This window comes from Chiloscyllium plagiosum, unplaced genomic scaffold (assembly GCF_037043375.1).
Source record: "Chiloscyllium plagiosum isolate Xiang-an unplaced genomic scaffold, Cpla_swu_hap1 HiC_scaffold_18, whole genome shotgun sequence".
Taxonomy (NCBI): Eukaryota; Metazoa; Chordata; class Chondrichthyes; order Orectolobiformes; family Hemiscylliidae; genus Chiloscyllium; species Chiloscyllium plagiosum.
In genome coordinates, this window is record NW_028270156.1 from 76,765,337 (window position 1) to 77,342,052 (window position 576,716).

General features: G+C 43.2%; 1 protein-coding gene across 1 annotated transcript; it reads left to right on the plus strand.

Moving 5' to 3' along the window:
* Positions 1 to 50,435: 50,435 nt before the first annotated feature.
* On the plus strand, positions 50,436 to 365,139 carry LOC122558125 (mucin-6-like). The gene is made up of 26 exons (XM_087996204.1): positions 50,436 to 50,574; positions 107,629 to 107,679; positions 110,184 to 110,424; positions 113,605 to 113,731; positions 124,767 to 124,857; positions 133,675 to 133,784; positions 134,143 to 134,350; positions 139,267 to 139,389; positions 157,096 to 157,216; positions 168,153 to 168,291; positions 178,683 to 178,787; positions 183,237 to 183,309; positions 186,632 to 186,769; positions 204,577 to 204,741; positions 207,154 to 207,234; positions 272,995 to 273,430; positions 282,573 to 282,625; positions 282,888 to 282,997; positions 289,373 to 289,524; positions 299,750 to 299,891; positions 299,989 to 300,099; positions 317,980 to 318,165; positions 320,093 to 320,332; positions 355,161 to 355,317; positions 364,192 to 364,332; positions 365,075 to 365,139. Exons 1-26 carry the CDS (start codon positions 50,436 to 50,438, stop codon positions 365,137 to 365,139), a joined length of 3,705 nt encoding a protein of 1,234 aa, XP_087852330.1.
* The last annotated feature ends 211,577 nt before the right edge of the window (positions 365,140 to 576,716 follow it).

Below are 576,716 nucleotides of genomic sequence, written 5' to 3' on the forward strand. Positions count from 1 at the left end.
ACGTATCCAGCACTCACAGCAAGTGTTCCCTCAACAACCTCTACATTTCTATTGTGCATTTCCCTGAGAACATTATTTTTCCAAATAATCATAAATCCTGACTCTCAGAATCCTCTCCAATAACTTGCCCATTACTGACCTAAGGCTGACTGGTCTGTAGTACCCAGAGTTATCTCTATTCCCTTTCTTGAACAAAGGAATAACATTTGAAACCCGCCAATCATCTGGGTACTACTCCAGTAGAGAGTGATGGTGCAAAGATCATCCTCAAAGGTGCAGCAATCTCTTCCCTCGCTTCCCGTAGTAACCTTGGGGATATCCTGTCTGGTCCAGAGGACTTATCTATCCTCCTCATGTCTTCAAAAATTCCAGTACATCCTCCTTCTTAACATTAGCCTATCAGCCTGTTTGAGCATATCAGCCTGTTCATGCTGTCCTCACAAACGGCAAGGTCCCTCTCAGTAGTGAATACTGAAGTAATGTATTCATTAAGGACCTCCCCAATGTCCTGTGACTCCAGGCACATGTTCCCTCCACTATCCCTGATCCACCCGCCCCTCACACTGGCCATCCCCTTGTTCCTCACGTAAGTGTAGAACATCTTGGGGTTTCCCTTAATCCTACCTGCCAAGGCTTTTTCATACCCCCTTATAGCTCTCCTAACTCCATTCTTCAGTTCCTTCCTGGCTACCTTGTAACTGTGTAGAGCCCTGTCTGATCTTTGCTTCCTCGACGTTAAGTAAGCTTCCTTCTTCCTCTTGACTAGATGTTCCACATCCCTTGTCATCCAAAGTTCCTTCACCGTACCATCCCTTCCTTGCCTCAGTGGGACAAACCAATCCAGCACTCGCAGCAAATGCTTCCTAAACAACCTCCACATTTCTGTTGTGCATTTCCCTGACAAAATCTCTTCCCAGTTTATGTTCCACACTTTCTGCCTAGTAACATTGTAATTCCCCCTCCCCCAATTAAATACTTTCCCATACCGTCTGCTCCTTTAAGGTTTGGACATGGCAACATGGCGGCGATTCTGTAGAGCTGCTGTGGACAGCTCTGCCTAACAGCCAAGGCATACCGGCATTTTTTGCCATCCCTGGCCAACTTATGTGGTGGAAATATTAGTTTAAAACCTTACAGAACACGTATTTGTTAATATTTGGGAGTGGGAAGGATGCCAAAGGGAAAAGGAGCCAGCAAACAGCAGCAGGGAGGACACTCCCCTGCAGCACCTACCACACCAGAGTCTGCAGCAGCAGCAGCCTCTCCTGAACCCCCTGGGGACCTGACAGACTCACAGGAATTGGCTGCGGTGATGGAGAGACTTACCTTGAAAGGTAGGGGTGTGATTGAGGACATCCGTGGGGAGATTCGTGCCCAGGTCCAACCTATCACATCCATGCTGCAGAAGCATGGGCAGGAGATCCAGGGCCTCGGGGAGAGGCTGGAGGAGGTGGAGGGTCGAACTAAGGCCTCGGAAGCTGCGATGGAGTCCTCATCCAGTCAGATCCAGGTGCTGGAGTGAGAGGTACAGGCCTTGTGAGACCATATCGACGACCTCGAAAATAGAGGTTGGACGATGAATCTCCGAATGGTCGGGCTCCCTGAAGGTGAGGAAGGTGAGCAGCCGGTCAGCTTCTTTGAAAACTGGCTGCTGAAGTTTCTGGGCCTTCACATGGAGTCCAGTAGGTTGCAGATTGAAAGGGCGTATCGGGTTACAGTGCACAGGTCAGGCCTAGTGCAGCGCCCCCAACCAGTCCTAGTACACTTCCACTCATATAAGGACAAGCAAAAAGTCATAGAAGCTTCCAGATCCCTGGGGAAAGATCCACAGGCACTGCTGTACAAGCGGTCAAAAATCATGTTTTTCCAGGATTTCTCTGCAGCTGTAATTCGAAAGAGGAAGTCCTTCGATGAAGTTAAAAAAAGGCTGAGGAACCTGGGCATCCAGTACTCCATGAGATACCCCGCAATGCTCCATTTCAGCCACGAGGACTCAGTTTATACATTTGACTCAGCGGATAAAGCCAAAAATTTTGTAGACACTTTAAAATAGCTGGATTGGCCTGAAGAATACGGTTAATGTTTGTTCTCTTTTCTATCTTTCCCCATGTTTTCCCTTCCTTTTTTAAATTCCTTTCTTTCTCCCTAATAATTTCCTTTTTGGAAAGGAGGGAAAAGACCTTGGAATAAGTTGTTCCTTTTTTTTAGTAACTGGACTTTCTGATGGGAAATTGTTATCTCTGCCCCTTTTTTTGTGTTTGTTCTGTTTCTCTTTTAGTCATAAGTAGGGGTGACATGAAGCCAGGGATCGGTGGAGAGCTCATCCTGACTTTGTCTTTTTTTCTGTTGATTTAAGGATCATCTCCTTGTTTTTTGTTTGGCCTAAGGCTGGGGCACAGTCCAGGTTTGAGGAGCTGTGAAGGAGGCGATGGGTAGGATGAGTGTCCTCTATGGGCAGGGGGAAGAGTCTTCCATTCAAGGTTTTATAGTTGGTTTTCTTTGTAGTCTTTTGGTAGTAATAGTTGCTTATAGTTATGATAGAGTAGTTTTTGTACATATACTTCTTCGACTCTATTTACTTATGCTTGGCGCTTTGTAAGCAGGGTTCTCCCTCCGAGGGGTTCAAGGATCTCTGAAAAGGGATATGGCTAAGTGTCTTATTAAATGGTTCACCTGGAACATTAAGGGAAGTCATTCAGCTGTTAAAAGGAAAAAAGTCCTTTCTAGCCTTAAGAGGGAAAGGGTCAATATCGCTTTGTTGCAGGAAACCCATCTTGATGATGGGGAACACCTGAAATTACAACAGGGGGGTTATGACCGGGTATTCTTTTCATCCTTTACTACTAAAAGTAGGGGAGTGGTGGTACTCATCCAGAAAAATCTTCCGTTCACATTAGAGCAGGTGAAAGATGAGCAGGGACGGTTTGTCATACTTAAAGCCCTGATACATGGGGAGGAATATGGCATTTTAAATGTCCACTGTCCTCCGGAGCATCCCCTCAAAGTTTTGATTAGTGCTTTCTCTAAGTTGAGTGCTTTTGGAACACGGCACATTATTATAGGGGGTGGGGGGTATTTTAATTTTCTTTTGGATCCGACAGTGGACAGGTTGCCTTGTGGGCCCCCAACTATTTCTTCGCAGGCCAAGAGATGGTTGACTAATGTGAGGACTTGGGGCTGGTGGATATTTGGAGATGTCTTCACCCTACCAGCAGGGACTTCATCTTTTTTTCAAACCCACATAAATGTCACACGAGGATTGGCTCCCTTTTGAATTTGATTATGCGTTGTAAAATTGGGAATATAGCTACCTCTGATCACGCAGCAGTATATTTGGAGGTTAAGGCCAAGAGTGAAGGGCTAGGTTTGCGGCACTGGCATTTGGACCCTTTTCTCCTTAAGGATTCCAAATTTGTGGAATACATTTTGAAGGAGTTTCAGGAATTCTTGACTATCAACTCAGGCACAGCTATTGTCCGTCCATGCTATGGGAGACTGCTAAGGCCTTTGCTAGGGGATTAGCTATTTCCTATTCAACTAGCCAGAAACGACAGAAGGAGCAACAACAGTGTCTACTTGAGATGCGGTTGAAAGCCGCGGAGGCGGCACATTTTGTGCGGTTTTTGGTGACTAAGCTACAGTGGATCATGGCCCTTCGGGCAGCCTTGAATTCAATACTGACACAAATCGCAAAGGAAGAACTTGCTTTTGCTAGACAAAGGCTGTTCGAATATGGGGATAGGCCAGGGAAGTATTTAGCGTACCTGACTAGGAAACAGCGTGCTCTCCAATCCATTACTGCAATCAGAAACAGCGCCAGGGTCCTTACACACAATGCAAGAAAGATTAATGAGGCTTTTCGGAGCTTTTACTCTGAATTGTATCGGTCTGAAGGTTGCGAGGACAGGACAGCTAACTTGGACCTCCCAGGGGTAACCTTGGAACAGGCCTCGCTCCTTAATGCCCCCTTGACAGTTCAGGAAATACAGGAGGCAGCTAGGCAACGTCAGAGTGGGAAAGCGCCTGGCCCTGATGGTCTTCCGGGTGAGGTTTATAAGGAGTTTATAGGGATTCTGTCTGGGCCAATGTTGGAGATGTACAATCACTCCTATATGCATGAATGCCTACCACCATCTTTGAGAAAAGCTAATATTTCCTTAATTCTTAAGCAGGGGAAGGTACCTGAGGATTGTGCCTCATACAGGCCCATCTCTCTATTAAATTCAGATTTCAAGATTCTGTCCAAGATCCTGGCGCTGAAATTGGAAAGGGTGTTGCCCCATATTATTAAAAAGGACCAGACAGGCTTTATAAGGGGCCGTAGGTCCTCTAATATTAGAAGGTTGCTGAATATGGTCCAAGTTTGTCAGCAACGATCGATTCAGGGGTTGGTGATTTCCTTAGATGCAGAGAAAGAATTTGACCGGGTGGAATGGCTTATGTCTGAGAACAGTTTGGGTTGGGTGGGGTCTTTGCTAGGTGGGTGGAGGTTTTATATCGCCACCCTCTGGCTGCGGTCATCACCAACTGGTTGAAGTCTGGGAATTTTACGATTGGTAGGGGTATTCGGCAAGTTGTTGTTTATGTTGGTGATAGAGCCGTTGGCAGAGGCCATTTGTCAGAATGTCCACATAACCGCTCCGGTTGTGAGATCAAGGGCACACAAGATTACACTGTACGCGGATGGCGTCCTTCTGTTTTTATTGAACCCGATGACCTCCGTACCCCATTGCTATGATGTATCAGTTCATTTGGGGTTATTTCAGGATATAAGACTAACTTTGCAAAATCGGAGGCTATGCCTTTGGAGAACCTTAAGGATATGCCACAAGTTGAAGGTGGCCCTAAGTTCCCTTTTAAGTGGTCACGGCCAGGGTTCCGATACCGAGGCATTTTTATCACTCCCAAGTTTGATCTGTTATTTCAGACTAACTTTGCTCACTTGCTTGACAATATTAAGCGAGACCTTCAGCGATGGGAGGCTCTTCCAGTTTCATGGCTGGGCCGAATATCTCTCATTAAATGAATGTTCTTCCTCGTTTGATTTATCCCATGCGTATGCTCCCTATAATGTTTCCCAGGTCAACGCTGTGGAAGCTTATGGGATGGTTTGTGTCCTTTGCCTGGCATCGTGGGGGGCCCCTCATCAAACTTACTAAATTGCAGTTGCCTCATGGAGGGGGAGAAGTTGATTTCCCAGACATCAGGAGGTATCAACTGAGTTCCCTGCTGTCCTTTGTCTGTGATTGGGTAGGAAATGATCCAAACTCAATATGGCTGGATATTGAGGCCTCCTAGCCAAAGTGCCCTCTTATTAACCTGTTGTTCATGGAAAAGATGAGGACAGTTATGGACCACTGCCGGAACCCCATTGTCATTAGTACAGTCAAGGCATGGAGAGCGATGCATCAGAGTATGGGTTGTTTATCCAAGACTTCACCACTTACACCTATAGTTGGCATGCCAGGGTTCCAACCAGGGATGATGGATTCAGGGTTCAAACTATGGGCAGCGAGGAGAGTTTCTATTTTGGGAGACTTGTTTGAGGGGGAGGTTATGATGTCTTTTGAGCAACTGGGGCGCAAATATGGGTTGCCCAGCAGAGATGTTTTCCGTTTTTTCAGGTTAGGGATTTCATCCAGAAGAAGACTACACTTCTCACTAAGCCCTAGAAGCCCGGTACTGAGAGGCTGTTGCTACGTTCCACAAGCACCCTTTCGGTGAGTGCCCTCTATCGCCTGCTGGGTGGCAGGGCCTGGCAGGATATTAACCGGTTATGTGAGGTATGGGAGCAAGAGCTCTTCTGAAACATGGGAGAACATATGTGAGAATACTCGAAAGATCTCAATCTGTAACAGGACGTGAGATACACAGTTAAATGTTCTGCACAGGGTTCGTCTGGCACCAAACCGTCTGGCGACGTTTAAAAAAGGGGCATCTTCAGTGTGCCCCAAATGTAAAATAAGTGTAGGTACTCTTACCCATTGCTTCTGGACATGCCACAAGCTCCGTGTTTATTGAAGCGCTGTGGCGGGAGAGATAGGAAGGGTATTGTGAACTGAAGTCAAAGTAGACCCGATTTCCCTCCTCTTAGGTCTACCGAATTTTCCATCTTTAGACTGGCATGGGAAGAAACTATTTAATATTCTTGCATACTGTGCATGGAAGAATACTCTGATGAACTGGGTGTCTGACTTGCTGGGATGGCAGACATTAATTCTGGAGCACATTCCCATGGAACTTTTTATAAACATGGTGCACCACACAACAGACCATCTTTATAAGACCTGGCAGCCCTACTTGAGTTATTTGGCTATAGATTTGTCAGTTATCTTAACTAGGGCATTTGTTTAACCAGGATGGTTAGATTTGTCAAGGCCTAGACCCTGGAGGGGGTCTCCTGAGTTAATACGGGGTATATATACAATGCTCCTGTTCCTTTGTTTGGGAGCTTTGCACCGAGTATAGCTGTTCTGTATTTTGGTTTGGTTTTTGTTTTGCTTTTCTTTCTTTTTTTTGGTGTTGCTTTGCACAGTGTTAGGGTTTGTTTTGTATTATAGGGTAACTTAGTAGTTAGTAGACAGTAGTTGTATTGTAATGTGTGATTTTTTTTCTTTTTATTATACTGATATTTGTTATTGATTGTATTTTTCAATAATTTTATATGTTTGTAAAGTTAAAAAAGTTTGCTAATAAATATATTTACAAAAAAAATGTTCTTTAAGGTTTGATCAAAATGAATGCAAGAAAACACGTATGCATTGATATAAAGCAAATTTGTTAGCTAAATCAAATAACTGCAGGTGCTGAAGATCTGAAACAAAAACAGAAATGCTGGAGGAACTCAGCAATTCTGGCAGCATCTGTGGAGAGAAAGCAGAGTTAACATTTTGAATCCAGTGATTTTTCATCAGAACTGTTCTGATGTATCCATTATCTTAAACTACTTTAGATATATTCAACAAGTGACTCTTACTGCTTTCTGCTGTAAGGGACTCCTAGATGACGGCTGGCATTCAGAACATTATCTCAGTTTCCATGGCACCAGTTTACAAAGCCCAGTCAATGGTGAAGGTGCCCTGGAGCTGAGAAAAGTCCCCAGTATTAATTCTATTCTGAATCTGATATTCCATGCTGTATTGCAATCTCTGAGTGTTTTTCCCAAGCATTTCTTTGTATAAAAACAGCCAAGATCATTGAACAGTGGTGCCTCGGAATCCGACTTTAATTCATTCCAGGAGGCTGTTCCGATTCGAAAAGTTCGGATTCCGAAACTATTTTCCCCATAAGAAATAATGGAAAGTGAATTAATCCGTTTCTGGACCCAAAAACAAACATTTTCAAGACACTTTTAACTGCAAATACACATGGTTATGGTAAAATAAGATGAGTAAATGACCTAAATATCAAGTACTAATAAAAACAAAAAGTAAATGTACTAACATGAAAATAACTTCATTTACATTAGTGAGGAGTGCTCATGGTGCATGTGGAAGCTGGAGAGGAGGAAGGAGGGAGAGGGTTTACTACTTGGAAGGTGAGTCACCTTCCATAATAACATCAGGTAACTGTGCTACTGCTGTTTGCTGTCTTTGTCTCTTCATTCTCGTAACACTAAGGCCACTTGTAGAGGGCTGGGGCTCACTGGACTAGCTTTCTTTAAAGAACCACCTTTCCAAATTTATCTGGTGTTGGCGACTTTTCTGAATTTTTCTGAAGTGGTCAATCACATTGTCATTGAACATGTTTATGCTCCTGTTGACCACTGCCGTGTTAGGATGCCACTTTTCAATAATGGCCTGTGTTTTCTTCAACTCAATTGTCGTTGTCACGGACTTCCTTTTACTCTTATTTGTTTCACTGTGCTTCTTGGGTGCCATGGTGAATGCAGAAAGGGGGATAATTAAAAAAAGCAGCACAAATCAAGGTGAAAACACGAGGTAAACTAGTGATGGACACACGACTACTTCCCGGGACGAACTGAACAAGCAATCTGTGACCTGAATGGTACGTGGTGTTCGGATTCTGAAAATGTGTTCGGATTTTAGGGCAAATTTTTCTCAAAATAATTGTTCGGATTCCAATTTGTTCGAACAATAGGGCATTCGGATTCCAGGATCAACACTGTACTTACCTTCCAGCTAAATCAGACTATTTTTACAGTCAGCCTGTTTTTCACATATCTTCCTTTGATTGTTTGTTACCATGTCCAGTTAACCCATAACAATGAACCCTTAACAAGCTAATTTGGAAATATACTTTTGAAGCCTAATATACAGATGGTAAACAGTTTAATGGGAACAGCATCTAGAGAGCATTAGCTGATCTTCTGGCTGAGTTGAGAACATTGAGGAGCTGAGGGTGATTAGTCAGAAGCCAAGGGTAGGAGCAGGATGAACTGTGAGGGAGGTTTGTCTGAGGGAGCAAGATCAATACAGTAGAGGTTAGGAAGCTGTGGTGTGAAACAGATGAAGAGAAGATCTCAATCCTAGTGACATAAAAGAGTTGAGGGTGGAGTGGGATTTCAAAACATAGTGGATAATGGGAAAAAAAATAACCTGGATTATCCAGAGAAGCAGAAGGCTCTGGTTGAGGAAAGGGACAGGCAGTTTGAGGAAGTCAGGAGGCTGCAAAATGACATGGGCAGGCTAGGAGAGTGGGCAAAAAAATGGCAGGTGGAATGTAATTTGGGAAAGTGTGAGGAAATTCTGAGTGATTCCCAGTAATGTAAGGTCTGCGTATGTATAGAATGAGGCTTACATTGTATCTCATGCCTGATAACCTTATTTCTAGATTAGCTGAGTTTGGGGATGGATTAGGTTCAGAGACAATCCTCATGTTTTTATGTTTCACATTGGTGATTTGAGGTCCTTTGCCTGAACTGACAACATCATATCATCCAACTTTTATTGGTAAACTGGACACATGTATTTAGAGGATACAAGAAAGAAGGGCTTGCATTTTTATAGCTCCTTTCATTACACAGAACATCGGCATGTACTTTTGTGACAATTAGAGCTTTTGTAATGTAGTCTGTGTTCTACAGAAGGAAAGGTCAGTCTTCATATTGAGTGTCTGGGTGTCTGGTATTGAAAACAGATAATCTCAAACTGGAAATCTGAATAATGGAGTACAGCAGGCAAAGCAACAGGCCTTGGACCTGGCTGCAGTCAGACATGAATACATGAGAGATGTCATCAGTAATTGGCCAATTTCCAGTTTGCTATATTACTTAAAAGCAGCTTGTCACTAAATCCACATGACACCATTCAGATGGCCACATAGCACAAAGTGAGAAAAGATCCCGTTCTTCACAGTAATCCTCGCCAAAAACACAACCAACACAACCATCATTCTGACAACTCTCCTCGTGATGCAGACACATTACATCTGTGCGTGCATTATAAAAGGAATGATTGAAGTGTTCTCCGTGTCAAATGTTTCTGCTTAACCGTGATTGTAAATCTGCTTCAGTGCCCGTTAGTGCAGTGATCTGTAATCACACTGGCTTGGTTTAGGGAGAACATTGTGTATTTTCCATGTAATTAAGGCAGGGGCAAGCGTGTCCAGTTGCTGTGAAATTTGCTTTGAACATTCTGAGACTGGGTGTGAACAGGAACTTTCTCATGCTCACTGGAATAATGAAATCAAACAACATTGGCATCATATTGTTGAAGCATAGCTGCAGGCTACTTTACAATAACGAGAACTGCAGAAAGCGACTGAACGTTGGTAAGAACACGTCAATGAACAGATATAAATGAATGCATACGTTAGTGATGTCTCTGGCTAACTTTCATGTCCACTTGGCAGCCAGTCAAGCTGAAGTACTGAGGGAGAGGGACTCAGCTCCTCCCTGTACAAGTGACTACAGTTACACACATTCTTGGAAAATAACTATACCTATCCCCTGTATACTCATCTCCCAGCTAATTGCACAAATCAGGAGTGATGGGCAATTTTGAATGGAAGTAAGCTATTTTGCTGCGATCTGTTCCCAAAACTATATACTCCCTTGTCCATCAAAAGTCTACCTAAGTCAGTCTTAATTAAATTCAATGACCCAGTCTCATTTCATTGGAACACAAGAATTTTCAGGAACAGATAAAGACAATAGGCCACATAAGTTTGTATTTGATAGATCAGTTCCAATCATCCACTTCACCATACCCTTCTATCCACGCTCTTTCTTTAGAATCATATTTAATTTTTCTTAATTCATCTCCACTCTGCTTCCCTGGTAAGGTCAACCAGGGGTTCTATTTAAACTATAAAAGCCATGAATGCCTCAGATACTCCTGATATTCTTCATCTTTAACTTCTATCCTGAGAGTTTAAACTATCAACATGGCAAACAATTTCCCTGCACCAACTTTAACAGTTGTCTACATAATCTTCAAGCTTCACTCGGCTGTTTCCTGTTTCAACCAGTTAACATTTAAATGATACAATATTCCTGAATAGGTGGACACAAAGTTTGACACCATCAACTTATATGGCAACAAATATAGAAAATTAACGATTAAATTTTAGATGGAAACTATCTGGAAAGGAGAATTATCATCCTCTAAATCATTTGTGATAAGCTAATATCACACACTCACTGGTTGTGAAAATGTCTGATTAACTTTTTTTATGGTAGCAATGTAATAGTTTATGGAACCATATCTCAGTTATGAGAGGGTGATTAACTGACTAAGCATTAGGTAACTTTTTTGTACAAAAACTTAAAATATTATAATTTTGAACAACCTGTGGTCTATTTTACAAACATTTCTTTAATTCTTAATATGAAAGGTCACATTAACCAAGAGTGAATGAGTTGCTGTCACACAACTGACATACAGATGGGGGGAGTCAGATGTTCTAAGATACATATCCAGGTTTCTGCTGGAAATGGTCATAACCTGGCACTTGAGTGGCACAAATATTACTTACAGCTTGTCAGCCCAAGTCTGGATATTGTCCTGATCTTGTATTTGAACATGGACTGTTTCAGTGTCTGAGGAGTTGTGAATGATATTGACTGTGTGCAATCATCGGTGAACATCTCCACTTCTGACATTATGATGAATTTATGGGAGTTTATTGATGAAGCAGCCGAATATGGTTGAGTCAAGGACACTATCCTCAGGAACTCCTGCAGAGATGTCCTGAAGCTGGGATGATTGGCTTCCAACAACTACGACCATCTTCCTATGTGTCAGAAATAACTCCAATGAGCAGAGTTTTCCCCTCTTATAACCATTGATTCCAGTTTTGCTAAGGCTCCTTGATGACAAACTCAGTAGAATGCAGCCTTGATGTCAAGGACTGTTACTCTGACCTCACCACTGGAGTTCACCTCTTTTGTCCATGTTGCAATGAGGTCAGGAGCTGAGTGGCCCTGGCAGAACCTAATCTGGGCATCATTGAGCAGGTTATTGCTGAGCAGGTTCTGCTTGATAGCCCTGTAAATGACACCTTCTATCACTTTAATGGTGATCAAGAGTACACTGATAGGGAGTAATTGGCTGAGTTGGATTTGTCCTGCTTTTTGTGTAAGGCAATTTTCAACATTATTGGATAGACACTAATATTGTAGCTGTACTATAACAGCTTGGTTAGGGGAGTGATTAGTGTTGGGAGTTTCACTACTTTATTTTTGTTTGATTATCCTTTTTGGTTTGGAGCTGGGAACCATGAGCTGAGAGCTGAAAGTGACCTTTGTATTGTGAGCAGCAGCTTGTTTGAGTACAAAGAAACTTTTATTTGCAAATGAGGCCAGGCCTGGAAGTTAATTGTAGATTGATTCTTATTCAAAGAATGCCCTTTGACATGTCAGTTCTAGAAAGGTGTTATGCTTAAACACATGAGAGATGTTGAATGTATTTTATGAGCAAAGCATGTTTAATACAGAATCAATAACTTTTTGGGAGAAAAGAATAGTGTACACAAACCAAAAAAAAAGAATTTCTTGGCAAGGTCAACATTTATTATCCTGACAGGAGAGCAAATTGTCCTAAAGTGGTGAGTCATCTTCCTGAGTCATGTGGTGAGGGTACTGCCAAGATGTTGTCCACCAGAGTCTCCCAAGATTTTGATCTAAGGAAGGTGAAGCAATAATAACAACGATTAGAATTGTAAGTGACTTGGAGAGAACATTGGAGGTGCTGGTGGTCCCACATGTCTGGCACTTGTTTTTCTAAGAGCAAGAGGTCAGGAATGTGGAAGATGCTATCAAAGAAACTTTGGCAATGGAATTTAATAAGCATCCCAACAAGTCTCAACCCACCACCATTCTCCCCTATCGGATTAGACCTGCTCAGCACTGAATAGCTTTCCTGTTAATTAAACTTACTTCCTCCAAATCAAAGGTATTGTCAAGGGTGTCCGCACAGACTTGAGTTACAAATACCTCTATGAATGTATGGCAACAATTCTTGTTCTAGTTCTATTCAGGTGGTCTGCCTGACCTCATTTTTACTGACACATTAATAACTGGAACAGAGACGTTTTCTGCTGTCAGCCTGTGCTTGAACATCACAACTTCCAAGCCACCTTCCTGACTTGGAAATATATTGCCATTCCTTCAATGTTTCTGGGTCAAAATCCTGGAATTTATTCCCTAACAACATTGTGGGTGTCTCTTTGTCTCATGGACTGCAATGGTTCAAGAAGGCAGCTCACCGTTACTTTCTCAAGGGCAATTAGAGACACCTACATCCCATGAAAGAGTTTAATAAGTGAATTGCCTTTGCTTCAATTCATCTATCACTTGCTTGCCTTTCCTTCCTTGACTTCTCAGTGTCTATTTCTGGGGATAGACTGACACCAAAAATCCATTATATATCCACAAGCTCCCACAGCTCCCTTGACAACACTTCCTCACCCCTCCTTCCATGTTCCCAATTTCTATGTCTTTATTTAAGTGGGTCCAATGTTTGCCAGGTCAATGACAGGGGCTATTCTTGCTGGATCAAAAAGAAGATTTATCAGAAACATTGATGTGGAAAGTAAGAACACAAATTTCATCATGTTGCCTATTTGCTACTTCTGCTCTCACCCCTTCCCCTTGCACCCACCTCTGTAGGGATCCCCTTGACCTTACCATCCATCCATAGCATTCAATCTGTTATCATCCCCTATTTACACTATTTCTAGCATGATACCACAACCAAATGTTTCTCACCCTCCTCCCCAGGATGCTGATCCCTTTAATCAGGGATATTCTGGTCTTCTCAACTACCTTCACACTCCCCGACTTTCCTATTACACCTTTCCATGCAAACACAGCCTGTCCTTTCACCTTTTCTCTCATTCCAGGGCATGGATTTTAGTCATTTCTAAATAGTATTTAAACAGATGTTAATGGAACTGAACATCATGTAACTATCAGAATGCACCTTACCTTTGTCCAGGGGTAGGGAACCTGTGGCCTCCTAGGCCATTGAGTGTGGCCTTTTGAATGAATCCAAATTTTGCAGAACAAATCTTTTATTTTTTATTAATATGGTTTTTATCGTCCTTTATTATTTTGTTTTAATCTTAAAATGAATGTATTTTAAATTGGTAAGTCATAAGGGCTATTTCGACACCTGCTATACTCACAACAAAGTCATTAAAAGGTTAGTTAACTTTAGAATTAACATTTTTTTTCATTTATTTTTAGTTAGTACATAGTAGTTAGATTTTTACAAAATAATGTGAATTTTGATGACTATATAATTGAAGTTTCTTGGATGCAGCCTTAATAGATTACAACTAACATAATGCAGCCTTCCAACATGAAAAGGTTCCCCACCTCTGCCTTTGTCCTTATGAAGGACTGAAACTCATTAATGAGGGAGATGATGATGATTATTGAGGCTAGTCAACCACAATCACCTTCCTTTGTGCAAGGAATGGTTTCGACCAGCAGAGAGTTCTCATCCCCATTCCCATTGAGTCCCATTGACTGCCACAACCAGTTGCACACGGACTGGAAGTCAAGGGCTGTCACTCTCACCTCACTTCTTTTGTCCATTTTTGAACCAAGGGTGTAATGGGGTCAGCAGCCTTGTGATGCTGGTAAAGGCCAAACCGAGAATTCGCGAGCAGGCTAATGGTCGAAAGAAAATGAAGAATTGTGGATGCTGGAACTCAGAAACTAAAACAGAAATTGTTGGGAAATATCAACAGGTCAAGCAGCATCTGTGGACAGAAATCAAAGTTAACTTTTCGGGTCCAGTGACCCTTTTTTGGACTGATGGTAGCTAGGAAAATGTTGGGCGGTACAGTGGCACAGTGGTTAGCACTGCTGCCTCACAGCGCCAGAGACCCGGGTTCAATTCCCACCTCAGGCGACTGACTGTGTGGAGTTTGCACGTTTTCCCCGTGTCTGCGTGGGTTTCTTCCGGTTTCCTCCCACAGTCCAAAGATGTGCAGGTCAGGTGAATTGGCCGTGCTAAATTGCCCGTAATGTTAGGTTAAGGGGTAAACGTAGGGGAATGGGTCTGGGTGGGTTACGCTTCGGCGGGTCGGTGTGGACTTGTTGGGCCGAAGGGCCTGTTTCCACACTGTAATGTAATCTAATCTAATAATCTAATTATATATATGCTGAAGATGGAATGGGGAAATGGTGAAGGAGTAAATGATAAGTGAGGATGGAGCGCAGAGAGAAAGAGAAAAAAGAACAAAGGAATGGGTAAAGGTAACCTCCTGGAATCAGTAGCTGCTGGTTGGGACTATTAATAGCTGACAATGGGTTGTTTGTGTTAGCAGTCCATGTTATGAAATGGCCTGATGTGTGGGGTTTGGTCTAATGACATGGGAGGAGGTGCTAGCACCTTAAAATTATGGAACTTGATATTGAGTCTAGAAGACTGCAAGGTTCCCAGGCAGAAAATGAGCAGCTGTTCTTCCAGCTTGTGCTCAGCTTCACTAGATCAATGCAGGAAATCTGAGACAGAGATGTTAGCCAGAGAATACGGTGGTAGGTTGAAGAGGCAAGTAATTAGAAGCTCAGGTTCTGTTCTGCTAGACAGAACATAGGTGAAGTAGTCAGACAGTCTACACTTTGTCTCCCCACTGTAGAAGAGGCCACGATATGAGCAGTGAATACAGTAGACTAGATTGAGTGAAGTGCAGGTAAAGTGTTGCTTCACCTGGAAGATGCACCTTTTTTAAAATTCATTTGAGGGGCATTGGTGTCACTGGCTGGCCAGCATTGATAGCCCACCCCTATTTGCCCTTCAGAAGGGAGTGGTGAGCTGCCTCCTTGAATCGCTACAGTCCACTTGCTGTGTGTTGACCCACAATGTTGGTAGGGAGGGAATTCCATGATTTTGACCCAAAGATTGTGAAGGAACGGCAGTATATTTCTAAGTCAGGGGTGTGAGTGGCTTGGAGGGGAACTTGCAGGTGGTGGTGTTCCCAAGTACCTGCTGCCCTTGTCCTTCTAGGTGGAAGTGGATGTGGGTTTGGAAGGTGCTGTCTAAGGATCTTTGGTGAATTTCTGAAGTGCATCTTGTAGATAGTACACACTGCTGCTGCTGATGGGATTGAATGTTTGTAGATGTGGCACCAATAAAGTTGGTTGCTTCATCCTGGATGGTGTCAAGCTTCTTAAGTGTTGTTGGAGCTGCCCCCATTCAGACAAGTGAAGGGTATTCCATCACACTCCTGACTTGTTCCTTGTAGATGATGGACAGACTTTGGGGTGTCAGGAGGTGAGTTGGTCGCCGCAGTATCCCTTGTCTCTGACCTGTTCTTGTAGCCACTGTTTTTATGTGGCAAGTCCAGTTAAGTGTCTGGTCAATGGTAGCCCCAAGGATGTTGACAGTGGGGGATTCAGTGATGGTAGTGCCGTTGAGTGTGAAGGGGCGGTGGTTATAGTGTCTCTTATTGGTGATGGTCATTGCGTGGCGCAAATGTTACTTGCCACTTGTCGGAGACAGTGAGGACTGCGGATGCTGGAGATCAGAGTCGAGAGTGTGGTGCTGGAAAAGCACAACAGGTTAGGCAGCATCCGAGGAGCAGGAGAATCAATGTTTCAGGCAAAAGCCCTTCATCAGGAATGAGGCTTGTGAGCTGATGAACTGAGAGATTTATGCCTTAAATGTTGATTCTCCTGCTCCTTGGATGCTGCCTGACTTGCTGTGCTTTTCCAGCACCACACACTCAAGTCTTGTCACTTGTCGGCCCAAGCCTGGATACTGTTCAGATCTTGTTGCGTTTGAGCACGGACTGCTTTAGTATTTGAGGAGTTGTGAATGGTGCTGAACACTGTGCAATTATCAGCGAACGTCCCCACTTCTGACCTTATGACAGAGAAAAAGTCATTGCTGAAGCAGCTGAAGATCGTTGGAGTCTTGCAGAGATGTCCTGGAGCTGAGATGACTGACTCTCCACAACCACAACCATCTTCCTTTGTGCCAGGTATGACTCTGACTGGGGCCTTGGATACTGAGGTGGGATTCATCCCACTGGAGGTGGCAGAAATGGCAATTAATGCTCCTCTGGATGTGGATGCTGGTGGGATGATAGATGGGGACAAAGGGGATGCTGTCGCTGTTTTGAGAGGGAAGAGAAGGGGGTGAGGGCCAGAAGTGCGGGAGATGGGTTAGACCCAACTGAGGGACCTGTGAACCACGGGGACGAAGGTGGACATTTCTGAGTTGCCCTTGTTGAAGCTGGCATCATCAGAACAGATTAGATTACTTACAGTGTGGAAACATGCCCTTCGGCCCAACAAGTCCACACCGACCCACCGAAGCGCAACCCACCCAGACCCATTCCCCTACATTTACCCCTTCACTTAACACTACGGGCAATTTAGCATGGCCAATTCACCTAACCTGCACATGTTTGGACTGTGGGAGGAAACCGGAGCACCCGGAGGAAACCCACGCAGACACGGGGAGAATGTGCAAACTCCACACAGAGAGTCACCTGAGGCAGGAATTGAACCCGGGTCTCTGGTGCTGTGAGGCAGCAGTGCTAACCACTGTGCCACCGTGCCGCCGACAGATGGACGGTTCTTGGTGTAGATGGGGGTGTCTGTTAGCTGTATCAACAAATCCTTGCAGCACATTTCTAAGCAACTGGGACACACTGATGCTGATGGGTATTTGACCCAATTTGATGTATCCTGCTTTTTTTAGGAACAAAACCTACATTGGCAGTTTATCACCTTGTTGCAAAGATGCCAATGTTATACCTGTTCTTGATGAATGGCAGTCCTGGAATATAATCCTGAAGTGTTACAGCTGGGATTGTTGTTGAGAAGCACAGTTCCAGGTGTGCTTAGCAATCATTTGATTTTATGTGATAGCAAGATATGAACACATTATTAACAAGCAAGACAAAGATTATTTGGGGAAATTGAAATCAACTAAACCAAAACAGCTTATATTACATCAAAATGAATCATTAAGATTATAAAGCTGTGAGTAAGTAGAACTTTATAAACACTAGAAGATTTCCTTTATAATTAGTAAAGTACCAAGAACAAAATAACTGGTGTTTGTTTATAACGTAAATAAAAACAGATCATTTTATTTATTAATGACTGTCACTTAACAAATCGACATCCATCAGCCAAGTGTAATAAACAGTTTGGATAGAATTATGTGCTTCCTATCTTGACATAATCATGCAACTTCTGTCACTGACTGTATGCTATCATCTTCCAACATCAGGTTCCAAGCGATCGATTGGGATAGGGGAGTCCCTAGTCGAAGGTGGAGACAGACGTTTCTGTGGCCAGCGGTGAAAAATCAGAACAGTGTGTTGCCTTCCTCGTGCCAGGAGCGAGGATGTCTCAGAGAGGGTGCAGAATGTTCTCATAGGGGAGAGGGAATAGCATGAAGTCATTGTACACATTGGAACCAAAGACATAGGAAGGGAAAAGGATGAGATTCTCAAGGGAGAATATAGAAAGTAAGGCAGGATTTAAAAAGGAGGTCCTTGAGGGAAGTAATACGTGGACTACTCCCGGTGCTATGAGCTAGTGAGGGTAGCAATAGGAGGATAGAGCAGATGAATGCATGGCTGAGGAGCTGGTGTATGGGAGAAGGATTCACATTTTTAGATTTTTGAAATCTCTTCTGTGGTAGAAGTGACCTGCACAAGAAGGACAGATTGCACCTGAATTGGAAAGGAACACTAATATACTGGCAGGGAGGTTTGCTAGAGCAGCTCAAGAGGATTTAAACTAGTAAGGTGGAGGGGTGCGACCCAGGGAGATAGTGAGGAAATAGATCAATCTGAGACTGGTACAGTTGAGAACAGAAACGAGTCAAACAGTCAGGGCAGGCAGACTCAAAGCAGAGATCAAGTTGGACTGATAAATTAAACTGCATTTATCTCAATGCAAGAGGCCAAAAAGGGAAGACAGATGAATTCAGGGCATAGTTAGAAATGAGGGACTGGGATATCATAGCATTTACAGAAATGTGAATCAGAGATGGACAGGACTGGCAGCTTAATGTTCCAGGATACAAATGCTACAGGAAGGATAAAAAGGGAGGCAAGAGAGGAGAGGGAGTGGCATTTTCGTTAAGAGATAGCATTATAGCTGTACTGAGGGAGGATATTCCTAGAAATACATCCAGGGAAGTTATTTGGGTGGAACTGAGAAATAAGAAAGAGATGATCACCTTATTGGGATTGTATTATGGACCCCCTAATAGTCAGCCGGAAATTGAGAAACAAACTTGCAAGGAGATTTTGGTTATCTGTAAGAATAATAGGATGGTTATGGTAGGGGATTTGAACTTTCCAAACATAGACTAGGACTATCTTGGTGTTAAGGGTTTAGATGGAGAGGAATTTGTTAATTGTGTTCAAGTAAGTTTTTAGATTCAGTATGTGGATGTACCTACTAGAGAAGGTGCAAAACTTGACCTACTCTTGGGAAATAAGGCAGGGCAGTGACTGAGGTGTCAGTGGGGGAGCACTTTGGGGCCAGTGACCATAATTCTATTAATTTTAAAATAACAATGGAAAAGGATACACCAGATCTAAAAGTTGAAGTTCTAAATTGGAGAAAGGCCAATTTTGACGATATTAGGCAAGAACTTTCAAAAGCTGATTGGAGGCAAATGTTTGCAGTTAAAGGGATGGATGGAAAATGAGAAGCCTTCAAAAGGAGATAACAAGAATCCAGAGAAGGTATATTCCTGTCAGGGTGAAAGGAAAGGCTGGTAGGTATTGGGAATGCTGGATGACTAAAGAAATTGAGGGTTTGGTTAAGAAAAAGAAGGAAGCATATGTCAGGTATAGACAGGATAGATCGAGTGAATCCTTAGAAGAGTATAAAGGCAGGAGGAGTATACTTAAGAGGGAAATCAGGAGGGCAAAAAGGGGACATGAGATAGTTTTGGCAAATGGAGTTAAGGAGAATCCAAAGAGTTTTTACAAATACTTTAAGGACAAAAGGGTAACTAGGGCCCTGCAAAGATCAGCAAGGCTGCCTTTGTGTGGAGCTACAGGAGATGGTAAGATACTAAGCAAGTATTTTGCATCAGTGTTTACTGTGGAAAAGGACAAGGAAGATATAGAATGTAGGGAAATAGATGGTGACATCTTGAAAAATGTCCATATTATGCAGGAGAAAGTGCTGGATGTCTTGAAATGCATAAAGGTGGATAAATCCCCAGGACCTGATCAGGTATACTCTAGAGCTTTGTGGGAAGCTTGGGAAGAGATTGCTGGGCCTCTTGCTGAGATATTTGTATCATCGAAGGTCACGGGTGAGGTGCTGGAAGACTGGTGGTTGGCTAATGTGGTGCCACTGTTTAAGAAAGATGATTAGGATAATCCAGGGAACTATGGACCAATGAGCCTGACGTCAGTGCTGGGCACGTTGTTGGAGGGAATCCTGACATTTGGAAAGGCAAGGACTGATTAGGGCTAATCAACATGGCTTTGTGCATGGGAAATCATGTCTCACAACTTGATTGCGTTTTTTGAAGAAGTAACAAAGGGGATTGGTGAGGTTAGATTGGTGGCGTGATCTATATGGACTTCAACAAGGTTCCCCATGGGAGATTGGTCAACAAGTTTAGATCTCATGGAATACAGGGAAAACTATTTGGATACAGAACTGGCTCAAACATAGAAGACAGAGGGTGGTGGTGGAGGGTTGTTTTTCAGACTGGAGGCCTGTGACAAGTGGAGTGCCACAAGGACCGGTGCTAGGTCCACTACTTTTCATCATTTATATAAATGGTTTGGATGTGAGCATAGCAAAATGAAACTTACAGCACAGGAACAGACCCTTCAGCCCTCCAAGCTTGCACCAATCCACATCCTCTATCTAAACCTGTTGCCTATTTTCTAAGGATCTGTATCCCTTTGCTCCCTGCCCATCATGTATCTGTCTAGATACATCTTAAATGCGCTGTTGTTCCCACCACAACCACCTCTTCTGACAAAGCGTTTCAGGCCTCCATCACCCTCTGTGTAAAGAACCTCCCACGCATATCTCCCCTAAACCTTTCCCCTCTCATTTTGAACTCATGACCCCTAGTAATTGTGACCCCAATCTGGGAAAAAGCTTCTCTTCATTGATAGCATCCTTCTTACCAGTCAACATCCTGGTAAACCTCCTCTGCACCCTCTCCAAAGCATCCACATCCTTTTGGTAATGTGGTGACCAAAACTATACACAGTATTCCAAACCCAGCTGAACCAAAGTCCTATACAACTGTAACATGATCTGCCAACTCTTTTACTCAATACTCCGTCCAATGAAGGAAAGCATGCCGTATGCCTTCTTGACCACCTTATCAACCTGCATTGCCACCTTCAGGGTACAACGAACCTGAACACCAAGCTCTCTCTGTATGTCAATAGGAGGTACAGTTAGTAAATTTGTAGATGACACCAAAATTGGAGGTGTAGTGGACAGTGAAGAGGGTTACCTCAGATTACAACAGGATCTTGATCAGATGGGCCAATGGGCTGAGGAGTAGCAGATGTAGTTTAATTTGGATAAATGCAAGATGCTGCATTTTGGGAAAGCAAATCTTAGCAGGACGTCTACACTTAATGGTAAGGTCTGAGGGAATGTTGCTGAACAAAGAGACCTTGGAGTGCAGGTTCATAGCTCCTTGAAAGTAGAGTTGCAGGTGTGTGTGTGTGTGTGTGTGTGTGCTATTTGGAGACTCATCCCCCAGAAGGTGGCAGCAGTAGCAGCAGCAGTTTTGTGTTCAGTCTGGCTGCCCCAGAAAGGAGGCCTGGGTGGGTGGGGGGCAGTGTTAGATGGGATTGGGATGGGGGGGCAGTGTTGGATGGGGTTGGGGGTGGTGTTGGACAGGGTAGGGGGAAAGGGGGCGGTGTTGGATGGGTTTGGGGGTGGGCGGAGGGGTGGTTTTGGGGGTTGGGTGGGGGGGAAGTGTTGGGGGTGGGGGCAGTGTTGGGGGTGGGAGGGTGTTGGGGGAAGGCAGGAGGGCGGGGTGGGGGGGCGGCGGTGTGTTCCCTGCACAAACACCATGCTGACTGTCCCTCATTCGGCCACGCTTTTCCAAATGCACATAAATCCTTTCCCTAAGAATTTTCTCCAATAGTTTCCCAATTACCGATGTGAGGCTCACCTGTCTATAATTTCCTGGGTTATTCCTATTTCCCTTCTCGAAAAGAGGAACAACATTAGCTACTCACCAGTCCTCTGGGACCTCTCCAATGGCTAACGAGGATACAAAGCTCTTGGTCAAGGCACCAGCCTGCCTGTGTCAATAACCTGGGGTAGATACCATCGGGCCCTGGGGATTTATCCACTTAAATGCTCTTCAAGAGATCCAACACATCTTAAAATGTCCTAGCATCTTAACATGCTCCACACAAATCTCACTATCCTCCATATCCTTCTCCTGGGTGAATACCGATGCAAAGTGCTCATTTAGGATCTTGCCCACATCCTCTGCCTCCAAGCACAAGTTCCCTCCTTTACCCTTGAGTGGTCCTACCTTCTCCCTAGCTATCCCCTTGCACCCATTCTGCTGCATCCTCATTTTTTTTTATCTTTCTCTGTCTCTGCTGAGTAGATCAGTTCTGTTTAATTCCAAGTCCAGCCCATGTTTAAGCCAATTGCGCTGTTAGAAGAAAATTAAGATGCTGTTTTAAAAAATGTAAATGTATCAATTCTTAATTAAAGGATAACTATTCATTTATTTTAAATCCAACTTATAAAATCATGAGTCATCCATTACAGCTACTTGATTGTCAACACATGGTCTCAATTATTTATGACTAAAAACTTTAATCATTCTTAGCTTTTCAAAAGCTGCACTATTAATTGAAAACACAATCCCATCACACAGCTGACCTCGCAAACCCTTCTGCCTTCCAACTGCATTGCTCCTAAACTACCCCCAAGTTGTGCTACCAAAAGGTCAAAGGAAATAAAGTTGCTGGCTGCATAACTGGGGTCATGATCAGGACTGCATAGACTGGAGTCCCTCCAAGTTTCAGTGTGAACTGAAACAGTCTAGTGTATTTTCAGTGTCATGATTTTTAAATTCCAATTCCAATTTTATGGGCAACACGGTGGCTCAGTGGTTAGCACTGCTGCCTCACAGCGCCAGGGACCTGTGTTCAATTACAGCCTCGGGTGATTGTCTGTGTGGAGTTTGCACATTCTCCCTGTGTCTATGTGGGTTTACTCCAGATACTCTAGTTTCCTCCCACAATCCCAAGATGAGCAGGTTAGGTGAATTGGCCATGCTAAGTTGCCCATAGTGTCCAGTGATGTGTAGGTTAGGGAAAATATGGAGTAATATCGTAGGTGAATGGGTCGGGGTGGGTTATTCTTCGGAGGGTCGGGGTGGACTTATTGGGCCAAGTGGCCTGTTTCCACGCTGTACGGATTCTATGAAAAGTTAAACTTTTTTCTCCTGCAATCTACAGATTCATTTCATAACATTCACGTGGCAAAATGCATGATTTAATCTTCAACTGAACTGGCAAAAAATAAAGACGGTATTTCTGTTCCTTTGTGTCTGCAATGTTTACAACTATGTTTTGCAGGTGCTGTCATTTCACGTCATTTTCCCTGATGAAGGCAGTGATGCCTCAGCTTTCCAGAAACAGAATTATTACGGTAAAACACCTTGCTGCTCCCTCTTACTCTCTGCTCACATCTCCACCACCCGCTACCACAGTCCTCGATATGTACCCACTCACCAGTTTGTAACCTTCACTACACACACTCTCATGCACATGCGCGCACACACGCATGCACACATCACATACACACATACATTTACACACACACACATACCACATACGTTCATACACATACATACACACACCACATGCACCCACATTCACACACACATGCACACATTTGCGCCCACACAGACTACATACACACAATTACACACACACAGACACACATGGATACAGACTCATACACGCTCACACACATACATTCACAAACATGCATACGCATACACATACACGCACACATTCATACAGACACACACATATGCACACTCACACACACACATCATATCTTACAATCAATTCTTAACTGTAGGAAAATAGCAGGTACATTCTTCAGTTGCCCAAACCACAGGTGATAAACTAATTTCCCTGGCTGAAGGAGACACAGTTCCTGAGCACAACTCATGTGCACCTTGGATGGAAAGGTTTTCTTCATCATAGGCAAGGAAGAGTTCTCACTGTGGCAAGTGCCAACACTGAATGAGATATTGTGCATATTTTCCACCTTTAAACTGTTTGTCATTTCGGATTTTTACTTCAACAAATAAAGTGCCCGGGAGGCAGCCACTTTTCTGTGTTTTTATTTCACAGGGAACAGAGTTAGGCCAAACAGGTCTGCAATGGAACTGTTTTAAAGAAAGCCAAAAACAGTCTACCTCACACAAAATGTTATCGGAAGTCAGCTGTGGAAAGCAGAAAACAAACAAAAGACGATCCAAAGATTAACCGGCAGTCTAAAAGGGCAAAGCAGCAACTTTTGCAACTGCAATATGTTGTTCATGAGACACCACTGTAAGTGGCATTATTCAGACCGTAGGTTTTTATCTGTTTGAGGATGTTCTTCAATGATGTCAGAGTCTTCGGTGCTTGTATTAAACAAGATTAACATTTTTGGCTCCGAATTCTCAAGTACCAAACTCAACTCCAGGAGCACATGATGTCTGGTTTCTCCAAATTCATTGAGGTACAAAAAAGTGGCTGCTGCTAAGGAATCCAAGATTGCATTTGCTTTACAAGGTAATGGTTCTGCAAGGATTAATGTTGGAAACTACTCAGGGTTTCCCTGACCTAATTATCATTTTTGGATGGACAAAGAGGAGTGTAGCTTAAGATTCTGGTGGGGTCAAACAAGTCATCTCTGGTTTCTGATGGTCTTAGCAATTAAGTCCAATCAGTCAATGCAATTTGCATCTCCTTCTATTATGCAATAAACTATATCTCATAAGGCAAGTGCTTCAACTTGTTAGGACTCACCAGTGGTCCTTTACTCTATCATTGTTCAGTAAGCATTACATGAGCAGTTGGGAGAGAACGCATCTGGAGTGAGGCACTGCCCAAGTGAACGTGTCTCTCTGGGCATTTGGAGCCATGTGGAATTCAGTGCTAGAAGCTTAGGAGGGCACTGGTACAAACAGAGCAAGGTTTCTGACACCACAAATGGCCTGAACGTACATGAGGGGAGCAAGAAAAAAGCAAGAACAGTAGTGATGGGAGATTGATTAGTTAGGGGAACAGAGATGCATTTCTGCTGACACAGACTTGACTCCAGGATGGTGTGTTACTATCCTGGTGCCAGGGTCAGGAATGTCACTAAGTGGCTACAGAAGAACCTGAAGGGGTTCGGTGATAAGACAGTGGCTATGGTACGTATCAATTCCAAAGATGTTGATTAGATTAGATTCCGTACAGTATGGAAACAGGCTCTTCGGCCCAACAAGTCCACACCGACCCTCCGAAGAGTAACTCACCCAGATCCATTCCCCATATTTACCCCTGACGAGTGCACCTGATGCCATGGGCAATTTAGCATGGTCAATTCGCCTGACCTGCATATCTTTGGATTGTGGGAGGAAACCCATGCAGACAGGGGGAGAATGTGCAAACTCCACAAAGATAGTCACTCGAGGCGGGAATCGAACCCGGGTCCCTGGCACTGTGAGGCAGCAGCACTAACCACTGAGCCATTGTGCCCACATGTTGGTTGAATAAGTGATGAGATCTTGCACCAGGAGTTCAGGGAGATAGGCAGTAGATTAAAAAGCAGTGCCTCAAAGGCTGTCATCTCAGGATTATCCCCGGTGCCATGTGCTAGTGAGGGTAGAAATAGGAGACTACAGCATATGAATGAATCGATCAAGAGTTGGTGTGGGAGGAAGGGTTTTAGATTCCTGGATCACTGAGACTGCTTCACAGGAGGTGGGGCCTGTACAGTCAGGATGGTGTGTTCCTGAAGCAGAATGGGACTAACATCCTTGTGGGAGCGTATACTAGTGTTGTGGGGAAGGGTGCAGCAGGGGCAAGGGACAGAATGTGTTAGTTCATTAAAGATACAGTATAACTTAGAAAAGGAACTAAGGCAGAGTGAGTTCAGCCATGTTGTGTCTCAATGGAGCCAGGTGAAGCTGGATGGTCTCTACTTTAATGCCAGGAATATTAGCTTTAAGACAGATTAGTAGATCGACATTTGGAAATATGATGTTGCTGGCATCACACAGATGTAGTAGAGGGAGGGACAAGACTGACAATTTAATATTCCCAGGTATAGGATCTTCAGGCAGGACGGGGAGGGTGCAAAGAAGGGAAGTGGTGTTGCATTATTAGTTAGGGAGTCAGTTACTGTAAGAAGGAGGGATGATATCTTGGGAGGGCCATCAAATAAGGCTTTGTGGATAGAATATAGGAATACAAAGGGGTCAGTAACACTGTTAGTTGTGTATTATAGGCCTCCAAAGAGTCAATGGGAAATTGAGGAGCAGATATGTAGTCAATTCTCTTTTGTGTGTAAAAATAACAATGGGGAAACAGAAGCAAGGAAATCTTCTGCTGATTATCATGTACTATCCTCGCTCCGCATGATGAATTGGTACTCCTCCATGTCAAAAAAAATCACTTAGGATGGCAAGGACACAAACCACAATCTGGTTGGGGGTGGTTTCAATGTCAACCTCCAAGAGTGGTGGCACGGTGGCTCAGTGGTTAGCATTGCTGCCTTATAACACCAGAGATCCGGGTTCAATCCCAACCTCAGTGTAGAGTTTGCATGTTCTCCCCTCGTCTGTGTGAGTTTTTTTGGGGTGCTACAGTTTCCTCCTATAACTTCCACAATGTAGGAATTCTATGATTCTGTAAGTGGCCTTGACCGATACTGATCGAGCTAGTTGAGCTCTAATGGACATAGTTGGTAGATTGGGTATTTAGCAGGTGGTGAGGAATATAACAAGTGGGAGCAACAGTCGCAGATGCATCTGTCCATGACAGTATCGGTGAGAGTGGCCACTGCACAGTCCTTGTGGAGACAAAGTCCCACCTTCACATTGAGAAGAAACTCCAATGTGTTGTGTGGCACTATCACTATGCTAAATCAACAGCAGCAGAATTGCATTCCAGCACAATCTAAGACCTCGTGGCCTGGCATATATCCCACTCAATTATTAGCATCAAGCCAGGGGATCAACCCTAGTTCAACAGAGAGTGCAGAAGGCCATGTCAGGAAAGCATCAAACATACTTGAAAATGAGGTATGAACCTGCTGAAGCTACCGAAACAGGACTACTTGCACGCCAAACAACATAAGCAGCAAGTAATAGACGAGCTAAGCGATCACGCAACCAATGGGTCAGCTCTAAGCTCTGCAGTCTCGCTACATCCAGTTGTGGATGGTGGTGGATGATTAAACAACTTACTGGAGAAGGAGGCTCCACAAATATCCCCCTCTTCAATGATGGAAGAGCCCAAGACATCACTGCAAAAGGTAAGGCTTAAGCTTTTGCAGCAAACTCCAGCCAGAAGTGCCAAGTGGATATTCCATCTCGGCCTCCTCCAGTGGTCCCCAGCATTGCAGATACCAGTCTTCAGCCAATTTGATTCACTCCATGTGATATCAAGAAACACTTGGAAACAGTGGATACTGCAAAAGCTATGAGCCCTGACAACATTCTGAAGATTTGTGCCCCAGAATGTGCCATTCCTCTAGCCAAGCTGTTCCAGTACAACACTGGCATCTACTTGACAATGTGGAAAATTGCCCAGCTATGTCCTGTATATAAAAAGCAGGACAAATCCAACCTGGCCAATTACTCCCCATTAGTCTAGTCTCGACCATCAGTAAAATGATGGAAGGTGTCATTAACAGTGCTAACTATCAGCACCTGCTCAGCAATAATCTGCTCAGTGATGCCCTGTTTGGGTTCCACTAGGACCACTCAGCTCCTGACCTCATTACAGCCTTGGTTTAACATGGACAAAAGAGCTGAGTTTCAGAGGTGAAGTGAGAGGGACAGCCCTTTCCACTAAGGCTGCCTTCTACCGAGCACGGCATCAAGGAGCCCTTGCAAAACTGAATCAATGGGTATCAGGAAGAAAACTCTTCGGTGCTTGGCATCATACCTGACACGTAGGAAGGTAATTGTGGTTGTTGGAGGTCTGTCATCTTAGCTGCATGACATCTCCGCTGCAGTTCCTCAGGGTAGTGTCCAAGACCCAACCATTTTCAGCTGCTTCATCAAAAACCTTCCCTCCATCATGAGGTCAGAGGTGAATTGATTTTCCAATGATTGCACTATGTTCAGCACCATTTGCGACTCTTCAGATACTCCATGTTCAAATGTAACAAGATCTGACAATATCTAGGTTTGGGCTGACAAGTGGCAAGTAACATTCGTGCCACACAAATGCCAAGCTATGACCAATAAGAGACAATCTAACCACTACCCCTTGACATTCAATGGTATTACCATCATTGAACCCCCCCCAACCTTAACATCCTGGGGGTTATCATTGACCAGAAACTCAACTGGGCTCACCACATAAACACAGTGGCTATAACAGCAGGTCAGAGGCTAAGAATACTGCAGCGAGTAACTCACCTCCTGACTCCCCAAAGTCTGTCCACCATCTACAAGGCACAAGTCAGGAATATGATGGAATAATCCCTACTTGTCTGGATGAGTACAACTCCAACAATACTCAAGAAGCTTGGCACCATTCCAGCCCGCATTACATCCACACACATCCACTTGCTCCACAACTAACGTTTAGTAGCATCAGTATGTATTATCTACAAGAAGCACTGCAAACTTTCACCAGAAATCCTCAGATAGCCCCTTCCAAACCCACGATTACTTCTATCTGAAAGACAAGAGCAGCAGATATATGGGAAGACCACCACCACCACCTTGAAGTTCCCCTCTCAGCCACTCACTATCCTGACTTGGAAATATATCGTCCTTCCTTCATTATCGCTGGGTTAAAATCCGAGAATTCCCTCCCTAATGGCACTGTGGATCAACTCACAGCAGGTGTGTCCAATCAGGAATATTACCAAACTTTGCCATTCCAGCAATAATCATTCTGAGAAATATCCTAAGTTACATTGGAATAGGTTGTACCACCACCAACTTCCTAAAGACAACTAGGGACAGACAATAAATGCTGGCCAGCCAGTGATGCCCATATCCCACAAATGAATGAGAAAAAGGTGATTTTATTTTAACTAGCCCAATATTAATTGGGGTAACTGCAGTTTGAAGGGTTTAGAGGGGCCAGATTTCTCAAAATGCAGTGAGGAGAGTTTCTTATGTCAATGTGTAGGTGGTCCAATAAGTGCAGTGCTGGACTGAGTTCTGGAGATGTTTAAGGCAACACTGGCAGTGACCACAACACCTTACATTTTCAGTTTGTTCTGGAAAAGGAGAAAGATGGTCTGCAAAAAGCATCTGAATTAGATAAGGCAGATATTATTTTAAAAAGACACTGTTTGTGCAAAATAGACTGGGAAAAGCTACTTGAAGATCAACAGCAGAATAGTGGAAGGGATTGAAAACGTAGGAGCAAATCACCCAGAGAACCCTGGATGTGCAGGAATATTCAGGACTGGACAAAAAAGAAAAGAGAGACATAAAACAAGTAAAAAGGGAGAAAAATAATAGGGGCCTTAGAGGAGTATGGAAAGTGCAGGGGGAGATCAAGGAAGTGATTAGGAGAGCAAAAAGGGCATAGATATGACAGTAGTGGGCAAGAGTAGGCAAAATGCCAAGATATTCTTTAAGTATATTAAAGGAAAGAGCATAAGCAGGGAAACAGCAAGGCACATTAGGAAGCATGGGGGAAATCTGAGTGTGGATCCTTTATTGTTTGTGATATATATAATGATGGAAATGAGAAAGTGGGGGAAATGTTAAGTACATTTGCAGATGACACAAAGATTGAGTGGGTGGTTGACAGTGAGGAGGGAGGTGTTAGGTTACAGGAGGATATAAACAGATTGGTCAGATGGACAGATCAGTGACAGTTATGATTTAACTTGATAAGTGTGAGGTGGAATGTCTAATATTTCCTCATTCCATCTTTCAATCTGCTGAATAAATGGAAGAAGGAAAGAGATGAGAAGTACTCAATCAATGGCAGGACAGTAGGAGGCTCAGAGGAACAGAAAAATCTTTGGATGTTTGTCTACAGATCTCTGAAGGCGGCAGGATAAGGTAATAAGGTAGTTAAAGTAGGCATACAAGACACTGCCTGGGACAGTAGCTGAGGCTGGAACCTCACAACCTTTAAAAAGCCCCTGGATCAGCACTTGAAAGGTCATAATATTCAAGGCTATTGGCCTAATGTGGGAAAGTGGGGTTAGTGTAGGTGGTAGTGTGTCTTGATAGGGCAGGCTTAATGGACCAAAGGGCTTCTTCTGTCCTGTATGATTCCTTGATTCAATGACCTGAGTTGTAGAATTGATAACATTTACTGGAACCACTGTTTAACTAATTTTATAAACATTATTGTACTGATTGCAAAAAAAATCAGGTAGGTAAACATTCCTGATTGGGACTGTTAATCTGATCCAGATAGGGAGCACTGGCTGACAGATATAAACATGAGTGTCAGAGGTTCTGTTCACTCTGAGAGCTGGCTCTGAGGGAGCTGGAGCAGTGTGAATTACTAAGTACGTGTAAATAATGGATGACTTGGTGACGGGATACTGGCTCCTGTGGATTATTTCAGTTACCTTTATCAAATCTTATCTCTAGCCATCAGCAAGTCCTACCTGTCAAACTTTGGTAATTCATGTTGTAAATTTAGTTCACGATTAGCTGTAGAAAATATTTTATGTCAATCGCCCATTGGTCAATTGTTGTAACTTAAAATTTGCAGTGTCGTGAGATACCTATCTCAATATAACTTAAGATGTTTCTTAAAATGATTCTTGCTGGAATGGCGAAGTTTGGTAAGATGTTTGATTGGGCACATCTCAATGAGAATATAAATAAAAATGCCTGTGAATGTGGACATGCCTTTAGTTTGACAATGTACAGCAGTGTGACTGACAGAATGAGCGATGTCATGTTCAGAGACAAAACTGTCAAGGTGACCTGATTTCCACAGCCGTAATTAATTATGCAATTGTTTGGCACTGACCCCATATGTGCAATAGCTATGTCATGTGCAGATTCATTGGATAAGGCAATAAGCTTGGACTACGTTTCTTACAACAGAGCAGTTTTAAACTTACTTAAGGGCTTGTACTTCAGCTGGCTTAATTGCTTTGACTCTGGTTTAATAAGATATGGGGGAAATAATTAAATCACATTACAAATTCAGTTGGTATTTTTGTTGCCCAGCTCAATTTGCAATTTAAGTATGCAAGGTGGCCTTTGTCCTACCTAACTGACTCAGCAAATGTTTCTCGAGCCAGTTACAACTTTCTGTGCTGCCCTTGCTGGTATTCATTCCAATGCAGGCAAGTTTTGCTCTGGATTGAGACACTAATAGTTGTAATGAAAACAGAAAGTGTTGCAGAAATTCAGCAAGTTTAGCATTGCCTGTGCAAAGAAAGACTCCATTAATGATTCCAGTCCTTATCCAAAATTGAAGGGGGCTGGAAAATGAATAGTTTATATGCTGTTGACAAAGAGGATGGAGTATCAAATGGCACAGATGATGAGAGTTCCCAGTCAAAAGACAAATGATAATGGTAAAAAGCTAATGGTAGGAAAGGAGAGTTCTAGATGCTATACAGATGTTAGTTATACATGTAAATAATTAAAAATATCTCAGCTATTCTGAGATCAAATCCAGGACAGAAGTGTTCTGCAAAGTGGTCATCCAGTCTGTGTTTAGTCTCCCCTGTGTAGGGGAGGCCGCACTGTGAACAGTGAATACAGTCAAAAGTCACATGACACCAAGTTATAACACAACAGATTTATTTGAAATCACAAGCTTTTGGACTGTTGCACCTTTGTTAGGTAACTTCCACTTTCAAATAAACTTTTTGGACTATAACCTGTGTTGTGTGACTTCGCGCTGAAACTGTGTTGCTGGAAAAGCGCAGCAGGTCAGGCAGCATCCAAGGAGCAAGAGAATCGACGTTTCAGGCATGAGCCCTTCTTCAGGCTTGTGTGACTTCTGACTTTGAGGAGAAAGTGAGGTCTGCAGATGCTGGAGATCAGAGCTGGAAATGTGTTGCTGGAAAAGCGCAGCAGGTCAGGCAGCATCCAGGGAACAGGAGAATCGACGTTTCGGGCATAAGCCCTTCTTCAGGAAGGGCTTATGACTTTGTCCACCTCGGTCTAACACCAGTTCCTTCACATCATGGCTTTCAGTGAATACAGTAGTCTAACTGAAGGAATAACCAGTAAATCATTGCTTCAAAATTCTTCTATTTGAGTCATGATTTGGAGATGCCAGTATTGGACTGGGGTGTACAAAGGATCTTATACTTCACAACCTCCTGATAAAGGAGCAGCGCTCCAAAAGCTAGTGCTTCCAAATAAAACTATTGGACTATAACCTGGTGTTGTGTGATTTTTAACTTCTTTTTGAGCAAGTTTGTGATTTCAAAATTTGAGTTTTGATACAGTTTACAGATTAACCTTGTACCCATCAATCCACTTGGAAAGTTCATAGATCATAGATTATAGACAATGGAATTTTCCAGGACCAAAGGAGGCCATTTGGCTCACCATGTCTGTACAAGTTCCTGAAAGAGTTACCAAGCAAGTCTTATTCTCTAACCATACCCCATAGTGCTCTAAATTAATCCCTTTCAAACATATATCTATCTCTCTTTTGAAACTTCCTGTACCATCCTCCCTGGCAGTACAGTCCAAATACAAGCAACTCTCTGAGTAAAGAAATTTATGATCATTTCAGTTCTTACTCTCTTCCTGACAAACTTGAAATTGTGACCCCTAGTTACTAGATTAGATTAGGTTAGATTACCTAGATTACTTACAGTATGGAAACAGGCCCTTCGGCCCAACAAGTCCACACCGATCCTCCGAAGAGTAACCCCCCAAGACCCATTTCCCTCTGACTAATGCACCTAACACTATGGTCAATTTAGCGTTGCCAATTCACCTGACCTGCACATCTCTGGATGGTAGGAGGAAGCCGGAGCGCCCGGAGGAACCCCCCCCCAGACACGGGGAGAATGTTAAATCCCAACTAGTCGAAACAAAATATCCTTCTTTGCGCTGTCAAAATTGTTCATAATTTTGAACACTACAATAAGGTCACCTCTTAATCTTATCTGCTCCAGGGAAAATAGACCCAATCTTTCTAATCTTTCCTTCTGTCTAAAATCCCCCCTTCCTGGAATCATTCTAGTTAATCTTCTTTGTACTCTCTACAGTGCTTTAACATCATTTCTTAAATCAGGTGCCCAGATTCGAACATGATACTCCAAACGTGGTCTGATCAATAATTTGTAGAGGTGTAGCATCACTTCATTGCTTTTATACTCAATGCCTCTACTTATAGACCCATGGATCCTATAAACCTTCTTAAGAACTGTTTCAACTTACTTAACTCTCCTCTCAAAGTTGTACCATTGTGCCTGTATTGTCTGTCAATGTTTCCTCTACCAAAATGGATACTTCACATTTCTCTACATTGAATTTCATCTGCCAGGTGTCTGCCCATTTGACCAACTTGTCAATGTCACTCTGAAGTTGCTCTGCAACATCCTGACAATTCACTATTCTCCCTAGTTTAGTATCGTGTACAAATTCAGAGATTTGGCCCTCAACACTCATCTCCAAATCGTTAATATAAATCTGAAAAAGCAAGGGTCCCAAAATACATTCCTGGGCAACACCACTTTCACCTCATCTCTAATATGAAAAATGCACAGGATTAGTCCAAGAATTCCAATGGATGGTACATGTGATGCTGGATTATCTAGAAAAGTACAGACCTGTCAGCTTGATATCAAAGAGGGAAAACTGATGGAAGCCATAAAATGAAAAAAGATAAATATACACTTACAGAAAAATAAATCAACATAGGGCAGGTCAAGTGCAGGTCATGTCTGACAAATTCAGTTGAGTTATTTGATGAGATGGCACAGGCAGTGGATAAAGATAATGCTGTGGATGGTGGATATTTGAACTTTCAGAAAACGTTTGAAGTTTCCCACATTGGAAGAGTAATTCAGATATTTTTGAACTTGTTCAGAGATGTTAACTCAGACTTCTGGACTTGAACTCAGGTCTTCCTGGCTCAGAGGTAAGGACATTTGAGAAGGTTGAAACTAATGTGGCAGGGAGTTTGGAACCAAAACAGGAGGTCAGCGAGTGAAATGACTGAGGCACAGTTGGAGATGAAGGCCAGTAAGGCTAAGAGGAGGAAGAGACAGGGAGAGATAATTGAATGCAATGATTATGACAGTTAAGGTAGATGAACCTAGAGCTTGGAATATTATATATAAATAAAATTTGGTAGATATTACAGAGACTTGGTTGAGAAAGTGACAAGAGGAATATAAAAGAGGTGGAGGAGTTGCATGATTAGTTAGGCATAATGTCTCAGCTGTGTTGAGGGACGACAAATTGGATGACTCATCCAGCAAGGCATTATGGGTAGAACACAGGAATAGGAAGAGTGCAGTCACTTTGATGGGATTATATTGCAGGCATCTTAACAGCCAACAGGAGACAGAGGTACAAATATAGGAAAATATAAGAACAACAGGGTTGTTGTTATGGGTAATTTTAACTTCCCTTTTTTTTGACTGCGACTTGCTTAGTCTCATGCTGCTTGGATGAGAGATAAGATATACATGCATTTGGAAAGACAGGGTTTGATTAGGAGTAGTCAGCATGACTTTGTTTGTGGGAGATCATGCCTCACAAATTTGTTCTTTGATGAAGTGAGCAGGAAGGTTGACGAGGGCAGGACAGTAAATATTGTCTATATGGATTTCAGTAAGACCTTTGGATAAGGTTCCACATGATAAGCTGCTCTGGAAGGTGAGATCATATGGAACCCATGAGGAGCTGGCAAATTGGATACACAATTGATGTTAAGGAGCAGAGGGTAATAGTGGAAGGATTCTTGACGGACTGGAGGCCTGTGACTAGTGAAGTGCCGCTGGAGTATGTGCTCAGCCCATTGTTGTTTGTTACCCATATCAATAATTTGGATGAGGATATACAAGGCATGATTAGTAAGTTTGTAGATGACACTAAAATAGGAGGTATTTTGGACAATGAGGAAAGTTATCAGAAATTGCAACAGGACCTTGGTCAGCTGGGGAAGTGGGCTGACAATGGCAAATGGAGTTTAATATAGATTAGATTACATTATTACATTACATTACATTACAGTGTGGAAACAGGCCCTTCGGCCCAACACGTCCACACTGACCCGCCGAAGCGCAACCCACCTGTACCCCTACATTTACCCCTTACCTAACACTACGGGCAATTTAGCATGGCCAGTTCGCCTAATCTGCACATCTTTGGACTATGGGAGGAAACCGGAGCACCCGGAGGAAACCCACGCAGACATGGGGAGAACGTGCAAACTCTACACAGTCAGAGGCGGGAAGTGTGAGGTATTGTATTTTGGAATGTTAATTCAAGGTAGGAGTTTCATGGTGAATGGTAGGGCCTTAAAGTGTGTAGCGGAACAGAGGGACCTTGGAGTTCAAGTGCACTGTTCTCTGAAAGTGGAGTCACATGTAAACAGGACAGTGAAGAAGTATTTTGGTACACTGGCCTTCATCAGTCACAGCATTGAGTATAGAATTTGGGAACTTATGTTGCAGTTATACAGGATGAGGCTGCGCTTGGAGTATTTGTTCAGTTTTGGTTACCTTGCTATCGGAAGGATGTTAGTAAACTGGAAAGAGTGCAGAAGAAACTTACAAGGGCGTTGCCAGGACTCAAAGATCTGAGTTATAGGGAGAAGTTAGACAAGCTAGGAGTTGTTTCTTTAGAGCTTAGGAGACTGAGGGGGGATCTCATAGAAGAGTATAAGATCATGAGAGGCATGGATAGAATGAATGTACTCAGTCTTTTTCCCAGGGTTGGGGAATCAAGGATGAGAGGGCATCAGTTTAAGGTTAGAGGGGAAAGAATAAAAAGGAACCTGAGGGGCAACTATTTTACCCAGAGGGTGGTACGCATAAAGAATGAGCTGCCAGTGGAAGTGGTTGAGGCTGGTACGTTAACAACATTTAAAAGGCATTTGAACAAATATATGGATAGGAGAGATTTAGAAGGATATGGACCAAGTGCAGGGAAATGGGGTTGGCATTGATGGACATTTTGATTGGCATGGACCTGTTTGGGCCAAAGGGCCTGCCTCTGTGCTGTAGGACTCTACACTGACCCTCCAAACAGCATCTTACCCAGGCCCACACCGCATCCCTGTAACCCTGCCTTTCCCATGACCGATCCATCTAACCTGCACATCTTTGGTCTGTGGGAGGAAACTGGAGCACTCGGAGGAAACTCACACAGACTTGAGGACAATGTGCAAACTCCACACAAACAGTTGCCCGAGGCTGGAATCAAATCCAAGTCCTTTGCGCTGTGAGGCAGCAGTGCTAACCATTAAGTCAACACACTGTCCTAATCCTCAGGAAAGGATTTACTCACATTTGGAAAAACATGGACTTATTAGTGACAGGCAGCATGACTTTGTGCAGGGAAGTTTGCGTCTCACAAACTTGATTGTGTTTTTTTTGAGGAAGTAACAAAGATGAGTGATGAGGGCAGGGAGGTAGTTGTTGTCTATTAAGGTATTTTTCTGACTGAGATCTGTGTCCAGTGGTACTCTGCAGGGATCATTGCTCAGACTACTGTTATTTGTCGTATATAGAAATGATTTGGAGGAGAATGCAGTTGGTTCTGATTAATAAGCTTGTGGATGACACAAAAGATTGGAGAGCTGCTGATAGTGAGCAGGATTGCCAGAGGATACAGCAGGATATAGATAGGCCAGAGTCATGAGTGGAGAAATGGTAGATAGAATTTAATACAGACAAATGTGAGGTTATGCACTTTGGAAGAGCTAATGCAGTTGTAAGGTTACAGTAAATGACAGATCCCTCAGTAGTATCAACATACAGAGGGATTGAGGCAAACGGATCCACAGTTCCATGGAAGTGGCAATGCAAATAGATAAGATAGTAGTGAAGGCGTATGGCAGGTGTACCTTCATCAGTCAGGGTTTAAAGAATAAAAATCGGCAAGTCATAATGCAGCTATATTGAACTTTGGTACGGCCATGTTTGAAATATTGTGTACAGTTCCAGTCACCACTTGGAGAAATTTGGTTTGTTTTCACTTGATCATCAAAGGATGAGGGGTTACTTGATAGAAGTTTACAAAATGATGAAAGACATGGATAGAATGGATAGCCAGAGTCTTTTTCCCAGGGTAGAAATGTCAATTACTAAGGGATATAGGGTTAAGATAAGTGAGGGAAAGTTGAAAGTGGATGCGAGAGGCAGGTTTTCTACACAGAGGGTAATAAGTGCCTGGAATGTACCGCCAAAGAAGTATTTGGAAGTAGATACAATAACAATGTTTAAGAGGCATCTTAACAGGGATATCAATGGATAAGGGAAAGAGGGATATGGATTGTGCAGAGGCGAAAGGTTTAGTTTAGAAAGATGTCATTATTGGTGCAGTCTTGGTGGGTCGAAAAGCCTGTTCCTGTTTTTTGTTCTTTATTTGTTTGACTAAATTTTGAGTAAAGCACTTCATCAGGTAATAGTTGTGAATTTTCATCGGGGGATTAACATTTTAAATGGCATCCACTACTGTGCAGAATAATAGTTGTTAACTTTTTTCAGATATAATTACGGAATTTTCACAGTCTTTATTCATGTGAAGAGCTTTATACATGTAATTTTAAAGAACTTACAACATAGTTTTAGGATACATAACAAAAATGTTTATCCCCCAAATTAATCTCCGTTTCTACTTCCTCCAACCATATTAATATACCGTTATGTTCCTTCTTCCCTTGTGTATTGTTTATATCACCCTTAAAGACACCTACTCACTTTAACATATCCCCTGTGGAATCATGTTCTTACCACTCTCAGGGTAAAAATGTTTCTCCAGGAGTCCGGATTGGATTTATTATTGATTAGTTAATATTTGTGTCCCAAAATTTTTAACATTTTTAGATTTCCCCAAAAGTGAAAATGTCCTCACTTACATCTATCCTGTCAAATCCACTCAGAATTTACAGGAAGAGTCAGCAGTTTAATTGTTAGCAGTTAACAAAGATAAACATATAGAGAAATTTACAGAGTGTTTCCTCACTTTGTTCAAGTAAAATTCTAACCTTTTATTTTCATGTATTGTGATATATTTCATGTTATTGCATGAGAGACAAATGTACACAAACAAATAGAGTGGCACATACACTGGCATCCACCAGAAATGATAAAACATTAACTGCACTGTTTGTAGAGATTGTTTAGAAAGGCAATCTAAACAACATTGACTGGGTTTATAGGTTTCCCCGGCTCGAATGAATGCTGAAAACTCCATGCCTTATTCATCCCTTCATTCCAAAAAAAGGTCAGTGAGTTAAATTCACTTTGCATTCCCAGTTATGATGTGCACACTCTGTTTCATAGAAATTATTTATGACATCAGTGGAAGCAAATCATTTTTAAAAAGATTCAAACACCGTTATTAACTGGAAAAGATTATACCCTACTAGGTCATAGATTCATTTGCCAGGCTGGTGTGGTTTTCTGCAGATGTTTCGTCACCTCGCTAAGGTGACATCGTCAGTGTGTCTTCGATAAAGTGTTGGTGGTCTATCTGCCTGGTATTTATGTGTCTCTGCTGTTTGTTACTTCTGGTTCTGTATCTGAGTGGTTTGGTTCTGGGTCCAGTTCAATGTGTTTACCGGCACTCTCTCATTTCCAACCACACAGACAACAAAGAACATGAATTCAACTGGGACAATGTAACCATCATAGCACAGGCAAAACAGAGATATGCGAGAGAACTCCTGGAAGCCTGGCACTACAACTAGAACTCTATCCATAAATAGATTGAATTGGACCCCATATACAAATCACTCAGATACAAAACCGGAAGTACCAAAGAAACAGACACATAAATATCAGGTGGAATAGACCACCAACACTTTATCAAAGATGCACTGACGACAAAACATCTGCAGAAAACCACACCAGCTCAGCGAACAAATGTACAACCTCATCCACGCCCAAGCTACAAATCTTTTCAAAAACTCTAATGTTTTTACTGTATAAGGGTTAAATAAATGAAGTATTATTAACTTCATTTAATAAACACATACTTTCAAACTGGAAATTTCAACATTCTCTCCTTATTCTACTTCTATTTTTACCCACGAGTTTTTCTATGCCCTACAGCATTTTGAGGGTTTGTTCATTGTTTCAGGGTGACAAGAGTTCTCCATTGCAGTTGGGGTTTATCTCCCCTGCATCAGGACATCACTGTCAGGATAAAAATCAATCTTCGGCGATCAGTTTAAATGCTGCATCACAGATGGTGTGGTCTTCTCTGTCCTTGCTCCTGTTGCCTAGTTGTCATTGCCATCTTCCGCTGTGGCAGCATGTTTTCCCTGCACTTGTTTTCAGGTTGTAGCTGGCTGGGGCCAGATGAGCTCTTCTCCCTCCGTTTCCTGATTGGTTCCTTGTTTCTCTAGAGAAGGTCTCATGAGGACAGTCGTCTCAAACTATCAGTTAAAACCTTGCCTTATACGAGTGATTGTGAGCCACACAAGGCATCCCTCCTTTCTAATGCTCTCACTTCATGTGGTAGGTCTCTGAAAAGTTGCTCAGAAAGCTAAGTTCCATTACCCTAAATGGTTCCTGCTGCAACAGCCTTCTCTCTATTAGAGAGTCATGCTGACCCTCTTTTAACTCTCTCTGCTGCCCTTACTCACCCACTAATATTTACATTCATCCACTCAGCTCATGCACAGAACATAAAAGGGTTAAAGTCATACAGGGAAGAGGCCCTGCAGCCCAACCCATCCATTCTGACCAGGTTACCTAAACTGAGTTTGGTCCATTTACCTGTGTTTGCCTCATATTCCTCTTTCCTATCCATGTACCTGTCCAAATGTCTTTTAAATATTGCAACTGTACTCACCCCTACCACTTCCTCTGGCAGCTTGTTTCATATACTCACGTCCATCTGTGTGAAAAAGTTATCCTCACACCCCTTGTCAATCTTTCTCCCTTCACCTTAAATCCATGCCCTATAGTTTTGGACTCTTCTCCCTTGGGAAAAGACCTTCGCTATTTACCTTTATCTATTCCCCCCATGATTCTATAAACCTCTGTAAGGTCACCCCTCATCCTCCTATGCACAAGGAAAAAGTCTCAGCCTATCCAGTTTCTTCTTATAACTCAAAACCTGCAGTCTTGTTCACATCCTTGAAAATAATTTTTGCACCCTTTCCAGTTTAATAACATCCTTCTTACTGCAGGGCAACTAGAATTGTAGAGAAAATGAGGTCTGCAGATGCTGGAGATCAGAGATGGAAATGTGTTGCTGGAGAAGCGCAGCAGGTCAGGCAGCATCTAGGGAACAGGAGAATCGACGTTTCGGGCATTAGGAAGAAGGGCTAATGCCCGAAACGTCGATTCTCCTGTTCCCTAGATGCTGCCTGACCTGCTGCGCTTCTCCAGCAACACATTTCCAACTAGAATTGTACACAATACAGGTTGTTCTTCTATAACGTCCATTTCGTTAATGCAAATTCATTATAACACAATCGACAAATTGGGCACACTGTTTCTTTTAAAGCATGTATTTGTTATAATGCGACTCCAGCCCCATTAGTTTGAATGGTACTGCTATTACTCAATATTCTTAAAGCACAGGGTTGCATGAGAACGAAACTACCATGTTATGTCAGAACCGACTGTACTCCAAATGTGGCCTTACCAATGCTTTGTACAACAACAACATGATGTCCAACTCCTTTGCTCTAAGCTCTGACCAATGAAGGCAAGCATGCCAAATGCTTTCTTTACCATCCTATCGACTGTGATGCCACTTTTAAGGACCAAAATACCTGAACCCCTAGGTCTCTTTGTTCAAGAACATTCTCCAGGACTCTGTCATTAACTGTATAAATCCTGCCCTGATTTGTCTCACCAAAATGCACCACCTCACATTTATTTAACTTAAACTCCATCTGCCACTTCTCGGCCCATTGGCTTGGTTATCAGGATTCTATTGTACTCTTGGATAAAGTTCTTTAATTTAATTAATTCCTTCTAATTTAAATTGACTGCATAAAATATGGATTAAAGTAATTCACACAGTCAGGTACTGACCAATTAAACTGAAAAATGGAAGGACTCTGACTTTCAAGGCTGTTCGATCCCTTGGCCTGGCCTACTGGCATCACAATATTTGTTCTCCAATCTAATGTCATTTCACTGTATTTAACAGATAGGTGGGAAGGACGTGCATTTGATCCCACATACTTTTTCCTGTCAACAACTCTTCCCACTTAGGACGCAGCTATTTCCTCTCAGATCTGTAAAGTCAACTTATTAAAATGTAGCTTCTTAATTGGTGATCTTTTGTTTCCTAACCTAAATGTCAGAACATAATAGTCAATATTACCTGATTTTCAATTTACTGATTTATTTAATTTAACTGGGTGAATTTCCTTGAGGTTTTTACTGTGCCAAGTTACTTTGATGAAAATCCCAATTTTCATTTAAATGAGATTTCATTCCACTTCTCAAGTTACTACAAGGGATTGGGAGAAGCACCAAGGAAATTTCCTCCTTTGGATTTGTAATACTGGACCCATAACAATCAGATTATTTTACATTGTTCAGGCATCTCTACCTGAACAACATTGTCTGTAGCTAATAAATCCAAGATCTAACCAGAGCTAGGTGTGGTTCTTTCATTAATGCAGGAGTCAAAATCCTGGAACTTCCTACTGAACTGCCCTTTGAGAGTATTTTCAGCATATAGATTGTAATGGTTCAAGGAAGAAGCCCACCAGCACTTTCTCAAGACAGTTATGCATTATCACGCAATGCTGCCTTTCCCAGTAATACCTACATCTCAAAGCATATTTTTAAGAAGTAAACAGGGGGAAATGAAGTTTTTATGTTAAATGCTGTTAATCTTAATAAAGAATATGCGCCAAACAGGATATAGTTATCTGCTAATTCAATCTCTAGTTTCAGAGGGTGTGCCTACGTTTTTGTCTTATATATAACATTTCAAACTAGTATTGCAAGTAGTGATTGATCAGCGGCCAGAGCAGCTTGAATAGTGAGTCCATATGTGGTCCCGAAGACACTCACAATGTTTGAATTACTGAACATATTCATCTTCTCCAGTTTACTGAATCATCCTGGTAAGTTCCATAAGACATTAATTGCATTGCTCTGTTGTGATTTAGTTCACCTCTACTACACGGTGACATCTCTTGGTATTGTACCTGCTTTTGACCTATTAGCACATTTCATTCCAGTCTCTCATTCACATCTTCACCATTCTTACTGTTTTTCACGAACTTCTTTCATTTTGAGTTTCCTTCTATCAATTCTCTTGAACTTAACATTAACTAATAATTCTTATCTTTTCAATTTTTTAACCACATTCTCTTTTATATATTCTATAATGTATTTATGTTAATTTAGAAATTTTGCATCATTTTAATACTCCTTCTACTTTTTCATATAGCCCTTGCTTTATAAATAATTGTTTATGATATGTTATTTAATGCTTGCGTTCACTAGTTTGAAAAAACCATTCAAAATAGGATTTTTATCAACAACATAAATTTTTGCTACTTTTATCAATCTTCTCTCTCACCAATGATCTCTAAATATTTGTGATGTTGCTTTGGGCTGAGTTCATTGATTTTGTATTTTAATTGTTGAGTGGATTCATAAGGAGTATATAAAATTCAGCAACTTGGCAACAGTCCTGCAGTATGTAAAATGAAATGTTAATTTCTCCATATGCTGTTGTGGCTGAGTGACTACTAGAATCTATTTTGAAAATTTGTTTTAGAACAGATTTTTACACAGCTGTTTAATTTTATAAATCATTTTAATAAGTACTATGAATTGTTTACAAATGTGCGGGTAATAATGAACACATAAACTTGTAAAACTCAAATCTGCAAGGTTCTGGATATTTCAGTGAAATTCTCAGACCAGAGAAAGAGTGAATTTTCCTTTTCCTTGATGAAATAGTTTATTATTGCTGAAAATATCTCATTTCTGAGGTAGAGTATTTTAAGGACATCCATCTTTATCATACTGACCCTGATACATTTGCACCCAGAATCCTTGCTTCCAGAAGAATATTGTAAAGATTACAATAGTTTTACTGGGCCAGATTTTAACTTACTCAAAAAGTAATTCACATACAGTATTAAATTGGACCCATGCTGCTAAGAGTTGTCATTTGTTCAGTTTTGTGGTGAGTAATTGTTTCACCAAACTCCATACAACTTTTCTTAAAGAGTCAATTACAGCATAAAAAGTTGGGTTTATAAAATAAATGTTCTGTGCCACATATTGGAGGATGTCTTATTAACAACCTTATGAAAGAAAGGAAAGACATGATAACTTTTTGGTAGAAGTACTTCTCCAATTTCTATATTTACAAAAGCAAAAAATACAGCTGTAGACATCCACTTGTAAAATTAATTTCAAAATTTCTCCATCCAGAAGTTTGCCAATTCTCTTTGGGTGCATAGTGAAGGTGCTGTCTGCATTCCACGATGTACATATTCACTCAGTAATGTTAAACTTTCAGATCGTTAATCTGGTGTCATTTTACCATGGAAATACTCTATCAAATTGTATACTGCATAAAAGTAATAATCCCAGATTTATTCAGCAATTCAGAACCTTACATCCAAAGGAGATGATAGTATCATTATAATGAATTATTAATATGATCAGTTTGAGGGTTTTGAAGATGGAGCTTGAGGGTGGGACTAACTGGGTAGCTCATTCAGGAGCCTGTACAGACATAATAGGTCAAATGGCTACCTTCTGTACTGTAAAATTCTGTGATTCTATTATGCTACGATTAAAAAGAGTCCAAAACAGATTTGGGAAGGACAAATCCTATTTGACTATTGAGATCACTAACATGGTGGACAGGGAAATCTCTTTACATGTCCTCTTTATGGGCTTCTGAATGGTATCCGGTAAGTTTCTAGAGAAGAAATAATCAACAAAAATGAAAGCACAATGTAATTGGAGCTAACTTTTGTACTTGGCTCCATAACTGATTGGAAGGCAAAAGGCAGAGATGTTTCAAGAAAGACCTGGATTGGTTGTTGGCTGAAGAAGTGATTGCATCATGTAAAAGGGGAAATTAATTCAGAGTGAACAGTAATCTTTGTTGAAGCTATTACTTACATTATTTGTTCCTTAGCTGTGTGACTGATGGAGGAGTCACAGAACTGTAAATTATATGCAATGAATAGGTAGGTTACTTATTGTAACTAGCAACTGGTGACATATATTATGTTTATATGTATAGCATATCCATTGATACGCACCACAATGCACAATATTTGAACGTATTCTTCTCAATCTTGCCACGACTCTTGGATCATGTGAGATGTAACATCACTTCTTTCAGTGACTTTTCACTTAATAACTTTTAAAATGATCCCATAATATGTCCCTTTTTTTCACAAAGATAAAATCCATATTCCCTTCACCAGAAAACATGTATACAGTGTGCAACGAGGTTGTGGTTCGGATTGAATAAGATGAAATGTGGTTTACAATTGAACAAAAGTAAAACACAGAGGAGATCTACTGATTCAACAACATCTGGTAATTGATTTGCAGCATCCACAGTTCTTTGTTGTTTTTTTCTGTCTGGTAATTATAGAACTCTGTCCAGAACTGTGAACATTTTCTGGTTCATTCACAATTCAGCAAGTTTGTTAACTTGTTTCTCATTGGTACACATGGCAGACATGGATTTGACATTCAACTTTGTCCCTGATCTTGTCCAAAGTGCAACAAGAAAGTCAAAAGTCAGTAACGTTGTTTAACTCAAGTGGATTTCTGTTCTACCTGAAAATTGCACCATCTAGTGTACTGATCTCATACAATCTGGGCTGATCACAACTTCTAACAACCTCTGCAAGATGCCAAATGTTTGATGAATGATTGAAACTGCTAAAAGAATGATCGTGAACTCTGAACTTCTACCCACATTTGAATCACAGCTCTGGTCCTGCTTGTCGGTCTTGTGAACTTTCACCTAGTCTGGAATTATTTGGTAAGAAGTATATCTTTTAGTGTCCAAAACACACACAAAAAAAGAATATCACTGGGCATCATAGAATAACTGCTTCCCAAACACCATCTCTGCAGGCAATAGTACACTAATTACAATAGTACACCATGTCTCATATCTTGTTCAGTCTGCTGATACTTTAAAATTAATGAATTGGTGGCACATTGTTTTTACCAATGCTGTTAGATTTCAGATAATGTGGTGGCAATCTCACATGGCAATCTTTCCACTTGGCACCAACATCTTAAAAACAATCCATTGTAAGAAATACTTTTATTCTGGCACACTAAATAAACTTGAAAAGATCACTCTTTGTTTCCACAACGACCAGACGATATATTTTGTGTATCTACCTGACGATTGGAAATTTTGTGAAATACTCCATTTCAAGAAGAAAATTATTACCTCTAACATGAAATAAGTTGGTGCCAATCTTTACCCATGGATGTGAAGATTTCATGGGGAATCAGAGGTTCTTTCTATTGATTGGGTCAATAATCCCTTGTACGTTTGGAGTACCAGGTTCATAAGATTGATCTGCAAGACACCTTCAATCTTAATGTCCACAGTATGGCTGGAGAAATCCTGCAAGACATCATCTCTTTCTTTAGGTTGGCCAGTCACCTCAGGGCGTTCTGATGTGGCCATTTTGCTGCACAGTTTATATTAAACATAACAATTGTACCATAGAACCTTTAACAAAAGCTTTTGTAACTGCAAAGGAATATTTGTAAGCGGTTGTACCAATTTTTTCTTGTTGTTGGAGAATTCCTTTCCAAGAGGCAGATGTGGAATCTGATGCTGCTGATGACCAGGGCTCAGTTCTCACACTTAATATTGAAATAGTTAACCTGGGCCCTTGACAAACCTTTTGACATGAAGGTCACTGCCTTCTCTTCCCACACATTGCATATGCCGAATACTTTCAAGGGCATATCAACACCTACTCCTGGTAGGACTGTATGTTATCCCTGGTTTGATCGTTCTGATTCACATCACTTCTAATGATTCAATCATTTGCTGTGGTCTTCCTGCTACAAACAGGACGCACATTTTTATCGCCATGTTCCCAATAGGTCTGTTTACTCAGTGAAATTAGATAGTTAAGCAACCAAAATATTCTACAGCTGCTGGCACTGTTATGTGTCCTCCTCATTCCTCCGTTATCTCTTGGTCTGGGCATATTCCTGTGGCAAATAAATTCTTGTGTCCGACATTGACCTGGCTCTTCTTACTATTAGACATGAGGCCATTATAACAAGCAGTTGGTATTAGAGAATGCAAGTCAATGAAAATGAAGGACAGCATAATGGCTCAGTGGTTAGCACTGCTACCTCACAGCACCAGGAACTGAGGTTCGATTCCATCCTCAGGTAAGTGTGTGGAGCTTGCATATTCTCCCCATGTCTGCATTGGTTTTTGTTGGATGTTCAGGTTTCTTCTCACAGTCTAAAGGTGTGCAGGTGAAGTGGATAAGCCATGTTAAATTGGTGGGGGGTGGGGGGCAATGGCCGAGTGATGTTATTAATTAAGCTCCATCTGCCATTCCTCTGCCCATTGACCCATCTGATCAAGATCCTGTTGTACTCTGAAGTAACCTTCATCACAGTCCAATTATGGTATCACCTGCAAACTTACCTCCTATGTTCACATCCAAATAATTTACACAAATGACAAAAAGCAGTTGACCCAGCACCAATCCTTGTGACATACCACTGGTCACAGGCCTCTAGGTCTGAAAAGCAACTCTCCACCACCACCTTCTACCTTCGAGCCAACTCTGTTTCCAAATGGCTAGTTCCCTTGTATTCCATGTGATCCAATCCTACCATGAGGAACTGTTGAATGCCATATTGAAGTCCATATCCACCGCTCAGACATCATCAATCCACTTTGTTACTCAACTTCATGAGAAATGATTTCCCACATACAAAGCCATGTTGACTATCCCTAATCAGTCCTTGCCTTTCCAAATACATGTAAATCCTGTCCCTCAGGATTCTCTCCAACAACATGTCCACCACCGATGTCAGGCTTACCAGTCTATAATTCCTTGGTTTTTCTTACCACCTTTCTTAAATAGTGGCACCACATTAGCCAACCTCCTGTCTTCCAGCCACTCACCTTCTCATATATTTTAGATTGTCTACAGTGTGGAAACATACCTTTTGGTCCAACAAGTCCACACCAACCCTCTGAAGGGTAACCCACCCAGTCTCATTTCCCTACATTTACCCCTGACAAATGCACCTAACTCTATGGGGCTATTTAGCATGGCCAATTCACCTGGCCTGCACGTCTTTTGGAATGTGGGAGGAAACCGGAGCACCCGGAGAAAATCCCCACAGACACAGAGAGAATGTGCAAGCTCCACACAGACAGTCGCCTGAGGTGGGAATCGAAACCAGGTCCCTGGTGTTCCAAGGTAGCAGTGCTAACCACTGAGTCATTGTGCTGCCTGTGACTATCGATGATAAATATATAACAGGAAAGGACCCAGCAATCACACCCCTAGCTTCCTACAAAGTTCTAGGGTACACCTGATCAGTCCTGGGGATTTATCCAATTTTATGCATTTTAAGACATCCAGCACGTCCTCTTCTGTAACATGGACATTTTTCAAGATGTCACTATCTCTTTCCACATGCTCTATATCTTTCATGTCCTTTTCCCAGTAAACAATGATGCAAAATATTTGGTTAGTATCTTCCCCATCTCTTGCTGTTCCACATATAAGCTGTCTTGCTGATCTTTGAAGGCTCTATTTTCTCTTTTGTCCTTATTGTATTTATAAAGTCCCCTTGGATTCTCCTTAACCCTATTTACCAAAGCTATCTCATATCCCCTTTTGCCTTCCTGATTTCCCTCTTAAGCATTGTCCTACTGCCGTTATACTCTTCTAAGGATTCATGAGATCTCTGCTATCTATATTTGGCACATGCTTCTTTCTTCTTCTTGACCAAAATCGCAATTTCACTAGACATCCAGCATTCCCTTCATCTTAACAGGATCATACTGTCTCTGGACTCTCGTTATCTCATTTTTGAAGGCTTCCCATTTTCCAGTCATCCCTTTACTTGCGAACATCCACTCCAATCAACTTTTGAAAGTTCTTGCCTAATACTGTCAAAATTGGCCTTCCTCCAATTGACAACTTTAACTTTTAGATCCGGTCTATCCTTTACCATCACTATTTTAAAACTGATAGAATTATGGTCGCTGGCCCTGAAGTGCTGCCCACTGACACCTCAGTCACTTGCCCTGACTTATTTCCTAAGAGAAGGTCAAACTTTGCACATTCACAAACTAAATCAGAATTTTTTTTGTGAACACTGAATAAATTCCTCTCCATCTAAACCCTTAACACTATGGCAGTCCCAGTCTATATTTGGAAAGTTAAAATCCATAAATATAACCAACCAATTATTCTTACAGATAACTGAGATCTCTTTACAAATTTGTTTCTGAATTTCCTGCCAACTATTAGGTGGTCTATAGTACAGTCCCAATAATGTGATCATCACTTTCTTATTTCTCAGTTCCACCCAAATAACTCCCCTGAATGCACTCCCAGGAATATCCTCCCTAAGTGCAGCTGTAAAGTTATCCCTTATCAAAAATGCCAATCCCCCTCCTCTCTTGCTCGCCCTTTCTATGCTTCTATAGCATTTGTATCCTGGAACATTAAGCTGCCAATCCTGTCCATCCCTGAGCCATTTCTCTACAACTGCTATGATATCCCTGTCCCATGTTCCTATTGATGTACTGAGTTTATCTGTCTTCCTTGTTCGGCCTCTTGCATTGAAATAAATACAGTATCAAAAGTGTGGTGCTGGAAAAGCACAGCAGGTTAGACAGCATCCAAGCAGCAGGAGAATCGACTTAGAAGCAGAGGAGGAGAACTTCTTCAAGGCAGGCATCCGAGGATGCTGCCTGACCTGCTGTGCTTTTCCAGCACCACACTCTTGACTTTGAAATAAATACAGTTTAATTTATCAGTCTTACCTCGTTCTCTGCTTTGTTCCTGCCTTCCCTGACTGTTTGACTTGCTCCTTTTCCCAACTGTATCAGTCTCAGACTGATCTCTTTCCTCACTGTCTCCCTGGTCCCTCTTCCCTTTGAGAATATTCTGCTCTCTCTGTAAGCTATCCTTGATCCTGATTCCAGGGAGTCAACATGATATTTTGATTTCTTGCTGTTGGCCGTAGAAACGTATGCCTGTCCCTCTAGCTAGAGCATCCTCTATCACAGTCAATCTATTCATTACATTAGAGTCAGTCTTGGTACTGGAAACTTGGCTGTTTGTACTAAATTCCTTTGGAGTCCACCACCCCCTACATTTTCCAAAACAGCACACTTGTTTGTTTTGGGGATAGCCACATGAGACTTTTGCACTACCTGTGTCCCTTTCCTACCTTTCCTGGAGGTGACCCATCTACTTGACTGCATCTGCAGTTTTTTCCCCTTCCTATAACTGCAATCCATCACACCCCTGAGCCCCTGGAACTTCCTTGTTGCCTCTAACTGCCACTCCAACCGACCCATGCAATCTGATAGGATCCGCAACCAAATATACTTACTGCAGACATCATCATCAGTAACATAGTAAGTCTCCCTAATCTCCAACAGCCAACAGGAAGAGTGCATCACTCTACTCATCTTTGTGCCTTAACAACATAGAGACCCAGGAAATAGCACAGTTTTTCTGCTCTAAAAAACACTTATCCAGGCTAACTTCGTACCTTTGTTTTATGTTTTTAAAATTTAATCAAGAGACTGAGGTCAATAAAACATATAATCAAAAAAACCCCAGTCTACTCACTATTGTAGATTTACAAAGAGAAAGAATAGCAAGGTTGCACTTAAAATCTATGCATTTATCTGCTCTTAGCTGTGAGCTCTCTCACACAAATTCCTCCAAGTTCAGCCGTGAATTTCGCTGTTTGTTAATTTTCCTTAGATACACACCGATATTTTAACTCAAACAGTAAAGGCAGAAGCTGTGCAGATTCACTGCTGTGTTAGACAGCAGTGTAGGTTTCTTTCTCATTTCATTCCCAGTTACCTTGACTATACATCTTCACACTCTGCTTCCTCTAAAGACTCTCCCAGTTCCTCCATCTCCGTCGCTTTTGCTCTGATGGTGCCAACTTCACCAACGCGGCTTCTGAAATGTCAGTCTTCTTCCTGAACCGAGGATTCCCCAACACCATAGTTGACAGGCCCTCAGCTGGGTCCGACCCATCTCCTGCTCCAGCCATCAACCCCTTTCTTCCCTCCCACAACAGTAATAAGGTTCACCTTACCTTCACTTACCATCCCGAAGGAAGAGCGAATGATTCTAAGTCTCAGTTTTGTCCCCTGTCCTTCTTGGAACTTAACACAAGAAGAAAACAGTGAGGAGGATAAAATCTGGGTGAGTTCACCGATTCATGAAAAGAAAAGCAGAATCATGACCTAATTGCAGATCTTGGAGGCACTTCAATAAAAAGAAGAAAGTAAAGGATATCATTGCTTCACCAGAACAGTTAGCAAGCTATTAACACTGATTACAAGTGACCTACACAGAGGGAAATGCTTTGAGCTAAAGGTGTTTACACCAAAACAACCAGGCCGTTTCAGGAATACCTTGTATTAAATAGGAAGAAGCAAGGTTGCACTAAAATTTTCATGTATACCATGCTACGCAGGCCCTTTCTATTTGAAGAATTAGCAGCCAACGTTGGCACCATAGGACTGTATGACATAAATACAGAGAGCTGGAACTCTTACAGAGATTTCCATTATTTGGTTCAAGCCCTTGAAAGTGGAGTTGCAGGTAAATAGGATAGTGAAGAAGGCACTTGGTATGCTTTCCTTTATTGGTCAGAGTATTGAGTACAGGAGTTGAGAGGTCATGTAGCGGCTGTACAGGACATTGGTTAGGCCACTGTTGGAATATTGCGTGCAATTCTGGTCTCCTTCCTATCGGAAAGATGTTGTGAAACTTGAAAGGGTTCAGTAAAGATTTACAAGGATGTTGCCAGGGTTGGAGGATTTGAGCTATAGGGAGAGGCTGAACAGGCTGAGACTGTTTTCCCTGGAGCGTCGGAGGCTGAGGGGTGACCTTATAGAGGTTTACAAAATTATGAGGGGCATGGATAGGATAAATAGGCAAAGTCTTTTCCCTGGGGTTGGGGAGTCCAGAACTAGAGGGCATTGGTTTAAGGTGAGAGGAGAAATATATAAAAGATATAGAGATATAAAAGGGGCAACCTTTTCACACAGAGGGTGGTACGTGTATGGAATGAGCTGCCAGAGGATGTGGTGGAGGCTGGTACAATTGCAACATTTAAGAGGCATTTGATTAAATTAGATTCCCTACAGTGTGGAAACAGGCCCTTTTGCCCAACCAGTCCACACAGACCCTCCAAAGAGCAACCCACCCAGACCCATCTCCCCTCTGAATGATGCATCTAACATTATGGGCATTTTAGCATGGCCAATTCACCTCCGCAGCACATCCTTGGACTAAGTTAAAAATCACACAACACCAGGTTATAACCTGGTATTGTGTGATTTTTAACTTTGTACACCCCAGTCCAACACTGGCATCTCCATATCATCTTTGGACCGTGGGAGGAAACCGGAGCACCCAGAGAAAACCCATGCAGACAGGGGGAGAATGTGCAAACTCCACACAGACAGTCACCTGGAATTGAACCTGGGACTCTAGTGCTGTGAGGCAGCAATACTAACCACTGAGGCATTTGGATGGGTATATGAATAGGAAGGGTTTGGAGGAATATGGGCCGGGTGCTGGCAGGTGGGACTGGATTGGGTTGGCATATCTGGTCAGCATGGACGAGTTGGACCGAAGGGTCTGTTTCCATGCTGTACATCTCTATGACTCTATGACTCTCAAAGTCGAGTAAGATTGAAAGGAACAAATAGGCACTTGGAAAGCAAGTAAAATCTCTATCAAATTGAAAATCAAGGATGAAATTCAAGGAAAATGTTGCAAGGCTAGGTCAATGCCTTATGCAATTCGACCAAAGATTGAGGCAGAATTAGAGAGGCTGGTCAGGAGAGGAGTCCTTGAGCCTGTTAAAATCTGAGTAGGCCATGCCTATTGAACTAGTGATGAAGAAAGATGGATTGGTACACATCTGCAGTGATCTTGGGGGTCACAATTGGTACAGTACTTTGTGCCTTTAGTTGATTACATATAGACTAGACTAGCTGAAGGTCAGTTTTTGAGTAAAATTGAACTTAGTTAAGCCTATCTCCAGATGAATGTAGATCCCGAGTCATGACTGTAACACATAAAAGGCTATTCAAATGCAAAAGATTTCCATCTAGACTCACATCTGCACCTTTGTATTCAAACGTGCCTGTGATCAGATTTGGTCAGTTGAAAGGAGTCTAGTGTTTCATAGACAATATTTTATTCATGGGAAGAATTGCAAGAGAGCATCTCCACAATTTAGACTTGAAGATTATAGTCTAAGAGTGAGGAGAGTCAAATGTGAATTGTTTTAAATCTTTCATTGAAAATTTAGGCAATATTATTGATGCTAATTAAAAGCCATAATTGAGGCACCAGCACTGAAAAATGTAAACTGAAAAATGTGTTGCTGGAAAAGCGCAGCAGGTCAGGCAGCATCTAAGGAGCAGGAGAATCGACGTTTCGGCCATAAGTGAAGAGCTTATGCCTGAAAAGTCGATTATCCTGCTCCTTAGATGCTGCCTGACCTGCTGCGCTTTTCCAGCAACACATTTTTCAGCTCTGATCTCCAGCATCTGCAGTCCTCACTTTCTCCACTGAAAAATGTAAACCAACTATGATCATTTTGGCCTTGCTAAATTGCAATGACAGGCATTCCCAAATTTTGCAGCCATTCTCAAGCTGTTACATAATTTATTATGCCACAAGAATTGGAAATGAGAAGATTGATGGGAAAAAGCCTTTATTAAAGTCAGAAGTCTTGACTCATTTTCACCATTGTAACTACCATGTGATGCATCAGTAGGAGCAGTCATTCCTCACATATTATCCAAAGGTGAAGAGGAGACATGAGCTTTGGCATCATGATCATTAAGAGTCGAGAGTGTGGTGCTGGAAAAGCACAGCAGGTCAGGCAGCATCCGAGGAGCAGGAGAATCGACGTTTCAGGCATAAGCCCTTCATCAGGAAGCCCTTCTCCTGCTCTTTGGATGCTGCTTGACCTGATGTGCTTTTCCAGCATTACACTCTCTACTCTGATCTGCAGTCCTCACTTTCTCCATCATGATCATTAAGTAAAGCATAAATAATCTATGCACAGATAAAGAAAGAATCTCTAGCCATTACTTTTGGCAATAGCTGATTCCACCAATACCTGTGTGGCCAGGAATTTAACTGAGGCCACAGACTATTGATCACAACATTTGGGCCTCATGCAGGATACTTTCTCTAGCAGTGAAGTGTGTGCAGAGCTGGGTATTGTTACTGTAGGCTCACAATGATACAGTCAGTTCTGATTAAAAAAAGCGATAGTCCCAGTCTCGTACAATCTCACATTATAAGAAAATCATGCAATAGTGGCTCAGTGGTTAGCACTGCTGCCTTGCAGCGCCAGGGATCCGGGTTCGATTCCAGTCTCGGGCAACTGTCTGTGTGGAATTTGCACATTCTCCCTGGTTCTGCATGGGTTTCCTCCCACAGTCCAAAGATGTGCAGGTTAGGTGAATTGGCCACGCTAAATTGCCCATAGTGATAGGTGCATTAGTAGGGAGTAGGTGAATGGGTCTAGGTGGGTTACTCTTCGGAAGGTCGGTGTGGACTTGTTGGGCCGAAGGGCCTGTTTCTGCACTGTAGAGAATCTAATCTAATCAATAGTGCGTCATTTTAAACTATTGGGGCCAAATTCGCACTAAAGCCAATACAGTTAAGGAAAATTTGCATTCTGCAAATAATGTTCTAAATTCTTCAATTGCATTAAAGCCAATTTGCATTGAAGAAACGTGCTATAGCAGAACCAACTGTCCAATCCAACTTACATGGGATGCCAATGGGCTATCTCGAACAAAGAACAAAGAAAACTACAGCACAGAAACAGGCCCTTCGGCCCTCCAAGCCTTCACCAATTCAGGTCCTCTATCTAAACCTGTTGCCTATTTTCCAAGGATCTGTATCCCTCTGCTCCCTGACTATTCATGTATCTGTCTAGATACATCTTAAATAATGCTATCATGCCCACCTCTACCACCTACACTGGCAATGCATTCCAGGTACCCACCACCCATTGCGTAAAGAACTTTCCATGCATATCTCTCTAAAACGTTTCCCCTCTCACCTTGAATCCGTGCCCCCTAGTAATTCAGTCCCCCACTCTGGGGAAAAATGCTTCTTGCTATCCATCCTGTCTGCTTCTGTCATGATTTTGTAAACCTCAATCAGGTCCCCCTCGACCTCCGTCTTTCTAATGAAAATAATCCTAATCTACTCAACATCTTTTCATAGCTAGCACCCTCCATACTAGGCAACATCCTGGTGAACCTACTCTGCACCCTCTCCAAAGCATCCATATCCTTTTGGTAATGTGGCAACCAGAAATATACACAGTGTTCCAAATGTGGCCAAACCAAAGCCCTTTACAACTATAACTCAACCTACCAATTCTTATACTCAATGCCCCAACTGATGAAGGAAAGTATACCATATGCTGTCTTGACCACTCTATCAACCTGCTTGGCCATATCAGGGTACAATGGACCTGAACATCCAGATCTCTCTGTACATCAATTTTCCCCAGGGCTTTTCCATTTACCATATAGTTCACTCTTGAGTTGGATGTTTCAAAATGCATCACCTCACATTTGCTCAGATTGAACTCCACCTGCCATTTCTCCACCCAACTCTCCAATCTATCTATATTCTGCTGCATTCTCTGACAGTCCCCCTCACTATGTGCTAGTCCACCAATCTTCATATCATCTGCAAACATGACAATCAAACCACCTATACCTTCTTCCAGATCATTTTTGTATATCACAAACAACAGTGGTCCCAGCATGGATCCCTGTGGAACACCACTGGTCACACTTCTCTATTTTGAGAAACTCCCTTCCACTACTACTCTGTCTTCTGCTGCCCAGCCATTCACTATCCATCTACCTAGTACACCCTGGACCCCATGCGACTTCACTTTCACCATAGCCTACCATGGGGAACCTTATCAAACGTCCAAGTATATGACATTTACAGTCATTCCCTCAACAATCAACTTTTTCACTTCCTCAAAGAATTCTGTTAAGTTGGTAAGACATGACCTTCCCTGACAAAACCATGTTGCCTATCACTAATAAGCTTGTTTTCTTCCAAATATAAATAGATTTTATCCTTCAGTATCTTCTCCAGCAGCTTCCCTACCACTGACATCAGGCTCATCAGTCTATAATTACCTGGATTATCCTTGCTACTCTTTTAAGCAAGGGGACAACATTAGCAGTTCTCCAGTCCTCTGGGATCTCACCTGTGTTCAAGGATGCTGCAAAGATATCTGAAAAGGCCCCAGCTATTTCCTGTCTCACTTCTCTCTAATCTTGAATAGATCCCATGCGGACCTGGGGACTTGTCAACCTTAATGCCTTGTAGAATACCTAACACACCTGCTGCCGCCATGACCTAGAGTAATCAAACATCTGTCTCTAACCTCAACATCCCTCTCCTCAATGAATACCAATGCAAAGTACTCGTTAAGAATCTCACCCATTTTCTCTACCTCCTTACATAACTTCTCATCTTTGTCCTTGAATGGGCCAACCTTTTCTCTGATTACTCTCGTACTTTATATATGAATAAAAGGCTTTGGCATTTTCCTTAACCCTGTTTGCTAAAGAAATTTCTTGACCCTTTTTAGCCCTCTTAATCCCTCATTTCAGATTGGTCCTACTTTCCCAATATTCTTCCAAAGCTTCGTCTGTTTTCAATCGCCTAGATCTTATGTATTCTTCCTTTTTTCTCTTAACTAGTCTCACAATTTCACCTATCATCCATGGTTCCCTAATCTTGCCATTGCTATCCTTCACTTTCATAGGGACATGCCTGTCCTGCACTCTAATCAACCTCTCTTTAAAAGTGTCCCACCTTTCAAATGTGGATTTACCCTCAAACAGTTGTTCTCAATCCACATCCAGTTCCTGCCAAATTTTGCTATAGTTTGCCTTCCCCCAATTGGAACTCTTCCTTTAGGACCACTCTCAGCTTTGTCCAAGTATATTTTAAAACTTACAGAATTGTAATCACTACTCCCAAAAGAATCCCCTACTGAAACTTCAACCACCTGACCAGGCTCATTCTCCAACATCAGGTCCAGTACGACTCCTTCACGAGTTGGATGATTTACATACTGCTCTATAAAACCCTCCTGGATGCTCCTTCTACATTCTGCTCCATCTAAACCACTAAGCGAGTCCCAGTCAATGTTGGGAAAATTAAAATCTCCCATCACTACCACCCTACTGCTCCTATATCTTTTCATAATTTGTTTACATATTTGTACCTCTATCTCACACTTGCTGTTGGGAGGCCTGTAGTACAGCCCCAGCATTGTTCCCGCACCCTTCCTATTTCTGAGCTCTGCCCATATTGCCTCACTGCTCGAGTCTTCCATAGTGCCCTCTTACATTTCCTTCACCAAATGAGTCACTACAAACAGTTCTTGTGGAGACATTTTCTACTTCAAACAGTCAGGAGAACTCTGCTAATGGCAAGACAAGTTACAAAGTAGATTATCTGTTATTATCAAAAGTGGTGGACATGGTATGTCGTGGATAGATCACAGGAACAACTACAGAACTGAAGCTGGAGCTATCTGTACAAGCAGGATGTTCCCTGTAAGGAGTGAGAGCCAACTGAGGATATGTGCATTAAATTAACTGTACAAAAGTCACTGTGGCAATGTCTGAATGAAGGGATAGCCAGAGGCATGAGTTTGCAGCCTACCTCCATGAGTGCCATTACTCCCATGAGAATGACCAGAAAGACCATGGCAAAGAATCCTGACTGACTACTACACCAGAATGTTTGAAGGGTGAAGGTTGTTCATAGTGGTTGACACAAATACTAAATGACCTGAATTTACTATCATGAAGATGACATTGGAAGATTGGTGGTGATTTTTGCCAGGTTTGATTATTAGGAGCAACCTGTTAAAGATAATGGTCCAACAGCTTATATTATAAGAGTTTATGAATTCTTGAAAGAAGAATGGAATTCAACATATCCAACCACAGATGGTTTGGAAGAAAGGCGTGTTCAGGTGCTAAGACATTCTTTAAAGATAACTGGAGAACACTTTCCAAAAGATTGACTTAATCTTTGTTAACATTTGTGAGTATGTCGGACTGTCCCTTTAAGCGTCTGATCATTGTAACTTTGCTTCCTGCAGATTGATAACCTCCTTGATAAAGCTCTTGCTGTTTAATGCTTCAGCTTCGCAGTCCTTCTAGGAACATAACATTTCCAGATCAATTTGACCTCAGAAGAATGGTTGTCACTCTTTTGCAGACTTATAAACTCAATTATGGCAAATATCTTTGGTTTGTGCAATAACATTAGCAATTTGATTCACATTGCTCATACAGAACATTTGTTCAACTGGCAATTGAAAGTGGTTCTTATTGAGATCTTCTTCATGTCTCACTATCTTGTCAACATTGGGGTATCTTCATGGAGATTCAGGTGTGTGTTGGCAGTTTTCATGGTGCTTTGCCTGTTTTCCCTCTGCATTTGGCTAATCATCATTTTTTGATGTATGCTCCAAGCTTGTCCTTCTGCATTGCACACAAACTACACACTTTGCTCAAGTGCTGATATGTAAACTGCATTGGCAAGGTCACATTTACAAGGCTTTTTAAACTTCTGGGCCTTGGCATCACATGTCACTATTGGCATGAAGGCACACATGGCTTCAAATGTCCTTTGATAGTTAAATAATGTATTAATGCTACTGTTTTTCTGAAAGAAATAAGGTAGGAAATAGGAGCAAGAGATGGCCTTTCAGCCCTTCAAACCTATTTTACTGTTTAACCAAATCCTGACTGATCATCTACATCAACACCATTTTTGCACACTGTCCCATATCTTTTGAAGCATTTACTACTTAGAATTATCTTGACCATACTCAATGACTGTGCTTCCACAACCCTCTGGAGTAGAGAATTCCAAAGATTCACTACGATTTAAATAAAGAAGTCCATCCTCACCTTAGTCTGAAAGGGCCCACCCAATATTCTGAGATTGTGACTCTCAGACCCAGACACAACAACTAGGGGAACTGCCTTCCCTGCATCTACCGTATGATGCCCTGTAAGAATTTCTAAAGTTCAAACAAGGCTACCTCGCATTTTTCTCAACTTTAGCTCCAGTTACATCAATCAGACCTCTTAGGTAAATCCTACAATTGCAGGAACCAGTCTTGCGAACTTTGGCAAGAACACCTTTCCTTGGGTAAGGAGTCCAAAGTAATGCATTATACTCCAGACAAGATCTCAACAAGTCTCTATATTATTGTAGCAAGACATTTTATTCCTTTGCAATGAATTCCAACATAGACAATGTCCAGATTTGGACTGACAAGTGACAAGTAACATTCACGCCAAATGAATGCCAGGCAATGAACAACATGAGGCAATATAACCATTGCCTCTTGATAGCCAATGGCATTACCATAACTAAATTTCCCAGTATCAACATCCTCGGGGTTGTCATTGACTAGTAACTCAACTGGACTTGCCATATAAATGTCCTAGTGGTATTCTCGCTTGGCTGTTAATCCAGAGACCCAGGTAATATTCTGGGAACCCACATTCAAATCCCACCATGACAGATGGTATAATATGAACTCAGTAAAATTTGGAAGTAAAAGTCTACTGATAACTGTGAATCCACTGTCAATTGTTGGGAAAACCCATCTGGTTCACCAATGTCCTTTAGGGAAGGAAATCTACCATCCTTACCTGGTCTGGCCTACATGTGACTCCAGACCCTCAGCAATGTGGTTGACTCTTAAGTGCCCGCTGGGTAATTAGGGGATGGGCAATAAATGCTGGCTTGGCCAGTGACACCCTCATCCCATGAATGAATAAAACAAATAAAGAAATAATGGCTACAAGAGCAGGTCAGCAGCTGGGATTACTGTGGTGAATAACACAACTCCTGACCCTCCAAAGCTTGTTCACCATCTACAGGGCATAAGTCAGGAGTGCAATGGAAAACTTTACATTTGCCTGAATGAGTGCAGCTCCAATAACACTCAAGAACATTAATACTATCCAAGACAAAGCAACCCACTTGACTGGCACCGCATCCACCAATACAGTACAAGATGCACTGTAGAAATTCACCAAAAATCCTTATACATCAGCTCCCAAACTCACAATCACTTCCATTTAGAAGGACAAAGACAAAAGATACATGGGAACACCAGCATTTGGAAGTTCCCCTCCATGTCACTGACCATCCTGACTTAGAAATGTGTCACTGTTTCTTCATTGTTGTTCGGTCAACATCCTGGAATTCCTTCCCTAAGGGCATTGTGGGTGTACCTACAGCACATGGTCTGCAGCAGTTTACAAACGCAGCTCATCATCATCTTCTCAAGAGTAATTCGGGACGAGAAATAAATGCTGCCCAGCCCAGCAATGACCATGTCTCATCAGTGAGTTGAAAAAAAGTCCTTTTCTTCATGAGCCAGTGGTAAATTCAGCTGTTTTGCTTGCTGATGAGAAGGGTATCAATACAGAATGTTATTCATAGAGTCATAGAGATGTACAGCATGGGAACAGACCCTACGGTCCAACCCGTCCATGCCGACCAGATATCTCAACCCAATCTAGTCCCACCTGCCAGCACCCAGCCCATATCCCTCCAAACCCTTCCTATTCATATACCCATCTAAATGCCTCTTAAATGTTGCAATTGTATCAGCCTCCACCACTTCCTCTGGCAGCTCATTCCATACACATACCACCCTCTGCGTGAAAAAGTTGCCCCGTAGGTCTCTTTTATATCTTTCCCTGCTCACCCTAAACCTATGCCCTCTAGCTCAGGACTCCCTGACCCCAGGGAAAAGACTTTGCCTATTTACCCTATCCATGCCCCTCATAATTTTGTAAACCTCTATAAGGTCACCCCTCAGCCTTCGATGCTCCAGAGAAAATGGCCCCAGCCTGCTCAGCCTCTCCCTATAGCTCAAATCCTCCGACCCTGGCAATATCCTTGTAAATCTTTTCTGAACCCTTTCAAGTTTCACAACATCTTTCCGATAGGAAGGAGATCAGAATTTCATGCAATATTCCAACAGTGGCTTAACCAATGTACTGTACAGCCGCAACATGACCTCCCAACTCCCGTACTCAATACTCTGACCAATAAAGAAAAGCATACCAAACGCCTTCTTCACTATCCTATCTACCTGCGACTCCACTTTCAAGGAGCTATGAACCAGCACTCCAAATTTAAATGGGGAGAGGCTATAGAATGCTGTGCTACAGAGGGGTCTGCATGGCCTCATACATTAAACATAAACAGGAGCAGCAAGTAATTAGGAATACAAATGGATAGTACACCTTTGTTGCAATTACTAGGGAATTTTTGTTTCAGCTTTTAAGTGCATTAATGAAAGCCTATTTGCAGTACTACATACAATTTGTGTCCTTGTTTCAGAAGGAGTTTACTGGAGGTAGTTCTGAGTAGGTTCTTGAGATTAATTCGGTGATGAAGTGATTTCCTTCAAGGAAAGTTTGAACATTTTTGGCATATATTCATCATCATTAAGAAGAATAAGAGAGATTAATGAGGGAGTTTGACTGCGGATGCTGAGTGCATGTTTTCCCCTTGCAGAAGTCTAGAGCTCGAGGCCAGAGTTATAAAATATTTAAGGTGGAGAATGAGGAGAAACTTTTTGAGGCTCATTAATCTTTGCAATTCCCTACTCCAAAGAGCAGTGCAGGCTGAGTGAATGAACATATTCACAGCTGAGTTACACAGATTGTTGATCTATTTTTAAGGCTTGGGTGGGGGTTGGGGACAGATAAATGATTCTGAGGCAACAATCAGATCAACCATGAACCGATTGCATGGAGGAGACTGTTCGATGGGCCAAATGGTATATACCTGCTCCAATTTCTTATGTTCTTATATTAAATTAGGATGAAACAATCGTGTTGCTTAGAAAGAGAGGTGGCTCAGGTAAGATGGGAATCTCCACAAGAATTTGGACTGGGGAAGGGGAATGATTGTTGCTTAGGGGAAGGATGTTGGAAACCTGTTTAGGCTTAAGATACAGCAACACTTTTTAAAGTGAGGGTATTTCACTCATATAAATGTTTTACTTTAGTTGCAGGTGAAGGAGAACCTCATTACCATAATAACCTCTATGGAGATGATAACATCATAGAACAAGGTAAGTGCAGCGTCTGTGTATCTGCCCTCTCTCGGAGTTGCTGTCCAGAGGTAAATGCCATTAACCTTGCCATGTTTTGGATGGCACTGTTTAGCCATTCTTGTTGAGTTTAAATTGGAGCTCATGGATTTGTTTCCTTCTTCCTAAAAATGATGACTTGTACTGAATGCTGTCCAGTAATATTTCAGACACTTTATGGAAATCTAGACAGTGCTGGTCAACTGGCTGTTTAAGAATTAAACTTTATCCCGCCTAGCAGAGGGGCACAGAGCATTAAATGAGCAAAATAATTCAGAGTGACCAATAGTAAGGCTAGTAGTGATAGTGAGGAGATGGAGCTGAGAACAAACTGGTGATGAAAGCAGTGTGAGTGGGAGGGGGAGAGAAAGTGGTAAAAGCAGAGTGAGAGTGAACTGGAATAAAGAGCGGGGAAGTTGTGAGTGGGGGACTGAATGTATGTGGGTGAGGAATTGGAATGGGGTGTATGTGGAGGAGGGAATTGGTGTAGGGTGTGTGTGTGTGTATATTTGGGGTGCGGGACAGAGGGTGTGAACATGGGAGAGGTTTGAGTGGGGGGAGGGGATTTGGGGGGGGGAGGAAGTGGGTGTACGTGGGACGAGCTGGGGTGGGGAGGGTGTATGTGGGGGGAGGGGGTGTATGTGTAGTTGTTAGGGAGTGGGTGAATGGAGAGCTGGTGTAGTTGTTAGGGTTGGGGTGGAGGGGGAAATGGGGAGGGGGTGTAATTTTTGGGGAGTGCAAGAGGATTGGAAGTAGAGGGGTGTGAATGAGGAGGGGGTGTAGTTAGGGTGTGGGGGAATGGGGAGGAGTTGTGTTGTTGGGGATGGGGGTGTGAATGGGAAGGGGTGTAGCTGTTCAGGATAGGAGGGAGGGGTGAATAGGGAGAGGGTGTAATTGTTGGGGAGTGCAGGAGTGGGGTTAATGGGAGGGGTGGAATGAGGAGAGAGTGTAGCTGTTGGAGACGGGTGAATACAGAGACAGTGTAGTTGTTGGGGACAGAGGAGGTGGTGAAGGGGCAGGGGGTGTAATTGTTGGGATGGGGGAGGGTGGGATGGGGAGGGGGTGTCGTAGTTGGGGAAGATGGAATGGGGAGTGGGTGTAGCTATTGGGGCCAGGGGGAGGGTGGAATGGTGGGGGGGGTGTCTTTGTTGGGCACGGGGGGAGGGTGAAATGGAGTGGGGTGATGTTGTTGGGGACAGTGGGGAGGGTGGGGAGTGTGGAGATGATACTATCATTAGGGATGGGGCAGGGTGGAATGGGGAGGGGTGTAGTTGTTGGGGATGGGGAGGATGAAATAGGGAGGGGTGTAGTTGTTGTGGATGGGGAGAATGCAATGGAGAGGGGGTGTAGTTGTTGGGGACAGGGGTGGGTGGAGTGGGGAGGTGCTGTAGTTGTTGGGGACGGGGGGAAAGGGGTTGTAGTTGTTGGGGATGGTGAGGATGGAATGGGGGGGGGGGTGTAGTTGTTGGGGCCAGTGTGGACGGTGGAAAGGGGAGGGGGTGTATTTGTTGGAGATGGAGTAGGGTGGAATTGAGAGGGGGTATAATTGTTGGGGACAGGGGAGGGTGGAATTGGGAGGGAGGTATAATTGTTGGGGACAGGGGAGGGTGGAATGGGAGGGGGTATAATTGTTGGGGACAGGGGAGGGTGGAATGGGGAGGGGATGTAGTTGTTGGGGATTGGGGTGGTTGGAATAGGGAGGGGGTATAGTTGTTGGGATGGGGGCAGGATGGAATGCAGAGGGAGTGTCATTGTTGAGGGTAGTGGTGAGAGTGGGATGGGGAGGAGGTGAAGCTGTTGGGATTTGGTGATGATGGAATGTGGAGGGGGTGTAATTGTTTGGATGGAGAGGGTGGAATGGTGAGGGGATGTTGCTGTTGGGGCCAGGGGGAGGGTGGAATGGTGGGGGGGGTGTCTTTGTTGGGCACGGGGGGAGGGTGAAATGGAGTGGGGTGATGTTGTTGGGGACAGTGGGGAGGGTGGGGAGTGTGGAGATGATACTATCATTAGGGATGGGGCAGGGTGGAATGGGGAGGGGTGTAGTTGTTGGGGATGGGGAGGATGAAATAGGGAGGGGTGTAGTTGTTGTGGATGGGGAGAATGCAATGGAGAGGGGGTGTAGTTGTTGGGGACAGGGGTAGGTGGAGTGGGGAGGTGCTGTAGTTGTTGGGGACGGGGGGAAAGGGGTTGTAGTTGTTGGGGATGGTGAGGATGGAAGGGGGGGGGGGGGGAGGGTGTAGTTGTTGGGGCCAGTGTGGACGGTGGAAAGGGGAGAGGGTGTATTTGTTGGAGATGGAGTAGGGTGGAATTGAGAGGGGGTATAATTGTTGGGGACAGGGGAGGGTGGAATTGGGAGGGAGGTATAATTGTTGGGGACAGGGGAGGGTGGAATGGGGAGGGGGTATAATTGTTGGGGACAGGGGAGGGTGGAATGGGGAGGGGATGTAGTTGTTGGGGATTGGGGTGGTTGGAATAGGGAGGGGGTATAGTTGTTGGGATGGGGGCAGGATGGAATGCAGAGGGAGTGTCATTGTTGAGGGTAGTGGTGAGAGTGGGATGGGGAGGAGGTGAAGCTGTTGGGATTTGGTGATGATGGAATGTGGAGGGGGTGTAATTGTTTGGATGGAGAGGGTGGAATGGTGAGGGGATGTTGCTGTTGGGGCCAGGGGGAAGGTGGAATGGGGAGGGAGTATCCTTGTTGGGGATAGGGGAGGGTGGAATGGGGAGGGGTTGTAGTTGCTGTGGCCAGGGAGAGTGGGGGGTGGGGGGGGGCAGGGTAGAAACAGGAGGGGATTTAGTTATTGGGGATGGGGTGTGTTGTAGTTGTTGGGAATGAGGAGTGTGTATTGGGGAGGTGGTATAGTTTTTGGGGCTGGGGGGTTGGTGGAATGGGGAGGGGTGTAGCTGTTTGAGATGTGGAAGGTGGAATGAATGGCGAGGGGGTGTAGTTGTTGGGTTTGGGGGATGGGTGGAATGGGCAGAGGATGTTGTTGGGGATGGGGCAGGTGGAATGGGATTGGGGTGCAATTGTTGGGTATGGGAGAGGTGGAATGGGGAGGGGGTGTAGTTGTTGGGGACAGGGTGAAGAGATTGTAGTTGTTGATGAGGAGGGTCGAATGGGGAGGGGGTGAAGTTGTTTGGGATTGTGAGGGTGGAATGGGGAGAGGGTGTAGTTGTTTGGGACGGGGAGGGTGGAATGGGGAGAGGATGTTGCTGTTGGTGCCTGGGGGAAGGTGGAATAGGGAGGGGTTGTAGTTTTTGGGGATGGGGGGGGTGGAATGGGGAGGGGGTGTAGTTGTTGGGAATGAGGGAGAGTGGAATGGGGAGAGGGTGTACTTGATGAGGATTGTGGAGGGTGGAATGGGGAGTGGGTTTAGTTGTGGGGGGGGTGGCGTGAGGGATTGTAGTTGTTGGGGATGGGGAGGGTGGAATGGGGAGGGGTGTCGTTGTTGGGGTTAGGGGATGGTGAAATGGAGGTGTCATTGTTGGGGACAGGGGATGGTGTATTAGGGAGGGGATGTCGTTGTTGGGGACAGTGTGGAGGGTGGAATGTGGAGGGGCTGGAATTGTTGGGGTTTGAGGATGGTGGAATGGGGAGGGGGTTATAGTTGTTGGGGATGGGGGAGGGTAGGATGGGGAGGGGGTATAGTTGTTGGGGACAGGCGAGGGTGGAATGGGGAGTGGCTGTATTTGTTGGGGATGGGGGAAGGTGGAATGGGAGGGGGGTATAGTTGTTGGTGATGGGGAGGGTTGCAGTTGTTGGGGATGGGGAGGGTGGAATGGGTAAGGGGTTGTAGTTGCTGTGGCCGGGGGGGTGGGGCGGGTGTAGTTGTTGGGAATGGGGGAGCTTTGGAATGTGGAAGCAGTGTCCTTGTTGGCGATAGGGGAGGGTGGAATGGGGAGGGGGTTGTAGTTGCTGTGGCCGGGGGAGAGGGGGGGTGCAGGGTAGAAACAGGAGGGGGTGTAGCTGTTGGGGATGGGGTGTGTTGTAGTTGTTGGGAATGAGAAGTGTGTATTGGGGAGGTGGTATAATTGTTGGGGCTAGGGGGGGTAGTGGAATGGGGAGGGGTGTAAGTTGTTTGAGATGAGGAAGGTGGAATGAATGGCGAGGGGGTGTAGTTGTTGGGTTTGGGGGGAGGTTGGAATGGGCAGAGGATGTTGTTGGGGATGGGGGAGGGTGGAATGGGGATGGGGTGCAATTGTTGGGGACAGGAGAGGTGGAATGGGGAGGGTGTGTAGTTGTTGGGTTTGGGGGGAGGGTGGAATGGGCAGAGGATGTTGTTGGGGATAGGGGAGGGTGGAATGGGGATGGGGTGCAATTGTTGGGAATGGGAGAGGTGGAATGGGGAGGGGGTGTAGTTGTTGGGGACAGGGGGGAGAGATTGTAGTTGTTGATGAGGAGGATCGAATAGGGAGGAGGTGAAGTTGTTTCGGATTGTGAGGGTGGAATGGGGAGAGTACGTTGCTGTTGGGGCCTGGGGGAAGGTGGAATGGGGAGGGGTTGTAATTATTGGGGATGTGGAGGGTGGAATGGGAAGGGGTGTCGTGTTTGGATTTTGGGAGGGTGGAATGGGGAACGGGTGTATTTGTAGGGAATGAGGGAGGGTGGAATGGGAGGGGGTGTAGTTGTTGGGAATGAGGGAGGGTGGAATGGTGTACTTGAGGGGGATTGTGGAGGGTGAAAAGGGGAGCGGGTTTAGTTGTGGGGGATGGGGTAAGGGATTGTAGTTGTTGGGGATGGGGAGGGTGGAATGGGGAGGGGTGTAATTGTTGGGATGGGGAGGGTGTAATGGGGAGGGGGTTGTAATTGTTGGGGAATGGAGAGGTTTTAATGGGGAGGGGGTGAGGGTGTTGGGAATGAGGAGAGTGGACTGGGGTGGGGGTGTAGTTGTTGGGTTTGGGGGATGTTGGAATGGGCAGGGAGTATCGTTGGGGATGGGGGAGGCTGGAATGGGGATGGGGTGCAATTGTTGAAGATGGGAGAGGTGGAATGGGGAGGGGGTGTCCTTTTTGGGGATGGGGAGCGTGAAATGGGGACGGGGTGTAGTTGTTGGGGATGGGGAGGGTGGAATAGGGAGGAGTGTAGTTGTTGGGATGGGGAGGGTGTAATGGGGAGGGGGTTGTAATTGTTGGGTTTGGGGGGAGGGTGAATGGGCAGGAAGTGTCATTGGGGATGGGGGAGGGCGGAATGGGGATGGGGTGATGTTGTTGGGGATGGGGATGGATGGAAGGGGGAGGGGTACAGTTGTTGGGGATGAGTGAGATTTGAATTGGGAGGAGGTGTAGTTGTTGGGAATGGGGGAGGGTGTAATGGGGAGGGGTGTAGTTGTTGGGTTTGGGGAAGGGTGGAATGGACAGGGGTTGTCATTTTTGGGGATGGGGGAGTGTGGAATGAGGAGGGGTTGCAGTTGAAGGGGATGGAAAAGGGTGGAATGGGGAGGGGGTGTAGTTTTTGGGAATGAGGGAGTGGTGGAATGGGAAGGGAGCCTCCTTTTTGGGGAATATGAGGGTGGAATGGGGAGGGGATGTAGTTGTTGGGGATGGGGAGGGGTGTAGTTGTTGGGGATGGGGAGGGTGGAATAGGGAGGGGGTGTTGTTGTTGGGATGGGGAGGGTGGAATGGGGAGATGGTGTCGTTGTTGGGTATAGGGGAGGGTGGAATGGGCAGGGGACGTGGTTGTTGGTGATGGGGGAGGGTGGAATGGGAAGGGGATGCAGTTGATGGGGAGGGTGGAATGGGGAGGCAGTGTCCATTTTGGGGATGTGGTGGGACGAATGGGGAGAGGTGTAGTTGTTGGGGATGGGGAGGGTGGGATGGGGAGGGGGTGTATTTGTTCGGGATGTGGGAGGGTGGAATGAGGAGGGTATGTCCTTTTTGGGGATGGGTGGGTGCAATGAGGAGGGGATGTAGTTGTTAGGGATGGGGGAGGTTGGAATAGGTAGGGGGTGTAGTTCTTGGGATGGGGTGGGTGGAATGGGGAGATGGTGTAGTTGTTGGGGATAGGGGACGGTGGAATGGGTAGGGGACGTAGCTGTTGGTGATGGGGAAGGGTGGAATGGGGTGGGGGTTTAGATGTTGGGATGGGGAGGCAGTGTAGTTTTTGGGATGGGGAGGGTGGAATGGGGATGGGGTGTAGTTGTTGGGTTTGGGGGAGGGTGGAATGGGCAGAGGGTGTCTTTGGGGATGGGGAGGGTGGAATGGGGATGGGGTGCAATTGTTGGGGACGGGAGAGGTGGAATGGGGAGGGGGTGTCCTTTTTGGGGAAGGGGAGGGTGGAATGCGGAGGGGTGTAGTTGTTGGGATGGGGTGGGTGTAATGGGAAGGGGGGTGTAATTGTTGGGGAAGGGTGAAGTTTGAATGAGGAGGGGGTGATGTCGTGGATGGGGAGAGTGGAATGAGGCGGGGGGGTGTAGATGTTGGGATGGGGAGGCGGTGTAGTTGTTGGGATGGGGAGGGTGGAATGGGGAGGGCGTGTAATTGTTTGGGAAGGGTGAGGTTTGAATGGGGAGGGGGTGAAGTTGTTGGGAATGGGGAGGGGGTGCAGATGTTGGGATGGGAGGGTGTAATGGGGAGGGGTGTAATTGTTTGGGAAGGGTGAGGTTTGAATGGGGAGCTGGTGTAGTTGTTGGGGATGGGGGAAGGGTGGAATTGGCAGGGGACTTGGTTGTTGGTCATGGGGGAGGGTATAATGGGGAGAGGATGTAGTTGATGGGGAGGGTGGAATGGGAGCAGGTGTCCATTTTGGGGGTGTGGTAGGTGGAATGGGGAGAGGGTGTAGTTGATGGGGAGGGGGAAGGTGGAATGGGCAGGGAACATGGTTGTTGGTGATGGGGGAGTGTATAATGGGGAGGGGATATAGTTGACGGGGAGGGTGGAATGGGGAGGGAATGTCCGTTTTGGGGATGTGGTAGGTGGAATGGGGAGAGGATGTAGTTGTTGGGGAGGGGAAGGGTGGAATGGGGAGGGAGTGTCCGATTTGGGGATGTGGTGGGTGGAATGGGGATGGGGTGTAGTTGTTGGGATGGGGTTGGTGGAATGAGGAGATGGTGTAGTCGTTTGGTATGGGGGAGGGTGGAATGGGCAGGGGATGTAGTTGTTGCTGTTGGGAGAGGGTGGAATGGGGAGAAGATGTAGTTGTCGATGGGGAGGGTGGAATAGGGAGGGGGTGTAGTTGTTGGGATGGGGAGGGTGGAATGGGGAGGGGGTGTAGTTGTTGGGATGGGAGGGTGGAATAGGGAGGGGGTGTAGTTGTTGTGATGGGGAGGGTGGAATGGGGAGGGGGTGTAGTTGTTGGGATGGGGAGGGTGGAATGGGGAGTTGGGATGGGAGGGTGGAATAGGGAGGGGGTGTAGTTGTTGTGATGGGGAGGGTGGAATGGGGAGGGGGTGTAGTTGTTGGAGGTGGGGGAAGGTGGATTGGGGAGGGGGTGTATTTGTTCGGGATGTGGGAGGGTGCAATGAGGAGGGTATGTCATTTTTGGGGATGGGTGGGTGCAATGAGGAGGGGGTGTAGTTGTTAGGGATAGGGGAGGTTGGAATAGGTAGCGGGTGTAGTTCTTGGGATGGTGTGGGTGGAATGGGGAGGTGATGTAGTTGTTGGGGATAGGGGAGGGTGGAATGGGTAGGGGACATAGCTGTTGGTGATGGGGAAGGGTGGAATGGGGTGGGGGTGTAGTTGTTGGGATGGGGAGGCAGTGTAGTTTTTGGGATGGGGAGGGTGGAATGGGGATGGGGTGTAGTTGTTGGGTTGGGGGGAGGGTGGAATGGGCAGAGGGTGTCGTTGGGGATGGGGAGGGTGGAATGGGGATGGGGTGCAATTGTTGGGGACGGGAGAGGTGGAATGGGGAGGTGTTGTCCTTTTTGGGGGTGGGGAGGGAGTGTAGTGACTGTGAATGGGGAGTGTGGAATGTGGAGGGGTGTAGTTGTTGGGATGGGGTGGGGGTAATGGGGAGGGGGGGTGTAATTGTTGGGGAAGGGTGAGGTTTGAATGGGGAGGGGGTGAAGTTGTTGGGTTTGGGGGGAGGGTGGAATGGACAGGGAGAGTCATTGGGGATGGGGGAGGGTGGAATGGGGGGATGGTGTAGTTGTTGGGGATGGGGGGAGGTTGGAATAGGGAGGGTGTGTTGTTGGGATGGGGAGGGTGGAATGGGGAGATGGTGTAGTTGTTGGGGATGGGGAGGGTGGAATGGGGAGGGAGTGTAGTTGTTGGGGATGGCGAGGGTGGAATGGGGAGGGGATGCAGTTGATGGGGAGGGGGTGTAGTTGTTGGGGATGGGGAAGGTCGACTGGAAAGGGGTGTAGTTGTTGGGGATGGGGAAAGTGGAATGGGAGGGGTGCAGTTGTTATGGATGGGGGAGGTTGGAATAGGAGGGGTTGTTGTTGGGAAGGGGAGGGTGGAATGGGGAGATGGTGTAGTTGTTGGGGATGGGGGAGGGTGGAATGGGCAGGGGACTTGCTTGTTGGTCATGGGGGAGGGTATAATGGGGAGGGGATGTTGTTGATGGGGAGGGTGGAATGGGGAGTAGGTGTCCATTTTGGGGGTGTGGTAGATGGAATGGGGAGAGGGTGTAGTTGATGGGGAGAGGGAAGGTGGAATGGGCAGGGGACATGGTTGTTGGTGATGGGGGAGTGTATAATGGGGAGGGGAGTGTCCGATTTGGGGATGTGGTGGGTGGAATGGGGATGGGGTGTAGTTGTTCGGGATATGGGAGGTTAGAATAGGGAGTGGGTGTAGTTGTTGGGATGGGGTGGGTGGAATTAGGAGATGGTGTAGTCGTTTGGTATTGGGGAGGGTGGAATGGGCCGGGGATGTAGTTGTTGCTGTTGGGAGAGGGTGGAATGGGGAGAAGATGTAGTTGTTGTGGATGGGGAGGGTGGAATAGGGAGGGGGTGTAGTTGTTGGGATGGGGAGGGTGGAATGGGGAGGGGGTGTAGTTGTTGGAGGTGGGGGAGGGTGGATTGGGGAGGGGGTTTAGTTGTTGGAGATGGGGAGGGTGGATTGGGGAGGGGGCATAGTTGTTGGGGATGAGGAGGGTGGATTGGGGAGGGGGTGTAGTTGTTGGGGATGGATGAGGGTGGATTAGGGAGGGGATGTAGTTGTTGGGGGTGGGGTTGGGTGGATTGGGGAGGGGGTGTAGTTATTGGGGATGGGGGAGGGTGGTTTGGGGAGGGGGTGAAGTTGTTGGGGATGGGGGAAGGTGGATTGGGGAGGGGCTGTAGTTGTTGGGGATGGGGGAGGGTAGATTGGGGAGGGGCTGTAGTTGTTGGGGATGGGGGAAGGTGGATTGGGGAGGGGGTGTAGTTGTTGGGGATGGGGGAGGGTGGATTGGGGAGGGGCTGTAGTTGTTGGGGATGGATGAGGGCGGATTGGGGAGGGGGTGTATTTGTTGGGGATGGATGAGGGTGGATTGTGGAGGGGGTCTAGCTGTTGTGGATGGGTAGGGTAGATTGGGGAGGGGGTGTAGTTGTTGGGGATGGGAGGGTGATTTGGGAAAGGGATGTAGTTGTTGGGGGTGGGGGAGGGTGGATTGGGGAGGGGGAGTAGTTGTTGATAATGGGGGAGGGTGGATTGTGGAGGGGATGTAGTTGTTGGGGGTGGGGGAGGCTGGATTGGGGAGTGGGTGTAGTTGTTGAGGATGGGGGAAGGTGGTTTGGGGAGGGGGTGTAGTTGTTGGGGATGGGGGAGGGTGGATTGGGGAGGGGCTGTAGTTGTTGGGGATGGATGAGGGTGGATTGGGGAGGGGGTGTCGTTGTTGGGGATGGATGAGGGTGGATTGGGGAGGTGTGTAGTTGGTGGGGATGGGGGAGGGTGGATTGGGGAGGGGGTGTATTTGTTGGAGATGGATGAGGGTGGTTTGTGGAGGGGGTCTATTTGTTGGGGATGGGTAGGGTGGATTGGGGAGGGGGTGTAGTTGTTGGGGATGGGAGGGTGAATTGGGGAGGGGGTGTAGTTGTTGGGAGTGGGGGAGGGTGGATTGGGGAGGGGGTGTAGTTGTTGATGATATGGGAGGGTGGATTGGGGAGGGGATGTAGTTGTTGGGGTTGGGGGAGGGTGGAGTGGGGAGGAGATGTAGTTGTTAGGGATGGGGGAGGGTGGATTGGGAAGGGGGTGTAGTTGTTGGGAATGGGGGAGGATGGATTGGGGAGGGGGTGTTGCTGTTGAGGATTGGGGAGGGTGGATTGGGGATGGGGTGCAATTGTTGGGGACGGGAGAGGTGGAATGGGGAGGGGGTGTCCTTTTCGGGGGTGGGGAGGGAGTGTAGTGACTGTGGATGGGGAGTGTGGAATGTGGAGGGGTGTAGTTGTTGGGATGGGGTGGGTGTAATGGGGAGGGGGGTGTAATTGTTGGGGAAGGGTGAGGTTTGAATGGGGAGGGGTGAAGTTGTTGGGAATGGGGAGGGGGTGCAGTTGTTGGGATGGGAGGGTGTAATGGGGAGGGGTGTAATTGTTTGGGAAGGGTGAGGTTTGAATGGGGATGGGGTGAAGTTGTTGGGTTTGGGGGGAGGGTGGAATGGACAGGGAGAGTGATTGGGGATGGGGGAGGGTGGAATGGGGAGGGGGTGTTGTTGGGATGGGGAGGGTGGAATGGGGAGATTGTGTAGTTGTTGGGGATGGGGAGAGTGGAATGGGGAGGGAGTGCAGTTGTTGGGGATGGGGGGAGGTTGGAATCGGGAGGGGGTGTTGTTGGGATGGGGAGGGTGGAATGGGGAGATTGTGTAGTTGTTGGGGATGGGGAGAGTGGAATGGGGAGGGAGTGCAGTTGTTGGGGATGGCGAGGGTGGAATGGGGAGGGGATGCAGTTGATGGGGAGGGGGTGTAGTTGTTGGGGATGGGGAAGGCCGACTGGAAAGGGGTGTAGTTGTTGGGGATGGGGAGAGTGGAATGGGTGGGGTGCAGTTGTTATGGATGGGGGAGGTTGGAATAGGAGGGGTTGTTGTTGGGATGGGGAGGGTGGAATGGGGAGCTGGTGTAGTTGTTGGGGATGGGGGAGGGTGGAATTGGCAGGGGACTTGGTTGTTGGTCATGGGGGAGGGTATAATGGGGAGAGGATGTAGTTGATGGGGAGGGTGGAATGGGAGCAGGTGTCCATTTTGGGGGTGTGGTAGGTGGAATGGGGAGAGGGTGTAGTTGATGGGGAGGGGGAAGGTGGAATGGGCAGGGGACATGGTTGTTGGTGATGGGGGAGTGTATAATGGGGAGGGGATATAGTTGACGGGGAGGGTGGAATGGGGAGGGAATGTCCGTTTTGGGGATGTGGTAGGTGGAATGGGGAGAGGATGTAGTTGTTGGGGAGGGGAAGGGTGGAATGGGGAGGGAGTGTCCTATTTGGGGATGTGGTGGGTGGAATGGGGATGGGGTGTAGTTGTTCGGGATATGGGAGGTTAGAATAGAGAGTGGGTGTAGTTGTTGGGATGGGGTGGGTGGAATTAGGAGATGGTGCAGTCGTTTGGTATGGGGGAGGGTGGAATGGGCAGGGGATGTAGTTGTTGCTGTTGGGAGAGGGTGGAATGGGGAGAAGATGTAGTTGTTGTGGATGGGGAGGGTGGAATAGGGAGGGGGTGTAGTTGTTGGAGGTGGGGGACAGTGGATTGGGGAGGGGGTTTAGTTGTTGGGGATGGGGAGGGTGGATTGGGGAGGGGGCATAGTTGTTGGGGATGAGGAGGGTGGATTGGGGAGGGGGTGTAGTTGTTGGGGATGGATGAGGGTGGATTGGGGAGGGGATGTAATTGTTGGGGGTGGGGGTGGGTGGATTGGGGAGGGGGTGTAGTTGTTGGGGATGGGGGCGGGTGGATTGGGGAGGGGGTGAAGCTATTGGGGATGGGGGAAGGTGGATTGGGGAGGGGCTGTAGTTGTTGGGGATGGATGAGGGTGGATTGGGGAGGGGGTGTAGTTGTTGAGGATGGGGAGGGTGGATTGGGGAGGGGATGTAGTTGTTGGGGATGGGGAGGGTGGATTGGGGAGGGGGTGTAGTTGTTGGGGATGGGGAGGGTGGATTGGGGAGCGGGGTGGGTTGTTGTGGATGGGGAAGGGTGGATTGGGGAGGGGTGTAGTTGTTGAGGATGGGGGAGGGTGGATTGGGGAGAGTGTGTCGCTGTTGCGGATGGCGGAGGGTGAATTGGGGAGGGGGTGTAGCTGTTTGGGATGGCGGAGGGTGGATTGGGGAGGGGGTGTAGTTGTTGGGGATGGGTGGATTGGGGAGGGGGTGTAGTGGTTGGGGGTGGGGGAGGGTGGATTGGGGAGGGGGTGTAGTTGTTGGGGGTGCGGGAGGGTGGATTGGGGAGGGGGTGTAGTTGTTGGGGGTGCGGGAGGGTGGATTGGGGAGGGGTGTAGTTGTTAGGGATGGGGGAGGGTGAATTGGGTGTAGTTGTTGAGGATGGGGGAGGGTCGATTGGGGAGGGGGTGTAGTTGTTGGGGATGGGGAGGGTGGATTGGGGAGGGGGTGTATTTGTTGGGGATTGATGAGGGTGGATTGGGGAGGGGGTGTAGTTGTTGAGGATGGGGAGGATGGATTGGGGAGGGGATGTAGTTGTTGGGGATGGGGAGGGTGGATTGGGGAGGGGGTGTAGTTGTTGGGGATGGGGAGGGTGGATTGGGGAGCGGGGTGGGTTGTTGTGGATGGGGAAGGGTGGATTGGGGAGGGGTGTAGTTGTTGAGGATGGGGGAGGGTGGATTGGGGAGAGTGTGTCGCTGTTGCGGATGGCGGAGGGTGAATTGGGGAGGGGGTGTAGCTGTTTGGGATGGCGGAGGGTGGATTGGGGAGGGGGTGTAGTTGTTGGGGATGGGTGGATTGGGGAGGGGGTGTAGTGGTTGGGGGTGGGGGAGGGTGTATTGGGGAGGGGGTGTAGTTGTTGGGGGTGGGGGAGGGTGGATTGGGGAGGGGGTGTAGTTGTTGGGGGTGCGGGAGGGTGGATTGGGGAGGGGTGTAGTTGTTAGGGATGGGGGAGGGTGAATTGGGTGTAGTTGTTGAGGATGGGGGAGGGTCGATTGGGGAGGGGGTGTAGTTGTTGGGGATGGGGAGGGTGGATTGGGGAGGGGGTGTAGTTGTTGGGGGTGGGGGAGGGTGGATTGGGGAGGGGGTGTAGCTGTTGGTGATGGGGGAGGGTGGATTGCGGAGGTGTGTAGTTGTTGGGGATGGGGGAGGGTGGATTGGAGAGGGGCTGTAGTTGTTGGGGATGGATGAGGGTGGATTGGGGAGGGGGTGTAGTGGTTGGGGCTGGGGGAGGGTGGATTGGGGAGGGGGTGTAGTTGTTGGGGGTGCAGGAGGGTGGATTGGGGAGGGGTGTAGTTGTTGACAATGGGGAGGGTGAATTGGGTGTAGTTGTTGGGGATGGGGGAGGGTCGATTGGGGAGGTGTGTAGTTGTTGGGGATGGGGGAGGGTGGATTGGGGAGGGGCTGTAGTTGTTGGGGATGGATGAGGGTGGATTGGGGAGGGGGTGTAGTTGTTGGGGATGGCTGAGGGTGGATTGGGGAGGTGTGTAGTTGTTGGGGATGGGGGAGGGTGGATTGGGGAGGGGCTGTAGTTGTTGGGGATGGATGAGGGTGGATTGGGGAGGGGGTGTAGTTGTTGGGGATGGATGAGGGTGGATTGGGGAGGTGTGTAGTTGTTGGGGATGGGGGAGGGTGGAGTGGGGAGGAGATGTAGTTGTTCGGGATGGGGGAGGGTGGATTGGGAAGGGGGTGTAGTTGTTGGGAATGGGGGAGGGTGGATTGGGGATGGGGTGTTGCTTTTGAGGATGGGGAGGGTGGATTGGGGAGGGGATGTAGTTGTTGGGGATGGGGGAGGGTGGAGTGGGGAGGAGATGTATTTGTTAGGGATGGGGGAGGGTGGATTGGGAAGGGGGTGTAGTTGTTGGGAATGGGGGCGGGTGGATTGGGGAGGGGGTGAAGCTATTGGGGATGGGGGAAGGTGGATTGGAGAGGGGCTGTAGTTGTTGGGGATGGATGAGGGTGGATTGGGGAGGGGGTGTAGTTGTTGGGGATGGATGAGGGTGGATTGGGGAGGGGTGTAGTTGTTGGGGATGGGGGAGGGTGGATTGGGGAGGGGGTGTATTTGTTGGGGATGGATGATGGTGGATTGTGGAGGGGGTCTAGCTGTTGTGGATGGGTAGGGTGGATTGGGGAGGGGGTGTAGTTGTTGGGGATGGGAGGGTGATTTGGGAAAGGGATGTAGTTGTTGGGGGTGGGGGAGGGTGGATTGGGGAGGGGGTGTCGTTGTTGATGATGGGGGAGGGTGGATTGGGGAGGGGATGTAGTTGTTGGGGGTGGGGGAGGCTGGATTGGGGAGTGGGTGTAGTTGTTGAGGATGGGGGAAGGTGGTTTGGGGAGGGGGTGTAGTTGTTGGGGATGGGGGAGGGTGGATTGGGGAGGGGCTGTAGTTGTTGGGGATGGATGAGGGTGGATTGGGGAGGGGGTGTCGTTGTTGGGGATGGATGAGGGTGGATTGGGGAGGTGTGTAGTTGGTGGGGATGGGGGAGGGTGGATTGGGGAGGGGGTGTATTTGTTGGAGATGGATGAGGGTGGTTTGTGGAGGGGGTCTATTTGTTGGGGATGGGTAGGGTGGATTGGGGAGGGGGTGTAGTTGTTGCGGATGGGAGGGTGAATTGGGGAGGGGGTGTAGTTGTTGGGGGTGGGGGAGGGTGGATTGGGGAGGGGGTGTAGTTGTTGATGATATGGGAGGGTGGATTGGGGAGGGGATGTAGTTGTTGGGGGTGGGGGAGGGTGGAGTGGGGAGGAGATGTAGTTGTTAGGGATGGGGGAGGGTGGATTGGGAAGGGGGTGTAGTTGTTGGGAATGGGGGAGGGTGGATTGGGGAGGGGGTGTTGCTGTTGAGGATGGGGAGGGTGGATTGGGGAGGGGGTGTAGTTGTTGGGGATGGGGAGGGTGGATTGGGGAGCGGGGTGGGTTGTTGTGGATGGGGAAGGGTGGATTGGGGAGGGGTGTAGTTGTTGAGGATGGGGGAGGGTGGATTGGGGAGGGTGTGTCGCTGTTGCGGATGGCGGAGGGTGAATTGGGGAGGGGGTGTAGCTGTTGGGGATGGCGGAGGGTGGATTGGCGAGGGGGTGTAGTTGTTGGGGATGGGTGGATTGGGGAGGGGGTGTAGTGGTTGGGGGTGGGGGAGGGTGGATTGGGGAGGGGGTGTAGTTGTTGATGATATGGGAGGGTGGATTGGGGAGGGGATGTAGTTGTTGGGGATGGGGGAGGGTGGATTGGGAAGGGGGTGTAGTTGTTGGGAATGGGGGAGGGTGGATTGGGGTGGGGGTGTTGCTGTTGAGGATGGGGAGGGTGGATTGGGGAGGGGGTGTATTTGTTGGGGATTGATGAGGGTGGATTGGGGAGGGGGTGTAGTTGTTGAGGATGGGGAGGGTGGATTGGGGAGGGGATGTAGTTGTTGGGGATGGGGAGGATGGATTGGGGAGGGGGTGTAGTTGTTGCGGATGGGAGGGTGAATTGGGGAGGGGGTGTAGTTGTTGGGGGTGGGGGAGGGTGGATTGGGGAGGGGGTGTAGTTGTTGATGATATGGGAGGGTGGATTGGGGAGGGGATGTAGTTGTTGGGGTTGGGGGAGGGTGGAGTGGGGAGGAGATGTAGTTGTTAGGGATGGGGGAGGGTGGATTGGGAAGGGGGTGTAGTTGTTGGGAATGGGGGAGGGTGGATTGGGGAGGGGGTGTTGCTGTTGAGGATGGGGAGGGTGGATTGGGGAGGGGGTGTATTTGTTGGGGATTGATGAGGGTGGATTGGGGAGGGGGTGTAGTTGTTGAGGATGGGGAGGGTGGATTGGGGAGGGGATGTAGTTGTTGGGGATGGGGAGGGTGGATTGGGGAGGGGGTGTAGTTGTTGGGGATGGGGAGGGTGGATTGGGGAGCGGGGTGGGTTGTTGTGGATGGGGAAGGGTGGATTGGGGAGGGGTGTAGTTGTTGAGGATGGGGGAGGGTGGATTGGGGAGAGTGTGTCGCTGTTGCGGATGGCGGAGGGTGAATTGGGGAGGGGGTGTAGCTGTTTGGGATGGCGGAGGGTGGATTGGGGAGGGGGTGTAGTTGTTGGGGATGGGTGGATTGGGGAGGGGGTGTAGTGGTTGGGGGTGGGGGAGGGTGGAATGGGGAGGGGGTGTAGTTGTTGGGGGTGGGGGAGGGTGGATTGGGGAGGGGGTGTAGTTGTTGATGATATGGGAGGGTGGATTGGGGAGGGGTGTAGTTGTTAGGGATGGGGGAGGGTGAATTGGGTGTAGTTGTTGAGGATGGGGAGGGTCGATTGGGGAGGGGTGTAGTTGTTGGGGATGGGGAGGGTGGATTGGGGAGGGGGTGTAGTTGTTGGGGGTGGGGGAGGGTGGATTGGGGAGGGGGTGTAGCTGTTGGGGATGGGGGAGGGTGGATTGCGGAGGTGTGTAGTTGTTGGGGATGGGGGAGGGTGGATTGGGGAGGGGCTGTAGTTGTTGGGGATGGATGAGGGTGGATTGGGGAGGGGGTGTAGTGGTTGGGGCTGGGGGAGGGTGGATTGGGGAGGGGGTGTAGTTGTTGGGGGTGCAGGAGGGTGGATTGGGGAGGGGTGTAGTTGTTGACAATGGGGAGGGTGAATTGGGTGTAGTTGTTGAGGATGGGGGAGGGTCGATTGGGGAGGTGTGTAGTTGTTGGGGATGGGGGAGGGTGGATTGGGGAGGGGCTGTAGTTGTTGGGGATGGATGAGGGTGGATTGGGGAGGGGGTGTAGTTGTTGGGGATGGCTGAGGGTGGATTGGGGAGGTGTGTAGTTGTTGGGGATGGGGGAGGGTGGATTGGGGAGGGGCTGTAGTTGTTGGGGATGGATGAGGGTGGATTGGGGAGGGGGTGTAGTTGTTGGGGATGGATGAGGTTGGATTGGGGAGGTGTGTAGTTGTTGGGGATGGGGGAGGGTGGATTGGGGAGGGGATGTAGTTGTTGGGGGTGGGGGAGGGTGGAGTGGGGAGGAGATGTAGTTGTTAGGGATGGGGGAGGGTGGATTGGGAAGGGGGTGTAGTTGTTGGGAATGGGGGAGGGTGGATTGGGGATGGGGTGTTGCTTTTGAGGATGGGGAGGGTGGATTGGGGAGGGGATGTAGTTGTTGGGGATGGGGGAGGGTGGAGTGGGGAGGAGATGTAGTTGTTAGGGATGGGGGAGGGTGGATTGGGAAGGGGGTGTAGTTGTTGGGAATGGGGGCGGGTGGATTGGGGAGGGGGTGAAGCTATTGGGGATGGGGGAAGGTGGATTGGGGAGGGGCTGTAGTTGTTGGGGATGGATGAGGGTGGATTGGGGAGGGGGTGTAGTTGTTGGGGATGGATGAGGGTGGATTGGGGAGGGGTGTAGTTGTTGGGGATGGGGGAGGGTGGATTGGGGAGGGGGTGTATTTGTTGGGGATGGATGATGGTGGATTGTGGAGGGGGTCTAGCTGTTGTGGATGGGTAGGGTGTATTGGGGAGGGGGTGTAGTTGTTGGGGATGGGAGGGTGATTTGGGAAAGGGATGTAGTTGTTGGGGGTGGGGGAGGGTGGATTGGGGAGGGGGTGTCGTTGTTGATGATGGGGGAGGGTGGATTGGGGAGGGGATGTAGTTGTTGGGGGTGGGGGAGGCTGGATTGGGGAGTGGGTGTAGTTGTTGAGGATGGGGGAAGGTGGTTTGGGGAGGGGGTGTAGTTGTTGGGGATGGGGGAGGGTGGATTGGGGAGGGGCTGTAGTTGTTGGGGATGGATGAGGGTGGATTGGGGAGGGGGTGTCGTTGTTGGGGATGGATGAGGGTGGATTGGGGAGGTGTGTAGTTGGTGGGGATGGGGGAGGGTTGATTGGGGAGGGGGTGTATTTGTTGGAGATGGATGAGGGTGGTTTGTGGAGGGGGTCTATTTGTTGGGGATGGGTAGGGTGGATTGGGGAGGGGGTGTAGTTGTTGCGGATGGGAGGGTGAATTGGGGAGGGGGTTTAGTTGTTGGGGGTGGGGGAGGGTGGATTGGGGAGGGGGTGTAGTTGTTGATGATATGGGAGGGTGGATTGGGGAGGAGATGTAGTTGTTGGGGGTGGGGGAGGGTGGAGTGGGGAGGAGATGTAGTTGTTAGGGATGGGGGAGGGTGGATTGGGAAGGGGGTGTAGTTGTTGGGAATGGGGGAGGGTGGATTGGGGAGGGGGTGTTGCTGTTGAGGATGGGGAGGGTGGATTGGGGAGGGGGTGTAGTTGTTGAGGATTGGGAGGGTGGATTGGGGAGGGGATGTAGTTGTTGGGGATGGGGAGGGTGGATTGGGGAGGGGGTGTAGTTGTTGGGGATGGGGAGGGTGGATTGGGGAGCGGGGTGGGTTGTTGTGGATGGGGAAGGGTGGATTGGGGAGGGGTGTAGTTGTTGAGGATGGGGGAGGGTGGATTGGGGAGGGTGTGTCGTTGTTGCGGATGGGAGGGTGAATTGGGGAGGGGGTGTAGTTGTTGGGGGTGGGGGAGGGTGGATTGGGGAGGGGGTGTAGTTGTTGATGATATGGGAGGGTGGATTGGGGAGGGGATGTAGTTGTTGGGGTTGGGGGAGGGTGGAGTGGGGAGGAGATGTAGTTGTTAGGGATGGGGGAGGGTGGATTGGGAAGGGGGTGTAGTTGTTGGGAATGGGGGAGGGTGGATTGGGGAGGGGGTGTTGCTGTTGAGGATGGGGAGGGTGGATTGGGGAGGGGGTGTATTTGTTGGGGATTGATGAGGGTGGATTGGGGAGGGGGTGTAGTTGTTGAGGATGGGGAGGGTGGATTGGGGAGCGGGGTGGGTTGTTGTGGATGGGGAAGGGTGGATTGGGGAGGGGTGTAGTTGTTGAGGATGGGGGAGGGTGGATTGGGGAGAGTGTGTCGCTGTTGCGGATGGCGGAAGGTGAATTGGGGAGGGGGTGTAGCTGTTTGGGATGGCGGAGGGTGGATTGGGGAGGGGGTGTAGTTGTTGGGGATGGGGAGGGTGGATTGGGGAGCGGGGTGGGTTGTTGTGGATGGGGAAGGGTGGATTGGGGAGGGGTGTAGTTGTTGAGGATGGGGGAGGGTGGATTGGGGAGAGTGTGTCGCTGTTGCGGATGGCGGAAGGTGAATTGGGGAGGGGGTGTAGCTGTTTGGGATGGCGGAGGGTGGATTGGGGAGGGGGTGTAGTTGTTGGGGATGGGTGGATTGGGGAGGGGGTGTAGTGGTTGGGGGTGGGGGAGGGTTGATTGGGGAGGGGGTGTAGTTGTTGGGGGTGCGGGAGGGTGGATTGGGGAGGGGTGTAGTTGTTAGGGATGGGGGAGGGTGAATTGGGTGTAGTTGTTGAGGATGGGGGAGGGTCGATTGGGGAGGGGGTGTAGTTGTTGGGGATGGGGAGGGTGGATTGGGGTGGGGGTGTAGTTGTTGGGGGTGGGGGAGGTTGGATTGGGGAGGGGGTGTAGCTGTTGGGGATGGGGGAGGGTGGATTGCGGAGGTGTGTAGTTGTTGGGGATGGGGGAGGGTGGATTGGGGAGGGGCTGTAGTTGTTGGGGATGGATGAGGGTGGATTGGGGAGGGGGTGTAGTGGTTGGGGCTGGGGGAGGGTGGATTGGGGAGGGGGTGTAGTTGTTGGGGGTGCAGGAGGGTGGATTGGGGAGGGGTGTAGTTGTTGACAATGGGGAGGGTGAATTGGGTGTAGTTGTTGAGGATGGGGGAGGGTCGATTGGGGAGGTGTGTAGTTGTTGGGGATGGGGGAGGGTGGATTGGGGAAGGGCTGTAGTTGGGGATGGATGAGGGTGGATTGGGGAGGGGGTGTAGTTGTTGGGGATGGCTGAGGGTGGATTGGGGACGTGTGTAGTTGTTGGGGATGGGGGAGGGTGGATTGGGGAGGGGCTGTAGTTGTTGGGGATGGATGAGGGTGGATTGGGGAGGGGATGTAGTTTTTGGGGATGGATGAGGGTGGATTGGGGAGGTGTGTAGTTGTTGGGGATGGGGGAGGGTGGATTGGGGAGGGGATGTAGTTGTTGGGGGTGGGGGAGGGTGGAGTGGGGAGGAGATGTAGTTGTTAGGGATGGGGGAGGGTGGATTGGGAAGGGGGTGTAGTTGTTGGGAATGGGGGAGGGTGGATTGGGGATGGGGTGTTGCTTTTGAGGATGGGGAGGGTGGATTGGGGAGGGGATGTAGTTGTTGGGGATGGGGAGGGTGGATTGGGGAGGGGGTTTAGTTGATGGGGATGGGGAGGTTGGATTGGGGAGCGGGTGTAGTTGTTGAGGATGGGGGAGGGTGGATTGGGGAGGGGGTGTCGCTGTTGGGGATGGCGGAGGGTGGATTGGGGAGGGCGTGTAGCTGTTGTGGATGGGGGAGGGTGGATTGGGGAGGGGGTGTAGTGGTTGGGGCTGGGGGAGGGTGGATTGGGGAGGGGATGTAGTTGTTGGGGGTTCGGGAGGGTGGATTGGGGAGGGGTGTAGTTGTTGGGGATGGGGAGGGTGGATTGGGGAGGAGGTGTAGTTGTTGGGGGTGGGGGAGAGTGGATTGGGAGGGGGTGTAGTTGTTGGGACTGGGGAGGTTGGATTGTGGAGGGGGTGTAGTTTTTGGGGGTGGGGGGTGGGTGGATTGGGGAGGGGGTGTAGTTGTTGGGGATGGGGAAGGTGGATTGCGGAGGGGGTGTAGATGTTGGGGGTGGTGGAGGGTGGATTGTGGAGGGGCTGTAGTTGTTGCGGTTGAGGTAGGGGGGATTGGGAGGAGCTGTAGTTGTTGAGGTTGGGGGAGGGTGGATTGGGGAGGAGGTGTAGTTGTTGGGGATGTGGAGGGTGGATTGGGCATAGTTGTTGAGGATTGGGAGGGTGGATTGGGGAGGGGGTGTAGTTGTTGGGGATGGGGAGGGTGGATTGGGGAGGGGGTGTAGTTGTTGGCGATGGGGAAGGGTGGACTGGGGAGGGGGTGTAGTTGTTGGGGGTGGGGTAGGGTGGATTGGGGAGGGGGGAAATGTTGGGGCTGCGATAGGGTGGATTGGGGAGGGGGTGTAGTTGTTTGGGCTGGGGGAGGGTTGATTGGGAAGGGGGTATAGTTGTTGGGGCTGGGGGAGGGTGGATTGGGGAGGGGATGTAGTTGTTGCGGGTGGGGGAGGGTGAATTGGGGAGGGTGTGTAGTTTTTGGGGATGGGGAGGCTGGATTGGGGAGGCAGTGTAGATGTTCGGGATGGGGAGGGTGGGTTAGGGAGGGGGTGTATATGTTGGGGTTTGATGAGGGTGGTTTGGGGAGGGGGTGTAGTTGTTGAGGATGGGGAGGGTGGATTGGGGAGGGGATGTAGTTGTTGGGGATGGGGAGGGTGGATTGGGGAGCGGGGTGGGTTGTTGTGGATGGGGAAGGGTGGATTGGGGAGGGGTGTAGTTGTTGAGGATGGGGGAGGGTGGATTGGGGAGGGTGTGTCGCTGTTGCACATGGCGGAGGGTGAATTGGGGAGGGGGTGTAATTGTTGGGGGTGGGGGAGGGTGAATTGGGGAGGGGGTGTAGTTGTTGGGGATGGGGAAGGTGGATTGGGGAGGAGGTGTAGTTGTTGGGGATGGGGAGGGTGGAATGGGGAGGGGGTTTAATTGTTGAGCATGGATGATATGGATTGGGGGGGGGGTGTAGTTGCTGGGGGTGGGGGAGGGTGGATTGGAGAGGGGGTATAGTTGTTGGGAATGGGGAAGGTGGATTGGGGAGGGGGTGTTGTTGTTGGGGATCGGGGAGAGTGGATTGGGGAGGAGCTGTAGTTGTTGGGGATGGGGGAAGGTGGATTGGGGAGGGGGTGTAGTTGGGGATGGGGGAGGTTGGATTGGGGAGTGGGTGTATTTGTTGGGGATGGGTGAGGGTCGATTGTGGAGGGGGTTTAGTTGTTGGGGATGGGTAGGGTGGATTGGGGAGGGGGTGTAGTTGTTGGGGATGGGAGGGTGAATTGGGGAGGGTGTGTAGTTGTTGGGGGTGGGGGAGGGTGGATTGGGGAAGGGGTGTAGTTGTTGGGGATGGGGGGGGTGGATTGGGGAGGGGGTGTAGTTGTTGGGGATGGATGAGGGTGGATTGGGGAGGGGGTGTAGTTGTTGGCAATGGGTAGGGTGGATTGTGGGTGGGGGGGTAGTTGTTGGAGATGGGGAGGGTGGATTGGGAGTGGGTGTAGTTGTTGGGGATGGGGGAGGGTGGATTGGGGAGGGGATGTAGTTGTTGGGGATGGGGAAGGGTGGATTGGGGAGGGGGTGTAGTTGTTGGGGCTGGGGGTGGGTGGATTGGGGAGTGGATGTAATTGTTGGGGGTGGGGGAGGGTGGATTGTGGAGGCGGTGTAGTTGTTCGGGATGGGGGAGGGTGGATTGGGGAGGGGATGTAGTTGTTGCGGGTGGGGGAGGGTGAATTGGGGAGAGTGTGTAGTTTTTGGGGATGGGGAGGCTGGATTGGGGAGGGGGTGTATTTGTTGGGGATTGATGAGGGTGGATTGGGGAGGGGGTGTAGTTGTTTGGGGTGGGGGAGGTTGGATTGGGGAGGGGTTGTAGTTGTTGGGGATGGGGGAGGGTGGATTGGGGAGGGTGTGTCGCTGTTGCACATGGCGGAGGGTGAATTGGTTGTAGTTGTTGAGGATGGGGGAGGGTCGATTGGGGAGGGGGTGTAGTTGTTGGGGATGGGGAGGGTGGATTGGGGAGGGGGTGTATTTGTTGGGGATTGATGAGGGTGGATTGGGGAGGGGGTGTAGTTGTTGAGGATGGGGAGGATGGATTGGGGAGGGGATGTAGTTGTTGGGGATGGGGAGGGTGGATTGGGGAGGGGGTGTAGTTGTTGGGGATGGGGAGGGTGGATTGGGGAGCGGGGTGGGTTGTTGTGGATGGGGAAGGGTGGATTGGGGAGGGGTGTAGTTGTTGAGGATGGGGGAGGGTGGATTGGGGAGAGTGTGTCGCTGTTGCGGATGGCGGAGGGTGAATTGGGGAGGGGGTGTAGCTGTTTGGGATGGCGGAGGGTGGATTGGGGAGGGGGTGTAGTTGTTGGGGATGGGTGGATTGGGGAGGGGGTGTAGTGGTTGGGGGTGGGGGAGGGTGTATTGGGGAGGGGGTGTAGTTGTTGGGGGTGGGGGAGGGTGGATTGGGGAGGGGGTGTAGTTGTTGGGGGTGCGGGAGGGTGGATTGGGGAGGGGTGTAGTTGTTAGGGATGGGGGAGGGTGAATTGGGTGTAGTTGTTGAGGATGGGGGAGGGTCGATTGGGGAGGGGGTGTAGTTGTTGGGGATGGGGAGGGTGGATTGGGGAGGGGGTGTAGTTGTTGGGGGTGGGGGAGGGTGGATTGGGGAGGGGGTGTAGCTGTTGGTGATGGGGGAGGGTGGATTGCGGAGGTGTGTAGTTGTTGGGGATGGGGGAGGGTGGATTGGAGAGGGGCTGTAGTTGTTGGGGATGGATGAGGGTGGATTGGGGAGGGGGTGTAGTGGTTGGGGCTGGGGGAGGGTGGATTGGGGAGGGGGTGTAGTTGTTGGGGGTGCAGGAGGGTGGATTGGGGAGGGGTGTAGTTGTTGACAATGGGGAGGGTGAATTGGGTGTAGTTGTTGGGGATGGGGGAGGGTCGATTGGGGAGGTGTGTAGTTGTTGGGGATGGGGGAGGGTGGATTGGGGAGGGGCTGTAGTTGTTGGGGATGGATGAGGGTGGATTGGGGAGGGGGTGTAGTTGTTGGGGATGGCTGAGGGTGGATTGGGGAGGTGTGTAGTTGTTGGGGATGGGGGAGGGTGGATTGGGGAGGGGCTGTAGTTGTTGGGGATGGATGAGGGTGGATTGGGGAGGGGGTGTAGTTGTTGGGGATGGATGAGGGTGGATTGGGGAGGTGTGTAGTTGTTGGGGATGGGGGAGGGTGGAGTGGGGAGGAGATGTAGTTGTTCGGGATGGGGGAGGGTGGATTGGGAAGGGGGTGTAGTTGTTGGGAATGGGGGAGGGTGGATTGGGGATGGGGTGTTGCTTTTGAGGATGGGGAGGGTGGATTGGGGAGGGGATGTAGTTGTTGGGGATGGGGGAGGGTGGAGTGGGGAGGAGATGTATTTGTTAGGGATGGGGGAGGGTGGATTGGGAAGGGGGTGTAGTTGTTGGGAATGGGGGCGGGTGGATTGGGGAGGGGGTGAAGCTATTGGGGATGGGGGAAGGTGGATTGGAGAGGGGCTGTAGTTGTTGGGGATGGATGAGGGTGGATTGGGGAGGGGGTGTAGTTGTTGGGGATGGATGAGGGTGGATTGGGGAGGGGTGTAGTTGTTGGGGATGGGGGAGGGTGGATTGGGGAGGGGGTGTATTTGTTGGGGATGGATGATGGTGGATTGTGGAGGGGGTCTAGCTGTTGTGGATGGGTAGGGTGGATTGGGGAGGGGGTGTAGTTGTTGGGGATGGGAGGGTGATTTGGGAAAGGGATGTAGTTGTTGGGGGTGGGGGAGGGTGGATTGGGGAGGGGGTGTCGTTGTTGATGATGGGGGAGGGTGGATTGGGGAGGGGATGTAGTTGTTGGGGGTGGGGGAGGCTGGATTGGGGAGTGGGTGTAGTTGTTGAGGATGGGGGAAGGTGGTTTGGGGAGGGGGTGTAGTTGTTGGGGATGGGGGAGGGTGGATTGGGGAGGGGCTGTAGTTGTTGGGGATGGATGAGGGTGGATTGGGGAGGGGGTGTCGTTGTTGGGGATGGATGAGGGTGGATTGGGGAGGTGTGTAGTTGGTGGGGATGGGGGAGGGTGGATTGGGGAGGGGGTGTATTTGTTGGAGATGGATGAGGGTGGTTTGTGGAGGGGGTCTATTTGTTGGGGATGGGTAGGGTGGATTGGGGAGGGGGTGTAGTTGTTGCGGATGGGAGGGTGAATTGGGGAGGGGGTGTAGTTGTTGGGGGTGGGGGAGGGTGGATTGGGGAGGGGGTGTAGTTGTTGATGATATGGGAGGGTGGATTGGGGAGGGGATGTAGTTGTTGGGGGTGGGGGAGGGTGGAGTGGGGAGGAGATGTAGTTGTTAGGGATGGGGGAGGGTGGATTGGGAAGGGGGTGTAGTTGTTGGGAATGGGGGAGGGTGGATTGGGGAGGGGGTGTTGCTGTTGAGGATGGGGAGGGTGGATTGGGGAGGGGGTGTAGTTGTTGGGGATGGGGAGGGTGGATTGGGGAGCGGGGTGGGTTGTTGTGGATGGGGAAGGGTGGATTGGGGAGGGGTGTAGTTGTTGAGGATGGGGGAGGGTGGATTGGGGAGGGTGTGTCGCTGTTGCGGATGGCGGAGGGTGAATTGGGGAGGGGGTGTAGCTGTTGGGGATGGCGGAGGGTGGATTGGCGAGGGGGTGTAGTTGTTGGGGATGGGTGGATTGGGGAGGGGGTGTAGTGGTTGGGGGTGGGGGAGGGTGGATTGGGGAGGGGGTGTAGTTGTTGATGATATGGGAGGGTGGATTGGGGAGGGGATGTAGTTGTTGGGGATGGGGGAGGGTGGATTGGGAAGGGGGTGTAGTTGTTGGGAATGGGGGAGGGTGGATTGGGGTGGGGGTGTTGCTGTTGAGGATGGGGAGGGTGGATTGGGGAGGGGGTGTATTTGTTGGGGATTGATGAGGGTGGATTGGGGAGGGGGTGTAGTTGTTGAGGATGGGGAGGGTGGATTGGGGAGGGGATGTAGTTGTTGGGGATGGGGAGGATGGATTGGGGAGGGGGTGTAGTTGTTGCGGATGGGAGGGTGAATTGGGGAGGGGGTGTAGTTGTTGGGGGTGGGGGAGGGTGGATTGGGGAGGGGGTGTAGTTGTTGATGATATGGGAGGGTGGATTGGGGAGGGGATGTAGTTGTTGGGGTTGGGGGAGGGTGGAGTGGGGAGGAGATGTAGTTGTTAGGGATGGGGGAGGGTGGATTGGGAAGGGGGTGTAGTTGTTGGGAATGGGGGAGGGTGGATTGGGGAGGGGGTGTTGCTGTTGAGGATGGGGAGGGTGGATTGGGGAGGGGGTGTATTTGTTGGGGATTGATGAGGGTGGATTGGGGAGGGGGTGTAGTTGTTGAGGATGGGGAGGGTGGATTGGGGAGGGGATGTAGTTGTTGGGGATGGGGAGGGTGGATTGGGGAGGGGGTGTAGTTGTTGGGGATGGGGAGGGTGGATTGGGGAGCGGGGTGGGTTGTTGTGGATGGGGAAGGGTGGATTGGGGAGGGGTGTAGTTGTTGAGGATGGGGGAGGGTGGATTGGGGAGAGTGTGTCGCTGTTGCGGATGGCGGAGGGTGAATTGGGGAGGGGGTGTAGCTGTTTGGGATGGCGGAGGGTGGATTGGGGAGGGGGTGTAGTTGTTGGGGATGGGTGGATTGGGGAGGGGGTGTAGTGGTTGGGGGTGGGGGAGGGTGGAATGGGGAGGGGGTGTAGTTGTTGGGGGTGGGGGAGGGTGGATTGGGGAGGGGGTGTAGTTGTTGATGATATGGGAGGGTGGATTGGGGAGGGGTGTAGTTGTTAGGGATGGGGGAGGGTGAATTGGGTGTAGTTGTTGAGGATGGGGAGGGTCGATTGGGGAGGGGTGTAGTTGTTGGGGATGGGGAGGGTGGATTGGGGAGGGGGTGTAGTTGTTGGGGGTGGGGGAGGGTGGATTGGGGAGGGGGTGTAGCTGTTGGGGATGGGGGAGGGTGGATTGCGGAGGTGTGTAGTTGTTGGGGATGGGGGAGGGTGGATTGGGGAGGGGCTGTAGTTGTTGGGGATGGATGAGGGTGGATTGGGGAGGGGGTGTAGTGGTTGGGGCTGGGGGAGGGTGGATTGGGGAGGGGGTGTAGTTGTTGGGGGTGCAGGAGGGTGGATTGGGGAGGGGTGTAGTTGTTGACAATGGGGAGGGTGAATTGGGTGTAGTTGTTGAGGATGGGGGAGGGTCGATTGGGGAGGTGTGTAGTTGTTGGGGATGGGGGAGGGTGGATTGGGGAGGGGCTGTAGTTGTTGGGGATGGATGAGGGTGGATTGGGGAGGGGGTGTAGTTGTTGGGGATGGCTGAGGGTGGATTGGGGAGGTGTGTAGTTGTTGGGGATGGGGGAGGGTGGATTGGGGAGGGGCTGTAGTTGTTGGGGATGGATGAGGGTGGATTGGGGAGGGGGTGTAGTTGTTGGGGATGGATGAGGTTGGATTGGGGAGGTGTGTAGTTGTTGGGGATGGGGGAGGGTGGATTGGGGAGGGGATGTAGTTGTTGGGGGTGGGGGAGGGTGGAGTGGGGAGGAGATGTAGTTGTTAGGGATGGGGGAGGGTGGATTGGGAAGGGGGTGTAGTTGTTGGGAATGGGGGAGGGTGGATTGGGGATGGGGTGTTGCTTTTGAGGATGGGGAGGGTGGATTGGGGAGGGGATGTAGTTGTTGGGGATGGGGGAGGGTGGAGTGGGGAGGAGATGTAGTTGTTAGGGATGGGGGAGGGTGGATTGGGAAGGGGGTGTAGTTGTTGGGAATGGGGGCGGGTGGATTGGGGAGGGGGTGAAGCTATTGGGGATGGGGGAAGGTGGATTGGGGAGGGGCTGTAGTTGTTGGGGATGGATGAGGGTGGATTGGGGAGGGGGTGTAGTTGTTGGGGATGGATGAGGGTGGATTGGGGAGGGGTGTAGTTGTTGGGGATGGGGGAGGGTGGATTGGGGAGGGGGTGTATTTGTTGGGGATGGATGATGGTGGATTGTGGAGGGGGTCTAGCTGTTGTGGATGGGTAGGGTGTATTGGGGAGGGGGTGTAGTTGTTGGGGATGGGAGGGTGATTTGGGAAAGGGATGTAGTTGTTGGGGGTGGGGGAGGGTGGATTGGGGAGGGGGTGTCGTTGTTGATGATGGGGGAGGGTGGATTGGGGAGGGGATGTAGTTGTTGGGGGTGGGGGAGGCTGGATTGGGGAGTGGGTGTAGTTGTTGAGGATGGGGGAAGGTGGTTTGGGGAGGGGGTGTAGTTGTTGGGGATGGGGGAGGGTGGATTGGGGAGGGGCTGTAGTTGTTGGGGATGGATGAGGGTGGATTGGGGAGGGGGTGTCGTTGTTGGGGATGGATGAGGGTGGATTGGGGAGGTGTGTAGTTGGTGGGGATGGGGGAGGGTTGATTGGGGAGGGGGTGTATTTGTTGGAGATGGATGAGGGTGGTTTGTGGAGGGGGTCTATTTGTTGGGGATGGGTAGGGTGGATTGGGGAGGGGGTGTAGTTGTTGCGGATGGGAGGGTGAATTGGGGAGGGGGTTTAGTTGTTGGGGGTGGGGGAGGGTGGATTGGGGAGGGGGTGTAGTTGTTGATGATATGGGAGGGTGGATTGGGGAGGAGATGTAGTTGTTGGGGGTGGGGGAGGGTGGAGTGGGGAGGAGATGTAGTTGTTAGGGATGGGGGAGGGTGGATTGGGAAGGGGGTGTAGTTGTTGGGAATGGGGGAGGGTGGATTGGGGAGGGGGTGTTGCTGTTGAGGATGGGGAGGGTGGATTGGGGAGGGGGTGTAGTTGTTGAGGATTGGGAGGGTGGATTGGGGAGGGGATGTAGTTGTTGGGGATGGGGAGGGTGGATTGGGGAGGGGGTGTAGTTGTTGGGGATGGGGAGGGTGGATTGGGGAGCGGGGTGGGTTGTTGTGGATGGGGAAGGGTGGATTGGGGAGGGGTGTAGTTGTTGAGGATGGGGGAGGGTGGATTGGGGAGGGTGTGTCGTTGTTGCGGATGGGAGGGTGAATTGGGGAGGGGGTGTAGTTGTTGGGGGTGGGGGAGGGTGGATTGGGGAGGGGGTGTAGTTGTTGATGATATGGGAGGGTGGATTGGGGAGGGGATGTAGTTGTTGGGGTTGGGGGAGGGTGGAGTGGGGAGGAGATGTAGTTGTTAGGGATGGGGGAGGGTGGATTGGGAAGGGGGTGTAGTTGTTGGGAATGGGGGAGGGTGGATTGGGGAGGGGGTGTTGCTGTTGAGGATGGGGAGGGTGGATTGGGGAGGGGGTGTATTTGTTGGGGATTGATGAGGGTGGATTGGGGAGGGGGTGTAGTTGTTGAGGATGGGGAGGGTGGATTGGGGAGCGGGGTGGGTTGTTGTGGATGGGGAAGGGTGGATTGGGGAGGGGTGTAGTTGTTGAGGATGGGGGAGGGTGGATTGGGGAGAGTGTGTCGCTGTTGCGGATGGCGGAAGGTGAATTGGGGAGGGGGTGTAGCTGTTTGGGATGGCGGAGGGTGGATTGGGGAGGGGGTGTAGTTGTTGGGGATGGGGAGGGTGGATTGGGGAGCGGGGTGGGTTGTTGTGGATGGGGAAGGGTGGATTGGGGAGGGGTGTAGTTGTTGAGGATGGGGGAGGGTGGATTGGGGAGAGTGTGTCGCTGTTGCGGATGGCGGAAGGTGAATTGGGGAGGGGGTGTAGCTGTTTGGGATGGCGGAGGGTGGATTGGGGAGGGGGTGTAGTTGTTGGGGATGGGTGGATTGGGGAGGGGGTGTAGTGGTTGGGGGTGGGGGAGGGTTGATTGGGGAGGGGGTGTAGTTGTTGGGGGTGCGGGAGGGTGGATTGGGGAGGGGTGTAGTTGTTAGGGATGGGGGAGGGTGAATTGGGTGTAGTTGTTGAGGATGGGGGAGGGTCGATTGGGGAGGGGGTGTAGTTGTTGGGGATGGGGAGGGTGGATTGGGGTGGGGGTGTAGTTGTTGGGGGTGGGGGAGGTTGGATTGGGGAGGGGGTGTAGCTGTTGGGGATGGGGGAGGGTGGATTGCGGAGGTGTGTAGTTGTTGGGGATGGGGGAGGGTGGATTGGGGAGGGGCTGTAGTTGTTGGGGATGGATGAGGGTGGATTGGGGAGGGGGTGTAGTGGTTGGGGCTGGGGGAGGGTGGATTGGGGAGGGGGTGTAGTTGTTGGGGGTGCAGGAGGGTGGATTGGGGAGGGGTGTAGTTGTTGACAATGGGGAGGGTGAATTGGGTGTAGTTGTTGAGGATGGGGGAGGGTCGATTGGGGAGGTGTGTAGTTGTTGGGGATGGGGGAGGGTGGATTGGGGAAGGGCTGTAGTTGGGGATGGATGAGGGTGGATTGGGGAGGGGGTGTAGTTGTTGGGGATGGCTGAGGGTGGATTGGGGACGTGTGTAGTTGTTGGGGATGGGGGAGGGTGGATTGGGGAGGGGCTGTAGTTGTTGGGGATGGATGAGGGTGGATTGGGGAGGGGATGTAGTTTTTGGGGATGGATGAGGGTGGATTGGGGAGGTGTGTAGTTGTTGGGGATGGGGAAGGGTGGATTGGGGAGGGGATGTAGTTGTTGGGGGTGGGGGAGGGTGGAGTGGGGAGGAGATGTAGTTGTTAGGGATGGGGGAGGGTGGATTGGGAAGGGGGTGTAGTTGTTGGGAATGGGGGAGGGTGGATTGGGGATGGGGTGTTGCTTTTGAGGATGGGGAGGGTGGATTGGGGAGGGGATGTAGTTGTTGGGGATGGGGAGGGTGGATTGGGGAGGGGGTTTAGTTGATGGGGATGGGGAGGTTGGATTGGGGAGCGGGTGTAGTTGTTGAGGATGGGGGAGGGTGGATTGGGGAGGGGGTGTCGCTGTTGGGGATGGCGGAGGGTGGATTGGGGAGGGCGTGTAGCTGTTGTGGATGGGGGAGGGTGGATTGGGGAGGGGGTGTAGTGGTTGGGGCTGGGGGAGGGTGGATTGGGGAGGGGATGTAGTTGTTGGGGGTTCGGGAGGGTGGATTGGGGAGGGGTGTAGTTGTTGGGGATGGGGAGGGTGGATTGGGGAGGAGGTGTAGTTGTTGGGGGTGGGGGAGAGTGGATTGGGAGGGGGTGTAGTTGTTGGGACTGGGGAGGTTGGATTGTGGAGGGGGTGTAGTTTTTGGGGGTGGGGGGTGGGTGGATTGGGGAGGGGGTGTAGTTGTTGGGGATGGGGAAGGTGGATTGCGGAGGGGGTGTAGATGTTGGGGGTGGTGGAGGGTGGATTGTGGAGGGGCTGTAGTTGTTGCGGTTGAGGTAGGGGGGATTGGGAGGAGCTGTAGTTGTTGAGGTTGGGGGAGGGTGGATTGGGGAGGAGGTGTAGTTGTTGGGGATGTGGAGGGTGGATTGGGCATAGTTGTTGAGGATTGGGAGGGTGGATTGGGGAGGGGGTGTAGTTGTTGGGGATGGGGAGGGTGGATTGGGGAGGGGGTGTAGTTGTTGGCGATGGGGAAGGGTGGACTGGGGAGGGGGTGTAGTTGTTGGGGGTGGGGTAGGGTGGATTGGGGAGGGGGGAAATGTTGGGGCTGCGATAGGGTGGATTGGGGAGGGGGTGTAGTTGTTTGGGCTGGGGGAGGGTTGATTGGGAAGGGGGTATAGTTGTTGGGGCTGGGGGAGGGTGGATTGGGGAGGGGATGTAGTTGTTGCGGGTGGGGGAGGGTGAATTGGGGAGGGTGTGTAGTTTTTGGGGATGGGGAGGCTGGATTGGGGAGGCAGTGTAGATGTTCGGGATGGGGAGGGTGGGTTAGGGAGGGGGTGTATATGTTGGGGTTTGATGAGGGTGGTTTGGGGAGGGGGTGTAGTTGTTGAGGATGGGGAGGGTGGATTGGGGAGGGGATGTAGTTGTTGGGGATGGGGAGGGTGGATTGGGGAGCGGGGTGGGTTGTTGTGGATGGGGAAGGGTGGATTGGGGAGGGGTGTAGTTGTTGAGGATGGGGGAGGGTGGATTGGGGAGGGTGTGTCGCTGTTGCACATGGCGGAGGGTGAATTGGGGAGGGGGTGTAATTGTTGGGGGTGGGGGAGGGTGAATTGGGGAGGGGGTGTAGTTGTTGGGGATGGGGAAGGTGGATTGGGGAGGAGGTGTAGTTGTTGGGGATGGGGAGGGTGGAATGGGGAGGGGGTTTAATTGTTGAGCATGGATGATATGGATTGGGGGGGGGGTGTAGTTGCTGGGGGTGGGGGAGGGTGGATTGGAGAGGGGGTATAGTTGTTGGGAATGGGGAAGGTGGATTGGGGAGGGGGTGTTGTTGTTGGGGATCGGGGAGAGTGGATTGGGGAGGAGCTGTAGTTGTTGGGGATGGGGGAAGGTGGATTGGGGAGGGGGTGTAGTTGGGGATGGGGGAGGTTGGATTGGGGAGTGGGTGTATTTGTTGGGGATGGGTGAGGGTCGATTGTGGAGGGGGTTTAGTTGTTGGGGATGGGTAGGGTGGATTGGGGAGGGGGTGTAGTTGTTGGGGATGGGAGGGTGAATTGGGGAGGGTGTGTAGTTGTTGGGGGTGGGGGAGGGTGGATTGGGGAAGGGGTGTAGTTGTTGGGGATGGGGGGGGTGGATTGGGGAGGGGGTGTAGTTGTTGGGGATGGATGAGGGTGGATTGGGGAGGGGGTGTAGTTGTTGGCAATGGGTAGGGTGGATTGTGGGTGGGGGGGTAGTTGTTGGAGATGGGGAGGGTGGATTGGGAGTGGGTGTAGTTGTTGGGGATGGGGGAGGGTGGATTGGGGAGGGGATGTAGTTGTTGGGGATGGGGAAGGGTGGATTGGGGAGGGGGTGTAGTTGTTGGGGCTGGGGGTGGGTGGATTGGGGAGTGGATGTAATTGTTGGGGGTGGGGGAGGGTGGATTGTGGAGGCGGTGTAGTTGTTCGGGATGGGGGAGGGTGGATTGGGGAGGGGATGTAGTTGTTGCGGGTGGGGGAGGGTGAATTGGGGAGAGTGTGTAGTTTTTGGGGATGGGGAGGCTGGATTGGGGAGGGGGTGTATTTGTTGGGGATTGATGAGGGTGGATTGGGGAGGGGGTGTAGTTGTTTGGGGTGGGGGAGGTTGGATTGGGGAGGGGTTGTAGTTGTTGGGGATGGGGGAGGGTGGATTGGGGAGGGTGTGTCGCTGTTGCACATGGCGGAGGGTGAATTGGGGAGGGGGTGTAAGTGTTGGGGGTGGGGGACGGTGAATTGGGGAGGGGGTGTAGTTGTTGGGGATGGGGAAGGTGGATTGGGGAGGAGGTGTAGTTGTTGGGGATGGGGAGGGTGGAATGGGGAGGGGGTTTAATTGCTGAGCATGGATGATATGGATTGGGGGGGGTGTAGTTGCTGGGGGTGGGGGAGGGTGGATTGGAGAGGGGGTATAGTTGTTGGGAATGGGGAAGGTGGATTGGGGAGGGGGTGTTGTTGTTGGGGATCGGGGAGAGTGGATTGGGGAGGAGCTGTAGTTGTTGGGGATGGGGGAGGGGGTGTAGTTGGGGATGGGGGAGGTTGGATTGGGGAGTGGGTGTATTTGTTGGGGATGGGTGAGGGTCGATTGTGGAGGGGGTTTAGTTGTTGGGGATGGGTAGGGTGGATTGGGGAGGGGGTGTAGTTGTTGGGGATGGGAGGGTGAATTGGGGAGGGTGTGTAGTTGTTGGGGGTGGGGGAGGGTGGATTGGGGAAGGGGTGTAGTTGTTGGGGATGGGGGGGTGGATTGGGGAGGGGGTGTAGTTGTTGGGGATGGATGAGGGTGGATTGGGGAGGGGGTGTAGTTGTTGGCAATGGGTAGGGTGGATTGTGGGTGGGGGGGTAGTTGTTGGAGATGGGGAGGGTGGATTGGGAGTGGGTGTAGTTGTTGGGGATGGGGGAGGGTGGATTGGGGAGGGGATGTAGTTGTTGGGGATGGGGAAGGGTGGATTGGGGAGGGGGTGTAGTTGTTGGGGCTGGGGGTGGGTGGATTGGGGAGTGGATGTAATTGTTGGGGGTGGGGGAGGGTGGATTGTGGAGGCGGTGTAGTTGTTCGGGATGGGGGAGGGTGGATTGGGGAGGGGATGTAGTTGTTGCGGGTGGGGGAGGGTGAATTGGGGAGAGTGTGTAGTTTTTGGGGATGGGGAGGCTGGATTGGGGAGGGGGTGTATTTGTTGGGGATTGATGAGGGTGGATTGGGGAGGGGGTGTAGTTGTTTGGGGTGGGGGAGGTTGGATTGGGGAGGGGTTGTAGTTGTTGGGGATGGGGGAGGGTGGATTGGGGAGGGTGTGTCGCTGTTGCACATGGCGGAGGGTGAATTGGGGAGGGGGTGTAAGTGTTGGGGGTGGGGGACGGTGAATTGGGGAGGGGGTGTAGTTGTTGGGGATGGGGAAGGTGGATTGGGGAGGAGGTGTAGTTGTTGGGGATGGGGAGGGTGGAATGGGGAGGGGGTTTAATTGCTGAGCATGGATGATATGGATTGGGGGGGGGTGTAGTTGCTGGGGGTGGGGGAGGGTGGATTGGAGAGGGGGTATAGTTGTTGGGAATGGGGAAGGTGGATTGGGGAGGGGGTGTTGTTGTTGGGGATCGGGGAGAGTGGATTGGGGAGGAGCTGTAGTTGTTGGGGATGGGGGAAGGTGGATTGGGGAGGGGGTGTAGTTGGGGATGGGGGAGGTTGGATTGGGGAGTGGGTGTATTTGTTGGGGATGGGTGAGGGTCGATTGTGGAGGGGGTTTAGTTGTTGGGGATGGGTAGGGTGGATTGGGGAGGGGGTGTAGTTGTTGGGGATGGGAGGGTGAATTGGGGAGGGTGTGTAGTTGTTGGGGGTGGGGGAGGGTGGATTGGGGAAGGGGTGTAGTTGTTGGGGATGGGGGGGGTGGATTGGGGAGGGGGTGTAGTTGTTGGGGATGGATGAGGGTGGATTGGGGAGGGGGTGTAGTTGTTGGGGGTGGGAGAGGGTGAATTGGGGAGGGGGGTGTATTTGTTGTGGTTGGGGGAGGGTGAATTGGGGAGGGGGGTGTATTTGTTGAGGACGGGGAGGGTGGATTGGGGAGCGGGTGTATTTGTTGGGGTTGGGGGAGGGTGGATTGGGGAGGGGGGTGTATTTGTTGAGGACGGGGAGGGTGGATTGGGGAGCGGGTGTAGTTGTTGGGGATGGGGGAGGTTGGATTGGGGAGGGGGGTGTATTTGTTGGGGACGGTTGTTTTGACGGTTTTACTAAACCTTTTCCTTGCGCTCGAGAGCGCTCGGGCCGGCTACCGCTGCTGCGATTGGTTGAGCCTTAGCCTGGTCGATGCTCTGATTGGCTGAGCCTTAGCCTGGTCGATGCTCTGATTGGCTGAGCCGTAGCCTGGTCGCTGTCGTGCAGTGGGTTCGCGCTTTATAATGGCATTGTTTTGAAACGGTTTCTTCTGTTCAGCGTGAGAACTGATGGTTTCACTTTATTGTTAGTTTGGCACTATCGGGTATAAGTATTTGGTTGGCCAGGCTTGGTTCATTTTCAATTGTTCATGATGGAGTTGAAGCTTCTTCTTACGATTTTAACTTTCCAGCATGTCCTCGATTTACATGTTATCCTGGGAATGTGCCCCTCTTCGTGGAGGTATATATCCCAATCCTGGAGCGGGGCGGGGAATATGCCACTTATCACCGCATCCAGAATGTTATCAGGTCTTGGCAGACTACTTAGGTTCAGATCCTGTAGCTGCTAGTAATTCATGATCAGATGAAGTGGGTGCCCGTTGATAGTTATGCTTCTTTTTGAGGGCAGTCGGGTTGAGAAGGTGATGCATGACGTTTATGTTTGAAGATGATGTGAGTTGGTTTGGTTTTACTGTGGTAGTCAGGATCTCTCCAATGTTTTGGTTTGTTGGGGCTGACGGTCATTCGGCACATCTTTTGCTTCTACGCATACTGGCTTGACTCATACAGCACGGAAACAGACCCCTCAGCCCAACTCGTCCAGCGCTGACCAAGTTTCCCTGACTAAACTAGTCCCACTTGCCTGCATTTGGTCCATATCCCTTTCAGCTCTTTTTTAAATCCATGTGCCTGTCCAAAAGTCTTTTAAATATTGTAATTGTACCTGCATTTACTACTTTCTTTGGCAGTTCATTCTGCATGAAAACGTTGCCACTTAGCTACCTTTTAAATCTTTTTCCTCTCCTTAAAAATATGCCCTCTCGATTTAAATTCTCCCATTCTTTGCTGTTCATCTTATCTATCCCCTCATGATTTTATAAACCTCTGAGGTCACCCCTCAACCTCTTATACTCCCGTGGAAAAAGGTTCCAGCCTATCCTATAACTCAAACCCTCCAGTCCTGGCAACCCTGATAAATATTTTCTGAACCTTCTCCAATTTAGCAATACCCTTCCTATAGCAGGTTGACTAGAACTGCACAGTACTCTAAAACCACAGTACTCACCATCATCTTGGACAACCTCAACATGATGTTCCAACTCTTATACTTGGTCTGAGCAAGGAAGGCAAATATGCTAAATACCTTCTCAATTGTCCTGTCTCCCTGTCATGCAATTTTCAAAGGACAGTGTACCTATTAGATGGTCTTGTGGTTCACTGATAGTATCCTGACCTCTTCACCAGAAAGTCGAGGTTTAAGTCCTGCCTGAGGTGGTAGTGTGTTAGACACATTCAAAACAGGTTAATTAAAACAATTTACAATTTTTTGTTGTGTTCATTTTTGACTGCCTATTTCTTGGTCTTTGGTTTCTCCCCACCCTAAATTTTAATAGACCAATGATATGTTGCAGTTTCTTCATTCTGATATTATCTATACATTCTTGGCAAGAACTAGTACAGTTTGCTTGATCAAAAATACTTTATAGGATAGTGTTATCAGTGGATCACCCAAAGTTTGTAAATGTCCCTATTCCTCATGTCCCATTGATAAGGCAGATTGTTGCCTGACTTTCATAATTTACTTGCATATACAGTTATTTCTAATTTGCAAAACTGCAATTTTTGTCATTCAGTTGTTATAATTGGGGAGGCCTCTGGGGAGGCCTTTCAGCTAATTTGCATGAAACAAATTTAAGATTAAATATATTTAAATCTGCTAGCTTTAAATAGCAGCCTTCAGCCAACTGGATTCACTACACAGATCATAGAATCCTTACAGTGTGGAAGCAGGCCATTTGGCCCATCAAGATCACATTGACTCTCCAAAGAGCATCCCACCCAGACCCAACCGCCTACTTTGTCCCTGTAACCCTGTATTTACCATGGCTAATCCACCTAGTCTGCACATCTTTGGACTATATATCAAAAAATATCTGAAGACACCTGGTACAGCAAGGGCTATCGTCCTGAACCATATTTTGGTAATAGAACTAAAGACTTGTGCTCCAGAATTAGCTACACCCATAGTTGAGGTTTTCCAGTACAATAACAACACTGACATCAACCAGGCAATGTGGAAAATTGCGTAGAATGTCATTTACACAGAAAGCTGAAAAAATACAATCCAAACAATTACTGCCCCATCAGTTTACTCTCCAACAGCAAAATGATAGGAGAAGTAAAAACAGTGCTATTAAGCAGCACTTATTTAGCAATAACATGTTCACTGATGCTCAGTTGAGCTTCTGCCTGGGCCACTCAACTCCTGACCTCCTTCCAGCCTTGGTCCAAACAATACAATTCGAGAAGTGAAGTGAGAGTGACTTGGACTTGGATTCTGGGTAATCCAAGATGGAGGACGGGAAAAATTTCTGGCTGTAAGAGTTGCCCTTTTTTTTGAGGTATTTTAGGTGTTGGAGGTGATTTCCTCGAATTCCAAGAGCAGCAATTAATGTTTTATATGCTGTTGCATTGTTTTGGAACTTTGGAAAAAAAAAGTTGAAATAACAGCAGGTTTAAAAGGGAGAAGAGCAGAGAGAGAGAGAGAATGAATGAACCTGCACAGTTACCGCCTTTGCTGTTTGAATTCGTCTATCGCTGGACATCGGAGTGCATCTGGGCAAATTAACAAACAGTGAAATTCACAACTAATCTTGGAGGAACTGTTGGGCGAAGTTCGCAGCACAGAATCAGATAAGTTAATTGTTGTTTTAAGTCTGTCCAAGAGAAAGGCTGCAGTAGTGAGTATAGTGGATTCTTTTTTGATTATATGTTTTTGGAGAGAAGTCTCTTGATTAAACTTAAAATATAAGCCATAGCTATTAATTTAACCTGGGGCAGTGTTTGTAGAGGAATAAGATGGTGTTATTTTCTGGGTCGGTAGATTGTGAAGGAGCAAAAATGTCCTTTGCAGTAATATGTACCTCTTGTCAGATGTGGGAGTTTAAAGAGAATTTAAGGGTTACTGCGGATTATATCTGCCATAAATGCTGTTGGATGCGAATCTTATCAGATCGAGTGGATCGGTTGGAGAGACAGATAGAAGCGATGAGGAATTTGCAACAGCAACAGTATGTGATGGATGGCAGTTATAGAAAAGGGGAAAAATCTCAGATACACATAGATGGGTTAACTCCAGGAAGGGTGGGAGAGGTCGGCACCTAGGGCAGGAGTCTTTTGTGGATATACCCATTTCAAACAGGTATGCTACTTTGGAAAATACAGGGGGTGATGGATTCTCAGGGGAACGTTGCACGAACAGCCAAGTTTCTGGTATTGAGACTGGCTCTAATGCAATGAGGGGTATGTCAGCTTCCAAGAGATCAATTGTGTTAGGGGATTCTGTAGTCCAAGGTACAGACAAACGTTTCTGTGGCCAGCAGAGAAAAAGCAGAATGGTTTGTTGTTTCCCTGGTGCCAGGATCAATGATGTCTCCGAGAGGGTGCAGAATGTTCTCACGGGGGAGAGGGGCTAGCAAGAGGTCATTGTCCACATTGGAACCAATGACATAGGAAGGGAAACGGTTGAGATTCTGAAGGGAGATTACAGAGAGTTAGGCAGAAATTTAAAAAGGAGGTCCTCAAGGGTAGTAATATCTGGATTACTCCCAGTGCTACAAGCTAGTGAGGGCAGGAATAGGAGGATAGAGCAGATGAATGCATGGCTGAGAAGCTGGTGTATGGGAGAAGGATTCACATTTTTGGATCATTGGAATCTCTTTTGGGGTAGAAGTGACCTGTACAAGAAGGATGGATTGCACCTAAATTGGAAGGGGACTAATATACTGGCAGGGAGGTTTGCTAGAACTGCTTGGGAAGATTTAAACTAGTACAGTAGGGAGTGGGACGCAGGGAGATAGTGAGGAAAGAGATCGATCTGAAACGGGTACAGCTGAGAACAGAAGTGAGTCAAACAGTCAGGGCAGGCAGGGACAAGGTAGGACTAATAAATTAAACTGCATTTATTTCAATGCAAGGGGTCTAACAGGGAAGGCAGGTGAACTCAGGGCATGGTTAAGAACATGGGACTGGGATATCATAGCAATTACAGAAACATGGCTCAGGGATGGACAGGACTGGCAGCTTAATGTTCCAGGATACAAGTGCTACATGAAGGATAGAAAGGGAGGCAAGCGAGGAGGGGGAGTGGCATTTTTGATAAGGGATAGCATTACAGCTGTGCTGAGGGAAGATATTCCTGGAAATACATCCAGGGAGGTTATTTGGGTGGAACTGAGAAATAAGAAAGGGATGATCACCTAATTGGGATTGTATTATAGACCCCCGCAATAGTCAGAGGGAAATTGAGAAACAAACTTGTAAGGAGATCTCAGCTATCTGTAAGAATAATAGGGTAGTTATGGTAGGGGATTTTAACTTTCCAAACATAGACTGGGACTGCCGTAGTGTTAAAGGTTTAGATGGAGAGGAATTTCGTAAGTGTGTACAAGACAATTTTCTGATTCAGTATGTGGATGTACCTACTAGAGAAGGTGCAAAACTAGACCTACTCTTGGGAAATAAGGCAGGGCAGGTGACTGAGGTATCAGTGGGGGAGCACTTTGGGGCCAGCGACCATAATTCTATTTGTTTTAAAATAGTGATGGAAAAGGATAGACCATATCTAAAAGTTGAAGTTCTAAATTGGAGAAAGGAGAAAGTGAGGACTGCAGATGCTGGAGATCAGAGCTGAAAATGTGTTGCTGGAAAAGCACAGCAGGTCAGGCAGCATCCAAGGAACAGAAGAATCGACGTTTCGGGCATAAGCCCTTCTTCAGGAATCCTGAAGAAGGGCTTATGCCCGAAACGTCGATTCTCCTGTTCCTTGGATGCTGCCTGACCTGCTGCGCTTTTCCAGCAACACATTTTCAGCTCTAAATAGGAGAAAGGCCAATTTTGACGGTATTAGGCAAGAACTTTCGAAAGCTGATTGGAGGCAGATGTTCGCAGGTAAAGGGACGGCTGGAAAATGGGAAGCCTTCAGAAATGAGATAACAAGAATCCAGAGAAAGTATATTCCTGTTAGGGTGAAAGGGAAGGCTGGTAGGTATAGGGAATGCTGGATGACTAAAGAAATTGAGGGTTTGGTTAAGAAAAAGAAGGAAGCATATGTCAGATATAAACAAGATAGATCAAGTGAATCCTTAGAAGAGAATAAAGTAAGAGTATACTTAAGAGGGAAATGAGCCGGGCAAAAAGGGGACATGACATAGTTTTGGCAAATAGAATTAAGGAGAATCAAAGGGGATTTTACAAATACATTAAGACCAAAAGGGTAACTAGGGAGAGAATAGGGCCCCTCAAAGATCAGCAAGGTGGCCTTTGTGTGGAGCCGCAGGAGATGGGGGAGATACTAAACGAGTATTTTGCATTAGTATTTACTGTGGAGAACATGGAAAATATAGAATGTAGGGAAATATATGGTGACATCTTGAAAAATGTCCATATTATAGAGGAGGAAGTGCTGGACGTCTTGAAATGCATAAATCCCCAGGACCTGATGAAGTGTACCCTAGAACTCTGTGAGAAGCTAGGGAAATGATTGCTGGGCCCCTTGCTGAGATATTTGTATCATCGATAGTTACAGGTGCGGTGCTGGAAGTCTGAGGATTGTCTAACGTGGTGCCACTATTTAACAAAGGTGGGAAGGACATGAAAGAGAATTATTGACCAGTGAGCCAGACGTCGGTAGTGGGCAAGTTTTGGAGGAAATCCTGAGGGACAGGATGTACATGTACTTGGAAAGGCAAGGACTGATTAGGGATAGTCAACATGGTTTTGTGTGTGGGAAATCATGTCTCTCACATTTGATTGAGTTTTTTGAGGAAGTAACAAAGAGGATTGATGAGAGCAGAGTGGTGGACGTGATCAATATGGTTGACAAGGTTCCCCATGGGAGACTGGTTAGCAGGGTTAGATCTCACAGAATACAGGGATAACTAGCCATTTGGATACAGAACTGGCTCAAAGGTAGAAGGCAGAGGGTGGTGGTGGAGGGTTGTTTTTCAGACTGGAGGCCTGTGACCAGTGGAGTGCCATAGGATCAGTGCTGGCTCCACTACTTGTTATTTATATAAATGATTTGGATGTGAGCATAAGAGGTATAGTTAGTAAGTTTGCAGATGACACCAAAATTGGAGGTGTAGTGGACAGCAATGAAGGTTACCTCACATTACAACGGGATCTTGACCAGATGGGCCAATGGGCTGAGAAGTGGCAGATGGAGTTTAATTTAGATAAATGTGAGGTGCTGCATTTTGGGAAAGCAAATCTTAGTAGGACTTATACACTTAATGGTAAGGTCCTAGGGAGTGTTGCTGAAGAAAGAGATCTTGGAGTGCAGGTTCATAGCTCCTTGAAAGTACAGTCGCAGGTAGATAGGATAATGAAGAAGGCGTTTGGTATGCTTTCCTTTATTGGTCAGAGTACTGAGTACAGGAGTTGGGATGTCATGTTGCGGCTATACAGGACATTGGTTATGCAATTCTGGTCTCCTTCCTATCAGAAGGATGTTGTGAAACTTGAAAGGGTTCAGAAAAGATTTGCAGGGAGTTTGCCAGAGTTGGAGGATTTGAGCTATAGGGAGAGGTTGAAATGGCTAGGGCTATTTTCCATGGAGCAGAGGCTGAGGGGTGACCTTATAGACATTTATAAAATCATGAGGCGCATGGATAGAATAAATAGTCAAAATCTCTGCCCTGGGGTGGGGGAGTCCAGAACTGGAGGGCATAGGTTTAGTGTGAGAAGGGCAAGATATAAAAGAGACCTAAGGGGCAACGTTTTCACGCAAAGGGTGGTGCGTGTATGGAATGAGCTGCCAGAGGAAGTGGTGGAGGCTGGTACAATTGCAACATTTAAAAGGCATCTGGATGGGAAAATGAATAGGAAGGGTTTGGAGAGATGTGGGCTGGGTGCTGGCAGGTGGGACTAGATTTGGGTTGGGACATCTTTATGACTAAGTGCCAGGCAATAACCATCTCCAACAAGAGTGAATCCCACTTTGACCTTGTCATGTCTTGGCATTTCCATTACTAAAGCTTCCATCAATATCCTAGGGATTACCACTGTCAATAAACTGAATAAGACTCTCCATATAAATACAGTGGCTGCAAGAGCTGATCAGAGGCTGGGAATTCTGCATTGACTAACTCATCTCCTGACCACTCAAAGCCTGTTCACCATCGACAGGGCCCCAGTCAAGAATGTGATAAAATATTCTACATTTAGCAGTTGGGAGGACAGACATACTAACATTTCTGAAGCAGCTGATAGTATCAAGGTCATGATCATTAAAATCAGCTCTGCTGGATTTGCCAGAGTTCTGACTGCCAAAACAAATCTTCATGCAGCTCAAGGGGTAAATGTAGGGGAATGGGTCTGGGTGGGTTGCGCTTCGGCGGGTCGGTGTGGACTTGGGCCGACGGGCCTGTTTCCACACTGTAAGTAGGTAATCTAAGCATTGGTTAATGACCTGTAACATGGATTCAATGGCAATCATGTCAAATCAAGGGATTTGAACAAGAGAAGGAGAAAGGAACTCAGGACTGGTATTGCAAAACTTCCTAGGCGGACAATCATACTCATCAGTAAGTGATTGGCAATGATGACATGATTGCCATTGAATCCATGTTACAGGTCATTAACCAATGCTTAGATTACCTACTTACAGTGTGGAAACAGGCCCGTCGGCCCAAGTCCACACCGACCCGCCGAAGCGCAACCCACCCAGACCCATTCCCCTACATTTACCCCTTCACCTAACACTACGGGCAATTTAGCATGGCTAATTCACCTAACCTGCACATTTTTGGACTGTGGGAGGAAACCGGAGCACCTGGAGGAAACCCACGCAGGCACAGGGAGAATGTGCAAACTCCACACAGTCAGTCGTCTGAAGTGGGAATTGAACCTGGGTCTCTGGCGCTGTGAGGCAGCAGTGCTAACCACTGTGCCACGGTGCCGCCCACTACTGCTCTTGATTACTACTCCAGCAACAGTACCATTATGCCAGTGCCAACCATCGGAAGAACATGTCGAGTCAGTTGTGGAAGATTCCATACCGAGCATAATTGATGTTATCAAATTTGTGTATGTTTTACTGACCAGGACAAACAGGAAATAGTCTGAGGACACTTACACCTATTCTTTCATCTATTTTATCTTCAATTGTTGGTTAGTCATGTTTCATCATCATATATTTTGAATCTGGGGTCACACATGCTTTGGTATTGTTATGACATGGAGGTAAATAGCTGAGCCAAATCACCTCTTCTACCTCTGTTTTCACAATGCAATAAAATTAAAATTGAAGACCCCCAATAGTCACTCCAATGGTTCCTAACTAGACTTTGAAATAACCAATCCCAGACTTTGCGAATAATTAATTTACAGACCAGTTTTGCAGCTTTAACAAGAGTTAACTATTTATGAAATACACATTAACTTTAGCAGAGAGAAAATTAAACAACATGGCAATCTAATGAATGTCTGTACTTTAAATCAGAAACATTTGTTTTTAGCTCCATTCCCACAAGAGACAGACATACGAACACAGTTAAGGGATAAATAAGAGGAAATAACAAAACTGGCCAGATTACTTAAATGGTTTTCACAATGTATTGTTTCACAGGCATATACGTGCATTCCTTGTTTGCTTTTCTGGAACTGCCAATGAGGATCACTTTCAAAGTTCACCCAGACAAAAAGCAGCATACTTCTAACTCGGTTTTCTACTATCTGCAAAAAGTGGTATACTGGTTTCGGTAGGGAGCTTTCAACTCTTCATGCTGTCTTGACAGCAGCCAACTTCATCTTCTCCGAAAATATAATTCAACAAAAAACAACTTCTGTTCTGGTTCCATCCTGATAGAATAACTGTCCTTTCCCAAGGCTTTAAATGCAGTTCAGCATTGATCATCTGTTTGAGCACAGGGACCTTTCCAGACTTGCTGAAACCAACTCCCAGGAACTGACCTTGCTAATAGCCAACTTCTGCTATCTTCCTGGAATTGCTGTTTCTGCTGAATCCTTTTAATCAAGAATCAGTTTTTATTTAACCTGGCCTCACAAACAAACAAAAAGCTTCTCTGCCTTGTTCTTTTCCTTTCACCACTAGCTGTTTCAAAGTCCACAAATCATTTTCAGCTAACAATTCCCAGTTCACAACTCCAAACCAAAATTGATCAAAGAATTAAAAATCATTAGTGAGGATTTTAACATTTTTTAAAAATAGCCCATTTTAGCTAGGCTGCAGCTATTTTTGCCTGGATAGATTTTATTTACATTGCCTGCCGCACCTGTAAACTTAACGCCCATAATACAGCACAAGCTGCATTTCAGTAAAATTGGCTTACCTGACCAAGTTGAAACTAATGCTATTTTTACTTCAGAGACAATGCTGGAAATACTTAACAGATTGGGTAGCAATTAGAGGTGAAACAACATTTCTGGTGATGATCTTTCGTGAGAGGATAGCCTAGCTGCTTTCTTAATTCATAAGAAATAACATTTCACTCAACATGTTGAAATATTTCTTCTCCAAAACCTCCTGTCCAAAGGCTGCTTTAAATCTAATACCAGAAAATAGGCAAGGTTTCCTAATTTGTTACAATTCTGGACAGGATATGTTAATCTGTTAAATTTCTGGGTGAGGATGGATGCACTGGCACCCTTCTTTTATTCACTCATCCCCTTTGTTGGTTGCAATTAGATTGATTTATAAAGGAGCCTTTCTCTTTTGAAACCTTTCTTCCTAGGCCCAAATGAACTTCGGTTTTAAAAGGAACCAGTTTAACCAAGCTTTCTTGAATTAATCAAGAGAGTAAGTTTATTCATTACTATAGGAGAAAGTGAGGACTGCAGATGTTGGAGATCAGAGCTGAAAATGTGTTGCTGGAAAAGCGCAGCAGGTCAGGCAGCATCCATTGGATGCTGCCTGACCTGCTGCGCATTTCCAGCAACACATTTTCAGCTATTAATTACTATACACAAGAAATACCCATGAACAACCATTCACATAGCTTAGAAATAAGGTGAGACCAAAAAGATAAAAGTTTTAAAAAGATGTATGAAATCCGTCTGTAATTTTTTTATAAAAAGCAGACAATTGAACTTTGTAGCTGTTGCAGAGGAGGCTACTGGTAGCGTTTGTAAGGTTCACAATATTTTGTTTTGCAGATTGGTTCTGATTCTGCTGTTCTGATGCCTTTTTAAGCGTAATTGAATTCCAGTATTCAGAATGACAGAGAGAATCCTTTATTCTGGATTAGTGGTGCTGGAAGAGCACAGCAGTTCAGGCAGCATCCAAGGAGCTTCGAAATCGACGTTTCGGGCATACATAGGCTCATACATATTTGAGCATTCAGTCCTACAAGTTCCCATCAGAGGAGTTGAAACTTTTTAAAACTACTATCCTTGTGTATTCCTAGGTAAAACAATCTGTGCAAGAGGTGGCTTTCTGCTAAGAGGGAGGAGATTGTCAGCTCTCTTTATCATCTATTTGTGCTAAGTCTCCTTATTTTAAGTTTTCCTGGTAATGTACATGTGGACCATACTGTTGGCATAACACAGGAATTGCCAGATAGTCAGCTGAATTTAAATCCACTGTTTTTCTGTAGAAATTCTTCTTAAAACAACACATTTTGAATCAGAACTGAAAGCATAACTATAAATTATATAACAGATTGTAAGTTTCTGTGCAGCACTTTGCCTTGAAAGCTCTCTTTATCATTTTGTAATGATTTATTGCAGATTTCTTCTGTCAGTTACTGTTCTGAGGACAGTCCTTTCAACTATTATCTACTTGATGGCTCAATGACCTCTTCAGCAGTACAGATTGTTTTTCAACAATGTAGAAACTCAAATTAGAGTAGGAAGTGCTGAGGCAGCATCTTTGAGCTGCATTTAATTGTCAAAAAAAATGGATTGTGTTCAGATCAGAGGTTAAAATTGAAAATATCTGAAATGGTTGTGCAAAATACTTCGAACTAGACACTCAATTTGGGCTTTGGAGATGGTAAAAATTGAACAATGTTTGTCATGGTTTGGCAGTATTAAGTGTAGATAAGCATTAAGGGATATGTGGAGAAAGCAAGAGTCTAGAATTGAGATAGACGATCAGCCATGATCATATTGATTGGCAAAGTAGGCTTGAGGGGCTGAATGGAGAAAGTGAGGACTGCAGATGCTGGAGATCAGAGCTGAAAATGTGTTGCTGGAAAAGCGCAGCAGGTCAGGCAGCATCCAGGGAACAGGAGAATCGACGTTTCGGGCATAAGCCCTTCTGAAGGGGCTGAATGGCCTACTTGTACTAATTTCTATATTTCTATTAATAATTATGCTGATCATTTTAATAGTGCATTCTAAGTTTAAGAATAAGTTGGACTCGAAGAAGTTTTCTACAAGGAACATTAGAAAATGGCAGCTAATAAAACAGTTTGAGGAGAAATTGGATGAATATTTTTTTAAAAAGAGGAATAAGCAATGTATACATAATTCCACCTGAAGAAGACAAATACCAACAATTTTTCACTTACCAAATGGATGCAGTTTATTACATTTCTGTTATATTTCTTGAAATCGCAAATTGAAGCTGTAAATACTTCATTTTTAAATTTTTGTTTTATAGGTGACAAAATCACGATGTCAACTTTTGTTCAAGAGCAGCGTCTTTATTATTGTAAGTATATCTGGATACTCTAAAAGATTTTCTGAAAGATAAAGTGAACTGTTGGCTGGGATTCAAATGGGGTTGCTATCAAATGCTCCTGTTATGTAGCATACTGTTTGGCTTCTGGTGGTTCAATCACTTCTTCTGAAACCACTGAACTCCCACTGGTGACCCCTTTAATTACCATTCAATTCATAGAATCCCTACAGTGTGGAAACTATTTGGCCCAACAAGTCTACACTGACTTTCGGAAGTGCATTTCATCCAGACTCACCCTCCTATCCTATCCCTGTAACTCTGCATTTCTCATGGCTAATCCACCTATAACCTACACATCCTTGGATATGATGGGCATTTTAGCATGGCCAATCCACAGCTCTTTCACACTGAGCTTGGTTTTACTAAGCTTCACTTAGCTAGCACTGCTCCAAGGTTCTGTATCTCAAGTCTCCTGAGCTATACTTAGCATGCCCTGCTCATGGGATTCCTTTTGTGCCAACTAGTAGATGCACCAAAAGACACCTAGAACTTCAGTGAACCCCAGTTCTCAGATCTTACAACAGTACTTTAGCTGTTTGCTCCTGTCTCTGTCTCTCTTTCCCTGTCTCTCTCTCTCTCTCTCTGTCTCTCTGTCTCTCTGTCTCTCTCTCTCTCTCTGTCTCTCTCTCTCTTCTCTCTCTCTCTGTCTGTCTGTCTGTCTATCTGGCACGCTCTCTCTCTCTCTCTCTCTCTCTCCTCTGTTCCTCGCGCTCTCTTCCTTTCTCTTTCCCCCCCCTTTCTCTCTTCCCCCCCCTTTCTCTCTTCCCCCCCTTTCTCTCTTCCCCCCCTTTCTCTCTTCCCCCCCTTTCTCTCTTCCCCCCCTTTCTCTCTTCCCCCCCTTTCTCTCCCCCCCCCCCTTTTCTCTCTTCCCCCTTCTCTCTTTCTCTCTCTCTTTCTCTCTTTCTCCCTCTCTGTCTCTTCCCCACTTTTCTCTCCCTTTCTTTCTCTCTCCCTCTCTCCCCCCCTTCTCCCTCCCCTCTCTTTCCCCCTTTCTCTCTCTCTCTCTCTCTTCCCTCATTCTCCCTCTCTCTTTCCTTCTTCCTCTCCCTCTCTCTGACCCCCCAGTCTCTCTCTGTCATTCCCAGTCTCTCTCTTTCCTTCTCTTTACCCATTTCTCTCTCTTTCCCCCTCTCTTTCCCTCTCTCTCCCTCTCTCTGACCTCCCTTTCTCTCTTTCCCTCCCCTTTCACTTTTCCCCTCCCCTTTCTCTCTCTCTCCCCCCTCCCCCCACACCACCACTTCTCTCTCTTCCTCCCTCCCTCCTTCTCTTTCCCTGTCTCTCCCTTTCCCCGAGTTCATGAACTAGAGGGCATAGGTTTAGGATGAGAGGGGAAAGATATAAAAGAGACCTACAGGGCAACTTTTTCACGCAGAGGGTGGTACGTGTATGGAATGAGCTGCCAGAGGATGTGGTGGAGGCTGGTACAATTGCAACATTTAAGAGGCATTTGGATGTGTATATGAATAGGAAGGGTTTGGAGGGATATGGGCCGGCTGCTGGCAGATGGGACTAGATTGAGTTGGGATATCTGGTCGGCATGGACAGGTTGGACTGAAGGGTCTGTTTCCATGCTGTACATCTGTATGACTCTCTCTCTCACTTTCACTCTCTTTCTCTGTGTGTCTCTCTCTCTCTCTCTCTTTCCCACTTTCTCTCTCTTTTCCCCTTTCTCTCTCTCTCTCTCTCTCTCTCTCTCTCCCCCCTCCCCCCTCTGTCTCTCTTCCTCTCTTTCCCTGTCTCTCTCTTTCCCTGTCTCTCTCTTTCCCTGTCTCTCTCTTTCCCTCTCTCTCTCTTTTCCTCTCTCTCTTTCCCCTCTCTCTTTCCTCCCTCTCTCCCTGTCTCTCCCTTTCCCTGTCTCTCCATTCCCCCGCTTCTCTCTCTCTTTTTCTCTCTCTCTTACTCTTTCTGACTCCCTCTCTTTCCCTCTCTCTCTTTCCCTGTCTCTTCCTTTCCAAGCCCCTCTCTCTCTTTTTCCCTCTCTGTCTCTCTCTCTCTCTTTCCCTGTCTCTCCCTTTCTCTCTGTCTCTCTTTCTCCCTCTCTTCCCCTCCTCTCTCTCTTTCCCCCTCTCTCTCCCTCTCTCTCCTTTTCACTCTTTCTCTCTCTCTCTCTTTCCCTTTCTGTCTCTCCCCAACCCGCTCTCTGTCTGTCTCTCTGTCTGTCTCTCTCTCTGTCTCTCTCTCTGTCTCTCTCTCTGTCTCTCTCTCTGTTTCTCTCTCTCTCTCTCTCTCTCTCTCTCTCTCTCTCTCTCTCTTCCTCTCTTCTCTAACAACATATAGAGTGAAAGTTAGACATTAGAGACAGGAATAACCAATTGCATTTCAGAAGACTTCCACAATCCTTAACCTTCTGGAGCTGTGGGGTGACATTTGGAGGTGGAAATATTATCAATGAAATTATTACAAAATTGTCTTTTAAGAAGTGAAAACATTTTAAAACTTTGATAAGTAACCATTTTGAAAATGTTTCTTCACAGCTCCCACAAAAGCTACGTGCACCACTTGGGGTTCTGAACATTTCAAAACTTTTGACAATTTTATTTTTGATTTTGCATCAACCTGCAACTACATCTTTGTCAGTGACTGTTCTGGAAACTTAGGAGGCTTCAACATTCAGATTCGCAGAGGAAAACATGGAAATATTAAAAGAATCTATATGAATATCTGGGGTACTTCAATCATAATTGAGAATGCAAATACAATAGTGAATGACAATGGGTATGTTTGAAGACTTTTTCATTGAAGGAAATTACAACTGTATCTAATGATTCTTAAATCTACATTCTATATGAAACTGAAATGTTTAATCACTTGTGTTAATCTATCGAATTATAGTTTTTATATATCTGACTCAGTATTGTTGGATTGATCTCCTGTGCAACTCTTTAATTGCAAAAAACAATTCCTATCTGTGACACAAAACTGCTGATACTGAAATCCAAAGTAGACAAACAGGAATTTTTCCCCCTTCTGTCATCCGGACAGCTCTCCACTGCTACTCCTCCATTCCCTGCTCCACTGCTCTAAACCCACCCCCAAACACAATAAAGATAGGGTCCCCCTTCTCCTCACTTTGCACCCCACCAGCCTCTGCATCCAACATATCATCCTCAAACACTTCTGCTGTTAATGAAGGTGTAGGTGTATACTGTAACCTCTTAAGGACTGACCAAAAGCACAGAGAGTGCTGTACAAGGTAAAAATGTAACACTTTGTTGAAACAAATAGCTGGGGTTGCATGCTTTGAAATAAAAACAAATGCAAATTCGGCCAATCAGTTTAAATTATGCCCCAGATACTAAAATCCAATCGCATTCGAACTTAGTGTTTTGATGACATTAAACCAGTGAAATGATCTGATGTTTTGGGGTATAAAACCAGACATTTTGAACAGTTAGAGGGAGGACTGCCAAGAAAACCAACAAGTATAGACTGCTAGTCAAATAGTTCTTTGAGAGGTACCCGTCCATAAGAAAAGGTGTGCAGCAGAAGACCGAAGAAGAGATGACCCAGGAAAATCTCCAGAGAAAAATTGACAAAGCGAAGTGGTTTTGAAACATGATTTTTTTTTGTAAGTCTTAATCAGGTTTTTTAAGGAAACCAGTATTGTAGAGTGGGAGATAATAGATAAAGAAAGGAGTTTAAGAGAAAGAAGTTGTAAATAGAGGTTTTAATATTCTCAGTTGGACTTAAGTAAAAATGAACAATTTTATTCTTTAAAATACTAAAATCTGGAATAGTTCTTTGCCTCTCAATTTAACAGATTACAGCATGAAATGAGCTTCTGTATGTTGGGTTTAAATTAGCAGAGGGTTTTACCCGTGACATAACGCCGGCAATTAGACTCTACCACCCAGAATATCTTCACCTTTCCACCCGTCTTTGCCTTCGCAACAACTGTTCCCTTCACCAATCCTTGGTTCGCTTCACACTCCCCACCAACCCCTCCAACCACCCCTTTGTAGCCTTCCCCTGTAACAGAAAAATTTGCATCACCTGCACATATATCATCTCCCTCACCTCCTTCCAGGGGACCAAACATTCCTTTCATGTGCGACAGAGGTTCACCTTCACCTTGTCCAACCTAGTTTACTGTATCTATCCGATGCTCCCAATGTGGTCTTCTCTGCATCGGTGAGATCAAACGTAGACTAGATGACCGTTTTGCTGAGTATCTTCGCCTGGCCCAAAAGGGCCAGCTTGACCTCCCAGTCACCACCATTTCAATTTCCCCCACTTCCCTCTCCCCCTCCAACTTGTCTGTCCTCAGCCTCCTCCATTGCCGCATTGAATCGGACCACAAATTGGAGGAAGAACACATTATCTTCCGCCTAGGCAGCGTACAGCCTGAAGGACGTAGCATTGAGTTCTCGAATTTCAAATAACCTTCCCACACTGTCCCCAACTCCTTTCCAGCTCCGCCTCCTCCCTCCCATTCCACCTACCGATCCTTCACTCCGGCTACGAACGGATTCATCCCTCCCATCGACAGACCAGGTCATACCCACTATCTGTGTCCACCTATCACTACTTCACCATTTTGCTACACTTCCCATCCTGTTCTGTCCCTCACTCTTTATCTGTGCACCCCCTACCCTCACATCTAATCCTGAAGAATAGTTAATACCCAAAATGATGACTTCTGTACCTCCCGATGCTGCCTGGCTTGCTGTATTCTTCCATCCTTCTGTTTGTCTACCTCCTAGCTGTTCGTGATTGAGTCATCATGTATGCTGTTTTATACAAATATGTCAGTTAATGTACTGTTTAAATCCCAGTTGTAACTTGACCTTTTTGATAACAGTGGTGTCTTGAGGTACAGATGCACTGTCTCTGTTATGGAGTTGATTGGCGTTATAAATTTTATGACAGCCATATTTAGAATCTCAAAAATGTTCTAGTTTAGCTTAATACTGTGTTAATCTAGTTTATGTTCTTACCTTGTTTTCATAACGTTTCTGTCTTTTTAAAGTTTTTGGCCTACTTTTCACTTCCTATACTTTTTAAAATCCCATTGTCTGCTTGACTTAGCACATGTATTTGGCTATGCATGCAGCATATGTACACAAGTGGCTGCATGTAATATGAAAATTCAGACTCTTGAAACCCCACTTAGAATTAATGGTAATGGCTTGCAGTTGATAGGATTTTATGATGGCAATCAAAATCTGGTTGAATGGGTGTCACTCTTTAAAGCTCTTCTAGAAGCTGCAAGACTCTCCTTTTGACAACATTTCCCTTTGATCTCTTCCTTTCTCAGTAATATGCAGTTTCAGTTTGTATTTGTCTGCTTGATGCAGCTAAGGATGGAATTAAGCACCAACAGAATTGTTCCTATACTTTGTGTTCATTGTCTTCATATCTCATCATATTTTCAGTGGTATTAACTTATGGTTCAAATCAGTAGGTGAAAAATAAGATATGAATAAGTGCTCATAATCAACCCAATGAAATTTTATCGCAAACTGTTAACATTATAAAATATATTTTGTAAATATTTCCCGAGGATTGTGGAATTCAAAAATAGAAGGCATAGGTTTAAGGAGAGGGGGACTGATTTGAAAGAGACCTAAGGGGAACTTTTTCATGCAGGGGAGGGTGTGTGAATGGAATGAGCTGCCAGAGGAAGTGGTGGAGGACTGGTACAATTACAACATTTAAAAGGCATCTGGATAGATATAGAAACAGGAAAGGTTTAGACGATATGGACCAAATGCTGCTAAATGGGACCAGATTATGTGAGATATCTGGTTGGCAAGGACGAGTTGGACTGAAGGGCCTGTTTCCATACTGTATAGCTGTATAATACTGTATAATCACTTAAGAAGTGGCTTGTATTTTCTTTAAAGTGCTCTTTAAATCTTGTTTAATTAATGCACAATTTGTTTTGTCTGACAGATTTGTTCAGCTACCGTACAATTTAAATGGAGTACAGATCAAGTCATTTGGAGGCAGCACAAGACTGGTTGCTAAACAGAAGGGTTTTGATCTTGTTGTTGTGTGGAATTTCATAGACTATCTAATGGTATGTTTCTTTTTAGCTCAATTATTCAAGCAAGAATGTATATTTGAAAATACATATGCTTCCTGTACAGACAGAATATTGTCATTTCATTTAGTTGTTTGATTTTTAAAGTTACTGCTGTGTAATATTAATAGATCAGGTTGATTCAAATTAATAGATTAATAATTGTCACAAAAGTCTACATTTAAAAATTAAATTAAAACTGCTTGGAATTTTTGAATAATTGTGATTCAGCTGACCATTACACCTCTTCAACTGTCCATTTACATTGAAGTCAATGTGTTGTTGGCAGCTGAATCTACATTACCTGTTGTATATTAGCTTGTAGAAGCCAAAAATAATTTGCAGCTTGTGGATTCTTTCTGATATTATATGCACATGCTTGTGTGAGAGCTGTTTTCCTCACTATATTCGGCGTATCTTTTCTCGTGGATGCACGGTGTTTTCCTTGAACAATTGGCATATTGCCATGGGTTCTGTGGGCATTGTGCAACTCCACTCTGGTTCCATATGCCTCCTAAAATGTATCCTCTTTCTCTTCTCCTCTTGTTCAGTCCTTTGCTGTAAACCCATTGTCAAAGTTATTCAAGACCCTAATTAAACAGGCTGCTTTGACCTGGATGGTATCAAATTTCTTGAGTGTGGGAAGAATATTTAAATAACGGTGTAATGACATTTCTTATCAACTATGCTGATGGTGGAGAATTCATTGGTGATATACTATTTAATGTTAATTTTTTTCTCTTCTTGGAGATTATTGATGCATAGCAGTCTTATGGCGTGTATGTCACAGAGGAACCTCGATTATTTGAAGGACACGGGTGGGAAATATTTTGATTGGTTCATCAAATGCTGACTAACATAGTTTAGCCAAGCATTGGGACCCTGCGATCTTGCCGGATAATCCGATATTCGGATAATCGAATGCCGAATATTCAAGATTCCCCTGTAAATGCTAGTTATCAGACCAAACCTGAAAGTTGTTTCTGTACATGGCATAAACTATTTTAATATCTGCGGACTCATGAATGTAATGAACCATCACATTTTTACCTTATGATGGATTGAAAGTCATTGAAACAATTAAAGATAATTGCGCTGAAAACAGTAGCTTAAAGTCATACAGTGAAGTTCTGGGACCGAGAGGCTTGACTTCCTGCAGCCACAGTCCATCTTCTTTCATGCTAGTCATGACTCTAGCTTGGGGAGTATCAGTTTTGCTAGGGTTTGTTGATTCCACACCAAGTCAGGGGCTGGTTTAGTATCAAAACAATTATATGTTGTCATCTGACCTCTGGGGTTCAGCTGCTTTGGCCATATTTGTCCAAGGTTTTGTGTCTCTGGTGGACTCCGAAGTGAGTACTTGCAGGTTGGTTACTGTTGAGTAAGTGCTGCTTGATTGCAGTATCAGTGATGCTTTCCAGCACTGTATTGATTGAGACTAGACTAATGGGAAGGTAATTGGCCAGGTTCTGGATCAGTGGTGCTGGAAGAGCACAGCAATTCAGGCAGCATCCGAAAAGCTTCGAAATCGACGTTTCGGGCAAAAGCCCTTCATCAGGAATAAAGGCAGAGAGCCTGAAGCGTGGAGAGATAAGCTAGAGGAGGGTGGGGGTGGAGATAGAGTAGCATAGGTACAATAGGTCAGTGGGGGAGGAGATGAAGGTGATAGGCCAGGGAGGAGAGGGTGGAGTGGATAGGTGGAAAAGGAGCTGGGCAGGTCGGACAAGTCCGGACAAGTCAAGGGGATCGTGTTGCTGGAGGTTAGAAACTAGGATGAGGTGGGGGAAGGGGAAATGAGGAAGCTGTTGAAATCCACATTGATGCCCTGGGGTTGAAGTGTTCCGAGGCGGAAGATGAGGCGTTCTTCTTCCATGCGTCTGGTGGTGAGGGAGCGGCGGTGGAGGAGGCCCAGGACATTCTATGTCCTCGGCAGAGTGGGAGGGGGAGTTGAAATGTTGAGCCACGGGGCGGTTTGGTTGATTGGTGCGGGTGAGCAATTCATCAACTTCACCAACACATTCCACCCTGACCTTAAATTTACCTGGACCATCTCTGACACCTCCCTCCCCTTCCTGGACCTCTCCATCTCCATCAGTGACGACCGACTTGTCACTGACATTTTCTACAAACCCACCGACTCCCACAGCTACCTGGATTACACCTCTTCCCACCCTACCTCTTGCAAAAATGCCATCCCGTATTCCCAATTCCTCCGCCTCCGCCGTATCTGCTCTCAGGAGGAGCAGTTCCACCATAGAACACACCAGATGGCCTCCTTCTTTAGAGACCGCAATTTCCCTTCCCACGTGGTTAAAGATGCCCTCCAACGCATCTCGTCCACATCCCGCACCTCCGCCCTCAGACCCAACCCCTCCAACCGCAACAAGGACAGAACGCCCCTGGTGCTCACCTTTCACCCTACCAACCTTCGCATAAACCAAATCATCCGCCGACATTTCCGCCACCTCCAAACAGACCCCACCACCAGGGATATATTTCCCTCCCCACCCCTCTCCGCCTTCCGCAAAGACCGTTCCCTCCGTGACTACCTGGTCAAGTCCACGCCCCCCTACGACTCACCCTCCCATCCTGGCACTTTCCCCTGCCACCGCAGGAACTGTAAAACCTGTGCCCACACCTCCTCCCTCACCTCCATCAAAGGCCCTAAAGGAGCCTTCCACATCCATCAAAGTTTTACCTGCACATCCACTCATATCATTTATTGTATCCGTTGCTCCCGATGCGGTCTCCTCTACATTGGGGAGACTGGGCGCCTCCTAGCAGAGCGCTTTAGGGAACATCTCCGAGACACCCGCACCAATCAACCAAACCGCCCCGTGGCTCAACATTTCAACTCCCTCTCTCACTCTGCCGAGGATATGGAGGTGCTGGGCCTCCCCCACCGCCGCTCCCTCACCACCAGACGCATGGAAGAAGAATGCCTCATCTTCCGCCTCGGAACACTTCAACTCCAGGGCATCAATGTGGATTTCAACAGCTTCCTCATTTCCCCTTCCCCCACCTCATCCTAGTTTCTAACCTCCAGCAACACGATCCCCTTGACTTGTCCGGACTTGTCCGACCTGCCCAGCTCCTTTTCCACCTATCCACTCCACCCTCTCCTCCCTGACCTATCACCTTCATCTCCTCCCCCACTGACCTATTGTACTCTATGCTACTCTATCCCCACCCCCACCCTCCTCTAGCTTATCTCTCCATGCTTCAGGCTCTCTGCCTTTATTCCTGATGAAGGGCTTTTGCCCGAAACGTTGATTTCGAAGCTTTTCGGATGCTGCCTGAATTGCTGTGCTCTTCCAGCACCACTGATCCAGAATCTGGTTTCCAGCATCTGCAGTCATTGTTTTTACCTAATTGGCCAGGTTGGCCAATTATTTTGGGTGAACACGATAATTTTGCACTGTATTGGATAGGTACTAGTCTTGCAGTTGTATTAAAAAGAAAACTTGGTTAGGGTTACAGGTAGTCTGGAGCACATATCATCAGTACTGTTGCTGGGACAAGAGATTGTTACATTGAAAATGCTGTAATTAATCTGATGTGAAGCTTTAGCTCCAAATGCAACGGCTGCCACATTTCAGTAAACAACTCATTTGTGACACAAACATTATTCTCTATGGAGGCTGAGAGGCACAGAATGCTCCCTGAAAGATTCTGGGCCAATGTTCCTGTAAGAACCATTCCCTTCATCCTGTTCTCTTTCAAGCATCTTGTCCTCCTTTATAATAAGAAAAATGCAGAAAATACTCAGAAGGTCTAGTAACATCTGTAGAGCGAGAAGCTGAGTTCACTTTTCAGGTCGATTGCATTTTTCAGGCTTGTCCTTCTCTGTGTTACCTATGTTTATTCTCCCTGTCATGCTGCAGGCTAAAGGGGATAGACGGCACAGTGCTCATGATTGGGAACAAGTCATTCCTTCAAGTAAGAACCAAGGTCTTCACCATCTGCTGTACCACTCACTTCAACTTTTATGTTTCAATCCCCAAACATAGCTCAGCAACAGCTAGTAGAAATAAATCAGCAACTGACTGAAAGTGAAAGTGGTTATTACGGACAAAAGGGAGCAGTGAAATTAATTTTTTAAATGGTCCTCTTCTGCCTGTAACAGATGGGATTTTCATTTTCTTTCTAACTTCTATTGCCTTTTGACAAAAGCAGTGTGGATTTTCCCAGACTCTGAAGTGCAATTCAAAAATGACTCAAAACAAATTCTTTAGGGTGAAAACAACATTGTATTTAATAATATCGTCAAAACCTAGGGTGATGGTTATCAAAACACAAACTGTCACGCACAGGTATACAAAAAAAGAAAAAAAGTGAAAAGTTACAATTGCACATTACTTAACAATCAATGGTATTCGCATTAATTTGTACCAGTTGTACAATCCAGTAAGTCCGTGTCAATTAAATTCTTGCTCTTAGCTTACCTGGCAAAATTCCTTTTTGTAAGAGCTTGGATATAATTGAAGGCAATGCAGTGTATTTCCTCAAGACCGGGAAGTAGTTAGTTTTTCAGGTGAAACGTGATTGTTCCCAGAAATCAGGATCAAGATATTGAGGTTAGAATAAAGCTTTTAGTTTGGTCTGGAAATACCTTGCTGTTTTATGTCCTTAAAGTAAAAGCAGTCTGAGGAAAGAGCTGAAGTGTTGTCTGATTATTTTTCTGTTATATTGTATACATATTATTTCAAAGCCTGCAATTTCAATCATGTGATTAGGGCTCTCTGAGGAGCCAACTCAGCTAACCGAGTGGTTTTGATGTCTCTTGTCAAAAACCAATGCGTTGCGGGAGATAAGCCATGGGACAATCTCAGGTATTGTATGGTTTGGAGAATTCGGTGTTGGACTTGTGTGTACAAAGTTAAAAATCACACAACGCCAGGTTATAGTCCAGCAGGTTTATTTGGAAGCACTAGCTTTCGGAGCACTGCTCCTTCATCAGGTAGTTGTGGAGTATAAGATCGTAAGACATAGAACTTATAGCAAAAGTTTAGTGTGATGCAACTGAAATGATATATTGAAAAAGACATGGATTGTTTAAGTCTCTCATCTTTTAGAATGACCATATTGGTTTCAGTTTTTTTCATATGAGAGCTTTTGCAGAGTCTCACTTAAGTTTGTAGCTGAACTCTGAATATAGCAGAACTAAGTGACATTACCTAAAGATTTCTTGAAATTGCAGTCATATTATATGATGAAATTGATAGTGATTTAACTATTATAAAACCATTATCAATCATATTAGTGAAAATGTATAAAGAGAAAAACTTTATTGAAAGAAAGTATTTTAAAGAAAGAGAGAATTGCAACAGTTTTATACCTCAAACATTAACTCCAAATTGGTCTGCCCATGATCCAAATACCAAAACAACATTTGGTATGTAGAATGCCAAGTCATTGAATACATTACACAGGGGTGGATCTCTGGTCACTCACTCCGTTGATATCTTTCCTTCTGTAGCCTTCAATAGTTGACTGTTGATGGCTTTACTGCAGCAGCAAATTTGGGAAGGGCTGATCCTTTAAGCCAAATTTCAAGTTCCATTCTAGCCTCCCATTAATCGGTTTCCAAAAGATAAGGTCTGAGCAAAGCAGGAATCTTAACTTTCACAGAAATGGCAAAATCTGCATGTTTCACAAAATTAAGGTTGTTGACATATTCTTGATGGTGTCTCTTAAATGTTTTCTGACCATCACTTAAACTACAATCTATTGACCACCTCATGTGAGGCAACTTAACACACTGGTATTTGGTCCAAGGGTATTCTGAGTCAATACAGTAAGGAAAATTCTTCTTTTAAACTGAGAAGGAACAATTTGGATGCAAACGTAGAGTCAAAACCCAAGGCCCAATATGTTGGTGGAAAACACTATCATCAATCAAAATAAATAATTTTGACTCAGTGAAAGCACAATCACTGTTGGGTTCAGGTCAAAGTTAACAAATAATTTGATTCAGATACAGTTCAAGATGAAAAGCAGAACAGGAATTAAATACAAAAGATAAATTGCAAAAGTTAGTGTTGTCTGGAAGATGCATTGTCTGTGGTCTATTTGTGTGTATTTGCTTAGAATGTCTCCATAATACAAAAGTGTTACATTTCAAGAAGTTGATGAGTTAGCTTTTGTTTGTTGGATGTTTCTGGGACGCATTCTGTGGTTGCTCGCAGCTCTCTTGAGACTAGCAAATGTCCATTCAAAAGAATAAAATTAAATGAAAATCTCTTTTTGTAAAAAGATTTGATCACTCTTCCTGAGCCTTGAAGGTGACATTCCTCCCACATCGAGGGAGAAATGTATTTTTTTTTAGCACATTCAGAAAATAAAAATAGTAATAGAAAGCAGAAATCATGTGCACTGCTTCGCCTGAGGCCCACTGAAGATGTTACCTAATAGGGTGATGAGACGTCTGGAAATGAACCTCCCAGCTCAGCGAGCAAACCTACATCCATAATAATATACAGTCAGGGTGTAGCACTCTTTATTGTCAAATACAACTAGCACTTGCAACATCATTTTTCCATTTTTTGTATCCTATATATTCTAAGGGTTACACAAAGGAGAAGGTGTCAGCCAATGGTAGTAATTTAATTTCAAATAAAAAGCTGCATAGCTACCTCCACCATAGAAATGTCAGAAATCACATGACACCAGGTTAGTCCAGCAGGCTTATTTGAAATCACAAGCTTTCAGAGTGTAGCCCCTTCATCAGGTGAAGTCAGAGCGAAGCACACAGCATATAGAATTTATGGTGAGAGAGATCAAGGGCAGAGGGATCAAAAGATCATACAAATGGAGTGAGTGGAGTGTCGAATAATAGGTCTCTGCAGGTGACCAAGGGTGTTATATGGTGTGAATAAAGTGTCAATAGCTGAATAACATCCGAAGAGATGACCTAGAATCCAATGAAAGTAGGCAGAGAGATAATTATAAAAATTAAAAATAAGGTGGTGCTGAAAGAACTGCGGATGCTGGAAATCAGGAGCAGGGACAGGGGTCGCTGCGGTAGAGGAAGACGCACGACTGGTGGGTCTCATATTAGTGGTTTCGGAAGCTGTTGGAGAGAACTATTAGGGATAGGATTTGCGCAGATTTGGAAAAGCATTGCCTAATTGGGGACAGCATGCCTTTGTGCTGTGGAGGTCTAACTTCATAGACTTTTTCGAGGAGGTGAGAGTATAGCAGTGTATATTGGCTAAATGGATTTTAGTAAGGTTTTTGAAAAGGTCCCTCACGATATCTTCATCCAGAAGATTAAGATGCATGGGATCCATGGTGGCTTGACCTCAATTATTCAGAATTAGCTTGCCCACAGTAGACAGATATAGTGGTGGGAGGGTGTTTTTCTGGCTGGTGGTCCATTGTTAAAGATCTAGTGATGTTCCACAGGGATCCATACTGGGAACTCTGCTGTTTGTGACGTATATAAATGATTTGGATGAAAATATACATGGGTGGGTTAGTCATGTTGAACCCCTTGCCCTGGAAAAGACCTTATCTATTTATCCATGCCCCTCATGACTTTATAAACCTCTATAAGGTCACTCTTCAGTTCCAGGGAAAACAGCACCAGCCTATTCAACCTCACCCTATAGCTCAAATCCTCCAACTCTGGCAACATCCTTGTAAATCTTTTCTGAACCCTTTCAAGTTTCACAACACCCTTCTGATAGGAAGGAAACCAGAATTGCATGCAATATTCCAAAAGTGGCCTAACCAATATCCTGTACAGCCACAACATGCCCCCCCCCCCCCGACTCCTATACTCAAAACTCTGACCAATAAAGGAAAGTATGCGAAACACCTTCTTCACTATCCTATCTACCTGCGAATCTTGTATCGAGGAACTATGACCCTGCACTCTAAGGTCTCTTTATTCAGCAGCATCCCCAGGACCTTATCATTAAGTGTATATGTCCTGCTCTGATTTGCTTTTCCAAAATGCAGCACCTCGAATTTATGTAAATTAAACTCCATCTGCCTCTCTTCAGCCCATTGGCCCATCTGATCATTGTATTCTGAGGTTACCTTCTTTGCTGTCCACTATACCTCCAATTTTGGTGTCTGCAAACTTACTAACTATATCTCTTACATTCGCATCCAAATAATTTATATAAATTATAAAAATTGGTGGACCCAGCACCGATCTATGTGGCACTTCACTGGTCACAGGCCTCTAGTCTGAAAAACAGCCCTTCACCATTCCCTCTGTCTTCTGCCTTCGAGCCAGTTCTATATTTTAGAAAATAATATAGAATGGATGAGAAGTAGCATGTGGAAAGGAGGTTGATGTATGAGAATACGGTCACCTTAATGGTTTCCAGCCTGCTCATAATGGCCAGTGCAGTCTTATCTAGGGGTTAGAATGAGCAGATAGCCTCTTCCCTTCCAAGTAGCTCTTGCTTCCTCATTTTGTGCAGACTGTTCTCTGGGAACGCACAGAGAAGTGTGTTGCTTTTGTTGTGTAATCTGTTTGGGTGTTCTGGCAGTCATGGTGAAATAGCTAAATGAAAGCCACGAGAAGTGGAGAAAGGCTTATGCCCGAAACGTCGATTCTTCTGCTCCTTGGATGCTGCCTGACCTGCTGCGCTTTTCCAGCAACACAGTTTTCAGCTCTGATCTCCAGCATCTGCAGTCCTCACTTTCTCCTTGCAATCAGACTTTGTTAGTGTAAAGTAAAGCATAAACGAAGTTCACTTTGTGCTGATTGATCAAAATTGTTGGTAGGTGAAAGATAGGACTAGCAGCGCAGTTGATGCGTTATGATACTTGAAAATACATTTGCTGACCAAAACCACTTATGTGAGATTATTGCACTTCTGTAACTCCAGGTCCTTGGGATTTTATGCTTGATATTGACCTTCATGTTTTTCCTACTTCTCATGTATCTGGATTACTTCCTGCCTCCCTATTTCTGCAATATATCCATCCCATTTTCAACCTCCTTTGCCATGTCTAGTGAATGTCTGAAAATCTTGGTTCCTACTGTCTCTCTCAGCCAACCATTCTTCACTTTTCTTCAGGTCTGATTCTCTTGCAAAATGATTTGAGTACCTGCTGCACCTCCACATTAAGCAATACAGGAAATACAATTTTGGACTCCCTTCTGATACATGTAGTCAGTACGTTTTTCAGTGAGTGCTGGTTGCATGCAGAAATTGTGCACTGTGATCTTTGCCCACTTTCAGGGATAGTCAGCTTAAGCTGTTGTGAATTTGCTGCAGTCACAGGCAACTTTCAATCCTTGGATAATCTTTCACCAGGTTTAACTTGCTAAACTTATCTGAGCAGCTCTAGTTGCTTATATAATACAAAATCCCTTTACATTAGTGTGACAGAATGGCATTGAAATGAAAGCACTGCAGCCCCTCTATAATTTAAGATTGTACCATGGATGATTATTAGTTTCTGTTATCTTCACAGTCTGATCACATATCTTGCATGCAACCCACGTGACTCATTTCATTGATTCAGCATCTGGAATGAGGATAGAAACCAGTCTAGAAAAGTTTTTTGGCTAAAAGGAAAATAGAAGCCTTTAAAGTTTGTGAGAAGATTCGTAGCTCGGGTGCTCGTTGTTGTGGTTCTGTTCGCCGAGCTGGGAATTTGTGTTGGAGACGTTTCGTCCCCTGTCTAGGTGACATCCTCAGTGCTTGGGAGCCTCCTGTGAAGCGCTTCAGTGATGTTTCCTCCGGCATTTATAATGGTTTAAATCTGCCGCTTCCGGTTGTCAGTTCCAGCTGTCCGCTGCAGTGGCCGGTATATTGGGTTCAGGTGTTTGTTGATTGAATCAGTGGATGAGTGCCATGCCTCTAGGAATTCCCCGGCTGTTCTCTGTTTGGCTTGTCCTACAATAGTAGTGTTGTCCCAGTCGAACTCATGTTGCTTGTCATCTGTGTGTGTGGCTACTAAGGATAGCTGGTCGTGTCATTTCGTGGCTAGTTGGTGTTCATGGATACGGATCGTTTGCTGTCTTCCTGTTTGTCCAAAGGACTAGCCACGTTACCATACATCAAGAACATTTCTGAACTGACAGCCAGACTACTACGACCACTAGGACTCATAACAGCACACAAACCAACAGCCATTCTCAGACAACAACTCACCAGGACAAAGGACCCAATACCCAGCATGAGCAAAACCAACATAGTATACAAAATCCCATGCAAGGACTGCACAAAACACTACATAGGACAAACAGGCAGACAGCTAACGATCCGTATCCATGAACACCAACTAGCCATGAAACGACACGACCAGCTATCCTTAGTCGCCACACACGCAGATGACAAGCAACATGAGTTTGACTGGGACAATACTACTATTATAGGACAAGCCAAACAGAGAACAGCCAGGGAATTCCTAGAGGCATGGCACTCATCCACTGATTCTATCAACAAACACATCGACCTGGATCAAATATACCGGCCACTGCAGCGGACAGCTGGAACTGACAACCGGAAGCGGCAGATTCAAACCACTATAAATGCCGGAGGAAACATCACAGAAGCGCTTCACAGGAGGCTCCCAAGCACTGAGGATGTCACCTAGACAGGGGATGAAACGTCTGCAACACAAATTCCCAGCTCGGCGAACAGAACCACGACAAGAAGCCTTTAAATCATGTAATTGAATGGGACAGCAAAATTTGTCAAAAGCTGACTGGAAAAAAGGAAATTATTCTAAGAGGCAGTGAAAGAGTAGGATGGCAATTGCCAATCAGAAAATTCAAACAGCAGAGGGGATTTGCATCTTGTAAAACAGTAAGATAGTGGATCATGCACTATTAAATTAATTTTAAGAAGTTTTATAGCTTAATAAAGATATTTTTTCTTCATCAAGGTAAATGAGATATCACTAAGGAGTAGAACACACTTTTGTGTTTGCAATTTTCCATGTTTTCAAAAACATGTAGGCTAAAGTCCAATCTCCTGCACGACAAAATTCCCAAACTTAGTATGTGCTATTTATTTAACATGTATTTTAAAGTATTGACTGATATTTTTGGTTGAAGGTTGAACTTGGAGATGAATATAGGAACAAAACATGTGGCCTTTGTGGGGATTTCAATGGGCATCCTCAGCTAAATGAGTTTAAGCAAGGAGGTAAGTTTTTAATTTAGTATGTTACTTGTTTTGAAATAACATTATATTTTAATTTGCTTAAAGGAAAGAGGTATATAGTATAGTATATAGTATTAAAACATTTGATCTGTTTTTACATTACTTGAGCATCTCTTCTATTTAATTGTTTACATTCCATATAGAGTCATAGAGATGTACAGCATGGAAGCAGACCTTTGGTCCAACTTGTCCATGCTGACCAGATATCCTAACTTAATCTAGTCCTATTTGCCAGTTCTTGGCCCAAATTCCCCTAAACCCTTCCTATTCAGTTACCCATCAGATGCCTTTTAAATGTTGTAATTGTACCAACCTCCACCATTTCCTCTGGCAGCTCATTCCATACATGCACCACTCTATGCGTGAAAAAGTTGCTCCTTAGGTGCCTTTTACATCTTTCCCCTCTCACCCTAAACCTCTGCCCTCTAATTCTAGACTCCCCCGCCCAAGGGAAAAGATCTTGTCTATTTATCCTATCCATGCCCCTCATCATTTTATAAACCTCTATAAATTGGCCCATATCCCTCAAGACCCTTCCTATTCATATACCCATCCAGGTGCCTTTTGAAGGTTGCAGTTGTACTGGCCTCCAACACTTCCTCTGGCAGCTCATTCCATACACGCACCACCCTCTGCATCAAAAGCTGCCTCTTAGGTCCCTTTTAAATCTTTCCCCTCTCATCTTAAACATATGCTGTCTAGTTTTGGACTCCCCTACCCTGTCTATGCAACTATTTATGCCCTCATGATTTTATTCTCTCTCTCTCTCTCTCTCTCTCTCTCTCTGTGAGAGAGCAGCTTATAGTATTCTAAGATTATGGTGACTTTACCTTTCATTGTTTGCTCTGACATTATTTATTAAACCTGACTCATTATACATGATGAGATCCAAAATAGCTTGATCCCTATTTGGGTCCACAACTGTAAACCATCCCAAGTTCTTCCTTCTCACTACATCTACCTGATGTTTCCAATCTACGTGAAGACTAAACTCAGTTCTGATTAATGTATTGCCTTTGTTACATAGAGAATTTTCTAATTATTGTATGCACAAGTAAAACAAATCTGTAACAATTTAATTTATTAATGCTTAATGAAGATTCACATTAATTGGATAATTAAGGCAGATTGAGAAAAAAGTTACAAAGTAATGCGAGATCCAGAAATAGTTATGGAATATGAGGGCAGGGATTGTTACGAAGTCAGAGTGAATGCTCACTTTAAGATAGAAAGTGCTTTCTTAATTTTAAAGTAAATTTAAAGTATAGCCACAGCTGCCAGAACAAAATATGACATTTCCAGGAATGATCACAGTTTCCCCAATATATGGTTATGTGCTCATCTCAGGAACTATTCTTATTCATATAAGATGTGATAGAAACTTTTAAAATCATTAGGAGATCCAGGCAAGGTAGATACAAAGAAAATGCTCCCATTGCTAGATGGGAAGAGGACACTAATTTATAGGAATTAGGTTAAAAATCACACAACACCAGGTTACAGTCCAACAGGTTTAATTGGAAGCACACTAGCTTTCGGAGTGACGGTCCTTCATCAGGTGATTGTGGAGGGCTCGATCGTAACACAGAATTTATAGCAAAAATTCGGAGCGTCGCTCCGAAAGCTAGTGTGCTTCCAATTAAACCTGTTGGACTATAACCTGGTGTTGTGTGATTTTTAACTTTGTACACCCCAGTCCAACACCGGCATCTCCAAATTATAGGAATTATGTTATGACAGTAGTTATAAGAGATGTTCATCTCTTTTTGGGAGTATAAACTAAAATAGAAGCTGGGGGATTACATAATTGAAATACCAGGACAGTTTTGCAGCTTGAAAACTAAGTGCTGCATATATTTTGATCTGTGCAATAGAATGTTGCTTATTGATGCAGGAAAACTTGGGATTGAGTGGCACTGAGAGTCTTTTGAGTTAAGGCCTGATAATAGCCGTCTAACTGAGCTGCAAAATGTTAAAGCTGAGGGCAGCAAAGAGAGGTAATAATCAGACTCTGCAAACAGAAATCATCCATCCCTTTCTGTTCTAGTTGCGTGAGGAGATGGAAGAACAACTATTAAAAAAATTCAAAAGCAAGAAAAACTTATATGCACCTGAACAATTATCAAATCATTGAATAACTATTGCCATCCAGACAATATCATGGCATCATTGCCAAAATCAAAAGAGTCCTGACAAATAACTTGAGAAAAAAACTCATCAGCAAAGTGAAGAAAGGTGTCATCAACAGTGTTATCAAGTAGCATCTGCTCAGCAATAACCACCTCAGTGGTGCTCAGTTTGGGATCTGTCAGGGCCACTCAGCTACTGACCTTATTAGAGCCTTGGTTCAAACATGGACAAAGGAGCTTAATTTCAGACTTGTTTGAGATAATGATAGAAGAGGAGACTCCTGCACTACCTGCCTCCCTCCACTACCTTTCCTGGAGTTAAGCCTTCTCCCTGACTGTATTTGTGGCTTTTCTCTCTTCCTATAACTGCAATTCATCAAACCTCTGAGCTCCTGTAAATTCCTCATTGCCTCTAACTGCTGCTGCAAGTGATCCATGCAATATGATAGGATTTGTAACCAAACACACTTCCTGCAGACATAATCATCAATAACATGGAAAATCTCCCTAATCTCCCACATCTAACAGGAAGATCACATCACTCTCCTAAAGGCCATCTTTACTCCTTCATAACCTGCACACCCAGAAAATAGCCAGGCCTTATAGTTCTAAAAACACTGCTCCAGGCTAACTGAATACTTGTGATTTATATTTTTAAAATTTAATCAAGAGACAGATTTTGATAAAACGCATCATTAAGAAAGAACCCACTCTATTTACTATTATACATTTACAGCAAGTTTACACTTAAAAACTATGCACTTATCTGCTCTTAGCTGTGACTTCTCCCACACAAGTTCCTCAAAGGTCAGTTGTGAATTTTGCTGTTCGTTAATTTTTCCTAGATGCACTTTGATGTCCAGAGATATTTGAACTCAGACAGTAAAGGCAGTAGTTGTGCAGATTTACTGATGTGTCAGACAGCAGTGTTACTTTCTTTCTCTGACCATGTGTATTCACTGCGTTTGTCAGTCTTCCTCTTTTTTTTAAAAGTGCCATTGTTTTGATCTTTTTTCCCCAAAGTTGCAAAACAATGCAACAGCATGTAAAACAGAATTGGTGCTCCTGCAATTTGAGAAAATCACTTTGAACGTCTAAAATAGCTCAAAAAAAGGAGCAGCTGTTCCAGCCACAATTTTGGATTACCCAGAATCCTTTTGTAGGGGTTCAGCAAACATTTACAAGGATGTTGCCGAGTTTGAGCTGTAGGGAGATGCTGAATAGCCTGGGACTATTTTATCTGGAGCGTCGCAAGTTGAGGGGTAACCTTATAGAGGCTTATATAAATATGAGCGGTACGGGTAGAATGAATTGCCAAAGTTTTTTTCCCCAGTCCAAAACTAGAGGGCGTAGATTTAAGGTGAGAGGGGAAAGATTTAAAAGGGAACTAAGGAGCATCTCTTTCAGGCAGAGGATGGTGCATGGAATGAGCTGCCAGAAGTAGTGATGGAGGCTGGTACAATTACAGCACATAAAAGGCATTTGGAAGGGTATATGAATAGGAATGGTTTAGAATGCTTTAGGCCAGATCCCGGCAAATGGGACTGGATTAATTTAAGAAATCTGCTTGGCATGGGTGAGTTGGACAGAAGGGTCTCCTTTTGGGCTGCACAACTCTATGACTCTCTATGTTCCTTACTTTTTGTCATTGTGAAATTCAAGCTGATTCTTCCTTAAGAGCAAGGACATTGCAACTGCTGTAATGATAAACTGTTATTTGTGTATAAACTGTATGGCACATGGCATTCTTGCCTTTCAATTCCTAAGTTTAATTTAAAAAAAATTTTTTTTCTTCCTTTTAATTAATTATCTCAGAAAAAATAGCCCAGTTTAGGGCAGCATTGTGGCGTGATGGTTAGTGATGCTTCCTCACAGCGCCAGGGACCTGGGTTCGATTCCAGCCTCTGGTGACTGTCTACATGGAGTTTGTACATTCTCCCCATGTCTGCTTGAGTTTCCTACCGATGTTCCAGTTTCCTCCCACAATCTAAAGATATGTAGCTTAGGTGAACTCGCCATGTTAGATTGCCCAACGGACAGAGATATGCAGGCTAGGTAGATTGGCTTTGGAAAATGGGGAATGATAGGGTAGAGGGATGGTCTGGTTGGGATGCTCTTCAGAGGCTTGGTGTGGACTTGATGAACTGAATGGCCTGCTTCCACACTGTAGGAATTCTATGATTCTAAATGGGTAAAGTCCAAGAGTTTTGAGTCATTTTTACAGCACAGAACGATGTCCTTCGTCCCATTGTGTTGGTCATCATACATCCATTTTCCAACATTTGGCCCGTAACATTGTGTGCTATGACATTTCATCTGCTCATCAAAATGTCTTGAATGTTCCTGCCTCTACCGCCCTGTCAGGCAGTGAGTTCCAAATATGCATAAAACTGTGGGTGAAAATATTTTTCCTCTCATCCCCCTTTTAACTTCCTGCCTCTTACCTTAGAACTCTGCCTCTTCATATTGAATGCTTGATTTAGTATCTCGTGTGTCTAAGTACAGTGAAAAGCTTTGTTTATGAGCGGTACAGGCAGATCATAGTAAGCAAGAACATACAGATCATAGGGTGAAAAACACCTTAGACAGAAGCATACAGAGTACATCGCACGGGGCATGCGCTAGGCAAGATCAACATTATTTGAAGTTAGAGATGCATTCATCGGTCAAATGATTGCTAGGAAGAAGCTGTTCCTGAACCTGCTAGTGCGTATGTTCAAGCTGCTGTATCTTCTGCCTGATGAAAGAGGTTCTAGGAGAGCGTTACTGGGGTGTGGTGGTCTTTGATGATGTTGACAGCCTTTCCGAGGCCACGAGCTGTTTAAATGCAGTTTGTGGACGAAAAGTTGGTTTCCTTGATAATCGGGGCTATGTACATTATCCTCTGTAGTTTCTTACGGGCGGCACGATGGCACAGTGGTTAGCATTGCTGCCTCACAGCGCCGGAGACCCGGGTTCAATTCCTGCCTCAGGCAACTGTTTGTGTGGAGTTTGCAAATTCTCCCCGTGTCTGCGTGGGTTTCCTCCCACAATCCAAAAATGTGCAGGTTAGGTGAATTGGCCATTCCAAAATACACCATAGTGTTAGGTGAAGGGTTATTGTTAGGGAATGGGTCTGGGTGGGTTGCGCTTCGGTGGGTTGGTGTGGATTTGTTGGGCTGAAGGGCCTGTTTCCACACTGTAAGTAATCTAATCTAAACAGTAATCTAATATTACAGTCCTGGGCGTAGCAGCTGCCATTATGCACCTGGATATTATGCTTTCTGTGGTGCATTTTTAAAACGTTGGTGAGAGTATTTATGGGCATGCCAAATTTCCTGAGTAGCTTGAGGAAGAAGAGGCGTTGTTGTGCTGTTTTGACCATCGCATCTATGTGGGAAGTCCAGGACAGGTTGTCGGTGATCATCACTCCTAGGAACTTGACGCTCTCTACCCTCTCAACTTCTGCTCAGTTAATGTAGATGGGGATGTGTTCTCCTCCTTTCTTTCTGAAGTCAATAATCAGTTCTTTAGTTTTGCCAGTGTTGAGAGAGAAGTTGTTCACATTGCATCATGTCACCAAGCCCTCTTTCTCCTTTCTGTATTCTGCTTCATCATTGTTAGATATCCATCCTATTACGGTGGTGTCATTAGCAAAATAAAGGGCAATATTTCTTCCTATGTATTTTGCATATGTCCCTGCAGATCTGTACAGCTGTCTGTACTCATCGAATCTGATGGTGGAAAGTGAGGCATTATGGCTTTATCTGAATTCTCTGTTTTCCAAAGCAGTTTTGTTGCTTGGTTTTCAAACCATTTTTCACCAGGATATTAGAATCTTTATGGATGGTCACTGGTGGTATCATTTTGTGAGATTGCCTCAAAGGATGTTTTACTTGATAAATAGATGGTGACATCTTGAAAAATCTCCATATTACAGAGAAGGAAGTGCTGGATGTCCTGAAATGCATAAAAGTGGATAAATCCCCAGAACTCTAGAACTCTGCGGGAAGCTAGGGAAGCGATTGCTGGGTCCCTTGCTGAGACATTTGTATCATCGATGGTTACAAGTGAGGTGCCGGAATACTGGAGGTTGGCTAACATGGTGCCACTGTTTAAGAAAGGTGGTAAGGACAAGCCAGAGAGCTATAGATGGTGAGCCTGACATCGGTCGTGGGCAAGTTGTTGGATGGAATCTGAGGGACAGTATTTGCATGTATTTGAAAAGGCAAGGACTAATTAGGCTCAATTAGCATGGCTTTGTGCGTGGGAAATCATGTCTCACAAACTTGATTTCATTTTTTGAAGAAGTAACAAAAAGGATTGATGAGGGCAGAGCAGAGGACATGATCTGTATGAACTTCACTAAGGCGTTCAACAGGGTTCCTCATGAGATACTGGTTAGCAAGGTTAGATCTCATGGAATGCAAGGAGAACTAGCCATTTGGATACAGAACTGGCTCAAAGCTGGAATACAGAGGATGGTGGTGGAGGGTTGCTTTTCAGACTGGTGACCTGTGACCAGCAGTGTGCAACAAGGATTGGTCCTGGGTCTGAGAAAGTGAATAAGGTGTGAGCAGGTAGGGAAAGAGTTAAGTTTTGGGTTGTGTGACAAAAGCTCAGCTAGCATGACTTTAACCAGATAAGAACTTGCAGTAAACAATGAGGTACTAGAGGCAAGAGTAGTGGGTTAACGAGGTGAAAAACATCCATTATGTAATGCCAGTTAACAAGGTTAAGAACATCCATTATCTCGTGCCTGATGGCTTAATCTTTACTTGCTAATTGTAATGGTCGCCCAATCAATATAGATGTTACCTCATTTGGATGCTGCTCCCTGTACATAACTATGTAATTCCTTAAGAATCTGCTGTTCGAGAGAAGACCGAGAATTCATGTTTCTGTGCACATGGGCGATTGTTCTCTCTCCCTCCACGGCTGGAATAAAGATGAAGGAGGTTAAGCCATACTCTGTCTGAGTATTTGCTTCGACTGATACATGGATAGGGGAATGGAACGACCAGTCCACTACTTTTCGTCATTGATATAAAAGATTTGGATGTGAACGTAGAAGGTATAGTTAGTAAGTTTGCAGATGGCACCAAAATTAGAGATGTAGCAAATCAGAGCCGGACTTATTAACCTTAATGATAAGGTCCTGGGGAGTGTTGCTGAACAGAGACTTTGGATAGCAGGTTCATAGTTCCTTGAAAGTAGAGTTGCAGCTAGATAGGATAGTGAAGAAGGCATTTGGTATGCTTTCCTTTATTGGTCAGACTATTGAGAATAGGAATTGGGATGTCATGTGCTGTACAGGACATTGGTTAGGCCACTTTTGGAATATTGTGTGCAATTCTGGTCTCCTTCCTATCGGAAGGATGTTGTGAAACTTGTAAGGGTTTGAATAAGGTTTACAAGGATGTTGCCTGGTTTGGAGGATTTGAGCTATAGTCTGGGGCTGTTTTCCCTGGAGCATCAGAGGCTAAGGGGTGACCTTGTAGAAGTTTGTAAAATTGAGGGGTATGGATAGGATAAATAACGAAGTTCTTTTCCCAGGGGTTGGAGAATCTAGAACTAGAGGACATAGGTTTAAGGTGAGAGGGCAAAGATATAAAAGGGACCTAAGGAGCAACATTTTTGTGCAGAGCATGTGCATGTATGGAATGAGCTGCCAGAGGAAGTGGTGGAGGCTGGTACAGTTGCAACATTTAAAAGGCATTTGGATGGGTATATGAATAGGAAGAATTTAGAGGGATATGGGCCAGGTGCTGGCAGGTGGGACTAGATTGGATTGGGATATCTGGTTGGCATGGACAGGTTGGACCAAAGGGTCCCTTTCCATGCTGTACATCTCTATGACTCTATGACAGCATTTAAAAGGCATCTGGATGGGTATATGAATAGGAAGGGTTTATAGGGGTATGGGCCAAAAACTGGCAAATGGGATTAGATTAGGTTAGGATATCTGGTCGGCATGTTCGAGTTGGACCGAACGGTCTGTTTCCATGCTGTACGTCTCTATGATTCTATTCATGTCATGTCTGGCAATATAAGACACTGTGCCTGGATATTGTAGAATGAAGAATTCAACAAATGTTTATTATAACTAGTTATTATGGAGAAGCATTATATTGCTTGAGCACATATATGTCTGGGCTAATATTAAGCGATGAGTTTAGCACAGAGGAGCAAACTTCCTGTTGAGTCCCATGCTTCATGTGATCTGAGGTAAGGTAGAGTATGAAATCTTTATACTTTCAGGTCACATATAGTGATTGATGATATCATGAGCATGCCTCCTAAAGGCATAATGACTGCGAGGCATAATATGCTAATTTTGTCTGCATTTTTAATTTCAGTATGAAGTGGCCAGGCATGGGTGGCAGATAGCTGTACTTTGTGCAGAGACCTCACATATGTTCACGCTAGCCTTCCTGTTTTATCAGTTGAAACAAGAAGCCTAGCTAAGGAGACTTGAAGATTCAGAATGGGACTATAAAATATTTTGTTGATTAACTATGTCCTGTGGATTAGTATGTCATTTTTAACAATATGCAATAATTTTAATAACAGAAGTACTTCAAATGTAGTTCAAGTCACAAATAAGAAGTATTATTTACAGAAATAATACCAAACCATTAGTTATTAGCATCATATATTTTTACACATAACATGAATTATCTTTGTTTAGACAAGGTATTGTCACCTCAGAAGTTTGCCAATCAATATCAAGTAGATGATCCATCAGAAACGTGTCATCCTTTGGACGTGACAAATTTGGAAGAAAGTTATGTTGATTATGTAAGTATATTTGTTCAGAATTGGCACACAGATTGGCGTTTCACAGAAGCATCTCTCTTGAATACGAAATGAATAGAATCTTTGTGAAACAAGGTCTGCAGTCTCCATTTTTAAAATATCAGTTTCACCTCAGAAGAAGCACGAGGAATCCCAGTTTGGTGGAGATCTGATTTTGAAAGACTTTTCTCCACTTTTTATCCACCCTATGCTGGGTAAAGTTGATTCCTTGATACAGGATATGTGAAATATTCATTTTAGTGAATATTTTCTTAAGTCATTTTTTTTTCTAATTTCCTTCTTGTTCAGAAATGGTTTTTATGTTATGTTTTTACTGAGAAACTTGTTGATTCTGTTCTAGGTCTCTGATTGCTCTTGTATGTTGAATAAAGTGGCACCTCTCTGTAAATTGCCGAAGAAAATTTATGTTTCAGAATGTCAACGTGATTTGTACAAGTGCACTGCCAAAGGTGATACACAGTGCAGCTGTCAGACTTTATCTGAATATTCCCGACAATGTTCGAGGTTATTGCAGCCAGTCACGAACTGGAGAAATATCTCTTTCTGCCGTAAGTAGCATTATCTACCTTACTGCCTGAACTTTCTGATAATATATTTATAATATATTATATCACTTGTCTTAATTCCAGGATTTTTGTTGGATTGTGCATGTAAGAACTTGCTGTTACATATGCATTCATCATTAGTTATGTTCAATTTGTATTCCAGCTTGCACCACCCCATTCATTCTTTACTACTGTATTTGTTGACTGGCACTTGCCGTGTTTAGTGCTCGCCCCGTGGTCTCCTCTACATTGTGGAGATGAAAGCAGACTAGGTAACTGCTTTGTAGAATATTCTGTCCACAAAAATGAACCTGAGCTTCCAGTTGCCTGCCACTTCAACGAACCAGCATGTTCCTATGCCAGCATTTCTCTTCTGGGCTTGTTGCAGCACTCCAACAAGGCTCAGTGCAAGCTGGAAGAACAGCATCTCATTTTCCACTTGAGGATTCTACAACCTTCAAGACTGAATATTGAGCTCAATAATTTTAGGGTGTGAACACATCTTTTTTTAACCGTTATCTACTCTCACACACCACGGTATTCATAATATCTCATTTTCATTAAGGAATGGTCCCTATTATTGACTTTTCCTTCACCCGACTTCAGTGTTTTCCTTCCCTTTTATCTGCTGTTTTGTCTCTCTGGGCTCCATGTATTTCTTCTCCTTCTCACACCCTGCCCATTCCTTGCCTTCACCATATACACTACATTTTCCCAGTGAACTTCAGTTCTGAAGAAGTGCCACTGGACCTGAAACATTAATTCTGTTTTCTCACCTCAGATGCTGCGAGACTTACCAAGTTTTTCCAGCAATTTCTGTTTGTGTTTCAGATTTCTTGCATCCTCAGTTCTTGTTTATTTTTTGTTTTTTTTAATTCTCATTTCTATTTTCCTTTTCCTCTCTCCATTTCTCTTGTATTTCTCCTGTAACCAAATTCTTTAAAGTTTCATAAACTAAACCCTTTGGTAGAGGTAACTTGTTCCCTGAATTGCCTTGAACTTATTGACTTGCATGTATACTGTACCTTTCTTAAGCTCAAAACATCTTACCGTTAACGGCACAGAGGCCCACAGTCAGCTGCACTCGAACAAAATATTTGTTTAAATCACTGTTCCTGGAAGACACTGTGACTTTTTTTTTAAAGCAAACTTTTGCAGAGGTAACCAGCACCCAATTGAATCTATTTTGAAATCCACATACTCCAAAAATTATATTAACAAATATAATTTATATGCTTTTCATCAAAGAGAGCCTATACTTGTCAAGAACGTAGAACAGTACAGACCGTTCGGCCCTTGATCTTGTGCCAATCTTTATCCTACTCTAAGATCAAACTAACCCACATACCCTTCATTTTACTATCATCCATATACCTATCCAAGTGTCGCTTAAATGTTCTTAATGTACCTGACTCTACTATCACTGCTGACAGCGCATTCCAAACACCCACCACTCTCTATAAAGAGTGTGTTGCCGGAAAAGTACAGCAGGTCAGGCAGCGTCCAAGGAGCAGGGAAGTTCTGCTCCTTGGATGCTGCCTGACCTGCTGTGCTTTTCCAGCAACACCCTGTCAACTCTGATCTCCAGCATCTGCAGACCTCACTGTTTCCTACTCTCTATTAAGAACCTATCTCTGACATCGCCTCTAAACCTTCCTCCACTTATCTTAAAAGCAGCATAACCAAGTGGCTTTTAAACTCAATTCCCCCTGCTAATGAAAGCCAACACATCATCCACCTTCTTAACAACGCTGTCAACTTGGGTGGAAACATTGAGGGATCTATGGACATGGATTCCAAGATCCTGCTGTTCCTCCACACTGCCAAGAAGCCTGCCTTTAATCCTGTAATCTGCATTCAAATTCAACCTTCCAAAATGATTCCCTCCCACCCTGGGAAAAGGTCTCTGGCTCTCCACTCTAGTTAAACCTTTCATCATCTTCTGCACTTCTATCAAGTCACCTCTCATCCTTCTTCATTCCAATGAGAAAAACCCCAGCTCCCTCAACCTTTTTTCATAAGACTTGGCATCCACTCCAGGCAGTATCCTGGTAAATCTCCTCTGCACCCTCTCTAAAGCCTCCACATCCTTCTTATAATGAGGCGACCAGGACTGAACACAGCATTCCAGTGGTGTAGAGGTGCCAGTATTGGACTGGGTGGACAAAGTTAAAGATCACACAACACCAGGTAATAGTCTACATGGCTTGTTTGGAAGTACAGGCTTTTGGAACACTGCTGCTTTGTCAGGTAGCTATCTGACAAAGGAGCAGTCCTCTGAAAACTTATACATCCAAATAAATCATTTGGACTTTAACCTGGTGTTGTGTGATTTTTAACTCTAACAATATTCTAAGTGTGGTCTAACTAGGGCTTTATAGAGCTGCAGCATAACCAAGTGGCTTTTAAACTCAATTCCCCTGCTAATGAAAGCCAACACACCATCCACCTTCTTAACAATGCTGTCAACTTGGGTGGAAACATTGAGGGATCTATGGACATGGACTCCAAGATCCTGCTGTTCCTCCACACTGCCAAGAAGCCTGCCTTTAATCCTGTAATCTGCATTCAAATTCAACCTTCCAAAATGATTCACTTCACATCTTTCCAGGTTGAACTCCATCTGCCACTTCTCAGCCCAGCTCTGCATTCTGTCAATATCCCGTTGTAACCTACAACAGTCCTCCACACTATCCGCAACTCCATCAAACTCTGTGTCATCCACAAGCTTACTAATCCACCCTTCCACTTCCTCATTCAAGTCACAAAATCACAAAAGTATAAAAATCACAAAGAGCAGAGGTCCCAGGACAGACCCCTGGCCTCCAAACTCCAGGCTGAATACTCTCCATCAACTATCACCCACTGTCTTCTATGAGCAAGCTAATTCTGTATCCAGACAGCCAAATTTCCCTGTATCTCATGCCGCCTTACTTTCTAAATAAGCCTACCATGGGGAACCTTATCAAACACCTTTGTAAAATCCATGAATGCCACATCCACTGTTGTACCTTCATCAATGTGTCTTGCACATCCTTAAAGAATTCAATAAGACTTGTAAGGCATGACCTGCTCCTCACAAAGCCATGCTGACCACCTCTAATCAAGCTCTGCTTTTCCAAGTAATCGTAAATCTTGTCCCTCAGAATCCTTTCCAATAATTTGCCCACACCGATGTAAGACTGACTGGTCTGTGATACCTAGGGTTACCCCTATTTCCTTTCTTGTACTTCTTGCCAATTAAGAGAACTGCTTATTATATGTTGCTAATGTGTGGAGCAACTTGATCTAGTTCTATAGGTAATTCTTGTGGCAGTGTGACTGCTGAGCATCTCAATAATGCCCTCACATTGGGCTGGTAGAGGGAAACATTCTGTTTTTATACTATGATATAACTTGTGTTATGTGGTTGCATATTTAGGTGATGCTGCATTTTTAGCTGTTGAACTGACTTGTAATCTTATCTATGTGCTGTCAAGCTCTGCCCTGACAGTCTAAACAGTTTGCTGTCCATTTCTAACATCTAAATTTGACATTCCTTTTCACTTGCACTAATGCTACAATATTAGGAGAAAGGAATCTGAGCTACCCTGAATACATAAAGCATTTGGAAGCTTTCAACAAAGTGTTAGAAGCCTTGCTGATTTTTCATTATTTTCATTTTTATTCTTTTATTGATTTGGCTTGGAGTTGAGAGCTGGGAATTGTTGTCTGAAAATGCCTTTGAACTTTGGGAAACAGCTTGTAGTAAAAAGAAAAGAACAGACCGAACAAACTTTTGTTTGTTTATGAGGCTGTACTTGAAGGTTAATTGCTACACTGATTCTTGATTGTAAGGGTTTCAACAGACACAGCGACCCTGGGAAGAGCATTGTGTTTAAGCAGAGAACAGAAGTTGGTTATTAATAAGGTCAGTACCTGGGAATTAGTTCTAGAAAGTCTGAGAGAGACTCTACATTCAAGCAGGTGGCAGTTGTTGAATGTTATTTGAGGCCTAGGCGAAGATTGTCAGTCTATCAGGGACAGGCCAGAATTGAAGTTGATTTTTCGTACTGTTTTCTCTTGGGTGAAGGATTTTGGTTGCGTCTGACATGACATGAAGATTTTACCAGCTCCCTCACTAAAGTTTGGAAGCTCAGCGAGTAGGAAGCTGAGTTAGAGGTACTACTACCTGTATCTGTGTGATCTGTAATGGTGACCCTGATCTTGGTTCCAGGAAAGCAACCAAGGAGTCCACATATATGCTTGTGAATCAATGCATTGTGAAAGTCATATAGATAATCTGACCAGTTTGTTATTTTCTTTTATTTATCCCTTAACAGTTTTTATATGTCTGTCTTCTGTGTGAATGAGGCTGAAAACAAATGTTTTGAGTTTAAAGCATTGACATTAATTAAATTACCTTTAATTTTTCCTTTTGTATATTTAATAAATTGTTACGTCTTCTGTTTAAGATTTAAAAAGTGTCTGGAATGAATTAAACTTTGGGATTAGTGATTCAAAAGGCTAGTTTGGAACCACTGGGGTAACTATTGGGATCGTCGATGGTTTTAATTCTATGGTGTTAGGAATAGAGGTAGAAAGGCTGATTTGGTTCAGTTGTCTTTCCCCTTGTCGCAACACCATGGATGTTTATATGTGAGTGCACCTGGGAAGTCAGTGTAGGTGGGAGACTATTGTGAAATTAATCGTAGAATTCGTCTAGAGGGAGAATAGGGAATTAGCATACCAGTGTGGGATGAAGACATGTGATGTAGGTAGTGAGAGTAATGAAGATATAGCTGGAAAAGAATCTGTCAGAAGTTGGGGAGACTGACGTGATTAGAGGTAGCTTTATCAGTGATTGAAGTTGCTGAGTTAATGAAAAATGTAAATGGATTGCATTTAGCAATTGATAACTGAATCCTGTTTTCTTTCAGCACCAATACCATGTCCAGGAAACCAGGTATATCAGGAATGTGGTTCTCCATGCTTATCTACTTGTTCAAATCCACAGACCACCTGTGATAGCTATGGCACATATGGTTGCTTCTGCCCAGAAGGTAAATATACTGAAACTGAAAACAGTTTAAATTCTGGAATATATTGTCATGTATGTTTGCATCATTGTCAAAAATCACACAGCACCAGGATATAGTCCCCAACAGGTTTATTTGGAAGCACTACTTTTCGAAGCACTGCTCCTTCATCAGGTAGTTGTGGAGCAGGACCATAAGACACAGAATTTATAGCGAAAGATTACAGTCTCGTACAACTGAAATAATATATTGAACAAACCTAAATTGCTGTTAAATCTTGCATCTTTTAGAATGGGTTGCAAGTTTCGGTTCTTTAATTAGTAAATCTCAGAACTTCTTTTAAGTTATATTCTCAAGATAACTGGAGGTTTTATGAAAAAAAGTGACATCTAAGCTTAGGCAATGCATTAAAGGTGTGAGGTCAGAGACTATGTGTATTCCAATCCCGAGTCAGACTGGTTCTATTTCCAAAGTGGAATTTACAAAACATTACATGGATTGACTGTCTGCAGTGACTGCCTGCAAATTGTTTGTTTTTTGAGCAAAATAGACTGTATCTGCAAATATAATTTTGCAAATACAAATTCATCCCGTAGACATATGTGTGTGCGTGTGCATGAGAGGGACAGAGAGGGAGAGAGTGTGTGCATGTGTGTGTGAGTGTGACTGCATGTGAGACTGTGTTTGTGTGTGTGCAAGCTTGGTAAAGTGCACATGTGAGTGTGATGGAGTATGAGGCTATGAGAGGGATGTGTGCTTGTGTGTGTGTATGAGAGAGCGAATTTTGAGAAGATGTGTAGGTCGTTTGCACGCTGAACTGGGAAGTTCATTTTCTGATGTTTCGTTAGTATACCAGGTAACATCATCAGTGAGCCTCTGGTGAAGTACTGGTGTCATTGACCCTCTTTCTATTTTTGTTTAGGTTTCCTTGGGTTGGTGATGTCGTTTCCTGTAGTGATGTTATTTCCTGTTCTTTTTCTCAGAGGGTAATAAATGGCGTCCCAATGTCTTTTGTGGGTAGTTGATGTTCATGTATCCTGGTGCTAGTTTTCTGCCTGTTTGTCCAATGTGGTGTTTGTCACAGTTCTTGCAAGGTATTTTGTAAATGACGTTTAGGGTGTAGGTTTGCTCGCTGAGCTGTAGGTTTGATATCCAGACGTTTCATCATCTTGCTAGGTAACATCATCAGTGGCGACCTCCAAGTGAAGCGAAGCTGTTGTCTCCTGCTTTCTATTTATATCTTTCTCCTGGATGGGGTTCCTGGGGTTTGTGGTGATGTCATTTCCTGTTCGCCACTGATGATGTTACCTAGCCAGGTAATGAAACGTCTGGATATCAAACCTACAGCTCAGCGAGCAAACCTACACCCTAAACCTCAACCTGAGCTACAAACCTTCACAAACCTTGCGAAAACCTATGGGCGCAACATGCTACAACTGGCCCGAAGATGGGAAAGGAATGCCATCCGAGAGAGTTCCACCCGCGAACAACTATACTTCCTGCATGAATGTTTAAGAAAACAGGTACTGCCAAAATGTCTCCAATATAAACCGCCGATAAAACACCTCAAGCCAGAAATTTAACAGAACAAAACGGCCGCAGAATGCTCCGAGAACTAATCAATGACGCCCACCACAGACTCCGAAAATACAACCGGGAAATTGCGCGCCAAAAACCATTATTCAAAACAAGCAACAAATCAAGAATGGACAGATGCGGTAGAACGAGCCATAAACACCAAACAACGACAAACACAGAGAAAGAAAAATTGGGACCTGAAGAAAAAACTTGACAAACTCACAAAAAAAAGACAAAACTGATAATACAGGGGCATGGATAAAGAACTTATCAGACCGGACCCTATCAGACACAGAAGAAGTGGTACTAGTCAAAGGATTAAATTTCAATTACCGAGAAGCTGACAAGAAGGATTTCCTAGCGGCATTAGAAACCACATTGAAGGACAACAATCTCACGGAAGAAACACAACAAACGATCAGACAGACAGTTGCACCTACTCTGAGCTGAAAGAGGGAAGGAAACAAACTGAACACACAAGAAAAGAAAGCTCTAGAAAATCTCAAAAAAGACAAAAACATCGTTATATTACCTGCAGACAAAGGTCGGCTCACAGTCATCCTGAACAGAAGGGACTACATCAAGAAAGCCAATGCACTACTCGCAGACACCAACACCTACCAACAGGGGCGCTAGACCCAACTCCACAACTCAGAAACAAAATTACATATCTCCTAAGAAAATTACACAATGCCGGACAATTAAACAAGACGGAATTCCAGAAAATGAAACCCGACGGGACCAACACCCCACGATTCTACGGACTACCAAAAATCCATAAACCAGGATCCCCCCTCAGACCTATAGTCTCACTACCCGGAACACCAACTTACAGACTGGCCAAAGAACTACAAGCAAGACTGAAATACCTAGTAGAAGAGTCACAGCACTCCATCTACTCCACCCAGGAATTCCTAAAAGTCATCAAAAACACCAAAATAGAGGAAGACGAAGCAATGATCTCATTCGACGTAACAGCACTGTTCACCTCCATCAACATCGACTTGGCAAAGTAAAGGCTTACCACACTTTTAGAAGAGACCATCACACACACACCAACCACCATCAATCACATTACCAACGAAAACATCATGAAGCTAGTGGACCTGTGCCTCACCACCCACTTCACTTTCAACAACATAGTCTACAAACAAACCAACGGCATACCCATGGGATGTCCGCTATCAGGATTCATGGCAGAAGTGGTAATGCAAAGGCGAGAACAAACAGCCCTACCAATCATCAAACCAAAAATCTGGGTTCGCTACGTAGATGACACCTTTGTCATCACAAAAGTAAACAAGATAGTAGAGACATTTAACATCATCAACAACACCCTCACAGGCATAAAGTTCACCAAGGAGGAAGAAACCGACAACAAATTCACATTTCTGGATGTCACAGTGGAAAGAACGGACAAGGGAGAATTACAAACCTGCGTATACAGAAAACCGACAAACACTGACCAAATACTCAACTACACCAGCAACCATCCCAACACTCACAAACGAAGCTGTATCAGAACACTATTCCAACAAGCCACCACACCCTGCAGCACAGACGAACTTTGAAAAACAGAGGAGAACCACCTATACGACGTATTCAAGAAGAACGGATACTCAAAAAACACAGTACGCAGATTCCTCGAGAACAAACCACGACAAGCAGACAAAACACAGCCAGAAATCCGAACTACCTTACCATATATCAAAGAAGTTTCAGAAATGACAGCCAGACTACTGAGACCCCTCAGAATCCTAGTAGCACACAAACCCACCAACACTCTCAAACAAAAACTAACAAACTTAAAAGACCCAGTACAACCCATGGACAAAACCAATGTCATCTATAAAATTCCATGCAAGGACTGCCACAAACACTACGTAGGACAAACAGGAAGAAAGTTAGCCACCAGGATACATGAACACCAGCTAGCCACAAAACGACACGACCCCCTCTCCCTCATAGCCGTACACACGGATGAAAAAAACCACCATTTCGACTGGGACAACACATCTATCCTGGGACAGACTAAGCAAAGACATGCCAGAGAATTCCTAGAGGTCTGGCACTCCAACCACAACGCCATAAACAAGCACATAGATCTAGAAGCCATCTATCAACCCTCAGAAAACGAACAGGAAATGACATCACCACTAACCTCAGGAACCCCATCCAGGAGAAAGATATAAATAGAAAGCAGGAGACAACAGCTTCACTTCACTTGGAGGTCGCCACTGATGATGTTACCTAGCTAGGTAATGAAACGTCTGTATATCAAACCTACAGCTCAGCGAGCAAACCTACACCCTAAACCTCAACCTGAGCTACAAACCTGGTGTAAATTACATTAGTTTTGCTTCATGTCACAGTAGAGCGAACAGCTGGTTGGGAACTTCAAACTAGCTTCTCCAGGGAAAGGACACAAATGGACCAAATACTGAACAACAGAAGCAATCATCCCAACACCCACAAACGAAGCTGCATTAGAACATTATTTCAACAAGCCACCACACACTGCAGCACAGAGGAACTACGAAGAGCAGAGGAAAATCACTTATACAGCATATTCAAAAAGAACGGGTACCCAATGAACACTGTCCATCAGTTTTTCAGCAACAAACCCAAACAAACTGACAAAATGTGTCCAGAAACCCTAGTCACTCTCCCCTACATCATAGAAATCTTGGAAAATGACTGCCTGACTACTCAGACCCTTTGGCATCATGGTAGCCCACAAATCCACCAACACACTAAAACAGCAGCTAATGAACTTGAAAGTCCCCATACAGACAACAAGCAAAATTAGCCATTTACAAAATACCAAAATACAAGATACATGAATGTCAACTAGCCATAAAAGGGCATGACTCACTCTCATTAGTATCCTTACCTACAGATGAAGAAGGATACCACTTCCATTGGGATAACACATCCATGCTAGGGCAAGCCAAACAGAGACATGCATGAGAATTCCGAGAAGCATGGCATTCCAACCAAAACTCTATCAACAAATACATAGTCCTGGACCCCATTTACCACCCTCTGAGAAAAAGAACAGGAAATGATAACACCATTGGAAATGACATCACTAATCCAAGGAAACCTGAACACATAAATAGAAAGCGGGTCATGAACACCAGTGCTTCACTGGAGGCTCACTGATGATGTTACCTAGTACGAAGTGTCTGAAAATGAACTTTCCAGCTCAGCGAGCACACTTGCATGCAGAGAGCGTGTGTATGAGGGTCTGCGTGAGTGTATGTGTGCTTGTGTGTGTATGTGAGAATCTGTATAGTGTAGTGGGGTCACCTGTAGTGTAACATGAACCCAAGGTCCTGGTTGAGGCCGTCCTCATGGGTACCAAACTTGGCTATCAGCCTCTGCTTGGCCACTTTGCGTTGTTCCCTATCCCGAAGTCCGCTTTGTAGGATGGTCATCTGGAGATCCGAGGCCGAATGTCCTTGACCGCTGAAGTATTCCTCGACTGAGAGGGAGCACCCTAGTCTGGTGATTGTTGCGCGGTGTCCATTCATCCATTGTCATGGCGTCTGCTTGGTCTCGCCAAAGTCCCATGCCTCAGAGCATCCTGGTCTGCAGTGTATGAGGTAGACAGTGTTGGCCGAGTCACATGGGTACCTGCCATGTAAGTGGTGAGTGGTGTCCCCACATAGTAATAATAGTATCTGTGTCGCCAGTCTGACATGTCCTACAGTGGTTGCCGTAACAGGCTTGTATGATGTTGTAGTTGATGTTGTCTGAAGGCTGGCCAATTTGCTGTGAACAATGGTCGGTTTAAGGTTTGGTGGTTGCTTAAAGGTGAGAAGAAGAGGGGTAGGGAAGGTCTTGGCGAGATGCTCATCCTCATTGATAATGTATTGCAGGCTGCAAAGGACATGGCATAGTTTTTCCATTCCTAGGAAGTACTGGACGACAAAGGGTACCCTATCAGTTGCATCCTGTGTCTGTCTCCTGAGGAGGTCATTACGGTTTCTCGCTGTGGCATGTTGAAACTGGCAATCATTGGGTTGAGCTTCATACCCTGTTCTTATGAAGACATCCTTGAGCACCTTAAGGTCTCTGTCATTTTCCTCTTCGATCTGAACAGATCCTGTGTATGTGTAGGGTTTGTCCGTAGGGGATGGCTGTTTTAATATGTTTAGGGTGGAATCTGGAGAAGTGTGACATAGTAAAATTATCCATGGGTTTGTGGTAGAGTGAGGTACTGAAATGCCCATCCCTGATGCAGATATTTGTGTCCAAGAATGAGGCAGATACTAAAGAGTTGCCCATGCTAAGTCTGATGGTGGGATGAAACTCGTTGATATCACTGTGTAGTTGTTTCAGTGACTCCTTGCCATCAGTCAAGAGGAAGAAAATATCTGATGTATAGTGTTGGTTGGAAGCCCTGTGCAGCAAAGAAGTCTTGTTCAAACTTGTGCATGAAAATGTTGGCATATTGCGGTGCAAATTTGGTCCCTATCGCTGTTCCGCATGTCTGGATGAAGAACTGGTTGTCAAAGGTAAAAATGCTGTGGTTATTGCAGTGATGCCATCATTGAGGAATATGCTGGTATTGATTGCTGGGATGTCCGTTATGATGAGGAATGTTCCCTGTTTGACTAGTCAATGCGTGCTGAGTTTCTGTAAGAAATCTGTAGTGTCACGACAGAAGGGTTTCAAGAGGCCTTCGACATAGCCAGAGAGGTTCAGAGGGCCACATTACCTGATACAATGGGACGTCTAGGTGTGTTGGCTTGTGTATCTTCGGATGAAGGAGCAGCACTCCGAAAGCTAGTGCTTCCAATTAAACTTGTTGGACTATAATCTGGTGTTATGCGATTTTTAACTTTGACCACCCCAGTCCAACACTGGCTCCTCGACATTACGTCATTGTGAAAAGTGTAACTGGCCTATAGTCAAAAATATAGTCTTTTTTCAATACTATATTGTTAAAATCTCCATTCTGATTAGCATGTACTCAATACATTCTTTAGACACTATCTTATCATTGGTTCAATGACATTATGTTGTGCATCAGGTGAATTTTTTAGGTGAATTCTAATGTCTAGCATTGATAAATGGTCCTACAGAAGTACTAGTTGTTGAGACATCTCATAAGTGAAGTAACCATATCATCTTAAGTTGAGGCACTTGGCAAATTTTAGATGTTTTTAATCAACTTGTGTTATGACTTCTCTGGAGGCGGTGGGATTTGAAACCAGGCCTTCTAGCTCAGAGATAGGGACATTACTACTGTACCACAAGAGTTCTGCCTTTTCAAGTTTTAAATTAACCTGGTGCTTCAACAGAACTGTCTAAAATGGTTACAGTTAATTCAGAACTTGAACATTTCTGCAAAGGGACAGCTTGCCAAAGCTTAGCACCTCTGATTCATCAGGATAATTGCAAGAACGCCAAATTGTGAATGATTGTATGTTTTGAGAAACTGGTTCTGATTGGTGTGCAAGGGTTGAAAAGTGTAGTGCTGGAAAAGCGCAGCAGTCCAGGCAGCATCTGAGGAGCAGGAGAATCGACGTTTCGGGCATAAGCCCTTCTTCAGGATTCATTCCTGTAGGAACTGTTCCAGAGTCTTGAAAGATGACCACCAATGCATCCATTATTTCTAGGACCACTTCCATAACTACTCTGGGATGTAAACTAATAAATTATGGGATTTAACGGCCTTCAATCCAATCAATATCTGCAACGCACTTTCTCTGTTCTAATATAGATTTGCTTGAGACCCTCTCTGTCCCTAAAATGTGTGCTCCCCATCGTTTCTGGTCCATTATTCATATCCTCTCTGTGTAGACAGAGTGAGGTCTTCTGTCAGCCATTTCTTTGGTGAATTTATAACAGGCAACCATCTTTTTCTCTTTACATATCGATACAAACCTTTACAGTCAGTTCTTATGATACCCACAGGCTTGCTCTCATACTCTATTTTCCCCTTCTCAATCAATCCCTTATTCCTTCTTTGCTGATTTCTGAACTTTTCCAAACCCTCAGGTCTATTTGTATGCCTCTTCTATTGCAATTAATACAATCTCTAAGTTCCCTTGTAAGTCCTGGTTTGGCAACTGTTCTCTTTGTACTCTTGTGCCAGACAGGAATAAACAATTTTTTAGTTCACCCACTTGACTTCTGAATGTTTACCATTGCCTATCCCCTGTCATTCCTTTCAATAACATTTCCCAATCCATCGTAGCAAACGCATGCCTCATACCATTGTAGTTTCTCTTATTAAGATTCAGGGACCGTAGTATTAGAAACAATTGCCTCACTCTCCATCATATTATGGTATTTCATCCCTAGAGTTCTCTCACAACTACATTAGCAACTTTTCCTTCCGCATTGCATATCATCTCATCTCATCTCATCTAAGACGTCCTGTTCTGTAGTTGGTTCCTCAACCAACTGGGATGTAGAATTAAGAAATTACAAGGGGCAAAAATTATTAGTGGATATTAGTGGATATTGCTCCTCAATATTGTGCTTATGTCCTCTTTAACCAGTAGTACACTCTACCACCTTTCCGTTTATGTCTGTCCTTCTTAAAAACTGACTATTCCTCGGTTTTCGATTTGCATCCTTGGTCACTTTGCAGCCACGTCTCCATAATCCAAGACATGGAAGAGCTGGTGTTGGACTGAGGTGGACAAAGCTAAAAATTGCCCAACACCAGGTTATCTGCAGGCAGTCAATCCATGTAATATTTTATAAATTCCTACTTTGGAAATAGAACTTATCTGACTTAAGATTGGGATACACACAGACTCTAACCTCACACCTTTAATGCACTGTCTGAGCTATCAATTTATTTAGAAAACTTTAAGTTATCTCGAGAACGTGACTGGAAAGAAGTTTTGGATTACATATTAATGAACTGAAACCTGCAACCCATTCTAAAAGATGAAAGACTTAACAGCAGTCTAGGTTTGTTCAATATATCACTTCAGTTGCACGAGACTAATCTTTTGCTATAAATTCTGTGTCTTATGATCCTGTTTCACAGCTACCTGATGAAGGAGCAGCGAAAGCTAGTGCTTCCAAATAAACCTGTTGGACTATAAGCTGGTGTTGTGTTATTTTTAACTATGTCCATAATCCAACTGTATCATTCAACTTTACATCTATTTGTATGATTAATTTAAATACTGCATGCATTTGGGCACAAAATGTTAAGGCCTATCTTTTTAACATTCCTTGTTCCATAGCAAAAATTGGACACAACAATATTGTATTCAACACATTGCCAAATGGTTCTTGCAGCACTTAACTTTATTGGACAAAATCAGAAGTCACATGACACCAGATTATAGTCCAGCAGGTTTATTTGAAATCACCAGCTTTTGGAGCAGGTGCAGTCCGGAGCAGAGCTCCGAAAGCTGGTGAATTCAAATAATCCTGTTGGACTATAATCTAGTGTGATGTGACTTCTAACTTTGCCCACCCCAGTCCAACACCGGCATTTTCATGTCATAATTTTATTGGGTATTTTAGAATACTGTTAAAAAAGGGAAACTTGTTGCCAACGTCTTTCATCTTGCAATTATCAGGACAAACACAAAGATGCCCAATGTTGCACTTATTGCTTGTTGAGTCAACTGATTGGTCAGTTGGAGAAAACAATCAGGAACAAATGACTCCTCACATTCCCTGCCAATCAGAAAGGCACAAGACTTGAAATGCATTATTTTACTTGCAGAGAACTAGTCCTTGTGTATGAATCTATTTCACTTACAGCATAAGACTAGCAGCATAGTGGTATTGTCTCCTGACTGCACCTGCTCCAAAAGCTGGTGATTTCAAATAAACCTGTTGGACCATAACCTGGTGTCGTGCGGCTTCTGACTTTGTCCAATAAAGTTAAATGCTTCAAGAACTATTTGGCAATGTGTTGAATACAATATTGTTGTGTACAATTTTTGCTATTGTTGATGTTGCACAGATACAGGTTAGTCCATGGGCAATGCATTGTAGACTTGTCTGTACAATTTGTTTCAGTACTATAATATCTATTTGCTAGTTTCTGGATCGGTTATTGTAACTTATCTTTGGTTATAGATTTGAAGTTTAAAACCATAAAATTGAGATGTCAAAGTTGCCAGAGTGCATAATCAGACTTGTTTCAATAATATAAAACAAACGACAAGGGATGCTTGAGATCTGAAACAAGCCAGAAATTGCTGGAGAAACTCAGCAGGCCTGGCAGAATCTGTGGGGAGAAAGCAGAGTTAATGTTTTGAGTTCAGTGAGTCTTCATCAGAACTGATTGTAGTTAGGAAATTGTGCTGAATATGAGATTGCAAGGCGAGCGGGGAGGAATGTGGGGGAGAAGAGATGAACAGATGGCTAGAGACAGAGCCTAGAGAGAGAGAGAGAGAGAGAGATACAAAAGCGGTAGGCAGGCGAGGAGATTCTTGACAGTGCACCAGGATAGAAGAGAAGCTGAATAAGTACATGTTATGATAGGGTCGAGAATGCAGTGCTAGAAAAGGACAGCAGGTTAGGCAGCATACGAGGAGCAGGAAAATCGACATTTCGGGCATAAGCCCTTTATCACGAATGAGGCTTGTGGGTCAGGGGTCTGAGAGATAACTGGGACGGTGGGGAGAAGGGATGGGGATGGTTCAGGGGGAAGGTAGCTGGAAATGTGATAGATGAAGGTAGGGGGTGAGGGGATAATAGGGTGGAGAGGATAGGTAGAGAGGAAGACAGACAGGTTAAGAAGGCGGTGCAGAGTTGGAGACTTGGGACTGGGATAAGATGGGAGAAGGAGAAATGAAGAAACTGGTGAAATCCACGTTGATCCAGTGTGACGAGGCATTCTTCCTCCAGGCTTCAGGTGGTTAGGATTTGGCAATGGAGGAGGCCCAGGACCTGCATGTCCTTGTTGGTAGTGTCCTGGGCCACCTCCATCACCTCCCATAAGTACATACAGGTCCTGGGCCTCCTCCATCACCAAACCCTAACCGCCCAACACCTGGAAGAAGAACGCTTAATCTTCTGCCTTGCAACTCTGCAACCATATGGAATAAATGTGGATTTCACCAGTTTCCTCATTTCCATTCCTCCCACCTTATGCCAGTTCCAAGCCTCCAACTTGGCATCACCTTCTTGACCTGTCCATCTTCCTTCCCACCTATCCTCTCCACCCTCCTCTCCGATCTATCACCTTCCTCCCCACACCCCCCTCCCCCACCTTCATCTACATATCACATTCCCAGCTACCTTGCCCCCAGCCACACCATGTCCCATTTATCTCTCAGCTTCCCCGTCCCACCAGCCTCATTACTGCTCCTCGGATGCTGCCTGATCTGCTGCGCTTTTTTAGTACAACATTGTGACTCTGATCTCCAGCATCTGCAGTCCTCACTTTCTCCATGTTATGACAGGGTCAGAGTGTGGGAGTCGGTAAAAAACATGGTAGGACAGAATCGGGCTCTAAAGTTATTGGATATGATGTTGAATCCTCGAGGCTGCAGGGCTCACAAGCAGAAAATGAGATGTTGTTCTTCAAGCTTGTACTGAAGCTCCCTGGAGCACTATGGTAGGCCTGTCAACCATGATAGCAGGGAATCCTTGGTTGAGATAATCAAGTTCAATAAATTTAGAGCCTGATTCCATACTTTTTTGGTTTTTACTCACTCCCATACCCTGGGCCTGTCATAAATTGCTTTCAGCGCAGCTTACCCATCCTCTCCTCTTTGCTCTTATTATCACTTAATTAACTACTCTTCTACTCTTCTATCAGTAATCTTCTCGTCTGCTTAGCCCTTTCATGTCGCTCTCTCTCTCTCTCTCTCTGTGAGCTGTCTTCACCTATCCATTCATGTCTCCATCCACTCCCAAACCTTGTCTTCACCTTTTCCTAAGTGCTAGCAGTTCTGATGAAGAGTCAACTGACTCGAAACATTAACTCTGCTTTCTCCCCACAGATGTAACCAGACTTACTGAGATTCACCAGCAGTTTCTGTATATGTTTCAATAAGTGGTTTTTCCTCCTTGTTTTCACCTGGTTAAATCTTATTTCTTTAAAACTAACAAGTTTCACCGTTAGGAGTTCCATTATGCCTTGACTAAGTGTACTTTCTCAGTATGAAAATCTGGCCACTGCGGATGTAACTAAACTAGTTGAAACTTTATTGCTGGAACAGCACAGCAGGTCAGGCAGCATCCAGGGAACAGGAGATTCGACGTTTCGGGCACAGGCCCTTCCTCAGGAATGAGCAGAGAGTGTTCAGCAGGAGAAGATAAAAGGTAGGGAGGAGGGACACCTTTCCTACGCCCCTCCTCCAAGTCCCTCCTCCCTACCTTTTATCTTCTCCTGCTGAACACTCTCTGCTCATTCCTGAGGAAGGGCCTGTGCCCGAAACGTCGAATCTCCTGTTCCCTGGATGCTGCCTGACCTGCTGTGCTGTTCCAGCAATAAAGTTTCAACTTTGATCTCCAGCATCTGCAGACCTCACTTTCTCCATGTAACTAAACTAGACTCAAATCTGTCCTCACCAAAGTCTATACATAGACAAAATAGAAGACAATGTGCAGCCACTACCTGAGTGGATTTTCTTATTGTAAGCTGGGGGGATGTCAATGACAACTAGAATTTACTAATTTTGCATAGACACAGATTTCAATTGGAACCAGTTTCATCAAAATGAATCTTAATCTGCTGCTTGGACCTTTGCAGAAAATTCTCAGCTCTGTGAGACGTTATGGGGTGGTATTCTGGATAATAATTTTGATCATAAAAGGTAATTGTAGCAAGGTCAGCCAGCTGGACTTCATAGAATAAGAGTTCCTTGATTTGGGGCTGTTAATCTGAGCCCTGGCTGACAGATAAGAACAAGAATGTCAGATATGCCACTCTGCTAGCTGACTCGAAATGACATGAAGGTGCTGGTGTTGAAAAGGGTGGACAAGGTCAAACGTCACATGACACCAGGTTATCGTCCAACAGGTTTATTTGAAATCACAAGCTTTTGCAGTGCTGCTACTTCGTCAGGTGAAGTCAGCACTCTGAAAGCTTGTGATTTCAAATAAACCTGTGAGACCATAACTTTGGTGTTGTGTGACTTCTAACTCGGAATGAGGCAGTACTAAAGTGAAGGACTGTTCCTGTGTAAATAAATGTGACTTGGTGACAGATACCAACTTCTGTGGAGTTATTTCAGTTACATTACTTAACTAGTAATACAAAAATTTGGACTAATCAGCAATTAAAATATAGTGACAATCCAACTGTGGCACTTTAGGAGTTTGAATTCTTTATAAAATCTGGAAGCATAATGCTGATCTCACTAAAATGAACAGACTGTCATTAAAAGCCCATTGGTGCCTTTTAAGATAGGAAACTAATCATCTTTATCCAGTTGCTGAACTAATATATTTAACTTTAACTACCCTTTGATGTGGCCTAGCAAGTGCTCAGAAGTATCAAGCCATTACATAAAGTCAAGGAGAAGTCCATCAACGTATTTTCAATGAATGTCAGCCTTGCCAACAATGCTTGTATCCCAAAGTGAATTTTGAAAATTTAAAGTCTTTCCAACAGAATAAATGAACAGATTACTAAATAGAGCAATTCAGTCATTCTCTAGTATTAACTTGTGTTTTGGGTAAGCCAGTTATCAAAATTCATGGTAATAAAAATAAAAGTGGAAACTTGAAACTCTTAAGGCTTTTTCAGTCTCAGGTGATGCCAGGAAACAGTGTCTGTTGAGGATACTGGGTTGCCACCTGGTCCCTGGCCTCTTAATGAAAGATGCCATACATGTCTACTTGTAGTGTATCAGTTTTGCTTTTTAAAGATGTAAAGGATAGAGGCCAGATTACGTATGAACCTTCCTTAATAATTCACTAATCCAAGGAAAGACCTTAAGCTTCGGTACTTGGGAGCCAGGGCACTTTGGTCACCCTCACTTTATCTTCCAATGGGTGTAACCTGGTCTTGTCGACTCTGTAGGCCAAGTAGATTATTTTGGGGTGCCTAGAAAACATATTTTTTCCCTCCTAATGTGTATGCCCCCTTGCAGAAATGTCTAAGGATTATGTCTGGGTTCTCTCCGTGCTCTATATTGGTCTTCCCTGTTATTAGCACGTCGTTTAGATAAATGGTGACTTGTGCATAGACCTTGTAAAGTGTTCTCCATCGTCCACTGAAAAATGGCACAAGCTGATGAACTCCAAATGGCAGTCTTGTATATTGGTACGTTGCCTTAATTGGAGGATATGTCTGGGAATCCTCATCTAACTGCAATTGTAGGTATGCATGGCTCATGTCCAGCTTTGTGAAGGACTCCCCCCACCGTAGCTCTGCTTATGTCTTCTATACATAGGATTGGTATTTAGGCAGCTTCAAGAAGCAGGTTACCATTGGTTTAAAATCCCACAAAGGCAAACTGACCTGTCAGGATTCACAATCGGTACAATCAGTGCTGCCCATTTCGCACACTATACTGGTTTGATGATCCCTTTGCTTTCCAGCCTCCTGCTTTCTGCCTCTACTTTAACCAGTAAGACAAATGGCACTGTGTGGGCTTTGAAGAATCATGCAAAGTGGCCTTGGCTCCTTTGATAGTCCCTAGAGCTTCTTGAAAAGCTTCTAGGTTTTCAATTAGGACTTCACTCAGGCAGCCATTTTCTGATTGAAAAAGGTTGAGCCAATCTAGGTGAATCTTTCTTAACCAATTTTGGCTCCATCAGGTTTGGTCCTGAGCCTTTTACTACAGTCAGTGGTAACTGAACCTGCTGCTTCTTGTGTGAGACCTGAACTGAAGTTGGCTCCTTAATCTGTAGAGGTTCCTCGGATCAGGTTCACAGACTAGCCAAGGTCTTATGTCCACTTTAGGTTTGGAGTCCAGGGAGAATTTTGTTAAAGACTGATTCTACAATCACTGAAACGGCTGCGCCAGTATCAACCTCTATTAGAACTGGGTGACTATTTAACCAGATGTTTATTTTGGTAGGTTCTGATTTAGATATTGCTAAGTAATTTAACTGTGCCAAACCTGACGTAGGTGGGCTTTCCTGGGTATGTCCTTTCTTGAATCGTGGCCTATGGGGTCTCTTACTCAATTCAGGCCTAGTGGGACCCTTTTGCTGTGTCAAGTCTGCATACAGGCAGCAGCTACAAATGTTTACTGGACTGGATCCTAAAGAAAATTTAATCGTTTGGCTGAAGTTTGGCTTTGTCTTGGTGTTTTGGTGTGGTTAGAATCCCTCTGTTTAGCATAAGTCCGAAGTGAGACTATGCAATTACCTTTACTCAAGTGGCATTCCCCAAGCTCAGTCTGTCTGGTGAGGATAAAGTGAGGGCTACAGATGCTGGAGATCAGAGCTGAAAATGTGTTGCTGGAAAAGCGCAGCAGGTCAGGCAGCATCCAAGGAACAGGAGAATCGACGTTTCGGGCAAGAAGGGCTTATGCCCGAAACGTCGATTCTCCTGTTCCTTGGATGCTGCATGACCTGCTGCGCTTTTCCAGCAACACATTTTCAGGTCTGGTGAGGATGTCCACTTTCATTGGTCTGCAGCTCATAAGTTCCACTTGCTGTATTTTCTAATGTCAAAATCAGTTGTAGTGCCAGGTTGAAGTTCATTTGGGCTTTAGCTAATAGGTGCTTTTGCATTGGTATGTCATTAACTCCATGTACTTAATGGTGTCTCAGTATCTCATTAAGGGTTAAATCAAAGTCACATGCTTCTTCCAGTCATCTTAACTTTGTCAAAAATCCCAGCTTGGATTCCCCTAGTTCTCGAACTGACAAGTAAAACCAAAAGCATCTCAGAATTAGAGGAGGCTTGGGGTCGTAACATTCCTTAACTAAGCCTGTCAGCTCTTGAAAGTTTTAGCATCTGATGCCTCAGGGAAAGTTAGACTCCTAATGGCTGGAGTGGCATGGTGGTTCAGTGGTTAGCACCAGGGACCAGGGTTCGATTCCCACCTCAGGCGACTGTACAAGTTTCACAGACATTCTCCTCTGCATAGGTTTCCTCTGGGTGCTCCGATTTCCTCCCACAATCCAAAGATGTGCAGGTTAGGTGAATTGGCCATGCTAAATTGCACATAGTGTTCAGGGATGTGTAGGCTAGATGTATTAGTCAGGGGCAAATGTAGAGCAGTAGGGGAATGGGTCTAGGTGGGTTACTCTTCGGAAGGTCAGTGTGGACTTGGGCCAAAAGGCCTTTTACCATACTGTAGGGATTCTACATCTATAACTTAAAAAGCTGCAGGTCAACAAACTGTCAGGAGAATTACCTGTTGCTTTTCATCTGCCCAAATGTCAATTGCCTGGAAACAATAATGCATTCTTTCCACATCCTGGCCCAGTCTTCGATGGAAGGATCACACGAGTTAAGCTTCCCAAATAATGACATGATGCCAGAAATTCTTGTTCCAATTCAAAGACACTGTTACGAGCAAATTTATTCAAGAGAATTTCTTTTCTCATCACCACTGAAATAACTCCACAGAGGCTGGTATCCCATCTATCTTTATTTTCCTATCTTTTAAATCTGTAAGGCTCCGTCTTGCTGTGAAGGTAGGAAAGCCCAATTTGTTCCAGCTTCTCCCGATGACACAGTTGTGAGAGGTTGCGATCAACATTGAAGTTTCTTTGTGCATCGTGTCTGATGCTTGAATCTGAACCAACATGAAGCTTGATCAGTGTCTGAAATTGGATATGGCATTATTTAACGTGTGCTCTGATCAGAACACTGTTTAGCTGTGACTTGTTATTGCCAGACTGTTTCTTGCTTTATTGAACATTCTATAATTAGAAATATTGAATGCTGAATCTACTAAATCTCAAGTTAGTTTCAACTTCATCCATGTGTAACTTAGAGATACAAGAAAGTACAGGCTGAAAAAAACTGGTGTCTAACTGGACAGTTCCCAACACATACACTTTAAATTCCCATTATTTTAAATAGTGGTATGCTATACAACATGAATTGCCTTAGGAAAATACTGAATATAGGGATAGAAAGATGAATCATTATGGACTTGCTATTTAGCTATTTTTTGTTTTCAGGTCTAAGTCATTTTTAATTCATTTAGATATCAAATTAAAAGTACATGAAAGGCCAAGTGCAAATAAAAATCATCTTGCCCCTAAGCAATCCTGGCTGAGGAGCTGTGTAATGAATTAGCTTTAGCTAAACCACTGTAGTTCAGCTTGCCGACTGTGTTAATATGGCGAAAATGCCCAGGTGCCTTCCAAAAAAGTGACACATCCAATCTGATCAATTACTACCCCATCCTGAAAATTGCTAAATTAATAGATGAAGTCATAGAGATCTACAGCACAAGAAAAAGGCCCTTTAGCCCATTGCATCCATGCCTGTCAAAAACAACCACCTAACCATTCTAGTCCCTTTTCCAGCACTTTGCCCATAGCTTTGTATGCTTTGCTACCCCAAGTGCACATCTAAATACTTCTTCAATGGTATGAGGGTTGCTGCCTCAACCAGCCTTATAGGCAGTGAGTGCCAGATTCTCACCACCCTTTGGGTATGAAAGTTTTCCTCAGGTTTCCTCTAAGCCTTCTGGTCCTTACCTTAATTTTATTCCCCCAGTCATTGATCCCTCCATCAAAATTATTCTTCCTGCCTACCCTATCTCTGCCCCTCTTAATTCTGTACATCTCAGTCATGTCCCCCTCAGTCTCCTCTGCTCTAAGGAAAACAGTCGCAGTCTGTCCAATCTCTCTTCATAAATGAAACACTCCAGCTAAGTTAACATCTCAGCAAATCCCTTCTGCATTCTTTCCAGTGCTATCAGTGCACCTCCCTGCACTTAAACTCTATGCCTTGACTAATAAAGGCATGTCTACCATATACCTCTTATCAATCATCAACAGTATGTTCAGAAATGGAAGGTGATGTGAGATATGATGACAGCTGATAATGAAGTGGACTGCTTACTGTTGAACTTGAAGCTGTTCCATCTGTGTCTTGACAAGTTCTCCATCATACTTCTGACATATGTCTTATAGGTGGTGAAAAGAATGGAGTCAATCACAGTAGAATCTCCAGCTTCTAACCTTGTAGACTTGCAATTTGTAAAGTTGCTGCGGTTCAATTTCTGGTCAATGACAACCTACAAGATAAGGTTCTATCTAAATGCAAATTTGTTCTTTTCATAGGAACTGTTCTTGATGACATTGCTACTAAGGACACATGCATTCCTTTGAGTCGCTGTCCTTGTGTTCTAAATGGTCAAGTCTATGCTCCTGGCGGTTCAGTGAATTCACCTTGCAAATCTTGGTAAAACTAACTTATTTATATAGCTGTCACGCCTTCTCTTGTGATGAATGTTAGTGATATATTATTATTTCTCAAAAATTTGAGTTCTAAAGTGGACATCCATGTATAGCTTTAAATTTGATTTTGTTGCATGTGTTACGAAGGGGTCACATAATTTTAGTTTAATTTTTCGACTCTTATCAGTTGTTCTGGAAAATCTGCAAAGTTGTTTGCATGCAACTACATGTGGTTTAGAAAAGACCCTTGGAGTGAATGCTTTAGAAAACAAAGAGTAGATAATTGGGATGAAGCGCTTATGCCTGAGACGTTGATTCTCTTCCTCCTTGGATGCTGCTTGACCTGCTGTGCTTTTCCAGCGTCACACTGTTTGATAGTAGATAATTGGGGGAAAGAAAATTGAGACCTGTTACATAACAACACAGACAGAGAGAAGGAGACATAGAAAAGACAGAGCCATTCAGTATGTCATAAAGTATATGGATTTCTGTCAAGGAGAGTAGGTGTATGGTAGCAAAGCTGCTGTTAGTTTAGCAGTCTCCAAAGTAGTTGTGGTTGAAATGAAATCCTGATTAGCTTAGAATTTTGTAAGATGCAAGCTCCAGAAACGGAGGGCATTGAGATGTGTGAAAAGAAAATCTTAAGTGACTTGAATCCATGAGTTTAAAGAACATATGATGGGAAGTAAGTTAGCTGTTTTAACAGTTCCTTCTAGGATCTCGCAAAAAAAAAATTAACTGAAGAAGATAGCAATGATTAAATGCAGAAATTTGCTGGAAAAAAAACAACTGCCGAATGAATATTCAAGTAAAAAACAGCTGATTCTTTGGAAATGTTTGACTATCTGTAATGTTATTGAGAATATAATGGATCAAATCTTTATTTCTGATTTGTATCTTAGGGCATGTTAAACTAATTCTGGTAAAGTATAGTGTAAAGTTCTTTCCTCTTTCTTTCTTTGTAAATAAATATTGAAGTTCTTTTGTTAAAATACATTGGCAGCTTCTTGTGAACATGTTCAGTGAATGACCATCAGGGAAACAACTGCAAAAATAAAACATAAGGTTAATCAAATCACATTTCAGTCTAGAACAGAGAATGGAAGAAATCTAAGAGATTTTAAAAAGATATAAGAGCACAAATGTGACATGGGTGTCCAATCATTTCATGTAGTGTTTAGTTCACTTAAATGTATAGTTTGAAGCTACAGTGCATTGAATGATCTTTCAAGCTTTACTATCTGATTCAGAGTTTTTAGGGAACTATGCTTCAATGATAGGTGATGTGGAGTTATGGGAAGCCTATGTTATGGGGTCTCAGATGTCTCAGTTTCTCGACATGTACAATTTTCTGTTCTTTCACTGTTATTGTTTTGGGCATTTGGAACCCAACTAGCAAACCAACCTATGGTACTCATCTCCTTATCATCTGTCATAAGCTGCTGAGTCATCATCATCTGCAGCTAAAGCTTGTCAAATAATCTAAGTGCATAATAGAGCTTCTGACAAAACCTTGCCAGGATTTGGAGGATAGACGTGGAATTATGCACAAAGTGCTAACAATGCAGCAATATACATGACTTAACCTTCCTTATGGACCTGCTCATGTGATATATGATTTTGCCAGAGAAGATACTTTCAGGTAAATCTGCCTCAGGTCAGTGGGATGCATTTAGGAAGGCAGTATGGAGAGTACAGGGTCACTATATTCCAATTAAAAAAAGGGTAGGATCATTAAAACCTCTGTACCCTAGATATCAAGGAATATACTGCATTGGATTTAAGAGAAAAGGGGAGGTTAATGGCATATACTGAACACTTAAAACAACAGAAGCTCGAGAGGAATATAAATTGTGCAAGAGGCATCTTAAAATAGACATTAAGAAACTTAAAAGGGGATATGAAAGGATACTGACAGGTAAAATAAAGGAAAATCCTAATTTTATTTACAGGTACCTTAAGGGCAAAAGGATAATGAGATAAAGAATAGGCCCATTAAAGGCCACAGTGCATGCAACCAGAGGATGAAGGTAGAATTCTAAATGAATATTTTGGGTGGGTGTTCACAAGTGACCCTGATGATTTGGGTATAGAAATCAGGAAGAAGGACTGTAATATACTGAAAAAAGTTAGCATTGGACAGAGGAGGTGTCTGGCAGATTTAAAAGTAGATAAATCTCAGGGATGAGTGAAATGATTACTAAGTTGTTGGGTGAGGCGAGGAAGGAAACAGAAGGGGCACGTGCAAAGATTTTCAATTCCTCTCTGACCATAGCAGAGGCTGCAGGACTGGAGGACAGCCAATGTGATACCATTATTCAAGAAGGGAGTAAGGGTTAGACTAGGAAACTACATGTCAATGGTGATGGTGGGGAAATTATTGGAAGCAAGTCTGAGGGAGAGACAGGAATTAATCAAGAACAGTCAGCACAATTTTGTTAAGGTGAAGCGATATCTGACAAACTTGATTGAATTTTTCAAAGAGGTGCCCAGGTCTGTACATGAGGGCAGTGCTTTTGATGTCATTCACTTTGACTTCAGCAAGACTTATGATAAGGTCCTGCTTGGTACACCGAGAGCAAAAATAAGAGCCCATGGGATCAAAGGAAATTTGGCAAATGAGCCCATAATTGGTGGAAGGAAGCAGAGGATGATTGCTGAGGAGTTTTGTTTTGACTTGTACTCTACGTCTATGTACAGTGGGGTCCCACAGGAGTGTATTGTGGTGTATATGCATGATATAGAGTTGAATGTGTAGGTAAATCAGTAAGTTTGCGGACGATATAAAGACTGATGGGGTGGTAAATAGTGAGCAGGATAGCCTTACATTACAACAGGATGTAGATAGGCTGGTCAGATGGTTTGAATGATTGTGAAAAGAAATCAATCTGGATAAATTTGAGGTGATGCACATGTGCAAGACAAATGAGGCAAAGAATGCTCGATGAATGATAGGACTTTTGGAAAGCACCGATTGGAGGGACCTTGGTGTGTATGTCCACCCCCTGTTCTGTTAATGTATCCTGCCAGATGGATAAGTGGTTATTAATTGAGGCAAGGAGACTGAGTGTAGGGAGGTTATGCTTGGACTGTATAAGGCATTAGTTAGACCACAATTAGAGTTTTAAATGCAGTTCTGCATTTAAAGTCATGCATTTCAGCAGATATTAACATATTATTAACAAGAGGTCAAACAGGAATTACAGGAATGAGGACTGAGAACTTTGTATGCAATTCTGGAATACAAAGTCATGGATTTCATAAAGTATTAACATATTTGTCTGCAGCCCTCTTAAAGACCATAAGACACAGGAGCAGAAATTAAGCCATTCAGCCCATTGAATCTGCTCCGCTATTCAATCATGGCTGATAAGTTTCTCAACTCCATTCTCCTCTTTTCTGTCTGTAAACCTTGATCCCCTTGATACTCAAGGACCTATCTATCTCATTCTTAAATATACTCAGTGACTTCGTCTCCACAGCCTTCTGTGGCAGTGTATTCCATAGAGTCATCACTCTCTGGCTGAAGAAGTTTCTCCTTCTCTCCGTTCTAAAAGGTCTTCCCTTTACTTTAAGGCTGTGCCCGCGGGTCTCTCCTACCAATTGAAACACATTCCCAACATCCATTCTGTCCAGGCCATCCTGTATTCTGTAAGTTTCAAGATGAGAGAGAGAGAGAGAAGAGCGAGAAGTGATGATGATGCAAATTTGTGTATGTGTTCTGTTTCACAACTTTCCTGTTCAGAGTAAAAGATACATTTTGAGCTGTTCAAAGTTCAAATTCATGGAAAGTGGAATTCTCAAACTAAAGGAAACAAAATATGGAATCATGATACAAGCACCATAGCAATACACAGTCCTTCAATCAAGCTAATGATATTTATATTTGTCAATTGATATCTGGACATTAGCTGTTTCTTTTGATGTAGATAATTTAGAGGACAGAGGACTCCTGGTGACCTGTGTTTTAGAAAAATCTTCCATTTTAGAAATCTTGTTTACATGTGCCTGTTCCGTATAAGTCATCTAATTGTGATTCATTATGTTGAATCTTTGACTCGGAGGTTATAGCTTCTGGACCCTGTCCCCATAGCACATTTCTCGTGTTAATATGATATCTTGACAGATTCAGAAGAAACTTACTCAGATATTGAGCAAGTCCACATAGCTGTTCTGTTCCTGCTATGCCAGTTGGTGACAGCATCTGTAAACTGCCTTTAAATTTGACTGGATAATTTCTGTAGCAATGCGTCCCATAACAGGTACATCTTGCCTGCAAAGTTTTAGCTTCTCACTGTTGAACAAAATTGACATGCAGTTTACCAATGAAATTAAGTTTCTAGATTTTTCCTATGATTGTGAATTGTCTCATCAGCACCTTTTCACTACCTCCTGTTGTATAAGTGGCTTCAATGGTATTTATGTCTTTAATCCCTCCACAAATTCATATAGCTTGAATTGAAAGACTTGAGGTGCTATGTTGATTCCAAATGGCATCTGGTTCTGACAGTATTGATTTAAAGTGTATGGAATGTGGTTAGGTATGATGGTCGTACATTGAAATTCACTTTTTAAAACCATTCATTGATGTTGAGAATTGTGAATTCTTGAGCATGTTAAATTAATACTTCGTATCTGTCTTTACCAAGGAAGACGTTGCTGCCCAAGTTATGGTGAAAGAGCGATTAGTTTGACATTTTACAGATTTAAAAGTGATGAGCAGAAGTTTTTGGACGAATTGACCGAATTGAGTAGTCTCCAGAACAGGCTGTAATGTGGAAGCAAACTTACCATAATTTTCCGATCTTCCTTAGATACAGAATGGTATTATAGGCCTGGAGATTTGCAAATGTTATACACTTGTTCAAGGGCAGTGTAAAAGATAAAATAGTTCAAAGTTTGTGCGAAGATTTGTAGCTCGGGTGCTCGTTGCTGTGGTTCTGTTCGCCGAGCTGGAAGTTTTTGTTGCAAACGTTTCGTCCCCTGGCTAGGCGACATCATCAGTGCTTGGGAGCCTCCTGCGAAGCGCTTCTTTGATGTTTCCTCTGGTGTTTATAGTGGTCTGTCCCTGCCGCTTCCGGTTGTCAGTTTCAGCTGTCCGCTGTAGTGGTTGGTATATTGGGTCCAGGTCGATGTGTTTGTTGATGGAGTTTGTGGATGAATGCCATGCCTCTAGGAATTCCCTGGCTGTTCTCTGTCTAGCTTGCCCTATGATAGTAGTGTTGTCCCAGTCGAATTCATGTTGCTTGTTGTCTGTGTGTGTGGCTACTAAGGATAACTGGTCGTGTCGTTTCGTGGCTAGTTGATGTTCATGTATGCGGATTGTTAGCTGTCTTCCTGTTTGTCCTATATAGTGTTTAGTGCAGTCCTTGCATGGGATTTTGTACACTACATTCGTCTTGCTCATGTTGGGTATCGGGTCCTTCGTTCTGGTGAGTTGTTGTCTGAGCGTGGCTGTTGGTTTGTGTGCCGTTATGAGTCCTAGGGGTCGCAGTAGTCTGGCTGTCAGTTCCGAGATGCTCCTGATGTATGGTAGTGTGGCTAGTCCTTTTGGTTGTGGTATGTCCTCGTTCCGTGGTCTTTCTCTTAGGCATCTGTTGATGAAGTTGCGCGGGTATCCGTTTTTGGCGAATACCTTGTATAGGTGTTCCTCTTCTTCTTTTTGCAGTTCTAGTGTACTGCAGTGTGTTGTGGCCCTTTTGAATAGTGTCCTGATGCAGCTTCGTTTGTGTGTGTTGGGGTGGTTACTTTCATAGTTTAGGACTTGGTCTGTGTGTGTGGCTTTCCTGTATACCCTTGTGGTGAATTCTCCGTTTGGAGTTCTCTGTACCATCACGTCTAGGAATGGGAGTTGGCTATCCTTTTCTTCTTCTCTCATGAATCGGATTCCTGTGAGTGTGGCGTTGATGATCCGGTCTGTTTTTTCTATTTCCGTGTTTTTAATGATTACGAACGTGTCATCGACATATCTGACCCAGAGTTTGGGTTGAATTTGTGGTAGGACTGTTTGTTCTAACCTTTGCATAACTGCCTCTGCTATGAGTCCCGAGATTGGTGATCCCATGGGTGTTCCGTTGATTTGTCATCAACGCCACACTCACAGGAATCCTGAATAGGCTGAATGGCCTAATTCTGTCCAGTATCTTATGGTCTTATGATATGGTCTAAATGTGACCCCAGGCCCATAGCAATGTGGTTGACCGTTAACTTCCCTCTGGGAAATCAGGGGACTGAATACTGACCTAGTCAGCAACACCAACACCAGTGGCCATAAATGGATTTAAAAAAAAGGCAAGTTGGTGCAATCATTTTGATAGGAAGAAAGCAGAGAGGTTACATAAAATAAAGAGGAAACACAGATTTGTACTTGAATTTTCAAACTGTATTTGATAAGATAAAGTTAAAAATCATACAACACCAGGTTATAGTCCAACAGGTTTAATTGGAAGCACTAGCTTTCGGAGCTCTGCTCCTTTATCAGGTGGTTGTGGAGTATATGATTGTAAGACACAGAATTTATAGCAAAAGTTTACAGTGTGATGTAACTGAAATTATACATTGAAAAATTCCTTGATTGTTTGTTAAGTCTCTCAGCTTTTGGAATGACCATGTTAGTTTCTCTTCTTTCATATGTAAATCGCAAAACCTTTTTTTAAAAGTTACATTCTTAGCAGGACTTATACACTGAATGGAGTGCTGCCGAACAAAGAGACCTTGGAGTGCAGGTTCATAGCTCCTTGAAAGTAGAGTCACAGATAAATAGGATAGTGAAGAAGGCATCTGGTATGCTTTCCTTTATTGGTCAGAGTATTGAGTACAGAAGTTACGAGGTCATGTTGCAGCTGACAGGACATTGCTTAGGCCATTTTTGGAATATTGCGTGCAATTCTGGTCTGGCTGCTATCAGAAGGATGTTGTAAAACTTGAAAGGGTTCAGAAAAGATTTACAAGGATGTTGCCAGGATTGGATGATTTGAGCTATAGGGAGAGGTTGAATAGGCTGGGGCTGTTTTCCCTGGAGCATTGCAGGCTGAGGGGTGACCTTACAGAGGTTTATAAAGTCATGAGGGGCATGGATAAACAGTCTTTTTCCTGGGATGGTGGAGTCCAGAACTAGAGGGCAGGAGGAGCAAGGTATAAAAGAGACCTAAGGTATAAAAGAGACCTGCAACTTTTTCATGCAGAGGGTGGTGTGTGTATGGAATGAGCTGCCAGAGGAAGTGTTGGAGGCTAGTCCAATTGCAACACTTAAAAGGCATCTGGATGGGTATATGAATAGGAAGGGTTTGGAGGGATATGGGCCAGGTGCTGGCAGGTGGGACTAGTTTGGGTTGGAATATCTGGTCGGCATGGACTAGTTGGACCGAAGGGTCTGTGTCCATGCTGTACATCTCTATGACTCTAGTATATTCAAGGCAGAGATTAATAGATTTTTGAACACTGAGGAATTGAAGAGATGTAGGTATAGGATAGTATGGGGAGCTGGGGTTGAGGTAAACTTTATGGGGCAAGTTGATGGTGTACTGGTAATGTCACTTGACTAGTAAACTAGAACTCAGGCTAATGTTTTGGTTTGAATCCCAATCTAGCAGATGGTGACATTTTAATTCAATAAAAAGGAGGCTAGAAGTTGTTTAGAGAAAGGCTTGACTGCTGGTCAGCTTTAACTTAAATCATACAAATCAATAAGATGTCTAAACAAGCTATATTAATTAAACAGAAAAGCCAGTGGTTGTGACCCTACTATTAACTTTGCTAACATAACATCTGACCTTTAATGTCTTATTGCAACTCTAAGGCTAAAAAACTAGCCTAGTGTGAAATAACTGGACAATACCTGGTATCCCATCACCAAGTCACCCTTTATGTACATGTGCACGGTACATGGGCTCTGAACAGCTAGCTCAAAGTCAGCCCCTAGACTGAGGAGCCCTTCTGAATCTCCTGTTTATATTCGTCAGCCAAGACTCTGTTGTCCAAGGTTAACAACTCCAATCAAAGATTTCATAGTAAATGCGATCCACCCAGCCATGGTTCCAATCACTACATAATGGCAATCATGTAACTAACTATAATCAATTGTTCTAAAAACTTGTCTGGTCCACTAATTTCTTTTCAAGAAGGATGTTTTACCCTTTCCTGGTATGAACTACATGTCACTCCAGACCCACAGCATCTTAACTGTCTTCTGAGCAAGTAGAGAATGGCATAAGTGTTGACATACCCATTGCCCACATCCCATGAACGAATAATAATAAAGATCATCCGTGACCTTGCTGATTGGCAGAGTAGGCTTAATAGGCCAAATGTTATTAACTGTTGTTTCTTCAGTTGTTGTGTTATCTTTTAGTTGTGCATTTCAGTGTGCAATTATAACAGGTTCTTACACCTCATTGGGGTATTGGGAATACATTGTCCTTAAAAGAAACATGGGGGAAGTGATGGCCCAGTGGTATTATTGCTGAACTGTTAATCCAGAGACCCAGGGGAGTGGGGATTGAGTTCAAATCCTGCCGTGGCAGATATAGTGGAATTTGAATTCAACAAAAATCTGGAATTAAGAATCTAATGATGACCATTAATCCATTGTCAATTGTTTGGAAGAATCCATCTGGTTCACCAATGTCCTTCAGGGAAGGAAACTGCTATACTTACCTGGTCTGCCTACATGTGACTCCAGACCCACAGCAATGTGGTTGACTCTTAACTGTCCTCTGGGCAATTACGGATGGCAACAAATCCTAGCCTAGCCAGTGACACTCTCCTCCCATGAATGAATTAAAAAAGAGTGAAGGGAAATGGAAAGATTTGGACAGTCTCTGCATTGAAGAGGGTTTACCATGTGACTTCGTAGAACTTAAAAAGTTTGTTGCGAATCACCTACTGTTTACAAAAAAATCAAGGTGACTTAGATGAAAGAATGCGAGCAAAGCCTTTAGGAGAGAGAAGGAATTTTGTTAGTATTCTATAAGGATGTTTTTCTCCTGTGCTGTAGTTTGCCTAGCAGCAGCATTTGGACTGCAGTTGCTGTGTTTTCCAGCATCCCTGTGGGATGTTAGTAGAAGAAAGACCTCTAGGCTGAAAAGGCCAGACTCTGATACTGGTCAAAAGTAGCAGGGAACCTTAAATCAGAACCATTGGAAAGACCTTTTTCCGTTGAAATATTGTACAAACCTAATAAAATCAAGTATCAGGATTGCTAATTGTCATCTAAGCTTATGTCTGATTTGAAGATCTCATCAACTATATGGCTGTCAACCTCCAAGAAGTTGGATTCTGAGAAGTCGCCTCATTTTTATCTTTTAAGCTTAGGCTCTTGGCCCATTACCCCAGATCAGTTCTCAAGAATTGTCTTGTCTGATATGTATATGTATGTTTGCGATTAAGGGCAATATAGTTTAATTGCGCATGGTAGCATAATTGTTTCCACTAATTACAGGAACAAGTTAGCTTGAAATAAACAAGTTATTTTTGCATAATTACTGAAACCTGGTGAACATTTCTTTTATTCTGGATAGTAATAGATAAGAGAAACAAACTGATCATTTTGGTTATTGAATAAAACATTTACAATTTTGGTGCAACTCATGGAGTGGTGGAGCTCGATTAACAGTGCATTATTTCTATTAGAATTATAACAGGAGATTAGAGGTTGGTGCTATTTTGGCAAAGTTAATTGTAGTGTCATGGCCACCAGCTGTGTCAACAGCATGGTCAGCTTTTGTTTAAACAATTTAAAGGCTACTTTGTTGCAAGATATTGCTGAAGATTCCTTAGGAATTGAGAGATAAAGTTATTAAGAAAAAAAATACCAAAATTAAAACTAATAAAGTAAAAGAATACTTATCAGAAGAAAGTCCCAATAAAATATCAATGGTATACCATTGTAGCCTGTTTGCTTGAGTTCCTTCTTGTTGAAATTAAGAAGTTAATCCTTGAAGTTAGAGCCAACAATTGAGATGGGTTCTATTGCTGAATTATTAATGTTTCCTTGTAAAGGTAGTTTTAGTACAAAGTTAAAAATCACACAACACCACGATGTTGTCCAACAGGTTTATTTGGAAGCACTAGCTTTTGGAGTGCTGCTCCTTCATCAGATGGTTTTAGTAATTAGAAAATGCTTGGAGAGGGAGAAGGCTTCGGTTTCCTCGCTAGTTCTGTGGTTTCTGCAGTTGCAAGCTTTTTCAGCAGATCTGTGCTCCATTTCTGAAGCAAAGTCTTTGATTTTGCTAATGATGTAATGTTTTTCTTCTCTACAGTTGTAAACTCCACAATATAAATAAGCTATCACTATCATCGAGGAGACCTCAGACATCTGCTATCTGACACATACTAGTTTAAAATTATTTTTCTGATGGAATTGACTGACTAATGATTAAACAATTTCACACAAAAACCAAACACATATGTCACTAGTTTGTAATCCATACTCTTAAAAAATGTACATATATATAGCCATACACCTTTTATCATCACACATGTATCATCTAGCAGTCATTATTTCATATGTTGTATCTACATAAAATCAAGGTGGCCTTCTCTGTGAAAATATACAATATTACAGTTACATGGTCATGACAGTAGAAGGGCACTACTTAACCAACAACTTTTGGTAATTAAAATTCAAGAAGCAACTCTGCCTTGTTATAAGTTGCTAGTAATAGAGACTTGAGTAAAGAATGTTGTTCACACAATTATTCACTCAGAAAAGTCAGCTTATAAAAGTTTGTGAAATTATGTTCTCCATGTAGTAGACTGGGGGTATGTGTTGATTTCCCTTAGTAGTCATTTCTCCAGTAGAAATGCAGATGTGAATCTTAAGGGTCAGTCTAAACTGTTAATGATTCTCAACTATGAGCCAGAATGGATTATTGAGCATTCTCTCTAACAATATAATTCTTGTGAATTTTATGAAATAAATTTGACTATTATTTATGCAGCAAATGCGTTATGGGCAAATGGGACTGCACGAATCTGCCATGTCCAGGCCGATGTTCTATTGAAGGGGGCTCATTTGTCACCACGTTTGATTCAAGACGGTATAGATTCCATGGAGTCTGCACCTACCTGCTTATCAAAGTAAGATTTTGCTATTCTGAACAGGAACTTCAAATCAGTGGAAATTCAAATAAGATACTGGAACTGACAGCAAATAAGTTAATATTTGTAGAGTGAAAAGCTGTGCTATTTGTGTTTGCAATCCTTATTTCTCAATTAGTGTAATCATATGGAGGCTTGAACTATATATGCTATGGTGAGAAATATGGCAGAATTGCATAAACAGTGAGCAATTCACTGCATTTTTAACTAAGTTCTGGATATTGAGGTGAGATTCCCATTAGGGAATAATGAAATGTCTATTAAGGGGATTATGTCTTATTAAAAACTGTATTAATTGCATTTGTTGCCTCAAGTTTTTAAAAGTCGTTTGTAGGACTTGGGTGTCACTGACTGGCCAGCATTTATTGCCCATCCCTGGTGGCTCATGGGAAGGTGATGGTGAGCTGCTGCTTTAAAATGCTGCAGTCCACCTGCTGTGATTTGACCCACAATGGCATTAGGGAGGGAATTCCAGGATTTTGACTCAGCGACAGTGAAGGTAGGGTGATATATTTACAAATCAGGATTGTGAGTGGTTTGGACGAGAACTTGAAGGTGGAGGTGTTCCCATGTATCTGTTGCCCTTGTCCTTCTAGTTGGAAGTGGTCATGGTGGTCATTCGAAGATGCTGTCTGAGGGTCTTTGATGAATTTCTACGGTGCATCTTGTAGGTAATACACACTGATGCTACTGAGTGTCGGTGGTGGAGGGAATGGATGCTTGTGGATGCAGTGATAATGTACAGATTCCTATCCTAACACCTGGCACAAATAAACTAGACACTGAGAATTCTTGATTTGTACGTCAGAGCTTGTCCTTGGTGACTTCAGCTACGAAGAGCCTGCATGTTCCTCATTACACAACTGCATCTCAGGATGCAGTCCCTAAAAACTTTCAGTACTGCTGTATTGATGTGTTCTTTTCACAGACCTTAGACAGGCTTATTCTCTTGGTGGTAAAAACAATAACTGCAGATGCTGGAAACCAGATTCTGGATCAGTGGTGCTGGAAGAGCACAGCAATTCAGGCAGCATCCAACGAGCAGCAAAATCGACGTTTCGGGCAAAAGCCCTTCATCAGGAATAAAGACAGAGAGCCTGAAGCATGGAGAGATAAGCTGGGGGAGGGTGGGGGTGGGGAGAGAGTAGCATAGAGTACAATGGGTGAGTGGGGGAGGTGATGAAGGTGATAGATCAGGGAGGAGAGGGTGGAGTGGATAGGTGGAAAAGGAGCTAGGCAGGTCGGACAAGTCCGGACAAGTCAAGGGGACAGTGCTGAGCTGGAAGTTTGAAACTAGGATGAGGTGGGGGAAGGGGAAATAAGGAAGCTGTTGAAGTCCACATTGATATTGTCTTGCTTATCAGTAGGGGTCTGCCCAGAGAGAGCGAGACATCTTGCTGTATAGTACACCAAGATGATAATCTAACACCTATAACATGTGCCGGCTGCCGATACATCAAACATACCTCATCTTTGTTCAACTGAATGGTCACAAGGTGAGCACTGGCACTCGTCCTCAGTCCAGTCTGGGAGAAGTTTAGTACTGCATTCAGTCAGATATTCTTACTATTGTTAGTGAGGTACATAGTCTAGGAGTTTGACTATGGGCAGTTGTCTGCTTAGCTGGTCAGGAGATATTTCTGACTACAGTCCAGGAAGTGGGCAACAGTCAATTCTTTAGGTTCATCACGAGTAGTTAGTGCAGTCATGAATAATTAGTGAGGGACCTACAAAGACAGTGGTCAGGGGTGTGATCATTCATGTCTAGGGGTTGCTAGTTGAGGTTTGTCAGAGATCTGGAGTGAATGTAGTCCTTGGAGTTCTTGCATTGATCATTAAGGAGGGTTAATGGGGGAGTATAAGAACAATGGGGACTCATTGTCAAAAGAGTGTTGGATAATCAAGACTGAGGGTGAGTGCAGCAGAGATACATGTTGAGGTTGAGACAAAGGAGGTGATCATAGAATCATAGAATCCCTACAGTGTGGAAACAGGCCATTAAGGCCCAATAAATCCACATTGACCCTCCGAAGAATATCCCACCCCAATCCATCCTCCTACCCTATTACTCGACATTTCCCCTGACTAATGTACCTAACCTACACATCCCTGAACACTATGGGCAATTTAGCTTGGCCAACTCACCTAACCTGCACATCTTTTGGACTATGGGAGGAAATCAGAGCATCCGGAGGAAACTCATAAAGACATGGAGAGAATGTGCAAACTCCACACAAACTGTCACCTGAGGCTGGAATCGAACCTGAGTCCCTGCTGCTGTGAGGCAGCAGTGCTAACCACAGTGCCACCGGATAATCAAGGTGTAAAGGGGGTGTGCAGATAGCATCAGAGGATATGGTACGTTGTCGGGGGGCCGAGGGAGCTTATTGGCATGGACCAAGAAAATAGCCTCCGCAAGAGAAGAATGGAGGAGTAGAGTGGACATCATTAAATTGCAGTGTAGGGGCTAAGGGTCAAGGAGGATAGTGGGAGGCAAGGTTTAATGTGGTGGGTTTGCACAAAGATTTAGGTAGAAATTGGCTGGCAGGATAAGACAAGGTAGAAGAGGAGACAGTGGTTTAGTGGTAGTTTCATTTAGATAAATGTCAGGTGATGCATTTTGGTAAGACAAACCAGGGCAGGATTTAAACAGTTAATGATCGGGCCTTGGTGATGCTGCCTGACAGGCTGTGCTTTTCAAGCACTATACTTTTCAACTCTGACTCGCTTGCATCTGCAGTCCTCACTTTCTCCTTGGGGAGAGTAGTCAAAGAAAGAGACCTGGAGGTGCTGGAGCGCATAGTTCCTTGGAAGTGGAGTCATGGGTAGACAGGGTAGTGAAGAAGTCACTTGGCTTGCTTGCCTTCGTTGGTTAGAACATTGAATATAGGAGTTGGGATCCTGTGGCTGTATAGACGCTGGTACAATGCTGGCCCCTTTTTTTTAAAGAATCTCTACTGTGTGGAAACAGGTCATTCAACTCAACAAGTTCATGCTGGCTGTCCGAAGAGCATCCCACACAGACCTCTACCCTTTTGCTGTAACTCTGCATTTCCCATGGCTAATGCACCTAACCTATGCACCCCTGAACACTATGGGTAATTTTGCATGACCAATCCATCTAACTTGCACATCTTTGAATTGTGGGAGGAAACCAAAGAACCCAGACATGGGGAGAATGTGCAAACTCCACACAGACAGACACTTGTGGCTGCAATTCAACCTGGGTTCTAGGTGCTGTGAGGCAGCATTGCTTTCCACTGAGCCACCATGCTGCCTTCCATAGGAAATATGTTGTTAAACCTGAGAGGATGCAGAAACAACTTACAAGGATGTTGCCAGGACTTGAGGGTTTGAGTCATGGGTTTGAGTTCGGCTGGAGCATTGGAGGCTGAAGGGTGACCATATAGAGGTTTATAAAATCATGAGGGACGTGAATAAGGTGAACATACAAGGATGGCGGAGCCCAAAGCTAGTGGGCATGTGTTTAAAGTGAGAGGAGAAAATCTTAAGGACCTCAGGGACAACGTTTTCATACAGAGGATGGTGCATGTATGGAATCAGCTGCCAGAGGAAAAGGTAGAGGCTGATACAATTACAACATTTAAAAGGCATCTGAATAGGTATGTGAATATGGAGGGTAATGCTGGTAAATGGGCATAGGTCAGATGGGGATGTCTGGTCAGTGTGGATATGTTGGACTGAAGCGTCTGTTTCTGTGCTGTATGACTGTATGAATCTATTAATTCAGACATAGGATACATTCTGGGGACCTGCATTCAAATCATGTTATGGTGAAATTTGAATTCAATAAAGATCTGGAATTAAGGTTCCAGTGATGACCATGAAAGCATTCTTGATTGTTTGGAAAAAAACGTCTGGTTCACTGATGTCCTTTAGAGAAGGAAACTATCATCCGACTTGGTCTGGCCTACATGTGATTCCAGACCCAGAGAAATATGGTCAACTCTTAACTAACCTCTGAGCAATTAGAGATAGACAATAAATGCTGGTCTAGCCATTGATGTTCACATTCCCTGAATAAATGAGAAAAGGGACATTGAATTTCGAGGTTGGGGGGTGCCTGGTGAATAGGTGGAGTCCAGTGCTGAAGGTGCCTCTTGGGAATTGCATTCCTTATGATCGCTTGCTGTTCAGTCGATGCTAACTGCAACTGTAAAATGGCTAGGGCAATGGTCAAAGTGGGTGGAGTCAGTGTCAGTGTGAGAACCTACATTTATTACTACACCAGGATCACAAAAGGACAAATATGTAAAGTAGACTTCTGCAAATTATAGCTACATTTTATTTGCAATCATTTAATTATGCATTTGCAAGGCATGCAGACTGAAAATCTTTAGGGTTCAAATACGTAAAAGGCAGTTTGCACCATGCCATTGGTCCTTGGAAATTGAACATTTGTATTTCAAAGGTGCAGAAGTTAGCAGCATTGACTTAACTAGAGGTGAATGCTGGCCAAAAGCAACCATAATGTGTGAAACTTGCAAAGGTGCTTGTAGGAGGCAGAGACACATACTTCACCATCTGTGATTTATGTTATAATGGATTCTATTGAATTCAGTGATAAACTTCACAGTTGATGTGGATCTAGGAATAAATGGGGTTGGAGCGTTGCTGGTATTCCCTCTTTAATGTTTTGCATTTTTCGCTCAGCTGGCACCTTCAACAAGTTGGTGCCCCTGCCGAAGCTGAATGCATGATGGAGACTTGATCCTCATTATCAGGGTGCTATATGTTCCCCTGTGTGGAGGTGTGTGAGCATCCTGATCTGTAGCACGTGCTGTTCTGAGAGCTCAGAACTTGTTTTACTCCTTATGTTTCTTAAAAAAGGAAAGAAAGAGAAATTGGGGAATTGTAGGCCGGTTAGCCTGACACCGGTGGTGAGGAAAATGCTGGAGTCAGTCATTAAGGATGTAATAACTGAGCATTTGGAAAGCAATGATAGAATTGTTCCTAGTTTGCATGGATTCACTAAAAGGAAATCATGCTTGACAAATCTTCTAGAACATTTTGAGCATGTGGCTAGTAGAGTAGACAATGTGAATCAGTAAATTTTGTGTATTTGGACTTTCAAAAGGTTTGTGACAAGGTTCCATACAAGAGGTTAGTAAGGAGAATGGTATCAGAGGTAACACAGCAATGTGGATAGGAAACTGGTTGGAAGACAGGAAGTAGAGATATGGAATAAACGGGTCCTTTTCAGAGTGGCAGGCAGTAATGAGTAAGGTACCATAGGGTTCAGTGCTGGGACTTCAGCTGTACACAATGTACATTACGATTTGGACGAAGGAATTAAATGCAATATCTCAAAATTTGCAGATGACACTAAGCTGGGTGGCAGTGTGCTGTGAGGAGTGTGCTAAGAGGCTGCAGGGTGACTTGGACAGACTGACTGAGTGGGCAAATACTTGGCAAATGCACTATGATGTGGATAAATGTGAGGTTATCCACTTTGGTCATAAAAACAGGAAGATTATTATCTGAATGGTGGCAGTTTAGGAAAAGATGAGGTGCAACGAGACCTGGGTGTCATGGAGGAACAGTTGCTGTAGGTTGGCATGCAGCAGGTGGTGAGGAAAGCTAATGGCATGCACTCCTTCCTAGTGAGAGGATTTGAATATCGGAGTAAGAATGTCTTGCTGCAGTTATACGGTCTTGTTATGGCCACACCTTGAGTATTGTATGCAGTTTTGGTCTTTTTGTCTGAGGAAGGACATTTTTGCTGTTGAAGGAGTCCAGTGAAGGTTCGCCAGATTGATTCTGGGGATGGCAGGACGGACATACGAGAAATGACAGGATTGACTGGGCTTGTATTTGCAGGAATTTAGAAGAATGAGGTGGGGTACTATTGAAAACATATAAAATCCTGATGGCACTAGACAGGCTAGATATGGGAAGAATGTTCCCAGTGTTGGGGAAGTCCAGAGCAAGAGTTAAGCCATTAAGGACTGAGATGAGGAGAATTTCTTCACTCAGAGTTGTGAAACTTTGGAATTCTCTACCACAGGAAGCTGTTGGGGCAGTTCATCAGATATATTCAAGAGGGAACTGATTCAGGGAAATGATGAAAATGCAGTTCTACTTCTTTGATTGGGGAGCTATTGGGAGTGGAGCAGGAGTGGATCAGGGTGTCCCAGAATGCAACAGTCCTTGCGAAATCCTGATAAGGGAAGGCAGGGGAATATTAGTCTGGTGGTTGCGTCCTACTGGAGGTGGCAGAAATGGCAACTTATGATGTTTTGAAAGCGGAGTCCCCTCAATTCTCAATTGAGGAAAAAGATAGACATGGAGGTAGTATAAATGGAACAGATGCAATAGAGACAGAGAAACTGGGAGAATAGAAGAGAGGGGTCAGTACAGGAAGCAGGGTGTGAGACTGTTTAGTCCAGGTAACTGGGAGTGGTGGATTTGTAATGGTTATCAGTGGCCAGCTGTCCCCAGAAATGGAAACACTGATGTCAACTATGAGAAAGGAAGAGTCAGAGGTGGACTGGGTGAAAGTGAGAGAATGATGAAAATTGGGAGCGAAGTTGACAGAATTTTCCAATTCCACATGAGAGAAAGAATCAGTATTGATGATGTCATCAATGGACTGGAGAAAGAGTTGTGTGGAGGGATCAGAATAGGACTGGAGCAAGGAGTGTTCCACATATCCCACAAAAAGACAGATGTCACTGGGATGCATGTGGGTTCTCCGGGCCACTGCTTTGACCTAAAGGAAGTGAGAGGAGCTAAAGGATGAAGCTGTCCTTGAGTGACAGGGCTCAGCTGCATCAGGCACTATAAACCAGACAGGACCTGGCAGGTCACCTGGTTACAATCAATAGATGAGAGTTTTGGTGCAGCAAGCCATCGTGGACTGTAAAATAATCATTGGTCAGTTTAGCAGTATTTGTTTGCATTGTTGGGGTGAACTGCACCTTGATTTATTTTGTTTGCATTTGTTTTTGCTGGCTATAAATAAAAGCTCACTCTTGGAATTGTCTGATTACCTGTATGAGGTAATCCCTTACTGGGTAATGACAAAATGCAAGGCTACAGAGAACACTGGCGACTTAGAGAGTGTGTTTAGAAGTTTGACACTATCAAGAACAAAGCATCTCACTTGATTATCATCATGTCCACAACCATCTGCTCCCTCTATGCTGATACAGAATGCAGTGCAGGCACCCACCAAAGATCCTTAGACAGCACCTTCAAAACCCACAACTACTATAGCAGATACAAACATGGGAACCTGCTAGTTCCCCTCCAAGCCACTAACTGTCCTGACTTGGAAATATATCGTCATTCCTTCACTGTTGCTAGGTGAAAATCTTGGAATTCCTTCCCTAATGGCACTGTGGGTGTATCCTTGAACAATAGCTTGCAGTGGACCAAAAAGGTAGCTCATCATCACCTTCTCAAGAGTAACTAAGGACAGGCAATAAATACTGGCCATCCAACAATATCCACATCCCACTAGTAAATAAAAAATGATGGGAAGTAGTATATTGACAGGTTAGTTGTGTAGCCTGCCGGTTAGGTAGCGACTAAAGTAAGGAAATCTGGTTAAATGTGCGACCAAGTGTCAGCCAGGTTGACCATGTGCTGTGGGGAACATGGCTTTGTGCCTACTTTGCAATTACAAGGGGCAGTGCTAAAATGCCAAAGTTTGGCTGGCTGCACAGTGGTTTCTTTTAAGATGGAGTGGGTGCCAGGGATGCCAATCTTTCGGTAGATATTTGGTAAATGACAAGTTGTTCTGAGAATGACAAGTGGTAGAGTGGTGCTAGATAGAGACAGTGTAGATAGTTAATGAGCTTAGTATGGTATGGGAAGAAACTTTGCTTGCCCTTAGAACAAGAAACCATCCAGGAAACTCAACAAAACTGACACTTAACCAAAAAAAAGTAATAATCAGTCCTGTATTTCTAATACTAATTGAATATGCTTTTAGGCTTAAGGTACATTATTATTGTAATTTTAAAAATTTAATTAGATGGTCCTCATCGCGCTTTGGAGGTGCCGGTGTTGGACTGGGGTATACAAAGTTAAAACTCTCACAATACCAGGTTATAGTCCAACAGGGTTAATTGGCAGCATTAGCTTTCGGAGCGCTGCTCCTTCATCAGGTGGTTGTGCTAGTGCTGCCAATTAATCTGTTGGACTATAATATGGTGTTGTGTGATTTTTAACTCGGTCCTCATTATAGCACGTTGAGCAGAAAAGGGATTGAAAAATGGCAAATATCTCAAGGTTTTCACAACTAAGGTGGACCTACCCCTTGTAATTCATTGACTACAGATTTTACTCAAAACCATGATCATAATACCTTTGCAGTACTTTTCTTAAACAGGATAAATCTCATACTTCTCCCCTACCTTCCACCTCCAGTGAACTATTGTATTGATCTTTTATTCAAGAATCGACACTGTCATTTTTGATTTGTGAATGTCTTAAATTTAATCAGTGGAGATATTAAGACTCATTGTAGACCAGATTGAAATAGTCTTGGTGATATTGACTAGAGATATTTGCTTTCTTTCATGCTATTTAAATTCCTGAACAGAAGCAGTGAGGATGGCTACCAAGGGAGAATCAATGAATATTGACATTTACTATTTTTAACTTGTGTGCCACGGACATCACTGTAGCTGCTGGTCACTGTTCTGCTCACTAAGTTCCTGAACTGTTACTTGCAATATACTCAAATAAAATTAATTCACTTTGAATAACTTGAGTTGACAAGATCCTGTTTTGTTTACAAAATGGAAGCACAAAGGGAAATTAGTAGCATAAGGAAGCCTTTCAAATCCCTTGAACTTGATTTGCTATTCAGATTGAACATGGCTGATCTGTAGCTTTTCTCTTTGCACTCTGTATCCCGTATCAAGTGAAAATCTATTCCCCCTATTACAAAAGCATCCGCAGCTCTTTCCAGGAATGATTATTAGATTAGATTCCCTAAGTGTGAAAACAGGTCCTTCGGCCAACCAGTCGTCCCAGACCCATTTACCTCTGACTAATGTACTTAACACTATGGGCAATTTAGCATGGCCAAATCACCTAACCTGCATATCTTTGCAACTGTGGGAGGAAACCCACGCAGACACAGGGAGAATATGCAAACTCCACACAGTCACTGGAGGCTGGAATTGAACCTGGGACCCTGGTGTTGTGAAGCAGTAGTGCTAGCCACTGTGCCATCCATCAGAATAAATAATCTGTATTTATTGCCAATCAAATTATCTTTTTAACACCAACATCTAAATTCCAGTAAATAAGAGCTATGCTTGTTCGAGCTATTAACATAATTTAAACTCCTAATCCTTGGTATCAGTGGTGCCCAGAGCTGAATCTAGTTGGGGTTGGGGGTGGATGCACCTAACCAAGACTGCCCCGCAGAAAAACTAAAGGACTATGTCAAGAATACTAAACAGTAACAATAATTGTGTTTCTAAGTTTATTATTAAAGTGTTAAAGAGTGGACAATTTAGAGATGAAGGTGATATTTGAGATTAATGATTTATTTCCTTTATTCTTTCATGGGATAGTTAAGAATCAAACTTGCCCATCCTCTGATCCCTGCTCCTATCCTGGCCCTCACTCCTTCTTTTCCACTGCCCATACCACCACCCTCCTGCTCCTGATACCGCCCTCATTTTCTTTAAAATCTCCATTTCACGGCTTCCATTTCACACTTGTACTGAAGTCCTGGGCTCCACCTAGTGGCAGAGCTTGGTCATTGCAGGTAGTTCTGCCTGCATCGACAAGTTTCTACCACAATGTGGAGCTTGATCAATTAAAACTTCATAAGGTGAGTACTTACAGTACTTACATTTTTATTGTATTTTTTCTATATTTTAAAACAACTTATTTTAGAAATTATTCTGAATTTTGGTATTTATGTATATACAACATTTCAACTTAGTGTTTTAGAATCATTTTCTGCTGAGAAAGGTCTTGAAGTACTGTATTTCTTTTATGTTTTTGTGATCTATCTTATTTTGCAAGTTATTTTATGGTGGAATACACAGTACTACACATGATCAGGATTTCAACCTGTGCAGTTTTCTTTTCCAAGCAAGAAATATCTGAAAGAACCTAACTTGTAATGAGAACTTTGATTTATCTGATAATCTACGTTTTAATAAAAGTCATTCCATAAAAGTGATCTTCAGGGAGGAATTGCAGAATCTATTAACGCAATAGAGCAGCTACAGTACGTTTAAAATGAGAGTTTTTGAGTTAATTTAGTTAATGGATCATAAAAAGAATTGCTTATAATAATGTTGGAAGAAAGCTAGTTTTAAACCATTTTATCCATTTGGTAATGAGTTACAAATTGCTTTTTTTTTGTGCTGCAGAGTGTTAAGATGCTCGACTCAGGCACCATTGAAGCAGTGTTTGATAAATGTGGTGTTAGACATTCAGAAACACAACTGACAGGCATCATCTATGCTACCAATCAGGTGAGTATCACATACTGGGTTTTGTGAATGCCCTGGCAATTACTCCTAATTAAAAGCAAAAATGTCTTACAAGCAAATAAGCTTTCCTATTTTTCTTCCAAAGTAAAAATAAATCACTATAATGTAGCATTCTGATTTAATCTACATTTGCATCTGGTTCAAGCTACTGCAGAGACCTCTTTTCAATGCTCTCCAGTTGCTGCACATTGTAGCCAGTTGGATGGTTTCAGATATCTCATTAAATATAATGTGCTTCTAATTGTCTTACCCTGGTACAGCACAACATCATATAACAGAGAGTACCGAGTCAGGAAAAGTTAAATTACTGTTACCTATTTGGCATGGATTAGTCAAGTCCTCATTGTAAACTGTTGTCTCTCACTGTGTTGAAAACAGTTTGCTCAATTTTACATTTTATTTTTGATTGAATCCATAGAATCACTATTTTTAGCAGTTATCAAACATAATAAAGTATATAATTGTACCGCACTGTTGGACCTATCTCCAGTGTTGTAACAGCTCACAATCACTTTTTCTCATATCAGCTTTTTATTTATTCAATGCCTTTTTAATGGTTGTCCTCAAGCAGTGACCTTCATAGCACAATGTAGTCCATGGTCGTACATCAGCTCATTATTACACACAGAGAATGCGTTAGGGTTGTTTCTTAATCCTCTCTTTTTCATATTTCTGGAAGGTTTAAATGCAGACATGCCTCCAGTTTGAAATATAATCCACAGGAGATAACTTTATGCTGGTCTGAAATGGGGTGGGGCACCTCATTATCTCTTCCTTTTAAGTCTATTTTCGGATGTTCCTTGAGATTCTGCAGGTGTAGCACTCAATAGGTTTTACACAGTACTTTGCCAGATGCCACTGGATCTACATTTGCAGTCATGTGTTTGCTATATGCTCTCTCTTTAAAAAAATTTGCATTGTAATTGAAAGTTCAGTATTCTGCAAGTAATCCAGGGTTATAATCCATTGTTATGATGCTCCCATAAGATTCATTATGACTCTATTGTGCTTTGAACCACATTTCTTTTAGAAGTCATCTTGACTCGATCGCAATTGTGGGTCATGTAAAATGCCACCGTTACAATTGAGCCAGCAAATATTGGAGTCCTTGGGCTCAGTACTCGATGTGTCCTTATCCTGTACCATGAAAAGTTGCTGAAAATGGCAATGAAGGCAGGATGCTGGAGTCAGATCCTGCCAGCTCTTTGTAGAAGTCACTCATCTTCATTCTGACATAGGCAGGGGCATGAAAATCTACCCCCAAAGCTCTGCAGAATACAAAGTTCTCAAATAAGTTTATATTTTATAACTAGATAACCTGCTATCGTCTCCTGTATCTTGTGTCTTTTTCCATTTTGGGTTTGCCATAGTATTGGTTGACCACCCTTCTCAAACTCTTCAATTTGATCACAATTCCTTTTCTAATCCAATTATATTTAGATTTCTCAATACTGCATCTTTCCATCTGATCTTAGGCTGACATCTCTTTCTTATCTAGCAGTCCAGTCTCCAATACTCGCCTCACCACATTTTCTCTTTCACTCCATAAAAGTTTATCATACTATTTCAATCTCTACTTTCTTTGATGTTTACACAGTCTTCGCTCACCCCTGCTGTATTACTTCCTGATTTTGCTTTTCCTCATAGTTTCACCCATCCTTCTCAACCTCTTTGTCTTATTAAAATCCAATTGTTATTCTTCCCTTAATGTTGCCATTTGGTTTTGCACTACATAACAAGACCAATAGCAGAATTGTCTTCAAGTTTTCTTCCTATCAGTATCACACTTTTCTATCGCATAACACTCCACTGCATTTCTTCAATTACTCCAACCACATTGTTTAATTTCCATATACCTTTTAATTTGTGAATGAGGTATGGTCAATCATTTTCAAGTCCTAATTGCTCTTTAGAAATTGCCCTTCTCCAACTATAGCTCACAGGTACTTGTATGATAGATATATTCAAATCTTTGCACACAGCCTCTACACATTCACTTTAATTTCCTTTCTCAGGGCCAAATTAATGGTCATATTCCTGACTTCAAGTGCTTTTCTTCAGATCTCCAGATATTCAAGCCATGTTCCCATCATCTCCACTACATAGCTCGATATCATCTGAAATATCATGATCATGATGAAAATATCATCATTCTTCCTGTCTTACTCAGTACGAATATCTAATCTGATTTTACTGCCTTGCTGGTTTGTATTTCTTTCAGTACTGTTCTGATTTCTTCCAGATTGATGTTAGCTGTCATTGCTTAATTTACAGCTGCTTCTTCTGCCTTTTTATTGATTACTTTTTGTAGTAAATAAGAACAGTGTGCCAATAAATGTATGTGATATATTCAATAAGGATTTCCTCTGCAATAACTAGTCAATTTACTGAACCTTCTGGATTTGTAAACATCAGCTCAGTTATATATTTGCAAGTGACTCAGAGGAGTCTATTACTGTTTATTCATTTTTCAAGGTCAAATATGTCTTGAAATGTGACCTTATGCTGATTGTTTACATTAATTGAAGCAGACTTTGTATGTTTGGAGCATGAAGTTTAAATAGAGCTTATTAATCCTGTTTACTATGTTTTAACCTTCACTTATAGATAACAAATGACAAACCACCTAGTTCTTTTTGATCACTCAACATTGCAGTTACACTTGCAGACCAGTGAGCAATTTCCTTTATCTGTTTGGGTTTGTACAATAGCAGATGACCTTCCTCTAGTCATAAGTGATGCACGTGACTGTGATTAGTTTTCATTAATATGAACATACAGAGCATGAATAGGGCACCCACCCTCTCAAGCCTGTTCTGCCATTCAGTAAGACCATGGCTGATCTGATTACTCAAAATTCCGACTTACGTCCAAGAACCTTTCACATACCTCGGTTTATCAAGAATCCTCCTACCTGTGCTTTGAAAATATTTAAAGACTGTCTCAAAAAGAGTTGGTAACAGAGGGTTTCAAAGAGGGTTTCTTGACACTAAGAGAAAAAATATTTCCTTAACTCTGTCTTAAATGGGCAACCCCTTATTTTTAAACAGTGAACCCCAGTTCTATATTCTCTCGCAAGAAAAACACTTTCAAATTCCTTTAGGATCTTATCTGTTTCAATCATGTTGCCTCTTACTCTTCTAAACACCAGTGGATTCAAGTCAGCTGATTCAATCTTCTCATTCCAAGCAATAGTTTATAAAGTTTCTCTGAATTTCTTGCAAATTCCTTGAATAAGGATATCTACACTGTGCATACAGTATTCAGTGTGTATTATCTACAAGATGCACTGCAGAAATTCACCAAAGAATCTTAGACAGCACTTTCCAAACTCACGACCACTTCCACCTAGAAGGACAAGGCCAGCAGGTACTTGGGAACACCACCATCTGCAAGTTCTCCTCCAAACCATTCACGCCCCTGACTTGGAAATATACCGCCGTTCCGCCACAGTCATTACGTCAAAATCCTGGAATTCCCTCCCTACTGGCATTGTGAGTCAACCCACAGCAAGTGGACTGCAGCGATTCAAGAAGTCAGCTCACCACTTTCTTCTCAAGGATGGATAAGGATGGGCTATCAATGCTGGCCAGCCAGCAACGCCCAAGTCCCACAAAATTTAAAAAAAGCTAAAGCATAGCCTCTTTACTCTTGTCATAAAAATCATTCCAAAGTATTTATCAAAGTTGTGAAAACTAAGACTTAAGCAATCATTATATTTAGCCGAAATGAACTGAATTTATCTTGAAATGAACTGATCATTGTACCACTACAACTGATAAAATTATCAAATAAAATATTAAAAAGATTAAACAGACCATACATGATTGGTATCTGAGAAGCTTGCTGTTAGGTTATGATGAAGAATTCCATTTGGAAAATTCCATGTAATCTGCTGACTGATTCCAAATTTTACTACTTTTGTTTAAGATTTTCAGCATCTGTGGTAATTTAAGCATTTTGTGTCTCACTAATGTCTGTAGTGGCTGCCTTATAATAATCCATTCTTCCTTTGCTCTGTTTATTTCATAAGGGTGGGTTTTCATCTTGCTACCTGAGAACAAAACTGACTTTGTGAATTGGCTGTCTAGAAGTCATATTATTTTTATTTCCATGAACATTAAACTGGGGCAGTTTCTTAAAGATTCAACTGATCCACAATGTCAGTTTGATACCTTCAGCAAGTCAAACATTTTGCATCTAATTATGTGTTATTATTGTTATTAATGTATCTGCAGTTTTATTTCCTTTAGTTTTGGTGACATTATATATTGGGGAGGTGTAGTTGAACAATTGTGTTCAGTGTAAACTCCATGTTTGGTTTCATGGGTCATGTATTCAGTCAATGTCAATGTTATGTTGCATTTAAATATATCACTTGAAGATAATCTTCCAAATTGTATTATTTGATTGTTCTATTATTTTCCACAGACAAAAATCATAATTTCAAAGCAAGACACAATAGAAGTCAACAATAAAATCATGAAGTTACCCTATCAAAATGGTAAAATAAACTTTCTGTTGAAATTGTTTAGAGTCTGATTGATCTCCGTATAGTATATGTGTTTTAAACTGACATTGTAGATCTAATTTTGGATAAATTGGATCTACATCTTTATCCACAGCATGCAATGATCAAGCTAAGTAGTATCAGGATAGATACTTGTTTTGAATTTCAGTCAGTGCTTTTATATTACGATCAAACACATGCTTAGTCCAACATTACCACAGAGAAACAAGTTGATATACTTGACATCATTGTTGGTTAATGCTCTCCTTCATGTTGTGTTAGGTGGAGGATGCACTTAGTCAGACCAGAAGGTGGTGGGTGGAAAATCTGTCATGTTCCTGCCTTTGCCCCAGTTAAATCTGGGTGCAATACTCTTACAGCAATTGAGGCCCCTAAGTGGGCAATTGGTGCCGATTTCAGAACCTCATCCTCTCGCTGTAGATGTTTAACCAGAAGCAGACTCATTATGTGGCAAGCTGAAAACTAAACCGTTTGAGGGTTGTTTTTTGGCTTTTGGTGGGGCCTGGGATGCATGGGTGTGTTCTCTCATTGAAAGGCATGTGGTGCCTGACTCCTGAGCCCTCCTTCGCCACAACCCTTATGCTGTAACTTCCATCCCATCAACAATCACCAGCACCCTGCGTCCCTCAATGATCCTGGGCTCGGGATGTTCGCATAGATGCACTTGCTACTCTTTCCATTGTGTTACCATACGCAGCTGATCTGTACTGCTTCACTTCTCTATTATAGCCTTAATAGAAGAGAAATGGTAAAGCTCAGAAAAAAGGCAAAGGTACTGTGGATGCTTGACAGCTGAAGTTAAAATAGAACCTCAGCAAGCTTGGCAGCCAATGTCTGAGGGAGGAACAGTATTTTGATGCAGTATGATCTATTTGCATCTATTCTAGAAAAAGAGAGTAGCCATTTTACAATTTGTTTTCCCACATTCTTACTGAAGTCGTGATGGACAAACAGTTATCCTCTGCAAACTCACCTCCATAGTGTATTGCAGTGAGGAAGCAGGTGTAACAGATCTGTGAATGATGGTAAATACTAAAAGTAAACGATTCAGGAGACTTAAACCAGTTTGCTGGACCAAAACAAAACATAGTTATTAGCAGTTGAGAGGATGCCTGCATGATGACTGTCTTCTCTTCTTCCTCCTGCTCATCTATCCCCAACCAATCACATGAAATGTCAAGTAACAGCTTCCTAATATGGTGGAATAGCAAAGTACAGTGAAAGATTGGACTAGAGTTTTTTTTCTGCAATGGTATCATTTCACAGCTGAGGGTTTACTGCTGTTGTTCATTAAAAGATTTCTATTTTTCTTTTTCTAATCCTCTAGAGAGAGCAGAATGAAGAATTTTAATTATGTTTAGATTTCTCTAGATTTTCTTCTGCACTTTAATGGATTGAAAATTAAGGAAGAAAAGAATACCACCCTAGAGCTTCTATAATGTTGTTTGACTTACATTATGGCAGTTCTACATTTACAATATTTTCTTGCTTTCGCTTATCAAACAGCAAGAAAATTGAAACAAACATTGAAATTGATGGAAAAATTGAATCTCTTTTTAATTGTTGGAAGGGAATTGCTGCTGAAAATTGAGCTTTTTATAGATGAGGAAGAATTTCATGTCACAGGCTTCCAATTACAAAAGCAACCCTCCACAATCACTCTTTGCATCCTATCTGGAAGCTAGTTTTGGATCCAACTTATCTTGGATCCCATGGGCTGTTATCTTTTGGGCCAGCTTTCCATATGGGACCTTACCAAAGGCCTCAGTGAAGTCCATGTGTTTCACATAAAGTGCACAACCTTTATCAATATATATAGTCATCTTTTTCAAAAACCCTACTTAGTCAGCCAAGGGATCCAAGGCAAGTTGGCAAACTGGATCCAAAATTGGCTTACATGCAGGAGGCAAAGGGTTACAGTGGAGAGGTATTTTTGTAATTGAAAATCTGTAGCCAGCAATGTAGTACAGGGATTGCAGTTGGGGGCCCTGCTGTTTGTTATCTACATTATGTATTTGGATGTCAATGTTGAAGGTTTAATTAGTAAGTTTGCAGATTACATTAACATTGGTGGTGAAGTTGAGAAGGATTGGTCTTAAGCTACAGTCTGATATTGATCAATTTTTACATTAATCAGAGGTATGGAAAATGGAATTTAATTCTGAGAAGTATGCATTTTGGGAGGTCTGACATTCTCAATGAATGGTAGATCTTCAGGGACTATTAAGGAACCAAGGCACCTTGGTGTCAAGTCCGTAGATTTCTGAAAGTTATAAACCAACTTTATAAACATTGGTTAGGGCACAGGTGGAATATTGTGTGCAGTTCTGGTCACCACACTATCAGAAGGATATGATTGCACTAGAGAGGCTTGAGAAGAATCCAGGATCCATAGAATCCCTACAGTTTGGCCCATCAAGTCCACACTGACCCTCTGAAGAGCATCCCAGCCATATCCCTGTATACCTGCATTTCCCATGGCTGACCAACCTAGCCCGCACATCTCTGTACACAATGGGCAATTTAGCATGGCCAATTCACCTAACCTGCATATCTTTGGATTGTGGGAGGAAACTAGAACACCTGGAAGAAACCCACTCAGACACGGGAGAATGTGCAAACTCGAAACAGATAGGATGTTGCCTGGGTTAAACAGTCTCAGTTATGACGGAAGACTGGATAGGCTGGTTTTGTTTTCCTTGGAGCAGAGGACGCTGAAGGAGGATATACAAAATTATGAGAGGTTTAGACAGAGTAGATCGTAAGAATCCTTTCTATGTCTAAGACTAGACGGCATAATTTTAAGGAGATGAGTAAGTTGTCTAGAGCTATGAGAATGTTTTTTCATCTAGAAGCTGATTGAAATACAGAACCTGCTGCCTGAGAGGGTGTTGGAGCCAGGTATTCTTGCAATATTTAAAAAGCATCTAAATGAGTACTTAAAATCTCAGGATGTTGTAGGCTATGGACTAGGTGCAGGTAAATGGGATTAGTATAGTTAATGTTTTTAATCAGCATAAATATGGTGAGTCAACTGGCCTTTTCTATGCCGTATGACTCAATGATTCAAACTTCAAAGTTGCACTGATAAAACACATTTTCACTCACAAAGGTGCGTGAAGATATAATTAAGTAAATAAAACTATTTCTCCAGTACCCAATTAATATTACTACCTTTAGAGTGAAATCTAAGCTGTCATATTTTAGTTTTAATTCAGTAATTAAAGTAAGTTATTTAAGTAAGTTATTTATTTATCAATGAATTTATTAATTATATAATCAATTTATTTTTCAGAGAACATTAAAATTTATAGGCAGTCTTCCAGCTACATCCAGGTGAAATCCAGTTTTGGCCTGGAGATGCAAATTCAAACTCATCCATTTTTACAGTTGTATATTATTGTTGATGAGAACTTTGCCACAACCACTCATGGTAAGTTTGGAGATTATGCTGTTGAGTATTTTAATATTGACAATACAAGGAAAGGAATTTTGCTCAGTGGAAGGGATGTATGGAGTTACTTCAGCAATGCTACTCAGTAGGGACCCAGGGATTGAAATGTGGTTGAAGTTGTGAGGCAGAGCTTTTGTATGGGAATGGCAAAAAGTATTACACAGTGAAAGTAAGAACAGGTGGGGTCGATTTAATTTCTGGAGTAATCTGATTGACATAATATTTGATGGGGTTTAGAGGAATAGAGATAGAAAGGTGCTAATTTTGATTAAGGAGGAATAGAAAATGAGATTGAATTGCTGTTTAATAAAGGGGTACTACTTTGATATAGAGCTGTAAGGACTCCATTATTGTGAGCTTAGAGCAAAATGAATCTTGAAGTGAGGAACAAGGAGAAAATGTTGCTCAGTGGCATTAGAGGAAGGAGGGACTGAAGGAAGTGAGAGTGGTGTTTGGGTATACAACATTTATGATCCAACATTGTGAAGATAATAGATTGCTCCATGCTGGGAGGTATCTTCATCCATTTGTTATTTATCATTAGACTGATTAGGTGCTGCTGAAAAATGATAGGATTGGCCAGGATTGTAGGTTAAATAGAGTGCAACACAGGATGAAGATGGATGGTGTAGGAAGTTCTTAGTTTTCCCTGCCAGCAGTCTCTGAAATTAACTGGCGTGTCAGAGTATATAAATCTCCCTTCTTTGGAATCATTAGGGGCCATTTCTCCTCACGCATAAAATTGTGTAATGGTTGCACAAATTGTTACGACTTTGTAACTATTTAAAATGGATAATGTGTGGCTTTCTTTGAATACCAGAAATGTTGTTTATGTCGCTTAACTTGCCTATAGATATGATGTAGAGTTCACCACAGTTTTTCTTCTAAATGTTGGGGATTAACTTTCTTTTAACTGTGCTTCTCTCATCACTTTCCTGTGCTGACACAGACTGTTTGACCTACTTTTATTTTTATTATTCCATGCTTTGTGAACCTGGGCCACTTATTGCCTTGGCCTTAGAAGGTATTGATGAGCTGCCTTCATGAAAGCACACCAAAGAATTGGTCTCAGCCGAAAACGCAACAAAATTCAAATCTCTTACGAGCCTGTCCCAGGGCAAGTTCTAGTCAATCTCCTTACTCAGATCAATGGATATATCCTCCCAAGTGTGGAACATTTCCTTTACCTGGAAAGCTAACTTCCATTTAAAGCTGACATTGATGCAAATATTCAACATCGCATCCAATCTGCGAGTGCCACCTTCATACTTCTAAGGAAGAGAACCTTTGATGATCATACTATGATCTTTGTGTAAAAGGCAGTCATCCTTCAACTTTTTTATATGGCTCTGAAACTATGCATCACCTCAAGACCCTTGAGAAGTACCAGCAACGCTGATGTGGATTCTCCACTTTGGCTGAAAGCACAGGGATACTATGATTAGCATTCTCGAGCAGCCATCAGCACCAGCATCGAGCCTGTAATCATCCAAAATCAGCTTGGCCGACCATATGCTTAGCATGCCAGAGTTACGACTGCCAAAGCAAATCTTCTTTGCACAGCTCAAGGAAGGCATTTGGACAAGAGAAGGTCAAAGGAAGTGTATCAAAGACTCCCTGAAGGGTTCTGTCAAAAAATGCAGCAGAGATACCAACGTATGGGAGAAGAAATTGACTTATAGGAAACCCCTGTATGAAAGGTCCACGAATCTTCAAGAATGCCTATCGGCAAGACGATGTTGGAAAATGAATTGAAGAAAGGAATGTCTGTGATCTCACTGTCTACAACACTGCCCTTTGTGCCATCAGCAAACTTACTAACCCACCCTTCCACTTCTTCATCCAAGTCATTTATAAAAACTATAAAGAATAGAGGCCCAAGAACAGATCCCTGCAGGGCACCATTGGTCACTGACCTCCAGGTGGAATACTTTCCATCCACAACCACTCACTGTCTTTCTTCAGCCAGCCAATTCTGTGTCCAGACAGACAAATTTCCCTGTATCCCATATCTCCTAACCTTCTGAACGAGCCTACCATGGGGAACCTTATCAAAGGAAATCTTAGTAGGGCGGCACGGTGGCTCAGTGGTTAGCACTGTTGCCTCACCGCCAGGGTCCCAGGTTCATTTCCAGCCTTGGGCGACTGTCTGTGTGGAGTTTGACATTCTCCCCGAGTCTGCATAGGTTTCTTCCGGGTGCTCTGGTTTCTTCCCATGTTCCAAAGATGTGCAGGTTAGGTGAATTGGCCATGCTAACTTGTCCATAGTGTTAGGTGCATTAGTCAGACCGGGGTGGATTACTCTTCAGAGGGTCGGTGTGGACTTGTTGGGTTGAAGGGCCTGTTCCCATACTATAAGGAATCTAATCTAAATGCCTTGCTGAAATCCAAATACACCACATTCACTGATCGACTTTTGTCAACTTACCTTGTCACATCCTCAAAGAACTTAATAAGGCTTGTGAGGCATGGCCTGCCCCCCTCAAAGCCATGCTGACTATCTTTAATCAAACTATGCTTTTCCAAATAGTCATAAATCCTATCTCTCAGAATCCTTTCCAGTACTGTGCTTGCAACAGACGTAAGACTGACTGGCCTGTAATTCACAGGGAATTCCCTATTCCCTTTCTTGAACAAAGGAACAACATTCGCCTCCCTCAAAGCATCCTGTACTACTCCCGCAGAGAGTGAGGATGCAAAGATCATCGCCAGAGGCACAGCAATCTCATTCCTCGCTTCCTGTAGTAACCTTGGATATATCTGGTCTGGCCCTGGGGGCTTAGCTATCTTGATGCTTCCCAGAATTTCCAGCACATCCACTTTCTTAATATCAATCTCTTCAAGCCTATTATCCTGATTCATGGTGTTCTTGCTATCAACAAGGTCCATCTCTCTAGTGAATACTGAAGCACAAAACTCATTTAGGGCCTCCCCTACCTCTTCAGATCCTAGACTCAAGTTCCCTCCACTATCCCTGATTGACCCTAGCCTCTCTCTGATCATTGTCTTATTCCTCACATACGTGTAGAACACCTTTGGGTTTTCCCTAATCCTTCCTGCCAAGGCTTTTTTGTGCCCCCTCCGAGCTCTCCTCAGTTCATTTTTGAGTTCTTTCCTATCTACTCTGTAATCTTCTAAAGCTGTGCCAGATCCTTGCTTCCTCAACCTTAAGTAAGCTTTCTTCTTCCATTTGGCGAAAAGCTCTTGTCATCCAAGTCTCCTTCACCTTACCATTCCTTGCCTGTCTCAGTGGGATAAAGTTATCCAGCACTCGCAACAAGTGCTTTTTAAACAGCCTCCACATTTCTATTGTGCATTTCCTGTAGAACAATTGTTCCCAATTTATGGTCCACATTTATGCCCAACAGCTCCTATCTAACAGCAGTATAATTTCTCCTCCCCCAATTAAATACCTTCCCATACTGTTTGTTCCTATCCTTTCCATGGCTGTGGTAAAGGTGAGACAGTTATGGTCTCAGTCACCGAAAGATCTGGCACCTGGCCTGGCCCGTTGCCTAGCACCAAGTCCAATATGCCCCCCCCCCCCCAGTTTTCCTATCTGCATATTGAGTCAGGAATCCTTCCTGGACACACCTGACAAAATCGTCTCCATCCAGACCATCTGGACTAAGGAGGTTCCAGTCAATATTGGGGAAGTTGAATTCACCCACCACAACAACTCTATTACATCTGCATCTTTCCAAGGTCTGCTGTCCAATCTGTTCTTCCATTTATCAGCCAGTATTGGGGGCAGTATAGAAAACACCCCATTCTGCTATAATTCATCAATGTGAATTTGCTGTAGCGCGATTGACAAATTGGGAATATAGTTTAGAACATAGAACATTACAGCTCAGTACAGGCCTTTCGGCCCTTGATGTTGCGCCGCCTTGTCATACTAATCTGAAGCCCATCCCACCTACATTATTCCATGTACTTCCATATGCCTGTCCAATGTCGACTTAAATGCACTTAAACTTGGCGAATCTACTACCGTTGCAAGCAAAGCATTCCATACCCTTACTACCCTCTAAGTAAAGAAACTACCTCTGACATCTGTCTTATACCTATCTCCCCTCACTTTAAAGTTGTGTCCCCTCGTGTTTGCCATCCCCATACTTGGAAAAAGGCTCTCCCTGTCCACCCTATCTAACCCTCTGATTATCTTGTATGTCTCTATTAAGTCACCTCTCAACCTTCTTCTCTCTAACGCGAACAGCCTCAAGGCCCTCAGCCTTTCCTCGTAAGACATTGCTTCCATACCAGGCAACATCCTAGTAAATCTCCTCTGCACCCTTTCCAAAGCTTCCACATCTTTCTTATAATGCGATGACCAGAACTGTACACAATACTCCAAGTGTGGCCATACCAGAGCTTTGTACAGCTGCAGCATAACCTCCTGATTCTGGAACTCAATCCCTCTATTAATAAAGGCCAAAACACTGTATGCCTTCTTAACAACCCTGTCAATCTGGGTGGCAACTTTCAGGGATCTGTGTACATGGACACCGAGATCTCTCTGCACATCTGCACTCCCAAGAATCTTACCCAGTACTTTGCATTCCGATTATTCCATCCAAAGTGTATCACCTCACACTTGTCCACATTAAACTCCATTTGCCACCTCTCAGCCCAGCTCTGCATCCTATCTATGTCTCTCTGCAACCTACTACATCCTTCGTCACTATCCACAACTCCACCGACCTTAGTGTTGTCCGCAAATTTACTAACCCACCCTTCTAACCCCTCATCCAGGTCATTTATAAAAATGCCGTGGACTCAACACCGACCCTTTGGGTACGCCGCTAGTAACTGGACACCAAGATGAACATGTTTCATCAACTAAAACCCTCTGTTTTCTTTCAGCAAGCCAATTACTGATCCAAACTGCTATGTCTCCCACAATCCCATTCCTCCGCATTTTGTATAATAGCCTACTGTGGGGAACCTTATCGAATGCCTTGCTGAAATCCATATACACAACATCAATCTGTTTACTCTCATCTACCTGTTTGGTCACTTTGTCAAAAAAGTCAATAAGATTCGTTAGGCACGACCTACTCTTCACAAAACCGTGCTGACTGTCCCTGATCAGATTATGCTTTTCTAGATGATTATAAATCCTATCTCTTATAACCTTTTCCAATACTTTACCAATAACTGAAGTGAGACTCACTGGTCTGTAATTACCAGGGCTGTCTCTACTACCCTTTTTGAACAAGGGAACCACATTTGCTATCCTCCAGTCCTCAGGCACTATTCCTGTAGACAATGATGATTTGATGATCAATGCCAAAAGCTCGGCAATCTCTTCCTTTGCTTCCCAGAGGATCCTAGGATAGATCCCATCCGGCCCAGGGGACTTGTCTATTTTCACACTCTGCAGTATTTCTAATACCTCTTCCTTGTGAACCTCAATCTCTTCTAGCCTAGATGCAAGTATCTCTGTATCTTCCTCGCCAACATTTTCATTTTCTATAGTAAACACTGTCGACAAATATTTATTTAGTGCTTCCCCTATCTCCTCTGACTCAACACACAACTTCCCACTATTATCCTTGATTGGCCCTAATTTAACTCTTGTCATTCTTTTATTCCTGACATACCTATGGAAAGCCTTAGGGTTAATCCTGATCCTATCCGCCAACAACTTCTCATGTCTCCTCCTGGCTCTTCTGAGCTCTCTTTTTAAGTCTTCCCTGACTTCCTTGTAACCCTCAAGCGCCCTAACTGAGTTTTCACATTTTGTCCTAACTTAAGCCGCCTTCTTCTTCTTGACCAGGGATTCCACTTCCTTAGTAAACCACGGCTCATGCGTTCTCTCTCTTCCTCCCTGCCTGACAGGTACATACTTAACTAGGACACGCAGAAGCTTTTCCTTTAATAAGCTCCACATTTTTAATGTGCTCATCCCCTGCAGTTTCCTTCCCCATTCTACGCTTCCTAAATCTTTCCTAATTGCATCGTAATTTCCCTTCCCCCAGCTGTAACTCTTGCTCGGTGGAGTACACCTATCCCTTTCCATCGCTAAAGTAAACCTGACAGAATTGTGATAGCTGTCTCCAAATTGCTCACCTACTTCCAAATCTAACACCCAGCCAGGCTCGTTACCCAGTACAAAATCTAAAGTGGCTTCGCCTCTTGTAGGCCTGTCTACATACTGTGTTAGGAAGCCCTCCTGCAGACACTGGACAAAACTGACCCATCTATAGTACTCGTACTGTAGTGATCCCAGTCAATATTTGGATAGTTGAAGTCCCCCATGACAACTACCCTGCCTCTCTCACTCCTATCAAGAATCATCTTTGCTATCCTTTCCTCTGCATCTCTGGGACTATTTGGAGGCCTATAGAAAACTCCCAGCATGGTGACTTCTCCTTTCCTGTTTCTAACCTCAGTACTACCTCAGTTAACGAGTCCCCAAACATCCTTTCTACAACTGTAATATTGTCCCTGATCAACAATGCCACACCTCCCCCTCTTTTACCATCTTCTCTGTTCTTACTGAAACATCTGAATCCCAGAACCTGCAACAGCCATTCCTGTCCTTGCTCTATCCATGTCTCCGTAATGGCCACAGCATCGAAGTCCCAGGTACCAACCCATGCTGCTAGTTCACCCACTTTATTTCGGATGCTCCTCGCGTTGAAGTACACACACTTCAAAAAGTGTGAACTTTTAAAAATGTGTGTTGGCTGTAATGTGATTACAGCATCAATCTTTGAAACACTATTTCTAAAGTGCGATTTTTTTATAACCCTTTCAGGCAGTATTCATCATGTATTGGGTGAAAATAAACTCTTTAAATTCCCTCTAAATTTCTTGTTGTGCATCTTAAATCTCTTCCTCCTGGTAATTGACCCCTCTACTGAGGGATAAAGTTTATTTTTATCGATCCAATCTATGGCCCTCATGATTTTGTAGACCTCAGCCAGGTTCTACTTCAGCCTGCTCTGCTCCAAGAAAAGCACCTGAGTTTGAACATAGAACAGTACAGGCCCTTATCCTATAGAAAGATCAAACTAATCATACACACCCTTCATTTTACAATCATCCATGTACCTATCCAAGAGTCACTTAAATGTCTCTAGGGTATCTGACTCTACTAGCACTGCTGGCACTGCATTCCATGCGCCCGCCACTCTGTGTGTAAAGAACCTACCTCTGACATCTCCCCTATGTTGTCCTCCAATCACCTTAGAATTATTCCCCATTGTGATAGCCATTTCCGCCCTGGGAAAAAGTCTTTGGCTATCCACGCTATCTATGCCTCATCATCTTGTACACTTCTATCAAGTCACCTCTCATCCTTCTTTGCTCCAATGAGAAAAGCCCTAGCTCCCTCAACCTTTCTTCATAAGACACGCCCTCCAGTCCAGGCAGAGTCCTGGTAAATTTCCACAGAATCTTCTTTAAAGCTTCCATATTCTTCCTATAATAGGGCGATCAGGACTGAGCACAATATTCCAAGTGTGGTTTAACCAGGGCTTTATAGAGCTGCAGCATAACCTCGTGGCTCTTAAACTCAATCCTCCTGCTAATGAAAACCAAAACACCATACACCTTAACAACCCTATCAACTTGGGTGGCAACTTTGAAGGATCTATGGACGTGGAACCCAAGATCCCTCTGTTCCTCCACACTGCCAAGAAGCATGCATTCAAATTTGACCTTCCAAAATGAATCACTTCACACTTTTCCAGGTTGAACTGCATCTGCCACTTCTCAGCTCAGCTCTGCATCCTGTTAATGTCCTGTTGCAACTTACAACAGCCCTCCACACTACGACCACTCCACCAAGCTTCGGCAAACTTATTAACCCACCTTCCCACTTCCTCATCCAAGTCATTTATAAAAATCACGAAGAGCAGAGGTCCCAGAATAGATCCCTGTGCAACACCACTGGCAAAGAGCTGCATACTGAATACTTTCCATCTACTAACCCCCTCTGTCTTCTATGGGCCGGCCAATTCTGTATCCAGATAGCCAAATTTCCCTGTATCCCATACCTCCTTACTTTCTGAATAAGCCTACTATGGGGAACTTTATCAAATGCCTTGCTAAAATCCATATGCACCATATCCACTGCTTAACTTTCATCAATGTGTTTTGTCACATCCTCAAAGAATTCAGTAAGGCTTGTGAGGCATGACCTGCTGACTATCTCTAACGAAGCTATGCTTTTCCAAATAATCATAAATCCTGTCTCTCAGAATCCTCTGCAATAATTTGCACAACACTGATGTTAGACTGTCTGGTCTGTAATTCCCAAGGTTATCCCTATTCATTTTCTTGAACAGTGAATCACATTTGCCACCCTCCAGTCATCTGGTACTACTCCAGTGGACAGTGAGGACGCAAAAGTCATCACCACAGGTGCAGCAATCTCTTCCCTCGCTTCCTGTAGAAATCTTGGGTATATCCCGTCTGGCCCAGGAGACTTATCTGTCCACAAGTTTTTGGAAATTTCGAGCACATCCTCCTTCTTAACATCAGTCTGTTTGAGCATATCAGCCTGTTTCACGCTGTCCTCACAAACTACAAGGATCCATCTCAGTAGTGAATACTGAAGTAAAGTATTCATTAAGGACCTACCCTATGTCCTGTGACTCCAGGCACAAGTTTCCTCCACTATCTCTGATCGGCCCTACTGTCACTCTAGCCATCCTCTTATTCCTCACATAAGTGTAGAACATCTTGGGGTTTTCCTTAATCCTACCTGCCAAGGCTTTTTCATGTCTCCTTCCAGTTCTTTGAATCCATTCTTCAGTTCCTTCCTGGCTACCTTGCAACCCTGTAGAGCCCTGTCTGATCCTTGCATCCTTAACCTTAACTAAGCTTCCTCCTTCCTCTTGACTAGATGTTCCATATCTCTTGTCATCTAAGGTTACTTCACCATACTATGCCTTCTTTGCCGCAGTGGGATAAACCTATCTAACACTCGCAACAAGTGCTCCCTAAGCAACCTCCACATTTCTGTCATGCATTTCCCGAAAATATCTCTTCTCAATTTATGCTGCACAATTCCTGCCTAATAGCATTGTAATCCACCTCCCCCAATTAAATACTTTCCCATACTCTCTGCTCCTATCCCTCTTCATGACTAGAGTAAAGGTCAAGGAGTTGTGATCACAGTCACTGAAATGCTCTCCCACTGAGTTGACACCTGGCCCTGTTCGTTGCCAAGCACCAAATCGAGTATAGCATCCCCTCCAGTTGACCTATCTACATAGTGAGTCAGGAATCCTGCCTGGATACACCTGACAAAATCTGCTCCATCCAAACAATTTGCACGAAGGAGGTTCCAATCAATATTAGGGAAGTTAAAGTCACCTATCACAACAACCCATTTACTTCTGCACATTTCCAAAATCTGCCTTCCAATCTGCTCCTCTTTCTCTCTGTTGTTATTGGGAGGTCTATAGAAAATTCCCAATAAAGTGACTGCAAGTGACTTTCCAGTTTCTGACTTACCCCATAATGACTAAGTAGACAAACCCTCCTCACGACCTCCCTTTCTGTAGCTGTTATCCTATCCTTGATTAGCAATGCCACTCTCCCTCTCCTCTTTTACCTCCCTCCCTATTCCTTTTGACACATATAAACCCGGGAACATCCAACAACTGTTCCTGCCCCTGCGATATCCAAGTCTCTGTAATGGCCATAATATCGTACCTCCAAGTACTGACCAATCTCTAAGTTCATCACCCTTGTTCCTGACTCCTCTCTATCACCCCCTCCGCCTCCCGAATGATCTGCAGTTCATCCAACTCCAGCACCAGTTCCCTAACATGGTCTGTGAGGAGCTGGAGTTAGGTTCACTTCTTGTAGGTGAAATCAGCAGGGGCACCAGTGGTGACACTTAGCTCTCATAGTCTGCAATAGAAATATGCAACTACCTTCCATCCTCTCTGCTCTAAATTGCCAAAAGAGACTTAAAAAAAACCTTAACTTATCAACCCATCACACCAAGTCTTTTTATGTTAGAGGAGGTGAATGGGTGGGAGACACTACACGTGTCGTGTTTTGGGTTTATCCACTGCCTGAATATATTAGTTCACCTACCCAGCAGTCCCCATGTCTGCTTCCGCTCCTGTTCAGCCTTTGCTCTGCTCGTTCACAAGGTAATTATTCAATATTCTAACTTCCCTTCCTTGCTGACACCTGGCTCGCACTGCCTGGACTCCCACTGCTGAAATGGAGGCTTCTGACTCATGAGGCAGGTATTTAATAGTCAAATTTACCTTCCCGACTGCCCTGGCTTATGCCCTCTGCAGAATCTGAGTCAAAAAGTGTACGCTTTTCTTTATTGGACAGAGCATTGAGTATAGGAGTTGGGAGGTCATGTGGCTATACAAAACATTAGTTAGGCCACTTTTAAAATATTGTGTGCAATTCTGGTCTCCTTCCTATCTGAAGGATGTTGTGATACTTGAAAGGGTGCAAAAGATTTACAAGGATGTTGGCAGGTTTGGAGGATTTGAGCGACAAAGAGAGGCTGAATAGGTTGGGGTTATTTTCCCTGGAGCATCAGAGGCTAAGGGGTGACCTGATAGAGGTTTATAAAATCATGTGGGGCATGGATATGATAAATAGACAAAGTCCTTTCCCTGGCCTGGGGTAGTCCAGAACTAGATGGCATAGGTTTAGGGTGAGACGGGAAAAATTTAAAAAGGACCTAAGAGGCAACTTCTTCATGCAGAGGATGGAGCGTGTATGGAATGAGCTGCCAGAGGAGGCAGGTAGAATAACAACATTTAAAAGACATCTGGATGGGTATATGAATAGAAGGGTTTAGACAGATATGGGCCAAGTGCTGGCAAGTGGGACTAGATTAAGTTAGGATATCTGGTTAGCATGGACGAGTGGGAGCGAAGTGTCTCTTTCCGTGCTTTACATCTCTATGACTCTATGACACCTGCTGACATGGAGGCTGCTGATTCACATAGTAAGTATTTAATCTTCAAATTTATCCTCCTAGCTGCCCCCTGGCTCACACTCCCCCGACTCCTGCTGCTGAAATGGATTTGATCTATTCTCTTTTGATATCGAATTATTTCAGGCAACAACCTAGTGAATCTCTGCTTCTTGCCTGCAACCTGCGTGCCAATTATTTGCCCCCTCTACTCAGGGGAAAACAACGTTTGTAATCTACCTTCATTACTGAAACCCTCCAGCCCAGGCAACACAGAGCTGTAGTTATTTAAGGACAGAAAGAGGCCATCCAATACATCTTTTCTGTGCTGATCACTAACACCCATCTATTCTAGTCCCATTTCTCAGCACTTTTAACCCATATCCTTGCATGCTATGGTGTTTCAAGTGTTCAGTTAAATTGTTCTTAAATATCTGGAGGGTTCCTGCATCTACTGCCCTTTTAGGCAGTGAGTTCCAGATACTTATAACCCTTTGGGTACATTTTCTTTCCATCAATTTCCCTCTAAAACCCTTGATCCTGACCTTAAAGCTGTCCCAAAGGGTGTGGTGCTGGAAAAGGACAGCCGGTCAGGCAGTATCCGAGGAGCAGGAGAATCAATATTTCGAGCATCTCCAGCATCTGCAGTCATCACTTACTCCTCCTTAAAACTGTGCCCCCAGTTATGATTCTACTGAGGGGAAACGTTCTTCCTTATCTATCCTTTCTATACCACTCGTAACTTGTACACCTCAGTCAGATCACACATCAGCCTTCTCAGCTCTTATGAAGACAAGCCTAGCTGGCCTAGACTATTTTCATAGATAAATCACTCCAGGCCAGGCAACATCCTAGTGAATTTCTTCTGCAACCTCTGCAATGCAAGCGCATCATTCCTATAGAGTGGTGACCTGAGCTGCACACATTTCTCTAGCACTGGCCAAGCCAAAGTTCACTGCAGCTCCATCATAAACTTCCTGCTCTTGTCAGAGAGCGAGAGCACAAAGACAGGGCCTTTGGCCCAAACTGGTCCATGCCAACCAAAATGTCCATCCACGCTAACCCCATTTCCCTGCACTTGGCCCATATCCTTCTAATCCTTTCCTATCCATGTATTTGTCCGAATGCCTTTTAAATGTTATCAATGTACCGCCTCAACTATTTCAGCTGGCAGCTCATTCCATATGCATGTCACCCTCTGTTTAAAAAAAAATTGCTTCTCAGGTTCCCTTTTATTCTTTCCCCTCTAACCATAAACTGATGCCCTCTAATCCTCAATTCCCCAACCCTGGGAAAAAGACTGTGTGTGTTCACCCTCCATGCCTGTCATGGTCTTAAACTCTTCTTTAAGATACCCCTTCAGTCACCTATGCTTTAAAAAAAAAGGTCCTAGCTTGTCCAACCTCTCCTTATAACACAGACCATTGAGTCCTGGCAACATTCTTTCAATTTCTTTTGCACTCTTTCAAGTTTTATAGCAACCTTCCTATAGCAAGGTGACCAAAATGAACACAGAGGGATCTTGTTGTGCAGGTACATAGATCCCTTAAACTGGCCACCCAAGTGGACAGGGTTGTTAAGAAAGCATATGATGTTTTGGCTTTCATTAACAGGGGGATTGAGTTTAAGAGTCGTGAGATCTTGTTGCAGCTCTATAAAACTTTGGTTAGACCGCACTTGGAATACTGCGTCCAGTTCTGGTCGCCCTATTATAGGAAAGATGTGGATGCTTTGGAGAGGGTTCAGAGGAGGTTAACCAGGATGCTGCCTGGACTGGAGGGCTTATCTTATGAAGAGAGGTTGTAGTGAATGAAACCTTTGAAGAGCAGGTGTGCATGCTGGAATGGATAGAGATAGACAAAGCTGATGTGCTGAAAATTTTGTTCTGGTCGCCCTATTATAGGAAAGATGTGGATGCTTTGGAGAGGGTTCAGAGGAGGTTTACCAGGATGCTGCCTGGACTGGAGGGCTTATCTTATGAAGAGAGGTTGACTGAGCTCAGACTTTTTTCTTTGGAGAAAAGGAGGAGGAGAGGGGACCTAATTGAGGTATACAAGATAATGAGAGGAATAGATAGAGTCGATAACCAGGGCAGAAATGACTAACTCGAGGGGTCATAGTTTTAAGCTGGTTGGAGGAAAGTATAGAGGGGATGTCAGAGGCGGATTCTTTACACAGAGAGTTGTGAGAGCATGGAATGTGTTGCCAGCAGCAGTTGTGGAAGCAAGGTCATTGGGGACATTTAAGAGACTACTGGACATGCATATGGTCACAGAAATTTGAAGGTGCATACATCAGGATCAGTGGTCAGCACAACATCGTGGGCTGAAGGGCCTGTTCTGTGCTGTACTGTTCTATGTTCTAAGTGTGGCCTCACCAGTGTCCAGTACAACACCAACATAAATTCTCAACTTCTGTAGTCAATGCCCTGATTCAATGAGTGGAGTGTACCTTCTTCACTGCTGAATCTATCTGTAGATCCACTTTCAGAGAGCCGTGCACCTGAACTCCAAGGTCCCTTTGTTCCACTCAGCACCAACACCTGAGGCACTCCACTAGTCACAGGCCTCCAGTCCAACAAGTATCCTTTCATTGTTGCCCTCTGCTTCCTACCATCAAGTCAATTGTGTATCCAATTTGCCAACTTCCTGGATTCCATACGATTTAATCTTCCAGGGCAGTCTATCATGTGGAGCCTTATCCAAAGGCCTTACTGAAATCCATATAGACTATGTCTATTGCCCTGCCCTCATCAACCTTCCTGGTCACTTCTCCCATGCACAAAGCCTTGCTGATTACTCCTGATCAAGCACTTTTTTTCAAATGCAAGTATATCTTGTCTCTCAGAATCTTCTCAAGTAATTTATCTACCACAGATGTTCGGCTTAGTGGTCTGTAGTTCCCAGGTTTTTCTTTGCAGCCTTCCTTGAATAAGGGCACCATATTCGCTACCCTCCACTCTTCCGGGACCTCCCCTGTGACTAACGATGATGCAAAAATATCAGCCAGGGCCCCGCAATTTCTTCTGTAGCCTCTTGCAGGGTTCTTGGATATATTTGGGAGAAAGTAAGGACTACAGATGCTGAAGAGTCAGAGTCGAAATGTTTGGTGCTGGAAAAAGCAAGGAGGACTAGTAGATTAATCCACCTTCATACATTCTAATATGTCCAACACCGCCTCTACTGTGAAATGGTTTGTCCCCAGTTTTCAATGAGGACCTCGCCCATCATGAGCTGTTCTGCACATGTCCATTTTGGTCCTTGAGGGGTCCTATTCTCGCTCTAGTTATTTGTTTTCCTTTAATATACTCAAAGAACCTATTTGCATTTACCCTAATCTTCTTAGCCAAGGCTGTCTCATGCTCCCTTTTTGCTGTCCTGATTTCAGTATATTCAGTAAAATCCTGTGTTCTATGCCTCAATTAGTAAAAACAGATATTCCATATGCCTGTTTTGTTGCATACAGGGATCTGTGTACATGCATAGCAAGATTCCTCCAATCCTCTGTACTACCCAAGGTCCTATCATTTATCAAGCATTCCCTTGCTTTCTTAATCCTCCCAAAATGCACTAGCATGTGGATTAAACTCCATCTTCTTGCCTATCTGACCAGCCTGTTTGTATCTTCTGATAGTCAAAAGCTTTTCTCCTCGTTATTGACCACACCATCAATTTTAGTATCATCTGTGAAATTACCAATAAAACTTCCTACGTTGTGTGCAAACCATTAGTTTACATTGGTAGGGACCCAGCATGAAACCTTGCAATATACTGCTGGACATGACAACCTACAAAAACAGCTTTGAACCAGCACCTGCTGACTCCTACCACTGCTAATTTGCCCAGGATCCCAAAGGCTCTGACCGTCTTCCATACCACACCTTGTCAAAAGACTTTCAACAGTCCATGTAGACAACATCAACTGTAATACCTTCATGCTTGTCACCTTCTCAAACCCTCAGTCAAATGTTTCAGTCGTGATCTCTCTCAGACAAAGCAATGCTGACTATGCCCTGTTAATTCTTGCATCTCCAATTGAAGGTGAATTCTGTTCTTTGGAAATTTTTCTGAAGTTTCCTAGCATCTTGTGATGTTAGACTTTTACTACCCTATTGATTCTGAGCACCCTTCTCTAATAATAATACTGTATTAGCTGCCTACAATTCCTCTGGTACCTCTCCAGTGTCAAGAGAGGATTTGAATGTTAATATCCCTGCAACCTCCTCACTTGCTTCCCACAATAGTCTAGGATACCTCTCATCTGTGACTGGGACTTTATCCAGTTTTAAGCCAATTAAAACCAACTAATACATCCTCTCTCTCAATGCGAATTTGTTCAAGTCTATCACTATTGCCTTCCATGACTTCTACACACACATCAGTTGTCTCAATACAGAGTGCAGATACAAATTAATTGTTTAAAACTGTATCTAAGTCTTCTGGCGCATGTAGATTATTACTTTGGTCCCTAATAGGCTCCTGTCTTTCCCTGGTTATCCTCTTACCTCTAATGTATTTTTAAATGCCTTTGGATTTTCCTTTTTTAACCTCTGTATTTTTGATCTTCTCTAAAGTATCTATTAATTTTTGCTGTCTGTATTTACCATGTACTCCCCTTTGTTTCTTTATCAATCCTGTACATTCTTCAGCATCCAGGATTCCCTAGACTTGTTTGCTCTCAATCTCACCTTTACACGAACATGCTGGCTCTGTCTTATCATCTCTTTCTTAAATGACTCCCATTGTTCTGATGTAGACTTGCCTGCGAGTTACTGCTTCCAATCCGCTTTGGTCATTATAAATTAAAATCTGCCTTTCCTTGATTCAGAACCTTTATTTCTGGTCCAACATCATCCAATCCATAGATATCTTAGAGTTGTAGTGGCTATGAATCATAGAATCCCTACGTGTGGATACAGGCCATTGGGCCCAGCAAGTCCATGCCGACCCTCCGAAGAGTATTCCACTCAGACCCATTCCCCTATCCCTATTACTGTACATTTCCCCTGACTAATGCACCTAGTCTACACATCCCTGCACTCTATGGGCAATTTAGCATGGCCAATTCACCTAACCTGCACATCTTTGGACTGTGGGAGGAAACTAGAGCAGCCGGAGGAAACCCATAGGAGAATGTGCAAGCTCCACTTGAGGCTGGAATCGAACCCGGGTCCCTGGCGCTGTGAGGCAGCAGTGCTAACCACTGAGCCACTGTGCCGCCCATGACAAAAGTACCTATCAGCTAAACTTCTACTGCTCGCCAAGCTCCTGAGAATTAAGTCTAACACTGCCCCCATTCTCTGAAATTCTTTGAAATTTGCCTACCTTCCCCTCTATATCTTCCAGACTCTTTGTCTATTGATTGCACCCAATTCATGAATTGAATTGAAATATTAATTTGGATTGAATTGAAAAATTAACTTTACATTGTCTTTAATTTAAGCATCACAGCCAAGTAGATATCGTGATGATCAGTGACAGAGGGTACTCTCAATGAACCCTGTGTAGAATATGGTGAGGATGGGGGCTGGGAGGTGGGCTTTCTTCAACCTGTGCAGAAAGTAGAGATGCTACTGGGCTTTCTTGGCTATGGAACTGGTATTGAGGGACCAGGTGAGATTCTCCGCCAGGTGGACACCAAGAAATTTAGTGCTGTTCACAATCTCCATGGGGGAGCAGTTAATGTCCAGCAGAGAGTGATCATTCTGTGCTCTCCTGAAGTCAGCAACCATCTCTTTCATTTTGTCCATTTTCAGAGATAGGTTGTTGGCTCTGCACCAGTCCATTAGCTGCTGCACCCAGTGCTATGTAAGCTGCATTACTACCACCAGGATGAGGCCCGATAGTGGTTATTAATTGGTCACTTAAGGGCCTCAATTGATAGATTAAAAAGGCCAACCACAGACTTTCCTGATGTGGGCTATATCAGAATGGAGACAGGGGTGGCAGGTTTCTTTTGTCACCCTCCTGCTGAATGAAATTATCTCTGTTTCCAAGTGCAGCACTGAAAAGGACTGAAGATTTGCCAGTTTTGGTCTCCATATTTTAGAAACAATATGCTTGCATTAGAAGCAGTCCAGTCAACATTCATTGAACTAGGCTCTGGGATGAAAAAGTTGGTAAGAAACTTAGTAAATTTGGTTTATTTTCCATGGCATCCAGAATAATAAGAGGTAATCTAATTCACGATTTGAAGTGGCTGTCTAGGATAGACACAGATTGCTTTAGCTGGTTGGGTTCTCCAAAACCTGTGGTCATAGTCTCAGAATAAGGGGTCAATCATTTAGAGTAGGGATGAGGAAAATATGTTTATTCAAAGGGTTACGATCTTTAGAATTCTCTATGACAAGACTATTCTCCATTGTTGCAGATGGAATATATATATGAGTGGTCTCTCCATGAGTGGTGAGGTGGGATGTGAAGTCTGGTGGGGTTGAGTCAGACGAGGTGGGAGGAATGGGTGGTGTTGAACCTTCGGCTTTCTGACTTTAATGGTTTTCGTCAGAGGGTTCCAGATGGGGTGGGGGTTTACCAATCAGGATGTTCAGTTACCGAGGCAATTTCCTCTATGTCAGCTATGTTAGGACTTCTAAATGTTCGTGGCTTGTGACTCCAGTCTACACTGCATTGTGACCATCTAGTCATTGAGATATCAGCCCTTATGATTGTACACCTTAGTAACATAACAATTGCCCTGTAACACAATGGATACCCACCTTTTAGTTAAATTAGCAATATGCAGAAGTACACCAAATATAGCTGTAGGAAAAGTAATTGATATGCTGCATAGTCCTTAATTTGTTTACCTACAATTGTAAAACCTGTTCTTGATTAGACTTGATATTGCTATTACAGATATTATTCTCTTTCAGGGCTTTGTGGAAATTTTGATGGAAACTCTCAAAATGATTTCAAGAGCAGTATGGGAATTCAGGAGGGAACGGCTAGCAGTTTTGTGGATTCCTGGAGAGTTATTGAACATTGTCAGTCTGCTCAAGATATAGACTCTCACCCATGTTCACTAAGCCAATCAAATAGTAAGTAGCAAATATCAACATGAAGGTTTGTTGCAGCAGTATTTCTTAAAACTGACTCACACCCTAAAGTAATGAATTAACTGTTGATCAATATTGTGATTCTGTTTTTACCCGTAACTGATATTTATTTTCAATCCAAGTGCTGAATGCTATCATCTTAGTTCTTTAAAGATTTAAGTCATTTTTAATCACAAAGTACAGTGTCTAACATTAACGCTGTTAAGCTCATTCTCCATAACCATGGAAATAATGTGTGATACTTCACCCTTTTTGTTTTAATTAACCTTTTACAAAAGTCTTTCCATTTTATTTCCGGAATTCAGTGCAAAATTGATACGTTTCTCAAAATTAAGGGCACATTCATTGATAACTTTGTAATTTTAAAGGTTTTGGAAATGTCTTTCCATACATTTGCAGATTACGTACTTTCTCAACAGCGTATTTACAAAAGGTTGCATTACTGTTTATTTTTATACATTTGTAAGTTTTATTCACTTTTAGGATGTAGGAAATACTGAAAGACTATTCATTATTGATCCTTTGGAAGGTGTTGCTGTGCCTTCCTGTTGAGATTATGCTGCTCTTGTAAAGGTGGTACTCCCACAATATTTAGGGAGTTCCAGGATAATGTGCTGGCAACTGTGTAAAAGTAACAACTATGCTCAAGTTAGTAGGATAAATGCCTTGGAGAGGAATGTAATGTTTTTATACCATTATTACTTTTGTTCTCCTTGGTGGTAGAGCTAACGGATTTGGGAGATGCTGTTGAAATACATTGAAAACTGTATATATTCCAGCCATTGTATGCTAGTGACATTGAGATGGATATTGAGTCCAGTGACATGGATATTGATTAAGCAAATACCTCTGCCCTGAATGATGTTCAGATTCTTGATTATTGCAACAGAAGACCATAAAAGGTCCAGAGGAGGTGATTAAAGCTTGGTGAATGTTGTAAAAATAATTAAAAACTATCTACTTTGGATTTTATGGTGAATCATAATGAAATAGTAGAAATATTTGGCTTAAAGCATTGGCCGGAGGAATTCTAATACCATTAACTAAGGGTTCAGCAATCGCAATAATCTTCTCACATCTTGGGTATGATTCTAACCACTTGGAAGATTTTCGTTTTGACCCTGCTGATTACAGGTTCATGTTCATTCGTTCCTTATTCATCAAATATTCCCTTGCAATAAGGTATAGTTGTTAGAATCAAAAACAGAAATTGCTTGAAAACCTCAGCAGGTCTGGCAGCGTCTGTGGAAAGAAATCAGAGTTAACATTTGGATCCAGTGACCATCCTCAGAACAGGCTACTGTTAGTCTTGCCTTAGTCATTTGGCTTTCATACATTTTCTGGATCAAGGCGGTGGCAAAGCCTGGACCTCTATGGTTCTGGCAGAATCAACACTGAGCACTGTGAACATATTATTGATGAGGAGGTACATTTGGTGTCACCTTGATCACTTCTTGTATCTCTTTATTCCTGTTTGGGAGCAGGCTCTTTAATTTGTTATCTTATAATAACCTATTTAATGGATCATCCTTATTTTGCTCTGTTGGTAGAAATATGTAAATTAAAAATGCAGTTAAATACATCAGTAATGAAAGGATTTCTGCACGATGTTGAAAATATGATTTCTTTCGGTCCTTTGGTGGACAACACTCTCAAACGTTTCCTCCATGTCCCGTATAAACATCTTCTAAAATCCTGAATTTTTCTTTGGCTGAGGGAAAATACCCATGGCTTTTTAATTTCATTTTGGGACAGTTTGCAGAAATCTTGACTAAAGCTTGATATGTAAATCTGTTGCTTCTGAGAAAAGGAGGTAGTTTTTAAGACTGTTAACAAAAATTCACATCAGTGTAAGGAGTTTAGGAAAAGTTCCAGAACAGAAGTATTTGATTAAAACCCTGAAGGGTTACCTGAAACTGAGGAAGCTTCAGATTGTTTGTATGAAGTCTTAAAGATGTGGAATTAAAGCCATTGTTAAATTAAGCCACACAGACGTGAAAGAGAAGAAAATTCTTTCTGTTGTGAGTCCTCTAAGAGTATTAGAGTCATAGACCTACAGAATTGTATAGCATAGAAACGCTTTGGTTCAACTCGTCCATGCTGACCCGATATCTTAAATTAATCTAGTTCCATTTGCCAGTATTTGGCCCATATCCCTCTAAAGCCTTCCTATTAGTGTACCTATATGGATGGCTTTTAAATATTGTGATTGTACAGCCTCAACCATTTCCTTTGGCAGCTCATTCATTACACACACCACGCTGTGTGTGTCCTTAGATCTCTTTTAAATCTTTTCCCTCTCACCTTAAACCTTTGCCCTCTAGTTTTAGACTCCCCTAACCTGAGAAAAAGACCTTGGTTATTCAAATGCTTGGTTATTCACCATCCATTCAGTGAGCAGCCTTGACAGCGGAGTCTATGCGGTCATCGCCGGAAGTTCAAAGGTCAAATTTGAGCTGAAGGTCAAGGAGCCAGGTTAGTGTGCAATATAGATAACAGCAGCAACAATGTGGGCTGTTGGGGAATAGTAATCAACGAGGGAATGAGAAAAAACGTACTCCTCCTTATCCATACTCCTCACAATTTTATAAACTTCTCTGTCATCACCCCTCAGCTTCTGACACTCCAGAGAAAGTAACCCCAACCTATTTAGACAAAATTCAATTTACCTTCTTTGCAAGAGTGAAAATAAACACAATGTTCATTCTAAAAACCAAAAGAATTATGGATGCTGTAAGTCAGAAACAAAATAGAGATTGCTAGAAAAACTCAGCAGGTCTGGCAGCATCTGTGAAGAGAAACTAATGTTTCGGGTCCAGTGACCCTAACCTTTATGATATAGACCTAATTGTTGACCAAACTGGGAGCTCTAATTTCTAACCCTGAAGGGAATTAGGTTTGTAGAGAACTATAAGCAGGAATAAGGCTGCTGGTAGCATATACATAGCCTAGCCTGTTCCCATCAAAAGGCTTTATGTGAGTTAACCTTTCTGTACAGCAGAGTTACCATGATAATTTATGTTTAACATTAACTGCATTTTTCTTTTCAGAGGCAAATGATTAAGCTTCATGCAATGTTACAATGCATGTTTAAGAACATTTGACCAATCAGCAAACATGATAACTCTGAAAGATCTGTCCGAAAAGTGAAATTCCGAGCTCCCTTTCAAAAAGCACGTGGGTGTTCAATAGCAAATAGAAAAATATCATGTTTTCTACTTTCATCACAATTCCAAATAGGGAATTACATGACTGATCAAACCTCTATATTGAAACATTCTTGCGCCATGTCCCTTCATTGTTTTGGAAGCTAATAAACACTTCTATCAACTTTGCTCAGCACTCAAGGTTTTCACTCTAATAGCATCTGAATCTCTTTCAGATCAAGAGTGGCTATGATGTGTTTCAGAATGCACAGTGTGATATTTAACAGCAACTTGTAATTATATAATTGTTTTGATGTAGTAAAATGTCCAAAGGAACTTTACAGAAGTAAATCAGGTATAATATGGCACCAAATCATATTTGGGGCAATGTAATGTAGATGATTAAATGTTTAGAAAATGAGTAAGTTTTGTGGAGCATCTTAAAGGAAGGAAGAAATATTTAGGTAAGGAATTCAATATCCTCCTCCAGTGGTCCTACGTTTTCACATTCACCATTATTAGTAAAATAAACAATTCAAAATGTAATATTTCTTTATTAATTAAACTAGCTTCAACTCTGATTCATTTCACCTTCACTTTATATTTATATATACTTTAAAAGTTTTTGTTATTCCCTTTCATGTAGTTTGCTGGTTTTTCTTTCCTTTTTCATTTTCTGCCTTCTAATCACCATTTTGATCTCACAGTAAATTTCTGATATCCTACAAGATTTTTTAAAAATATTGCTACCTTTATTTTACATTGTTCCCCTTTATAGGGTGCAACTTCTTCCACTGCTGGGCAGTGAAACAAGCAACACTGTTTGTTCAAAATTTTCCGATACCAATATTGCTCTTGATGGAATGAAAGAATTGGCATGGTCTGTAACTTGAAGCTGATCTGCTATTTGCTTTTTGTATTCCCTTTTCCACCCATAGGTTTTGCTTTAGCTTTAATCGCACTGTTTTGTTTTCTTTATTCTTTCATGAAAGGTGGATGTTGCTAGTAAAGTCAACATCTTGCCCATTCCCAATTTCTGTTGAACTGAATGGCTGTAGGGCAACCTCTTGTGGTGCAGTGGTAGTGCTCCTTCTTCTGCACCTGGAGGCTTAGTTTCAAATCCCACCTGTTTCAGAGGTGTGTAATATCTCTGAATAGATAGAACATAGAACAGTACAGCACAGAACAGGCCCTTCAGTCCACGATGTTGTGCCGAACACTGATCCTCATGTATGCACTCTCAAATTTCTGTGACCATGTGTATGTCGAGGAGTCTCTTAAATGTCCCCAATGACCCTGCCTCCACAACTGCTGCTGGCAACACATTCCATGCTCTCACAACTCTCTGTGTAAAGAACCCGCCTCTGACATCCCCTCTATACTTTCCTCCAACCAGCTTAAAACTATGACCCCTCGTGTTAGTCATTTCTGCCCTGGGAAATAGTCTCTGGCTATCGACTCAATCTATGCCTCTCATTACCTTGTATACCTCAATTAGGTCCCCTCTCCTCCTCCTTTTCTCCAATGAAATCCTATCCTTAATCCTGTACTCAGCTTTCAAATTCAACTTTCCAAAATGCATCACCTCGCATTTATCCAGGTTGAACTCCATCTGCCACCTCTCAGCCCATCTCTGCATCCTGTCAATGTCCCGCTGCAGCCTACAACAGCCCTCTATAATGTCAACGACATCTCCAACCTTTGTGTTGTCTGCAAACTTGCTGACCCATCCTTCAATCCCCTCATCCAAGTCATTAATAAAAATTACAAACAGTAGACGCCCAAGGACAGAGCCCTGTGTAACACCACTCACCACAGACTTCCAGGCAGAATATTTTCCTTCTACTACCACTCGCTGTCTTCTGTTGGCCAGCCAATTCTGTATCCAGACAGCTATGTTCCCCTGAATCCCATTCCTCCTGACCTTCTGAATGAGCCTACCATGGGGAACCTTATCAAATGCCTTGCTAAAGTCCATATACACCACATTCACAGCTCGACCCTCATCAACTTTTCTAGTCATATCCTCAAAGAGCTCGATAAGGTTTTGTGAGGCATGACCTGCCCCTCACAAAGCCATGTTGACTGCATTTAATCAAGCCATGCCCTTCCAGATGGTCACAAATCCTATCCCTCAGAATCCTTTCTAACACCTTGCAGACGACAGACGTGAGACTTACTGGTCTGTAATTGCTGGGGATTTCCCTATTTCCTTTCTTGAAGAGAGGAATTACATTTGCCTCTCTCCAGTCCTCAGGTACGACTCCAGTGGAGAGCGAGGATGAAAAGATCTTCGCAAGTGGCGAAGCAATTGCATTTCTCGTTTCCCAAAGCAGCCAAGGACAAACCTGGTCCGGGCCTGGTGACTTGTCAATCTTAATGTTTGACAAAATTTTAAGCACACCAGCTTCCTCTACCTCTATCCATTTCAGCATGCACACCTGCTCTTCAAAGGTTTCATTCACTACAAAGTTCGTTTCTTTCGTAAAGACAGAAGCAAAAAACTCATTTAGGGCTTCCCCTACCTCCTCAGACTCCACACACAAATTCCCTATGCTATCCTTGATCGCGCCTACTCTTTCTTTGACCATTCTCTTATTCCTCACATAAGTGTAAAATGCCTTTGTGTTCTCCCTAATTTGTTCTGCCAAGCATTTCTTGTGCCCCCTCCTGGCTCTCCTCAGACCATTTTTAAGCTCCTTCCTTGCCTGCCTGTAATCCTGTAGAGCTGAGCTTGACCCTAGTTTCCTCCACCTTTTTCCTTTTGATGAGAAGCTCCACCGCTCTCGTCATCCAAGGTTCCTTTATCTTACCCCTTCTTGCCTGTCTCAGAGGGACATATTTATTCATCACTTGCAACAACTGTTCCTTAAACAGTCTCCACGTGTCTATAGTGCCTTTGCCATGGAACAATTGCTCCCCATCCATGCTTCCTAACTCATGTCTAATCGCATCATAGTTTCCTCTTCCCCAATTAAATATCCTCCCATTTTGCCTAATCCTCTCCTTCTCCATAGCTATGTAGAATGTAAGGCAGTTGTGGTCACTATCACCAAAATGCTCTCCCACAAGATCTGATACCTGCCCTGGCTCATTGCCGAGCACCAAGTCTAGAATGGCCTCTCCCCTCGTTGGCCTGTCAACATACTGAGTTAGGAAACCCTCCTGAACACACCTTACAAAAACAGCTCCATTCAAATCTTCTGCTCGAAGGAAGTTCCAATCAATATTGGGAAAGTTAAAGTCACCCATTACAACAACCCTACTACGTCCACACTTTTCCAAAATCTGCCGAGCTATGCTTTCTTCCATCTCCCTGCTGCTATTGGGGGGCCTGTAGTAAACCCCTAAAGAGGTGACTGCTCCCTTGCTGTTCCTAATTTCCACCCATACTGACTTGGTAGGCAGATCTTCCTCGACAATGGAAGCTTCTGTAGCTGTGATACCCTCTCTGATTAGAAGTGCTACACCCCCTCCTCTTTTTCCCCCCTCCCTATTCTTTTTAAATGCTCTAAACCCTGGAATATCCAGCAACCATTCCTGCCCCTGAGAAACCCATGTCTCTGTTATGGCCACAACATCATAGCACCAGGTACTGATCCATGCTCTAAGTTCGTCACTTTTATTCCTGATGCTCCTTGCGTTAAAGCAAACACACTTTAACTGATACCTTGGTTCCTTGCCAGGAAAATCCTTCCCACTAGCTGGTCTACCTCTTGCTTCCGCCTCATCTGCATCAACTCTCATCTCCGGTATACAGCTCAGGTTCCCACCCCCCTGCCATACTAGTTTAAATCTTCTCGAACTACTCGTGCAAAACTTCCACCCAGGACAATGGTCCCCTTCCAGTTCAGATGCAACCCGTCCTTCTTGTACAGGTCCCACCTTCCCCAGAAGGCATCCCAATTATCTACATATCTGAAGCCCTCCCTCCTACACCAGCTGCACAGCCACGTATTAAGCTGCGCCCTCTCCCTGTTCCTCGCCTCGCTATCTCGTGGCACCGGTAGTAAACTAGAGAACACTACTCTGTTCGTCCTGCTTTGCAGCTTCCATCCTAACTCCCTGAAATCACTTTTTATATCTTCGATTCTTTTCCTGGCTATATCATTAGTGCCAATATGTAACAAGATTTCTGGCTGTTCGCCCTCCCCTTTTAGAACCTTATACACCCGATCGGAGACGTCCTGGACCCTGGCATCAGGGAGGCAACATACCTTCCGGGAATCCCGGTCCTGACCACAAAATCTCCTGTCGATTCCCCTAACTATCGAGTGCCCTACCACGAGTACTTTTCTATTCTGCCCCCTTCCCTTCTTTGCCACAGTGTCAGGGTCAGTGCCAGAGAACTGACTGCTATGGCTTTCCTCTGGTAGGTCATCCCCCTCAGCAGTATCCAAAATGGTATACTTATTGCTGAGGGGAATGTCCACAGGGGATCTTTGCACTGTCTGACTGTCCCCTTTCCTCCCCCTAACTGTAACCCATTTATCCTTGTCCTGAGCCTTAGGAGTGACCAACTCCTGGTAACTCCTCTCAATTACCCCCTCAGCCTCCCGAATGATCCGTAGTTCATCCAGCTCCAGCTCCAATTCCCTAACACGGTTTTCAAGGAGCTGGAGTTGGGTGCACTTTCCACAGACGTAGCCAGCGGAGACATGTGCCATGTCTTCCACCTGCCACATTCTGCAGGAGGAGCAAGCAACTGCCCTAGCATCCATACCCGGCTTATCTGAACACCCACTCAGTACTAAAGTAGAAAGCTTAGTTCAAGTTGCTATAAAAATTAATAACAAACTTATATCCAATAGAGGAAGTTTAGAATGAACGTTACCTTATTAACTAGGTTAGAGGAGGAGGGCGGGTGGGAGACTTTACAGTAGTAGAGTCTCGTGTTTAGCCGCCTTGCTGATATATATGATCACTGCTTTCCTTCCCGGCTCCCCCTCTGGTCCTCATCACTTCCCCCGCTGCTCCCGCTCCTTCTGTGAAAGGGAAAACACCGCTGTCCGCTACCGGTAAGTAATTTTTTAAAAACTGCCTCACCTTAGCTGCAGTCTTCCGAGTTCGTCTTATCTCCACTGCTGCTCGCACTCAAAATGGCCGTTGGCGTCGAAGGGTGAGTATTTATACTCACTGCTTTCCTTCCCAGCTACCCCTCTGGTCCTCGTCACTTTCCCCACTGCTCCCGCTCCTTCTGTGAAAGGGAAAACACCGCTGTCCGCTACCGGTAAGTAATTTTTTAAAAACCTGCAGATTGTTTAGACAAATAGGTTATTTTTTTTAAAAAGTCTGAATGGATTACTAAGGCATTTTATATAGCAATTAATGTTGGGAGTATCGAATCATGTGTTGCCCAAACAGGAAGGATAGCAGATTGCCTTCCCTCAGGAACATTTTAATGAACCTTGTGGATTTTTACAACAGTCATTGATAGCTTCATGGTCAAGTTTTCAGTTCCAGATTATATTAAATTAATTTAAAATCCACCATGCTTGGATTTGCACCCTTATCCCCAGACCATTAGCTTGGGCCTCGGATTTACTACTTTAGTGACATTATCACTAAGTCACTGTTTCCCCCACCCCATATTCATATGTAATATTCTGCTTTGATGCTCTGCGTTATTTGTACTCTACATATTTAAAGAAACTCTGCTCTTGATTTTCTTCCTTTGATCGCTATAAATTTTCTACTTTCTCTTACCTTGGTTATTCCTTCATCTCTCCTCCTTGAAGTCCAAAGGATACAGCATTTGAATGTATCTGATGGACAGCCAGTTTAACCTTGTATTGCTAATTTGGCTGGATGACATAAGTACCACCTAGTCAAGCTCTCCTCTGCCTAAATTCCTGGATCATATTAGAATACAAGGGCAGTCTATGAGTTCCATTCCACACAGATTATTTTCTTACATCACTTTCTTCTAGCCAATCCATTTTCACCAACAACAATCTTGGTTGTTGAAGATTGAAAGCATCTATCCAGTTGCCTGTGTCACTTCCCTCTCCCCTTAGTTCACCAATCTTCAAGGCTTCTTCAATCTTTGATCTGAGTTCACATCCTATTCTGGTTCCTCTTCCATCTCCAACTTACCCCCAGCTCACCTGGTTTCTACATTCCAGTAACTTGTACTCCCTCAACATTATTCTCATCAAAGTCTTCACCACCTAACCTTGCTTCCTGGCTCCCATATTAGAAAGCAAAGAAAAATGTTCATGTTTACAGCCAATTATGTTATTTTGTAGTGTAGTCACTACCATTAGCTCAGTACTCTGCATTCCTGTTATTCCTTCCAAAGTGAATCACCTCACACTTTTCCACATTAACCACCATTTTCCACCTCTCAGCCCAGCTCTGCAGCTTATCTATGTCCCTATATAACCTACAACATCCTTCATCACTATCCACAACTCTACCGACCTTCGTGTCATCCGCAAATTTACTATCCCATCCTTCTATGCCTTCATCCAGGTCATTTATAAAAATGACAAACAGCAGTGGCCCCAAAACAGATCCTTACAGTACTAGTAACTGAACTCCAGGGTGAATGTTTCCCATCAACCTCTGTCTTCTTTCAGCTAACCAATTGCTGATCCAAACCGCTAAATCACCCTCAAGCCCATGCCTCCGTATTTTGTGCAATCACATACCGTGGGGAACCTTATCAAACCCCTTACTGAAATCCATGTACTGCATTTCATCAACTGTTTTACCCTCATCCACCTGTTTGGCCACCGACCCAGCCACCTTCTCAAAGAACTCAATAAGGTTTGTGTGATATTACCTACCCTTCACAAAACTGTGTTGCCTATCCCTAATCAACTTATTCCTTTCTAGATGATTATAAATCCTATCTCTTATAACCCTTTCCAACAGTTTTACCCATAACCGAAGTAAGGCTCACTGGTCTATAATTACAATAGTTGTCTTTACTCCCCTTCTTGAACAAGGGAATATTTGCTATCCTTCAGTCTTCTGGTACTATTCCTTTAGACAATGACAACATAAAGATCAAAGCCAAAGGCTCGGCAATCTCCTTCCTGGCTTCCCAGAGAATTCTAGGATAAATCCCATCTGGCCCAGCGGACTTATTTATTTTTACACTTTCCAGAATTGCTAACCCCTCCTCCTTGTGAACCTCAATCCCTTCGAGTTTAGTAGCCTGTATCTCAGTATTCTCCTCAACAACATTGTCATTTTCTAGAGTGAGTATTGATGAAAAGTATTCATTTAGCGATTCCCCTATCTCCTCTGACTCCGCACACAACTTCCCACTACTATCCTTGATTGGCCCTAATCTTACTCTCGTCATTCTTTTATTCCTGATGTACCTATAGAAAGCTTTAGGATTTTCCTTGATCCTATCCGCCAACAACTTCTCATTTTTCCTCCTGGGTCTTCTTAGCTCTCTCTTTAAGTCCTTCTTAGCTAACTTGTAACTCTCAAGTGACCTAACTGAGCCATCACATCCTTCTTCCTCTTGACAAAGAGATTCAACTTCCTTAGTAAACCACAGCTCCCAAGCATGTTGACCTCCTCCCTGCCTGACCGGTACATACTTATCCTGTTCCTTGAATAAGCTCCACATTTCAATTGTGCCGAAACCCTGCAGTTTCCTTCCCCATCCTGTGCATCCTAAATCTTGCCTAATCACATCGTTTCCCCAGGCTATAACTCTTGCCCTGCAGTATATGCCTTCTCATCACCAAAGTAAACATAACCAAATTGTGGTCACTATCACCAAAGTGCTTACCTACTTCCAATCTAACACCTGGCCGGGTTCAAATCCAATGTGGCCTTGCCCCTTGTTGACCTGTCTACATACTGTGTCAGGAAACTCTCCTACACACATTGAACAAAAACTGACCCATCTAAAATACTTGAACTATAGTATTCCCTGTCAATGTTTGGAAAGTTAAAGTCCCTCCAAACAACTACCCTGTCACTCTCGCTCCTATCGAGGGTCATTTCTGCTATCCTATCCTCTGCATCTCTGGAACTATTTGGAGGCCTATAGAAAACTTCCAACAGGGTAACCTCTCCTCCTTTCCTGTTTCTAACCACCTCAGTACACGAGTATTCAAACGTCCTTTTTGCATCCGTAATACTGTCCTTAACGAACAATACCATACACCCCTCCCCCCCACCCCACTTTATCATCTTCTCTGTTCTGACTAAAACATCTAAATCCTAGAAATAACCATTCCTGTCCCTGCTCCACTCATGTCTCTGAACTGGCCACAACATCGAAATCCAGGTACTAAACCATGCTGCAAGTTCACCCACCTTATTCGGATGCTCCTGGCATTGAAGTAGACATATTTCAAACCAAGTTTTTGCTTGCCACTGCTTTCTCGCAACCTTGAAACCTTAGTTCTGACCTCACTACTCTCAACCTCCTGTATACTCAAACTGCAATTTAGGTTCCCATTCCCCTGCTTAATTAGTTTAAACCACCTGAAGACCATTAGCAAATTCCACCCCCCACCATGATATTGGTACCCCTCTGGTTCAGGTGAAGACCGTTCTGTTTGTAGAAGTCCCACATGCCTCAGAAACAGCCCTGATTATCCAGGAATCCAAAACCCTCCTTCCTGCACCATCCCTGTAGCCACTTGTTCAACTCCTCTCTCTTCCTATCCCTCACCTTGCTAGCATGTGGCACGGGCAACAAATCTGTTTGTTCTAGCTCTAAGTTTCCATCCTAGCTCCCTGAATTTCTGCCTTAAATCTCTTCCTACCTTTGTCGTTGGTGCCTATGTGGACCACGACCTGGGTCTGCTGCCCCTCAAGGATCCCGAAAATATGATCAGAGACATTGCAAACCCTGGCACCTCGGAGGCAACACACCAACCGTGAGTGTCTCTCGTTCCCACAGAACCTCCTATCTGTCCCCGTAACTATGGAGTCCTCAATGACAAATGCTCTGCTCCTCTTCCCCTTCCCTTCTGAGCAACAGGGACAGACTCTGTACCAGAGACCTGTGCCTATTGCTTACCCTGGTAAGTTGTCCCTGCCAACAGTATCCAAAAAAATATACTTGTTATTGAGGGTAACGGCTACAGGGGTTCCCTGCACTGCCTGCCAGTTCCCTTTTCATCCCCGGACGGTAACCATATACCTTCTTCTTGTACCTGAGGTGTGACTACCTCCCTGTAACTCCTCTCAAAAACCCCCTCTGCCTCCTGAATGATCCGAAGTTCATCCAGCTCCAGTTCCAGTTCCCTAACGTGGTTTTCAAGGAACTGCAGTTGGGTGCATTTCCTACGGATGCAGTCAGCAGGGACACGAGTGGTGACCCTTACCTCCCACATTAAGACCATAAGACCATAAGACATAGGAGTGGAAGTAAGGCCATTCGGCCCATCGAGTCCACTCCGCCATTCAATCATGGCTGATGGGCATTTCAACTCCACTTACCCGCATTCTCCCCGTAGCCCTTAATTCCTTGTGACATCAAGAATTTATCAGTCTCTGCCTTGAAGACATTTAGCGTCCCAGCCTCCACTGCACTCTGCAGCAATGAATTCCACAGGCCCACCACTCGCTGGCTGAAGAAATGTCTCCGCATTTCTGTTCTGAATTTACCCCCTCTAATTCTAAGGCTGTGTCCACAAGTCCTAGTCTCCTCACCTAACGGAAACAATTTCCTAGCGTCCACCATTCTGCAGGAGGAACATTCAACTCTAACCTCCATTCCCACTATTCTAAATTCCCAACAAGATTACTGAAAATCTAACAAAAAAAAAGGAATTAGTCACCTTACTAATCCGGTGCACAGAACTTTTTCTGTTGGTTAGAGGTGGAGGACGGGTGGGAGACACTACCTGAGTAGTGTTTTGGGTAAAGCAACCACCCAAATATAAAGCCTCACTTAGCCTGCAGACCCGTGACCACTCCTGCTCAGTGTGCGCTCCGCCTATAGACAAGGTAAGTTTTTATCTATTTTAAATTTACATTCCCGGCAGACCTCTGGTCCTTGCTGTAGCTCCTCCCACTCAAACTGCCGCCACACAAATGAAGAATGCTGAACTTTGGACGGTCTTGAGCCCGTGATTCTTAGGTGTTGGTGGGAGTGATTAGATTAGATTACTTACAGTGTGGAAACAGGCCCTTCAGCCCAACAAGTCCACACCGACCTGCCGAAGTGCAACCCACGCAGACCCATTCCCCTACATCTAAGACTACGGGCAATTTAGCATGGCCAATTCACCTAACCTGCACATTTTTGGACTGTGGGAGGAAACCGGAGCACCCAGAGGAAACCCACACAGACACGGGGAGATTGTGCAAACTCCACACAGTCAGTCGCCTAAGGCAGGAATTGAACCCGGGTCTCTGGCGCTGTGAGGCAGCAGTGCCAACCACTGTGCCGCCTGTAAGTGTGGTGCACTTCGCTAATGAGGCCTTGAGGGAATCCCTGAAGCACTATTCTTGTTCAACCTGGGGCTGCCGTTTCAGAGCTAGGAGTAGAGCACCAGCTTGGGAAATCTTGTGTCAGTCATGCAAATGACATGTCCAGCCCATTGCAGCCGATCAAGGGTGGTAAGTGCCTCAATGCTGGGGATGTTGGCCTAGTCGAGGGCGTTGGTTTTGGTGTATCTTTCTTCCCAGCACATTCACAGTATCTTGCGCAGGCAGTATTGCTGGTACTGCTCCAGCACCTTAAGGTGTCTGCTATAGGCAGTCCATGTCTCAGAGCTATATAGGAGGGTGGGAACCACTACAGCTCTGTATGCCATGAGCTTAGTGTAAGATCTGATGTTGTTGTCCTTGAACACCCTCTTACTCAGGTTGCCGAAGGTTGCACTAGCACATTGGAGGCGATGCTGGATCTCTTCATCAATAAGTGGTCCTCTCCCAACCTGGCCCGGCACTATGAAACAACCTCCTGATTGTCAAGTTCCAAAGGGAGGCCTTAGAGAACAATGGCTACTTCCAATATTCTGTTGATCAAAGCAATTATTGATGAAGAAATCTGCTATTACCCACAACCCATTTTCAGCCACTCAGTCCCCATAAGCAGCTTTTCATTCTCCTTGATATTATCCACTTCTTAACTGTCCAATTGTTCTTCTGTCTCTTTGGGTGTATCTCCACCTATCATTTACTTCTTATCCCCTTCTCCCATCCTATCTTTTGCACAAAAACCAACTTTTCCCTCGCTACCATCAGTTCTGAAGAAGGGTGTCTGAACCCGAAACATTGATGCTGATTTCTTTCCACAGATGCTGCCAGATCTGCTGGGTTTTTCCAGCAATTTCTGTTCTTGTTTCCAGCATCTCAGTTATCAAAGAACGAAGAAAATTGCAGCACAGGAACAGGCCCTTCGGCCCTCCAAGCTGTGCCGATCCAGTTCCTCTATCTAAACCTGTCACCTATATTCTAGCGGTCTGTATCCCTTTGCTCCCTGCCCATTCATGTATCTGTCTAGATACATCTTCAATTATGCTATCATGCCCGCCTCTACCAGCTCAGCTGGCAACCTGTTCCAGGCACCCACCATCCTCTGTGCATTTCATTTCATTTTATTTTATTTTGCTGAAAACAACAGGCCAGATATCGTCTGTATTGGGAAAAACATTGGGAACCTGTTATTCAGACAATTACGGCGGGGCACTTAGAAAATCTCAACATAACCAGATAGAATCAACACCGCTTTGTGAAAGGGAACTTGTTATTGACTAATTAATCACAGTCCTTTCAGGAAGTAGGAAACAGCATAGATAAAGGAAACGTGAATTTGGTGTACTTAGATTTCTAGCAGATATTTGACAAGGTACCATATTGAAGGTTATTGCACAAAATAAGACCTCATTGTGTCAAGAGTAACTTAATAGTCTGGATGTGGGTCTCGTCACCTAACAAGTGAATTAGTATAAGTGAATCATTTTTGGGTTGGCAAGGTGTAATGAAGAGTGCCACAGGGATCAGTGCTGACGTCTCAACTATTTACAATCTATATTAATGACTGGGTTGATAGGCTGAATGTATTTTTAAGGAGAAAGTGAGGACTGCAGATGCTGGAGATCAGAGCTGAAAATGTGTTGCTGGAAAAGCGCAGCAGGTCAGGCAGCATCCAAGGAACAGGAGAATCGACGTTTCGGGCATAAGCCCTTCTTCAGGAATGAGGAAAGTGTGCCCAGCAGGCTAAGATGAAAGGTAGGGAGGAGGGACTTGGGAGAGGAGCGTTGGAAATGCGATAGGTGGAAGGAGGTCAAGGTGAGGGTGATAGGCCGGAGTGGGGTGGGGGCGGAGAGGTCAGGAAGAAGATTGCAGGTTAGGAAGGCGGTGCTGAGTTTGAGGGATTTGACTGAGACAAGGTGGGGGAGGGGAAATGAGGAAACTGGAGAAATCTGAGTTCTTCCCTAGTGGTTGGAGAGTTCCTAGGCGGAAGATGAGGCACTCTTCCTCCAACCGTCGTGTTGCTATGGTCTGGCGATGGAGGAGTCCAAGGACCTGCATGTCCTTGGTGGAGTGGGAGGGGGAGTTGAAGTGTTGAGCCACGGGGTGGTTGGGTTGGTTGGTCCGGGTGTCCCAGAGGTGTTCTCTGAACCGTTCCGCAAGTAGGCGTCCTGTCTCCCCAATATAGAGGAGGCCACATCGGGTGCAGCGGATGCAATAGATGATGTGTGTGGAGGTGCAGGTGAATTTGTGGCGGATATGGAAGTATCCCTTGGGGCCTTGGAGGGAAGTAAGGGGGGAGGTGTGGGCGCAAGTTTTGCATTTCTTGCGGTTGCAGGGGAAGGTGCCGAGCGTGGAGGTTGGGTTGGTGGGGGGTGTGGACCTGACGAGGGAGTCACGGAGGGAGTGGTCTTTTCGGAACGCTGATAGGGGAGGGGAGGGAAATATATCCCTGGTGGCGGAAATGACGGCGGATGATCCGCTGTACATGGAGGTTGGTGGAGTGGTAGGTGAGGACCAGTGGGGTTCTGTCCTGGTGGCGGTTGGAGGGGCGGGGCTCAAGGGCGGAGGAGCTGCTGGCACGATTGATAGGGGAGTAAATTGTGAAGAGGGCATAAATAGATTACAAGATGGAAAAATGTGAACTTATCCACTTTGGTAAGAAGTATATTATAAAACTGCCCACTATTTAAATTATAGAATCCCTAAAGTTTGGAAACAGGCCACTCGATCCATCTGTCCACACCAAGAGCATCCCACCCAGATTCGCCCCCCCCCCCCCCCCCCACCCATCCTATCCCTGTAATCCTGCATTTTCCACAGCTAATCCACTTAACCTGCATATTCCTGGACACTAGGGAATTTAACATGGCCAATCCACTTAACTAGCGCATCTTTGAACTGTGGGAGGAAACTGGAGCACCTGAAGGAAACCCACGCAGACATGGGAAGAATATTTTTAAAATTCCATCACGCAGTGTGGGTGTCGCTGGCTAACAATTGCCCATTGTTCATTGCTCAGAGGGCAGCCAAGAGTCAACCACATTGCTGTGGCTCTGGAGTCACATGTAGACCAGACCAGGTAAGGAAGACAGTTTCCTTCCTTAATGGACATTGGTGAGCCAGATGGATTTTTCTGATAATCAACAACAGTTTCATGATTATCATTAAACACTTAATTCCAGATTGTTATTGAATTCAGATTCCATCATCTGCCATGGCTGGATTCAACGCAGATATCCAGAACATTAGCTTGATTTCTGGATTAATAACCTAGCAACAGAACCACTCAGCCATTAGCTCCACTCTGTACAAACTCCACAGAGACCATTGACTGAGGCTGGAATTGGACCCAGGTTCCTAGTATAGTGAGGCAGCTATACTAACCACTGAGACACCATGCTGCCCCACAAACCACACAACTGGAGACAGATTACAGAACTGTGGACTTGTTGGGTGTGGACTTGTTGGGCCGAAGGGCCTGTTTCCACACTGTAATGTAATCTGTAATCTATAAAACTCTGAGGTATAGAAAGACCCTAGGGTCCTAGTCTATGAATATTAAAAATGAGTCTGCGGGTACAGGAAATCATTTGGAAGGCAAATAGAATGTTGTGATTTATTGCAAGGGGAATCAAATCAAATATAAAAGTATTGATTTTCCTACAATTGAATACAGTATTTGTGAAACCACATTTAGAATACTGTGCATAGTTTTCATCTCCTGATATAAAAATGGACACATTGCTGTGAGAGGAGGCTGGACAGTTTGGGCCTGTATTCATTGGAGTTTAGAAAAAAGTGGGGGAACCTTATTGGAACATGGGGATATGATTTAAAAAGAAAGGGTTCCCCATTTATTACCGATGAAAAGAAACATTTTCTCTCAGGCGGTCATGAGTCCAAAGACTTATCCAGTCAGCAGTGAAGGCAGGGTCATTGAACAATTTTAAGCCTTTGGTAAATAGATTGTTGAATAAAAAGGGACTCAAAGTGTAAAGTATAAGCTGGAAAGGGAGTTGAGGCTCAAATCAGATCAATTATGATTTTTATGTTTTTGTTGAACAGTGGAGCAGCCTGGAGAGAGCTGACCAGCTGCCTTCTAATTTATGTAAAAAGAAACAGGTCTGGAGTAGTTTGTGTCAGTTGTAAAAAGGTGTTAATATTCTACCTGTAAAATGTGAAATAAAAATGAAGCAAATTAGGGACTGTGCAGTGCAAGTTATCAAGCCCCCATTAAAGGATGTATGTGTTCAGCAGCAAGTGTGTATTTGATGTGGAAGGAGATTAGTAATTTAGTTTGTTTAACACTCTTGGTTTCAGCTCTCACCTCCGCCTAGCAGTACAACTGTTGCAAAAAGAGATCAAGGTGTGTGGTTCATTGGCTGTTCATCAGCAAGCCTTGTATAGTGCCTTCCTGTGGTGACATATGTAAACTGGGAAGTTGCAGACTGGTGAAATTACAGGGGACCTTATTTCACCCCCTCAATAGAAGACCCAGAAGGACTTTTTACTCTTCGTTGTTCAACAAGCATGGGCTCAATTGACCTCATGTACATCAATGCCATGGCACTCACATCCACCAGATGTCAAAAATGAATTCTGAGAGGTACTACCATGAGCAGAATTCCCAGCAGTGAGGGACTGTATCTTCTGAGGAACTTCAAAACTTTGCAATTTTTCATTATTTTTAATATTATTCTTATATCAATTTGGGTTCAGATCTGTGAACTGTGAACTAAAGATGACTTTGGATTGTGGGTAACAGCTTGTAATATAAGGAGTGTTTGTTTATTTATGAGACCAGGCCTGGAACTTATTGTGTGTGCTCAAGTAATAGTTAATCTTATGTGAAAGTCAATCCCCTATTTTTAGGCAAAACATCTGGAATTTTTATATATCTCTCATGTAAAAGTCAACCCTAATTCTTCACAGATAACAGATCAACATTTATGAGTCAGCGGCTGGCTGTTGTGCTCTGCTCCAGCTTTCTAGTCTGCTGGTCATCCTACTCTGCTCTAGGTCTTCCAGTCCGCTAGCTGTTGTGTTCCGTGCCAAGTTTTCAGAATTATTGTAATTCGTTGTTTTTTTTCTTTGTTCGTTTAGAGATCATTTGGGCTTCTGCTAACGATACACTATGAATTTTGATGGGCGTGAATTTCAGCCACTCAAAAGTAGTATCCATGTAATAGTCTAGCCCATAAATTTAACCTTAAAAAGTTGTCAAAAATATTTGAATATTACTCGAGTATATCCAGTAATTGCTGGTTGGTTGCTGATCAAAAGGTTTTGCAGACACTTGGTCACCTGCAGAAGAAGCATTTTGTTTAAGTAGGTAGGAGAAGTTAGAAATTACCATGCACCTGTGAATTGGTTCCAGCAAGTCTGGAAAATGCTCTATGCTCAAGCAGATGGCAGATGTTGAATGAAAATTGGAATCTCATGGAGGAAATGATCTGTTTGTCAGGGAATGGTCAGAGTTAGAATTGGGATTTAGACTGTGTCCTCTGTGAGAAGGGATCTGGCTATTAATTCTACAATATAAAAATTTGGAAGTTCTATGCCTAGACTCCCATGAGGAGCATTTGGAATCTCAGAGAGTAGAAAAATAAGTATTACTGCCTTTATCTCAGTGACTATAAAGGTGACCCTAATTGACATTCTCAGAAAATCAACCAAGAATCTATCTTCTATGATTGTGATACAATGCATCATGGAAACCACTTAAATAATCTGGCCAGTTTTGTTATTTTGTTTTATTTATCCCATAACTGTGTTTGTTTATTTGTCAGTCTATCTTTTGTGTGAATGAAGCTGAAAATATAGGTTTGTCCTTTTAAAGAATGGACTAATAAGACTTCTTTGTTTAATTTTTGAATTGCTAAATCTTTTGTTTAAGATATAAACCATTGTCTGGAATTGATTATTTGTAGAGTCTGGGATTAGCTATTCAAAAGTCTGGTTAAGAAGCATTGGGCTCAATTTTGAGAGGCTTTGAAGGTATTAGTTTTACTGTGTTGCAAATACAGAGGTGAAAAGTTTGATTTAGTTTATTTGTCTGTCTCCATCACGTCTACACAGCTTGGTTAAAGGATATAGTGTGATGTAAAGTGTGATTTATCTATCTTTTAGTATCACTTGAATTTTAAACAAATGGGTTTATATGTGTCAGAAGAGGTTTAATGATTAACTTGTGAATGTATCTGTAGCCATGGTGATATCTTTTCAAAATAGTCTGAGAGAGTTTTAGAGGCTCATTGGACTTTATTTACATTGTGAACAAACAAAGGAAACAGTTGTGCAGGCTTTCAGGTTAGAATGTCAAATATTGGCTTTTTTTCTGATTAGAGAAAGGCTTAAAAGTAGGAAAGTAGCTTTTGGGTTTCCGTTTTGCCAGTTTGCAGGATCCTTGGATGAACCCAGATGTGTTCTTGAGAGCTGTTAAGAAATAGCTTGCCTCAGTATTTGAAAATTTCAGACCCAGACATGTTTTGCTAAAACTCTGAACAGGTTATGTGAATGTTAGAAAGTCTAAGCTCAGTTATACAAAGAGTAAAGGAAGAAGTTATCAGTTTCTCAGGGCCAGGAATTGGAACCAGAAATGAACTTATTTGTTTGGCGTTTCCATTGACCAATTAGGGTGGATGTGAGAGAATTCCACTTAATAACAATATTGGAATTACCCTCCAAGAAGGAGAACAGTTCTGAGTAAGCAACAGCAGCAAAGAGAACTTCACTTCTAAAGGAAAAGTGTCAAGATATAGCTTGTCTCCTTTGTGTTAAAGCAAGCAGCAAATTCTGATCTTGCAAGCTGTTTTTACCAACCTTTACTAATAAGCTGCTTTTTCCATAGTCTTGCCAAAGGAAGAATATAGAAAGCCTTCCGGATAGTCAAGGGATCAGTTCTCAACCAGTTTCTGAAAGACTGAACTTTGCTGCAAACAACCTTGTATCTTCAACAAATAACCGAAAAGGGATTGAAGAAAACTGGAAATCATCAAACTAAGACCATTCATCAATTCTTGTCCTCCAGATTGGCATTATTGAACTGAATGATCCCTTTTTTTTAAGCCCTTAAAAACTATATCTTTGTGTACATGTATATGTGTGTGTCTGTGTAATGAAGAAGGGGTAGAATCAACAAGTTTTAAGTTAATAATTCATAATGTTTTATTACTATAGGTTTTTTTCTGAACTAGCCATTTGGTACAGAACTGGCTCAAAGGTAAAAGACCTTTGAGGGTGGTTGTGAGTGTTGCTTTTCAGACTGGAGGCTTGTTACCAGTGGTATGTCACAAGGATCAGTGCTGGGTACACTGCTTTTCGTCATATCCAAATCATTTATATAATCATTTATATGTGAACATAGGAGGTACAGTTAGTAAGTTTTCAGGTTGGAGGTGCAGTGGACAGTGAAGAAGATTACTTCAGAATACAACAGGATCTTGAGCAGATGGGCCAATGGGCCGAGAAGTGGCAGATGGAGTTTAATTTAGATAAATGTGAGATGCTGTGTTTTGGAAAGGCAAATCAGGGCAGAAGTTGTACACTTCATGGTACTGTATTGGGGAGTGTTGCTGAAAAAAGAGACCTTGGAGTGCAGGTTCATAGTTCCGTGAAAATATAGTCTCAGGTAGGTAGGATAGTGAAGAAGGCATTTGGTATATTTTCCTTTATTAGTCAGAACATCGAGTATAGTAGTTGGGAGGTCATGTTATGGCTGTGCAGGACTTTGGTTAGGCCACTTTTGGAATATTGTGTGCTGTATTCTGATCCCCTCCTACAGGAAGGATGTTATGAAACTTGTAAAGGTTCAGAAAAGATTTACAAGGATGTTGCCAGGGTTGGAGGGTTTGAGCTACAGGGAGAGACTGAATAGACTGGGGCTGTTTTCCCTGGAGCACTGGAGGCGAAGGGGTGACTTTATAGAGGTTTATAAAATCATGAGGGGCATGGATATGATAAATAGACAAAGTCCTTTCCCTGGCATGGGGTAGTCCAGAACTAGATGGCATAGGTTTAAAAGGGATCTAAGGGGCTACTTTTTCATGCGAAGGGTGGCACATATATGGAATGAGCTGCCAGAGGAAGTGGTGAAGGCCTGTACAATGACAGCAATTAAAATGCATCTGGATGGGTATATGAATAGGAAGGATTTAGAGAGATGGGCCCAAGTGCTGGCAATTGGGACTCGATTAATTTAGAATATCTGGTTGGCATGGACGAGTTAGACTGAAGGGTCTGTCTCCATGCTCCACATCTCTATGACTCTAAGTACACAAACTTGGTGGCATATGTCTTTTCGAGCTGAGTTTGTAAGTCAGATATATTGGATAGTATCATCACATGTTTTCACATTTGTTGTGACTCTGGGAATAGTGGGGCTTTATTTCCAGCACACTACCCTAGTGGGTAATGACATTGATTTAATTATTGTACCGTAGCTTCATTTCTTTTGCACAACAAACTTCTGTTTTATTGTTTAAACCAAACATACTGCATTATTCACATTTCTGTGAGAGACTACCTCATTAAAGCCACAATAAAACTAATCTATTCAGAATGGGATTTGACTTGTTCAGTAATAATATCAGTTGGGTCTTAAATGTAGAGTAACAGGGGATTGGGAAGAGAATGCTGGAACTTTATTGTTAACCATGGAATCCGTGTGGTGAACAGCTCCTCTCAACTAAGCTATATCATAACTTGTCCTGTACTGACATCACTAGTACCAGCTAGGCCTTATTTTTACCAGTCATACAATCCTCATCTGTGTCCTTAGAGCTATCACAGGACTGGCTGTAATACATGCCATTTCTGGTAGCAAGATCAGGCTTAAACTGTACCACTCCAAGAAGTAAGGCAGTTCTCAGATCAATATTTATTGTACCACTGTCCCAGAAAGGGCCCAAGAGTTGGGTAGCAGTCTCAATCAAGCTCTTTTAGATGACAACATCCATGGCCAGAATGTGGTGGTAACTTGGGATCATCTGTGAAACCCTATAACTCTACATGCACTATGTACAGAAATGAAGATCAGAGAAATGCTAAATGGATTGAGATTTGTTTGGCTGAAGAACGTTGATACACCACAAGCAAGTTCCCAGCAAATAAAAAACTCGATACTCTTAAAGCTGTCAGAATTGAGTCTCAGCAGACCGCTCAGCACTGTGTCGGTCAATACTGTTTGAAATTATGCAACAACATCCTGAATCCATGGATGTGAGAGGGATTTGCGAAGGAACCAGAACTTTCTGAAGATGAGTCACTGGACCCAAAACACTAACTCTGATTTTTCTCCACAGATATTGCCAGACCTGCTGAATTTTTCCAATAATTTCTGTTTTTATTTCTGATTTCCAGCATCCACACTTGTTCAGCTTTTTTTTGTTTTATACCTTTAGTGACCACCTTTATTTTCAAAGTAGATAAAAAACACTTTGCATGGGGCTTACTGAGAGAAGAAAGCTGCAAGATTTCACAGTGTTGAAGAATTAACAATGCTTTAGAAACATAAAAAACAGGAGCAGGAATAGGTTTTCTGGTCTGCTCCACCGTTCAGTATGATCAGGGCTGGTCATCAAACTCAGTATCATGTTCCCACTTCAGCTCCATACCCATTGATCACTTTAGCCCTAAGAATTGCATCTAACTCCTTCTTGAAAGCATTCAGTGATTTGGCCTGGACCACTTTTGTAGCAGAAAATTCCACAGGCTCACCACACTGTGGTTGAAGAAGTTTTTCCTCAGCTTAGTCCCAAGTGGCCTGATTTCCTTCAGTCCCTCCCTCTCACTAGATGCTATATTCCCTAACATTTTTGGGATGTTTTCTGTGTTCTCCTTTGTGAAGACAAAACCAAAATATGTATTTAATTGGTCTGCCATCTTTTTGTTCCCATTATAACTTCCTGTTTCTGATTGTAGGGGACTTAGATTTGTCTTCTCTAATCTATTTCTCTTTCACAGTCAGTTTGTATGTTCCCTGCAAACTTACTCTTGTACTATTTTCCTCTTCTTAATCAATTCCTTTGCTGAAATCTAAAATGCTCACAATTCTCAGGTCTGAAGATGTTTTGGCCAATTTGTATTCCCCTTCCTTATTCCTAAAGGATTGAATAATTGTTGCAGTTCCTCCATGCAGTCTTTAAATGTTTGCCATTACTGATCAATCTTCATCCTTTTAAGTAATGTTCCTAAATTATCAACCTTGTTCATTACACAACTGATGTTGATGTACATGGAACTTGGTACCTCCATTGCTACTTCTGCAGTTTCCTTCAGTCTGATTCATACAGTGCAATTTTCAAAAGATTTCTAATATTACTGCTACATTTCTCTCTTTTTACAATGTTCTCATTGTTTCTTCTTTCTGCTTTCACTTACCATGTCAATTTAGCTTAATGTCTACATCTAAATAGCTTTTATGTATAACCACTTATGTCTCTTATTTGCTTGAAATGATCTGTCCAGATCCATTCATTTAAACTCTGTTTTTGTAAATATTTTGTAAAACATCTGAGCTGTATGAATGTACAAAGGTTTGTAAACTATTTACTTATTTGATATTTCACCCAAACTTTTTCACATCTTTTATTTCTTTCAAGTTTGAAGGGAATATGAACTGGACACAGTATTCTAGATGAAACTTAGCCAGTGTTTTGTACAACGACATTTTGTGTTGTATTAGGTTGCCGCATTTATACATGATATAACACTATTTGCTTTTATTATGACTCTTGACGTAAAGAGTTTAAGAAACTACAACAGCAAGTTTCTTAGCCTTCCAAAATATTTAAATTCAGTATTCAGATTGCTATTCAGATCCTTAGCATTAGCTTTACTTATATCAATATGCTACACTTATCACTATTAAACATTATTTGCTTACCCATTCCCCTATTACAGTTGTACTTCTCCTTAATAGATTTAACAACAGCACAGGTATTTGTTACATCTTATTGACAATATCTTAATGCCATGTCTCTCGAAGCCCTATCAAAGTGGTTATATATAATATCCTCAGTGATCTCTTCATGGAATTTTACAACAGCTGTATCAAAATAATGGACCATTGATTCTGACTTGTCACTATTGAATAGTGTTATACCCATATCTAATCTTTAGAGAATTTTCTGTTTTTCCTGCTTAAGTCTAGTTCATTGCTGCACGTGAACTAACATTTTGTCCAAATTGCATTCAGGGAAGTCTAGGTGAGGAGGCATTCTATTGATACTTATATGTGTATTTATGGCTGCATAGCAGTTCAATAACAAATTATTTCAATTTGTCTTTACAGGTGTGTTTGCTGAGTCATATTGTTCCATATTGATGAATAAATCCAGCATTTTTGGACAGTGTCATTGTAGGGTGGATCCCGCAGATTATTATGAGGTAAAATACATTTTTATTCTGGAGAATATAGCAATCTGATTACTGAGTTTTCAGAAACAAAGTAATAGCTTTACTGTTGGTGATGGGGAGATAACACACAACCTGCCTCCAGAAATTATCATATCTTTTTTGACCCAAATATATATTCTTTCGATTACTACCTGAGCCATGGACAAACTGGCATAGGCTAAAGATTGGTGTGGTTGGAATGGATTTCAGTTCGTAAGGCACTGGCTTCAATACTGGGGTGGAAGGGAATTGTTTTGGTGGGGATGGACTTCACTTGAACAATGTTGAGACCAGTGTCTTGGCAAATTAAAAAAACTAAGTTTGTTCTGAGGATATCAAACAGGTTGGGATTTGGTGGTGGTGGAGGAGGAGAAGGGTTTGGAATAGAGGAAATGTATGCTTATAAGGTAAAAGGATATAGTAGCCTAACAAGTCATCTCTTTAGTTAACTATACCCAGATACATAGAAAAACAGCAGCAAGTAGGATCAAATTGGAGGAAGTAGTAAAAAGGCAAAATTAATAGCTACTTACTTGAATGCATGTAGAATTTGGAACGAAATAGATTAATTAATGTCAAAATAAAGGTTAATGAGTATGATCTTATAGTCATTACAGATTTATGATTACAAGCAGATCAAACTCAGGAACTCAATGTTAAGGGTTGGATTGAGAATAAATCAGGAGACAATGAGGGCATGTTTAAAAAAAGGCAAACATTAATCATGGGTGACTGGAATCTTCTTGTAGGTTGGGAAAATTAAATTGGCAGAAGGTGCCATAAGGAAGAACTTACAGAGTGTATTTGGCACAGTTTCCTAGAAAATATTTTGTGGATCCAACAGAGTTCAGGCTCTTTTGAGTCTGGTGATCTGTAATGGGACAGGTTTAATAGCTGATCTTTGAGGAAAGATTCCCTGGAAAATGACGACCATAGCATTGTAGAATTTAGCGCTCCTTCTAGAAAAGGAGAAAGCTGTGTTGAAAGTCACTGTGCTAAATTTAAACAAGGTCAATTACAAAGGAATTAGGACAGAACTACCAGGAGTGGACTGGGATGGGATCTGTGCTGGTCCACAATTAATTACAATATATATTAATGATTTGGATGAGGAAAAGTGAATGTACCCTAGCCAAGTTTGTGAATGAAAAATAAGTGGCAAGGCAAATGTGAGGATGACCTAATGGATCTTCAATGGAATATAGATAAGTTAAGCGAGAGGGCTAAAATGTGATAGATGGAAGATAATGTGGGGTAATGTGAGGGTATGCAGGTTGATCCTAGGTTTTGAGGGATTGTCTTTTGAAGAGAGGTTGAGTAGTTTTGGCTGTATTCATTGGAGTTTAAAAGAGTGAGAGGTTACCTTCTTGAAACACACAAGATTCTTATTAGTGGACTTGACAGGGCAGATGTGGAGAGTTTGATTCTCCTTGGGGGAGTGCCTAGAACTAGGCAGCATAAACAGAAACAACATCGAGGGGAAGCTGAAGATAAAAGGAATGTAGGGGGATTCAAATAGTGGCTCCATAAATACCATAGGTATTTAGACAATTGTTGGCAGGCTAGAGGTGTGGAGTGGAGTGGAGCAGACTAGAGACATGGATGAGATTGGAGACAGTTGTTGGAATAGGGACCAGTGAGGGTGGTCAGCAGCTTGCAAGCCCAGTCAGACCACGTGTGGAAGCCCCAGCATGAATTTACTGCAAAGTAATATTTATCTGTAATCTGTTTATCTGACTGTAATGTTTATCATAGAATCATTATAAAATCCCAACAGTGTGGAAACAGACCACTTGGCCCACTGGTCCACACCGACCCTCTGAAGAGCTTCCCCCTGCCCTATATTTCCTCTGGCTAACCCACCTAGCCTGAACATCCCTGGATACTACGGGCAATTTAACACAGACAATCTACCTAACCTGCACATGATTGGATTAGATTAGATTACTTACAGTGTGGAAACTTCGGCCCAACAAGTCCACACCGACCCTCCGAAGAGCAATCCACCCAGACCCATTCCCCTACATTCACCCAACACTACGGGCAATTTAGCTTGGCCAATCCACCTAACCTGCACATTTTTGGACTGTGGAGGAAACCAGAGCACCCGGAGGAAACCCACGCAGACACGGGGAGAATGTGCAAACTCCACACAGCCAGTTGCCTGAGGTGGGAATTGAACCCGGGTCTCTGGTGCTGGGAGGCAGTAGTGCTAACCACTGTTCCACCGTGCCGCCCACACTTTGAACTATGGGAGGAAGCCGGAGCAGAACTCCGTGCAGACAGGGTGAGAATGTGCAAACTCCACGCAGACAGCCTCCCAAGGATGGGAACAAATCCGGGTTGCTGGTGCTGTGAAGCAGCAGTGCTAACCATTGATACACCATGCTGCCCCTTTTAACTTTGTTTCTTATCTTCTGACTTATGCAATGAATCACTATAAGGTAATGTAACTTTTTTGCTTTATTTCTCTTTTGTTTTAAGATTTGTACCCAAGTACTTTATACCTAAGATGGCGCCATTGTAAGATTTTCGCTGTACTCCTATACTATTTTACTTGAACATGTGACAATAAATTAATTCTACTTCTAGTTTTAACTGTTCCACCCAACCTCAGCCAGGACCACCTCATTCAAATGAATAGATAGCATTATGGCTATTACGACCACAGCAGCCATCAATATTTACAACAGTTGATGTAAATGCATAGGCAACACTGTCAATTAGATGGACTGCTGTTTATTATATATGTCAGAAAAGGGGACTTAATTGCCATCTCCTTAACCAGAATCGAGTAGGAGGAGTGAGCACCTGCCTTTGTCAGTTTGGTAGAATTCGCAATGGTACAGGATACAATTCATGCAGACTTTTCTGAGTTGTCACAACAAAGTAATCGATATACTGTACCACAAAGGTTTACTGCTCCTTGAATATGCAGTTGCTGTGTAATTGCGCACATCAGGTTTCCAGATGGCTGTTACCTTAACAGCACATTCCTCTGCTTACCATCCCCACTCTGTTTGAGCAGTCACAATGGCTTGGTAACAATATCTACTCATTCTACACCTGCCACAGAACTCTGTTTTTCTACCTCTTTTGAGCAGTAGGTTGGCCAACTGTGAGAACCCTGCTTCCAACAGGACCGTCATAGGGCAATTCCATCTGTGTTGTAAACTAACACGAAAACTACCAGGTTACTTATGACAATCTTTCCAGTATTCACTGGCAAGTATTTCTCGTGGTCTCTTGTGTCTCTTCACCAACTTGCTGTTATGATATGGTTCAGAGGGCATTTCTTTATCTCTTTAATCTTTAATAATATGCTTAATCATTAATAAAACTGGCATTTGTTGCCTAATCCCAATTATTCGTAAACTGGTAGCATTCTAAGCCATTTCAGGGGGCAGGTAAGAGTCTCTTACATTGATGTGGATCTGGAGACACACACAGACCAGATAAGGACATCAGATTTTCCTCCCAAAAAGACATTAGTAAACCAGCTGGGTTTCACGATAAAAGCATCATTGCTGAGCCTAACTTTATGTTCTAGGTTTATTAATTAATTTAAATTCCATCAAGTGCATTGATGGAATTTGAAGACATGACTCCGAAGTATGATCTTGCACCTCTGGATTAGCGGTCCAGTGAAATCACCATTGTTCTCCCACCTCTGAGTATGAAACATCAAGAGTCATAGTCATTATGGCACAGGTAGAGTCCAACCAATCCACTAAATCAATTTTGGGTCTCTGAAGTTCCATTCACCCTGCCTTTTCCTCAGAGCCCTATACATTTATTTTTCTCAATGTCCATCCAAGTTTTTAAAAAATTATCATCCATTTCCACCATGCTTTTCGGCAGCTAGTTTCAGGTTATGACCACTTGCTGTGTTAAATACAATCCTTGTATTCTGTAATGGGAACATCTTTTCTTGATTTACTGTATCTAAACCTAATCTAGCCTTGTACCATTCATCAAATCTGACCTTAATTTTCTTTGCTCCAAGGAGGGCAATCCTGGCAACTTCAACCTTGTAGGTAGAATCCCTAATCTGTTGGAGAAGCCATTGGAGTAAATCTTGTTGTGACTCACTGGGGTAGGCTGCTGAAAATCTGGCTCCACTATACTCAGAGTCGCCACATAAAATTAAAGATTGTAAAAGTATGCAAAGCTCCCCAATTTACTTGATTTTCAGAAATTGCTGAAAAATCTCAGCAGGTCTGCACCAAGCGCCATAATTTCCATCCTGAAGTGTGGTAACCAGAATGGTTGCAATGTTCTTGTTGTGGCTGAACCAGAAAAATGCAAGTTCCACAGAACTTCCTGCTTTTAAACACAATACTTTAAAAGTGAAATCCATGATCTTATGTACTTTGTCAATTGCACTCCTAAATTCTATCTGTCAACTATTTACCAATCTCTGTCCAATGGCAGTCAGTTGGTGTTATCTTTATTGTTTGCCATAACTCCAAATTTGAAATCATCAAATTTCAAAATTTTAATCTGTATTCCAATTCACTTTATATGTCAAAAGAGGCAGTGGTCTGAGCAGTGACCCCTGAGGAACCCCATCGTCTGTCATCTCCAGCTTATAAAAACGGAAAACTTCTACAAAACCAGCTCTAGAGAAGAATTGCATTTCTAAATGGTAAACTGTGATCCCAAACTTACAGACATGGAAGTGACTCTCTCTAGGATTTTGTTTTTCCGGGAACACCTTAAAAAAAAAGCCGTGAAAATCAAATTGAAACAACCTGTGAACCAAATCTGATGATTTAACATGACATAATATGCCTGATCTCAGCACTTGCTGTGTCATAATGCCCAGCAGAGTACTTGGGCACCTGTCTAGAATAGATTGTCATACACACACCTTGTTGACACTTAATTGATTGCAACAATGCATGTCAGAGTTTGAACCCTCCACTCAACATCCATGCCCAGTTCCTGACCTCTCAAATGTCACACCTCCATACATCCTTTGATGAAAACCCAAAAGCTGGTTGAAAACATTTATACTGTACATTGTTTACTCTCCATGATGAATTTAAAAACCACTGACTGTCAGTCTTCTGCTACTTACCATCCTCCATCTCGGTATCCTATGTATAGTAACCTTCCTGAGCAGATCTACTAGTAGAAACCCTTTGGATTGAGGAAAGGGAAATATGGGAAGATACTGTACTAAAAAGTTCCTTGTGACAAAATCTACTTGTTACGTGGTAGGCTTTGGTCTGCACTGGTGAGACTGATCCTTGCTAAACAAGTTCAGTACAGGCCAAGTCCCTTTGCAGCCACCTTCCATACCTGGAGTCGTACTGCAAACTTCTTAAGCACTTGGGGTGAGACATAAATAATGCAGTGCATTACCAAGGAATCCCCCATCTTCAGATTAAGTGGCAAACTGATCACGTTAAACTTTGTAAGTGAGAAAGTTAAACCAGTCTTTCTATCCAAGATGATATTAGCACTTATATTCCATGAGTCCTAATTTTATGTGCCAATCCTTTAGTGGCATTTCTCCAAAGACTTCCTCAAAGTATGCAACATCAGTTGCTCTCCCCCGAACAACTTTCCATTATTTTGTCAAAACATTTTAGTGGATTCACCAAGCATGGTCTCCTTTTATAATCCATGCTGATGTTTTGTAAGCTACCATATATACTCGCGTATAGGTTGAATTTTGAAGACTTTTTTTATAGCTGAAATGAAGGGATTGACTGATACACGAGATATTGTTTTTGAGGGGATGAAATTCATGCTTGAGTCAAAAAATGGATAAACAAGAGCCAGATCTTTACATAAAATAATAAACAATAAAAGGAAAATGAATTATGGCCATTATTGAATATTTATCTACAAAATAACTGTCTCAATTCTGCCTGCTATGGTAGAACGGTACTGTTGTACCATATTCCACTTACTAACACTGTAAATGCATGCAGGTCTATACATATGTACAAAAGATAATAGGCATGTCAGCAGGTGTTCATGCCATCTACTAGGGGTATTTATACAACACACAATTAATGAAATAAAAGCAGAGGAGTAGTAAAAACAAAAAAAAAATGATAGTAATTTATTAAGAAAAGACCGCATGAAATCGTTAGCTATATACAGTAAACACTTTACCTCAAAAAACTGATATTCACAACAAAAAAAAACTCTTCTCACCTTATATCACAAATATTATGGGATAGCTGCTTAAAACAAAAGTTACATGCAAATGTCCATTAGAATCCTTCAAATTCACTGTCCTCATCACTTGCATCACTGAATACTTCATTCCAGTTGTCTGGGTCAAGCATATCATTGTATGGATCATCTTCAACTGCACTCTCAAGAGGATCATCAATTGATTTGTTATCACTTCCATCTGACCATAAATAGTTATCCTCCACACCATCTAAAACATTAGAAATTCCATATTTTTTGGAGGCTTTCACAATAATTTCAGTTTTCATCTCCTTCCAGGACTCAACAATCCACTCAAATACTGCAAGTAATGGAGCACGCATGTTGCCACCCTTTGTGAAGCTTTTTACCCCTTTTTGCATCCAGGTGTCCCATTTCTTCTGTACTAAGTCCTTAAAAGGTTTATTGATGCTAGCATCCAGTGTCTGCACCATGCTCGTCAGGTCTCCAGAATCTTTGCCATGTCAGTATTGTTAGCTCGAAGTTCACTGATAACACTGTTCACTCGGTGTGATCTGAACACATCCTAAACCAGTAAACTTTTTTCATAGAACATAGAACATTACAGCACAGTACATGCCCTTTGGCCTTCGCTGTTGTGCTGACCTGTGAAACCAATCTGAAGTCCATCTAACTTACACTATTCCATTTGCATCCATATGTCTATCCAATGACCATTTACATGGCCTTAAAGTTGGCGAGTCTACTACTGTTGCAGTAACCCATTCTTCTATGCCCTCATCCAGGTCATTTATGAAAACGACAAACAGCAATGGCCCCAAAATAGATCCTTGTGGTACACCACTAGTAACTGAACTCCAGGATAAATATTTCCCATCAACCGCTACCCTCTGTCTTCTTTCAGCTAGTCAATTTTTGATCCAAACCGCTAAATCACCCTTAATCCCATGCTTCTGTATTTTGTGCGATAGCCTGTTGTGGGGAATCTTATCAGTCGCCTTAATGAAATAAGTTTCCTTTCTAAGTCCACCTGGTCGCATATTCCAGACCTCCCTAATCCAATTCTTGCAGTCACCTTCATCCAACCTGTCTCTATAGCTCAAATGCTTCAACCATGGCAATATCCGAGTAAATCTTTTCTGAACCTATTTAAAATTCATAACATCTTTCCTATGGCAGGGATACTAGAACTGAATGCAGTATTCCAAACGTTGCCTAACCAATGTTCTGTACAGCCACAACATTATCTCCCAACTCCTATATCCAATGCACTGACCAATAAAGGTAAGTGTACCAAAAGCCTTTCTCATTACTCTGTCTACCAGCGATTCCGCTTTCAATGAACTATGAACCTGCTCCCCAAGGTCTTTATTCAGCAACATTCCCCACTTACCCTTAAGTGTATAAATCCTGCCCTGATTTGCCTTTCCAAAATGCAGCACCTCACATTTGTCTAAATGAAATTCCATCTGCCGCTCCTCAGCCCATTTGCCCATCTGATCAAGATCCCATGGTAAACTGAGATAACCTTCTTCACTGTCCACTGCATGACCAATTTTGGTGTCATCTGGTAACTTACCTCCTGTATTCACGTCCAAATCGTTTATATAAATGATAAAAAGCAGCAAACCCAGCACCGATCCTTGTGGCACATTGCTGGTTACAGGGCTCCAGTCCGAAAAGCAACCCTCCACCAACCATCCTTTGAGCCAATTTTGTATCCAAGTGGCTAGATCTCCTTGTATTGAATGCCTTGCTGAAGTCCATATAGATAACGTCCACCTCTCTGCCTTCAGCAGTCTTCTTTGTCAATTCTTTAAAAACCTCAATCAAGTTCGTGAGACATGATTTCCCATGCACAAAGCCAATTTGACTCCTCTAATCAGTCCCTGCCTTCCCAAATACATGTAGATCCTGTCTGTCATAAGTCATGTTAGCGAACCTCCAGTCTTCCAGCATCTTACCCATGACTATCAATTATACAAGTATCTCGGCACGGGGCCTATCAATCACTTCCCTAGCTTCCCACAAAGTTATGGGTTACACCTGTTCAGGTCCCAGGGATTTATCCACCTTTATGTATTTTAAGACGTCCAGCACCTCCTCCTTTGTAATATGGAGACTTTGCAAGATATCAGTAAACACTGATGCAAAATACTCATTTCGTATCTCACCAATAAGCGGCCTTATTGATCTTTAAGGGATCATATTCTCTCTCTAGCTCTTATGCAGTAACAGTTCACGTTACCCTGTACCTGCATTGAACACATTGCCTTTAAATCATGCCGGTCTCTTAAAGGGTATGTTGTATTAGTTCTTCATCTAGGTAATGATCCTGCTTTGGGAAATGTTTCAATATTATTTGTTTCCGTGGAAACTGTATCTCAGATGTTGATGGTTGATTCTGTGGCTGTGTAGATGGTTAGTTCCCAACTTCCTGGTCAGGTGCCTGCATTGGAGAACAGCTTCCCCAATTTGTGTATGTGTTTGCAGTTGCAGTGCATGCATCACAGTGACAATTTCTCTAAACTAATCTCAAATTGCAATTTGGGTTGACTTTTGTTGAAAGCGTAGATGGTTTGTACCCTAACTGGCTCTCCAGTTTTCAACTCTAGTAATGGTTTGCCAGTTATATCAAAACACAATTTAGCTTTTTGCTGTCTCAACATGAATGCCTGTTACAACTTCTGAATGCAACTGTTTTCTTGCTATTGGAAGAGCAATTTGAGTGTGCTGTTACAATTACTTTACAATGTGAAAAATATATCTTTTTGTTTTTCTGTACATTTGCATGTGGACTGAACTGGGAAGAAATATTTTAAAAGCTAAGGTTTATTGAAGGATTACTGCATGTGTTAAAAACAAATAGTGTCCCTAGTCCCCTGCTCCTGATGGAATGCATCCCAGGGTGCTGAAAGAAATGGCTGAAGTTATAGTAGATGCATTAGTGGTAATTTACCAAAATCCACTGGACTCCAGGCAGGTCCCAGCAGACTGGAAGACAGCGAATGTCACACTGCTGTTTAAAAAAAGGGTATAGGCAAAAGGCAGATAACGAAAGGCCAGTTAGCTTAACATTTGTAGTTGGGATAATGCTGGAGGCTATCATTAAAGAAGACATAGTGAGATGTCTGGAAGAAGTAGTGAGATGTTCCATCGGGCAAATGCAGCATGGATTCAGGAAGGGAAGGTTGTGTTTGACAAACTTACTGGAGCTCTTTGAGGATGTAACAAGTGTGGTGGATGGAGGGAAACAGGTTGATGTTGTATACTTGGATTTGCAGGAGGCGTTCGATAAGGTGCTGCATAAAAGACTCATCCATAAGATACGAATGCATGGCGTTGTGGGGAATGTTCCAGCATGAATAGAGGACTGGTTAACCAATAGAAAGCAAAGAGTTGGGATAAATGGGTGTTTCTCTGGTTGGAGATCAATGGTGAGCAGGGTGCCACAGGAGTCGGTGCTGGGCCCGCAATTATTCATGATATATATGAATGATTTGAAAAAGGAGACCGAATGTAACGTATCCCAATTTGCTGATGACGTAAATTGAGGGGAAAGGCAAACTGTGCAGAGAATTTGGAGGGTTAACAGAGAAATTTAGATAGGTTAAGTGAGTGGGCAAGATTCTGACGGATGGAGAACAATTGCAAATGTGAAATGGATTGCAAATGTGAAATTAACCACTTTGGAAGTAAAAATAATAGTTCAGAGTGTTATTTAAATGGTGAAAGATTGCAGCATGCTGTTGTGCAGAGGGACTTAGGAGTGCTCGTACATTAATTGCTAAAAGTTGATTTGCAAATGCAACAGGTAATCAGCAAGGCAAATGGAATATTGGCTTTCATTGCTAACAGGATTGAATTTAAGGCAGGGAAGTTCTGCTGCAAATGCATACGGTGTTGGTGAGGCCGCATCTGGAGTATTGTGCGCAGTTCTAGTCTCCTTACTTGAGGAGGGATATTTTGGCTTTAGAGGCCGTGCAGAGGAGGTTCCCCAGGTTGATTCAAGAGATGAGAGGGTTACCATGTGAGGAGAGGTGAAGCTGCCTGGGGCTGTACATGCTAGAATTTAGAAGAATGAAAGGGGATCTTATACAAATATATTATATAAAAGATTATGAAAAAGCTAGATAAGATAGAGGCAGGCAAGTTGTTTCCACAGGTAGGTGAGACTAGAACTAGGGGATATGGCCTCAAGATTAGGGAGAGTAGATTTTGGACAGAGATGAGAAGGAACTGCTTTTCCCAGAGAGTAGTGAATCTATGGGATTCTCAGTCCAAGGAGCAGTAGATGCAGCTTCATTAAATATATTCAAAACACAGTTAGATGGGCTCTTGCATGGTAGGGAAATTAAGGGTTATGGAAATAATGCAGGTAGGAGGAATTGAGATGATTGATAGATCAACCATGATCTTAATGAATGGCAGAGCAGGCTCGACAGGCCAAATTGCCTACTCTTGCTTCTATAACTATGATATTATGGTACTATGGTATGAAATTGCCTGACACTCATTGTAATTGCTGTTTACACATCTGATTGTTCAAGCAATGAGAAAACCGAGTTAAATGAGCCCCCCAGGGTGCTGTAAATAAATGGAGATTTGGCCAACAGTCAGTAATTGATTGGTTTGTTAAATACTGACCAGTTATTGATGAAAAAGATCATCTGCTTGCCTGGAATTCAGCTGAACAGTTTGGGGTGTGAATGTTCTGGTCAGAAGCCATGTATTATTAACATACCAACACAAAAGTTTTGGATTCCTTTTATGGTGACTGGTATTCTATTCCCATTTACCATCTGTCAGGTCACAGTTTCCTCAACACTTTCTTTCTTATTATATTTGACCTGGTTTTAAATTGAAGAGTTTGCCGTCGTGTCTAGTACATTCTCCTTTTTGTCATGTTTTCTTTCTCTTGTCATGTTATTCTGGCTTTTCTTCACTTTTGTTCTCTTATCTTTCACCATTTTTGTGTGAAAAACTTCCTTGAAGATCATCCATTTTTCTATACAGTTTTCCCTTTAGTCTTTGGTTCCATTTTTACCTAGCTAAACACAGTATCAAACTGTTAAAATTAATGTACCTCCAATTTAGCAGTTCTCCTTCTGATAGTTATTAGTTTATAGGATGTGACATTTGCTGTCTGGGCTATCATTTATTGGCCATCCCTGATTGCCCGAGGGGAGATGGTGTCTCTGCCTATCCTAGTGCTTTTACTTGCTACAGTTACTACAGTTGCTGCACTAAATGGGAGACCTTAGGCGGTCTTGCTGGTTGCTGTGGATCTGACTACTGTGCACCATCATTGAATGGGCAGCAGCCTTGTAAGCTGGCTGGTAGAGCTGCAACAACAAGGACATTGGTAGATTGGCAGCAGTGGAACCACACTCTCAAAGGGCAATACCTCAGCAATTCGATTGATTGTGAAAGCCTTTGACTGCTGAATTCTGCAGCAGGGTTTGTGGCAGCCTGAGAACTAAGCTGCATTTCGATAACAATGATCATGGATCTTGTGACCTCACGCTGCGATTCCACAACATTCACATATTGGGTCAATGCTGTCCATTTTGCAATGAAAGCTACGACATCCTCCAGACATTACATAATAAATGGGTCTCTATAAAATGCCATTGTAAAATTAGCCTCCACTTCACATGCTAGAAAATGTGGTTCGAACCTTTGTGAAGTTCTATGCACAATTGCAACTGACCTTTTCCTTGCTTCAAAATTGAGACATCAGTGTCCAGAGCAGGCCTTCTAGTAAACCATAGATTTTGATGTTTAACTCCATCAGCACTGTTCTGTACGTTACCCCATTGAAGTCCTTTCCTGAACCCTCTGCAGCAGCATCTATCTGACTTCTTACCCAGCAGGTAGCTGTCCCACATGCAATCCTTTCCCCATTTTCAGACAGTATGCTGGCCACTTAACATGTGCTGATCCGATTCTACAATACCCTCTTAAATTATGCACTATACCTTGATGTGGCTGGTTTAATTTGATATGACTTATTATTGTAAAATACCAAAATAAAGTGAAAAGTATTGTTTTGCAAGCTATCCAGACAAATCATATCTGATGTAAGTACATCTGGGTAAGAGAACATAATGCAGAATATGGTGTTAGAGCTACAGAGAAGGTGCAGAGAAAGGTCAACTCCAAAATACAAGAAGTCTGATAACATCTCGGGGAAGCTATTCTTGAGTCTGATCGAATGTGTTTTAAAACTTTTGTATCTTCTGCCTGATGTAATTTCTTGCAGTTTTGGGTGCATCTATAAAAATTGGTAAGAGGTACAGTGGACATGCTGAATTTCTTTCGTCTTCTGAGGAAGTAGAGGCGTTGATGTGTTTTCTTAACCCTAGTGTTGATGTGGTTGAACCAGGATAGATTGTTACTGATGTTTATCCTAGGAGCTTGAAGCTCTTGAGCATGTCCATCTCAGCAACATTGATAAAGACAGTGGTGCGTCGTCTATGCCACTTCCTGAAGTCAATGACCAACTTATTTGTTTTGCTGACATTAAGGGAGAGATTGTTGTCTTTACGCCACAATTAAGCTGTCTCTCTCTCTTTCCTGTACTCTGTCATTGTTTGAGATCTGACTCACTGTGCTGGTGTCATCAGCAAATTTATAAATGGAGTTAGAGCTGAATTTAGCCACACAGTCATGAGTGTGCACAGAGTATCGTAAAGGATGTGAATTATCATGGAGGAGGTTTTGTCGCCTGTCCTTACTGATTGTTAGCTGTGGGTCAGGAAATCAAGGATTCAGTTGCATGGGGGGAGCAGAGTCTGAGGTCTTGGAGTTTGGGGAAGAATATAGTTGAAATTATTGTGTTGAAGGTGGAGCTGTAGTCAATAAGTAGATGTCTGATGTAGGTGTCCTTGTTATCAAGATATTCCAGAGATGAGAGTAGGGCCAGGGAGATGGTGAATTGTAGTGGATCAGGCAATTTGGGAGGCTGAAATTGATGCATGCCATTACTAACCTCTCCAAACACTTCATAATGATGGGTGGCAGAACCATCGAGCATTAGCCATTAAGGCACGTTGGCTGATTTTTGGCACTGGAATGATTGTGTCAGAGTAAGTAAGGGTATTTCTTCATCAGATGTTTGCTCCAGATTCTGTCCATCATGGTGAGTCTGCACTAGTTTTCCAGGCAACATTTCTTGGGTATCAGAAAGCATAAATGCAGAAGGAGAAGGCTGAGGAATAGGGAACTGAGATGGGATGAAAAGAAAGGGGTCCATAGTCATATCCACTTCCACCTGAATTTCATGCCAGACAGTAGGATAAGAAGTAAGTGCAATCTGCAAAGGCATATATGGCATCTTTGCCTTGAATGTTATTGAGGATGCTAGATGCAGCAGCCTCAATCCCCATATTGGGAACACTGTCTCTTGTAAAGGATTTGGAAGATATAGACTTTCTGGTCCTCCCACCAGATTCCAGGTGGAGCAATCTTGGCTTGCAAGAGAGGAGAAAAGTTAATGTGGATAATATAATAGCTTTTTCTATTATAGTTTTATAGCATGTTGTATGTGAAAGCTGCAGTAGGTGGGTTTTGAAGCTAGCAACAGTCGTATGTGTTGTGAGAGTGAAGTGAAATATCTAACTGAAGTCCTAACTGGTAATTGAGATGGGGGTGCATTGTGCATCATGAGAGGATAGTGTGGTGATTATAAGACAAAGTAAAAGTAGGCCATTTGACCCATTGAGTCTGCTGCACTCTTTTAGAGATTTTGATTTATCTGATAATTCTCAACTCCACCTTTCTGCCTTATCCCCATAACCCTTGGTTAAACCTGACTGATTAAAAATCTGTCGATCTCAGCCTTGAACAATTATTGAATGGTAAAGAATTCCACAGATTGACTACCCTCTGGAAGAAATAAATTCCTCCTCATATCTGTTTTAAATGGGTGACCCCTTATTCTGAGATTATAATCTCTGGCTGTCCCATTGGGTAAATAACCTGTCCACATCTGTCATGTCAAGTTCCCTAAGAAGCTTATATATTTCAGTAAGGTCTGCTGTCATTTTTATGAACGCTAGCCTACACAACAACTCCTCATAAGAAATTCCCTTCATACCTGGAATCAACTTAGTGAACCTGCTCTGGACTGCCTCCAATGCCAGAATATCTTTCCATAGATAAAGAGACCAAAACTGTTCACAGTATGGCAGCTGTAGTCTGACAAGTGCCTTGTATAGGAGAAAGTGAGGACTGCAGATGCTGGAGATCAGAGTCGAGACTGTGTTGCTGGAAAAGCACAGCAAGTCAGGCAGCATCCGTGAAACAGACCACTAGTGTCTTGTATATTTTTTAGTAGGACTTCCATATTTTATTCACCATTTTCTTTGAATGACATTCCGTTTTTCTTCCATGTACCTGCTGAACGGATGTACTAGCCTTTTAATGATTCATGCATTAAGACCACAAATACCTGTCTACTGCAGATTTCTGCAGTCTTTTTCCTATTTGAACAATATTCAGCTCTTCTATTCTTTTTTGCCAAAATGCATAACCACACATTTTCTTACATTATATTCCATCTGCCAAGTTTGAGCCCAATTGTCTAACCGATTTGTAATTGTCTGGGACTCTTTGTATCATCCTTACCTGTTGTCTCCCCATCTAATTTTTGTGTTGTCTGCAAACTTGACTATAATACATTCACTTTGCTCATCCAGATCAGTCTTTTTTTTTAAAGTAATTGTGGCCCTTGCACTAATCTCTGTGGCAATTCACTACACACAGGTTGCCACCCCAAAAATGCCCCTTTATCCACAGTTAACCAACCGTGCTAATACGCTATAGTGCCTCCAACATCATGGGGTCTTATTTATTAGCCTCATATGCAGTAAATAATCAAATACAATTTGGAAATCAGAATGTATTACAACTATTACTACTCCTTTATCTAATTTGCTTTCGACCTCCTCAAAGAACTGTCATAAATTTGTCACATGTGACTACCCCTTTGTGAAACCACGCTGACTCTGCTTAATTATATTATGTATTTCAAAATGCTTTACTAATGCATTCTCTATAATTGAGGCTAACATTATCCTAATATCAAATATAATGTTAAGTGGCATATAGTTAACCTATTTCTTTTTTTTGTCTCAGAGAAACATAGAAAATAGGCACAGGAGTAGAACCATTTGGCCTTTTGAATCTGCACCACCATTTGATATTATGGCTGATCATGCAATTTCAATATCCCATTCCCCCTTTCTCTCCATCCCCCTTGATCCTTTTAGCCAAAAGGGCCATGCTCATCTCCTTCTTGAATGTATCTAACAAACTGGCCCCAACAGCTTTCTGAGTGAAGAAATACTTTCTCATCTTAGTCCTGAATGGCTTACCCCTTATTCTTAGACTGTGATCCCTAGTTCTGGACTTCCCCAACATTGGGAACATTCTGCATCTAGCCTGTCCAGTCCCATCAGGACTTTATATATTTTTATGAGATCCCCCCTCTAAATTTCAGTGAGTACAAGCCCAGTCAGTCCAGTCTTTTTTCAATGTACCAGTCCTGCCGTCCCTGGAATAAGTCTAGTAAACCTTTGCTGGATTCCCTCAATAGCAAGAATGTCCTTCCTCAGATTGAAGATGAAAACTGCACACAGTACTCAAGGTGTGGCCTCACCAAGGCACTGCATAACTGCAGCAAGACAAGCTACTTCTATACTCAAATGCTCTTGCTATGCAGGGCAGCATTTTCTGATTTCCTTACTGCCTGCTGCACCTGCATGCCAACCTTCAGTGATTTTTGCACTATGACACCTAGGTTTTTTGCACCTCACCTTTTCCTAAACAGTCACCATTCAGATAATAATCTGCCTTCCCGTTGTTGTCACCAAAGTTTTATCCAAATTATATTGCATTCTCAAGTATTTGCACATTCAGCCAGCCTTTCCAAGACACCCTGCAGTTTCTTAGCATTCTTCTCACAGGTACACTGCCACCCAGCTTAGAATCATCTGCAAATTTTGAGATATTGCATTCAGTTCCTTTGTCCACATCATTAATGTTTATTGTGAACAGTTGGGGGTCCCACCACTCATCACTGCCTGCCACTCTGACAAAGACACATTTATTCCGACTCCTGCTTCCTGTCTGTCAGCCAGTTCTCTATCTATGTCGATACATTGCCTCTGATACCATGAGTTTTAACTTTGCTTGCTAATCTTTTGTGTTGGATCTTGTCAAAAGCCTTTTTAAAGTCCAGATCAACATCCACTGATTCACCACTGTCCACCCGACTGGTCACATCCTCAAACAATTCCAGATTTGTCAAATGTGATTTCCCTTTAGAGAATCCATACTGACGTGGACCAATCCTGTCATCGCTTTCTCAATGCTCAGCTATTTACATCCTTAATAATTTTCCCCACCACCGATGTCAGGCTAACCAGCCTCTATTTCCCCTTTTTTTACCTCCCTCTTTTGTTTTTAAAATGGTGCAGTTATATTAGCTACCCTCCAGAGTCCACAAAATGCTGGAAAATGATCACCAATGCATCTGCTATTTCTAGGGTTACTTCCTTAAGTAATCTGAGATGCAAGGCATCATGCCCTGGGCACTTTTTGCGTTTTAATCTCCCCAATTTTCCCAATGCCATTTCTTGACTAAGAAGGATTTCCTTCAGTTTCTCCTTCATGCATGACCCTCTGTCCTCTAGCATTTCTGGAAGGTTATTTTTGCCCTCCTTAGTGAAGACAAATCCAAAGTATTTGTTCAACTGGTCTGCCATCTATTTGTTGTCCTTCATGAATTCACCTGATCCTAACTGTAAGGGACCTACTATTATCTTCACTGTCTTTTTCTCTCTACATATCTATAAGCTTTTGCAGTCAGTTTTTATGTTTTCCGCAAGCTTACGCTCATATTCTATTTTCCCAATTCTGAATTAAACCAAACCCTTTGTCTTCCTCCACCGAATTTTAAATGTCTCCCCATCCTCAGCTTTGCTGCTTTTACGCCAATTTATATGCCTCCTCTTTGGCTTTAACAGTATCCCTGATTTCCCTTGTTAGCCATGGTTGAGCTACTTTCCTTGTTTTACTGTTAAGCTAGACAGGGATGTGCAATTGTTGAAGTTCATCTATGTGTTCTTAAAATGTCTGCCATTGCCTTTCCACCATCAACCTCTTAAGTATCCTTGTATTCTAGCCAATGCATGTGTCATACTAGCAAAGTTAGCTTTCTTTAACTTCAGGACTCTAATCTCTCCGTCTTAATGAAGAATTCTACCAATATTATAGTAACACTTCCCCAAAAGATCTCTCAGTGCAAGATTGCTAATTAATTCTGTCAGCACACAATACCCAATCGAGGATGGCTTGCTCTCTAGTTGGTTCCTTGACATTATGGGTGATGCAACCATCCCTCATACGTTCCAGAAAATCCTCCTCCATCGCATTGCTACCAGCTTGGTTAGTCCAATCAATATGCAGATACCCTTACTGTACACATCTCTAATTTCCTGATTGATGCCATCCCCAACCTCACAACTACTGTTTGTTAGTCTGAACAGAACTCCCACTAATGTTTTTCTTTTCCTTTGGTGTTCCGCAGCTGCACACATTTGGATTCCGTATCATTCAGGCTAATGTTCTTGATTACTATTGTGTTAATCTCCTTTACCAGCAATGCTACCCCCAACTCCCTTTCCTTTCAGCCTATCTCTCCTGAAAATTGAAAACCCTTGGATGTTGAGTTCCCATCCTTGAACACCCAGTAGTCAGGTCTCTGTGATCCCAATTACATTGATTCCATTAATAACTGTCTGCGCAGCTAATTCATCCACCTTATTACAAATGTTCCTGGCATTGAGCCTTTGGGCTTATTTTTTTGACATTATTGTTCTTTTAGAATTAGGATGTAATGTTATCCTTTTTTGATTTTCATCTTTGGTTACTCTGCCTCCCACTTTCATTTTTCCCCATACTGCCTTTTGTTTCTGTCCCCACTTTACTTCGCAACTAGTTGCGTTGGTTTTCACCCCTTACCATATTCGTTTCAACCTTCCCCAACAGCACTAGCAAACACTCCCCCCCCCACCCCCCCACCCCCCCACCCCAGGACATTGGTTCCAGTCCTGCCCTGGTGCATACCATCCAGTTTGTATCGGTCCCACCTCCCCCAAAACCAGTTCCAATATCCCAGGAATTTTTAATCCCTCCCTCTTGCACCATCCCTCAAGCCACATATTCATCTTATTTATCTTGTCATTCTTACTCTTGACTAGCACGTGGCACTGGAAGCATTCCCAAGATTTGAGCCCTATCTTTTAGTTTAACTCCTAACTCCCTAAATTCAGTTTGTAGGACCTCATTACCTTCTCTTACCTATATTGTTGGTGTTCACTCCCTGCCCAAAGAATGTCCTGCAGCCACTCTGAGATATCCTTGACCTTGTACCAAAGAAGCAACATACCATCCTCGATTCTTGTGGCTGCAGAAATACCAATTTTCCCCTTGCAATTGAATCCCCTATCACTATAACTCTAACACTTCTTTTTTCTTACCCTTCTGTGCAGCACAGCCAACCATGGTGCCTTGAGCTTGGCTGCTGCAGGCAGTCCCTGGTGAGCCAACTCCACCAACAGTATCCGGAACATATAAGTGTTTTGCAGAGAGATGACTACAGGGAATCCTTGCAATGCCTTCTGACTCTTCCTCTATCTAGTGATCACCCATTCCCTATCTTCCTCAGTAATTTTTACCTTGCTGTGACCAACTTACTGAACATGCTACCCATGATTCCCTTAATCTCATGGATGTTCCAGAGTGAATCTAGCCGCAGCTTCAGGGCTGTCAGGGAGGAGCTGCAGTGGGACACAGTCTCTGCACATGAAGGAGTGAGCGGCATCAGAAAGGTCTCTGAATTCCCACAACACGAAGGAGGAACATGGCATGGGTCTGGAATCTCCTGCCTTGACTTAACCCTTAAATTAACTGAAAACAACAGCAGCAAAGCCAAGAGAAGATAAAAGAAAAACTACTTGCCAATCACCAGCCATTCACTTAGTTGCTGGCTGTGACTTCACAGTCCAATTCCTTCTATTTCTCCTTTACCCTTGTGCCTTCTGCAGCTGCAGTAGTTCATTCCTCATTTGATTGCCTTACCTCGCTGTTTGTCATTGTTCTCACCAAAGTCTGGTATTCACCAAATCTGACACAATTTTTTAATTTCAAAATTATACTTTATTCATAAGTTATCTTTGTATATATACATTGTCACAAATGCAGTTCTGTTCTATACAGTTGCATATCAAGGAAACAAACAAACATTGGAGTTTGACTCTATCCAAAAAACCAAAGACCTGTCCTACATATGCAAAACTAGATTAACGTACATTTTGATGCCTTCTAGAATTTCTCTTTTATTGCAGATATAAACTTTATTCATAGGAAGAAATCTTTGGTAGACGTATAGCTAATGGAGCTATTCAGATCAATCTTCCCCTTACAGAGAACAAATTAAGTCTTTAATGTTCACCATTCTCTATATTTGCTGTCAACCTCTTGGTCTTCTAAGACCACCGTGATAGAGGACTGGGAGGCTGCACTGCAAGTGGGCTTCGTGTCATACAGACTGGCAAAAATGATTTGCTGATCCTCATGATGTCACTGACATGACATTACCGAGCTATCTTCTTCAATCAGGCTGCTGAACACAGAGCTCTCCTTGTGCACCTTCTGGAAAAAGAAACATGAGCATGTCTCATCCTGCTCCATGGAGCATATCTTGGGCCAGAAGATTATCTTAGAAGCTTCCGAGGCAAAGAACAAGGCTTGCTGGCCCTTCACCTCCTGGAGTCCTTGGTGATATCGAATCCCTCATCTGCAGCAGGAGGAGCTCTGTATACTTTTTTGATGTTTTGACAGTTTTCCCTGCCTTTCTCACACCTGTTGCACACTTTTGAGGTTATAGACCCATTTGGTGTTCCCTTTAACTGTTTCCCACCAGTATGCTTGAGACTGAAAGAGAGGCTTCATGGTTCTCCAACATCTGTAATCCCTTTTGAGCTTCTCAATGTTTTCTGGGGTCAACATTTAGATTACACATTCCCTTGCCGGCCTGCTGATTGTCCTGTAGGTGACAGTTAACCGGCAGGAGGCACTGGTCAGAGAAGAACACCAGCTTGACGTCGGTGGATCAGACCAAGAAGTCTCAGAACACAAACAGGAAATCTATCCTTGAGCAGATAGACCTGTCTGTTTGTATCAAAACTGCACTGTACAGGGGTGCTAAGGACATCGGGCAGCTTGGCATCTTTGACCGTTTCCATCAGGACTCTGGGTGTGGCATCACGTTTTCTGTCCCCCCCAACGGATTATCCATCTGCATCAATGATACAGTTGGAGTCTCCAGCCAGAACGATCAGCCTGGGTGTAGCCAGCAATGGGATGCTTTGGCAGGACGGTCAACCGCTCACTCTTTCCCGTTGGGGCGTACACAAGGGAGCATTTCTGTACATAACGTTTGCTATGGGGAGGCACCCGACCAATACCTTCTTAACCTCGGAGATGGTGAATTTGCCACCTCACAGCCAACTTGAAGACTCGTCGCGGAGAGGATTGAATGCAACGCAGGTTAATGTTGGCAATTTTACCACCCATTTTAAAGTTTATAAAGTGACCAATATCCATTCACCAACAGACCTGTCACTAGGAATGTGGGTGAACTGTTGGTACCTCACAGGGCTGAGGTAGCTGTCCAGTTCCTCCCTGGGGCCATTTCCCCAGTCCGGTGTCATCTGGGTGAGAACAAGGTCAGCAAAGTCCAGTTCTGAGTCTGACAGAGGGACTGTCAGAGGGTCACAGCTCACCGTTGCCTGGAGCTGTGGTGCAGTGGATATCCCCTGGTTCTCATCAGGTGGGAGCTGGGCTTTACAAAGCCCCTCGGGGGTCTGTCCTTTCTGGGTTGGGGAGTACTCCTCTCCATTTCTCCTGTGGCGCTTTGCCTCTTTTTCTGATGATGGCCACCTTTCCACCCCTCTTTGCCATCGGAGGAGCTGCTGGTGAAATCTTCATGTATCTATCTCTTTCAGCTTCACTGTGAGGCTTTGAGGGCCTGGTGGGTTTTCCATTTCTTGTGGTATTTCAGCGGTATCCACTCCCTGCCTCTTTGGCTTCCTCCTCCTCCATTGACTGTCTGTCTATTAGAGGTGTCGGTCGCTGTGTTACCCTGCTGGCCACAGTCTGTTTCACTCCAACCTCTCCTTCTTTCTGGGTGTCTCTTGTCTCAGTTCCCTTGCTGGATGGTGGTACCTTGCTGATCTTTGGGGTTCCATGACTCACAATGCCATCTCTACCCATCTGAGTGTAAGTGGCGCCCCCCCCCCCCTCCCCCACTACATCTTGGGCAGACCTTGTACATATGGCCCGCTTCCCCGCACAGGTTGCAGCTTTTGGACTCCTTGCAGTCCTTAGTCAGGTGACCCTCCTGTTTGCAGTTCCTACAGACGGACACTTTACAGTCTGCTGCCATGTGACCTGCCCTCCAGCAGGTTCGGCACACTCTCGGCTACCCTGTATACGTCAGGTAGCTTCTGCTCCTTCCAATCAGTGCATCCACTCTCTCTGTAGCCACTTCCTTTAAATTCCTGGGATGTGATCCATCACGTTCTGGAGACAGTGGCCTTTACCCCTCTTAATTTCCCTGGTGCTTTTTACTCTGATGATAGTTATTGTGTTTGTTTCCCCTCAACCCTGCTTACTTCCTTGATGGTGGGAAATTTCAGTGAAAGTGAATTCATTGATCTTGTTCACATGTGAAGTGCCATTGAACTTTCACCAGTGAGCTACTTTTTGGGCCATATCCCTTAAAACCTTTCCTATTCATGTGTCTGTTCCAATATCTTTTAAATGTTGTAATTGTACCTGCTTCTACCTGTTGCATATGCACTATACTTTGTGTGAAAAAAGTTGCACCTTATTTTAAATTTTTCCCCTCTCACCTTAAATCTATATTCTCTAGTTTTGGACTCTTCTACCCTTGGGAAAAGACCTTGGCAATTCACCTTATCTGTGCCCCTCATGATTTTATAACCCTTTATAAGGTCACCCTTCAGTCTCTTCCAGTCTAGAGAAAAAAAAATCTCAGCCTATCCAGCCTCTCCTTATAACTCAAACCATTAGGTCCTTTTATTTTCATTGTGGGATAACTTAATGCACAGCTGTAAAGTATGAACAAAATATTGAAGCCTAATTTATTTATAACAATAAAGATCAATCGTTGGCTTCTGTGAAGGGCGAGTGATCAGCATCAACAGATTTTTATCCAGATGATGAAAGCAAATATGTCAGAATGCTTTCGTGTGCAGCATTAGGTGAATGTCTCAGACATTATTTTATCTTTTTAAAATGTCTTTTTCTATCTTTTTTTTCTTCAGAGGTGTAAATTTGAAACTTGCAACTATGAGAAAAGCCAAGATTTTATGTGCAATTCCCTTGGAGTGTATGCTCGTGCTTGTGCCATAAAAGGCCTAATCTTGATAAACTGGAGAAATGATGTGAACGAATGCAGTAAGTATTTACTAGCAATTATTTTATTCTGGCTTCAAGGCCTCAATAGTACTCATAATTGTTCTTTACATTTTTTGAATGGGAGTACTGCGGGCAAAGTCAAGATTTCCTGCTCCTCCTTAATTACACTTTAGAAAATAGTGATAGCTAACTTAGAGTAATAAAGTCATAGAGATGTACAGGACAAAAACAGACACTTTGTTCCAACCTGTCCATGCCAACCAGATATCCCACCTAATTTAGTCTCATTTGCCAGCACATGGCCCATATCCTTTAAACCTTTCCTATTCATACACCTATCCATATGCCTTTTAAATGTTGCAATTGTACCAGCCTCCACCATTTCCTCTGGCAGTTCATTCCATACACGCACCACCTTGTGTGTGACAAAGTTGCCCCTTAGGTCCTTTTTATCTTTCCCCTCTCTGCCTAAACTTATGCCCTGTAGTTCTGGACAACCCACCCCTTTGTCTATTTAGCCTACCCATGCCCCTCATGATTTTTCTTGAATTGCTACAATTCTTGTAGTGTATTCACACTCACATTTCCTTCAGAGAGGGACATTCAGATTTTTGGACAGTGAAAGAACAACAATTTAGTCTAAATTAGGACAGGGTACTACTTGAAAGGGAACATATATATATTGCTGTTCTCAAGCATTTATTGCCATTGTTCTCCTAGGTTTCAGAGGTTGTACGTTTGCAAGATACTATTGAAGAGGTCTTGGTGATTTGCTGCTGTGTATCTAGTAGATGGTACACACTGCTGCACTATATGGCACTTGTGAAGCAGATGAATTTGTAATGTGGTGGATTGAGATGCCGCTTAAGCGACCTGGTTTGTCCTGGATGCTGTCAGCTTCTTGAATATAGTCAAATAATTAGTGCTTAAATTTCTCAGTTGAGATTCACCTGAATAGTTGCTGCATAACAAGCGATTATAAAGTCACGTTATTGTTTTGTGATTGATAACTAAAATGATACATTAAAACCAATAGTATGTAAGTTACACTGGCAGCTGAAAATCTTACTTTATCCCAAAGAGAGATCTCTACTGGGCAACGGTGTTCAGAGTTCTGGTCCAGCACATTGAATATAGAGAATGCAGATGAATGTTTAAAATTTTATTTTCCAATAAGCATTCCGAGGTAGATTCATAAAGAGGTCAGGAGGTTTCAGGCAAAGCTCCTGAAAGTCCAGTTATACTATCCATGTTGTAGACCCCTGAACTGGACTCTCGAGATTTTCTGATGCTGGAGTTTCATACTTTGCTGAAGTGAGATTGAGAGCTGACATTTGTGCAACAATGTGCAACCCAAAATCATTTCTCATTGTCATGAAGCTTTTTTAGATGTTTTTACATTGCCTGAAATTCCTTAGGTGTGTATTATAAATCTCAAGTGATCATGTAACCAATCAAAAAAAGATTTTGTGTTGTGCCATACTTCAGACTAGTTCATGAATTATGTTTGACTTCTGCTTTCAGAAATTTCTTGCCATGGACATCAGGTTTTCAGTTATGATTCCAAAGCATGCAACCGCACTTGCTTTTCATTATCTAATTCAATATTCGAATGCACTGAGAGTGGAGTTCCAGTAGAAGGATGCAATTGCCCACCAGATACTTTTTTGGATAATACCAATACTTGTGTGAAGGCATCCAGCTGTCCATGTTTTCTGCGAAATGGTGCAATTATACCTGCTGGCAAAAGTATCAACATTTTTGAGCAGCTGTGGTGAGTTGATTAATTAATATGTTTTGCTTTGATTCAAGGGACAGTTGTTAAAATGTAAATCTTCTTGACTCATCAAATCAGTACAAATGTAATTGAGCCATTGTGAGCAAATTAAGCAGCTCGTAGCCTTCCTAGATTAGGACCTTGACCTGCTGCTCTATTATTCTGCATATGAGCTGGCTTATGAAATATTTCCCCAGTTACTTTTCTATTGCATCAAAAATAGTAATTTTGTGTTATATAGATTGAGTATTGCTAAAAAAGACAGAGTCAAAATGTATGGTGCTGAAAAAGCACAACCAGTCAGGCAGCATCTGAGGAGCAGGAGAATCAACATTTCGGGTAAAGCCTTTTATCAGGAATGAGGCTTGTGGGCCAAGGGGGCTGAGAGTTAAATGGAAGGGGGATGGGGCTGGGAGCTGGAAATGCGATAGGTCGATGAAGGTGGGGGTGAAAGTGATAGGTTGGAGTGGAGGGTGGAGCCGATAGGTGGAAGGAAGATGGACAGGTAGGACCGTTCGAGAGGGCGGTGCCAAGTTGGAGGGTTGGGACTGGGATAAAGTGGAGGGAGGGGAAATGGGGAAACTGGTGAAATCCACATTGATCCCGTGTGATTGGAGGGTCCCAAGGTGGAAGATGAGGCGTATGTTGTCAAAACCTTTTGTCTTACACTGATCAGGATATTTGCAGGAAGTAAAGGAGGAACAACATTTTATACTATGTGAAAAGAGAGTGACAAGTAGAGTCTAACATTGCTCAGTGAAGTGAACCAGTGAATGACTGTCACTTGTTTTGTTAAATGGAAACATGGGTGATGTGTGTACATGTTTTTTTCTGTATGGGAAGAACAAGTTCATGTTTGTTAATATTTGTAGCGTCCAGTGTATGCAACTGTGCCACACTACGAACTCAACTATTCAGGATCATTTTGCAAATGTCCATTCGAGGAACCTCATCTTATGTTGGGTGCTTTATTAAACATTTTGAATGCACAATCTGGTTGTGTGCTTAGAACATTGCCTTTTGCAAAAATCTGAAAATGTTCTGCTTGTCAAACAAATGAGTAACTCTGGGTAAATGAATTTCATTTCTCGTGTAATGCTAGGTATGTATGTTCCCAAGAATGTTCCCAGATTATTTTGAACATCATGTCCCACCTATCGGCATCCAAGTGCCAACCAGTCAGCATTCTATTTGCATTTAAAATATTCTCCTTTACATTAGCATTCTTGTGAAAGTCCTGATGAGTGTAAGATGGGAAGCTTGAACAAGATGTGTTCATTTTTCAGCAATATATTAAAAATGATCTGAAGTCGTTTTCTGGTTTAACAAGGAGACATGATTTTAATGTATTTACCATCTCATGAATTTCTGTAATGGGACATGCAGCCTATTGAAAAGCTTGAAACATTTATGAGACCCCAAAAAGAACAGATTGTCCTTTTGGATTATCCTTCTTGTTGTCAAGCATAACCACTAATGGCCAAATAGTGATTTTTCAATGAGAGAGAGAAATCCATTTCTTCTCCCTTTTATCGGAAATGTGTGCTTAGGATTATTTCAAGGGGTAAACATTTACATTTTTACATTATACATTTTGTCTGGTTAGCCATCAATGTGTCCTCATTCGATGGGATTTGTTTTATAATAGATCAATAATTTTGTGTTTGCTGAAAAAGCCTGGTTGAAATTGCTTATTACATCTTGAAGTAGTTGGCAGGACTCTGCATTGCAGGCATAGAATCATAGAAACTCTACAGTGTGAAACAGGCCATTTGGCCCAACAAGTCCACACCAACCCTCCGAAAAGTAACCCACCCAGACCAATTCACCTACCCTGTTACTCTACATTTACCCCTGACTAATGCACCTAACCTACACATCCCTGAACACTAAGGGCAATTTAGCATGGCCACTTGTGGGAGGAAACTCACATAGACATGGGGAGAATGTGCAAACTCCACACAGAACGTTGCCCGAGGCCAGAATCGAATCCGGGTCTCTGGTGCTATAGGACAGCAGAGCTAACCACTCAACTACCATGAATAGAACCATTATTAACAAAATGGAAATGTGCCTGGCGGAGATTGAGTGAAGAGCGAAAGAACTGAACCTGGTTCAGACTGTGAGGAATGCTGAAGTGGCTGCAGCTCTAGGTGAGGCTCAGGCTTTGCAGGATGAAGCTCAGAGACAAAGTGGTAACCAAGAAGCAGCTTCCAGTGTGATCTCCTTTAACATAGCTGAAGGCATTCAGACTGCCAGTGGGTAAAGACCAGATCAGATTTGGGTAAGACGAGAAGTGTTCAACAGCTGGTTGCCAAGGGCTGGATTGAGGTTGTACAAGTGATAACAGCAATCCAGATCTTCGATGAAAGGGAGTAGGTGAAATTTGTAATGAAATATTTATGTGCGTCAACTTGTTGGAAACTACTGGATAGAGGTACAAATGTTCAAAGAAATCAACAGTGAATTCTTGAGGTTCTGTCAAAGGTGTTTGGGGACAGCAGCAGCCTGTTCCTGCTGCATCACAGTTCTGATGGGTATTTACATGCCAAAAAGGAGGATCTGGTCTTAATATCCCTGGATCTGATGAAGTCGCCTCAGTCGTTAATCTGGATCCTTGCTTCCCACCATCCTATCTATCCACGGGCATACAGCAGAAAATTTGTCTATCTGAATCAGTGATCAATTAAGAATGTCTGAATGGATTTGAGGTGGCAAGCCACTGTGACTAGCCGCAGTAGTCTTTCTTTGATGCATTGATTATATAATTAAGATTGGAGGGAAAGAACTGCACTCCTAAGATAAGGTTAAAAAACACACAACACCAGGCTATAGTTCAACAGGTTTATTTGGAAGCACTAACGCTGCTCCTCCATCAGGTGATATTGCTTTCAAATAAACCTGTTGGACTATAACTTGGTGTTGTGTGACTTTTAACTTTGTCCACCCCAGTGCCAACACCAGCTCCTTCACATCAACCCTAAGATAAGGAAAAAGGCCACCTCAGGGAGATGACTGTAAGTGTGGATTGGATTTCAATCTCAGTTTGAAGAGGCAGGCAAAATCGATTGCGCAGCAATTTCAGATCTGAGCCTTGCTGTCATAGCGTTGCAGTAAAATCAAGGCTGAGCCTGCCTGAGGAATATTCCAAAAAGGTGCTGCAAATGGAATGGGATTGGGTACTTCAAAAGAAACATGAATATGGGGAAAGTGTGAGGGGTAGTTGCTGATCTTGCCAAATGTAGCTCCCTTGCAATCCTAAACAAAATAAGTTATAAAAGAGAGGAAAGTTATAATGGGAACAAGGAAATGGCAAATCCATTAAATATGTAGTTTGATTCTGTCTTCGCAAAGGAGCACACAAATAACATCTCAAAAATGTTGGGAAATGCAGGGATTGGTGAGAGAGAGGAACTGAAAAATCAGTATTAGGGAAATGGTTTTAAGGAAATTGATGGGATTAAATGCTGATAATCAACATCCCAGAGTACTTAAAGAAATAGTGGATGCATTGGAGTCACCTTTCAAGATTCTGTAGACTCTGGAACAGTTCCTGTCAATTGGAGAATAGCTAATGTAACCCATTATTTAAAAAAGGAGGTAGACAGCAAACTGGTTAACCTAACAATACTAGTGGGGAAAATGCTGCAGTCCATTTTAAAAGATTTAATAGCAGAGTATTTGGAAAACTGACAGGACTGGGCAGAATCAGCATGCATGTACGATAGGACAATTGTGCTTGACAAGTTGACTGGAGTTTTTTGAGATATATCTAGTAGAAATGATAAGGGGGAGACAGAGGATGTGATTTAATTAGACTTTTGGAAAACTTCCAGTAAGATCCTACTTAAGATATTAACATATAAAATTAAAGTACATGGGATTGAGAGTTGTGTACTGACAGGCAATAATGGGGCATTTTCCAAGTTACAGCCAGTGACTAGTGGGTTATCATAGGGATTAATGCTTGGACCCCAGGTATTTGTTTATAACATAAATGAATGATTTAGATGAGGGAACCAAATGTAATATCTCTAGGTTTGAGTGGGGAGGGTGAACTCTGAGGAGCGTAGAAGATGTTTCACTGTGATTTGAACAAATTGAGTGGGCAAATCCTAGGCAAATAAGTATATGTCAGTTTATCTATTTTGGTGGCAAAACTAGTGTCAGGTTCTGGTTTGCACTCAGTAATTTTCTGATTTTAAAGTGATTTGAATCACCCCCAAGATCCCTGGTTCTAGGCACTGAACTTGTTTAAGGCATGTAGACAATAGACAGCTGTTTCTGGACAAAATGATCTCCGCATTTATTTAAAAGTATAAAAGATAAATATAGTACAAGAAATACAGGTAAATGCAATTGACGGGGAAATTGATACAGTCACTAGACAGAGGACAATAGTACTACTAAATGCACTATTAGCTAGATCAAACATTATTAGAACTTAAAAACAACGGTTTTAATTACAGAAACTTTAATCAGGCTTACCACCCTTGGGATCCCAATGTACTGTCACCACTTGCGTTCCCCTTCATGCTAGCTAGGTCAGAACTTTGGGGTCTAGGGAGTTTCAGCTCACAACTGAGGAAAATGCACTTTTGAAATTTGCCTGGCTGATCTCACTTGCCGTACCTGGAACCTGAATGAAAACTTTGGAATGTGTAGGCTTTTCAATTTGGGTTGAATCTGCTGATGTGGAAAGGTGCATCGTGGATATATCAAGTAAGGACTTGGTTTTCATTATTTTCTGTTGGTTTTGCGGGCCCAGTTTTCACCTCAGGATGTGTCTGAGACCTTGTGGTGTCATTCGGATCAGTTGGTTTTCAGAGTTGTCCATTCTTGGATCTACTGGTCGTGGTTGGTTGCCATTGTTTTCCCTGACTCAGAATGGCCCTATGTCTTGCAGCTCTTTCTCGGAAGGTCTCAGATTGTTCTCAGAATTGCTGTTGGAATTCCTCTTTGAAATAGCTGCAGGAATTAGCTATTGGGCTCGCTCTCGGAAAATTGCTGTGAGAATTGCTGTTTTTCAGGTGAGATCGGAGCCTGCAATAAGAGTGGGCCCCTTAATCTTCAGGTCAGTTGTGTGTTATCCATTGTGTGTTATTTCTGGTGTTCCTTCTGAAGTCAACTGGTTTCCCGATGGTTGAAGAATTTGTTTGAATAGATTTCAATTGACATTGAATGTCCGGTGTCTCTGTGAATGGTTTCGATTGAAGTTGAATGTCAGGTTATCTTTTGTAGGCCCCATACCATCTGTGCTGGGTAGCCCGAGGTGTAAAAGCTGTCTTTGGCTAGACTCTTGTTAGTGTTGGTTGATTGTTCTTTTACAGTGGAGTTGTAACTTGAGATCCCAGGTTAAACAGTAGTCCCAGACAGAAATCCCCACACTGCTGTCTGTTTCTGTTTCTGCTGCAGGGTTTTTGCCCAATATTTTAGATGCTTGGAAAGTTTAGGGTCTTCTTCAGAATTTCAGATAATGGAGATTTCTTTTCGATTCCACACCAGGAAGGCAGATTATTATCTAAATGGGATAGATTGGGAAATGTGAGGTGCAATAAGGCCTTCATGTCCTTATACACCAGTTGCTGAAGGTACATTTGCAGGTGCAGCAGACAGTGAAGAAGGTAGTCTTTTCAGTGAGAGGATTTGAGTACAGGAGAAGGGATGTCTTCTTGAAATTGACCAGGAATTTGGTGTGTGTGTTGTGTGCTGTTTTGGTTTCCTTATCTAAGAAAGGATGTTCTGGTTATGGAGGGAGTACAACAATGCTTTACCAGACTGATACCTGGGATGTGAGTGACATATGGATCAGTAAGGTTTCATTAGAGATTCATTAGAGTTGAGAAGAAGTGGTGTGGGTGAGGGGGATTTCATAGACATCTATAAACTTTCAATAGGACTAGACTGGTAAATGCTGGAAGGATGTTCCAGAACAAGAGGTCACAGTCTCAGGATATAGGTAGGCTATGTAGGATTAAGATGCAGGGAAATTTCTTCACCTAGAGAATGGTAAGCCTGTGGAAATTTCTGCCACAGAAAGTGATTGAGGCCAAACCTTTGAATATTTTCAAGAAGGAGATAAATATGGTTCTTAGGGCTAATGGATCAGCACCTTTAGGGCAAAAACCTGAACAGGGTACTGAACAGGATGATTAGTCATGTCCATATTGAATGGTGGAGCAGGCTTGAAAGTCAAATGGCCTACTCCTATTCCTTTTATCTCTGTTTGTACGTTATTCACTGGTATAGCGTCCAAGATGATTGCAGAGAAACAGGAGATTTTGGTATCTTTCTTTGCACAGGGTTCTTAGGTGGTCCAAACTTCTAGTTGTCTTGCCATAACTAATTAATTCATCCTAGTCCATTGACGAGATCATTCAGATGCTACGACAATGGATGAAGGGATACCACACTACAGTCGCCACACAGAATGTTCCCTCCCATTGGGGAATAGTTTGGCAATCAAGGACATTTAGCCTCTGATCTTCGGGTAAGCGTCCTCCAAGGCAGCCTTCAAGATACAAAACGCAGAACCGCCAAGCAGAAACTGATAGCTAAGTTCTGTATCCATGCAAACGGCCTCAACCGTGATCTTGGGTTCATGTCGCCACAGTGTTCCGTATCTGTAAAATCTTCCTTTCTCTCCTGTTTTGGCACCATAACCTTGATAACTTGTACAGTTTTGGATTACTTATTACTTTGATTAGGTCTTTGGCATATGACCTTTATACCTATCATGTTATTCTAGTCGTTGGTTTGTCTCCAGCAGCACCTTATTTTTATTGTTTTGTAATTATCTCTCTGCCTCATTTAATCAGATTAAAGGTAATTCCTTTACTTGTTATTCAGCTGTTCACACTTTACTCACACCGTCTGACACTTTTGATCACCTGCAGAGAAGTATTATTGGACAAGCCACTCTCACCATTGGTATAATCTTTCGCTCTCTCTGCCAATAAATTCTATATCTATGTGCTCTTCTCTCTTACTTCACCTGACGAGGGGGCTGTGCTCCAAACACTTGTGATTTCAAATAATCCTGTTGGACTACAACCTGGTGTCATGTGACTTCTGACCTTTACCACTCCAGTCCAATGCCAGCACTTCCACATCATGTTTTAGGATAGGCAACACTTTTTGTCAAATTAATTCCCTCGTTCTCCCCTCAATCTTGCATTCTCTGCTTGTTGTTTGTTCCAATATTTTCCCTATCTGTTTGTTCTTATAGCAACTTCTTAAGCTTTAGGATAGCTATGAATAAGGGTAAGTCAAAACCTTGTGGCAAGAGCTAGGGAGTATTAATTGGGAGGAGCTGTTATCAGGCAAGTGCACGTTTGACAGATGGGAATTGTTTAAAGACCTGCTGGGGAGAGTTCAAGACCAGCTGTTCCAATAAGGAGGAAGGACAAAGATGGCAAGGTAAGGGATCCTTGGATAATGATGGAGGTAATTAATTTCACCAAAAGGACAAATCCAGCATAAGTTCAGGAAGCTAAAATTGGATAGAGCCTGTGAGGAATATAAAGAAAGCAAGAAAGAACTCAACTGGGATACTAGGAGAGCAGGAAGGGACCATGAAATGACTTTGACAGATAGAGTTATAGAAAATTCCAAAACATTCTATCCATACATTAAACAAGAGGATACCTAGGGAGAAAGTAGGACCGCTCAAGGAGGGAACCTGTGCTTGGAGGCAAAAGATGTGGGCGAGATCCTAAATGAGAACTTTGTGTCAGTATTCACCCAGGAGAAGGATATGTAGGATAGTTAGATTTGTGTGGAGCATGCTAATATGTTACGACATTTTGAGATCAAGAAAGAAGTGCGAAAGGATCTCTTGAAGAGCATTAAGGTGGATAAGTTCACTGGGTCCCAAGTTGTTGAGAGAGGCAAAAGAGGTGATTACTGGGGCCTTGACCAAGACCTTTGTACCTTCAATTAGCCACAGGAGATGTTCTGAAGGACTGGCGAGTAGCTAATGTTGTTCTTTATTCAAGAAGGGAAATAGGGATAATCCAGGAAAATATAGACAGGTGAGTCTCATATCGGTGGTTGCGAAGCTATTGGAGAGAATTCTTAGGGATAGGATTTACACACCTTGGGAAGGCATTGCCTAATGAAGGACAGTCAGCATGGTTTTGTGCAGGGCAGGTCATATCTTACTAACTTGATTGAATTTTTTGAGGAGAAGATGAAGGTGATCAATGAGGATAGAGCAGTGGATGTTGTTTACATACATTTTAGTAAGACTTTCAAAAAGGTCACAATAGGCTCATCCAGAAGATTAAGATACATGAGATCCACAGTGACTTGACCTTGTTGTTTCAGAATTGGCTTGCCATAGAAGGTAGAGGGTAATGGTGGAAGGCTATTTTTCAGGCTGGAGATCCGTGACTAGTGGTGTTCTGCAGGGATCTGTAATGGGATCTCTGCTGTTTGTGATATATAGACTAAGTTGAAAACGTAGATGGACGGGTTAGTAAGTTTGCAATGGAGCTGTGTAGGACGTTGTCAAAGGATATAGCAGGATATAGATCAATTGCAGATTTGGGCAGAGAAATAGCAGATGGAGTTTAATCTGGGTGAGTGGAAGGTACTGCACTTTGGGAGGTCAAATGTTAAGGAAAAGTATATAACTAACGGCAGGACCCTGAACAACATTGATGTACAGAGGGATTTTGGAATTCCAGTCCATAGCTCGGTGAAAGTGGCCACACAAGTAGATAGAGTGGTAAAGAAGGCATATGGCATGCTTGCCTTTATTGGTTGGGGATTTGAGTACAAGAGTCAGAATGTTATGATACAGATTTATAAGACTTTGGTTTGGCCACACATAAGAGTACTACATTCAATTCTGTTTGCCACATTACGGGAAGGATGTGGAGGCTTTGGAGAGGGTGCAGAAGAGGTTTACCAGGATGCTGCCTGGATTACAGGATACAAGCTATGAGGAGAGGCTAGGAAAACATGAGTTATTTTCTCTGGACCAGTGGAGGCTGAGGTAAGACTTGAAAGAGGTCTATAAAATTATGAGATGCATAGATAGAATTGACGGTTAGAATCTTTTTCCCAGCGTTGGAATGCGTAAAACTAGGGAACATGCATTTAAGGTGAGAGGGGAAAAATTCACAGGAGATGTGAGCGGTAAGTGTTTGACACAGAGTGGTAGGAGTTGGAACACGCTACTGGAGTGGTGATGGAGGCAGATATGATGGGGATGTTTAAGGGACTTTTAGATAAGCATATGAATATGCAAGGAACGGAAGGATATGGACCAAGTCTAGAGTGTGGTGCTGGAAAAGCATAGCAGGTCAGGCAGCATCCGAGGAGCAGGAGAATCGGCATTTTGGGCAAAAGCCCTTCATCAGGAATGATATGGACCAAGGACAGGCAGAAGGGATTAGTTTGATTTGGTGTTATGCTCAGCACAACATCGTGGGCTGACGGACCCGTTTTTGTGCTGTACAGTTATAGAGTCATAGAGATGTACAGCACCTTCGGTCCAACCCATCCATGCCGACCAGATATCCCTCCAAACCCTTCCTATTCATATACCCATCCAAACGCCTCTTAAATGTTGTAATTGTACCACCCTCCACCACTTCCTCTGGCAGCTCATTCCATACCCGTACCACCCTCTGTGTGAAAAGGTTTCCCCTTAGGTCTCTTTTATATCTTTCCCTTCTCACCCTAAACCTATGCCCTCTAGTTCTGGACTCTCCGACTCCAGGGAAAAGACTTTGCCTATTTACCCTATCTATGCCCCTCATAATTTTGTAAACCTCTATAAGGTCACCCCTCAGCCTCCGATGCTTCAGGGAAAACAGCCCGAGCCTGCTCAGCCTCTCCCTGTAGCTCAAATCCTCCAACCCTGGCAAGATCCTTGTAAATCTTTTCTGAACCCTTTCAAGTTTCACAACATCTTTCCGATAGGAAGGAGACCAGAATTGCACGCAATATTCCAACAGTGGCCTAACCAATGTCCTGCGCAGCCGCAACATGACCTCCCAACTCCTGTACTCAATACTCTGACCAATAAAGGAAAGCATATCAAACGCCTTCACTATCCTATCGACCTGCGACTCCACTTTCAAGGAGCTATGAACTTGCACTCCAAGGTCTCTTTGTTCAGCAACACTCCCTAGGACCTTACCATTAAGTGTATAAGTCCTGCTAAGATTTGCTTTCCCAAAATGCAGCACCTCACATTCATTTTTTTTACATTGCAACTATCTACCATCCTAACTGAATGTTTAAACCGTCACTTTGAAGGGTTGTAACTTGTTCCCTCGACTACTACCGATCAGGGAGATAGGACGCCAACTTGTAGATCATTTCAGAAAACATCTCTGGGACACCCGCACCAACCAACCCCACTTCCTGCGGCTGAACACTTCAACTCCCCCTCCCACTCCGCCAAGAACATGCAGGTCCTGGGCCTCCTCCATTGCCAAACCCTTACCACCCAACGCCTGGAGGAAGAACGCCTCATCTTCTGCTTTGCAACCTGCAACCACATGCGATTAATTTGGATTTCACCAGTTTCCTCATTTCCCCTTCCCCCACATTATACCTGTCCCAAGCCTCCAACTTGACACCGCCCTCTTGACCTGTACCGGTTGAGGCCATTCTCATGGATACCTAACTTGCTATCAGCTTCTCTTCAGCCACTTTGTGTTGGTGCCCGTTCCGAAGTCCGCCTTGGAGGATGGTCACCTGAAGGTCCGATGCTGAATATCCCAGACCGCTGAAGTGTTCTCTGTCAGATACCTTCCCCTACCTGGTGATTGTTGTGCGGTGTCCATTCATTCTTTGTTGTAGCATCTGCTTGGTCTTGCCAATGTACCATGCCTCAGGGTATCCTTGCCTGCAGTGTATGAGATAGACAATGTTGACTGAGTCACATGAGTACCTGCTGCATACATGGTGGGTGGTGTCCCCAAGTATAATGGTGATATCCATGTCGATACTATGACAGGTCTTACAGTGGTCTCTGTGACAGGGTTGTATGGTGTTGTGGTCGATGTTGTCCTGAAGGCTGGGCAGTTTGCTGCGAAAATTGATCTGTTTAAGGTTTGGTGGTTGTTTAAAGGTGAGAAGTGAAGGCGTAGGGAAGGTCTTGGCAAGGTGTTTGTCCTCATCGATAATGTGTTACAGGCTGCAAAGAACTTGCCATAGTTTTTCCGTTCCCGGGAAGTACTGGACAATGAAGAGTACCCTATCGGTGGCAACCTGTGTGTGTCTGCTGAGGAAACCTTAAACAGATCATTGTTCGCATCAATCTACCTAGTCTTCAGGACAACACTGACCACAACACCATATAACCTTGTCATGGCAACCGCTGCAAGATGTGTGGTATCCAGTCAACACGGATACTACCATTACATGTGGAGACACCATCCACCATGTACGTGGCAGGTATTCATGTGACTCGGCCAACGTTGTCTATCTCATACGCTGCACGCAAGGATACTGTGAGGCATAGTGTATTAATGAGACCGAGCAGCAGACGTTACGATCATGGATGAATGGCCACTGCACAACAATCACCAGACAGTGGTGTTCCATCCCAGTTGGGGAACACTTTCAGCAGTAAGGGACATTCGGCCTCTGACCTTTGGGTGACCATCCTCCAAGGCGGACTTTGGGACAGGCAACAATGCAAAGTGGCTGAGCAGAGGCTGATAGCCAAGTTCGGTACCCATGGGGGTGGCCTAAACCGGGACCTTGGCTTCATGTCACACTACAGCTGACCCCACTGCACTATTCTCTCACACACACACTCTCTCACTCTCTCTCTTATATACTCAAACATTCGCACAGATCCTTATACACAAGCTTTCTCATACACATGCACGCACCCTCTCACAGGTTTATACCCCATTACACTCACGCACATACTTGACCAAGCTTACACACACACACTCACATGCACTCACACTCACTCTGTCTATCCTGCATGCACACACATAAATTCACCCCATAAATTTATATATCTGCAGAATTATATTTGCAGATATGTTCTATTTTGCTCAAAAATGCATAACCTATACTTAATCGATATAATTACGGTGGCACAGTGGTTAGCACTGTTGCCTCACAGCGCCAGAGACCCGGGTTCAATTCCCGCCTCAGGTGACTGACTGTGTGGAGTTTGCACGTTCTCCCGTGTCTGCGTGGGTTTCCTCCGGGTGCTCCGGTTTCCTCCCACAGTCCAAAGATGTGCAGGTCAGGTGAATTGGCCATGCTAAATTGCCCGTAGTGTTAGGTTAGGGGTAAATGTAGGGGAATGGGTGGGTTGTGCTTCGGCGCGTCGGTGTGGACTTGTTGGGCCGAAGGGCCTGTTTCCACACTGTAATCTAATCTAATCTAATCTAATCTAATCTAATCTAATCTAATCTAATATTCTATAAATCCCACTTGAGAAATAGAACCGGTCTAACTCAAGATTGGGACACAGTCAGACTTTAACCTCACACCATTAATGCATTGTCTGAACTGAGATGGCACCTTATATTCGAAAACCTGAAGTTTTCTCGAGAATGTGACTTAAAAGAAGTTCTGGGATTTATGTGTTAAAGAACCGAAACAAGCAATCCATTCTAAAAGAAGAAAAACTTAATCTAGGTTTATCATTTCAGCTGCATGACACTGTCTTCTTTTGCTATAAATTCTGTCTCTTGGGTCCTGCTTCACAACCACCTGATTAAAATGCATGCTTCAAAAGCTAGTGCCTCCAAATCAAGCTGTTGGACTATCACTTGGTGTTGTGCGATTTTTAACTTTGTCCATCCCAGTCCAGCACTGACTCTTCCAAATCAAAAATAGACTTGTCATCCCTGTCACAGTCCTCGACCACTGATCACACATCTTTTGCTCCAGCTGTCTTTGTTTTTCCAGTCAAACACTTTATCAGCCACTTAAAAATGTGTTGCTGGAAAAGCACAGCAGGTCAGGCAGCATCAAAGGAGAAGGAGGCTCGATGTTTCGGGCATAATCCCTTCTTCAGGAATGAGGAGGGTGTGCCAAGCAGGCTAAGATAAAAGGTAGGGAGGAGGGACTTGGGGGAGGGGCGTTGGGAATGCGATAAGTGGAAGGAGGTTAAGGTGAGGGTGATAGGCCGGAGAGGGGGTGGGGGCGGATTGCAGGTTAAGAAGGCGGTGCTGAGTCTGAGGGTTGGGACTGAGAAACGGTGGGGGTAGGGGAAATGAGGAAGCTGGAGAAACCTGTATTCATCCTTCTGGTTGGAGGGTTCCTAGGCAGAAGATGAGTCTCTCTTCCTCTAGGCGTCGTGTTGCCATGGTCTGGCGATGGAGGAGGCCATGGACCTGCATGTCCTTGGCGGATTGGGAGGGGGTATTAAAGTGTTCAGCCACGGGGCGGTTGGGTTGGTTGGTGCGGGTATCCCAGAGGTGTTCTCTGAAACGTCCCGCAAATAGGCGGCCTGTCTCCCCAATGTATAGGAGGTCACATCGGGTGCAGCGAATGCAGTAAATGATGTGTGTGGAGGTGCAGGTGAATTTCTGATGGATATTGAAGGATCCCTTGGGGCCTTGGAAGGAAATGAGGGGGGGATGTGTGCGCAAGTTTTGCATTTTTTGTGGTTGCAGGGGAAGGTGCCGGGAGTGGAGGTTGGGTTGGTGGGGGGTGTGGATCTGACAAGGGAGTCGCGGAGGGAGTGGTCTTTCCAGAACGCTGATAGGGGTGGGGAGGGAAATATATCCTTGGTGGTGGGGTCCGTTTGGAGGTGGCGGAAATGACGAAGGATGATCCGATGTATCTGGAGGTTGGTGTGGTGGTAGGTGAGGACTAATGGGGTTCTGTCCTGTTGGCGATTGGAGGGACGGGGCTCAAGGGCGGAGGAGCGGGAAGTGGAGGAGATGCGGTGGAGAGCATCGTCAACCACGTCTGAGGGGAAATTGCGGTCTTTGAAGAAGGAGGCCATCTGGGTTGTTCGGTATTGGAATTGGTCCTCCTGGGAGCAGATGTGGTGAAGGCGAAGGAATTGGGAATATGGGATGGCGTTTTTTCTGGGGGCAGGATGGGAAGAGGTGTAATCTAGGTAGCTTTATCAGCCACTCTCTAGTATATGCAAAAGCTATTGTACACTCCTGATTTATTTAAGAATTATTCAACACCACTGCTTCCTAGCTTTTCAAATTTATAAGCCAATTAAACTTCAATTTCTGTGGTATCCCACTTCTGACACCACTGTCTGGAGAGGTTCATGGTTAAAAAAAAGTAGTTGGAGTTATGTGCGGGCCTCCAAATAGTAATCAGGAGCTGGGGCGCAAAATACACCTGGAGATAGAAAAGATGTGTAGGAAAGGCAAAGTTACAGTGATCATGGGAGATTTCAATATGCAGGTAGACTTGGTAAATCAGGTTGGTAGTGGAATGCAAGAAAAAGAATTTGTAGAATGTCTACAAGATGGCTTTTTGGAGCAGCTTGTGGTGCACCCCACTAGGGAACAGGCAATACTGGATTTAGTCGAGAGTGTGGTGCTAGAAAAGCACAACAAGTCAGGCAGCATCTGAGGAGCAGGAGAATTGCCTGAAACGTTGATTCTCCTGCTCCTTGGATGCTGCCTGACCTGCTGTGCTTTTCCAGCACCACACTCTTGACTCTAATCTCCAGTATCTGCAGTCCTCACTGGATTTAGTATTGTGCAATGAAGCAGACTTGATAAGGGAGCTTAAGGTGAAGGAACCCTTAGGAGGTACTGATCATAATATGATTGAATTTACTCTGCAATTTGAGAGGGAGAAGATAGAATCAGAGGTAATGGTATTACAATTGAATAAATGCAACTACAGAGGCATGAGGGAGGAGCTGGGTAGAATTGACATGGGAGAGGAGCCTAGTAGGAAAGACAATGTAAAAACAATGGCAGGAGTTTGAGAGTAATTCAGGAGACGCAGCAGAGATTCATCCCAAGGAAAAGGAAGCATAGTACAGGGAGAATGAGGCAACAATGGCTGATTGGGGAATTCAGGGATAGTGTAAAAGCAAAAGAGAAAGCATATAAAGTGGCGAAGGACAGTGGGAAACCAGAGGTTTGGGAAGCTTACAAAAATCAACAGTTGGCAACAAAAAAAGGAGGGAGAAGATGAAATATGAGGGTAAGCTAGCCAGTAATGTAGAGAAAGACTGTAAGGGTCTTTTTAGATATATAAAGGGCAAAAGAGAGGCAAAAGTGGACATTGGGCAGCTGGAAAATTATGCTGGAGAGATAATAGTGAAAAACAAGGAAATGGCTGAGGAACCGAATAATTACTTGGTGTCAGTCTTCACGGTGAAAGACATTAGTAATATCCCAAAAATTCAAGAGAGTGAGGAGGAAGAGCTGAGTATGGTGGCCATCACCAAGGAGGAGATGCTAGAAAAACTGAATAGCCTGAAGGTGGATAAATCACCTGGACCAGATGAACTTCACCCCAGAATTCTAAGAGAGATAGCTGAAGAGATAATGGAGGCATTAGTGGCGATCTTTCAGGAATCACGAGGATCAGGGAGGGTCTCAGAGGACTGGAAGATCGCTAACGTGACATAAAGTGAATAAAACACAAGACAGAAAATTACAGATCTATTAGTCTAACCTCGGTTGTGAATAAGATCCTGGAATCCATTGTGAAGGATGAGATTTCTGAATACTTGGAAGTGTGTGGTGAAATAGGGCAGAGTCAGCATGATTCCATCAAGGGGAGGTCATGCCTGACAAATCTGCTAGAATTCTTTGAGGAGCTAAGAAGCAGGTTAGAGCAAGGAGAGCCACCTGGACTTCAAAAAGGCTTTTGACAAGGTGCCGTACAGGAGGTTACTGAATAAGATATGGGCCCATAGTGTCAGAGGCAAGGTGCTGGCATGGATAGGAGCTTGGCTGTCTGGCAGAAAGAGATAAAAAGGTTACAAGTGGTGTTCTGCAAGGTTCAACGTTAGAACTACAACTTTTCACTGTATACATTAACGATTTAGATGAAGGAACTGAGGGCATTCTGGCTACATTTGCCGATGATACAAAGATAGGTGGAGGGACAGGTAGCATTGAGGAGGTGAGGAGGCTGTAGGAAGATTTGGACAGGTTAGGAGAGTGGGCAAAGAAGTGGCAGATGGGTGACATTGTGGGAAAGCATGAGGTCATTCATTTTGATAGGAAGAATAGATGCATGGATTATTTTCTAAATGGGGAGAAACTTCTGAAGTACAAAGAGACTTGGGAGTTCTAGTCCAGGATTCTCTCAAGGTAAACTTGCAGATTGAGTCAGTAGTTTGGGAGGCAAATACAATGTTGGCATTTATTTTGAGAGGAATTGTATATAAAAGCAGGGATGCACTTCTGAGGCTCTATAAGGCCTTGGTCACAGCACATTTGGACAATTGTGTGCACATTTTGGCCGCATTTCTCAGGAAGGATGTACTGCCCTGGAACGTGTTCAGGGGAGGTTCATGAGAAGTGAAAAGCTTAACATCTGAGGAATGTTTGAGGTCTCTGGGTCTATTCTTGATGGAGTTTGGAAGGATGAGGTGGGATCTAATTGAAACATACAGAGCATAGAATGGCCTGGACAGAATAGATGTTGGGAAAATGTTTCTATTAGTAGGAGAAACGAGGACGTGAGGGAATAGCCTTGGAGTAAAGGGAAGACCTTTTAAAATGAAGATAAGAAGAAACATCTTCAGCCAGAGAGTGGTGAAGCTATGGAATTCATTGCCACAGAAGGCTGTGGAGGCCAGGTCATTGAGTATATTTAAGAGAGTGGTAGATAGGTTTTTGAGTATCAAGAGGATCAAGGGATACGTAGAGTAAGCGGGAGAATGGGGTTGAGAAACTTATCAGCCATGATTGAATGTCGGAGCACATTTGATGGGCTGAATGACCTAATTCCTGCTCCTATGTCTTATGCTTTATGGTCACTTATGATTATAATTTCTTAACATAGTTGACCATTTGTAAGTTATTTTCAGAAATCTTAGTTTGTCAAGAAGTAGCAGTTTAAATTCTGTTTGTTATTTAAGTAGTCAAAGGGAGTATGTATGCGACGCATCACAGATGAGAAAGCTTTATCAGTCCCAAAGCTCTTCCATAGAATGGAGTTGCAGAGGTGGTGCAGCCATAAATTTTGAAATGATGGACGTTTTTCCCTAATGTTTTGTTGTCTTTGCTAGTGGTTATTCTCCCCTTGAACCTCTAGTGTTCTCCCAAGAAGCTGATAGCTCATTCTCCTGGATCTCCCCTCTTCCCCTCTCTCTTAGTTACACCTGCTGATATACCTTATTTTGGGGGCTAGCAGACTATGCTGTGTCAATCGTCTGTCTGAGCCTCAGCACAAGATTTCCTGGAGACACCTGTGCTCAAAGCATTGGCACCAACCTGATCTGATCCTAGTTAGGTGCGCCACCATCAGAAACGTTCTCCGCACATGCTTTTGCCACAGTGCTGACTGTGACATAGACCATTCCTTAGTGTGTTGCAAGATCAGGCTGCAACCTAAGAGATTCCATTGCACCAAGCAACAGGGGAACCCTCACATCACCGTCAGCGAGATGACTCAGCCAGACCTTATGCAACCGTTCTCAGAGGCTTTCGAGACAGAACTCAGCACCTCGTGACACGGACACGCCATCACAGAGAAGTGGAAAACCTTGCAGGATACCATGCACAGCACATCCCTGGATATCCTTGGGAAGAAGACCTGCAAGACACACAACATGTTTGAGGCTAAGGCAATCGAGATGACCCCGTTGTTGAAGCCAAGTGTGTCGTTCTAGCTGAGTACAAGCAGTCAGCTAACAGGAAGAACCTGCAAATTCTCAGGGCTGCCAGGAACAAGGTTCAGAAGACTGTCAGCCTATCACTAATGAGTACTGGAATCAGCTAAGTGAGGAAATTCAAATGGCCGCTATAATGGGGAACATTAAGGGAATATACAAAGGCATCAAGAAGGCACTAGGACCAGCTTAGAACTAGACAGTTCCCCTCAAATCCTCCACTGGGGAAGTAACCACAGACAAAGGCCAGCAGATAAAGAGGTGGGTTGAACACCAATCTAGTCTCTATTCTAGAGAGCTTACCATGTCCGCTTCAGCACTTGATGCCATCATGTGATTGCTGACCAAGGACAAACTAGATGCAGAGCCATCGGTGGAAGAGCTTGGCAAGGCCATTGACAGCCTGGCCTCAGGTAAGGCCCTGGGTAGCAATGGGATTCCTCCTGACCTAAGCAAGTGTGCCTGATCAAAGACTAGCTTAGTGCTCCCATTGCATGAGGTCCTCTGCCAGTGCTGGCAAGAAGGAGCCATACCGCAGGCCACGAGGGATGCCAATATCATTGCCCTCTACAAGAACAAGAGCACGAGAAGCAACTGCAACAACTACAGAGGCATCTTTCCCCTCAACACTGTCAACAAAACCTTTGCTTGGGTCATCTACTCGCCTGCAGATATTGGTAGAACATGTATACCCAGAAACACAGTGCAACTTTCGAGTTAAAACGTCAACAGTAGACATGATCTTCTCCCTTTGCCAACTGCAGGAGAAGGGCAGCGAACAGAAAATGTCCCTGTATGTCGCTTTCATCGATCTCACCAAGGCGTTTGACCTGGTCAGCAAAAACTACCTTTTCAAAGTTCTCCTGAAGATCGACTGTCCACCAAAACTGTTGAGCATGATAGAATCCTTCCACAGTAACATGAAGGGGACAGTGCAGTTCAATGACAGTTCTTCTGAGCCCTTCGATATCCGCAGCAGCATCAAACAAGGCTGCGTCCTCGCTCCCACACTCTTTGGGGTTTTTTTTTTGCTGTGCTCCTGTAACATGCCTTTGGCACCACAGTGGAGGGGATTTACATACGCAGTAGATCAAACAGCAGGCTCTTCGATCTGGCCCGCCTCAGAGCCAAGACAGAAGTATATATGTCACTCATCAGGGAGATGCTGTTTGCCAATGATGCTACAGTTGCAACACACACCCAGCAGGAACTCCAGTCACTGATTGATCACTTCTCCCACGCTTGCAAGGACTTCGGGCTGACTACCATTCTGAAGAAGACGAGCGTCCTGGGACAGGACACAGAGGCACTGCCAGTCATCACCATCGATGACTACGAACTCAATGTCGTCCACCAGTTTATGTACCTTGGTTCTGCCATCACTGACAACCTCTCCTTGGACACAGAGATCGACAAGAGGATCGGGAAAGCAGCCTCAACTCTTGCTCACCTTACGACTCGAATATGGACAAATCCCAAGCTGACAGTGAACGCAAAAATGTCAGTCTACAACACCTCTGCTGTATCGCAGTGAAACATGGACTACATATGCCAGACAGTAGAGAAGACAGAATACCTTCCACTTGAGGTGTATCAGCCTTATCTTGGGCATATCCTGACAATACAGAGTGTCCAACGCAGCAGTCCTGTCTTGCGCTGGCCTTCCCAGCATGTACACTCTGCTGAAGCAGCAGAGACAGCGCTAGCTGGGCCATGTCCACTGCATGGAGAATGGCCGCATCCCAAAGGATATCCTCGATCTGCATCGGAAAGAGATTAGATTAGACTAGATTCCCTACAGTGTGAAAACAGGCCCTTCGGCCCAACGAGTCCACACCGACCCTCCGAATAGCAACCCACCCAGACCCATTCACCTAACACTACGGGCAATTTAGCATAGCCAGTTCACTTAACCTGCACATTTTTGGACTGTGGGAGGAAACCGGAGCACCCGGAGGAAACCCACGCTGACACTGGGAGAATGTGCAAACTCCACACAGACAGTTGCCTGAGGTGGGAATTGAACCTGGGTCTCTGGTGTTGTGAGGCAGCAGTGCTAACCACTGTGCCACCGTGCCGCCCTTTGAGTGACTGATCCACTAGGCGCCCCCAGCTGCGCTACAAGGATATCTGCATGAGGGGCATGAAGGCACTTAATATTTTTATGGATTCCTGGGAAAGGTTTGCAGCTGACCGCACAAAATGGAGAAGCACCCTGAAGCAACACCTCAAAACAGGGGAAAAGAAGCTGATGAGTGCTGCAGCAGACAAGTGGGCCTGCAAGCAAGGAGTGCAGCAGCTCTAGCAAATCAACGACCACACATAGATGTGACTTCTGTGACTGGGACTGTCACTGCAGCACTGGTCTTTTCAGTCACAAGCGACATTGCTTCAGGGAAGCAGAAATCTAGAACAATGAAGACGCAATCCATAGTCAGCCATGACCGAACGGGGCCTCACACCTGTCTGAACCATTTTGGCCATTGACTGTAGGCAGTCACTGGTGTTATGAAGTTGAAGGCATGCACTGTACCTTGAAGAGAGATGGAATGCTGTTCTGAACTGAGAGCTTATAGACATCTGTGTATATGACTCAATGGCAGAACCAGAGTGTACTGGAAAATTGAAAAGATGTAACATTTGGCTGTGAAGTGGATGCCTGAGTTTTGGTTCTGTTTTGACAACAATTCGAATTTAACCAACCAGTTTAAATTATGTCCCAGGATACTAAAACTCAATCGAGTTTGAATCTATTGTTTTGCCAACATCGAACCAAAGAGGCAATCCAATGTTGGGGGTCTAAGAGTGCCGACATTTTGAAAATTGGTCAGAGCGCACCTGTCATGGAGAGAGAAATTCCTGGAGAGCTAATTGCCAATCTTAACGTCTTGCTCTTAAAGAAATTAGAAAACACTCTCTGTCAAAGGTACCTTTTTATGTGATACATAGAGTATAAAAAAAATGACCTAGGGAGATCAATAGCTGGAAGACTGAAGACACAGAAGAAAACAAGGACTGTGGTTTTGAAATTAAGTTGATGTAATTTTAATGTGTTTTATAGGAACAGCATATCGTTAAAGAATTGGAGACAGATAGTAAACAGTTAAGGGAATATTAGACTTAGAGTTGTGAATAGTTGTTTAATGTTCACTTTTAGAGTTAAAAAAAAAATGATGTTATTTTCTTTAAATAGTGGAATTTGGGAGTTCTGTGTCACTCATATTTTAACAGATTGTGAGGCGAGGCAAGCTTTTCTGGGTGTTAGGTTTAATTAACAGATGGGTTCACCTCCATGTCATAACACTGGTAACATCAGGATGACCATTGTCTCCTTGCTCACCTTCATCTGATGATTAGTTTACCATTCTTTCTAAGAACAAAGTCATCTTATTTTCACAAACAGTACATTGATAAAAGAGTATATATAGTGCAAGATAAATTGATGCTATTCAATGGGGCATTGTGACCTAAGTGATTGTTATTACCTTTCCTTTCATTTTCATATTCTAGCGACCTGTTGTATTTGTAGGTGATGGGTTATAAAACCGTGACCTTTGTGCTACACAGAAAATACTAAGTTTGAAATCCTAAAAAGAGTTCAGTTTTAAATAGGATTCTAATTTGCAACACATCATCATCCAAGTTGCAAGTACCTCACTAGATGACCCCCCCTGGAGTGGGCAGACTAAGTATTTCATTCTCTGAGGGAGAGGACTTGACTGTCATGCAATGTGAGGCTCTTCAAAAGGCAATAGTATTAAACAGACATGCACACAGCAAAGGTGAAAGACTCTTATGATCATAAAATTATTTGAGTGAACTGACTGTGTTGATGAAAAGTCCTGACACTGAGCTGTCTTGACCACATCATACAACATTACGAATCAACCCAATTAATGGGCATAAGGCGCAAACAATGGCCTGAAATCATTCATCTTTGTTGCAAAAATAGCATCACCTTCCAAATTCCCAGAGTCTGCACAAGGATCAGGAGCTGCTCACATTAAATATCCAAACCAGTTTTCTATCTGCAAAGCTGTCTTTCTCGGGTGCTGGGAATTGGCAGCGTGGTAGGAAAGGTTCTCAGTGCTGCCAGTGTGTGCCAAAAGGCCAGAGCAACAGATGCCTGAATTAGGTCAGTGGTGTACAACATCAAAGTAGAAGCCTCCCACCAGCCTCCTTGTCAGGTGCCTCCTGTCCTAATGTTTAGAAGATGCTGTTCAAATGTCAGTTCTGTATGCTTCAAACTGCTGAATGATCACATTGCTGAGGAGTTGCTATGTTTTCGGCTTTGCCTGCATGGCCAATGGAACTATCCCCAATGGATCCAAGTACAGAAGCCGTGGATGTTTCTGTAGCTGTTGCGCTAGTGGCTATTATGCAAATGGAAGAGGGGCACAAGTGCCCACAAGCCCAGACTAGCATCAATATACAGCTGATGTGGAGTTTATACCTACTATAGAGTTTTTTATTAGATTCCCGACAGTGTGGAAACAGGCCCTTCGGCCCAACAAGTCCACACCGACCCTCCGATGAGTAACCCAGCCAGACCCATTTCCCTCTGACTAATGCACCTAACACTATGGGCAATTTAGCATGTCCAATTCACCTGACCTGCACGTCTTTGTGACTGTGGGAGGAAACCGGAGCACCTGGAGGAAACCCACACAGACACGGGGAGAATGTGCAAACTCCACACAGACAGTCACCCAAAGCTGGAATTGAACCTGGGACCCTGGTGCTGTGAGGCAGCAGTGCTAACCACTGAGCCACTGTGCCGCCCCAGTTGATTTTTTTTTAGATTCCCTACAGCATGGAAACAGTCCCTTCGGCCCAACAAGTCCACACCGACCCTTCGAAGAGTAACCCACTCAGACCCATTTCCCTCTGACTAATGCAGCTAACACTATGGGCAATTTAGTATGGGCAGTTTACCTGACCTGCACATTTTTGGACTGTGGGAGGAAACCGGAGCACCCAGAGGAAACCCACGGGGAGAATGTGCAAATTCCACACAGTCGCCCGAGGCTGGAATCGAACCTGGTACTGAGAGGCAGCAATGTTAACCACTGAACCACTGTGCCGCCCCTAACCGCATAACAGTTTGTAGCTGTAGGTGCCCTCATTCAGTAAAGATTCAAGGAGTCCCAGTTGCTTATCTTTCATGGAATGCTGTGCAGATGAAAGAGGGATAGTGGTGTGATACTCAATCCTTGGTCGAGTTAGAAAGCCATATTACTCTTACAACAATTCTGCAATGAAGCATCTTCCACTTGGACTGATGATAGATATAGGTTGTCCCCTCCACATTACATTTCTTTGCAGGCCAACAAAAAAAGAAATTGTTTGAGAAACTCAGCAGGTCTGGCAGCATGTGTGGTGAAAAACAGTTAAAAATGTTAACTCTCCTTTCCCTCCCAGACACTGCTAGACCTGCTGTGTTGCTCCAGCAATTTCTCTTTTTGTTTTTGATTTCCACCAGTTCTTGGTTTTATCTCCATGAAGGCCATGTTTGTTGCTTCATGCTGGTACCATCCAGAGGGAGAATGCCACTTGATCCTCAGAATCTCTGCTCCAAACAAGTGGAGGATGCATCGAGGCAATGGATCAAATGGTGAGAATCCATGAGAGGTGTCGCATTGCAACAATGTTCTGCAGACTGAACATTACCTCAAACATCCTACAGTGCAGCATTGTTGGCCACAGCAATGCAAGAAGGGCTTCCTTGCAAAAGTTGGTCAATGGACCTGAGTCGTGACAAGCTAACCTTCACTTACCACAATGGTTTGATACTTCTGGCCAGCATCCCCTATGTAATCTCACTACAAGTGCAGTTTAATGCTAAACCCTTTCTATGTCATACACTCTGTTTAATTAAAGTAAAGGTTACTAATGAATTGACATCTTCACAACATTCAGTTCTTCCTCATTCACTCTGACAAGGTGTCATAGTAGCTAGGGTGTTATGAACAGGATTGCTATCACTCACATAGGCTTAGAACATTGAGTAATGATATGGATGGCTAGTGTTGTAGTTGTAGCTAAAATGGCAATCAATGAATCAGATGAACAGTGAACATATATTTACAAATGTGATTGAAGCAGAAATTCTGTGTCAGTACAGCTTTTGTCCTCCTCCGGTAGCAACAGTGATCAGACCAGACTTCAGTTTCTTTGTTCATCTTGAGGATTTGCATGGGGAATTATACATATCAGAAGAAGATGCTGCGGCAAAGGGGGTTCTTCTGACATGGGCGGCACGTGGCACAGCGGTTAGCACTGCTGCCTCACAGCGCCAGAGTCCCGGGTTCAATTCCCGCCTCAGGTGACTGACTGTGTGGAGTTTGCATGTTCTCCCCGTGTCTGCGTGGGTTTCCTCCGGGTGCTCTGGTTTCCTCCCACAGTCCAAAGATGTGCAAGTCAGGTGAATTGGCCATGCTAAATTGCCTGTAGTGTTAGGTTAGGGGTAAATGTAGGGGTATGGGTAGGTTGCGCTTCGGCGGGTCGGTGTGGACTTGTTGGGCCGAAGGGCCTGTTTCCACACTGTAAGTAATCTAATCTAATCTGTGTTTGTGTTGCAATCAGCAAGGGACAGTTGTGAAAGTTACAGTCAAGAAGCTGGACATTATGTAAGAACCTTCAACTTTAGATTCTTAGTTTGTGGAAGAAAGGATAACAAGACTGCCTATTTGCCAGAAAGGAGTACAGGTCATCCATTTCAGTAGGTCTCAGGTAGCTATGATTTGGAGATGCTGTTATTGGACTGGGGTGTACAAAGTTAAAAATCACACAACACCAGGTTATAATGCAACAGGTCAATTTGGAAGCACTGGCTTTCAGAGTGCTGCTCCTTCATCAGGTGGTTGTGGAGTAGAAGATCATAAGACACAGAATTTATAGCAAAGGTTTACAGTGTGATGTAACTGAAATTATATATTGAAAAAGATCTGGATTGTTAAGTCCCTTAACTCTCAGGTAGCTCATAATGGTTACATGGACAACAGAATTCAAGTTAGCATGGGAAAGCATTCTGAGACTTAATAGGCATATTCAGCATTAAACAGCACAAGCCAAGATTAGGTCTTTGTGGTATTTTTGGCTCAGTTCCCTATTTAGGATTGGTCATTAGAGTCATATGGCACAGAAATAGACTCTTCGGTCCAACCAGTCCATGCCGAACATAATTCCAAACTAAATTAGTCCCTCCTGCCTGCTGTTGGCCCATATACCTCCAAACCTTTCCTATTCATGTATCTATCCAAATGTTTTTTTGGCCATTTTGTTAAGACACTGTTTCTGGCAACCACCTTATCCATAACTTCAGTGATGTGATCTTTGAAGCTCGGAGTAAAATTCAACATTACTACATCATATAGATGTGTTCTTACCACACCTTTTGCCTTAAGATGAAAAATGTTGATTATGTCTTTCTATGTTGGCCCAGAGATGATTATTCCCATAATGTATTGTCAATAGAGTATTCTCTCAAATGTTTAGTCCTGAGAGATTACTTTATAAGTGCATCCTCTTTAATTATTTTTCTTCCATCCTATATTGCTACTGCCTCTTCCTTTATGAATAAATTGACAACATGCTGTTGTCAAGTGAAAGCGGAAGCTGTGTAAGAAGAGGAGACACTGCAAGATATCCAGCTAAATGGGTTGAGAGACCCGAAATGATCTTGTATCTTAATTGGGAGTGACACTTGAGGATTTTTGATAAGGAAATTGTGAGGGAGACATACAATTCCACAACTCATTTGAGCAGTAAGCACAACCAACAAGAAAAATGGCAGTGAATTCATGCATCCATACCATTTCAGAAAACAGCAGATTCACAGCAAGCATCAGCTAGTCTGCTCACCAGTAGTATTGTTAGCAGACAAATCAAACCTAGTTTAACAGGGTAAACCAATATATCTGAATGATAAATCAAAGTATTTTTTGGTCTTGTGTTCTTTTGGAAAGAATACTCATTGCATGAAGGAGAAAGAGTAATATTCCAGAAATGACTACAGGCATAATTTTTTTGTTTACAATGCCAGGTTCTTGTAGCTCACATGGTTCTTTTATCCTAACACAGTTTACTACCCCACCAATGTGTAAAGGAGGACAGCGATTGTATTGTTGCCTTAAGGAATCATGACTACCTACTGTTGCCATGACTGAAGATACTATCAAGAGCACTTTTCAGTGCGGTTGAGCAGCATTATAATGAAGCTCTTATGTACATGACAGTACGATAGAAAACATCTTTGGAATGCTGAAGCAAGTGATTACTAATTTCTTGGACTGTTCCGGGGAGACAACCAGACACGATCTCCCCGTGTCCGCGTGGGTTTCCTCCGGGTGCTCCGGTGTCCTCCCACAGTCCAAAGATGTGCAGGTCAGGTGAATTGGCCATGCTAAATTGTCCGTAGTGTTAGGTTAAGGGGTAAATGTAGGGGTATGGCTGGGTTGTGCTTCGGCGGGTCGGTGTGGACTTGTTGGGCTGAAGGGCCTGTTTCCACACTGTAATGTAATCTAATCTATAAACCTGAAGGAGATTTCTAGAATAATTGCAGTATATCGTGTGAAGCATAGAATAATATTTAGGTGGATAATTCATAGTTGGCTGTTAAACACCGTATTTACTTGCAAAAATGTTATTTCTGAGAACCTTCATGAGTGATAACAGCAATTTGAATCTGATATCCCCATTGGGGTTTTGCCCCGATGCTAAGTATGAAGACTTTTCTTTCTTGAGGTAGAATCATAGAGTCTCTACAGAGTGCAAGCAGGCCATTTGGCCCATCGAGTCCACATTGTCCTGCTGAAGAACATTCCACTCAGACCCATCACCCCTACCCTATCTCTCTAACCTTGTATTTCCCATGGCAAATCCATCCAACCTGCACATCTTTGGATTTTGGGAGGAACCAGAGCATCCAGACATGGGGAGAGTATGCAAAACTTGACACAGTTGCTTGAGGCTGGAATCAACCTGGGTCCCTGATGCTGTGAGGTGGCAGTACTAAGCTCAGCCACCATGCTGACCATAGTAGCAGATTCTATTTGTTGAAGTTGTGACAATCCTGTCACATTAAGAGGTTGTTTTGTTCTGTTTTTCAAAGAGAGGTGCCAAACTGGCTACTGAGAAGATGACTTGAGTAAACATCTTGGGAGGCTTTGAGTTCTATTAACATCCTGAATGGATGTGGCCAGCTATCTCAGATTCAGATTTCTGGGTTTTGGTTTTGTCAGTAACATCAGAAGACATTGGGCTCTCAAATGAGTTGGAAGCTTCAGTAAATTGGAGATAGTCAGGACCGCAGGTGCTGGAAAATCAGTCAATAAAATGTGGATAAAATGAGGACTGATGAAGGGTCCTGCTCGAAACATCATCTCTGCTGCTCTTCTGATGCTGCTTGACCTGCTGTGCTTTTTCCAGCTTCACATTGTATTGATCCCAAAGCTTCAGTAAATGTCTCTTGGCTGCTACTCTCTCTCAATTTTCTTGATGTGTTTCCTGCTGGATTGGAGAACTGTATATGAGAATCTGTATCTGAATCATCCTTTTTGCCAAGCAGTGTGTTTATGGGACGTTCCAATACTGGAATAGTTAATTAGTACTAGTTATTGTATCTATTATTCTGTTAAGTTTCTAATCTGTTAAATTATTCTAAATTCCTTTCTTTGGTTGTATTTTTACTGCAGTGTTTAAATAAATGATGTTTTGCTTAATGTTGACCGGTCATATTGCATCTGAGGCACTTTACATTTGCCTTTAAAATAAGAAAACATTAAGGTCTAGTCTACCTAAAATATTTTTGAAGGGGTCTGATCTGGTCGATAACAAGGTTGCTATCAATTTCAAATTTTCTGAACAAATGTCTGTAAACAGTTGGGGAGACATTCATGGTGAGAAAATAATGCTGATAGCTACTACTTTTTCATTTAAAAAAAGGACATTATAATGTGAAAGGAACTGTGCAATGGTCAACTAAATGGTCAAAAAACACGTATCCTTCCTGTACTTTCCCTCTGCTGAAGACGTTATGTTTCTTTTTATATTATAACCCCATCCTGTGGACAGAACTGCTAGAATTGATTTACCATGTTCTCTAAGACAATCTTCACAACTTTCCTTCAATACCAGGCAAACAAGGCATCCACCATAAAATATGCAATCACTTTACCATCAAATTATGGTACCCTTATGTAGATGGCCTTCCTATCTGATGATTGATTTCATACTTTTTAAAATCAACTTTTAATGCTAACAATGTCAACTCAAATCTAATAGCAGGAAGAACTTTTCAGATTTGATCTGGGAGTTCTCATAACAATGCTGTTGGCTTTCCAAGTAGTGTGCATTCTCTGGGCTCCACCATTTCCTAAAGTAGCTTTGCAACACACATAAATAACAAGAATGATTCATTAAAGCAGTAATTGACAAATTACACCAGGTAGGTATCGTTTGTGATTAAACAACCTTTAACTTTGGGTATTATCAAGGGGGACAAGTTTCTAATTAGTACAATTTTCCTTCAATTTTTCTTTGTTTCTTAACTTTACAGCTGAACAAGGATGGAATTTGAAATATATAATTATATAATTACTGTAGCTCTCATACTATTCCATTACCTTATTTCTCTTCCCAGCCTTTGTAACAATGGGAAAGTTGAATGCTCTGGCAACTATTTCACCCCTGAAGGTATGAATAATTTCATTTGAATTATTTTAAAAACAGATGAGAAAAAGACATACAAAATATGAAAATAATCTACCCATTGTGTCTTGCATTTTAATTTTGGATTTTAACTCCTCTCTAAATATCTAATCCAAGGTGCTTAGTAGAATAATAATTTTAGACTGAAGTGAGCCGCTAGCCATTCTAATGTATGAATTTGACTAGCCATAAGATTTCCTTGTACATATGTATTTTAGTAACAACATGTTAATATATTTTCCCATAGAATTGTGTGACCATCCTAAAATTTACTTTGATTGTGCAAATGCAAAAAATGGTGAATATGGAGCAGCTTATCAACCAACATGCCAGATGCATGCTACAGAAACACGTTGTGTGAGTAAAAAGTAGTATGGAACTTCAAGGCTTATCCAAAAAGTAAAGACACAAACTAACAGAACTAAAAACAGATTATCTGGTCATTATTACAGTGCTGTTTATGGAAGTTTGATGTGCATGAATTGGTATATGCATTTCCTACATTATAACAGTCCAAAATAACTTGATCGGTTATGAAGAACTTTGAGAGGGGTCTGAGGTCTTGGACAGTGACTGTCCTGAAAAATATAAAAATATTTTGTAATTGCTTTTCTCTTTTAGTTCGTATTTCATTTTAGTAGCTTTGTTCACAATAATAAGGTCAGCACTTAAACCAGATGTTCTTCTGTTAGAGATGAAAATGCTGAAGGTATTCGTAAACATGTGAAAGACAAAAATATATTCTAATATTTTGAGTAAACACTATATAAGATCAATGTTCTGTTGCTAATTTCTTCGTAATATCCTCTTTATTTTTGACTTACTCCTCCTCAGGTACAAATAGCAAAGAACAATACAGCACAGGTACAGGCCCTTCAGCCCTCTAAGCGTACACTGCCACCTTTTGCACTTCCGTATTGAAACTGTCTTCACTTACAGGGTCTGTTTCCCTCTATTCCCTTCCTATTCATGTATTCTTCCAGGTGCTCCTTGAATGCTGCTATTGTGTCTGCTTCCACCACCTCCTCTGGCAATGCATTCCAGGCACTTGTCATCTTTTGTGTGAAAAACTTGCCTCGCCCATCTCTTTTAAAGTTCTCCTCTCACACTTTGAACCTGTGTCCCCTAGTAATTGACCCCTCCACCCTGAGAAAAAGCCTCATACCTTCGACACTATCTATGGCATTCACAATCTTATAAACTTCCATCAGGTCACCCCTCAACCTCCTGGTTCCAGTGAAAACACACCCAGTCTATCCAACCTTTCTTCATAGTTAAAATCCCTCGTACCTAGCTTCATCATGGTAAATCTTTTCTGTACCCTCTCCAAAGCATCCATATCCTTTTGGTAGTATGGTGACCAGAACTGTTTGCAATATTCCAAGTGTGGCCTAACTAAAGTTCTATAAAGCTGCAGCATAACTTGTCTATCCTTATACTCAATGCCCCTTCCAATGAAGGCAAGCATGCCATTCGTGATCTGTGGATCTGTGCACCCAGATCCATTTGCATATCACACTCTGAAGGGTTCTGCCATTCACTGTATAATTTCCACCTGTACTTGACCTTCCAAAATGTATCATCTCACATTTGTCTGGATTAAGTTCCATCTGCCATTTTTCAGCCCATGCCTCCAACTGATCAATGTTCTGCTGCACATTTACGAATTACATTTTTCTCTGAATCATTTATGTAGATCATGAGCAGTAGAGATTCCAGCACTTATCCCTGTGGAACACTACTACTCACAGCCCTCCATTCCGAAAAGCATCCTTCTACCCCTGCCATCCATGACTACCTGGTCAGGTCCACGGCCCCCAACAAACCACCCTCCCGTCCTGGCACCCTTCCCACACAATTGCAAAACCTGCGTCCACACCTCCTCCCTCACCACCATCTAAGGCCCCAAAGGAACCTTACACATCCATCAAAGTTTCACCTGCACATCCACAAATATCATTTATTGTATCCGTTGCTCCCGATGCGGTCTCCTTTATACTGTGGAGACAGAACGCCTCCTCGCAGAGTGCTTCAGGGAACATCTCCGGGACACCCGCACCAATCAACCCCACCGCCCCGAGGGCCAACATTTCAACTCCCCCTCCCACTCTGCCGAGGACATGCAAGTCCTGGGCCTCTTCCACCACTGCTCCCCCACCACCCAACATCTGGAGGAAGAACGCCTCATCTTCCGCCTTGGAACACTTCAACCTCAGGGCATCAATGTGGACTTCACCAGCTTCCTCATTTCCCCTCTCCCCACCTTACCTCAGTTCCAACCTTCCAGCTCAGCACTGTCCTCATGACCTGTCCTACCTGCCAATCTCCCTTCCCCCCCCATCTGCTCCACCCTCCCCTCTGACCTATCACCTCCACCCCCACCCCCACCCCCACTCACCTGTTGTACTCTTTGCTACCTTCCCCCACCCACCTCTCTGACCTATCACCTCCATTCCCACCCCCATTCACCTATTGTACTCTTTGCACTTTCTCCCCAGCTCCCCTGCCCCCCCCTCCCACCCCCAATTAATTCTCCACCCTGGAGGCTTCCTGCCTCTATTCCTGATGCCCGAAACGTCAATTTTCCTGCTCCTTGGATGCTGCCTGACCTGCTGTGCTTTTCCAGCACCACTCTGATCTAAACTTTGGTTTTCAGCATCTGCAGTCCTCACTTTTGCCTGTTTGTCTTCTATGACTAAGCCAGTTCTGTACCCACCTTGCCAGCTCACCCCGATACCATGTGACTTCACCTTTCATACCAGTCTGCCTTGAGGGACCTTGTCAAAAACTTTACTGAAGTCCAAGTAGACAATATCAACTGCTTTTCTCTTGTCACCTCCTCCAAGAACTCGATCAAGTTAGCGAGTCACGACCCCCTCTGCACAAAAACAAACTGTTTATCGCGAATAAGTCCATTTGCTTCTAAATGCGTACAGTTCTTGGCCCTGTGAATCTTACCACCGACATGAAGCTAATAGGCCTGTAATTTTCAGGATTTTCCCTGCTACCCTTCTTAAACAATGAGACAACATTGGCTGTTTTCCAGTCGTCGGTGACCTCAGCTGTGGCCAAAGAGAACACAAAGGTCTCTGTCAATGCTCCAGCAATTTGTTTTTTTGCCTCTCTCAATATTCAGGGATAAATCCCATCAGGAACTGGGGACTTATCTACCTTAATACTTTTTTTTAAGATACGCAACTCATCCTCCTTTTTAACAGCAACTTAGCTTAAAGAGTCAACACTCCCTTCCCTGAGATCATCCTCCACCAATTCTTTCTCTTTGGTGAATACCGATGCAAAGTATTCATTTAGGACCTCACCTACCTCTTCTGGCTCCACACACAGATTCCCTCCTTTGTCTTTGAATCGGCCAACCCTTTCCCTGGCTACCCTTTTTTCTTAATATAAGTATAAAAAGCCTTGGGATTCTCCTTAATCCAGTTTGCTAATGACTTTTCATGACCCGTTTTAGCCCTTTTAATTCCTTGTTTGTTCTTTCCTACTTTCCTTATATACTTTAAGGGCTTCATCAGTTCCTATCCTCCTTGACCTTACTTTTTTCTTTCTGTCCAAGGTCATAACATCCCTGATCATCAAAGCTTCATTTAACTTGCCGTACATTTCCTTCATTCTTGTGCCACTCCTGAACGCTTATCAATTACTTTTTGAAATACACCCACATGTCCAATGTAGATTTACCTTCAAAAAGCTGCCTCCAATCAAAATTCTCCAGTTCCTGCCTAATATTGTTGTCGTTCGCCTTCCCTTAATTTAACACCTTCACCAGAGGACTACTATCATCCCAGTTCATGAATCTATTACAACTCACAGTATTATGGTCATTACTCCCGAAATGCTCCCCCGCTGAAGCTTATTTCCCAAAGTCATGTCCAGTATAACCCCTTGCCTGGTTGGACTGTTTACATAATGTTCAAGAATTCCTCCTGAATGGTCCTTACAAATTCTGCTCCATTCAATCTCTAGCGTGTAGTGAGCCTCAGTGAATATAGGGGAAATTAAAATCACCCACCTCAAAACAACCCTGCTATTTTTACATCTTTCCAAAATCTGTCTACATATTCTCTCCTCTATCTCCTGCTGGTTGTTGGGAGGCCTGTAGCATACCCCCAGCATTTCACCTTTCCTATTCCTGAGTTCTACCCATGTTGCCCCTCGCTGCACGAGTCCTCTGATGTATCCTCCTTCAGTACAACTGTGAGTTACTCCTTTACCAGTCATGCAACTCCCCCACCCCTTTTACCTCCTTATCTATCACACTTGAAACATCTAAATCCAGGGACATTCAGCTGTCAGTCCTGTCCATCTTTCAGCCAAGTCCCTGTAATGGCAATAATGTCATAGTTCCAAGTACTAACCAAATCTCTTAAGTTCAACTACCTTACCTATTATACTTCTCACATTAAAACACATGCATTTCAGACCACCTCCTCTGCTCTTTTCAGCAGCGTTTCCCTGTCTGTTCTTGTTCTTAGTAATGTGTGCCTTGGTTTCTACCTCTCCCTCAATTTCTGCATGTACTACCCTACTTCTCTGGTTCCCACCCACCTGCCACACGAGTTTAAACTCTCCCCAACAACTTTACCAAGTATCCCCATAAGATCACCAGTCCCAGTCCTGCCCAGGTGCAACCCGTCCAGTTTGTACAGGTCCCACCTCCCGCAAAACTGGTCCCAATGCCCCATGAATCCGAAACCCTCCCCCTCACACTGTCATTGCAGTCACATGTTCATTCTTTTTAGCCTGCTGTTTCTACTCTGACTAGATCACAGCACCGGTAGTAATCTCTAAATAACTACCTTTGAGGTCCTACATTTCAACTTTCTTCCTAGTTCTCCATATTCTGCTTTTGGGATCTCATCCTTTTTTTTACCCATGTTGTTAGTACCAATGCGCATTGACCAAAAAAACTTTGTCCTGTTTATGTTTGACAAACATTTAGAATCCCTTAACACTATTGTGAAGAATTTTAGTTTTGAAGTTATAAAATATTAATTATCTATGTAAAGTTTTTAAGTGTCTTTACCATCATAACTCGATATCTGATTCCTAAGAGACAAAGGAGAAATACCAGTCAATTACCTAGCTGCTCTCCTGTAATGTCATTGTACCATTTTATTTACATTTTTCCTACTTTAGTTCTATGGTCTTGTCCTGTCAATCTTAGCCATTTCACATTCTCCTCACAGCTCATTTTACTTCATAACTTTCCATTGTCAGCAAACCTGGACATGCGATACTTGACCCCTCAACTAAGTCAGCAACAAGGAGAAATCTTCTATCTGTTCATGAACTTTAATTTTGTGTGATAACCCCTTGTCTGGTATCTTTATAGATTCATTTTTGAAAGTCCCAGATGCCCATTTTACTACACAAGTAATTGCAATCCCAAACTTTTTTAACAAGTACATTAATGGCAAGATGCCCATCATAAATCTATTTCACCTCTGCCTGCTCATATTATGATCTTTCATGTGTTCTGTTATCACATTCCTGTTAATAACTTCCAGTATTTTTCAATAGGCAGGAAGGTGGCTCAGTGGTTAGCACTGCTGCCTCACAGCACAGCACAGCACCAGGGACCTGGGTTCGATTCCCTCCTTGAGCGACTATCTGTGTGGAGTTTGCACATTCTCCCCGTGTCTGCGTGGATTTCCTCCGGGTGCTCCAGTTTCCTCCCACAATCACAAAGATGTGCAGGTTAGATGAATTGGTCATGCTGAATTGCCTATAGTGTTAGCTGCATTAGTCAGGGGTCAACAAAGGGTCTGGATGGGTTACTCTCTGGAGGGTCGGCGTGGACTGGTTGGAACAAAGGGCCTGTGGACTTGTTGGAACAAAGATTTTTTTGGTCAATGCGCATTGGTACTAACAACATGGGTTAAAAAAAAAGGATGAGATCCTAAAAGCAGAATATGGAGAACTAGGAAGAAAGTTGAAATGTAGGATCTCAAAGGTAGTTATTTCGAGATTACTACCAGTGCTGCGATCCATATTGTAGGTAATCTAATCTAAAAAAAACCTGCTAATATCAGGCTGACAGTGCTAGAGTTTCTGCTTTCTTACCCCCTTTTTCTTGAGATTTACTATCTTACAATTCATGAGGCTGTCCTGAAATCATTTGATGATTGGGAATACTTAGAAATCAGTAAAAGTAATCAAGAAAACTGAAGCAAAATGAAATAGAAAGTGAAAGCTTAAAAGCAAGAAAAAATAAGCAATCAAAAAATAAGAACTTTTTATAGACGTTCTATACAAGCAATGAGCAAAAGTAAACATGCATTCTTTGTAGGCAAAGACAGAGGAAATTATAACAATAAATAAGAAAATGTCAGAGACAAGGTACGTGCTTTGCAATGGTCAAAACATATTCTAGCAGCAGTAAATAACCAAGGATGTAGTGAGATTGAGGAATTTAGGAGAAACTAGTACCAATAAAGGAATAGTACTGGAGAAATAAATTGATAGCCGAAGATTTTGAACAGTTCTTGCATTTTAGTGTTGTTTGTCCCTCATCATCTTCACTGTGATGTCAGGCCTGTTGTGGTGTTAGGTCTCCAGCAGTCCTGTTCATGGATCTCTGTTGCTGCCTTCTGTTCATCAGTCTTTGTGTTTTTTAAATGATCTTTGCTCATCCCTAATGCTACTGTGTGGATTCCTACATTTTTCAATTAAATGCATACTATTCTGATTGTCAATTCACTTCTTCTTTAGTTAGCAGCCAAGTGTATCTCTGGCTGTGTATGTCCATATGGAATGGTATTGAATGAGAGAGATCAATGTGTCTATCTTCAAGAGTGCTCTTGTGAATTCAGTGGTGTGTACTATCATCCCCGTGAGACAATAGTGAAAGAATGCCAGAAGTGGTAAGGACCTGTACATTGTTCTTACGTAATATAAAACTGCTTTTGTAAAGTGACTACTATAATAAACACATTAATTTCATTGGTAATGTAATTTCCTCCTGAACTGATTGATTTAAAAAAAACCAAAATAAATTAAATTGTTATTAAATATCTAACAAGACTTGTAATTTCTTCAAGGATTCACCAGAGTGGCCAAAATATTTGGAGTGGAAAGCAGATAAATTGAATTTTGTTTTGCTTTTGGCCTGCAGTTATTAAGAACTTCTATTGTCACATCTCCTTCAGACACTTTTTCTTACTTCTCTTATCATGCTCTTTGGCAAAGCTATATTTGTGTTACTTGATCTATCTTATCGTCCATACCCATGATCTCTCCCATTTGAAATGACAATTTGCATGGAAACTTGCAAGTTCTCCTCCAAGCCACTCACTATCTGGACTTGAAAATATATCACTGTTCTTTCAGGGTTATGGATGCACAAGCCTGGAACTCCCTTCCTAACAGCACTTTCTTAACACCCTAAGGACTGTCACAGTTCACAGCCTCATCACTACCATCTCAGCAATTAGTGATTGGGGAAAGGTGCTGCCAACATCCCATGAATCAATAAAACAAGAAGTACTGCCTAATCAGAGTCCACTAACCAAGCAATTGCATCGCCTCTCATGTGATATGAATTGTTATTCCCTTTGATGTTCCTGCAATTCTATCCTGATGCGAAGTTTTTTGAAGTGAAAGTTTTCAAAAGGATTTTTCCAGATATATCCGTCCTTATTCCAATGTAATAATAAGTGCATTTGGATTTATTTGTCTCAAAAATTGAGACCATCTAATGAGATACTTTTCTACTTCCTTGCTTTCCCTCCCCCACTGGATCAAACTTTCTCTAAGATTCTCTCCTGTGTTGGCTCTGAAGTTGTGTATTTCTCTATGTTCTGTCCTGGCTCCCATCCTGACTTCTTCAAACACATCCTATTCATGTGACCAATTCCTGATATTCTACCTGTATTCACTCTAAATGACAGACCACCCAATTAACTGATGTTATAAGTTCAATCTTCAAAGATGATGTCTCATTTCACTCCTCTTTAAATTTGCTTTCAACCCTCCCCCCACCCATCAAAAAAAATCAGGGCTGACTTTTAAACTATTCTGCCAGTGCCATTAAATAATTTGTTGCCTTTGTATTCTGTGCCTATTTTTCCACAACTCTGCCAATTGATTTCAGTCAACTTCCTGCCCCTCCTTCCGTACTTAAACAGACTTTATCAATGTTAGAAATTATTTTCTATACAGCTATGACCACTAAACTATTTCCTATCATCCATTTCAACAACAGTGTTTGGCATTGTTTGCCTCATATCCCTTTCCATACTTCCAATCATCATCTAGCAGGTGGAACTGCCCTTAGCTGATTTCATTCTTTTTTATCCATCTGTAGCCAGAACATTTCCTGGTATGGCTATCTTCCTCTCCTGCAACATTGTCTCACCAAGAGACCTGTCCTTGGCCCTGTTTTATTTCTCATTTACATACTATCTATCGATGACATCCTCTGAAAGTATAACAACAGATTTCACAATAATCATGGCATCCAACGGTATCTCACCAGCACCTCTCTCAACTCCTCCATTTTCTTTGAATTGTCAGACTGTATGTTTGACATCCACATAGCAAAGCCATAATTTATTTTAACTAAATATTGGGAATTCAAAACTCTTGTGTTTTGTTATGCACCAGGCCAGACCCCTTCAAACATTTCAAGAAGGTAGCCCAGACCCTAACCTTGCTAGTTGCTTTAAGCGGGCATAAGTGGATATTCCAGGAAAGATTTGGCTGGTCAAACTACTTAATTTTAAACAAAACAGAATTTATTTACAAGATTACTGAAGGAAACACAAAAAAGAGTGAACAGAATACTGAATAACTTAACCTATCCAAAAACCCAACAGACTATCCCAACTTCATGATGCTGTTCCAAATATTTGCAAAAATCCCCATAAACACTCTTTGGCAAAAAAAGTAAAATCAAACCCAGGGTCTTACAGGGGAGATATCAGAGAGAGGGAGGATCAGCATGGACTTTGAGTTTTCTTTGTGTGCAGTAGCTTCACAACTGACTGCCTGCTAAAGTCAAATCAAACCAAACCCAAACCAGGCAAAAAATGAGCTGGTCGAACTGACCACTCCCCTTTCATTGTACTTGTGTTTTTGTTAAACGTAAAAGGTTCTTCAAGAAGATCAACCCCAGACATCTTGGAACCTGTATCTTTATGACCTCCTCAAAAATAAACAAGGACAACCTAACCTTGTTAATGGACCAGCATCATCACACTTCCTCCTTAAAAAAAAAAGAACCATCAGTATCCAAAAATGCATCATTTCAAGACCTCTTACAACACTCATATACATTACATTGACAATAATCATGCAAACATGCACTGCTAAACTGTTTCAGTCTATTTTACTCCTGCCACCAAATGCATTCATTTCTCATGCAAGTCTCGAGCCAGGCAACTACAGACCAGTGAGCCTGACGTCGGTGGTGGGCAAGTTGTTGGAGGGAATCCTGAGGGACAGGATGTATGTATATTTGTAAAGGCAAGGACTGATTAGGGATAGTCAACATGGCTTTGTGCGTGGGAAATCATGTCTCACAAACTTAATTGAGTTTTTTGAGGAACTAACAAAGAGGATTGATGAGGTCAGAGCGGTAGATGTGTTCTATATGGACTTTAGTAATGTGTTCGACAAGGTTCCCCATGGGAGACTGATTAGCAAGGTTATATCTCATGGAATACAGGGAGAACTAGCCATTTGGATACAGAACTGGCTCAAAGGTAGAAGACATAGGGTGGTGGTGGAGGGTTGTTTTTCAGACTGGAGGCCTGTGACCAGTGGAGTGCCACAAGGATTGGTGCTGGGTCCTCTACTTTTTGTCATTTACATAAATGATTTGGATGTGAGCATAAGAGGTACAGTTAGTAAGTTTGCAGATGACACCACAATTGGAGGTGTAGTGGACAGTGAAGAGGGTTTCCGCAGATTACAACAGGATCTGGACCAGATGGGCCAATGGGCTGAGAAGTGGCAGATAGAGTTTAACTCAGATAAATGCGAGGTGCTGCATTTTGGGAAAGCAAATCTGAGCAGGACTTATACACTTAAGGGTAACGTCCTAGGGAGTGTTGCGGAACAAAGAGACCTTGGAGTGCAAGTTCATATCTCCTTGAAAGTGGAGTCGCAGGTAGATAGGATAGTGAAGAAGGCATTTGGTATGCTTTCCTTTATTGGTCAGAGTATTGAGTAGAGGAGTTGGGAGGTCATGTTGTGGCTGTACAGAACATTGGTTAGGCCACTGTTGGAATATTGCATGCAATTCTGGTCTCCTTCCTATCGGGAAGATGTTGTGAAACTTGAAAGGGTTCAGAAAAGATTTACAAGGATGTTGCGAGGGTTGGAGGATCTGAGCTATAGGGAGAGGCTGAACAGGCTGGGGCTGTTTTCCCTGGACCGTCGGAGGCTGAGGGGTGACCTTATGAAAACTTACAAATTTATGAGGGGCATGGATAGGGTAAATAGGCAAAATCTTTTCCCTCGGGTCAGGGAGTCCAGAACTATAGGGCATAGGTTTAGGGTGAGAGGAGAAAAATATAAAAGAGACCTACGGGGCAACATTTTCACACAGAGGGTGGTATGTGTATGGAATGAGCTGCCACAGTAAGTGGTGGAGGCTGGTACAATTGCAACATTTAAGAGGCATTTGGATGGGTATATGAATAGGAAGGGTTTGGAGGGATATGGGCCGGGTGTTGGCAGGTGGGACTAGATTGGGTTGGGATATCTGGTTGGATGAGCCACACTGCTAAATTTTAGTTCAAATTTTCAATACAATTCATTGAATCGCAAGAATCGTAGTACTGCTCTTTTTCTCGATAGTATGAGAAGCTCCCCAAATACTTTTGGTTTTGCATTCCATGCGGCTATTTGTCCATGTCCAATAACATGGCCCAGGAAGGCGACTTGGGCTTTGGCAAATTCAGTTTTAGCCAGGTTTATCACCAAGCCTGCTTTCCGAAGTTGATCGAACCAGTCTAATAAATGTTGCAAATGTTCCTTCCATGTGTGACTAAAAATGAATGGATCATCTATATATATGACACAATTGGGTAATCAGCAACTACCTTAATGGTTAGTTTCTGATACATGGCTGGCACATTTTTTATACCAAACGGCATGACACTAAACTGATACTCGCCATTCGGCATTATGAAAGCTGAAATTGTCTTCGCTCTTTCAGACAAATGTACCTACCAGTATGCTCTGAGCAAGTCCAACTTAGAAATAAAAGTTGCTTCTCCTACCTTTTCAACACAGTCTACCAAAAGCAGAATCGGATATGCATCAGTCTTTGTAATGGCATTGACTTTGCTGTAGTCCACACATAACTATTGGGTACCATCTGGTTTTGGCATCATTACTATGGGTGAGCTCCAGTCACTGTAACTCTCTTTGACTATGTCGTCTTGGAGCATGCATTCCATCTTCTTTTGAACTTGTGCCAACTTTAAAGGTTAAGCCTTTAAGGATGTTGCTTAATCAGAACAGCATCTCCGATATTGACATCATGCATAGTTAGGTTAATACTTCCCAACTTATTTCTACATATCTCCCCATGTGACAGTAATAACTCTTTTTCAGGTCGTTTAGATTTTCCTCTGGAACGTAACTCGACAATTTATCCCAATTTTTTGACGACTTCATTGTCCAATTTAACTTGAGGAATGTCCAATTCAGAATCCTCTGAACTTGGTTCTTCACTCTGTGTTGTACAGACTATTTTGGCTTTCTTTACCTATTAAAATACCTTTTCAGCATATTCACATGACACAGTCTGTGAGATTTCTTTCTGTCTGGAATCCTTAACAGATAGTTTCCTGATGAAGGGCTTTTGCCCGAAACATTGATTTTCCAGCACCTCAAATGCTTCCTGACCTGCTGTACTTTTCCAGTACTACACTCTTGACTCCAGCATCCACAGTCCTCACTTTCGCCTAAATAGTTCACCTCATTCAATTTCCTTTTGACTTGATAAGGTCCACTAAACTTTGCTTTTAAAGCTTCACCTATCACTGGAAGTAACACTTACACTTTATCCCCAGCAAAATTGCAAGTTCTTGATTTCTTATCTGCTTCCTGTTTCATTGTATGCTGTGATACTTTTAAATGCTGTCTAGCCAACTCCCCCACTTTATTTAATAATTCCCAAAAATTTGACACATAATCCAAATATGTGGTTTCTGAATGCTAATTTCTTCTTAATCAAATTTAGTAATCCTTTCACTTCATGCCCAAAAACTAATTCAAATGGATTGAATTTGGTTGATTCATTTGGTGCATCTCTGATTGCAAAAAGTACAAATGAAATTCTCTTATCCTAATCATCTGGATAGTCTTGACTATAAATCCTCAGCATGGTATTTAATGTCTGATGCCATCTTTTTTGGCTCCCTGTGACTCTGGATGATACATGGTAGATTTGAATTTTTTTATTCTTAAGCTGTCCCATAACTTGCTTGAATAATTTTGATATAAAGTTTGACCCTTGATCTGATTGCATTTCTCTGTGTAGTCCGCATCTAGTGAAAAATTTGAGTAATTCCTTTACAATTCTTTGAGCTGTGATATTGCATATTGGGGTGGCCTCTGGAAATCTAGTGAACACATCCATTACTGTTAACAAATACAGGTTTCCACTTTTTGTTTGAGGTAAGGATCCTATGTAATCAATTAAGACTTTTGTAAAAATTTCTTCAAATGCAGGAATAGGTATTAAAAGTGCATATTTTATTATTGCCAGCAGTTTTCCAATTACCCTGACATGCCTGACAAAATTCATTTATATCCTTGTGCAGTCCAGGCCAGTTAAAATGTTTTTGTATTTTAGCTTGAGTTTTTCTCACTACTAAATGACCCCCTACCGGTAGCACATGTACCACTCACAACCCCTCCATTCTATAACCCACTGGCAATACGACTTTGTTTTTAGATTGCATTACAGTGTGGAAACAGGCATTCGGCCCAACAAGTCCACACCGACCTGCCGAAGCGCAACCCACCCATACCCCTACATTTACCCCTTACCTAACACTACGGGCAATTTAGCATGGCCAATTCACCTGACCCTGCACATCTTTGGACTGTGGGAGGAAACCGGAGCATCCGGAGGAAACCCACGCAGACACGGGGAGAACGTGCAAACTCCACACAGTCAGTCGCCGGAGGCGAGAATTGAACCTGGGTCTCTGGCGCTGTGAGGCAGCAGTGCTAACCACTGTGCCACCGTGCCGTGGACTTGATGACCATCTGCCCATTTCTTACCTGTCTGAATATGTGATGGCCTCTGTTTCCTCATTAAGACATCATTTTTAAGATAGTAGCATTCAGGGGTGCATTCACATATTTTGTCCGTGTATGCTTTTTGATGCAGATGCTTTAATTTTTCATATTTCTGCTAATTAATTTATCTGAGCTAAAGGTGTCTGTTTTGTCATCTGTTTGCTCCTGGTTTGTGTTAACCATCTGATCATACAGGATCTCTGCTAATTCCACTTAAACTTTCTTATCTGTACTCTTTGATGTCTTCTGTTTCAACTGGCGACTTTGTGACCTTGTTACCACACAAACAGGAAAAATCCCAGGATATGTCTCCTGCAATAGTTCAGTTGCCTGAGTTTCCTTTGACTTTTCAACCACAGTGGGCAGCACTCTTACCTGTGAACCATCTATATCATTAGCAAGGACAAATTGTGTTCCTGGAACTGAGAGTTTGTCCAGTACTCCTACCACGACTTGCCCACTCTTCACTGGACAATCTAACCTCACTTCACATAATTGAGTGCTTCTTCTCTCACTGTGAATTCCTATTACTAGTGCCTTTTTGGCAATAGTCCTTCAGAGGTACCTATCTCATCCTCTTTTGACATTATAGATTGAGAGGATCCTGTATCTCTTAATATTGTAACCTCTTTACCTGCTGTTGCTGGCCTACATGAGTAAACTTTACCTTCACAGGTATGTGGTTGCTGAGCAAAGAGACTTTGGAGTGCAGGTTCGTGGTTACTTGAAAGTGAAGTCGCACGTAGATAGGATAATGAAGAAGGCATTAGGTATGCTTTCTTTTATTGGTCAGAGCATTGCATATAGGATTTGGGACGTCATGTTGTAGTTGTACAGGACATTGGTTAGGCAAGTTTTGGAATATTGTGTGCAATTCTGGTCTCCCTCCTATCCAAAATATGCTGTTAAACTTGAAAGGATTCAGAAAGGATTTACAAGGATGTTGCCAGGGTTGGAGGGTTTGAGCTATAGAGAGAGGCTATATTGACTGAATTGAATTGTTTTCCCTGGAACGTCAGAGGCTGAGGGGTGACCTTGTAGAGGTTTATAAAATCATGAGGAGCATAGGTAAAATAAATAAACAAGACCTTTTCCCTGGGGTGGGGGAGTCCAGACCTAGAGGGGATAGGTTAAGGGTGAGAAGGGGAAAAATTTTAAAGGGACCAAAGGGGCAACTTTTTCACACAGAGGGTGGTGCCTGTATAGAATGAGCTGCCAGAGGAAGTGTTGGAGGCTGGTAGAATTACAACATTTAAAATGCATCTGGACGGGTATATGAATGAGTGGCATATGGGCCAAGTACTGGCAAATGGGACTGAATTAGGTTAGGAAATTTGGTCGGCTGGGACGAGTTGGACCAAAGGGTCTATTTCCATGCTGTTCATCTCTATGATTGTATGACTCTATATGGTTTAAGAAGATCTGGCACTTCCTCCTTAACCAACCTCTGACTAACTTGTACATTCTGTTGCAGCTTTCTAGCCTCCACTGTCCTTTCTGTTACCACTCCAACAAAATTCACTGGCTTATCCTAACATCTGACATCTTTTCTGACATCTGACTTCCCGTTTTTTTCCTAACCCGCCAACACTGTGATTTCACGTGGCCCACTTTATTACAGTGAAAACACGTGAGCTTTTTAACTTCTCCTTCCCCCTAAAGGAAGGGTTTCCTCTTTACCCTGTGGTAAGTTATCCTTATGGTCTTCACCGAGGATCTACCTTTGCCTTTCCACGTGAGGATTTCTCTTTTCTCCAATTTTTATTTGTCATGGATTGAAATTAATTTTCAAAGCCAAACTTTGATTAATGGCCTAACTCATAATCATCACCTATTTCAACTGCTAATCTTGCCACATGAGTTCTCACTGCTTCAGGAAGTGCATTTTTGAACTCATGACTTAGTGCCAGTTTCTGAAGTTCAAATTCCCTCTCTTTTTTTGCTTCCTTCCCTCTCTCTCCTTTTCTCTCTCTTCTGCTTTAATTGTAATTCAAACTGTTTAATTTCTGATACTCTTTCCTTGTCTTCTGCCTCTATTTCAAGTTGTTTCATATTCAATTGAATTTTAACCATCTCTAAAGATCCTGATGGCTTTTCCAGAAAATATAAATGCTGAACTATTGCTGTAATTATCTCTCCTTTTCTCACGGAAGAAGGCAGCTCCAACTCCAGATTGCCTGCTAATTCCAGTAACCTGGCCTTAATCACCTTTTGTAAAACCCCCAAAGTCACTTCTTCCACCCCCCAGAAAACCCTTGGTGACTGAAAGAGCCATTTCTATCCCAAGCATTGTTTAAACCACTCTAACTCAACACCCGGGACAAAAGATACTAACACTTACGACTCACTGCCTTCGAGTCCCAATTTGAAACCCTGCAAAGAACCCCATATCTGTTATGGACCAGGCCAGACCCTCTCAAAACATTTCAAGAAGATAGCCCAGACCCTAACTTTGAGAGTTATTTTAAGCAGGTGTAAGGAAGGAGTGATGCACCTGGCCCAACCACTTACTTTTAAACAAAACAAAATTTATTTACAAAATTACCGAATGAAACACAAATAACAGTGAACAGAGTACTGAATAACCTATCCGAAAACCAACAGATTATCCCCCAACTTCATGATACTGTTCCAAATACTTGCAAAAATGTCCAAAAACACCCCTTTGCAAAAAAGGTAATAGCGAACACAGGGTCTTGCAGGAGAGATATCAGAGAGAGGGAAAATCAGCACGGACTTTGGGCTTTCTTTGTGTCCAGCAGCTTCACAACTGACTGCCTGCTAAAACCAAACCAAACCCCAACCAGAAAAAAGCTGAGCGGGGAGAACTGGCTATCTCCTTTCGTTGTACAAGTTTTTTTTAAACTTGAAAACTCCTTCAAGAAGATCAACCCCAGACATTTCGGAACCTGTGTTATTATGACCTCCTGAAAAACAAACCAAGGACAACCTAACCTTGATAAAGGAGCAGCATCATCACACTTTGAACTGTGCCATAATTTCAGTCCCGAGCCATCAACTGCATCGAGCTGTCTGGAGATTATCTGAGGCAGAATCACACCATCTGCTACCTTGATCTTGTATTTGACACCCAGTTAACATTCCAACAACATATCCCCTTCATCCAGGCTTCTTAACTCTATCTCTGCAACATTGCCTGACTTGGCTCCTATCTTGACCTTCCATCTGCTGGAGACCTTCTGTAAAACTCCATGCCGTTGCTATCACATGGACTTTTACAGATGGTCTCCTCGCCAGCCTTCCATTCTGCAGCACACGTAAATTTAAATTCAGCTGGAACTGCTGTCAGTATCCTAACTTGCCCAAAGTCTCCTTCAACCTTCATAGACTTACTTTGGTTTATCAATGTGAAAAGATTTTTTAAATCTTTGATAGCTTCGGCTGTCTTATCATTGTCACTTCTTTTAACCCTTCAATTCTTCCTTAACACTCTTTCAGTTTAGTACTTTTCTGAACATCCCTAAGTTTTAATTGCTGTACAACTGACAGCTGTGTATTAGCTTCCTGATCCTAGGTTCTGAAATTTCCTCCTAAACATTTGCTGTTTTTCCTTCTCTCTTTTTAAGACATTTCTTAAAACCAAGACTTTGACCATTTTTCATCTATCCTGATATCTCCTCTGTTGCTTAGTGTCAAACTTTAATTGATTATCTTGGGAAGTGCCTTGAGTTGTTAAATAGACCATGTTAAATAAATTATTGAAATGCAATTTGCTACTATATTTCTGTTTTTACAGTTTGGAATAATTTTGAGAAAATCTATGTAATCTCAATTCAATCTCTCTAAAACTTTATATTTGAATAGTATCTGCATTGGCGGTAAGTGGGAATGCACAGGGGATGCAAAGTGTCCTTCAACCTGCATAATTAATGGAGAAGGACATGTTACTACATTTGATGGAAATCAATATGTATTTGATGGCAGTTGCGAATATACTTTAGTTCAGGTAATAATCAAGAGCTTTTCTTTTATAAACAATTTATGCATTCATGTATTTCACTGTATTTACTTTCTAAACCAATCTGTACAATTTGTTTGTTTAGGATGCTTGTTCTGTGGATTCCAGACAACCATCATTCAAAATAGTCTCAGAAAATATTATTTGTGGTAAAACAGGAGTGGTTTGTACCAAGTCCATTAAGATCTATTTTCAGGTAAGGAAGTTTAGCACCGAATTATAATTTCAGTCATTTCATTTTACACATTTTTCTCAGTTGATTCAGGTGTAAATCCATTTTCCATTAAACTGTTTTATTTTTACATGGGATGTAAATGTTGTTGGCCACCGTTTAAGTTTCATTCCAAATTGAACCTGAAAAGGTAGTCAATTCCTTAATTTATTATTTGTTTGTTACATTGTACGTGCTTTTCTTAGTATTGTTAATGTTGTTGAAAACTGACTAAATACAACACTCATCTGTAGGTTTAACCTTCAACTACTGCTATGATCATATCATTCTACTGAAATAATGCATGTTCAAAAAAATGTTAATTATTGAGTAGGGCGTGGGAAATTAAGTCCTGGTGTACACAAAGTTTAATCAGAACTGAATGTAAAAGTCAAATTTTATTGATGATGGAAATTTGAAGAAAAAATAGAAAATTCTGGAAATACTCAGCATATCAGGCAGCATCTGTGGAGAAAGAGAAAGTCAGTGTTAACATGCGAAGTTGATGACCTTTTACATTGTCATTTATTTTTTCTGTATAGTTTGGACAAAATGGGCTGAGAGCATGATATGTGAGCATATGTACAGCCACAACAAAATTGAATTCATGAAGTCTTCAAGGACATAGCTGCCCAATTGAAAGAACCAACACAAGGAACAAGCCTACTTGACCTCTCCTTCACTAACCTACCTGTTACTGGTGCAAATGTTCATGATACTATGAGCATGAGTTACCAAAGCACAGTTCGAGTCAAGACAAATTTCCATCTTCATACTGAGGACATACTCCATCACATGTTCAGTTACAACTCCTCAGATAGAAAGCAAGTTACATCTGTATTCAGCAAGACATAGCTAATATTCAGCTTGGCCTGATAGTTGGCATGCAGCATTCATACCACCAAAATGCCTGACAAAGACTAGATCCAACAAGGGGGAGTCTAAATATCTCCAACTGACTTTCAAAGATAAAATTACAAAATTCTCTACTGTTAATCTCTTACAGTCAACAATTAATGGGAATCTAGTTGGACAAGCTATAATTAAGTTGAAGGTGGAGTTGAAGGTAGCGAGAAACTCCGCATGACTGCTAAACCAAAGACAGTGCACCATTTTCAGGACACTAGTCAAGGATTTGTTGGAATACTGTATCGTTGCCTGAATGATTGAAGTTCCCACAACATGAATATAGTCCAGGGCAAAACAGTCTTGTTGATTGACGTCTTTACCACCATTTAAACATTCACTCCCTCAATAATTGGTGCACAGTAGATACTTTGTGTACCACATGCACAACAGACTGCAGTAATTCACCAAGTGTTTGTTGATAGCACTCTGCCTTTCTATCTGCAAAGATTAGGACAAACACACATATGGGCATGCCACCACCTGCCAGTTACACTTTAAGCTACATAGCAACCTGACTTAGAGCTATGTTACTGTATCTTCATTGCCACTGGATCAAAATGGTGGAACTCACTTCTAACAGCACTCCTACATCATGTGGACAGCAGTAATTCAAGAAGCAGCTCGTTATCACCCTCCAAATGGCAATTACAGATTGGTAAGAAATGGATTGCAGCAATTCAAGGAAGCACAGGAACCTGAAAATGGTGCACAGATTTTGGTTTAGCAGTCAGAAATCTCCACCTTCAACTTACTCTTGTAGTCATGGTAATTATAGCTTGTCCAACTAGATTCCCATTAATTGCTGACTGTAAGAGATTAACAGTGTGGAATTTGGTAATCATATCATTGAAAGTCAATTGGAGATGATTAGACCATTCAACCTCTCGAGCCTGGTCCACCTTTCAATGAGATCATAGCCAATCTGTGGCCTGACTCCACGTACCTGCCTTTGGTCCATATCACTTATTACATTTGCTTGATAAAACTTTACGTAATTAAAAATTAACAACTGATCTAGCATCTACTGTCCTTTGTGGAAGAGGAGGTCAAATATCTATCACCCTTTGTGTATAGAAGTCCTTCCTAATATCTCTCCTGAATGGTGTATTCCTAATTTTCAGACTACACCCCCTAGAATCCCCAACTAATGGAAATAGTATATCTTTATCTACCCTGTCTCTTCCTGCCAACGTCTTGAAGATTTTGATCAGATTACCCCTTAATCTTCTGAATTCTAGAGAAATCAGGTGTAATTTGTGTAATCTCTCCTTATAACTTAACCCCAGAAACCCAGGTTTTATTCTTGTAAACTTACATTACTTCTTCCAAGTACAATATATTCTTCCTAAGTTATGCTGCTCAGATCTGCTCAGCATACTCCAAGTGAGTCTTACCAGAGTTTTATATAACTGCAGCATAATTTCTACATCCTTGTACTCCATTTCTCTCAATATAAAGACCAGCATTGCATTAGCCACTTTGATTATTTTCTGCACCTGTTTGTGACCTTTTAAAGATCTCTTTTGACATTCACTGTATTTAATTTCACACGATCTCGGAAGTACCTGATCTATCATTTTTTATCCAAAATAGTTAACCTTTCACTTGCTTACATTGAACTCCATATATCATAGTTTTGCCCATTCAGTATATCAATATCCTTTTGTAATTTTATACTATCATCTACGTTGTCTTCAGTGCCACCTAACTCTGTGTCATCAGAAAATTTAAATATATGACTTCCTGTGGCATTATCCAATTTGTTATTAAATCATGTGATTAATTGAGGCCCAAACACAGATCCTTGTGGAACACAAAACAAAATTGCTGGGAAAATTCAGCAGGTCTGGTAGCATCTGGAGAGAATTCAGAATTAACTTTTCAGGTCGAGTGACCCTTCCTCAGAACCTTGTGGGACAACACTGGTCAATTTGAGTACCTACCCATTATCCCCACTTTCTGTCACCTCAACAAATTCCCCAGCCTTATCAGTGAATTTGCCCTCAATTCTGTGAGCTTCAACCTTATTTAACAGTCTCTTCATCAAAAACCTTCTGGAAATCTATATAAACAACATCCATAGATATTTCGCTGCCCATTACTTCAGGGTCACCTGTTCTAAAACAAATTGTGAGTTTTGTCAGGCATGACCTACCTGTCATCAATCTAAGCTGGCTCCCCCTGATTAACTGAAATTTTTCAGGATAATCAGTTGCCCCATTCTTGATTGCAGGCTATTTCTCCCCCATAGATATTAGACTAACTGGTCTTTAATTTCCTGGTTTTTCTTTTTTGCTCTTAAAAATAGAGTGACATATGCACTTTTTCAATCCCGATAGATGACTTCTGTATCTAGAGAACTCTGAAAGATTATAGTGAAGGCACCTTTGACACCCTTAGATGGGTGGGGATTTGTCCCACTTTAAGGATGTAACTCTGAAGATGGACGAGGGAGATCCAGTAGATGTAGTGTACCTGGACTTTCAGAAAGCTTTTGATAAAGTCCCACATAGGAGATTAGTGAGCAAAATTAGGGCGCATGGTATTGGGTGCAAAGTGCTAACTTGGATTGAAAGTTGGTTGGCTGACAGGAAACAAAGAGTAGTGATAAACGGCTCCATTTGGAATGGCAAGCAGTGACCAGTGGGGTACCGCAGGAATCAGTGCTGGGACCGCAGCTTTTTACAATATATATTAATGATATAGAAGATGGTATTAGTAATAACATTAGCAAGTTTGCTGATGATACTAAGCTGGGTGGCAGGGTGAAATGTGAGGAGGATGTTAGGAGATTACAGGGTGACCTGGACAGGTTAGGTGAGTGGTCAGATGCATGGCAGATGCAGTTTAATGTGGATAAATGTATGGTTATCCACTTTGGTGGCAAGAACAGGAAGGCAGATTACTACCTAAATGGAATCAATTTAGGTAAAGGGGCAGTACAAAGAGATCTGGGTATTCTTGTACACCAGTCAATGAAGGTAAGCATGCAGGTAGAGCAGGTAGTGAAGAAGGCTAATAGCATGCTGGCCTTCATAACAAGAGGGATTGAGTATAGAAGCAAAGAGGTTCTTCTGCAGCTGTACAGGGCCCTGGTGAGACCACACCTGAAGTATTGTGTACAGTTCTGGTCTCCAAATTTGAGGAAAGACATTCTGGCTATTGAGGGAGTGCAGCGTAGGTTCACGAGGTCAATTCCTGGAATGGTGGGACTACCTTACGCTGAAAGACTGGAGCGACTGGGCTTGTATACCCTTGAGTTTAGAAGACTGAGAGGGGATCTGATTGAGACATATAAGATTATTAAAGGATTGGACACTCTGGAGGCAGGAAACATGTTTCTGCTGATGGGTGAGTGCCGAACCAGAGGACACAGCTTAAAAATACGGGGTAGACCATTTAGGACAGAGATGAGGAGAAACATCTTCACCCAGAGAGTGGTGGCTCTGTGGAATGCTCTGCCCCAGAGGGCAGTGGAGGCCCAGCCTCTGGATTCATTTAAGAAAGAGTTGGATAGAGCTCTCAAGGATTGTGGAATCGAGGGTTATGGAGATAAGGCAGGAACAGGATATTGATTAAGGATGATCAGCCATGATCATATTGAATTGTGATGCGGGCTCGAAGGGCAGAATGACCAACTCCTGCACCTATTGTCTGTCAATTACATTCATTTCCTTATATCCAATGTTTTTCTTACTTTAATTTTATTCTGTCCCTGTTCCCAATCCACTGTTAATTTCCTCAGGACTTCAGACAATTATCCTCCTTTTATACTGTAATTTTATACTGTAAGCTCAGAGACAATATCGTTATCGATATGTCTGCCATTTCTCCAGAGTCATTAGTATATTCCCACTTTCGGTTTTTACTGAGCCCTCAGTGTTCCTGACCACCTGCTTTCCCTTTATGTACATACAAAATTTGTTGTTATTGATGTCACTGGCAAGTTTCCTTTCAGAATCCCTTTTTGAAGCTCTTATAAGCTGCTTTGTGACCCTTTACTGATCATTGTATCTGCCCTAGTCAGCAAAATCTGTGCCAGTATTTGTATTTTTGTAACCTTGTTCTTTTAGTCTTATGCTGTTTAGTTATCACTTTAATTGTTCATGAATGTTTGTTTTCTGTGAAATGGAGCAGGTTTATTGTGGACAGTCTCTGCTTTATCTTATATTGCTGTGGAAAACTATCCCAGACACTCCAGAAATTCACACCCTTTCTGACAGTTTCTTGATTGCCTCTCCAAATTGATGTTAGAGTTAAAATCCTCCATAGATGCTACTTTGGCTTAGCTGTACACTTGCCTAATTGTGCATTTATACAATCTAGCACTTCAGAACTGCTACTAGCGGGTCAGTACACACATTTATGACAGTTTTAGATCTTCTGCTGTTCCTGGGTACCACCCATATGGTCTCCACTCATTATATCCTCCCCACACCTTTGCAATTATTAGTTCGTCGTCAGTAAGGATACTCCACCTCTCTTGCCAATTCCTTCTCCATTCTGTAAACCATAAAACTTGATATATTTCGTTCCCAAACCCTATCATCCTCAGCCATGACTCAGTAATGGCTACTGTATCATCTCCAATTTGAATTTGTGCTTGCAGCTCATTTAGAGTCAGAAAGATGTACAGCATGGAAACAGACCCTTCGGTCCAACCTGTCCACACCGACCAGATATCTCAACCCAGTCTAGTCCCACCTGCCAGCACCCGGTCCATATCCCTCCAAACCCTTCCTATTTATATCCATCCAAATGCCTCTTAAATGTTGCAATTGTACCAGCCTCCACCACATCCTCTGGCAGCTCATTACATACACGTACCAACCTTGCGTGAAAAAGTTGCCCCTTAGGAGTCTTTTATATCTTTCCCCTCTCACCCTAAACCTATGCCCTCTAGTTCTGAACTCCCCGATCCCAGAGAAAAGACTTTGTCTATTTATCCTATCCATACCCCTCATAATTTTGTATAAGGTCACCCCTCAGCCTCTATAAGGTCACCCCTCAGCCTCTGACGCTCCAAGGAAAACAGCCCCAGCCTGTTCAGCCTCTCCCTAATTTATTCCTTAAGCTCCACACGTACGTATATAGAACTCTTACTTGAGATATACACTCTCATCTATCTCTCAGCACTGATGCTTTATTCACCTGTTTATTATTTCTATTTTAAAGTTTATTCAATGCACATCTTATAGTTATGTGCTGTACCCGAAGTAGGATTCCTAACTGATTTTTACTCTCTGATTTTAAAACTATGTAGAGCACTTGCCCCACCAGATATTGTTTTAAATCCTTGTGACCTCCCGATTTAGCTTTATCGCTGGGATATTGATCCCAGATCAGTTCAGGTGTAGCCCATTCCAATGGTACGGGTTCTTCCTGTTCCAAAACTGATACCAGTGTTTCATGAATGGGAACCCCCCTTTCCCACACCACTTCTTTGGCCATGTGTTTACTTTCCTATTTTTCTTATCTCTGTGTAAATTTACATATGGCTTGGGTAAGAATCAGAGATTATAACTCTTGAGGTGCTGTTCCTTAATTTCCTAATTCCTGACATTCACCAAACAAGAACTCTTGCCAATATGGACCGCAATATCTGGATTGTATCCTTCTCACTCCAATATCCTTTCAGAAATAAATCAGAGACCTTGCAAGGGTATTTGATATCACAGTCTATGAATGAATATAAACAAAATACTTTTTGGCTTAAAAAGAGTTAAAATTCAGATAAAGGATAAAATATTGTAATAACAAATAATAACAACTGTATTTGAATACTTACAGTACAAATTGAATCTAATCTGACTCTCTCTGGTCCAGCAATCTCTGTGACTTGGCATTCGCAGTCCTTTTTTTACTCTTCCCTGTAGTGTTACTTAGTGGCTGTGTGCCAATTATTCGTCTTATTTTTTTGTTAAATTTTGGATCTAATCTTATTAAGTAACATCAGATATCAATCTTAATAACCATTTAAACTGCTTTCGACTTAGTTCACTTGGATACTGGAACTCACAAGCACGAGGCAAAAATTTAATTACTGAAGGGAGGCAGCTTTGGTTGATGGGAGAGGTGGTCTCTGGGTGCATTATAATACTTGGAAATTCAAACTCAATACTAAGGGGTGACTCATTTAAGATGGAGGTGAGGAGAAGGTTTTTTCTGCCTCAGAGATAGTCTACCTGTGGAATTCTTTACTGCGGATGGTTGTCAAGGTTGTGATAGACAGATTTTTAATCAGTAAGACATGAAGGGCAATGGGAATTAGGTAGACAAGTGGAGTTGAAGATCATTAGATCAGCCATGCTGTCATTGAATGGCAGAGCAGATTTAAAGAACTGAATGACCTGCATCTGTTCCTACATCTTAGAATCATAGAGTCCTACAGCAAGAAGCCAGGCCCTTTGGCCCAAACTGGTCCTTGCCGACCAAAGTGTCCATCCATGCTAATCCCATTTCCCTGCACTTGGGCCATATCCTTCTAAATCTTTCCTATCCATGTATTTGTCCAAATGCCTTTAAATTTTGTTAATGTACCTGCCTCAACCACTTCTGCTGGCAACTCATTCGTACCACCCTCTGTGTAAAAACGTTGCCCTTCAGGTTCCCATTTATTCTTTCCCCCCTAACCTTAAACTGATGCCCTCCATTTAGTAAACTCCATTTGCCATTTCTCAGCCCAGTTCCCCAGCTGATTAAGATCCTGCTGCAATTTCTGATAATCTTCCTCACTGTCCACGATACCTTCTATTTCATTGTCATCTGCAAACTTACTAATCATGTTTTGTACATTCTCATCCAAATCATTGATGTTGATAACAAACAGTAATGGCCCAGAAGCGACCTCTGAGGCACTCCATTAGCCACAGGCCTCAGTCTCCGACTGCCTTCCGCTATTACCGTCTGCTTCCTACCATCAAGCCAATTGTGTATCCAATTTACTAGCTCTCCCTGGACTCCATGCGAACTAAACTTTCAGAGCAGCCTACCATGTGGAACCTTATCAAAGGCCTTGCTGAAATCTGTATAGACTACATTTACTCCCCCGCCCTCATCAGCCTTCCTGGTCACTTCATCAAAGAACTCTAACACATTTGTGAGGCATGATCTCCCATGTACAAGGGCATGCTGACTACTGCTAATCAAAGTCAAGAGTGTGCTGGAAAAACACAGCAGGTCAGGCCACACCCAAGGAGAGGAGAATCGACGTTTCGGACATGTGCCCTTCATTAGGCACTCCTAATCAAACCCTGTCTTTCCAAATGTATATTTATCTTATCCCTCAGAATTTTCTCAAGTAATGTACCTACCACAGATGTCAGGTTACTGGTCTATAGTTCCCAGGTTTTTATTTGCAGCTCTTCTTGAATAAGGGAACAACATTCACTACCCTCTCGTGGCTAACGATGATGGAAAAATATCAGCCAGGGCCCCGACAATTTCTTCTTTAGCCTCTTGCAGTGTTCTTGGATAGAGTGAAGGTAGGAGCAATTAGGGCTAATGGAGGGAGCTTGTGCCTGGAGGAGGTAGGGGAAGTCGTTAATGAATACTTTGCTTTGGCATTCACTAGTAAGGGGGACCTTAGATATTCATTCATAGAATCCTTCCAGTGTGGAAACAGGCCGTTTGGCCCACAAAGTCCACACCGATGCTGTGAAGAGTAACCCACCCAGACCCTTCCTCCCTCTTCCTCCAGACCAAAGGGGTAGCCATGGGCACACATATGGGCCCCAGCTATGCCTGTCTCTTTGTTGGCTACGTAGAACAGTCGATCTTCCGTAATTACACCGGCACCACTCCCCACCTCTTCCTCCGCTACAATGCTGACTGCATTGGCGCCACCTCTTGCTCCCGCGAGGAGGTTGAGCAATTCATCAACTTCACCAACACATTAGTGGGCGGCACGGTGGCACAGTGGTTAGCACTGCTGCCTCACAGCGCCAGAGACCCGGGTTCAATTCCCGACTCAGGCGACTGACTGTGTGGAGTTTGCACATTCTCCCCGTGTCTGCGTGGGTTTCCTCCGGGTGCTCCAGTTTCCTCCCACAGTTCAAAGATGTGCACGTCAGGTGAATTGGCCATGTTAAATTGCCCGTAGTGTTAGGTAAAGGGGTAAATGTACGGGAATGGGTGGGTTGCGCTTCGGCGGGTCGGTGTGGACTTGTTGGGCCGAAGGGCCTGTTTCCACACTGGAAGTAATCTAATCTAATCTAATCTAATCTAATTCCACCCTTACTTTAAATTTACCTGGACCGTCTCTGACACCTCCGTCCCCTTCCTGGACCTCTCCATCTCCATTAATGACAACCGACTTGACACTGACATTTTTTACAAACCCATCGACTCTCACAGCTACCTGGATTACATCTCTTCCCACCCTACCTCCTGCAAAAATGCCATCCCGTATTCCCAATTCCTCCGCCTCTGCCGGATCTGCTCCCAGGAGGACCAGTTCCACCACAGAACACACCAGATGGCCTCCTTCTTTAGAGACCGCAATTTCCCTTCCCACGTGGTCAAAGGTGCCCTCCAATGCATCTCGTCCACATCCTGCACCTCCGCCCTCAGACCCCACCCCTCCAACCGTAACAAGGACAGAACGTCCCTGGTGCTCACCTTCCACCCTACCAACCTTCGCATAAACCAAATCATCTGCCGACATTTCCGCCACCTCCACAAAGACCCCACACCAGGGATATATTTCCCTCCAGACCCCTTTCCGCCTTCTGCAAAGACTGTTCCCTCCGTGACTACCTGGTCATGTCCACGCCCCACTACAACCCACCCTCCCATCCTGGCACCTTCCCCTGCCACCGCAGGAACTGCAAAACCTGCGCCCACACTTCCTCCCTCACCTCCATCCAAGGCCCTAAAGGAGCCTTCCACATCCATCAAAGTTTTACCTGCACATCCACTAATATCATTTATTGTATCTGTTGCTCCCGATGCGGTCTCCTCTATATTGGGGAGACTGGACGCATCCTTGCAGAGCGCTATAGGGAACATCTCCGGGACACCCGCACCAATCAACCACACCGCCCTGTGGCCCAATATTTCAACTACCCCTCCCACTCTGCCGAGGACATGGAGGTCCTGGGCCTCCTTCACCGCTTTCTCCCTCACCACCAGACACCTGGAGGAAGAACGCCTCATCTTCTGCCTCGGAATACTTCAACCCCAGGGCATCAATGTGGACTTCAACAGTTTCCTCATTTGCCCTTCCCCCACCTCACCCTAGTTCCAAACTTCCAGCTCAGCACTGTCCCCATGACTTGTCCTACCTGCCTGTCTTCTTTTCCACCAATCCACTCCACCCTCCCCCTGCGCCCAACATATCACCTTCATCCCCTCCCCCACTCACCTATTGTACTCTATGCTACTTTCTCCCCACCCCCACCCTTCTCTCACTTATCTCTCCACGCTTCAGGCTTTCTGCCTTTATTCCTGATGAAGGGCTTTTGCCCGAAACGTCGATTTTACTGCTCCTCGGATGCTGCCTGAACTGCTGTGCTCTTCCAGCACCACTAATCCAGAATCTGGTTTCCTGCATCTACAGTCATTGTTTTTACCTACCTTAACATTCTACGTTTACCCCTGATTAATACACCTAGCCCACACATCCCTGAGTACTAAAGGCAATTTAACATGACCAATTCGCCTAAACTGCACATCTTTGGATTGTGGAAGGAAACTGGAGCACCTGAAGGAAATTTGGGGGAATGTGTAAACTTCACATAGACAGTCACCCAAGGCTGGAATTGAACCTGGGTCCCAAGCGCTATGAGGCAGCTGTGGTAACCACTGAACCACCAAGCTGCTTTGTCATTTCTGAGGACAACAGGAAATAGGCACAATTGCTTGAACAGGTTGATGTTAAGGAGGACGTGTTGGAAGTTTTGAAAAACATGAGGATAGATAAATCCCCTGGGCTTGATGGGATATATCCAAGGTTAGTACAGGAAGCGAAGGAAGAGATTGCTATATCTTTGGTGATGATCTTTGCTTCCTCACTGTCCACTGGATGATTGGAGGGTGGAAACTTTTATTTCCTTGTTCAAGAAAGGGAATAGGGATAACCCTGGGAATTACAGACCAGACAGTCAGTTGTCGGTGGTGAGAAAATTATTGGAGAGGAATCTGACAGACAGGATTTATGATTATTTGGAAAAGCATAGTTGATTAGTGATAGTCAGCATGGCTTTGTGAATGGCAGGTCATGCCTCACAAGCCTTATTGAATTCTTGGAGGATGTGACAAAACACATTGATGAAAGTTGAGCAGTGGATGTGGTGTCTATGGATTTTAGCAAAGTGTTGGATCTGCAGGGATCTGTTCTGAGACCTCTGCTCTTTGTGATTTTTATAAATAACTTAGATGAGAAAGTGGAAGGGTGGGTTAGGAAGTTTGCCAATGACATGAAAATTGGTAGATTTGTGGATAGTATGGAGGGCTGTTGTAGGTTGTCATGGGATTTGACAGGATGCAGAAGTGGCAGATGGAGTTGAACCTGGAAAAGTGTGAAATGATTCACTTTGGTAGGTTGAATTTGAATGCAGATTATCGGGTTAAAGGCGGGATTCTTGGCAGTTTGGAGCAACAGAGGGATCTTGGACCCACGTCCATCGATCCCTCAAAGTTGCCACCTAAGTTGATTGGGTTATTAAGGCAGCATATGGTGTGTTGGCTTTCATTTATGGGGGTATTGAGTTTAAGAGGCATGAGGTTATATTGCAGCTCTATAGAGCCAAGTTAGACCACACTTGGAATATTGTGTTCTGTTCTGGTTGCCTCATTTTAGGAAGGATGTGGAAGCTTTAGAGAGAGTGCAGTGAAGATTTATCAGGATGCTGCCTGGACTGGACGATATGCCTTATGAAGAAAGGTTGAGGGAGCTATGGCTTTTCTCATTGGAACGATTAAGGATGAGAAGTGACTTGATAGAGGTGTACAAGATGATGACAGGCATAGATAGAGTGGATAGCCAGAGACACTTTCCTCGGGTTGAAATAGCTATCACGAGGGGGCATAATTTTAAAGGTGATTGGGGGAAGGTATAGGGGAGACATCAGAGGTAGGTTCTTTACACATAGAATGGTGGGTGCATGGAATGCACTGCCACCAGTGGTGGTGAAGTCATTCACATTAGGGATATTTAAGTGACTCTTGTTTAGGCACATGGATGATAGTAAAATGTAGGGTATATAGGTTAATTTGATCTTAGAGTAGGATAAAAGGTCGGCTCAACATCAGTACTGTGGTGTACTGTTCTCTGTTTAATGTTTTGTATCTGGGCAGGACCAGAAGATTTATCAACCTTCATACATTGTCATCCACTGTGATATGAACTGTCTCCAAGGTATCACCACTAATTTCCCAAGTCTTCATGTCTTTCTCCGCGGAGGAGAAATATTCATTGAGTACCTCACCCATCTCCTATGGTCCTACACATACATGTCCACTTTGGTTCTTGGAGGGGTCCTGTTCTTTTTCTAGGTTTTTTTTTCATTAATATATTTAAAGAACCTCTTTGGATTCAGCCTAATCTTCTCAGCCAACACTATCTTGTGCCTCGTTTTCAGCATCTTGATTTCCTTCGATAAACTCCTGTATCCCCTATATACCTTCAGCGATTCCCTTTATCCCAGCTGCCTGTACCTGCCTATGCGTCCTTTTTTCTGGTCAAAGTCTCGTAATCTCTTGCCATGCAGGGTTCCCTATTCCTGGCAACCTTGCCCTTCACCGTCACAGGAACATAAAGACCTTGTGCTCTAGCTATCTCACTTTTAAAGGCCTCCCACTTGCCGGAGGTCCCTTTTGCCTGCAGACAAACTCCTCCCCTCTCTTCACTACCTCTGACCCACCTAAAGCACCTATACCCTGGTACATTAGTCAAGAGTAGCTTTATTTGTCTTTTCTACCATATACAACTGAACAGTAAAAATGAGACAGCATTCCTTCTGGAACAAGGTGCTACATGGACAGCACAAACTACATGATCATACACTGGGTGGCATAAAGTGCATAGGAAGTGCAAAACACGCAAGACAGCACAGTAATTCTTGACACATCAAGACAATAAGCACAGTGGTGTACAAATTACAGTATAATAAAAGAATGATAATTAATAAAACAATGTTCTAGCAGCAATTCAAAATCGTGAAAGGGTTTCAGATGGAATAGAGTCTAATCATACAGTGTTAAGGAGCCTGACAGCTCAGGGGAAGAAACTGTTGCACAGTCTGGCCATGAGAGACTGAATGCTCCATTATCTTCTGCCAAATGGCAGGAGGGGCAAGAGTTTGAGTGAGGGATGTATGGGGTCTTCCACGATACTCTTAGCCTTTCAGACACAGCATGTGGTGCAAATGTATGTAATGGACGGAAGAGAAACCCCGATGATCCTCTCAGCTGTCCTTACTATCCGTTGTATGGTTTTACAATCCGAGATGGTGCAATTCCTGAATCATGCAGTGATACAGCAGCTCAGGGTACTCTCAATGAACCCTCTTTAGAATGTGGTGAAAATGGGAGGGTGGGATGTGGACTTTCTTCAACCTACACAGCAAGTAGAGATGCTGCTGGATTTTCTTGGTTATGGAGCTGGTATTAACGGACCAGGTGAGATTCTCCGCCAGTTGAATGTCAAGAAATTTCACGATCTCCACAGGGGACTCATCGATGTCCAATAGAGAGTGGTCGCTCCGTGCCCTCCTGAAGTCAACAACCATCTCTTTAGTTTTCTCCATGTTCATAAAAAGGTTGTTGGCTCTGCACCAGTCTGTTAGTCGCTGCACCTCCTCTCTGTATGCTGACTCGTCATTGCCACTACAGTCATGTCATCAGCGAACTTAATGATATGATTCGAGCTGTGCATCGCCACAACATCAGGGTAGCAGGGTGAACAGCACTGGACTGAGCACACACCCCTGTGGGGGGGAGGGGGGGGGGGGGGGGCTCTCATACTCAGTGTGATGGTGCTGGAGCATTAAGCTGCCATTTCTGTCCCACCATTAGCTATGTTTCTGGCTATAATATCCCAGTCCCACGTACCTATCCATGCCCTGAGTTTATTCACCTTACCTGTCAGCCCTCTTGCATTGAAATAGATGCAATTTAATCCACAAGGCATTCCTTTCTGTCTCTCATGTTCCAGCCTGATCTGTCTCTTCAACTTGCTATTTCTGATTACTGTATCTCTTTCAGGCCTTACACTTCCCTCATGGCTGTTGAGGATCCCACCTCTCTGCCAATCTGGTTTAAATCCTCCCTTGTAGCACTAGCAAACCTGCTGCCAAGTTATTGGTCCTCTCCAGTTCAGGTGCAACCCGTCCCTCTTGAACAGATTGCAATGCTCTAAAAATCTGAATCCCTGCCCTCTTATGGAAGTATTCACACTTTAATTCTCAAAAAATCTACAGCCATGCCTATGCCAAAGCATGCTATTACTGCTTGACTGGTGATTTCCAACTTTTTTGAAGTTAGTTCACCTAACTGTAACTTCACTGCCCTGGATCTCCACTTCCTGACTCTCAGCATTTTTTCGTGACACAGAAGCAGTTTATGCAACTCTATTTTTCATTGCTGATGAGGAATGATATGAGATGAAAATCCAGCACTCGTTGTATCAAAAGCCATGGGAGCATAGTATTAATAGTAGAAACAACTGCGTTCTCGACAGCATGCAGCTGCTCTACAGAGAGAGGGGATGGACACTAATCTAGTTTGCAGTAGTCGTGACCTTGAATTCAGGCAAAGAGTCACATCTCTCAATATTCTTGTGCGGTAGTATTTGTCTGGTGTTGAAGCACTCTATTGGAGACAGTATGTACAAACTTTAATAAGTTTTTCGTTTCCAGAGATAAATGCTACAAACCTGCACATCCCAACTCAACTCTGGCAATTTCAATTTTTCCTGTTTTTACTTTCTGTTTAAAAAAAGACCTTATTTGAGCAAATATATTCTCTTACTGTAATGGTCACCACCTTTACAAAATTAAACACAGTTAATATACATTAACAACCATTGTCTACTGAGGCTCAATACTTGGCAACATGTTGCTATTAATTTCTATATCCTTCTGGAATAAGACCGATTTCCTAGAGGATCAAAAGGGCAGGTATTGTTAGTAACTGTCAAGGTAGCTTTTATTGCAGACTTCCCATTTCCTCGGTTCTCTGCCTTTCCCTAGAGTTTAGCACTTTCTCATCCTTCAAGGGGAAAGAATATAGAGTTATGAGTGTGAGAAATAGACTGAGCGAACTGAGGGAATGACAGTATTTGTGGGGAATAAATCAGTATGAGATAGCACTAAGGTGATGGTGTGAATGCAAGTGATGGTTATTCCATTATGAACGTGGGGGAATTTAAATTCAAGTACAGGTACGTATCCCTTTATCTGAGCATCCAAAAACTGAAAAGCTCCGAAAACCAAAATCAGTCATGTCTGCATAATATAACGGGATTTTCTTGGCGGGCAAAGGCCGCACCCACTCGACCCACATGGCAGCGTGGCCCAGTAATCGGAGGCGTCAGTTGTGTATTGTATTTACTGTGCTAAATTGTTTAATTTTGAGTGAAAATGTCAAAAAGAGGTGCAGGTACATCTATGGCTAACAATAATATAAAGAAAAGGAAGCATCTGTTACTATCAATAATGCAGAATGTAGAGTTATTGCAGAAGCTTGATCATAGTGTGGCTGTGCAGCGTCTTACTGAAAAATATGGTGTCAGAACTACCACTGTCTATGATTTAAAAAAACAGAAAGACAAGTTACTGAAGTTTTATGGTGACAGTGATGACCATCAACTAATGAAAATAGAAAAACACTGTATAGGGCAAAAAATGAAGATCTTAACCATGTGTTGATGGAGTGGATTAAACAACGAAGAAGTGAACGTATGCCACTGATTGTTTGATGGTCATGAAACAAGCTAGAAATATCATAAAGAACTGAACATTAAAGGCGAATGTCAATATTCAGAAGGTTGGCTGCTGAAATTCAAGAAGCATAATGGTGTGAAATACTTGAAAATCTGTGGCGAAAAGGCTTTTGCTGACCATGAAGCAGCTGAAAATTATGTTGGTGAATTTGCCAAGTTGACATCTGATGAAAACCTTAGTCCTGAACAAATTTACAATGCTGATGAAACAGCTCTTTACTGGCGATATGTCCCGAGAAAAACATTAGCAACAGCTAATGAGAGAGCACCAACAGGGTTTTAAGGAAACTAAGGACAGATTAACTATTCTTGGGTGTATCAATGCTGCAGACACACACAGGGTGAAATTGGCAGTGATTGGAAAAAGCAAACATCCGAGATGTCTTAAAGGTGTACGTAATTTGCCTGTGCATTATTATGCAAACAAGAATGCATGGGTAACCAGAGAAATGTTTTCCGACTGGTTCAGTAAACACTTCGTACCAGCGGCTCATTGCAGACAAGCGGGATTGGAAGAAAAGTGTAAAATTTTATTGTTCCTGGACAACTGCTCCGCACATTCCCCTTCTGAACAGCTTGTGAAAAGTAATGTTTTTGGCATTTACTTGCCCCCTGAATGTGACATCGGTATTACAGCCTTGTGACCAAGGAATTTTACACTCCATGAAGAGCAAGTATAAAGACTATTTTTTAAACAGTATGCTTGCTGCAGTCAACAGAGAGGTAGGAATTCAAGACTTCCTGAAAGAGTTTGATCTTAAGGATGCCATTTATGCAATTGCTAATGCTTGGAATGATGTTGATAAAGCAACATTAACAAATGCTTGGCACAAACTCTGGCCTACATCGATGTTTCCTGTAAACACACCTGCAGATGAAGAGTTTGTAGGATTTCATGTCACTGAAGAGAAAACGATGATAGCAAGCCTTGTTACTTACTGCACAAAATTTATCGGACGAAAGTGTAAATAAATTACATGAAGCTGACATGGAAGAAATGCTGAACATTGACAATGATGTGCCTGTCGTGCATTCCTTAAGCGATAGGAAATTCCTGTGCATTTAAGTTCCTTAAGCTGAAATGGTTTTAAATACGGGTTCCTGTACAGGTAAGTATGAGGATAGTGGTGATGATGAGTTAGTGAACACAGTTGGAAAAAGTCCCATTGAAGATATGGTGAAATTGTGTGATCAGTAAATTGCTGGCTTTGAACAACATTCATTTATCAGTGAGTAAGAGATTATGGCAATTTACCGAATTAAAGAGAGATTGCTTAGACAGAAACCTATGTTAATGAAACAGATGACACTTGAAGAAGCCTTTAAAACCGCCACCTGCCATAGTGCTGAAGCTGTGTATGTTTGAGTTTTATCGAATGTTTTTATTAGAATGTTTTTTATGGAAATAAAATGTCGATGTGTTTCATGAATTTGGATATATTGCTCTATAAATAAGCTTTGTACGTTTAAGTTTTCCAGAATGTTTCTCTTGTAATGGTTTTTATGGAAATAAAATGTTGTTGAATATTTATGGTTGATGTATTTCATTTATCAGTACATTACTCTATAAATAAAGTGTGGTAGTACTTCTAGTCTTTATTTATCCCGCTTAGTCAGTATTCATATGTTTTTGCTGCAGTACAGTATTTATGTCTGATTATGGTTGCTGCCCTGCACCCTACAGGGGACACTCCATTAGTTCCGAAAACCGCAAAATTCCGATTTCCGCAAAGCAGCTGGTCCCGAGCATTTCGGATAAAGGGATACGTACCTGTAATTAATAAGAAAACGTTCATCTGAACAATTTATAGATAATCAAGCTGAAATATTAACAGTTTCTCTCATCGCAGATATTTTCTGACCAGAAGGCTTCAAAAATTTCTTATTTTAGAATCCCACCTTAAGCAGAACTTTGCTTTTGTACTGATGGAAAGTTAGTTTATTAAATATTGTAAATTTCATCCATCACTAGCTTTATAATAATCAATTTTCATGTTCTCCTTTTCTTTCAGGATACTCTAATTAAGCTGACTAATGGACACTATCAAATAACACCACCAAATACAGCAAGAGGACTCAAAGTGATCAGTAATCCACTGTATCTAAAATTTGATTTAAAAATCAGTTCAATACTTGAGCTAACTATTATATGGAACAGGAATATGAATGCTTACATCTCAATTACTAGACTATCAGAGGTAACTGAAATAATCTGACAATAGTTTGACTTTCTTACAGATGGAGGTAATCTGAAAATATCAAAGTGAAACTAGATTCAGGCCAGTTTATACAAAAATTGCACTGTTATCTCAATAAGACAATATTTTGTTTTCATCTGTAGCTTCATTCAGTAAGAATTATGTAGCATATGCATATTTGAAGCATAGTCATAGGGTTTCAAACATCTCTAACTATCTTGTGTATGAGTTGCCTCTTTTTTTCACTTGAAATCTTTATTATCAAATACTTGATCAGTTTTCCTTCCAGTTATACCAATGTCTCCTAGTTTTCCATTTAATTCTAGAGATGGATTGTTAACTTTGAAGGAGTCTCTGAAAATGAGCTGTTTAATCTTTACATAATCAGAGTCAGATTCAGAACAGTATTTATTGCAAAGGTAGTTGAAATGTCTAAATAGAAGAAAATCTAAAATTATGACCTTGAACGGTTTCCATTTATTTAGATGTAGTTACTCAGTTGCATTTTTAGATCTGGATGTTTAAGCTTGACTAACATGCAATAAGGGTGGGATGAAAAAGTGATGTTGTTGAAACTTTCAATGCTGTGAATCGTCTTCAGTATTTAGTAATGTTATTCATGGAGTCGTAAATTTGACACAAAAAATGAAGTTGCTGAAAAAGCTGAGCAAGTCTGGCAGTATCTGTGAAGAGAAGTCAGAATTAACTTTTTGGATCCGATGACGCTTCCTCAGAAGGGTCCCAGTTCCATGTTCCCATACATGTCCTGAATTCATCAGCCTTACCTGTAAGATCCTTCGCATTGAAATAAATGTAGTTTAATTCTTCAATTACCTCGTTCTCTGACTTTCTCTTGTCTGCCTTTTCTAATTAAATTGCTGTTTTCTGATTCAGAACCATCCTCATCTATCTTTATATATTTACTGTCACTTAGGAACCACCCATTCCACTTCTCTGCTAGTTTAAAGAGTCCCAAAATAGAATTAGCAATCTCCCTGGCAGTATATTGGTCCCTTTCCAGTTCAGGTGAAACCCATCCCTTTTGAGCAGGTCTTTTCTGCCCCAGAAGCGATTCCAATGATCTAAAAAACCTGAATCCTTGCACATTGCACCATCTCTTCAGCCATTGATTTATCTGTTCAATCCTTTCATTCCAACTCTAATTAGAATGTGGCACTCTAATTAGAATGTACCCCTTTCCTTAAATCTGTCAGTCTTACCAATGTGTATAACAACTTCCGGCTTTTCACTCTCCCCTTTGACAATATGATTTAACCAGTTTTGGACATCCTTAACCTTGGAACCGTACTATGCTAGATTCATACTCATAGCCACAGAGTGTCCTGTCTATGCCCCTCACATGAGAGTCTCCCATAACAGTTATTCTTTTGAATCTTCACAAACCCCACTTAACACAAGATTCATTCTTGGTGCCCAAGATCTGACCGCCCCCTCTATTTTCCTCTAATAGAGTATCCCCTTCAACAATACCCAAAACAGAATATCTGTTTGACAGAGGAATAGCCACAGGAGACTGCTTAACTCCCTTGTTACTTTTCCTGACTGTCCCCTATCTGTCTGACTCATCCTGCTGTATAACCACTTCTCTAAATCTGCTAACCATCACACTGTGTCTTTTGAATGCCCTCTGTGACATTAATCCTAAAAAGAAGTTCTTAAAAGCACCTTATATATTTTTAAAACTCCTTCTTTACCCACAGATTGTAATCTTAAGCATGCAAAACATAAAAAATGTAAAATCTTAAAAAAAACAAGCACTCAGCTGAAACTCTGAACCAAATGAGATGAACAGCTATGTTGGTTAAGCTGCTTAATTTGTTAACCTTTTTGTGATTGATTAATTTCAATTCTTAGGTATACAATGTTTTAACTTTTGAAAAAATCATGTTCTATCACTTTTTTTCAGTTTGCAGTGTGTGGACTCTGTGGTAATTACAATGGAAATGCAGATGATGAATATATAACCCAGAATAAATACCTAGTCTCCAATGTACTGACCTTTGCAAATTCTTGGAAGGAAGATCCTACATGCAGAGATGTGACTGAAGTTGTATTTCCATGTCACAAAAATCCATATCGTTTGGCCAGAGCTGAAAAAATGTGTGCTATAATTAACAATAAGGTGTTTGAGCCATGTCACAAATTGGTGAGTGTTCTATCAGTTGTATATCGTACTGTAGTATTTTACTACTGTGGCAAAACTGAGCATTTTTAGGGTTGAAGTTTGTCAATTTTTCTCATTTTGACACTGTAACTTTGGAAATTGGATGTAACAAAGTAACATCCAGCTATGTGCATAAATAGGATTTCCACAAAGCTTCTGGATAAATTAAGCGGGCAGAGTGGACACAACCCTAAAAATGTGCAGCTCTTTATTCGTTAATTTACAATTTGGACTCTTTATTGTTACCTACACAATTTTTAGCTCTGTTCACAGGGCATAGATAACAATTTGAAAGATGGGAGAAGCGTGACCTAATAGAGATCTTTAAAATTAGGAACGGTATGGATATGGGCGGCACAGTGGCTCAGTGGTTAGCACTGCTGCCTCACAGCACCAGGACCCAGGTTCAATTCCAGCCTCGGGCGACTGTCTGTGTGGAGTTTGCACATTCTCCCTGTGTCTGCATGGGTTTCCTCCGGGTGCTCCGGTTTCCTCCCACAGTCCAAAGATGTGCAGGTTAGGTGAATTGCTCGCGCTAAATTGTCCGTAGAGTTAGGTGCATTAGTTAGGGGGAATGGGTTACACTTCGGAGGGTTGGTGTGGACTAGTTGGGCCCAAGGGCCTGTTTCCACACTGTAGGTAATCTAATCTAGTGTAGGTAATCTAACCTCTCCCCTTGTGAGGAAGAACATCAATATTAGGTACTCACTGAGAAATCCAATACAAAATTCAGAAGAAACCATGTGAATGTGCCACACGAGTAGTCAAAGTGAAGACTATAGATGCAATGAAAGGGAAATTTAGCAAAGCATATGAAGGAGATGGTTACCATTGGAAGGTTAAATGAGAAAAAATGGAAAGAAGCCTGAGTGGACCATAAAACTGTGCTTGCATTTTAGGTTAATTTACCTTTTTCTCATATAAACCTGAATGCTCATGAAAACAGCAACTATAGAGAGAGAGAGAAAAAAAGAGGCCTTCCATCCAATGTGGAGAAAGTTGTATATTTGACAGTACAGACATAGGATGAGAAAGAAGAGGAGGAGGAGGAGAGATCCAAAGGATAGATGGCAGGCGGGTTTAAATGTCACATATCCTTTGAAGCATCCTATGGTGTAAAAGGTATGACATAAATGCAAATATTTTCTTTTAAAAGTGATGATTAAAAAGGAAATGTTAAGTAAAGAAACAAAATAGATGAAGCTTAAAATGGCAATTGCAGGTACCTGCTGCAAGAAAAATAGAACAATATCTGTGAGCTGTTTATTAAACTCACCCTTGAGGATGGATCATTGAAAAGTACCTCATATTCAGCATCCACAGTATTCTAGTTTTGTTGCATAAAACACCCAGTTCCAGTCACTGTGGACTGTACAATTCAATGAGATGTGAAAGGAGAGAAGGCATCAAAATGTGCAGTTACCCCCATGTTCATTGCTTCTAATGCAAGTATTATGTACACTTTGTTCTGTCTGCTCATTTGAACAATTGCACTGTCCGGCACTAAGCATGGTATTCAGTACCGATGTGCTGGTGCTAGTTCCCAGGTTAAAGTTAGCCCGCAATATTTGAAACCAGACTCCATCTCTCAGTGGGGAGGTGCATTATGGCTGGAACAAATGCTTGAATTGGTTGTAGAAAAGAGCGTGAGCAAGAAGAAGGGTGAATTATGGCCCAAAATGGCAGAGAGCAGCCCCCAAATCCTCCAATGTTTCATTTAAAGCCTTAATTCAAGAGATAGGAGGAGAGATATCATCTCTCGACAATTGAATGGACTTTCCAAACATACTCAAAGGAATCAATGGAAGCAATGAGTAATGCCAGAACTCTAACTTGAAGGAGTTAGATTCATGTGCCTTCAGCAATTCGGTGATCCTCATTATTTTATGATTTACAAATTGCAGGCAGTGGAAACGTGTACCTTTTTCTTTTAGCCACCTCTCTTCACCACAACCCGAGCCTTACGACTTTTCTCTTTTCAGATTCCTGAGATTTGCAACCTAGCCATGCAGAGTGAGGTTTAGGGACAGAAAAACAATGATGAACAAAGGATATGGTGACTCACTCACATGTACAGTTGCTAGCTCAAATACTGACACTGCATTGTACAGGTTATCTTGGAGATAATAACTTCAAGTGATGAGATGCTAGGCATAAATGGTCTGCAACTAGAGCAGGAGATAAGCATGGTACAAGTATCAACTCACTGAAGAACAGGAGTGTACACAGGTTCTGCTATGGAGAATTGTGATGATAACTATGTTTGGGTGGCCTACAAAAGTGGTCTGATAGATATGCGCATTGAAATACTTGATGCATCAGCATGCCTGACAGAACGTCTCGGTGAAAGTCAAAGAATATGATGTTATCCAGCACCAGCTTATCATAGAGCACAGGGCATGTCATAGAACTTGGAACACATACTGTTCAGTGAGGGCATGATGACCAACATGACATTAGACTCTGCATACTACAGCACTAGTGGCTGATATTTCCAGTTCCATTCAATTCAAATTGAACTCACGAAACCTCTACTTTTGTCAGAAAGGCTTGACTTGCTGTCATCATAGTTGTAGATGCCAGGGTTCAGAGAGATTCACATCCTATCCTAAAACACATTGATAGGATTGCTTATGAGAATAGATGTTAATGACAATGTTAATTCTGTTTAGTTGTATGCTGATGGCTGAGCATTAACTGGGCTTAAAGATGGTTATTGGTATATAAGCTATATGTTTGTAATGAGTAAATAAATTACCTAAATGTAACATCATGTATATAATAAATGTGAGTAAAAACTGGCCCCAATGCCTTCTTTTACCAATGCGCTTTCTGGATTACAATATGTCTGCAGAGGGTAGTTGTCTAAAGGTGAGGGTTGGAAACTAAGAAAAATAATTTCATATAAAACTACAGATTTAATGGTTACTGTAGAACATAGAATGAAGAAATGTAAGTTCTTGGAAGATGATTACATTCTGGTTTCCTTAGCTTTTGGATCTTGTGAGCATTTCAAGAATGGAACAAGTATATGGGCAATAATTAGAAGGAGGCAAAGGTGAGGACTGCAGATGCTGGAGATTAGAGTCAAGATTAGAGTGGTGCTGGAATGCACAGCAGTTCAGGCAGCATCCGAGGAACAGGAAAATCGATGTTTCGGGCAGGAACCCTTCATCAGGAATGAGTAATTAGAAGGAGTATGATCTGAAGTATTTTGAGAGATGGATGCCCGTCAGTTAGATAGTGATAAAAGTTCTGATTTTCAATTAGATTTATTACAGGAAATTTACATGGAGATGATCAGTTAAATGTCCATGAATAATGTTATTATAAATTTTAAGAAACAGAATGACACACCATGAATTAATATATCATGAAATCTCATAAGTTGTATAATAAAAAGAACAAAGTCCAATCTATGGATTTCTACATCAGTGAAATTGTTGGATTCTGCTAAAGTGTCATATGCACAGGCTCCTAGATCTAACATAGAGTCACAAACATGTATAGCATGGAAATAGACCCTTCGCTCTAACTTGTCCATGCTGGCCAGATATCCTAAATTAATCAGGTCATATTTGCCAGCATTTGGCCCATATTCCTATTCATGTTCCATCCAGATGTCTTCTCTTGCAAACTAGCTTCCACTACTTTCTATGTCAGCTCAGTCCATACAAGCACCGCTCTCTGCATGCAAATGTTGTTTCTTAGGTCCCTTTTAAATCTTTCTCCTCTCACCCTAAACCTATGCCCTCTAGTTCTGGACTCCCCACCCCAGGGATAAGACCTTGTGTATTGACCCTATCCATGCCACTTGTCAATTTGTAATCTTCTATAAGATCACCCCTTAGCCTCCAACACTCCAAGGAAAACAGCCCCCGCCTGTTAAGCGTTTCCCTAAAGCTCAAACCCTCCAACCCTGGCAACATTTTTATAACTTTTTTCTCAACCCTTTCAAAATTCATAACATTATTCCAGTAAGAAGGAGACCAGAATTACACACAAATTTCCAAAAGTGGTCTAACCAATGTTCTGTACAGCTGCAACATGAACTCCTAACTCATATATTCAGTGGGTGGAACAATAAAGGAAAGCATACCAAACACCACCTTCACTATTCCTATCTGCCTGCAACTCCACTTTCAAGGAGTTGTGAACCTGCACTCTAAGGTATCTTTGCTCAGCAATATTCCCCAGGACCTTACCATTAAGTGTAATAAGTCTTGCTCTGATTTGCCTTTCCAAACTGCAGGATCTCACATTTATCTAAATTAAACTCTATCTGCCATTCCTTGGTCCATAGATCCATTTGATCAAGATCCTATTGTACTCTGAGGTAACCTTCTTCGCTGCCCACTACGCCACCAATTTTGGTGTCATCTGTAAATTTACCAATTCTACCTTCAAGCCAGTACTGTATCCAGAAGACAGAGGGTGGGGGATTGCTTTGCAAACTGGAGGCCTGTGACCAGTGGTGTGCCACAAGGATCGGTGCTGGGTCCACTATTTTTCATCATTTATGCAAATGATTTGGATAGGAACATATGAGGTGTAGTTGGTAAATTTGCAGGTGACACCATAGTTGGTGGCATAGTGGGCAGTGAAGAAGGTTACCTCAGAGTACAATAGGATCTTGATCAGATGGGTCCATGAGCCAAAGAGTGGCAGATAGAGTTTAATTTAGATAAATGCGAGGTGCTGCAGTTTGGAAAGGCAAATCAGAGCATGATTTGTTACACTTAGTGGAAGAGTCCTGGGAAATGTTGCTGAACAAAGAGACCTTAGAGTGAAGATTCACAGTTCCTTGAAAGTGGAGTATTTCCTGTATTTCATGTGATCTAACTTGCTAACCAGTCTACTGTGAGGAAACATTGTGAACATCTTACTGAAATCCATATAGATCACGTCGACTGCTCTATCTTCATCAACCTTCTTTGTTACTTCGTCAAAAAGCTCAGTCAAATTAGTGAGACACTATTTACCATGCACTAGTGAGACACTATTTCCCATGCACACAGCCATTTTGACTATCTCTAATCATTTCTTGCCTATCGAAATACATGTAAATCCTGTCCCTCAGAATTCCCTCCAACAACTTGCCCACCATCGATGTCAGGCTCACTCGTCTATAGTTCCCAAGCTTTTCCTTACCGTTTTCAAAAATGAGAGAATTTGAATGTTTGCTAATAGAGGATTCAAGAACTAACGTATTTTGAAATTTGCTGGATGCAGAGAGCAATGTAGTGGAAGAAATGTTTGAAAAAAGTAGAATCAAGAAGTGAACATTTTCAATAGAAGTGTATTGTAGCTGAGGACAGGAATGCAGCACTAATGATAAATGAATCACAGCAATACACAAGGAATAATTGATAGGTATTTCAGATATGATTCAAAGTATCATTATGCAATAAACCAGAGAGCTGATACCTTCAAATTGACACATGACAAGAAGAATTCAGAGTAAGTAGGTGAAGATAATTTTGGAACTGAGCAAATATATTTGCCAGAAGGAATTTTAGCCCATGGATCAATGTGTTAATTATGGAATCCTTTACCTAACAGTGCTGAATAGTACTTGTACTTCACACAACAGATTGAGTAAATGATGCTTAGATTTACTAAGGAGGGAACATAAGTGACGTTTTTGTGTCTTGAGGTATGACTTGCTTTGGATCTGGTGGTGACAATATATTGAAGCCAAAAAGCCATAATTCCTATGAAGTAGTTAGAGTAGCCTTTAGAGATGCCAAGAGGCAGCATTGGACCGAATTTGAGGCTCAAACTTACCAAACAGACTCCAGCTGCCTATGGTAAGGCCTAAACAGCATTATGGGATACAAAATGAAGCAGAGCAAGATAGCAAACAAAGACACATTCCTCCCTTATGCATTCAATGCTTTCTGTGCTCGGTTTGAGCAGAATGTCAGTGGCGTGGTGACACCTGCCCAGACAACCCTGAACGCACCTGTTCCCTCAGTCACCACTGCAGACATCAAATCAGTCATCCTGGAAGTCAACCCAAGAAAAGCGACGGGCCCGGACAGTGTCCCCAGCTGAGCATTCAGATCCTGTGCAAACCAATTGGCGGAGGTATTCACCGACATGTTCAACCTCTCTCTACTACAAGCTGAAGTCCCCACTTGCTCCAAGAAGACCACCATCATCCCAGTACCTAAGAAAGCACATGCAATGTGCCTTAATGACTACCACCAAGTGGCTCTGGCCTCAATAATCATGAAATGCTTTGAGAGACTGGTCATGGCCTACATTAACTCCAGTCTCCCAGCCTGCATCGATCCCTTACAATTTGCCTACCGATGTAACAGGTCCACTGCTGATGCCATATACTCAGCCCTGCACTCATCCCTGGTACATCTGGACAACAAACACACCTATGTCAGACTCCTGCTCATTGACTACAGCTCCATCTTCAACACCAGTATCCCTGCCAGACTGATCTCAAAACTCTGTGACCTTGGTCTCAGCTCTACCCTCTGCTACTGTGTCATAAAGCGATGGTTGACATCCCCTTCTGAGAACTAAAACCAAATCACCATAAGGGGAGCACTTTGCCCTATAATCTATTAAAATGAGTGTGAGATGGGGTGTAGTCTGTTTTTTTTCAGCAACTTCCTAGTGGTTAAGCAAAAGAAATCCCTGACATTCACTTTAAAATCACCAAGGGATAATTTATTTATCTAACTTTAACAGTAAACAAATTAACTAAACTATTAACAAACCGAATAAAGCTCTTCTAACTACTAACTATTCCTGAATAAAACAAGATTCTGATGGTATGCTGATACAATCAATTCATGTCCTCCTCATATTAAAAAAAGAACTTCGTCCCTCAGAAATACTGCCAGGTTACATGTCTTCTGGAACTTTGTATGTCTTCTCTGCAGATTCTTCTGTCAAGAATGTTTGTCTGTAAATTCGTCTGTCAGGAATGTAGATGGGTGTGCCACAGTACTGTGGTAAATAGATAGTGCTTTCTCTAAGAGTGGAGGTTTGTTGTCTCAGCATATGGCAGTTAGCTCTGTCGATTTTTCAACAGCCCCTTCTTTTATATCCTTGATGGCCTATCAATATTTTTATAATTGGATTGGTCCTCTGTTGTCAAAACCATCAGATTTAAATTTAACAAGTTTTTGGGAGCGAATGGATTCAAATTGATTGGTTAAATTTAAAACCTGCTGTCTTGATAAGACTGCTGGTTTTCCTTTCGATTCAAAGTGTTTCAGTTCAGGTCCTGTGTGTACTAGCAAACTCAAGCTGTTGCCAGACATCCATTTTAACTTTAAACATAGAAAAAAACACAATCTTTTAAAGAGATCATGCAATGCTTTCCCCATTTTACAATTTTACACACATCAACTTCATAACACCTTCCCCATTAAGAAAAAATGAACCATCATTATGAAAAGATGGCTTCTTGTTTTCTTTAAACATGTTAACTCCATTACATCATTAGATCCATAGCTCATTAATCTAAAGTTATATTTTATACTCATTCTATTTATACATAATATTGAATACTACCGTTTTTATCTTATACAAACATTTTTCTTCTGAACCAGCAGTAAAGCATCCACGATAATGTTTTCATGACCCGCAACATCCACAATCCCTAAATTAAATGCTTGTGACATGAGACTCCGACGAAATGATCCAGTGTTCTTGTCCTTAAATCTTTCCAGAAATGTCAAAGGATTGTGATCGGTATACACAATTGTCTCAAATGTTTTTTTGTAATGTAAACATTAAAATGGTGTGAGACCATTACCAAACTCAATAACTCTTTTCAAGTGGTGGAATATTTTTCTGGTGCATGTTGAGTAATTTTTGAAAAATAGCCAATTGGCCTGTGAAATCCACACACATCCTTCTGTAACAACACAACTCGAACAATTACAGCACTTGCATCAATGGTGACTTTAAAGGGTTTCAGAAAATTTGGCATACCTAAAACTGGTGCGGTGGTTAACTCTACTTTTAAATTCTCAAATGCCTCCTGGCATTGTTCTATTCGCCTAAATTTTGTGTTCTTTTTCAACAAATCCATCAACTGTGCCACAATACAACTAAAATTTGGTACAAATTTCCTATAGAATTTGCTCAATCCTAAAAATTGTAGTACTTCCTTCCTCAAGGATGCTTTTGAAAATTCCACAATAGTTTTCGTCTTCACATTCCTTGATGTCATCCATCTGTGTCCTAAGAATGCCACTTCTGCCTACGCAATTCCGTTTTGCCAAGTTTATGACCAACTTTGCCTTCCGTTGTCTCTCAAACAGCTCTGCCAAATGCTCAGTGATTTTTCCACGAATGGCTAAAGATTACTAAGTCATCTATGTCGACAGCACAAGTAGTCAACCCTGCAATAACTCTATTCATGAGTCTTTGAAAAGTGGCTGGTGCATTTTTCATTCCAAAGGGCATTATTTTGAATTGTGCAGGTTAGGCGAATTGGCCATGCTAAATTGCCCATAGTGTTAGGGGAATGGGTCTGGGTGAGTTGTGCTTCGGCGGGTCGGTGTGGACTTGTTGGGCCGAAGACCCTGTTTCCACACTGTAAGTAATCTAATCTAATCTAAAAAAAAATCAGAATCTTCTTTAGCTCTCTCCGACAAAGGTACTTGTCAGTAACCAGAATATAAGTGCTTGTCCCACTTTTTCCACACAATGCTCCTGTCTTGGAATTGGGTATGAGTCAGATTTTGTCACAGCATTGACCTTCCGATAATCCACACAGAATCATTGAGTACCATCAGGCTTCAGAACAAACACGATAGGCGAACTCCAGTCGCTTTAGCTCGTCTCTATGAAGTCTCTTGGAGCTTCGCTTCCACTTTCTTCTGAACCTGCACTGTTTTGAGAGGACTAAGCCTGTAGGGGTATTGTTTTATCAAAGCAACATTCCCAATGTCAACTTCATGTATTATGGCATTAAACTTTCCCATTCTATTTCTACGTAAGTCCTCATAGCACTGTAACAAATTCTTCAATTCAGTTCTCTGTTCCTGGGACAGATTGCTCACTTCCCCATCCCGTTCCTTGAGGACTTCCTCATTAGTCAATTTATTCTGAGGCACATCAAAATCCAAATCTTCTGGGTTTGATTCCTCAATCTGAATGGCAGTAACTAATACCTGTTTCTCCAGTTCCCGTTCCCTGTCATAATACTGTTTCAGCATGTTGACATGATATACCTGATAAATTGTTTTCCTATCTGGCATCTTTATCAGATAATTCACCAAACTTAACTTCTCAATCTGAAAGGGACCACTAAACCTTGCTTTAAATGAAATCTCTTACTACTGGTAACAGCACCAATACTTTATCCCCACAGGCAAACATACAAATTTCAGATTTCTTATTTGCCTCTTGCATCATTAGATTCTGTGCCACCTCAAATTCACTTACTCTGTTTAATGTTTCTCTTACCTCAGATATGTAATCCAACTGTGAGATCTCTGACTTTAGACCAATCAACTTTTCCTTAATTAATTTTTAAAGGCCGTCTTACTTCACGTCCAAATATAAATTCAAGTGGCATAAACCTGGTTGATTTATTTGGAGCCTCTCTAATAGCAAATGATATAAGTGGGATACCTTTATCTCAATCATTTGGGTAATCCTGGCAATAAGCCCTCAACATTCTCTTTCCAATGCTCCCTGGGGATTCGGAATGGTACACATTTGATGTCAAGTGTTTGATGCCTAAACTATCCATGACCTCTTTAAATAATGTGGCAGTAAAATTGGACACATGGTCTAACTGACTGTGTGGAGTTTGCACATTCTCCCCGTGTCTGCGTGGGTTTCCTCCAGGTGCTCCGGTTTCCTCCCACAGTTCAAAATGTGCAGGTTAGGTGAATTGACCATGCTAAATTGCCTGTAGTGTTGAGTGAAGGGATAATTGTAGGGGAATGGGTCTGGGTGGGTTGCACTTTGGTGGGTCGATGTGGACTTGTTAGGCCGAAGGGCTTGTTTCCACACTAAGTAATCTAAATTGAATTTCTCTCAGTAATCCATAATGGGTAATGAAAGCAAGCAACTCCTCCAGAACCTCTTCTGCATGGCATTCTATAATGGAACTACCTCTGGAAACCTCGAAGGCACATCCATTATGATTGGCAAATACCGATTCCCACTTTTGATTTCAGGGTGGAGAACTGCACAATGAATTATAACCATGTAAATGGTTCTTCAGAAGTGGGAATGGCATCAAAGGTGCTGGTTTTTTCACTGCCTGTGGCTTGCCTAACCATCTTGCATATATGACAAGTACAGCAAAATTCAACCACATCTTTATGTAATCCAGGCCAATAAAATTGCTTCTGTATCTTAGCCTGAGTCTTCCTCACTCCTGGATGACCTATTACAGGTAATTTGTGTGCTACCCACAATACTTCCTGTATGTATTTTACCAATAACACAACTTGGCGAACTTCTGCCCATTTCTCATCTGCACAGCCTGCCAAGGAACTCAATTTTTGCTTTAAGACGTTATTCTTAAGATAATAGCATTCTGGAATACACTCAGATTCCTTTTTCAAGTAGGCTTTATGATATAAATTCTTTATCATCTCATCTTTTTGTTGTAACTCCATTAATCTGTCAGAACTAAATACCTCTGTCTGATCCATTACCTGCCTAGGTTTTTCCTTTCCCATATCATCAAGCAGAGTGTCAGCTAATTGGACCTCAACTCCGTCATCTTTATTCTTTGTTTTTCCTTCTTTATTTAACTTTTGGCAGCGGGATCTGGTCACGACACAATCTGGGAAGATTCCAGGGTATTTTTTTTAACTCTTCAGTTCCCTGGTTTTCTTCAGGCTTTTCCACTACACTCTCACCTATGATCCTGCTATATTGTTACAATGAATCAACTGTTTTCCTGAAATAGCCAATTTTTCTATCACTTCCCCAGTCTTGATTGAACTTTCTAGCCTTATCTTACACAGGGGAAGACTACTCCCCTCTCCATTTATTCCACAGATTACAATTCTCTTGGACAGTATTTCAGAAGGAGTGCAAATATTTTCAACTCATTGAGACAGACTAGTTCCTGTATCTCTGAATATTTTAACTTCTTTACCTAATCCCCTGTTGTATCTGAGCAAATCTTATACACACGGGTGAAGGCTTTGAAAAGATCGAGACGCCTTCCTATCCAACCCCTGACTCGACTGTGCACTCTCCTGCAATTCGTCGACTTCTCTCAGGATTTCTTTCGCCTCCTTAACTAACCCCACTGGTTTAGACTTTTTTCCCACATCCTTCTTCCTCGTGCCTTTCTTAAACCATCAGTACTGTGACATGTCCCACCTTATTACAGTGAAAACACCCGAGGCCTTTCACCTCTTTTCCACCCTTTTGGGTTTCTTTTTTCACCTGTGGTAAACTGTTCCCTGTCTGATCTACATTTTGGTTTTCATTGAAGGATCCCTCTCTTTCCCAATTGCTATCCCTCACAGAATGAAATTGCTCTCAAAAACTAGATTTTGATTTATACAGTAGTGCGTATTTATCTGCCATCTCTGCAGCTCTTCTCACTGTTGTAACTTTCTGCTCCTCAACATGAGTTCTTATCACTTCTGGAAGTGAGTTTTTAAAGTCCCCCAGCAGAATAACATCTCGAAGAGCCTCATATGTTTTTCTATCTTTAATGCTCTCACTCATCTTTCAAGTTGCTCTGTTTAATTCTTTCAAACTCGATACAAGTCTGACCTGGTTCCTTACTTACATTTCTGAACTGTTGTCTATAAGCTTCTGGTACCAATTCATGGGCACTCAGAATAGCCTTCTTTTTACTTATTCATATTCTCTTGACATCTCCTCTGACAATGCTGCATCAAATCACTAGCCCTGCCTACCAATTTTATGGCCAGTTGATCTGTTTAACCAATTTCTGAAAGGAAAGGAAAAAGGCCTCTACGCCTCTTTCATCAAATTTTGGTAATATTTTGACATATTTGTATATATCCCTACCAGGTCTTTAGCTTTGATAGGTTTGCTTATCATCACTATTCTCACTAAACCTACTTAGTACCTTCACCTCCATCCTGTTATGTTGACGTTCCTGTCCAATTGCCAGCTTCTGAAGTTCAAACTTTCTTTCTCCCTTTCTTCTCTCACTTTTTTCCTCTGTTTGTAACCATAAATCAGTCTGCTTCAGTTCCCTATTTTCTTTCTTTTTCCCTTTTAAGTTCACTTTCTAACTCCAATTGTATCATTTGCAATTTAATTTTTTCTAACTCCACTGCACTTGATTGTTTGGCTAACTCTGTTACAATTTCAGCTTTCATGTTAGATTAGATTACTTACAGTGTGGAAACAGGCCCTTCGTCCCAACAAGTCCACACTGAAGCTCTGAAGAGCAACCCACCCAGATCCATTCCCCTACATTTACCCCTTCACCTACATTTACCCCTTCACCTAACACTACAGGCAATTTAGCATGGCCAATTCACTAAACCTGCACATTTTTGGACTGTGGGAGGGATCCGGAGCACCCGGAGGAAACGCACGCAGACAAGGGGAGAATGTACAAACTCCACATAGACAGTTGCCTGAGGTGGGAATTGAACCCGGGTCTGTGGCACTGTGAGGCAGCAGTGCCGCCCACTATCCTAGTTATCCCTAGTTAAACCCATTTTTAGCCTATTTGCTAATTCTACATATGTCATCTTTTTCTACCTTTCTAAACTTTCTTGGCAAATTTGGGAAGCATTTTTGACCCCCAGAGCCTCTTTAACAATGTTAAGAACCATTTTCCCACTTCTGATTTAACAAACAACAAGCAACCGAAATTAAATAGATTTTCCACTTCTCACTTATGTTTTATTTAAAAATCTAGGACATTAGTGCCCAAGTCTGTTCAAATCTGCTGGGACCTTTAATACCTGAAATCTGTTCAAATCTGCCCAGATCCCTCCAGATCTGTCCAGATCCCGGACCCAATCTGTCCGAATCCATCCAAATCCCGGACACGATCTGTCAGTCATGGCTAAGATCCTGAATCTATTGTGAAGGATGAGATTTCTGAATTCTTGGAAGTGTATGGTAGAATAGGGCAAAGTCAGCATGGTTTCATCAGGGAGAGGTCATGTCTGACAAGTCTGCTAGAATTCTTTGAGGAAATAACAAGCATGTTAGACCAAGGAGAGCCAATGGATGTTATCTACCTGGACTTCAAAAAGGCCTTTGACAAGGTGCCACACAGGAAGCTACTGAGTAAGGTAAGGGCCCATGGTGTCAGAGGCAATGTACTAGCATGGAAAGAACTTGGCTGTCTGGCAATAGCAGAGAGTGGGGATAAAAGGGTCCTTCTCAGGATGGCAACCATTGACAATTGGGTTTCTGCAAGGCTCAGTCTTAGAACCACAACTTTCACTTTATACATTAATGATCTAGATGAAGGAACTGAGGGCATTCTGGCTACATTTGCAGATGATGCAAACATTGGCAGTACTGAGGAGGTGGGGAGGCTGCAGAAGGATTTGGACAGGCTAGGAGAGTTGGCAAAGAAGTAGCAGATGGAGTACAATGTGGAAAAGTGTGAGGTCGTGCACTTTAGTAGGAAGAATAGAGGCTTGGGCTATTTTCTAATTGGACAGAAAATTCTGAAGTCTGAAATGCAAAGAGACTTGGGAGTTCTGATTCTCTCAAGGTAAGGTTGAGTTAGTAGTTAGGGAGGCAAATGCAATGATGGCATATATTTTGCGAAGACTTGAATATATAAAAGAAGGATGTACTTCTGAGGCTCTATTAGCTCTGGTCAGACACATTTGGAGTATTGTGGGCAGTTTTGGGCCCCATATCTCAGGAAGGATGTACTGGCCTTGGAACGTGTTCAGAGGAGGTTGATGAGAAAGGTCCCAGGAATGAAAAACTTAACACATGAGGAATGTATGAAGACTCTGGGTTTATACTCGGTCGAGTTTAGAAGGATGGGGAAGGATCTAATTGAAACATACAGAATACGCAAGGGCCTGGACAGAATAGATGTTGGGAAGATGTTTCCATTGGTAGGAGAGACTAGGACACAGGGGCATAGCCTTAGAGTAAACGGAAGACCTTTTAGAATGGAGATAAGGAGAAACTTCCTCAGCCAGAGAGTGGTGAATCTATGGACTTCATTGCCACTGAAGGCTATGGAGGCCAGGTCATTGAGTACATTTAAGACAGAGATAGATAGGTTCTTGAGTAGCAAGGGAATGAAGGGTTACGGGGAGAAAGCAGGGTTGAGAAACTTATCAGCCATGATTGAATGGCAGGGCAGACTTGATGGGCTGAATGGCCTAACTTCTGCTCCGATGTCTTATAGTCGAATCCCAGACCCGAACCCCGAATCTGTGATAAAGCATAGGTTGGCCCATCATTCCTGAAAACTAAAACCGAATTACCCAAAGGAGAGCACCTCACTCTGTATCTGTTAAAAGGAGTGTGAGAAGGCGTATAATCCATTTTTCAGCAACTTCTAGTGGTTAAATAAAATAAATCCCTGACACTCACTTGAAAATCAACAAATAACAATTTATTTATCTAACTCTAACGGTGAATAAACAAACAAATCAGTTATAACAACTAACTATTCCCGAATAAACAAGATTCTAACGGTTTGCTGTTCCAATAAATACAAACCCACCTCATATAACAAGAATATAGAATCTAGTTGCTCGAAGTTACAGCTAGATTACTTGTCTTCCAGAACTTCCAGTGTCTTCTCCGCTGATCCTTCTGTCAGGAATGTAGATGATGTGCCACGGTACCATGGTAAATAGATGGTGCTTTCTCTAAGAGCTGAGAGCTGTTATCTATTAGTAGATGGCAGTTGGCTCTGTCAATTTTTCAACTGTCCCCTTCTTTTATACCCTTGATGACCTATCAATATTTTTACAATTGGATTGGTCCTCTGTTGTTAAAGCCATCAGATTTAAATTTTATAGGTTTTTGTGGTTAATGGCCTGATTCAAATTGATTGGCTAAATTTCAAATCTGTTGACTCGATAAAACTACTGTTTGACCTTTCAATCCAAATTGTTTCAGTTTGGGTGCTGTGTGTACTAGCAAACTCAAGCTATTGCCAGACATCCATTTTAACTCTAAGCACATTAAACAACACCATCTTTTAAAGGGATCACACAATGCTTTCCCCATTTTACAATTGTATATACATCAACTTCACAACAACTGGATCTTTTGCTTTCTGACCCATAGACTGTAATCAGTGAAGATGGGTAATTGCACATCCTCCACAATAACACTCAACACTGGAGCCACCCAAGGACGTATCCTCAGCCCCTGCTGTACTCTCTACACCCACGTCTGGGTTGCCAAATTCTGAACAAATGCCATCTACAAGTTTTCTGATGATACCACCATAGTAGAATGGACATCCATCATTGATGAGTCAAAATACAGAAGGGAGATAGAGGGCTTGGTGATGTGGTGCAACGAGAACATCCTCTCTCCCAACATTGGCAAAATTTAAAAAACTAATCATTGACTTCAGAAAGAAAGGAGGAGAACACACCCACATCTACATCAGCGCAACTGAGGTTGAGTGGATGGAGAGCATCACGTTCCTCAGATTGATGATAAACCACAACCTGCACTGGACTTCCCACATTCATGTGATGGTCAAGAAGACACAGTAATGTTTCTTCTTCTTTTGGCTGCTCAGGAAATTTGTCATGTTCCAAAAGGACACTCAGCAACTTCTACAGATGTACCATCTAAAGTCTGGGTGCAAAATGACCTGGTATGGCAACTGCTGTGCCTAGGACTACATAAGAAACTACAGAAGGTGGTGTGCACAACCAAGAATATCACCATGGAATCCATTTCCATGGCTTGCTGCTGCAGGAACAGTTGGAAAGATGTGCTGGAAAAGCACAGCAGGTCTGGCAGCATCTGAGGAATAGGAGAGTCGACATTTCGGGCATAAGCCTTTCATCAGGAATGTGGAGGGGGAAGAGGGCTGAGAGATAAATTGGAGAGGGTGTGGCTGGGAGGAAGGTGGGCGGGAAGGTGGATGCAGCTGGGAGGTAATTTTGATAGGTCACTGAGGAGGATGGAGCATATAGTTGGGAAGGAAGGTGGACAGGTCAAGAGGGCGATGCTGAGTTGGAGGGTTGGATTTGGGATGAGGTGAAGGGTGGGGAGATTTGGAAACTGGTGAAGTTAATATTGTTGCTGTGTGGTTGTAGGGTCCCAAGGCGGAAGACAAGGCATTCTTCCTGTAGTTGGTGGGTGGCTTTGATTTGGCAGTGGAGACGGCCCAGGACTTGCATGTCCTTGGGGGAGTGCGAAGTGGAGTTGAAGTGGTTGCCACAGGGCAGTGGGGTTATTTGGTGTATGTCTCCCAAAGATATTCCCTGAACTATTCCGTAAGTTTGCGTTTTGTCTCCCCGATGTAGAGGAGACCACATAGAGAGCAACGGATACAGTAGATGAGGTGGGTGGATTTGCAGGAAAATCTCCGCTGGATTTGAAATGATCCTTTAGCGCTTTGGATGGAGGTTGGGGGAAGGTGTGGGCAGCGGCAAGGGAAGGTGCTGGGTGTGGAGGAAGGGTTGATGGGGATGTGGACCTTACAAGGGAGTCAAGGAGGGAATGATCTCTGTGGAACACAGAGGTGTGGAGAAAAATATATCTTTGGTAGTGGGGTCTGACTGTAGGTGGCAGAAATGGTGGAGGATAATGCACTGTATCCAGAGATTCGTAGGATAGAAGTTGAGGACCAGGGGTTTCTATCTTTTTTGCAGTTGTCGGAGTTGAGGGCATTGTTTTTTACGCAGGAGAAGAGATTGTGGTCCTTCAAATAGGAGGACACCTGGAGTGAAATTACTACTCCTGGGAGCAGATACGGTGGAGGAATTGGGAGTAAGGGATCGCGTTCTTACGAGGGTGGGGGTGGGATGAGGACTGGTTCCACCAACATGAATGCGTGTGTTGGTGGAGGGGGAACTGGTTGGTTCTGTGGGAGAGGAAGAAATGGAGGTTTTTGTGCCTTAGTCATGGGGAATGGACGTGTATAAGGACCGGATGTGCTTGGTGAAGATGAGGTATTAGGGGCTGGGGAATTGAAAGTCATATAGGAGGTGAAGTGCGTGAGTGGTGTCCCAAATGCATGTTGGGAGCTCCTGGGCCAAGGGCGATAGGATGGAGTTGAGATATGATGAAATGAGTTCAATGGGCAGGAACAGGCAAAGGCTGTAGGTCAACTGGGGAAATCAGTGGATTTTGGATAAGGGGTAGAACCGGGCAATGCGGGTTAAGGGAACTATGAAGTTGGAGGCTGTGGATGGGAGATACCCTGAGATGATGAGGTTGTGGATGTTTAGGAGATGATGGCTTGGTGATGGGAGGTGGGATCATGATTGAGGGGGTGGTATGAGGAGGTGCCAGTGAGTTGGCATCTAAATTTGGCAAGGTAGAGGTCAGTGCACCATCCTACCACTGCCTTTGATAAGGTCCCACATAGGAGATTAGTGAGCAAAATTAGGGCACATGGTATTGGGGACAAAATACTGACTTGGATTGAAAATCGGCTGGCTGCCAGGAAGCAAAGAGTAATGATAAACAGGTCCCTTTCAGAATGGCAGGTGGGGTACCACAAGGTTCGGTACTGGGACCGCAGCTGTTTACAATATACATTAATGATGCAGATGACGGATTAAAAATAATATTAGCAAATATGCTGAAGACACAAAGCTGGGTGGCAGGGTGAAATGTGAGGAGGATGTTATGAGAATACAGGGTGACTTTGACAGGCTCGTTGAGTGGACGGATGCATAACAGATGCAGTTTAATGTGGATAAATGTGTGGTTATCCAATTTAGTGGCAAGAACAGGAAGGTAGATTACGATATAAATGGAGTCAAGTTAGGTAAATTCTTGTCAGATGTGGGAGTTTAAGGAGAGTTTACAGCTTACTGTGGATTATATCTGCAATAAATGCTGTTCGTTGCGAATCCTATCAGATTAAATGGATCGGTTGGAGAGATAGAGGCAATGAGGAATTTGCAACAGTAACGGTATGTGATGGATGGTAGTTATAGGAAAGCGGAAATGTTGCAGATACAGTCACATATATGGGTTAAATCCAGGAAAGGTAAGAGAGGTAGGCAACTAGTACAGGAGTCTTCTGTGGCTATCCCCATTTTAAACAAATATGCTATTTTGGAAAATGTAGGGGGTGATGGATTCTCAGGGAATGTAGCACGAACAGCCAAGTTTCTGTTATTGAGATTGGCTCTAATGCAGTGAGGGGTACGTCGGGTTCCAAGAGATCAACTGTATTAGGGGACTCTCTAGTCCGAGGTACAGAGAGACATTTCTGTGGCCAGCAGCAAAAAATCAGAATGGTGTGTTGCTTCTTTGGTGTCAGGATCAAGGATGTCTCAGAGAAAGTGCAGAATGCTCTCAAGGGGGAGAGGGGCCAGCAAGAGGTCATTGTACACATTGGAACCAATGACATAGGAAGGGAAGAGGTTGAGATTCTGAAGGGAGATTACAGAGAGTTAGGCAGGAATTTAAAACGAAGATCTTGGGAGTAGTAATATCTAGATTACTCCTGGTGCTACGAGCTAGTGAGGGAGAAGGATTCACATTTTTGGATTATTGGAATCTCTTTTGGGGTAGAAGTGACCTGTACAAGAAGGACGGATTGCACCTAAATTGGAAGGGGACTAATATACTGGCAGGGAGATTTGCAAGAGCTGCTTGGGAGGATTGAAACTAGTAAGGTCGGGGGGTGGGTGGGACCCAGGGAGATAGTGAGGAAAGAGAACAATCTGAGACTGGTACAGTTGAGAACAGAAGTGAGTCAAACAGTCAGGGCAGGCAGGGACAAGGTAAGACTAATAAATTAAGCTACATTTATTTCAGTGCAAGGGGCCTAACAGGGAAGGTAGATGAACTCAGGGCATGGTTAGGAACATGGGATATCATAGCAATTACAGAAACATGGCTCAGGGATGGGCAGGACTGGCAGCTTAATGTTTCAGGATACAAATGCTACAGGAAGGATAGAAAGGGAGGCAAGAGAGGAGGGGGAGTGGTGTTTTTGATAAGGGATAGCATTACAGCTGTACTGACGGAGGATACCCCCAGAAATACATCCAAGGAAGTTATTTGGGTGGAACTGAGAAATAAAGGGATGACCACCTTATTGGAATTGTATTATAGACCCCCTAATAGTCAGAAGGAAATTGAGAAAATAATTTGTAAGGAGGTCTCAGTTATCTGTAAGAATAATAGGGTAGTTATGGTTATGGTAGGGGATTTTAACTTTCCAAATATAGACTGCCATAGTGTTAAGAGGGAGAAGAATTTGTTAAGTGTGTACAAGACAATTTTCTGATTCAGTATGTGGATGTACCTACTAGAGAAGGTGCAAAACTTGACCTACTCTTGGGAAATAAGGCAGGGCAGTGACTGAGGTGTCAGTGGGGGAGCACTTTGGGGCCAGCGACTTAATTCTATTAGATTTAAAATAGTGATGGAAAAGGATAGACCAGATCTAAAAGTTGAATTTCTAAATTGGAGAAAGGCCTATTTTGATGGTATTAGGCAAGAACTTTCAAATGCTGATTGGGGGCAAATGTTCGCAGGTAAAAGGATGGCTGGAAAATGGGAAACCTTCAGAAATGAGATAACGAGACTCCAGAAAAAGTATATTCCTGTTAGGGTAAAAGGAAAGAGCTGAAAATGTGTTGCTGGAAAAGCGTAGCAGGTCAGGCAGCATCCAAGGAGCAGGAGAATCAACGTTTCGGGCATGAGCCCTTCTTCAGGAATGAGGAGAGTGTGCCAAGCAGGCTAAGGTAAAAGGTATGAAGGAGAGACTTGGGGGAGGGGCGTTGGAAATGCGATAGGTGGAAGGAGGTTAAGGTGAGGGTGATAGGCCGGAGTGGGGGTGGGGGCAGAGAGGTCAGGAAGAAGATTGCAGGTTAGGAAGGTGGTGCTGAGTTCGAGGGTTGGGACTGAGACAAGGTGGGGGGAGGGGAAATGAGGAAACTGGAGAAGTCTGAGTTCATCCCTTGTGGTTGGAGGGTTCCGAGGCGGAAGATGAGGCGCTCTTCCTCCAGCCGTCGTGTTGCTATGGTCTGGCGATGGAGGAGTCCAAGGACCTGCATGTCCTTGGTGGAGTGGGAGGGGGAGTTGAAATGTTGAGCCACGGGGTGGTTGGGTTGGTTGGTCCGGGTGTCCCAGAGGTGTTCTCTGAAACATTCCGCAAGTAGGTGGCCTGTCTCCCCATTATAGAGGAGGCCACATCGGGTGCAGCGGATGCAGTAAATGATGTGTGTGGAGGTGCAGGTGAATTTGTGGCGGCTTTGGAAGGATCCCGCATGGGCCCCAGCAATGCCTGCCTCTTCGTAGGATATGTGGAACAGTCCATCTTCCGCAGCTACACTGGCACCACCCCCACCTTTTCCTCCGCTACATCGATGACTGTATCGGCGCTGCCTCGTGCTCCCATAAGGAGGTTGAACAGTTCATACACTTTACCAACACCTTCCACCCCAACCTCAAATTTATCTGGACCATCTCAGACTCCTCCCTCCCCTTCCTAGACCTCTTCATTTCTATCTTGGGCAACCGAATCAACACGGACATTTACTATAAACCAACCGATTCCCACAGCTACCTAGACTACACCTCCTCCCACCCTGCCCCCTGTAACAATGCCATCCCATATTCCCAATTCCTTTGTCTCTGCCGCATCTGCTCCCAGGAGGACCAGTTCCAATACCGAACAACCCAGATGGCCTCCTTCTTCAAAGACCACAATTTCCCCCCAGACGTGATCGACGATGCTCTCCACCACATCTCCTCCACTTCCCGCTCCTCCGCCCTTGAGCCCCGCCCCTCCAATCGCCACCAGGACAAAACCCCAATGGTCCTCACCTACCACCCCACCAACCTCCATATACACCATATCATCTGTCGTCATTTCCGCCACCTCAAAACGGACCCCACCACCAGGGATATATTTCCCTCCCTTCTCCTATCAGCGTTCCAAAAAGACCACTCCCTCCGTGACTCCCTTGTCAGGTCCACACACCCAACCAACCCAACCTCCACTCCCGGCACCTTCCCCTGCAACCGCAAGAAATGCAAAACTTGCACCCACACCTCCCCCCTTACTTCCCTCCAAGGCCCCAAAGGATCCTTCCATATCCGCCACAAATGCACCTTCACACACATCATTTACTGCATCCGCTGCACCCGATGTGGCCTCCTCTACATTGGGGAGACAGGCCGCCTACTTGCAAACGTTTCAGAGAACACCTCTGGAACACCCGGACCAACCAACCCAACCACCCCGTGGCTCAACATTTCAACTCCCCCTCCCACTCCACCAAGGACATGCAGGTCCTTGGACTCCTCCATCGCCAGACCATAGCAACACGACGGCTGGAGGAAGAGCGCCTCATCTTCCGCCTCGGAACCCTCCAACCACATGGGATGAACTCAGACTTCTCCAGTTTCCTCATTTCCCCTCCCCCACCTTGTCTCAGTCCCATCCCTCGAACTCAGCACCACCTTCCTAACCTGCAATCTTCTTCCTGACCTCTCCGCCCCCACCCCCACCCCTACTCCGGCCTATCACCCTCACCTTAACCTCCTTCCACCTGTCGCATTTCCAACGCCCCTCCCCAAGTCCCTCCTCCCTACCTTTTATCTTAGCCTGCTTGGCACACTCTCCTGATTCCTGAAGAAGGGCTCATGCCCGAAACGTCGATTCTCCTGCTCCTTGGATGCTGCCTGACCCGCTGCGCTTTTCCAGCATCACATTTTCAGCTCTGATCTCCAGCATCTGCAGTCCTCACTTTCTCCTAGGGTAAAAGGAAAGGCTGGTAGGTATTGGAAATGCTGGATGACTAAAGAAATTGAGAGTTTGGTTAAGAAAAGAAGGAAGCATATGTAAGGTATAGACAGGATAGATTGAGTGAATCCTTAGAAGAGTATAAAGACAATAGGAGTACACTTAAGAGGAAAATCAGGAGGGCAAAAAGGGGAAAGGAGATAGCTTTGGCAAATAGAATTAAGGAGAATCCAAAGAGTTTTTACAAATACATTAAGGACAAAAGGGTAACTAGGGAGAGAATAGGACCCCTCAAAGATCAGCAAGGTGGCCTTTGTGTGGAGCCGCAGAAAATGGGGGAGATACTAAATGAGTATTTTGCATCAGTGTTTCCTGTGGAAAAGGATATGGAAGATACAGAATGTGGGGAAATAGATGATCACATCTTGAAAAATATCCTTATTACAGAGGAGGAAGTGCTGGATGTCTTGAAATGCATGAAGGTGGATAAATCCCCAGGACCTGATTGGGTGTACCCTAGAACTCTGTGGGAAGCTAGGGAAGTGATTCCTGGGCCTCTTGCTGAGATATTTGTATCATTGATAGTCATAGGTAGGGTGCCGGAAGACTGGAGGTTGGCTAAGGTGGTGCCTCTGTTTAAGAAGCCAGGGAACTGTAGACCAGTGAGCCTGACGTCGGTGGTGGACAAGTTGTTGGAGGGAATCCTGAGGGACAGGATGTACATGTATTTGGAAAGGTAAGGACTGATTCGGGGTAGTCAACATGGCTTTGTGCATGGGAAATCATGTCTCACAAACTTGATTGAGTTTTTTGAATATGTAACAAAGAGGATTGATGATTAATGTGATCTATATGAACTTCAAGAAGGCGTTCAATAAGGTTCCCCATGGGAGACTGGTGAGCAAGGTTAGGTCTCACGGAATACAGGGAGAAGTAGTCGTTTGGATACAGAACTCACTCAAAGGTTGAAGACAGAGGGTGGTGGTGGAGGGTTCTTCTTCAGACTGGAGGCCTGTGACCAGTGGAGTGCCACAAGGATTGATACTGGGTCCATTACGTTTCGTGATTTATATAAACGATTTGGATGTGAGCATAAGTGTTATAGTTAGTAAGTTTGCAGATGACACCAAAATTGGAGGTGTAGTGGACAGCGAAGAAGGTTACCTCAGATTACAACAGGATCTTGACCAGATGGGCCAATGGGCTGAGAAGTGGCAGATGGAGTTTAATTCAGATAAATGCAAGGTGCTACATTTTTGGAAAGAAAATTTTATCAGGACTTATACACTTAATGGTAAGGTCCAAGGGAGTGTTGCTGAACAAAGGGATCTTGGAGTACAGGTTTATAGCTCCTTGAAAGGGGAGTCGCAGGTAGCTAGGATAGTGAAGAAGGCGTTTGGTATGCTTTCCTTTATTGGTCAGAGTATTGAGTACAGGAGTTGGGAGATCATGTTGCGGCTATACAGGACATCGGTTAGGCCACTATTGGAATATTGCGTGCAATTCTGGTATCCTTCCAGTCAGAAAGATGTTGTGAAACTTGAAAGGGTTCAGAAAAGATTTACAGGGATGTTGCCAGGGTTGGAGAATTTGAGCTATAGGGAGAGGCTGAACAGGCTGGGGCTGTTTTCCCTGGAGCGTCAGAGGCTGAGGGGTGAACTTAGAGATTTACAAAATTATGAGGGGCATGGATAGGGTAAATAGACAAAGTCTTTTCCCTGGGGTGGGGGAGTCCAGAACTAGAGAACATAGGTTTAAGGTCAGAGGGAAAAGATGTAAAAGAGACCTAAGGGGCAACTTTTTCACAGGGGGTGGTACGTGTATGGAATGAGCTGCCAGAGGATGTGGTGGAGGCTGGTACAATTGCACCATTTAAGAGGCATTTGGATGGGTATATGAATAGGAAGGGTTTGGAGGGATCTGGGCCGGGTGCTAGCAGGTGGGACTAGATTGGGTTGGGATATCTGGTCGGCGTGGACGTATTGGACTGAAGGATCTGTTTCTGTGCTGTATATCTTTATGACTCTACACAGGGGAAGTACGAGATCTTGGTGCTTTTGTACATCCGTCATTGAAAGCAAGCATGCAAGTACAGCAGGCAGTGAAGAAAGCTAATGGCATGCTGGCCTTCATAACAAGAGGAATTGAGTACAAGAGCAAAGAGGTCCTTTTGCAGGTGAGACCATACCTGGAGTATTGTATGCAGTGTTGGTCTCCAAATTTGAGGAAGGACATTCTGGCTATTGAGGGAGTGTCGCGTAGGTTCACGAGGTCAAGTCCCAGAATGGCGGAACTATCATATATTGAAAGATTGGAGCGACTGGGCTTGTATAGACTTGAGTTTAGAAGGATGAGAGGGGATCTGATTGAGATGTATAAGATTGTTAAAGGATTTGACACTCTGGAGGCAGGAAGCTTGTTTCCGCTGATGGGTGAGTCCAGAACTAGAGAACACAGTTTAAAAATAAGGGGTAGGCCATTAGAACAGAGTTGAGGAGAAACTTCTTCCCCCAGAGAGTGCTAGATATGTAGAATGCTCTGCTCCAGAAGGTAGTGGAGGCCAAGTCTCTGGATACTTTCAAGAAAGTGGTGGATAGAGCTCTTCAAGATAGTGGAAGCAAGGGTTATGGGGATAAGGCAGGTACAGGATAGTGAGTGTGGATGATCAGCCATGATCACAATGAATGGTGGTGCTGGCTCGAAGGGCCAAATGGTGTACTCCTGCACCTATTATCTATTGTCTATCGTCTATTGTCGCTACAGGACACACACACACACACACACACACACACACCACCGACGTGTCAGCTGGTTTGATGGTGAATTTGGGGTTGGAGCGGAGGGCATGGAGGGCTGCGCATTGCGAGGGTAAGGGTTTGGATAGGTTGAGGTGGTCAATCTCACGACAGCAGTTGGAGATAAAGAGGCTGAAGGAGGGTAAGAGGCCAACACAGGGTGTTCAAGAGGACATTGTATGTTGAAAGCGGGAGAAGAGCTCTTCGGAGGGTGGGTTGGAGTTGCAATCGATAAATCGTGGAGGTGACAGTAGAAAAATTCAACATCGCTGCTGCAGAAAGGCTGCCAGCATCATCAAAGACCCATCACACCTGGTAATGATCTCCTATAACCTCTTCCGTCATGCAGAAGATTCAGAAGCCTGAACACACATGCCAGCAGGTTCAGGAACACTTCTTCTCAGCCGTTATTAGACTGATGAATGGACTCTCTAGCCTCAAATAATACTGACATTGCTAATGTTGATGTTGCCTCGCAAACATAATGTATGAATTAATCTGTATGCAACTGTCTAAGACATTTTACAACCTCTGGTCTGTGCAAACTTTCTTACCGTGATCTTTCATGTACTGCTCATAAACAAAACACTTCACTGTACTTCAGTACACGTGACAATAAATTAATCAGTCTTATAAATATAGTTATCATCTCCAATGAGAATAACAGGTCGTTGAATCAAACTTATTCAAAAAAGGTTAAAAAAACATGATAAAAAACTTTCCGAGTCAGGACATTATTGTAATCTCCTTAACAAAATCTGAAATTTCTTATCAGAATGTCAAACAGACAATGAAAGGATCAGGAAATAAGAATCAGGAAAGAAATTGTGATAACCCCTACTAGGTCCATGGAGTATCACTCATTTATCTCATCGAAGAGCTAGTTGATTATGATAATTCCTTGGTATTAGGCAATGGTCTGTCCAGTTGGAACTTATCTTTTGAGCCCTAGTAAGCCTTCTTGTGGTGTAGTGGTAACATCCCTAGCTCTGGATTGGGTGGTCTGTATCAGATCCCACTTGCACCAGAGGTGTGTAATAATATCTCTGAACAGGTTGGTTACAAGGTAGGTTAAACAAAACAAAAAAATTTAAGAAGTTATAAAGCAGGCCCTCCCCTGTTTACTTAGCGTTGCTGTGGAGTCTATGGACTATGAATATGTTAGTTACTGGAAATTACACTCTCCTTTTAGTTATTTGAAACATCTTTTGTTGTGTTTTCAGTTGTACTTCGGACTTACGCTCCTGATCTCTGGGAATCCTGTATGGGCAGATTGGAGGACCTCCTCTTGGGTCTGCTCCTCAGCCTGGCTGGGCAGGCTATAAACAGGTCCAGACAGCAGGCTGTGCAGGCAGTTATAATTGCCAACTGCCTACCCCTCTTCCGTGGTTAAGTTCGTGCTTGGATTTCTTTGGAGAGGGAGCACACTGTATCTATCAATAATTTCAATGTCTTTAGAAAGAGGTAGACATGGGGGATACAGTGCTTTATTTCCCCAACCAACGCCACTTTAATTTAATCCTTTCCTGCTGTCCCTGTCTCTCCCTCACACTTGATGGTTTGCATTGCTCTGTTTTGCTAGCAGTAGTCAGTTATTTACAAAAAACAGTCACATGATTTTTTTGGTGAGAAGTTTGCTCAGATGTGCTATAAGCACATCTGGGTAGAGGTAAAATAATAAAGGAGGCATGGGGAACACAGTGCTTTATCTCCTCTCCAACTCCATTTTGATTTAGTCCCTTCCCTCTCCCTGCATGCACCATCCTACCCACCACCAATCTCCCTCCCCCACCCGTGAGGGTTTCCATTCCCCTTAATGGGTTTTGCTCGTAACTATATTCAGTTGGCTGAACAGATGTTTTACAGATGGTGGTTCAAATAATTCCACAGAGGTCATTGTCCCATCGCCAAGTCACCTTTTATTTACACATGGAGAGTCGTTGACATTGATCCAGCTTCCTCAGAGCCAACTCTCAGAGTGAACAGACCTCTGACACTCCTGTTTACTTTTTTCCCCACAGAGACACTAAGTCACCCCTTATTTACACATGGAGAGTCCTTGACACTGATCCAGCTCCCTCAGAGCCAGCTCACAGAGTGAACAGAAGGTGTGACACTCCTGTTCTTTTTTCTCTTTTATTTACCCCCATACTACCGCCTAACTGCAGTCATGCTTATATTTTCCGCAGCACCCATGTTGTGTGTGTGCAGGTGTGGCTCACAGTGAAAGACACAAGGAGTATGAATCTTTTATTCAATTTCCACCACCAGGAAGAAAGGGCATTCCTGTTTATATCTGTCAGCCAGGGCTCCCCTGGAGCTTCAGAGGCTGAGAGGTGACCTTATAGAGGTTTACAAAATTATGAGGGGCATGGATGGGGTAAATAGACAAAGTCTTTTCCCTGGGGTCGGGGAGTCCAAAACTAGACGGTATAGGTTTAGGGTGAGAGGGGAAAGATATAAAAGAGACCTAAGGGGCAACGTTTTCACACAGAGGATGGTACGTGTATGGAATGAGCTGCCAGAGGATGTGATGGAGGCTAGTACAATTGCAACATTTCAAAGGCATCTGGATGGGTGTATGAATAGGAAGCATTTGGAGGTATATGAGCCAGGTGCTGGTAGGTGGGACTAGATTGGGTTGGGTTATCTGGTCGGCATGGACGAGTTGGACCGAAGGGTCTGTTCCTGTGCTGTACGATTCTATGACTGGATCATTCTGTGTTCACTGTTAGCTATGACAAGAAGCATGTCTATAAAATTTAAAACCTTAATGTATTCTTCTATGGTGGTACCACTAGTGGTTTATCTACTAACCGGGGGCAGCTCAATGCATCTACATTTGCTCCTTGGCCTCCCGGACATAATTCCAACCTGTAATTATACACACATTATTACAAACAACCACTGAATTCAACCTGAAGCAATGGGTGTCACTGCATTGTCCTCTTTGAGAAGCCCTAGCAGGGATTTGTAGTCTTATTATTACAGATTTCCATCTGTTGGTGGAACTTCCTGGTTCCAACTATGGTCGCCAAGCTTTCCTTCTCTATCTGGGTGTATTATGCTCTGCCTTAGCCTGGATGCCCATCCTATTGGACATTCCTCTCCTTTGGGCAACCTCTGAGCTGATACTATCCCAATACCATATGAGGAGGCATGTCAATACCAAATCTTGCTTGGGATCATAGCGTGCCACTACCTTAAACGATGATAGCTGTATCTTCACTTTCCTGAAAGCTATTGGCTGTGTGACCATTTCAAAGGCTGACTATTTTTCATGAGTTGATGCAAAGGTGCCAGAGTGGAGACCAGGTTATGCATGACCTTTCCGTAATAGTTCAGCAGCTCAAGGAAAGACCTAAACTCTGGCACAGATAAAGGGGACAAGGCACCTTTGATCGCCCTCACTTTATTTTCCAACAGATCTTGTTGACCGTGTGGCCCAAGTCTGGAACACATTTTTTTTCCTTTTTAAGGCATATGCCCACCTGGGAAAAAAAAAATTTAAGGACTGTGTCCATGTTCTCAAAGTGCTCTTTATTAGTCTTCTCTGTTATTAGCACGTCATCTAGGTAAATGGTGACCTTGGGTAGACCATATAAAATGTTCTTCATCGTTTGCTCAAATATTGCACAAGCTGACAATACCCCAAATGGCCATCTCATATATTGGTATTAATTGTAGCATACATGTGAAAATCCTCAAATAATTGCAATTACAATTAAACATGCTTATGTCCAGCTTTGTAAAGAATAGTGTCCTACCAGCTTTGTGTATAAATCCTTTGTACGAGGGATTGGGTATTTGTCCAGTTGCGAAAAGCATCTTACCATCTATTTAAAATCCCTACAAAGGCAAATTGACAGTCAGACTTCACATTTGGTATGACTGGTGCCGCCCATTCTGCAAATTGGACTAGTTTGATGATCCCTTTGCTTTCCAGCCTCCTGATTTCTGCCTCCATTTTTACCCATAAGGTAAATGGCACTGGATGAGCCTTGCAGTAATATGGAATTGTTTCTTAGTCAGCATGCAAGGTGGTTTTAGCTCCTTAGGTAGTCTATAGACCATACTGAAAAGCTTCCAGGTATGTAATCAGGATTTAACTCAGGCAGCCATTTGCCAATCTAAAAATGTTAAGCCAATGTAGATGAAACTTTCTGAATCATTATTGCCCCATCAGGCTTGGGCCTGAGCCTTTTAAAACAATTGAACCAGCTTCCCCAGCATGGGTTCTCAGTTTCACCAAAGTCTTACTCAAACTTAAAGGTTGACACCCAGAACTAATTCTGTTAAAGTCTGTATCTGCGATCACTGAAATGGCCATGCTAGTGTCGAGCTCCATTAGAACCAGGTGACCATTTAACCAGACATTGATTTTGATTGGTTCTGATTTGGATGTTGCTCAGCAATTTAACTGTTCTAAACCAGGTGAAGGTGGACTTTTCAGGGTGTGCTCTCTCCTGGGTACTGGCCTATGAGATAATTCAATGGAATCATGCTCATCTTGCTTGCCAGATGTTAAAACCCACTAAAAAGTTGAGGCTGTGGTTGACGGAACCTCAATAAAGAAACTAGTGAGAAGAGTGAAATCTGTAAAAAATAAGTACCACCATGTCCAATGGTTATCTTTCCAATGCATGGTGCCATGGATCTGAAGGTATGGGACAAAGACAGAAATATTTTGATTCTACATTTGGTAGATTAGTCTGTCTACATTCTGCAAATTGGACTGGTTTGATGATCCCTTTGCTTTCCAGCCTTCTGATTTCTGCCTCCACTTTTGCCCATAAGGCAAATGGCACTGGACGATGTTTTCACCATCCCCCTAGACCTCCCCGTCACTGAGGATGAACAATCAAATTTAATGTGCATTGTGACATCAAACACTTCTTTTGCCGCCTCCATCTCCGGGCTTACTTTTTCCAGCAAGACTACCACCCACCTTCCAAGGACCCCTTCTCCTGTCTCCAACATACCCCATCCACCTTGATACCTCACGCTGGTCTGTTACCTGCCCTCAATCTCTTTATTTCTAACTGCTGCCAGAACATTGACCACCTCAACCTGTCCACCCCCTCACCCACTCCATCCTCTCCCCCTCGCAGCGCGCAGCGCTCTACTCCCTCCGCTCCAACCCTAACATCACCATCAAACCAGCGACAGGGAGGAGGAGCGCACTGGTAGCTTGGTGCACTGACCTCTACACGGCTGAAGCTAGGCACCAACTCAAAGACACCTCCTCCTACTGCCCCCTTGACCACGACCTCAACCCCCATCACCAACCCATTTTCTCCCAGACCGTACACAACCCCATCACCTCAGGAGATCTCCCATCCACAGCTTCCAACCTCATATTTCAGGAACCCCGCATCACCCGCTTCTACCTCCTACCCGAGATCCACAAGCCTGACTACCCTGACCGACCTATCACTCGGCCTGCTCCTACCCCACCAAACTCATCTCCACATAACTTAATACTGCCCTAACCCCCCAGTCCGAGAACACCCCACATACATTTGAGACACTACCCATTGCCTCCACCTCCTCCAAGACTTTCGTTTCCCTTGCCCCCAATACCTTATCTTCACCATGAACATCCAGTCCCTATAAACCTCCATCCGCTGTAACAAGGGCCTCCAAGCTCTCCATTACTTCCTCTCCCGACGTCCCCACTAGTACCCTTCCACTGACACTCTCATTTGTTTGGCTAAACTGGTTCTCACCCTCAATAATTTCTCCTTTGAATCGTCCCACTTCCTCCAGGCAAAAGGGGTAGCCATGGGCCCCAGCTATGCCTATCTCTTTGTCGGTTATGTGGAAAAACCCATCTTTTGTATTTACACCGGCACCATTCCCTACCTTTTCCTCTGCTACATTAATGACTGTATCGGTGCCGCCTCGTGCTCCCACGAGGAGGTTGAGCATTCATCAACTTCACCAACACATTCCATCCCGACCTTAAGTTCACCTGGATCATCTCAGACACCTCCCTCCCATTCCTGGATCTCTCCATCTCCATTAATGTGACCGATTCAACACTGACATCTATTACAAACCCACTGACTCCCACAGCTACCTGGACTACACCTCCTCCCACCGTGCCTCCTGTAAAAATGCTATTCCTTATTCCCAATTCCTCTGCCTCCACTGCATCTGCTCCCAGAAGGACCAGTTCCACCACAGAACACATCAAATGGCCTCCTTTTTTAAAGACTGCAATTTTCCTTCCCACGTGGTTGATGATGCCCTCCAATGCATCTCATCCACTTCCTGCACCTCTGCCCTCGAACCTCACCCCTCCAACCACAACAAGGACAGAACCCCCCCGGTCTTCACCTTCCACCCCACCAACTTCTGTATATATCGCATCATCCTCCGCCATTTCCGCCACCTACAAATGGACCCCACCACCAGAAATATATTTCCCTCCACCCTCATCTCCATCCAAGGCCCCAAAGGAGTTTTCCACATTGTATCCGTTGCTCCTAATACGGTCTCCTCTGCATTGGGGAGATAGGATGCCTACTCACAGAGCACTTCAGAGGGCATCTCCAGGACGTCTGCACCAACCAACCCCACTGCCCCGTGGTCAAACACTTCAACTCCTCCTCACACTCTGCCAAGGACATGCAAGTCCTGGGCCTCCTCCATCGCCACTCCCTAACCACCCAACACCTGGAGGAAGAATACCTCATCTTCCGCCTCAGGACCCTCCAACTCCATAGCATCATTGTGGATTTCACCAGTTTCCTCTTTTCCCCTTCCCCCACCTTATTCCAGTTCCAACCTTCCATCTCAGCACTGACCTCATGACCTGTCCTAACTGTTCATCTTCCTACCTACCTGTCCACTCCACCCTCTTCTCCGACTATTACCATTGCCCCCACCTCTATCTGACTATCACACTCTTGCTACTTTTCACCTCCAGCCCCACCCCCTCCCATTTATTTCACCGTTCCCTCAGCTCAGAGCCTTATCCCTGATGAAGGGCTTTTGCCCGAAATGTCGATTCTCCTATTCCTCATACTGCCTGACCTGCTGTGCTTTTTCAGCACCACATTCTCAACTCAAATCTCCAGCATCTGCAGTCCTCACTTTCAACTTCTGTCCATATAGGTACCTAGTAAGGACAAAACAATTGTTATTGATAAAATTGCGGAGACATGGAGAGGAACTTAAACGTGGGGCACAAATGAAGTTTTTAAAATTGATAATAAAGGGATATTGACCAGTGATAAGTTCAGAATGTTATGCCGAGACGAGAGTCGAGATTAGAGTGGTGTTGGAAAGGCACAGCAGGTCAGGAGAGCAATGCACTGTCTTTCTATAGTCCTATTTCTCCATGATTCACTGCAAACATTTAATTCCTCTGCAGAGGTCCCAAAATGGCCAATAGAATGCTTTCTAGATTTTGAATTTAAAATAAGAAGGTCTATCAACTAGATGTATTTAATGAAAGCAAAAGTATTTGTGTATTATAAATCAAAACTTATTCAACTAAGATGCAAAGCTGGTTAACTCATTTCATTTGTTTTCTAAAAAGATAAATGTATAGCTCTCTAAATAATCTAAACCATACTAACAGATAATATAGTGATAAATAGTAAAAATTGAATTCTCTCTGCAGAGACTCACTTTGGGTTAGGGAGGTTAAAAAAATTCCAATAGTTTTGATAGCTTAACACCACAAATTAATAAGGTTCAAGATGTTAGATGGCTATCAATCTGATGTGTGTAGGTGGATGTCACCTAACATAGGCAGTGTCTCTGGGGTCTTGGGAGACACAGCTTGCTCAGGGAAAAACACAATATTGACAAGTCTTCTAGTCTTCAAAAAGACAGTCTGTTTTCACACTGGATTCATAAGTATCATGCTTCAGAAACAAGAGACACGAGCTGTGCAGCCTTGTCTTTAGCAGGTTTCCCCCAAGCTGAAGATTTTGAAACCATTTCCAAAGCAGTATTCAAACAAAACAGCCATATAGCCAAATTGTAAAAAGAGTCAGCTTTTCTCTCCCAAGTACATTCAAGAAACGAGATCAACATTTATCTGGAGCTAGGTCATAAAGATACAATCTGGAAGAAACTGTAACAGAGGACCATGTGAAAGGAATTGTGTGTTGATCAATAAAATGGTCCTTAAAGTCCTCTTGTGTCACAGTATAGTGTCCCTACTTGTGGATCTGAGAGACCCAGGTTCACATCCCACCTGCTGCAGATGAGTATAATAACATCTCTGAACAGGTTGATAAGAAAAATAGATTACATTTTGAAAAATAGATTACATTTTGAACAATATTATAAAGTACTCCATAACATTTTATCTGATCAACCAGATTGTAAATAGACAACTGTCCTGTCTACATAAGTAGTTCACTCCAGATAACTGCAGGATCTAATCATTATCAATTAGTTATATCAATGATAGCCCAAATTGAATTGCATGCTATGTAATAGTCTTCCTGGTCTAGAAAGTAAAACAGTGAGTCCAATTTTGCTTTTACGTATTTGAATGTTTTGTGTTCAGGGACATGGGTTTTCATTGAAGTCAAGATTTCAGAAGAATATTTGGTGAGCAGTAAGGCAGTTGTAAATCCATCTGAAACTTAATTTAGTTCAGGAAATTTGAAATTTGATATTGTCCAACAAAAATAGCATCAAACATGGCAAACAAACTGTTAATGTTCACTTCTCATGATTACTTGGAATAAGTTACAGAATCTCAGATTCTGAGCAGGTGATAAAAGTTAACAAGATACTTTGTATCTTCAATGGAAATTGTGGTGCAAACGTAGTAGCCCTACCTTTGAGGCAGGTGACCTGGGGTCAAGTCCCACTTGCTGCAGCAGTACAGAATAATATCTCTGATCAGGTTGGTTAGGAAATATCCGTATTTTAAATGGGATGCAGGTGCTGAGGACCAGAATGCTGTAATCAAGGTTTAGTTAGTGATAATGCAAGTGTTTGTGACAGACACAATAGACTCCCCAATTCTCAACCTTTCATTCACCAGTTGAGGATTCACCCTTGTGTCTCAATAGGTGGTTTTCTGTCCCTATTCCTTCCAAAAGGGAGTTTGCAGAGAGTGAGAATAGCTAGATGCTTTTGAATGTTCTCCACTCACAGCAGGGGAGTAAGAAAGAGATACTTTCTCCTTCATTAACTGGATGTTTCTGCTGTGCTGTCCAAACACAAAGCTATAGTCATTTCTCCAGGAACTAATCATTTATTGTTATTACGCTGAGTACTCCTGAATACACACGAGTGATCTTGGTTAAAAAGAACCAATCAGAAGTCTATGGTTGGGCAAAGCTGCTTTGAATAAACACCCTTGAAGTCGAAGTATCTAACAGTGTCTGCCAATACTTGAGGCCACCACAGTGACACAATATGCACTGAGTTCCTGTAAATTCTTTTTAAAAGCTGCAACAATCTATTTCCACAGTCCCTTGGTTTGAAACCATATCTTTTGTTATTTTTAACTCCACAGTCCAAAAAATAAAAGTGGTCCTTGCAGTTCCAAAGATCCTTCGTGGGGAATTTCAGAACAGCTCCTTAATAATGTGAGGATTCACATCACACACAAATGATAGTTTAGCATAGTCCTTGATAAAGTAGGTCATGGAAGATTCCAGCAAGCAGATGCATGGAGTATGTGGACCATAGACCTTCTGATGAATATAGCACAAGACCTGTCATGCATTTATGTTAGAGAATTGTAGCTGCAGTAAGGAATGCATTGCATAGAAGAGCATGTTGTCAAATACTTCCAGTTTTAAGGTGAGAAGGAATAATCTCTATGCCCACACGATAAGACAGTATAATGCATTATGAATTGTGACCTGCAAGTGACACTTTTAGAGTAATGTCTCTCTAACTCCTGCTTAACTTAGGTGAGTGAGATCAGTTTGAAATGCCAGTGACAGGGTCAAAATTGCTTGCGGCCAGGATTTGTATTCCACGTAGTTGATTACTGCTTGTGTTTGACATGGAGAATTCTATGCTTTACAGACATCTGAAACTTGTACAGTGTAATGACCTGATGAATGCAATTATTACTTGAAGAACCTCATATCACTGTATTTGCTGCCTAAGCCACTGGCACATGCCCTCTGTAATTTCTTAAATATGCAGATGTAAGTTTTTTCATTGCTTTATGTTCTAGGTCTACAGAATGCCTTATTATGATAACTGTGTCCGAGATGCATGTGGTTGTGAACTAGCTGGGGATTGCGAGTGTCTCTGTGATGCTGTTGCAGTCTATGCCAAAGCATGTATAGATGCTGGGGTCTGTATTGACTGGAGAACACCTGACTTTTGCCGTAAGTAATTCTTATTATGCAAGTTCTTGAAGAGATGGTCGTTCTGATCATTAAAAAATTCAAATAGAAATAGTCTGTAGAGATTGGAACCAGCTGGATCTTGTTGACTGTGAGATCCTTGATTGGGGTTGTTAACCTGGGCCAATCAGGAAAGCCCTGGCTGACCAGGAGATTAGAATCTACTCAGTTCAGAGGATTGACTCCAAGATGGCTGGCCACAGCCAGTGTACTGTGCACAAGTATATAAAAGGTGGCTAGGTGATGGGATCCAGGTCTCCGTGCAGTTATTTTACTAGGCTGTAGATAAGGCTTTAAACTAAATAGTGAGGGTTAGGGTTCTGTTGCGTGGAAAATTAGAAAAATAAAGTTGAATGAAAATGTAGGAGTGCAGTTTAATAATGTTGGTGTTTGTTACCAGAAAACAAAAGGAAGGAACACAATGTGTGAATGTGATATTGTATCAAGGAATCATTAAAGAATTTGATGCTGGCACCTTAGTTCTGTGGAATAGTCATGCAATTACAATAATTCCAGTTGTGTTAATTTATTCTTGTATTACATGAGTTGCACAACATGGCACGGTGGCTCAGTGGTTAGCACTACTGCCTCACAGCATCAGGGACCCAGATTTGATTCTAGCCTCGGGCAACTGTCTGTGTGGAGTTTGCATTTTCTCCCCATGTCTTGTGGGTTTCCTCCAGGTGTTCTGGTTTCCTCCTACAATCCAAAGGTGTGAAGGTTAGGTGAATTGGTCATAGTAAATTGCCCATTGTGTTCAGGGATGTATGTTAGGTGCATTAGTCAGGGGTCAATGTAGAATAATATGGTAGGGGAATGGATTTGCGTTGGTATTTCCTCGAAAGGTCAGTGTGGACTTGTTGGCCTGAAGGGCCTGTTTCACTACTGCAAAGATTCTTAAAAAAACAATTTGTTTTGGAGTGAATTTAAGGGCTAGTGAAAGCTTGAGAAAATTGCATACACTATGGACACAATATTTTGCACTGCTAGCAGGAATATTTCTGTATAACTTTCCTTCAGACATGTGTGACATAACGGAAACAACAAAAAAAAGTATACCAGGATTTCAGAGTCTCCTCAGTTCAGGACACTGACTCCAACTGACTAGTACACTGCAGGAAAAGTTCTCTTGACCTGAGGAATGTTCTCTTGCCTTCCTTTTTCATCTGAGAGAAAAAAAATATAACCAGGAAATTAGAATCCCCTCAGTTCAGAGGACTGACTCCAAGTTGGCAGGCCACAGCCAGTGTACTGTGCACAAGTAAATAAAAGGTGACTTGGTGATGTGATCCCGGTTCTCCATGCAGTTACTTCATAGTCCAAAGATGGATGTTGAAGATTTCAAATGATGGCTATATGACTTTTTTTGACAACTTTTTTCATATTCATAAAATGCTGATGTAGAATTGTGCTCCTTAGAAGGGAATGATGTATACTGAACTGGGTTACCACAGAGTGAAGAGTCAGTGTTAGTCACAGACCTAAATGTTTCGAATAAGACACTGAGGAGGTTATTTAAAGCTGAGTACATTGAAGTTTGTGTCTACGATAGCTCCAGGAAGAACTTATGTGCAGTCCTAGTCTAAAAGTTGAAGTCACAAAAGTGTTAAATTACTGGTATTACATACAGGGACTCTGGTATATGATGCACACCCAAACCCATGCACACACCTTCTCACAGGCTTATACTCCATTACACTCATGCATACACTCTTTCAAGCTCACATACACACATGCAACACACACTCACACTCTCTACCCCTCTCCCACACACACACTGTCTCACTCTGTCTCCCTCACATGCATGCACCCACACATACACACCCGAACACACATATATAAGTCTATGGGGTGAATTTGTGTTTGCAGAAATATATTTGCAAATACATTCTATTTTGTTCAAACAGTACACAATCTGTAGGCAATCATTTTTTTTATAACTTATGTGACATTTTATAAATTCCTAGTTTGTAAATAGAACCAGTCTGACTCAAGATTGGAATACACACAGACTCTAACCTCATACCTTTTGTGCATTATCTGAGCTAAGATGTCACCTTTTTATGAACGCTTAAGTTATCTCAAGAATATGACTTGAAAGAAGTTCTAGGATTTACATATTAATGCATCAAAATCTGCAACCCATTTTAAAGGATGAAAGAATTAACAACAATCTAGGTTTGTTCAATATATTGCATCAATGAATGACACTATGATCTTTTCCTATAAATTCTGTGCCCTATGATCCTACTTCACTGGCTACCTGACAAAGGAGCAGCACTCCGAAAGCTTGTACTTCCACATAAATCTGTTAGACTATAAGCTGGTTTTGTGTGATTTTTAACTTCAATTATGCAGAATGAAGCTGTGACAGATAAGGTTGGAGCGAAGGGTTGGAGTGAAAGTCTGCAGCTGAACAATGGGCTACCTTCAAAGAATAGAGAGTTTGTGTGCAGTTAGAATATATTTCCTAAAAAGGGAAAGATTAGGCCAGCAAATTCAGAACTCACTGGATGAAAAAGAAGATAGAAATTAAGATAAACATGGAAAAGTGTGCTTCTACCAGATTTGAACCCTTATTCTTTAACAATTCAAAGTCTTTGTACCTCAGCCTTGAATATACATAATGACCCAGCTTCAACAACCATCAGATTTCCATACTCACCAGCCTCAGAGAAACACTTTTTCCTCAACTCTCTCCCGAAAGAGTCATAAAATTTATATTCTCTAATCCTAGACTCTCTGTATTAACTGTCTGTTACCTGCCAACCTTTTGTGATTTATGATGATTGATCATAGTTTTATGATTGTAGAAATCCTACAGTGTGAAAGCAGGCCTTTCAGCCCATCAAGTCCACACCGACCCTCTGAAGAACATCCCACCCAGACCCACCCTCTTACTCTATCCCTGTCACCCCACATCTCCCATGGCTAACTCATGTAGCCTGTACATCCCTGGATATTATGGGCAATTTATCATGGCCAATCCACCTAACTTAAACATCCTTGAACCATGGAAGGAAATCAGAACATCTGGAAGAAACCCATGCAGACACCGGGAGAATGTGCAAACTCCACACAGACAGTCACCCAAGGGTGGAATCAAACCCGGGTTCAGGGCGCTGTGTGACAGTAGTACTAACCACCTTGCTGCCTCTGATTCATGCATGAGAATGCCCAAATCTCTCTCTGTTGCTGCTTTCTACAGTCTCTCCCCATTTAAATAAGAATCAGCTCTTCTAATCTTCCTGCAAAAGTGCATATTCTCACATTTTCCCACATTTTCATTTGCCAAGTTTTTTGCCTATTCTCTGCAGACTATGTGAGTTGTCTTCATTACATGTCTTATCATGTATTTTTGTGTCATCTGCAAACTTGGCAATCATTGTGGCCTCAGCTCTAGTCTCTGTGGCACTCCACTAGTTACAACTTGGCATCCTGTCAAATGCCTCCTTACCCAACTCTCTTTCTTCTTTTTGCTAACCAGTCCTCTATATTATACTACCCCCAAAACCTTGTGACCTTATCTTATTAAGTAACCTTATGTGGGTACCTTATTGGATGCCTTTTGGAAATTCAAATCTGTGGGATTACCTTTATATACTGTGCTTGTAACTTCCTCAAAAACATAATAAATTTGTCACACTCCTCTGTCATTTCCTGGTTCCCCATTATTATTTCTCCAAGCCTCTTTTTATAAGGAGCTTATGTTGTATCTCCCTTCTTTCCAAATATTTAAATCAGCTCTTACTGGCTGTACAGGGAACCTCGATAATCCGAACAAGATGGGCAAGCACCATTTTGTTTGGATAATTATTTAGTCAGTTGATTTATCTTGGGCGTTGGAGTTTTCTGGGAAGTCTGCTGCCCGTTCAGCACACCCCACACGAGCCCCCACCCCGACCCATCCCTGCCTGCCCAACCCCCTGTCCGCGCCCCTGTCCTCTGACCAACCCCCCCTTCCACTCCTCCTCCCCAAGACAGATGGACTGCACAGCAACAATAAAACTGCTGCTGCCTTTGTGGGGTAAGTCTCCAAATATTACTCTCTCTCTCTCTCACACACACACACACACACATTTATACTGCTACTTTTTGACAAGCTCCACCTCTGCCCTGTACAGGACAATGTTGGAGACATTATCTGGGGAAGGGGGGGGGGGGTTAGGGTTCACCCCTATGTAAAACCCCAGGGAAAGTGTGGGGGGAGAGAGAGAGAGCGTGGGAGGTCACCCATTTGGAAATGGTGCCTGGACTGTTCAGACTGCTCTTGGCAGCATTTCAGTGAGCCGAGTTTGTTTTTAATCATTGTACCTGTAAACAAAAGACGCGATCAGGGTCAAATCAGCTCTTTGGCATAATGTTTCTATTAGGACCTTGATATCTCCTTTGGATAATCCGAAATTCGGTTAATTAATCTTTGGATAATCGAGGTTCCTCTGTACTTAGGTTACTTCCTAATTTGCCCTCATAATTTATTTTCTCCTTCCTTATTTCTGTTGGTCATCTTTAGTAGACTTTTAAAACTTTCTCAATCCTCTGACTTACCACTAATCTTTGCCAGATTCTATGGTTTTTCATTCATAGTGATGTTCAATGCAGCTAAGTGTTAAGTAATACATACAGGTAGACAGACAATGTAAGACAACTGGTACTACTCTAAGGATAGAGAGATCTGAATGTATACTTTTCACTAATCAATTGAAGTTGAAAGAACAGATGAAAAGAGCACTCATAATGCATACAGTAGCCCAGGCTTTACAGATAAAGAACATAGAGTGAGAGTAGGGGCGTTGTCGAACCTGTATATGACACTAAATTGGACCTCACTTGGAGTATTCTATACTGTTTTAGGCATCACAGTTCAGGGACAATGTGAACTCATTAGAGAGAGTGCATAAGGTTTATGAGAACAATTCTAGGTATAAGAAACATTATTTCTAAAGATATATTGCAAAAATTGGGTTTGTTTTCCTTGGAGAGGGTAATTCTAGGAGGAGATTTAATAGATGTTTTCAGAATCATTAAAATATGTTTATCTGAACAGGGAAGAGAGAGAAATGTTCTACTTGTAAAAGAGTCAAGAATTGGAAGGCAGAGATTTGTGGACAAATTTGCAAAATAAGCAGATGCAATGTGAGACAAAAAGTTTTCACAGAGCAAGCAGCAAGAATGCATTGTTTGGAAGCATACTGGCTTGGGTTCAGTTGTAACATTCAAGAAGTGGAGGTGCCGATGTTGGACTGGGGTGGGCAAAGATGGTGTGAATAAAGTGTTATTCAGCTGTTGACATTTTACTCACACCATCTGACAGTTCTGATCACCTGCAGAGACTTAATATTTGACACTCCAGTCACACCATTTGTATGATTTTTTTTTATCTTTCTGCCCCTGATCTCTCTGTCTATAAATTTTATGTCTGTGTGCTCCTTTCTCACATCATCTGATGAAGGGACTATGCTCTGAAAGCTTGCGATTTCAAATAAACCTGTTGGACAGTAACCTGATGTCATGTGGATTCTGACATTCAAGAAGACATTGATGATTATTTGTGCTGGGTTTTGGGGAAAAAGCAGGAGAATCATACTAAGTCATAATGTTCATTCCAAGAGCTAGTACAAACACATTGGGCCAATGACTGCTTTCAGTAGTGAACCAATTCTGTGATTTTTGAGATTCAAGCGATGAGGGAGACTGAACATGAAACCAAAGACCAGTTAGTCTACGTCTGTCTTTGTAAATATATTGGAATCCCTTATGAATGAAGCAGTATCAGGATATTAGTAGCGTTATATTGCAATTCAGAAGAGCCAGTATTATTTTATGAATGGCAAAAACTATATGTGACAAATTTAGTTGCGTTCTTTAACTGTGTGCGAAGCAGTATGTATAAAAGGAAATCACTGATGTAATGCATTTGGAATTCTAAAAGACATTTGATATGGAGCCACGTAAAATGTTCATACTTGAGGTAAGTGCTAATTACATTCGGGACAATATATTAACATGGATAGAAGATTGCTTACCTAACAGAAAACCTCTTAGGCTATTTTCCGTTTGACAAACGATACCTTTTGTGATGCCACAAAGTGCATTGCTTGAGCCTTAGCGATTTCAAATTTCTATCGACAAGTTGGACAAAGGGACAGAGTGTGTTGCAACCAAATTTGATGATAAGAGAAAGATCAGTAAGAAGGCAAGTTGAGGAGCACAGAAAATACGATGCAAAGTATGCAGATAGGTTAAGGGAGTGAGCAAATGTCTGACATATGGAATGTACTGTCAGGTTGACAGGAAGTGGGTTATCACACTTTATGAGAAGAAGAGAAAGGCAGATTATTATTTAACTGGATATGAACTGCCAAATTTCTGCCATATAGAATGTTGCCAATGAGAGGGTCATATACCAGGACAAAGATAGCATTAGGTCCAGCAATTAATAGTGAAGGCAAATGAAATGTTAACCTTTATTGCAAGGGGATGGAAAGCTTTTTTATTTGTCATGCTATGTGGGTGTGACTGTTGTTCATTAAGTTTGTATGTGATATGAAAATTGGTGGTATGGTAAATAGTGAGGAGGACAGCCTTTCATCACAGGAAGATATAGAAGGGCTGGTCTGATGGGTTGATCAGTGGCAAATAGAATTCTATTCAGATAAATATGTGCTGATGCATTGGGCAAGCCAAACAAGACCAGGAAATACATGATGAATTATATAATCTTGGGAAGTACTGAGCATTAGACCGACCTTGCTGTGCATGTACACCAGTGTCTGAAGATATCAGAGCAGGTAAATAAAGTGGTTCAGAAGGCATATTGGATAATGAAACATAGAGTTTAAGACCAGTTAGGTGATGCTGCACCTTTGGTTAGGCCACAGCGAGAGTCTTGTGAAGTTCTGGAATTCACAATATAGAAGGGATGTGACAGCTCTGGAGAGGGTACAGAAGAGATTTACCGGGATGTTGCATAGGCTGGAGAGTTTTAGTTATAAAGTGAAATTCAATAGCCTGAGGTTATTTTCCTTGGAACAGAGAAGACTGAGCGAGGACATGATTGAAATTATAAAATTATGAGATGCATAGAGAGTGTAGATGGGAAGAAACATTTCCCCTTGGAGGATTCAATGATCAATAAAACTGTCTGTTGATTCTATCAGTATTATATCATTTCAGAAAATTGTACAGGCATCTACTGCAAACTGTAAAATACTGTCCGTAAATCTGGAAAGGTTTTAGAGAGATAGAATTTATGACTACTTGAAAAAACATAGTTTGATTTAAGATAGTCAGCATGGCTTTGTGAGGGGCAGGTCATGCCTCACAAATCTTATTTAGTTTTTTGAGGACATGACGACACAAGTTGGCAAAGATCGAGCAGTGGATGTGGTGCATATCGATTTCAGTAAGGAATTTGATAAGGTTCCCTATGGTAGCCTCATTCAGAAAGTTAGAAGGTATGGGACACAGGGAAATTTGGGTATCTGGGTACAGAATTGGCTGGCTGACAGAAGACAGCGAGTGATAGTGGATGGAAAGTATTCCACCTGGTGGTCAATGATCAGTGATGTCCACAGGGATCTGTTCTTGGGCCTCTGCTCTTTGTAGTTTTTACAAATGGCTTGGATGAAGAAGTGGAAGGGTCGATGACACAAAGGTCAGTGGTGTTGTGGGTGGTGTTGAGTGTGTTGCAGGCGACAACATGACATTGACATGATGCAGAGCTGGGCTGAGAAGTAGCAGATGGAGTTCAACCTGGATAAATGCGAAATGATTCATTTTGGATGGTCAAATTTGAATGTGAATACAGGGTTAAAGACACGATTCTTGGCAGTGTGGAGGAACAGTGGGATCTTGGGGTCCATGTACATAGATCCCTCAAAGTTGCCATCCAAGTTGATAGGGTTGTCAAGACGGCATATGGTGTTTTGAATTTCCTTAACAGGGGGATTGAGTTTCAAACCCGCAATGTTTTGCTGCAGCTCTATAGACCACACGTGGAATATTTTGTCTATTTCTGGTCATCTCATTGTAGGAAGGATGTAGATGCTTTAGAGAGGGTGCAGAGTATATTTACAAGGATGCTGCCTGGATTTGAGGGCTTGTCTTATGAAGAGAGGTTGAGTGAGCGAGGGCTTTTCACACTGGAGAGAAGAAGGAAGAAAGGTGACTTGATAGAGATGTACAAGGTAATGAGAGGCATGGATAGATAAATAGCCAGAGACTTTTCCCCAGGGCAGAAATGGCTGTCATGAGGGGTCATAATTTTAAGGTGATTGGAGGAAGGTATATGGGAGATGTCAGAGGTAGGTTCTTTGTGCAGAGAGTGGTGGGTGTGTACAATGCACTGCCAGCAGTGGCAGTAGAGTTAAAGACATTAGGACATTTAAGCGACTGCTGGACAAGCACATGGACAGCAGTAAATGGAGGGGTGTGTCGGTTAGGTTGCTCTTAGATTAAGATAAATGCTCGGCACAACATCATGGGCCGAAGTGCCTGTACTGTGCTGTACTGTTCTCTGTTCTATTTTCAATGTTCCAATGATAATTTTAGAAAATTAGTAAATAATGTTAATAATTTTAGTAAATTCTTCAATGGTCTTTTACAAAACAAAATGGTTTTGAATAGTGTGTTGATTGTTGACCGGTTTGATGGTAAAAGATTATAAGATGCAAAAGTAAAGGAAGCCAAAGTATTGGGCATCCCAAAGCAAAAATAATTGAACTAAACTACACAATAGGTTTAGGATCAACTTAGACAGCTTTATTCTGTGAAAGTATCTTGATCTGTTGACACATCTTTGTGTAGAATAATGTTTTAAAATATCGCATATTAATTATTTACAACTCATTTCAGCTGTGTACTGTGACTATTTCAACTATCACAAGGGGTATTCTATTGTGGATGAATCTTCTTGGAATACCACAAATAGGTGGCATTATCAGCCGTGTTTGTGTCCTGCCAATATACATATCTTCGGCAAGTTCAATATGGAAGGTAAGAATCTTGTTTATCTGGTAAATAATACTGAATGGTTTGCCAGCATTATAGATTTTTAAGTCTTTCAGTTTTGAAAGAAGGCCAATAGGATGAGCCTATTTGAAGTAAAATTGCAATTACTTCTTGCACTTAAATAAATAATATGAATATTTATTGACTATTTGTGCGTATGATCATGGGTCTATTTCCTGCAATCCCAATTTATATGCTACATGAAAGTTCAATGAGTTAAATTTTAATGACATTCTGACTTGTGGAATCCTACTTGGAAAGTTGTTTATTCTTTGGAGTTATGCATAAATAAATGCTTCAGCAATTGACAGCAAATTGGATCTTGATTGGATTTTGTTTTAAAGGTTGCTACATTTGTGGTAAATATGAATACTTCCATGAAGAATTAAGACACTGTGTACCATGTGGTAAGTTTAAGTGCCATTTCACCTTTCTTGGCTAAGTGATTATCTATCTCAGAAGTTAATAAGAAATAGATACAGGAGGAGGCATTGGGCCTGCTTCAACATTTAATAAGATCATGGCTGGTTTGATTTTGGCCTGAAGTCAATTTTCCTGCCTGTACCCTATAACTTGATTCCCTTTTCAATCAGAAATTTGCCAATCCAGCATCCAAGACTGTCTCTCTGGAAGATAATTTTTAAAGACTAAACATCCTCTGAGAAGAAATTTGTCCTCATTTGTATCTTAAATAAGAAATCTCTTATTTATAAATTGACTTCCTTAGTTCCGGAATCCACTATGAAGCATTTTTCTGTTACTAATCTGCCAAGCCCCTATACAATCTTGTAGGTTTCAATAAGATTGTCTCTCTTTCTTCTCAGTGGTTAGCACTGCTGCATCACAGCACCAGAGACCTGGGTTCGATTCCAACCCCGGGTAACTGTGTGGAGTTTGCACATTCTCCCCGTGTCTGCATGGATCTCCTCCGGTGTTCCGATTTCCTTCCACAATCCAGAGATGTGCAGTTTAGATGAATTGGCCATGCTAAATTGCCCATAGTGTTTAGGAGTGTGAAGGTTAGGTGCATTAGTCTGGGTAAAAGGCCAACACAACATCAAGGACCAAAGGGCCTGAAATATGCTGACTGCTCTATGTTCTATGTATATGTAGGGTAACAGGGAATGGGTCTGGATGGGTTACTCTTTGGAAGGTCGGTGTGGACTTATTGGGACTCAGGGCCTCTGGAGGGATTCTATGTACTATGAATGAGTATAGGCTCAAATTTTCTCAGAAGACAATCTCTTCATTACAAGAATCAACTGAGTAGACCATTTTTCTAAAACGTTTCCAATAGAAGTGTAGCCGTCTTTATGTAGAGAGATCAAAATTGTCCACAGTATCTCAAACATGGCCTCACCAGTGCCCTGAACAGTTGTAACAGAATTGGTTACGGTTATACTCCACCTTTCTTACGATAACGGGCAAAATTCCGTTTCCCTTCCTAATTACTTTTTGTGTCTGTATGTCAACTTGTTGTGATTCAATTGCAAACAAAGTGGAGTGAGATAGAATGTGGACCTCACATTTTGCTACACTATCTCACAAATCTGTGTCCATTCATTTAACCCATGTATGTCCATTTCCAGACTTAGAGTCATAGAGATGGACAGCACAGAAACAGACCCATTGGTGCAACTTGTCCATGTTGATTAAATATTAATCTAGTCCAATCTGGCAGCATTTGGTGCATATCCCTCCAAACCCTTTCAATTCCTATACCCATCCAGGTGTCTTTTAAATATTGTAATTATATGAGCCTTCACCACTTCCTTTGGCAGTTCAGTCCATACAATGCACCAGCCACTGCTTGAGACCTTTTGCCCCTTAGGTCCCTTTTAAATCTTTCCCCTCTCATCTTGAACCTATACCTTCTAGTTTTGAACTCCCCTATCCCAGGGAAAAGATCTTAACTATTCTCTGTATCCATGACCCTCATGATTTTGTAAATTTCTATAAGATCACCCCTCAGCCTCCGAGTTTCCAGGGAAAACAGCCTATTCAGCCTGTCCTTATAGTTCAAACTCATCAATCCTGGCAATATCCTTGTAAATCTTTCTGCACCCTTTCAAGTTTCACAACATCTTTTCTATAGTAGGGAGATTCATGAAAATTCAGCAGTGTTAATTTTGTGGAATTTATTAGAGGTTTTCTCTCTGTGAGCTAAAGCTGATGCATCTCTTCATGCTTACCTCATCATCTATGCATCACACCTGTACAGTGTTGGGTTCATGCTATCATGCACTTATCAATGGCGGAAGGATTTGTTGTTGTTGGGACCATTTAGGATTTGAGCTTCTGCACCATATTTAATGTTGAGATGTGTATTAGTCAGACACTGCAGTGGGAGAGAAACAAAAAATAAAAGCTTTTGAGGGCATGTAGGTCACACAGGTGATGCTTTAATAGCAATAGAATCTCTCAATTCTAAACACTGGGCCTCTTACATCATCATTACATCTCATCAACTGTCATAGTATCTCAGATACAAGCATAAGGTACAGACGCAACCCATTGTTAGTACGATACTGCGAGAATCCTGTCTGAAGGAGTTTCACTCTGCTCCTGAAGCTCAGTTAGCATAATGTCATTGTCATTGGAAGCATCACATGTTGTGAAACCTTCAAACAGTTGATGAATGGAATAGAGGGATATGGATCCTGTAAGTGAAGACAGTTTTAGGATGCAAAATGTGGCAGTGCAGGCTTAGAATGCCAAAGGGCCTGTTCCTGTTCTGTATTGTTCTGTATTGTTCTTTGTTCAAACCATTCTTGATGATGGAGATTGAAATTTTACACCCAGGTTGCATTGTGCAGCTTGCCACTCTCAGTGTTTCCTCCAAGTCCTGTCCAACCGGATGAGTACTGTGCATTAGCTGAGGGAGGGTGATCGGTGATAATCAGCAGGAGATTGATGCCATACGTTGAGGAAATTGCTTAGTCTGAGACTTCAAGACTTGTTTCAAGAAGCCTTATTTTTCGTGGATTCACGGAGAGGCTGCCACAGTCTTCACTGTCTCATAGCACTCCCGAGCCGAACAGTTAGCCTATATTTATACAGCTTGTTTTACATAGATTACATTCAGCACTCAAGTAATCTGCTGTGCCTTTCCAGCGACACACTCTCGACTCTGATCTCCAGCATCTGCAGATCTCCCCTTCTTCTCGTTGATTTCAGCCTGACTGTGAAGCCTCTTCCAAGGATGCCTACCTTGAAGAAGTTCTCCTCCTCTCTTTACAAAGATCTCAGTTAGTCCTTCTTTCACTGTAACCCCCCCTTCCCTGAAGCTCTTTAGCCATGTCCTCAAGCAGACTCGCTACCACAGCCGCATCTCCTTTGTCAGTACCTGCCACGGAACCATCTGATCCCACAGGACTCTGGACCACATTCAGACCAACCCAGTTTGGACCTGAACAGGATACTCATTACACTCTACAAATCCGAAACCTTCAACAGCGTTTCTCTTTCCGGATCCTCCACTCCACGCTATCAGCTACGCCACCATCTACTCTACCTACAGTCAGTCCTGTCCCAGCTCAGAGCCTCACTTTCCCAGACCTGGAGCAGACCCTACCACCAGGGATATACTTCCCTCCCCACCCCTATCCACTTTCCGCAAAGACCATTCCCTCCGCAACTACCTGGTCAGGCCCATGCCCCCAGCAAGCCACCCTCCCTTCCTGGGCACCTTCTCCTGCCACCGCAGGAATTGCAAAGCCTGCGTCCAAACCTACTCCCTCACCTCCATCCAAGGCCCCAAAGGAGCCTTCCACATCCTTCACAGTTTCACCTGCAGTTCCACATGTCATTTATTGCATCCGTTGCTCCCAATGCGGTCTCCTCTAAATTGGGGAGACTGGATGCCTTCTTGCAGAGCGCTTTAAAGAACATCTCTGAGACACCCGCACCAATCAACCCTACTGCCCTGTGGCCAAACATTTCAACTCTCCCTCTCACTCTGCCAAGGACATGCAGGTCCTGGGCCTCCTCCATTGCTACTCCCTCACCATCCGATGCCTGCAGGAAGAATGCCTCATCTTCCGCCTCACGACCCTTCAACCTCAGGGCATCAATGTGGACTTCACCAGTTTCCTCATTTCCCCTCTCCCCACCTTACCACAGTTCCAACCTTCCCGCTCAGCATCATCCTCATGACCTGTCGGACCTGTCAATCTTCCTTCCCACCTATCTGTTCCACCCTCCTCTCCGTCCTGTCACCTTTTCCCACTACCTCCATCCATCTCTTACACTCTCAGCTACCTTCTCTCCAGCCCCACCCCTCTCCCATTTATCTCTCCACCCCTGAGGGTCCCAGGATCATTCCTGATTAAGGGCTCTGTCCTGAAACTTCGATTCTCCTGCTCCTTAGATGCTGCCTGACTTGCTGTGCTTTTCCATCAACACACTCTCGACTCTGATCTCCAGCATCTGCAGACCTCATTTTCTCCTAATGTTGAATACAATAATTCAAGATAAACAAAAGCACAGTGCAGCTACTCCCTTTGTTCCGGATACTGCTCAAGGACAGAGAGACAAATGAGTTTAAGATGCACTCTTGATATTTTGTCAAACTATAATTACACAGCCTCAGTCTTTATCTCCAGCAGTATCTTTCCATTAAAGCTACGAGTCTGAGAGCCAGGTCACCTTTTACCTTGGTCAAATATCCCATCATGCAGCAGTATGTCAAGTTCTTACTACTTGTTGATCTGGAAAAAGGCACATACTCATACACACCTGTTCAATGTAGGGGTCATCATGGGGTACAGTCCAGTAGGTGATTGCTAGTTTTGAAGCGGAAAATGTGATAGGAACAAACTGTGTACAGCAACAGACTGTACTTCTCCAAACGAGACAAAATATCATGAGTATGATAGTAAAGGTGATGAGCCCAATGACTAAGGAGGAACCTCACCTTCCAAGCCAGGCGAGGTCAAAAGACCACCCGGAATAAAAAGGGTAGCTTAATCTCTTGACTTCCGTGTGGAGTGAGTCACCAAATTGAAGACTTTTTTAGATTTGTCTGGTATGTATGTAGGTATATAGGCATTCTTGCCCAATGACAGCGCAAGTGCTACCCTCCTTGGAGAATAGAAATTCCAAGGCAAACGGTTCTGAAGTGCCACTGTTCAGGATTGATCTCAGTCAGGGCCTTAATGGTATCATTAGCAACAGTTTCCAATATTGTTTTTAATTTGCCCAATTCTTGGGAGTGCAGATAAATTCCAATAGAAGATCAAGACATTTCTATCCATGTGAGAAATCTGGTGAGGGTTCAGGAGTGAAGGTAACCCATCCAAAACTCTGATCAGAGGTACTACATATCCCAAATGACATGACCCTTTCCAATCTGAGGGAAGTCAAGATTAGGCCTTAAGCATACATATAAAAAAGCGGTTAAGTTTGAATTTCCTCCCCTCCACAACTTGGGATCCAGATCTTTCCACAGGGAGCCTGATGTTTTATTAAGGACAATAGACTAATTAAGTGAAAAGTGACTTTGGCTCATCAAATTTTGGATAGGTTCAATCCAGAGGATAATAAAGGAACATTGACTAGATCCCACATAAATGTCAGTAGAGACGTTCCCATTTCGTGTGAAGCAAATGGTATCACTAACAGTGTTGTTAAGGACTACAAGGAAAGGGGGGAATATGGGATCTGTTATAGGCAGTCTCTGAATTGGGCCACATTATACCCTGCTGACATTCACTCCTGCACATCCTCAAAGTTATCAGGTTTGCCTGAAGATTTTCGGTGTATTAGCTATTTGGCAACTTCAGCTAAAAGATATGGGCCACAAAGGGATACCTCCCTGTGAATGGTTCAGCATATGGTCACATACCCAACAGTGAGGTTCATTTCCTGCCATGATAGGCCAGACACACAAAAGGAATTATGGTGTATTGGTCGTTTTAGTTGCTTTATTCCTGTAACAGAGGGGAACCTGTTTTTCTGAGCACACACTCTGGCACCCGAGGCTTCTTTAAAAGCCAAACCTGAAATTGAGGTTCTGCCCAGGGGTACAACACAGGGAAAAATACACTCTGACTCCCCAACTCTGTATTGACAAGCCCATTATGTCATAAGATTATTGTCGGTGATCTTGATAATGGATAGGGAGCAATTCAAATCATATTTCAGTCTGACAATTGCCTGCGAACTGCCCTCTTCTTTCACGCACTTACTAGAAAACCCTTTTAGTTTCCTTACCTTCCCCTGCGGCAAATTCCTTGTCCTCAAGGAATGCTGCAAGGGGATCTTGGAAAATCCACCAGACAGCAGAGGTTTTATTTGCAAGAACCACCATTGCAAAGTGTCTGATATTCTTCTTGACCTCTCACTGCATGGAGGAAAAATGGTTAACTGTCCCCAGATTCTGATCCATCCTTTGCATATTCCTACTAAAAACGGCATTAGAGTGTAATACATTTTGTATTATGTCATGATTACTTAACTGACAGGTATTTTTAGCATACCCATCACAAGGCCAAACATATATCATTTCAGTCATTTACAACCTGAGAAGTCTCAGAAATTGCATCCACAGTGTTCTCATCATTTGCTTTACTCGTTGCCAAGTTGGTGGGCTTATGGATTTTACAGTTAATCGCTTGCACTCACTCCTTACGTTCTTCCAATTTAGCTACAGTTTTGATTGTCAGTAGCACTTGATACAGTCCCTTCCACCGAGAAGAGAGAGAGAGACTTTCTTAAGATACTTAACATACACTAAACCACCAGGTCTAAAAGGATGTGTGTTTGACCCATTGGGTTTGGCATGGGCTCTATTACCTTTGAATGATCACCCTGGGCCACTTCACTCAGGGCTTCGGCGTATTATAGGGTTTTCTCATTTACCCATATCAGGGCTATTTCCCATATAGACCAGTGGGTCAGTTACTGGGTCTTCCCATAAGAGTTTCAGACTGGGTTATACCCATAGTTCTATTAATCTGGTTTTGGAGGGTGGTGGTAATAAACAAGGCTTCAGGCTACTTTAGTCCAGTTTTCTGGCAAGTCTATGCAGGGGTATTTTTTAGCATCCCGTTAGTTCGTTCCACTATTCCTGAGGATTGGGGTTGATAGGGGATATGAACCTTCTACACAAATCCCCTTACTACACACAGTGCTGTTACTGATATTCCTGTAAAGTGCGTATCCCTGTCACTATTCACTTGTCCTGATATTCCAAATTGGGGGATTGTATCTTTTATAAGACATTTTACTACTGTTCGGGCATCATCTCTTCTGGTGGGAAATGCCTCGATCCATCTAGGGAACGTATCTACTATGACCAGTTTATATTTAAACCTTCCTGAGGGAGTCAAATGGACAAAATCAATCTGCAAGTTCCCAAATGGCCCTTCAGTGATTGGGAGATGATCAAAATGTGCAGGTGTTCTTCCTCTATTGTACATGCAAATAACGCATGTTTCGACGATGTATTTTAAGATAGTAGATTTGCCGGGAGCAAACCATTGTCGGACAATTTGATGTAGCATCCCTCCTTTTCCTACATACCCCTACCCATGCGCCGGCATGCAAGGGCATTGAGGACAGTACACGGACAGACCACCCTACCATCAGGATGCCGCCAAAGACCAGGAGTATCAGAGGAGCATCCAGTTCAAGAAATCACGCTCTTCCTCTGCAGCTACGTGTTGCGCTTAGAGAGCTGCTATAAGGTCAACAGTGGTGGGGACTTGGACAGGGTTACCCCTGCTATCCGAAAATAGAGCATTCCTATGATGACTTCCGTAAGCCAAAATGGCGTAAAGTGAAGAAGCGTTAATTTATATGGGAAAAATTTTGTTTTTTCTCGTAAAAACAAAAATTCTCTTCAGATTTCTTTCGGTTAGCTAAAACAGTTACTAACGTAGTTCTTTTGTAAAATCGATGTGGCGTAAAGCGAACTTTCGAAAAGCGGGGTTGCCTGTATCCTAATGAAGGAGGGGACCATGACCGCGTGAATCCGATAATTTGTCATTGATAAGAGTCGCATGTTAAATAGGTTTACTGGATGAGGTAATAAATCCACGATTTTTACAGAGTGTACTAAAATCATGGACTACCCCAAAGGCACAACGGGCATCAGTGTAAATGTTAACGGATGTTCCCATGGCAAGAACATGCAAGGGTAAGGGCAAAGAGTTCAGCAACCTGGGCTGAAGTCCTGGACAGGAGAGCACGCATCCCTAGTGTTTCGAAGGGAGTAATGACTGCGTAACCGAGAAGGGAACAATCATCGGACACGCCATCTATGAACAGGCCAAGTTTAGGATTGTCAAGGGGCATGGAGGATAAGTCAGAGTGAGGAGAGGTCATGAAGACTACCACCTGCAAGCAGTCATGGTGGTAGGATTCCAAGGCAGAGGAAGTAAGAAGGGTAGTGGAATTTACGAAAGGGGCATGGCAGAATGATAGATTCAGCTTGGACAACAGCATGACCTTCTACCCACTCCTATGGGCTGCTGTGGAATGCTGAGTAACAGCCGAATTGAGAAAGAGCAAAGTAACATGAGGCCATAATAGTACAACAGTGATCCCAAACAAAGGGGTTTACCTTTTCCAGCATAGTAATGGTGGCGGTGACAGCGCAGAGGCAGGTTGGCAGGCCACAGACTACCAGAGATGACTGAGAGGAGTAATAAGCCACTGGGTGCTTCATATTGCATGGTTTTGGATGAGGATTCCACTGGCGAAACCCTCTCTTTTGTTAACATAGTGGATGGAAGGCTTACAATAATCGGGTAAGCCCAAGGCTGGGCTTATGTCATAGTAGTACAAAGTTCCTCAAACACTCGCAGCCGCTCGGGGGTCCAATCAATAGAACTAGGCTGACCCTTGAGGGTAACCTGACGCAAAACCACATCCATGTATTGATATTCAGGCACCCAGTGGTAGCAATAGTGAATCATGTGGAGAAAATACAGCATCTCCAGTTGTGTGTAGGGTCACGGGGCATTGAGAATAGCAACAACACAATCAGGACCCAAGTGATGGGTACCATTGTCCAGAATGCAGCCTAGATATTATACCGAGGTCTGCCATAATTTGTAGCTTGGTGGCAGAAACACAGTGCCCACAGGAGACTAAGTGGATCAACGAAATCACAGGGTCCCGCTGACAGACAGTGTGGGACCGCGAGGCTATCAAGAGGACATCGGCATATTGCAAGACAGTGCTGCTACAAGGCAGAGAGAGTTGAAACAGATCCTTTCACACCACTGCAGCATACACTGCCCGGCTTTCCATGTAGCCCTGAGGAAGATGAATCCTCAGGTAAATTGTTGGCTCCCATACTTGAAGGCAAAGAGATCCTGGCTATGCTCATGCAGGGGAATGGAGAAAAATGCTGAGTAGAGGGCTATGACAGTGGAACAAGTCAAATCCAGGGGTAGCGAGGAAAAGATGACATTGGTATAATGGATGACTGGTGTCGTGGGGATAACAATCTGATTTAGGGCATGCAGATCCTGCCCAAACCACCACTCATTGTTCCTGCATGGTTTAGGAGTAGGCAAAATGGGATTTTTACAGGGATGTCGAGTAGGATGCAATACCCCTGCGAAAACAGAGCATCAGTAACAGGTCGAATACCTATGTCCACATCAGAGGACAGTCTATGTTGACAGACACAAGGGAAAACCGCACAGGACAGATAGTGACATCAGAGAATGCAGTAATCTGAAAGTTTCTGCAATGGGGTCTCCCTTTAGCGATTCACCGCAGGACAAGGATTAGATCGTTGGACCAATTTCCTCAGGCTGATGCAGGGACTAAACAGAGACAGTGACATGGGGCACTAAAGAGGCACCCATCGTGAACAAAGGTGATTGGACAGTATCAAGCTGGACAGAAGCACCTAGGTGCACGGAACTGAAATAAACTCACCCATTGAACTGCTTTGGAGACGCTGGTGTTGGACTGGGGTGTACAAAGTTAAAAATCACACAACACCAGGTTATAGTCCAACAGGTTTAATTGGAAGCACACTAGCTTTTGGAGTGACGCTCCTTCATCAGGTGGTTGTGGAGTACATAATTGTAAAACACAAAATTTATAGCAAAAGTTTACAGTATGATGTAACTGAAATTATACATTGAAAATTACTTTGATTGTCTGTTGAGTCTTTCATCTGTTCAAATACCATGATAGTTTAATGTCTTTCATGTGTAAATCACAAAGCTATCTGGGGCTCAACACAATTTAAAAGAGTCTGTACCGCCAAAGGAACGTTTCCTTCCAGAGGCACTCCCGCAGATGATACCCAGATGTCCTTAAACTGGGCAATGAAATCCACAAGGCATGGAGTGACCTCCCCAAAATCGCTATGCTGGCCCCATTTAAGAGGACCTGCATAGCTCTTCTCAGGGGGTATTTCCCTGGCCCCACTGCTCCTCTTGGTTTTTCTATCCAACCCCTATTTTCCCCAGTCGGGACTGAAAAGGAATCCTTAACAGATGCTCAGGAGGTGTCATATACAACTTTGAATAGGAGAAGAACATCCCTGGGTAAGGGGTCGTAAACCTGGCAGGTTTGGACTAGCCAGTTATGGAAGGGGATCGGCTTCTTCAGTGGGTTAGGAACCTCATTGATCATGCTTCTAACCTCAAAGGGGGACTAAGGCTTCAGGACAGCTATATCGCCGACCTCAGGGCAGCGGTGGGGCGGGGGGAGGCATTGGTGGAACTAGAAGATTCATGAGCATCAGAGGTGGCGGAGAGCTAGATTCAGATGACGCAGTTTAGTCTGATGGAAAGTCTGCATCGTAGTTGGTTGGAAATAAGAAAGGGATGATCACCTTATTGGGATTGTATTATAGATCCCCTAATAGTCAGAGGGAAATTGAGAAACAAATTTGTAAGGAGATCTCAGCTATCTGTGAAAATAATGGGTGATTATGGTAGAGGATTTTAACTTTCCAAACATAGACTGGGACTGCCATAGTGTTAAGGGTTTAAATGGAGAGGAATTTGTTAAGTGTGTACAAGACAATTTTCTGATTCAGTATGTGGATGTACCTACCAGAGAAGGTGCAAATCTTGACCTACTCTTGGGAAATAAGGCAGGGCAGTGACTGAGGTGACAGTGGGGGAGCACTTTGGGGCCAGTGACCATAATTCTATTAGATTTAAAATAGTGATGAAAAATGATAGACCAGATCGAAAAGATTAAGTTCTAAATTGGAGAAAGGCCAATTTTGACGTTATTAGGCAAGAACTTTCGAAAGCTGATTGGGGGCAGATGTTCGCAGGTAAAGGGACGGCTGGTAAATGGGAAGCCTTCAGAAATGAGATAACGAGAATCCAGAGAAAGTATATTCCTTTTAGGGTGAAAGGAAAGACTGGTAGGTATAGAGAATGCTGGATGACTAGAGAAATTGAGGGTTTGGTTAAGAAAAAGAAGGAAGCATACGTCAGGTATAGACAGGATAGATCGAGTGAATCCTTAGAAGAGTATAAAGGCATTAAGAGTATACTTAAGAGGGAAATCGGGAGGTCAAAAAGGGGACATGAGATAGTTTTGGCAAATAGAATTAAGGAGAATCCAAAGCGTTTTTACAAATATGTTAAGGACAAAACGGTAGCTAGGGAGAAAATAGGGCCCCTCAAAGATCTCTGTCACCATGCCTAACCCCGCCCCCACGCCGATCTCCGTCACCATGACTAACCCCGCCCCCACGCCGATCACCGTCCCCGCCCCCACGCCCAGCTCCAGCCCCGCACCAGGTCCTACCTCCCAGCCCTGCCGTGTTTTCACCATCCCTCCAGAACTACCCCTCTCTGAAGATGAAAGATCAGTCCTCAGCAGAGGCCTCACCATCATTCCCCTACGCTCTCGGATTAATGAGTTCAACACGCGGCGTGACATTGAACAATTCTTCCGCCGCCTTCGCCTCCATGCCTACTTCTTCAACAAGATTCTCGCCCACCCTCTGACGACCCCTTCTCCCGCCTCCAACACACCCCATCCACCTGGACACCCTGTGCTGGCCTCTTACCTGCCCTCGATCTCTTCATAGCCAACTGCCGCCGCGATATTAACCGCCTCAACTTCTCCACCCCTCTCACCCACTCCAACGTCTCACCCTCGGAACGTGCAGCCCTCCATTCCCTCCGTTCCAACCCCAACCTCACTATAAAACCGGCAGACAAGGGAGGCGTGGTAGTAGTTTGGCGCACCGACCTTTATACCGCTGAGGCTAAACGCCAGCTCGCGGACACCACCTCCTACTGCCCCCTTGACCATGACCCCACCTCCCACCACCAAACCATATCTCCCAGACCATCCATAACCTCATCACCTCAGGAGATCTCCCATCCACCGCCTCTAACCTCATAGTCCCACAACCCCGCACCGCCCGTTTCTACCTCCTGCCCAAAATCCACAAACCTGACTGCCCCAGCCGACCCATTGTCTCAGCCTGCTCCTGCCCCACCGAACTCATCTCTGCATACCTCGACACGGTCCTGTCCCCCTCAGTCCAAGAACTCCCTATCTACGTTCGGGACACCACCCACGCCCTCCACCTCCTCCATGATTTTCGCTTCCCCGGTCCCCAACGCCTTATCTTCACCATGGACATCCAGTCCCTGTACACCTCCATCCCCCATCACGAAGGACTCAAAGCCCTCCGCTTCTTCCTTTCCCGCCGTACCAACCAGTACCCTTCAACTGACACCGTCCTTCGACTGACTGAATTGGTCCTCACCCTGAACAACTTCTCTTTCCAATCCTCCCACTTCCTCAAAACCAAAGGAGTAGCCATGGGCACCCGCATGGGCCCCAGCTATGCCTGCCTCTTCGTAGGATATGTGGAACAGTCCATCTTCCGCAGCTACACTGGCACCACCCCCCACCTTTTCCTCCGCTACATCGATGACTGTATCGGCGCTGCCTCGTGCTCCCACGAGGAGGTTGAACAGTTCATCCACTTTACCAACACCTTCCACCCCGACCTCAAATTCACCTGGACCGTCTCAGACTCCTCCCTCCCCTTCCTAGACCTTTCCATTTCTATCTCAGGCGACCGAATCAACACGGACATTTACTATAAACCGACCGACTCCCACAGCTACCTAGACTACACCTCCTCCCACCCTGCCCCCTGTAAAAATGCCATCCCATATTCCCAATTCCTTCCTCTCCGCCGCATCTGCTCCCAGGAGGACCAGTTCCAATACCGTACAACCCAGATGGCCTCCTTCTTCAAAGACCGCAATTTCCCAGACATGGTCGATGATGCCCTCCACCGCATTTCCTCCACTTCCCGCTCCTCAGCCCTTGAGCCCCGCCCCTCCAACCGCCACCAGGACAGAACCCCACTGGTCCTCACCTACCACCCCACCAACCTCCATATACAGCGTATCATCCGCCGTCATTTCCGCCACCTCCAAACGGACCCCACCACCAGGGATATATTTCCCTCCCCTCCCCTATCAGCGTTCCAAAAAGACCACTCCCTCCGTGACTCCCTCGTCAGGTCCACACCCCCCACCAACCCAACCTCCACTCCCGGCACCTTCCCCTGCAACCGCAAGAAATGCAAAACTTGCACCCACACCTCCCCCCTTCCTTCCCTCCAAGGCCCCAAGGGATCCTTCCATATTCGCCACAAATTCACCTGCACCTCCACACACATCATTTATTGCACCCCGATGTGGCCTCCTCTATATTGGGGAGACAGGCCGCCTACTTGCGGAACGTTTCAGAGAACACCTCTGGGACATCCGGACCAACCAACCCAACCACTTCGTGGCTCAACACTTCGACTCCCCCTCCCACTCCACCAAGGACATGCAGGTCCTTGGACTCCTCCATTGCCAGACCATAGCAACACGACGGTTGGAGGAAGAGCGCCTCATCTTCTCCCACTGAACCCTCCAACCACAAGGGATGAACTCAGATTTCTCCAGTTTCCTCATTTCCCCTCCCCCCACCTTGTCTCAGTCAAATCCCTCAAACTCAGCACCGCCTTCCTAACCTGCAATCTTCTTCCTGACTTCTCCGCCCCCACCCCACTCTGGCCAATCGCCCTCACCTTGACCTCCTTCCACCTATCGCATTTCCAACGCCCCTCCCCCAAGTCCCTCCTCCCTACCTTTTATCTTAGCCTGCTGGACACACTTTCCTCATTCCTGAAGAAGGGCTTATGCCCAAAATGTCGATTCTCCTGTTCCTTGGATGCTGCCTGACCTGCTGCGCTTTTCCAGCAACACATTTTCACCCCTCAAAGATCAGCAAGGCGGCCTTTGTGTAGAGCTGCAGAAAATGGGTGAGATACTAAACAAGTATTTTGCATCAGTATTTACTGAGGAAAAGGATATGGAAGATATAGACTGTAGGGAAATAGATGGTGACACCTTGCAAAATGTCCAAATTACAGAGGAGAAAGTGCTGGATGTCTTGAAACACATAAAGGTGGATAAATCCCCAGGACCTGATCAGTTGTACCTGAGACTCTATGGGTAGCTGGAGAAGTGACTACTGGGCCTCTTGCTGAGATATTTGTATCATCAATAGTCACAGGTGAGGTGCCGGAAGACTGGAGGTTGGCAAACGTGGTGCCACTGTTTAAGAAGGATGGTAAGGACAAGCCAGGGAACTAAAGACCAGTGAGCCTGACGTCAGTGGTGGGCAAATTGTTGGAGAGAATCCTGAGGGACGGGATGTACATGTATTTGAAAAGGCAAGGACTGATTAGGGACAGTCAACATGGCTTTGTGCGTGGGAAATCATGTCTCACTAACTTGATTGAGTTTTTTGAGGAAGTAACAAAGAGGATTGATGAGAGCAGAGTGATCTGTATGAACTCCAGTAAGGCGTTTGACAAGATTCCCCATGGGAGATCTCACGGAATATACAGAGAGAACTAGCCATTTAGATACAGGACTGGCTCAAATATAAAAAACAGAGGGTGGTGGTGGAGGGTTGTTTTTCAGACTGGAGGCCTGTGACCATTGGAGTGCACAAGGATCGGTGCTGGGTCCTCTACTTTTTGTTATTTACATAAGTGATTTGGATGCGAGCATAAGAGGTACAGTTAGTAAGTTTGTAGATGACACTAAAATTGGAGGTGTAGTGGACAGCGAAGACTGTTACCTCAGATTACAACAGGGTCTTGACCAGATGGGCCAATGGGCTGAAAAGTGGCAGATGGAGTTTAATTCAATAAATGCGAGCTGCTGCATTTTGGGAAAACAAATCTTAGCAGGACTTATACACTTAATGGTAAGGTTCTAGGGAGTGTTGCTGAACAAAGAGACCTTGGAGTGCAGGTTCCTAGCTCCTTGAAAGTGGAGTCGCAGGTAGATAGGATAGTGAAGAAGGCTTTCTTTTACTGGTATGCTTTCTTTTACTGGTCAGAGTATTGAGTACAGGAATTGGGAGGTCATGTGGCGGCTGCCAGAGGAAGTGGTGGAAGCTGGTACAATTGCAACTTTTAAGAGGCATTTGGATAGGTATATGAATAGGAAGGGTTTGGAGGGATCTGGGCCAAGTGCTGGCAGGTGGGACTAGATTGGGTTGGGATATCTGGTCGGCATGGATGGGTTGGACCGAAGGGTCTGTTTCCACGCTGTGCATCTCTATGACTCTAGGTGGGACTGTAGGCATGCCAGTAGTACGGACAAAGTCCCTGTACTGTGGAGGTTGACGAGGCTGAGGCTGCTGTTCTTACACATCAGCTGCCAGGAGGATGTTCTCTGTAACTGTATCCTCCTGAGATTCAAGCCAGTGATATCGTCTCATTGAGGCACTTGAGGATGCCTCCTCCTGTGCATCAGCAACTTTCTTCGGTTTAGATTTGGGAGCTTGGTGACGCTTAGCAACCTCTAACCATTTAACAAAACCATGCATCGTATAACATTTGTTCCAAGTGGGATTGCTGCCTCCTTTCTGAATAATTTCTTGCCATTCTCTAATTTTCCTTAAGTCAAAAAACTGTTACCTGCACCCGTGTGCACTAATCTACTATAAGCATTCACCATCTCTTCCATTCTCTTTCATGCACAAGATTGCGAAGTCTCGAGCCTACTTCAGTTGGTTAGCTACCACATCTTAGTCTTTCTCACTGCCCTGGTAAGTTAGTCTTCTCTGCTATCTTGCCTCAACTTTTCGGTAATTTTGGCTCAGCTGGAGTCAAGACCGGCTGGACACCAGACAGTCTCTACACTCCAACTCCCTACCCCCTACTTCGTTACTTACGCACCGTGATACAGTAAGGAGTTTGGAGTCAATGTTGAGGACTCTCCTCTCCACTGCGCATACCACTGTGCTGCTACTTCTGTTGTGTCCATCCTGCTGGTTGAACAGGATACACCCAGTGTGTGATGCTTTGTCTGGGACATTATGTCTGGGACAGTATGATTCTATTAGTCAGGTTGTTGCTTTACTAGACTGTATAGTCAGGAGTACTTGTGCGTTCTACAGGACTGAGTTTGCTGTTTTAATTTCCAGTGTTGTGGTTGAGCTAACTGGTCCATTCTGGTTTAGTTCTTTTCCTCCCTGGAAACTTTTCAGCCGTTTGATGCAACTGATTTTCTTGCTTGCTAGACCATTTTAAGAGGGCTGTGGGTCTGGAGTCTCATATAAGTCTGACTAGGTAAGGACAACAGCCCACTTTCCATCACCTTTTCGACTTTAGAGTTTAAATTCCAGATATTTTGAATTCATGTTTTACCATCTGCTATGGTAGGATTTTGAACCCAGCTCCCTTCAACTGAACCCAGTAGCCTGAAACGGTGGCTGATATAGTTATGTGTACATGTTCAAATGTTTATACCAGGTATCATTAAGCTGTTGAGTTTTTCTCTGTTTGTAAGTACTAAAGTGTTAAGTTCTTTGTTTTGAATATTTGTTTAATCTTTGTCCTCAGGAAAGCCCTCTCTACTCACAATTCCAGGTAAGGTACAATGTCAATGTGGCTTAGTTAAAAATTCAGATATGTACTTTTTCCAGATCTGTGCCAGATTTGCTTAAGAAAATTTAATCTCATGATCAAAACTAAGTTAATGTAATTATTCTTTTAAAAGTTGAGTATTTTAATGAAAAGAAATAGGTTTGTACATCTGAATTCTCCATTTCAATTAAATTCATCTGAGAACATGTTGTGTTCATCTGGAGATGGTTAACCAGTGACCAGTTTAAAGTGGGCTTGATATTACCTATTCCCACTGGGTATGTTTTTGCCGGAGAAAGCATTAATACAAGTTTGGTAACTTGCCTGCCAACGTTCCCACTCCCATTAAACAGAGGGTTTGGTATTCAAATCTTCAAAAGATGTAAATAATTAATTATGGCTAATTGAGCTTGATAAAAGCTCACTTTACCCCAATATTATGCTGCCCATGCTGTAATTCGTTTTATTTGTTGTAATTGCTGAAAACGACAATTAAAAAGTGGTATTATGATTGCAGGTTGCCCTTACCTCTTGGGTAGACAGAGAAGGTAGCACTGTTTTACCTACATACACATTCCTTAAACAACCCCCACAACAAAAATGCCAAAGGCCCTGGACATACTTCATTCCAGGTAGTTGGGAGGGGTTAGATGAGAATGATGCTTCCTTTCCTCAGTTGAACCTCCAGTGTCAAATTGGCAGTCATCAGAATCTTAAACTTAGATGCCTGGTTAATACCACTAGCCAAAGAGGTTCCCAGCCTTCTTAAGAAATGTGAACAAATTCACAGGAATCAGCTCGGATGTACTGCACTAATGATCTATGATGTGGATGTGGGATAACCCCCATCAATAAATCCAAATACCTCTCAGCTGAACTAAATTCACCAAGGTGAGGTGGAAAACCCTACCTGTGCTAAGCACCTGTCTAGTTGGAACTCTCCAAGGCAGTGATTCCAAAGCCAAATAGATTAAAACATTACTATCTGAGAAATTTATGCTGTACCAGGATCAACAAAAATCCTAATCTACACACTGAGAAGCTTACAGACATGAGTGGCCATTTGGCTGGCTTCAGCAAACTTACTTTTTAGGAAAGGTACATGATTCCACAGTAAGGAAAAGCCCAGTTTTGTCACCTCAGGAAACGTGCACAGCGTAAGATCACATTCATAGGGGAATGAAATACAGGGTGGAGTAACCTGATGGAGGTGTACAATATTATGAAAGACATAAATAGGGTGGACAGTCAGTGGCGTTTTAGTGGAAAGGTCAAGTATAAGAGGGGATAGGTTCAAAGTAAGAAAGGGGAAGTTTAGGGGAGAAGTGCAGGGTACATTTTGTACACAGAGAGGAGTGGGTGCCTGGAATGCCCTGCCAGTGGAGATGGTGAAAATGGACTTGTTAGTAGTGTTTAACGCAAGAACAGGAGGTGAACAAAGGGATAGAAACTGCATATGGGGAATAAGGTAGTAAATGAGGATTAGGAATCGGCACAGGATTAGTGGGCCGAAGGCCCTGTTCCTGCTGTATTATATTGAAAGAGTTGAACCTAACAATTGTGCACTGTGCCCGGATACCATGCTTATTTACTCCCACAAAGAAAATCACAGGTAGGTAGGGGTGGATGGTTGATGAAGGCAGGGTGGTAGATATAGTCTATATGGATTTAAGTAAAGCCTTTGGCAAGGTTCCATATGGTATGCTGCCCTGGAAGGTTAGATCACATGGAATCCTGGAGAAGCTGGCAGATTGGACACAAAGTTGGCTTTATAGTAGGAAGCAGAGGGTAGTAGTGGAAGGATGCTTGTCGGACTGGAGGCTTGTGACTAGTGGAGTAACCCTAACCCTATTGAAGGTGTTGGGCCCATTACTGTTTGTTATCTATATCTTTGATTTGGATGAGAATGTACAAGACATGATCAGTAAGTTTGCAGATGACACTAAAATAGGTGGACAGTGAGGAACATTATCAGAAATTGCAGCCAAACCTTGATCAGCTGGAGAAATGGGCTGAGAAATGGCAAATGGAGTTTAATATAGATGAGTGTGAGGTCTTACTTCTTGGAAAGTAAAATCAAAGTAGGAGTTTTGTGGTGAATAGTAGGGTCTAAAGGAGTGTAGTGGAATAGAGGAATCGTGGAGTTCAAGTGCACGGTTCTCTGAAAGTAGAGTCACAAGTAGACAGGGCAGTGAAGAGGCCTTTAGCTCACTGGCCTTCAGTCAGGGCATTGTGCATAGCAGTTGGGAAGTTACGTTGCAGTTGGGCAGGATGTTGGTGAGGCTGCACTTGGAGTATTGTGTTCTGTTTTGGTCACTTTGCTACAGGAAGGATGTTATTAAACTGGAAAGAATGCAGAAGAAATTTACAAGGATATTGTTAGGATTCAAGAGCCTGAGTTATAGGGAGAGGTTGGGCAAGCTAGCACATTTTTCTTTAGAACAATAGAGACTGAGGGGGGATCTTATAGAAGTGTATACGATCATGAGAGGCATGGATAGGGTGAATGCACTCAGTCTTCTTCCCAAAATTGGGGAATTGAGGACTAGAGGACGTAAGTTTAAGATTAGAAGGGAAAGAATGAAAGTGAACCCAAGTGACAACTTTTTTTACACAGAGGGTGGTACACATGTGGAATGAGCTGCCAGTGGAAGTGGTTAAGGGGGATACATTGACGACATTTAAAAGGGATTTGGACAAATAGATGGATAGGAAAGTTTTAGAAGGATATGGGCCAAGGGCAGTAAAATGGAGTTGCCCTGGATGGACATTTTGGTTGTCATGGACCAGTTTGGGCAAAGTGCCTGGCTTTGCTGAGGCAGGCTGTTGAAAAGGTAAATTTCTCTGGAACTTTGTTCCTATGTTTTCTTAAATATTAGTTCTTCTCGCTCTCATGTGCCTTGCTCCCTGACTCCCCAGTGGCATGCATGCCAATCATGATCAGCCATTCTACTTACATACTCCTTTGTATCCTATGTGCCAATGTGGAGCTTCTAAGCCAACTTTGTATCAATTCTTCTTCACTAACCAGCATCCTTTACCCTCACAACCTCCATTCAACTCATTCAGTAGCCACCATCAGCAGACATTGGGAACCATGTTAAGATGAAAAAATGGTTCTTAATATCTATTTTTTGACTTCACTCAATAAAAATCTAATTGAAAGCTCATTCAGGATATGTAAATACTTCTCAAGTACTCAACACTTTATAAAAGTAAACATTTGTATTCATCATAAAAATGGATAGTGCTATTTCCCAACACTTGTTGTTATTATTTCAGATCTCTAGCATCTGCACCACTTTGTTTTTATTCATATTCACAACTTCAAAGACAGTTCATCCTTGATAACCTTTGAGACCTGTCCGTTAAGCTCACTCTGCTCCTCACATTAGTAATGGGTTCTGGAAAGCAACTAAGTATTAATAATACTTATATTAAAGCACTTTGGATTGTGTCAACAACAGCCAGTGCAGATTTTTGTTTTCAATTCTCTCAATTACTGGAAAGCACTTTAAAAAATATTTCCAATGCCTTTACAGAGTGACAATTTCCCTTCATGTGCATTTCTAACTATTCTCAAGGTTTGTAAACCCTCACTGTGGGATAATGACCTGGTTCCAGTGACAATAAGTACTGTTTGAAATTGGCTCTCAGCCTAGCTTTCCCACAATTAAGAGTCATGTTCTACCCTGCATACCACCATCATCCCTAACCCCTCACCCTCACTCTAGTGAAGATGGCTTGCACTAGATGTAGGGACAGGAGTTCTAATTCTGGCATCTATCAGACATTTCAGATATGGTAGAGTACATAAACTTTATAATATTGAAGCCAAGAGAGACCATAGACATCTGTCTTTTAGAGGTAAGTAGTTATACGGCTTGAGAGTGACCAATCTGCATCGAGCATGGAGCAAGGCAATGTAGCAGGTACCACAGCTGGTCCAGTGTTTGAACCCATAATGCTCGTATCTTTCTACGTTAAATGATAGCCATCTAGCCTGCTAAGCTAAATGACCCCCAAACCTCCTTTAGAACAGTTAAGTCTGAATGTCCCAGGAATCTAAAGCTCTCCTGGCCATCTTTTCAGCCACACAAACATCTTAATTGCCTTTTAGAGAGTGTTTTAGAGTAGCAGTCTGTCAATGGCAAAAGGTGCTCTTTCTCTAGCTAACCGTCCAAAATGCCTACTTTTTGTGCCCCAAAACATTGGATTGTCTCATTTGTTTGATGTTGTCAAAACAGTAAAATTTGATTGAGTTTTAATATCTTGGGGGATAATTTAAACTGATTGGTTAGATTTGAACTGCTCTGAAATCAAGTCAGGAATCTAGGTTACAGCCAAAATGTTACATCTTTAAATTTTCCAGCACATTCTGTGACATGACAGGTGTTTGCCAGCTTTTACTCTCTCTTAACAACTAGTACACACCTTCAACTTCATAACACCTTCCCCATTAAGAATGAAAAGATGACTTCTTATTTTCTATTTCTTAACCCCATTACCATGAAATACATAGAACATTAGTCTAGGTTCATATTAACTTCTGCACAGATATATGTGTGTGTGAGTTTATGTAAACATTGTATCTGTTCAATCTTATCTATTTTTTATCTGTTTAATCTGCGATAACACATCTGCTATTACATTCAACATGTACAATTTGTAATTTAAAAGTCTGTAACATAATGCTCCATCGAAATTGTCTCATATTCATGTCTTTAAAGGGTTCCAAGAATGTAAGAAGATTGTGATCTGTGTACACAACTGTCTCCAACACATTGTTCATGACATAAACATTAACATTTTGTAAAGCCTGTAGCAAACTCAATAATTCTTTTTGATCGTAGAGTATTTTTGCTGGTGGGTGTTGAGTTTCTTTGAAAAGTAATGAACTGGCAGTTCAATTCCATCATCATCTTTCTGTAGCAGTACAGCTCCAACTCCTATGTAGCTAGCATCGATTGCAACTTTGAAGGGATTCAAAAAGTTTGGTGTAGCTAAAACGAGTGTGGTGGTTAATACTGCTTTTAAATTGTCAAATGCCTCCTGACATCATTCTGCCCACTGAAATGTTGTGCTGTTCTTCAGCAAATCTGTTAACTGTGACATTATGCTGCTGAAGTTTGGAACAAACCTCCTGTAGAATTCACTTAGTCCCAAAAATCGAAGCACCTCTTTTTTTCAAGGTTAGTCATGGAAGTTCCTTGATGGCCTTAGTCTTCGCGTTCCTTGGGGTCAACCTTCCATGACCAATGTTATGTCACAAGAACATGCCCTCTGCTTTCGCGAATTCCGTTTTCTGTAAGTTTGTTGCCAGTTTTGCTTCTTTTAATCGTTCAAGAGCACTGCCACCTGTACCATGTGATTTTTCCAGGACTCACTAAAGATCACTGCATAATCCAGATGGACTGCACAGTTTGTTAACCCAGCCACAACTCAGTTCATGAGTCTTTGGGATGTGGTGGATGCGTACTTCATTTCAAAGGGCATCACTTTAAATTGATATAGCCCATTTCGGATTACAAATGCAGAAATGATTTTCTCTTTCTCTGATAAAGGTACCTGCTAATAACCACACAGTAAGTCCAACTTTTTGGTGTAACTGGCTTGTCCAACTTTCTCTATACAGTCCTCCAACCTCAGTATTGGGTATGAGTCCGACTTTGTTATGTCGTTGACCTTCCGATAGTCTACATAAAATTGTTGAGTCCCATCAGGTTTGGGAACTAACACGATCAACGAACTCCAGTCGCTCTGACTTGGTTCGGTGATATCTTTGTTGACCATCACCTCCACTTCCTTATGGACCTGTCTGGCATTGAAAGGATTAAGCCTGTTGGGGGTGTTATTTTATCGGAACAGCATTCCCTCCCTTTACCTCATGCACAATAGCATTAGCTCTCCCCTGCATATGTCCTCATACTGCTGTGTTCTTTCAGCTGTGTTCTTTGCTCCTAAGGCAAATAGTTTACTAACCTATCCCACTCCTCAAGGACTTCCTCATTGTTTAATATATTTTGAGGCACATCAAACTCCACAACATCTTGATTTAATTCTTTACTCTGCGGGGTAGTAACTAACACCTGTTTCTCCAATTCCTTCTCGGTTATAAGAAGGTTTCAACATATTCACATGACAGGGTCTAGATTAGAGTGGTCCTGGAAAATCTCAGCAGGTCAGGCAGCATCAAAAGAGCAGGAAAATCGACATTTCGGGCAAAGGCCCTTCATCAGGTATGGAGGCAGGGAGTCTCCAGGGTGGAGAGATAAAATGGGTGAGAGGTTGGAGTGGGGGAGGTGGGTAGACAGGTTGAGGCAGTTGATGTCCCGGCGGCAGTTGGAAAAGAAGAGATCGAGGGTGGGTAATAGGCCATCATGGGGTGTCCAGGTGGATGGAATGTGATGGAGCGGGTGAAGGAGTCCTCGGAAGGTGGGAAGGAGTCCTGATTGAAAAAGTAAGCTTGGAGGAGGAGGTGGCGGAAGAAGTGTTCGACATCATGACGTGTATTAAATTCATTGATGCGTGGACGGAGGGGGATAAAGGTAAAGCCTTTGCTGAGGACTGACTGTTTGTTCTCAGTGAGGGGGAGGTCTGGGGGGATGGTGAAAACTCAGCAGGGCTGGGAGCTAGGACCTGGTGTAGGTGTGGAGATGGGAGGGGGTGGAGCCTGTAACTGGAGTGGGCATGGTGGTGGGGGAATGGGGGTGGAGTCATGAGCAGGGGTGATGTTCTCCTCAGGATTCTGGGAAGTGGGGATGGTGACAGTGGCATCTGTGGGGGTTGTGTCAGCAGAATGCAGGTGAGTGGCGTTGGTGGGGACGGAAGTGGCGGCGAACGCAGCAATAGGATGGGCGGAAGTCACTGAGCGTGTGACGTTAGTGCTGATGTGGGAGGCAGAAGTGATGTGACATGTGGTGCATGAGGAATCATATGGGGCGGAAGTGGCTGTGCAAGTGGCCATGATGGGGGTGCAAGTGACGTTATCGATCACCGTGGGGATGGTAGCTGTACCAGCCTCATGGCTAATGATGTCCAAACTGTTCCAGAGGCCGGGGGGATCTTCTAGAATGTTTGAGGAGTGTTGGTTATGGAGGTGGGTGTATAAAAGTTTGTTGTACTTACAGTTTTTGATGTTTGAGATGGTGTTGATATACTGTTTGTTGAGAGTATGAATTCTTCTTAGGCTATAGTACAGAAGGGGTCCTTTGCAGTTCTGAGAGAGTGTGGCCCTCAGCTGAGGCAGGGCTGACTGTGGAGAGATTAGGTGCCGGCGCATTGCTGCGAGTGTGGGGTGAAGGATCTTGAAGGAGAACCGTTGCTGGTGGTTTTGAATCTGTAATCTGTACTGGTTGTCCTGTTCGGTTCCGAACTGTGCTGGTTAAAATGTAGTCGGACTCCATGTGGGATCAGTTGGTTATGGAGGCAGGCGTTGAGGAAGCAAATGTGGCTGTGGTAGCAAGTCAGTTTCAGGACATGGTTGAAGATCTTTAGGGCAGAGGAGATGACCTGGGAGTTGCAGTGACAGAGAGACTCACTGAGATTCTTGTAGAGAGAGGAGGAGAACTTCTTCAAGGTAGGCATCCTTGCAAGAGGATTCTCAGTAAGGTTAAAATCAACTAGGCAAAAGTGAGGACTGTAGATGCTGGAAACCAGGGTCTAGATTAGAGTGGTCCTGGAAAATCTCAGCAGGTCAGGCAGCATCAAGGAGCAGGAAAATTGACGTTTCGGGCAAAAGCCCTTCATCAGGAATGGAGGCAGGGAGCCTCCAGGGTGGAGAGATAAAATGCTGTCTTTTGCCTATATTCACATGACATACGCAATACAGTTTTTTTTCCTATCCGGCATCTTTACCAGATAGTCTACCTGACTCAAAAGCTTTGTCAGTTTGATAGGGACCACTAAATCTGGTTTTGAAGGGCTCTCCTGTCAATACTAATATGTCGCCTCCATGGGGAAATGTCCAAATTTCAGAGTTTCTATCTGCCACCTGCTTCATTCTATGTTGTGCCCTCTTTGGGTGCTGTTTAGCTAACTCAGCTACCCGATTTAATCTCTCCCTCACCTCCGATACATAATGCAAGTGTGAGATCTCCGACTTTGGTCCTGTTAATTTCTCTTTAATGACTGAATATTAACTCAAAGGGAGTAAACTGAGTAGATTCATTTGGGGCATCTCTAATGGCAAACAACACAAATGGGATATCTTTATCCCAATCATTCGAGTAATCCTGACAGTACACTCTTAACATGGTCTTAGAAAGATGCCACCTTTCTAAAGCTCCCTGGGATTCAGGATGATAATGCACTTGATATGACTTCCTTAAACAACCCAGCAGTAAAGTTAGATCCTTGGTCTGATTGAATCTCTTTGGGTAACCCATATTGCGTGAAGAAAGCTACTAACCCTTGTACCATCCCATTTTGCCTTAATGTTCCGTAATGGAATTGCCTCTTAAATCTGGTAGACACATTCATTATGGTTAGCAAGTACTAGTTTCCACTTTTAGTTCTTGGGAGGGGACCTATACAATCAATCATAACTCACATGAAAGGTTCTTCAAATGTGGGAATTGGCAACAAAGGTGCTGGTTTTATTACTGCCTGTGGCTTACCTATCATTTGGCATGTATGACATGGACTGCATCCTTGTGCGTTCCAGGCCAATAGAAATGCTTTTGTACCTTTGCCTGAGTCTTCCATATGTCTAGGTGACCTCCTACTGGTAGTTCATGTGCTACCTGTAACACTTCTTGTCTGTATGCTACCGCCAACACAATCTGATGCACTTCTGTCCATTTCTCCTCTTCCTTAACCAGCCGTACTCTCCATTTTTGTTTTAGGATTCTATCTTTAAGATAATAACTCTCAAGAATATTCTCTGCCTCCTTTTCTGAGTATGCATCAACACATATATATATTTTATTGTCTCGTCTTTCTGTTGTAAGTCCATTAGCATTTCATTAGTCCATTAGCCTAAACATTTCTGTCTGACCCTCTGCTAGTTCAGGTTTTTCCTGCACCATTTCATCAAAGATGGTGTCCGCTAACTGAACGCCTTCAGCTTTCTCTTTAGTTTTTGCTTCGTGCTGTGAATTATGATAGAGATCTTGTTACTACATAGTCTGGGAAAATACCTGAGTATTTTTTTCTTTTAACTCCTCAATTCCTTGGTTTTCCTTGGGTTTCTCCACAACAAGGAGTGTCACTCCCACCTTGGATCCTGCTATATCGTTCCCAAGAGCAAACTGGATTCCTGGAACTGACACTTTATCAATCACTTCCAATGTTACTTCCCCAGTATTGAGTTGGCATTCCAACCTGATCTTACTTGGGGAATGCTGAATTTCTGTCCAGCTATCCCACAACTTACCACTGTTTTGGGTAATAGGTCAGAAAGAGTGCAAATATGTTCATCTGTTACTATTAGAGGCTGGTTAGATCCTGTATCTCTCAAAATTATGATGTCTTTCCCATTTCACCCTATTCTTTCTGAGTAAACTTTACCCACAGAGGTAAATTCTTCATAGAGATCAGGCACCAACTCCATACCCAGCCCCCACCTAGGCAGCTCCTGCAGCTCCTCAACTTGGGGTTTCCTTGATTACTTTCACTAATGCCATTGGCTTAGCTTCTTTTGCCACACATATTCCCACAGTGCCTTTCTTTAACGACCAGCACTGTGACTTTGTGTCCCACTTTACTACAGTGGAAACACCTGAGACTTTTCACCTCCTTAGGCTTTTTTTAAAACCTGTGGTAAACAATTAACAGTATTCACTATTCTTTGTTTCGTAGTGTAGGCTCTCACCTTCTCCAAATTTCTATCCCTCATAGGATGAAATGCTTGCCGAAAGCTAAACTTTGCCTTATGCACCAATGTACATTCGTCTGCCATCTCTGCTGCTCTTCTCACTTCTTGAACTTTCTGTTCATCCACATGAATTCTTAACATCTCTGGAAGTGAGTTTTTAAACTGCTCCAGCAGAAAAATCTCTCTGAGAGCCTTGTAGGTCTTCTCTGTTTTTAAGGCCCGCACCTATCTATCAAAATGACTATGCTTAATTCTTTCGAACTCAACAAAAGTCTGACCTGGTTCCTTCTTTTTGTTTCTGAACCACTATCTATATGTTTCTGTTACCAATTCATAAGCACTCAAAATAGCTTGTTTGATATTTGCATAATCTCTTGATCCTCATCTGGCAGCACTGCAAACACCTCACTAGCTCTGCTTACCAGTTTAGTCTGAACTAGCTTTATCCACAAGTCCACTGACCACTCCATCTGCCCAGCCAATTTTTCAAATGAAATAAAGAAGGCTTTGACATCTTTCTCATCAAAATGTGGCAATGTTTTAACATATTTGTATGTATCACGACCTTCTCTCTTCATCTCCGTCCTGTTAACTTGACTTTGCTAACTAAGTCGCAACTACTGAAGTTCAAATTCTCTCTCTCTTTCTTTTCTCTCTTTTTCTCTCTTCCTTTCTTCTCTCTCTTTGCTCAGCTAAAAAACTTCTCTTTCTTTTTACTCTCTCTTTTTTCTATTTCTCTTTCTCTCTCCCTTTGTTTATCTTCTAACTCCATTTTCCTCAATTGTAATTTAAGTTTTTCTAACTCTACTGAACTTGTTTGTTTCTCTGACACACCTACGTGTATGAGTAACTCCCTTAAAATTTCAGCTTAACTTTTGTCCTTGGATAAACCCAATTCTAACCTCTTTGCTAATTCTAAAATAGAACATAGAACATTACAGCATAGTACAGGCCCTTCAGTCCTCAATGTTGCACTGACCTGTGGAACCAATCTGAAGCCCATCTAACCTACACTCTTCCATTCTCGTCCATATGCCTATCTAATGAACATTTAAATGCCTTTAATGTTGGTGAGTCTACTACTATTGCAGGCAGTGCATTCCATGCTCCGACTACTCTCTGAGTAAAGAAACTACCTCTGACATCTGTCCTATATCTATCACCTCTCAATTTAAAGCTATGTCCCCTCATGCTAGCCATTGCTATCCAAGGAAAAAGGCTCTCACTGTCCGACTTATCTAACTTCTGATTATCTTATATGTCTCAATTGTAACCTCTCAACCTTCTTCTGTCTAACGAAAACAGCCTCAAGTCTCGCAGCCTTTCCTCTTAAGACCTTCCCTCCATACCAGGCAACATCCTAGTAAATCTCCTCTGAACCCTTTCCAACACTTCCACATCTTTCCTGTAATGTGGTGACCAGAACTGTATGCAATGCTCCAAATGTGGCCGCACCAGAGTTTTGTACAGCTGCAGCATGATCTCATGGTTCTGAAACTCAGTCCCTCTACCAATAAAAGCTAACACACTGTATGCCTTCTTAACAGACCTATCAACCTGGGTGGCAACTTTCAAGGATCTATGCACATGGATACCAAGATCTCTCTGCTCATCTACATTACCAAGAATCTTACCATTAGCCCAGTACTCTGCATTCCTGTTACTCCTTCCAAAGTGAATCACCTCACACCTTTCCGCGTTAAACTCTATTTGCCACTTCTCAGCCCAGCTCTACAGCTTATATATGTCTCTCTGTAACCTACAATATCCTGTCACTATCCACAACTCCACCGACCTTAGTGTCATCTGCAAATTTACTAACCCATCCTTCTATGCCCTCATCCAAGTCAATGTTTGATCCAAACCGCTAAATCACCCTCAAAACCATGCCTCAGTATTTTGTGCAATAGCCTACCATGGGGAACCTTATCAAATATCTTACTGAAATCCATATACACCACGTCAACTACTTTACTGTCATCCACCTATTTGGTCACTTTCTCAAAGAACTCAATAAGGTTTGTGAGGCACGATCTACCCTTCACAAAACCATATTGACTATCCCTAATCAACTTATTCCTTTCTAGGTGATTATAAATCCTATCTCTTATAACCCTTTTCAACACTTTACCCACAACCGAAGTAAGGCTCACAGGTCTATGATTTCCAGCATTAACTCTACTCCCCTTCTTAAACAAAGGAACAACATTTGCTATCTTCCAGTCTTCTGGCAGTATTTCTGTAGACAATGACAACATAAACATCAAAGCCAAAGGCTCGGCAATCTCCTCCCTGGCTTCGCAGAGAATCCTAGGATAAATCCCATCCAGCCAAGGGGACTTATGTATTTTTACACTTTCCACAATTGCTCACACCTCCTCCTTATGCACCTCAGTTCCATCGAGTCTTGTGGCCTGTATCTCAGTATTCTCCTCGACCACAATGTCTTTTTCTCATGTGAAAACTAATGAAAAGTATTTATTTAGCGTTTCCTCTATCTCTCCTGACTCCACGCACAACTTCCCACGATCAAGCTTGATTGACCCTAATCTTACTTTAGTCGTTGTTTTATTCCTGATACAGCTATAGAAAGCCTGAGGGCTTTCCTCGATCCTATCTGCCAGTGACTTCTCATGACCCCTTCTGGCTCTTCTTAGCTCTCTATTAAGGTCTTTCCTGGCTAACTTGTAACCCTCAAGTGCCCTAACTGAGCCATCACATCTCATTCTAATATAAGCCTTCTTCTTCCTCTTGACAAGATATTCAACTTCCTCAGTAAACCATGGCTCCCACGCTCAACAACTTCTTCCCTGCCTGACTGGTACATACTTATAAAGGACCTGCAGTAGCTGGTCTTGAATAAGCTCCACATTTCAATTGTGCCCATCCCCTGCAGTTTTCTTCATCATCCAATGCATCTTAAATTTTGCCTAATCACATTGTAATTTCTAAACTTTCTTGGCAAATTTGGGAATCATCTTCAAAACCCAGAACCTCTTCAGCGATTTTAAGAGCCATTTCTCTCACTTTTAATTTAACCAACCACAATAATCGAAATTAAACAAATGGTCTCCTTTATTTAAAGATCTAGGACACTAATCGGCAAGTGTTTGAATCTGTTGAGATCTTTTACCCCAAATCTGTTCAAAATTGTCCAAATCTCAGATTGGATCTGTCTAAACCTGTCCAAGTCATAGACCCGAGCCTCCAAACTGTTACAACATGGAAGTAAACCCTTCCGCTAATTAAACCAAACACACAGAAAAGCTCACCTCACCTCATAATCTCTGAAAGTGTAAGTGACAGAGAACAACCTAAATTCCACTATTTAAAGAAAAAATTAACAATTTTACCTTTTAACTCCAAAATGAGCATTAAATAGCAACTATTTACACCTCAAAGCCTCCTTTCTCTTAAAGTTTTTTTTTTAATCTACCTCCCACTCTATAATAATATACTGATCCAAGAAAGACCCGACTAAATTTACAGCAAATCAATTTTCAAAACCAGACAGCGCAGTCAATCCTCCTGTTTGTAGATCTCCCTGAGTTGTCTTGGGTCTTCTGACACACGGATTTTTCATACAAGAAAAAGTTACCTTTGAGAGAGTGTTTTTAATAGCAGTGGGTCGATGGCAGACCCATCCAAAATGCCTGATTTTGATACATTGGATTGTCTTATTGGTTTAATGTTGTCAAAACAGAAAAATTCAAATTCAATTGGGTTTCAGTATTTTGGGGCATAATTTACACTGATTGCTCACATTCGAACTGCAGTGAAAGCAAGTCAGGTATCTGAGTCACAACCAAAATGTTGCATCTTTAAATTTTCTAGAACACTCTGTGAAATGACAGGTGTTTGCCAGCTTTCACTCTCTCTTGAACGTATACAACACGCCCTCAACTTCATAACACATAGGTAAGGACCCATTGATACTTTACCCTTTTTCTCTGCCTTCTGTCTGTTTGTGCCAGACTTCTGACAAAGGATCAATGGTGACGCAGCATGTAATCACATTCAATAGCATTGACCACTGATTTAAAATATATTCCAGTAAAGGAATGATATGTGCTTTGATAAATTTGGTTCATTACTTTGATCAAAAACTTTCCTGTTCCAGAATGAGGCCAACTTGGCACCATCACAGTGACGACTGTGTTTCACAAACATCCTACATTAGCTCATTCAGTCAATCAAAACTGTTCTTCACCTTCAGATTCGTACCTTAATTGTCCAATCAGGTTCCAGCCATCAGCTGTGTGTATTACCGAGCTTGATCTAAACAGTTTCTTTTAATGTTTTCTTAATGTATTTAAACATCTGTACATGTCAGATAGCATCCCTTCAGTTCAATATTGATTCCAGTTCCATTCTTCTTATCCAGAGGAACCTGGTGACTACTATCCACCAGGTAACAAAATGCATGATCGTAAATGGATATGCTTGATTCCCTTGCATTCTCTCTTGTCCCCATAGTTTTGATTACGTTGAAATGTGAGTGTCAGCTGTAGCTCAGTGTGAAGAGATCTCATCTTTGGGGAGAAGTGGCCACTTCAACTTTTGACCCGAGGTCTGGATTGTCAAATTGTAGTTGACAGTGAAGTGGTGAGACAGTGCAGCATTGTCAGAGGTACTTGCCTCTGCCTCAAAAATAACCCAGCTCCCTCATGTTCAACCGGTTAGATCCTGATGTTATTTCTGGACTGTTGAGGTCAGTTACTCTCAGACACTTGTTTGTTATTTATCCCTTGGTATTCTTGGGTAAAACTGACAATGTGTTTCATGTGACATTTCTTTTTGTGAGCTTGCAGTGCACCAACTGGCCATTTCATTTGCCCAGTTCGTTCATGAGTACTCTTGAAAATGCTTCGCCGACTTGGTTATGATCTTTATTCTGTCAGATTTCTACGAATGCCAGCTTGCAGGCAAAAATTGTCTGTAACATTTGCTCATTTAATGGCGACACTTCAAAGCACTTAATCAGCTTTAAACCACTGGAGGATTTGGACTTGACACAAATGGTACCGAATAAATACACGTCAATCATTCTGTGTTGGCAACATATTTTGAGAATTTGAAGAGTTGCTGACTGCCTGAATCTCTATACACCATACTGCATCCATTACCTGACCTTTTGTGATCAGGCGTGGGCACAGATTCTTCAATTGGGCTGAACTCCTGATAACGCAGAGTTCACGAAGAATGTGTCAATGGACACCCTTGCAGTCGTGGGTTGGTACCATACCTTTCCGTGTAGTGGCCCTTAAGACAGAGTTCTTCATTTATTTTGCTTGAATTTTACAGTTGGGTCAAGATTTCTGCTGTTTCTTTGGGAGTACTGCCAGATTACACCAACATTAACGTCAGCAGTCAGTGTTTGCGTGTTGTAAGTTTCATTACAGTAGCCATGCCCATAGATTGAGCTGGTGAGCGATTCTGCCAAATGTGTACTTTGTTGCATTTTGTTTATTGTATTGGCAGGAATCATTCTGCAGTTAGATTTGCAGTGTTTAGCATCAGCATAGCAACCAATGGGACTCACGTAAGGACAAGATCATTGCTTTGAATCCCTGAGCTTGTTTCACAAACTTCAGTTTCTGATTGTAAATGGATTGACCATTCTTAGGAGTGTGCCTCAGCCGTTTGTTTCAGTGAGTTTGTGGCAAACGTTCTCTTGTTGTTTCCATTTTTGTTGTTGATGCATTTGTATTTCCAGCAATCTATACCTTGTAAATCGTTAAACTTTTAATTGTTTTGTTTTCCAGAAAAAACGAACGATTACTATCCACCAGGTAAAAGAGTACATGTTTATATGTGACTGCTGTTGATGTCCTGATGATGATCCTTGTCTGTAAGACTGCAATGAATCTAAATGTTAAGGTGTTGCCAGTGGTTCAAATGGCCGAAAGTTTGTGTCTGAGGCAAATCCGGGACACACATGTACCATCCCAGTTTTAAAGAAAAGTCAGGAAATTCAGCATTGACGTCAGCAAAGTCAGACCCAGTTCTGTCAAATTTGTGCAGTTCACTTCAGGACCATCTGGAGACAGGCAGGATATTGAGAAAGTTGTTCCACAGCACAAGCATGTCACGTCATCACACTCAAAGACTCATACCATTCAGCCAACATCCCCGCCTTCACCATCAGCAGTAAGGTATGACCATATCAGGTGCTGTCCCAATCGCAGAATGATCCACAGTACGTGGAAACCTATGAGGTCAGGAGATCTTGGCCATTGAAGTCGTGAGCAATGACTGTGAATCCCTTAAAGAGTGACAGCATGAGATCAAATTATAAAAAGAACCATCTTATAAATTATTGAGACCATAATATCTCAGTTGATGTACCAGTTCCTCTTCTTAAACCACACTTGGAAGTCGCACAACTTGCAGAATGGTTAGAGAACTTCAGTGTCCATGACGTAGAATTTCAGAACCACTGCCCAAAGCCCACAAGTCACACCTGCTAGACTGGGTGTTCATGATGTGGTGAGAAAATGAGCAAGAGAGTAAAATGCTACTCGTGCTCTTTGTCAACTTGCCTGTTGACACAGTTTCCTGAGTCAAAAAGAAGGAAGCATATGTCAGGTATAGACATGACACATTGAGTGAATCCTTAGAAGAGTATAAAGAAAGTAGGAGTATACTTAAGAGGGAAATCAGGAGGGCAAAACAGAGACATGAGATAGTTTTAGCAAATAGGATTAAGGAGAATCCAAAGGGTTTTTACAAATATATTAAGGACAAAAGGGTAACTTGGGAGAGAATAGGGCTCCTCAAAGATCAGCAAGGCGTCCTTTGTGTGGAGCCACAGAAAATGGGGGAGATCCTAAATGAATATTTTGCACCAGTATTTACTGTGGAAAAGAATATGGAAGATATAGACTGTTAGGGAAATAGATGGTGACATCTTGCAAAATGTCCAGATGACAGAGGAGGAAGTGCTGGATGTCTTGAAACTGTTAAAGGTGGATAAATCCCCAAGACCTGATCAGGTGTACCCGAGAACTCTGTGGGAAGCTAGAGAAGTGATTGGTGGGCATCTTGTTGAGATATTTGTGTCACCAATAGTCACAGGTGAGGTGCTGGAAGGCTGGAGGTTGGCAAACGTGGTGCCACTGTTTAAGAAGGGCGGTAAAGACAAGCCAGGGAGCTATAGACCAGTGAGCCTGACCTCGGTGGTGGGCAAGTTGTTGGAGGGTATCCTGAGGGACAGGATGTACATGTATTTGGAAAGGCAAGGACTGATTCAGGATAGTCAACATGGCTTTGTGCATGGGAAATCATGTCTCACAAATTTGATTGAGTTCTTTAAAGAAGTAACAAAGAAGATTGATGAGGGCACAGCAGTAGATGTGATCTAAATGGACTTCAGTAATGTGTTCGACAAGGGTTCCCCATGGGAGACTGATTAGCAAGGTTAGATCTCATGGAATACAGGGAGAACTAGCCATTTCGTTACAGAACTAGCTCAAAGGTAGAAGACAGAGGGTGGTGGTGGAGGGTTGTTTTTCAGACTGGAGGCCTGTGACCAGTGGAGTGCCACAAGGATCGGTGCTGGGCCCTTTACTTTTTTGTCATTTACATAAATGATTTGGGTGTGAGCATAGAGGCACAGTTAGTAAGTTTGCAGATGACACTAAAATTGGAGGTGGGCTGGACAGCGAAGAGGGTTACCTCAGATTACAACAGGATCTGGACCAGATAGGCCAATGGGTTCAGAAGTGGGAGATGGAATTTAATTCAGATAAATGCGTGGTGCTGCATTTTGGGAAAGCAAATCTTAGCAGGACTTAAGGGTAACGTCCTAGGGAGTGTTGCTGAACAAAGAGATCTTGAAGTGCAGGTTCACAGCTCCTTGAAAGTGGAGTCACAGGTAGATAGGATAGTGAAGAAGGCGTTTGGTGTGATTTCCTTTATTGGTCAGAGTATTGAGTACAGGAGTTGGGAGGTCATGTTGCAGCTGTACAGGACATTGGTTATGCCACTGTTGGAATATTGCATGAAATTCTGGTCTCCTTCCTATCGGAAAGATGTTGTGAAACTTGAAAGGGTTCAGAAAAGATTTACAAGGATGTTGCCAGGGTTGGAGGATCTGAGCGACAGGGAGAGGCTGAACAGGCTGGGGCTGTTTTCCCTGGAGCGTCGGAGGCTGAGGGGTGACCTTATAGAGGTTTACAAAATTATGAGGGGCATGGATAGGATAAATAGACAAAGTCTTTTCTCTGGGGTCGGGGAGTCCAGAACTCGAGTGCATAGGTTTAGGATGAGAGGGGAAAGATATAAAAGAGACCTACGTGGCAACATTTTCACGCAGAGGGTGGTATGTGTATGGAATGAGCTGCCAGAGGATGTGATGGAGGCTGATACAATTGCAACATTTAAGAGGCATTGGATGGGTATATGAATAGGAAGGGTTTGGAGGGATATGGGCTGGGTGCTGGCAGGTGGCACTAGATTGGGTTGGGATATCTGGTCGGCATGGACGGGTTGGACTGAATGGTCTGTTTCCATGCTGTACATCTCTCTGACTCTGTATGTACATGTCAGAATAGCGTCCCTTCATTTCAATATTGATTCCAGTTCCATTCATCTTTTCCAGAGAAACCCAGTGACGACTATCTATCATGAAACAAAATACATGATCATAAATGAATATGTTTGATTCCCTTGCATTCTCACTTGCCACCATATTTGTGAAGATGTTGAAATGTGAGTGTCAGCAATGGTTCAGTGTGAACAGGTCTCACCTTTGGGGAAAAACGTCTGCTTTAAGTTTAGAACCGAGGTCTGGATTGTCAAAATGTAGTTGTGGGCGGCACGGTGGCACTGTGGTTAGCACTGCTGCCTCACAGCGACAGAGACCCGGGTTCAATTCCCGCCTCAGGCGACTGACTGTGTGGAGTTTGCACATTCTCCCTGTGTCGGTGTGGGTTTCCTCCGGATGGTCCGGTTTCCTCCCACAGTCCAAAGATGTGCAGGTCAGGTGAATTGGCCATGCTAAATTGCCCGTAGTGTTGGGTAAGGGGTAGATGTAGGGGTATGGGTGGGTTGAGCTTCGGCGGGGCAGTGTGGACTTGTTGGGCCGAAGGGCCTGTTTCCACACTGGAAGTAATCTAATCTAATCTAGACAGTGAATTGGTGAGAGAGTACAACATTGTCAGAGGTACTTGCATCTGCATGAAAGATGACCAACTCCCTTGTGGTCAGACTATTAGATCCTGATGTTATTTCTGAATAGTTGAGGTGAATTACTCTCAGACACTTGTTTGCTATTTATCCCTAAGTACACTTGGGTAAAACAGAGAATGTGTTTACTGTCGCAGTTCTGTATATGTGAGCTTGAAATGTACCAACTGGCCATTTCATTTGACCAATTACTTCATGAGTACTCTTGAAAATGCTTCACTAAGATCATTTAGTTTGACCGATTTCTATGCATGCAATCTTGAAGAGCAAAAATTATCTGTTCCACTTGGTCGCTTAATGGCTACACTTCAAAACACTTAATCAGCTTGAAACCACTGGAGGATTTTGCCTGAAAGAGTGACAACATGAGGTTAAATTATAAAAAAAACCGTGTTATAAGTTATTGAGAGCATCATATCTCATCTGATGTGCCAGTGCCCCTTGTTAAACAACACTAGGAAGTTACACAACTTGCAGACTGTTTAGGGAACTTCAGTGTCCATGACGTAGAATATCAGAATAACTGACCGAAGCCCACAAGTCACAGCTGCTGGACTGGGCGTTCATGATGTGGTGAGAAAATGAGCAAGGGAGTAAAAAGCTACTTGTGCTCTTTGTCAACTTGCCTGTTGACACAGTTTCCTGAGTCAATAACATTGAGAGAGTCAAGTGTACAGTCATTGCTGAAGAAATGTATCTTTTTGTCATAGTGTGGATTTGCAGTGTCATGTTGTGTTGCACTTGCAACAGAGTGAATGAAATAGGTTCAGAACATATAGCATGAAAGGTGTCTGATAAATGCAGATTTTCCTTAATTCATGCTACCTTCTGTGTACTTAGAGAGAGACAGAGTGCATGGATATCAAAGCATTAGGACTCTTCCAAACACCTGACCCAGTATGCAGTGACATGTTCTGAAAAATGAAGCGATATTTACGTCATGCTTAAAGCTCCCTATAGCAAACTGGAGCTTCTGTGTGTTTGTCCCAAATATCTGACAGCGCATTAGTGGTGACTCCACATGTATTCACATTCAATAACATTGACCGGTAGTTCAAATCATATTCCACTAAAGGAATGGTGTGTGCGTTAATGTCCTTGCTTCATTACTTTGATCGAAAATCTTCCTGGTCCAGAATGAGACCCACTTTGCATCATCTCAGTGACCAGTGTTTCAGAAGCTGCCTAGATTTGTTCATTCACTCACTCAAATCTGTCTTTCACCTCAGATTTGTAGCTTAATTGTCCAATCAAGGAACAGGCATTGGCTGAGTGTATTATAGAGCTTGAACTAAAAGGCCTTTTTAATGGTTTCTTTACGTTTTCATACATATGTACATGTCAGATAGCGCCCCTTCAGTTCAATATTGATTCAAGTTCCGTTCCTCTTTTCCAGAGAAACCCAGTGACTACTATCCACCAGGTAACAAAATACATGATTGTAAATGGATATGTTTGATTCCCTTGCATTCTCAATTGCAACCATAGTGTTGATGACATTGAAATGTGAGTGTCAGCAATGGCTCTGTGTGAACAGATCTCATCTTTGGGGAAAAACATCTGCCTTAAATTTATCAAACGATGACTGGATTGTCAAAATGCAGTTGACAGTGAAGTGGTGCGAGAGTACAACATTGTCAGAGGTACTCGCATCTGCATGAAAGATCACCTAGCTCCCTCATGGTCAAGCTATTAGATCCTGCTGTTATTTCTGAATCGTTGAGATCAGTTACTCTCAGACACTTGTTTGCTATCTATCCCAAGATGTACTTTGGTAAAACTGACAATGTGTTTATTGTCACAGTTCTGTGTATATGAGCTTCAAATGTACCAACTGGCCATTTCATTTCCCGAATTACTTCATGAGTATTCTTGAAAATGCTTCACTAATGTAACTAAGATCTTTATTCTAACGGGTTTCTACGCATGGAAGCTTGAAGAACTTTTCTGTTCCATTTGGTCACTTAATGACTCCACTTCAAAACACTTAATCAGCTTGAAACCACTGGAGCATTTTGCCTTGAAACAAATGATGCCTTATAAATGCGTGTCAGTCATTCTATGTTCACGACGTATTTTGAGAATTTGAAGAGCTGCTGACTGCTGGAATTTAGTCGGTCCACACTGTTCCAATATCTAGCCTTGTGTGTGCAGGCATGTGCACAGGTTCTCAAATGGCTGAACTGCTGACAAAGTAGAGGTCACGAGGAATGTGTTAATGCACACTCTTGTAGTCGTGGGCTTGTTACCACACAGTCACAAGATCACTTCCAGTGCACTGGCCCTTGAGAGGGAGTACTTCAAATGTCGTGCTTGTCTTTCACAATTGGAGAGAGAGCAGATTCCAATTTCTGCTGGTTGTTTGGGAGAACTGCCAGATTACACCAACATTACCGTCAGCAGTCAGTGTTTGCATGTTATAAATTTCATTACAGTCACCATGCCCATAAATTGAACTGGTGAGCGATTCTGCCAAATGTGTGATGTGTACTTTGTTGCATTTTGTTTATTGCATTGGCAGGAATCACTCTGCAGTTAGATTTGCAGTGTTTAGCATCGGCATAACAACCAGTGGGAGCCACGTAAGGGCAAGATCATTCCTTTGAGTCACTGAGCTCGTTTCACACAATTTGATTTCTGTTTGTAAATGGTTTGACCATTCTTTGGAGTGTGCCTCAGCAGTTTGTATCAGTGGTTTTGCGGAAAACATTGTCTTGTTGTTTCCATTTTTGTTGTTCAAGCATTTGTATTTCAAACAATCTCTATCCTGTAAATCATTCAACTTCTAATTTTTTTTTCCCAGAAAAACCGATCGACTACTATCCACCAGGTAAAAGAGTACATGCTCATGTGTGACTGCTCTTGATGACGATGATCGTTTTGTCTGTAAGACTGCAATGAATCAACATTTTAAGGTGTCACGTGTGGTCCAAGTGGCAGAAATTTTGTGTCTGAGGCAAAGTGTGTTGAAATTCTATTCCAGGGCACACAGGTACCAACCCAGTTTTAAATAAAAGTCAGGAAATTCAGAATTGATGTCAGCAAAGTCAGACCCAGCTCTGTCAAATGTGTGCAGTTCACTCCAGCACCATCGGGAGACTGGTGGGATGTTGAGAAAGTTGTCCCACAGCACAAGCACGTCACGTAGTCACACTCAAAGAATTATACCATTCAGCCAACATCCCTGCCTTAACCATCAGCAGTTAGGTATGACCATATCAGGTCCTGTCCCCATTGCAGGATGATCCACAGTACGTGGAAACATGCTGCTATGAGGTCAGGAGGTCATGGCCATTGAAGTCATGAGCAATGACTGTGAATCACTGAAAGAGTGACAACATGAGGTTAAATTATAAAAAAAACCGTGTTCTAAGTTATTGAGAGCATAATATCTCATCTGATGTGTCAGTGCCCCTTGTTAAACAACACTAGAAAGTTACACAACTTGCAGACTGTTTAGGGAACTTCAGTGTCCATGACGTAGAATATCAGAATCACTGACCGAAGCCCACAAGTCACAGCTGCTGGACTGGGCATTCATGATGTGGTGAGAAAATGAGCAAGGGAGTAAAAATCTACTTGTGCTCTTTGTCAACTTGCCTGTTGACACAGTTTCCTGAGTCAATAACATTGAGAGAGTCAAGTGTACAGTCATTGCTGAAGAAATGTATCTTTTTGTCATAGTGTGGATATGCAGTGTCATGTTGTGTTGCACTTGCAACAGAGTGAATTAAATAGATTCAGAACATATAGCATGAAAGGTGTCTGATAAATGCAGATTTTTCTTAATTCATGCTACGGGCGGCATGGTGGCACAGTGGTTAGCACTGCTGCCTCACAGCGCCAGAGACCCGGGTTCATTTCCCGCCTCAGGCGACTGACTGTGTGGAGTTTGCACGTTCTCCCCGTGTCTGCGTGGGTTTCCTCCGGGTGCTCCGGTTTCCTCCCACAGTCCAAAGATGTGCAGGTCAGGTGAATTGGCCATGCTAAATTGCCTGTAGAGTTAGGTAAGGGGTAAATGTAGGGGTATGGGTGGGTTGCACTTCGGCGGGTCGGTGTGGGCTTGTTGGGCCGAAGGGCTTGTTTCCACACTGTAATGTAATCTAATCTAATCTAATCTAATCTACCTTCTGTGTACTTGGAGAGAGGCAGAGTGCATGGATATCAAAGCATTAGGACTCTTCCAAATACCTGACCCAGTATGCAGTGACATGTTCTGAAAAATGAAGCGATATTTACGTCATGCTTAAAGCTCCCTATAGCAAACTGGAGCTTCTGTGTGTTTGTCCCAAATATCTGACAACGCATTAGTGGTGACTCCACATGTATTCACATTCAATAACATTGACCGGTAGTTTAAATCATATTCCACTAAAGGAATGGTGTGTGCGTTAATGTCCTTGCTTCATTACTTTGATCGAAAATCTTCCTGGTCCAGAATGAGGCCCACTTTGCATCATCTCAGTGACCAGTGTTTCAGAAGCTGCCGAGATTTGTTCATTCGCTCACTCAAATCTGTCTTTCACCTTCAGATTTGTAGCTTAATTCTCCAATCAAGGACCAGGCATTGGCTGGGTGTATTATAGAGCTGGAACTAAAAAGCCTTTTTAATGGTTTCTTTACGTTTTCATACATGTGTACATGTCAGATAGCGCCCCTTCAGTTCAATATTGATTCCAGTTCCGTTCCTCTTTTCCAGAGAAACCCAGTGACTACTATCCACCAGGTAACAAAATACATGATCGTAAATGGATATGTTTGATTCCCTTGCAGTCTCAATTGCAACCATAGTGTTGATGACATTGAAATGTGAGTGTCAGCAATGGCTCTGTGTGAACAAATCTCATCTTTGGGGAAAAACATCTGCCTTAAATTTATCAAACGAGGACTGGATTGTCAAAATGTAGTTGACAGTGAAGTGGTGCGAGAGTACAACATTGTCAGAGGTACTCGCATCTGCATGAAAGATCACCTAGCTCCCTCATGGTCAAGCTATTAGATCCTGATGTTATTTCTGAATCGTTGAGATCAGTTACTCTCAGACATTTGTTTGCTATCTATCCCAAGATGTACTTTGGTAAAACTGACAATGTGTTTATTGTCACAGTTCTGTGTATATGAGCTTCAAATGTACCAACTGGCCATTTCATTTCCCGAATTACTTCATGAGTATTCTTGAAAATGCTTCACTAATGTAACCAAGATCTTTATTCTAACGGGTTTCTACGCATGGAAGCTTGAAGAACTTTTCTGTTCCATTTGGTCACTTAATGACTCCACTTCAAAAGACTTAATCAGCTTGAAACCACTGGAGGATTTTGCCTTGAAACAAATGATGCCTTATAAATGCGTGTCAGTCATTCTATGTTCACGACGTATTTTGAGAATTTGAAGAGCTGCTGACTGCCTGAATTTAGTCAGTCCACACTGCTCCAATATCTGGCCTTGTGTGTGCAGGCATGTGCACAGGTTCTCAAATGGCTGAACTGCTGACAAAGTAGAGTTCACGAGGAATGTGTTAATGCACACTCTTGTAGTCGTGGGCTTGTTACCACACAGTCACAAGATCACTTCCAGTGCACTGGCCCTTGAGAGGGAGTACTTCAAATGTCGTGCTTGACTTTCACAATTGGATCGAGAGCAGTTTCCAATTTCTGCTGGTTGTTTGGGAGAACTGCCAGATTACACCAACATTACCGTAAGCAGTCAGTGTTTGCATGTTGTAAATTTCATTACAGTCACCATGCCCATAAATTGAACTGGTGAGCGATTCTGCCAAATGTGTGATGTGTACTTTGTTGCATTTTGTTTATTGCATTGGCAGGAATCACTCTGCAGTTCGATTTGCAGTGTTTAGCATCGGCATAACAACCAGTGGGAGCCACGTAAGGGCAAGATCATTGCTTTGAGTCACTGAGCTTGTTTCACACAATTTGATTTCTGTTTGTAAATGGTTTGACCATTCTTAGGAGTGTGCCTCAGCAGTTTGTATCAGTGGTTTTGCGGAAAACATTGTCTTGTTGTTTCCATTTTTGTTGTTCAAGCATTTGTATTTCAAACAATCTCTATCCTGTAAATCATTCAACTTCTAATTTTTTTTTCCCAGAAAAACCGATCGACTACTATCCACCAGGTAAAAGAGTACATGCTCATGTGTGACTGCTCTTGATGACGATGATCGTTTTGTCTGTAAGACTGCAATGAATCAACATTTTAAGGTGTCACGTGTGGTCCAAGTGGCAGAAATTATGTGTCTGAGGCAAAGTGTGTTGAAATTCTATTCCAGGGCACACAGGTACCAACCCAGTTTTAAATAAAAGTCAGGAAATTCAGAATTGATGTCAGCAAAGTCAGACCCAGCTCTGTCAAATGTGTGCAGTTCACTCCAGCACCATCGGGAGACTGGTGGGATGTTGAGAAAGTTGTCCCACAGCACAAGCACGTCACGTAGTCACACTCAAAGAATTATACCATTCAGCCAACATCCCTGCCTTAACCATTAGCAGTTAGGTATGACCATATCAGGTCCTGTCCCCATTGCAGGATGATCCACAGTACGTGGAAACATGCTGCTATGAGGTCAGGAGGTCATGGCCATTGAAGTCATGAGCAATGACTGTGAATCACTTAAAGAGTGACAACATGAGGTTAAATTATAAAAAAAACCGTGTTCTAAGTTATTGAGAGCATAATATCTCATCTGATGTGCCAGTGCCCCTTGTTAAACAACACTAGAAAGTTACACAACTTGCAGACTGTTTAGGGAACTTCAGTGTCCATGACGTAGAATATCAGAATCACTGACCGAAGCCCACAAGTCACAGCTGCTGGACTGGGCGTTCATGATGTGGTGAGAAAATGAGCAAGGGAGTAAAAAGCTACTTGTGCTCTTTGTCAACTTGCCTGTTGACACAGTTTCCTGAGTCAATAACATTGAGAGAGTCAAGTGTACAATCATTGCTGAAGAAATGTATCTTTTTGTCATAGTGTGGATATGCAGTGTCATGTTGTGTTGCACTTGCAACAGAGTGAATTAAATAGGTTCAGAACATATAGCATGAAAGGTGTCTGATAAATGCAGATTTTTCTTAATTCATGCTACCTTCTGTGTACTTGGAGAGAGGCAGAGTGCATGGATATCAAAGCATTAGGACTCTTCCAAATACCTGACCCAGTATGCAGTGACATGTTCTGAAAAATGAAGCGATATTTACGTCATGCTTAAAGCTCTCTATAGCAAACTGGAGCTTGTGTGTGTTTGTCCCAAATATCTGACAGCGCATTAGTGGTGACTCCACATGTATTCACATTCAATAACATTGACCGGTAGTTCAAATCATATTCCACTAAAGGAATGGTGTGTGCGTTAATGTCCTTGCTTCATTACTTTGATCGAAAATCTTCCTGGTCCAGAATGAGACCCACTTTGCATCATCTCAGTGACCAGTGTTTCAGAAGCTGCCTAGATTTGTTCATTCACTCACTCAAATCTGTCTTTCACCTCAGATTTGTAGCTTAATTGTCCAATCAAGGAACAGGCATTGGCTGAGTGTATTATAGAGCTTGAACTAAAAGGCCTTTTTAATGGTTTCTTTACGTTTTCATACATATGTACATGTCAGATAGCGCCCCTTCAGTTCAATATTGATTCAAGTTCCGTTCCTCTTTTCCAGAGAAACCCAGTGACTACTATCCACCAGGTAACAAAATACATGATTGTAAATGGATATGTTTGATTCCCTTGCATTCTCAATTGCAACCATAGTGTTGATGACATTGAAATGTGAGTGTCAGCAATGGCTCTGTGTGAACAGATCTCATCTTTGGGGAAAAACATCTGCCTTAAATTTATCAAACGAGGACTGGATTGTCAAAATGCAGTTGACAGTGAAGTGGTGCGAGAGTACAACATTGTCAGAGGTACTCGCATCTGCATGAAAGATCACCTAGCTCCCTCATGGTCAAGCTATTAGATCCTGATGTTATTTCTGAATCGTTGAGATCAGTTACTCTCAGACACTTGTTTGCTATCTATCCCAAGATGTACTTTGGTAAAACTGACAATGTGTTTATTGTCACAGTTCTGTGTATATGAGCTTCAAATGTACCAACTGGCCATTTCATTTCCCGAATTACTTCATGAGTATTCTTGAAAATGCTTCACTAATGTAACTAAGATCTTTATTCTAACGGGTTTCTACGCATGGAAGCTTGAAGAACTTTTCTGTTCCATTTGGTCACTTAATGACTCCACTTCAAAACACTTAATCAGCTTGAAACCACTGGAGCATTTTGCCTTGAAACAAATGATGCCTTATAAATGCGTGTCAGTCATTCTATGTTCACGACGTATTTTGAGAATTTGAAGAGCTGCTGACTGCTGGAATTTAGTCGGTCCACACTGTTCCAATATCTAGCCTTGTGTGTGCAGGCATGTGCACAGGTTCTCAAATGGCTGAACTGCTGACAAAGTAGAGGTCACGAGGAATGTGTTAATGCACACTCTTGTAGTCGTGGGCTTGTTACCACACAGTCACAAGATCACTTCCAGTGCACTGGCCCTTGAGAGGGAGTACTTCAAATGTCGTGCTTGTCTTTCACAATTGGAGAGAGAGCAGATTCCAATTTCTGCTGGTTGTTTGGGAGAACTGCCAGATTACACCAACATTACCGTCAGCAGTCAGTGTTTGCATGTTATAAATTTCATTACAGTCACCATGCCCATAAATTGAACTGGTGAGCGATTCTGCCAAATGTGTGATGTGTACTTTGTTGCATTTTGTTTATTGCATCGGCAGGAATCACTCTGCAGTTAGATTTGCAGTGTTTAGCATCGGCATAACAACCAGTGGGAGCCACGTAAGGGCAAGATCATTCCTTTGAGTCACTGAGCTCGTTTCACACAATTTGATTTCTGTTTGTAAATGGTTTGACCATTCTTTGGAGTGTGCCTCAGCAGTTTGTATCAGTGGTTTTGCGGAAAACATTGTCTTGTTGTTTCCATTTTTGTTGTTCAAGCATTTGTATTTCAAACAATCTCTATCCTGTAAATCATTCAACTTCTAATTTAGTACATGCTCATGTGTGACTGCTCTTGATGACGATGATCGTTTTGTCTGTAAGACTGCAATGAATCAACATTTTAAGGTGTCACGTGTGGTCCAAGTGGCAGAAATTTTGTGTCTGAGGCAAAGTGTGTTGAAATTCTATTCCAGGGCACACAGGTACCAACCCAGTTTTAAATAAAAGTCAGGAAATTCAGAATTGATGTCAGCAAAGTCAGACCCAGCTCTGTCAAATGTGTGCAGTTCACTCCAGCACCATCGGGAGACTGGTGGGATGTTGAGAAAGTTGTCCCACAGCACAAGCACGTCACGTAGTCACACTCAAAGAATTATACCATTCAGCCAACATCCCTGCCTTAACCATCAGCAGTTAGGTATGACCATATCAGGTCCTGTCCCCATTGCAGGATGATCCACAGTACGTGGAAACATGCTGCTATGAGGTCAGGAGGTCATGGCCATTGAAGTCATGAGCAATGACTGTGAATCACTTAAAGAGTGACAACATGAGGTTAAATTATAAAAAAAACTGTGTTCTAAGTTATTGAGAGCATAATATCTCATCTGATGTGTCAGTGCCCCTTGTTAAACAACACTAGAAAGTTACACAACTTGCAGACTGTTTAGGGAACTTCAGTGTCCATGACGTAGAATATCAGAATCACTGACCGAAGCCCACAAGTCACAGCTGCTGGACTGGGCGTTCATGATGTGGTGAGAAAATGAGCAAGGGAGTAAAAAGCTACTTGTGCTCATTGTCAACTTGCCTGTTGACACAGTTTCCTGAGTCAATAACATTGAGAGAGTCAAGTGTACAGTCATTGCTGAAGAAATGTATCTTTTTGTCATAGTGTGGATATGCAGTGTCATGTTGTGTTGCACTTGCAACAGAGTGAATTAAATAGATTCAGAACATATAGCATGAAAGGTGTCTGATAAATGCAGATTTTTCTTAATTCATGCTACGGGCGGCATGGTGGCACAGTGGTTAGCACTGCTGCCTCACAGCGCCAGAGACCCGGGTTCATTTCCCGCCTCAGGCGACTGACTGTGTGGAGTTTGCACGTTCTCCCCGTGTCTGCGTGGGTTTCCTCCGGGTGCTCCGGTTTCCTCCCACAGTCCAAAGATGTGCAGGTCAGGTGAATTGGCCATGCTAAATTGCCTGTAGAGTTAGGTAAGGGGTAAATGTAGGGGTATGGGTGGGTTGCACTTCGGCGGGTCGGTGTGGGCTTGTTGGGCCGAAGGGCTTGTTTCCACACTGTAATGTAACCTAATCTAATCTAATCTAATCTACCTTCTGTGTACTTGGAGAGAGGCAGAGTGCATGGATATCAAAGCATTAGGACTCTTCCAAATACCTGACCCAGTATGCAGTGACATGTTCTGAAAAATGAAGCGATATTTACGTCATGCTTAAAGCTCCCTATAGCAAACTGGAGCTTCTGTGTGTTTGTCCCAAATATCTGACAACGCATTAGTGGTGACTCCACATGTATTCACATTCAATAACATTGACCGGTAGTTCAAATCATATTCCACTAAAGGAATGGTGTGTGCGTTAATGTCCTTGCTTCATTACTTTGATTGAAAATCTTCCTGGTCCAGAATGAGGCCCACTTTGCATCATCTCAGTGACCAGTGTTTCAGAAGCTGCCTAGATTTGTTCATTCCCTCACTCAAATCTGTCTTTCACCTTCTGATTTGTAGCTTAATTCTCCAATCAAGGACCAGGCATTGGCTGGGTGTATTATAGAGCTGGAACTAAAAAGCCTTTTTAATGGTTTCTTTACGTTTTCATACATATGTACATGTCAGATAGCGCCCCTTCAGTTCAATATTGATTCTAGTTCCGTTCCTCTTTTCCAGAGAAACCCAGTGACTACTATCCACCAGGTAACAAAATACATGATTGTAAATGGATATGTTTGATTCCCTGCATTCTCAATTGCAACCATAGTGTTGATGACATTGAAATGTGAGTGTCAGCAATGGCTCTGTGTGAACAGATCTCATCTTTGGGGAAAAACATCTGCCTTAAATTTATCAAACGAGGACTGGATTGTCAAAATGTAGTTGACAGTGAAGTGGTGCAAGAGTACAACATTGTCAGAGGTACTCGCATCTGCATGAAAGATCACCTAGCTCCCTCATGGTCAAGCTATTAGATCCTGATGTTATTTCTGAATCGTTGAGATCAGTTCCTCTCAGACACTTGTTTGCTATCTATCCCAAGATGTACTTTGGTAAAACTGACAATGTGTTTATTGTCACAGTTCTGTGTATATGAGCTTCAAATGTACCAACTGGCCATTTCATTTCCCGAATTACTTCATGAGTATTCTTGAAAATGCTTCACTAATGTAACCAAGATCTTTATTCTAACGGGTTTCTACGCATGGAAGCTTGAAGAACTTTTCTGTTCCATTTGGTCACTTAATGACTCCACTTCAAAAGACTTTCTCAGCTTGAAACCACTGGAGGATTTTGCCTTGAAACAAATGATGCCTTATAAATGCGTGTCAGTCATTCTATGTTCACGACGTATTTTGAGAATTTGAAGAGCTGCTGACTGCCTGAATTTAGTCGGTCCACACTGCTCCAATATCTGACCTTGTGTGTGCAGGCATGTGCACAGGTTCTCAAATGGCTGAACTGCTGACAAAGTAGAGTTCACGAGGAATGTGTTAATGCACACTCTTGTAGTCGTGGGCTTGTTACCACACAGTCACAAGATCACTTCCAGTGCACTGGCCCTTGAGAGGGAGTACTTCAAATGTCGTGCTTGACTTTCACAATTGGATAGAGAGCAGTTTCCAATTTCTGCTGGTTGTTTGGGAGAACTGCCAGATTACACCAACATTACCGTCAGCAGTCAGTGTTTGCATGTTGTAAATTTCATTACAGTCACCATGCCCATAAATTGAACTGGTGAGCGATTCTGCCAAATGTGTGATGTGTACTTTGTTGCATTTTGTTTATTGCATTGGCAGGAATCACTCTGCAGTTAGATTTGCAGTGTTTAGCATCGGCATAACAACCAGTGGGAGCCACGTAAGGGCAAGATCATTGCTTTGAGTCACTGAGCTTGTTTCACACAATTTGATTTCTGTTTGTAAATGGTTTGACCATTCTTAGGAGTGTGCCTCAGCAGTTTGTATCAGTGGTTTTGCGGAAAACATTGTCTTGTTGTTTCCATTTTTGTTGTTCAAGCATTTGTATTTCAAACAATCTCTATCCTGTAAATCATTCAACTTCTAATTTTTTTTTCCCAGAAAAACCGATCGACTACTATCCACCAGGTAAAAGAGTACATGCTCATGTGTGACTGCTCTTGATGACGATGATCGTTTTGTCTGTAAGACTGCAATGAATCAACATTTTAAGGTGTCACGTGTGGTCCAAGTGGCAGAAATTTTGTGTCTGAGGCAAAGTGTGTTGAAATTCTATTCCAGGGCACACAGGTACCAACCCAGTTTTAAATAAAAGTCAGGAAATTCAGAATTGATGTCAGCAAAGTCAGACCCAGCTCTGTCAAATGTGTGCACTTCACCCCAGCACCATCGGGAGACTGGTGGGATGTTGAGAAAGTTGTCCCACAGCACAAGCACGTCACGTAGTCACACTCAACGAATTATACCATTCAACCAACATCCCTGCCTTAACCATCAGCAGTTAGGTATGACCATATCAGGTCCTGTCCCCATTGCAGGATGATCCACAGTACGTGGAAACATGCTGCTATGAGGTCAGGAGGTCATGGCCATTGAAGTCATGAGCAATGACTGTGAATCACTTAAAGAGTGACAACGTGAGGTTAAATTATAAAAAAAACCGTGTTCTAAGTTATTGAGAGCATAATATCTCATCTGATGTGCCAGTGCCCCTTGTTAAACAACACTAGAAAGTTACACAACTTGCAGACTGTTTAGGGAACTTCAGTGTCCATGACGTAGAATATCAGAATCACTGACCGAAGCCCACAAGTCACAGCTGCTGGACTGGGCGTTCATGATGTGGTGAGAAAATGAGCAAGGGAGTAAAAAGCTACTTGTGCTCTTTGTCAACTTGCCTGTTGACACAGTTTCCTGAGTCAATAACATTGAGAGAGTCAAGTGTACAGTCATTGCTGAAGAAATGTATCTTTTTGTCATAGTGTGGATATGCAGTGTCATGTTGTGTTGCACTTGCAACAGAGTGAATTAAATAGGTTCAGAACATATAGCATGAAAGGTGTCTGATAAATGCAGATTTTTCTTAATTCTTGCTACCTTCTGTGTACTTGGAGAGAGGCAGAGTGCATGGATATTAAAGCATTAGGACTCTTCCAAATACCTGACCCAGTATGCAGTGACATGTTCTGAAAAATGAAGCGATATTTACGTCATGCTTAAAGCTCCCTATAGCAAACTGGAGCTTCTGTGTGTTTGTCCCAAATATCTGACAACGCATTAGTGGTGACTCCACATGTATTCACATTCAATAACATTGACCGGTAGTTCAAATCATATTCCACTAAAGGAATGGTGTGTGCGTTAATGTCCTTGCTTCATTAGTTTGATCGAAAATCTTCCTGGTCCAGAATGAGGCCCACTTTGCATCATCTCAGTGACCAGTGTTTCAGAAGCTGCCTAGATTTGTTCATTCCCTCACTCAAATCTGTCTTTCACCTTCAGATTTGTAGCTTAATTCTCCAATCAAGGACCAGGCATTGGCTGGGTGTATTATAGAGCTGGAACTAAAAAGCCTTTTTAATGGTTTCTTTACGTTTTCATACATATGTACATGTCAGATAGCGCCCCTTCAGTTCAATATTGATTCCAGTTCCGTTCCTCTTTTCCAGAGAAACCCAGTGACTACTATCCACCAGGTAACAAAATACATGATTGTAAATGGATATGTTTGATTCCCTGCATTCTCAATTGCAACCATAGTGTTGATGACATTGAAATGTGAGTATCAGCAATGGCTCTGTGTGAACAGATCTCATCTTTGGGGAAAAACATCTGCCTTAAATTTATCAAACGAGGACTGGATTGTCAAAATGTAGTTGACAGTGAAGTGGTGCGAGAGTACAACATTGTCAGAGGTACTCGCATCTGCATGAAAGATCACCTAGCTCCCTCATGGTCAAGCTATTAGATCCTGATGTTATTTCTGAATCGTTGAGATCAGTTACTCTCAGACACTTGTTTGCTATCTATCCCAAGGTGTACTTTGGTAAAACTGACAATGTGTTTATTGTCACAGTTCTGTGTATATGAGCTTCAAATGTACCAACTGGCCATTTCATTTCCCGAATTACTTCATGAGTATTCTTGAAAATGCTTCACTAATGTAACCAAGATCTTTATTCTTACGGGTTTCTACGCATGGAAGCTTGAAGAACTTTTCTGTTCCATTTGGTCACTTAATGACTCCACTTCAAAAGACTTAATCAGCTTGAAACCACTGGAGGATTTTGCCTTGAAACAAATGATGCCTTATAAATGCGTGTCAGTCATTCTATGTTCACGACGTATTTTGAGAATTTGAAGAGCTGCTGACTGCCTGAATTTAGTCAGTCCACACTGCTCCAATATCTGGCCTTGTGTGTGCAGGCATGTGCACAGGTTCTCAAATGGCTGAACTGCTCACAAAGTAGAGTTCACGAGGAATGTGTTAATGCACACTCTTGTAGTCGTGGGCTTGTTACCACACAGTCACAAGATCACTTCCAGTGCACTGGCCCTTGAGAGGGAGTACTTCAAATGTCGTGCTTGACTTTCACAATTGGATAGAGAGCAGTTTCCAATTTCTGCTGGTTGTTTGGGAGAACTGCCAGATTACACCAACATTACCGTCAGCAGTCAGTGTTTGCATGTTGTAAATTTCATTACAGTCACCATGCCCATAAATTGAACTGGTGAGCGATTCTGCCAAATGTGTGATGTGTACTTTGTTGCATTTTGTTTATTGCATTGGCAGGAATCACTCTGCAGTTCGATTTGCAGTGTTTAGCATCGGCATAACAACCAGTGGGAGCCACGTAAGGGCAAGATCATTGCTTTGAGTCACTGAGCTTGTTTCACACAATTTGATTTCTGTTTGTAAATGGTTTGACCATTCTTAGGAGTGTGCCTCAGCAGTTTGTATCAGTGGTTTTGCGGAAAACATTGTCTTGTTGTTTCCATTTTTGTTGTTCAAGCATTTGTATTTCAAACAATCTCTATCCTGTAAATCATTCAACTTCTAATTTTTTTTTCCCAGAAAAACCGATCGACTACTATCCACCAGGTAAAAGAGTACATGCTCATGTGTGACTGCTCTTGATGACGATGATCGTTTTGTCTGTAAGACTGCAATGAATCAACATTTTAAGGTGTCACGTGTGGTCCAAGTGGCAGAAATTTTGTGTCTGAGGCAAAGTGTGTTGAAATTCTATTCCAGGGCACACAGGTACCAACCCAGTTTTAAATAAAAGTCAGGAAATTCAGAATTGATGTCAGCAAAGTCAGACCCAGCTCTGTCAAATGTGTGCACTTCATCCCAGCACCATCGGGAGACTGGTGGGATGTTGAGAAAGTTGTCCCACAGCACAAGCACGTCACGTAGTCACACTCAACGAATTATACCATTCAACCAACATCCCTGCCTTAACCATCAGCAGTTAGGTATGACCATATCAGGTCCTGTCCCCATTGCAGGATGATCCACAGTACGTGGAAACATGCTGCTATGAGGTCAGGAGGTCATGGCCATTGAAGTCATGAGCAATGACTGTGAATCACTTAAAGAGTGACAACGTGAGGTTAAATTATAAAAAAAACCGTGTTCTAAGTTATTGAGAGCATAATATCTCATCTGATGTGCCAGTGCCCCTTGTTAAACAACACTAGAAAGTTACACAACTTGCAGACTGTTTAGGGAACTTCAGTGTCCATGACGTAGAATATCAGAATCACTGACCGAAGCCCACAAGTCACAGCTGCTGGACTGGGCGTTCATGATGTGGTGAGAAAATGAGCAAGGGAGTAAAAAGCTACTTGTGCTCTTTGTCAACTTGCCTGTTGACACAGTTTCCTGAGTCAATAACATTGAGAGAGTCAAGTGTACAGTCATTGCTGAAGAAATGTATCTTTTTGTCATAGTGTGGATATGCAGTGTCATGTTGTGTTGCACTTGCAACAGAGTGAATTAAATAGGTTCAGAACATATAGCATGAAAGGTGTCTGATAAATGCAGATTTTTCTTAATTCATGCTACCTTCTGTGTACTTGGAGAGAGGCAGAGTGCATGGATATTAAAGCATTAGGACTCTTCCAAATACCTGACCCAGTATGCAGTGACATGTTCTGAAAAATGAAGCGATATTTACGTCATGCTTAAAGCTCCCTATAGCAAACTGGAGCTTCTGTGTGTTTGTCCCAAATATCTGACAACGCATTAGTGGTGACTCCACATGTATTCACATTCAATAACATTGACCGGTAGTTCAAATCATATTCCACTAAAGGAATGGTGTGTGCGTTAATGTCCTTGCTTCATTAGTTTGATCGAAAATCTTCCTGGTCCAGAATGAGGCCCACTTTGCATCATCTCAGTGACCAGTGTTTCAGAAGCTGCCTAGATTTGTTCATTCCCTCACTCAAATCTGTCTTTCACCTTCAGATTTGTAGCTTAATTCTCCAATCAAGGACCAGGCATTGGCTGGGTGTATTATAGAGCTGGAACTAAAAAGCCTTTTTAATGGTTTCTTTACGTTTTCATACATATGTACATGTCAGATAGCGCCCCTTCAGTTCAATATTGATTCCAGTTCCGTTCCTCTTTTCCAGAGAAACCCAGTGACTACTATCCACCAGGTAACAAAATACATGATTGTAAATGGATATGTTTGATTCCCTGCATTCTCAATTGCAACCATAGTGTTGATGACATTGAAATGTGAGTATCAGCAATGGCTCTGTGTGAACAGATCTCATCTTTGGGGAAAAACATCTGCCTTAAATTTATCAAACGAGGACTGGATTGTCAAAATGTAGTTGACAGTGAAGTGGTGCGAGAGTACAACATTGTCAGAGGTACTCGCATCTGCATGAAAGATCACCTAGCTCCCTCATGGTCAAGCTATTAGATCCTGATGTTATTTCTGAATCGTTGAGATCAGTTATTCTCAGACACTTGTTTGCTATCTATCCCAAGGTGTACTTTGGTAAAACTGACAATGTGTTTATTGTCACAGTTCTGTGTATATGAGCTTCAAATGTACCAACTGGCCATTTCATTTCCCGAATTACTTCATGAGTATTCTTGAAAATGCTTCACTAATGTAACCAAGATCTTTATTCTTACGGGTTTCTACGCATGGAAGCTTGAAGAACTTTTCTGTTCCATTTGGTCACTTAATGACTCCACTTCAAAAGACTTAATCAGCTTGAAACCACTGGAGGATTTTGCCTTGAAACAAATGATGCCTTATAAATGCGTGTCAGTCATTCTATGTTCACGACGTATTTTGAGAATTTGAAGAGCTGCTGACTGCCTGAATTTAGTCAGTCCACACTGCTCCAATATCTGGCCTTGTGTGTGCAGGCATGTGCACAGGTTCTCAAATGGCTGAACTGCTCACAAAGTAGAGTTCACGAGGAATGTGTTAATGCACACTCTTGTAGTCGTGGGCTTGTTACCACACAGTCACAAGATCACTTCCAGTGCACTGGCCCTTGAGAGGGAGTACTTCAAATGTCGTGCTTGACTTTCACAATTGGATAGAGAGCAGTTTCCAATTTCTGCTGGTTGTTTGGGAGAACTGCCAGATTACACCAACATTACCGTCAGCAGTCAGTGTTTGCATGTTGTAAATTTCATTACAGTCACCATGCCCATAAATTGAACTGGTGAGCGATTCTGCCAAATGTGTGATGTGTACTTTGTTGCATTTTGTTTATTGCATTGGCAGGAATCACTCTGCAGTTCGATTTGCAGTGTTTAGCATCGGCATAACAACCAGTGGGAGCCACGTAAGGGCAAGATCATTGCTTTGAGTCACTGAGCTTGTTTCACACAATTTGATTTCTGTTTGTAAATGGTTTGACCATTCTTAGGAGTGTGCCTCAGCAGTTTGTATCAGTGGTTTTGCGGAAAACATTGTCTTGTTGTTTCCATTTTTGTTGTTCAAGCATTTGTATTTCAAACAATCTCTATCCTGTAAATCATTCAACTTCTAATTTTTTTTTCCCAGAAAAACCGATCGACTACTATCCACCAGGTAAAAGAGTACATGCTCATGTGTGACTGCTCTTGATGACGATGATCGTTTTGTCTGTAAGACTGCAATGAATCAACATTTTAAGGTGTCACGTGTGGTCCAAGTGGCAGAAATTTTGTGTCTGAGGCAAAGTGTGTTGAAATTCTATTCCAGGGCACACAGGTACCAACCCAGTTTTAAATAAAAGTCAGGAAATTCAGAATTGATGTCAGCAAAGTCAGACCCAGCTCTGTCAAATGTGTGCAGTTCACTCCAGCACCATCGGGAGACTGGTGGGATGTTGAGAAAGTTGACCCACAGCACAAGCACGTCACGTAGTCACACTCAAAGAATTATACCATTCAGCCAACATCCCTGCCTTAACCATCAGCAGTTAGGTATGACCATATCAGGTCCTGTCCCCATTGCAGGATGATCCACAGTACGTGGAAACATGCTGCTATGAGGTCAGGAGGTCATGGCCATTGAAGTCATGAGCAATGACTGTGAGTCACTTAAAGAGTGACAACATGAGGTTAAATTATAAAAAAAAACGTGTTCTAAGTTATTGAGAGCATAATATCTCATCTGATGTGCCAGTGCCCCTTGTTAAACAACACTAGAAAGTTACACAACTTGCAGACTGTTTAGGGAACTTCAGTGTCCATGACGTAGAATATCAGAATCACTGACCGAAGCCCACAAGTCAAGGCTGCTGGACTGGGCGTTCATGATGTGGTGAGAAAATGAGCAAGGGAGTAAAAAGCTACTTGTGCTCATTGTCAACTTGCCTGTTGACACAGTTTCCTGAGTCAATAACATTGAGAGAGTCAAGTGTACAGTCATTGCTGAAGAAATGTATCTTTTTGTCATAGTGTGGATATGCAGTGTCATGTTGTGTTGCACTTGCAACAGAGTGAATTAAATAGATTCAGAACATATAGCATGAAAGGTGTCTGATAAATGCAGATTTTTCTTAATTCATGCTACGGGCGGCATGGTGGCACAGTGGTTAGCACTGCTGCCTCACAGCGCCAGAGACCCGGGTTCATTTCCCGCCTCAGGCGACTGACTGTGTGGAGTTTGCACGTTCTCCCCGTGTCTGCGTGGGTTTCCTCCGGCTGCTCCGGTTTCCTCCCACAGTCCAAAGATGTGCAGGTCAGGTGAATTGGCCATGCTAAATTGCCTGTAGAGTTAGGTAAGGGGTAAATGTAGGGGTATGGGTGGGTTGCACTTCGGCGGGTCGGTGTGGGCTTGTTGGGCCGAAGGGCTTGTTTCCACACTGTAATGTAACCTAATCTAATCTAATCTAATCTACCTTCTGTGTACTTGGAGAGAGGCAGAGTGCATGGATATCAAAGCATTAGGACTCTTCCAAATACCTGACCCAGTATGCAGTGACATGTTCTGAAAAATGAAGCGATATTTACGTCATGCTTAAAGCTCCCTATAGCAAACTGGAGCTTCTGTGTGTTTGCCCCAAATATCTGACAACGCATTAGTGGTGCCTCCACATGTATTCACATTCAATAACATTGACCGGTAGTTTAAATCATATTCCACTAAAGGAATGGTGTGTGCGTTAATGTCCTTGCTTCATTACTTTGATCGAAAATCTTCCTGGTACAGAATGAGGCCCACTTTGCATCATCTCAGTGACCAGTGTTTCAGAAGCTGCCGAGATTTGTTCATTCACTCACTCAAATCTGTCTTTCACCTTCAGATTTGTAGCTTAATTCTCCAATCAAGGACCAGGCATTGGCTGGGTGTATTATAGAGCTGGAACTAAAAAGCCTTTTTAATGGTTTCTTTACGTTTTCATACATGTGTACATGTCAGATAGCGCCCCTTCAGTTCAATATTGATTCCAGTTCCGTTCCTCTTTTCCAGAGAAACCCAGTGACTACTATCCACCAGGTAACAAAATACATGATCGTAAATGGATATGTTTGATTCCCTTGCAGTCTCAATTGCAACCATAGTGTTGATGACATTGAAATGTGAGTGTCAGCAATGGCTCTGTGTGAACAGATCTCATCTTTGGGGAAAAACATCTGCCTTAAATTTATCAAACGAGGACTGGATTGTCAAAATGTAGTTGACAGTGAAGTGGTGCGAGAGTACAACATTGTCAGAGGTACTCGCATCTGCATGAAAGATCACCTAGCTCCCTCATGGTCAAGCTATTAGATCCTGATGTTATTTCTGAATCGTTGAGATCAGTTACTCTCAGACACTTGTTTGCTATCTATCCCAAGATGTACTTTGGTAAAACTGACAATGTGTTTATTGTCACAGTTCTGTGTATATGAGCTTCAAATGTACCAACTGGCCATTTCATTTCCCGAATTACTTCATGAGTATTCTTGAAAATGCTTCACTAATGTAACCAAGATCTTTATTCTAACGGGTTTCTACGCATGGAAGCTTGAAGAACTTTTCTGTTCTATTTGGTCACTTAATGACTCCACTTCAAAAGACTTAATCAGCTTGATACCACTGGAGGATTTTGCCTTGAAACAAATGATGCCTTATAAATGCGTGTCAGTCATTCTATGTTCACGACGTATTTTGAGAATTTGAAGAGCTGCTGACTGCCTGAATTTAGTCAGTCCACACTGCTCCAATATCTGGCCTTGTGTGTGCAGGCATGTGCACAGGTTCTCAAATGGCTGAACTGCTGACAAAGTAGAGTTCACGAGGAATGTGTTAATGCACACTCTTGTAGTCGTGGGCTTGTTACCACACAGTCACAAGATCACTTCCAGTGCACTGGCCCTTGAGAGGGAGTACTTCAAATGTCGTGCTTGACTTTCACAATTGGATCGAGAGCAGTTTCCAATTTCTGCTGGTTGTTTGGGAGAACTGCCAGATTACACCAACATTACCGTAAGCAGTCAGTGTTTGCATGTTGTAAATTTCATTACAGTCACCATGCCCATAAATTGAACTGGTGAGCGATTCTGCCAAATGTGTGATGTGTACTTTGTTGCATTTTGTTTATTGCATTGGCAGGAATCACTCTGCAGTTCGATTTGCAGTGTTTAGCATCGGCATAACAACCAGTGGGAGCCACGTAAGGGCAAGATCATTGCTTTGAGTCACTGAGCTTGTTTCACACAATTTGATTTCTGTTTGTAAATGGTTTGACCATTCTTAGGAGTGTGCCTCAGCAGTTTGTATCAGTGGTTTTGCGGAAAACATTGTCTTGTTGTTTCCATTTTTGTTGTTCAAGCATTTGTATTTCAAACAATCTCTATCCTGTAAATCATTCAACTTCTAATTTTTTTTTCCCAGAAAAACCGATCGACTACTATCCACCAGGTAAAAGAGTACATGCTCATGTGTGACTGCTCTTGATGACGATGATCGTTTTGTCTGTAAGACTGCAATGAATCAACATTTTAAGGTGTCACGTGTGGTCCAAGTGGCAGAAATTTTGTGTCTGAGGCAAAGTGTGTTGAAATTCTATTCCAGGGCACACAGGTACCAACCCAGTTTTAAATAAAAGTCAGGAAATTCAGAATTGATGTCAGCAAAGTCAGACCCAGCTCTGTCAAATGTGTGCAGTTCACTCCAGCACCATCGGGAGACTGGTGGGATGTTGAGAAAGTTGTCCCACAGCACAAGCACGTCACGTAGTCACACTCAAAGAATTATACCATTCAGCCAACATCCCTGCCTTAACCATCAGCAGTTAGGTATGACCATATCAGGTCCTGTCCCCATTGCAGGATGATCCACAGTACGTGGAAACATGCTGCTATGAGGTCAGGAGGTCATGGCCATTGAAGTCATGAGCAATGACTGTGAATCACTTAAAGAGTGACAACATGAGGTTAAATTATAAAAAAAACCGTGTTCTAAGTTATTGAGAGCATAATATCTCATCTGATGTGCCAGTGCCCCTTGTTAAACAACACTAGAAAGTTACACAACTTGCAGACTGTTTAGGGAACTTCAGTGTCCATGACGTAGAATATCAGAATCACTGACCGAAGCCCACAAGTCACAGCTGCTGGACTGGGCGTTCATGATGTGGGGAGAAAATGAGCAAGGGAGTAAAAAGCTACTTGTGCTCTTTGTCAACTTGCCTGTTGACACAGTTTCCTGAGTCAATAACATTGAGAGAGTCAAGTGTACAATCATTGCTGAAGAAATGTATCTTTTTGTCATAGTGTGGATATGCAGTGTCATGTTGTGTTGCACTTGCAACAGAGTGAATTAAATAGGTTCAGAACATATAGCATGAAAGGTGTCTGATAAATGCAGATTTTTCTTAATTCATGCTACCTTCTGTGTACTTGGAGAGAGGCAGAGTGCATGGATATCAAAGCATTAGGACTCTTCCAAATACCTGACCCAGTATGCAGTGACATGTTCTGAAAAATGAAGCGATATTTACGTCATGCTTAAAGCTCCCTATAGCAAACTGGAGCTTCTGTGTGTTTGTCCCAAATATCTGACAACGCATTAGTGGTGACTCCACATGTATTCACATTCAATAACATTGACCGGTAGTTCAAATCATATTCCACTAAAGGAATGGTGTGTGCGTTAATGTCCTTGCTTCATTACTTTGATTGAAAATCTTCCTGGTCCAGAATGAGGCCCACTTTGCATCATCTCAGTGACCAGTGTTTCAGAAGCTGCCTAGATTTGTTCATTCCCTCACTCAAATCTGTCTTTCACCTTCAGATTTGTAGCTTAATTCTCCAATCAAGGACCAGGCATTGGCTGGGTGTATTATAGAGCTGGAACTAAAAAGCCTTTTTAATGGTTTCTTTACGTTTTCATACATATGTACATGTCAGATAGCGCCCCTTCAGTTCAATATTGATTCCAGTTCCGTTCCTCTTTTCCAGAGAAACCCAGTGACTACTATCCACCAGGTAACAAAATACATGATTGTAAATGGATATGTTTGATTCCCTGCATTCTCAATTGCAACCATAGTGTTGATGACATTGAAATGTGAGTGTCAGCAATGGCTCTGTGTGAACAGATCTCATCTTTGGGGAAAAACATCTGCCTTAAATTTATCAAACGAGGACTGGATTGTCAAAATGTAGTTGACCGTGAAGTGGTGCGAGAGTACAACATTGTCAGAGGTACTCGCATCTGCATGAAAGATCACCTAGCTCCCTCATGGTCAAGCTATTAGATCCTGATGTTATTTCTGAATCGTTGAGATCAGTTACTCTCAGACACCTGTTTGCTATCTATCCCAAGATGTACTTTGGTAAAACTGACAATGTGTTTATTGTCACAGTTCTGTGTATATGAGCTTCAAATGTACCAACTGGCCATTTCATTTCCCGAATTACTTCATGAGTATTCTTGAAAATGCTTCACGAATGTAACCAAGATCTTTACTCTAACGGGTTTCTACGCATGGAAGCTTGAAGAACTTTTCTGTTCCATTTGGTCACTTAATGACTCCACTTCAAAAGACTTTTTTTAGATTACATTACATTAGATTACATTACAGTGTGGAAACAGGCCCTTCGGCCCAACAAGTCCACACCGACCCGCCGAAGCGAAACCCACCCATACCCCTACATTTACCCCTTACCTAACACTACGGGCAATTTAGCATGGCCAATTCACCTGACCCTGCACATCTTTTGGACTGTGGGAGGAAACCGGAGCACCCGGGGGAAACCCACGCAGACACGGGGAGAACGTGCAAACTCCACACAGTCAGTCGCCTGAGGCGGGAATTGAACCCGGGTCTCAGGCGCTGTGAGGCAGCAGTGCTAACCACTGTGCCACCGTGCCGCCCACTGAATCACCCCACTTAATCAGCTTGAAACCACTGGAGGATTTTGCCTTGAAACAAATGATGCCTTATAAATGCGTGTCAGTCATTCTATGTTCACGACGTATTTTGAGAATTTGAAGAGCTGCTGATTGCCTGAATTTAGTCAGTCCACACTGCTCCAATATCTGGCCTTGTGTGTGCAGGCATGTGCACAGGTTCTCAAATGGCTGAACTGCTGACAAAGTAGAGTTCACGAGGAATGTGTTAATGCACACTCTTGTAGTCGTGGGCTTGTTACCACACAGTCACAAGATCACTTCCAGTGCACTGGCCCTTGAGAGGGAGTATTTCAAATGTCGTGCTTGACTTTCACAATTGGATCGAGAGCAGTTTCCAATTTCTGCTGGTTGTTTGGGAGAACTGCCAGATTACACCAACATTACCGTCAGCAGTCAGTGTTTGCATGTTGTAAATTTCATTACAGTCACCATGCCCATAAATTGAACTGGTGAGCGATTCTGCCAAATGTGTGATCTGTACTTTGTTGCATTTTGTTTATTGCATTGGCAGGAATCACTCTGCAGGTCGATTTGCAGTGTTTAGCATCGGCATAACAACCAGTGGGAGCCACGTAAGGGCAAGATCATTGCTTTGAGTCACTGAGCTTGTTTCACACAATTTGATTTCTGTTTGTAAATGGTTTGACCATTCGTAGGAGTGTGCCTCAGCAGTTTGTATCAGTGGTTTTGCGGAAAACATTGTCTTGTTGTTTCCATTTTTGTTGTTCAAGCATTTGTATTTCAAACAATCTCTATCCTGTAAATCATTCAACTTCTAATTTTTTTTTCCCAGAAAAACCGATCGACTACTATCCACCAGGTAAAAGAGTACATGCTCATGTGTGACTGCTCTTGATGACGATGATCATTTTGTCTGTAAGACTGCAATGAATCAACATTTTAAGGTGTCATGTGTGGTCCAAGTGGCAGAAATTTTGTGTCTGAGGCAAAGTGTGTTGAAATTCTATTCCAGGGCACACAGGTACCAACCCAGTTTTAAATAAAAGTCAGGAAATTCAGAATTGATGTCAGCAAAGTCAGACCCAGCTCTGTCAAATGTGTGCAGTTCACTCCAGCACCATCGGCAGACTGGTGGGATGTTGAGAAAGTTGTCCCACAGCACAAGCACGTCACGTAGTCACACTCAAAGAATTATACCATTCAGCCAACATCCCTGCCTTAACCATCAGCAGTTAGGTATGACCATATCAGGTCCTGTCCCCATTGCAGGATGATCCACAGTACGTGGAAACATGCTGCTATGAGGTCAGGAGGTCATGGCCATTGAAGTCATGAGCAATGACTGTGAATCACTTAAAGAGTGACAACATGAGGTCAAATTATAAAAAAAACCGTGTTCTAAGTTATTGAGAGCATAATATCTCATCTGATGTGCCAGTGCCCCTTGTTAAACAACACTAGAAAGTTACACAACTTGCAGACTGTTTCGGGAACTTCAGTGTCCATGACGTAGAATATCAGAATCACTGACCGAAGCCCACAAGTCACAGCTGCTGGACTGGGCGTTCATGATGTGGGGAGAAAATGAGCAAGGGAGTAAAAAGCTACTTGTGCTCTTTGTCAACTTGCCTGTTGACACAGTTTCCTGAGTCAATAACATTGAGGGAGTCAAGTGTACAGTCATTGCTGAAGAAATGTATCTTTTTGTCATAGTGTGGATATGCAGTGTCATGTTGTGTTGCACTTGCAACAGAGTGAATTAAATAGGTTCAGAACATATAGCATGAAAGGTGTCTGATAAATGCAGATTTTTCTTAATTCATGCTACCTTCTGTGTACTTGGAGAGAGGCAGAGTGCATGGATATCAAAGCATTAGGACTCTTCCAAATACCTGACCCAGTATGCAGTGACATGTTCTGAAAAATGAAGCGATATTTACGTCATGCTTAAAGCTCCCTATAGCAAACTGGAGCTTCTGTGTGTTTGTCCCAAATATCTGACAACGCATTAGTGGTGACTCCACATGTATTCACATTCAATAACATTGACCGGTAGTTCAAATCATATTCCACTAAAGGAATGGTGTGTGCGTTAATGTCCTTGCTTCATTACTTTGATTGAAAATCTTCCTGGTCCAGAATGAGGCCCACTTTGCATCATCTCAGTGACCAGTGTTTCAGAAGCTGCCTAGATTTGTTCATTCCCTCACTCAAATCTGTCTTTCACCTTCAGATTTGTAGCTTAATTCTCCAATCAAGGACCAGGCATTGGCTGGGTGTATTATAGAGCTGGAACTAAAAAGCCTTTTTAATGGTTTCTTTACGTTTTCATACATATGTACATGTCAGATAGCGCCCCTTCAGTTCAATATTGATTCCAGTTCCGTTCCTCTTTTCCAGAGAAACCCAGTGACTACTATCCACCAGGTAACAAAATACATGATTGTAAATGGATATGTTTGATTCCCTGCATTCTCAATTGCAACCATAGTGTTGATGACATTGAAATGTGAGTGTCAGCAATGGCTCTGTGTGAACAGATCTCATCTTTGGGGAAAAACATCTGCCTTAAATTTATCAAACGAGGACTGGATTGTCAAAATGTAGTTGACAGTGAAGTGGTGCGAGAGTACAACATTGTCAGAGGTACTCGCATCTGCATGAAAGATCACCTAGCTCCCTCATGGTCAAGCTATTAGATCCTGATGTTATTTCTGAATCGTTGAGATCAGTTACTCTCAGACACTTGTTTGCTATCTATCCCAAGATGGACTTTGGTAAAACTGACAATGTGTTTATTGTCACAGTTCTGTGTATATGAGCTTCAAATGTACCAACTGGCCATTTCATTTCCCGAATTACTTCATGAGTATTCTTGAAAATGCTTCACTAATGTAACCAAGATCTTTATTCTAACGGGTTTCTACGCATGGAAGCTTGAAGAACTTTTCTGTTCCATTTGGTCACTTAATGACTCCACTTCAAAAGACTTAATCAGCTTGAAACCACTGGAGGATTTTGCCTTGAAACAAATGATGCCTTATAAATGCGTGTCAGTCATTCTATGTTCACGACGTATTTTGAGAATTTGAAGAGCTGCTGACTGCCTGAATTTAGTCAGTCCACACTGCTCCAATATCTGGCCTTGTGTGTGCAGGCATGTGCACAGGTTCTCAAATGGCTGAACTGCTGACAAAGTAGAGTTCACGAGGAATGTGTTAATGCACACTCTTGTAGTCGTGGGCTTGTTACCACACAGTCACAAGATCACTTCCAGTGCACTGGCCCTTGAGAGGGAGTATTTCAAATGTCGTGCTTGACTTTCACAATTGGATAGAGAGCAGTTTCCAATTTCTGCTGGTTGTTTGGGAGAACTGCCAGATTACACCAACATTACCGTCAGCAGTCAGTGTTTGCATGTTGTAAATTTCATTACAGTCACCATGCCCATAAATTGAACTGGTGAGCGATTCTGCCAAATGTGTGATGTGTACTTTGTTGCATTTTGTTTATTGCATTGGCAGGAATCACTCTGCAGTTCGATTTGCAGTGTTTAGCATCGGCATAACAACCAGTGGGAGCCACGTAAGGGCAAGATCATTGCTTTGAGTCACTGAGCTTGTTTCACACAATTTGATTTCTGTTTGTAAATGGTTTGACCATTCTTAGGAGTGTGCCTCAGCAGTTTGTATCAGTGGTTTTGCGGAAAACATTGTCTTGTTGTTTCCATTTTTGTTGTTCAAGCATTTGTATTTCAAACAATCTCTATCCTGTAAATCATTCAACTTCTAATTTTTTTTTCCCAGAAAAACCGATCGACTACTATCCACCAGGTAAAAGAGTACATGCTCATGTGTGACTGCTCTTGATGACGATGATCGTTTTGTCTGTAAGACTGCAATGAATCAACATTTTAAGGTGTCACGTGTGGTCCAAGTGGCAGAAATTTTGTGTCTGAGGCAAAGTGTGTTGAAATTCTATTCCAGGGCACACAGGTACCAACCCAGTTTTAAATAAAAGTCAGGAAATTCAGAATTGATGTCAGCAAAGTCAGACTCAGCTCTGTCAAATGTGTGCAGTTCACTCCAGCACCATCGGCAGACTGGTGGGATGTTGAGAAAGTTGTCCCACAGCACAAGCACGTCACGTAGTCACACTCAAAGAATTATACCATTCAGCCAACATCCCTGCCTTAACCATCAGCAGTTAGGTATGACCATATCAGGTCCTGTCCCCATTGCAGGACGATCCACAGTACGTGGAAACATGCTGCTATGAGGTCAGGAGGTCATGGCCATTGAAGTCATGAGCAATGACTGTGAATCACTTAAAGAGTGACAACGTGAGGTTAAATTATAAAAAAAACCGTGTTCTAAGTTATTGAGAGCATAATATCTCATCTGATGTGCCAGTGCCCCTTGTTAAACAACACTAGAAAGTTACACAACTTGCAGACTGTTTAGGGAACTTCAGTGTCCATGACGTAGAATATCAGAATCACTGACCGAAGCCCACAAGTCACAGCTGCTGGACTGGGCGTTCATGATGTGGGGAGAAAATGAGCAAGGGAGTAAAAAGCTACTTGTGCTCTTTGTCAACTTGCCTGTTGACACAGTTTCCTGAGTCAATAACATTGAGAGAGTCAAGTGTACAGTCATTGCTGAAGAAATGTATCTTTTTGTCATAGTGTGGATATGCAGTGTCATGTTGTGTTGCACTTGCAACAGAGTGAATTAAATAGGTTCAGAACATATAGCATGAAAGGTGTCTGATAAATGCAGATTTTTCTTAATTCATGCTACCTTCTGTGTACTTGGAGAGAGGCAGAGTGCATGGATATCAAAGCATTAGGACTCTTCCAAATACCTGACCCAGTATGCAGTGACATGTTCTGAAAAATGAAGCGATATTTACGTCATGCTTAAAGCTCCCTATAGCAAACTGGAGCTTCTGTGTGTTTGTCCCAAATATCTGACAACGCATTAGTGGTGACTCCACATGTATTCACATTCAATAACATTGACCGGTAGTTCAAATCATATTCCACTAAAGGAATGGTGTGTGCGTTAATGTCCTTGCTTCATTACTTTGATTGAAAATCTTCCTGGTCCAGAATGAGGCCCACTTTGCATCATCTCAGTGACCAGTGTTTCAGAAGCTGCCTAGATTTGTTCATTCCCTCACTCAAATCTGTCTTTCACCTTCAGATTTGTAGCTTAATTCTCCAATCAAGGACCAGGCATTGGCTGGGTGTATTATAGAGCTGGAACTAAAAAGCCTTTTTAATGGTTTCTTTACGTTTTCATACATATGTACATGTCAGATAGCGCCCCTTCAGTTCAATATTGATTCTAGTTCCGTTCCTCTTTTCCAGAGAAACCCAGTGACTACTATCCACCAGGTAACAAAATACATGATTGTAAATGGATATGTTTGATTCCCTGCATTCTCAATTGCAACCATAGTGTTGATGACATTGAAATGTGAGTGTCAGCAATGGCTCTGTGTGAACAGATCTCATCTTTGGGGAAAAACATCTGCCTTAAATTTATCAAACGAGGACTGGATTGTCAAAATGTAGTTGACAGTGAAGTGGTGCGAGAGTACAACATTGTCAGAGGTACTCGCATCTGCATGAAAGATCACCTAGCTCCCTCATGGTCAAGCTATTAGATCCTGATGTTATTTCTGAATCGTTGAGATCAGTTACTCTCAGACACTTGTTTGCTATCTATCCCAAGATGTACTTTGGTAAAACTGACAATGTGTTTATTGTCACAGTTCTGTGTATATGAGCTTCAAATGTACCAACTGGCCATTTCATTTCCCGAATTACTTCATGAGTATTCTTGAAAATGCTTCACGAATGTAACCAAGATCTTTATTCTAACGGGTTTCTACGCATGGAAGCTTGAAGAACTTTTCTGTTCCATTTGGTCACTTAATGACTCCACTTCAAAAGACTTTTTTTAGATTACATTGCATTAGATTACATTACAGTGTGGAAACAGGCCCTTCGGCCCAACAAGTCCACACCGACCCGCCGAAGCGAAACCCACCCATACCCCTACATTTACCCCTTACCTAACACTACGGGCAATTTAGCATGGCCAATTCACCTGACCCTGCACATCTTTTGGACTGTGGGAGGAAACCGGAGCACCCGGGGGAAACCCACGCAGACACGGGGAGAACGTGCAAACTCCACACAGTCAGTCGCCTGAGGCGGGAATTGAACCCGGGTCTCAGGCGCTGTGAGGCAGCAGTGCTAACCACTGTGCCACCGTGCCGCCCACTGAATCAGCCCACTTAATCAGCTTGAAACCACTGGAGGAGTTTGCCTTGAAACAAATGATGCCTTATAAATGCGTGTCAGTCATTCTATGTTCACGACGTATTTTGAGAATTTGAAGAGCTGCTGACTGCCTGAATTTAGTCAGTCCACACTGCTCCAATATCTGGCCTTGTGTGTGCAGGCATGTGCACAGGTTCTCAAATGGCTGAACTGCTGACAAAGTAGAGTTCACGAGGAATGTGTTAATGCACACTCTTGTAGTCGTGGGCTTGTTACCACACAGTCACAAGATCACTTCCAGTGCACTGGCCCTTGAGAGGGAGTACTTCAAATGTCGTGCTTGACTTTCACAATTGGATAGAGAGCAGTTTCCAATTTCTGCTGGTTGTTTGGGAGAACTGCCAGATTACACCAACATTACCGTCAGCAGTCAGTGTTTGCATGTTGTAAATTTCATTACAGTCACCATGCCCATAAATTGAACTGGTGAGCGATTCTGCCAAATGTGTGATGTGTACTTTGTTGCATTTTGTTTATTGCATTGGCAGGAATCACTCTGCAGTTCGATTTGCAGTGTTTAGCATCGGCATAACAACCAGTGGGAGCCACGTAAGGGCAAGATCATTGCTTTGAGTCACTGAGCTTGTTTCACACAATTTGATTTCTGTTTGTAAATGGTTTGACCATTCTTAGGAGTGTGCCTCAGCAGTTTGTATCAGTGGTTTTGCGGAAAACATTGTCTTGTTGTTTCCATTTTTGTTGTTCAAGCATTTGTATTTCAAACAATCTCTATCCTGTAAATCATTCAACTTCTAATTTTTTTTTCCCAGAAAAACCGATCGACTACTATCCACCAGGTAAAAGAGTACATGCTCATGTGTGACTGCTCTTGATGACGATGATCGTTTTGTCTGTAAGACTGCAATGAATCAACATTTTAAGGTGTCACGTGTGGTCCAAGTGGCAGAAATTTTGTGTCTGAGGCAAAGTGTGTTGAAATTCTATTCCAGGGCACACAGGTACCAACCCAGTTTTAAATAAAAGTCAGGAAATTCAGAATTGATGTCAGCAAAGTCAGACCCAGCTCTGTCAAATGTGTGCAGTTCACTCCAGCACCATCGGGAGACTGGTGGGATGTTGAGAAAGTTGACCCACAGCACAAGCACGTCACGTAGTCACACTCAAAGAATTATACCATTCAGCCAACATCCCTGCCTTAACCATCAGCAGTTAGGTATGACCATATCAGGTCCTGTCCCCATTGCAGGATGATCCACAGTACGTGGAAACATGCTGCTATGAGGTCAGGAGGTCATGGCCATTGAAGTCATGAGCAATGACTGTGAGTCACTTAAAGAGTGACAACATGAGGTTAAATTATAAAAAAAAACGTGTTCTAAGTTATTGAGAGCATAATATCTCATCTGATGTGCCAGTGCCCCTTGTTAAACAACACTAGAAAGTTACACAACTTGCAGACTGTTTAGGGAACTTCAGTGTCCATGACGTAGAATATCAGAATCACTGACCGAAGCCCACAAGTCACAGCTGCTGGACTGGGCGTTCATGATGTGGTGAGAAAATGAGCAAGGGAGTAAAAAGCTACTTGTGCTCTTTGTCAACTTGCCTGTTGACACAGTTTCCTGAGTCAATAACATTGAGAGAGTCAAGTGTACAGTCATTGCTGAAGAAATGTATCTTTTTGTCATAGTGTGGATATGCAGTGTCATGTTGTGTTGCACTTGCAACAGAGTGAATTAAATAGGTTCAGAACATATAGCATGAAAGGTGTCTGATAAATGCAGATTTTTCTTAATTCATGCTACCTTCTGTGTACTTGGAGAGAGGCAGAGTGCATGGATATCAAAGCATTAGGACTCTTCCAAATACCTGACCCAGTATGCAGTGACATGTTCTGAAAAATGAAGCGATATTTACGTCATGCTTAAAGCTCCCTATAGCAAACTGGAGCTTCTGTGTGTTTGTCCCAAATATCTGACAACGCATTAGTGGTGACTCCACATGTATTCACATTCAATAACATTGACCGGTAGTTCAAATCATATTCCACTAAAGGAATGGTGTGTGCGTTAATGTCCTTGCTTCATTACTTTGATCGAAAATCTTCCTGGTCCAGAATGAGGCCCACTTTGCATCATCTCAGTGACCAGTGTTTCAGAAGCTGCCTAGATTTGTTCATTCCCTCACTCAAATCTGTCTTTCACCTTCAGATTTGTAGCTTAATTCTCCAATCAAGGACCAGGCATTGGCTGGGTGTATTATAGAGCTGGAACTAAAAAGCCTTTTTAATGGTTTCTTTACGTTTTCATACATATGTACATGTCAGATAGCGCCCCTTCAGTTCAATATTGATTCCAGTTCCGTTCCTCTTTTCCAGAGAAACCCAGTGACTACTATCCACCAGGTAACAAAATACATGATTGTAAATGGATATGTTTGATTCCCTGCATTCTCAATTGCAACCATAGTGTTGATGACATTGAAATGTGAGTGTCAGCAATGGCTCTGTGTGAACAGATCTCATCTTTGGGGAAAAACATCTGCCTTAAATTTATCAAACGAGGACTGGATTGTCAAAATGTAGTTGACCGTGAAGTGGTGCAAGAGTACAACATTGTCAGAGGTACTCGCATCTGCATGAAAGATCACCTAGCTCCCTCATGGTCAAGCTATTAGATCCTGATGTTATTTCTGAATCGTTGAGATCAGTTACTCTCAGACACTTGTTTGCTATCTATCCCAAGATGTACTTTGGTAAAACTGACAATGTGTTTATTGTCACAGTTCTGTGTATATGAGCTTCAAATGTACCAACTGGCCATTTCATTTCCCGAATTACTTCATGAGTATTCTTGAAAATGCTTCACTAATGTAACCAAGATCTTTATTCTAACGGGTTTCTACGCATGGAAGCTTGAAGAACTTTTCTGTTCCATTTGGTCACTTAATGACTCCACTTCAAAAGATTTAATCAGCTTGAAACCACTGGAGGATTTTGCCTTGAAACAAATGATGCCTTATAAATGCGTGTCAGTCATTCTATGTTCACGACGTATTTTGAGAATTTGAAGAGCTGCTGACTGCCCGAATTTAGTCAGTCCACACTGCTCCAATATCTGGCCTTGTGTGTGCAGGCATGTGCACAGGTTCTCAAATGGCTGAACTGCTGACAAAGTAGAGTTCACGAGGAATGTGTTAATGCACACTCTTGTAGTCGTGGGCTTGTTACCACACAGTCACAAGATCACTTCCAGTGCACTGGCCCTTGAGAGGGAGTATTTCAAATGTCGTGCTTGACTTTCACAATTGGATAGAGAGCAGTTTCCAATTTCTGCTGGTTGTTTGGGAGAACTGCCAGATTACACCAACATTACCGTCAGCAGTCAGTGTTTGCATGTTGTAAATTTCATTACAGTCACCATGCCCATAAATTGAACTGGTGAGCGATTCTGCCAAATGTGTGATGTGTACTTTGTTGCATTTTGTTTATTGCATTGGCTGGAATCACTCTGCAGTTCGATTTGCAGTGTTTAGCATCGGCATAACAACCAGTGGGAGCCACGTAAGGGCAAGATCATTGCTTTGAGTCACTGAGCTTGTTTCACACAATTTGATTTCTGTTTGTAAATGGTTTGACCATTCTTAGGAGTGTGCCTCAGCAGTTTGTATCAGTGGTTTTGCGGAAAACATTGTCTTGTTGTTTCCATTTTTATTGTTCAAGCATTTGTATTTCAAACAATCTCTATCCTGTAAATCATTCAACTTCTAATTTTTTTTTCCCAGAAAAACCGATCGACTACTATCCACCAGGTAAAAGAGTACATGCTCATGTGTGACTGCTCTTGATGACGATGATCGTTTTGTCTGTAAGACTGCAATGAATCAACATTTTAAGGTGTCACGTGTGGTCCAAGTGGCAGAAATTTTGTGTCTGAGGCAAAGTGTGTTGAAATTCTATTCCAGGGCACACAGGTACCAACCCAGTTTTAAATAAAAGTCAGGAAATTCAGAATTGATGTCAGCAAAGTCAGACCCAGCTCTGTCAAATGTGTGCAGTTCACTCCAGCACCATCGGGAGACTGGTGGGATGTTGAGAAAGTTGTCCCACAGCACAAGCACGTCACGTAGTCACACTCAAAGAATTATACCATTCAGCCAACATCCCTGCCTTAACCATCAGCAGTTAGGTATGACCTTATCAGGTCCTGTCCCCATTGCAGGATGATCCACAGTACGTGGAAACATGCTGCTATGAGGTCAGGAGGTCATGGCCATTGAAGTCATGAGCAATGACTGTGAGTCACTTAAAGAGTGACAACATGAGGTTAAATTATAAAAAAAAACGTGTTCTAAGTTATTGAGAGCATAATATCTCATCTGATGTGCCAGTGCCCCTTGTTAAACAACACTAGAAAGTTACACAACTTGCAGACTGTTTAGGGAACTTCAGTGTCCATGACGTAGAATATCAGAATCACTGACCGAAGCCCACAAGTCACAGCTGCTGGACTGGGCGTTCATGATGTGGTGAGAAAATGAGCAAGGGAGTAAAAAGCTACTTGTGCTCTTTGTCAACTTGCCTGTTGACACAGTTTCCTGAGTCAATAACATTGAGAGAGTCAAGTGTACAGTCATTGCTGAAGAAATGTATCTTTTTGTCATAGTGTGGATATGCAGTGTCATGTTGTGTTGCACTTGCAACAGAGTGAATTAAATAGGTTCAGAACATATAGCATGAAAGGTGTCTGATAAATGCAGATTTTTCTTAATTCATGCTACCTTCTGTGTACTTGGAGAGAGGCAGAGTGCATGGATATCAAAGCATTAGGACTCTTCCAAATACCTGACCCAGTATGCAGTGACATGTTCTGAAAAATGAAGCGATATTTACGTCATGCTTAAAGCTCCCTATAGCAAACTGGAGCTTCTGTGTGTTTGTCCCAAATATCTGACAACGCATTAGTGGTGACTCCACATGTATTCACATTCAATAACATTGACCGGTAGTTCAAATCATATTCCACTAAAGGAATGGTGTGTGCGTTAATGTCCTTGCTTCATTACTTTGATCGAAAATCTTCCTGGTCCAGAATGAGGCCCACTTTGCATCATCTCAGTGACCAGTGTTTCAGAAGCTGCCTAGATTTGTTCATTCCCTCACTCAAATCTGTCTTTCACCTTCAGATTTGTAGCTTAATTCTCCAATCAAGGACCATGCATTGGCTGGGTGTATTATAGAGCTGGAACTAAAAAGCCTTTTTAATGGTTTCTTTACGTTTTCATACATATGTACATGTCAGATAGCGCCCCTTCAGTTCAATATTGATTCCAGTTCCGTTCCTCTTTTCCAGAGAAACCCAGTGACTACTATCCACCAGGTAACAAAATACATGATTGTAAATGGATATGTTTGATTCCCTGCATTCTCAATTGCAACCATAGTGTTGATGACATTGAAATGTGAGTGTCAGCAATGGCTCTGTGTGAACAGATCTCATCTTTGGGGAAAAACATCTGCCTTAAATTTATCAAACGAGGACTGGATTGTCAAAATGTAGTTGACCGTGAAGTGGTGCAAGAGTACAACATTGTCAGAGGTACTCGCATCTGCATGAAAGATCACCTAGCTCCCTCATGGTCAAGCTATTAGATCCTGATGTTATTTCTGAATCGTTGAGATCAGTTACTCTCAGACACTTGTTTGCTATCTATCCCAAGATGTACTTTGGTAAAACTGACAATGTGTTTATTGTCACAGTTCTGTGTATATGAGCTTCAAATGTACCAACTGGCCATTTCATTTCCCGAATTACTTCATGAGTATTCTTGAAAATGCTTCACTAATGTAACCAAGATCTTTATTCTAACGGGTTTCTACGCATGGAAGCTTGAAGAACTTTTCTGTTCCATTTGGTCACTTAATGACTCCACTTCAAAAGATTTAATCAGCTTGAAACCACTGGAGGATTTTGCCTTGAAACAAATGATGCCTTATAAATGCGTGTCAGTCATTCTATGTTCACGACGTATTTTGAGAATTTGAAGAGCTGCTGACTGCCCGAATTTAGTCAGTCCACACTGCTCCAATATCTGGCCTTGTGTGTGCAGGCATGTGCACAGGTTCTCAAATGGCTGAACTGCTGACAAAGTAGAGTTCACGAGGAATGTGTTAATGCACACTCTTGTAGTCGTGGGCTTGTTACCACACAGTCACAAGATCACTTCCAGTGCACTGGCCCTTGAGAGGGAGTATTTCAAATGTCGTGCTTGACTTTCACAATTGGATAGAGAGCAGTTTCCAATTTCTGCTGGTTGTTTGGGAGAACTGCCAGATTACACCAACATTACCGTCAGCAGTCAGTGTTTGCATGTTGTAAATTTCATTACAGTCACCATGCCCATAAATTGAACTGGTGAGCGATTCTGCCAAATGTGTGATGTGTACTTTGTTGCATTTTGTTTATTGCATTGGCTGGAATCACTCTGCAGTTCGATTTGCAGTGTTTAGCATCGGCATAACAACCAGTGGGAGCCACGTAAGGGCAAGATCATTGCTTTGAGTCACTGAGCTTGTTTCACACAATTTGATTTCTGTTTGTAAATGGTTTGACCATTCTTAGGAGTGTGCCTCAGCAGTTTGTATCAGTGGTTTTGCGGAACGGTGGCACAGTGGTTAGCACTGCTGCCTCACAGCGCTGGAGACCCGGGTTCATTTCCCGCCTCAGGCAACTGACTGTGTGGAGTTTGCACGTTCTCCCCGTGTCTGCGTGGGTTTCCTCCGGGTGCTCCGGTTTCCTCCCACAGTCCAAAAATGTGCAAGGCAGGTGAATTGTTGAAACTTTATTGCTGGAACAGCACAGCAGGTCAGGCAGCATCCAGGGAACAGGAGATTCGACGTTTCGGGCACAGGCCCTTCTTCAGGAATTAGCAGAGAGTGTTCAGCAGGAGAAGATAAAAGGTAGGGAGGAGGGACTTGGAGGAGGGGAGTTGGAAATGTGATAGGTGGAAAGAGGTCAAGGTGAGGGTGATAGGTCGGAGTAGGGTGGAGGCGGAGAGGTCAAGAAGAAGACTGCAGGTCAGGAAGGCGGTGCCGGGCTGGAAGGATCCGGCTGAGACAAGGTGGGGGGAGGGGGGATGAAGAAACTGGTGAAGTCCAAGTTCATCCCCTGCGGTTGGAGGGTTCCCAGTCGGAAGATAAGACGCTCCTCCTCCGACCGTCGGGTTGTTGTGGTTTGGCGGTGGATGAGTCCAATGACCTGCATATCCTCGGTGGAGTGGGAGGGGGAGTTGAAATGCTGTGCCACAGGTTGGTTGGGTTGGTTCGTCCGGGTGGCCCAGAGGTGCTCCCTGAATCGCTCCGCAAGTAGGCGGCCTGTCTCCCCAATATAGAGGAGGCCACACCGGCTGCAGCGGATGCAGTAGATGATGTGGGTGGAGGTGCAGGTGAATCTGTGGCGGATATGGAAGTTTCCCTTGGGGCCTTGGAGAGAAGTGAGGGGGGAGGTGTGGGCGCAAGTGTTGCACCTCCTGCGGTTGCAAGGGAAGGTGCCGGGAGTGGTGGTTGGGTCGGTGGGGGGTGTGGATCTGACAAGGGAGTCGCGGAGGGAGTGGTCTCTACGGAAAGCTGATAGGGGAGGGGAGGGAAATATATCCTTGGTGCTGGGGTCTGTTTGGAGGTGGCGGAAGTGACGGCGGATGATGCGCTGTACATGGAGATTGGTGGGGTGGTAGGTGAGGACCAGTGGGGTTCTGTCCTGGTGGCGGTTGGAGGGGCGGGGCTCAAGGGCGGAGGAGCGGGAAGTGGAGGAGATGCGGTGGAGGGCACCGTCGACCACGTCGGGGGGGAAATTGCGGTCCTTGAAGAAGGAGGCCATCTGTGTTGTACGTATTTTGAACTGGTCCTCCTGGGAGCAGATGCGGCGGAGACGAAGGAATTGGGAGAATGGGATGGCGTTTTTACAGGGGGCAGGATGGGAGGAGGTGTAGTCCAGGTAGCTGTGGGAGTCGGTAGGTTTGTAGTAGATGTCCGTGTTGATTCGGTCGCCTGAGATAGAAACAGAAAGGTCTAGGAAGGGGAGGGAGGAGTCCGAGACTGTCCAGGTGAATTTGAGGTCGGGGTGGAAGGTGTTGGTGTAGTGGATGAACTGTTCAACCTCCTCGTGGGAGCACGAGGTAGCGCCGATACAGTCATCAATGTAGCGAAGAAAAAGATGGGGGGTGGGGCCAGTGTAGTTGCGGAAGATGGATTGTTCCACATACCCTACAAAGAGGCAGGCATAGCTGGGGCCCATGCGGGTGCCCATGGCTACTCCTTTTGTTTGGAGAAAGTGGGAGGATTGGAAAGAAAAGTTGTTCAGGGTGAGGACCAGTTCGGTCAGTCGAAGGAGGGTGTCGGTGGAAGGGTACTGGGTGGTACGGCGGGAAAGGAAGAAGCGGAGTGCTTTGAGTCCTTCGTGATGGGGGATGGAGGTGTACAGGGACTGGATGTCCATGGTGAAGATGAGGCGTTGGGGACCGGGGAAGCGGAAATCCTGGAGGAGGTGGAGGGCGTGGGTGGTGTCACGAACGTAGGTGGGGAGTTCTTGGACTAATGGGGACAGGACCGTGTCGAGGTATGCCGAGATGAGTTCGGTTGGGCAGGAGCAGGCTGAGACGATGGGTCGTCCGGGGCAGTCAGGTTTGTGGATTTTGGGCAGGAGGTAGAAACGGGCGGTTCGGGGTTGTGGGACTATGAGGTTGGAGGCGGTGGATGGGAGGTCCCCTGAGGTGATGAGGTTATGGACGGTCTGGGAGATGATGGTTTGGTGGTGGGGGGTGGGGTCATGGTCAAGGGGACGGTAGGAGGAGGTATCTGCGAGCTGGCGTTTGGCCTCAGCGGTGTAAAGGTCAGTGCGCCAAACTACTACTGCGCCTCCCTTGTCTGCTGGTTTGATGGTGAGGTTGGGGTTGGAACGGAGGGAGTGGAGGGCTGCGCGTTCCGAGGGTGAGAGGTTGGAGTGGGTGGGGGGAGTGTGGGAGTTCAGGTAGCGGTTAATATCGCGGCGGCAGTTTGCTATGAAGAGGTCGAGGGCAGGTAGGAGGCCAGCACGGGGTGTCCAGGTGGACGGGGTGTGTTGGAGGTGGGAGAAGGGGTCGTCAGAGGGTGGGCGAGAGTCTTGGTTGAAGAAGAAGGCACGGAGGCGAAGACGGCGGAAGAATTGTTCGGTGTCACTCCGTGTATTGAATTCATTGACCCGAGAACGTGTGGGAACGAAGGTGAGACCCCTCCTGAGGACTGATCTCTCATCCTCAGAGAGGGGCAAGTCTGGAGGGATGGTGAACACACGGCAGGGCTGGGAGCTAGGACCTGGTGTGGGGCTGGAGCTGGATGTGGGGGCGGGGTTAGGCCTGGGGGCGGGGACAGAGGTCGGCTTGGGGGCGGAGTTGGACATGGTGATAGAGACCGGCGGGGGGGCGGGGTTAGTCGCGGTGACGGAACTCGGCCGGGGGGCGGAGTTAGGCGCGGTGACGGAACGCGGCGTGGGGGCGGGGTTAGGCGCGGTGACGGAACTCGGCCGGGGGGCGGAGTTAGGCGTGGTGGCGGAACGCGGCTTGGGGGCGGGGTTAGGCGCGGTGACGGAACGCGGCCGGGGGGCGGAGTTAGGCGTGGTGGCGGAACGCGGCGGGGGGGCGGGGTCAGGCGTGGTGACGGAACGCGGCGGGGGGGCGGAGACACATGCGGCGATGTGGTCCAAACGTAGATTGCTGACGTCACTGGGGGCGGAAGTAGCTGCGGCGACCACGCAGACAGAGTTCTTCCCCGTAGCCGCGGGGGTCGCCAATCTGTTGGTGATTGTCTTCATGACGATCGCAGAGCAGGTTGTCTGTGCGGCGATTCCGGAGGCGGTTGTTTGGGCCGCGATCATGAAGGTTGCGAGGTCGGTGGGGGCGGAAGTGACGTCATCGTCGGCGGCGTCTGCGGCTATTGCCGCGGGCGCTGTAGCGGCCGCGTGTGTAATGGCGCCGGACTGGTTTCGGAGGCCGATGGAAGTTTCTGGAACGGTTGAGGAATCCGGAGTTTGGGGGTAAGTGCATGAAAGTTTTTGGTACTTACTGCCTTTAATTTCCGAAATGGCTAGAAAGAACTGTTTGTTCAATTGGCCATGCTAAATTGCCGTAGTGTTAGGTAAGGGGTAAATGTAGGGGTATGGGTGGGTTGCGCTTCGGCGGGTCGGTGTGGACTTGTTGGGCCGAAGGGCCTGTTTCCACACTGTAATGTAATCTAATCTAAAAAAAAAAATTGTCTTGTGATTTCCATTTTTGTTGTTCAAGCATTTGTATTTCAAACAATCTCTATCCTGTAAATCATTCAACTTCTAATTTTTTTTTCCCAGAAAAACCGATCGACTACTATCCACCAGGTAAAAGAGTACATGCTCATGTGTGACTGCTCTTGATGACGATGATCGTTTTGTCTGTAAGACTGCAATGAATCAACATTTTAAGGTGTCACGTGTGGTCCAAGTGGCAGAAATTTTGTGTCTGAGGCAAAGTGTGTTGAAATTCTATTCCAGGGCACACAGGTACCAACCCAGTTTTAAATAAAAGTCAGGAAATTCAGAATTGATGTCAGCAAAGTCAGACCCAGCTCTGTCAAATGTGTGCAGTTCTCTCCAGCACCATCGGGAGACTGGTGGGATGTTGAGAAAGTTGTCCCACAGCACAAGCACGTCACGTAGTCACACTCAAAGAATTATACCATTCAGCCAACATCCCTGCCTTAACCATCAGCAGTTAGGTATGACCATATCAGGTCCTGTCCCCATTGCAGGATGATCCACAGTACGTGGAAACATGCTGCTATGAGGTCAGGAGGTCATGGCCATTGAAGTCATGAGCAATGACTGTGAATCACTGAAAGAGTGACAACATGAGGTTAAATTATAAAAAAAACCGTGTTCTAAGTTATTGAGAGCATAATATCTCATCTGATGTGCCAGTGCCCCTTGTGAAACAACACTAGGAAGTTACACAACGTGCAGACTGTTTCGGGAACTTCAGTGTCCATGACGTAGAATATCAGAATCACTGACCGAAGCCCACAAGTCACAGCTGCTGGACTGGGCGTTCATGATGTGGTGAGAAAATGAGCAAGGGAGTAAAAAGCTACTTGTGCTCTTTGTCAACTTGCTTGTTGACACAGTTTCCTGAGTCAATAACATTGAGAGAGTCAAGTGTACAGTCATTGCTGAAGAAATGTATCTTTTTGTCATAGTGTGGATATGCAGTGTCATGTTGTGTTGCACTTGCAACAGAGTGAATTAAATAGGTTCAGAACATATAGCATGAAAGGTGTCTGATAAATGCAGATTTTTCTTAATTCATGCTACCTTCTGTGTGCTTGGAGAGAGGCAGAGTGCATGGATATCAAAGCATTAGGACTCTTCCAAATACCTGACCCAGTATGCAGTGACATGTTCTGAAAAATGAAGCGATATTTACGTCATGCTTAAAGCTCCCTATAGCAAACTGGAGCTTCTGTGTGTTTGTCCCAAATATCTGACAACGCATTAGTGGTGACTCCACATGTATTCACATTCAATAACATTGACCGGTAGTTCAAATCATATTCCACTAAAGGAATGGTGTGTGCGTTAATGTCCTTGCTTCATTACTTTGATCGAAAATCTTCCTGGTCCAGAATGAGGCCCACTTTGCATCATCTCAGTGACCAGTGTTTCAGAAGCTGCCTAGATTTGTTCATTCACTCACTCAAATCTGTCTTTCACCTTCAGATTTGTAGCTTAATTCTCCAATCAAGGACCAGGCATTGGCTGGGTGTATTATAGAGCTGGAACTAAAAAGCCTTTTTAATGGTTTCTTTACGTTTTCATACATATGTACATGTCAGATAGCGCCCCTTCAGTTCAATGTTGATTCCAGTTCCGTTCCTCTTTTCCAGAGAAACCCAGTGACTACTATCCACCAGGTAACAAAATACATGATTGTAAATGGATATGTTTGATTCCCTGCATTCTCAATTGCAACCATAGTGTTGATGACATTGAAATGTGAGTGTCAGCAATGGCTCTGTGTGAACAGATCTCATCTTTGGGGAAAAACATCTGCCTTAAATTTATTAAACGAGGACTGGATTGTCAAAATGTAGTTGACAGTGAAGTGGTGCGAGAGTACAACATTGTCAGAGGTACTCGCATCTGCATGAAAGATCACCTAGCTCCCTCATGGTCAAGCTATTAGATCCTGATGTTATTTCTGAATCGTTGAGATCAGTTACTCTCAGACACTTGTTTGCTATCTATCCCAAGATGTACTTTGGTAAAACTGACAATGTGTTTATTGTCACAGTTCTGTGTATATGAGCTTCAAATGTACCAACTGGCCATTTCATTTCCCGAATTACTTCATGAGTATTCTTGAAAATGCTTCACTAATGTAACCAAGATCTTTATTCTAACGGGTTTCTACGCGTGGAAGCTTGAAGAACTTTTCTGTTCCATTTGGTCACTTAATGACTCCACTTCAAAAGACTTAATCAGCTTGAAACCACTGGAGGATTTTGCCTTGAAACAAATGATGCCTTATAAATGCGTGTCAGTCATTCTATGTTCACGACGTATTTTGAGAATTTGAAGAGCTGCTGACTGCCTGAATTTAGTCAGTCCACACTGCTCCAATATCTGGCCTTGTGTGTGCAGGCATGTGCACAGGTTCTCAAATGGCTGAACTGCTGACAAAGTAGAGTTCACGAGGAATGTGTTAATGCACACTCTTGTAGTCGTGGGCTTGTTACCACACAGTCACAAGATCACTTCCAGTGCACTGGCCCTTGAGAGGGAGTACTTCAAATGTCGTGCTTGACTTTCACAATTGGATAGAGAGCAGTTTCCAATTTCTGCTGGTTGTTTGGGAGAACTGCCAGATTACACCAACATTACCGTCAGCAGTCAGTGTTTGCATGTTGTAAATTTCATTACAGTCACCATGCCCATAAATTGAACTGGTGAGCGATTCTGCCAAATGTGTGATGTGTACTTTGTTGCATTTTGTTTATTGCATTGGCAGGAATCACTCTGCAGGTCGATTTGCAGTGTTTAGCATCGGCATAACAACCAGTGGGAGCCACGTAAGGGCAAGATCATTGCTTTGAGTCACTGAGCTTGTTTCACACAATTTGATTTCTGTTTGTAAATGGTTTGACCATTCTTAGGAGTGTGCCTCAGCAGTTTGTATCAGTGGTTTTGCGGAAAACATTGTCTTGTTGTTTCCATTTTTGTTGTTCAAGCATTTGTATTTCAAACAATCTCTATCCTGTAAATCATTCAACTTCTAATTTTTTTTTCCCAGAAAAACCGATCGACTACTATCCACCAGGTAAAAGAGTACATGCTCATGTGTGACTGCTCTTGATGACGATGATCGTTTTGTCTGTAAGACTGCAATGAATCAACATTTTAAGGTGTCACGTGTGGTCCAAGTGGCAGAAGTTTTGTGTCTGAGGCAAAGTTTGTTGAAATTCTATTCCAGGGCACACAGGTACCAACCCAGTTTTAAATAAAAGTCAGGAAATTCAGAATTGATGTCAGCAAAGTCAGACCCAGCTCTGTCAAATGTGTGCAGTTCTCTCCAGCACCATCGGGAGACTGGTGGGATGTTGAGAAAGTTGTCCCACAGCACAAGCACGTCACGTAGTCACACTCAAAGAATTATACCATTCAGCCAACATCCCTGCCTTAACCATCAGCAGTTAGGTATGACCATATCAGGTCCTGTCCCCATTGCAGGATGATCCACAGTACGTGGAAACATGCTGCTATGAGGTCAGGAGGTCATGGCCATTGAAGTCATGAGCAATGACTGTGAATCACTGAAAGAGTGACAACATGAGGTTAAATTATAAAAAAAACCGTGTTCTAAGTTATTGAGAGCATAATATCTCATCTGATGTGCCAGTGCCCCTTGTGAAACAACACTAGGAAGTTACACAACTTGCAGACTGTTTCGGGAACTTCAGTGTCCATGACGTAGAATATCAGAATCACTGACCGAAGCCCACAAGTCACAGCTGCTGGACTGGGCGTTCATGATGTGGTGAGAAAATGAGCAAGGGAGTAAAAAGCTACTTGTGCTCTTTGTCAACTTGCCTGTTGACACAGTTTCCTGAGTCAATAACATTGAGAGAGTCAAGTGTACAGTCATTGCTGAAGAAAAGTATCTTTTTGTCATAGTGTGGATATGCAGTGTCATGTTGTGTTACACTTGCAACAGAGTGAATTAAATAGGTTCAGAACATATAGCATGAAAGGTGTCTGATAAATGCAGATTTTTCTTAATTCATGCTACCTTCTGTGTACTTGGAGAGAGGCAGAGTGCATGGATATCAAAGCATTAGGACTCTTCCAAATACCTGACCCAGTATGCAGTGACATGTTCTGAAAAATGAAGCGATATTTACGTCATGCTTAAAGCTCCCTATAGCAAACTGGAGCTTCTGTGTGTTTGTCCCAAATATCTGACAACGCATTAGTGGTGACTCCACATGTATTCACATTCAATAACATTGACCGGTAGTTCAAATCATATTCCACTAAAGGAATGGTGTGTGCGTTAATGTCCTTGCTTCATTACTTTGATCGAAAATCTTCCTGGTCCAGAATGAGGCCCACTTTGCATCATCTCAGTGACCAGTGTTTCAGAAGCTGCCTAGATTTGTTCATTCACTCACTCAAATCTGTCTTTCACCTTCAGATTTGTAGCTTAATTCTCCAATCAAGGACCAGGCATTGGCTGGGTGTATTATAGAGCTGGAACTAAAAAGCCTTTTTAATGGTTTCTTTACGTTTTCATACATATGTACATGTCAGATAGCGCCCCTTCAGTTCAATATTGATTCCAGTTCCGTGCCTCTTTTCCAGAGAAACCCAGTGACTACTATCCACCAGGTAACAAAATACATGATTGTAAATGGATATGTTTGATTCCCTGCATTCTCAATTGCAACCATAGTGTTGATGACATTGAAATGTGAGTGTCAGCAATGGCTCTGTGTGAACAGATCTCATCTTTGGGGAAAAACATCTGCCTTAAATTTATCAAACGAGGACTGGATTGTCAAAATGTAGTTGACAGTGAAGTGGTGCGAGAGTACAACATTGTCAGAGGTACTCGCATCTGCATGAAAGATCACCTAGCTCCCTCATGGTCAAGCTATTAGATCCTGATGTTATTTCTGAATCGTTGAGATCAGTTACTCTCAGACACTTGTTTGCTATCTATCCCAAGATGTACTTTGGTAAAACTGACAATGTGTTTATTGTCACAGTTCTGTGTATATGAGCTTCAAATGTACCAACTGGCCATTTCATTTCCCGAATTACTTCATGAGTATTCTTGAAAATGCTTCACTAATGTAACCAAGATCTTTATTCTAACGGGTTTCTACGCATGGAAGCTTGAAGAACTTTTCTGTTCCATTTGGTCACTTAATGACTCCACTTCAAAAGACTTAATCAGCTTGAAACCACTGGAGGATTTTGCCTTGAAACAAATGATGCCTTATAAATGCGTGTCAGTCATTCTATGTTCACGACGTATTTTGAGAATTTGAAGAGCTACTGACTGCCTGAATTTAGTCGGTCCACACTGCTCCAATATCTGGCCTTGTGTGTGCAGGCATGTGCACAGGTTCTCAAATGGCTGAACTGCTGACAAAGTAGAGTTCACGAGGAATGTGTTAATGCACACTCTTGTAGTCGTGGGCTTGTTACCACACAGTCACAAGATCACTTCCAGTGCACTGGCCCTTGAGAGGGAGTACTTCAAATGTCATGCTTGACTTTCACAGTTGGATAGAGAGCAGTTTCCAATTTCTGCTGGTTGTTTGGGAGAACTGCCAGATTACACCAACATTACCGTCAGCAGTCAGTGTTTGCATGTTGTAAATTTCATTACAGTCACCATGCCCATAAATTGAACTGGTGAGCGATTCTGCCAAATGTGTGATGTGTACTTTGTTGCATTTTGTTTATTGCATTGGCAGGAATCACTCTGCAGTTCGATTTGCAGTGTTTAGCATCGGCATAACAACCAGTGGGAGCCACGTAAGGTCAAGATCATTGCTTTGAGTCACTGAGCTTGTTTCACACAATTTGATTTCTGTTTGTAAATGGTTTGACCATTCTTAGGAGTGTGCCTCAGCAGTTTGTATCAGTGGTTTTGCGGAAAACATTGTCTTGTTGTTTCCATTTTTGTTGTTCAAGCATTTGTATTTCAAACAATCTCTATCCTGTAAATCATTCAACTTCTAATTTTTTTTTCCCAGAAAAACCGATCGACTACTATCCACCAGGTAAAAGAGTACATGCTCATGTGTGACTGCTCTTGATGACGATGATCGTTTTGTCTGTAAGACTGCAATGAATCAACATTTTAAGGTGTCACGTGTGGTCCAAGTGGCAGAAATTTTGTTTCTGAGGCAAAGTGTGTTGAAATTCTATTCCAGGGCACACAGGTACCAACCCAGTTTTAAATAAAAGTCAGGAAATTCAGAATTGATGTCAGCAAAGTCAGACCCAGCTCTGTCAAATGTGTGCAGTTCACTCCAGCACCATCGGGAGACTGGTGGGATGTTGAGAAAGTTGTCCCACAGCACAAGCACGTCACGTAGTCACACTCAAAGAATTATACCATTCAGCCAACATCCCTGCCTTAACCATCAGCAGTTAGGTATGACCATATCAGGTCCTGTCCCCATTGCAGGATGATCCACAGTACGTGGAAACATGCTGCTATGAGGTCAGGAGGTCATGGCCATTGAAGTCATGAGCAATGACTGTGAATCACTTAAAGAGTGACAACATGAGGTTAAATTATAAAAAAAACCGTGTTCTAAGTTATTGAGAGCATAATATCTCATCTGATGTGCCAGTGCCCCTTGTTAAACAAGACTAGAAAGTTACACAACTTGCAGACTGTTTCGGGAACTTCAGTGTCCATGACGTAGAATATCAGAATCACTGACCGAAGCCCACAAGTCACAGCTGCTGGACTGGGCGTTCATGATGTGGGGAGAAAATGAGCAAGGGAGTAAAAAGCTACTTGTGCTCTTTGTCAACTTGCCTGTTGACACAGTTTCCTGAGTCAATAACATTGAGAGAGTCAAGTGTACAGTCATTGCTGAAGAAATGTATCTTTTTGTCATAGTGTGGATATGCAGTGTCATGTTGTGTTGCACTTGCAACAGAGTGAATTAAATAGGTTCAGAACATATAGCATGAAAGGTGTCTGATAAATGCAGATTTTTCTTAATTCATGCTACCTTCTGTGTACTTGGAGAGAGGCAGAGTGCATGGATATCAAAGCATTAGGACTCTTCCAAATACCTGACCCAGTATGCAGTGACATGTTCTGAAAAATGAAGCGATATTTACGTCATGCTTAAAGCTCCCTATAGCAAACTGGAGCTTCTGTGTGTTTGTCCCAAATATCTGACAACGCATTAGTGGTGACTCCACATGTATTCACATTCAATAACATTGACCGGTAGTTCAAATCATATTCCACTAAAGGAATGGTGTGTGCGTTAATGTCCTTGCTTCATTACTTTGATCGAAAATCTTCCTGGTCCAGAATGAGGCCCACTTTGCATCATCTCAGTGACCAGTGTTTCAGAAGCTGCCTAGATTTGTTCATTCACTCACTCAAATCTGTCTTTCACCTTCAGATTTGTAGCTTAATTCTCCAATCAAGGACCAGGCATTGGCTGGGTGTATTATAGAGCTGGAACTAAAAAGCCTTTTTAATGGTTTCTTTACGTTTTCATACATATGTACATGTCAGATAGCGCCCCTTCAGTTCAATATTGATTCCAGTTCCGTTCCTCTTTTCCAGAGAAACCCAGTGACTACTATCCACCAGGTAACAAAATACATGATTGTAAATGGATATGTTTGATTCCCTGCTTTCTCAATTGCAACCATAGTGTTGATGACATTGAAATGTGAGTGTCAGCAATGGCTCTGTGTGAACAGATCTCATCTTTGGGGAAAAACATCTTCCTTAAATTTATCAAACGAGGTCTGGATTGTCAAAATGTAGTTGACAGTGAAGTGGTGCGAGAGTACAACATTGTCAGAGGTACTCGCATCTGCATGAAAGATCACCTAGCTCCCTCATGGTCAAGCTATTAGATCCTGATGTTATTTCTGAATCGTTGAGATCAGTTACTCTCAGACACTTGTTTGCTATCTATCCCAAGATGTACTTTGGTAAAACTGACAATGTGTTTATTGTCACAGTTCTGTGTATATGAGCTTCAAATGTACCAACTGGCCATTTCATTTCCCGAATTACTTCATGAGTATTCTTGAAAATGCTTCACTAATGTAACCAAGATCTTTATTCTAACGGGTTTCTACGCATGGAAGCTTGAAGAACTTTTCTGTTCCATTTGGTCACTTAATGACTCCACTTCAAAAGACTTAATCAGCTTGAAACCACTGGAGGATTTTGCCTTGAAACAAATGATGCCTTATAAATGCGTGTCAGTCATTCTATGTTCACGACGTATTTTGAGAATTTGAAGAGCTGCTGACTGCCTGAAATTAGTCAGTCCACACTGCTCCAATATCTGGCCTTGTGTGTGCAGGCATGTGCACAGGTTCTCAAATGGCTGAACTGCTGACAAAGTAGAGTTCACGAGGAATGTGTTAATGCACACTCTTGTAGTCGTGGGCTTGTTACCACACAGTCACAAGATCACTTCCAGTGCACTGGCCCTTGAGAGGGAGTACTTCAAATGTCGTGCTTGACTTTCACAATTGGATAGAGAGCAGTTTCCAATTTCTGCTGGTTGTTTGGGAGAACTGCCAGATTACACCAACATTACCGTCAGCAGTCAGTGTTTGCATGTTGTAAATTTCATTACAGTCACCATGCCCATAAATTGAACTGGTGAGCGATTCTGCCAAATGTGTGATGTGTACTTTGTTGCATTTTGTTTATTGCATTGGCAGGAATCACTCTGCAGTTCGATTTGCAGTGTTTAGCATCGGCATAACAACCAGTGGGAGCCACGTAAGGGCAAGATTATTGCTTTGAGTCACTGAGCTTGTTTCACACAATTTGATTTCTGTTTGTAAATGGTTTGACCATTCTTAGGAGTGTGCCTCAGCAGTTTGTATCAGTGGTTTTGCGGAAAACATTGTCTTGTTGTTTCCATTTTTGTTGTTCAAGCATTTGTATTTCAAACAATCTCTATCCTGTAAATCATTCAACTTCTAATTTTTTTTTCGCAGAAAAACCGATCGACTACTATCCACCAGGTAAAAGAGTACATGCTCATGTGTGACTGCTCTTGATGACGATGATCGTTTTGTCTGTAAGACTGCAATGAATCAACATTTTAAGGTGTCACGTGTGGTCCAAGTGGCAGAAATTTTGTGTTTGAGGCAAAGTGTGTTGAAATTCTATTCCAGGGCACACAGGTACCAACCCAGTTTTAAATAAAAGTCAGGAAATTCAGAATTGATGTCAGCAAAGTCAGACCCAGCTCTGTCAAATGTGTGCAGTTCACTCCAGCACCATCGGGAGACTGGTGGGATGTTGAGAAAGTTGTCCCACAGCACAAGCACGTCACGTAGTCACACTCAAAGAATTATACCATTCAGCCAACATCCCTGCCTTAACCATCAGCAGTTAGGTATGACCATATCAGGTCCTGTCCCCATTGCAGGATGATCCACAGTACGTGGAAACATGCTGCTATGAGGTCAGGAGGTCATGGCCATTGAAGTCATGAGCAATGACTGTGAATCACTTAAAGAGTGACAACATGAGGTTAAATTATAAAAAAAACCGTGTTCTAAGTTATTGAGAGCATAATATCTCATCTGATGTGCCAGTGCCCCTTGTTAAACAACACTAGAAAGTTACACAACTTGCAGACTGTTTCGGGAACTTCAGTGTCCATGACGTAGAATATCAGAATCACTGACCGAAGCCCACAAGTCACAGCTGCTGGACTGGGCGTTCATGATGTGGTGAGAAAATGAGCAAGGGAGTAAAATGCTACTTGTGCTCTTTGTCAACTTGCCTGTTGACACAGTTTCCTGAGTCAATAACATTGAGAGAGTCAAGTGTACAGTCATTGCTGAAGAAATGTATCTTTTTGTCATAGTGTGGATATGCAGTGTCATGTTGTGTTGCACTTGCAACAGAGTGAATTAAATAGGTTCAGAACATATAGCATGAAAGGTGTCTGATAAATGCAGATTTTTCTTAATTCATGCTACCTTCTGTGTACTTGGAGAGAGGCAGAGTGCATGGATATCAAAGCATTAGGACTCTTCCAAATACCTGACCCAGTATGCAGTGACATGTTCTGAAAAATGAAGCGATATTTACGTCATGCTTAAAGCTCCCTATAGCAAACTGGAGTTTCTGTGTGTTTGTCCCAAATATCTGACAACGCATTAGTGGTGACTCCACATGTATTCACATTCAATAACATTGACCGGTAGTTCAAATCATATTCCACTAAAGGAATGGTGTGTGCGTTAATGTCCTTGCTTCATTACTTTGATCGAAAATCTTCCTGGTCCAGAATGAGGCCCACTTTGCATCATCTCAGTGACCAGTGTTTCAGAAGCTGCCTAGATTTGTTCATTCACTCACTCAAATCTGTCTTTCACCTTCAGATTTGTAGCTTAATTCTCCAATCAAGGACCAGGCATTGGCTGGGTGTATTATAGAGCTGGAACTAAAAAGCCTTTTTAATGGTTTCTTTACGTTTTCATACATATGTACATGTCAGATAGCGCCCCTTCAGTTCAATATTGATTCCAGTTCCGTTCCTCTTTTCCAGAGAAACCCAGTGACTACTATCCACCAGGTAACAAAATACATGATTGTAAATGGATATGTTTGATTCCCTGCTTTCTCAATTGCAACCATAGTGTTGATGACATTGAAATGTGAGTGTCAGCAATGGCTCTGTGTGAACAGATCTCATCTTTGGGGAAAAACATCTTCCTTAAATTTATCAAACGAGGTCTGGATTGTCAAAATGTAGTTGACAGTGAAGTGGTGCGAGAGTACAACATTGTCAGAGGTACTCGCATCTGCATGAAAGATCACCTAGCTCCCTCATGGTCAAGCTATTAGATCCTGATGTTATTTCTGAATCGTTGAGATCAGTTACTCTCAGACACTTGTTTGCTATCTATCCCAAGATGTACTTTGGTAAAACTGACAATGTGTTTATTGTCACAGTTCTGTGTATATGAGCTTCAAATGTACCAACTGGCCATTTCATTTCCCGAATTACTTCATGAGTATTCTTGAAAATGCTTCACTAATGTAACCAAGATCTTTATTCTAACGGGTTTCTACGCATGGAAGCTTGAAGAACTTTTCTGTTCCATTTGGTCACTTAATGACTCCACTTCAAAAGACTTAATCAGCTTGAAACCACTGGAGGATTTTGCCTTGAAACAAATGATGCCTTATAAATGCGTGTCAGTCATTCTATGTTCACGACGTATTTTGAGAATTTGAAGAGCTGCTGACTGCCTGAAATTAGTCAGTCCACACTGCTCCAATATCTGGCCTTGTGTGTGCAGGCATGTGCACAGGTTCTCAAATGGCTGAACTGCTGACAAAGTAGAGTTCACGAGGAATGTGTTAATGCACACTCTTGTAGTCGTGGGCTTGTTACCACACAGTCACAAGATCACTTCCAGTGCACTGGCCCTTGAGAGGGAGTACTTCAAATGTCGTGCTTGACTTTCACAATTGGATAGAGAGCAGTTTCCAATTTCTGCTGGTTGTTTGGGAGAACTGCCAGATTACACCAACATTACCGTCAGCAGTCAGTGTTTGCATGTTGTAAATTTCATTACAGTCACCATGCCCATAAATTGAACTGGTGAGCGATTCTGCCAAATGTGTGATGTGTACTTTGTTGCATTTTGTTTATTGCATTGGCAGGAATCACTCTGCAGTTCGATTTGCAGTGTTTAGCATCGGCATAACAACCAGTGGGAGCCACGTAAGGGCAAGATTATTGCTTTGAGTCACTGAGCTTGTTTCACACAATTTGATTTCTGTTTGTAAATGGTTTGACCATTCTTAGGAGTGTGCCTCAGCAGTTTGTATCAGTGGTTTTGCGGAAAACATTGTCTTGTTGTTTCCATTTTTGTTGTTCAAGCATTTGTATTTCAAACAATCTCTATCCTGTAAATCATTCAACTTCTAATTTTTTTTTCGCAGAAAAACCGATCGACTACTATCCACCAGGTAAAAGAGTACATGCTCATGTGTGACTGCTCTTGATGACGATGATCGTTTTGTCTGTAAGACTGCAATGAATCAACATTTTAAGGTGTCACGTGTGGTCCAAGTGGCAGAAATTTTGTGTCTGTGGCAAAGTGTGTTGAAATTCTATTCCAGGGCACACAGGTACCAACCCAGTTTTAAATAAAAGTCAGGAAATTCAGAATTGATGTCAGCAAAGTCAGACCCAGCTCTGTCAAATGTGTGCAGTTCACTCCAGCACCATCGGGAGACTGGTGGGATGTTGAGAAAGTTGTCCCACAGCACAAGCACGTCACGTAGTCACACTCAAAGAATTATACCATTCAGCCAACATCCCTGCCTTAACCATCAGCAGTTAGGTATGACCATATCAGGTCCTGTCCCCATTGCAGGATGATCCACAGTACGTGGAAACATGCTGCTATGAGGTCAGGAGGTCATGGCCATTGAAGTCATGAGCAATGACTGTGAATCACTTAAAGAGTGACAACATGAGGTTAAATTATAAAAAAAACCGTGTTCTAAGTTATTGAGAGCATAATATCTCATCTGATGTGCCAGTGCCCCTTGTTAAACAACACTAGAAAGTTACACAACTTGCAGACTGTTTCGGGAACTTCAGTGTCCATGACGTAGAATATCAGAATCACTGACCGAAGCCCACAAGTCACAGCTGCTGGACTGGGCGTTCATGATGTGGTGAGAAAATGAGCAAGGGAGTAAAATGCTACTTGTGCTCTTTGTCAACTTGCCTGTTGACACAGTTTCCTGAGTCAATAACATTGAGAGAGTCAAGTGTACAGTCATTGCTGAAGAAATGTATCTTTTTGTCATAGTGTGGATATGCAGTGTCATGTTGTGTTGCACTTGCAACAGAGTGAATTAAATAGGTTCAGAACATATAGCATGAAAGGTGTCTGATAAATGCAGATTTTTCTTAATTCATGCTACCTTCTGTGTACTTGGAGAGAGGCAGAGTGCATGGATATCAAAGCATTAGGACTCTTCCAAATACCTGACCCAGTATGCAGTGACATGTTCTGAAAAATGAAGCGATATTTACGTCATGCTTAAAGCTCCCTATAGCAAACTGGAGTTTCTGTGTGTTTGTCCCAAATATCTGACAACGCATTAGTGGTGACTCCACATGTATTCACATTCAATAACATTGACCGGTAGTTCAAATCATATTCCACTAAAGGAATGGTGTGTGCGTTAATGTCCTTGCTTCATTACTTTGATCGAAAATCTTCCTGGTCCAGAATGAGGCCCACTTTGCATCATCTCAGTGACCAGTGTTTCAGAAGCTGCCTAGATTTGTTCATTCACTCACTCAAATCTGTCTTTCACCTTCAGATTTGTAGCTTAATTCTCCAATCAAGGACCAGGCATTGGCTGGGTGTATTATAGAGCTGGAACTAAAAAGCCTTTTTAATGGTTTCTTTACGTTTTCATACATATGTACATGTCAGATAGCGCCCCTTCAGTTCAATATTGATTCCAGTTCCGTTCCTCTTTTCCAGAGAAACCCAGTGACTACTATCCACCAGGTAACAAAATACATGATTGTAAATGGATATGTTTGATTCCCTGCATTCTCAATTGCAACCATAGTGTTGATGACATTGAAATGTGAGTGTCAGCAATGGCTCTGTGTGAACAGATCTCATCTTTGGGGAAAAACATCTGCCTTAAATTTATCAAACGAGGACTGGATTGTCAAAATGTAGTTGACAGTGAAGTGGTGCGAGAGTACAACATTGTCAGAGGTACTCGCATCTGCATGAAAGATCACCGAGCTCCCTCATGGTCAAGCTATTAGATCCTGATGTTATTTCTGAATCGTTGAGATCAGTTACTCTCAGACACTTGTTTGCTATCTATCCCAAGATGTACTTTGGTAAAACTGACAATGTGTTTATTGTCACAGTTCTGTGTATATGAGCTTCAAATGTACCAACTGGCCATTTCATTTCCCGAATTACTTCATGAGTATTCTTGAAAATACTTCACTAATGTAACCAAGATCTTTATTCTAACGGGTTTCTACGCATGGAAGCTTGAAGAACTTTTCTGTTCCATTTGGTCACTTAATGACTCCACTTCAAAAGACTTAATCAGCTTGAAACCACTGGAGGATTTTGCCTTGAAACAAATGATGCCTTATAAATGCGTGTCAGTCATTCTATGTTCACGACGTATTTTGAGAATTTGAAGAGCTGCTGACTGCCTGAATTTAGTCAGTCCACACTGCTCCAATATCTGGCCTTGTGTGTGCAGGCATGTGCACAGGTTCTCAAATGGCTGAACTGCTGACAAAGTAGAGTTCACGAGGAATGTGTTAATGCACACTCTTGTAGTCGTGGGCTTGTTACCACACAGTCACAAGATCACTTCCAGTGCACTGGCCCTTGAGAGGGAGTACTTCAAATGTCGTGCTTGACTTTCACAATTGGATAGAGAGCAGTTTCCAATTTCTGCTGGTTGTTTGGGAGAACTGCCAGATTACACCAACATTACCGTCAGCAGTCAGTGTTTGCATGTTGTAAATTTCATTACAGTCACCATGCCCATAAATTGAACTGGTGAGCGATTCTGCCAAATGTGTGATGTGTACTTTGTTGCATTTTGTTTATTGCATTGGCAGGAATCACTCTGCAGTTCGATTTGCAGTGTTTAGCATCGGCATAACAACCAGTGGGAGCCACGTAAGGGCAAGATCATTGCTTTGAGTCACTGAGCTTGTTTCACACAATTTGATTTCTGTTTGTAAATGGTTTGACCATTCTTAGGAGTGTGCCTCAGCAGTTTGTATCAGTGGTTTTGCGGAAAACATTGTCTTGTTGTTTCCATTTTTGTTGTTCAAGCATTTGTATTTCAAACAATCTCTATCCTGTAAATCATTCAACTTCTAATTTTTTTTTCCCAGAAAAACCGATCGACTACTATCCACCAGGTAAAAGAGTACATGCTCATGTGTGACTGCTCTTGATGACGATGATCGTTTTGTCTGTAAGACTGCAATGAATCAACATTTTAAGGTGTCACGTGTGGTCCAAGTGGCAGAAATTTTGTGTTTGAGGCAAAGTGTGTTGAAATTCTATTCCAGGGCACACAGGTACCAACCCAGTTTTAAATAAAAGTCAGGAAATTCAGAATTGATGTCAGCAAAGTCAGACCCAGCTCTGTCAAATGTGTGCAGTTCACTCCAGCACCATCGGGAGACTGGTGGGATGTTGAGAAAGTTGTCCCACAGCACAAGCACGTCACGTAGTCACACTCAACGAATTATACCATTCAGCCAACATCCCTGCCTTAACCATCAGCAGTTAGGTATGACCATATCAGGTCCTGTCCCCATTGCAGGATGATCCACAGTACGTGGAAACATGCTGCTATGAGGTCAGGAGATCATGGCCATTGAAGTCATGAGCAATGACTGTGAATCACTTAAAGAGTGACAACATGAGGATAAATTATAAAAAAAAACCGTGTTCTAAGTTATTGAGAGCATAATATCTCATCTGATGTGCCAGTGCCCCTTGTTAAACAACACTAGAAAGTTACACAACTTGCAGACTGTTTAGGGAACTTCAGTGTCCATGACGTAGAATATCAGAATCACTGACCGAAGCCCACAAGTCACAGCTGCTGGACTGGGCGTTCATGATGTGGTGAGAAAATGAGCAAGGGAGTAAAATGCTACTTGTGCTCTTTGTCAACTTGCCTGTTGACACAGTTTCCTGAGTCAATAACATTGAGAGAGTCAAGTGTACAGTCATTGCTGAAGAAATGTATCTTTTTGTCATAGTGTGGATATGCAGTGTCATGTTGTGTTGCACTTGCAACAGAGTGAATTAAATAGGTTCAGAACATATAGCATGAAAGGTGTCTGATAAATGCAGATTTTTCTTAATTCATGCTACCTTCTGTGTACTTGGAGAGAGGCAGAGTGCATGGATATCAAAGCATTAGGACTCTTCCAAATACCTGACCCAGTATGCAGTGACATGTTCTGAAAAATGAAGCGATATTTACGTCATGCTTAAAGCTCCCTATAGCAAACTGGAGCTTCTGTGTGTTTGTCCCAAATATCTGACAACGCATTAGTGGTGACTCCACATGTATTCACATTCAATAACATTGACCGGTAGTTCAAATCATATTCCACTAAAGGAATGGTGTGTGCGTTAATGTCCTTGCTTCATTACTTTGATCGAAAATCTTCCTGGTCCAGAATGAAGCCCACTTTGCATCATCTCAGTGACCAGTGTTTCAGAAGCTGCCTCGATTTGTTCATTCACTCACTCAAATCTGTCTTTCACCTTCAGATTTGTAGCTTAATTCTCCAATCAAGGACCAGGCATTGGCTGGGTGTATTATAGAGCTGGAACTAAAAAGCCTTTTTAATGGTTTCTTTACGTTTTCATACATATGTACATGTCAGATAGCGCCCCTTCAGTTCAATATTGATTCCAGTTCCGTTCCTCTTTTCCAGAGAAACCCAGTGACTACTATCCACCAGGTAACAAAATACATGATTGTAAATGGATATGTTTGATTCCCTGCATTCTCAATTGCAACCACAGTGTTGATGACATTGAAATGTGAGTGTCAGCAATGGCTCTGTGTGAACAGATCTCATCTTTGGGGAAAAACATCTGCCTTAAATTTATCAAACGAGGACTGGATTGTCAAAATGTAGTTGACAGTGAAGTGGTGCGAGAGTACAACATTGTCAGAGGTACTCGCATCTGCATGAAAGATCACCGAGCTCCCTCATGGTCAAGCTATTAGATCCTGATGTTATTTCTGAATCGTTGAGATCAGTTACTCTCAGACACTTGTTTGCTATCTATCCCAAGATGTACTTTGGTAAAACTGACAATGTGTTTATTGTCACAGTTCTGTGTATATGAGCTTCAAATGTACCAACTGGCCATTTCATTTCCCGAATTACTTCATGAGTATTCTTGAAAATGCTTCACTAATGTAACCAAGATCTTTATTCTAACGGGTTTCTACGCATGGAAGCTTGAAGAACTTTTCTGTTCCATTTGGTCACTTAATGACTCCACTTCAAAAGACTTAATCAGCTTGAAACCACTGGAGGATTTTGCCTTGAAACAAATGATGCCTTATAAATGCGTGTCAGTCATTCTATGTTCACGACGTATTTTGAGAATTTGAAGAGCTGCTGACTGCCTGAATTTAGTCAGTCCACACTGCTCCAATATCTGGCCTTGTGTGTGCAGGCATGTGCACAGGTTCTCAAATGGCTGAACTGCTGACAAAGTAGAGTTCACGAGGAATGTGTTAATGCACACTCTTGTAGTCGTGGGCTTGTTACCACACAGTCACAAGATCACTTCCAGTGCACTGGCCCTTGAGAGGGAGTACTTCAAATGTCGTGCTTGACTTTCACAATTGGATAGAGAGCAGTTTCCAATTTCTGCTGGTTGTTTGGGAGAACTGCCAGATTACACCAACATTACCGTCAGCAGTCAGTATTTGCATGTTGTAAATTTCATTACAGTCACCATGCCCATAAATTGAACTGGTGAGCGATTCTGCCAAATGTGTGATGTGTACTTTGTTGCATTTTGTTTATTGCATTGGCAGGAATCACTCTGCAGTTCGATTTGCAGTGTTTAGCATCGGCATAACAACCAGTGGGAGCCACGTAAGGGCAAGATCATTGCTTTGAGTCACTGAGCTTGTTTCACACAATTTGATTTCTGTTTGTAAATGGTTTGACCATTCTTAGGAGTGTGCCTCAGCAGTTTGTATCAGTGGTTTTGCGGAAAACATTGTCTTGTTGTTTCCATTTTTGTTGTTCAAGCATTTGTATTTCAAACAATCTCTATCCTGTAAATCATTCAACTTCTAATTTTTTTTTCCCAGAAAAACCGATCGACTACTATCCACCAGGTAAAAGAGTACATGCTCATGTGTGACTGCTCTTGATGACGATGATCGTTTTGTCTGTAAGACTGCAATGAATCAACATTTTAAGGTGTCACGTGTGGTCCAAGTGGCAGAAATTTTGTGTTTGAGGCAAAGTGTGTTGAAATTCTATTCCAGGGCACACAGGTACCAACCCAGTTTTAAATAAAAGTCAGGAAATTCAGAATTGATGTCAGCAAAGTCAGACCCAGCTCTGTCAAATGTGTGCAGTTCACTCCAGCACCATCGGGAGACTGGTGGGATGTTGAGAAAGTTGTCCCACAGCACAAGCACGTCACGTAGTCACACTCAACGAATTATACCATTCAGCCAACATCCCTGCCTTAACCATCAGCAGTTAGGTATGACCATATCAGGTCCTGTCCCCATTGCAGGATGATCCACAGTACGTGGAAACATGCTGCTATGAGGTCAGGAGGTCATGGCCATTGAAGTCATGAGCAATGACTGTGAATCACTTAAAGAGTGACAACATGAGGTTAAATTATAAAAAAAAACCGTGTTCTAAGTTATTGAGAGCATAATATCTCATCTGATGTGCCAGTGCCCCTTGTTAAACAACACTAGAAAGTTACACAACTTGCAGACTGTTTCGGGAACTTCAGTGTCCATGACGTAGAATATCAGAATCACTGACCGAAGCCCACAAGTCACAGCTGCTGGACTGGGCGTTCATGATGTGGTGAGAAAATGAGCAAGGGAGTAAAATGCTACTTGTGCTCTTTGTCAACTTGCCTGTTGACACAGTTTCCTGAGTCAATAACATTGAGAGAGTCAAGTGTACAGTCATTGCTGAAGAAATGTATCTTTTTGTCATAGTGTGGATATGCAGTGTCATGTTGTGTTGCACTTGCAACAGAGTGAATTAAATAGGTTCAGAACATATAGCATGAAAGGTGTCTGATAAATGCAGATTTTTCTTAATTCATGCTACCTTCTGTGTACTTGGAGAGAGGCAGAGTGCATGGATATCAAAGCATTAGGACTCTTCCAAATACCTGACCCAGTATGCAGTGACATGTTCTGAAAAATGAAGCGATATTTACGTCATGCTTAAAGCTCCCTATAGCAAACTGGAGCTTCTGTGTGTTTGTCCCAAATATCTGACAACGCATTAGTGGTGACTCCACATGTATTCACATTCAATAACATTGACCGGTAGTTCAAATCATATTCCACTAAAGGAATGGTGTGTGCGTTAATGTCCTTGCTTCATTACTTTGATCGAAAATCTTCCTGGTCCAGAATGAAGCCCACTTTGCATCATCTCAGTGACCAGTGTTTCAGAAGCTGCCTCGATTTGTTCATTCACTCACTCAAATCTGTCTTTCACCTTCAGATTTGTAGCTTAATTCTCCAATCAAGGACCAGGCATTGGCTGGGTGTATTATAGAGCTGGAACTAAAAAGCCTTTTTAATGGTTTCTTTACGTTTTCATACATATGTACATGTCAGATCGCGCCCCTTCAGTTCAATATTGATTCCAGTTCCGTTCCTCTTTTCCAGAGAAACCCAGTGACTACTATCCACCAGGTAACAAAATACATGATTGTAAATGGATATGTTTGATTCCCTGCATTCTCAATTGCAACCATAGTGTTGATGACATTGAAATGTGAGTGTCAGCAATGGCTCTGTGTGAACAGATCTCATCTTTGGGGAAAAACATCTGCCTTAAATTTATCAAACGAGGACTGGATTGTCAAAATGTAGTTGACAGTGAAGTGGTGCGAGAGTACAACATTGTCAGAGGTACTCGCATCTGCATGAAAGATCACCGAGCTCCCTCATGGTCAAGCTATTAGATCCTGATGTTATTTCTGAATCGTTGAGATCAGTTACTCTCAGACACTTGTTTGCTATCTATCCCAAGATGTACTTTGGTAAAACTGACAATGTGTTTATTGTCACAGTTCTGTGTATATGAGCTTCAAATGTACCAACTGGCCATTTCATTTCCCGAATTACTTCATGAGTATTCTTGAAAATGCTTCACTAATGTAACCAAGATCTTTATTCTAACGGGTTTCTACGCATGGAAGCTTGAAGAACTTTTCTGTTCCATTTGGTCACTTAATGACTCCACTTCAAAAGACTTAATCAGCTTGAAACCACTGGAGGATTTTGCCTTGAAACAAATGATGCCTTATAAATGCGTGTCAGTCATTCTATGTTCACGACGTATTTTGAGAATTTGAAGAGCTGCTGACTGCCTGAATTTAGTCAGTCCACACTGCTCCAATATCTGGCCTTGTGTGTGCAGGCATGTGCACAGGTTCTCAAATGGCTGAACTGCTGACAAAGTAGAGTTCACGAGGAATGTGTTAATGCACACTCTTGTAGTCGTGGGCTTGTTACCACACAGTCACAAGATCACTTCCAGTGCACTGGCCCTTGAGAGGGAGTACTTCAAATGTCGTGCTTGACTTTCACAATTGGATGGAGAGCAGTTTCCAATTTCTGCTGGTTGTTTGGGAGAACTGCCAGATTACACCAACATTACCGTCAGCAGTCAGTGTTTGCATGTTGTAAATTTCATTACAGTCACCATGCCCATAAATTGAACTGGTGAGCGATTCTGCCAAATGTGTGATGTGTACTTTGTTGCATTTTGTTTATTGCATTGGCAGGAATCACTCTGCAGTTCGATTTGCAGTGTTTAGCATCGGCATAACAACCAGTGGGAGCCACGTAAGGGCAAGATCATTGCTTTGAGTCACTGAGCTTGTTTCACACAATTTGATTTCTGTTTGTAAATGGTTTGACCATTCTTAGGAGTGTGCCTCAGCAGTTTGTATCAGTGGTTTTGCGGAAAACATTGTCTTGTTGTTTCCATTTTTGTTGTTCAAGCATTTGTATTTCAAACAATCTCTATCCTGTAAATCATTCAACTTCTAATTTTTTTTTCCCAGAAAAACCGATCGACTACTATCCACCAGGTAAAAGAGTACATGCTCATGTGTGACTGCTCTTGATGACGATGATCGTTTTGTCTGTAAGACTGCAATGAATCAACATTTTAAGGTGTCACGTGTTGTCCAAGTGGCAGAAAGTTTGTGTCTGAGGCAAAGTGTGTTGAAATTCTATTCCAGGGCACACAGGTACCAACCCAGTTTTAAATAAAAGTCAGGAAATTCAGAATTGATGTCAGCAAAGTCAGACCCAGCTCTGTCAAATGTGTGCAGTTCACTCCAGCACCATCGGGAGACTGGTGGGATGTTGAGAAAGTTGTCCCACAGCACAAGCACGTCACGTAGTCACACTCAAAGAATTATACCATTCAGCCAACATCCCTGCCTTAACCATCAGCAGTTAGGTATGACCATATCAGGTCCTGTCCCCATTGCAGGATGATCCACAGTACGTGGAAACATGCTGCTATGAGGTCAGGAGATCATGGCCATTGAAGTCATGAGCAATGACTGTGAATCACTTAAAGAGTGACAACATGAGGTTAAATTATAAAAAAAACCGTGTTCTAAGTTATTGAGAGCATAATATCTCATCTGATGTGCCAGTGCCCCTTGTTAAACAACACTAGAAAGTTACACAACTTGCAGACTGTTTAGGGAACTTCAGTGTCCATGACGTAGAATATCAGAATCACTGACCGAAGCCCACAAGTCACAGCTGCTGGACTGGGCGTTCATGATGTGGGGAGAAAATGAGCAAGGGAGTAAAAAGCTACTTGTGCTCTTTGTCAACTTGCCTGTTGACACAGTTTCCTGAGTCAATCACATTGAGAGAGTCAAGTGTACAGTCATTGCTGAAGAAATGTATCTTTTTGTCATAGTGTGGATATGCAGTGTCATGTTGTGTTGCACTTGCAACAGAGTGAATTAAATAGGTTCAGAACATATAGCATGAAAGGTGTCTGATAAATGCAGATTTTTCTTAATTCATGCTACCTTCTGTGTACTTGGAGAGAGGCAGAGTGCATGGATATCAAAGCATTAGGACTCTTCCAAATACCTGACCCAGTATGCAGTGACATGTTCTGAAAAATGAAGCGATATTTACGTCATGCTTAAAGCTCCCTATAGCAAACTGGAGCTTCTGTGTGTTTGTCCCAAATATCTGACAACGCATTAGTGGTGACTCCACATGTATTCACATTCAATAACATTGACCGGTAGTTCAAATCATATTCCACTAAAGGAATGGTGTGTGTGTTAATGTCCTTGCTTCATTACTTTGATCGAAAATCTTCCTGGTCCAGAATGAGGCCCACTTTGCATCATCTCAGTGACCAGTGTTTCAGAAGCTGCCTAGATTTGTTCATTCACTCACTCAAATCTGTCTTTCACCTTCAGATTTGTAGCTTAATTCTCCAATCAAGGACCATGCATTGGCTGGGTGTATTATAGAGCTGGAACTAAAAAGCCTTTTTAATGGTTTCTTTACGTTTTCATACATATGTACATGTCAGATAGCGCCCCTTCAGTTCAATATTGATTCCAGTTCCGTTCCTCTTTTCCAGAGAAACCCAGTGACTACTATCCACCAGGTAACAAAATACATGATTGTAAATGGATATGTTTGATTCCCTGCATTCTCAATTGCAACCATAGTGTTGATGACATTGAAATGTGAGTGTCAGCAATGGCTCTGTGTGAACAGATCTCATCTTTGGGGAAAAACATCTGCCTTAAATTTATCAAACGAGGACTGGATTGTCAAAATGTAGTTGACAGTGAAGTGGTGCGAGAGTACAACATTGTCAGAGGTACTCGCATCTGCATGAAAGATCACCTAGCTCCCTCATGGTCAAGCTATTAGATCCTGATGTTATTTCTGAATCGTTGAGATCAGTTACTCTCAGACACTTGTTTGCTATCTATCCCAAGATGTACTTTGGTAAAACTGACAATGTGTTTATTGTCACAGTTCTGTGTATATGAGCTTCAAATGTACCAACTGGCCATTTCATTTCCCGAATTACTTCATGAGTATTCTTGAAAATGCTTCACTAATGTAACCAAGATCTTTATTCTAACGGGTTTCTACGCATGGAAGCTTGAAGAACTTTTCTGTTCCATTTGGTCACTTAATGACTCCACTTCAAAAGACTTAATCAGCTTGAAACCACTGGAGGATTTTGCCTTGAAACAAATGATGCCTTATAAATGCGTGTCAGTCATTCTATGTTCACGACGTATTTTGAGAATTTGAAGAGCTGCTGACTGCCTGAATTTAGTCAGTCCACACTGCTCCAATATCTGGCCTTGTGTGTGCAGGCATGTGCACAGGTTCTCAAATGGCTGAACTGCTGACAAAGTAGAGTTCACGAGGAATGTGTTAATGCACACTCTTGTAGTCGTGGGCTTGTTACCACACAGTCACAAGATCACTTCCAGTGCACTGGCCCTTGAGAGGGAGTACTTCAAATGTCGTGCTTGACTTTCACAATTGGATAGAGAGCAGTTTCCAATTTCTGCTGGTTGTTTGGGAGAACTGCCAGATTACACCAACATTACCGTCAGCAGTCAGTGTTTGCATGTTGTAAATTTCATTACAGTCACCATGCCCATAAATTGAACTGGTGAGCGATTCTGCCAAATGTGTGATGTGTACTTTGTTGCATTTTGTTTATTGCATTGGCAGGAATCACTCTGCAGTTCGATTTGCAGTGTTTAGCATCGGCATAACAACCAGTGGGAGCCACGTAAGGGCAAGATCATTGCTTTGAGTCACTGAGCTTGTTTCACACAATTTGATTTCTGTTTGTAAATGGTTTGACCATTCTTAGGAGTGTGCCTCAGCAGTTTGTATCAGTGGTTTTGCGGAAAACATTGTCTTGTTGTTTCCATTTTTGTTGTTCAAGCATTTGTATTTCAAACAATCTCTATCCTGTAAATCATTCAACTTCTAATTTTTTTTTCCCAGAAAAACCGATCGACTACTATCCACCAGGTAAAAGAGTACATGCTCATGTGTGACTGCTCTTGATGACGATGATCGTTTTGTCTGTAAGACTGCAATGAATCAACATTTTAAGGTGTCACGTGTGGTCCAAGTGGCAGAAATTTTGTGTCTGAGGCAAAGTGTGTTGAAATTCTATTCCAGGGCACACAGGTACCAACCCAGTTTTAAATAAAAGTCAGGAAATTCAGAATTGATGTCAGCAAAGTCAGACCCAGCTCTGTCAAATGTGTGCAGTTCACTCCAGCACCATCGGGAGACTGGTGGGATGTTGAGAAAGTTGTCCCACAGCACAAGCACGTCACGTAGTCACACTCAAAGAATTATACCATTCAGCCAACATCCCTGCCTTAACCATCAGCAGTTAGGTATGACCATATCAGGTCCTGTCCCCATTGCAGGATGATCCACAGTACGTGGAAACATGCTGCTATGAGGTCAGGAGGTCATGGCCATTGAAGTCATGAGCAATGACTGTGAATCACTTAAAGAGTGACAACATGAGGTTAAATTATAAAAAAAAACCGTGTTCTAAGTTATTGAGAGCATAATATCTCATCTGATGTGCCAGTGCCCCTTGTTAAACAAGACTAGAAAGTTACACAACTTGCAGACTGTTTAGGGAACTTCAGTGTCCATGACGTAGAATATCAGAATCACTGACCGAAGCCCACAAGTCACAGCTGCTGGACTGGGCGTTCATGATGTGGTGAGAAAATGAGCAAGGGAGTAAAAAGCTACTTGTGCTCTTTGTCAACTTGCCTGTTGACACAGTTTCCTGAGTCAATAACATTGAGAGAGTCAAGTGTACAGTCATTGCTGAAGAAATGTATCTTTTTGTCATAGTGTGGATATGCAGTGTCATGTTGTGTTGCACTTGCAACAGAGTGAATTAAATAGGTTCAGAACATATAGCATGAAAGGTGTCTGATAAATGCAGATTTTTCTTAATTCATGCTACCTTCTGTGTACTTGGAGAGAGGCAGAGTGCATGGATATCAAAGCATTAGGACTCTTCCAAATACCTGACCCAGTATGCAGTGACATGTTCTGAAAAATGAAGCGATATTTACGTCATGCTTAAAGCTCCCTATAGCAAACTGGAGCTTCTGTGTGTTTGTCCCAAATATCTGACAACGCATTAGTGGTGACTCCACATGTATTCACATTCAATAACATTGACCGGTAGTTCAAATCATATTCCACTAAAGGAATGGTGTGTGCGTTAATGTCCTTGCTTCATTACTTTGATCGAAAATCTTCCTGGTCCAGAATGAGGCCCACTTTGCATCATCTCAGTGACCAGTGTTTCAGAAGCTGCCTAGATTTGTTCATTCCCTCACTCAAATCTGTCTTTCACCTTCAGATTTGTAGCTTAATTCTCCAATCAAGGACCAGGCATTGGCTGGGTGTATTATAGAGCTGGAACTAAAAAGCCTTTTTAATGGTTTCTTTACGTTTTCATACATATGTACATGTCAGATAGCGCCCCTTCAGATCAATATTGATTCCAGTTCCGTTCCTCTTTTCCAGAGAAACCCAGTGACTACTATCCACCAGGTAACAAAATACATGATTGTAAATGGATATGTTTGATTCCCTTGCATTCTCAATTGCAACCATAGTGTTGATGACATTGAAATGTGAGTGTCAGCAATGGCTCTGTGTGAACAGATCTCATCTTTGGGGAAAAACATCTGCCTTAAATTTATCAAACGAGGACTGGATTGTCAAAATGTAGTTGACAGTGAAGTGGTGCGAGAGTACAACATTGTCAGAGGTACTCGCATCTGCATGAAAGATCACCTAGCTCCCTCATGGTCAAGCTATTAGATCCTGATGTTATTTCTGAATCGTTGAGATCAGTTACTCTCAGACACTTGTTTGCTATCTATCCCAAGATGTACTTTGGTAAAACTGACAATGTGTTTATTGTCACAGTTCTGTGTATATGAGCTTCAAATGTACCAACTGGCCATTTCATTTCCCGAATTACTTCATGATTATTCTTGAAAATGCTTCACTAATGTAACCAAGATATTTATTCTAACGGGTTTCTACGAATGGAAGCTTGAAGAACTTTTCTGTTCCATTTGGTCACTTAATGACTCCACTTCAAAAGACTTAATCAGCTTGAAACCACTGGAGGATTTTGCCTTGAAACAAATGATGCCTTATAAATGCGTGTCAGCCATTCTATGTTCACGACGTATTTTGAGAATTTGAAGAGCTGCTGACTGCCTGAATTTAGTCAGTCCACACTGCTCCAATATCTGGCCTTGTGTGTGCAGGCATGTGCACAGGTTCTCAAATGGCTGAACTGCTGACAAAGTAGAGTTCACGAGGAATGTGTTAATGCACACTCTTGTAGTCGTGGGCTTGTTACCACACAGTCACAAGATCACTTCCAGTGCACTGGCCCTTGAGAGGGAGTACTTCAAATGTCGTGCTTGACTTTCACAATTGGATAGAGAGCAGTTTCCAATTTCTGCTGGTTGTTTGGGAGAACTGCCAGATTACACCAACATTACCGTCAGCAGTCAGTGTTTGCATGTTGTAAATTTCATTACAGTCACCATGCCCATAAATTGAACTGGTGAGCGATTCTGCCAAATGTGTGATGTGTACTTTGTTGCATTTTGTTTATTGCATTGGCAGGAATCACTCTGCAGTTAGATTTGCAGTGTTTAGCATCGGCATAACAACCAGTGGGAGCCACGTAAGGGCAAGATCATTGCTTTGAGTCACTGAGCTTGTTTCACACAATTTGATTTCTGTTTGTAAATGGTTTGACCATTCTTAGGAGTGTGCCTCAGCAGTTTGTATCAGTGGTTTTGCGGAAAACATTGTCTTGTTGTTTCCATTTTTGTTGTTCAAGCATTTGTATTTCAAACAATCTCTATCCTGTAAATCATTCAACTTCTAATTTTTTTTTCCCAGAAAAACCGATCGACTACTATCCACCAGGTAAAAGAGTACATGCTCATGTGTGACTGCTCTTGATGACGATGATCGTTTTGTCTGTAAGACTGCAATGAATCAACATTTTAAGGTGTCACGTGTGGTCCAAGTGGCAGAAATTTTGTGTCTGAGGCAATCTTTGTTGAAATTCTATTCCAGGGCACACAGGTACCAACCCAGTTTTAAATAAAAGTCAGGAAATTCAGAATTGATGTCAGCAAAGTCAGACCCAGCTCTGTCAAATGTGTGCAGTTCTCTCCAGCACCATCGGGAGACTGGTGGGATGTTGAGAAAGTTGTCCCACAGCACAAGCACGTCACGTAGTCACACTCAAAGAATTATACCATTCAGCCAACATCCCTGCCTTAACCATCAGCAGTTAGGTATGACCATATCAGGTCCTGTCCCCATTGCAGGATGATCCACAGTACGTGGAAACATGCTGCTATGAGGTCAGGAGGTCATGGCCATTGAAGTCATGAGCAATGACTGTGAATCACTTAAAGAGTGACAACATGAGGTTAAATTATAAAAAAAACCGTGTTCTAAGTTATTGAGAGCATAATATCTCATCTGATGTGCCAGTGCCCCTTGTTAAACAAGACTAGAAAGTTACACAACTTGCAGACTGTTTAGGGAACTTCAGTGTCCATGACGTAGAATATCAGAATCACTGACCGAAGCCCACAAGTCACAGCTGCTGGACTGGGCGTTCATGATGTGGTGAGAAAATGAGCAAGGGAGTAAAAAGCTACTTGTGCTCTTTGTCAACTTGCCTGTTGACACAGTTTCCTGAGTCAATAACATTGAGAGAGTCAAGTGTACAGTCATTGCTGAAGAAATGTATCTTTTTGTCATAGTGTGGATATGCAGTGTCATGTTGTGTTGCACTTGCAACAGAGTGAATTAAATAGGTTCAGAACATATATTCCTGAAGAAGGGCCTGTGCCCGAAACGTCGAATCTCCTGTTCCCTGGATGCTGCCTGACCTGCTGTGCTGTTCCAGCAATAAAGTTTCAACTCAGAACATATAGCATGAAAGGTGTCTGATAAATGCAGATTTTTCTTAATTCATGCTACCTTCTGTGTACTTGGAGAGAGGCAGAGTGCATGGATATCAAAGCATTAGGATTCTTCCAAATACCTGACCCAGTATGCAGTGACATGTTCTGAAAAATGAAGCGATATTTACGTCATGCTTAAAGCTCCCTATAGCAAACTGGAGCTTCTGTGTGTTTGTCCCAAATATCTGACAACGCATTAGTGGTGACTCCACATGTATTCACATTCAATAACATTGACCGGTAGTTCAAATCATATTCCACTAAAGGAATGGTGTGTGCGTTAATGTCCTTGCTTCATTACTTTGATCGAAAATCTTCCTGGTCCAGAATGAGGCCCACTTTGCATCATCTCAGTGACCAGTGTTTCAGAAGCTGCCTAGATTTGTTCATTCACTCACTCAAATCTGTCTTTCACCTTCAGATTTGTAGCTTAATTCTCCAATCAAGGACCAGGCATTGGCTGGGTGTATTATAGAGCTGGAACGAAAAAGCCTTTTTAATGGTTTCTTTACGTTTTCATACATATGTACATGTCAGATAGCGCCCCTTCAGTTCAATATTGATTCCAGTTCCGTTCCTCTTTTCCAGAGAAACCCAGTGACTACTATCCACCAGGTAACAAAATACATGATTGTAAATGGATATGTTTGATTCCCTTGCATTCTCAATTGCAACCATAGTGTTGATGACATTGAAATGTGAGTGTCAGCAATGGCTCTGTGTGAACAGATCTCATCTTTGGGGAAAAACATCTGCCTTAAATTTATCAAACGAGGACTGGATTGACAAAATGTAGTTGACAGTGAAGTGGTGCGAGAGTACAACATTGTCAGAGGTACTCGCATCTGCATGAAAGATCACCTAGCTCCCTCATGGTCAAGCTATTAGATCCTGATGTTATTTCTGAATCGTTGAGATCAGTTACTCTCAGACACTTGTTTGCTATCTATCCCAAGATGTACTTTGGTAAAACTGACAATGTGTTTATTGTCACAGTTCTGTGTATATGAGCTTCAAATGTACCAACTGGCCATTTCATTTCCCGAATTACTTCATGAGTATTCTTGAAAATGCTTCACTAATGTAACCAAGATCTTTATTCTAACGGGTTTCTACGCATGGAAGCTTGAAGAACTTTTCTGTTCCATTTGGTCACTTAATGACTCCACTTCAAAACACTTAATCAGCTTGAAACCACTGGAGGATTTTGCCTTGAAACAAATGATGCCTTATAAATGCGTGTCAGTCATTCTATGTTCACAACGTATTTTGAGAATTTGAAGAGCTGCTGACTGCCTGAATTTAGTCGGTCCACACTGCTCCAATATCTGGCCTTGTGTGTGCAGGCATGTGCACAGGTTCTCAAATGGCTGAACTGCTGACAAAGTAGAGTTCACGAGGAATGTGTTAATGCACACTCTTGTAGTCGTGGGCTTGTTACCACACAGTCACAAGATCACTTCCAGTGCACTGGCCCTTGAGAGTGAGTACTTCAAATGTCGTGCTTGACTTTCACAATTGGATAGAGAGCAGTATCCAATTTCTGCTGGTTGTTTGGGAGAACTGCCAGATTACACCAACATTACCGTCAGCAGTCAGTGTTTGCATGTTGTAAATTTCATTACAGTCACCATGCCCATAAATTGAACTGGTGAGCGATTCTGCCAAATGTGTGATGTGTACTTTGTTGCATTTTGTTTATTGCATTGGCAGGAATCACTCTGCAGTTCGATTTGCAGTGTTTAGCATCGGCATAACAACCAGTGGGAGCCACGTAAGGGCAAGATCATTGCTTTGAGTCACTGAGCTTGTTTCACACAATTTGATTTCTGTTTGTAAATGGTTTGACCATTCTTAGGAGTGTGCCTCAGCAGTTTGTATCAGTGGTTTTGCGGAAAACATTGTCTTGTTGTTTCCATTTTTGTTGTTCAAGCATTTGTATTTCAAACAATCTCTATCCTGTAAATCATTCAACTTCTAATTTTTTTTTCCCAGAAAAACCGATCGACTACTATCCACCAGGTAAAAGAGTACATGCTCATGTGTGACTGCTCTTGATGACGATGATCGTTTTGTCTGTAAGACTGCAATGAATCAACATTTTAAGGTGTCACGTGTGGTCCAAGTGGCAGAAATTTTGTGTCTGAGGCAAAGTGTGTTGAAATTCTATTCCAGGGCACACAGGTACCAACCCAGTTTTAAATAAAAGTCAGGAAATTCAGAATTGATGTCAGCAAAGTCAGACCCAGCTCTGTCAAATGTGTGCAGTTCACTCCAGCACCATCGGGAGACTGGTGGGATGTTGAGAAAGTTGTCCCACAGCACAAGCACGTCACGTAGTCACACTCAAAGAATTATACCATTCAGCCAACATCCCTGCCTTAACCATCAGCAGTTAGGTATGACCATATCAGGTCCTGTCCCCATTGCAGGATGATCCACAGTACGTGGAAACATGCTGCTATGAGGTCAGGAGGTCATGGCCATTGAAGTCATGAGCAATGACTGTGAATCACTTAAAGAGTGACAACATGAGGTTAAATTATAAAAAAAACCGTGTTCTAAGTTATTGAGAGCATAATATCTCATCTGATGTGCCAGTGCCCCTTGTTAAACAACACTAGAAAGTTACACAACTTGCAGACTGTTTAGGGAACTTCAGTGTCCATGACGTAGAATATCAGAATCACTGACCGAAGCCCACAAGTCACAGCTGCTGGACTGGGCGTTCATGATGTGGTGAGAAAATGAGCAAGGGAGTAAAAAGCTACTTGTGCTCTTTGTCAACTTGCCTGTTGACACAGTTTCCTGAGTCAATAACATTGAGAGAGTCAAGTGTACAGTCATTGCTGAAGAAATGTATCTTTTTGTCATAGTGTGGATATGCAGTGTCATGTTGTGTTGCACTTGCAACAGAGTGAATTAAATAGGTTCAGAACATATAGCATGAAAGGTGTCTGATAAATGCAGATTTTTCTTAATTCATGCTACCTTCTGTGTACTTGGAGAGAGGCAGAGTGCATGGATATCAAAGCATTAGGACTCTTCCAAATACCTGACCCAGTATGCAGTGACATGTTCTGAAAAATGAAGCGATATTTACGTCATGCTTAAAGCTCCCTATAGCAAACTGGAGCTTCTGTGTGTTTGTCCCAAATATCTGACAACGCATTAGTGGTGACTCCACATGTATTCACATTCAATAACATTGACCGGTAGTTCAAATCATATTCCACTAAAGGAATGGTGTGTGCGTTAATGTCCTTGCTTCATTACTTTGATCGAAAATCTTCCTGGTCCAGAATGAGGCCCACTTTGCATCATCTCAGTGACCAGTGTTTCAGAAGCTGTCTAGATTTGTTCATTCCCTCACTCAAATCTGTCTTTCACCTTCAGATTTGTAGCTTAATTCTCCAATCAAGGACCAGGCATTGGCTGGGTGTATTATAGAGCTGGAACTAAAAAGCCTTTTTTATGGTTTCTTTACGTTTTCATACATATGTACATGTCAGATAGTGCCCCTTCAGTTCAATATTGATTCCAGTTCCGTTCCTCTTTTCCAGAGAAACCCAGTGACTACTATCCACCAGGTAACAAAATACATGATTGTAAATGGATATGTTTGATTCCCTGCATTCTCAATTGCAACCATAGTGTTGATGACATTGAAATGTGAGTGTCAGCAATGGCTCTGTGTGAACAGATCTCATCTTTGGGGAAAAACATCTGCCTTAAATTTATCAAACGAGGACTGGATTGTCAAAATATAGTTGACAGTGAAGTGGTGCGAGAGTACAACATTGTCAGAGGTACTCGCATCTGCATGAAAGATCACCGAGCTCCCTCATGGTCAAGCTATTAGATCCTGATGTTATTTCTGAATCGTTGAGATCAGTTACTCTCAGACACTTGTTTGCTATCTATCCCAAGATGTACTTTGGTAAAACTGACAATGTGTTTATTGTCACAGTTCTGTGTATATGAGCTTCAAATGTACCAACTGGCCATTTCATTTCCCGAATTACTTCATGAGTATTCTTGAAAATGCTTCACTAATGTAACCAAGATCTTTATTCTAACGGGTTTCTACGCATGGAAGCTTGAAGAACTTTTCTGTTCCATTTGGTCACTTAATGACTCCACTTCAAAACACTTAATCAGCTTGAAACCACTGGAGGATTTTGCCCTGAAACAAATGATGCCTTATAAATGCGTGTCAGTCATTCTATGTTCACGACGTATTTTGAGAATTTGAAGAGCTGCTGACTGCCTGAATTTAGTCAGTCCACACTGCTCCAATATCTGGCCTTGTGTGTGCAGGCATGTGCACAGGTTCTCAAATGGCTGAACTGCTGACAAAGTAGAGTTCACGAGGAATGTGTTAATGCACACTCTTGTAGTCGTGGGCTTGTTAGCACACAGTCACAAGATCACTTCCAGTGCACTGGCCCTTGAGAGGGAGTACTTCAAATGTCGTGCTTGACTTTCACAATTGGATAGAGAGCAGTTTCCAATTTCTGCTGGTTGTTTGGGAGAACTGCCAGATTACACCAACATTACCGTCAGCAGTCAGTGTTTGCATGTTGTAAATTTCATTACAGTCACCATGCCCATAAATTGAACTGGTGAGCGATTCTGCCAAATGTGTGATGTGTACTTTGTTGCATTTTGTTTATTGCATTGGCAGGAATCACTCTGCAGTTAGATTTGCAGTGTTTAGCATCGGCATAACAACCAGTGGGAGCCACGTAAGGGCAAGATCATTGCTTTGAGTCACTGAGCTTGTTTCACACAATTTGATTTCTGTTTGTAAATGGTTTGACCATTCTTAGGAGTGTGCCTCAGCAGTTTGTATCAGTGGTTTTGCGGAAAACATTGTCTTGTTTCCATTTTTGTTGTTCAAGCATTTGTATTTCAAACAATCTCTATCCTGTAAATCATTCAACTTCTAATTTTTTTTTCCCAGAAAAACCGATCGACTACTATCCACCAGGTAAAAGAGTACATGCTCATGTGTGACTGCTCTTGATGACGATGATCATTTTGTCTGTAAGACTGCAATGAATCAACATTTTAAGGTGTCACGTGTGGTCCAAGTGGCAGAAATTTTGTGTCTGAGGCAAAGTTTGTTGAAATTCTATTCCAGGGCACACAGGTACCAACCCAGTTTTAAATAAAAGTCAGGAAATTCAGAATTGATGTCAGCAAAGTCAGACCCAGCTCTGTCAAATGTGTGCAGTTCTCTCCAGCACCATCGGGAGACTGGTGGGATGTTGAGAAAGTTGTCCCACAGCACAAGCACGTCACGTAGTCACACTCAAAGAATTATACCATTCAGCCAACATCCCTGCCTTAACCATCAGCAGTTAGGTATGACCATATCAGGTCCTGTCCCCATTGCAGGATGATCCACAGTACGTGGAAACATGCTGCTATGAGGTCAGGAGGTCATGGCCATTGAAGTCATGAGCAATGACTGTGAATCACTTAAAGAGTGACAACATGAGGTTAAATTATAAAAAAAACCGTGTTCTAAGTTATTGAGAGCATAATATCTCATCTGATGTGCCAGTGCCCCTTGTTAAACAACACTAGAAAGTTACACAACTTGCAGACTGTTTAGGGAACTTCAGTGTCCATGACGTAGAATATCAGAATCACTGACCGAAGCCCACAAGTCACAACTGCTGGACTGGGCGTTCATGATGTGGTGAGAAAATGAGCAAGGGAGTAAAAAGCTACTTGTGCTCTTTGTCAACTTGCCTGTTGACACAGTTTCCTGAGTCAATAACATTGAGAGAGTCAAGTGTACAGTCATTGCTGAAGAAAAGTATCTTTTTGTCATAGTGTGGATATGCAGTGTCATGTTGTGTTGCACTTGCAACAGAGTGAATTAAATAGGTTCAGAACATATAGCATGAAAGGTGTCTGATAAATGCAGATTTTTCTTAATTCATGCTACCTTCTGTGTACTTGGAGAGAGGCAGAGTGCATGGATATCAAAGCATTAGGATTCTTCCAAATACCTGACCCAGTATGCAGTGACATGTTCTGAAAAATGAAGCAATATTTACGTCATGCTTAAAGCTCCCTATAGCAAACTGGAGCTTCTGTGTGTTTGTCCCAAATATCTGACAACGCATTAGTGGTGACTCCACATGTATTCACATTCAATAACATTGACCGGTAGTTCAAATCATATTCCACTAAAGGAATGGTGTGTGCGTTAATGTCCTTGCTTCATTACTTTGATCGAAAATCTTCCTGGTCCAGAATGAGGCCCACTTTGCATCATCTCAGTGACCAGTGTTTCAGAAGCTGCCTAGATTTGTTCATTCACTCACTCAAATCTGTCTTTCACCTTCAGATTTGTAGCTTAATTCTCCAATCAAGGACCAGGCATTGGCTGGGTGTATTATAGAGCTGGAACTAAAAAGCCTTTTTTATGGTTTCTTTACGTTTTCATACATATGTACATGTCAGATAGCGCCCCTTCAGTTCAATATTGATTCCAGTTCCGTTCCTCTTTTCCAGAGAAACCCAGTGACTACTATCCACCAGGTAACAAAATACATGATTGTAAATGGATATGTTTGATTCCCTGCATTCTCAATTGCAACCATAGTGTTGATGACATTGAAATGTGAGTGTCAGCAATGGCTCTGTGTAAACAGATCTCATCTTTGGGGAAAAACATCTGCCTTAAATTTATCAAACGAGGACTGGATTGTCAAAATGTAGTTGACAGTGAAGTGGTGCGAGAGTACAACATTGTCAGAGGTACTCGCATCTGCATGAAAGATCACCGAGCTCCCTCATGGTCAAGCTATTAGATCCTGATGTTATTTCTGAATCGTTGAGATCAGTTACTCTCAGACACTTGTTTGCTATCTATCCCAAGATGTACTTTGGTAAAACTGACAATGTGTTTATTGTCACAGTTCTGTGTATATGAGCTTCAAATGTACCAACTGGCCATTTCATTTCCCGAATTACTTCATGAGTATTCTTGAAAATGCTTCACTAATGTAACCAAGATCTTTATTCTAACGGGTTTCTACGCATGGAAGCTTGAAGAACCTTTCTGTTCCATTTGGTCACTTAATGACTCCACTTCAAAACACTTAATCAGCTTGAAACCACTGGAGGATTTTGCCTTGAAACAAATGATGCCTTATAAATGCGTGTCAGTCATTCTATGTTCACAACGTATTTTGAGAATTTGAAGAGCTGCTGACTGCCTGAATTTAGTCAGTCCACACTGCTCCAATATCTGGCCTTGTGTGTGCAGGCATGTGCACAGGTTCTCAAATGGCTGAACTGCTGACAAAGTAGAGTTCACGAGGAATGTGTTAATGCACACTCTTGTAGTCGTGGGCTTGTTAGCACACAGTCACAAGATCACTTCCAGTGCACTGGCCCTTGAGAGGGAGTACTTCAAATGTCGTGCTTGACTTTCACAATTGGATAGAGAGCAGTTTCCAATTTCTGCTGGTTGTTTGGGAGAACTGCCAGATTACACCAACATTACCGTCAGCAGTCAGTGTTTGCATGTTGTAAATTTCATTACAGTCACCATGCCCATAAATTGAACTGGTGAGCGATTCTGCCAAATGTGTGATGTGTACTTTGTTGCATTTTGTTTATTGCATTGGCAGGAATCACTCTGCAGTTAGATTTGCAGTGTTTAGCATCGGCATAACAACCAGTGGGAGCCACGTAAGGGCAAGATCATTGCTTTGAGTCACTGAGCTTGTTTCACACAATTTGATTTCTGTTTGTAAATGGTTTGACCATTCTTAGGAGTGTGCCTCAGCAGTTTGTATCAGTGGTTTTGCGGAAAACATTGTCTTGTTGTTTCCATTTTTGTTGTTCAAGCATTTGTATTTCAAACAATCTCTATCCTGTAAATCATTCAACTTCTAATTTTTTTTTCCCAGAAAAACCGATCGACTACTATCCACCAGGTAAAAGAGTACATGCTCATGTGTGACTGCTCTTGATGACGATGATCATTTTGTCTGTAAGACTGCAATGATTCAACATTTTAAGGTGTCACGTGTGGTCCAAGTGGCAGAAATTTTGTGTCTGAGGCAAAGTTTGTTGAAATTCTATTCCAGGGCACACAGGTACCAACCCAGTTTTAAATAAAACTCAGGAAATTCAAAATTGATGTCAGCAAAGTCAGACCCAGCTCTGTCAAATGTGTGCAGTTCTCTCCAGCACCATCGGGAGACTGGTGGGATGTTGAGAAAGTTGTCCCACAGCACAAGCACGTCACGTAGTCACACTCAAAGAATTATACCATTCAGCCAACATCCCTGCCTTAACCATCAGCAGTTAGGTATGACCATATCAGGTCCTGTCCCCATTGCAGGATGATCCACAGTACGTGGAAACATGCTGCTATGAGGTCAGGAGGTCATGGCCATTGAAGTCATGAGCAATGACTGTGAATCACTGAAAGAGTGACAACATGAGGTTAAATTATAAAAAAAAACGTGTTCTAAGTTATTGAGAGCATAATATCTCATCTGATGTGCCAGTGCCCCTTGTTAAACAACACGAGAAAGTTACACAACTTGCAGTCTGTTTAGGGAACTTCAGTGTCCATGACGTAGGATATCAGAATCACTGACCGAAGCCCACAAGTCACAGCTGCTGGACTGGGCATTCATGATGTGGTGAGAAAATGAGCAAGGGAGTAAAAACTACTTATGCTCTTTGTCAACTTGCCTGTTGACACAGTTTCCTGAATCAATAACATTGAGAGAGTCAAGTGTACAGTCATTGCTGAAGAAATGTGTCTTTTTGTCATAGTGTGGATATGCAGTGTCATGTTGTGTTGCACTTGCAACCGAGTGAATTAAATAGGTTCAGAACATATAGCATGAAAGGTGTCTGATAAATGCAGATTTTTCTTAATTCATGCTACCTTCTGTGTACTTGGAGAGAGGCAGAGTGCATGGATTTCAAGCATTAGGACTCTTCGAAATACCTGACCCAGTATGCAGTGACATGTTCTGAAAAATGAAGCGATATTTACGTCATGCTTAAAGCTCCCTATAGCAAACTGGAGCTTCTGTGTGTTTGTCCCAAATATCTGACAACGCATTAGTGGTGACTCCACATGTATTCACATTCAATAACATTGACCGGTAGTTCAAATCATATTCCACTAAAGGAATGGTGTGTGCGTTAATGTCCTTGCTTCATTACTTTGATCGAAAATCTTCCTGGTCCAGAATGAGGCCCACTTTGCATCATCTCAGTGACCAGTGTTTCAGAAGCTGCCTAGATTTGTTCATTCACTCACTCAAATCTGTCTTTCACCTTCAGATTTGTAGCTTAATTCTCCAATCAAGGACCAGGCATTGGCTGGGTGTATTATAGAGCTGGAACGAAAAAGCCTTTTTAATGGTTTCTTTACGTTTTCATACATATGTACATGTCAGATAGCGCCCCTTCAGTTCAATATTGATTCCAGTTCCGTTCCTCTTTTCCAGAGAAACCCAGTGACTACTATCCACCAGGTAACAAAATACATGATTGTAAATGGATATGTTTGATTCCCTTGCATTCTCAATTGCAACCATAGTGTTGATGACATTGAAATGTGAGTGTCAGCAATGGCTCTGTGTGAACAGATCTCATCTTTGGGGAAAAACATCTGCCTTAAATTTATCAAACGAGGACTGGATTGACAAAATGTAGTTGACAGTGAAGTGGTGCGAGAGTACAACATTGTCAGAGGTACTCGCATCTGCATGAAAGATCACCTAGCTCCCTCATGGTCAAGCTATTAGATCCTGATGTTATTTCTGAATCGTTGAGATCAGTTACTCTCAGACACTTGTTTGCTATCTATCCCAAGATGTACTTTGGTAAAACTGACAATGTGTTTATTGTCACAGTTCTGTGTATATGAGCTTCAAATGTACCAACTGGCCATTTCATTTCCCGAATTACTTCATGAGTATTCTTGAAAATGCTTCACTAATGTAACCAAGATCTTTATTCTAACGGGTTTCTACGCATGGAAGCTTGAAGAACTTTTCTGTTCCATTTGGTCACTTAATGACTCCACTTCAAAACACTTAATCAGCTTGAAACCACTGGAGGATTTTGCCTTGAAACAAATGATGCCTTATAAATGCGTGTCAGTCATTCTATGTTCACGACGTATTTTGAGAATTTGAAGAGCTGCTGACTGCCTGAATTTAGTCGGTCCACACTGCTCCAATATCTGGCCTTGTGTGTGCAGGCATGTGCACAGGTTCTCAAATGGCTGAACTGCTGACAAAGTAGAGTTCACGAGGAATGTGTTAATGCACACTCTTGTAGTCGTGGGCTTGTTACCACACAGTCACAAGATCACTTCCAGTGCACTGGCCCTTGAGAGGGAGTACTTCAAATGTCGTGCTTGACTTTCACAATTGGATAGAGAGCAGTTTCCAATTTCTGCTGGTTGTTTGCGAGAACTGCCAGATTACACCAACATTACCGTCAGCAGTCAGTGTTTGCATGTTGTAAATTTCATTACAGTCACCATGCCCATAAATTGAACTGGTGAGCGATTCTGCCAAATGTGTGATGTGTACTTTGTTGCATTTTGTTTATTGCATTGGCAGGAATCACTCTGCAGTTCGATTTGCAGTGTTTAGCATCGGCATAACAACCAGTGGGAGCCACGTAAGGGCAAGATCATTGCTTTGAGTCACTGAGCTTGTTTCACAAAATTTGATTTCTGTTTGTAAATGGTTTGACCATTCTTAGGAGTGTGCCTCAGCAGTTTGTATCAGTGGTTTTGCGGAAAACATTGTCTTGTTGTTTCCATTTTTGTTGTTCAAGCATTTGTATTTCAAACAATCTCTATCCTGTAAATCATTCAACTTCTAATTTTTTTTTCCCAGAAAAACCGATCGACTACTATCCACCAGGTAAAAGAGTACATGCTCATGTGTGACTGCTCTTGATGACAATGATCGTTTTGTCTGTAAGACTGCAATGAATCAACATTTTAAGGTGTCACGTGTGGTCCAAGTGGCAGAAATTTTGTGTCTGAGGCAAAGTGTGTTGAAATTCTATTCCAGGGCACACAGGTACCAACCCAGTTTTAAATAAAAGTCAGGAAATTCAGAATTGATGTCAGCAAAGTCAGACCCAGCTCTGTCAAATGTGTGCAGTTCACTCCAGCACCATCGGCAGACTGGTGGGATGTTGAGAAAGTTGTCCCACAGCACAAGCACATCACGTAGTCACACTCAAAGAATTATACCATTCAGCCAACATCCCTGCCTTAACCATCAGCAGTTAGGTATGACCATATCAGGTCCTGTCCCCATTGCAGGATGATCCACAGTACGTGGAAACATGCTGCTATGAGGTCAGGAGTTCATGGCCATTGAAGTCATGAGCAATGACTGTGAATCACTTAAAGAGTGACAACATGAGGTTAAATTATAAAAAAAACCGTGTTCTAAGTTATTGAGAGCATAATATCTCATCTGATGTGCCAGTGCCCCATGTTAAACAACACTAGAAAGTTACACAACTTGCAGACTGTTTAGGGAACTTCAGTGTCCATGACGTAGAATATCAGAATCACTGACCGAAGCCCACAAGTCACAGCTGCTGGACTGGGCGTTCATGATGTGGTGAGAAAATGAGCAAGGGAGTAAAAAGCTACTTGTGCTCTTTGTCAACTTGCCTGTTGACACAGTTTCCTGAGTCAATAACATTGAGAGAGTCAAGTGTACAGTCATTGCTGAAGAAATGTATCTTTTTGTCATAGTGTGGATATGCAGTGTCATGTTGTGTTGCACTTGCAACAGAGTGAATTAAATAGGTTCAGAAAATATAGCATGAAAGGTGTCTGATCAATGCAGATTTTTCTTAATTCATGCTACCTTCTGTGTACTTGGAGTGAGGCAGAGTGCATGGATATCAAAGCATTAGGACTCTTCGAAATACCTGACCCAGTATGCAGTGACATGTTCTGAAAAATGAAGCGATATTTACGTCATGCTTAAAGCTCCCTATAGCAAACTGGAGCTTCTGTGTGTTTGTCCCAAATATCTGACAACGCATTAGTGGTGACTCCACATGTATTCACATTCAATAACATTGACCGGTAGTTCAAATCATATTCCACTAAAGGAATGGTGTGTGCGTTAATGTCCTTGCTTCATTGCTTTGATCGAAAATCTTCCTGGTCCAAAATGAGGCCCACTTTGCATCATCTCAGTGACCAGTGTTTCAGGAGCTGCCTAGATTTGTTCATTCACTCACTCAAATCTGTCTTTCACCTTCAGATTTGTAGCTTAATTCTCCAATCAAGGACCAGGCATTGGCTGGGTGTATTATAGAGCTGGAACGAAAAAGCCTTTTTAATGGTTTCTTTACGTTTTCATACATATGTACATGTCAGATAGCGCCCCTTCAGATCAATATTGATTCCAGTTCCGTTCCTCTTTTCCAGAGAAACCCAGTGACTACTATCCACCAGGTAACAAAATACATGATTGTAAATGGATATATTTGATTCCCTTGCATTCTCAATTGCAACCATAGTGTTGATGACATTGAAATGTGAGTGTCAGCAATGGCTCTGTGTGAACAGATCTCATCTTTGGGGAAAAACATCTGCCTTAAATTTATCAAACGAGGACTGGATTGTCAAAATGTATTTGACAGATAAGTGGTGCGAGAGTACAACATTGTCAGAGGTACTCGCATCTGCATGAAAGATCACCTAGCTCCCTCATGGTCAAGCTATTAGATCCTGATGTTATTTCTGAATCGTTGAGATCAGTTACTCTCAGACACTTGTTTGCTATCTATCCCAAGATGTACTTTGGTAAAACTGACAATGTGTTTATTGTCACAGTTCTGTGTATATGAGCTTCAAATGTACCAACTGGCCATTATATTTCCCGAATTACTTCATGAGTATTCTTGAAAATGCTTCACTAATGTAACCAAGATCTTTATTCTAACGGGTTTCTACGCATGGAAGCTTGAAGAACTTTTCTGTTCCATTTGGTCACTTAATGACTCCACTTCAAAACACTTAATCAGCTTGAAACCACTGGAGGATTTTGCCTTGAAACAAATGATGCCTTATAAATGCGTGTCAGTCATTCTATGTTCACAACGTGTATTTTGAGAATTTGAAGAGCTGCTGACTGCCTGAATTTAGTCAGTCCACACTGCTCCAATATCTGGCCTTGTGTGTGCAGGCATGTGCACAGGTTCTCAAATGGCTGAACTGCTGACAAAGTAGAGTTCACGAGGAATGTGTTAATGCACACTCTTGTAGTCGTTACCACACAGTCACAAGATCACTTCCAGTGCACTGGCCCTTGAGAGGGAGTACTTCAAATGTCGTGCTTGACTTTCACAATTGGATCGAGAGCAGTTTCCAATTTCTGCTGGTTGTTTGGGAGAACTGCCAGATTACACCAACATTACCGTCAGCAGTCAGTGTTTGCATGTTGTAAATTTCATTAGAGTCACCATGACCATAAATTGAACTGGTGAGCGATTCTGCCAAATGTGTGATGTGTACTTTGTTGCATTTTGTTTATTGCATTGGCAGGAATCACTCTGCAGTTAGATTTGCAGTGTTTAGCATCGGCATAACAACCAGTGGGAGCCACGTAAGGGCAAGATCATTGCTTTGTGTCACTGAGCTTGTTTCACACAATTTGATTTCTGTTTGTAAATGGTTTGACCATTCTTAGGAGTGTGCCTCAGCAGTTTGTATCAGTGGTTTTGCGGAAAACATTGTCTTGTTGTTTCCATTTTTGTTGTTCAAGCATTTGTATTTCAAACAATCTCTATCCTATAAATCATTCAACTTCTAATTTTTTTTTCCCAGAAAAACCGATCGACTACTATCCACCAGGTAAAAGAGTACATGCTCATGTGTGACTGCTCTTGATGACGATGATCGTTTTGTCTGTAAGACTGCAATGAATCAACATTTTAAGGTGTCACGTGTGGTCCAAGTGGCAGAAATTTTGTGTCTGAGGCAAAGTTTGTTGAAATTCTATTCCAGGGCACACAGGTACCAACCCAGTTTTAAATAAAAGTCAGGAAATTCAGAATTGATGTCAGCAAAGTCAGACCCAGCTCTGTCAAATGTGTGCAGTTCACTCCAGCACCATCGGGAGACTGGTGGGATGTTGAGAAAGTTGTCCCACAGCACAAGCACGTCACGTAGTCACACTCAAAGAATTATACCATTCAGCCAACATCCCTGCCTTAACCATCAGCAGTTAGGTATGACCATATCAGGTCCTGTCCCCATAGCAGGATGATCCACAGTACGTGGAAACATGCTGCTATGAGGTCAGGAGGTCATGGCCATTGAAGTCATGAGCAATGACTGTGAATCACTGAAAGAGTGACAACATGAGGTTAAATTATAAAAAAAACCGTGTTCTAAGTTATTGAGAGCATAATATCTCATCTGATGTGCCAGTGCCCCTTGTTAAACAACACTAGAAAGTTACACAACTTGCAGACTGTTTAGGGAACTTCAGTGTCCATGACGTAGAATATCAGAATCACTGACCGAAGCCCACAAGTCACAGCTGCTGGACTGGGCGTTCATGATGTGGTGAGAAAATGAGCAAGGGAGTAAAAAGCTACTTGTGCTCTTTGTCAACTTGCCTGTTGACACAGTTTCCTGAGTCAATAACATTGAGAGAGTCAAGTGTACAGTGTTTGCTGAAGAAAAGTATCTTTTTGTCATAATGTGGATATGCAGTGTCATGTTGTGTTGCACTTGCAACAGAGTGAATTAAATAGGTTCAGAACATATAGCATGAAAGGTGTCTGATAAATGCAGATTTTTCTTAATTCATGCTACCTTCTGTGTACTTGGAGAGAGGCAGAGTGCATGGATATCAAAGCATTAGGACTCTTCCAAATACCTGACCCAGTATGCAGTGACATGTTTTGAAAAATGAAGCGATATTTACGTCATGCTTAAAGCTCCCTATAGCAAACTGGAGCTTCTGTGTTTTTGTCCCAAATATCTGACAACGCATTAGTGGTGACTCCACATGTATTCACATTCAATAACATTGACCGGTAGTTCAAATCATATTCCACTAAAGGAATGGTGTGTGCGTTAATGTCCTTGCTTCATTACTTTGATCGAAAATCTTCCTGGTCCAGAATGAGGCCCACTTTGCATCATCTCAGTGACCAGTGTTTCAGAAGCTGCCTAGATTTGTTCATTCACTCACTCAAATCTGTCTTTCACCTTCAGATTTGTAGCTTAATTCTCCAATCAAGGACCAGGCATTGGCTGGGTGTATTATAGAGCTGGAACTAAAAAGCCTTTTTAATGGTTTCTTTCCATTTTCATACATATGTACGTCAGATAGCGCCCCTTCAGTTCAATATTGATTCCAGTTCCGTTCCTCTTTTCCAGAGAAACCCAGTGACTACTATCCACCAGGTTACAAAATACATGATTGTAAATGGATATGTTTGATTCCCTGCATTCTCAATTGCAACCATAGTGTTGATGACATTGAAATGTGAGTGTCAGCAATGGCTCTGTGTGAACAGATCTCATCTTTGGGGAAAAACATCTGCCTTAAATTTATCAAACGAGGACTGGATTGTCAAAATGTATTTGACAGTGAAGTGGTGCGAGATTACAACATTGTCAGAGGTACTCGCATCTGCATGAAAGATCACCTAGCTCCCTCATGGTCAAGCTATTAGATCCTGATGTTATTTCTGAATCGTTGAGATCAGTTACTCTCAGACACTTGTTTGCTATCTATCCCAAGATGTACTTTGGTAAAACTGACAATGTGTTTATTGTTACAGTTCTGTGTATATGAGCTTCAAATGTACCAACTGGCCATTTCATTTCCCGAATTACTTCATGAGTATTCTTGAAAATGCTTCACTAATGTAACCAAGATCTTTATTCTAACAGGTTTCTACGCATGGAAGCTTGAAGAACTTTTCTGTTCCATTTGGTCACTTAATGACTCCACTTCAAAACACTGAATCAGCTTGAAACCACTGGAGGATTTTGCCTTGAAACAAATGATGCCTTATAAATGCGTGTCAGTCATTCTATGTTCACGACGTATTTTGAGAATTTGAAGAGCTGCTGACTGCCTGAATTTAGTCAGTCCACACTGCTCCAATATCTGGCCTTGTGTGTGCAGGCATGTGCACAGGTTCTCAAATGGCTGAACTGCTGACAAAGTAGAGTTCACAAGGAATGTGTTAATGCACATTCTTGTAGTCGTGGGCTTGTTACCACACAGTCACAAGATCACTTCCAGTGCACTGGCCCTTGAGAGGGAGTACTTCAAATGTCGTGCTTGACTTTCACAATTGGATCGAGAGCAGTTTCCAATTTCTGCTGGTTGTTTGGGAGAACTGCTAGATTACACCAACATTACCATCAGCAGTCAGTGTTCGCAAGTTGTAAATTTCATTACAGTCACCATGCCCATAAGTTGAACTGGTGAGCGATTCTGCCAAATGTGTGATGTGTACTTTGTTGCATTTTGTTTATTGCATTGGCAGGAATCACTCTGCAGTTAGATTTGCAGTGTTTAGCATCGGCATAACAACCAGTGGGAGCCACGTAAGGGCAAGATCATTGCTTTGATTCACTGAGCTTGTTTCACACAATTTGATTTCTGTTTGTAAATGGTTTGACCATTCTTAGGAGTGTGCCTCAGCAGTTTGTATCAGTGGTTTTCCGGAAAACATTGTCTTGTTGTTTCCATTTTTGTTGTTCAAGCATTTGTATTTCAAACAATCTCTATCCTGTAAATCATTCAACTTCTAATTTTTTTTTCCCAGAAAAACCGATCGACTACTATCCACCAGGTAAAAGAGTACATGCTCATGTGTGACTGCTCTTGATGACGATGATCGTTTTGTCTGTAAGACTGCAATGAATCAACATTTTAAGGTGTCACGTGTGGTCCAAGTGGCAGAAATTTTGTGTCTGAGGCAAAGTGTGTTGAAATTCTTTTCCAGGGCACACAGGTACCAACCCAGTTTTAAATAAAAGTCAGGAAATTCAGAATTGATGTCAGCAAAGTCAGACCCAGCTCTGTCAAATGTGTGCAGTTCACTCCAGCACCATCGGCAGACTGGTGGGATGTTGAGAAAGTTGTCCCACAGCACAAGCACGTCACGTAGTCACACTCAAAGAATTATACCATTCAGCCAACATCCCTGCCTTAACCATCAGCAGTTAGGTATGACCATATCAGGTCCTGTCCCCATTGCAGGATGATCCACAGTACGTGGAAACATGCTGCTATGAGGTCAGGAGGTCATGGCCATTGAAGTCATGAGCAATGACTGTGAATCACTGAAAGAGTGACAACATGAGGTTAAATTATAAAAATAACGTGTTATAAGTTATTGAGAGCATAATATCTCATCTGATGTGCCAGTGCCCCTTGTTAAACAACACTAGAAAGTTACACAACTTGCAGACTGTTTAGGGAACTTCAGTGTCCAGGACGTAGAATATCAGAATCACTGACCGAAGCCCACAAGTCACAGCTGCTGGACTGGGCGTTCATGATGTGGTGAGAAAATGAGCAAGGGAGTAAAAAGCTACTTGTGCTCTTTGTCAACTTGCCTGTTGACACAGTTTCCTGAGTCAATAACATTGAGAGAGTCAAGTGTACAGTCATTGCTGAAGAAATGTATCTTTTTGTCATAGTGTGGATATGCAGTGTCATGTTGTGTTGCACTTGCAACAGAGTGAATTAAATAGGTTCAGAACATATAGCATGAAAGGTGTCTGATAAATGCAGATTTTTCTTAATTCATGCTACCTTCTGTGTACTTGGAGAGAGGCAGAGTGCATAGAACATAGAACATAGAACATAGAAGAATCCAGCGCAGTACAGGCCCTTTGGCCCTCGATGTTGCGCCGATCCAAGCCCACCTAACCTATACTAACCCACTATCCTCCATATACCTATCCAATGCCCGCTTAAATGCCCATAAAGAGGGAGAGTCCACCACTGCTACTGGCAGGGCATTCCATGAACTTACGACTCGCTGAGTGAAGAACCTACCCCTAACTTCAGTCCTATATCTACCCCCCCCTTAATTTAAAGCTATGCCCCCTTGTAATACCCGACTCCATACGCGGGAAAAGGTTCACACTGTCAACCCTATCTAACCCCCAAATCATCTTGTACACCTCAATCAAGTCACCCCTAAACCTTCTTTTCTCTAATGAAAACAGCCCCAAGTGTCTGAGTCTTTCCTCATACGACCTTCCTTCCATACCAGGCAACATCCTGGTAAACCTCCTCTGCACCCGTTCCAGTGCCTCCACATCCTTCCTATAGTATGGCGACCAAAACTGCACACAATATTCCAGATGCGGCCGCACCAGTGTCTTATACAACTGCATCATGACCTCAGGACTCCGGAACTCAATTCCTCTACCAATAAAAGCCAATACGCCATATGCCTTCCTCACCGCACTATTTACCTGGGTGGCAACTTTCAGAGATCTGTGTACATGGACACCAAGATCCCTCTGCTCATCCACACTACCAAGTACCAAGTATTAGCCCAGTACCCCATCTTTTTGTTATTCTTCCCAAAGTGAATCACCTCACACTTAGCTACATTGAATTCCATTTGCCACCTTTCTGCCCAGCTCTGCAGCTTCTCTATATCCTGCTGTAACCTGCCACATCCTTCCTCACTGTCAACAACTCCTCCGACTTTCGTATCATCCGCAAACTTGCTCACCCAACCTTCTAACCCCTCTTCCAGGTCATTTATAAAAATGACAAACAGCAATGGTCCCAAAACAGATCCTTGCGGAACACCGCTAGTGACGGCACTCCATGAAGAAACTTTGCCATCAACTACTACCCTCTGTCTTCTTCCATCCAGCCAATTCCTAATCCAAACCTCCAACTCACCCTCAATGCCATATCTCCGTATTTTCTGCAGTAGCCTACCATGGGGAACCTTATCAAATGCCTTACTAAAATCCATATATACCACATCTACCGCTTTCCCCTCATCAACCTCCTTCGTCACCTTTTCAAAGAATTCAATAAGGTTTGTGAGGCGCGACCTGCCCTTCACAAAACCATGCTGACTATCCTTGATCACATTATTCCTATCCAGATGTGCATAAATCCTATCCCTTACAATTCTCTCGAAGACTTTGCCCACAACAGAAGTGAGACTCACCGGCCTATAGTTACTAGGGTTATCCCTACTCCCCTTTTTGAACAAGGGAACCACATTTGCTATCCTCCAGTCTTCTGGCACTACTCCTGTAGACAAAGAGGACATAAAAATCAAGGCCAATGGCTCTGCAATCTCCTCCCTTGCTTCCCAGAGAATCCTAGGATAAATGCCATCAGGCCCAGGGGACTTATCTATTTTCACCTTTTCCAGGATTTCCAACACCTCTTCTCTACATACCTCAAAGCCATCCATTCTACTTATTTGTGACTCAGTATTCACATCGACGACAATGCCCTGTTCCTGAGTAAATACTGAAGAAAAGTATTCATTCAGTGTCTCCCCAATCTCTTCCGCCTCCACACGCAACTTCCCACTACTATCCTTGACTGGACCTATTCCTACCCTAGTCATTCTTTTATTCCTAACATACCTATAGAAAGCCTTAGGGTTTTCCCTAATCCTACCGACTAAGGACCTTTCATGTCCCCTCCTTGCTGCTCTTAGCTCTCTCTTCAGGTCCTTCCTGGCTACCCTATAACTCTCAATCGCCCCAATTGAACCTTCACGTCTCATCTTGAGATAGGCCGCCCTCTTCCATTTAACAAGGGATTCCAATTCCTTATTTAACCACGGCTCCCTCGCACGACCCTTTCCTCCCTGCCTGACAGATACATAATTATCAAGGACACTCAATAGTTGCTCCTTGAACAAGCTCCACATATCATTTACACGCTTGCCTTGGAGTCTACTTTTCCAAGCCACACATCCTAAGTCATGCCTCACCGCATCATAATTTCCATGACCCCAGCTATAACTCTTGGATGTCAAAGCATTAGGACTCTTCCAAAGCATGGATATCAAAGCATTAGGACTCTTCCAAATACCTGACCCAGTATGCAGTGACATGTTCTGAAAAATGAAGCGATATTTACGTCATGCTTAAAGCTCCCTATAGCAAACTGGAGCTTCTGTGTGTTTGTCCCAAATATCTGACAACGCATTAGTGGTGACTCCACATGTATTCACATTCAATAACATTGACCGGTAGTTCAAATCATATTCCACTAAAGGAATGGTGTGTGCGTTAATGTCCTTGCTTCATTACTTTGATCGAAAATCTTCCTGGTCCAGAATGAGGCCCACTTTGCATCATCTCAGTGACCAGTGTTTCAGAAGCTGCCTAGATTTGTTCATTCCCTCACTCAAATCTGTCTTTCACCTTCAGATTTGTAGCTTAATTCTCCAATCAAGGACCAGGCATTGGCTGGGTGTATTATAGAGCTGGAACGAAAAAGCCTTTTTAATGGTTTCTTTACGTTTTCATACATATGTACATGTCAGATAGCGCCCCTTCAGTTCAATATTGATTCCAGTTCCGTTCCTCTTTTCCAGAGAAACCCAGTGACTACTATCCACCAGGTAACAAAATACATGATTGTAAATGGATATGTTTGATTCCCTGCATTCTCAATTGCAACCATAGTGTTGATAACATTGAAATGTGAGTGTCAGCAATGGCTCAGTGTGAACAGACCTCATCTTTGGGGAAAAACATCTGCCTTAAATTTATCAAACAAGGACTGGATTGTCAAAATGTATTTGACAGATAAGTGGTGCGAGATTACAACATTGTCAGAGGTACTCGCATCTGCATGAAAGATCACCTAGCTCCCTCATGGTCAAGCTATTAGATCCTGATGTTATTTCTGAATCGTTGAGATCAGTTACTCTCAGACACTTGTTTGCTATCTATCCCAAGATGTACTTTGGTAAAACTGACAATGTGTTTATTGTCACAGTTCTGTGTATATGAGCTTCAAATGTACCAACTGGCCATTTCATTTCCCGAATTACTTCATGAGTATTCTTGAAAATGCTTCACTAATGTAACCAAGATCTTTATTCTAACAGGTTTCTACGCATGGAAGCTTGAAGAACTTTTCTGTTCCATTTGGTCACTTAATGACTCCACTTCAAAAGACTTAATCAGCTTGAAACCACTGGAGGATTTTGCCTTGAAACAAATGATGCCTTATAAATGCGTGTCAGTCATTCTATGTTCACAACGTATTTTGAGAATTTGAAGAGCTGCTGACTGCCTGAATTTAGTCGGTCCACACTGCTCCAATATCTGGCCTTGTGTGTGCAGGCATGTGCACAGGTTCTCAAATGGCTGAACTGCTGACAAAGTAGAGTTCACGAGGAATGTGTTAATGCACACTCTTGTAGTCGTGGGCTTGTTACCACACAGTCACAAGATCACTTCCAGTGCACTGGCCCTTGAGAAGGAGTACTTCAAATGTCGTGCTTGACTTTCACAATTGGATAGAGAGTAGTTTCCAATTTCTGCTGGTTGTTTTGGAGAACTGCCAGATTACACCAACATTACCGTCAGCAGTCAGTGTTTGCATGTTGTAAATTTCATTAGAGTCACCATGCCCATAAATTGAACTGGAGAGCGATTCTGCCAAATGTGTGATGTGTACTTTGTTGCATTTTGTTTATTGCATCGGCAGGAATCACTCTGCAGTTAGATTTGCAGTGTTTAGCATCGGCATAACAACCAGTGGGAGCCACGTAAGGGCAAGATCATTGCTTTGAGTCACTGAGCTTGTTTCACACAATTTGATTTCTGTTTGTAAATGGTTTGACCATTCTTAGGAGTGTGCCTCAGCAGTTTGTATCAGTGGTTTTGCGGAAAACATTGTCTTGTTGTTTCCATTTTTGTTGTTCAAGCATTTGTATTTCAAACAATCTCTATCCTGTAAATCATTCAACTTCTAAATTTTTTTTCCCAGAAAAACCAATCGACTACTATCCACCAGGTAAAAGAGTACATGCTCATGTGTGACTGCTCTTGATGACAATGATCGTTTTGTCTGTAAGACTGCAATGAATCAACATTTTAAGGTGTCACGTGTGGTCCAAGTAGCAGAAAGTTTGTGTCTAAGGCAAAGTGTGTTGAAATTCTATTCCAGGGCACCAACCCAAATTTAAATAAAAGTCAGGAAATTCAGAATTGATGTCAGCAAAGTCAGACCCAGCTCTGTCAAATGTGTGCAGTTTACTCCAGCACCATCGGGAGACTGGTGGGATGTTGGGAAGTTTGTCCCACAGTACAAGCACGTCACGTAGTCACACTCAACGAATTATACCATTCAGCCAACATCCCTGCCTTAACCATCAGCAGTTAGGTATGACCATATCAGGTCCTGTCCCCATTGCAGGATGATCTACAGTACGTGGAAACATGCTGCTATGAGGTCAGGAGGTCATGGCCATTGAAGTCGTGAGCAATGACTGTGAATCACTTAAAGAGTGACAACATGAGGTTAAATTATAAAAAAAAACCGTGTTCTAAGTTATTGAGAGCATAATATCTCATCTGATGTGCCAGTGCCCCTTGTTAAACAACACTAGAAAGTTACACAACTTGCAGACTGTTTAGGGAACTTCAGTGTCCAGGACGTAGAATATCAGAATCACTGACCGAAGCCCACAAGTCACAGCTGCTGGACTGGGCGTTCATGATGTGGGGAGAAAATGAGCAAGGGAGTAAAAAGCTACTTGTGCTCTTTGTCAACTTGCCTGTTGACACAGTTTCCTGAGTCAATAACATTGAGAGAGTCAAGTGTACAGTCATTGCTTAAGAAATATATCTTTTTGTTATAGCGTGGATATGCAACGACATGTTGTGTTGCACTTGCAACAGAGTGAATTACATGGGTTCAAAACAGATATCATGAAAGGTGCCTGATAAATGTAAATTCTTCTTAATTCGTGCTATCTCTGTACACTTCGAGAGAGGCAGAGTAACTAGGTATCAAAGCATTAGGACCCTTCTAAATTCCTGACCAAGCATACAGTGACATGTTCTGAATAATTGAAGCAATATTTACGTCATGCTTAAAGCTCCCCATAGCCAATTGTCAGAAGTACAGTGCAAATTGGGACTGTTGGCGTCCTGTGACCTGCTGACACAAGGATCACCTCCAATCCTCTGATACTTGAGTGTAAATCATATTCATTATTTGTCATGTTGTTTCAAAATTTCCCTGTCCATTTCATTCACACTCAGGTTAGGACCCATTGATATTTCACCATATTTCTCTGGCTTCTGTGTGTTTGTCCCAAATATCTGACAATGGATCAGTGGTGACTCCACATGTATTCACATTCAATAACATTGACCGGTAGTTAAAACCATATTCCACTAAAGAAATGGTGTGTGTGTTAATATCTTTGCTTCATTACTTTGGTCAAAATTCTTCCTGGTCCAGATGAGGCCTACTTTGCATCATCACAGTGACCAGTGTTTCAGAAGCTTCCTAGATTTGTTCATTCACTCACTCAAATCTGTCTTTCACCTTCAGATTTTTAGCTTAATTGTCCAATCAAGGACCAGGCATTGGCTGGGTGTATGATAGAGCTTAATGGTTTCTTTACGTTTTCATGCATATGTACATGTCAGATAGCATCCCTTCAGTTCAATACTGATTCTAGTTCCATTCCTCTTTCCCAGAGAAACCCAGTGACTACTATCCACCAGGTAACAAAATACATGATCGTAAATGGATATGTTTGATTCCCTTGCATTCTCAATTGCCACCATAGTGTTGATGACGTTGAAATGTGAGTGTCAGCAATGGCTCGGTGTGAACAGATCTCATCTTTGGGGAAAAACATCCGCCTTAAATTTATCAAACGAGGTCTGGATTGTCCAAATGTAGTTGACAGTGAAGTGGTGGGAGAGTACAACATTGTCAGAGGTACTTGCATCTGCACGAAAGATCACCTAGCTCCCTCATGGTCAAGCTATTAGATCCTGATGTTATTTCTGAATCGTTGAGGTCAGTTACTCTCAGGTACTTGTTTGCTATTTATCCCGAGATGTACTTTGGGAAAATTGACAGTGTGTTCATTGTCACAGTTCTGTATGTGTGAGCTTCAAATGTACCAACTGGCCATTTCATTTCCCGAATTAGATTAGATTAGATCAGATTACATTGCAGTGTGAAAATCGTTCAACTTTTAATTGTTTTATGTGTCTGAAAAACCGATCGACTACTATCCACCAGGTAAAAGAGTACATGCTCATGTGTGACTGCTGTTGAGGTCCTGATGACGATCCTTTTGTGTAAGAGTGCAGTGAATCAAGTCTTTAAGGTGTCACCTTTGGTCCAAGTGGCAGAAATTTTGTGTCTGAGGCAAAGTGTGTTCATATTGCAGCCCAGGACACACATGTACCGTCCCAATTTTAAATAAAAGTCAGCAAATTCAGCATTGACGTCAGCAAAGTCAGACCCAGCTCTGTCAAATGTGTGCAGTTCACTTCAGCACCATCTGGAGACTGGCTGGATATTGAGAAAGTTGTCCAACAGCGCAAGCACATCACATAGTCACAATCAAAGAAACATACCATTCAGCCAACATCCCCGCCTTAACCATCAGCAGTAAGGTATGACCATATCAGGTCCTGTCCCCATTGCAGGATTAGATTAGATTAGATTACTTACAGTGTGGAAACAGGTCCTTCGGCCCAACAAGTCCACACTGACCCGCCGAAGCGCAACCCACCCATACCCCTACATTTACCCCACTACGGGCAATTTAGCATGGCCAATTCACCTGACCTGCACATCTTTGGACTGTGGGAGGAAACCAGAGCACCCGGAGGAAACCCACGCAGACACGGGGAGACCGTGCAAACTCCACACAGTCAGTCGCATGAGGCGGGAATTGAACCCAGGTCTCTGGATCCACAGTACGTGGAAACATGCTGCTATGAGGTCAGGAGGTCATGGCCATTGAAGTCGTGAGCAATGACTGCAAATCCCTGTATTATAGAGCTTGAACTAAATGGCTTTTTAATGGTTTCTTTATGTTTTCAAACATATGTAGATGTCAGATAGCATCCCCTCAGTTCAATATTGATTCCAGTTCCATTCCTGTTTTCCAGAGAAACCCAGTGACTACTATCCACCAGGTAACAAAATACGTGGTTGTAAATGGATATATTTGATTCCGTTGCATTCTCACTTGCCCCTAGTGTTTTGATGATATTGAAATGTGAGTGTCAGCAATGGCACAGTGTGAACAGATCTCATCTTTGGGGAAAAACATCCGCCTTAAATTTATCAACTGAAGTCTGGATTGTCAAAATGTAGTTGACAGTGAAGTGGTGGGAGAGTACAACATTGTCAGAGGTACTCGCATCTGCATGAAAGATCACCTAGCTCCCTCATGGTCAAGCTATTAGATCCTGATGTTATTTCTGAATCATTGAGGTCAGTTACTCTCAGACACTTGTTTGCTATCTATCCCAGGATACACTTTGGTAAAACTGACAATGTGTTTATTGTCACACTTCTGTATATGTGAGCTTCAAATACACCAACTGGTCATTTCATTTCCCAAATTACTTCATGAGTATTCTTGAAAATGCTTCACTAACGTAACCAAGACCTTTTTCTGACAGATTTCTATGCATGCAAGCTTGAAGAGCAAAACCTTTCTGTTCCTTTTGGTCACTTAATGACGACACTTCAAAACACTTAATCAGCTCTTCAAATTCTCAAAATAATGGATTTTGAGAATTTGAAGAGCTGCTGACTGCCTGAATTAAGACAGTCCATACTGCTCCAATATCTGGCCTTGTGTATGCAGGTATGTGCCCAGGTTTCCATACAGTCACAAGATCACTTCCAGTGTACTGGCCCTTGAGAGGGATTACTTCAAATGTCGTGCTTTACTTTCACAATTAGATAGAGAGCAGTTTCCAATTTCTGCTGGTTGTTTGAGAGCACTGCCAGATTACACCAACATTCCCGTCAGCAGTCAGTGTTTGCATGTTGTAAATTTCATTAGAGTCACCATGCCCATAAATTGAACTGGTGAGCGATTCTGCCAAATGTGTGATTGTGTACTTTGTTGCATTTTGTTTATTGCATCGGCAGGAATCACTCTGCAGTTAGATTTGCAGTGTTTAGCATCGGCATAACAACCAGTGGGAGCCACGTAAGGGCAAGATCATTGCTTTGAGTCACTGAGCTTGTTTCACACAATTTAATTTCTGTTTGTAAATGGTTTGACCATTCTTAGGAGTGTGCCTCAGCAGTTTGTATCAGTGAGTTTTGCGGCAAACATTGTCTTGTTGTTTCCATTTTTGTTGTTTAAGCATTTGTATTTCAAACAATCTCTTTCCTGTAAATCATTCATCTTCTAATTGTTTTTTTTCCAGAAAAACCGATCGACCACTATCCACCAGGTAAACGAGTACATGCTCATGTGTGACTGCAGTTGACTGCAAACTGAATTACATAGGCTCAGAACAGATTGCATGAAAGGTGCCTGATAAATACAGGTAAAAACAATGACTGCAGATGCTGGAAACCAGATTCTGGATTAGTGGTGCTGGAAGAGCACAGCAGTTCAGGCAGCATCCAAGGAGCAGTAAAATCGACGTTTCGGGCAAAAGCCCTTCATCAGGAATACAGGCAGAGGGCCTGAAGGGTGGAGAGATAAGTGAGAGGAGGGTGGGGGTGGGGAGAAAGTAGCATAGAGTTCAATAGGTGAGTGGGGGAGAGGATGAAGATGATAGGTCAGGGGGTTAGGGTGGAGTGGATAGGTGGAAAAGAGGATAGGCAGGTAGGACAGGTCATGGGGACAGTGCTGAGCTGGAAGTTTGGAACTGGGGTGAGGTGGGGGAAGGGGAAATGAGGAAACTGTTGAAGTCCACATTGATGCCCTGGGGTTGAAGTGTTCCGAGGCAGAGGACGAGGCGTTCTTCCTCCAGGCGTTGGGTGGTGAGGGAATGGCGGTGAAGGAGGCCCAGGACCTCCATGTCCTCGGCAGAGTGGGAGGGGGAGTTGAAATGTTGGGCCACAGGGCGGTGTGGTTGATTGGTGCGGGTGTCCCGGAGATGTTCCCTAAAGTGCTCTGCAAGGAGTCGTCCAGTTTCCCCAATGTAGAGGAGACCGCTTCGGGAGCAACTGATACAATAAATGATATCAGTAGATGTGCAGGTAAAACTTTGATGGATGTGGAAGGCTCCTTTAGGGCCTTGGATGGAGGTGAGTGAGGAGGTGTGGGTGCAGGTTTTGCAATTCCTGTGGTGGCAGGGGAAGGTGCCAGGACGGGAGGGTGGGTTGTAGGGGGGTATGGACCTGACCAGGTAGTCACGGAGGGAACGGTCTTTGTGGAAGGCGGAAAGGGGTGGGGAGAGAAATATATCCCTGATGGTGGGGTCCGTTTGGAGGTGGCGGAAATGTAGACGGATGATTTGGTTTATGCGAAGGTTGGTAGGGTGGAAGGTGAGCACCAGGGGCATTTTGTTCTTGTTACGGTTGGAGGGGTGGATTCTGAGGACGGAGGTGCGGGATGTGGACGAGATGCGTTGGAGGGCATCATTAACAAGGTGGGAAGGGAAATTGCGGTCTCTAAAGAAGGAGGCCATCTGGTGTGTTCTGAGGTGGAACTGATCCTCCTGGGAGCAGATACGGAGGAATTGGGAATAGGGGATGGCATTTTTGCAGGAGGTAGGGTGGGAAGATGTGTAATCCAGGCAGCTGTGGGAATCGGTGGGTTTGAAAAAGTGTCGGTGTCAAGTCGGTCGTCATTAATGGAGTTGGAGAGGTCCAGGAAGGGGAGGGACGTGTCAGAGATAGTCCAGGTAAATTTAAGATCAGGGTGGAATGTGTTGGTGAAGTTGATGTCCAGGAAGGGGAGGGAGGTGTAGATTCTTCTTAATGTCTTTGCATGAATTTTAACAGTTCGTACTGATCCAAAATCTGGCCTTGTGTGTGCAGCCATGTGCACAGATTCTTCAAATGGACTGAACTGCTGGCAAAGTCGAGCTCACGAGGAATGTGTTAATGCACCCTCTTGTGGTCATGGGCTTGTTACCATACAGTCACGAGATCACTTCCAGTGTTCTGGTCCTCGAGAGGGAGTACTTCAAATGTTGTGCTTGACTTTCAGAATTGGATTAAGACCAGTTTGCAATTTCTGTTGTTTCTTTGGGAGCATTGACAGGTTACACCAACATTATTATCAGCAGTCAGTGTTTGCATGTTGTAACTTTCATTACAGTAGCCATGCCCATAAATTGAACTGGTGAGCGATTGTGCCAAATGTGTGATGTGTACTTTATTGCATTTTGTTTATTGCATCGGCAGGAATCATTCTGCAGTTAGATTTGCAGTGTTTAGCATCGGCCTAGCAACCAGTGGGACTCACGTAAGGACAAGCTCATTGCTTTGAGTCCTGAGCTTGTTTCACAAACTTCAATTTCTGTTTGTAAATGATTTGATCATTCTTAGGAGTGTGCTTCAGCAGTTTGTATCAGTGAGTTTTGTGGCAAACGTTGTCTTGTTGGTTACGTTTTTGTTGTTTATTCATTTGTATTTCTAACAATCTATATCCTGTAAATCATTAAACATTTTTTTCCCAGAAAAACCGATCAACTACTATTCACCAGGTAAAAGAGTACATGCTCATGTGTGACTGCTGTTGATGTCCTGATGATAATTTTAACAGTTCATACTGCTCCAAAATCTGGCATTATGTGTCCAGGCATGTGCACAGATTCTTCAAATGGACTGAACTGCTGGTAAAGTCGAGCTCACGAGGAATGTGTTAGTGCACCCTCTTGTTGTCATGGGCTTGTTACCATACAGTCACGAGATCACTTCCAGTGTTCTGGCGATAGACTGTGTGATAGACTGCAATGAATCTAAATTTTAAGTAGTCGCTTAGTGGTCCAACTGGCAGAAAGTTTGTGTCTGAGGCAAAGTGTGTTCAAATTCCAATCCAGGATACACAGGTACCAACCCAGTTTTAAATAAAAGTCAGGAAATTCAGCATTGATGTCAGCAAAGTCAGACCCAGCTCTGTCAAATGGCAGGATATTGTGAAAGTTGTCCCACAGCACAAGCATGTCACATAGTCACACTCAAAGAATCACACCATTCAGCCAAAATCCCAGATTTTGCCATCAGCAGTAGGGTATGACCACATCAGGTGCTGTCCCAATCGCAGGATGATCCACAGTACGTGGAAACACACTGCTATCAGGTTAGGAGTTCATGGCCATTGAACCTGTGAGCAATGACTCTGAATCCCTTAAAGAGTGATAGCATGAGCTCAGATTATAAAAAGAACCGAGTTATAAGTTATTGAGACCATAACATCTCAGCTGGTGTACCATTCCCACTTGTTTAACAACACTTGGCAGTTGCACAACTTACTGACTGGTTAGGGAACTGTAATGTCCATGACGTAGAATATCAGAATCACTGACCAATGCCCACAAGTCACATCTGCTAGACTGGACGTGCATGAGGTGGTGGGAAAATGAGCAAGGGGGTAAAAAGCTACTTGTGCTCTTTGTCACCTTGCCTGCTGATACAGGTACCCCAGTCAATCTCTGTAATGTTAAAGAGAGTCAAGTGTGCAGTCATTGCTGAGAAATATATCATCTTTTCATAGTGCGGATATGCAACGTCATGTTGTGTTGCACTTGCAACAAAGTGAAATACATAGGTTCAGAACAGATAGTGTGAAAGGTGCCTGATAAATGTAGATTTTCCTTAATTCATGCTATCTTCTGTGTACTTGGAGAGAGGTAGAGTGCATGGATATCAAAGCATTAGGACTCTTCCAAATTCCAGACCCAGTATGCAGTGTCATGTTCTGAATAATTGAAGCAAAATTTACCTAACAATTAATGGTCCCCATCGCAAAATGTCAGTATATTAGTGTAAATTGGCACTGTTGGCGTCCTGTGACTTGCTAATACAAGGATCACCTCCAATCCTCTGATTCTTGAGTGTAAATTATATTAATTATTTGCCATGTTTTTTCAAAATTTCTCTGTCAATTTCATTCACACTCAGGTTAGGGCTCATTGATACTTTTTGCTATTTCTCTGGCAACTGTGTATGTGTGCCAAACATCTGGCAACGGATCAGTGGTGACTCCACATGTGTTCACATTCAATAACATTGACCGGTGATTCAAAACATATCCCAGTAAAGGAATGATGTGTGCTTTAATATCTTTGCTTCATTACTTTGGTCGAAAATCTTCCTGGTCCAGAATGAGGCCCACTTTGCGTCATTGCAGTGACCAGTGTTTCAGAAGTTGCCTAGATTTGTTTATCCACTCACTCAAATCTGTCTGTCACCTTCAGATTTGTAGCTTAATTGTCCAATCAAGGACGAGACACTGGATGTAAATATTATTGAGCTTAAACAAAATGGCTTTTTAAATGGTTTCTTTATGTTTTCAAACATATGTAAATACCAGGTGGTATCCCTTCAGTTCAATATTAATTCTAGTTCCTTTCATCTTTTCCAGAGAAACCCACTTGGTATTATACACCAGGTAACAAAATACATAATTATAAATGGATATGTTTGATTCCTTTGCATTCTCACTTGCCCGCATATTATTACCTTGTCTAAGATCCTTATTCCGACAGAGTTCTCTGCATGGAAACTTGAAGAGCAAAACGTTTCTGTTCCAATTGCTCGCTTAACGACTACACTTCAAAACACTTAATCAGCTTGAAATCACTGCAGAATTTTGCCTTGAAACAAATGATGCCTTATAAATGCGTGTCAGTCATTCTATGTTCACAACATATTTTGAGAATTTGAAGAGCTCCTGACTGCTTGATTTTAAACGGTTCATACTGCTCCAATATCTGGCCTTGTGTATGCAGGCATGTGCACAGATTCTTCAAATGGTCTGAACTGCTGACAAAGTAGAGCTCACGAGGAATGTGTTAATACACTCTCTTGTAGTCGTGGGCTTGTTACCATACAGTCACAGTGTACTGGCCCTTGAGAGGGAGTACTTCAAATGTTGTGCTTTACTTTCGCAACTGGATTAAGATCAGTTTGCAATCTCTGTTGTTTCTTTGGGAGCACTGCCAGATTACACCAACATTACCGTCAGCAGTCAGTGTTTGCATGTTGTAAATTTCATTACAGTCACCATGCCCATAAATTGAACTGATGAGCGATTCTGCCAAATGTGTGATGTGTACTTTGTTGCATTTTGTTTATTGTATTGGCAGGAATCACTCTGCAGTTCGATTTGCAGTGTTTAGCATTGGCATAACAACTAGTGAGAGCCACGTAAGGGAAAGATCGTTGCTTTGAGTCACTGAGCTTGTTTCACACAATTTGATTTCTGTTTGTAAATGGTTTGACCATTCTTAGGAGTGTGCCTCAGCAGTTTGTATCAGTGGTTTTGCGGAAAACATTGTCTTGTTGTTTCCATTTTTGTTGTTCAAGCATTTGTATTTCAAACAATCTCTATCCTGTAAATCATTCAACTTCTAATTTTTTTTTCCCAGAAAAACCGATCGACTACTATCCACCAGGTAAAAGAGTACATGCTCATGTGTGACTGCTCTTGATGACGATGATCGTTTTGTCTGTAAGACTGCAATGAATCAACATTTTAAGGTGTCACGTGTGGTCCAAGTGGCAGAAATTTTGTGTCTGAGGCAAAGTGTATTGAAATTCTATTCCAGGGCACACAGGTACCAACCCAGTTTTAAATAAAAGTCAGGAAATTCAGAATTGATGTCAGCAAAGTCAGACCCAGCTCTGTCAAATGTTGTGCAGTTCACTTCAGTACCATCTGGAGACTGGCATGAAATTGAGAAAATTGACCCACAGCACAAGCACGTCACGTAGTTACATTCAAAGAATCGTACCATTCTGCCAACATCCCACACTTCTCCATCAGTGCTGACGTATGACCATATCAGGTGCTGTCCCAGTCGCAGCATGATCCGCACTAGTTGGAAAACATGCTGCTTTGAGGTCAGGGGTTTGTGGCCATTGAGGTCATGATCAATGACTGTGAATCCCTTAAAGAGATGACAGCATCAGGTCAAACTATAAGAAGTACCATCTCATAAGTTATTAAGACCATAATATCTCAGCTGATGTATCAGTGTTCCTTGTTAAAAACACTTGGAAGTTGCACAGCTTGCAGAATTGTTAGGGAACATCAGTGTCCATGACATGGAATATCAGATCTACTGACCACAGCCCACAAGTCACATCTGCTAGACTGTGTGTTCATGATGTGGTGAGAAAATGAGCAAGGGAGTAAAAAGCTACTTGTGCTCTTTGTCAACTTGCCTGTTGACACAGTTTCCTGAGTCAATAACATTGAGAGAGTCAAATGTACAGTCATTGCTAAGAAATATATCTTTTTGTCATAGTGTGGATATGCAACGTCATGTTGTGTTGCACTTGCACCAAACTGAATTACATAGGCTCAGAAGAGATTGCATGAAAGGTGCCTGATAAATACAGGTAAAAACAATGACTGCAGATGCTGGAAACCAGATTCTGGATTAGTGGTGCTGGAAGAGCACAGCAGTTCAGGCAGCATCCAAGGAGCAGTAAAATCGACGTTTCGGGCAAAAGCCCTTCATCAGGAATACAGGCAGAGGGCCTGAAGGGTGGAGAGATAAGTGAGAGGAGGGTGGGGGTGGGGAGAAAGTAGCATAGAGTACAATAGGTGAGTGGGGGAGGGGATGAAGGTGATAGGTCAGTGGGTTCGGGTGGAGTGGATAGGTGGAAAAGAGGATAGGCAGGTAGGACAGGTCATGGGGACAGTGCTGAGCTGGAAGTTTGGAACTGGGGTGAGGTGGGGGAAGGGGAAATGAGGAAACTGTTGAAGTCCACATTGATGCCTGGCGTTGAAGTGTTCCGAGGCGGAAGACGAGGCGTTCTTCCTCCAGGCGTTGGGTGGTGAGGGAATGGCGGTGAAGGAGGCCCAGGACCTCCATGTCCTCGGCAGAGTGGGAGGGGGAGTTGAAATGTTGGGCCACAGGGCGGTGTGGTTGATTGGTGCAGGTGTCCCGGAGATGTTCCCTAAAGTGCTCTGCAAGGAGGCGTCCAGTTTCCCCAATGTAGAGGAGACCGCATCGGGAGCAACGGATACAATAAATGATATTGGTGGATGTGCAGGTAAAACTTTGATGGATGTGGAAGGCTCCTTTAGGGCCTAGGATGGAGGTGAGTGAGGAGGTGTGGGCGCAGGTTTTGCAATTCCTGCGGTGGCAGGAGAAGGTGCCAGGATGGGAGGGCGGGTTGTAGGGAGGCGTGGACCTGACCAGGTAGTCACAGAGGGAACGGTCTTTGTGGAAGGCGGAAAGGGGTGGGGAGAGAAATATATCTCTGGTGGTGGGGTTCGTTTGGAGGTGGCGGAAATGTAGACAGATGATTTGTTTTATGCGAAGGTTGGTAGGGTGGAAGGTGAGCACCACGGGCATTCTGTTCTTGTTACGGTTGTAGGGGTGGGTTCTGAGGACGGAGGTGCGGGATGTGGACGAGATGCGTTGGAGGGCATCTTTAACCATGTGGGAAGGGAAATTGCGGTCTCTAAAGAAGGAGGCCATCTGGTGTGTTCTGTGGTGGAACTGGTCCTCCTGGGAGCAGATACGGCAGAGGTGGAGGAATTGGGAATAGGGGATGGCATTTTTGCAGGAGTTACGGTGGGAAGATGTGTAATCCAGGTAGCTGTGGGAATCGGTGGGTTTGAAAAAGTGTCGGTGTCAAGTCGGTCGTCATGAATGGAGATGGAGAGGTCCAGGAAGGGGAGGGACGTGTCAGAGATAGTCCAGGTAAATTTAAGGTCAGGGTGGAATGTGTTGGTGAAGTTGATGTCCAGGAAGGGGAGGGTGGTGTAGATTCTTCTTAATTCATGCTATCTTCTGTGTACTTGGAGAGAGGCAGAATGCATGGACATCAAAGCATTAGGACTCTTCCAAATTCCTGACCCAGTATACAATGTCATGTTCTGAATAACTGAAGCAAAATTTACCGAACAATTAATGCTGCCCATAGCAAAATGTCAGAAGATCAGTGTAAATTGGCACTCTTGGCATCCTGTAACATGCTGATAAAAGGATTATCTCAAATCATCTGATGTTTGAGGGTAAATTATATTCATTATTTGTCATTTTTTTCAACATTTCCCTGTCAATTTCATTCATACTCAGGTTAGGGCCCATTGATACTTTATGCTATTTCTCTGGCAACTGTGCCAAACATATATTCAAAATATATCCCAGTAAAGGATAAAGTGCTTTAATATCTTTGCTTTAATATCTTTGCTTCATTACTTTGGTCGAAAATCTTCCTGGTCCAGAATGAGCCCACTCTGCATCCTCGCAGTGACCAGTGTTTCAGAAGCTGCCTAGATTTGTTTATCCACTCACTCAAATCTGTCTTTCACCTTCAGATTTGTAGCTTAATTGTCCAATCAAGGACCAGGCATTGGATGGATATATTATTGAGCGTAAACTAAATGGCTTTTTAAATGGTTTCTATATGTTTTCAAACATATGTACATAGCAGATTGTGTCCCTTCAGTTCAGTATTGATTCTTGTTTCTTTCATCGGTTCCAGAGAAACCCAGTTGGTATTATCCACCAGGTAACAAAATACATGATCGTAAATGGATATGTTTGATTCCCTTGCATTCTCACTTGCCCCCATGTAATTGATGACGTTGAAATGTGAGTGTCAGCATTGGCTCGGTGTGAACAGACCTCATCTTTGGTGAAAAATGTCCACTTTAAATTTTCAACTGAGGTCTGGATTGTCAAAGTGTCATTGACAGTGAAGTGGTGCGAGAGTACAACATTGTCAGAGGTACTTGCCTCTGCGTGAAAGATCACCTAGCTCGCTCATGGTCCAGCTGTTAGATCCTGATGTTATTTCTGAATCGTTGAGGTCAGTTACTCTCAGACACTTGTTTGTTATTTATCCCTAGGTCTACTTGGGTAAAACTGACAATGTGTTTATTGTCACAGTTCTGTGTATATGAGCTTCAAATGTACCAACTGGCCATTTCATTTCCCGAATTACTTCATGAGTATTCTTGAAAATGCTTCACTAATGTAACCAAGATCTTTATTCTAACGGGTTTCTACGCATGGAAGCTTGAAGAACTTTTCTGTTCCATTTGGTCACTTAATGACTCCACTTCAAAACACTTAATCAGCTTGAAACCACTGGAGGATTTTGCCTTGAAACAAATGGTGCCTTATAAATGCATGTCAGTCACTCTCTGTTCACAACATGTTTTGAGAATTTGAAGAGTTGCTGACTGCATCAATTTTAACAGTTCATACTGCTCCAAAATCTGGCCTTGTGTGTGCAGCCATGTGCACAGATTCTTCAAATGGACTGAACTGCTGACAAAGTTGAGCTCACGAGGAATGTGTTAATGCACCCTCTTGTGGTCATGGGCTTGTTACCATACAGTCACGAGATCACTTCCAGTGTTCTGGTCCTCGAGAAGGAGTACTTCAAATGTTGTGCTTGACTTTCAGAATTGGATTAAGACCAGTTTGCAATTTCTGTTGTTTCTTTGGGAGCATTGACAGGTTACACCAACATTATTATCAGCAGTCAGTGTTTACATGTTGTAAATTTCATTACAGTATCTTTGCTTCATTACTTTGGTCGAAAATCTTCCTGGTCCAGAATGAGGCCCACTTTGCATCATCGCAGTGACCAGTGTTTCAGAATCTGCCTAGATTTGTTCATTCACTCACTCAAATCTGTCTTTCACCTTCAGATTTGTAGATTCATTGTCCAATCAAGGACCAGACATTGGCTGGGTGTATTATAGAGCTTAATGGTTTCTTTACATTTTCATACATATGTACATGTCAGATAGCGCCCCTTCAGTTCAATATTGATTCTAGTTCCGTTCCTCTTTTCCAGAGAAACCCAGTGACTACTATCCACCAGGTAACAAAATACATGATCGTTGTCAGATTTGTAGCTTAATTGTCCAATCAAGGACCAGGCATTAGCTGGATGTATTATAGAGCTTGACCTAAATGGCTTTTTAATGGTTTCTTTATGTTTTCAAACATTTGTACATGTCAGATAGCGCCCCTTCAGTTCAATATTGATTCCAGTTCCTTTCCTCTTTTCCAGAGAAACCCAGTGACTACTATCCACCAGGTAACTAAATACATGGTCGTAAATGGATATATTTGATTCCGTTGCATTCTCACTTGCCCCTAGTGTTTTGATGATATTGAAATGTGAGTGTCAGCAATGGCACAGTGTGAACAGATCTCATCTTTGGGGAAAAACATCCGCCTTAAATTTATCAACCGAAGTCTGGATTGTCAAAATGTAGTTGACAGTGAAGTGGTGCGAGAGTACAACCTTGTCAGAGGTACTTGCATCTGCATGAAAGATCACCTTCGCTCCCAGACCCCACCTCCCCCCCCACCACCAAACCATCATCTCCCAGACCATCCATAACCTCATCACCTCGGGGGATCTCCCATCCACCGCCTCCAACCTCATAGTCCCACAATCCCGCACCGTCCGCTTCTACCTCCTGCCCAAAATCCACAAACCTGACTGCCTCGGCCGACCCATTGTCTCAGCCTGCTCCTGCCCCACCGAACTCATCTCCGCATATCTTGACACGGTCCTGTTCCCCTTAGTCCAAGAACTCCCCACCTACGTTCGGGATACCACCCATGCCCTCCTCCTCCTCCATGATTTTCGCTTCCCCGGTCCCCAACGCCTTATCTTCACCATGGACATCCAGTCCCTGTACACCTCCATCCCCCATCACAAAAGACTCAAATCTCTCCGCTTCTTCCTTTCCCGCTGTACCAACCAGTACCCTTCCACTGACACCCTTCCTCGACTGACTGAATTGGTCCTCACCCTGAACAACTTCTCTTTCCAATCCTCCCACTTCCTCCAAACGAAAGGAGTAGCCATGGGCACCCGCATGGGCCCCAGCTATGCCTGCCTCTTCGTAGGATATGTGGAACAGTCCATCTTCCGCAACTACACTGGCCCCAACCCCCACCTTTTCCTCCGCTACATCGATGACTGTATCGGCGCCGCCTCGTGCTCCCACGAGGAGGTTGAACAGTTCATCCAATTCACCAACACCTTCCACCCGATCTCAAATTCACCTGGACAGTCTCAGATTCCTCCCTCCCCTCCTCGACCTTTCTATTTCTATCTCAGGTGACCGAATCAACACGGACATCTACTACAAACCGACCGACTCCCACAGCTACCTGGACTACACCTCCTCCCACCCTGCCCCCTGTAAAAGCGCCATCCCATTCTCCCAATTCCTTCGTCTCCACCACATCTGCTCCCAGGAGGACCAGTTCCAAAAACGTACAACCCAGATGGCCTCCTTCTTCAAGGACCGCAATTTCCCCCCCCCCCCCGACGTGGTCGACGATGCCCTCCACCGCATCTCTTCCACTTCCCGCTCCTCTGCCCTTAAGCCCCGCCCCTCCAACCGCCACCAGGACAGAAACCCACTGGTCCTCACCTCCCACCCCACCAATCTCCATGTACAGCGCGTCATCCGCCGTCATTTCTGCCACCTCCAAACGAACCCCACCACCAAGGATATATTTCCCTCCCCTCCCCTATCAGCATTCCGTAAAGACCACTCCCTCCATGACTCCCTCGTCAGATCCACACCGCCCACCAACCCAACCTCCACTCCCGGCACCTTCTCCTGCAACCGCAGGAGGTGCAAGACTTGTGCCCACACCTCCCCCCTCAACTCCCTCCAAGGCCCCAAAGGAAACTTCCATATCCGCCACAGATTCACCTGCACCTCCACACACATCATCTATTGCATCCTCTGCACCCGATGTGGCCTCCTGTATATTGGGGAGACAGGCCGCCTACTTGGGAAGCGTTTCAGAGAACACCTCTGGGACACCCGGACCAACCAACCCAACCACCCTGTGGCTCAACATTTCAACACCCCCTCCCACTCCACCAAGGATATGCAGGTCTTTGGACTCGTCCATCGCCAGACCACAACAACACGACGGTTGGAGGAAGAGCGCCTCATCTTCCGCCTAGGAACCCACCAACCACAAGGGATGAACTCGGATTTCACCAGTTTCCTCATTTCCCCTCCCCCCCCACCTTGTCTCAGTCAAATCCATCGAACTCAGCACCGCCTCCCTAACCTGCAATCTTCTTCCTGACATCTCCGCCCCCACCCCAGTCTGACCTATCACCCTCACCTTGACCTCTTTCCACCTATCACATTTCCGACGCCCTCCCCCAAGTCCCTCCTTCCTACCTTTTATCTTAGCCTGCTGGACAAACTTTCCTCATTCCTGAAGAAGGGCTTATGCCCGAAACGTCGATTCTCCTGTTCCCTGGATGCTGCCTGACCTGTTGCGCTTTTCCAGCAACACATTTTCAGCTCTAGCTCCCTCATGGTCAAGCTATTAGATCCTGATGTTATTTCTGAATCATTGAGGTCAGTTACTCTCAGACACTTGTTTGCTATCTATCCCAGGATACACTTTGGTAAAACTGACAATGTGTTTATTGTCACACTTCTGTATATGTGAGCTTCAAATACACCAACTGGCCATTTCATTTCCCGAATTACTTCATGAGTATTCTTGAAAATGCTTCACTAACGTAACCAAGATCTTTTTTCTGACAGATTTCTATGCATGCAAGCTTGAAGAGCAAAACCTTTCTGTTCCTTTTGGTCACTTAATGACTCCACTTCAAAACACTTAATCAGCTTGAAACCACTGGAGGATTTTGCCTTGAAACAAATTATGCCTTATAAATGCATGTCAGTCATTCCATGTTCACAATGGATTTTGAGAATTTGAAGAGCTGCTGAGTGCCTGAATTTAGTCGGTCCACACTGCTCCAATATCTGGCCTTGTGTGTGCAGGCATGTGCACAGGTTCTCAAATGGCTGAACTGCAGACAAAATAGAGCTCACTTGGAATGTGTTAATGCACACTCTTGTAGTCGTGGGCTTGTTACCACACAGTCACAAGATCACTTCCAGTGTACTGGCCCTTGAGAGGGAGTACTTCAAATGTCGTGCTTGACTTTCACAATTAGATAAAGAGGAGTTTGCAATTTCTGCTGTTTCTTTGGGGGCACTGCCAGATTACACCAACATTACCGTCAGCAGTCAGTGTTTTCATGTTGTAAATTTCATTCCAGTCACCATGCCCATAAATTGAACTGGTGAGCGATTCTGCCAAATGTGTGATGTGTACTTTGTTGCATTTTGTTTATTGCATTGGCAGGAATCACTCTGCAGTTCGATTTGCAGTGTTTAGCATCGGCATAACAACCAATGGGAGCCACGTAAGGGCAAGATCATTGTTTTGAGTCACTGAGCTTGTTTCACACACTTCAGTATCTGTTTGTATATGGTTTGACCATTCTTAGGAGTGTGCCTCAGCAGTTTGTATCAGTGAGTTTTGTGGCAAATGTCTTGTTGTTTCCGACTTTGTTCTTTATAGATTTGTATTTCAAATAATCTATATCCTGTAAATCATTAAACTTTTAATTGTTTTTTTTTCCAGAAAAACCGATCGATTTCTATCCACCAGGTAAAAGATTACATGCTCATGTGTGACTGCTGTTGATGTCCTGATGATGATCCTTTTGTGTAAGACTGCAACAAATATAAATTTTAAGGTGTTGCTTAGTGGTACATCTGGCAGAAATTTTGTGTCTGAGGCAAGTATGTTCAAATTCCACTCCAGGACACACATGTACCAACCCAGTTTTAAATCGAAGTCCGGACATTCAGCATTGACACCAGCAAAGTCAGACCCAACTCTGTCAAATGTGGTGCAGTTCACTTCAGTACCATCTGGAGACTGGCACGATATTGAGAAAATTGTCCCACAGCACAAGCACGTCACGTAGTTACATTCAAAGAATCGTACCATTCTGCCAACATCCCACACTTCGCCATCCGTGCTAAGGTATGATCATATCAGGTGCTGTCCCAGTCGCAGCATGATCCACACTAGTTGGAAAACATGCTGCTATGAGGTCAGGAGTTTGTGGCCATTGAGGTCATGATCAATGACTGTGAATCCCTTAAAGAGTGACAGCATCAGGTCAAACTATAAGAAGTACCATCTCATAAGTTATTAAGACCATAATATCTCAGCTGATGTATCAGTGTTCCTTGTTAAACAACACTTGGAAGTTGCACAGCTTGCAGAATGGTTAGGGAACATCAGTGTCCATGACATGGAATATCAGATCTACTGACCACAGCCCACAAGTCACATCTGCTAGACTGTGTGTTCATGATGTGGTGAGAAAATGAGCAAGGGAGTAAAAAGCTACTTGTGCTCTTTGTCAACTTGCCTGTTGACACAGTTTCCTGAGTCAATAACATTGAGAGAGTCAAATGTACAGTCATTGCTAAGAAATATATCTTTTTGTCATAGTGTGGATATGCAACGTCATGTTGTGTTGCACTTGCAACAAACTGAATTACATAGGCTCAGAAGAGATTGCATGAAAGGTGCCTGATAAATACAGGTAAAAACAATGACTGCAGATGCTGGAAACCAGATTCTGGATTAGTGGTGCTGGAAGAGCACAGCAGTTCAGGCAGCATCCAAGGAGCAATAAAATCGACGTTTCGGGCAAAAGCCCTTCATCAGGAATACAGGCAGAGGGCCTGAAGGGTGGAGAGATAAGTGAGAGGAGGGTGGGGGTGGGGAGAAAGTAGCATAGAGTACAATAGGTGAGTGGGGGAGAGGATGAAGGTGATAGGTCAGTGGGTTTGGGTGGAGTGGATAGGTGGAAAAGAGGATAGGCAGGTAGGACAGGTCATGGGGACAGTGCTGAGCTGGAAGTTTGGAACTGGGGTGAGGTGGGGGAAGGGGAAATGAGGAAACTGTTGAAGTCCACATTGATGCCCTGGGGTTGAAGTGTTCTGAGGCGGAAGACGAGGCGTTCTTCCTCCAGGCGTTGGGTGGTGAGGGAATGGCGGTGAAGGAGGCTCAGGACCTCCATGTCCTCGGCAGAGTGTGCGGGGGAGTTGAAATGTTGGGCCACAGGGCGGTGTGGTTGATTGGTGCGGGTGTCCCGGAGATGTTCCCTAAAATGCTCTGCTAGGAGGCGTCCAGTCTCCCCAATGTAGAGGAGACCGCATTGGGAGCAATGGATACAATAAATGATAGTGGTGGATGTGCAGGTAAAACTTTGATGGATGTGGAAGGCTCCTTTAGGGCCTTGGATGGAGGTGAGGAGGAGGTGTGGGCGCAGGTTTTGCAATTCCTGCGGTGGCAGAAGAAGGTGCCAGCGTGGGAGGGCGGGTTGTAGGGAGGCGTGGACCTGACCAGGTAGTCACGGAGGGAACGGTCTTTGTGGAAGGCGGAAAGGGGTGGGGAGAGAAATATATCCCTGGTGGTGGGGTTCGTTTGGAGGTGGCGGAAATGTAGACAGATAATTTGGTTTATGCGAAGGTTGGTAGGGTGGAAGGTGAGCACCAGGGGCATTCTGTTCTTGTTACGGTTGGAGGGGTGGGTTCTGAGGGCGGAGGTGCGGGATGTGGACGAGATGCATTGGAGGGCATCTTTAACCATGTGGGAAGGGAAATTGCGGTCTCTAAAGAAGGAGGCCATCTGGTGTGTTCTATGGTGGAACTGGTACTTCTGGGAGCAGATACGGCAGAGGTGGAGGAATTGGGAATAGGGGATGGCATTTTTGCAGGAGTTACGGTGGGAAGATGTGTAATCTAGGTAGCTGTGGGAATCGGTGGGTTTGAAAAAGTGTCGGTGTCAAGTCGGTCGTCATTAATGGAGATGGAGAGGTCCAGGAAGGGGAGGGACGTGTCAGAGATAGTCCAGGTAAATTTAAGGTCAGGGTGGAATGTTTTGGTGAAGTTGATGTCCAGGAAGGGGAGGGTGGTGTAGATTCTTCTTAATTCATGCTATCTTCTGTGTACTTGGAGAGAGGCAGAATGCATGGACATCAAAGCATTAGGACTCTTCCAAATTCCTGACCCAGTATACAATGTCATGTTCTGAATAACTGAAGCAAAATTTACCGAACAATTAATGCTGCCCATTGCAAAATGTCAGAAGATCAGTGTAAATTGGCACTCTTGGCATCCTGTAACATGCTGAAAAAAGGATTATCTCAAATCATCTGATGTTTGAGGGTAAATTATATTCATTATTTGTCATTTTTTTTCAACATTTCCCTGTCAATTTCATTCATACTCAGGTTAGGGCCCATTGATACTTTATGCTATTTCTCTGGCAACTGTGTGTGTTGAAAATGTGTTGCTGGAGAAGCGCAGCAGGTCAGGCAACATCCAGGGAACAGAAGAATCGACGTTTCGGGCATAAGCCCTTCTTCAGGAACTGTGTGTGTGTGCCAAACATCTGGCAACGGATCAGTGGTGATCTGCATGTATTCACATATATTCAAAATATTTCCCAGTAAAGGAATGGTGTGTGCGTTAATGTCCTTGCTTCATTACTTTGGTCGAAAATCTTCCTGGTCCAGAATGAGCCCACTCTGCATCATCGCAGTGACCAGTGTTTCAGAAGCTGCCTAGATTCGTTTATCCACTCACTCAAATCTGTCTTTCACCTTCAGATTTGTAGCTTAATTGTCCAATCAAGGACCAGGCATTGGATGGATATATTATTGAGCTTAAACTAAATGGCTTTTTAAATGGTTTCTTTATGTTTTCAAACATATGTACATAGCAGATTGTGTCCCTTCAGTTCAATATTGATTCTTGTTTCTTTCATCGGTTCCAGAGAAACCCAGTTGGTATTATCCACCAGGTAACAAAATACATGATCGTAAATGGATATGTTTGATTCCCTTGCATTCTCACTTGCCCCCATGTAATTGATGACGTTGAAATGTGAGTGTCAGCAATGGCTCGTTGTGAACAGATCTCATCTTTGGTGAAAAATGTCCACTTTAAATTTTCAACTGAGGTCTGGATTGTCAAAGTGTCATTGACAATGAAGTGGTGAGAGAGTACAACATTGTCAGAGGTACTTGCCTCTGCATGAAAGATCACTTCATGGTCAAGCTATTAGATCCTGATGTTATTTCTGAATCGTTGAGGTCAGTTACTCTCAGACATTTGTTTGTTATTTACCCCTCGGTCTACTTGGGTAAAATTGACAATGTGTTTATTGTCACAGTTCTGTATATGTGAGTTTGAAATGTACCAACTGGCTATTTCATTTGCCCAATTACTTCAAGAGTACTCTTGAAAAAGCTTCATTAACTTGACTAAGATCTTTATTCTGACAGATTTCTTTGCATGGAAGCTTGAAGAGAAAAAATTGTCTGTTCCATTTGGTCACTTAGTGATTACACTTCAAAACGCTTAATCAGCTTGAAACCAATGGTGGGATTGCCTTGACACAAATGGTGCCTTATAAATGCATGTCAGTCACTCTCTGTTCACAACATGTTTTGAGAATTTGAAGAGTTGCTGACTGCATCAATTTTAACAGTTCATACTGCTCCAAAATCTGGCCTTGTGTGTGCAGCCATGTGAACAGATTCTTCAAATGGACTGAACTGCTGACAAAGTTGAGCTCACGAGGAATGTGTTAATGCACACTCTTGTGGTCATGGGCTTGTTACCATACAGTCACGAGATCACTTCCAGTGTTGTGGTCCTCGAGAGGGAGTACTTCAAATGTTGTGCTTGACTTTCAGAATTGGATTAAGACCAGTTTGCAATTTCTGTTGTTTCTTTGGGAGCATTGACAGGTTACACCAACATTACCGTCAGCAGTCAGTGTTTGCATGTTGGAAATTTCATTACAGTCACCATGCCCATAAATTGAACTGGTGAGCGATTCTGCCAAATGTGTGATGTGTACTTTATTGCATTTTGTTTACTGTATTGGCAGGAATCATTCTGCAGTTAGATTTGCAGTGTTTAGCATCGGCCTAGCAACCAGTGGGACTCACGTAAGGACAAGCTCATTGCTTTGAGTCCTGAGCTTGTTTCACAAACTTCAATTTCTGTTTGTAAATGATTTGATCATTCTTAGGAGTGTGCTTCAGCAGTTTGTATCAGTGAGTTTTGTGGCAAACGTTGTCTTGTTGGTTACGTTTTTGTTGTTTATTCATTTGTATTTCTAACAATCTAACTCCTGTAAATCATTAAACTTTTGGGTTTTTTTCAGAAAAACCGATCGACTACTATTCACCAGGTAAAAGAGTACATGCTCATGTGTGACTGCTGTTGATGTCCTGATGATAATTTTAACAGTTCATACTGCTCCAAAATCTGGCATTATGTGTCCAGGCATGTGCACAGATTCTTCAAATGGACTGAACTGCTGGTAAAGTCGAGCTCACGAGGAATGTGTTAGTGCACCCTCTTGTTGTCATGGGCTTGTTACCATACAGTCACGAGATCACTTCCAGTGTTCTGGCGATAGACTGTGTGATAGACTGCAATGAATCTAAATTTTAAGTAGTCGCTTAGTGGTCCAACTGGCAGAAAGTTTGTGTCTGAGGCAAAGTGTGTTCAAATTCCAATCCAGGATACACAGGTACCAACCCAGTTTTAAATAAAAGTCAGGAAATTCAGCATTGATGTCAGCAAAGTCAGACCCAGCTCTGTCAAATGGCAGGATATTGTGAAAGTTGTCCCACAGCACAAGCATGTCACATAGTCACACTCAAAGAATCACACCATTCAGCCAAAATCCCAGATTTCGCCATCAGCAGTAGGGTATGACCACATCAGGTGCTGTCCCAATCGCAGGATGATCCACAGTACGTGGAAACACGCTGCTATCAGGTTAGGAGTTCATGGCCATTGAACCTGTGAGCAATGACTCTGAATCCCTTAAAGAGTGACAGCATGAGCTCAGATTATAAAAAAGAACTGTGTTATAAGTTATTGAGACCATAACATCTCAGCTGGTGTACCACTCCCACTTGTTTAACAACACTTGGCAGTTGCACAACTTACTGACTGGTTAGGGAACTGTAATGTCCATGACGTAGAATATCAGAATCACTGACCAATGCCCACAAGTCACATCTGCTAGACTGGACGTGCATGAGGTGGTGGGAAAATGAGCAAGGGGGTAAAAAGCTACTTGTGCTCTTTGTCAACTTGCCTGCTGATACAGGTACCCCAGTCAATCTCTGTAATGTTAAAGAGAGTCAAGTGTGCAGTCATTGCTAAGAAATATATCATCTTTTCATAGTGCGGATATGCAACGTCATGTTGTGTTGCACTTGCAACAAAGTGAATTACATAGGTTCAGAACAGATAGTGTGAAAGGTGCCTGATAAATGTAGATTTTCCTTAATTCATGCTATCTTCTGTGTACTTGGAGAGAGCAGAGTGCATGGATATCAAAGCATATCCATGTTTCCAAAGCATTCCAAATTCCTGACCCAGTATGTAGTGTCATGTTCTGAATAATTGAAGCAAAATTTACCTAACAATTAATGGTCCCCATCGCAAAATGTCAGTATATTAGTGTAAATTGGCACTGTTGGCGTCCTGTGACTTGCTAATACAAGGATCACCTCCAATCCTCTGATTCTTGAGTGTAAATTATATTAATTATTTGCCATGTTTTTTCAAAATTTCTCTGTCAATTTCATTCACACTCAGGTTAGGGCTCATTGATACTTTTTGCTATTTCTCTGGCAACTGTGTATGTGTGCCAAACATCTGGCAACGGATCAGTGGTGACTCCACATGTGTTCACATTCAATAACATTGACCGGTGATTCAAAACATATCCCAGTAAAGGAATGATGTGTGCTTTAATATCTTTGCTTCATTACTTTGGTCGAAAATCTTCCTGGTCCAGAATGAGGCCCACTTTGCGTCATTGCAGTGACCAGTGTTTCAGAAGTTGCCTAGATTTGTTCTTCCACTCACTCATAACTGTCTTTCACCTTCAGATTTGTGGCTTATTTGTCACTGGATGTAAATATTATTGAGCTTAAACAAAATGGCTTTTTTATGTTTTCAAACATATGTAAATACCAGGTGGTATCCCTTCAGTTCAATATTAATTCTAGTTCCTTTCATCTTTTCCAGAGAAACCCACTTGGTATTATACACCAGGTAACAAAATACATAATTATAAATGGATATGCTTGATTCCTTTGCATTCTCACTTGCCCCCATATTATTACCTTGTCTAAGATCCTTATTCCGACAGAGTTCTATGCATGGAAACTTGAAGAGCAAAACTTTTCTGTTCCAATTGCTCGCTTAACGACTACACTTCAAAACACTTAATCAGCTTGAAATCACTGCAGAATTTTGCCTTGAAACAAATGATGCCTTATAAATGCGTGTCATTCTATGTTCACAACATATTTTGAGAATTTGAAGAGCTCCTGACTGCTTGATTTTAAACAGTTCATACTGCTCCAATATCTGGCCTTGTGTATGCAGGCATGTGCACAGATTCTTCAAATGGTCTGAACTGCTGACAAAGTAGAGCTCACGAGGAATGTGTTAATACACTCTCTTGTAGTCGTGGGCTTGTTACCTTACAGTCACAGTGTACTGGCCCTTGAGAGGGAGTACTTCAAATGTTGTGCTTTACTTTCGCAACTGGATTAAGATCAGTTTGCAATCTCTGTTGTTTCTTTGGGAGCACTGCCAGATTACACCAACATTACCGTCAGCAGTCAGTGTTTGCATGTTGTAAATTTCATTACAGTCACCATGCCCATAAATTGAACTGATGAGCGATTCTGCCAAATGTGTGATGTGTACTTTGTTGCATTTTGTTTATTGTATTGGCAGGAATCACTCTGCAGTTCGATTTGCAGTGTTTAGCATCGGCATAACAACTAGTGAGAGCCACGTAAGGGAAAGATCGTTGCTTTGAGTCACTGAGCTTGTTTCACACAATTTGATTTCTGTTTGTAAATGGTTTGACCATTCTTAGGAGTGTGCCTCAGCAGTTTGTATCAGTGGTTTTGCGGAAAACATTGTCTTGTTGTTTCCATTTTTGTTGTTCAAGCATTTGTATTTCAAACAATCTCTATCCTGTAAATCATTCAACTTCTAATTTTTTTTTCCCAGAAAAACCGATCGACTACTATCCACCAGGTAAAAGAGTACATGCTCATGTGTGACTGCTCTTGATGACGATGATCGTTTTGTCTGTAAGACTGCAATGAATCAACATTTTAAGGTGTCACGTGTGGTCCAAGTGGCAGAAATTTTGTGTCTGAGGCAAAGTGTGTTGAAATTCTATTCCAGGGCACACAGGTACCAACCCAGTTTTAAATAAAAGTCAGGAAATTCAGAATTGATGTCAGCAAAGTCAGACCCAGCTCTGTCAAATGTTGTGCAGTTCACTTCAGTACCATCTGGAGACTGGCATGAAATTGAGAAAATTGACCCACAGCACAAGCACGTCACGTAGTTACATTCAAAGAATCGTACCATTCTGCCAACATCCCACACTTCTCCATCAGTGCTGACGTATGACCATATCAGGTCCTGTCCCAGTCGCAGCATGATCCGCACTAGTTGGAAAACATGCTGCTTTGAGGTCAGGGGTTTGTGGCCATTGAGGTCATGATCAATGACTGTGAATCCCTTAAAGAGATGACAGCATCAGGTCAAACTATAAGAAGTACCATCTCATAAGTTATTAAGACCATAATATCTCAGCTGATGTATCAGTGTCCCTTGTTAAACAACACTTGGAAGTTGCACAGCTTGCAGAATTGTTAAGGAACATCAGTGTCCATGACATGGAATATCAGATCTACTGACCAAAGCCCACAAGTCACATCTGCTAGACTGTGTGTTCATGATGTGGTGAGAAAATGAGCAAGGGAGTAAAAAGCTACTTGTGCTCTTTGTCAACTTGCCTGTTGACACAGTATCCTGAGTCAATAACATTGAGAGAGTCAAATGTACAGTCATTGCTAAGAAATATATCTTTTTGTCATAGTGTGGATATGCAACATCATGTTGTGTTGCACTTGCACCAAACTGAATTACATAGGCTCAGAAGAGATTGCATGAAAGGTGCCTGATAAATACAGGTAAAAACAATGACTGCAGATGCTGGAAACCAGATTCTGGATTAGTGGTGCTGGAAGAGCACAGCAGTTCAGGCAGCATCCAAGGAGCAGTAAAATCGACGTTTCGGGCAAAAGCCCTTCATCAGGAATACAGGCAGAGGGCCTGAAGGGTGGAGAGATAAGTGAGAGGAGGGTGGGGGTGGGGAGAAAGTAGCATAGAGTACAATAGGTGAGTGGGGGAGGGGATGAAGGTGATAGGTCAGTGGGTTTGGGTGGAGTGGATAGGTGGAAAAGAGGATAGGCAGGTAGGACAGGTCATGGGGACAGTGCTGAGCTGGAAGTTTGGAACTGGGGTGAGGTGGGGGAAGGGGAAATGAGGAAACTGTTGAAGTCCACATTGATGCCTGGGGTTGAAGTGTTCCGAGGCGGAAGACGAGACGTTCTTCCTCCAGGCGTTGGGTGGTGAGGGAATGGCGGTGAAGGAGGCCCAGGACCTCCATGTCCTCGGCAGAGTGGGAGGGGGAGTTGAAATGTTGGGCCACAGGGCGGTGTGGTTGATTGGTGCGGGTGTCCCGGAGATGTTCCCTAAAGTGCTCTGCAAGGAGGCGTCCAGTTTCCCCAATGTAGAGGAGACCGCATCGGGAGCAACGGATACAATAAATGATATTGGTGGATGTGCCGGTAAAACTTTGATGGATGTGGAAGGCTCCTTTAGGGCCTAGGATGGAGGTGAGTGAGGAGGTGTGGGCGCAGGTTTTGCAATTCCTGCGGTGGCAGGAGAAGGTGCCAGGATGGGAGGGCGGGTTGTAGAGAGGCGTGGACCTGACCAGGTAGTCACGGAGGGAACGGTCTTTGTGGAAGGTGGAAAGGGGTGGGGAGAGAAATATATCTCTGGTGGTGGGGTTCGTTTGGAGGTGGCGGAAATGTAGACAGATGATTTGTTTTTTGCGAAGGTTGGTAGGGTGGAAGGTGAGCACCAGGGGCATTCTGTTCTTGTTACGGTTGGAGGGGTGGGTTCTGAGGGCGGAGGTGCGGAATGTGGACGAGATGCGTTGGAGGGCATCTTTAACCATGTGGGAAGGGAAATTGCGGTCTCTAAAGAAGGAGGCCATCTGGTGTGTTCTGTGGTGGAACTGGTCCTCCTGGGAGCAGATACGGCAGAGGTGGAGGAATTGGGAATAGGGGATGGCATTTTTGCAGGAGTTACGGTGGGAAGATGTGTAATCCAGGTAGCTGTGGGAATCGGTGGGTTTGAAAAAGCGTCGGTGTCAAGTCGGTCGTCATTAATGGAGATGGAGAGGTCCAGGAAGGGGAGGGACGTGTCAGAGATAGTCCAGGTAAATTTAAGGTCAGGGTGGAATGTTTTGGTGAAGTTGATGTCCAGGAAGGGGAGGGTGGTGTAGATTCTTCTTAATTCATGCTATCTTCTGTGTACTTGGAGAGAGGCAGAATGCATGGACATCAAAGCATTAGGACTCTTCCAAATTCCTGACCCAGTATACAATGTCATGTTCTGAATAACTGAAGCAAAATTTACCGAACAATTAATGCTGCCCACAGCAAAATGTCAGAAGATCAGTGTAAATTGGCACTCTTGGCATCCTGTAACATGCTGATAAAAGGATTTTCTCAAATCATCTGATGTTTGAGGGTAAATTATATTCATTATTTGTCATTTTTTTCAACATTTCCCTGTCAATTTCATTCATACTCAGGTTAGGGCCCATTGATACTTTATGCTATTTCTCTGGTAACTGTGCCAAACATATATTCAAAATATATCCCAGTAAAGGATAAAGTGCTTTAATATCTTTGCTTTAATATCTTTGCTTCATTACTTTGGTCGAAAATCTTCCTGGTCCAGAATGAGCCCACTCTGCATCATCGCAGTGACCAGTGTTTCAGAAGCTGCCTAGATTTGTTCATTCACTCATCAAATCTGTCTTTCACCTTCAGATTTGTAGCTTAATTGTCCAATCAAGGACCAGGCATTGGATGGATATATTATTGAGCTTAAACTAAATGGCTTTTTAAATGGTTTCTTTATGTTTTCAAACATATGTACATAGCAGATTGTGTCCCTTCAGTTCAATATTGATTCTTGTTTCTTTCATCGGTTCCAGAGAAACCCAGTTGGTATTATCCACCAGGTAACAAAATACATGATTGTAAATGGATATGTTTGATTCCCTTGCATTCTCACTTGCCCCCATGTAATTGATGACGTTGAAATGTGAGTGTCAGCATTGGCTCGGTGTGAACAGACCTCATTGGTGAAAAATGTCCACTTTAAATTTTCAACTGAGATCTGGATTGTCAAAGTGTCATTGACAGTGAAGTGGTGCGAGAGTACAACATTGTCAGAGGTACTTGCCTCTGCGTGAAAGATCACCTAGCTCGCTCATGGTCCAGCTGTTAGATCCTGATGTTATTTCTGAATCGTTGAGGTCAGTTACTCTCAGACACTTGTTTGTTATTTATCCCTAGGTCTACTTGGGTAAAACTGACAATGTGTTTATTGTCACAGTTCTGTATATGTGAGTTTGAAATGTATCAACTGGCTATTTCATTTGCCCAATTACTTCAAGAGTACTCTTGAAAAAGCTTCATTAACTTGACTAAGATCTTTATTCTGACAGATTTCTTTGCATGGAAGCTTGAAGAGAAAAAATTGTCTGTTCCATTTGGTCACTTAGTGATTACACTTCAAAACGCTTAATCAGCTTGAAACCAATGGTGGGATTGCCTTGACACAAATGGTGCCTTATAAATGCATGTCAGTCACTCTCTGTTCACAACATGTTTTGAGAATTTGAAGAGTTGCTGACTGCATCAATTTTAACAGTTCATACTGCTCCAAAATCTGGCCTTGTGTGTGCAGCCATGTGCACTGATTCTTCAAATGGACTGAACTGCTGACAAAGTTGAGCTCACGAGGAATGTGTTAATGCACCCTCTTGTGGTCATGGGCTTGTTACCATACAGTCACGAGATCACTTCCAGTGTTGTGGTCCTCGAGAAGGAGTACTTCAAATGTTGTGCTTGACTTTCAGAATTGGATTAAGACCAGTTTGCAATTTCTGTTGTTTCTTTGGGAGCATCGACAGGTTACACCAACATTATTATCAGCAGTCAGTGTTTACATGTTGTAAATTTCATTACAGTATCTTTGCTTCATTACTTTGGTCGAAAATCGTCCTGGTCCAGAATGAGGCCCACTTTGCATCATCGCAGTGACCAGTGTTTCAGAATCTGCCTAGATTTGTTCATTCACTCACTTAAACCTGTCTTTCACCTTCAGATTTGTAGTTTCATTGTCCAATCAAGGACCAGACATTGGCTGGGTGTATTATAGAGCTTAATGGTTTCTTTACGTTTTCATACATATGTACATGTCAGATAGCGCCCCTTCAGTTCAATATTGATTCTAGTTCCGTTCCTCTTTTCCAGAGAAACCCAGTGACTACTATCCACCAGGTAACAAAATACATGATCGTTGTCAGATTTGTAGCTTAATTGTCCAATCAAGGACCAGGCTGGATGTATTATAGAGCTTGAACTAAATGGCTTTTTAATGGTTTCTTTATGTTTTCAAACATTTGTACATGTCAGATAGCGCCCCTTCAGTTCAATATTGATTCCAGTTCCGTTCCTCTTTTCCAGAGAAACCCAGTGACTACTATCCACCAGGTAACAAAATACATGGTCGTAAATGGATATATTTGATTCCGTTGCATTCTCACTTGCCCCTAGTGTTTTGATGATATTGAAATGTGAGTGTCAGCAATGGCACAGTGTGAACAGATCTCATCTTTGGGGAAAAACATCCGCCTTAAATTTATCAACCGAAGTCTGGATTGTCAAAATGTAGTTGACAGTGAAGTGGTGCGAGAGTACAACATTGTCAGAGGTACTTGCATCTGCATGAAAGATCACCTTCGCTCCCAGACCCCACCCCCCCCCCCCCCCACCACCAAACCATCATCTCCCAGACCATCCATAACCTCATCACCTCGGGGGATCTCCCATCCACCGCCTCCAACCTCATAGTCCCACAATCCCGCACCGCCCGCTTCTACCTCCTGCCCAAAATCCACAAACCTGACTGCCTCCGCCGACCCATTGTCTCAGCCTGCTCCTGCCCCACCGAACTCATCTCCGCATATCTTGACACGGTCCTGTTCCCCTTAGTCCAAGAACTCCCCACCTACGTTCGGGATACCACCCATGCCCTCCACCTCCTCCATGATTTTCGCTTCCCCGGTCCCCAACGCCTTATCTTCACCAAGGACATCCAGTCCCTGTACACCTCCATCCCCCATCACGAAAGACTCAAATCTCTCCGCTTCTTCCTTTCCCACTGTACCAACCAGGACCCTTCCACTGACACCCTCCATCGACTGACTGAATTGGTCCTCACCCTGAACAACTTCTCTTTCCAATCCTCCCACTTCCTCCAAACGAAAGGAGTAGCCATGGGCACCCGCATGGGCCCCAGCTATGCCTGCCTCTTCGTAGGATATGTGGAACAGTCCATCTTCCGCAACTACACTGGCCCCAACCCCCACCTTTTCCTCCGCTACATCGATGACTGTATCGGCGCCGCCTCGTGCTCCCACGAGGAGGTTGAACAGTTCATCCACTTCACCAACACCTTCCACCCCGACCTCAAATTCACCTGGACAGTCTCAGATTCCTCCCTCCCCTCCTCGACCTTTCTATTTCTATCTCAGGCGACCGAATCAACACGGACATCTACTACAAACCGACCGACTCCCACAGCGACCTGGACTACACCTCCTCCCACCCTGCCCCCTGTAAAAGTGCCATCCCATTCTCCCAATTCCTTCGTCTCCACCGCATCTGCTCCCAGGAGGACCAGTTCCAAAAACGTACAACCCAGATGGCCTCCTTCTTCAAGGACCGCAATTTCCCCCCCCCGACGTGGTCGACGATGCCCTCCACCGCATCTCTTCCACTTCCCGCTCCTCTGCCCTTATGCCCCGCCCCTCCAACCGCCACCAGGACAGAAACCCACTGGTCCTCACCTACCACCCCACCAATCTCCATGTACAGCGCGTCATCCGCCGTCATTTCTGCCACCTCCAAACGAACCCCACCACCAAGGATATATTTCCCTCCCCTCCCCTATCAGCATTCCGTAAAGACCACTCCCTCCATGACTCCCTCGTCAGATCCACACCCCCCACCAACCCAACCTCCACTCCCGGCACCTTCTCCTGCAACCGCAGGAGGTGCAAGACTTGTGCCCACACCTCCCCCCTCAACTCCCTCCAAGGCCCCAAAGGAAACTTCCATATCCGCCACAGATTCACCTGCACCTCCACACACATCATCTATTGCATCCTCTGCACCCGATGTGGCCTCCTGTATATTGGGGAGACAGGCCGCCGACTTGTGGAGCGTTTCAGAGAACACCTCTGGGACACCCGGACCAACCAACCCAACCACCCTGTGGCTCAACATTTCAACACCCCCTCCCACTCCACCAAGGATATGCAGGTCTTTGGACTCGTCCATCGCCAGACCACAACAACACGACGGTTGGAGGAAGAGCGCCTCATCTTCCGCCTAGGAACCCTCCAACCACAAGGGATGAACTCGGATTTCACCAGTTTCCTCATTTCCCCTCCCCCCCCACCTTGTCTCAGTCAAATCCATCGAACTCAGCACCGCCTCCCTAACCTGCAATCTTCTTCCTGACCTCTCCGCCCCCACCCCAGTCTGACCTATCACCCTCACCTTGACCTCTTTCAACCTATCACATTTCCGACGCCCTCCCCCAAGTCCCTCCTTCCTACCTTTTATCTTAGCCTGCTGGACAAACTTTCCTCATTCCTGAAGAAGGGCTTATGCCCGAAACGTCGATTCTCCTGTTCCCTGGATGCTGCCTGACCTGTTGCGCTTTTCCAGCAACACATTTTCAGCTCTAGCTCCCTCATGGTCAAGCTATTAGATCCTGATGTTATTTCTGAATCATTGAGGTCAGTTACTCTCAGACACTTGTTTGCTATCTATCCCAGGATACACTTTGGTAAAACTGACAATGTGTTTATTGTCACACTTCTGTATATGTGAGCTTCAAATACACCAACTGGCCATTTCATTTCCCGAATTACTTCATGAGTATTCTTGAAAATGCTTCACTAACGTAACCAAGATCTTTTTTCTGACAGATTTCTATGCATGCAAGCTTGAAGAGCAAAACCTTTCTGTTCCTTTTGGTCACTTAATGACTCCACTTCAAAACACTTAATCAGCTTGAAACCACTGGAGGATTTTGCCTTGAAACAAATGATGCCTTATAAATGCATGTCAGTCATTCTATGTTCACAATGGATTTTGAGAATTTGAAGAGCTGCTGAGTGCCTGAATTTAGTCGGTCCACACTGCTCCAATATCTGGCCTTGTGTGTGCAGGCATGTGCACAGGTTCTCAAATGGCTGAACTGCAGACAAAATAGAGCTCACTTGGAATGTGTTAATGCACACTCTTGTAGTCATGGGCTTGTTACCACACAGTCACAAGATCACTTCCAGTGCACTGGCCCTTGAGAGGGAGTACTTCAAATGTCGTGCTTGAATTTCACAATTAGATAAAGAGGAGTTTGCAATTTCTGCTGTTTCTTTGGGGGCACTGCCAGATTACACCAACATTACCGTCAGCAGTCAGTGTTTTCATGTTGTAAATTTCATTACAGTAGCCGTGCCCATAAATTGAACTGGTGAGCGATTCTGCCAAATGCATGATGTGTACTTTGTTGCATTTTGTTTATTGCATTGGCAGGAATCACTCTGCAGTTCGATTTGCAGTGTTTAGCATCGGCATAACAACCAGTGGGAGCCACGTAAGGGCAAGATCATTGCTTTGAGTCACTGAGCTTGTTTCACACACTTCAGTATCTGTTTGTATATGGTTTGACCATCCTTCGGATTGTGCCTCAGCAGTTTGTATCAGTGAGTTTTGTGGCAAATGTCTTGTTGTTTCCGTCTTTGTTCTTTATAGATTTGCATTTCAAATAATCTATATCCTGTAAATCATTAAACTTTTAATTGTTTTTTTTTCCAGAAAAAACGATCGATTTCTATCCACCAGGTAAAAGATTACATGCTCATGTGTGACTCCTGTTGATGTCCTGATGATGATCCTTTTGTGTAAGACTGCATCAAATATAAATTTTAAGGTGTCGCTTAGTGGTACATCTGGCAGAAATTTTGTGTCTGAGGCAAGTATGTTCAAATTTCACTCCAGGACACACATGTACCAACCCAGTTTTAAATCGAAGTCCGGACATTCAGCATTGACACCAGCAAAGTCAGACCCAACTCTGTCAAATGTTGTGCAGTTCACTTCAGTACCATCTGGAGACTGGCACGATATTGAGAAAATTGTCCCACAGCACAAGCACGTCACGTAGTTACATTCAAAGAATCGTACCATTCTGCCAACATCCCACACTTCGCCATCCGTGCTAAGGTATGACCATATCAGGTGCTGTCCCAGTCGCAGCATGATCCGCACTAGTTGGAAAACATGCTGCTTTGAGGTCAGGGGTTTGTGGCCATTGAGGTCATGATCAATGACTGTGAATCCCTTAAAGAGATGACAGCATCAGGTCAAACTATAAGAAGTACCATCTCATAAGTTATTAAGACCATAATATCTCAGCTGATGTATCAGTGTCCCTTGTTAAACAACACTTGGAAGTTGCACAGCTTGCAGAATTGTTAGGGAACATCAGTGTCCATGACATGGAATATCAGATCTACTGACCACAGCCCACAAGTCACATCTGCTAGACTGTGTGTTCATGATGTGGTGAGAAAATGAGCAAGGGAGTAAAAAGCTACTTGTGCTCTTTGTCAACTTGCCTGTTGACACAGTTTCCTGAGTCAATAACATTGAGAGAGTCAAGTGTACAGTCATTGCTAAGAAATATATCTTTTTGTCATAGTGTGGATATGCAACGTCATGTTGTGTTGCACTTGCAACAAACTGAATTACATAGGCTCAGAACAGATTGCATGAAAGGTGCCTGATAAATACAGGTAAAAACAATGACTGCAGATGCTGGAAACCAGATTCTGGATTAGTGGTGCTGGAAGAGCACAGCAGTTCAGGCAGCATCCAAGGAGCAATAAAATCGACGTTTCGGGCAAAAGCCCTTCATCAGGAATACAGGCAGAGGGCCTGAAGGGTGGAGAGATAAGTGAGAGGAGGGTGGGGGTGCGGAGAAAGTAGCATAGAGTACAATAGGTGAGTGGGGGAGAGGATGAAGGTGATAGGTCAGGGGGTTAGGGTGGAGTGGATAGGTGGAAAAGAGGATAGGCAGGTAAGACAGGTCATGGGGACAGTGCTGAGCTGGAAGTTTGGAACTGGGGTGAGGTGGGGGAAGGGGAAATGAGGAAACTGTTGAAGTCCACATTGATGCCCTGGGGTTGAAGTGTTCCGAGGCGGAAGACGAGGCGTTCTTCCTCCAGGCGTTGGGTGGTGAGGGAATGGCGGTGAAGGAGGCTCAGGACCTCCATGTCCTCGGCAGAGTGTGAGGGGGAGTTGAAATGTTGGGCCACAGGGCGGTGTGGTTGATTGGGTGCGGGTGTCCCGGAGATGTTCCCTAAAGTGCTCTGCTAGGAGGCGTCCAGTCTCCCCAATGTAGAGTAGACCGCATTGGGAGCAATGGATACAATAAATGATAGTGGTGGATGTGCAGGTAAAACTTTGATGGATGTGGAAGGCTCCTTTAGGGCCTTGGATGGAGATGAGGAGGAGGTGTGGGCGCAGGTTTTGCAATTCCTGCGGTGGCAGAAGAAGGTGCCAGCGTGGGAGGGCGGGTTGTAGGGAGGCGTGGACCTGACCAGGTAGTCACGGAGGGAACGGTCTTTGTGGAAGGCGGAAAGGGGTGGGGAGAGAAATATATCCCTGGTGGTGGGGTTCCTTTTGGAGGTGGCGGAAATGTAGACAGATAATTTGGTTTATGCGAAGGTTGGTAGGGTGGAAGGTGAGCACCAGGGGCATTCTGTTCTTGTTACGGTTGGAGGGGTGGGTTCTGAGGGCGGTGGTGCGGGATGTGGACGAGATGCGTTGGAGGGCATCTTTAACCATGTGGGAAGGGAAATTGCGGTCTCTAAAGAAGGAGGCCATCTGGTGTGTTCTATGGTGGAACTGGTCCTCCTGGGAGCAGATATGGCAGAGGTGGAGGAATTGGGAATAGGGGATGGCATTTTTGCAGGAGATAGGGTGGGAAGATGTGTAATCTAGGTAGCTGTGGGAATCGGTGGGTTTGAAAAAGTGTCGGTGTCAAGTCGGTCGTCATTAATGGAGATGGAGAGGTCCAGGAAGGGGAGGGACGTGTCAGAGATAGTCCAGGTAAATTTAAGGTCAGGGTGGAATGTTTTGGTGAAGTTGATGTCCAGGAAGGGGAGGGTGGTATAGATTCTTCTTAATTCATGCTATCTTCTGTGTACTTGGAGAGAGGCAGAATGCATGGACATCAAAGCATTAGGACTCTTCCAAATTCCTGACCCAGTATACAATGTCATGTTCTGAATAACTGAAGCAAAATTTACCGAACAATTAATGCTGCCCATAGCAAAATGTCAGAAGATCAGTGTAAATTCGCACTCTTGGCATCCTGTAACATGCTTTTAAAAGGATTATCTCAAATCATCTGATGTTTGAGGGTAAATTATATTCATTATTTGTCTTTTTTTTTCAACATTTCCCTGTCAATTTCATTCATACTCAGGTTAGGGCCCATTGATACTTTATGCTATTTCTCTGGCAACTGTGTGTGTGTTGAAAATGTGTTGCTGGAGAAGCGCAGCAGGTCAGGCAACATCCAGGGAACAGAAGAATCGACGTTTCGGGCATAAGCCCTTCTTCAGGAACTGTGTGTGTGTGCCAAACATCTGGCAACGGATCAGTGGTGATCTGCATGTATTCACATATATTCAAAATATTTCCCAGTAAAGGAATGGTGTGTGCTTTTATCTCTTTGCTTCATTACTTTGGTCGAAAATCATCCTGGTCCAGAATGAGGCCCACTCTGCATCATCGCAGTGACCAGTGTTTCAGAAGCTGCCTAGATTTGTTTATCCACTCACTCAAATCTGTCTTTCACCTTCAGATTTGTAGCTTAATTGTCCAATCAAGGACCAGGCATTGGATGGATATATTATTGAGCTTAAACTAAATGGCTTTTTAAATGGTTTCTTTATGTTTTCAAACATATGTACATAGCAGATTGTGTCCCTTCAGTTCAATATTGATTCTTGTTTCTTTCATCGGTTCCAGAGAAACCCAGTTGGTATTATCCACCAGGTAACAAAATACATGATCGTAAATGGATATGTTTGATTCCCTTGCATTCTCACTTGCCCCCATGTAATTGATGACGTTGAAATGTGAGTGTCAGCAATGGCTCGTTGTGAACAGATCTCATCTTTGGTGAAAAATGTCCACTTTAAATTTTCAACTGAGGTCTGGATTGTCAAAGTGTCATTGACAATGAAGTGGTGAGAGAGTACAACATTGTCAGAGGTACTTGCCTCTGCGTGAAAGATCACTTCATGGTCAAGCTATTAGATCCTGATGTTATTTCTGAATCGTTGAGGTCAGTTACTCTCAGACATTTGTTTGTTATTTACCCCTCGGTCTACTTGGGTAAAATTGACAATGTGTTTATTGTCACAGTTCTGTATATGTGAGTTTGAAATGTACCAACTGGCTATTTCATTTGCCCAATTACTTCAAGAGTACTCTTGAAAAAGCTTCATTAACTTGACTAAGATCTTTATTCTGACAGATTTCTTTGCATGGAAGCTTGAAGAGAAAAAATTGTCTGTTCCATTTGGTCACTTAGTGATTACACTTCAAAACGCTTAATCAGCTTGAAACCAATGGTGGGATTGCCTTGACACAAATGGTGCCTTATAAATGCATGTCAGTCACTCTCTGTTCACAACATGTTTTGAGAATTTGAAGAGTTGCTGACTGCATCAATTTTAACAGTTCATACTGCTCCAAAATCTGGCCTTGTGTGTGCAGCCATGTGAACAGATTCTTCAAATGGACTGAACTGCTGGCAAAGTCGAGCTCACGAGGAATGTGTTAATGAACCCTCTTGTGGTCATGGGCTTGTTACCATACAGTCACGAGATCACTTCCAGTGTTGTGGTCCTCGAGAGGGAGTACTTCAAATGTTGTGCTTGACTTTCAGAATTGGATTAAGACCAGTTTGCAATTTCTGTTGTTTCTTTGGGAGCCTTGACAGGTTACACCAACATTATTATCAGCAGTCAGTGTTTACATGTTGTAAATTTCATTACAGTAGCCATGCCCATAAATTGAACTGGTGAGCGATTCTGCCAAATGTGTGATGTGTACTTTATTGCATTTTGTTTACTGTATTGGCAGGAATCATTCTGCAGTTAGATTTGCAGTGTTTAGCATCGGCCTAGCAACCAGTGGGACTCACGTAAGGACAAGCTCATTGCTTTGAGTCCTGAGCTTGTTTCACAAACTTCAATTTCTGTTTGTAAATGATTTGATCATTCTTAGGAGTGTGCTTCAGCAGTTTGTATCAGTGAGTTTTGTGGCAAACGTTGTCTTGTTGGTTACGTTTTTGTTGTTTATTCATTTGTATTTCTAACAATCTATATCCTGTAAATCATTAAACTTTTGTTTTTTTTTCAGAAAAACCAATCGACTACTATTCACCAGGTAAAAGAGTACATGCTTATCTGTGACTGCTGTTGATGTCCTGATGATAATTTTAACAGTTCATACTGCTCCAAAATCTGGCATTATGTGTCCAGGCATGTGCACAGATTCTTCAAATGGACTGAACTGCTGGTAAAGTCGAGCTCACGAGGAATGTGTTAGTGCACCCTCTTGTTGTCATGGGCTTGTTACCATACAGTCACGAGATCACTTCCAGTGTTCTGGCGATAGACTGTGTGATAGACTGCAATGAATCTAAATTTTAAGTAGTCGCTTAGTGGTCCAACTGGCAGAAAGTTTGTGTCTGAGGCAAAGTGTGTTCAAATTCCAATCCAGGATACACAGGTACCAACCCAGTTTTAAATAAAAGTCAGGAAATTCAGCATTGATGTCAGCAAAGTCAGACCCAGCTCTGTCAAATGGCAAGATATTGTGAAAGTTGTCCCACAGCACAAGCATGTCACATAGTCACACTCAAAGAATCACACCATTCAGCCAAAATCCCAGATTCCGCCATCAGCAGTAGGGTATGACCACATCAGGTGCTGTCCCAATCGCAGGATGATCCACAGTACGTGGAAACACGCTGCTATCAGGTTAGGAGTTCATGGCCATTGAACCTGTGAGCAATGACTCTGAATCCCTTAAAGAGTGACAGCATGAGCTCAGATTATAAAAAAGAACCGTGTTATAAGTTATTGAGACCATAACATCTCAGCTGGTGTACCACTCCCACTTGTTTAACAACACTTGGCAGTTGCACAACTTACTGACTGGTTAGGGAACTGTAATGTCCATGACGTAGAATATCAGAATCACTGACCGAAGCCCACAAGTCACATCTGCTGGACTGGACGTGCATGAGGTGGTGGGAAAATGAGCAAGGGGGTAAAAAGCTACTTGTGCTCTTTGTCAACTTGCCTGCTGATACAGGTACCCCAGTCAATCTCTGTAATGTTAAAGAGAGTCAAGTGTGCAGTCATTGCTAAGAAATATATCATCTTTTCATAGTGCGGATATGCAACGTCATGTTGTGTTGCACTTGCAACAAAGTGAATTACATAGGTTCAGAATAGATAGTGTGAAAGGTGCCTGATAAATGTAGATTTTCCTTAATTCATGCTATCTTCTGTGTACTTGGAGAGAGGCAGAGTGCATGGATATCAAAGCATATCCATGTTTCCAAAGCATTCCAAATTCCTGACCCAGTATGTAGTGTCATGTTCTGAATAATTGAAGCAAAATTTACCTAACAATTAATGGTCCCCATCGCAAAATGTCAGTATATTAGTGTAAATTGGCACTGTTGGCGTCCTATGACTTGCTAATACAAGGATCACCTCCAATCCTCTGATTCTTGAGTGTAAATTATATTAATTATTTGCCATGTTTTTTCAAAATTTCTCTGTCAATTTCATTCACACTCAGGTTAGGGCTCATTGATACTTTTTGCTATTTCTCTGGCAACTGTGTATGTGTGCCAAACATCTGGCAACGGATCAGTGGTGACTCCACATGTGTTCACATTCAATAACATTGACCGGTGATTCAAAACATATCCCAGTAAAGGAATGATGTGTGCTTTAATATCTTTGCTTCATTACTTTGGTCGAAAATCTTCCTGGTCCAGAATGAGGCCCACTTTGCGTCATTGCAGTGACCAGTGTTTCAGAAGTTGCCTAGATTTGTTCTTCCACTCACTCATAACTGTCTTTCACCTTCAGATTTGTGGCTTATTTGTCACTGGATGTAAATATTATTGAGCTTAAACAAAATGGCTTTTTTATGTTTTCAAACATATGTAAATACCAGGTGGTATCCCTTCAGTTCAATATTAATTCTAGTTCCTTTCATCTTTTCCAGAGAAACCCACTTGGTATTATACACCAGGTAACAAAATACATAATTATAAATGGATATGTTTGATTCCTTTGCATTCTCACTTGCCCCCATATTATTACCTTGTCTAAGATCCTTATTCCGACAGAGTTCTATGCATGGAAACTTGAAGAGCAAAACTTTTCTGTTCCAATTGCTCGCTTAACGACTACACTTCAAAACACTTAATCAGCTTGAAATCACTGCAGAATTTTGCCTTGAAACAAACGATGCCTTATAAATGCGTGTCAGTCATTCTATGTTCACAACACATTTTGAGAATTTGAAGAGCTTCTGACTGCTTGGTTTTAAACGGTCCATACTGCTCCAATATCTGGCCTTGTGTATGCAGGCATGTGCACAGATTCTTCAAATGGTCTGAACTGCTGACAAAGTAGAGCTCACGAGGAATGTGTTAATACACTCTCTTGTAGTCGTAGGCTTGTTACCATACAGTCACAGTGTACTGGCCCTTGAGAGGGAGTACTTCAAATGTTGTGCTTTACTTTCGCAACTGGATTAAGATCAGTTTGGAATCTCTGTTGTTTCTTTGGGTGCACTGCCAGTTTACACCAACATTACCGTCAGCAGTCAGTATTTGCATGTTGTAAATTTCATTAGAGTCACCATGCCCATAAATTGAACTGATGAGCGATTCTGCCAAATGTGAGATGTGTACTTTGTTGCATTTTGTTTATTGTATTGGCAGGAATCATTCTGCAGTTAGATTTGCAGTGTTTAGCATCGGCATAACAACCAGCGGGACTCACATAAGGACAAGATCATTGCTTTGAGTCACTGAGCTTGTCTCACACACTTCAGTTTCTGTTTGTATATGGTTTGACCATTCTTAGGAGAGAGCCTCAGCAGTTTGTATCAGTGCATTTTGTGGCAAACGTTGTTTTGTTGTTTCTGTTTTTGTTTATTCATTTATATTTCAAACAATCTATATCCTGTAAATCATTCAACTTCTAATTGTTTTTTTTCCAGAAAAACCGATCGACTACTATCCACCAGGTAAAAGAGTCCATGCATATGTGTGAATCCTGTTGATATCCTGATGATAATCCTTGTGTGTAAGATTGCAATGAATCTAAATTTTAAGGTGTCGCTAGTTGTCCAACTGACAGAAATTTTGGGTCTGAGGCAAAGTGTGTTCAAATTCCAATTCAGGACACACAGGTACCAATACAGCTTTAAATAAAAGTCTGGAAATTCAGCATTGGCGTCAGCAAAGTCAGACCCAGCTCTGTCAAATGTGTGCTGTTCACTTCAGCACCATCTGGAGACTGGCAGGATATTGAAAAAGTTGTCCCACAGCACAAGCACATCACATAGTCACACTCAAAGAAACGTACCATTCAGCCAACTTCCCAGATTTCACCATCAGTAGTAAATTATGACGACATCAGGTCCTGTCCCAATCGCAGGATGATCCACAGCTCTTGGAAACATGCTGCTATGAGATCAGGAGGTCATGGCCATTGAAGTCATGAGCAATGACTGTGAATCCCTTAAAGCGTGACAGTATGAGGTCAAATTATAAAAAGTACCATCTTGTAAGTTATTGAGTCCATAATATCTCCGCTGATGTACCCGTACCTCTTGTTGAATAACACTTGGCAGTTGCACAACTTGAGGACTGGTTAGGGAACTTCAATGTCCATGATGTAGAATATCAGAACTACAGATCAAAGCCCACAAGTCACATCTGCTAGACTGGGTGTTCATGATGTGGTGAGAAAATGAGCAAGGGAGTAAAAAGCTACTTAGTATCAGAGATTCATCGAGATGTGCAGCATGGAAACAAACTCTTCGGTCCAACTCGTCCATGACGTCCTGATATCCCAACCCAATCTTGTCCCACCTGTCATCACCTGGCTCATATCCTTCCAAATTTTTCCTATTCATATACCCATCCAGATGCCTTTTATATGTCTTAATTGTTCCACCCTGTGGCAGCTCATTCCATACATGTACCACCCTCTGTATGAACAAGCTGCCCTTATGTCTCTTTTATATCCTTCCCCTCTCACCCTTAACCTATGCCCTCGTGTTTTCGACTCCCCCACCGCAGGAAAGAGACTTTGTCTACTTAATCTATCTCTGCCCCTCATGATTTTATAAACCTCTGTAAGGTCACACTTCAGCCTCCAACCGCTGCAGGAAAAATAACGCCAGCCTATTCAACCTCTCGCTATATACCTCAACTCCTTCAACATCTCCTACCCTTGGTCAACTTCCCTGCTGATACACATGCTTCACTCAAACACAGTAATATTGAAAGAGTCAAGTATACAGTTATTGCTAAGAACTATATCTTTTTGTCACAGTGCAGATATGCAACGTCATGTTGTGTTGCACTTGCAACAAACTGAATTACATAGGTTTAGAACAGATTGCGTGAAAGGTACCTGATAAATGTAGATTTTCCTTAATTCATGCTATCTTCTGTGGAGAGAGGCAGAATGTATGGATATCAAAGCATTAGGACTCTTCCAAATACCTGACCCAGTATGCAGTGTCATGCTCTGAATAATTGAAGCAATATTTACATCATAATTAATGCTCTCCATAGCAAAATGTCAGATAGACAGTGTAAATTGTTGGCATCCTGTGACCTGCTGTTACAAGGATCATCTCCAAACCTCTGATGCTTGAATGTAAATTATATTTATTATTTGTCATGTTTTTCAAAATTTCCCTGTCAATTTTATTCACACTCAGGTTAGGACCCATTGATACTTCACCATATTTCTCTGGCTTCTGTGTGTTTGTGCCAAACATCTGGCAACAGATCAGTGGTGATTTTGCATGTATTTACACTCAATAACATTGACCGGTGGTTCAAAACACATTCCACTAAAGGAATGGTGTGTGCGTTAATGTCCTTGCTTCATTACTTTGATCGAAAATCTTCCTGGTCCACAATGAGGCCCACTTTGCATCATCTCCGTGACCAGTGTTTCAGAAGCTGCCTAGATTAATTCATTCAGTCACTCAGAACTGTTGCTCACCTTCAGATTTGTAGCTTAATTGTCCAGTCAAGGACTACGTATTGGCTGTGTATATTATAGAGTTTGACTAAATACCTTTTTTAATTGTTTCTTTATTTTCTTTAAACATATGTACATGTCAGATAGCATCCCTTCAGTTCAATATTGATTCTAGTTCCATTCATCTTTTCCAGAGAAACCCAGTGACTACTATCCACCAGGTAAAAGAGTACATGTTCATTTCTGACTGCTGTTGATATCCTGATGATGGTACTTGTGTGTAAGACTGCAATGAATCTAAATTTTAAGGTCTCCCCTGTGGTCCAACTGGCAGATATTTTGTGTCAGAAGCAAAGTGTGTTGAAATTGCAGCCCAGGACAACATGTACTAATCCAGTTTTAAATAAAAGTCAGGAAATTCAGAACTGACGTCAGCAAAGTCAGACCCAGCTCTGTCAAATGTGTACAGTTCACTTCAGTACCATCTGGAGATGGCGGGATATTGAGAAAGTTGTCCCACAGCACAAGCACGTCAGGTAATCACACCCAAAGAATCATACCATTCAGCCAACTTCCCAGACCTCACTATCAGCGGTAAGGTATGACCATATCAGGTGCTGTCCCAATCGCAGTACGTGGAAACATGCTGCTATGAGGTCGGGAAGTCATGGCCATTGAAGTTGTGAGCAATGACTGTGAATCCCTGAAAGAATGACAGCATGAAGTCAAATTATAAAAAAAAACTGTGTTATAAGTTATTGAGAGCATAATATCTCATCTGATGTGCCAGTGCCCCTTGTTAAACAACACTAGGAAGTTACACAACTTGCAGACTGTTTAGGGAACTTCAGTGTCCATGACGTAGAATATCAGAATCACTGACCGAAGCCCACAATTCACAGCTGCTAGACTGGAAGTTCATGATGTGGTGAGAAAATGAACAAAGGTGTAAAAATCTACTTGTGCTTTTTGTCAACTTGCCTGCTGATACAGTTACCTCAGTCAATCTTAGTAAAGTTGAGAGAGTCAAGTGTACAGTCATTGCTAAGAAATATATATTTTTGTCTTAGTGCGGATATGGAACATCATTTGTTTTGCACTTGCAGCAAACTGAGTTACATAGCTTCAGAATAGATAGTGTGAAAGGTGCCTGCTTAATGTTGATTCTTCTTAATTCGTGCTATCTTCTGTATACTTGAAGAGAGGCAGAATGCATGGATATCAAAGCATAGGACTCTTCCAAATATCTGACCCAGTATGCAGCATCATATTCTGAATAATTGAAGCAATATTTACATAATAGTTAATGCTCCCCATAGCAAAATATCAGTCGGACAGTGCATATTGGTACTGTTGGCATCCTGTGACCTGCTGATACAAGGATCACCTCCAATCCTCTGATGCTCGAGTGTAAATTATATTAATTATTTATCATGTTTTTTCTAAAATTCCCCATGAATTTCATTCACAGTCAGGTAAGGACCCATTGATACTTTACCCTATTTCTCTGGCTTCTGTGTGTTTTATGCCAAACCACTGACAAGAGATCAGTGGTGACTCAGCATGCATTCACATTCAATAACATTGACCCCTGATTCAAAATATACTCTCGTAAAGTAATGGTGTGTGCTTTATTAACTTCGGTTCGTTACTTTGATTGAAAATCTTCCTAGTCCAGAATGAGGCTCACTTTGCAACTTCACAGTGGTTACTGTGTTTCACAGACAGCCTGGTTTATTTCATTCAGTCACTCAAAACTGTTCTTCTCCTTCAGATTCGTAGCTTAAGTGACCAATCTGGGACCAGGCATCCACTGTCTGTTTTATGGAATCCCAACCGTGTGGAATCAGGCCATTAGGCCCAATACTCCCATACCCACCTCTGAAGAGTTACCCACCCAGACTTTGCCTATCCTATTGCTGTACATTTACCCCTGACTAATGCACCTGTCCGAAACATCCCTAACGCTATAGGCAATTTAGCATGGCCAATTCACCTCACCTGCACATCTTTCAATTGTGGGACGAAACAGGAACACCTGGAGAAATCCCACGCAAACATGGGGAGAATGTGCCAAGTCCACCTGTATGTGGATGTAGGTTTGCTTGCTGAGCTGGAAAGTTCATTTTCAGATGTTTCGCCATCATACTAGGTAACATTTTCAGTGAGCCCCGAACGACGTGCTGGCGGTGTGGCCAACTTTGTATTTATAGGTTTGTGTTTCCTTGGGTTGTTGATGTCATTTCCTATGATGACATAATTTCCTATGGTGATGTCATTTCCTGTTCTTTTTCTCAATGGACGGTAAATGGGATCTAAGTCAATGTATTTGTCTACGTCTATGTATTATAGACTCAACCTTTCTTCATAAGACCCGCTGTGCAGTCCAGGCAGCATCCTGGTAAATCTCCCCCGCTCTCTAAAGCTTCTACATCCTTCCTATAATGAGGCAACCAGAGCTGAACGCAATATTCCAAGTATGGTCAACATAACCTCGCGGCTCATAAACTGAAACCCCATGTTAATGAAAGCCAACACACCAAATGAACTTATTCTGCATAATTCAAAATGGAGGATGGGAAAAATTTCTGACTGTAACAGGCTGCTCATTTTTCGAGGTATTTTAGGTGTTGGAGATGATGTCCTTGAATTCCAGGAGCAGCAATTAATCTTTTATATGCTGTTGCATTGTTTGAAACTTTGGAGAAAAAAAAACGTCAAAACAACAGCACTTTTAAAAGGGAGAGGAACAGACAAAGGCAGCACAGGGTGAGGTCGGTGCAGAAGAGAGAGAGAGAAAGAAACCCACACAGCTCCCTGACACAGCAGTGAACCTACGCAGTTGCCTTTGCTGTTTAATTCATGTATCACTGGAAAATTATCAAACAGTAAAATTCACAACTGATTGTGGAGGAACCTGTTTGGGACCAGCCACAGCACAGAGACAGATAAGTGAATAGTTTTTAAGTGTGGCCTTGGGGCATAGCTGTGAGTCTAGGTAAAAACAGGGACTGCAGATGCTGGAAACCAGAGTCTAGATTAGAGTGGTGCTAGAAAAGCACAGCAGGTCAGGCAGCATCAGAGGAGCAGGCAAATCGACGTTTCGGGCAAAAGCCCTTCATCAGGAATAGAAGCAGGAAGCCTCCGGGGTGGAGAGATAAATGAGAGGGGGGTGGGGGTGGGGAGAAAGTAGAATAGTGTACAATAGGTGAATGGGGGTGGGGATGGAGGTGATACGTCAGAGAGGAGGGTGGAATGGATAGGTGAAAAGGAAGATGGGCAGGTAGGACAGGTTATGAGGGCGGTGCTGAGCTGGAAGTTTGGAGCTGGGGTAAGGTGGGGGAAGGGGAAATGAGGAAACTGGTGAAATCCACATTGATGCCATGGGGTTGAAGTGTTCCGAGGCAGAAGATGAGGCATTCTTCCTCCAGGTGTCGGGTGGTGAGGGAGTGGCGGTGGAGAAGACCCAGGACCTGCATGTCCTCGGCAGAGTTGGAGGGGCAGTTGAAATGTTGGGCCACAGGGCAGCGGGGTTAAAGAGGTCAACCTGAGACTGGTACAGTTGAGAAAAGAAGTGAGTTGAACAGTCAGGGCAGGCAGGGACAAAGCAGATAACAAGGCAGGATTGATAAATTAAACTGCATTTATTTCAATGCAAGAGGCCTAACAGGGAAGGCAGATGAACTCAGGGCATAGTTAGGAACGTAGGATATCACAGCAATTACAGAAAGAAACCTCAGGGATAAACAGTACTGGCAGCTTAATGTTCCAGGATACAACATGCTACAGCAAGGACAGAAAGGGAGGCAAAAGAGGAGGGGGAGTGGCGTTTTTGATAAGGGAGAGCATTACAGTTAAACTGATGGAGGATATTCCTGGAAATACATCCAGGGAAGTTATTTGGGTGCAACTGAGAAATAAGACAGGGATGATCACATTATTGGGATTGTATTATCGACCCCCTAACAGTCAGAGGAAAATTGAGAAAAGAATTTGTAAGGAGATCTCAGTTAGCTGTAAGAATAATTAGGTGGTTATGGTAGGGGTTTTTAACTTTCCAAACATCGACTGGGACTGCTATAGTGTTAAGGGTTTAGATGGAGATTTGTTTAGCATGTACAAGAAAAATTTCTGATTCAGTATGTGGATGTATCAACTAGAGAGGGTGCAAAACTTGACCTACTCTTAGGAAATAAGGCAGTGCAGGTGACTGAAGTGTCAGTGAGGGAGCACTTTGGGACCTGTGACTGTAATTCTATTAGATTTAAAATAGTGATGGAAAAAGATAGACCAGATCTAAAAGTTGAAGTTCTAAGTTGGAGGAAGGCCAATTTTGACGATATTAGGCAAGAACTTTCAAAAGATTGGGGGCAGATGTTCGCAGGTAAAGGGATGGCTGGAAAATGAGAAGCCTTCAGAAGTGAGATAACAAGAGCGCAGAGACTGTATATTCCTGTTAGGATGAAAGGAAAGGCTGGTAGGTATAGGGAATGCTGGATGACAAAGAAAATTGAGGGTTTGGTTAAGAAAAAGAAGGAAGCGTATGTGAGGTATAGACAGGATAGATCGAGTGAATCCATAGAAGAGTATAAAGGCATGAGGAGTATACTTAAGAGGGAAATCAGGAGGGCAAAAAGGGAACATGAGATAGCTTTGGCAAATAGAGTTAAGTTTAGAGAATCCAAAGGGATTTTAGATAAATGTGAGGTGGTGCATTTTGGGAAAGTGAATCTTAGCAGGACTTATACACTTAATGGTAAAGTCCTCGGGAGTGTTGCTGAACAAAGAGACCTTGGAGTGCAGGTTCTTAGCTCCTTGAAAGTAGAGTCACAGGGAAATAGGATAGTGAAGAAGGTGTTTGATGTGCTTTCTTTTATTGGTCAGAGTATTGAGTACAGGAGTTGGGAGGTCATGTTGCAGCTGTACAGGACATTTGTTGGGCCACTTTTGGAATATTGCGTGCAATTCTGGTTTCCTTCCTATCGGAAGGATGGTGTGAAGCTTGAAAGGGTTCAGAAAAGATTTACAAGGATGTTGCCAGGGTTGGAGAATTTGAGCTATGGGGAGAGGTTGAATAGACTAAGCTGTTTTCTCTGGACAAAAGGGAAACTCAGGAGAGAATAGGGCCCCTCAAAGATCAGCAAGGCGGCCTTTGTGTGGAGCCGCAGGAAATGGGGGAGAGACTAAATGAGTATTTTGCAATAGTATTTACTGAGGAAAAGGACTTGGAAGATATAGAATGTAGGGAAATAGATGGTGACATCTTGAAAAATGTCCATATTACAGAGAAGGAATTGCTGGATGTCTTGAAACATATAAAAGTTGATAAATCCCAAGGGCCTGATCAGGTGTATCTTAGAACTCTCTGGGAGTCTAAGGAAGTGATTGCTGGGCCTCTTGCTGAGATATTTGTATCATCGATTGTCACAGGTGAAGTGATAGAAGACTGGAGATTGGCTAACATGGTGCCACTATTTAAGAAAGATAGTAAGGACAAGCAAGGGAACTATAGACCAGTGAGCCTGATGTCGGTGATGGGCAAGTTGTTGGAGGGAATCCTGAGGGACAGGATGTACATGTGTTTGGAAAGGCAAGGACTGATTAGGGATAGTCAACATAGCTTTGTGCGTGGGAAATCACGTCTCACAAACTTGATTGAGTTTTTTGAAGAAGTAACAAAGAGGATTGATGAGGGCAAAGTGGTAGATGTGATCTATGTGGACTTCAGTCAGGCGTTCGACAAAGTACCCCATTGGAGACAGGTTAGCAAGGTTAGATCTCACAAAAAACAGGGAGAACTAGCCATTTGGATACAGAACTGTCTCAAAGGCAGAAGATAGAGGGTGGTGGTGGAGGGTTGTTTTTCAGACTGGAGGCCTGTGACCAGGGGAGTGCGACAAGGATCATTCCTGGTGCCACTAATTTTCGTCATTTATATAAATGATTTGGATGTGAGCTTAAGAGGTACAGTTAGTAAGTTTGCAGATGACATCAAATTTGGAGGTGTAGTTGACAGCGAAGAAGATTACCTCAGATTACAACGGGATCTTGATCAGATAAGCCAATGGGCAGATGGAGTTTAATTTAGATAAATGTGAGGTGGTGCATTTTGGGAAAGCGAATCTTAGCAGGACTTATACACTTAATGGTAACGTCCTCGGGAGTGTTGCTGAACAAAGAGACCGTGGAGTGCAGGTTCTTAGCTCCTTGAAAGTAGAGTCGCAGGCAAATAGGATAGTGAAGAAGACATTTGATGTGCTTTCCTTTATTGGTCAGAGTATTGAGTACAGGAGTTGGGAGGTCATGTTGCAGCTGTACAGGACATTTGTTAGGCCACTTTTGGAATATTGCGTGCAATTCTGGTTTCCTTCCTATCGGAAGGATGGTGTGAAGCTTGAAAGGGTTCAAAAAAGATTTACAAGGATGTTGCCAGGGTTGGAGAATTTGAACTATGGGGAGAGGTTGAATAGACTAGGGCTGTTTTCCCTGGAGCATCGAAGGCTGAGGGGTGACCTTATAGATGTTTATAAAATCATGAGGAGCATGGATAGGGTAAGTAGACAAGGTCTTTTCCCTGGGGGGGGGGGGTGAATTTATACTTGCTGAATTACATTTTATTTTGCTGAAAAACTGCTTGAATTCATGTAAGATTATGTAAGTCTGTTTTGTAGATTTGAATCACCCTTCTAGCTCTCCTAAGTCCATTCTTCTGGATGTTTCAAATCTTTTGACATCCAAAGTTTCTTCACCCGACCATCCCTTCCTTGCTTTAGCGGGACAAAACTATCCAGCATTTGCACCAAGTGCTTCTTAAACAATCTCCACATTTCTGTCATGCATTTCCCTGAGAATATATGTTCCCAGTTTTTGCTCCACAGTTCCTGCTTAATAGAATTGTCATCCCCTCTCCCCAATTAAAGACTTTTCCATAGTATCTGCTCCAATCCCTCTCCATGACTATAGTAAAGATCAGGGAGTTATGATCACTATCACCAAAGTGCCAGCAGCAAACCCAATGTGGCCTCCATTCGAGTCGGCCTATCTACATATTGAGTCAGGATTCCTTCCTGGATACACCTGACAAAATCTGCTCCATCCAAACTATTTGCAACTAAGGAGTTTCCAATCTATATTAGGGAAGTCGAAGTCACTCATGACAACAACCCTGTTACTTCTGCACTTTTCCAACATCTGCCAACCAATCTGCTCCTCTGTGTCTCTGTTGCTACTGGGGGCACTATAGAAAATTCCCAATAAAGTAATGGCTCCTTTCCTGTATCTGACTTACACCCATACTGACTCTGTAGGCAAACCCTCCGTTTCTGCAACTGTGATACTATCCCTGATTAGCAATACCATTCCCCCACCTCTTTTACCTCCCACCCTATTCCTTTTGAAGCTTCGACCCCCAGAACATCCAACAACCATTCCTGCCCCTGTGATATCCAAGTCTCCATAATACCACAACATCATAGCTCCACATACTGATCCATGCTCTAAGTTCATCATTCTTATTCCTGACATTTCTTCCATTAAAATAGACATACTTCAACCTATCACACTGAATGTAACTTTGCCCTATCAACTGTCTATCCTTCCTCACGTACTCTCTGCATGCTGTAACTGCCTTTTCACCAACTACCCCATCCTCTGATCTGTAGCTAGTTTAAACCCTCCTGAAGTGCTCTGGCAAACCCCCTGCCCCCTATTGGTGCCCCTCTTGTTCGGGTGCAACCCATCCTCCTTGTATATGTCCCACCTTCCCCAGAAGGTATCCCAATGATCCACATATCTGAAGCCCTCACTCCTACATCATGTATTCAGCTGCACTCGCTCTCTGTTCCAAGCCTCACTAGCCCATGGCACCATTAGTAATCCTGAGATTACTACTCTGCCTTCTAGCTTCCAACCTAACTCCCTATATTCACTTTTCAGGTCCTCATCCCTTTTCTGAGCTATGTCATTGGTACTGATGTGTAACACAACTTCTGGCTGCTCACCCTCCCCTTATAGACTTGATCTGAGACATTCCTGATCCTGGCACCCGGGAGGCAACATACCATCTGGGAATCTCGTTTCCGGCCACAGAAACTCCTGTCTGTACTTCTAAACAGTGAATCTCCAATTGCTATCACTCTCCTATTCTGCCCCTTCCCTTCTGAATCACAGAGCCAGGCTCAGTGCCAGAGACCTGACCATTGTGGCTTTCAATGGTAGGTTTCCCCCATTCCCCGCAACAGTATCCAAAGCGGTGTACTTATTATTGAAGGGAACAGCCACAGGGGATCTTTGCACTGTCTGCCTATTCCTTTTCCCTCTCCTGATGGTCACCCAGCTACCTTTACCCTGTAACATAGGTGGGACTACATCCCTATAACTCCTCTCTATTACCCCCTCAGCCTCCCAAATGATCCAAAGTTCATCCAGCTCCAGCTCCCTAACATGGTCTGTGAGGAGCTGGAGTTGGGTGCACTTCTCGAAGGTGAAGTCAGCAGAGACACTAGTGGTGACCCTTACCTCCCACATCAGTGAGGAGCATGCACCTGGCCTCCGTTATAACCCCCCTGCTCTAAGTTGCTAAAATAGATTTTAAAAATCTTTACCTTACCAACCCCCCACATTTTTTTTAGGTTAGAGGAGGACAGGTGGGAGACACTACACGTATAGTGTTTCAGGTTTACCCACTGTCCGAATATATTAGTTCACTTACCCAGCACTCCCTGTGTCTGCTTCTGCTCCTGTTCAACTTTCGTTTCGCCAATTCACAAGGTAAGTATTTTATCTTCAAATTTACCTTCCCAGTTGCCCCCGGCCGGCTCTGTCACAACTCCCGCTGCTGAAATGGAGGCCACTGATTCACAAGGTAAGTACTTACTTCATGAGTACTCTTGAAAATGCTTCACTAAATTGAGTAAGATCTTTATTCTGTCTGATTTCTGTGCAAGAAAGCTTGCATGGAAAAAAAATTGTCTGTTGCATTTGCTCACTTAACGAATGTGACTACACTTCAAAACACTTAAAAAAACAGTTGAAACCACAGGAGGATTTTGCCTTGACACAAACGGTGCCTTATAAATGCATGTCAGTCATTCTATATTAACACTCAAAGAGCTAATGACTACCTGAATTTCAATGGAACAGACTGCTCTCAGTACCTGGCCATGTGTACACACACATATGTGCACAGATTCTTGAAAAGGGCTGACCTCCTGACAAAGCTGAACTCACAAGGGATGTGTCACTGGGCACCCTTGGTACCATATAGTCACAGATTTAGTTTCCATGCACTGGTCTTTGCGAAGGATTACTTCAAATATTTTGCATGAATTACACAGTTGGATCAAGATCAGTTTACAGTTTCTGCTGTTTCTTTGGTAGCACTGCAAGATTACGCTGAAATTACTGTCAGCAATCAATGTTTTCATGTTGTAAATTTCATTACAATGGCCATGCCCTTATATTAAACTGGTATGTGATTCTTCTAAATGTGTAATGTGCATTTTGCTCCATTTTGTTTGTTGTGTTGACAGGAATCATTCTGCAGTTAGATTTGCATTTGTTTAACTTCAGCATAGCAACCAGTGGGACTCACGTAAGGACAAGATCATTGCTTTGAGTCACTGAGCTTGTTTCACAAACTTCAGTTTCTGTTTGTAATTGGTTTGACCGTTCTTAGGAGTGTAACTCAGCAGTTTGTGTCAGTGTGTTTTCTGGCAAAAGCTTTCTTGTTGTTTCTGTTTTGTTGTTTATACATTTGTATTTCAAACAACGTCTGTCCTTTTAATGATTAAAGTTTGAATTGTTCTTTTCCAGAAAACCTGACCGTCTACTATCCACCAGGTAAAAGAGTACATGCTCATGTGTGACTGCTGTTGATGTCCTGATGATGATACTTTTGTGTAAGACTGCAATTAATCAAAATTTTAAGGTGTCACGTGTGGTCCAAGTGGCAGAAATTTTGTGTCTGAGGCAAAGTGTGTTTAAATTGCAGCCCAGGACACACAGGTACCAACCCAGTTTTAAATAAAAGTCAGGAAATTCAGCATTGGCGTCAGCAGTCAGATCCCAGCTCTGTCAAATGTGCACAGTTCACTTCAGCACCATCTGGAGACTGGCGGGATATTGAGAAAGTTGTCCCACAGCACAAGCACATCACATAGTCACACTCAAAGAAACATACCATTCAGCCAACATCCCAGATTTCGCCATCAGCAATAAAGTATGACCATATCAGGTCCTGTCCCCATTTTAGGATGATCGACAGTACGTGGAAACATGCTGCCATGAAGTCAGGAGGTCATGGCCATTGAAGTCATGAGCAATGTCTGTGAATCCCTTAAAGAGTGACAGCATGAGGTCAAAATATACAAAGAACCATCTTAACATTATTGAGACCATACTATCTTAGCTGATGTACCAGTGGCCCTTGTCACACAACTCTTGGAAGTTGCATAACTTACAGACTGGTTCGGAAACTTCAGTGTCCATGACGTAGAATATCAAAATGTGGAGGAGCCAGTGTTGGACTGGAGTGAACAAAGTTAAAAATCACACTTCACCAGTTTATAGTCCAAAAGATTTATTTGGAAGCACTGGCTTTCACAACCACCTGATGAAGGAGCAGTGCTCCGAAAGCCAGTGCTTCCAAACAAACCTGTTCAACTATAACCTAGTGTTGTCTGATTTTTTAAAGTATATTTTTATTAGATTACCTACAGTGTGGAAACAGGCCATTTGATCCAACAAATTCACACCGACCCTCCGAAGAGTAATCCACCTAGACCCAATTCTCTCTTACTAATGCACTATGAGCAATTTAGCATAGCCAATTCACCTGGCCTGCACATCTTTGGATTGTGGGAGGAAACCCTCGCAGACATGGGGAGAATGTGCAAATTCCACACACACAGTCGCCCGAGGCTGGGATTGAACCTTGGTCCCTAGTGCTGTGAGGCAGCAGTGCTAGCCGCTGTGCCACCGTTGAAAAATAGATTTTTTAATATTACAACAATTACAAAGCAATATAATTTAAAACAGTACCAAGAACAAGAAAAAATAAAACCAAATTGCACTCATGTACAAATGTATAAGTCTATATACATATATAGAAAACCTAACTAAATGCATAAATGAATAATAACTAAGAACTAACAACTAACTAATAAATAATGATAATCATAATAATAATATGTCTCAGTGAGACAAAACACTGGCTCTCTGTCATCGAGAGCATTAATTTACACATACTCATACTTTCACAGCTCCCCGCCTGTATTAGATGCATAAAACCCAAATGTTACGGTTATATAAACGCCCTTATTACTGTTGCAGCCAGATCTATGTCCAGGCAGGCCAGAGAAGGCCACCATGTCTTATAAAAATTCTCAGTTTTATGATGCACCATACTTGTAAGGAAAATCAAAGGGATATGCTTCATAACTATCTTACACCAACCCAACAAACTCAGGGGATTTTCAGACACCTAATCTAATGGAACTTTCTTTCTTGTGCAAAAAATAAGGATGTTGAAAAGTTTTTTTCGTATGCGCATCTACAGGGAATACAGTGGTCAGGCAAGAAGAGGAGAAATCAGGTCCATCTCCACCCTTGTCCCCAAGATCCTCTCGCCTGCACCTATCACAGTGCTCCTGTATGTTTGGAGCCTGCAGCAGAACCAGAGGCAATGAGTAAGAGTTCCCATACTTGCTTTGCACTTGGAACACATTGAAGATGCTCCTGGTTTAAATTTTGATAAACAATCTGGAGTCAAGTGGACCCTGTGGAGAATCTTCAACTGTAAAGCATGGGTCCTGTTGCAGATAGATATTTGAATTCTCCCAAATATCTTCTCATGTCTCTGAGGAGATCTCGACGCCCAAATGCCTTTCCCACACCCTGCAAAGCCATTTGATCTCGTCTGAAGGGCCGCCCCCCAACAGGTGAATTGGAGTGCTGACAGGAAGTGTGTTCTTAGCACTGAACACCCTCTTCTCTCTATTAGATCTGTAGGAATTAGTTAAAAGTGTCCTTTTTTGAATGAAATCCCTAATTTGAAAAAAAAGAGTGATTCGTGCTAGATAGCTCATATTTCTGAGCTAATTGGTCAAATGACATCATTGTGGCCCCCTCAAATAAATCACCCATGCAAGATATACCCTCGCTGCCCAAAGTTTAAATCCTGAGTCCACAATCCCCAGTTGAAAACCCAGCATACCTACTACAGGTGTAAAAAAAATGTTTTGGTAATATTGCCTTTACTCTGCTGCATTGCCCTCCATGCTTTAACAGTATTAATAGCTATTGGATTGTGGCAATATTCCTTAAACTGTCCTCATTTTGTCCAGGAATAGCAAGCCAGTAAGGGGGCACCTTGCATGAGAAGTTTCAATATCTAACCATATTGAAAGAGGATCCCCACAAGCCCAGTCACTCATATAAGATAAAAGCAAGATGAGTTGATAGTTTTTAATGTCCAGGAGATCCACTCCCCCCAGTCTGTGAGGCAGTTGCAATTTAGCTAACTTAATATAGGACTGCTTATAATGCCAGACAAAAGAGCTGAACCAGCCGTTCAGTCTCCTGAACACTTGCCTAATGAAAATCAAGGGGAGAATTCGCATAGGGTACAATAGACGGGAGAGAATGTTCATTTTAGTGAGGGCTATCTAACCTAACCAAGAAACTGGAAGCACCTCACATCGTTGAAGGGCTTGTTTGATTTTGTCAAATAAATGAACAAAATTAGCTTTAAACAGCCGATCAAACACTCAAATAATTAAAATAACCAAATAAAGAAAAACCCCCATGACCACTTACAAGGGAATAGAGATTTGCCTTCAAAACCTTGTATTTTTGTAAGACCACGTATAGGCATGGCCTCTGATTTTGCAAAATTGATCTTGTAACCCAAAAAGGTGCCAAACGAATTGATACATTGTATCAGACAAGGCACTAAAATTGCTGGGTTTGACAAAAAGATGAGGACATTGTCCACATACAACGAAATCTTATGTGGTTTTGACCGCACTTCTGGAGCCAATATATTAGGATATCTACGAATAGCCATCTGCCAGCAGCTCGATCAGCTGCCCTGAGGTTATTAAAATTGCTTGATCGCACACCATTGGTGACAACCCTGGCGAGAGGGTCACAATAGAGAATCTTCACCCATCTTATAAAGGTTTCGCCCAAGCCAAACTGCTCTAGAGTATAAAAAAGATACAGCGACTCAGCCTGGTCAAATGCCTTCTCTGCATCTAGTGAGATCACCAATCCCTCTACAGACAGTTGTTGAAACACTTTAATTACATTAAGCAACCTCCTAACATATAAAGCCCATCTGGTCCTCTTTAATAATAGAAGGTAACACAGTTTTCAGCTTTAATGCAAGAGTCTTGGAAAGCATTTTAAAATCAACATTAAAAGTGAAATGGGCCTACAAGAAGCAAAGTCTCCTGGGCTTTCCGTTTTTTAAGAATAAAATAGATATTGGCCTCTCTTAGAGGTGGTGGGAAGCGTTCATGACTGTATGAGTCATTAAACAAGTTGAGCATCGGTCCTGACAGTATGTTTATAAATCTTTAATAAATTTCACTGGGAGGTCTGTCAGGACAAAGCGCCTTTCCACTCTGAAGATACTTCACAGCCTCCTGCACCTCTTGCTGTGATAAGGGGACATTGAGAAAAGAGTCTTGTTTGGGGATTACACTCGGAAGCTCCAGATTCTTGAAAAAGACTCCATCCGAGCCCGCCCATCCTCACAACATTAGACCGGTACAATTCAAAATAAAATTTCTGAAATGCCGCATTGTTCTTTTTAGAATCACAGGTTAGGTTTCCAGCACCTTCCCTGATCGGCATAATGGACTGGGAGGCACTCTTTTTCCTGGCAAGATACGCTAAGTATTTGCCCGGTTTGTCACCATGCTCAAACAGCCTTTGTTTTGCAAAACGAAGCTCCTTCTTTGCTGTCTGCATGAGCATGGAGTTCAATGCAGACCAAAGTGCTGTGATCCTCTGTAGCTTAGTCAACAAGAGCCTGTCAGAGTAAGCCTTCTCGGCTGCCTTCAACCGTGCTTCGAGCAAATGTTGTTGCTCACCCTTCTGCCGCTTCCTACTGGCAGAGTAGGAAATAACTAACCCCCAGCATAGGCTTTGGCAGTTTCCCAAAGAACGGACAGGCTACCAGCCAAACTTGGAATAATGTCTAGAAATGCCCTGAATTCATTAGAGAAATACTCTACAAACATACTGTCCTTGAGGACATAGGGATCCATTCACCAGTGTCTCGGACTTGCTACAGCGTTTTTAATCTTAACCAACAAGTACATTGGAGCATGATTGGAAATGGCAATATTACCAATTGTACAATTCGCCACAAAGTCCACGTTTGCCACAGGGGTTAAAGAAAAATCAATCCTATCGTGAGACTTATGTGGATTGGAAGAAAAAAGTGAAATCCCCGTGTGTAGGGTGGAACGCATCCAGACGTCCACCAACTCTAACTCCACACACAAATCCACTAACTACTTGGTTTGTAAAGGAGGTATTGGGGGCCGTTGGGCAATCTGTCTACCGCGGGATCCATAAGATCATTAAAATATCCCCCGATGATGTTATGCTAAGACTAATCAATTTAGAGAATGCATCTACCAGAAATTTGAGGGGGTAGACCAGGGGACAGTACATATTTAAAGTACCATATTCTTCCACAAATATCAGGGCTCTAAGGATTGCGAACCTCCCATGTGTGTCTTTAACACAGTTAAATTCCTCCTAACCAATATGGCTGCTCCCCTACTCCTAGTTTTAAAAGATGAAAAGTAAACTTGATCAAAGCCATTTTGCTGCAATTTCAAATATTCTGTATCCTCCAAGTGCGTCTCCTGCAATAAGGCAATATCCACCTTTTCCTTTCTAAGACTCGAGAGTACCTTTTTCCTCTTAATTGGGAGTGACTCCCCTTGATATTCCAGGTACGCCATTTAAAAGAGTCATTAGCCATAACCTTCTACAGTAGTGTTTAGACTTCAGAGGGGAAGAATTCGAATTACAAATCGCTGAGCCTTAATGAAAGAAAATTCACAGAACATAAAAACTACACAAACTAAATCCACTACAGTTAACAAACCTACACAACTATCAAAAACCAAAAAATAAAACAACATATAAAACGCCAATGGCACTGGATAGGGGAGTTCACCCCCTGCCCAAAGGGGACACCTACCTACACACCCCAAAACCCAACTTCCCACCCTGCTGTCAACACAGCAACTGAGGCATTTAAATACCTGAACTGGTCTTATATTGCCCATAAATCAGCGTCTAGCCATCCCAACCATTTTCTTTCCTCCTAGCTAGAGTCACACCACAAACACAAGCAACAAAAGGGAAACACAAAAAAGAATAACAATGTGAACAAACAAGTTAAAAGTAAATAGTAAGATAATCCAAAGCACTGCCAGGTACCTTAGAGAGTAATGGATCCTGAGCTCCTTCAGTATTTTCTTAATGCCATCATAAGATTTCCTTTTCTGGATCACCGCCACTGAGAGGTCCTGGAGAAACATGATCCTAGAGCCCTCATAAACTAAGGTGTTCGGATCCTTCCCTGGAATCTGAAAGCTTCCACAATTCTCTGCTTGTCTTTATAATTATGGAACCACATCATGATAGGGCGAGGACATTAGTCCAGACCCTGCCTCCCTGCCGTGACCCGGTAAGCCCTCTCAATCTGCAGACTTCCCATTTTAGCTTTCAAGTTAAGGAATGTTGACAGATAATCCTCAATAAATTCCACTGATCACTCACCTTCCTTCCTCTCCGGCAGACCAACGAACTGAATATTTTTCCTCCTGCCCCTTTTCTCAAGATCATTGACCTGGTCAAACGAATTATGGACCTGCATTCCAGGGCCTGGATCCTATCCTTAGAGGACTCAGTCTCGGCTTCTACCACTGTGATCCTACATTCAACCTTGCCCAATCTTTTCCCGAGGTTTCCCAGCTGCAGCTCATGCTTATGCAGCATAATAGAGATCAGGTCCAGTTTCTTTTCAATTTGCTTACTTATCATTTTAGATTTTTTTTTAGATTACTTACAGTGTGGAAACAGGCCCTTCGGCCCAACAAGTCCACACCGACCCGTTGAAGCACAACCCACCCAGACCCATTCCCCTACATTTACCCCTTCACCTAACACTACGGACACTTTAGCATGGCCAATTCACCTAACCTGCACATTTTTGGACTGTGGGAGGAAACCCACGCAGACACGGGGAGAATATGCAAACTCCACATAGAGAGTCACCTGAGGCGGGAATTGAACCGGGGTCTCTGGCGCTGTGAGGCAGCAGTGCTAGCCACTGTGCCACCGTGCCGCCCACTTCGTCAACTCCGATACCTGGGCCTGGTAAGAAATTGATTCCAAAGCTCCTGTAGGTTGGGCCACAGCCCAGGCTGTGGGCAAGACTGCTACCTTGTTAGGTATCCCTGGATGGCAAGAATGCAGGTAAGTGAATTCTTACAACTTTCTAGGACTCTGTGATTTTTTCAGAGTCCTATAATGCCACAATGACCTGGTTAGTGTGGGTTAGGGCTTTGTCCTGCCTTTGTCCCACCTTGGGTAGCACGGCGGCTCAGTGGTTAGCACTGCTGCCTCACAGCGCTAGGGACCCAGGTTTGATTCCAGCCTCGGGCGACAGTCTGTTTGCACATTCTCCTTGTGTTTTCGTGGGTTTTCTCCGGGTGATCCGGTTTCCTCCCACAATCTAAAGATGTGCAGGTTAGGGGAATTGGCCATGCTAAATTGTCTATTATGTCCAGGGAAGTGTGAATTAGGTGCATTAGTCAGGGGTAAATGTAGAGTAATAGAGTAGGGAAATGGGTCTGGGTGGCAAAAACTTCGGAGGGTCAATGTGGAATTGTTGGGCTGAAGGGCCTGTTTCTACACTGTAGGAATTCTAAGTCTACGTGATGCGGTGCGGAACTCTGCAAAGTGATCTTCCTAGATTGCCGCAATCTTCGATCCCCCGTTGTGTGATTTTTAACTTTGTACAATACCAGAATTACTGGCCAAATCCGGCTAGTCAAATCAGCTAGATTTGGACTGCATGATGTGGTGGGAAAATGAGAACGGGAGTAAAAAGCTACTGTACTCTTGTCAACTGATGCATGTACCTCAACCCATCTCAGTAACATTGTTGGAGACAAGTGGACAGTCATTGCTAAGTAATATATCCCTTTGTCATAGTGCGGCTGTGCAGCATCATGTTGTGTTGCACTTGTAGCATGCTGAATTGCATAGGTACAGAACAGTGCCTGATAAGTGTAGATTCTTCTTAATTCATGCTATTATCTCTGCACTTGGAGAGAGGCAGAATCAAAGGATTAGTACTCTTCCAGATTCCTGACCCAGTGTGCAGTGTCATGTTTACACAATGATTAATGCTCCCCACACCAAGATGTCAGAAGGACAGTGCAAATTGGCACTGTTGGCATCCTCTCACTTGCTGATATAAGGATCATCTCCAATCCCTGGATGCATGAAATTATATTCATTGTTTGTCATGGTTTATCAAAGTTTCACTATGAATTTCATTCACACTCCACTAAGGACATACTCTATTTCTCTGGCTTACATCTGTTTGTGCCAAACTTCTGGCAAGTGATCATTGGTGACACTGCATGAATTCACATTCAATAACAATGACCACTGATTCAAAATATATTCCCACTAAGGAATGGTGTGTACTTTGATATCTTTGATTCATTACTTTGATCGAAAACCTTCCTGGTCCAGAATGAGGCCAACTTAGCACCATTACAGTGACGACTGTGTTTCACAAACGGCCTACATTAGCTCATTCAGTCATCAAAAGTGTTCTTCACCGTCAGATTCGTAGTTTAATTGTCCAATTAGGGACAAGTCACTGCCTGTATGTATTATAGACTTCGATCTAATTAGTTTTTTTTAGTGTTTTATTTCTGTTTTTAGACATATGTATATGTCAGATAGCATCTCTTCAGTTCAATATTGATTCCAGTTTCATTGATCTTTTCCAGTGAAACCCAGTGACAACTATCCACCAGATGACAAAATGCATGATCGTAAATGGATATGTTTGATTCCCTTGCATTCACACTTATCCCGATAGTTTTGATTAGTTGAAATGTCAGTGTCAGCTGTGGCTCAGTGTGAACTCATCTTTGGGGAAAAGTGTACACTTTAAATTTTCGCTTGAGGTCTGGATTGTCAAAGTATAGTTGGCATGTAGTGGTCAGAGAGTGCAAAGTACTTGCCTCTCCATTAAAAAAAATTCACGTAGCTCCCTCTAGGTCAAGCTATTAGATCCTGAAGCATTTCTGAATCTTTGAGGTCAATTATTTTTACACATTTATTTGTTATTTATCCCAAGGTATACTTGTGTAAAACAGACAATATGTTTATCCTCACATTTTTATTTATGCGAGCTTGCATTGCACCATTGGCCATTTCAATTGCCCAATTACTTCATGCGTACTCTTGAAAATGCTTCACTGACTTGACTAAGATCTTTATTCTGACAGATTTCTATGCATGGCAAAAATTGTCTGTTGCATTTACTCATGTAAAGAATGTGACGACACGTCAAATCACTTAATCAGCTTGAAATCACAAGACGATTTTGGCTTGACACAAATGGTGCCTTATAAATGCACATCAGTCATTCCATGTTAACGGCGCACTTTGAGAACCTGAAGAGCTGCTGACTGCCTGAATCTCAACAGAATATACTACATCCAGTAGTTGGCCATTGTGCGCACGTATGTGTACAGATTCTTCAAATGGGCTGAACTCCTGACAAAGCAGAACTCACAGGAATGTGTCAGTGGACACCCTTGTAGTCGTAGGCTTGGCACTACACAGTCACTGGATCACTTTCTGTACATTGACCCTTGAGAGGGATTACTTCAAATGTTTTGCTTGAATTTCACAGTTGGATCAAAGCGAGTTTACTGTATCTGCTATTTCTTGGGAGCACTGCCAACATTACTGTCAGTAATCAGTGTTCTCTTGTAAATTTCATTACATTAGCCATACCTGTATATTGAACTGGTATGTGATTCTACTAAATGTGTGATGTGCATTTTGCTACATTTTGTTTGTTACATTGACAGGAATCATTCTGTAGTTAGATTTGCATGTGTTTAACTTCAGCATAGCAACCAGTGGGACTCACGTAAGGACAAGATCATTGCTTTGAGTCACTGAGCTTGTTTCACAAACTTCAGTTTCTGTTTGTAAATGGTTTGACCATTCTTAGAAGCGTGCCTCAGCAGTTTGTATCAGTGAGTTTTGTGGCAAACATTGTCTTGGTGTTTCTGTTTTTGTTGTTTATACATTTGTATTTCAAACAATCTGAATCCTGTTAATGATTAAAGTTTTAATTGTTCTTTTCCAGAAAAAACAACCGTCTACTATCCACCAGGTAAAAGACTACATGCTCATATGTAACTGCTGTTGATGTCCTGATGATGATCCTTGTCTGTAAGACTGCAATTAATCTAAATTTTAAGGTGTCACCTGTGGTCCAACTGGCAGAAATTTTGTGTCTGAGGCAGAGTGTGTTCAAATTCCAGTCCAGGACACACAGGTACCAACCCTGTTTTAAATAAAAGTAAGAAATTCAGCATTGGCATCAGCAAAGTCAGACCCAGCTCTGTCAAGTGTGTACAGTTCACTTCAGTGCCATCTGGTGACTGGCGGGTTATTGAGAAAGTTGTCCCACAGCACAAGCACGTCGCGTAGTCATACTCAAAGAATCATACAATTTAGCCAACATTCCAGACCTCATCATCAGCAGTAAGGTATGATCACATTAGTTCCTGTCCCATTCGCAGGTTGGATTCACAAGACAAACAAACGTGCTCCTATGAGGTCAGGAGGTCATGGCCATTGAAGTCTTGAGCAATGACTGAAGCCCTTGAATAGTCACAGCATGAGGTCAAAATATAAAAAGAACCATTTTATAATTATTGAGACTGCAATATCTCAACTGATGAATCAGTGCCCCTTGTTAAACAACACCTGGAAGCTGCGCAACTTGCAGACTGGTTAGGGAACTTCAATATCCATAATGTAGAATATCAGAACTACTGGTCAAATCTGCTAGATGTGGCCTGCATTATATAGGTAGGAAATGAACACGGGAGTAAAATGCTACTTGAGCTCTTTGTCAACTTGCCTTTTGATGCAGATTACTCAATGTCAGTAATGTTGGGAGAGACAGGTGTATAGTCATTGTTAAGAAATATATCCTTTTATCATAGCGCTGGCATGCAGCATCATGTTGTGTTGCACTTTGCAGCATGCTGAATTGCATTGGTTTAGAACAGATAGCGTGAAAAGCGCCTGATAAGTGTAGATTCTTCTTAATTCATTCTATCTTCTGTGTACTTGGAAAGAGGCAGAATGCCTGCATATTAAAGGGTTAGGGTTGTTCCAGATACCTGACCCAGTGTGCACTGTCATGTCTTGAATAATTGAAACAATGTTTACATAATAATTAATGCTCCCAATAGCAAAATATGAGAAGGACTGTGTAAATTGGCACTATTGGCATCCTGTGACCAGCTGATACAAGGATCATCTCCAATCTTCTGCTGCTTGAGCAGAAATTATATTTATTATTTGTCATTTTCTTTCAAAATTTCATTGAATTTCATTCACACTCAGGTCAGGACCCATCGATACTTTATCCTGTTGTGGACCATGTTAGACCCCCTGAACACATTTCCAGAAAGTAGCCCAGTTGTTTTAACCAGGTGTGAAGTGGATATTCCAGGAATGATGCAGCTGGCCCAACCATTTAGTTTAAAACAAAACCAGATTTATTTGCAAGATTACCAAATGAAGCATACCAAAAATGTACAGAATATCGAATAACCTAACCTATCCTGAGTCAAAATGGGTGGAAGTCAGTAACACAGTTATTGTTATGGGTGACTTCAACTCCCCCAATATTGTTTGCAACCTCCTTAGTATAGACAGTCTAGATGGAGACGATTTTGTCAGATGTGTCCAGGAAGGATTCTTGACTCAATAAGTATATAGGCTGACTGGGGGAGGTCATATTGGATTTGGTGTGAGGCAATGAGCCAGGCCAGGTGTCAAATCTCTCGGTGGGAGAGCATTTCGGTGACAGTTACCACAACCCTGCATTACCTTTACCATAGTCATGGAGAGATATAGGAACAGACAGTATGGGGAGGAATTTAATTGGGGTAGGGGAAATTATACTGCAATTAGACAGCAGCTGTGGAGTATAAACTGGGAACAATTGTTCTACGGGAAAGGCACAACAGAAATGTGGAGGCTGTTTAAGGGGCACTTGTTGCAAGTGTTGGATAACTTTACCTCACTGAGGCAGGCAAGGAATGGTAAGGTGAAGGAGCCATGAATGACAAAAAAGAGGAGCTACTCGTCAAGAGGAAGAAGGAAGCTTACTTGAGGAAGCAAGGATCTTGCACAGCTTTTGAGGAATACAGGGTAGCAGTAGGAGGGAGTACGAGAAGGCCTTGGTGAGAAGGATTAGGGAAAACCCAAAACATGAAGAATAAGAGAATGATCAGAGAGAGGGTAAGGCTGATCAGGGATAGTGGAGGGACTTGCGCCTGGAGCCTGAAAAGGTAAGGGAGGCCCTAAATGAGATTTTCACTTCAGTATTCACATAGAGAGAGGGACCTTGTTGATGGTGAGAATACTGTGGACCAGGTTGATAGGCTTGAACAGATTGATATTTAGAACATGGATGTGCTGGAAATTCTGGGAAACATCAAGATAGATAAGTCCTCAGGACCGGACCAGATATATCCAATGTTACTACAGGAAGCAAGGAATGAGATCCTGCACTACAACCCTTCAAACTTACACCTTTTCAATACTGTTTTTACGACCTCTGGGTGAAAAAAAGCCAAGGACAGCAGAACCTTGTTAAAGGAATAGCATCGTCACACTTGCCCACCCCACCCCCACAAACAAAAATGAGCCATCAATGTCCAAAGATAGCCTAATTTTAAAACCCCTTAATCTTAAATTGTTACTACAACACACATACACATTACATTGACTATAAACATATAAACATGCACTACTACATTCTGTTTCAGTATGTTTTACTCCTGCCACCAAATGATTCCATTTCTCATTCAAGTCTTGACAATGTTTTCTCATCCTGCCACATGCACAGTTTTCAAGTCGATGGCTGTAACAACAAGCTCCATCCAAACAGTGTAGATTTTTTTACCTTAAACTTCTCCACAAACTTCAATGGGTTATGATCAGTGTCTATGATTGTCTCAAATGCAGTACTGATAACATAAACATTGAAATGTCATAATGCCAACACAAGCTCAAAGTCTCCTTCTCAACTGTCAAATATTTCTGCTGAGGAATGTTCAATTTCCTGGAGAAACACCCGTTTGGTATTTCTGTCTTCTCAATGTCTTCCTGTAAAAGCCTATCACTGACACCCACATGACTCACATCGATAACCACCTTGAATAGCTTTGTGTAATTAGGTCTGGCTAAGACTGGGGCAGTGGATAACACAGCTTTCAGGCTGTCAAATGCCTTTTGACAGTCCGCTGTCCACTGAAACATCTTGCCTTTCTTTAGCAATTCAGTGCGTGGAGCAGCCACACTACTAAAATGTCATACAAATTTTTGATAAATCCACATGAATCCCTGGAATCGTATTACTGTCCTTTTTGTCGATGGGATGGGAAACTGCCCAATAACCTTTGTATGTGCATTCTATGGGACCATTTGTCCATGTTGAGTTTCATGGCTTTGGCAAATTCACTTTTAGCTTGGTTTATCACCAAGCCTCCCTCCCAAAGTCGATCAAACAAGTCTGATAAATGTTACAAATGTTCCTTCCATGTGTGACTAAAAATCACCAGGTCATCTATATGTACGACACGATTGGTTAATCTGGCAATGACTTTATTGGTTAGTCTCTGAAATGTGGCTGGCATATTTTTCATACTAAAAGGCATGACTTTAAACTGATATAGTACATTTGGCGTTTCAAAAACCGAAATTGTCTTCGCTCTTTCAGAAAAAGTAAATACCAGCATCCTTTCAGCAAATCCAACTTAGAAATATAATTTGCTTGTCCCACCTTTTCAAAACAGTCTTCCAAATACGTAATCGGATATGCATCAGTCTTTGAAATGGCATTGCATTGTGATAGTCCACACATAACCGTTAGGTACCATCTTGTCTTGGCATCACTACTATGACTTATTTCCAGTCACTGTAACTCACTTCAATTATGTTGTCTCAGAGCAGGCGTTCAACCACCTTTTGAACCTGTGCCAACTTTAGAGAGTTATGCCAGTAAGGATGGTGCTTATTTGGAACACCATCTCCTATATTGACATCATGCATAATTAGGTTTGTCCTTCCCAACTTATTTCCATATATCTTCCCATGCAATAGTAAAAACTCTTCCAGGTCATATCGATCTTCCTCTGGAAGGCAACTCAATAACGTTGACAACTTCCTCACTGTCCAATTTAATTTGAGGAATGTCCAATTCAGAATCCTCTGAACTTGGTTCTTCACTCTGTGTTGTAACCAATAACATAGTCTACTTTGGCTTTCCTTCCCTGTTAAAATACCTTTTGAACATATTCACATGACACACTTGGTGAGATTTCTTTCTGTCTGGAGTCCTTATCAAACAGTTCACCTCTCTCAATTTCCTTTTGACTTGATAAGATCCACGAAACCTTGTTTTTAAAGGTTTACCTATCACTGGAAGTAATACTAACACCTTATCTCTGAGAGCAAAATTGTGAGTTTTTGATTTCTTGTCTGCTTCCTATTTCACTGTATGCTGTGATATTTTTAAATGCTGTCTAACCAACTCTCCCACTCTATTTAATAATTTCCAAAAATTTGACACACAGTCCAAATATGTGGTCTCTGAATTCCGACTCGCCACTTGCTTCTTAATCAATTATAGTGGACCTCTCATTTCATGCCCAAAAACTAATTCAAATGGATTGAATTTGGTCAATTCATTTGGTGCACCTCTGACCACAAAAATACAAACTGAATTCCCTTATCCCAATCATCTGGATAGTCTTGGCTATAACCCCTCCACATAGTCTTTAATGTCGGATGCCACCTTTCTAGCGCTCCCTGTGACCCTGGTTGGTACGCAGTAGATTTGAATTGTTTTATTTATTCTTAAGCTGTCCATACCTTCCTTGAATAATTTTGATGTCAAGTTTGACCCTTTATCTGATTGTATCTCTGTGAGTCGTCTGTATCTCGTGAAAAAGTTGAGTAACTCCTCTACAATCATTTTAGCTGTGATATTGCATAATGAAGATTAGATTAGATTAGATTAGATTACTTACAGTGTGGAAACAGGCCCTTCGGCCCAACAAGTCCACACCAACCCGCCGAAGTGCAACCCACCCATACCCCTACATTTATCCCTTACCTAACACTACGGGCAATTTAGCATGGCTAATTCACCTGACCTGCACATTTTTGGATGTGGGAGGAAACCGGAGCACCCGGAGGAAACCCACGCAGACACGGGGAGAATGTGCAAACTCCACACAGAGAGTCGCCTGAGGCGGGAATTGAACCCGGGTCGCAGGCGCTGTGAGGCAGCAGTGCTAACCACTGTGCCACTGTGCCACCTTGTGCCACCATGCCGCCTTAAGCAGACTTTGGAAATCTAGTGCACACATCAGGGCGGCACGATGGCACAGTGGTTAGCACTGCTGCCTCACAGCGCCAGAGACCTGGGTTCAATTCCCGACTCAGGCGACTCTCTGTGTGGAGTTTGCACATTCTCCCCGTGTCTGCGTGGGTTTCCTCCGGGTGCTCCGGTTTCCTCCCACACTGCAAAGATGTGCAGGTCAGGTGAATTGGCCATGCTAAATTGCCCGCAGTGTTAGGTAAGGAGTAAGTGTCTGGGTATGGGTGGGTTGCGCTTCGGCGGGTCAGTGTGGACTTGTTGGGCCGAAGGGCCTGTTTCCACACTGTAAGTAATCTAATCTAATCTAATCTAATCTAATCTAATCTAATCATTATTGTTAACAAATACTTATGCGGGTTTTATTACTGCCTGTGGCTTTCCAATTACTTGACATGTCTCAGGTGTAACCCTTTGAGGGTTATACCTGAAACATTGAATTCTCCACCTCCTGATGCTGCCTGACATGCTGTGTTCTTCCAGCCTCCTGCTTGTCTACCTTGGATTCCAGCACCTGCAATTTTTCTGACTCTATATATGACATATCTGGCAAAATTCAACTACATTCTTGTGCAGTCCACGTCAGTAAAAATGTTTTTCTAATTTAGTTTGAACGTTTCTTATTTCTAAATGACCCCCTAGAGATAGTCATGCACTATTCGCCACACCTCCATTCAATAACCCACTAGCAATATGACTTGATGAACTTCTGTCCATTTTCCATCTGCCTGAATATGTGATGATCTCCATTTCCTCACTAAAACATCATTTTTAAGATAGTAGCATTCAGGGATACATTCAGATTCTTTTCTGTATATGCCTTTTGATATAATTGTTTTAACTTGTCAACTTTCTGCTATAGGAGAAAGTGAGGACTGCAGATGCTGGAGATCAGAGCTGAAAATATGTTGCTGGAAAAGCGCAGCAGGTCAGGCAGCATCCAAGGAACAGGAAAATTGACGTTTCGGGCATAAGCCTGAAGAAGGACTTATGCCCGAAACGTCAATTCTTCTGTTCCTTGGATGCTGCCTGACCTGCTGCGCTTTTCCAGCAACACATTTTCAACTTTCTGCTATAGCCAAGTTAATTTATTTGAGCTAAAGGTATCTGCTTTGTCATCTATCTGCTCCTGGTTTGTATCGACTATTTGATCAAACAGAGTCCCTCCCAATTCCACTTCAATGTTCTTATCTATACTCTTTGATCTCTCCTGCATCAATTGGTGACTTTGTGACCTTGTTACTACACGGTCAAGAAAAAATTCAGGATTTGTGTCCTATAGTAGCCTGAGTTACCACTGGCTTTTCAACCACAATAAGCAGCACTCCTACCTGTGAACCAGCTATAATATTAGCAAGAGCGAATTGTATTTGTGGCGCTAAGAGTTTGACGGTACTCTTACCAAGACTTCTGGTTTGACCAGGGTCTCTTCTTAGATTCCTGAAACATTGTCTGTAGGCTTCTGGCACAAGCTCATATCCACTTAAGATGACTTTCTTCACCTCCTCATACACCCCATACACATCCTCTGATAATGATGCAAATACCGCACTAACTCATCCTACAAGTTTGGTTTAGATCAACAAAACCCACATGGTCACTGGCCACTGCATTTGTTTCACCACCTTTTCAAATAAAATAAGAAAGGCTTCCAAATCTAGGCAAATGCGTGAATATATTTGAACAGTTTCTCACCAGGCCTTTGGCTACCATGAGTTTGCTCATCCTCACTCTTTTCCTCACTAAGCTTACCTTCAGCCTTCATCCCCATCCTTTAAGCTGACTTTCTTGTTTAAGTGCCAATTTTTGGAGTTCAAATTCCCTCTCTTTCTTCCTTTCCTCTCTCTCATTTTCTCCATCTTCTCTCCTTCTTTCTCTCTCTTTTTGTCTCTCCTCTCTCTCTCTTTCCTCTGCTCTTAATCATAATTCAAAGTGTTTCATTTCTTTAGCCCTTTACCTGTCTTTTGCCTCTAATTCAAGCTGCTTCATTTTCAATTGAACTTTAGTCATCTCTAAAGATTCTGATGGTGTTTCCAGCAAATTTAAATGCTTGGGCTATTGCTGTAATTATCTCTTCTTTCTTTCCAGTAGGAGGCGGCTCCAGCCCCAACTTGTCTGATAATTGCAGGAGCCTGGTCTTAATCACCTTTTGTAAAACCCCCAAAATCACTTCTTCCAACCCCATAAAAGTCTTGGTGACTGAAAAAGCCATTGCTATCCAGAGCATTGTTTAAACCAACTGAAATCTACACCCAGGACAAAAGACCATACATCTACCATTCACAGCCTTTGAGTAAAACAACTCTCATCCCAATTTGGAACTATAGAACAAATGTGGCAAAGAGCCCCCAATCTGTTATCGACCAGGCCTGACCCCCTCAAAACATTTTAAGAAAGTAGCCCAGACCCTAACTTTGTTCATTGTTTTAAGAAGGTGTAACGTGGATATTCTAGGAGTAATGCAGGTGGCCCAATCACTTACTTTTAACAAAGGAGGATTTATTTGCAAAATTACCAAATGAAACACAAATGAAGGAGAACAGAATGCTGAATAACTTAACCTATCTGAAAACCCAACAGATTATCCTAGTTTAATGATGCTGTTCCAAATACTTGCAACATTCCCCATAAACACCCTTTGGCAAAAAAAAAGGAAAAATCAAACACGGGGTCTTCCAGGAGAGATGTCAGAGAGAGGGAGGATCAACATGGAACTGCTTCTTTGTTTCCAGAAGCTTCACACCCAACTGACTACTTTCAGTGAACAGCCACACTACTAAAACCGAATCAAACCAAACCAAACCAGAGAAAACGGAACTGGGAGAACTTGCCACACCTCATTGTACAAGTGTTTATTTTTAAACTTGAAAGCCTTTTTCCAAGGCAGTATCTGTTAGCTATAATCAAATTGAACCCAAACCCTTCAAATCTAGACCTCTTGTAATCACAACTTTTACGACATCTCTGAAAAAAAGCCAAGGACAGCATAACTGTGTTAAAGGAGCAGCATTGTCACAACCCTATTTCTCTGGCTTCTGCCTGTTTGTGCCAAACTTCTGGCAAGGGATCAGTGGTGACACAGCATATTCAATAACATTGACCACTGATTCAAAATATATTCCAGTAAGGGAATAGTGTGTACTTTGATATCTTTGGTTCATTACTTCGATCAAAAACCTTCCTGGTCCAGAATAAGGCCCACTTTGCATCACCACAGTGACGTTGGTGTTTCACAAACGGCCTATATTAGTTCATTCAGTCAGTCAAAACCGTTCTTCATCTTCAGGTTTATAGATTAATTGTCCAGCCAGGGACCAGGAATCAGCTGTATGTATTATAGAGCATAATCTAAGTAGTTCTTCAAATGTTTTCTTTATATTTTTAACCATATGTACATGTCAGATAGCATAGTTCAATATTGATTGCAATTTCATTCAATTTTTCCAGAGAAACCCAGTGACTATTATCCACCAGGTAACAAAATACATGATCGTAAATGGATATGTTTGATTCCCTTATATTAATACTTGTCCACAAAGTTTTGATTACGTTGAAATGTGACTGTCAACTGTGGCTCAGTAAGTTTTTACCTGGGGTCTGGATTGTCAAAATATAGTTGGTGTGCAGTGCATGAGAGTGCAAGGTAGTTGCCTCTGCATGAAAGATCACGTAGCCTCTTCATGATCAAGAAATTAGATCCTGATGTTATTTCTGAATCATTGAGGTCAGTTCCTCTCAGACACTTGTTTATTATTTATCCCTAGGTATATTTGTGTAAAACTGACAATGTATTTATTGTCTATACATTTCTATATATGCGTGCTTACAATGTACCAATTGGTCATTTCCAATTACTTCATTAAGTGCTTTTTAAAAATTTTTTGTTTAGATCTTAGAACAAATACAAAACAAAACGATTCAAAACAATACAAAGAAATCCACGAATTACATAAATAAATAATAACTAATAGCTAACAACTAACTGATGAATCATGACAGTAATAATAATACAGTTCAACGAAACAAAGTAAAAGCCCTCGACCATCAAGGGCATAAATTTATACATATTCATGTGTTCGTAGTTCCTCCTCTCTGGATGCCAGATTCATTAAACAGAATCGTCATGGCTTTATAAAGGCCCTTATTAGTATGGTAGATAAATCTGTACCCAAGTAGTCCAAAAAAGGCTGCCATGTCTTATAAAAATTTTCAGTTTTACGGTGCACCATACTTGTAAGAAAGTCAAAAATCACACAACACCACGTCATAGTCCAACAGGTTTAATTGGAAGCACACTAGCTTTCGGAGCGACGCTCCTTCATCAGGTGATTGTCGCTCCGAAAGCTAGTGTGCTTCCAATTAAACCTGTTGGACTATAACCTGGTGTTGTGTGATTTTTAACTTTGTACACCCCAGTCAACACCGGCATCTCCAAATCATGTAAGAAAGTCCAAAAGGATGTGCTCCATGACTAGCTTACGCCATCCTTACATTCCCCGGGGATTTTCAGGCACCCACCCTAACAGAATGTTCATTCATGCACAAAAAGTGAGGATACTGTAAAGCTTTTTTTTGTGCACGTCTAATGGAGGTGGATTATCAAAGCCAAGAAGAAGAGATACCGAGTCCATCTCCACCTCTATCCCCAAGACCTTCTCTATTTCACCTCCACAGCATTCCAGTATGCCAGCAGCCTGTGGCAGGAGCAGAGACAATGAGTGAGTTCCCATTCTCGTTTTACGTTTAGGACACATTGGAGATATTCCCACTTGAAATTTTGAAAGGCAGTCTGGAGCCAAGTGGACCCTGTGGAGAATATTCAATTGCAAGGCATGGGTCCTGTTGCAAATTGAGATCCTCGTTGCATTTTCCCCAATATCCTCCCTTACTTCAGAAGAGATCTCAACGTCCAGCTCTCTCTCTCACACCTTACAGAGCCATTCGGACTTGTCCAAAGGGCCGTATCCCAAAAGGTGATAGACATTGCTGACAGAAAGTGTGTTTGCCACACTTGCACCCTCTTCTCTCTGTCTGATTATAAGAATCAGTAAGAAGTGTGGTCTCTTTTGGTATGAAATTTCAAATTTGAAAAGCACAGAAGAGATCCCTACTGAGCAACTCGTATTTCCAAGCTAACTGGTCAAAAGACGTCAGTATATCCCCCTTGAATTAGTCACCCAGGCAAGACACACCCCTAACTGCCCATAGTTTAAACCCCGAGTCCATGCCCGGCTGAAAACCCAACATACCAACTATGGGTGTAAAAAATGACGTTTTGGCAAATTTCCCTCCATGCTTCAATTGTATTAATAACTATTGGACTATGGCAATAGTCCTTAACTGTCCTCATTTTGTCCAAGAACAGCAAGGTAACAACTTGCCTGAGATGCTTCAAATGTCCAACCATAGTGAGTGAGGGTCACTATTGACAGCTTAATTGATAGTTTTAATGTCTGGGAGGTCCACTCCTCCCAGTCTGTGGAGTAGCTGCAGTTTAGTTAGTTTAATAAGTGGTCGCTTGCGATACCCAATAAAGGAACTGAACCAGCCGTTCAGCCTTCTAAATGTATGCTTAGTAAAATGCAAAGGGAGTATTCGCATAGGATACAGCAGGCGGGGGAGAATGTTCATTTTAATGAGGGCTATCCGACTTAGCCAAGAGATTGGAAGCGCCTCCCATCTCAAGGATCTTGTTTGATTCTGTTGAATGAATGGGCAAAATTGGTTTTAAAAAGCTGATCAAAGACGAGAGTGATGATAAGAAGAGAAAGCCCTCCTATGACCATTTAAATGGAAATCAAGATTCGTCCTTAGGACCAGGCATTTTCGAGACACCACCATCGGCATGGCCTCTGATTTTGCAAAGTTGATCTTGTAACCCAAAAAGCCACCAAACAAATTAATGCATTGTATCAGATGAGGCACCGAAACTGTTGGGCTTGATAAAAAGACAAGAACATCATATGTATACAATGCAATCTTATGTAACTTTGTCCCCACTTCTGGAGCAGATATATTGGGATCCCTACATATTGCCTCTGCCAGCAGTTCAATCACCAATATGAAAAGCAACGGCGATAAGGGACAGCCCTGTCGACTGCTCCTAGGTATATTGAAATTGCTTATTTCATCATTGGTGAGAACCACAGCAAGAGGGTCACTATACAAAACCTTCATCAGATGGGTAAAGACCTCGCCCAGGCCAAACCGCTTTAAAGTATAAAAAAGGTACTAGATTAGAGTGAATCCTGATGAAGGGCTTTTGCCCGAAACGTCAATTTTCCAGCTCCTCGGATGCTGCCTTGTCTGATGTGCTTTTCCAGCACCACTCTAATCTAGACTCTGATTTCCAGCATCTGCAGTCCTCACTTTTGCCTATAAAAAAAGTACGTCTACTCAACCCAGTCAAATGCCTTCTCCGCATCTAGAGAGAGATCACAAATCCCTGTACGGGTGGCTGTTGACATATTTGGATCAGATTGAGTAACCTCGTGACATTATTCTATGATCTGCAACCTTTTATAAAACCCATTTGATCCTCCTTAATGATGGAGGGAATCAAAGTTTCTAGTCTTAGTGCAAGAGTCTTAGATAGGACTTTGAAATCGACATTCAGAAGTGAGATGTGCCTGTAGGAAGCACAGTCTTCCAGTGCCTTCCCTTTTTTAAGGCTAAGAGAGATGTTTGCCTCTCTTAAAAATGGCGGGAGGAGGCCACGACTACGTGAATCGTTAAACATACTAAGCAGCGGTCCTGACAGTGTATTGATAAATTGCTTATAAAACTCACTGGGAAGTCTAACAGGACCAGGTGCCTTTCTATTTCTAAAGCTGCCATGCAGCCTCCAGCACCTCTTGCACTGACAGTATGATATTGAGGAGAGACTTTTGCTTAGGAGTCACTCCCGGGAGCTCCAAATTCTTAAAAAAAGACTCTATCGTAGCCCACCCATCCTCACAACTTTCAGACTAGTATAGTCGGGAGTAAAATTTCCAAAATGCCGCATTAATCCTTTTAGGATCATGGTTAAATTTCAGTATCTTCCCTGATTGAGGTACTGCGTTGGAGAGCACTCCTTTTCCTGGCGAAATACACTAAGTACTTGCCTGGCTTATCCCCATGCTCAAACAGCCTTTGCTTTGCAAATGTAAGCTCCCTCTTAGCTATTTGTTGAGCATGGAGTTCAGTGTGGACTGAAGCACTGAGATCCTCTGCAGTTTAGCCAATGAAGGCCGTTTCTTACGGCCAGAATAGGAATTAACTAACCCCCTAGAATAGGCTTTAGCAGTTTCCCAGAGAATGGATGGATTACTGGCCAAAAAGCCCTGAATTCAGTAGAAAAGAATTCAGTAAACTTGCTATCCTTCAAGATAAAGGGAGCCAGTCACCAGTGCCTCAAAACTACTATAGTATCATTACTCTTGACCATTAGATACACTAGAGCGTTATCAGAAATAGTGATATTGCCAATTGTACATTACACCACTGAGCCCAAAGAGATCAGTGCAGATTCGAGAAAAACGTAAAATCCCTGTCAGTAGGGTGAAGGCACCTCCAAACATCTACCAGTCCTAGTTGAATACACAAATCCCATAATTTCTTAGATCTGGAAGATGATGTTGAGGGGCGTTTGGGCAATGTGTCTACTGTAGGATCTATTAGAAAATTAAACTCTCCCCCCCCCCCCCAACCATGATAATATGCTGAGATGCAAGGTTAACCAGTTTAGAAAGTGTGTCTATCAAAAACTTGAGGGGGTGGGCCAGGGGGCAATAAACATTTAAGATCCCATTTATCAAAGGTTTGAGGATTGCAAATCTCCCATGTGTGTCTTTAATACACTCTAACAACTTAAATGGGAGCTTCTTCCTCACAAGTATGGACACCCCCCTACTCTTAGTATTGAAAGATGAGAAATAAACCCGCTCATACCCATTCTGTTGCAGTTTCAAATGCTTTGCATTTGTGTGTTTCTTACAGTAAGGCAACGTCCACCCTCTCCCTTTTAAGATTGGAGAGTACCATCTCCTTCTTGACCAGTGAGTGACTTCCCTTAATGTTCCAGATACATCACTTGAACACACCCTTAGCCATGACCTTCTATAGTGCCATTTAGACTCCAAAGAGAAAGAATTCAAACTGTGAATCACCAAGCTTCAGTACAAGAAGATCCACAAAACACAAAAACTACATAAACTAAAACAGCTACAAATAAACAAACCTACTAAACTTGCAAAAACTATGGACATCAAAAACAGAAAAGCAAAACAGTGCCTGAGGCACTGATTAGATCCCCCCACCCCCCACCCCCCATTTCAAAGGGGGCACCTACACATCCCAAAACCCTACCAACCATCACAACCACCCTCTTAACTCCTACTAGCTAGGGGCGCGACACAAACACAGGCAACCCAGGATAAAGGATCCAAACAAAAGGTAAGAGTAAATATACACAAGTAAGTTAAAAGTAAATGCATCACCCATTCCTTGATATAACAACTTAGAAATTAAAGGTAAATGCTCTATCCATCCCGAGCATAATTTAACACAACTTATTACCAATGAAAGGAGACTCCACCAAGTCCTCTCTGAAGAAGGACAAACCTGAACAACTCTGTTATCTGTGCCTATTCAATCATCCGGCTTAATCAGCGTGTCCACAAAGTTCCTCGCTTTCTCTGGCGAGTCAAATAAATGTACAGATCCATTATGATTAATCTGAAGCACCACTGGATATCTTAAAGAATACTGGATCCCAAGTTCTCTCAATCTCTTCTTGATGCTGTCGTAGGACTTCCTTTTCTGGATCACTGATGCTGAAAGAATCTGGAAAAGCATGACCCTGGAGCCCACGTCACGAATGCCTTCGGACACTTCCCTTGAGCTTTGGAAGCTTCCATAACTCTGTGTTTGAATTTTATAATGATGGAACCATACCAGGACGGGGCAAGAGGGCACTGGTCCGTTCTGGTATCCATGTCGTGACCTGGTAGGCTCTCTCAATTTTTATCCTTCCCTTTTCAGCCTTCAAACTAAGGAATTCCAGGAACCACCTTTCAAAGAAGACTGCTCACCTTCCATCCCCTCTGGCATGCCAACAACACAAAGATTCTTTCTTCTGCCCCTGTTCTCAAAGCCATCCACCAGATCCAGCAAACCACGGACCTGTGCTTCCATGGCTTCAATCCAACTCTTGGATGAATCAGCCTCAGCATCCACCCTTTCCACTCTGCGTTCAAACTCATCAGTCTTTCTCCCCAGGTCTTCCAGATACTGTTCGTGCTTTTGCAACCTAGCAGAGACCAAGGTCAGCTTTTCCTCGATTTTTTTCTTCAATCTGCTTCCCCAGGACCTCGCAAGATTTGGTAAGCTCCTCAACCAAGGCCTGGTGAGTAAGTAAGCCCACTGCCTTGGTGGATTGAGCCGCGGCCCACCTCCTTTCTTTGGCATTCTCCCATGGCAAAAACAAAGGTAAGCAAGATTTTCAGGTTCTGTAACTCTTTTACTGTTTTTTTGTTCACAGTGGCACAGATGGGACGGGTTCTAATTCTGTCCTGCCGATGATGTGGTACGGAGCCCAGCAACGCGATCCTCCTAGGTTGTTGCCATCTTGGATCACCCCCCACTTGCTTCACTACTTTGACTAAGGTCTTTCTTCTGTCTCATTTCTATGCATTGAAGCTTGCAGAACAAAACAAAATATGTTGTTACATTTGCTCACTTAATGGATGTGACTACAGTTCAAGACACTTAATCAGCTTGAAACCACTGGAGGATTTTGCCTTGACACAAATGGACAGAATAAATGCACATCAGTCATTCTATATTAACGCCATATTTTGAGAACTCGAAAAGCTCCTAACTGCCAGAATCTCAACGGACTGTTCTGGATCCAGTAGCTGGCCTTGTATGCGCAGGCATGTGCACAGATTCTTAAAATGGGCTGAACTCCTGACAAAGCAGAGCTCACGAGGAATGTGTCAATTTACACTCTTGTAGTTGTGGGCTTGGTACCATACAGTCACTGGATCACTTTTCATGCACTGGCCCTTGAGAGGAAGTACTTCAAATGTTTTTGAACTTCACAGTTGGATCAAGTTGGTTTATAATTTCTGCTGTTTCTTTGGGAGTACTGCCAGATTATGCCAAAATTAGTGATAAAAATCAGTGTTTGCATGTCTATTGCATTACAGGAGCCATGCCCATAAATTAAAATGGTGAGCAATTCTGCTAAATGTGTGATGTATATTTTGCTGCATTTTGTTTGTTATATTGATAGGAATCATTCTGCAGTTAGATTTGCATGCGTTTATTTTCAGCATAGCGACCTGTGGGGCACACGCAAGGACAGGATCATTGTTTTGAGTGACTGAGCCTGTATTACAAACTTCAGTTTCTGTTTGTAAATGGTTTGACCATTGTTAGGAATGAACATTAGTGGTTTCAGTGGCTCAGTGGCTAGCACCATTGCTTCACAGTGCCAGGGACCCGGATTTGATTCCAACCTCAGGCGACTGTGTGGAGTTTGTATGTTCCCTCAGTGTCTGTGTGGGTTTCCTACGGGTGCTTTGTTTTCCTCCCACAATCCAAAGATTACATTTTTTACATTACATTACATTACAGTGTGGAAACAGGCCCTTCGGCCCAACAAGTCCACACTGACCACCGAAGCGCAACCCACCCATACCCCTATATTTACCCCTTACCTAACACTACAGGCAATTTAGCATGGCCAATTCACCTGACCTGCACATCGTTGGACTGTGGGAGGAAACCGGAGCACCCGGAAGAAACCCACACAGACACGGGGAGAACGTGCAAACTCCACACAATCAGTCGCCTGATGCGGGAATTGAACCCGGGTCTCTGGCGCTGTGAGGCAGCAGTGCTAACCACTGTGCCACCATGCCGCCCACTATGTACAGATTAAGTGAATTAGCCATGCTAAAATTGCCCATAGTGTTCAGGGATGTGTAGGTTAGGAGCATAAGTCAGGGATTAGTATAGAGTAGGGGAATGGGTCTGAGTGGGTTATTCTTCGGAGGATCAGTGTGGACTTGTTGGGTTGAAGAGCCTGTTTCCACACTGTAGGAATTCTGTGATTCTGAATCAGTGAGTTTTGTGACAAAATTTGATTTGTTGTTCCCATTTTTGTTATTTTTCCATTTGTATTTTAAACAATCTATATCCTGTTAATGATTAAAGTTTTTATTGTTCTTTTCCAGAAAAAACAATCGACTACTATCCACCAGGTAAGAGTACATGCTCATGAGTGACTGTTGGTGATGCCCTGATGATGATCCTTGAATGCAAGATTGCAATGAATCTAAATATTAAGGTGTTACCTGTGGTCCAAGTGGCAGAAATTTTGTGTCTGAAGCAAAGTGTGTTCAAATTCCAGCCCAGGTCACACAAGTACCAACCCAGTTTTAAATAAAAGTCAGTAAATTCAGCATTGACTTCAGCAAAGACATACTCAACTCTGTCAAATGTGTGCAGTTCACTTCAGCACCATCTGGAGACTGGCAGGATATTGAGAAAGTTGTCCCACAGCACAAGCACATCACATAGTCACACTCAAAGAAACATACCATTCAGCCAACATCCCAGACTTCGCCATCAGCAGTAAGGTATGACCATACCAGGTCCTGTCCCCATTGCAGGATGATCCACAGTACGTGGAAACATGCTGCTATGAGGTCTGGAGGTCATGGTCATTAAAGTCATGAACAATGACTTTGAAATTTTTAAATAGTCACAGGATGAGGTAAAAATATAAAAAGAACCATCTTATAATTATTGAGACTATAATATCTCAGCTGATGTATCAGTGCCTCTTGTTCCGTAGCACTTGGAAGTTGCATGGCTTGCAGACTGGTTGGGAACTTCCATGTCTATGATGTAGACTACTGGCCAAAGCCCAATAGTCATGTCTGCTGGACTGGGCCTGAATACTGTGGTTACAAAATGAGCAAGAGAGTAAAAAGCTACTTGAGCACTTCGTCAACTAGCTTGCTGATGCAGATCGCCATGCCCATAAATTGAACTGCTGAACAATTCTGCCAAATGTGTGATATGTACTTTGTTGCATTTTGTTTATTGTATTGGCAGGAATCATTCTGCTGTTAGATTTGCAGTGTTTAGCATTGGCGTAGCACCCAGTGGGACTATGTAATAGTAAGATCATTGCTTTGAGTCACTGAGCTGCATTCTGTTTGTAAGTGGTTTGACTATTTGTAGGAGTGGGCATCAGCAGTTTTGTGACAAAAATTGATTTGTTATTTCTGTTTTTGTTGTTTATACATTTGTATTTCAAACAATCTGTATCCTGTTAATGATTAAGCTTTTAATTGTTCTTTTCCAGAAAAACTGATTGACTACTATCCACCAGGTAAAAGAGTACCTGCTCATGAGTGACTACTGTTGATGATGATCGTTGTGTGTGAGATTGCAATTAATTCAAATTATAAGGTATCACCTGTGATCCAACTGGCATAAATTTTGTGTTTGAGGCAAAGTGAGTTAAAATTCCATTCCAGGACACACATGTACCAACCCAGTTTTAAATTAAAGTCAGGAAATCCTTTTAAACCTTTCCTATCCATGTATTTGTCGAAATGCTTTTTAGATGTTGTTAATGTACCCACCTCAACCACTTCCGCTGGCAGCTCATTCCATATGCATACTATCCTTAGTAAATAAATGTTGCCCCTTAGGTTCCCATTTATTGTTTCCCCTCTTTCCTTAATCTGATGTCTCTTGTCCTTGTTTTCCCAATCCTGGTAAAAAGCCTGCTGCATTCACCCTATCCATGCCTTTCAAGATCTTATATACTTAGTGAAATCCATATAGACTTTGTCTACTGCCTACATCAACATTCCTGATCACTTCAAAGAACTCTAACAAATTTGTGAGGCATGATCTCCCATGCACAAAGACATGCTGACTACTCCCAATCAAACCCTATCTTTTCAAGAGGATTTACATCTTATACATCAGAATCTTCTCAAGTAACTTACCTACCACACAGGTTAGACTTCCTGGTCTTTCGTTCCCAGGTTTTTCTTTGCAGCCCTTCTTGAATACAGACACAACATTCACTACCCTCCAGTCTTCCAGGTCTTCAACCGTGGCTAACGATAATGCAAATATATCAGCTATGGGCCTCCGTAAATTCTTCTCTAGCCTCTCGCATGGTTCTTAGATCTCTCTGTTCAGGACCAGGAGATTTATCCACCTTCATACATTCTAATTCGTGCAACACCTCCTCTACTATGGTATGTGCTGTCCCCAAAATATGACCACTAACCTCCCGAAGTTCCCAAGACACAGAGGAGAAATATTCACCGAGGACTTTACCCATCTCCTCTGGTTCCACTCATACATGTCCACATTGGTCTTGGTGGTATCCTATTCTCTGTCTAGTTATTCTTTTTCCATTAGTATACCTAAATGAACTCTTTGGATCCACCCTAATCTTCTCTGCCAAAGCTATCTGGTGTCTCCCTGTTCGCCCTCCTGATTTCCTTCTTCAATAAAATCCTGTATCCCCTATATACCTCCAGGGATTCCCGTGATCCCAGCTGCCTGTACCTGAGCCATGCTTCCTCTTTTTTGGTCAAAGCCTCAATATCCCTTGTCATCCGAGGTTCCCTATTCCTGGCAACTTTTCCCTTCAACCGAACAGGAACATATGGACCTTGAACTCTAGCTATTTCACTTTTAAAGGCCTTCCACTTGTCGGAGGTCCCTTTGCCTTCAAATAAACTAGTTGAATCAACCCCTACAAAATTCCGTCTAATTCCATCAAAATTCGCCTGACCCAATTTAGAATTTGTACCTATAGACCAATTTTATCCCTCTCCCTAAGTATTTTAACATTAGTAGAACAATGGTCACTGGTTACAAAGTGCTCCCCCACTCTCTCCTCCGTCATCTGTCCTGCCCTATTTCCCAAGAGTAGGTTGGGTTTTGCCCCTTCCCGAGGCGGACCCTCTATATACTGCATGAAGAAACTTTTCTGAACACACTTAACACTTTCCACCTCATCTAAGACCTTAACGGTATGGCAGTCTATGTTAGGAAAATTAAAATCCCCTATGATGACAACCCAATTGTTCCTGTAAGTTTCCCAGGCTCCCTGTATGTTTGTTCCTGGAACTTGGAAGTTGCACAGCTTGCAGATTGGATAGGGAACTTCAATGTCCATGATCTGGAATGGCAGAAATACAGGCCAAAGCCCAAAAGTCAAATCTGCTAGACTGGGTGAGAAAATGAGCACAAAAGTGAAAAGCTATTTGAGCTTTTTGTCAATTAGCCTGCTCATGCAAACACCTTAATACCATCTCAGTAATGTTGAGAGGCACAAAAAATATGTCCTTTCTTCAAACTGCAGATATGCAGCATCATGCTGTATTGCACTTCCATCATGCTGAATTGCATAGGTTCAGAACAGAGTGCATGAAGGATGCTTGACAAATGTAGATTCTTCTTAATTCAGGCTAACGTCTGTGGACTTTGAGAGAAGCAGAATGCCTGGATATGAAAGGGTTAGGACTCTTCCAAATATCTGACCCAGTGTGTGGTGTCACGTTCTGAATAATTGAAGCAATGTTACCATGATAATTAATGTTCCCCATAGCAAAATGTCAGAAGAACAGTGCAAATTGACACTGTTAGTATCCTGTGACCTGCTGATACAAGGATCACCTACAGTCTTCTGATGCTTGCGTGTAAATTATATTCATTATTTGTCATGATTTTTCAAAATTTCATAGTGAAATTCATTCACACTCATTGATATTTTACTCCATTTTTCTGGGACCTTTCTGTTTGTGCCAAATGTCTGGCAAGGATCAGTGGTGACTCCGCATGTATTCACATTCATTAACATTGACCGTTGATTCAAAATATATTCTAGTAAAGGAATGATGTGTGCTTTAATATCTTAGGTTCATTACTTTGATCGAAAATCTTCCTGATCCAGAATGAGGCCCATTTTGCATCAAGGAGATAGTGAGGGCTGCAGCTGCTGTAAAGTTGATAAAATGTGGAGCTAGAAAAAGCACAGCAGGTCAAGCAGCATTAGAAGAGCAGGAGAGTCTACATTTCGGGCAGGACTCTTCATCAGGACAGAGGAGGAGGAAGGGTTCTGTGAAATAAATGAAGGGATGTGGCTGAGGCAAGGATTGATGGGATTGGCAATAGATGGATGCAGATAGGAGGTGTTTGAAGTTGTTCAGTGGGAAAGGTGGAGCAGGTAGGTCGAAGGAAGGTGGACAGGTTCGATGAGATCAAAGAGGTGGGGCAGAGAGGGACAGCAGGACCTCAGATGAGGTGGGGGCTGGGGAGATTTGGAAGCTGGTGAATTCCATGTTGAGGCCATAAGGTTGTAAGCTCCTGAGGCAGAAGATGTGGTGTTCTTCCTTCAGTTTGTATGTGGCCTTGCTTTGATGGTGGAGGAGACCCAGGGTGGACAGATCCTTTGGGGGATGGGAGGGGGAGTTGAAATGGCTTGCAACCAAGAGAAGGGTTGATCGGAGTATACGGACCATAGATATTCCCTTAACTGGTCCCCGAGTTTGCGCTTGGTCTCTCCAGTGTAGAGGAGACCGCATCGGGAGCAACAGATGCAGTAAATTAGGTTGGAGGAAATGCACATGATCCTCTGCCAGACTTGGAATGATTCTTTGGGGTATCAACACAGTAAACACTGTGTTCCGCAAATATCCTGGATTGTTCATTCAGTCATTTAAAAATGGTATTCACCTTCAAATATTTAGATTGATTGCCCAGCCAGGAACTAAGGAATGAGACAAAAAATCTGCAGTTGCTGGAATCCAAGGTAGGCAAGCAGGAGGCTGGAAGAACACAGCAAGTCAGGCAGCATCAGGAGATGGAGAAGTTGACATTTTGTATTTTAAAGCTTGATCTAAGTTGTTTTTGTTCATGTTTTCTTTATGTTTTTAAACATATGTGCATGTCAGATAGGTCCCTTCAGTTCAATATTGATTTCAGTTTCACTCATCCTTTCCAGGAAAACCGAGAGACTGCTATCCACCAGCTAACAAAGTACATGATCGTAAATAGATATGTTTGATTCCCTTCTCACTTGCTCCCATAGTTTTGATTAGGTTGAAATGTGAGTGTCAGCTGTGGCTCAGTGTGAATAAATCTCATCTTTGGGGAAAAGTGTCCACTTTAAGTTTTCACCTGAGGTCTGGATTGTTAAAATGTAGTTGACAGTGAAGTGGTGAGAGAGTAAAACATTGTCAGAGGTACTCGCATCTGCATGAAAGATCACCTAGCTCCCTCATGGTCAAGCTATTAAATCCTGATGTTATTTCTCAATCGTTGCGGTCAGTTCGTCTCAGACACTTGTTTGTTATTTATCCCTAAGTCTACTTGGGTAAAACTGACAATGTGTCACATTTCTATGCATGTGAGCTTGCAATGTACCAACTAGCCATTTCATTTGCCTTGTTACATCATGAGAACTATTGAAAATGCTTCACTAACTTGACTAAGATCTTTATTCTGACAGATTTCTGTGCATGGAAGCTTGCAGGACAAAAATTGTCTGTTGCATTTGCTCACTGAATGAATGTGACTACATTTCAAAATACTTAATGAGTTTGAAACCACATGAGGCTTTTGTCTTGACATAAGCGTTGCCTTATAAATCGCAACTTACTCCAACCTCGCCCTTTCGGAACCAGCATTCCTCCAATCCCTTTGCTCGAACCCAAATCTCAATATTAAACTTGCCGATAAAGGGGCTGTGGTGGTAGTAAGACAAACTGACTTCTATAACGCTGAGGACAGATGCCAACTCTCTGACACCACCTTCTACAGTCCCCTCAATTATGACCCCACCTCTGATCACCAAGCCATTATCTCCCAGACCATCAACAACCTCATCACTTCAGGAGTTCTCCTATCCACAACCTCGAACCTGATAGTTCTCCAACCTCACACTGCCCGTTTCTATCGCCTATCCAAGGCCCAAACTGCCAACTGACTCACTCAACCCATTGTCTCTGCCTGCTTCCTGCCCCACTGAGCTCATCTCTTCCTATCTTGATTCCATTCTTTCTCCTTTGGTCTAGGAACTCCCTACCTGTATTCAAGACACAACCCAACCCTCCACCTCTTCCAAAACTTCCAATTCCCTGGCCCCCAATACCTCAGCTTCACCATGAACGTACAGGCCCTTTTTACCTGTATCCCTCACAGGGTGGGCCGAAAAGCTTTCTACCTCTTCCTCTCCCATAAGCTCAACAATCCCCCCTCCATTGACAGTCTTATTCATTTGGCAGAACTGCTTCTCACCCTCACCAATTTTTCCTCTGATTCCTCCCATTTCTTACAAACCAAAGGGGTGGCCATGAATACACACGCATGGGCACGAGCTATGAGCTATGTCTGCCTGTTTGTTAGATTCGTGGAACAATCTCTCTTCCATGACTACACAGGCACCATCCCTCACCTCTTCCTATATTGATGAGTGCATCAGTGCTGTCTCGTGCTCCCACAAGGAGCTCTAGCAGTACATCAACTTAGCCAATGCCTTCCACCCTGCCCTCAAATTCACCTGGACCATTTCTGACATCAGCCTCCCCTTCCTGGATCTCTCCGTCTCCATCTCCGGAAACCGACTCACCACTGATACCCATTTCACACCCACTGACTCTTAAATTGCCTCTTACCCGCCCTTCTGCAAATATTCTATACCACACTCCCAATTCCTCTGCCTCTGTCATATTTGCACCCAGGATAAGATATTCCACTTCAGGACATCCCAGACATCCTCCTATTTTAGGGACCATAGTTTCCCCTTCTCAGTAAGTAGTGATGCCCTCAACAGCATCTTCTCCAACTCCTGTACTTCTACCCTCACCCCCCCAACAAAAATAGAGTCCCCTGAGTGCTCACATACCACTCCACCAACCTCCAAATCCAATGCACCATTTTTGCCACCTGCAATCAGACCCCACAACCAAAAAGATACTTCCTTGCCTACCCTTGTCCACTTTACACAGGGAAAATTCATTCCCAACTCCCTTGTCAACTCTACACTCCCCACCAACCTTTCCACTATTTCCGTTTCCCTGTAACCACACGCGATGCAACACCTGCCCCCACACCTCCCCTCTCACCTCTGTCCAAAGCCCCAAACAATCTTTCCAGATCCAACAGAGACCTGCACTTTGTCCAACCTCCTGCGCAATTGCTCCTGATGCGGTCTCCTCTATATCAGGGAAACCAAACGCATATTCGGGGACTGGTTCGCGGAGCATCTGTGCTCTGCATGCATCAACCAACCTGACTTTCCAGTTGC

Excerpts from the sequence above, each read along its gene's own strand:
- LOC122558125 (XM_087996204.1), top strand. The coding sequence starts at position 50,436 with ATGCTACGCAGGCCCTTTCTATTTGAAGAATTAGCAGCCAACGTTGGC. Across the intron at positions 183,310-186,631 it reads GAAGTTACCCTATCAAAATG|AGAACATTAAAATTTATAGG; the intron begins GTAAAATAAACT and ends TTTATTTTTCAG. Across the intron at positions 300,100-317,979 it reads CCATTAAGATCTATTTTCAG|GATACTCTAATTAAGCTGAC; the intron begins GTAAGGAAGTTT and ends CTTTTCTTTCAG.